Source organism: Hyperoodon ampullatus, assembly GCF_949752795.1.
Source record: "Hyperoodon ampullatus genome assembly, chromosome: 13".
Lineage (NCBI taxonomy): Eukaryota > Metazoa > Chordata > Mammalia > Artiodactyla > Ziphiidae > Hyperoodon > Hyperoodon ampullatus.
Window position 1 is genome coordinate 29,826,983 of NC_136926.1, and position 576,716 is coordinate 30,403,698.

Genomic DNA, 576,716 nt, shown 5'->3' on the forward strand with positions numbered 1-576,716 from the left:
TGACATAAGCTTTTGTCCTGTGAAGTGTTTATCCCACCCTCAGCAAAGTGCCTGCAAGCCTGCTGTGCCATCTTCCCTCTGGAAAGAGAAAAGAAATCCGTTCTTCACTCAGCTGGTTCTGTGTCTGATGGACCTGGATTGAGAGACTTGAGGATGAGTCTGGGGTCCTGGATTATTTCCCTTCTTGGAGTTGGTAGTTATGCATTTTTAGTTCAAGTGTGAGCACATAGTTAGGTGTTTTGGGCTGCATGTGTCCCTTCAAAATTCACACGTTGAAACGTTAACCCTCAACGCGATAGTATTTGGAGACAGGTCTCTGGGAGGTAATTAGGATTGGATGAGGTCATGAGGATGGGGCCTCACAGTGGGATTAGCACCCTTATAAAGAGAGATGCCAGAGACCCTGCTCCCTCTCCTCAAGCATGAACAAAAAAAGAGGCCACATGAAGACACAGGGAGAAGGTGGCCGTCGGTTAGCCTGGAGGAGAGGCTTCACCAGAGCCCGACTACGCTGGTCCCTTCAGCTTGACCTTCCAGCCTCCAGAACTGTGAGAAAATAAATAAAATTTTTGTTGTTTAAACCATCCAGGTATGGCCACCTGAGCAGACCAAGACATCAGGTGTAATAAGAGAAGATTGAATTAAACAAAGGAAACACTTCTTACCTTTTGTAGTCGTTTTGGGTGAATAATGGCCACCCGTAGACACCAGGTCCTAATTCTTTTTTTTTTTTTTTTTTTTCTGCGGTACACGGGCCTCTCACTGTTGTGGCCTCTCCCGTTGCGGAGCACAGGCTCCGGATGCGCAGGCTCAGCGGCCATGGCTCACGGGCCCAGCTGCTCCGCGGCATATGGGATCCTCCTGGACCAGGGCACGAACCCGTATCCCCTGCATCGGCAGGCGGACTCTCAACCACTGCGCCACCAGGGAGGCCCCAGGTCCTATTTCTTAATTCCATTAAGTGAAAGATAGGGATTTTATCCTGGATTATCTGGATGGGCTCAAACCCGATCACCAGTGTCCTTGAAAGACAGAGACAGAGACTGCACACAGAAGAGGAGGAGGGAGGGTAACCACGAGGCAGAGGTGGGGTGATGCAGCCATCAGCAGCTGGGCCAGCACAGGAGCCCAGTCTCCCCTGGAGCCTCTGGAGGGAGCACTGCTCAGCCCACAGCTTGACTTTGGACTTCTGGCCTCCAGAGCTGCGAGAATAAATTTCTGTTGTAAGCACACCAGTCGTGGTCATTTGTTACCTGCCACAGGAAACGAATACCCTCCAACTGCTCACTCTGCCTGGATACAGTGTTTGTGAATCAGCTATGCAAGGCCCTGCCCTTGAGTTTGGGGCTTCTTTCGCCCCCACAGCAGTAGAGCAAAGTGCAGGGAGTGAGATCAAGCCTGAAGCTGCTGTCCTACGGGATGAGTGGTAGAGAAGGTCTTCTAACCTCCGGGTCACTGCCGACAAGACCTAGATTCCTCCCAGGCCCGAGGGCAAACCCAAGCCCAGTGCGTGCGATTGGATTTGGCAATTCAGCCCTGTGGTATTTCCAAACGCTGGGCTATAAAGTCAGTCGGGAGTGTGGGACTGAAAAGTGGGATGATGGAGGCTTTCAGAAAATTGCACCACTGCCAGATCATACCTCAATTCTTTGAAAAGGATCTATGAATTTTCTTTTCGACCTTTCTACTCTGCTTTATTTTTATGACAAAGAATGCCTGGATGATACTTCTGAGGATGAATGCTTTTGTTTCGCGGTACGCGGGCCTCTCCCGTTGCGTGGATGAATGCTTTTGTATGGCTCCCAACCAAGCAGAGAAAAAGTGAGGCAGTAACAGCCTCTCTGTGATCTTTCTCTGCTAATTGTTCTAAAGCTTGGCTTAGAGGAAAGCCATTTCATGCTGGAAAGGCCTGCTGTGCTCATGGGACCAAGAGAACGGGGTGCTCTGAGAACGCTTCTACTCAAAAAGACCGACTTTCTCAAAAACCAGGCCATAATTGATTGAAAGTTTAATTTTGCATCCCTGTTGGGGATTTGGCTGAAGACCAGCCCCATAATGGCTAGCACATGCAGAAACTTTTGATACCTCCACCTTCTTCTCTGGATTTCTTTCGTTTTTTGAGATGCACATCTAATATTTTTTGAGTTTCTCTGCTTGTTGTTTGTATTTGCCATGATATTCTCTTGTCCATCAGCTTCTTGTGAACAGTATGAATGTCTGCCTGGTTCCCCATTTTTCTGCTTATTTAAATGATCAAAACTTAAAGCCTAATACTAACAAATACCATCTGTGTCATCTTTCTAAAATCTTTCTGGTAATCTCAAAAGCTTGTTGATTACTCACAAAGAAAATAAAGCATAAAGAAAATCTCTACAAATCTCTGCCTTCCTGTTTGTGATGAGAAACTTTGAACAAATGAATATTTTGCAGAGTAAATGCCTGAGAAGTTATGCCAGGAAGACCCAGAGACTACATTAAAAAATAACACACTGCACACAAGGGATTCCAGTATGTACTAGAGACTCTAATTGTTTTTTGAATTACTTCCTTTCCCTCATCTTTGACCTTTCTGGGGTTTACCCACAACCTGTTTCAAGAATCACTTATAAACTACCATATGACCCAGCAATCCCACTACTGGACATATACCCTGAGAAAACCATAATTCAAAAAGAGTCATGTACCAAAATGTTCATTGCAGCTCTATTTACAATAGCCCGGAGATGGAAACAAGCTAAGTGTCCATCATCGGATGAATGGGTAGAGAAGATGTGGCACATATATACAATGGAATATTACTCAGCCATAAAAAGAAACGAAATTGAGCTATTGGTAATGACATGGATAGACCTAGAGTCTGTCATACAGAGTGAAGTAAGTCAGAAAGAGAAAGACAAATACCGTATGCTAACACATATATATGGAATTTAAGAAAAAAAAATGTCATGAAGAACCTAGGGGTAAAACAGGAATAAAGACACAGACCTACTTGAGAATGGACTTGAGGGTATGGGGAGGGGGAAGGGTAAGCTGTGACAAAGCGAGAGAGAGGCATGGACATATATACACTACCAAACGTAAGGTAGATAGCTAGTGGGAAGGAGCCGCACAGCACAGGGAGATCAGCTCGCTGCTTTGTGACCGCCTGGAGGGGTGGGATAGGGAGGGTGGGAGGGAGGGAGACGCAAGAGGGAAGGGATATGGGAACAGATGTATATGTATAACTGATTCACTTTGTTATAAAGCAGAAAGTAACACACCATTGTAAAGCAATTATACTCCAATAAAATTGTAAAAAAAAAAAGAATCACTTATATTTCTAATCCATTCAGCCTCTGAAACACACACCTTTATTATGTGTGCATTAATTAAAGCATCTGAAGTGTCATGAAAGGAGGAGGGACACCAAGAGAGAGAAAGCCTCCCACATATGTGGAGGTTTAGTATCCGGGGACCGGAAGAGCCACTGTCCTTGGCCCCGCCTCCCATAGAGGCAGGTCTGGTTTGGGCCAACTCCGAGATACGTGGTCCCAATATGGAGCTGCCCTGGGAAAACAGCTCAGGATGGAGCAGTCCCCATTGGGGAGATTCTAGATATCTTAGTCGTCATCTATGTTTGGACTCAGTAATTCCAGGGTGAGTCATAGAGTGTGCTGAAAACTCCATATCAAACTCAGAAAGGGGGAAGACAGAGGACAGAGAGAGAAGGCAAGCGGGAAACTCGTTAAACAACAGAAACAAATTAAAAACACTTCTTCATCTGATTTAGAAACTTAATGCAAGTGCCGAAGGAGAAAATACCTTTAAATCGATAATGTAATAACGGTATTAAAAAGCTCTTCTTAATTAGACTAATAGCGTCCAGTGGCAAGTGGGTGAGGGAGGAGTGAGTGGAGAAGTAAAGTGTGTGAAAATTTTCTGCTCCATAGAGGATAATTCAAAATCTACTGTTTTTGTTCTAACTATGACAATGTAAGAAGCATATTAATAAGAAATATAGGTTAAATATGGTTTTGAAAAGCTTAAAAGTAACTGGTAGTTAAAATAGAAGACAAGGCACATGGTCTATGTATGTATGTATATATATGTATCTTGTCATTTATCTATATCAAAACATTGGTTATGATAAAAGTAAAGGCCATGTAGTTTATTTGGCGAGAAAATGAAAACAAAGGAAACTGCGAGGAAGTTTAAAAACAAAAAAGGAAAGAGCAACATGAAAAGATGTCTAAATATTTTAGCTATATGTGCTAATTGGCTGAACTACCTCATGAAAAGACAAAGTCTTTTGGATTGGATATAAGACAAAATGTTCACTGTAAATCAACATATTTAAAGCAAAGTTGCCTTAAAAAGAATAAAAGCACGAATGTGGACACTTGTAAATCATGCAAATGGAAACAACCCAAATATCAGCATATTAAATATTAAAACATAAACAATAATTCAAGGCAAAAGCCTTAAATGGGAGAAAAGGAATTATTTTATATTGATAAGGCACAATTCTTGTTTTAAAACAGGTTATCAATGGTTTTCACACTTCATTTATTTTTCCTAAGTACTTTTTAAAATTATTTATTTATTTATTTATTTATTTATTTATGGCTGTGTTGGCTCTTTGTTTCTGTGCGAGGGCTTTCTCTAGTTGCGGCAAGTGGGGGCCACTCCTCATCGCGGTGCATGGGCCTCTCACTATCGCGGCCTCTCTTGTTGCGGAGCACAGGCTCCAGACGCACAGGTTCAGTAATTGTGGCTCACGGGGCTAGTTGCTCCGCGGCATGTGAGATCTTCCCAGACCAGGGCTCGAACTCGTGTCCCCTGCATTGGCAGGCAGATTTTCAACCACTGCGCCACCAGGGAAGCCCCCCTAAGTATGATATTTACATGACTTGAAAGGTCTTACGAACATTTGTTTTCATTGGTTCATGAAATTCCATTGCATAAAATACCATAATAGTATATTATTTTTGGATCCATAGCTAACAGAAGTATGAGGAAATTTATGAGAAATATAAACTTAAGAAGTAGTACAAAGATTTCATTTGGGGAGGAAGGAAGACAGACAGCCCAGGAGAGGGATCACAAAGACGAATTAACTGTGCTGCTAATGTTTTGGTTTTCAGGTATTTGTTGCATTCTTTTTATAACTTTATATTTCTTAAATATTGTGTAATACATAAGTAAAAATTTTAAAATAATGTGATAAATATTCATTTTGTCCATATAAGTTCTATGAAACTCTCTATACTAAAACAAATTGCATTAAAATATATAAAACATAAGATCTTCTTAACTCAGTGGGAAATTGAAAGAAACAAGATAGGGTTGGGGGACCTTAAAATCTCTCTCAGCATCTAAGACTTAAGGCAGTAAAGAAAATAGGTTTGAAAATTTACTAAATCACTAGAGTTTTACTAAATTACTAAAAATTTACTAAATTGTGTAAGCTGTTCTAATAAATGCACATGAACTTTTTATCCTATCCACAAAGAATGACTCTCCCATTGTTCACGGAATATGTTTTAAAAAGGAGTAAAATGTCAGACCATCAAAAGCAATATTTCCCCAAATCAGGAATTAGGCTGGCCACATTTTATGAATATCACTGTCATTAATTTCTAATTAGTCTATCATATTTTTAAAATGCCTTATTTGACTCAGTAGTTATGAAGTGCTTGTTATTTGGCTTTTTATTTCAACATGGTGGACTCACGTTTTGGTTAAGCAAGTTCTGAATGGGCTAAGTTTTTTTCCTTCAAGCTTTTTCTTCGTTCATTTAGTATTGATATTAATTAACATCTGTAGACACCTTCATTGTGGCCTCCATCACTTTCTACTGTAAGAGGATAGCAATGAGGGAAGACTCCCTGACATCACTTGGTGTCTGTGCTGACTGCGTAATTCCTGTGCAGTGTAATACTTTCAAGGATCAGAATTTCCTGTTCCTGTTCCTCTGGATATGGGTCATTTCTCTCACTCAGTGCCTTTTTAAAGAGTAGTTTTCCATGCGGGGCAGAGGGCAGATCTTTCTGACAGAAGGGCAAGCAGCAGATCCAGAAGAGGAGGGAAGGGTCCTCCAGCTGCTAAGTGAGGAGGGTCCCTAAGCAGACAGTTGGTGTCTGTGACTTGGGTGGGGTCGTAGGCTCACGGAGCCAACCTGTGAAATATTTGAGTGGGGATTCAGACTGAGAGATGAAAATGAGAAGCATCCGTTTTCTTAAATGCTGAGGTCGAGGGGTGCTAAGAGGATATTTGAGTTTCTTGAAGGGAGAGTTGACATGAAGGATAGAGAACACTGATTATTCTGTGTTGAGACAGCTGAATGTACAGTGATTTTTTTTTTTTTAGCAAGGGTTATATGAAAGGATGGGAATATAAATAAGTTAGCAGTTTACCTAAGAGAGGCAAGAATGAAAGAAAAACATGTAGAGAGATGCTCATTGCCCTCCGAAGTAATTACTGTGCAAAAATAGCACACAATGATGAAATCCAGCAATTGCATTTTATAATTAGGCAACAATGCGACTAGAAACATTTTGTTGAGTTTTTGCAAGTAACAGTTGTTATCTGCTTCAAGGGCAGGGATAAAGAAGCATGAATTCCATCATGCACGCTATGATAGCCATACCAAGAACATGGACAAGACCAGCATCAGGTCTGCACATGGGGCAGAGCCGAGTAGCTAAGGTCTCCTAGCTCGATAACTGCCATGGTGGACCCATTCCAGGAGATGGTTTAACTTTATAAATAATGCAATCTTTCTACAATTTCCTTTCCCTCTAGGTTTTGGTCTCTTTAATGATTTCAAACATTACTGTGCAACACCATTATACCAGTGTTATTACACCGTCTGAATCCTGGCAAGGGGCTGGTGCTTGACGGCTCAAGAGCATCAGTGGACCCAGGATGGGATCTTCTCACTCACTGCCAGGCTCTGCGGTTTGCACTGCAACATTGTTTGGTAAAATGAATTGAGGAGATAACATTGTTTGGAAGGGTTCTTCAGCTCCACTGGCATATTTTTTTCCTTTGGCTTGCTTTCTTGATTGCATTTCTTCCTGTCCAGAGACAACTCCCCCCAGCCCCCGCCTTCTTCCTTTTCCTTGTAAAGGGAAGGCCACTCTTGGCTCAGGGGATGCATGGGACAAACTTAATAACAGGAAATTCATGGTCTCAGCCTATTTTGACTTCTGACAGTTTGGCACGGAGCATTCTAAAATACAAACTTTCAAAAATCATGATTATACCAACATTGATACATTTTCATCAAGGCTGTGGCTTTTGAAACAGATTCCATTATGTCAAACTAAGCTCTGGATCAATGTTTTATAATAGCACAGTTAAACAGTTTCCATATTTCTGTATACTTTTTAAAAATTTAATTTAATTTATTTATTTTAAAATTTTTTATTGGGGTATAGTTGATTTACAATGTTGTGTTACTTTCTGCTGTATAGCAAAGTGAATCTGTTACACATATACATATATCCATTCTTTTTTAGATTCTTTCCCCATATAGGCCATTACAGAGTACTGAGCAGAGTTTCCTGTGCTTTACACTAGGTCCTGATTAGTTATCTGGTTTATATATAGTAGTGTGTATGTGTCAATCCCAATCTTCCAATTTATCCCTCTCCCCACTTACCCCCTCAGTAACCATAAGTTTATTTTCTACATCTGTAACTCTATTTCTGTACACTTTTTGATTGAGTGAATTATTTAAATTTTTATATTTTATATACAGATTTGATTCATTTAATTAATATTTTCTCCCATCAAACTTTTCAGATTATCAGTTCTCCTATTGTGAGTTGTCATTTGTGGTCATTATTTCTCTTGAATACAAATGTTTATAGCTCAAATGCTGCAGTTCTAAACTTGATATTGAGATATTGTGATTCACCACCCAGTTTTTGAGCAGCAGAACGCTTTACTTTATGAGGGTTTAGCCAGTGTCAATTTAATTTTTTGTTGATTATTTTCATCAATATTACTTATTGTAAATTTGAAAAAAATACTTATAAGATTTTTTTGAATCAGTGAGAAATTTGGAAGGCATTTTTTTTCTTTTTTTTTAGTCTTTATTGAATTTGTTACAATATTGCTTCTGTTTTTTATGTTTTGTTTTTTTGGCCTGGAGGCATGTGGGATCTTAATTCCCCAGCCAGGGATGGAACCTGCACCCCTGCATTGGAAGGCAAAGTCTTAACCACTGGACCACCAGGAAGACCCTGGGAGGCATTTTATGAGACATAATGAGGAGCTATTTGGAGAATGTGGAGGAGGCGGGGAAAGGAAGGGGGGTGGCGGTCAATGGAGAGGGGGAGCAGGAAACAAAAGGGGCAGATGGAGGGGGTTGGAGGGGAGAGCAGAGGGGTGAAGGGGTGAGGTGGAGAGGGCAGTGTGGGAGAGGCAGGGGCGTGGGGGGGACCACGTGGGGAGGGGCGACAAGGTGGGGAGGGAGGGCAAGTGAGATAAGAGAAAGGAGAGGGTGGGAAGGGGTCAAAATTGACTCAGGGTCAACATGGTCCCTTCAACTCGCTCTGCTTCAGAAAATCTTGAATTTCTCTAGGCATTTTAAGATATTGCAGGAAGAACGTTCTGAATATAACTGCTCGACAAATAGTTTCTTTAAAGATGTGGGGCTTAGGGGCTTCCCTGGTGGCGCAGTGGTTGAGAGTCCGCCTGCCGATGCAGGGAACACGGGTTCGTGCCCCGGTCTGGGAAGATCCCATGTGCCGTGGAGCGGCTGGGCCGCTGAGCCTGCGCGTCCGGAGCCTGTGCTCTGCAACGGGAGAGGCCACAACAGTGAGAGGCCCGCGTACCGCAAAAAAAAAAAAAAAAGATGTGGAGCTTAAAATCTTCTACCCTCCGTAGTAAGACCAGTGTTGACCTTTATCACCGACACTACGCTTTGCTTCTCAGTTGAGCCGGGAGTCAAGTGTCAGGGACACCTCTGTGCTCAGCCTAGAGCAGGAGAGGGACAGATGCTGGGTGGGGGGAGGGCAAAGAGCCAGGGGCCCTGAGACCTCCCGCAGGTTCCTCTCCAGCAAAGTGCTTGCCTCTGGGAGACATGGACTTCAGGAGAAGTGACGGGAGAATCCTGGTCCTCGGGAGCCTGCAGCAAAGAGGACCACCAGGGATGAGACGAGAAGGAGGGTGATAACCAGGGTGGACGCCCATTGCTGCCCAAACCCTGCCTCACCTTCTCTTTATTACACACCTAATCCCTGTGAAGGACAGCACTGCAGACTCTTCTCTGCATACAGAGGTGCACACGCATTTCTTTCCTTCTTTTCTCTTTTTAAACAGGAATAGTTCTTTTTATTTTTAAATTGAACTATAATTGATTTACAATGTTGTGTTAATTACTGCTGTACAGCGAAATGATTCAGTTATATATATATACACACACACATTCTTTTTTTTTCATATTCTTCTCCATTATGGTTTATCACAGGATACTGAATATAGTCCCCTGTGCTATACAGTAGGACCTTGTTGTTTATTCATTCTCTCTATAAAAGTTCACATCTGCTAACCCCAACCTCCCACTCTATCCCTCCCCCAAACTCCCTCCCCCTTGGCAACCACAGTTCTGTTCTCTATGTCTGTGAGTCTATTTTTGTTTTGTAGATATGTTCATTTGTGTCATATTTTAGATTCCACATATAAGTGATATATATGGTATTTGTCTTTCTCTTTCTGACTTACTTCACTTAGTATGATAATCTCTAGTTGCACTAACAGGAATCATTCTAATGGTTTTTTTTTTTTTTTTTTTTTGCGGTACGCGGGCCTCTCACTGTTGTGGCCTCTCCCGTCGCGGAGCACAGGCTCCAAACGCGCAGGCTCAGCGGCCATGGCTCACAGGCCCAGCCACTCCGCAGCATGTGGGATCTTCCCGGACCGGGGCATGAACCCGTGTCCCCTGCATCGGCAGGCGGACTCTCAACCACTGCGCCACCAGGGAAGCCCTAATGGTTTTTTAATAAGCTGCTTTTCCCACTCAGCTTTCTTAGGGACATATTAGCATGTTCATGGATAGATAAACATTATAATTTTTAATAGCTTGGACATACGATTTCCAAAATTGCCCACAAATGTGCTATTTACAATATCTATAGCCAATTATGCATATGGTGAATATTTTTTAAATTGCTAATTACATATGCTTTTACATAAACCCGTATGTTTATCTGTATTTCTTCTTTACTATATAATCGATCACCTTTTCTTATATTTATTGACCATTCTCAAATTGCCTATCATGTCTTACCCAATTTTCTATTGGTGTCTTTCTTATTGATTGGTAAAATCTCGTTGTACTGTTAATGCTAGCGGTCTTTGTCTGGCTTATAAAATGGAAACATTTTCCCAGTTTGTCATTTATCTTTGATACAAAATGTTTGAAGAAAAGAAAATTAGAATTTTTCTATAGTCCAATTTATCATTCATTCTTTAACAGTTTCTGCATTTACATGCTTAGAAAAGATTTCACATCAGCTGTATAGTCAGCTGTATTTTCGGAATGTACTTTTTTACATGGTCATTTTTTTCATATCCAATTTAATCCATCTGGAGTACATTATGTTATAAGGCTTAAGTAAATATACTTTTTTGTGTGTTTCTAATGACCACTCATTTGCCCTACCATTATTTATTCAATAACTCATTTTCCACTATAGACCTGAAATGTCATGAATATACTTCAACATATATTCTTCCTTAAGTCCTGTTTTGTCCTACTTATTTTTCTGTCCAGTGTAATAACTACACTGTTTAAATAATTATTTTAATTTAATTTAAATTATTAAATATATCTTGATATCTGATGGCATCAGTACCAGCTTATTATTCTACTTTTTCAAAATCTTTTCCCACGCTTTGCCTTTCAGACACATTTAAAAATCAGATTGACAGTTTTCAAATACCACTCTCCTCCAAAAAATAGCATTGAAATTTAGACTGGAATTTCATTGCATATATAAATTAATTTGGGGGGAGATTTAGAATCTTTTCAGTTTCCATCCAATGGTGAACTATATACATTAATTAAGTCTGTTAAGTTTTTCAGAGCACATTTCTAGTTTTTTCCTAATAAACCTTAGACATTTCATGGTATGTGTGTATTTATTATATATGTATATTATGATTTGTTGGGTTTGAGAAGGAAAGTTTTAGTCATAATATTTCTAGCTATTCATTGATACTGTTGAAAATTTTTAATTTTTATATTTTATTTTATAATTATCCATTTTGCCAATTTCTCTTATTGATTTTACTATTTTTCAGATTTTTACTGAAATCTCAGGCATTTCAGGGATACAATCACAAAGTTTTCAAATGATGAAAAATTTCACTCTCTGAGTGCTTTAATAGTTTACTCCTTGTTACTGAAAAGTAGTATTCCATTGTAAGGATATGCCACAATTTGTTTATCCATTTACCTGCTAATGGAAATTTGGGCTGTTGCTAGGTTCTGACTATTACAAATAAAGCTGTAATGAATGTTAATATATACCCATATTTGTATGGATATATGTTTTCCTTACTCTTGAGGAAATACCTAGGTGTGGAAAGGCTGAATTATATGGTAGTTACATGTTTAGTGTTTTAGAAACTGCCAAAAATGACTTTCCAACAGGAGTGCACCATTTTAAATCTCCTCCAGCAGTGTATGCGAGTTTCAGTGGCTCCGTCTCCTCCCAACACTAGTTGTAATCAGTCTTTTTAATTCTAGACATTCTAATGGATTTGCAAGGATATCTCATTGAGGTTTTAATTTGCTTTTCCCTAATGACCAGTGGTATTGAACATTTTTCATGTGTTTATGTGCCATTGGCATATCTTCATACATGAAGTATCTGTTCAAATTGCTCGTCCATTTTTAATTGTTCTGTTTTGAGAATTCTTCATATATTCAAGAAAGAAGATGACAGTAAGCAGACTTCTTAGATGGTCCCCAGTTATTCTGCTCCTGGTGTGTACGTCCTTGTGTAATCTCCTCATTGTAAGTGTGGCTGGATGTACTGAACAGCCTCTAATTAGTAGAGTGGGCTAAAAGGCATGGGTATAACTTCTTTTTTTATATATAAATTTATTTATTTATTATTTTTGGCTGCATTGTGTCTTTGTTGCTGCACATGGGCTTTCTGTAGTTGTGGCGAGTGGGGGCTACTCTTTGTTGCGGTGTGCAGGCTTCTCATTGCGGTGGCTTCTCTTGTTGTGGAGCACGGGCTCTAGGCACGCGGGCTTCAGTAGTTGCAGCACATGGGCTCAGGAGGTGTGGCTCACAGGCTCTCGAGCACAGGCTTAGTAGTTGTGGCACATGGGCTTAGCTGCTCCACGGCATGTGGGATCCTCCAGACCAGGGATCAAACCCGTGTACCCTGCACTGGCAGGCAGATTCTTAACCACTGTGCCACCAGGGAAGTCCCATAACTTCTAAGATTAGGTTGTCAAAACCTGTGGTTCCCACTTTACTAGCCCTCCCCTGACCAGCCCTTTCTCTCTGACTCCTCTTGCTGCTCTGACGAAGCCAGCTGGAGAGGCCCACACAAGGAACTTGGGGCGACTCTGAGCCTACCCCTGCTGGCCCCTCAGTCCAACAGCCCTGGAGATATTAGATCCTGCTGACATTCTCGTGAGGGCTGGAATTGTCCTTCCCCAGCTGAGCCTTCAGAGATGGCAGTCCTGGCCGGCACCTTGGTTGCAGCCTTGGGAAAAACCCCAACTCAGCAGACTCAGCTAAGCCACGCCGGGATTTCTGACCCTCAGAAGTTGTGAGTGTGTTGTCTTAATCTGCTAATTTTGGAGGTATCTTTTATGCAGCAGTGGATAACTAATACAAAATCCTTTATCTAATGTGTGATTTGCAACTATTTTCTGCCCATCCTTGAATTGTCTTTTCATTTTCTTCTGCTCTTTGGAAGAATACAAGTTCTTAATTTTGGTGAAGTCCAATTTATCAATTTTGATTTTTAATGGATTATGCTTTTAGTGTTGTGTCTATGAAATCTTTGCCTAACATAGGGTGCAATGATTTTTTCTTATTTTTTTCTAGATATTTTATAGTTAGGTTTTACACTTAGTTCTGTAATCCATTTTGTGTTACTTTTTGTGTATAGTGTGAGGTTGAAGTTTTTGTTTTGTTTTGTATCATTTTTATGTATGTTTTGAAGCAGTGGTTGAGGTTAATTTTTTTTCCCAAACTGATATCCAGTTGTAATAGTAACCATTCTTTGAGATGACTTTTCTTTCCCATTGAATTAGTTTAGAATCTTTGCCAAAAATCAATTGGCTATAGATGTTTACATCTGTTTTGGAATACTCTGTTCTGTTCCATTGATGTATATGTTTATTCTTATGCCAATACCATACTCTTTTGATTATTTTGGTTTCATGGTAATTGTTAAAAACAAATAGCATCAGTCCTCCAAACTTGTTCTTTTTCAATTTGTTTTGGCTGTTCTAGGTCATTGTCATAGGATCTGACAGTTATAGCACCAATTGTTTTAAATATTTATTCTTCCTTTTGTCCTTTGGTTCAGAAGCCTGGGCAACGTATCTGGCCAAAAGACAGCATTTCATGGCAGCCTTCTTTTTAGATAAACATGGTCATGTGACAATTTCTGGCCAATCAGGTGCAAACATAGGTGTTACATAAAACTTTCAAGAAGGGTCTTTCAAAGGTGGGGCACAGGGCCAAGTACTCTTGATTTTCCTTTACTTATTTTCCTCTTATTTGTTTGCAATGTAGAGGTAATGACTAGAGATTTAACAGATCCTTTTCACTCTGAGGTGACTTTGAAGATCTAAGCCAGCATTGAAGAGCAGAAAAATAGGAGCTAGAAGTCCTTCATTATTTTTTATTACCTTTCTTTAATCCATGGAGTAACCATACTGTATCTTTTCTGAGTTCTTTTACGTAATAACAAAATAAACTTATACTTATCGTACTGGTATTTTGTGTTGTTCTGTTGTGTGTAACCAAACCCGTTCCTGATCAACATAGATTCTGTGATAGATATACTTTTTCCTATCCACTCATTTTAGAAAGGAGGAGTTTTATCCTAGCCTGTTTCCAATGCCATGTAGATCAGTTTTTCTCTACTCTTCTTGGGTTCATTTCTTCTTTTTTTTAAAAATAAATTTATTTATTTATTTATTTTTGGCTACGTTGGGTCTTTGTTGCTGCATGCGGGCTTTTCTCTAGTTGCAGCGAGTGGGGCTCCTCTTTGTTGCTGTGCACGGGCTTCTCGTTGTGGTAGTTTCTCTTGTTGCAGAGCAGAGGCTCTAGGCACGTGGGCTTCAGTAGTTGTGGCACGCAGGATCAGTAGTTGTGGCTCCCAGGCTTAGCTGCTCTGTGGCATGTGGGATCTTCCCGGACCAGGGCTCGAACGGGTGTCCCCTGCATTGGCAGGCGGACTCTTAACCACTGCACCACCAGGGAAGTCCCTTGAGTTCATTTCTTAATCAATGGAAGTTGGTTTTAATTTCTCCAATAAAATGTGGTGAGTCAGTTAAGTGATGAAACTGTGATTTGAATTCAATTATGTCTGACTCCCAAATTTAGTCCTTTTCTGCTCTGTCATGCAGCTTGTAATTCATAGTAATTATTAACTCAGTATCCATTTTGTTGCAATACATACAGGGTGAGAAATTGCCTGGAAGGAATGGATGGGCCATGTTATGGTCTTACACTTTGTGTGTGTTACCTGATACCATCACTAGGTACCGTCTGGAGGAGGTTGAGTAGAACCAGAAGAGCCTGCTCAGAAGTGAGCAATGTTTCAAGAATAAATTTACACGTACAGAATAATCCATAGTTGGACGCTGAAACAATTTAAGAAATTTCTTTCCCTAAGCAAGTTAAAGGATAGGATGTTTTCCCATCTGCTTTAATACCTGGTCAGAGTCTTGCTTTGAAGATAACAGTTGAGACAACTGACATCTTATATCCTTTTCTACTAATTGGACCAGAATCATCTTTCAATTTTTTTTAAAAAAGAAGAATTTAATTCGTGGGATCTTTAAATCAGAGCGAATTAGATTGAAATTCAGGTTCTGCTAATCATTTATGGAGATTTAGACAAGTCCATCATTGCTTCAAGCCTGTAAAACAAAGAAAATAGAATTAATCAGCCACGGTTATGTCTGAGTATTTGATAAAACAATGATGGTAGGTCCAGGCACTTAGTAGGCTGATCCCGGACACTTAGTAGGGCTGTAGTTGTTGCTGTTTTTGCTCCCACACTGTCTAATCTTAAAAGGATGCCTTAAATAGAGTTAATTAATTGCAGCTGGTAATCTGGTTCAGAGCATGGATCCTGGTGGAAGGAGAAAGCTGTGGGTGGTTTCCTGTGAAATCTATTTTTGTGATGTCCCCTGGCTGGGAGCACTGAGTGGTGGTCGTGTGACTAGGACATTGTCACACGGCCATCAGTTGAATTCTTGCTGTGTCAGATGCCTAAATAAGATGGAAGCACATAAACCTAAATGCAGATCCCAGGCTTTCAAAAATGAGGCATTTTTATTGGAGTGATTTATGGCCTTTTTGGATAGGAAATGCTAAAGAAAGGGGCAACAGAAGTCATTTTTTTTTTAAGATGTTGGGGGTAGGAGTTTATTAATTAATTAATTTATTTTTGCTGTGTTGCATCTTCGTTTCTGTGCGAGGGCTTTCTCTAGTTGTGGCAAGCGGGGGCCACTCTTCATCGCGGTGCGCAGGCCTCTCACTATCGCGGCCTCTCTTGTTGCGGAGCACAGGCTCCAGACGCGCAGGCTCAGTAGTTGTGGCTCACGGGCCTAGTTGCTCCGCGGCATGTGGGATCCTCCCAGACCAGGGCTCTAACCCGTATCCCCTGCATTAGCAGGCAGATTCTCAACCACTTCGCCACCAGGGAAGCCCGGAAGTCATTTTAATTATTGATGTTTTTATTGCAGCAGCGGAAGTCTCCGATCTCTCTGGCTTGGAGATGGTTTGACTAATGCCAAGGGAAAAACTCCTGATAATGGAGACTCAACCCTCGTGTTGTGTTGTTAACTGAAGACATTACTCTTGCTCATCAGAGTGCTTCACGGAGTCAGTTAATGTGGTGTCTTTTCAGTGAATGTGGGCTGACTTCATCGGTGGTTTCCGCTAATGCATCATGAACAGACAGTGGGCAGATTGGTCCATGTCTTCACTCCTGATTCTTCGTCTTTTCTTTGCATTGATAGTTTTCGTAAGTATTTCTCTTCTCAGTTAGTAAGTATCTAGCTCCAAACCTCGATACAGTCCCTGACCAACTTTCTAACTGACTCACTAAGATCTCCCAAGAAAAGCAACGCCACCATAGAACAATAAACATGCTCATGATTTGCCCAGAGAGAAATCTATATGTGGATCTAGGAAAGAGCTATTTGTAATCAAGCATAATAATACATGATTTTTCTTTTTCAAGACGTTCAGTTGAATCCAAAGATTTATTTTATCCTGTTTAAAAGATAAAATACTCTCATCTTTCCTACTCTCACTCCTTAGCATTTCATAAGATGTGAGAAGAAACCAAGACATTTAGTTCCATTTTCATGGTGATTTTGTCCCTTCTCCCAAAATGAACTGAAGTTGAGCCCACAGAACCTTCATGATTCACTCACAGTTGATGGGAATTTTCAGGAAGACTTGGGTTCTCCCACTCCCACTGTATTTTATTTTTTATTTTTTTAATTTAATTTTTTTATTAGTTATCTATTTTATACATATTAGGGTATATATGTCAAGCTCAGTCTCCCAATTCATCCCCCCCCCGCCTGACTTTCCCCCCTTGGTGTCCATACGTTTGTCCTCTACATCTGTGTCTCTATTTCTGCCTTGCAAACAAGTTCATCTGTACCATTTTTCTAGATTCCACATATATGTGTTAATATACGATATTTGTTTTTCTCTTTCTGACTTACTTCACTCTGTATGACAGTCTCTAGGTCCATCCATGTCTCTACAAATGACCCAATTTCATTCCTTTTTATGGCTGAGTAATATTCCATTTATATACGTACCACATGTTCTTTATCCATTCGTCTTTTGATGGGCATTTAGGTCAGTTCCATGACCTGGCTATTGTAAGTAGTGCTTCAGTGAACATTGGGGTGCATGTGTCTTTTTGAATTATGGCTTTCTTTGGGTATATGTCCAGTAGTGGGATTGCTGGGTCATATGGTAATTCTATTTTTAGTTTTTAAAGGAACCCCCATACAGTTCTGCATAGTGGCTGTATCAATTTATATTCCTACCAACAGTACAAGAGGGTTCCCTATTTTCCACACCCTCTCCAGCATTTGTTGTTTGTAGACCACTCCCATTGTATTATCCACTTGTCTTTTGTTTTCCTTTGGTAATACTAGAACATCATAGACAATCTTGTGCAGCAGCTGCATGATTCACTTTTTTTCTGCTTTCACACCAGAAAACAACAGGAGCTGAAGGAACTCCAATCTTTCCTCAGGGTGATGCCTGAATTTCTATGTTATTTCTCAGCTCTTAGAGCCATATAAGTTCTCATTCTGCGTTGGGCTGATGGCCAGAGTTTTTCCTGAATTTGAAGATTTCCTTCATTTTTGGCTTTCACCTCCAAGTTCCCTGGGGAAGCACAAAATCGTGGCTCTTGAAAAGTCATTTTTCTATTAGAAAATGGGCCTTTCCAATCATTTTGTACCAAAGTGCTGATATTTCTGAGAGAAAAACAAGTACCAAAAGTTCAAAAGTTTGCTCTTTACGAGAAATGTTGCACTAATTTCCCTTTTCTTGCACTGGGTGACTCAAGTGTGATCAGTTTTTATGCTGTGCCAATTTTTCAAAACAACCATCAGGAGTCATTCCTCATCTTCTGTTCCATGCCCGGTTCTAGAAAATGCTCTGTCTTCTGGAGTCAGTAACTTTCTTTTCTTTTTTTTTTTAAATTTTATTATTATTTATTTATTTTATTTATTTTTGCTGCGTTGGGTCTTGGTTGCTGTGTGCAGGCTTTTCTCTAGTTGCGATGAGCAGGGGCTACTCTTCGTTGCGGTGCACGGGCTTCTCATTGCAGTGGCTTCTCTTGTTGCGGAGCACGGGGTCTAGGCACACAGGCTCAGTAGTTGTGGCACGTGGGCTTAGTTGCTCCACAGCATATGGGATCTTTCTGGACCAGGGCTCGAACCTGTGTCCCCTGTGTTGGCAGGCGGATTCTTAACCACTGCGCCACCAGGGAAACCCTGGAGTCAATAACTTTCTTTATAAATCTTGTTAGCTCATGAAACAGCAGGATGGAAGATTAAAGACCGTTATTAAAATGACCGGTTGAAAGAAAGAAGGTGCTAAGACAATAAGGAGCACTAAGATTGTTAGTGCTCAATCTTAAATGTGATGATTTTGAAAATATAAATAAATAAATGGGAATAAATGTGGGCATTGGGGATATAGAATAAAAGGCCTGTAAACTATGAATACCTTTGGGAATATTTTCCTCTAATCATGGCCCATGTAGAAGCTTGAATACTCAGATCAGCAAACTAGTGAGGCCATACTCCCTCCCCTCCCCTGCAAATGGAGGGGCCAAGACACCAAAATGTCCTTTTATGTTACTTTTCTTTTGTGGTCTGATCCACTGGGGCAAATGCTTCACCTCTTAGAACCGCTGGTCACAGTTCATCTTTCATCATGGTGTCCCCTGCTTTTGGTTGTCTGACGTGAATGAAGACAGTTTAGTAGGAAGTCAGCCAGGCAGGTTCTTACTGAATATCCCTGCCGTGAATTCTGGGATCCTGCTGAGAACAAGACATACAGAGTCTTTGTTCTTAAAATAATGAACATTCAAGTTGTGCATCAAAATCAGTATTTTTCAGGTAGTTTTAGACCCTTCATGGAGCAACTCCATGACAACCTGCTTTAGTCTTGCTCCCTCCTTCACCTAGAAAGGCACCCAGTGCAGAGGGGGTGCTCAAGAAACATCCTATTTAATGCAGAATAAGACTTTGTTTTTAAGGAGTCAATGGCTGCTTTGAAACCAGGTGAAATAAAACAGGATTTAAATATGTTGTTCAAGCAACTCTTTATTGGCTCATTCAAAACAATTTAAATTTTAGCCTTAGTCAGGCTTCCCATCTCTTTTGGGATTCGAGGCCCTGAAAACCTGCCGCCCGGCCCCCTATTCACACTCAGAAGCCCTCTTTCTGAGCCCCAGCCCACTGCCTTGACCCTGCAAAGTCACTTCCCAGAACATGACACCTGCTTGGACATCAGAATGCCACCCACCTCTGGATCTCCTGGATTCCCCTCTGCTACTCTCTGATGTGTTTTGGGGGAATTGTGTTCCTGGAACTGGATCTACTTGGTGAACCACCTAATGTCTGTTGTCACACCTATGGGTACTAGGTGGTCTGCAATCTCGGTTGGCCCAGCCCCACTGGCTTGACAGTTGTACACGCAGACCGCAGCCCCTCCCAACTACATCTCCCCAGTTCAGTGAACAGGGTCAGCAGGACAACCCACAGCACAGAATGAATATGCCTGATCTCTTCTGTACGCTCCTCAGGGACCCTCCACCCGTCTGCCCCAGAGGCTGACCTGTGCTCTGGAGGCCACGGATGTCAGAGCTCAGGGTCTCACTGCCTGGCTCCCCACCCTGGCCTGTGGCTCGTTTCCTGCAGTCCCCTTGCTCTGGCCACCTGGGCCCATGGGTTCAGCCTCCCTCTCCCAGAACCGCTCCCTTCTTGCCCTCCTTAGTGTTCTTAGACCCCCCCACCCCGGCATCACCCCTTTTGGCTTCTGGACCTTTGTAAATCGTGCCTTCATCAAGCCCCACCCCGCCCCATATCACAAGAGGGAGTGTGCCTGTACTTCTTGTCACAGCCTGGCTGGTCCATGTCCTTGAAGAGCCCTCAAGGTTAAACTGATCCAGTCTTAGGAAGTGAGAATGCCAGGGCTCTCTTATAGCATCCCCTGCAGCCAGCTTCCCTTTCCTCCTGCTGGGGTCTGTTCCACTGGTCTTGGTCTGGCAGAAGTTACCCTGGTACACAAGACAGTACAGATGCAGGTCTTTTTCCTCTGTCATCCACCAGCCTTAATCCACCAACAGCGAATGGGCTCAGTGCTTGCTTCTATGGTTGTTTGTACAAGAAAGGAGAACACTTTCCTCCTTCTTTTCCTTCCTCCCTCCCTCCCTCTCTCTCCTTCCTTCTTTCCTTCCCTCCTTCCCTCTTTCCTCCCTCCCTCCCTCCCTTCCTTCCTTCCCTCTTTCCTTCCTTCCCTCCTTCCCTCCTCCCTCCCTCCCTTCCTCCCTTCCTTCCTTCCCTCCTTCTCTCCTTCACCTTAGCGTTTTTGACTTGCCTTCCTTCATAAATGAAGATGAATGAGGTGTCCTAGCCCAGAGTATCCTATTCTCATTAGTCCTGCATTGTCATTAATACACTGTAATTAGCCATAAAGATAATAATAACAATAAAACAAAACCTTAATTTCCTTGTTATGAGAAGAATTTCCTCTTATTGCCTCACTGCAACATTTCTTTGTTTCAATTAACTGTACACAATGAAAGAAACAAGTTAATGGCTTAGAAATGAGCCTGCCCCAGAGGGGTGTTAAATATGAGAAAACTAATCAAGATTAGTAAGTAACCTTTCCACAAGGAGCTATGTTATCCTAAAAGAAATTCGTTTTAAATATTTATTGTAATTCAAATGGTCTTGGAACCATGATATCTTAAAAGGATGTTTTGTTTATGTCCCCAAATAGCTGGAACATTTGGTTATGGATGGATTTGGAATATCAGTCCAGGAACTGACTTCCACGAGACTATGCATTCATTCCACTTTTAGTAAACTTTTCCCAATAACTCTGAGTTTCACGATTTCATTTGTAGACACGCTTTCTCTCTTTCTGGAGGAAAGCTCTGTAGCGGGCGGCGGCCCTTTTAGCTGGGCCCAGGCCCAAGCCAGGCAGCCACAACATGTCCTGTGTCCCCAGAGGGCAACGCATCCTCAGGGCCCAGGGCTCTGCCCACAGTGCCCCCAGGGTCACTGTCTGCACTCATTGTGAGCCTCCTTCCTCAGCCACGTGTTGTGGGAGAAGTGAGGCTCCCGCCTGCTTCCTCTGAGGGCAGAGGGTCTAACTAGAAATAGCTCCTAAATCAAGAAATGATCTGCTTACCAAAACTGAAAGAGTTTTCTGAGAGAAGAAAATGTTTTTCTTTCATTCGAGAGCTTGACTGTTTGAAGAGCCCAGGGGTGGCTGCCCTGCACCCCCAATGGATGCTCGGATTTTCTATAAATTCACCAAGGCTTTAACTACACCAAGAGGAATCTCACAGGATTCCCAGCAGCTTTGAAACAAGATGCGGCAAATTTTCTGACTGATGTAGGATTTATAACTTTCTGAGTTGTGTTGTGAGTTGGGGTAGCTCCTCGTCTGCGGGACCTGCCGTCCTTCCCTGAAAACAAAGAGGCTCTTGTGCTCATTCCCTTGGTGGAGCTGAGCCCTCCAGCCATCGCGAGGGCTTCAGAGGCTTTTCCTCGGAATTAACTGGCAGCCTCACCATCCTTAGAGGAAGTTGTCGTTTTGCTGCTGTGTTGCTGTAAGGCTTTTTCACGAGCGGACGACAGGGACCCTTGAGAGCCTCTCCCTCCCATGCATTGGGAAGGGACCACCCCCATCCTGAGCGTGGCAGGGGAGACCTGTGATCCGGGGCAGCCCCAGTGGCCTGCGTGGCCCTGTATCCGTGGCCTGGTCCTGTCTCTGCCACCACGGTTTTGTGTGTGGCCGACAGAGGACAACTGGGCCCCGGGAGTCTCAGTCCCTCCCCCAGGTCAGGTCATCAGAGAGCCCTGAAGTCCACTAAGATGCAATTAGTGTTTCCCGTGTGCTGAGGGTCTGCGTGGGATGCATTAGAATGTAACTTGTCTTGTGCTTCCAGCCCCTGGAGATGTGGCTGTCTCACCCTGCCGAGCGCGGGTCTCTAAAGCTACATGCTCTGCCCGGAGCCACCTGCCGGCAGCGGTGGGGCCGGGGTTCGGACCTAGGCGTTGGCTGCAGAGCTGCCTCGCTGCAGGATGCGCGGCTCTGGATCTGGATGCACGGGCGGCTTCCCTCCTCCTGCATCTGCTTGCCACCCATATCCTCTGAGCCGCGAGGGTCCTGTGTGCAGCGGGGTCTCTGATTTCTAACTCCCTTTGGGCTCGGCCATCAGGAAGCCCCCTCTCCCCGCCGACCGGGATGGGGGGCGGTGGGCAGAGAAGAACCGGCATTTCCCGGCAGTTGGGACTACTGTGCTTCTCCACCGAAGGGCCCGCTTCCTCTATGGCCCTGCGGTTCCCAAGTCCTAGAAACTGCCTGCTCTCCTCCCGATTCAGGCTTCTGTCGTCAGTCAGGGACCCTGGGGTTCCCTGTTCTTTTCCCAGTTTGTAAATCACCCCTCACTAAATCCTCTTCAAAATGCTCTGCTGGTGCCCTTTGCTCCTGCGGGATTCACACAGAGATGCCTCCACTGTGTCATAACCCACTTAAAACGCGTCCTCAGAAATGACGGACGGTGATACGAGAGTGTACGTCTGAAAAAGTCTCGGCAATCTTTAATTTTAATTTTTTAATTTATTTTGGGCTGTGCGGGGTCTTCGTTGCTGCCTGCGGGCTTCCTCTAGTTGCAGTAAGCGGGGGCTACTCTTCGTTGCAGTGCATGGGCTTCTCATTTCAGTGGCTTCTCTTGTTGCAGAGCACAGGCTCTAGGCATGTGGACTTCAGTAGTTGTGGCACACGGGCTCAGTAGTTGTGGCTCATGGGCTCTAGCGCACAGGCTCAGTAGTTGTGGCGCACGAGCTTAGTTGCTCCGCAGCATGTGGCATCTTCCTGGACCAGGGCTCAAACCCGTGTCCCCTGCATTGTCAGGCAGATTCTTAACCACTGCGCCATGTGTGTGTGTCGAGTGGAGCTTGACTGCTGTTAACTTCCTGCTCCTCTCCGCACCATCCCCCTCCCCCAGAGTCCCCATAAAATCACCAAGGCGTCTCTCCTGTCAGACAGAATCCTAAGTTAACACAGGAGTTGTGATTTTTGGAATGCTTTACTTAGACTCATTCAAGAGGGTTCAGAAAACTCAGGTATGCATGCAATTTGGGAAATTAAATCTCCTTCCACTGAATTACTGAAAAAACAACACTATATAACTTCTTAAATAAATGCTCAGCTTCATATCATAAAGAAAATATTCCAGATAAGCATAATGTGGGTCAGAGGATCAATTAAAATAGCAATTGTGGTTTTTTACTTCTCAAAAATATATGGTTTGGTGGTTCCTACATTCCTGGGGGATGAAGAGGACAGAAGTCAAACCTGCCTTTGTTAGGACACATGGAGCCTAATCTCTCACTGAGTGAGCCCATAACCATCATGTGTCTCCATATACACGTGGCTTCTTTCCAGGGCTAGAGTTGAAAGAAAACTGACTGAGGCTCAGGAAACCCATCTAAAGCTGCCTCTTGATACCAGAGATCCTTGTGGACTGCGCAGTGGTTGTACTTTCTTCCTGTGAATGAAAAGGCCAGTATCACTGGTTTTCCAAATTTTTAGTGAAAAACTCTTCTTCAAAGAAACACTTACAGATGCCAAATACATATGGCTGGCACGATGACTTGTGTTTAACAGGACTGTAAACCAAGTGCTCACTCTCCTACCCGACCCTCCACCTCTGCTCCCACCACGTCATCTGAAATCCTCCTGGCCCCTGGACCAGAGGCGTGGCCTCCTCTGACTCCCGACTCCCAAATTACTAGGTGTCCCTCACTTTCTGATGACAGTATTTCTCCCACACATATGACCAGAGTAGTGGACAAGCCATACCCAGGGAAGAGGCAGTTCAGAGTCCTCCCCGATTTTCTCTGGGCCCTTGGACTGTGCTCTGTAGTGTCAGGAAAAGTGAGCCTTTGGGGGAAAATGGGGGGAGCTTGCAGATTGTTGACAAGCCTGGCCTGCAGTCCCCACCCTGCTGGACTTTGTGGTCTTTCCCTGAAGGGGGTTACATACCACTCACTCTGTGCCCCTCGCTTTCGAATACAGGGCTTGTGTTTTTCTACCAAATAAAGTTACCCAACCGGTAAGGGTCGAACAGTCACCCAAGTTATTCTTCCTGTTACAACTCAAAAGAGAATAAAGAGCTCTCTGTGTTCAACAAAAGTATCTTCAGAAAAAGGTGGACTGGGAGAGGGCAGCCTGGATGTGATAGTATTTACCTTCTGGCAGAAGAAAACATTTTATTATTTTATTGTTCTGTCTGTCTGTCTCTCTCCTTTTCTAACACTTTATATTTGACATTAGAAGTACGAAGGGGGAAAACCATACTGAATAACTTTGATTTTGGTGTGTGAATGATTTAAAAAACCCCTGCAAGTATGAGTCATAAATTACAGCCTATGTTGATTGAACGAAACCCTTCTTAGATGCTGTCACAACTGAAAGCAGGAATGACCCAGAACAAATCCTTCATTTTTCTTCAACATGTTTACCCAGTGACATTAGAGAACACAGAATAAGCAGGTATTTTTACTAGACTTTCATATCAGAGATCAAACTCTCCTTTTTTGATGAGGTTCTTGTAAGCAAGTGAGAGCAGCCAGCAGGGGTAATTAGGCTGCAGGACTAACCAGCTCGTAGGCGCTGCTGCCCCAGCCTGGCTTGTTAACCCCACTGCTTATCAGCTGCTTGATAAACACCAAGATTCCTGGGCCCCAGCACAGACAGGTAGATTCAGAACTGGGGGCTGTTGGGTGTCAGGGAACGTGCATTCTGTTGATGTTTTTCTATTGTGTTTTAAATCTCTATTTTATTTTATTTCCTCTCTGATCTTTATTGTGTCCTTCCTTCTGCTGACTTTAGATTTTGTTTGTTGTTCTTCCTGTGATTCTTTTAGTAGGTAGGTTAGGTTGTTTATTTGAGCTTTTTCTTGTTTTTTGAGGAAGGCCTGTATCACTGTGAACTTCCCTCTAAGAACTGCTTTTGCTGCATCCATAGATTTTGTATGGGTGTGTCAGAAGGTGCATGCTAAACTAGCACCTGGCTGATTCCTGTTCACCCCAAGGCTTGAGAAACAGTTGTTGGGGGGAAGTTAGGCAGAACTGGCATCAAATCCCGCCCCCCACTGCCTAGTATCTGTGTGACTTCTGGAAATCTTTTTTAAGAAAATGAGATATAATTAACCTATGACATTATGTTAATTTCATGTGTACGAGATAACCATTCAATTTTTGCATATATTATGAAATGATCACCACAACAAGTCTAGTTAACATTCATCGCCACACATGCTCACATTTTGTTTTCCTTGTGGTGAGAACTTTTCAGATCTACTCACTCTTGATATCAACTCTGCAGGGATTTTGTGAGCATTTGTGAAAACAACAAACTGGGGTTTAGACCAGGTTAGCCGCTATGACTTGAAGATAAGGTTTGTGACCAAGCCTGGACTGTGCTGGCACATCACAACCTCTGTGAATGTTACCACACACACTGTGTGTACAGAAAAGGCATTTTCTCTTGGAGCCTAAATATAAATAAAAGACATGGTGAGACTTTTCTGACACGTTTTGGGGGCCTGGTATGATAACCACTGTGGGAAGAGGTGTAGGTGTTGGGGACAGCCTGATCCGAGGACCTCGACGGAATACTTGGTGTCAAAATATATTCCTCACGGAATATTATATATATATATATATATATATATATATATATATATATATATATATATATATATATATATATAAAATCTCCTCATGGAGATTGCAGTTTGTGCACTGAGATTCATTGCCAGAGGCATGAAATGGGTACTTCTCAGGTGGTAAGAATTCCTGCAGCCGGTTCACACTGTCCAGAGCAGAGAAGCGCCGCGGGGTGGACAGAACCCAACCCTGGACTGGAGGAGGTGGCACGGTAGGGCTGGAAGAGGCATGGGGTGTGTCCACTCACAGTTTTGTCTGGACCGGGCTTCACTTCATTTGTTAGGTCCGATCTGCTCTGAGTAAACTGGACAGAGAACCAGCAGACACATTTACATAAAATATAAAGCAGGGCATGTATATAGAGTGAACTTGAGCCATAAGGAAGTTCTCTGGATGTAGGGAAGGCATGGTGTCCATTACGGAGAGAACCCTCTGTGACGTTCTTTTCCTTTCCTTTCCTACTCATTATGCTTCATTGAGGACCAGATGAGGGTAAAACGTACTACCTTTTAAAAATTACAAAAATTACATATACAAACCATTTCCTTAAAGTGATGGACAGACGTTAAATGTTATTTTTGTATATTTTTATAATCTTATCACAGTCCACATAATGAAACTTGGTTAGATTTCAGTGAAAATTATCTTCCAGAGAAGGGTTTTTGGTTTTTCCCTGGGATGGGGTAACTTGGCTACAATTAGGAGGGATGGTGTAGCTTTTATGCTGATGAGGTGTGCCAGCAGTGTGGTAGTTTAAACACATTTAAACAAAAACAAAAACAAGAACAAAAGGATGGATGCACAGACTTGCTGCTTAGATAACTTTAGCTTTTAGGACCCAGTTTCTTTCACTGATTAAAAAAAAAATTATACCTGAAAAAAAAAGTCCTACACAAGTGAGACAGTTTGTCTTTTCTCAGTCCTTGATGATCAAGTATATAAAAGCACATACATAGAATATTTGAGTGAAAAAATAAGGCTTACCAAATAGATCTAATATACACTGAATGTATACCTTATAAACTGACACTGAATTTTCAATTCAAATGTTCATGAAACATTTAGAAAAACTAGCAGTATATTAGATTACTAAGAAATAAAATTGTAAGTAAGACAGAGTAAACATTATGTATTTCTGGCTATGCAATGATATTATAAGTAAGTACCAACTATGAAAACAGTGTAATAAAACCCCACCCATTTTGATATTATACAAACATCTGGAAAGTAACTTTAGGATCAAAGAGGAAGTCAAGCCTGAAGTTGCAGAACATTCAGAAAATAGTAATAATGGGAAAACTCCAAATAAAAATCCACAACTTACTGCCAAACCTATACTCAGGGGAAAATAGAATTTATCATAAAATGTAGGTTGTTAAAAAGTAACAGAAAATAAACTTAGGAAAAGCAGGAGGAAAAAATTAATAAAGTTGTGAAAATAAGTCAGAAAAAGGAAAAATAACAGAATGGATGTATATATAAAGGGCTATTCCTTCAAGAGAAAAATAAACATTAATCAGATAAAACCCAGTAAATAGGGCTTCCCTGGTGGCGCAGTGGTTGAGAGTCCGCCTGCCGATGCAGGGGACGCGGGTTCGTGCCCCGGTCCGGGAAGATCCTACATGCCGCGGAGCGGCTGGGCCCGTGTGAGCCGTGGCCGCTGATCCTGCGCTCCACAACGGGAAAGGCCACAACAGTGAGAGGCCCGCGTACCACAAAAAACAAAAAACAAAACAAAACAAAACAAAAAACCCAGTAAATAAATAAATCAAGGGATGGGTAAGGGGAAGAGTGTAAGAATGCCCAAATAGAAATAAGAACAAGAAAATAACCAGTTATAGAGAAACTTAAATATAAAATAGTCCTTGACAGAAATCTATCCTAAAGAGATCAAATATAGGAAAAAATGAAAGTATAGCTAACATAAAACTGATGAAAGAGAGAGAGAGAGAGAGAGGGAGAGGGACAGAGGTCCAAAAGATCTACATCTTAAAAACATTATGAGGAGATTCTCCCAAACTTAAAAGAAACATGAATTTTTATGTTATTTCAACTGTTCTAGAGCTTTCTGATTATTCTTACAACACCTATATAAAAGCTGTACCAAAACCAGGTAAAGGTAGCACACAACATAACAACTGTAGATCAGTATCACTTATAAATATTGATGACAAATAAATAGAATGTTAAGAAGTAGAATCTGGCAGAACAATGAAAGAATACATAATAAAGATAGTGATGGACTATAACTCATTGGTGAAAAAACAATTCATGTGTCCATAGAATGGAAGGAAGGATGGAAGGAAGGAAGGATGGAGGGAGGGAGGGAGAGAGGGAGGATGGAGGGAGGGAGGGAGGGTAGGAGGGAGGGGCCTAGGAAGAAGGAACAGCTCTTCCCTATAATAAAATGCCAACCAATAAATATAAAAAGAAATGGTAGAGTCTGAAATACCATGTTGTGGCCAACATAGTAATATCTGATTCAGGCAAAAATTATTAAGGGATACTAAAACTCCTCAGTGAGACTTAGATGAGGAAAAAGATATTATACAGTCCTGGATATCTGTCTACCTCCACAGATTACTTACTAATTTCAAAGGAGAAAAATGGTCATTTTACTCGACAGATATGTTATCAAAGCTCACATGACCAAGCACAGATGAATCGACACCAGATGTCTGCTGCTGAGATGACTGAGGACGTATTGTTTCTATGAATTCCTGCCCAGAATGTATAAGCTGAACCTAATCTTTGGGACACAAGAAAAATTCAATTTAAGGGGCATTCTGTAAAGCTACTGGCCTGTGTTTTTCAAGATTTCAATGTCATGAAAGAAAAATAAATCCTGAGGAACATTTCCATGTTAAAAAGTGCTAAAGAGACAAGATAACTAAATATAATGCATGATTGGATCCTGGATCAGAAAAATAACAGCTATAAAGAACATTATGGAGAAGATTGACATTTTAATATAGATGGTTAGTTAAGGTGTCAATGTTAACAATCATTTAAATTTGATCATTGTGTCCATGGTTATATATGAGAATGTTCTCGTTTTTAGTACTAACCCATTGAAGTATTTAGCAGAATAGATTAATCATATCTGCAATTTTCTACCAAATATTTCAGTAAATATAAACATATAAGGGACAGGAGAACAAAAAGAGCAAGCAGTTAAGAGTAAATAAAACTGGGCGAAGAACACAGAAAAATTTATTGTACTATTCTTACAACTTTAATAAAATCTTGTGGGTTTTTAAACAACTAATTAAAAATATAAAGATTAAGTAATTATTCTGAGATGTATAAGATGGTTCATAATTAGGAATGACTGAAATAATTCACAATATATTAGTTCTAAAGAGGAGACACTGTCTGGTTGTCTCTGTAGTTTCCAAAGTAACATTTGACAAAAGTTCCACAATGATTTCTAACCTAAAAAATAAACACCTTTAGTAAAGTAGGTGGATAACTTACTGGGATCAATATATATATTCATAACCAACTTCACATTTCATAGTGGAAGGGCAGAAGCATTCCTATTAAAGTGAGGAAAGGAACATTGTTTTACTGTTACCACTATTTTTCCATATTGTCCTGGAAGTATTAGACTATACAATTAGAGAGAGCACAATATATACGATATGGGCATAGTGTAGAAATGATATGTGTCATTGAAAAACTCAAGAGAGTGAACTAAATATTTTTAGAGATGCATTTGGTAAGAATGTTAGTTATAATTAATATATTAAAACCATATTTGAGCAGAAATAATGAATTATAAACTATAATAGAAGGAAATGCACCACTGACAACAGAAATCTCCAAATCATGGAATACCCTGAACAAAATTAACAAATATTTTTTGTATCTATAGAGTAAAAGGATAAAACCTTACTGAAGGAAATAAAGGAACAATGGAATAAACTGAGTAATAAACCTGGTCCCTGGATAAAGAGGTAATTTTATTAAAAAATATTTTTCCTGAAATTAATATCTTTCAGAGCAATACCAAAATGATTCTTTTGAAAGTTTCTGATAATTATTATAAATTTATCTAAAAAAATGAAACAAAATCTAAAAATTATGAAACTAAGGGAAAAATGGGAAGGCACAGGGCAAAGCAGCATTCCACTGCATTATCAGTAAAAGCTATTAGACATTCAATTTGATGGCCTAGAGAATTCGGAAATAAAACTGAGGTAAATATGAGCTTCAGTATATTATAAACATGATAGGGTTTTTTGTTTGTTTTAATTGGAGTATGATTGCCTTACAATGTTGTGTTAGTTTCTGCTGTACAATGAAGTGAATCTGCTATATGTATACATATATCCCCTCCCTCTTGGACCCCCCCCCAATCCCACCCATCTAGGTCATCACAGAGCACCGAGCTCCCTGCACTATACAGCAGGTTCCCACTAGCTATCTATTTCACACATGGTAGTGTGTTTATGTCAATCCTAATCTCCCAGGTTGTCCCACCCTCCCCTTCCCACACTATGTCCACACGTCCGTTCTCTATGTCTGCGTCTCTATTCCTGCCCTGCAAATAGGTTCATCTGTACCATTTTTCTACATGTTTTAAATCAATGAGGGGAAATAAATTATTTGATATATGGCATTGGGAAAGCTGGCTGTTTATTTATTTGTGAAAACACTAAAGTATATCTCCACCTACTCTAATGTAAAAATGAACTCCAAATGTAGAAGCTTTATATATTTAAAAATTGAAATATGAGATTTTCCTAAAGAATACGGCTAATTAGTATTTATGATCATGTATACGTGTGTATGAGATATATCCAGTGAGAGGATGATTGTGATGAAAGCCTTTCCAGGAATGTCAGAAAAAACAGATACCATAAAAAAAGATGAATAAATTTACTTCCAAGAGAATAAAACTTCTCTATGTCAAAAAAACTTTACAGAAACTGAAAGAAAAACCGAAAAAGAAAATAGTCTGAACAAAATTGACATGTAAGTATTATTATAAAGACGAAGAGTGGTTTTTAAAAAAACAGTTAGAATATGCAAAGGATGTACATAGACAATTCATAAAAGAATTACAAACGGCCAATAAGCACATTAGCAGATTGTTAATCTTGCTGATACACATGAAAATAGATACTTTTCTCCTATGCAATTTGCTTTTAAGATAAAAGAAAACTACTGAACATTTAAATCTTTTTGCTTGTGTTTTTTCCTTTGAGCGCAAATCCCACTTCAGGGAATTTGCCCCAGTACTGTCATCTCTGCCTTGTCTATGTGAATAAAGATCACACCACATTTCCATTTATAGGGAATGGGTTAAATAAATTACTGCATGATAACTTAATGGAATATGATCCAATCATGAAGATGATAATGTAAATAGTAATTTTGGCATGGAAACATGGTGAAGGCATATTATTCAGTTACAGCACATCTAGTACAAACTCATTTATGTAAACCTGTTTATCCAATCTCTATCCATATATGTGTATGTAAGAAGAGAGAAAAATGGCTGGTGGCCATTCATGAAAATGATAAGAATGGTTTCCTCTGCACTCCAGAAAAGTGAGGTGGCTTTACCTTCCTTTTTTTACTTTATTGTATTGCTTGAAGTTTTTGTTTTTTTGTGTTAGTTCATTTGTTTTAACAGGAATCAATTGATATAGTAGCTAAAATGGAAGCAACCCCGGTATCCATTAACAGATGATAGATAAACAAAATGTGGTCTATACATACAGTACTATTCAGCCATGAAAAGGAAGGACATTCTGACACACGCTACCACATGGATGAACCTTGGAGACATTAGGTTAAGTGAAATAAACCACCCTCAAAAAGACAAATACTGTATGATTCCACTTCTATGAGTCACCTTATATGAGTCAAACTCACAGAGAAGGAAAGTAGAACTGCGGCTGCCAGGGGCTTGGGGAGGGGGAAGTGAGGAGAGAGAGTTTAATGGGGACAGAATTTCATCTTGCAAGATGAGAAGAGTTCTGGAGATGGGTGGTGGTGATGGTTACACAACGATGTGATGCACCTAGTACCACTGAACTGTACGTTTAATAATGGTTAAGATGGTAAATTTACATCATGTGTATTTTACCACAATAAAAACAAACAAAAGAGGAATTGATCCACAAGAATGTCCCCCCCACACAATCTATTAAATTTAGCAGGAAGATTTATCAGTTTGTGAAGTGAACTGGGAGACCGTGGAGTAGACATGAGGAATCAAATACCTCATTTGAGGAGAACCTCTTACAAAAGAAGAAACATCCAGGAAGCAGATGGCCAGGCAGGTGTTGACATTCCTCTGATTGCATCCAGAGACACCAAAGGGTGGCACAGCCAGTGATGTTAGAGGGCAGATTTCATAGAATTGAACAGCTTTTTTTCTTTAACACATAAAATAGACCAAGGGTGCTTCACAAAATAGGAGGACGCACTGTTGGTCCGAGGGTAGCCTTTTAGCTTATCTTTTAAAAGTGAAAACCAAGATGTAGGCAGTAGGATTTCTTAACAATTTTTATTCATTCTCATTGCCGCCACGATTGAGGTCTATTTTGCTCGCCATACAATTTTATTTTTATTCTAATTCCACCCAAATAAATATGAATAGCAGGGCTTTCTGTGCCTCCTGGGAGCTCTGTGTGGGCGAATCTCAGTGAATGCTGTTGGCCTTAAAAATAGAAGCACCATCAAAGGAGCAGGCTTCCCCTGCCAAGGCCACGGCCCAAGAAGCAAAACAAGGGGTAAGGCCACCTCAAGGGAGAAACAGAACTCGTCCTGCACAAAACGTTCCTGAGCTGAAAGTAACACAGGTATGAAGAAGAGAAGGAAAAATGTCAGGTAATGTGAATTGCCAGCCGCCCCCCAGGGTCACTTCAAAGAGGATGACTCAGAGCCACATGTGCACCAGCCAGACCAGAGACGGAAAGCACAGCGATTCCACAGAGGACTGAACCATATAAAAACTGCCTTTGTTTCTCATCCCACAGAATTCCCTCTTCACCCATGAGGTTTATACTATTTTCACATGGCATCCACTGAAGGAAAACAAATGTGATCCTGTCCCATCCGCTAGAAGTACCACTTTCCTAGGTCACGCCGCTTGATCCTGGCAATAACAACATACAAAATGAAATATATTTAAGGCAAAATTTATCAGGGTTAATGAGGATAAATATATATTGAGAAGATGAGTGGTTTGCTGGGGAGATAAAATAACTGTGGCTTTTAGTGTAAAAGTATATGGTGCAAAAACTATAAAATTGTAATTGTTCTGTACCAGTGATTGGTTCAGAAGCTTCTGCTTTAGGTAATCTGACCATGGCTGTGGTTCTTGTATTTGATTGTCTCTCCAGATGTTGGTGGGTGTTTGCCCTGTGACCTCACTTGCATGATGGGTCTACGGAAATTTATTGATTTTTAGTGTGTTCATCTTTTTCCTTTTGGTGAGAAAGGGAGTAACGACCTCCAAGCTCTTTACATGTTGGCGAAACCCGAAGTGGGAATTAAATTTTGAATGTTTCAAACATTTGTGACTTACTTGAATGAGAGAAAGGGAGCGAGGGAAGGAGAGAGGCAGTACCCGCTGTATCAGTCAGGACAGGCCGTGTAGCAAACAATCCCCAGATCTCAGTGGCTGAAAACTACGAAGGTGGACATTGAACTTCCAGGATGGTGGAGTGAAGAGCATGGCAGACTTTCTCCCCCAAAAGAAATGATAAAAATGGACAATCATTGCAGGACTCTAGAAAATGACCAAGGCAAACAACAATTGAGAAGCTTTATTCAAGGAAAACAACTGAAACTTTGGTGAGAACAGTGAGAGCCTGTGGCATCTTAGCCAGGGGCTGCCGCCCCTCCCCTCCCACCTCCCTCCAGACCATTGGTGGAGGTTCTTCCAGGACAGGGCGAGGCAGGCAGTGAAGACGCAGCTTCTTTGCCAGAGGGGTTAACTTGGTTTGGAGGGGAGCAAGGAAACACTCCCTACCGAGGTGTTTTGTTTAAGGATCTAGGCGGCAAACGATCAGGGAAGGTGAACATCTCAGATGGCCTGAGTTCAGATTCCAGGTGGGACAGAAACAAACAGACCCGGCAGGATTTTAACCGAGTGATCCAGGTAATAAGATGGCCATCGTGGGTCTCGATAAGATCCCACATTCCCTGAATGTCTTTCGTTTGCTTTCACATCATTAAAAATCCTATAAATGAAACTCACCTTAAGTTTGCAAGAGAGCAAAGATTCAAAACCAGGTTTGGGTGATAAAAAATAAAACCACAATATTTTCCTCAGTGTTCTATGTTATCTAAAGTAAGTTAGATGTTAAGGAATATAATTCTTTTGGGTTAAGAAACTATCACTTAAAGTACAGAAGCAGTAATGGCTTTTGGTAGAATTGTAGAAGGAATTTACTGAGTGTATTCCATCTCTTTTGGAAAACTAGGGTTAATACTCCTAATTTACTGTGCTTTAGAAAGGAAAAAGCTATTTATACCGTTCATTTTCTTTGCACAAATCTGTTACTTTAAGGAAACTCTTCTGTGATGGTTTTTCTAAAAATTTCCCATTCCAAGCATCCAGTTTGTCTTAGATGGGTGTGACTAATTTACATTTTTGGAGCTCTGAGGTATAGGGAATGGAGTACATTCTGAATTTCCCATTGATTTAATTGCTTCTGGGCGTGTGCATTCCATATGTTTTGAGTTAAATACTTCTGGAGCCCTTCACTTCATTAAATGGAACCATAAGGCAGTTGGTGACCAGAATGATGATCGGAATGGGAGAATTAGGAAAATAAGGGTGAGGAGATCATTGGCTTGATGATATCAAATATCCAAAAGCCACAAGAATTTTAATTACTTTCAAAACACTGCACAGGCTTCTTAGAAAACATGAAGTGGATGTTTATTTAGTTACATCTCTTATGCAGCATTGGTTAGCCAATAAGGTTTCCTTGGACAAAAAACAGAGCTTCACGTATTGAAAACGGCTACTTTTTTTTTTTTAATTTTATTCAAGTATAGTTGATTTACAGTGTTGTGTTAATTTCTGCTATACAGCAAAGTGATTCAGTTATACATATATATATTCTTTTTCATATTCTTTTCCATTATGGTTTATCACAGGATATTGAATATAGTTCCCTATATTGTACATTGTTTATCCATTCTATATATAATAGTTCTGTTAATCCCAAACTCCAAGTCCATCCCTCCCCTAACCTCACCCTTGGCAACCACAAGTCTGTTCCCTACGTCTGTGAGTCTTTCTGTTCCGTAGGTAAGTTCAGAAACTGGCTACTTCTAATGCAAGTGACCATTTCTATTGAAATAATCTATTTCTAATGGAAAGACTGCTAAAGAGCATGCTTGAACGGTAATTGAAATTGTTTTAAATTTACATTGTCTTGCTCTTCTTGTCACAATAAATGTATTATGACATTTTATTACTGTTTTCATCAAAGTGACAAAAATGAACATATTCCATTTCATCTCCATCCTTCATCTTTTTTTCTGGACTGTGTAAATACAGCCGTACTTATGTGGGACTCAGTCTAGTGCTGTAGTATTGTTACTGTTGTCACGGTAGCAGAAGCAGTACTGGTGTACAGTGGTGAGTGGTAAATAAAGAAAGCACTGTCTCTTTCCTCATCAGGCTTAAGCCTACGGAGACAATAAGCAAGTGAACATATACAGAAATAATTTCAAATTATGGAGAACTCTGAAAAAAATTCCTGTGGGTGAAGGGGAGGTACCAACAGTATAAGCTTGTCAGGGAGACTCTCTGTGGACTTGGGACCTTCAGGAATGCGTCCTGAAAGATGGAAATGAGCCAGTCTTGTGAGGTTTACATCTTCTCATTGGGAAGATGGGCACCGCCTTCCTTGTCGGGTGCCTTGTGTTTGATGTTACTTCATACTCTGTGTGGCTTAAACTGTGGCACATATGGTCACTTCTCAAAACCTCAGTCTTTACTTCTGTAATAACAGGACTGTTAACTAGTAACTCGTAACTCATACATGACATGTTTGTAATTAAGGATTTAACATGATAATGTACAAAAAGGATTTGCCATACAGGATGCATTCAATTATTGCTATAATTACAGTTTTCACATTAGCTGCATTCTGTCCTTTTCCTATTTAACCACATAATGTCAGAAATAGTTACGTAGATTTATGAGTAAATTGGTATCATCAGAAACCATTCTCTAGTATTTGGGCAGACCTCAGTTTGTAAGTCACCTTGTGAATTCCTGTCTCTTTACTACTTGGATTATTTTTCTCTAAATTCACCAATCACCCTCAATTTTTCATTTTGATTTTACTTGTGTAAAATAAACATCCACATTGCTCCTCTGTTTTTTTTTTTTTCTTTAAAATCAACAAACTATAAGCAAAACCAAAATCCCAACCCACAAAAAATCACCAGCAAACAGCGATGGGATTCAGATGCAGATTTATGTAGGCCTGGCCCAAATGAATAGCTTGATGATAAATTGATGATAATCTAGTTCAACTTTCTTTTTCAGCCTCTCCCTCCCCTAAATTTATAAATTAATAGTTGCTATATAAAAGGATATTAACAGACTTTATTTCACGTATACAAAATTTATAAGGTATTTAGGTAAAGATGTTAGCGCCAAGGCAGCGCAGTTGTAATGTAAATATAAATTTTAAAAACAAGAAGAAGTCTTTTTTAAAGTCACGGGCTTTAAGCCATTTGATTATAGTGTGTGTTGGTCTAATTTTCATCATGTTCCTTATGTTTGAGTTTCACTGAGCTTTCGGATCTGTGGGTTTATAGTTTTCATGAAATCAGGAAAATTTTAAGACATTATTTTTCAAATATTTTTTTCTGTGCCCTCTTCTAAATGGACTGATATTACACATGTACTAGGATACTTGAAGTTGGTCCACAGCTCACAGCTGCTCTATTTATTTGCAATATTTTTTCTGTGTTTCATCATTTTGGACAGTTGCTATTTCTATGTCTTTTCTTCCATGGTGTCTAACCTACTGTCTATCCCATTCAGTGTACTTTTCATCTCAGGTATTGTATTTTTTTACCTAGAATTTCAATTGGGACTATTTTATATCATCTGTATCTCTACTTAACATTTCCTCTACCTTTTCAATATAGGGAATATAGATATAAGAACAGTTTAATGTCTTTGCCTGTTAGTTCTATCATTTACATCATTTCTTGGTCTGTTTACATGAATGGACTTGACCTATATGGATGCATTCTCCTGCTTCCTTGCATGCCTGGTAAGATTTCACTGGGATGCCAGGTATTGTGAAACTTACCTCATGGGTGCTACTTCTCGGAATATTTTGTATTCCTAGAAGTATTCTTGAGCTTTGTTCTACATACAATTTGATCTTTTCAAGTTTCAGTTTCAAGCTTTGTGAGCCAAATACCCTTCTGAGTATTCTCCCTGATGCCCCAGGCTTTATGAGGCTTTACTCCGTGACTGGCAGGAAAAGTGAGCTTCTCCTACCCTTGAGAGTCAGGATGTGTTCCCTCTGCTCCCTCTAGGGTCTGCTTGCATGCGTGTGGGGTTGACGACTGATCAGTACTCAACTGAGAACCCCCAGGGCGCTCTGTCCTGTCCTCTGCCTGCCAGGGCCTCCCCAGGTCCCGGCTCCATCCCCCCAAATCAAAGAGATTGCTGAGTGATTCTGGGTTGCTGCAGTCCCAAACTCTCTGGAGGTGGTCGGTCAGGGCGGAAGTGGGGTCACCTCATTCGTTTCTCATTTATCAGGGATCAGGGCTCTGCTGCCTGGTGTCTGATAGATAAAAACCATTGTTTCATATACTTTATCTTGGTTTTTAGTTGTTTCAGGTAGGAGAATGAATCTGGTTCTTGGCTGAAAGTAGAAGTCCTCCGAAGAAGGAAGTTTTTAAGGCAAGTTATGTGCACTAATTTTAGAGAAAGTTCTGAGTTCTTTGCCTAATCACCCACCCTCCTGATATCCTGCAATCACAATGTATTAAATCTGACATTTCGTGTGATAAGCTTATAAAAATAAGCTTATTTTTATAAGTCAGCATTTTATTGAGTATGAATGATAGCATTTCAGTAAAGGAAAGTGAAATTCCTCTTAAGACTAAATAAAGGTATTTTTAAGTTCTCTCAGCTCTCTGTTAACATTAGAAAAAAGTTTATAAGAACAAAAAATATCCTAGATTAATTGTGGGCAACTGGTTCATTTTAATAGCAGAGTACTCAGTATTTCCTTATTTGGGGAATTGCTTTTAATATTTATGCATAATAATATGCACGCAATGAATTAATTTTTCTTGGTGTTGTTTAGAGATCTCCTAATAAAAATGTACACATATGCCTGGAATGACTCTTTAAAAAAAAAAAAGGGTTTTACTGAGATGGTAAAATGAGTAGACTGCTAAAAATAGAACAAGTTTATTAGAACTACAATTATTATTTCTCAAATAGATAAAATCTGTCAGGGACAATGGTTAAGTTTCTTCAATTTTGTCTGGCAGCTGGTAGGAGAAGACGTTTTAACCCTGACCTTCCCCAAATTTCCAAATATTGAATATAAGGAAAATTTAATTTTTAGCCAAATACTATGTCCACATAGGACATTTCGATCGAACAAAAGTAGTGTTGTGCAATTAATATGCTTATATTTTTTTGTTTCCTACATAAAGCTCTTCTATTTCAAACAGTTTAAACAATTTGTGATGCTAGACCCAATCTCAGGCAGGCTAGGGCCTGTTTCAATGCTGTTCGTTATCAATATTTTCACAGCTTGAAATATTTTGAAGAGCTTTAAATATGTACAAGTACATTAATTTTTAGTGATTTGCTTCTGTATATTAGCTTCTGGTTCTGAGTGAACCAAGAGATTGTTTATTTTATAACTTCGAAGTAAAGAATGTACCCTTTAGCAATTCGGGGTCATACTTTAAAATAAAGAAATAGTTTTCTACTTTTATTTTGTGGAAATTTGCTTCAGAGTATTCCAAAACTCCTTTCCATAAATTCTAGTCACTGGCTACTAAACGGAGCAATACCAAAGAAATTTGTCATATGTTCCGATCTGTTATAATTTCTTACAAAATTTATTACTGTTTGTTATTTTTGGGGGGAGGGGCAGGTTAGATGGAAAATATAACATACCTTCCATTTTCAGCATGAAAAGAGCAGGAAGGCTCCACATACATCACACGTGGAGAAGGGTAAGGTCTGTTTTTTAGTGTGGAGTCATGAAGGGCATTTCAGGGTGCAGCCGCTTGAGGTTCACCCTTCTGTTTCCTTAGCAGGCTCAGCACATGCCCGCTGGGTGTTCTGGGATTTGACCTTTGCTGTTGGTCTGGTTGCTGGGACAAGGTAGGGCTTGATCCTGAGTGGGGGGCAAGCCTTGTCTCAGAAGGAAACGGCCTCATCCGCGGCCCCTGTATGATCCTCAAACGAGGGGGGGCAATCTTCCAATAAGGAGAAGTGGGTCGCTTCTGCAGGCCTAAGGGTTCAAGAGAATCCGGAACTCAAAATTCCTGACTGCGTCCACCAGACATTTCCCACTCCAGGTCTCACTGCCCTTCTTCACTCCTGGAGCTCGGCTACCACAACAGGGACCTGCCGGGCTGAGAACTCACCATCGGAAGCTCTGCTGTTCCTACGACGAAGCCTTGGCCTTGGTGCTTCCCTGTCTGTCCTTCGGCTTCAGGAGATGAGGGTTTCATTACGTACCACCAAGGGGTCCCCTGCCATTTTCTGGTTTCTCTCCTCAATGCTGTCTCCCTCCCCATCACTAGGAACACCTTTGCCTTTTAACAGGGCAGTAGTTCTGGAAGCTTCCCTCCAACAGCAGGGTCCCAGCAGTAATGAGAGTTGGCAGATCCTACCTTTGGCTACAGCTGGAAAGTGCTTGACCAGTTCTGCTCTGAGAAACTGATTCCCCGTACATTGTACTGATCTGTTACCAAAGGCCCGGCCCCAGCTGACAATCCATCTCGACAAGACAAATGCTGTTCATTTCCCTAAATTCCTGTTTTTCTAGCCTTTCCGGTAAATGACTGGACCCATTCTCAGCAGTAAGTTGAAAAACTTTTCAGGTTGAAATGTGTTACATTTAAGTCCCATCAGCAAAACGTCCTCCGCTGCTCGGACCACTCCTTGTTGGGTTAGGAATAGATCTTTCTTTGCTACTTGTCATTTTTGTCGTGGCCACAGACCATTTACTCTTCCAGGGTTCAGGCTTCAGGAAGAACCCTAGCAGCTGAATCAGAATTGCAACAACACTGATTTTAAATTCAGATGTTGATTTTGCTGTGCAGAGAAGACAAACGTCTCAGCTCAGAAAGGTGCTCAGCAGGTGAAGCTGGAATTGGGTCTAAAAGCACCAGACATGGCACCTGGTCCCACCTGGCCCCCCCTCCACTGTCACCTGCCCTGCGTGGACGCTATGGGGGGAATGAAAGGGCCATTAGCCTCCTTCCCAAGCATCGGAGGCTCGGCCCTGCTCGGCCCCTCCTCCCACCACTACCCGTGATTCTACTTGTAGTGGGAAACATGGACTCCATTCATTGCCCACCTTATCATATGTGTTCCACAAAGTTAAGCCTTATCTCTAGAGAGGCTGCAGAGCATTGCTTTGCTTTGAATCAATCAGATCTTTGAGATCTTTGAGGTTCTGGGAGAAACTGGATTTCCCACATGAGTCAGCCAATCACTCTGAAACTGACAAAGGAGAAATTTGGGTTTTCGGACCGCACAGCTCGAGCCCGCCCCCTGGCCACCCTCGCCAATGTCCCCCTGTCCCCACAGTTGCATCAAGTTATAAACGCTGTCTGGCAGCCTAAAGGCATCACCGGCTGTTTGATTCTTGCCCCGTGAATGTAACTGCCTGACGTGAACTGTGAAAAATCTGTCTTGAGTTTAGAAAACCTTCCTATGAGAAATATTCCTGGCTTCCCGAAGAAGCAGTCAGCAGTTCTTTAGAATTTAATATCGTAGTCGACAAGATTAATTTATACCATTATACCATAATGAATGTATACCTGGCTAACTGTGATACACTCCTCTGGAAAAAATAATACAATCAATGTAAAATATTGGTACCATCTGATATTTGACAGACTGTCAACACGGTGCCAAATATACTTTTTTTAAATTATGTGCTTGCATCTGTGGCTCTCGGGGCAAAGGGTTTGAAAGACTCATCTTTAAAGTATGGTATTTTCCTCTCCCTTCAGGATTTCTCCATGGGAAAGAACTGGAAAACTGGGAGCGATTCAGGACTCTGAGGTCACATAGTTTTAAGTGGACCCTGGCTACCGCCATGGCTCCGATGACCTCCTGCTCTGAGAGACAGACCATCTCCTCAGCACGGAGGAGGTTGTTTGCTTCTGTTTCAGATAGTTGTTGAAATCTTCTTACTCTCTTTCATGACACGGCAGGCAAAACCAAACAATCCCTAAATCATCCACTTAAAATAACTGAAAAAAATGCTAGACTGAATAAGAGGTTTTATTTTCTCCCTTGTCTGAGATTTAAAAAATAAGAGATATCGTGTTATGCTTTCATCTTAATTATTATCTCAAAGAAGTCTAAGAACATGTACTTGGGTAGAGGTCTTTGGGATTCTGCTTTAGTGACTAACTTAGAGAATGATTTGAGGGCTTCCCTCATGGCACAGTGGTTAAGAATCCGCCTGCCAATGCAGGGGACACAGGTTCGAGCCCTGGTCCAGGAACAGCCCACATGCTGCGGAGCAAGTAAACCTGTGCATCACACTACTGAGCCTGCGCTCTAGAGCCCGTGAGCCACAACTACTGAAGCCCGCGCACCTAGAGCCCGTGCTCCGCAACAAGAGAAGCCACAGCAATGAGAAGCCCATGCACCGCAATGAAGAGTAGCCCCGGCTCACCGCAACTAGAGAAAGCCCATGCGCAGCAACGAAGACCCAATGTAGCCATAAATAAATAAATAAATAAATTTATTTTTTAAAAAAAGAAAGAATGATTTGAAATGAATCTTTACATACAGCTAACAATAATATTAATTGTTATTGTGTTCTGCACATATGATATTATACCATGAAATACAGAATGTTATATCACATATATAATATGTAATGAAGCTACTATTATTATCTCCACTTTGCAAATGAAAGAGAGGTTAGGTAACTAACCTAAGTGCTCCAAGGCCACAGGCAAGCTATTTGAGCTGGAACTTGAACCAAGATCTGCCTGACCCTAAAGCTACACTTACAGTGTCTCTCTTAAAGGCTGCATGATACTCCAGCTCCAGGAAAACGGAACAAGAGAACTTAGCTTTTAAAAATCAACACGTGTGGTTCAAATCCTTCCTCTGCCCCTAACGAGCTGGGTGTTCTTAGCAAACCTCACCTTCTTTATCATGAAGACTCAATGAGATAACCTCTAGACAGCACTCAGCACAGTGCTAGAGTAAGATTAACTTGTTAACTGCTAACTTCTTTCCATGAAAATGTATAAGATTTTCTTAGGACTAGTGTGAACATCACAGCTAGGGAGATGGGCTAAATCTTCACTGCCCAATATGGCAGCCCCTAAGCGATATGGCTATTTAAATTTACATTAGATTTAAAGTTAAATACAATCTTTTTAAAAAACAAATACTGCATATCATGGAAAGACCTCTAAACACCAATGGGGGTATAAGAATGAGAACAACCTTATAAGATAAGGCCAGGATGGAAATACTCCTGGGGGCGCTCAGGGGCCCTGGGGGTGGGGGTGGGAGACGGAAGGCAGAGGGGCCCGTGTAAGTCACTCTGTCTAGTGTCTGGAGTGGGGGGACCCCGAGGATTTCCTGCGCTTTTCCCAGGTGCATGGCAAGGAACGTGAAATTACCCCAAAGGAGGCTCCTGATTGTAAGCCAGGATGCGAACACCCTGTCCTGAGGAACAAGGCTGTTGGGAGAACCGTGATGTGGGCAGAAAAGATGGATGACCCCTTGGAACCTCTAGACTCTCCTCTGTCCAAAGCTCCACAGAGGTGACAGGTGGGTAAACGTCTGACAGACAGGCAGAGACCTTTAGGGCTGCCGTGGGGGAAACGGACATGAGAGGCAGCGTGAGATGCTAGGACAGGGTCCAGAGATGCCGGGTACCACCTGGCTGAACTCGAGCAAGTGCTTCACCTCTCTGCCCCCCAGTCTTCACCTTTAAAAGGCGGTGATGCTCCATGACGTAGGTGTGGAAGTGATGATGTGATTACCTGGCCCGTAGGGGCACTACATTGATTATTGTAAAATCACCTATGTAGTTATGGCTACTTACACCCCAAAGCTGCACCAGCTGTTGCACGGAACATAAAGAAGTGTAAGAACTTTTCCAGGCCCTTCGGAAGCCTACCCTTTTCCAGGGGAAGAAAGACGTCCCACTGGCCTCTCTGGGCTGACCTTGTAATTTATAGTCCAAAGTGTAACGTATAGTCTGCGAGTGGAAATGCACAAGGGTGTTAATTGTGCTGCTATAACAGGTGTCACCAGGACCGTCCTGGCAGCTGGGTGTGTGGTCACCCTGCATCACATCCAAAAATCCCTGCTCTCCCTGGACAAGGTGGGGCCTCCTGCCTGGCTTCTGTGGCCTTCAGTTCTCCCATCAGAGCCCTTGCCACGTTGTGTGGAACTGTTTACTATGCTCTCTCATATCTAATCCCAAATAAACACCTGCTCATGTTGTCAGGTAAGAGGCAACGACAGGATCAGGAACCGTGTTCATCTACTTAGCCCTTCATCCTGGTGGTGGGCGTGTATCTGGGCTCAGTAATCAGTTGTTGAATAATTATAACTTTAGAGGTGAGTGGTATCTACAGGTATCAGTAATTAGGCCCCAGTTTTCTGTCTCATCGGACTATCTGAATGTGTGTGTTTATATATGTAAAGTAGAATATTTAATACCCACGTGTGTGTAGGGTAAAGTCCCTAAATGCATCAATTCTTCCACTGTCCAATATGGCAGCTATCAGCCACAGGTGGGTATTTAAATATAAATTAATAAAAATGAAGTAATATTAAGGATTCAGTACCTCATTTGCACTAGTCACACTTCCGCTGCTCAATGGCCGTGTGCAGCTCCTGGTGACCACACGGGGCAGCAGACATGTGGGACATTCCCATCACTACAGACTGTTCTTTAAACAGTGCTGGTCTTTGTGTACGTGCCCGTGGCAAAAGAACTCTGAAAAGTCAATAATTATGAAAGTTCCTCAAAATAAGAGGCTACACCCCCACTGAATATCATAGGAAATGTTTTCTTGGAAAAAATTTATAAAGGTTAAATGATAGAGGGAAGGAAATTTGTTTGCCGAAAACCGCTAATTATTCTAAAATCTCTAATTACATCTTTCCTTTTAGACACATATTATTGGCATTAGTTTTGTGCATCTCATACAAATTCCTTAATTTTATTCTTTTCCTTCACACTGCCCTTTTGTTTGAAACCTAAAATTGTCTTCTAATGAGCACATCTAATGATTTCCATTTTCATTTCAATAATATAAAATTGTAAGCCTTATGCTCTGTATCTGTAGTATCATTCTTTATATTACAATCATTTTCATTTTGCTAAATGAATAATGGAAAATTCAGTAAAACAGTAAAGGTATGGTACAAATGCAGCTTTAACAGAGAAAGGTAATGACAGGCAGAACTAAACAAGGCTATCCTCCAGTTTGAAAAATTGGCTCTTGGGAGGACAAAGTCTGAATGGCATCTGAGTTCTGGGTCACTGGTGTCTGGAAATAAACTGAATCCCTGACGTGGGTCAGTGGTCACTAGTTATGCTGACGAGATGAATTGGAGATTCTGGGTCTTCCCTCCCACATCCATTCTCCCCATGCTCCCCTGCCCTGAGCCCGGGGCTGATTTCTAGGACTGGCTCAGCCATGTCTGGTGCATTGGTTTCCCCTGGTTAGTGGATAGGAGATGTGGGAAGGTAGTGGAGCCAGCGGTGCGTCAGTCCCCTCAGCCTGGGCAGAGGCAATGCAGGTCTGGGGCTGGCGGTTTTGGCTTGACCCCTGCTGCTCCGTCATCCCCTGCTGTTGTTGTTTGGACCCTGATCGCACATTGGTAAGCACTCTTTCACTAAACTCTTCTTTTTTTTTTTCCCAAGCCTTTTTTTTTTTTAACATCTTTATTGGAGTATAATTGCTTTACAATGGTGTATTAGTTTCTGCTTTATAACAAAGTGAATCAGTTATACATATACATATATGTTCCCATATCCCTTCCCTCTTGCATCTCCCTCCCTCCCACCCTCCCTATCCTACCCCTCTAGGTGGTCACAAAGCACCGAGCTGATCTCCCTGTGCTATGCAGCTGCTTCCCACTAGCTATCTATTTTACGTTTGGTAGTGTATATATGTCCATGACACTCTCTCACTTTGTCACAGCTTACCCTTCCCCCTCCCCATATCCTCAAGTCCATTCTCTAGTAGGTCTGTGTCTTTATTCCTGTCTTGCCCCTAGGTTCTTCATGACCATTTTTTTTCTTAGATTCCATATATACGTGTTAGCATACGGCATTTGTTTTTCTCTTTCTGACTTACTTCACTCTGTATGACAGATGGTGATGGTGGTGATGGTGGTGATGGTGGCCTCATAGAATGAGTTTGGGAGTGTTCCTCCCTCTGCTATATTTTGGAAGAGTTTGAACATGATAGGTGTTAGCTCTTCTCTAAATGTTTGATAGAATTCGCCTGTGAAGCCATCTAGTCCTGGACTTTTGTTTGTTGGAAGATTTTTAATCACAGTTTCAATTTCAGTGCTTGTGATTGAGCTGTTCATATTTTCTATTTCCTCCTGGTTCAGTCTCGGAAGGTTGTGCATTTCTAAGAATTTGTCCATTTCTTCCAGGTTGTCCATTTTATTGGCATAGAGTTGTTTGTAGTAATCTCTCATGATCCTTTGTATTTCTGCAGTGTCAGTTGTTACTTCTCCTTTTTCATTTCTAATTCTGTTGATTTGGGTCTTCTCCCTTTTTTTTCTTGATGAGTCTGGATAATGGTTTATCAATTTTGTTTATCTTCTCAAAGAACCAGCTTTTGGTTTTATTGATCATTGCTGTTGTTTCCTTCATTTCTTTTTCATTGATTTCTGATCTGATCTTTATGATTTCTTTCCTTCTGCTAACTTTGGGGTTTTTTTGTTCTTCTTTCTCTAATTGCTTTAGGTGTAAGGTTAGGTTGTCTATTTGAGATGTTTCTTGTTTCTTAAGGTAGGATTGTATTGCTATAAACTTCCCTCTTGGAACTGCTTTTGCTGCATCCCATAGGTTTTGGGTTGTCGTGTTTTCATTGTCATTTGTTTCTAGGTATTTTTTGATTTCCTCTTTGATTTCTTCAGTGACCTTTTGGTTATTTAGTAATGTATTGTTTAGCCTCCATGTGTTTGTATTTTTTACAGATTTTTTCCTGTAATTGATATCTAGTCTCATAGCGTTGTGGTCGGAAAAGATACTTGATACGATTTCAATTTTCTTAAATTTACCAAAGCTTGATTTGTGACCCAAGATATGATCTATCCTGGAGGATGTTCCATGAGCACTTGAGAAGAAAGTGTATTGTGTTGTTTTTGGATGGAATGTCCTATAAATATCAATTAAGTCCATCTTATTTGATGTATCATTTAAAGCTTGTGTTTCCTTATTTATTTTCATTTTGGATGATCTCTCCATTGGTGAAAGTGGGGTGTTAAAGTCCCCCACTATGATTGTGTTACTGTTGATTTCCCCTTTTATGGCTGTTAGTATTTGCCTTATGTATTGAGGTGCTCCTATGTTGGGTACATAAATATTTACGATTGTTATATCTTCTTCTTGGATCGATCTCTTGATCACTATGTGTGTCCTTCTTTGTCTCTTGTAATAGTCTTTATTTTAAAGTCCATTTTGTCTGATATGAGAATGGCTACTCCAGCTTTCTTTTGATTTCCATTTGCGTGGAATATCTTTTTCCATCCCCTCACTTTCAGTCTGTATGTGTCCCTAGGTCTGAAGTGGGTCTCTTGTAGACAGCATATATATGGGTCTTGTTTTTGTATCCATTCAGCCAGTCTATGTCTTTTGGTTAGAGCATTTAACCCATTTACGTTCAAGGTAATTATCGATATGTATGTTTCTATTACCATTTTCTTAATTGTTTTGGGTTTGCTATTGTAGGTCTTTTCCTTCTCTTGTGTTTCCTGCCTAGAGAAGTTCCTTTAGCATTTGTTGTAAAGCTGGTTTGGTGGTGCTGAATTCTCTTAGCTTTTGCTTGTCTGTAAAGCTTTTAATTTCTCCATCAAATCTGAATGAGATCCTTGCTGGGTAGAGTAATCTTGGTTGTAGGTTGTTCTCCTTCATCACTTTAAATATGTCCTGCCACTCCCTTATGGCTTGCAGAGTTTCTGCTGAAAGATCAGCTGTTAACCTTATGGGGATTCCCTTGTGTGTTATTTGTTGTTTTTCCCTTGCTGCTTTTAATATTTTTTCTTTGTATTTAATTTTTGATAGTTTGATTAATATGTGTCTTGGCATGTTTCTCCTTGGATTTGTCCTGTATGGGACTCTCTGTGCTTCCTGGACTTGATTACCTATTTCCTTTCCCATGTTAGGGAAGTTTTCAACTATAATCCCTTCAAATATTTTCTCAGTCCCTTTCTTTTTCTCTTCTTCTTCTGGAACCCCTATAATTCGAATGTTGGTGCATTTAATGTTGTCCCAGAGGTCTCTGAGACTGTCCTCAATTCTTTTCATTCTTTTTTCTCTCTATTCTGCTCTGCAGTAGTTATTTCCACTATTTTATCTTCCAGGTCACTTATCCGTTCTTCTGTCTCAGTTATTCTGCTATTGATCCCTTCTAGAGAATTTTAAATTTCATTTATTGTGTTGTTCATCACTGTTTGTTTGCTCTTTAGTTCTTCTAGGTCCTTGTTAAACGTTTCTTGTATTTATTCTATTTCCAAGATTTTGGATCATCTTTACTATCATTCTGAATTCTTTTTCAGGTAGACTGCCTATTTCCTCTTCATTTGTTTGGCCTGGTGGGTTTTCACTTTGCTCCTTCATCTGCTGTGTGTTTTTCTGTCTTCTCATTTTGCTTAACTTACTGTGTTTGGGGGCTCCTTTTCGCAGGCTGCATGATCGTAGTTCCCGTTATTTTTGGTGTCTGTCCCCAGTGAGTAAGGTTGGTTCAGGGGGTTGTGTAGGCTTCCTGGTAGAGGGGACTAGTGCCTGTGTTCTGGTGGATGAGGCTGGATCTTGTCTTTCTGGTGGGCAGGTCCAAGACTGGTGGTGTGTTTTGGTGTGTCTGTGGCCTTATTATGATTTTAGGCAGCCTCTCTGCTAAAGGATGGGGTTGTGTTCCTGTCTTGCTAGTTGTTTGGTATAGGGTGTCCAGCACTGTAACTTGCTGGTCATTGAGTGAAGCTGGGTCTTGGCATTGAGATGGAGATCTCTGGGAGATTTTCACCATTTGATATTACATGGAGCTGGGAGGTCTCTTGTGGACCAGTGTCCTGAAGTTGGCTCTCCCACCTCAGAGGCACAGCCCTGACGCCTGGCTGGAGCACCAAGAGCCTTTCATCCACACGGCCAGGTATGTGGGGAGTTTCTTGCCTTTTGGGAGGTCTGAGGTCTTCTGCCAGCCTTCAGTAGGTGTTCTGTAGGAGCTGTTCCACATGTAGATGTATTTCTGATGTATTTGTGGAGAGGAAGGTGATCTCTGCGTCTTACTCTTCCGCCATCTTGAAGCTCCTCCCTCACTAAACTCTTCAATCACCCACTTTAACTGGTCCTAATGAGATAGGCCGGGACCTGGGACCTGGGGCCTGGGACCCTTTGCTGCAGTGCTTGCACCTGGACACACGTGTCCTTGGGCAACAAAATACAAAGAAACTGTAAAGGACTAAAAATAACTGTGTGCATGTGCAGTTGGGACAAATTAGGGACAACAAGATACAAAAAGACTAAAAAGCCCCAACTGCCACTTCTGAAGAGCTGGGAGCAAAAGCAGGGTACTGCATACGCACCCTGCACACAACACCACCAAAGGGGTGGGCAGACCGCCTAAGCCACCCCTCGGCCCCAACCCCTGGACCTGCCCCAACACTCACCCCATATAAGGAAACAGCTCACCCCCCACCTCAGGGAGCAAACGAGCAAGGGAAGCTGTTACTTGTTTTCACTTCCCCCTGCTGCAGCAGGGTCCCTAATAAAGCCTGGCCTGAATTTCTTTTCTGGCCTCTGATCGATTTCTATTGATTAAGGAGGCCAAGAGGACTTTCCTGATGGCGCAGTGGTTAAGAATCCGCCTGCCAATGCAGGGAACATGAGTTCGAGCCCTGGTCCAGGAAGATCCCACATGCCGTGGAGCAACTAAGCCCATGTGCCACAACTACTGAACCTGCACTCTAGATCCCGCGAGCCACAACTACTGAGCACTTGTGCCACAACTACTGAAGCCCACGAGCCTAGAGCCCGTGCTCCACAGCAAGAGAAGCCACCGCAATGAGAAGCCCATGCACCACAATGAAGAGTAGCCCCTGCTCACCACAACTAGAGAAAGCCCGCATGCAGCAATGAAGACCCAACGCAACCCAAAAAAAGGAATAAATAAAATAAATTAAAAAAAAAAAAAAAGGAGGCCAAGAACCCCGGTCGGTATCACTAAGAAACAAAGGCTCCGTGAATCTAAGGGTTTGAGGCTGGAACCCCCAGACCAGCAAGGAGGCTCGCTGCATCCACTTTGTGCTGTGCGTTCACTGCAGTGACACCCAGGCCTTTGCCTTGGGTCCTGGTCTTCCTCTCCATTTTCTCCATGACCTTAATGCTATTTACATGCTAATGACTCCTACGTTTACATCTCTTGACCAAATTTCTACAGCATTCTAAATTTGTGTAACCCACTGTGTACTTGACCTCTCTTTTTGAGTTTCCTACAGGTAATTCAAACTGAAGATGGCCAAAACAGAATTATCCTTTTCCTCCATCTATCCTGCTCCCTGTTCTGTTCCCTCCCCATCTTCCTACTTTGGACTTCAGGAAGTTACACAAATGCTTAAGCTATAAACCTAGGTATTTATTCCTTATGGTTGTTTTCATTCTAGAACCCTCTTTATTTACTGTCCTGAAACTTAGTAAAAACAAAATCCTTGAGGAATTGCTATGGTAATAACAGAGTTATAATCTGGCAATGCAGTGGTATAAGACATTAGATCATTAACTGACTTTTCTTAGATTGTGGATTATCTATAAGCCTGATCTTACCACGTTCATATCAACTAACAAACCAAAGCCTCCTTATATTTTTAGTACGTTTGGTGGCTATTTAAGTTAAAAATTCTTTCATGTGGGCCCTCAGATGAAAGTAACCTGTTAATCCTTTCTTTCCAAAGGCCTCCTGAAGCCAGTGGTTTGAAGGGGAAATATTCCTTCTGCAGCCACATCCTGTCCCCAGGTTCTCTCTTCTGCTGAAGCCACATGCTTGTGTTTATTCTTTGATTCTGAATCACTACCGTGTTTAAATTCCTTCTCTGTGCCTGGAGTTGTGCATAAAGTATTTTAGATGAGATTTGATTACCACAACAGGTACCACCAAGGAAAAATGTTTTAGTTTATTTTGGTTCTGCAATTTTTATATCTGTATGTATGTATTTATTTCTAGGAGCTGATAGAATTTGCTTTTCGGCACTTGGTGTTTGGAGCCAGAGGGCACAGACTCCTTTCAGACTGTGTCAATACTCAGATGCCAGAAAAGGACACAGACGTAGCTGGCTCCTGGATTTATTTTAGGAAGGGAGATTTACTGCAGTTAATGACACATGGAAACAGCATCAGTCTTAGATGAAGGCAGAGCAGCTGGTCACCAGGTGGATAGAGGGTCACCAGGAATGCTTGCTCTTCTTAAAAATGAAATCTTCTTTCTGCTCGATGATGTTGGGGATGCCACGGTTGGAGATGTAGTCTTTTAACACAAGGGCCCTTGCCTCTGTTAAAATACAAATCCCCAAGGAAGCTACTGGCTAGGCCTTAGTCTCAACTTATCATCTCACTTCCCAAAGCAGGTTTTGAAGAGTGAATAGAAGGAGCAGAAGAACACAGGGGAAGTAAGTTTCCATGGGAGTGAGAAGAGGACGGAAAATGCAACAAGTGGACTGGGGAGGGTGCCGATGCGATGTGACAAATCTTATATTTTCTTGGCATTGTTCATTTTTATAGGTTTGCCTTTTTATTATTTATTTTTAGAAACTTTTTATAAACATTAACCTTTTCTTCTTTAAATGCTAGGCTCCCAGTGTCTTATTTGCCTTTTAATTTCTTAAATGTTATCTTTAAAAAGCCTTTAAATTTTATTATGTTCAAATCTTACCTTCTTTAAGGTTTTCAGGTGTCTTAGCTCACTTAGGAAAGGCCTGTCTTTTTTTTTTTTCTTTTTGCGGTACGCAGGCCTCTCACTGTTGTGGCCTCTCCCGTTGTGGAGCACAGGCTCTGGACATGTAGGTTCAGCGGCCATGGCTCGCGGGCCCAGCCACTCCGTGGCATGTGGGATGTGGGATCTTCCTGGACCAGGGCAGGAACCTGTGTCCCCTGCATCGGCAGGCGGACTCTCAACCACTGCGCCACCAGGGAAGCCCGAAAAGGCCTGTCTTTTGAATGACTTCATTATTCATAGAGGACAACAACAAAGACATTCTTTTAAATGAAGATTAAAAAGTGTGAGTTCATATGGTACTGGCACAAAAACAGAAATATAGATCAACGGAATAGGATAGAAAGCCCAGAGATAAACCCATGCACATATGGTCACCTTATCTTTGATAAAGGAGGCAAGAATATACAATGGAGAAAAGACAGCCTCTTCAATAAGTGGTGCTGGGAAAACTGGACAGCTACATGTAAAAGAATGAAATTAGAACACTCCCTAACACCATATACAAAAATAAACTCAAAATGGATTAAAGACCTAAATGTAAGACCGGACACTGTAAAACTCTTAGAGGAAAACATAGGCAGAACACTTTTTGACATAAATCACAGCAAGATCCTTTTTGACCCACCTCCCAGAGAAATGGAGATAAAAACAAAAATAAACAAGTGGGACCTAATGAAACTTAAAAGCTTTTGCACAGCAAAGGAAACCATAAACAAGATGAAAAGACAACCCTCAGAATGGGAGATAATATTTGCACACGAAGCAAATGACAAAGGATTAATCTCCAAAATATACAAGCAGCTCATGTAGCTCAATATCAAAAAACAGACAACCCAATCCAAAAATGGGCAGAAGACCTAAATGGACATTTTTCCAAAGAAGATATACAGATTGCCAACAAACACATGAAAGTATGCTCAACATCACTAATCATTAGAGAAATGCAAATCAAAACTACAATGAGGTATCACCTCACACCAGTCAGAATGGCCATCATCAAAAAATCTACAAACAAAAAATGCTGGAGAGGCTGTTGGGAAAAGGGAACCCTCTTGCACTGTTGGTGGGAATGTAAACTGATACAGCCACTATGGAGAACAGTATGGAGGTTCCTTAAAAAAGTAAAAATAGAACTACCATATGACCCATCAATCCCACAACTGGGCATATACACTGAGAAAACCATAATTCAAAGAGTCATGTACCACAATGTTCACTGCAGCACTATTTACAATAGCCAGGACATGGAAGCAACCTAAGTGTCTATCGACAGATGAATGGATAAAGAAGATGTGGCACATGTATACGATGGAATATTACTCAGCCATAAAAAGAAACAAAATTGAGTTATTTGTAGTGAGGTGGATGGACCTAGAGTCTGTCATACAGAGTGAAGTGAATCAGAAAAAGAAAAACAAATACCGTATGCTAACACATATATATGGAATCTTAAAAAAAAAAAAAAAGGTTATGAAGAACCTAGGGGCAGGACAGGCATAAAGACGCAGATGTGGAGAATGGATGTGAGGGCACGGGGAGGGGGAAGGGTAAGCTGGGGTGAAGTGAGAGGGTGGCATGGACTTACATATACTACCAAATGTAAAATAGATAGCTAGTGGGAAGCAGCCACATAGCACGGGGAGATCAGCTCGGTGCTTTGTGACCACCTAGAGGGGTGGGATAGGGAGGGTGTGAGGAAGACGCAAGAGGGAGGAGATATGGGGATATATGTATATGTATAGCTGATTCACTTTGTTATACAGCAGAAACTAACACACCATTGTAAAGCAATTATACTCCAATAAAGATGTTATTAAAAAAAACGTATTTCAAAAAGAGTCATGTACCACAATGGTCATTGCAGCAATATTTACAATAGCCAGGACATGGAAAGCAGCCTAAATGTCTGTCAACAGATGAATAGATAAAGAAGATATGGCATATATATATAGTGCAATATTACTCAGCCATAAAAAAACGAAATTGAGTTATTTATAATGAGGTGGATGGACCTAGAGTCTGTCATACAGAGCAAAGTCAGAAAGAGAAAAACAAATACCATATGCTAACGCATATATATGGAATCTTAAAAAAAAAAAAAGGTTCTGATGAACCTAGGGGCAGGACAGGAATAAAAACACCGATGTAGAGAATGGACTTGAGGACACAGGGAGGGGGAAGTCTTCGTAAGCTGGGACGAAGTGAGAGAGTAGCATTGACATATATACACTACCAAATGTAAAACAGATAGCTAGTGGGAAGCAGCTGCATCCCACGGGGACATCAGCTGGGTGACCACCTAGAGGGGTGGGGTAGGGAGGGTGGGAGGGAGATGCAAGAGGGATATGGGGATATATGTATACATGTAGCTAATTTGCTTTGTTATACAGCAGAAACTAACAAAGCACTGGAAAGCAATTATACCCCAATAAAGATGTTTAAAAAAATGTGAGTTCTATGTTATTAGTTAGGCTTTAAGGGTCAATTGACAATACTACCAAATTACATCATTTTTTTTAGACATCAGTTTTGTTAGACTTTCACCAACATTTTATTGCCTTCGAGTTAACAAAATTACTGAGTTGCCCGGATACACAATTTGCAACCATTCTATCTTGGTGAGCTCATCAGGCAGTTTTATTGCTTAGTATTAAATATTCTGTGACAGTTTTATTGATTTTTTTTCAATTACAAGGTGGGTGTTTGTTCTTGATTTTAAAGATTCCTGGTTGTTTTTTTCAACCTCAAAAGAAACGGCTTTCTGGAACTTGTTGGAAGAATGACTGTGGGGTTAGTCTTTCCAGACTTGCTCTCAGGTGCTGGGGTCCCAGTGGAGGGTCCACAGAAGAGCGAGGTGGGGCTTCAGGCATCACCCCTGCCTCGACGGGGGCAGATGCCTCCATCATTTTGGCAGAGGTCAGGCATTCACATAAGATTCTATTGGAATAGGGACTTCCCTGGTGGTCCAGTGGTTAAGACTCCACGCTTTCAATGCAGGGAGTGTGGGTTTGATCCCTGGTCGGGGAACTAAGATCCCACATGCTGCTTGGTATGGCCAAATAATAAAAAAATAAGATAAAAAAATAAAACAAACAAAAACCTGAGATGCTGACATATTTCTAAAAAACAAAATCTATTGGAATAAAGGGTCTAATTGCCATAACCACCTTGAAAGCATGGATGAGGACTGAGAACTTCTGAAGATGACCCTCCAGCATCTAGTCATAGTGAAACAAATTTGTTTCTTAATGAAGATGGGGCGCTTCCCAAGCATCCCTTGGTCCACATCTGGAAGGGGGGTGGGTTGTGTCCAGTACTGTCCTGGTCACATGGCTCACCTTTCCCAGGACGACCCCATTCCAGCCCACCCTGGAGTTGGCTCAGGCCATGCCTGGCATTTGAACAACACGGTTCAATACAATCCACTCCACTGCAGCTATGTTTCAGAGTATAAACCCAAATCACTGTCTTTCTCTACCTAACGGAAGCCACACTGTGAGGAATATCCATAGGTGATTGCCTGGAGGATTGGCCTTCAATGCATTTTTCTAGATACTAAACAATTTATTCTTGGAAAAATAGAAATTGGACCGAGCTGTGAAATTGCTGTCACAATTCTGCAGGGTCGTGACCCCACGTATGCACCTCAAGAACCCACATGAAGGACGTTGTGCCATTTGCTGCTTGTGCCATAGTGACGGCCTTTCTGTGTCTTCCACGTGGACAAGGAGCTGCTCTAATTAGCGGCAGGTGGCCCCTGACCACTGGTGAGGGTTATCTTTCAGGCATTTCAAGTCATAGAACTGACTATTATTTTTCTCTTTTAATCAGTGGCCAAAACATTCAGAGCCTTTTTTAAAAAATAGACTTATTGGGCTTCCCTGGCAGCTCAGTGGTTAAGAATCCGCCTGCCAATGCAGGGGACACGGGTTCAAGCCCTGATCTGGGAAAATCCCACATGTCGCGGAGCAACTAAGTCCGTGAGCCACAACTACTGAGCCTGCATTCTAGAGCCTGCGAGCCACAACTACTGAGCCCACGTGCCACAACTACTGAAGCCCGTGTGCCTAGAGCCCGTGCTCCGCAACAAGAGAAGCCACCGCAATGAGAAGCCCGTGCACCGCAACGAAGAGTAGTCCCCGCTTGCCACAACTAGAGAAAGTCTGCGCACAGCAATGAAGACCCAATGCAGCCAAAAATAAATAAATAAAATAAATAAATTTATGAAAAAAATAGGCTTCTCATAAATATAGAAGACCTCAAGCCATGAATTGGGTTTATCCTTATTGCTGCTTTGCCACTTTCATTACTTTATTGCTTTCCTCATCACCTTTATTTTAAATTTTGTTACAATAGATATGTATGTATGTAAACTACCTATATTCCCTTTTCTTTAATTTTATAAAGGAAGGCATAAAAAAATAAAAAATTACAATCCATGTATAATGTAGGATAAATTCAAATCACCAAATTTCTACTCCCAGGCATAGTACTTGTTAAACCTTATTTCTGATGATTAAATAAAAAGCTTTATCTCACACTTACACTTGACCCCAAAGACCATGATTTTGATGCTGACCCCTGCCAGACCCTGCCCTGACCCCTCCCACCCTGGCCCCTACCTTTCAAACTACTGACTAGAAGAAGTGGTAGTGATGGTGGTCTCTTGTGCCTACATTTTTAATAGAGAAAACACAGACTCCTTCCTAAGTAAAAGAAAGGAAATATGTGTCCCACTAGTGTCGCCAGGATCCTTGGAAGAAAGGCAAATATGATTTTTGAAAATGATATTTAGAGTGTTTTTATAGGTTCAGACTGTGGGACTGTACATGTGTATCAGTGATTGAAAGCAGGTATCTGGGGTCATGCAGCTCAAATTTTCAGGACAGTCCTTGTTTCAAATGTTCTGATCTGTTATCCTCATCCATATCACATGTCTTCACCGTTCAGGAAACGTGGCCACTACAAGCTCATGTGAGGTGTGAATTGAAAATATGGCTAAGAGTGAATGTCTAGTAACGTGATTTATAAACAGCTTTTTACCTGAGATTTTTGCAAACACCCTTGGGTTAATATACCACTTGGCACAAATTTATACACACTACTATATATAAAATAGATAACCAGAAAGGACCTACTGTACAGCACGGGGAACTATACTCGGTATCTTATAATAACCTATAATGGAAGAGAATGTAAAAAAAGAATATATACATTTATATATGCATTGAATATAATTGAATCACTTTGATGTACATCTGAAAGTAACACAACATTGTAAATCAACTATATTTCAATAAAAATTTTTTAAAAAGAGAAAAAAGAAATCAGTGTGCACCTTTCAACGGATGGCTCTCACGGTTATTGACAGCATAATGTAGTATTTTCCTTAGAGGAACAAAAAATAAAGGTGCACATGACAAATCGAGGGTGTCTTAGAGTCAATGAACAGCAGTTGCTAAATAAATGAAGATAGTGAGATAAGGCCATGAATTAACTACGAGACGTTCCCATTTACCTTCCAGGGGTGAACCCCTTCAGTGATCTCTGATTGAATTTAGAAATCAGCATTTCAACTTGCTGCCTGACTTGTGAATAGGAAACTCAGGTTCAAAATCTACAAAGGCCTTGGTTAGGACGGCGGCCCTCTGGGAACTTCACTCCGGAGGACGGGCTGAGGTCTAGTCGCTTCCTACACCACGAAGTGAGATGGAGGGCTGTGCAATTTGCAGTGAGAATGGGGGTAAACAACCTGGGATGCTAAGGCAGGTCACCCCTCCCACCCCCATTTCTAAGCCTCTGTTTAAACGGGTGTTTGCTTCTAGCCTGTAGCACACGTGGGTGTACCTGGCCTCTCCCCTTGCTGTTTTTCTTGCTCATGGTTCAAGATGTCGCTTCTTTGGCCGGGTGGCCTGGCAGCCTCCATCCCTCAAACAACACCTCGCTGTTCGTCTCTCTTTATCCTGCCCCTCACATCTAAACTGAAGACTGAACCCAGCAGCCAACATAGCCCTCCCCCCGCCCCCGCATGTAACAGGAGACTGCACATGTCCAAGAGGCCCCTCACCTACACCCACACCTTTCCTGCACCCCAGTCTCTGAATCTGGCCAGAGGTCTGACTGCCAGCAACTCCTGCTTATGTCTCCCAGGTGCTATAATAAATATTAGGAAAGGAAAACAAATGCAGCCTTTCCCTCTCACTTACCTGAGGGTGAGTACAGGACTGATGGAGAATCAACACGCAGACTTAAGAAGCATCCCTGTCCCGTGTTTGGGGGATGAAGTCAAGTCTGGGGACCCTGCGTGGGAGAGAGATATATGAGCTTTCACTTTGCAGATGTCTTAATGTTAATTTCCTGTATTACGTTTATAGGGTGTAATACGCACAGCGTGTTCCTCCTGTACGTACAGGACAAACATTCTCACTGAATCAACATTTTTCACAGGTGACGTTAAACTCTGCAATGTCGTGATTCGAACTACGTGACATGTTGCCACGTGCAAATATTCCTCCCCTTTTTTTTGCACACATGTATGCTTTTTTTTTTTTTTTTACGAATGCAATACGTAGAAAGCATTAGCGTATTTTATTTAAAAAGGGACCACGAACTTTTCTACAGAAAGTGAGGGAGAACATTTAGCAAATTGCAGCTTTAAGCTCTAAAAGAAAAATTGTGGGACGATTTCTGTTAATATTCTCCATGTGTCTGTCAGGATACATAGCTTGACCTACAATGATTAGCTATTGCAGCTTCAAAAATGATTGCCCAGATCATTGCGGTTCTAGTAAGCTTACGTGATTTGAGTCACAAAGCAATTTTTCTTCTTCCTTAACCAAACAATACAGACATTACAACAGAACTAGGGAAAGCTATGGGATTCTTGAGTGGTTAATGGAGGGCTTGTTGATTTTAAAAGCAGGGCTGTGTACAATGTGGGTAAAGAGACTTGAGATTCAAGCCAGTTTGGCTGGGAGGTTCTCCGAGGTTTATAAATGTGGGCCAAATATTGAGGAAATCGGGGCTGAGGTTTGGTTTGGATGGGGGCCAATGAATTCAGAGTGTCGAATGGAAACAGGATAGATTGTGATCATTGGACATGGTTTCCCTCCAGAGCAAGGTAATTCTTCAAACTGCAAACGTCCAGGAGCCAAATCAAAGAGCAGACGTCATAAAACCATTGTGGACACCTCCGGCGAAAGTGAGCAGCAGCCCATCACCAGCGTTCTGCTGCTTTCATACGCGTGTGGGAACAGCCAGGAAGCAGAAGGAGTTCCTCTGGACGGTCACTTTGTGATTTACCCAAGGCATTGTTTTGTTTCCTTGTCCCATGGCTGGTGTGGCCGCAGTTGTCACCTACGTGAGCCAGAGCTTCTGGCGTCAAGGATGGGAAAGCCAAGCCAGCAAGGTGAGGATCAGGTGGGCTACCTGCCTTGAGGTGGGCATTGGCAAGCTAAACCAATGGTCCACAGGTATTTTTAATGAAAAATCGTTATCAAGGAAACATTTTAAAACACACTGTGAATTGACGTATTCACTTGTAAACTGGAGAACATTCTGTTGTACAGGCATATTTTGTGTCCTGTACATTTTAAATGACATAGTAATTTATAAAGGTCCACATGAAAATGAAATTATTATTTTTACCTGCAGACATGGCTCCTGCTAGGAGTGTGAGTTCCCCACTTTCTTGTTTTCTTGAGCTCATATCACAAGAATTGTCTTCAATCTGTGGTTTATCAGTTAAATCCAGATGATACAATTAGTAAATTGTGGGCACATGTAGCCGGCGATGCATCACAGAAAGCTAAACAAGTGGGCTGGCCGGGACGTGCCCGCCCCTCTGGGCTGTGTGGCAATGCCTTTCGCACACATGGGGGGACGTGTGTGTCTGTCCATGTTCCGTGGGAGGAACGCCTGAGCTTTTTCTGGTTTTAGATGGAGATCACAGTGGATGGATATCAGCAGAGGTTCGGGCACCTGCCCCCAGCACTCTGTTTTGCACCCCCAGGTACATGAGCACCTTTGGAGAACCGGCTTCTACATCTGCAAGCGTAAGTGGTACATTGTGGTCCGACCCTACCCGGCGTTGCTTTCCAAGGCACGGCTCCGTTTCACATCAGAAGTGGATGCTTCAGAGATAAAGGAAGGCACCGAGAGGTACTAGAGCTGGTGCAGGAAACCAGCACATTCAGGAACCCTTCCCTGCGTCCCACAGCTGAGTCTGGCCTCGCCTCTGTGTCCCCCAGCAACCGGGACCACCTGAGTCAGAGCCTGCGCCTCTCCGTCATCCCTGCCCAGTCACTGGTCTCTCTCCCATCTGACTGCTGGTTCCTTGAGGAGGTAGGGACTTCACTCCTTCTCGCCTGTATTCCTGGAGTCCCAGCTAAGGAAGAATTCAGTAAATGGTTGCCAAGGTGGTGAAGCAATCAGTGCTGGCCCATCTCTCTCCACAGTCTGCACCTGGGGTCGGGGCCCAGCTCCAGTCCAGCAGGGGACGGCAGGGAGGAAGGAGTGACTTTCAGCCAGGTGACCAGTCACCAGTGCACGTGTTAGGAAGGAGAGGTTTCAGCCTGATAGCCAGGTAGGAACCCTACTGGAAAGTCGGCCAGATGTGAACCACAGCGCGACCCCACGTGCCTATAGCGGGGGACTTGGCGGAGGGCTGGACGGTTCTGGAGTGAGCAGCTGTTCTTCTGAGCTGCCCCCATCCAGTGCGCTCTCTGAGCAGGACCCCTCTGCTTCTTCTGCAGACCGGGTTCAAGCCCTCTTTCCCAGCGTTGCCCCGCCCTCCAGATGGCCTCCCCCACGTGGAAATTCTCCACTGTCCCCGGCCACTGAGTGTGTGCTGGTGTCAAGGGAGGGGGAGGGGAGGAGGGGGGAGGAGGAGGGGAGAAGAGGACGGTCCAGAGGCCCTAGAGCCTGGAGGCCACAGGAATGGGGGTCTGTCAGACATCAAGAAAGCCCAAGTTCAAGATTTTTCATGTTCCAGAGATGAGACCAAAGGTGTCTGGATGAGGGGAGGGAAGCGTCTCCAGGGCAAGAGGGTGAGCAAGGAGAAGGCTGCTGCGGCCCTGCTGGCACCTGGCCCTTCCCCCCAGCAGGGGGACACAGAACAGTGGTCCTTGACCATCCTGAGGGGAACACGGTAGACCGAGCGGGCACAAGTGGTCTGGAGTCCTTGCTGAGTGTCTGTGTCCTCGGGCACAGGGAAGCGCACCGGTTATACCTGTGCTCCGGGTCTGTGGCCCTTGCACCCTAAGTGGGTCACGGTGCCCCATCCCAGGGTGGGGGCTATCCCCATGAGGTCCCAGGAGAGGGTGAAGCAGCATTGAGGCCCTTGGCCTGTGCGGACCCTACAGTCCGGCTCTGGTGTTGAGATGGTGTCGTGGGCGTAGACCTTGCCCAAGGGACTGAGGGAGGGAAGGGCCCCTCTTGTCTTGGGAATTTTGTATTTTATGGTTAATAAGGGCATGACTCTTTCTGGAAGTTTGACTCCAGGTTCGAAAGACTGAGGGTGGGTGTCTGCAAGATACAAGGAACTGAGGGGACTGTTGCTCGGATGGTCAGATTTATTGGGTGTGGCAGTGCGTGTCACAGAAAAAGTGAGAGTGACCATCACCTCCTAGGTTTTCAGGCTTTCTTCTTCCTGGAACCATCACCATCTACCAATTTTCCCGGCGTCTTTGCCCACCTGTAAGCTCCCGTGGGAGTCTGTGCTTGTTAGTCTCCCTGTGACCCCCTCCCCGCCTTTTCCATCCATCTGGATTCAGCAGACTTGGATGGTCACCCCGCCACCGCAGAGCCAAGCTCCGGGGATGCAAACGGGAAGACCTCGCTCTCAGCTTGGAGTAGCTCACTGTCTAGTGCGGGAGAAAGACGTGTAAACATCAAGTGTTTACAGTCACTGGTGCTGAAACAGAAAGATCTACATGGAGGAGGAAGCTTCAGCTCGGAGGAGCTCTCCAATTCAGCACAGCTCTGGAAGCCGCCCTCTTTTCTCACCCTCAGCCATTGCTACCACCGCAGTCCCAGTACTGTCCTTTCTCCTACATGACTGCCATCACCCCTACCCCGTCCCTGTGTTGGCTCATCCCCCACTGTGCCAGGCTCCGAAGAGCCGCCGTGGGGCTGCAAACACGACTGTGTGTTCCCCTTGCTCACGGCCTGCTGTCTTCGCTCCGCCGTTCAGGGTGAAATCCTTCAGGGACATGTGTCCCCTGCGGGTGTCCCCTCCCCATCGCTGCCCCTCTCCTCCTCCCTCTTCCCACCCTTGATCGCAATTCTATTTCTCAGTTTGCGCAGGGCCTCTGCTGATCTCCTGTGCCTTGCTTATTAATTTCCGCTCACCTTCTGATCTCAGTTTGGGGCCATTCCTTCCAGAAACTGCCCCGATGCTCCTAGGCTGGCCTGGACACCCTCATAAATACCCCACAGCTCCTACCTTTTCCCTGTAGCAGTCCTCCCTGTGTACCTCTATATTCCGTGATTATAGGACTTGTGTTTGCTTCTTTAAAGAAAATAAAATAAGGGATAGGGTAAAAAAGGATTGTCTTTGCAAAATATTTGGTTCCTTTGATAGGCCCCCTGAGGGCATAACTTGTCTTTTATTTTCAAGGAACTAGATCAACAATTTCGGGCTCAAGCGTTCATCACCCCTGCCCCCCTTCTGGGAGGAGAGGGAGTCACACAGCTAAGAGAGACCAGGTATGTTCAAAAGAGATATTATGCACACCTCCGTCTTAAAATCTAAAACATTAAAACTCACTGAGAATTATCTTTTTCTCTTCACATGCCCTGGGCTTTCCCTCACCTCCATTTGGGCCCAGTGACACTCCCTGGTGACCACTCAGGGCTCTGCAGCTGTTGTGGAGATGGCCCCTTGTAGATGGGACATTATTTGGGTGGTGACTGGGGGATGGTGCTGGCCTCTCTGCTCTAAAAAGGCTGAAATCTTCCATGAGCTTGTTGTGCTGGGTTGTTTGTTTGGCTATAAAATATCAGGTGGGCAATTAATACACACGTATTAGTAGTACATTCCACTACTAGGACTTCTTGTAGGGACTACGGGGAAGTGGTCCCATCTCGCAGAGAACTCAGTCCCCAGGGCACTCAACTAAAGACATCTGGATGTAAGGAACCAAGTTTTGGCTCGTGTGGTTTGGGGCTTGGTCTCAGCTCCCTTCACATGGTGCCTTTGACCCGTGACTTGCAAAATGATGCTTCCTTCACACTCCAAGGCAGTGGGTGAAAGTTGAGGACCAAGTTTCACTTGGGAATTTACTAAAAGATGACTTGGAGACTGAGAGGAGGTGGCCCTCCCAGGGACGTGGTGGCGGCTACGTTCTGCACAAAGTTTTAAAGACGGACTGTGTGGTCCAGGAGCTTGGCCCGCTGCTGTCCCACTTTTCCTGAACTGATATCCAGGTAATTTCATTTCTTAACCTGCATCTTCCATCAGCAGGAGAAAGTTGAACACTTTTCAGCCTTCTCTGTTCAATGGTGAACCCCATTCCTCTGCCTTGTGAAAGACCTGACTGGAAGTTCTCCTGGATTGTGGAGACCAGCTGACTTGCATTCCTTTTAAAGGAAAATGGGGAGAAACTGGCAGCACAATTCTGTGCAAGTTAGAATCCCAGAGCTGCAGAAAGCATAACAAAGTGGACTAAGGTGCTGACTGGCTTTAATCCTTAAAGAGACCACCTGTAGATCCTATCAGTTCAGAGAGTCCCCGAATTACCAGTGTCGAGCATAGTAATGACCTGCCCTCATGCACGGTGAGGAGAAGTGTCATCACAGGACTGCAGTTAGACACCAACTCTCTATGCCGTCCTGGACCCAGGATGAGGTCCCTGCTGCCTCCAGTCCTGCCTTTTCAGTGGAATCTTTCAAATGCATCCAGAATGGTGCTTCTCAAGGGAAACTCCTCTCAGTTCCCTGCTTAAGTCTCTTTTCTGGCTTCCATCGCTGTCAGGATAAAAACCACAACTCTTCCTAAGGTTTGGGGGCCTCCTAAGCCGCTTCTCCCCAGCCCTCCGGCTGCATTTTCACCAGCCCCGTTTCAGGCTCAATGAACCAGCGCCTTTCAGCTCTTCGAATGCTCCAGGCCCCCCGACACTTTCTTGTTTTCTGTCTGTGCCTCTAACTCCTCCACCCCTTCGCTTAGCAAACCCCTGCTCGGCCCTCAGGCCGCATTCAGGAGCTTGTCTGTCAGTCTATGGGTCTGCCCTGGCTATTTGCTTCCTCCTTCCCTCTTCTCCTCTGTGGCAGCACGAGCACAGTGCATCACTCTTCCCTGCTAGGCTGTAAGCCCGATACAGAGTCGTCCATTAGCCACCATTAATAATACCTTAAAAATAACAGTCTTAACAACAACAATATTTACTATTTCTTGAGCACTTACTACATGCTAAGTATCGTCCTAAACACTGCAGGCACCTCTCTCTCATTAATCCTCTCTCCCAATGAGACATAGAGGTGGTAATACCCTTATTTTACAGATGAGGACACCAAAGCACAGAGAAATTAAGTAACCTGCTAAAGATGGCACAGCCAGGAAGTGGTGGAGGCAGGGCATACCTGACAAAATGTCAGTTACTTTTTGAATGAATGCAAGTCCAGTCTTCAAGGTCTGTATTCTTTTCTTAATTTACTGATACACTGGGGCCCAAAGGCAGTAGCAGTTACCCAAGTTGACGTGAGTAAGAAGGGGCTGCAGAGCTGGGCAGAGAACTCAGTGTGTGGGTCCAGGAAGCCTCTGTCGCCCTGTTCTCCCACCCCAAATGGCTCCATCAGTGGCGATCCTTATGTGTCAAAACTCTTTGCCATGCATATCATTTTGTTCTGCTACCATCGTCCAAAGAAAAAGATCCCTGAAAAGAAAGAAGGTCAAATGGGAAGGAATCAGTCAATGAACAAAGTAATTTCATTGGTCCTCAGTCATGGGATGCTACCCACAGGAAATCTAGACACGGGTTATAATTAGGTACCAGAGGTGGATTAAATATAGTTTAGGATTATCTCCTCAAATTATTTAACAACTGAACCTTCTGAAAGCATATTCTCATATTTCAAATCCTGAAAAACTCTATAGTTTAAGCTATAAGAAAGATCAAATTACAAGGTATGCCATAAATTTTGTTAAAACCGACATATTCTTACACACACATTTCTTTCTGCTTTCAAAAGGTTTAAATAAAGACCGAAGCCATTACTTAGGATGTTTTAAATTGTCTGAGTCTGTTACTTGCTGGAGAAAAATTGTCTGATTTAATGATATTATGGTATTTAATATCAACAGTTTTTCTTAAAAAAAAAAAAAAAACACAACCTGCTTGGAAAACATTTCAAAGCAACATTCAATACTAACCAGAAGTCAATTCAAGTAGATTCATAAAAGTGATGTAAATGGGAGCTTCTCAAATATGGATTAAAGTAGTGGAGGCAGGTTTGTGTTTTTCTTGAGAAGTTTTATTTCTCATAGAAACAAGCAGTGGGAGGCTATACTCCAGGTAATTTCTAAAATGCCAAGAACTTAATTTTATACTCTGCAACTTTTTGCTTTGTGTATATGAGCTCTTAAGAATAACTGCATTTAACTGAATACATCAACATAAAGGTAATGGTTTAAAATATCAAATTCTTAATTTCAAGATTGTTCTAGATTTTGAATTCCCATTTTCTGGCAATAAATATTTAAATAGTTCTCAATCTAAGATTTAAAGAACATAGAAATGTATCAACTGCAATTAATCTGAAGCACAGCTGAACAGAAGAAGAAAAACAAGAACAAAATTACAAAATAACAAAAACCAAACCACTGGAAGCCCAGATCTGATTCTTTAGGGCTCCTCAGATCCTTCTTTTTTTTTTTTTTTTTTGCGGTACTCGGGCCTCTCACTGTTGTGGCCTCTCCCATTGCAGAGCACAGGCTCTGGACGTGCAGGCTCAGCAGCCATGGCTCACGGGCCCAACCGCTCCACAGCATGTGGGATCTTCCCGGACCAGGCCACGAACCCGTGTCCTCTGCATCGGCAGGCGGACTCTCAACCACTGTGCCACCAGGGAAGCCCCCTTCTTAATTATAGGAAAAGTTTGCACTAACCTAGAAGTTCTTGGTAAGCAAACTCAAGCCTTTATAATATCCTAGGAAAATCACTTATATATATTTTGGAAATCAATCCATGAGGTAACTTGGTATCTTATTCTAAAACCAGCCATTAGATGTAGAAATTACAGCTCTAGGAGATCGCCTGAAAGCAGAGGTACTTGCAAGTTCAAATCTTTGATCCTAGCTAATCAGGATTGCAGTTCCTTCGGGTGAAAACAACTTTTGTAGAAAGATCTCTGACAAAGGTTAGATTTCAGCGGAAAATTTTTAAAATCACAAACGTTTGGTCTTCCCATAAGGATTTCACCCAATGTGGTGTCCTTATGAAGCTGAACAAAGATCCTCCAAAATTCAATTCAGGCTGTTCCTGACGATGTCATTGATTAGTGGATGAAAGGCATGACTAAGAGATTTAACGATGAACACACTACACCAGGCATCTGCCTAATCTTGTAAAGAAACTTCATGGACACAGTCAGGCTCGTTTGTCTGCATGTTTTCTATGGCTGTGCCCTCGCTACCATGGTGGAGTTGAACGGGTGCCATCATATGGCTCACAGAGCCTAAAATACTTATCTTTACAGGAAAAATGTGCCAGCCCCTGAACTAGATGGTCAGAGACTTGCATTGTGTCACAGAACAGTGCTGGCAGACTCATTTTCTCTGCTCCCACCATCCATCCTGGGCACCGCTTTTCTATGTAGGAAAATGTTTCCTCACCATCAATAACTCAGTTTTTTAAGTTAACTTTTGCTTTTGGATTTAGAGTTTATATTTGAGATTTTTCACCACTCTTTCTAGGCTTCTATCTATCTACTATGTTTTGCTTTACAGGTTTGTTTCTGTTTTCAAACCTGAATTTGCAGTCGTGCAGCCTTGCATTTGAGCAGCATGTGCAGTGTGACAAGGAGGTGCCCTCCTGGAGCCCGCAAGTCTGGACCGTGGCCTGGCGTCCCCTCGTGTAGCTGTGAGGCGTGGTCAAGGTATTAAAATGCTCTGTTCTGGGGCTTCCCTGGTGGCGCAGTGGTTGAGAGTCCGCCTGCTGATGCAGGGGACGCGGGTTCGTGCCCCGGTCCGGGAAGATCCCACATGCTGCGGAGCGGCTGGGCCTGTGAGCCATGGTCGCTGAGCCTGTGTGTCCGGAGCCCGTGCTCCGCAACGGGAGAGGCCACAACAGTGAGAGCCGCGCGTACCGCAAAAAAAAAAAAAAAAAAAAAAAAAAAAAAAAATGCTCTGTTCTGGTCTGCGGGTGCCTGGGAGGCTTACTGGGGGTGGTAAGCCCCCTGCAGTCATTTCTGTGTTGTTACGAGAGTGAGACAAAAATGTAAAACAAAAATTTTTTGAGAAGTCTGAGTGCTATTTTAATAAGGATTTCTGGAACAAAACCATGGACTACTGTCAGAAGACAAAACCAGTTAATGCATCTTCATTGAGGGTCTCCCAAGAGAAAGGATGTGGAGGCCAGCAGAGGAGAGGAGAGAATCAAGCCTCCTCCCCAGCCTCCCAGCTTCCCTAGCCTCCCCACGTGCCTGTGAACTGAGCTGCCTGGGCTTGGTGTCCTGTGATGACCCTGAGCCTCCAAACAGGCAAGTCCATCCTTCCCTGTAATCTGTCTCTCTGAACTTCCTGCACTTTAGTGACCTTGGAGTTTCCAGACCATAGGCAGAACACTGCATCTGCAATTGGCTTCTCCCCAAACATGGTCTTAGCTGGATGGTAACCTCACATGCATGTGCATCCAATTTCATCACAGACGACACATCATGGAAAACGCTGCCATCGAGCCCAAGTTGGCAGTAGAAAAACAGTTAAGAACAAACCCTCTGCTGTGAACGCTTGGCTATCAGAAGCAATTCATACTGATGTGTCTGCATTTTTAAACCCTGAAGTTAGCTAGGCAGGTGCGATGGAGCCCTGTGCTGTGTCATCTTCTGGATTTAGCCTGTCTCTCCTTTGAAATTAAGTGACAGCGCTGCAGGCTCCACAATTCCATTGATGCTGGTTATTTTGAAATGTTTTCTTACTAAATGCTCAACAGCATTAAAATATTCTCTGGGGAGCCTTTTCTTTTTTAAAAAACACACTCTCATTTCAGAAAAATGGCCAACTTTTTTACTCTTTCAATTTCTTCAGAAGTCAACGGGATAAACAATAGTTCCCCAAGATGAAGAGAAGTACAAATCAAGGGATTATTCATTTGCTGTTTTAACAGTGGGTACAAGAAGATTGGTGAAAACATACACTGTTATTTACTGTGTAAGTAGACACCTAGCATGTAAATTAATCTGCTTTTATGAGATGTAAATAGGAACACAGAATGATTTTACTACCATGCTTGGCACTCCTGTACTGCTAATATTCACTGGGCCTCTGGGCTGATGTTTGGTTTCCAGGGCAGTGCACACAGCAAAGAATAAAATGGTGAAAATCCTTACCTTTTTGTGCTTACATTCTAGAACATAGGCAGCAAACAAGGTCGCTAGTAGCTACTGCCCTGAGTTTGATTTTAGAGTCTAGGTGACCCATGAAACTGTAATGCCTCTCTGTGCTGTCAGGAAGGCAGGACCACTGCCCTGGTCACAGAGTCAGTCCATTCTCAGCATTAATGTCCCCTCCCCACTGCCCATCTGCTTTACAGTGGTTGTAACTGTGGTTGGTTTACATGGCTGAGAAGTTGAATGAGGAAAGTTCAAGAGAAGAAATGAAGGTGCTGGCAGAGCAGCTGAATCACCCCTGGACAGTGGTGTGGACTGTGAATTGCTTCTTCCATCGGTCAGGGGCAGAGTCCGTCAACACAGCATCTCCGAAGGACTCCAGGGAGGGAAGGGTCCCCCTTCCTTTATTTCTAGCTAAAAATTCCACAACCCTAAAGTAGGCAAAATTACAAAAGATAACCCTGAGTAAGTATTTGCATCTCAGTATTCTGGTCGGGCCTGGGGTTATTGGGGACCAGAGGTCCACAGATCGCCCCGTCCCTCTGCCTGGCCCGGCTGTCGGGTGGACCAGCGGCGACTGGAAGGTGTGTGCCACAAACAGTACATTCAATGTTTCTGCCTCACACCCGGGCCTGTGCTGGTGCGTATCCACACAGCTCCACTGCCCAGATCTCTGAAGCTGATGGTTAGAGGAGTTCACTTACCATGGAACACAGTGTAAATGCATTTGCAGCTTGTCACCAAGATGTTGACAGGCGCTTCCATCTGAGTAGCTGCACACGCCTCAGGCCCTGTGCTCACACCCACCACGTCCCAGGGCCAAGGGGCGTCTGACCTGCTGCTCAGTGACTGTTCAGCCACTCTCAGCCTGGGAATTTGATTCCAAGCTCTGAATCCCAGGGCTCAGCTGCCTTCCTGCTTGGGGATGGCAGAGAGCAAAGAAGAAACTCGGTCACTTGGGAAAAAACAAAACATTCAAATACTTTCAGTGTCAGCTGTCAGTGTCTGATGAGTGTTAAATTATTAACATAACAGGAGTGCTGGGAAAGATCAACCTGTGTTTGAGTGGGGTGATTTGGCCAGTGATCTAAAACTTTCCCTGAGAACAAGTTTATTTTGTGAGCGTGCCCAAGAGACAGGGGTGGTCACGCAGATACAAAGTAGGAGTCAACCATGGTGAAATGTACCAGCGGACACATGAGCCATTGTGAGAGGAAGAAAGCAGAGGTCCCTGCCCAAACCCCCACCCCCGTGATGCTGGCTGAGGACTTGGAGTCTGGAGACTTCCTTCTGAGAGCATCTCCTCTCATCTCGATGCGGCCCAGAATCCCATTTACTTAGCTCAGTTGAAGGAGTCGATTCTGCAGGAGAACCGTCAAGTGCCCTCTGCCCTCCCCCATCTCCCCACAAGGTCCTTCCTCCCCGCAGTTTCCCTCGTGGCCCCCAGGACTATCTGTCCATCAGCCCAGCCCATGTACCATCTCTCTGGCCCTGTAGGTATTTCTGACAAGGACTTGGAGTAGGAAGAAGATATTACCATCAAAGTGACCTGCATTGTGCGTTATACACTTTCTTAATAAGATAGGAACATGGATGGTTTTCGTTCTCATCTGTTTTCCCATCAGACTAACCTGTCAGTTCATCAGAAAACTCAATTAATCAGTACCCTGCATTCCTCAGGTTAATCAAATCTTTGCCATACTTTGAAAAAAAAAGGGGCTCTTTTGTTCTTACAGAAAAGTCATAGTTTTGTTTTTACTCACCAGTTCCTTCAGGGTGACTATACATTATACGATTTCAGAGACTGTCCACAGTTATAACTCTGTGCTTTGACACAGCTTACGTATCGAAGTTGAGGAAATGAGGATGGTTACAAACGTGATGGGAACAGCCTCTGTGGTTTGGCCTCACAGCAGCAACAGTGACCCTGTGAAAACCCAGGTTGTATCATGTCACCTTCTGAGGGAAGGAAGGAAGGAAGGAGGGAGGGAGGGAGGAAGGAAAGATGAAATGTTTACGAGGTTAATTTAACATAATTCTATCTGATTTTTTTAGTCAATAGCTTCTATTTTGCATATTATTTCCATGTTGGATTTATGAAATTTCCAGAATATAACAATGTAGAATTAATCAGTGTTACTTGCAACAATCATTTCCAAATCTGGGAGCAAAAACTTCCAGAAAACATTAGATGTACTGGGACGAACAGCTCACTGGCTGTTCGCAGATGGGGCTGGAGGTCCAGGGCTCGGCGTGAGTCCTGTGGGACTGTGGGAAGCCACGAGGCCACGTCCATGGGAACAGACCCATCTCCGCACCTTCTCTCGAGGGAAGCCTGTGGCCCAACTCTCTCTTGTCTAAGTTCCTCTTCAAAATGAACCCGACAGTTTGTCTACTCACCTCAGACGAGGCCTTAGCCATCAGCCCCCAGGCTGCAAGGACCCTGGCTTTCCAGAAAAGCGGGGAAGTCTCCGGGGAACACGCCACAAGTGACACCGTGAGGAGGACACTTGCATTTCACCGTCTTCCAAAACACTCTCTTTCCAGGAAGCAGCAGTCTCCTTCACATCCTCTGGAGTAAAAAAAGTAATAATTGCCATAACAAATCGATTAAGAGGAACATGCACAGAGAGATGCCGCCCCTCCCTCTTCCAAGAGAACCATGAAATATTCAAACGAACGTGGAGAGGAGCTGAACAGAGTCTGGAGAGGTGGCACTTAGGGCCTCGGGAGAGGTGCAGTGCAGGGGGCGCTGAGACCAGAAGCAGCGGGGTTGTGGACGGGGACTGGCTTTTTTTTTTTTTTTGCGGTACTCGGGCCTCTCACTGTTGTGGCCTCTCCCGTTGCGGAGCACAGGCTCCGGACGCGCAGGCTCAGTGGCCATGGCTCACGGGCCCAGCCGCTCTGCGGCATGTGGGATCTTCCTGGACCGGGGCACGAACCCGTGTCCCCTGCATCGGCAGGCGGACTCTCAACCACTGCACCACCAGGGAAGCCCCGGGGACTGGCTTTTTGACGTGTCTCCACTGAGGGCGCCGTGGAACCTTCTCGTTAGTGTGGAGGCTCCTCGCGGGCACCGGCAGTCACTCCTGTGCGGAGATGAGCTGTCCTTCTGGGTTTCCTGTCTTGCATCTCTCATGATGTCCTGCTCTGTTTCTTGTTCACTATCTTCTCTGTAGAAATAAGTTCTGCTCCAGCTGCGAGGAAAGGCCTGCTGGTTACGGTGTCTCTCTTTACGTGTCAGACCCCATCTCCAGTCACTCATGCACATCATGCCACTACACGTTCATTTGTCACTTTGCGTTCTGTTGTTTCCATGATGGCAGAGAACTATATTCGCTTTTATTTCATTTCTGAGAGTTTTGGGGGGAGGGGAACTTGGAGTTGTGTATATCTGTGTATTGGTTTAGGGGTGCTGGGGGCAGGAAATAGCATGTCAGTGTGACCAGATACCAGATGGGGGAGGAGAGAGGGCAGGACGAGAAAGACAAATATCATACGATATCGCTTTATGCGGAATCTAAAAAATGATACAGATGAACTTATTTACAAAACAGAAACAGACTCACAGACATAGAAAACCAACTTGTGGTTACCAGGGGGGATGAGAGGGGGAGAGGGATAGTTAGGGAGTTTGGGATTGACATGTACCCACTGCTACATTTAAAATGGATAACCAACAAGGACCTACTGTATAGCACAGGAACTCTGCTCAGTATTCTGTAATAACCTAAGTGGGAAAAGAATCTGAAAAAGAATAGATACATGTATATGTAGAACGGAATCACTTTGCTGTACACCTGAAACTAGCACAACGTTGGTAATCGACTAGACCCCAATATAAAACAAAAATTAAAAAAAAAAGGAGGGCAGGATGAGGTGTGACGGGGCTGACTTCACAGCAGGTGTGTGAGTTGTGAGAGCGACTTGGGGCTGTTGGGAGGAGTCAGGAAGTCAGGCTCAGTGCCTGGTGCTGGTGTAGGAAAGACAGCACCCCAGTGCTGCCAGCTCGCCCCCAAGCCCTACGGCCACCTACTGGGCCTCTGCTCGGGGTTTCCCAAGTTTGGAAGCCGTGGAGACATACAGATACCCCTGGGGGAAGAGCAAGGGACAGACCATCTCTTCCCACGGGAGAGGGAGACAGACTCACAGGGCTCAGAGTAACTGGAGTGGAAGGTTCTGGCATGGCTCAGGAAGGAAAGGCCTTGAGGTGCCATGTGGGGCACTGAGAGCAAAGGGTGGCCGCATCAGGGCAGGGGACGGGGCACTAATGGGAGTGGGGAAGATGCTGAGACACGCTTTCTAATCCTCAGCTTCACTCTTGCTGGTGCTGTGCCCAAGAACTAGTGCCTGAGGGTCGTCACACCATCATTTCTGCCCGAAAGAATCCCTGGGTCACACCCCCCCTAACAGTAGTCCATCGTGTGTGCTGGTCATGCCCACAGCACTGCTGCAAGTTGCTGTGACAGGTTGACAAGCCATGTATATGTTTTAAGAAAGCCTTAAAAAAAATTCCAAAGCCTTAAATCTCCCTATATCCAAAGTTCCTTTAATATTGTAACTAAGGATTAGAAAAAAAACCCCTGTAATTTATTGAAAACTCGTATTTCCAAAGGTCTTTTTATAGTGTAGTTAAGGATTAGGGTGAAAAAACCTATGATTCATGGAAGATGTATCCTTACTGGCCAAAAGAAATAAAAGTTCCCTTATAATCTCTGCATCCGAACCCACAAGTATGTAGTCAACCACCCTTTCTTCTGATTCCCCAGAAGTGCCTCTAGCACCCAGTCTGACGTGCATACTGGCTTCCTGATAAATATCCTTACAGTTTGGATGGAAAGTATTTATTGGACTCAGGCTGGCTCTGGTCACCAGCCAATGACCCCTGCAGAATGAAAGGGTGACTCTTGGCCAGCGAGGCCTCTCCCACACCCCTTTAGTCTGACTGCGGTTTGTGATTAGTTTGCTTCATCTTAGAACTCGTGGCACTACCTCTAAATAGACATCGCAGTGGAAATAACAACTCAAAGGACATGGCTCAGAATATTATCTATAGCCCCGGAGGAGGACCTAAAAGCCCTTGACTTTGTTTCATGGCTAAACTATTATTAGTTTGTATTGCTCGACTCCTTTCTTTCTGCATTTTCTCATTTCTCTGCGTAAATCTATTCTTTGAAACTTTTGGGAAGGCCTAGGAGGCTAAAGTTTTTCTACAGACAAGAGGCAGGCAAGGGCATGGGGCGTGGGGTCTGTCCTGGGAAGGCCCCATAGGGTCTTGCTGATCCTGTCAAGGATGAGAAGAATGACGGTGCAGAGTGAAGGAAAAACTAAAAATCATTCACTCAGTGAACAATTTTTGTTTCCTTTCTCTGATTTCATGGATGACACCAATGAATTTCATTCTAGAAATGTCTTTCTAGTACAGAATCAAAATTCATCCTTGCCATTTAAAATTTTATGGGTGGGAGATAGAAGAGGTTGAAAGATGTGGTCTAGGGTGATATGGTATCTGGGAAGACAAGCGTAATGCTTCAATTTCATCAGCCACTGTCAGCTTTCTGGCTGAGACATCATAAACCTTGTCATTTTCTTGATTGATTTTTTTTGTCACAAAATGAAGAGAAATTTAACCACAGGAGAAAATCCTTATAATAAGTTTGGCATACATCACAATGAAGTAAAATCCAAGTGCTTTCAAAGTAAATCTAATTTAACATGGACCAACACTTCAAATGTTTGTAAAGCAGTTTCTTACTGATTGATTTACATGATGCTCATATGTGGTTCTAGGATGTAAAGTGCCACTGAGATGGTGGGTATCAATTTTACAAAGTGGAATTTACATACAAGCACAAGGATCCCAGTTCTCGGAGTCCGTCTCAGGCTCCTTCTGTTACCTCCTTCCCTGCCCCCGAGTCCCCGAGGCTCAGCTGGAAGAAAGGGGCAGCCTAGTTAGGGAACGAGGGATCTGCCGATGCGTAGACGGGGTCAAGCTTCTGACAGAAGGACGTTACTGATAAAATGCCGCAAAATTTGGCTTTTAGAAAATGTATTTTTTTACCTTTTTACGGGTGATGGGCACCTAGTTATGCTAATGTTAATATTAAAACTTTTTTTCAACGAACTTGAATGCATACTAGATATTGACGGAGGTAGCCACTCAGTTTAGGGTTGGAGATACTCTGTGCTTTCCCAAAAGAAAAGTGTTATTTTTTGAGTGCCTTTATCCACGTTTCTGGCTCTGGGTGGCCTGAGAATGTAGGACAATCTGTGAAAATGCAGTCATTCTCACACATAGAAAAGATATTAGATCGCTTTGATTCGAAGACACATTTTTTTTCACATTTTATTATCTCTGAAACCCTGACGTGCCTTAGATTTGATGAAATGTACTTTATATTCTGAGTTGGTACCAACAGAAGTGTGTTACTATAGACAAATGGCTGAGTATGTGCTATAGGTCTTGAATGTGCATTAATTAAATGGATAAAGGTAAAAATTATTCACTAACTTCAAATAAGTGTATAGATATTTGGGATAACTTGTTTAGCAGTCTCAGAAATCCTAGGGATTTTAGATAATTGATAGTTAAATCTGGTTAAATGTAATATTTGTATTATATACATATATGTATGTACATGTGTACATATTTGTGCATATATATAATATTTAGTGTGCATAATATACAATATAGTTGACACTTCTGAACTTGAAATGCATAATGACTTGATATAATGTCTGAAATTAGGACTTATAATAATATCTGCCATCTGAAAACCCTCCGGAGCAGACTGCAGACTCGGGTTTATCTCATTGGCCTCGAGATTTCAGTGGAATTGCCTGGTTATATTTCAGATGGAGACGGTGAAGTTCTCAGGACTCGTTCTAGTTCAGTGTTTCTTCACCAAAGTGCACTCGTGACATGTAGACTGTTAGTGCAGACCTCAGTAAAGGGCTCAGACAGTATGGTTCCAGTTCTGCAGGATGAGGCGGTGTCTGGCATGAGGGGAGCAGCACACAGCCTGAGCCCAGAGGTGAAGAGCAGGGGACACCACGATGGTGCCACCTCTCCCTGTGTCACTCTTTCAGATGGCACTTGCCGAGTCTGGGACTCTGCCCTGGCTTCTGCTCCCATCTCTATTGTGGTCACCATGATTATCATCATCATTGTCACCATGATCACCATCATCACATCATCCATTATCCTCACCATCATCACCATCAGCATCAGCAGCATCATCATCACCATCATCACCATCACCATCCTCACCATCATCACCATCAGCATCAGCATCATCATCACCATCACCATCACCATCCTCACCATCCTCACCATCAACACCATCACCGTCAGCATCAGCAGCATCCTCACATCATCGTCATCATCACCACCATCAATGTCATCTTGACATTGTCGTACGAGGTACCCATAGTCTGGGGTGAGAAGATCCATTCTCTTCTCACAGTTAGATGCTTCATCCAGCTTGGCCTTTATGTGTAATAAAAGGAAATATTCTGGACCTCCATCTGTCTCCCTCTTGGACTTATGTCTCAGTGTGTCTGAGCCTGGGAGGGACGAGGAGGACAATTTCCCAGGCCCACTCAGACATCTCTGAAAAATCAGTGAGGCAGCCCTCAGGACGTTTACTTACTGGGGAGAGAGAAACTTTCTAGAGGGAAACATCTTTGGATGTAGTATCGGGTTGGCCAAAAAGTTTGTTTGGGTTTTTCTGAAAGATGTGGAAAAACCCCAATGAACTTTTTGGCCAACCCAACAGTAATGGAAACACAGGGCCCAGTGACACTGACCTTCAAAGATGTCTTGATGCTGCTCCCTTCAGGCTCAGTGCGAGTGATTTAGCGCCTCTTACACTGTCTGGAGGTGGGTGATGGGCCAGGGCTGTGAGGACTCATTGGAGCATCTCTAAGCAGTAGATGTGTAGGTGGTCAAGGGGCGTCTATATCGTGATCAGACTTGGCATCTAATATAAGGATCTCAGCCTCTGGGGCCTTAGTCAGACCTGGGACAGCAGGAAATGTAACTGTGAATGTCCTGTTACATCCACAAGCCCCTGCTCCCCACACGGCTCCCTCCACCCTGCGTGTCCTCCCTGCTCTACCGTGGGAGCTGCTGTCGCATTAGAGGGCCCCAAGTAAAAGAAAAATCGATTCCTATATACACAATGATTTATTTGAGAACAAGGGAATTTCTCGCCAAATTAAGCCCACTCCTCACGAACAGAGTTATTTATTCACCCTTGGTTCTGCCATGGTGACAAAAGTGCTACCCCATCTCCCTCTGACTTTTATGGATAAACTGTACCCAGGGAAGATTTGATAGAAATGGTTCTGGCAACTGAGACACATGATTGAGAAGAAGCAGCTATTCCAGAAATCACAAACACTGTTATCTCTATTGGCTGTTAGGCATATTTTGCAAAAGAAATCATGAAGTCAGCTTTTTGGGTAAGATAAGAATTTAATGAAGTTTTACACAAAATATTCAACTGGTCTAGAGGTCAAGGGTTAGCATTTCCCAATGAACTTCATTTGCTTAGAAGTTTAAGAAAAAAGAATTTCATTTGGTAACAATTTTTCATTCTCTCATGGTCCAGGTCAGTAATTTCCTGAGACAAGCTCTCTAGCCTGTGTATGGGACTAGATTCTTTGTCCACTGTGTGTGTGTGTGTGTGTGTGTGTGTGTGTGTGTTAGGGGAATAAGAGGGTTGGTGTAAAGCTGGGTCTAGGGAGGAAGATAAAATATCACTGACAGTACACCCTAGTTATAGCTGAGACACAGAGGTACACGCTATTTTGTCCAGGATTTATCAACAGTGACAATGATGGAGACCAGCAGGAATGTTTGCCCAGCATCCCTCCCTGAAAGGTGCTGTCTTCAATCCCTGTTCACATGGTGATTCTGGGAACTACCGTATCAGTCAGGTAACACCCCCTTGCAGGCCACCATGTATTTGTCCAGGGCTGGGAATGAGAGCAATTCAGGTTACTACAAATCTCTCCTTCAAGAATTTTGGAAGGAGCAAAAAAAGAGAATCAGTCTCTTCTGGGTGCCCTCGTCCTATGATATAAAGGGAAGGAACAGGTGATAGCAATGCCAACCGAGCAGCAGAGGGGGCTGATGCGGAGAGAACTAAGGGCTCAGATACCCAGAACACAAGGAGAAGGGAGAGGAGAGAGAAGCTTGGCGTCTGTCTGGTCCCCATCAAGCCTGAGGCTCAACCCCGATGCTGCCCCTGGTCTCTGACACCCAATATCTTCATTGTAAGTTTGCTGCTTTGCTTTATAGAGTTTGAGGTGAGTTTGTGTTATTGGAAAAGCAGAGTCCCAGCTGCTGTGTATCCTTCAGCAAAACAAAGAATGTGACCTTGGTCTTAAAGGCAATTTTAGACCTGGGAAGTCCAGGGTGGCCAGGGGTGGGTGTGCACCCCCAATGGGGAGATAGAGGAACCAACCCCCAGGGTTGGGATTCCTGCAGTTTGTACTTTTTCTGCTCAGCCTGCCTTTCGTACGAACAGATCACTCCGAAAAAATAGAAGATTCCTAAATGTTGTTACATGAGAGAAAATTCCTAATTTGAAATTGCCAGGAGCAGGTGAGGGCCTCCTGTAGAGAACGATGAGGGGAATAGAGTTAAATGTACGAGGGAGGTGAATACTCTGATATCTTAGCAAAAAAGAGCCCAAGAAATGCTGAAACTGTATGATTCTTGACTACAGAGTTTCTTGGACCTGATAACTTGGAATTTGCAAAATGAGCATATTTTCCAAGAAAGGAAGATTTAAAAACTCTCAGTGAAGGTCTCCAATGAGAAGCCCCCAAACAAACAGTAAATTCTTGGCAAGGAAGCAGAATAAGGGATGTGAAAATGAAGAAAAGTGTCAACCATGTAAAAAGAGACAGAACACCACAGATTTCAGCTCAAAAGCAGTGACTACCAGAGGGTGTGAGCAGAGTAAATCCAGTTCATCCTGCTATTTATTAGTAAGTCCAACTGTCTGTACATATTTCATAGCAACAGTTGTTTTGTGGTATGTGGATATGTGTCCAAAAGCAAACGCTTGGCTGATAACCACAAAGTTTCCCAGGAAATGGGTGTGTGTGTGTGTGTGTGTGTGTGTGTGTGTGTAAGTGTGTGCGTGGAGGGACCCACAGTGGTGATGACCGTGGAGGTGTTGAGTTCCTTGAAGCTCGCTGCTTTCACTGGATGATGGACAAATTCTTCAAAGGATCACTTCTGGCAGCTGTCTGATTCAAGGCAGCCCATCCCCAATGTACAGAATGCCTCCCCCAAGGGATTGTCTTTGTGCAAAACCCATTCACACACTCACTCCTCAATCATTATTTAATTTATGGGACACCAACTTATGTGCGAGATTCTTGAGATAAAGACAATGTAGTGAAGACAGACCCAGAAACATCCGATTCTAATAGAAGAGTTAGGTGCTTGCAGACACACGCATAGTGGGAGTCTATGTATGGCCTAAAGCGAGGAATCAAATCAAGATTTGGAGGAACAGAGAAGGCTGAATGGAGATGGCGGCAGCTGACGTGGATTCTGAAGGATGACCAGGTGTTGTCAGGGGCTGGATGAGGAGAGAGCAGAGGGACCAGCACGTGAGGTCGCAGAGGCAAGGAAGGCACGGCCGAGGCAGCACGCGTGTGACCCCAGTCGGAAGTGTGAGGAGTATGCGTGTGTGTGTGTGCACGTACGTGCGTGTGTGTGCGCGTGCGCGGGCCATATCCAGGCCAGCCCTGGGGCTTCCAGTTACCTCCATCAGCAACACGAGCAGGGGGGTGGGAGTGGGCTCTTCCAAGAGCCACGGACCTGGATGGCAGCTCCCGACCGGTGGCCCTGCAGTCAGTGTGGGCACGTGGGTGACTGCAAGCTCATGGATCTGTCTCTGTCTCAGCACACAGGGACATGAAGGGTTTGCATCTCACTGATCACTGTTAACATTTTACAGACGAGCGCTTGGGAAAACTAGGCGGCCGCTGACACAAGTCAGCGTCGTTTCTCTGCCGGTCGGCCCTGAGCAGGGAGACGTGGCCTCGCCTTTGATCCCCGTGAGTCATCTCACATTTCAGTAGTGCTGTGCCAACCTGCTGGACCAAAGAGATGATGCCGTAAAGGGAAGACGCAGGCCTCTCATCGTGCGCGAAGTGAGTGGCCGTGATGGATGGCTTCTGATGCGTCTCCAAGTGCTCATGGTCTTGATGAGAGGGTGTGTCTCAGCGCCTAAAAGGGGTTTTTGAGACAAAGTCAGTTGTTCCCTGGTACCTAATGATTATGATACTGAGCAAGAAGCTTACATTATTCATTCTTGACTCTGTTAACTAAAAGCTGGGCAGAGTTTCAACACTCTCCCAGCGTAATTCTGCAGCCAACACTCAGTAATTGAGGGGCTGCACTTTATGGATTCCAATCTCCTTCTCTCTTACCTCCCCCTCCAAACGCCCACTCTCCATCCAAGGCACTGCATTACATCATTTCTGTGAGAGTCTGGGTGAGAGGGGGGAAGAAGAGGCAAAACTCAAAGGGCCACTTTGTTTTCTTATTTAGCAGCCCCGGGAAGAGGTTTGCTTGGACATGTGCCTGTTGGCTAAAATACACTTGAAATTTTCCCTAATTTACGTTGCTGCTTCTTTACTTTTCCTCTCTTCTCTCTCTCTCTCTCTCTCTCTCTCTCTCTCTCACACACACACACTCACACACACACACACGTGCTGTGTACACCTGAGGGTAGGTTATAGGTGTCTAGGATTCCTCGTTAAGAAATGGAATAACATTTAAGAAAAACATACCATACAAAACCTCTAGACTCAGAGCATGTTCTGGACCAACCACTAGTCAGGAGTTTGACCTTGGACACAGAACTCACAATCTCTGAGACTCACTTTCCCTGTGAAACTGGGAGTGTTGAACTGAACCTCATTTCCTGCCCCTAACAATTCTGCGTGGATTCTGTGACGTTGACAAGAGCGCAGTGAACTTTGCACCCCCAGGACATGAAGAATATTCGTTTGATGCTTTCGGTTGGAGGTTTTTGCTCTCCAACAGCTGGAGATAATTAATTGCAAATACAAAACTACTGACTGCAGCCTAGCTTTAGAGATGAGACACTTTGTAGATGGTATTTCCATGAACTTTGCAAGATTTATTAGTTGTGGGACACAGGCTGTTGGGCTTGCCTGAATCAACTTCAGGGATGGGATTGGGGCAGAATCTACTTACAGAAGCCAGAACCCACCTGGGAAGAAAGAAGTGATGCTGATTATCGGAGACCTGAGATCTGAGTTGCCGTAGTAACAGCAGTAGAGGTGTGTGACCCACTAATGAAGATAAATATTAAGCTTTTCTAATTTGAATTTTTACCAGAAATAGGAAAAATGTTTTCATTTTCAATCAGCTGGAAGAACTTTATTTGGACATATTCAGATCTTTTCTCCATCTCTCCAACAGTAAATTTTATTTTCAATTCCATAGGCAGGAGATAGGTCTAATAAACATATTTAGGCAAATGACAATGGGAATGTTGAGGACCAAACAAATAAAATTTATCCTTCAGAAGGACAATTAGAAATACTCTTTTACAATTCTTTTCTGCTATTTTTTTTTTATTTTATTTTATTTATAAATTTATTTATTTATTTTTGGCTGCGTTGGGCCTTCACTGCTGCGTGTGGGCTCTCTCTAGTTGCAACAAGTGGGGGCTACTCTTCGCTGCGGTGTGCAGGCTCTAGGCACGAGGGCTTCAGTAGTTGTGGCATACGGGCTCAGTAGTTGTGGCACACAGGCTCTAGAGCGTAGGCTCAGTAGTTGTGGCGCGGGGGCTTAGTTGTTCTGCTGCATGTGGGATCTTCCTGGACCAGGACTCGAACCTGTGTCACCTGCATTGGCAGGCGGATTCCTAACCACTGCGCCACCAGGGAAGTCCTGCTATTAATTTTTTAGATTAGTGGCAGGGATGTTATTTGAAACTACTATTTTTTCCCGCAGTTTAGGAAAAGCACTAATTAGCATTTAAGTATGTAGATATTACTTTCTTGCTACAGAGCTATCTTCTGCTATATATTTCCCACTTTTGGTAGAATTATCATATAATGATGGGGAAAATACTTGGGTGTGTGTTTCTATGTCTTTTTCTTGAGGGAGGCTGGGAAGAGGAAGGAAGAAGATGTGATTGGTTTGTTAAGAAGACTGATTTTTCTGTATCCTCAATAAATATTTGGAACTTTATGGTTGACCTAATGTCCAGTGTGTCCCTCCCATAAAAACAAGTATTTTCTAATTGCAGAAATGACTTTTAATTCAATTATGTATCACGAATGCAAAAAAATATTTTCAACACTCTTTACTCAAGCACAGTTCGGTGACTTTGATATCAAAAAGTTTGCAATAATCATTCATATCAGTTCTTTTTTTTTTTTTTTTTTTTTTTTTTTTTTTGGCGGTACGCGGGCCTCTCACTGCTGTGGCCTCTCCCGTTGCAGAACACAGGCTCCGGACGCGCAGGCCCAGCGGCCATGGCTCACGGGCCCAGCCGCTCCGCAGCATGTGGGATCCCCCCAGACCGGGGCATGAACCCGTGTCCCCTGCATCGGCAGGCGGACTCCCAACCACTGCGCCACCAGGGAAGCCCCATATCAGTTCTTTAGCTTTGATAAAAAAAGAGACAGGCATTGGTCAAATGATAACGTGACTTGGCATCCATATTTAACTATGTTAAATAAGAGAATTTCAGGGTTTCCCTGGTGACACAGTGGTTAAGAATCTGCCTGCCAATGCAGGGGACACGGGTTCGAGCCCTGGTCCGGGAAGATCCCACATGCCACGGAGTAACTAAGCCCGTGCGTCACAACTACTGAGCCCATGAGCCACAGCTACTGAGCCCGCGTACTACAACTACTGAAGCCCTGGTGCCTAGAGCCCATGCTCTGCAACAAGAGAGGCCACCGCAATGAGAAGTCTGTGCACTGCAACGAAGAGTAGCCCCCCGCTCATCGCAACTAGAGAAAGCCTGCGCGCAGCAACGAAGACCCAACTCAGGGAAAAGTAAATAAAATAAATAAATAAATGGAGAAAAAAGAGAGAATTTCAGTCGCTCGCTCCCCACCTGGATGGGATGCTGATCAAATCCTTAAACTGGCTTCTGAAAGTTCCACTTCCTGAGTATTGACGACTTTTTGCTCAGAAAGAGTTTTCCTTCATTCAAGGCTACAAACAAATGGGTTCGAGGTTACTCCCCTTTGGTTCATTGGCCGACATCATGAATATTGTTCTTAAACCAGGAAATCCCTCTTCTTAGAGTAATTTCTTAGAGTGTTTTCTCCTGAATGGTTGATGGTCCACACATATGCAAATGACATCAGTTGGAGCCACTTTTCCAGGCGTGGAGGTGAATTTCTATTATCACCAACACTGTCACAGCTCACACCCTGTCTGGTAGCCCATGTTGGCTGGGTGTCTCTTGTGGGATTGTTTTTCTGGGTGTGGAATAAAGGCACCACATTGCTCATCATTGCTGTACACTCGGCTCTTAAACTTCCATGTTTTACCCTCCCTAGTCTTACAATGACGAATTATCTAGACATATAAATTTAGTTGAATCTAATTAGCAAGTGGAGGGGAGGAAAAAACTTTTCCCTCTACCCTCTCAGGTTCAAATTAGACTGACAAAAGACAGATTAACAGGAGAGAAGCATACAAATTTTTTTGATGTTAATTTTTACATGACAAAGGTGCCTTCCTGGAAAAGAAGCAAGATCCAAAGAAGTGGGTCAGCCTGAGAGCTTATATATCATTTCAACAGAGCCATAAATTGTGTAGATGTGACATGATAAGAAAAAGGGCTCAAAAGGTTAAAAAAAAGGAGACAGAAAATATAGCACATAGAAATTAGTTGACTACCAAACATTAGAGATTTGCAAATAATTTTAGGATAATCAAAACATTATGCAAGTTAAGCATTGTATTCATGGTCTTTTCTACTTGTTGCTTTCAACTATAAAAATAGGTTAGGATTTACTATGATTGAGGAGGAAAGAACTACTTGCCGGGATGGTAATTACATGAAAGGTGTTGCCAAGGCACATAATGCACCAAAAAAAAAAAAAAGAAAAAAAAAAGAGGAAGGAAAAGGGTTTGGGCTTGTAAGGGCAGCAAACTGCTGGAGGTGAGAATATGGAGGACATGGGCTTTGCCAATGGAAGAGGATGGTGATTTTGAGTCCTAGTTCCACTTACTGGCTATGTAATTCTGAAAATTATTTAATCTCCTTTTGATTCTATTTCCTAATCTATAAAATGTATATAATAATAACAAGGAAAGTTGTAAAAAATGCCCTTGATAGTAAACGTATGCAGTGCCTGCTACGGACCAGGCGAGCACCAGATGAATCAGTGTTGCTCTTACTGTCGGTGGCCTCATCTAACCTTTGACTGCAGGTCTTCCGGACGCAGAGGCCCGGGTTCTGACCACCTTTCCACATGCAGGACTCACCTCTGCAGGCAGACCCACCCCAGAGACGGGGGAGCCTGCACCGTGTGAGGCCCAGATCTGCAAGAGAGGCGGGCGGTGCGTTTCTGGCTCTGTCCTGGGGATCTGGGGCTTTCAGGGTACGAAATTCTTCAAATATTAGACGGTTCAAAAACTACTGAGCAGCCTCAAAACATGACAAACATTCTCTAGAATGACATGAACACCCCCATGTCATGAACTGTGCAACAGAAACAGTTTCATCCAGAACATTTGTATCAGGAGGAGAAAAAAGGCGGCCAGTGTAGTGGGTTTCCGCAAGCACGATGCAGTCCTTTCCCACTGCTAAAGAGGATGAAAGCTGGTTTTCTTGTACTGCAGTGATGTTTGCTGGCCTGGACGAAGCTATTCATTTCTTTCTTGGCAGAGGTGAGTGATGGTGGGCACCTGGCACAGTTTGGAGGGCAGGTAACTATGACGCCTTCCTGGCCAGACAACCAGGCTTCTAGCAGGACTAGGAATTTCAGAAATATCTCTGCAAATATTAAGAGTAAGATGACATAATTTAAACAAGAATAAAAATGAAATTTCCTCTATCTGCAACTGTATCTTCTACACCACCTCTTACTTTTATTTCTTTTCCTTGCTTTTCCCTTTGCTGTGTGTGAAAGTCTGTTTCCAGACTTTAGACAGCTTCTTAGTGCACTAATAAGAGTTCTAAGAGGATCTAAAAGTATACACTGTTAATAAGAGTCTAAAAGTCACTGCATTGCCTCTCTCCTCGCTCCCATTAGCTCTTTGCCTTGATTTTCCTCAAGCCAGAGAGAACCAAGAAAGACTGGAGTTGTTAGGAGTGGTAAACATGGTGATTTTTTTTTTCCATTTAGATTTTCCTGTATTAGGCTTGTGACCTCTGCCCTTTTCTAGGAAGCGAGTGTTTGCTATTTAAGCTGCAATTCAGATACTTTGTTACCATCATTTGTTTTCTACAAACTTCTCTTAACAAACTTGTATATAAAGGAAAGCAGAACTTTTTCCCTAAAAAAAAATTATTTCATATCCCTGTATAATGGGTTTGGACAGTTGGTTTTTTTAAAAATAGAGGTGTATTATATGTAGTGATTTCTCCATAATTGTTTACATGTTGATTCAAATCGGAAGTTAATAAAAATCTGTCAGTGACTCACATAAGGTTAACGATATACCGGATTAACGATACACCGGAAGTTATCGCTGTTAACGATACACCAGAAGTTATTGCTGTTAACGATACACCGGAAGTTATCGCTGTTAACGACACACCGGAAGTTATCGCTGTTAACGATACACCGGAAGTTATCTGATGCTTCCAAGAGCAAGAACACGGGTGTCCCAGGCGGCCTGCACCCTCCACCCCTTCATATTCCTTAACTTTCACTTGTCTTGTCTCCCACATTTCATGATTTTCCCAGGTGACTAGCTAAAAAATTTGGTAGAGCTCATCTCGGATGTGAAGACTAGTAACACATTCTCTCTCTCAAGTAACGTGGAACACGACATTTCATGGCATATCAGTACCTTAACCTAAAATAATAATCATTTTTTAAAAATCTCAGGGACAATTAAAAAGCCCTGAAAATACTTTCAGTAGGAAATGCGTGTGTACTGAGCCAGTCTGCTAGCTGGCCCAAGTTTCCTTTTCTCCGAATACAGACCGTCTGGAAAGCGACAGACAGCAGGGCTCAGGGGTCTCCTATAGTGAGTCCTGGGACGGGTGGGCCAGGGTGCCCTGGCAGGTCATAAACAAGGGACCCTGGTACAGAAAACAGCAATGAAAACGTTCACCTTCAAATGATTTCTCTTTTATGTGTATTTTGAGATAATTAAAGAAAGAGGATATTCATGCAAGTATGTTTTCTTAATTAAACTTATGATTCAATAACTATAACAGAATAATTTCAAAGTAAATACATATTTTCCCAGTGAAAAGATATCCCTTTCTTTCCCCCCAACCAGACAGATGAGTGACATAATATGAAAGAACTCGAGGCCTGGCAGTCGTCAGCGGCTGGAAGTGAAATTTGTGGTGAGATGATGTGTCTGAACATTAAAATTCAGCAGCAACATCAAGCCTCCTGGTCTGGATGTCTTTGTTTAGACTTTTTTGGGTTTCTCTTGCCTCAGGGTGAAAAGAAAGAAAACTCGGCCTGAGGCAGCTTGGCTGGCTTTCGGCACAAAGTCCCTAACTCTGAGAACAGTAATGCTTTTAGCGCTTATAACTGACCCAGTGGAAGGCAGAATGACATCAAGCTAACAAGAAAAAGGTGTTGGAGCTAAGCCTTGGCTGCAAAAAAACATGGAGTTTCTCTCTTTCACCTCAGCATATTCTTAACTCTTCCAAACAGCAGGCGCAATATTGAGAAGACATTTTGGATGGAGTCGGGGAAAGAGCTGAGGGTCAGCTCCACTCCAGAGGGACCTGATTCCATGAATCGGGACAAAGCGTAACCATATGTAGTTTCCCTAAACCAGTGACTCTCAAAGTGGGATTTCCAAGGGTGCACTCTTGGAGTTTCTATGAATTTTTAAAAAAATTAATGAGGTCAAAACGATTTTCTTGGGCTTCCCTGGTAGCACAGTGGTTAAGAATCCGCCTGCCAATGCAGGGGACATGGGTTCGAGCCCTGGTCCATGAAGATCCCACATGCCATGGAGCAACTAAGCCCGTGCACCACAACTACTGAAGCCCGTGCACCTGGAGCCCATGCTCCACAACAAGAGAACTGACCGCAGTGAGAAGCCCGTGCACCGCAATGAAGAGTAGCCCCTGCTCGCCGCAACTAGAGAAAGCCCGCGCACAGCAACTAAGAACCAACGCAGCCAAAAAATAAAGAACAAATAAACAAACAAAAAAACAAAATGATTTTCATAATAAAACTAACATGCTATTTGCCTTTTTAACCATGTTGACTTTGGTATTTAAAAGATTAGAAGAAATGTTAGCCCCTGGGCAGGAATCGTGGCAAAACCAGAAGTCACCACTGTCCTCTTCATGGCCACACGCTCACAGGTGGATCAGCTGTGATCAACATGATTATTCTTGAAAGATCCCTGACAAACTTCAGTTTCCCAGCCTGGGTTTTGGCCAAAGATGTCCTCAGAAAAGAACAGAGTCTGTTACTTTAAATAAAGCAATGGACAGTATTTGTTGCCGATGATAAACTTCAAAGTTTCGAGTAAAAATTAGAATTCTTGAAAACTTGGAATTACCTACTGTGAGCCTGACCTCTTCCCAGTTTTAAAGACTTGATGATGAGATTTGCAATGAAAATAACAACTGTCAATTTTTTATATTGTGTAATGAAATGTGTCAACGTTTATAAAGTCAGCATAGCTCTGTGGCAGTGTTTGCCAAATGATGAATGCATGATGTAGCAAAATCTTGTATAGATAATGATCCATTCCAAGTGAAGCATAGACCAATGATTTTTTTTAAATTCAAGTATAGTTGATTTACAATGTTGTGTTAGTTTCAGGGGTACAGCAAAGTGATTTAGTTATATATATATATAATATATTATACATATAATACATATATATTCTTTTTCAGATTTGTTTCCCTTATAGATTATTACAAGATATTGAGTATAGTTCCCTGTGCTATATAGTAGGTCCTTGTTGGTTATCTATTTTATATATATTAGTGTGTATATGTTAATCCCAAACTCCTAATTTATCTCCCCCCTTCCCCTTTGGTAACCATTAGTTTGTTTTCTACGTCTGTGAGTTTATTTCTGTTTTGTAAATAAGTTCATTTGTATCATTTTTTAGAGTCCACATAAAAGTGATATTATATGATATTTGCCTTTCCTTGTCTGTCTTACTTCAGTTAGTATGATAATCTTTAGGTCCATCCATGTTGCTGCACATGGCATTATTTCATTCTTTTTTATGGCCGAGTAATATTCCCTTGTATATATGTACCACATCGTCTTTATCCATTCATCTGTTGATGGACACTTAGGTTGCTTCCATGTCTTGGCTATTGTAAATAGTGCTGCTATGAACATTGGGGTGCATGTATCTTTTTGAATGAGAGCTTTCATCTTTTTCAGATATATGCCCCAGGAGTTGGATTGCTGGATCATATGGCAACTCTATTTTTAGTTTTTTAAGGAACCTCTATACTGTTTTCCACAGTGGCTGCACCAATTTACACTCCCACCAACAGCATAGGAGGGTCCCTTTTCATCAACATGATTAGTGATTCCTTGCTGCAATTAAACTTTGAGAAATTACCATGTGTCAAAATTGGGTGTACTGTCAATGAAAAATACCTATAATAATCTGGGAAAACTACTAAAATAATCTTGTGTTTTCCAAATACATTGTACGTCTCTGTGAGGCTGGATGTTCTTTCTCCCAAACAACACATTGGTACACTTTGAGTGTGGAGGCAGATAGGAGAGCCACTCTCTGTCAGTGAGGAAGCTGCCCAAGGTGGGGGGACCAGGGCTAGGAGGGTGGTCTTGCCAGAAGAAGAAGGGAAGCTGTGAGTCTGGGCAAGGCTGAGCAGCTGCACTTCACAGAGGGGGAGTCCCGAGAAGGAGCCACGGAGATCTTTGCCCTGGAGTCTTCAGCTGACTGTGAGTCACTGCTTGAAGTAAGGAAAATACCGAGCGCTGGGGAAAGACCCACCCAAAAGGAAAAGAGGAAATGAAGCTGGAGCTGCAATCAGGTGGGAATGTTCCCTGCTCCCAGCAGCCAGAGCGGGACACCTCATAATTCATGGGGCACCGGGCAGAGTGCTCAGAAGTCCACGTGGACACGTACCAAAACAGACCATATTCTGGGCCATGAAACACATCCCCCAAATTCAAAAGGATCCAAGTCGTACAGAGTACGTCCTTTTCCCACAGTGACAATCATTTAAAGGTCAATAACAGAAAAATATCAGGAAAATCCCTAAATATTTGGAAACTAAGAGGCACACCAAAGTAGTCCATGGAAAAAGGCCGGGGAGGGGGGAAGGAATGTGGGGAGGAATAGAAAGTCTTTTGAATTTAATGAAAATGAAACTGGCAATCATCTATTCAGACTGATAAGGAAAAAAAAGCATGCACAAATCACAGATATCAGAAATGAGATAGGTGACATCACAATATTGAAAGAATAATAAGGGAAACTTATGAGAAGCTTTATGACAAATAATAATGTTGATGAAATGGTCAGTTCCTTGGAAGAGACAACCTGACAAAACCTGCTCAAAAAAAAATGAGAAACTGAATTCCAGTATCTTTACTAATGTAGCTGAAAAGAAAACTCTAGGCCCAGATGTCTTTATTGGCAAATTCTGCTAAGCATTAAAGAAATAAATAATAGCAATTATAGACAATTCTTCCAAAAAGTTGAAAATTAGGGGATATTTCCCAACTCATTCTATGAGGTCAGCATTACTTTGATACTAAAAGCAGACAGAGGTATTGAGACACATTGTGGTGGGTTTCTGGGTTTCTTTTTTTTTTTTTTTTTTTTTTTTTTTTTTTTTTGCGGTACGCTGGCCTCTCACTGCTGTGGTCTCTCCCGTTGCGGAGCACAGTCTCCGGACGCGCAGGCTCAGCGGCCATGGCTCACGGGCCCAGCCGCTCCGCGGCATGTGGGATCCTCCCGGACCGGGGCACGAAGCCGTGTCCCCTGCATCGGCAGGCGGACTCTCAACCACTGCGCCACCAGGGAAGCCCTCTGGGTTTTCTTTTTATCTCTCAGGTATCCCAGACTAGGTGCTGGGATGATTGGAATATCACCACTTAGGGAAAAACAATCATACTGTGATATTCCCTCATTCTTAGCTTTCAATAAATAATGCTCACTTGATTTTTAGTAATTTATTAAGTAGGAATGCTCTCTTCCTTTTGCTTTTTGGTCCCCCAAAGATCAAGGGCACTGGTGAGATCTATCAGCGTAGCTGCCTCTTAAACCCCCCTCCACACACAGGAAGTTCCGATAAATGACAACAGCCATCGTTTTTTATTACAGTGATCCCTCGGTATCCGCCGGGTATCGGTTCCAGGACCCTCTGCGGATACCAGAATCTGCAGGTGCTCAAGTCCTTGCAGCTGGCACTCCGTAGCCTCGGGTTCCACATTTGCGGATTCAACCAATGGCGAATAGTGCAGGATTTTCCATCCACGGTTGGTTGAATCCGGGTATGTGGAACCGCGGATGTGGAGGGCTGACGGTGCCACGATGGGCCCTTCCTTAAACAAGGGTACTTACTCATATTACAATCCCCATTAGAAGTGTTCAGGTTCAGGGGGTTGTTACTAAACTAAATTGGGACATAGAATGGACTTTGGCAAAATGATGTTTTAAAAATCCAAATATATATTTATTTATATATATTTAAAAGTAATCTTTATGTAGAGATGCTTACCATGTACATATTCAATGTGGGGATTTCAGATCAATCATATTGACCTTAAAATTCAACTAGCAATAAATCTTACCTTCTCTGTGGCATTCCAGACCTAATGGGTACAGAAACTTTTTAAATAACACTTAGGTCAGCAGCCTACAGAAATTTACAGACAAACATTTCAGATGAGCCGGATGCTGCCAAGGCTTGGGATGTCTGCAGTTGCTAAGAAATCTTCATTACACAGTTGACAACACCTGCCATTGCTTTTCCTTTTGTCCTCTGCAGAGTCTATCACTGCTGACAAAGCTTCTATTTGGCTTTTTTTTTTTAATCCTTCCATCCTTCTAGAATTACTACAGTTGAACTTCAGAGTTCCAACACTAAAAGCTTCTTTCTTAAAATTTTCTTATAACATAATATTCTTTCTTCCCAAAGAAGATGAGGTAAGCAATGGCTTTCGTCTATAATTATCTTTTCAACGCAGACATCTTGGTAGTAGATGCCGCATAAGAAACAAATCTTCTGACCATTTTCCTAAATATCTTAGGACTTTATGTAGAGCCTACATTTTCTATCGTAAGGAGGGTGGCCCCTCCCTGGGGTCTTCTCTCCAGCTGTGCAGTCCTCCTGAGCTGGGGTCCCTCAGCCCCGCCCCACCAGCAACTTGGAGGGGATTTGCATGTGGACACTCAACCAAAGTTAATTCCGTTTACTGTCTTAATTCTGTCGGCAGTTTGGATCTTTATAATGTATGGCATTTTCTTCCAAAGGCAAATCTGAAGTCAGTCACCATTTTTTTCCCTCTTGCTTGACTTTTGGGGTCTCTAGAGCAATTGTAAGGTAACGTGTGTGTGTGTGCACACGCGTGTGTGTGTGTAGTGCACATTTACATGTATAGAATACTTTACAGGTTAACTTCCAAAGGAGAAAAGTAACTATCAAAAACTATTTTTTCTTTTCATAGGAGGCATAATTGCTTTAAAAGATAGTATTCTGGGCTTCCCTGGTGGCGCAGTGGTTGAGAGTCCGCCTGCCGATGCAGGGGACACGGGTTCGTGCCCCGGTCTGGGAAGATCCCACATGCCGCGGAGCGGCTAGGCCCGTGAGCCATGGCCGCTGAGCCTGCGCGTCCGGAGCCTGTGCTCCGCAAGGGGAGAGGCCACAACAGTGAGAGGCCCACCTACAGCAAAAAAAAAATAAAAAATAAAAAAATAAAAGATAGTATTCTACTGCCGTAGCAAAGAGAGTGCATATTACTGGAAATGTGAGGTGTAACCTTGGAGAATAATCTCTAGTACTTATTTTTGAGGGAAGCTTAAAATTCACTGGTAGAAAAAAAAACCCTGTATAACCAAGATTTTTTTTTTATTTAAAATACTTAAGCTTATATTCTCTACTGAACTTTGATTAGGATATCACCATATAGGGGAAAAAGAATCATACCTGTGATATCCCCTCATTCCTAGCTTTCAATATATTTGCCTACTTGATTTTTAGTAACTTATTAAGTAGAAATGTTCTCTTCCATTTACCATAGTCAAACCTCACTATTCTAAGACTAATTTATCAAAATACGTAGGTGTGGGTGTCCAAATCACAGCTCAGCCACTTAGCGGGTGTGTGGACTGGGAGAAAAGACTGCCAATGACAATGAGACTCAGTTTTCATACAGGTAAAATGGGCATAAATTTTATACCAACCTCAGAATTGTTGGGGAATATATGGGAAGGACCCTGCACAGGGTCTGGTGCTTGGTAAGCGCTCAGTAAAGATTCACAGCATGAGCATCGTGCGGGACACGCTAGACTCTGCAGTTGCCTGACCACCAGCCGTGCTCTGCACATAACTGAAACCCCACCTTCTCCCCAGCCTTCTGTGAAGCGGCACACATGGCCCTTCTATTACATACTTGGTCCTGCAGACTCAAAGGGCAGTTCATGATGTGCCCTATTTTCAGAGTCCTAAAGGCCCTAATGTAACCTATTTATCTGTCACATAACAGATCTCAAAGAGATTTTGTGACTCTTGCCTCACTGCTGCTATAGCAAGTTACCACAAACTTAAAGGCCTAAGAGAACAAAAGTGTGTTATCTCACAGTTCTGTGGTTCAGGGTCCAACACAGGTGTCCCTGGGCTAAAATCGATGTGTCGGCAGGGCTGTCCTTTCCGGAGGCCCAAGGGAGGACCCGTTTCCATCTGGTCCAGCTCTAGAGGAGCCTGCGCCTGGGGCTGGTGGCCCCTCCTCCACCTGCCAGTTCAGCAGCCCACCATCTCCCTTACCTGTTCTCTCATCACATGCCTTCTCTGACGCTCATCTTCAGCCTCCCTTTCCCATTTTAAGGACCACTGTGATTACACTGAGCCCATTGAAATAATCCGAAATCAACTCCCTATTTTAAGGTCATTGGCAAATCCTCCTCTCCTTTCACCTCATACATAACCTAACATATTCACAGGCTCTGGGGATTAGGATGTGGACGTCTTTGGGGACCATTCTTCTGCACAGTAGTCAGGACTTTAGGGCCAAGTGTTATGACTCTAAAACAGATGATTTTTCAACTATGTACAGTATTTTTCTCAAACCAAAGATTTGCTTAACAGAAATCAAAGAATTGACTTTGAACAATGACATATGACTATAGGCCACAGGTAACTGGGGCCTGTCCACTTGGACTGATGTGAAGCCAAAGTTCCAAGTCAAGCCAGGATCAGAGAGAGGAAAGGAAGACATTTCTTGCCAGCTCTGGCTTTCGACAGAACAATCCTCAAGGAATTTGAAAGTTCAGCAGGCCCAGCTCTGGTCCTCTTCATCTGTCCCTGTGCTGGGGCTGCATCCTCGTAGGTTATTTAGGAAAGAAAACCATCTTAGAAGATGCCATCGCGTGTGCACGCTCCAAGGCCCAGGCCACTCCTTGTGTCCAAGCTTTTTCAGCTAAAAAACCAGCGGTCACCAAAGTGCCACTTAGGCACAGCCCAGCACGTTCGGGCCAAAGGCAAACTGTGATGATATTATCACAAAATGATGGATAAATATGAAAAGAAAGTGAGTAGAAAGAAAGAACAATTTGATATACTTAAATCTGCTCATTTTTACATTTGTAACTAAATTTTTTTCCCTTGATAAAACTCTCACGTCTGATACTATTTAACTCAGGATTTCTTTAAACCTCTCATTTTAAGCTAATTATGGGATTATATTAGTATTGTATGTTAACACATATTTTTCTGGCCTAGAGAATAACTAAATATTTTAATAATGCTTTACACAATATGGTATAAATAAGATTGTTTTTATTAGGAAAGAAAACACACAAGCAAAAAACAAAAAGCAGCTACCTACAGGGTTTCTTATAATGTACCCCTTACTATGCTTTCTGCTAAATAAACAAAATTTTCTCAGATTACTGCATATTTAGGCTGTCAAATTATGGTTATAATTTCCTTCAGCCTTACCCCCAAAAGTGAATTAAAGGCTCCGTAGATCTCAATTCCTTGTTGATTTGCTGATTGTGCAGAGGTCTGTGTAAAAAATTGGCATGGGCTGAGGAAACATCCTTACTGAACAAAGGCAATTATGTCTTTATGTATTGACTTTTGTGTGATTCAATTTGCATTAAGTATGACAGTAACCTTTCTAAACGGCTCTGTGAACTTAAAAGCAAGTTTGCATTTTGTGGTTAACTTTTCTTTGACTTCATGACTTCCGGACTGATGACCCAGCTTCTCTGAGCTCTTGAAACCTTTTAGCCAAGTGATGGAAATGAATGATTTTCTAAATGGTGAGAGTCAGAGTCTAAACACTGGATAGAGACTTTGGGGAAGGCAGACTCTATTAACTTATAATTGTAATAATTAAGTTAGATAAAAGACAAATTGTACTTTAATTCTTTGCATAGGAAGCCAATGGATATTTAACTTTAAATCTGTCATTCTAAATAAAGTCATAATTTTCATAGTAAGTAGATGTTTTTCATCTTAAAAGCTGATGTGAATCATTCAGTATATTGGTGTTTTAATTTATTTTATTTTAGCCTCTTTGGCAATGTGTAAAACTTTACACACTCAACTGATTATTAAGCACTATTCAAATTGTGTTCTGAGTCCATATTTCCTCTGTGCTTAACCATGAATTATGTTAGGAAAAACAAGTACTAATTTTATGCTTTCAGTTCTGTTATTTTCTTTATGCCTCATCAGTTCACTCTGGCCTATCACAGATCTATTTGGAAATTGTGGGATTTTCGCTATTGAAATTTATTATTTCAATAATAAATTATTCAATAATAAAAAAGCCCAGCTTTTGAAGATGGCCTTTTTATACTATAGAAATTTCAGCCCCATTTAATCGAATACATTGTATTTTATTATTGATTATCTTCCTGATTATAAGACACTTCTAGAACTATTTCCTTATGAAAACAACGGTATTTTTGTCTATATGTTGTCAGAAGACGTTCTAGTTTGGGAAGCTTCTAGCTTCTGCTTTAAATTAGAATCATGTTCTTTCTTCTCTCTATTCAGAATATTTCTGGGAAATCTCAGCGTAGTGATTGAGTACCTCATGCTGCTGGCCTGTTTTTGCCTTGGGTAGTTTTTAGTGAAAACATCAATGGTTTCTTCTCTTGTTATTGTCCCTATTTCTTTTTTTTTTTGTCATTTTAAAACCAAAATCTTTACAATGAAATCTTCATAAGTTACTAAGTAACTTAGTTTTAAAACTCCTGCTATGTGCTTAGTTTTGTGGTTGGTGTAAAGGACTATTTTTAGGACCCCTGCCTACTTAGAATCAAGAGCTCTTTTTAGCAGGCCCTGTTGTTGCCTAACCCTATAAGATGGACAATCTCAAGGAGGTTATTATTAATACTACTGCTCTGAATTAGAAAAGTTAAAGTGAACTTAATAAGGTAATTACTAAAAATTTGCATATCTGTCTCTGAACATTTGGTTTATCAACATTATTTGGTTGAGACTAGACTATGGCACGAAGCTAAATTAAGCATTAATTTAGAGTAGAAGGTTAGGAGATTAGTCCAAAGTGTTTCCATAAGTCTGGTTGATTTCTCATTTTACATGATCTGACCCTAAAAAGGCCTACCGTGCTTCACATGACATATTTTTAAACATCCTTGCTCTCGAAAACATTTCATAGCCCTTCCTTAGAGTTTGAAGCACACAGTTCTCTAAGGATAACCAATGTGGAGGATGAGTTTGCTGCTCTACGTTAGTGCCTCGAATCAAAGGAAAACGAACATGACTAGGTTGGCACAGATAACTTGTAGGATTCCCTCCAAGCTTTAAGGTTCAATGATTTCTATGGTGCACAAAGAGGAAGAATTTCAGTACTTTAATGTCTTGTCTTTTTTAATTGAAGTATAGTTGATTTACAATGTTGTGTTAGTTTCAGGGTACAGCAAAGTGATTCAGTTATATATATATATATTCTTTTTTATATTCTTTTCCATTATGATTTATTACAGGATGTTGACTATAGCTCCCTGTGCCATACAGTAGGTCCTTGTTGGTTATCTATTTCATATATAGGACTCTGTATCTGTTAATCCCCAACTCAAAATTTGTCTGTCCCTCCCCCCTCCCCTCCCCTTTGGTAACCATAAGTTTGTTTCCTATGTCTGTGAGTCTACTTCTGTTTTTTTTTAAATTAATTAATTTATTTATTATTTATTTTTGCTGTGTTGGGTCTTCGTTTCTGTGCGGGGGCTTTCTCTACTTGTGGCAAGTGGGGGCCACTCTTCGTCGCGGTGCGCGGGCCTCTCACTGTTGCGGCCTCTCTTGTTGCGGAGCACAGGCTCCAGACGCGCAGGCTCAGTAGTCATGGCTCACGGGCCCAGCCGCTCCGCAGCATGGGGGATCCTCCCAGACCAGGGCTCGAACCCGTGTCCCCTGCATTGGCAGGCAGATTCTCAACCACTGCGCCACCAGAGAAGCCCTCTACTTCTGTTTTGTAAATAAGTTCATTTGTATCATTTTTTAGATTCCACATATAAATGATATCATACGATATTTGCCTTTCTCTGTCTGACTTACTTCACTTAGTATGATAATCTCCAGGTCCATCCCCATTGCTGCACATGGCATTATTTCATTCTTTTTTATGGCTGAGTAATATTCCCTTGTATATATGTACCACATCGTCTTTATCCATTCATCTGTTGATGGACACTTAGGTTGCTTCCATGTCTTGGCAATTGTAAATAGTGCTGCTATGAACATTCGGGTGCATGTATCTTTTCGTTTTGGTTTTTTTTTTTTTTTTGCAGTACGCGGGCCTCTCACTGTTGTGGCCTCTCCCATTGAGGAGCACAGGCTCCGGACGCACAGGCTCAGTGGCCATGGCTCACGGGCCCAGCCGCTCCACGGCATGTGGGATCTTCCCAGACCGGGGCACGAACCCGTGTCCCCTGCATCGGCAGGCGGACTCTCAACCACTGCGCCACCAGGGAAACCCGCATGTATCTTTTTGAATTAGAGTTTATTAATATCTTTTCTTATCCCCCTTACACAGTCTCATTTTATTTGTCCTTTTCAATATTCTAAGACTCAGAGATCTTAAGTCATTATGGCACATGTAATATCCATAATATCCTTCCAAATCACCTGACTCCATTCTCTTCCTATGAACAAGGGTCTGTGCTGATGGCACACAAAGAGTGAGGCTGACAAGGTCCCTGACATCCTGGAGCTGGCAGTCTAGTGGGAGAGAAGGCACATGATAAACAATGACAAATAATCAATGATTTTGTGAATGATGGGAAAGGACATTCACTTCTCATTTATGAATCAGTCTTTCAGCTAAATATTTCTCAGGCTCCTGCCAGGAGGAGACTTGCCTCTTCTTCTTAGAACTTCCCCAGCCCTAAGAAGCATCTCAGCAGTGAGCCCCTCCCCACCTCCCCCAGAATGGGAGGGTCACCCCAGAGGGAGCTCGGTGCCCCTCGGATTTCATACCCAGGCTCTTGAGCGAGAGGCTGAGGAGGTGTGGGGTTAGTTTTTTCCCTAATAGCCTAAATTGGAACCTAAAGCTACTTGTTCCAGAAATATTGTTTTAAATTGGTGGTTAGATTTTGAATTGCTGTAATTTAGTTGTATAATGGATTGACATATCCTGAATGAATTGGCTTATTTATTGCTGTACCTGTAACCCACCTCTTCTAATTCTGGATTTTAAGCACAAATAACTAAAATATAATGAAACTTTTAGAACACATGTCATTTTGCTAATTTGCATTCTTCTCTTAGATGCTTGAAATAAGATTATTCTCAAGGAGAATGTTATCACTGATAGAACCGATGTGTTAGTAAAATGGATGGATTTATTGTCATGATGGATTTATTGTCATGTCACTGTGATGAAGTGACATTTATTGTCACTTTTAGAATTATGAAAGACCTTTGACATCTTATTTCCCTTTTAAAGCAAAGCGTATACTATGAACGCCTATAAATGCAGCAATATCCCTATTAAATTACTCCTGTGTTTGAAATGGATTCTTCAATGTAATTGACAAAGACTCTGTTCCTTGAAAATGAATTTGTTTTTCTATAATGGAGTAAGTCTGGATGAAAAATGAGTCCCAAATGATCTTTAAAATGTTTGATTTCTTTCTTTTCTGAGTCAAATTTAAAGTAAACTCAAAAAGAAACGAGAGCTTGAGAGTCTGCTGCCGTGAACTCTGCCGGGCTCAACAAAGAAGGTCTGTGTGCACGAGGGAGGGGTCTCAGCCCCCCTCCCCATGCCTGCAGCCTTTGGTGGCAGTGACTTATGGACTTTGAGGTGTTGTGCCCCAAACAAACCAGAAAACTGCCGAGAGCTTGACAGGACCATCAATCAGGGTGCCCACTCAGTTTGGCATCCTGTTGAGTCACCAGCCTGGATTTAAGCATTGGGTTTTGTTGCCTGTTTTATGGGGCTGAGCCAGAAACTTAGCTGTGGGTTTCTTGTTCACAGAGCCTGGGGCCAACTCATGCCCTCGTGGCTTCTATAGTCCCTCTCTCTCTCTCTCTCTCTTTCTCCCTCTCTCTCCCATTTGCTCTAAAGCCACAAATGTTGTGACATGAAGATTTTATTTCACAGGTAACGCAGCCCTTCTCTCCTTGTAACTATTCCCTAGAAGGAGAGAAGTGAGGTTTTCAAATGAAAAAAAAAAAGAGCAGATTGCCCAATTCCCTCAAAAAGAGAGGGTCTTTTTAAAATCTGCAATCTCTCCCTGTGTCTGTCAGGTTCTGCTGTCAAGGAGGCCCCACAGATTGTTGTCTGGACCACCCCCCACCAGCACGTCCAGCATCCTCTCACGTTCCAAGCTTGTTCTGCAGGGTCCGTCTACACTACAGTCCCGGTTGGAGCAGCCTTGTGCCCTCATGCAGCAGGCAGGCTGCTGGAGCCGGTCCCACCCCCATGGCAGCTGGCTTGACTCCAAAACCCCTTCTCTGGCCTCAGCTGGTACCCAGCTGTAGGCATCCACGCTGCCCCCAATCCGGACGGGAGCTCTAAATGGTGTTTGCGGAGCACCCTGGGTTCGTCACCCTGGTGGACGGGAGGGGGTATTGCCCGCCCCTTGCTGATCTGAGCGGCCCACCTGTGAGGCAGCGGGGCAGTTCTGGAAGGCCACCAGCTCCTGGATGCACAGAAAAGGCTGCCTTGAGCCGGGTCTGTGTTCTCTGCCCTGTGTTGAGGGCCACCTTAGCCAAAGCTTGTCTCTTTCTCACACTCCAAACCCCAGATAAGCACTTATTCTATCAAAACCCCTAAATTTAAGACTCCATCAGTAACATGCACCGTGTCACTGTTCACCCACCAACCTTGCCATCGGGGACAGGGGCCGTGGTCCTCACCGAGCCTGGCTCTACACCTCTTCCCGTGTGCTCTGATGGTTTCTTGGGGTTAATTCAGCCGGAGGGACCCCTGACGCAGTGGAAAGGGACAAGCAATCCGCGTCAGGAAGCACGGAACTCAGGAGCCAGGATTTCATCAGGGATACTGCAGCCACGAGCTGGAGGGGCTGTGGCATAGCCCGGCCCCATCCTCTGACCCATAACCTGGACAAGAAGGTCCAGGGTAAACACACACCAGCTCATTCTTCAAAAACGGTACCTCACCATGTTACTTTATTTACTCGAGTGCCCTGCAAATGACCTCTCCACTGCTTCACCCAAGCCCCTCCCTCTCCTGCCCTTCAGCCCCCTATTCATTCAGTTTTTACCAGAATCTGGTCCGTGTCCTGTCTCCAGGACCAGACCCACTCCATCCTGCTGCTGGATCGTCCCGCTGACCCACAGCTGGGGGTGAGCCTGCCTGCCTGCTCTGCATCTTTCTGATGATGACCTGATGCCAGATGCCCCACTACCTCCCTTGTTCCCTCACTACCAGCCTGGACGTGCCTCACCCTCCCCTGCCACGTCCCAACAGCACTGAATCCACAGCAGCCTCGAGGGAGCCTGAGTGAGGGATCACCCTGGCTGTGGGTCACCCATGCCTTCCCTCGGGGAGTCCTAGGTTCCTGGGGGAAAGGGGATGTCTTTGGCACCAGAGACTGATGCTCAAATCGTGGCCATGCCCAGTTACCTGCCCCCTTCCCCTGGGTCACCTTGTCTGTAATCCAGGGATGGTGGCTCCTTCCCTGCAGAGCTGTCGTTGGGACTAAAATAAGTGATGTAATGCATTTCTGAACATGTGGCTGATACACAGCAAGAGCTCAAAACAGACTGGTCTAAGCTTCTATCCCAACAGAGAGCTGACGAGCCCCCCACCAGTGGTCATTCACTCAGCAACACTTCACTGAGTGCCCACTGTGTGCTGAGCACCCTACTACCTGCTGAGTGCACAGCATTACATAAGACACAGTCTGTCCCCTTGAAGGAGTTTAGGACTGAGTGTGTGTAGGGGCAGGTACAGTTGTATGTAAGAAGGTACACAGTGCAGCTCACAGAGGGGGGGCAGATGGGGGAGGAGGAGGCTGTCCAGCCCACAGTAGGAGCTCAGGGAACATCTCTGAACACAGTGCGTATTACTGATGTGTCTGATTAAAGGAGCAGGATGGGACGCAGGGGGCACCTTGTCCTAGGCTTTGTGGCATTGCTCCCTTAGTGCCTTTTGGGTTCCTTCTCGGGAGCAGCCCAGTTTTTCTATTTTTCAGGCTGGAATGCCTGTTTGATGCTTCCAGGGGGAGTTGCCTGACCTAGACATGGATGAGGTTATTTTAGGACTGATGTTCCAGGGAAAAGGCATCATCACCTGATGGTCCTCTGGAGTTTTATTCAACCTCGCACTGACTTTTGATGGCTTTTGCAGGAGATGTGGGACTGTGGATGGTCTGAGTCACACGGAATCTCTTCAGCTGGCAATCCTGCGAGGCCCATGGAGGAAGGAGGTGAATAAACTCTGCCAGAACATCCTGAAATGTGCCAAGTGGCATAACCTGAGAAACACAAGCCTTCCAAGAGACACTTAGTATCAACTGTCCTGGATTAGGGAGCACGTTCCAGGGCGTGTCTGGGGCCTGGGTTACAAATCCTAAGTTGCTATTACAGGTGTAATATGTTATGAAGACCATCTGTGTTCCAAGCGCTGAACTTAAAGACGCCCAAAGCTCTACGTGATGGAATTTAAGGCTGTTTGGGCGCCCTGCCGCTCTCCCTTGTGACTCACGGGCCTATAGCGAGGTGTTTGCTTTACATGGGAGTCACCGTGTGCTTTTAAAGGCAAGAACAGGCCCAGTGATGACTATGGAGTTTCCTTTACTTTGCAGATCACTTTAATCCTAGTCCATCAACTTACGTACGACTTTTCTTATAAAACATCAGTTGAAGATGGGGTTAGTGTATCAGAGATTGGTGTCTATAGTTTGAATAGATTGAGTGTAGCTATGCTGCATATAGGGCACCCAAGAGATGTTTTCTAGGCATTTCAGTTTTGAAGATTTCTTCTCGCCTCTCTTCCTTCAGCTGGTCACTCATACACCTTCCGAATGTGTCTAGGGCCTTTGGGCGTGAAAGAAGCCAGAGAAGGGATGGGCTGAGAGTCTAGTATCACAATGTACTATAAGGCACATGTGGCTGCACCTTGAACTGAAAGTGGCAGTGGGGTTGGAGGGAGGGAGGTGTGGAGGGGTGGACATACAGAAGGAGAGGTGAGAGCATTGGGCGAAGGGCTGCCCTCTAAATGAAAAGTACAAGTGGGCTACGCGGCCGGGGATTCAGTGGCCAGAGAGCTGGTGCTTGCTGATTTCTGTGTCTCCTGAGCTTTGTTTGTCTTTGATTCCCCCAGAATTTTTCCTTCTGTCATCTTTTCTCATGGTGCGGTCTCAGCCACTTTTGTCCACCCTATCCCTGTTTTTGAAGATGCTCCAGGGAGACTGAATTTGAACTTGATAGTGAGAGCTGTGACTTGGGAAGAGGGAGGTAGGGAGAGAGAGAATGAGGGGGGCAGGGGGCGGGGCGAAGAAAAAGGGGATGGAGAATTATGTGAGCATTTTGTAGCCAGGGAACTTCAAAGCTCAGAAGAGCTACTATATATATTCATTAAATTTGTAAATTCATGTGAATTTAATACAATGGTCTCATTGTCATGGTACTGTTTCTTTTTTCTTTGGGAAAAAGTGGGATGAAAATGGTTTGCTACTTTTTTTCTTGGCTGCAAAACAGCACAAGACAAAACTGCAAAAATATGATGTTAAATACCATACCTCTGTAATTACCAAACCAAAATCCTAGGTGCCTTCCAAGCTGTGCTGTCACAAAATTGCTGCATAGTTCTCACAAACTTCATAAAACTTCTTAAGGTAATTTTAATCTTTTTAACTTTTTAAAGTTTTGAAAGTCAGAACAAGCTTTCCTTTAGTGATAGATGAGACATGAAAAGTCTTAAATGTTAGAGTCACTTTTAAAATATGGACATATGAAAAGACACAAACTGTTTAAAAATTAAACAACATTTTGCTTTCACAGCTATTTAAGGGCTAAAAATTCATGGGACATATTTGTCTCAAAATCTAATCCTATGAGCAGTTTGTCACTTGCACTCAATGACATTAAAAGGGAATAGTCTGAAATCAGCAAAGCTTTATGAGCATTTTCTTTTTGATGAAAACCATTGTTTTTTCTCTTGTTCTAGAATTATTTACTACTTAAAAAAATACTTAAAATTTTCACCAACTTTTCAAAAAATTTAAACACACAGAAAAAGTTGAAAGGAAAATACAATAAATGCTTACATATCGTTTACATAGATCCAAAAATTTTTAATGTGCATCATATTTGTCCCCTTCTCTCTCTCCTCCCCCTCCCCCCTCTCTCTATGTGTGTGTGTGTATCTATATATATATAGATACACACACACACATATATATAGTTGTTATTGTTGCTATTAACCATTTGAAAATAAAGATATATATATTTTTATAATAACCATTTGAAAATAAACTGCAGACATGATGAAACTTCACTCCTAAATAGTTTAGCAGGCATCTCCTAAGACCCTCATTCTACAATATCATTATTGTATCTAACAAAAAACCTATAATTTAAAAATATTGTCCAATATCCAATCCATATTCAAATTTCCCCCAAAACCCCCAAAATGTCTTTTATAGCTTTTTTTTAGCAGCGTCTGATCAAAGTTCATGTGTTGCATTTGGTGGTTATGCCTCCCCTTTGTCTTGTAAAATGTTCCACCCACATTTTGGAGGTTCTAGATTTTTGGTCTGAACATCTAGGTCCCTCATGGTACCATGTAACTCATCCATGCTATTCCTTGAATGTCCTTTAAACTGGAACTCTCGAGGCTTCATTACATTCAGTTTAAACACTTCGAAGCTGACATTGGGTCCTTCACGGAGCATCACATCAAGAGGCCCATGATGCCAGGGCCTCCCACTGGTGAAATGAAATGTGATGACATGGTTAAAGTGACAGATCATTCCATTCTCCTTCAGCAACTGGCGAATAATCTGCCAGGTGAGGTTTTACAAACATCCTGTTTGCCAACAACTTCCTTTCCTCCTTCCACTTAATGGTTTTAGATCCCATTAATGATTCCTGCCCAGATCTCTGCGTGTGTTGCATGTGTGTGCACCAAATTCCATCATTTCTTCTTTATTATTATTTGTATGTTATTATATATAAAGAAATGTGTTCTCTCTAGCCTCCACTTTTTAAATATTAGTATGGACTCATTTATTTATTCAGTGTGTGAAAATCCATTATCGCGATGATTTTTACTAATGCCCAGAATTCCCCAAGTTGACCAGGAAGGGTGTCTGCAAACTGTCTCCGGGGTCATTTTGGTCAGTCCTGTCTTCTGGGAGCCTTTGTTTTCCGGCTCACTTTGCACTTTGCTTATCTCAGACCTGGACTCAGCCATTTCTTCTCTGAGCCAAGATTCCTTCCAGAGGGAAATGGTTCTTAGAAAGTCAAATATGGCCCTAGGGATGCTAACTGCTACAGGGATGTCCTTGTTTCCTGAACTTTTCAGGGGACAAAGCTGTAAAGATGTATTTTTTAAATCATGAGTAAATATGGAGGTTTCCAATTCAAGTTCAGTGTTACTATTTTTTCTTAAATCATTTTGTATTTGAACCTCTTTTTTTCTTACACAAAACTCCTGATTCCTATGAACATATTCATTCTTTTGGTTTTATCTTTTTATTTATAAGCATAAAATAGTTTCAAGATTACAATACCAATATTGCTGTTAACAATTCCCCACTGAAAAAGTGTGCAGAAATTATAGTTGGAATATTGTGTTTGAGGATTTCTTAAAATGTTCTCTCTCTGTAATTAAGATGTCAATGTAATATAGAATTCAGTTCACTCATGTTTCAGTTTTAGGATTTTATTTTTATATCTTTTTATGTAATTTTACTTTTTTAGTATAGAAAATATGTACAAGGTTCCATTTATATATCAAAATTATATTAAAATGTACACTCAGAGAAGTCTTGCTCCAATCCAAGCCCTCAGTCTCTGGTTATCCATCCTGTATGATTTTTACATAAATAAGCAAACACACACACTCACTCACACACAGACACACACACTTCCTCTCCTTTCTTTCACAAAAGACAGGACACTAAATTAACTGTTCTACCCCTTGTGTTTTTCACGTCACAGTATATACTCTCACCCATTGTTAAACTGAACTACAGTCTGCTAGAATTGTTTACTAAAATCCAATCTTAAATACAACTTTGAAATATAAATTTTAACAGTTTTGGTCTAGTAGAAATTATTTATGTGATAAGCTCGTGTGGTGAAGAATCCAAGCAATATAAAATTGATATGTTGAGAATTCCCATTCCCACCCTGTTCTTTCCACCTCCCCTCACACACTTATAGGCACCTTTTATTTGTCCCTGTGAATCATTTTGTTTATTTTATTGTAAATATGACTCTACGTTATTATTTGGCTCACTTCTATACAGAGTGGACCATTCTACGTGTACATCTGCCCTTTGGTTTTTCACTTAACAGTATGCATGAGATCCTTCAGATCAGTACATGGAACTCATCCTTATTCTTTTCTTGCAGGTGCATAGTATTCTTCCTAATATGTATGGGTGACATCAAAACCAAGGTGCAAGCTGGGCTCTATGAGTCCCCAGCCTTCCTCAGATTTCCCCCCCTACCTACCTGCTTCCCTCCCCTGCCCCCTCCTCCTGAGAGCCCCCCTTGGCCAAACTCTTGCATCAGAATCCCCCCCCACACACACCCCAACCCCAAGTCTCTGCTCAGCGGGGTCATCGTTCTTCCGACAGACTCTTCTCTCTGCCTGCCCAGGCTCAGGCCCGGCTGGAGGTGCATTTCCCAGAGTCCATGAGTCTGGGGACTTCATGTTTACCTCCTTATCCTTGTGCCAAAAGCAACTGTCAAGGGGAACATTCCCTCTAGAAACTGCCTTGCTAATGGGACCAGATATTGATGGCGTATTGATTGAGTCTTCTTCTCTATGGCACGGTGTTTATCTGGTCACAGGGAAGGACTGCTCTGCGCTTTCCATACGTTTCTATTCCGTTTAACTAGCACGCTCTTTAGATCTGTTAGCGTCTTCAATCAGGGTAGTGAGGTCATGTTGATTGTGGCTTATCTTGTATATTTAAGGTGACTGCACGTTTCCGGCCTCGTCAGTTTGGGGTTGATTTTACAGTTAGCTCTCAAAGGGCAATTGTGCTCCCATCATGGCCAGGTGCCGAGGGAGGATGCTCACATTTGCAGGGACCCAGTACCTGGGTGGCGTGAATGTCCCATCCCACTTCTGGGAGCAAAACTCCATAAACACTTTCATTATCAAGAAATCAGGGAGGAAGACTTTTGTTACAATACTTACCTTCTGGAAGGTGTGTGTTATTTTCATATGCACGTTGACCTACCCCATGTGTGATTTGAGTAATAGTGTTTCTATGCCCAGAAGGTGTGTCTACTTGCAGAGAGGACATTTCAATCTTTGGCTCTTAGTAAAGAGGCAAGCTAGAAACTTGTCTGGCTTCCTTTCTACCTAACTCCCAGGAATGATTTGCAAATTCATGAGATAATGTCTCAGAAGCACTCTGAGCTCTTAAGAAAAAGGAAGCAGAGAATTCCACGTATCATCCTTATAGCCGCTGGGTCTGGGGTAACTCCCATGTTTCTGGGAAAGAGGCTGAACCGCTCTTTCTTTCCAGCCGTCCTTTGCCCAAGTGGCCAGATCCTCACTTTCCACACAAAAGGTGAGGTGACCGTCCTATCTGTCCATGCTTCACCTTCATTATTTTTTTTTTCCTTCTTTTTTTTCGTATGTGGGCTTCTCACTGTTGTGGCCTCTCCCGTTGCGGAGCACAGGCCCCGGACGCGCAGGCTCAGCGGCCATGGCTCACGGGCCCAGCCGCTCCGCGGCATGTGGGATCCTCCGAGGCCGGGGCACGAACCCGTGTCCCCTGCATCGGCAGGCGGACTCTCAACCACTGCGCCACCAGGGAAGCCCATTATTTTAACAGAAACAAAAACACACCATTTTAAGTAACTGTCTTGGGTGTTGCAGCTTCCAAGTGCACAAGGTGGGATTGGAAGGTAGATCTGTTTAACTTCAAATCCCCTCCACCACCGCACAACACACACTCTTGTTTTTTTACTGTGGAGGTAAGAGAGGGCCTCCCGGACCGACCCCCTGCTTCCACTGGAAGGAAGGAGGGTGGAGACTCTAGAGGAGAGGGGAGGGCTGCAGCGCTGGGTGGCAGTCCCCGAGCTGGCAGGTGTGCTCACCTGTGCTCTGGCTGGGGGCAGGGCTATCTCACTGCACAATGGGGGTTCTGTCCTTCCTGACGATTCTCGGGGCCGGTTGAAGCCTGCATCCCTGCACTGCTGGGCGGGTCCAAGATGCGCAGACCATGTGGTGCTGCGGTCCCTGCCAGACCCGAGCCCCGCGGGGGGCGAGCCCACGCCTGCACCCCGTGCTCCGCCACGAGGGGCCACGCGCCACCGTCCTGGAGAAGACCCGGGTCCTGACGCTGCCCCTCGCTCGCCGTGACACCCGGAGCGGGTCCCGCCTGCTCGCAGCCCAGGTGCCACGTGAGCCGGGAAGGGGGGTGAAAAGACCACTTTGGAGGCAAAGGAAAGGGAGGCTCTCACGACCTCCTTACCTGCGCTTCCCTTCAAATGCACGGGGGCACACAGATTGAGAGTATTCGACTCCCTCGCTGGCCAGGGGTTTCTTCTTCCAGCCTCCTCCCCGGCTGCTTTCCAGGTTTCCATCTTATGAGTGGTTGGAACTTGGAACAGAGTTAGATGTTGGGTGAGCCGACACTGAGGACGACACTCGGACACACAGCTGGAGGGAGGGGCTGGGTGGGGGGCCATGGAGGGACGCCCACTCCATGCGGCGGCTATGAGAGGCCCCGCCCGGCAGGGCGCAGCTGCTCCCCGCCTCTACTCTCACCCTGCGGGAGGGCCCGGCACTTGGCGTGATGCTCTGTTCTTCCTGGCTGGACATGTTCAATACTTTTATCTTTGACCTTGTGTTTGGCACGTGACATCACAGGCCAAGTGCGTCGTGAGCAGAGGAGGTACACATAATACTCATGTCCACCTGTCCACTGCTCCATTGGCCTTTGACGTTCCTGGTGCCCACGAATCCCGAATTCCAGAGGACCCCCATGCATGGGAGTGCAAGGTGGTAGTGTTACCTGTGGCCCAGGAAGGGGTGGAGCCTTGGCAGTCCCCAGAGGACACGCTTACAATTTGAACAAGAATCTGTTTCAAAAGAAGGGAGAAGAAAATGACATTGGAAAAACCACCACGCCATCCATCATACTCTTTCTCACTCACGTCCTTTCCCTGGTTAGCCAAAGCCTTAGGCATAAAGTGATGACACAGAGAGAAAGAGAAAAAAGACAAACCTTAGTTTCTTTTCCTCTTGGTCCTTTCTTATCAGCAAATGGAACGCAGAGTTTTGGTAGCACGTGAGTGTACCAAGACGTGAAATAAAAGCAGTTGAATTAGTTTTGTGTAGCATGTCAACCGTTTCTCTAAGAACAAAATACAAATGCATATGTAAGCTACAAAATACGAATTGTGTGGCTTCAGTGATTCTGTGTATGAGTTACATGCTTATTTGCATTCAAAGCTGGCACTGCAGAGTACAAAGATTTATGGTTAAATTTGTGCCAATAATGTAAATTTAAATTTTTCTTCACATAAAACTTAAATGGCAAATTAAAACCTGCTATGGCAATTTGAGAGAAAAATCATGGAAGAAAGAGAAAAACTTTATATTTTAGTACCCTTAGGAGCACTTTTTTCCTGCTTTTTGAAAAAGAAGTACACATTTTAATTTTGCATTGCAACTAGCAACTTGTGTAGCTGGCCCTGGACTCATCCAAGGTGGGTGATCAATTATCCTGGGGCATCTCAGAAATTGTCCTGTTTTGAGATGTATAACATCAGAAACTTGTATTTTAGAAAACACATTTTATGCCATTTGTGGTTTGTTCCTCTTTAATTTTGTAGCATGTTTGTTTTTAAAATGTCTACTTTTCTCAAGTTTTTAAACAGAATATCAAAAAAGGCATTTTCTCCCCCATTAGGAAGGGAAGGAAAGTCAAACCCTAGGGTAGCTCTGGGGCAGGGGGAGTGAAGACTCCTCTCCACTGAGGAATTCTGACCTGGAAACAAAATCCCTTCGGACTGGGGGAAAGGAGACTGGTGTCTTTTATTTATTTTTGTAAGACGGGCCATTTCCTCACGTCCAAAACAAACAAGCAAAACACTTGTTTGAAGGACCTCAAAGAACCTTGGAAAAACTCATGATGTTTACCGCATCTTTGGACAAGCCAGAGACACTTTCACACTGACCCATGGAGAAACGTGATTGGGCTTTTCAGAGCCAACAACATCCACTTTGCTTGTTGGCTCACAACACCCGATGTAGTCCCTCTGCTGAAAAGTCATGGAAAACACGGATAAATCCCGGGCCTAAAGAACAGCCTCTTGTGGGCTACAGTATTGCCACAGCCCAGAGAACACATGTAAATATACTTTTTCTGTACTAAGATTTAAAGGAAGGTAGATTAAACACACACAAACCCCAAAGTGGGGAAAACCAGGAAGGTCAAGAGGTTGCCCGAGCTGCAAGGACCCAGATCTGGAGAACCCCCTGTATTGATCTCCAGCTGAGTCTCGGGGCTGCAGTGGACCCATGCGCCCCAGGTTTCGGTGGCCGCTGTCCTTACCTCTGTAACATGCCTGGGTGTGTCCGTTACTCCATGTGTGCTTAATAAGTGCTTATGACTGTTCCAATTGAATTAAAAAGAAGATAGGAAGGACCTGGGTTGGAAACCATGTGATCTGATTAAGCTGCAGAAGCCCCCCCCCACCAGGGGATGCAGCAATGAACAGAACAAAGTTCCTGCCTTCACGATGCTTACACTGTGCAGAATCCACAGTCACCCTTCAAAGTGTAACAAGCACCACCTTCTGGAGGAATCTGTGCTCAAACTCCCTGAAAGTGAGCAACATTCACCATCACACTCTCCCGTAGTACCTAACTCTTCTGCTTAGTCCTCTGCACTCGGGCCTGGTTTACTTAATTATTTACAATTATTGATTCATGTCTGTCTTTACCGGATGGTCACTTCATGAAGGCAGCGGCTATGTTGCTTCTGCACCGCTGTGTTTTTGAGTCTATCAGCATATTGTTGGCTGCAAGAGACATTTGTTTTTAATTTTTTTTTATTCAGCAGGTTCTTGTTAGTTATCTATTTTATACATATCAGTGTATATATGTCAATCCCAATCTCCCAATTCATCCCACCACCACCACCCCTACCTCTCTGCTTTCCCCTCTTGGTTTCCATACGTTTATTCTCAAGAGACATTTGTTGATTGTGCCTAATTGCTTGCATTAGGTACTTGTATTTTTCAATATACTTTTAGCCAAAAGGTGGCACTGCAGGAGAATAAGTGAAGGAGGCTGCAAACTCGCTGACTCAACTGAATGGGATGGGAGAGTCCCAGTCATAGGCTAATGTTAATAACTAGAAATAGCCAATCCTCAAACTTGTACACATCCCATGCAAACACACATCCGAACGCTCTTAAGAGCAACAAACGAAAATCTCCTAGACTCACCAAGAATATTCATATTTCTAAGACCGTTTAAGAGGTCCTGGTGAAGTTCCAAGAAATACAACTGGAATCTAAATCATTCTGAAATGTGGATTTATTAACTAATAAATGTCTATAGGATACAGACAAGGAGGCTTTTCCTATTTCAGTGGCTCTAGGTAAAGAAAAAAACTTGTGATTTTTTTTGTTTAGTAACTTGCTTTGAATGACCACATTTCACTGCTAACCTGTTACTGGAATTCCAGTCCCCTTCTTAAAACTCTTCCCAGAGTTTAAGTGTTTCAGCCTCTTCAAAGCCTTCAGGAGAAACTCTAAAGAAAGCAGCTAGACAACCCCTTGATAAAAAATCTGCTCATGGTGTCAGCTGTGAATAATGCATGGTGGTTTCTATGTTTTAGTGTCAGCCATCTGGGCACCTGTGCCCCAGGCAAGTCACCAACCTCCACAGAGCACTTTCCCCATGAATTCATACTCTCTTCCTTTATGTGTGTCATACAAAAAACAAATAAAACTGTACATGCTCCTTTATTTTCATATGAGATCTTTCTTACCCAGTAATAAATATTTGTGTGTGTGTGACTGTGTGTATGTGTGTGTGTGTGTTTGTGTGTGTGTGAGTAATGGAGCCAAATAAGCAGAATACAATTCATTTGGAAACAAGGTTTTGCTATATAGCCTGCTTTACAGTTTGCATTATACACGAAATTTTGTCCATGCCCTGAAAGCCTAGAATCTGATTGAAAAAATAAGTCACATATATAGGTCTGTTGGCTGATTTTTCAAAGTTCTTGATCAACAGACACAAAATCAGCAGTCTGCCTCAGATTCTGAATCCATATGACAGCTCACAAATTGTACTTCGGGCCAAGGTGTAAACTTTCTGTACACCCAGCAGGAAGATGACAGGTAAAGACCAGATGTCACAGATGGTGAAGTGTGGGTACATAGGGATTTCTTGCATTTTCGCCGGAGATGACTGGGGGAAACCGTCTGGGGGAGAACCTCTTTGGCAGAAGTATAGCATGATGATGTCTCCTACAAATTAGTAGAAGTTGTCCAGGTTTTTGGAATTTGGAGACCTTGAAAATACTTCTGCTGTAAACATCAAACTGACAGCTTAAAAAAAGGGTAACCACAGAATATATTAGCAAAAAGAAGAAAGGCTTTCATTCTGCTTCCAAGTTTTTCAAGTAAAAGAGCCAAAAACCACGTGGCTCCTAACTAAAATCACTTCTAGATGAATATTGTGACTTATAAATGAAAACACAGAAACATGTATCTCTGAAAGTATTAAATGAGTACATATGTAAGGAGAACACGCTACCTATGGGAGAGGACGTCCTCAAGTTGGCGAGAGTCATCATGTTCTCTGCAGGCTTGATGGCGTCTATGGATTTTGGCAGATTTCACTGGGAGTGTCAACTGCCAAGTTGACAACTTTTATATTCCTCTGGGAAACACTGTTTGGTAAAGTTACCAGTTGAGACTGAAAAAGGTTATTAACTCTGTGTTTGCATATTGAGCACGTTAGAGAAAATTAGCATTTGGGACAAAGATGGTGTTTCTGAATGATTTTGTCAATTGGGGTAGCATTAAACAAAGTTCAGAAAAGATAAAGGCTAAACAGGTGAGATGAAACCCACATAAGCCACAAAGTGACATATTCTTTGCAGCTAAAACTCAAACACTTGTGAGAATGTCTATCACTCGACTGTGGGGCAGTTTTTAAACATGTTACTAAGGGCCAGGGCATCTGACTATCAGAGCAGTTGCCGTGTTTCAGCATAACAGCTTCAGAAATGCAGGAACAGTCCTTGTTTTCCAATAATAGCAATAGCAATAATAATACTACTACTGATAATAGCCACTACTGCTCATTGGATGATGCCTGTGCTCCAGGTTTCTCTGGGTGTTATCTCCCTCTGCATAGCGCTCCATATCAGGTAGCATGTATTATTTTCTTCAACTTACAGAAGAAGAATCTGTGGCATTAAAGTCTCAATAATGACCGGAGGAAGCCATTGATTTCCATGTAGATGCAGAGACACCTGGAGTGACCAATGCTTGATTCATCATGTGTGCAAAAGTTGGGGTCATATGCTTTAGGTGCTCATTAAATATCGAAACAATATGTTTATGAGTATTCAATGTAGTTGATTTTCTCCCCAAACCATTTCATACCTCATGCCAGGTTTCAGGCAAGATCATGCTCAGATGGGGGACAAAGGTGGCTGGCCAAGCAGGGCTCTGACCAAGGGGATCAGTATCCTGTGGGTTGGAAAATCCTTCAAAATCAGCCTGTCTAGATAATAGCTACTGCTTTTCAGATTGGGGAAATTTTAGGGTAAAACAGCCCTTGTAAAGACAACGCCACTGACTATTGCTGTACAGACCTGTATAACCCCAGTGTGAAAACACAGCTCCAGAAAGGTGGCTTTGCTTGGGCAATACTAGTTTTGAAAATTAGTGGCCTGTTTCCTGAGTTCTGATGTGTGAATCAGGACAGTGGTTCTCTCCTCCGACTGCCCACCTGAGAACCACCTGACAGCTTTCCCAAGCTCACAGGCATGGGGGCCAGGATCAAGTCAGAACCTCTGCGTGTGGAGACCAAGCACTTTGATTTAATGAAAAGATCCCAGGTGCCTGTGACCTGCAGCCAGAGGGAGCACCCCTTCTAGGTACAATGTAGACAATGGAAACACCTGGAGCCTATGTGTTCATAGACGAAAAAGTGGGATGCAGGTCTTAGAATCTCTAAAAATCAAACAGCCAAATTGGCACACACAGTGGCAGAAGAAGCAGGAGTTGGATCAGGTAAGATCGCGCATCTCCTAGCCAGGCATCTAAGACAGCGATTTTGAAGACATCTAGACAGTTGTTAGTATGGGAAACCTACGAAGAAAATGACAAAATATTTAGAGTAAACTGAGGATTCACGTGGTGACACAGTGTTACGTAAAATTCAGGAGGGCTTTTGACCTCCTAATTTGGTCCCAAGAACAAGTTGTGCCAGAGAGAGCGAGAGAGAGGGAGAGACAGAGGGCCAGAGATGACACCACCTAGGAACATCACAGTGCTAGCCCTGACCCTAACTTGGAAAATAGGGGCAGACTGACATCAGGCTTCTACAAAACACAAAACACCTGGCGGTAGTCACAGATTTGCTGATAATTTAAGTTCCTGTTATCTTCTCTTGCTCTAGTGTGGGGCATGCCGTTTGAGGTTCCGATGTCCAGGCTTCTCCAGGGCTCCAGAGCACACAGATGGTCTAACTTTCTGGGTGTCTTCACAAGATTTGACTGCTTCGTGGCTTCATAAAAAAGTAATGGTTTGCAGTGTATTTGTCATTCTCAGCGAATTTGTGAAGGCACCTGAGCTCAGAACGTAAGCTTAACTGTATCTCAAAAAAGGGAGACCTGGTTGGTTAACACAGAGAACCAAGGTTTGCATAATTTCCATCAGCAGACTTTTCCATCATGTAAAACCAATTCAAGCCCAGAAGGCTGGTGCGCAGTGGAAGTCAAGTTTTTCCCTCTCTGTCCTCCTGATGGAAATGCCAGTTCTGAACGGTCCTCCCTACAGATCAGATCACCTACTTCAGGTCCCCAGGATTCCCACAGCGCTGAAGCGGGTCTCCCCCACCGCTGGGTAATCGAGAGATGAGGGACGCAGACACGCTGTCGTCTCCAAGCTAGAACCAGATCTCTCTAGATCTTACCTAGAGAACGAGAAAAAGGGAGGTTATGAGGAGAGAAGGGGAACAGTATACTCTCTTCCCAGGGGTCATGAAAAGCAACAAACAAATCCGAGGCGAAAACAAGACTTCTTCAAAATATACGGAGCGGGTGCGCATCTGACCCCTATGCCCATTCTTGGAAAGACTCAGGATTTCCCAGAGCCCAGTCAGAGCTGACACTTCTCACCAGGTTCTATATGGGCAGGACATTGGTCTGGATTAATTGTTTCTATTCTTCTCAATCCGTGCAAGTGGGCACGTGTGGGCCTGGCACACGTGATAGTCCCACAAAATTGTTCTGTTCTCATGTCGCTTGCTTATGATTCCTGAGCCTTAAAGGACTCCCTGGGCTGGGCTGAGCTCAGGGGCGCGCCCTGTGGACAGGATGCCAGGATGGTTCCTTCTGTCTGCAGAAGGACAGGACCCAGCAGTGCTCTGGGTCACGAGTGCTCCAAGTCCCCCGCTCGGAAGCTCGGGCTCGCCAACACCGGGTTCCGGCGACCCGACCCTGCTCCGGCCTCCAGCCGCCCTGGGGCGGGACCCCGCGCAGCTCCGAGCCGCCCTCCCATTGGCCGGCGCGCACGCCCTTCCGCGAGCGCGGCTTCGAAAGTTTCATTGAAGGTGGAGAAGTGCGCGCCCGCCGGGAACACGGGCTGCGCCGCGCGGGGCGGGGGCGCGCTGGCCGCCGGGCGGCGTTCGGTTTTCATTTTATTCGTTTAAGTCGAGGCCGCCGAGGAGCCAGTGGAGCCTGAGCCCCTCGCGCGCTTTCGTCTCGACTTCTGCCCCCACTCGCGTCCCACAGAGGACCCGTCAGCGAGCCCCGCGCTGTCGGGAATGGTTCCTTGCGCCGGGCCGCTCGCGCCCAGCTCTCTCCAGCCCGAAGCCCGGGGGCGTAGAAGCTGAGTCGCGCGCCGCTGGGGGAGCCGCCGCGGGGCCGCTCGGGGCCGGGGCCGCTCCGGGAGCCCAGGCCGAGGGCCGGGCCGGGCCGGCAGCCCTGCCAACTCGCTTCGGAGGAGGCTCGGCGGAGAAGACTGTCTGCCACCCCCGAGCGACAACCTAGGAGCCGACAGAAGGACAGCACGCCCTTCTCGCCCCTTTCCTCGCCGCACCTCCTCGCGGGACCCTCCTGAAGTGCCCCGTACCCCGCCCCGCTCCGGCCTCCGCCACCCGCTGCAGAAGCCCCCGGCGCCGGATCGGGGAGTCCACACCGGATGGGCCGGCCGTGCGGGGTCGGGCGCCCGGCGAGTGGGCTTCCTAGGGCCTGCTGAGCGGCGGCCGGGAGAGCGGAGAGGGGCGGCCGGGAGTGGAGATCGCGCCCTCGGGGCGCACAGCGCGGCGGCCCTCGCAGAGGCGATGCCCGGGCGGCTGGGAGCCGCCGGCCGCAGGAGGTCTTAGGCGGACATGGGCTTGGCAGCTCAGTCCTAGCGACCCTCTGCTCCGACTCGCCGGACGGACGCGATGGCCTCGGAAGTTGTGTGCGGGCTCATCTTCAGGCTGCTGCTCCCCGTCTGCCTGGCAGTAGGTGAGTGTTTTCCGCTCTCCGAGATTCCAGGGTGAGGGGGCGGGCTTCGGAGCAAACCCGGGTCACTGGCTCGAGTGCCCGGGACCCGGTTCGGAGAACCCGCGCCGCAGTCCCGGTGCCACAGCAGGGCACTGGCACTTTCCGCGTCGGAGCGCACGAGCGGGGTCTCCACGAGCGGGGTCTCTCTCAACGGTCCAGCTGCAGAGTCCGGGCGACCGGGCCCGGCCTGTGTTGGAGACTGTTGAATGTAGTTACACGTGGAATTTTTTGTGGAGTGCTGACTCGTGCACAAAGGATGCGAATCTGGCTGGAAGGCAGTTGTAGACCCCCTTCCCAGGATCGTACAAGAGTCCCCCTCCGCCTGTCCCTAGACGCAGGGCGCACGGTGAACCAGACAGTTCCTAGGCCACCTCTCCCTTGTCCAATATCCCAGCCATTGTGACGGAAGAGGGCAAGGACTCAGGTCGTTCTAAAAAGAACAGGAGGGCGCCAGGAAGCAGTGCCCCGAAGTTGCTTACTTTCTTTTTCTCTCACAAAAGCCGCTACAACAAAAGTGCTGGTCGCGGAAGCTGCAGACACCAAAACCCATCCCCCACTCCGGCGCCGTCCAGACAGATCTGTCGCCGGTTAGAGAGTCGCACTGGGACTCCGAGGCTTAAGGGAGGGCCAGAAGGGAGCCTCGCCGACTCCCAGGCAAGGATCTCACTATTTCTACGCGGTTGGCAGGGCGTGAAAAGCCACTGGGTGCCAGGTCCAAAGACACGGGCCCGGCGGTGGGCTTGGAGTGAGAGTTGCCGAGTTTCTCCTCTAGTAGACCGTGTATGCTACACTGAACCCCACTCCTAAGGTGACTGTGGGCGCCTAGCTCTCCCCTGTCCCCACCAGAGCTAGAAAAGAGAACACTTCTTACCAAGTAGCAATTGCATTTACAAAGAGAGCCTGACCTGTGCAGAAAAAGCTACCTTTTTCCATTTTGTCAGAGGTGGAGGAATCAAGATCACACCTGTGCTAAGTGTTTTCTTTGAGCAGGTAATCGAAAGGGGGCCCTGGAGGGTTCCTGAGGGTTGATCCCAGCTCCCGGGGGGGATTTTGTAGTCGAGTATTAACACGGAAGACACCTCCGCGGAAAACCGAGAAGGCTTGCGGAGTGGAAACAGCCGGAGGCGAAAGGCCTGGTCCTCGGGCAGGAGGAGGGACCAGCACGGATGCCAGCTTCGGCCTCTTTGACACTTGAATTTCAGGGCAGGACCGTTTTGCAGGGATCTTTGTCCTTGATCATCGCTCCTGTAGGGGAGGAGCGCAGCTCCCACGAAGCTGCTGAGGGCCTCGCTCCCCGCCAGTTTGCTTGAGTTTTAAAAGAAAAAAGCCTTTGGGAAAGCGATCTGGGGAAATAGCGCGGCTGCTTCACAGGTCGCGTCCTGTCTGGGGGCCCGCTGACGCCGTGCCTGGCTCATTCCCTATTTGCCGAGTGGACGCTGGAGCCAGGGTTACCAGGGGCTTTCGGTGTGGGGTCGACTCGCGGTTGTCAGTGAGGTGGGGAGTGGCTCCCCTCCCCCAACCCCTCTCCCCCTCCCCCAACCCCTCTCCCCCTCCCCCAACCCCTCTCCCCCTCCCCCCGTCTCCGCAGTCCCTCCACCTCCCTTCCCCTCCTCCCCCGTCTCGGCGGGGTGGCAGCTCCCGGGGACTGTCGGAAGAGTCAGGAGGGTGGTTTCTTGCGGCGCACACCTAGCGGAGCGAAAGGACAGCAGGGATTACCCGCTGATGGCCAGGGACCTCGTGCTGAGCTTGGCGCTCGCAGGACCCAGCTCGCGTGCCCCGATGGTCCCCGGCCGCCGGGGTGGGGGCCGTCTCATTCCGACTCATCATGGGGGTCTACACCGCAAAGTCCTTCTGCAGGATTGTTGAGCCCTACCCTCCCGAGGGCCGGGGCGCGGCACACTCCCAGTTCTGGCGTCAGAGCCGCGAGGCGAGAGCCGGATGCTCCCAGGGGCGCCGGGAGGAGCGGCGACCACGGTCGCGTGGTGGGATCCCGCCACCGCCCGGCCCTTTTGCCCCTCCCCCTGGCCTCCTCCCCGCACCCCTGGGCCCCGCGATGTGGTCACCGCCCGAGGAGCGCTGGGGCCCAGCCAGGCTCGCCCGGGGGCGGAATGCGCACGTGCGCCCAGTGGCCCCCCACCCCCGACCTTCCCGGCGGGAGGGCGGCGTCCGGGGACAGAGGAGGGCCGCGTCGCCCGCCGCCCTGCACCGCCCGCCGCCCTGCACCGCCTTCCCTTCCAGCTCGTTCCTCTGGATTCCCCCCGCCTTCCGGGTTCAGGGAGGCTAACCTGTGTGTGTGTGTGGAAGGGTGCGCGCGGGGTGGGCCGTATCATGTTAGCTCCTGTGGCTCCCCACTCCCCGGAGGAGGAAGGGGAAGGACTTGGACCTCGGACCTAGCCCCCCTGCCTGGAATGAGAGCAGAGCTCCTGGGAGGACCAGAGCTCTGACCCCCGACTGACCCCTCACTGGTCGGTGAGGAAAGACAACCCACTTCCGACGGCTAATGCGCCTTCTAGTCTTTGTACTTGACTTGCAGGACGAAAGGCGGCTGGGTGGGTGTCGCCTGATTCGGGCATTCAATTCTCTTCTATAGGAAGTGGATGTTTTTCAAGGTTATTGGAGGGTTTTCAGGTCCGCCTGCTCCCAAGGTGCTACTAAATCAAATATTCAGGTTTCCCTAATATCCTGGGCATGGAGAGTGCAGTGATCCGCTTGCCATTAGAATCGATTTTTACGTTTTAGCCGTCTATTTTTATATCTGGCTAAGGCAGCCTTCAAAGCCAAGCATTTGCAGAAGCTCATGCATTTCTCTTTAAAAACACTCCTCCAACATCATTTCAACGGACTGTTGAAATGTTTCTGCACATGGATGTCCTAGTCTCCACCTAAGGATGGATGCTAAAAATTAACTGCCATTGTGTTTAATTCAATGTTTGAGTTCTTTCTTTTTCTGTAAAAGAAATTTACAGAGAAATGATAAGTGAAATCAGGCCTCTTTTATGCAGGTTAGGTGGCTCTTAAGTGTTTAAAGCAGAACAAAACTGTAGTATAATATAATATAATTTGATGTCATATATCACATGATATGATATATATGATATGATATAATATGTTGTTTATCATCCAAAGTGGACATCCAGTGGCAAGTTTTCCTACATCAATAGAGACTGAAAATTTTAAAGATCTCCAAAATTGTCTATGAGTACTTGGGTAGCCACCCTGATTTTTTTTTTTTTAAACCTTACATGAAAGAGAACCTAGACAAAACCTTCCATAATGTTATGCAATCTTTAATAATTGTAATAATATCTGGTCACTGTTGAGCACTTTAGAAATATTTTTACATTTCTTTTGGCTTGACTCTACTGTCCCACCCAACTTTAAGTATATGGTTTGAGTCCATTCCTGGATTGGGAACTGGTTGGCATATTTTTATTCACACGTTGCTGACCATTCATTCCATCTCGCCTGCTGTTGCCTGGAATCTCCTAATGTCTTTCCTGGAAGAGCTGACTTAACGTTATTTTGGGGGGAGGAGAGGGGAGCCTGGCTTGGACAGAACAGATTGGTCCAGGAGGGGAAGAGTCACAAGGCATCGCGAGTTTATGCTTCCCCTAAATGAGCTGACCAGAGCGGAACAGGAGACTGTGTAGATTATGAAAAGAATCAGCCAATGAGCTAGTGCTCTGAGGGCAAGTCACACTTGGATAATATTGCAAATCCACCAAGAATCTCTAAAATTCCGTTTAGAGATAGCTGGATTAAAATGAGCAAAACTTTGGAGTCACTTTTGGAATATGTACGAGTAGGGCTATATCTCAACGTAATTTCCTCTCTATTGTGTAATATATTTTCCCCTGTAACGCGTGTCATTTTGTAATCACACTTACACATACTCCAAGAATTACCAATGAGCAGGGCCTAGAGTCTCCCCGGCCTCTGCTGTAGCTGTCAGAGATAGGCGGTCTCAGCTGCTGAAGGAGGCATTGGCAGCTTTAATATCACTTTCTTTTCCATCACACCTTCTCAGCCTTAGATAGGTGTATACTATTTATTACTTTCAGAAAGGACAAGAGTGCTAGGGAAAAGGATTGGGAATTTATAGCTTAAATCTAAAATAAAATATTTCGTAAACAGACAGGCAAGATCATTTTGTCACTTGGGCAGTAAAAGCTGGAGCCATGTGTCCACCTCATAGTTTGTCACTGGGTCTGTCCCCCACAGGCCATGTGTGCCTGCTCATCATTTGGGGAGGAGGGTGCAGTGACTCGGCAATTTAAGAGACCTCCATTCACATCCTGGCTCTGATTGCAGAGTTGGTTTGGCTTGTTTGTTTCTCTTCCTGCACATTGGAGATATTAATACCTCCTTCCTGCACACCTTGGGTAATGCCTGACACACAGCAGGTACTCTTAAAGGGAGGGATTATGACTGCTTTTGTGAGTACAGTGGCAGGAAGGCTTGAGGAAAGTCTGTGTAGAAGTTAACAGACTAGCAGGTGGTGACATGAGTCATAAGAAGCCTGAGTTGAGTAGATGGGATTCGTATGAAAGCAGTTTAGTACTGAAATCTAGAGCTGAATTATGCGATTGAAAGTTGGTTTGTGTGTGGCAGGAGGATTTTTAATGATCAGGATTTTTCTCGACATTTTATTCAATATTCTATGTATCTGCATTGCATTCTAATTAAATAATAGATTCTCCCTAGAACTATACTGACAATGTTTACTTTTGTCTTCCTGACGCTATGCCATCATTTTCGTAGTCTTTAATATGATCTTATTTTTCAATTTCTCTGTTTATTACATGGACATTTCCCTTTCAGACCCTGTGCTACTACCAGTTAATTGTTTATAAAGTTGCATAGTTACAGTATAATATTATAATTTTTTCCATAAATATCCAGGAGAGCTTAGAATAGTGTAAGTGTAGCTGCATATTTAAGAGCGCTTGATTGAAGAATCATATGATGATACGATGTATAGAATGTAAAACATTAAATTTTGTAAGATTTGTAGATTTACACAGTTGTTTTGAGGACATGCAGTCAGATCAACAAAATAAAGCCAATATCTGATCAAATGGAGGCTAAACACAAGGTTGAATTGGAAAACACTGAAACAATATTTGGCTGTAAGAGATAAACCTAGAGGAAGCTTATCGCATTCACCAGACCCTCACTTGGCCTCTTAGACCCATTAGGACATGGCAGGATCAAGAAAATGAGGAGACCACACGCTAAATATCTGTTCAGAGAGCACATCAGACACACAGTTTGTAGCAATTTCATTATTTTTGAACTGTCCAATAACTAGCTAATGGGAATTCAAGAGTGATAACATACAAATTTTTATTTTTCCTATTTATTGTTAGATTAAAAAAACTATACATACTATCAATTTAAAAATGTTTTTCCAGGCTCCTGCAGAATATACAATTTTGGTTTGCTTCTTTTCATCATATGGAATGGTGATGTCTCCTGATTCATAACCTGCTATTTTTGAATTCTTCTTTTCAGCTTTACTGGTAGACACACGTTAGCATTAAACTAGGATATTATGGGGGAATATTTCAACTTTTCTATATGTGAATTTCAAACTTTCCACACATTTCATAACAAAGAATGGACTGGGTGTATCTGTGTGGTTAGTTCTGTGGCAATTTCACTTGTCACCAGGGGGGTGAAGGTTTTGCTGAGACTTTCAGTGCTCTCTTAGGGAGTTATTTTCTCTATGACCCAAACTCAGCGGATTCTCCCCTGGGCACTTTTTCCCCTCTCTGAACTACCCCGCCCCCGGCCCCCTAAACTTGACTCCATCAATGTCAGGCATCCTGTCCTCGCCCTGAGCCACCTCCCGTGTGCTCAGAGCAAGCTTTCCTTCCACTCCTGAACCTGCACATTTCTGATGAGACGGTTGGTACCACTGCCCGCAGGTTGGTACCACTGTCCAGATCACGCACCGTGTTCATAGATGTCCCCTAGGTTTGTCTTTTCTCTTTCTCCTTGGCTGGCAGAAGTGTTGCCTGGGTTCACATCCTGTGTGTCCTGCAGTCTTGGAGGGGCCTTAAGCCTCCGTCTTGGCCTCTGTCCATCCTACCCGTCCGCTGAGCCATGTGCCTTCCCCAGCTTGAAGCCTCTTCCAGAATCTACTCTGCGGTGAGGAGAACGTGGCCCTTCTCTTCTGCCCATCACATCCCAGCCTCCCGCAGCAAATCTGGGGGAGCCATGTGGCCACGCCCACCTCCACCAGGGGGCGTAGCCTCGGCCAGGCAAATGTGCAATCCTGGCCTGGGAGTGAGGAGATTCTTTTCTTTGGGTGACAGATGGCCCTTTCAGCCCGTTCTAAGCAAAGATGAGTCCCCTTTCCAGTATAGGTTCTCAGGGTAATGAGGCTGAGATGAGACGAACTTTATTTCCCTCACGTGACAGTCGGGTTGCAGTGCGCATGTTCACTGTGCTCTGGGAGGTGGTCCAACGGGACCGTCACAGCTCTGCTGTCCCGCCGGAGTTGCATCCATCCCTGTGGCTCAAGTTTGCTGTTCCCACGTCCACGTCCAGCTGGACGTCCAATTTCTCATCCTTGTGTTTGTATAAGTTGGTTCAAATAGCTTGCTTCCCTCCTATTGCTTAGTTGGGGCAGGATGGGCAACCTAGCTGAATGGGGGGAGCAGTGTGGGATGGTGGATGTGGAGAAGGTCTAGATGCCAGGGGTATCTTAAGAGGCTAGACTACCACTGGGCGTTTAGGGGTTTACCAAGAAGAGTTCTGCTACGAAAAGTAGCACATCTTTCCTAGGGCTAGCTCCTTATACAGGAAACAGAACACAAACATTCTTTCTCTTTCTCCTTCTTTTGTTTGTAGTGTATGGTTTCTGACATCCAGGGGGAAATATGCCTCAGCTCCAAAGCCTGGTTGTTTAGATCCCCATCTTGGCCTGTCATACTAGCTGTGTGATGTTGATCAAGGTGCTTAACCTCTCTGTTCTTCAGTGGTTTCACTTGTAAAACGAGTTGTTAGTAATGGTACCTAGCTCAGAGGGCTGCTGATGGCGCTTGGAAAGCCCTTGGTGCAGTGCCTAGCCTGTGGTAAATACTTAATAAAACTTAGGTCTCCTTATGAGTTGCAAACTCAGAATTTAGGCATTATTATTAGTCTGAGGTGAGTCTGAGGACCTGCTCCTTTGGGGCAAGGTGGTTTCCACGGGCAGATAATTTGCAGTTGCAATAACTTCCAAGGAAGCTTCAGAACAAGACCTGATTTGAAGACAGTCTGTGTGCCCCCCACCCCACCAACCCCCTAGTCGGACAGGCGGGGAGGCTTCTGTGCCACTGCTCGTTGTTACCTTTGAAACTATGGGATGTCTGCTCACCTTTAATTCTCCTTCCTAGGCAGGCTGAATTGCTTCCTCTGTGTTCACCCGGCACTATGCTTCATATAATCACGGACTTTTTAATTTTTTTATTGACGTATAGTTGATTTACAATATTGTGCCAATCTCTGCTGTACAGCAAAGTGACTCAGTTTTACACATATATACATTCTTTCTTTAATATTCTTTTCCATTATGGTTTATCCCAGGAGATTGGATATAGTTCCTCGTTCTATACAGTAGGACCTTGTTGTTTATCCATCCTAAATGTAATAGTTTGCATCTGCCAACCCCAAATTCCCAGTCCATCCCTCTCCCTCCCCCTCCCCCTTGGCAAAAACAAGCCTGATCTCTATGTCTGAACCACAGAGTTTTGTACTAAGTTATGTGATCCCACTCTTCCCTTCCACGTGCCTGCAAGTTCAGGGACCCCACGTGATCCTTTGTCATATCCCCAGCACTGAACTTACTGCATAACACACAGTAGGTAGTAAATAGATATTTTTAGGGTTTTTTTAAACTGTAAAAATTGTATCCTATCATTACCGTTCAGCTGTCCAGGCAGGGCTGTGACTCACAGTGAACACCGAAGAAATATTGCCAACTGATTGATTAATGAAATCAAGGGCTAAATTTTTTCCCTTGAATATTTCAGAAGTCTGAAAAAAGAGTTAAGTCTAGCATCTTATAGCTATGGGTTTGTTTTTTTTTTTTTTTTTTTTGCGGTACGCGGGCCTCTCACTGCTGTGGCCTCTCCCGTTGCAGAGCACAGGCTCCGGATGCGCAGGCTCAGCGGCCATGGCTCACGGGCCCAGCCGCTCCGCGGCATGTGGGATCTTCCCAGACCGGGGCACGAACCCGTGTCCCCTGCCTCGGCAGGCGGACTCTCAACCACTGCGCCACCAGGGAAGCCCTAGCTATGGGTTTTTACATCTTTGAAAATAAAATGCATGACGGTCTAATTTGAATGCTCTGCAACTTTCCTAAATGTGCATTTTCTCAGTAGGACAATTAATACCTTTTACTTGCTTTGCAGTGAATAGAGAAAGAAAAACCTGCTTGTCGGTGGTAAAGCTTGCCCGGAGCATCATCTTATATTTTAAAATATTTTTAGCTGTCCTTGAACCACACCAATCGATCTGTTTTCTGTTGCGGTTGAATTCCCGGAGTCAGCAGTTTTGGCCACAGGTGCAGAAAAGGAGGAAGGATGGAGGACCTTAGCAACTGAGAAGCTGGAGCAGAGCGCCATGGAAACGGGTTATAGATCCACGCAGACCTGAGTCCTTCCTCCTCTTGCTGTCCTGGGACTGTGCCTGCCTGCTGGCAGGTGCTGCTCTGGCATCTTGGTGAGAACATGTCCCCTGCTTGGGGATCCAGGCAGCACGTATTTTCGGAGGCACCCTGGTCTGAAGGTCTAAAGACCAAGTCTCCATCCTGTTAATAGCGAGCTATGGGACTTTGCCAATTCATGGAAACGCTCTGTTCCTCAATTACACTATCTAGAAAATGAGGTGTTAGAGGCTAAGGAATATTTTCCTGATTCTCCAGTAATATTTCTGCACATACTTTCCTTCAATATTAGAAGGGATGACTAGAAAGCAGTACTTTTTAGCCAACACACCAGAATTCTTTCATCTAAATTGTTCTGGTTTCTTAATAACCATCAGACTTAACATATTTCACACTCGATCTGTAAGAATTGTTAGGAATTGCTAAGGAAAATAATTTTCTATCATGTTAGGTATTCGATGGAGCATTTTTTAGAACAGTTGGTTATGAAGGAGACACACTCAAGCTGAGGTTTTGCAATCCTCATTTTTTGGTGGTTTTCCCTCACTTGCTGCCAGCACAGTATCACATAGAGCACACACCCTCTGTGATGGTAACAGCGAGAACTCTAAACTGTGTGGTCAGGTGTGCTTTAGAATCAGCTGTGTGTGGCTTTGCAGAAATAAAAGAATTTTACCACCTGCAGTTTATGATCAGACATGCCTATAAAGAAAATCAAACCACATAGAGTTACCAACTGAAGTGAAATGAAATTGTCAGGGCGTAGAATTGTATAGACAAGATTTGAATCAGAGAAAGATATTTTGAGTAAAATACTGAATTTTATCACAAAGCATAATGTTTCAGTGACCTCACAGACCTTCTGAGATCTTAGCTGGGCAGTTCTGTTACCCAGAAAAGGAAATGGAAGGTGGCACAAAAATCTCAGGTGTGTGTAGGACAGGTGAGAGTCAGGTGCTTCTTGCCCTTCAGAGCCTCCCCCTTCCTATTCCTTCCCCTCCTTCCCTCCTCCTCCTACTTGACTCTTGGCCTTGGGGCTTGAACTCAGAGTGGCAGGTGAGCAGTGAAGCATCCTCAGGTAGAGCCAGACCCCCCCAACCCTGTTCCCGACAGGGCAGCTGCAGCTCAGGCCTGGGCCGGACCATTTTCAGTCCGGGAAGAGAACATTAAAGGTCAGATGACAAGGCTGGGGGGAGAGGGATTGCCATAAAATGGGGTTTGTTTCTGGCGAGACAGCGTTTTCCAGAAGCCTCCGGCTCCCTAAAACTTCTCATTAACAACCACAAACCCCTTCAGCAGTAATTTTCGAAGCATCACCACTTGCTGTTGCATCACTTTGGAGTCACGGTGCATCTCTGAACTGCGGTGGCAGGGCTGGCCTGACAACCCTCACCTCCTGCACTGGGCTCAGCTTATAATTACTCTGGGCTATTTTCAAACCTGAAAACCACCCTCAACAATTTCCCACCATCGAGGTTATTAAAAGGGATGTGGCAGTGGCCCCAAATGCATTTCTTAAATTGGGTACCTAAGTACTTGGAGCAGTTATCTTTAGAATAAGGGTATATCTTCCCAAAGTTACTACCTCTAAGGGAACAAATCTCAGATGTTACCTTATCCTTGGGACAGTGATTGGTTACCTATTCCAATATGTCTAGACTCAGGTTTACCTGTTACATCTAGTCCTGGAGAGTGTATTTTAAATGTAGTGCTGATCTTCCAAAGAGGGAAAAGATGCTAGTCAAACAAACTCTGTTTAGAATAACTTTGCAACATAATCATATTTTATACATTTGAATATGTATATAATGCATCTTCTTTAAAAAAAGGTATTTGAAATGTGGTTTTAATGGTCCATTGGTGACTGTGTTTCTTCCCATCACTCTTTAAAATATTCATCTGATTTTGGCTAACTTTTCTTGCCCCTACCCTGTTATCCATTTCCCAGACTCACTAGAACTCGCAGTGATCCAGGTCTGTCCATGTGCCCAGGCCTTTCTATCTGAAGGCGGCACTGGCTCTGGTTTACCCCAGTGTCAAAGGAAGCTCATGTCTGGTTTTCTATGGATTTGTGTCTTGTGATCACTTCTGACGTGCTTGCTTTCTAGGTTTCTTTATTGGCTGTTGCCCAAGAGGAGTCTGACAATGTTTAAAAGTCTTATCTTGAAGTTCTCTAAATATCAACATTTACATTTTCCCACCTGTGAATTCCTGGTTCAGCTCTCGGCACTTCGTCCATCTCAATTTTCAATAAAAACATAAGATATTCTTTTGTTACCTAATTTCTTCTTTCTACTTAAAAATTAAGCAACACGGGAGGCAAGCATAAGAGAGAGATTTTCAGGTTATCCGTGTGGTCTGCAGCTTGGAGCTGTCTGCTCACTGGTTTTCGTTCTCCCACCCTCACTAGATCCCTCTGTACCCACTGTGGGTGGTGTGAGAGCCTCAGCCCCTTGGATTCTTGTTTCCAGGCTGACAGCAAGCTAGTAGGTGTTCATTCAGGGTCCTTGTGGTTTATTCACTCATTCTCAGTGTGTACTTCAGTGTGGTTGCTTCGTAAACACACCCACCATTTAGCATCAGTGTTCTGTGTCTTCTTGGTATTTGTTCCACGATGAACATACGTTTGCTTCCTTTTCAACCTTTCTCTCTAGAGGGCATCACAGGTACCCATCTGACAAGTGGCTATGTAAATATAAAGAGTGGCTGTCTCTCTCAAGGTGGAGGTTCAAACTTCATAGACTCTCAGATGTGAGGTACCCCAGACATAGCTCAGCACCACCCCCACTGTTCCCAACCAAACCTGGGTCTGCTTGTCCCACATGCAGCAAAGCTGAGCTGCTGACACGGTTGTAGTGAAGGAAAGTATAGTGTTTATTGCAGGTGCCGAGCAAGGAGAACGGGCAGCTGGGGCCTAAAAGATCCGAAATCCCCCCTCCCCCACATGGCTTTCAGGGAAGGGGGTTTAAAAGCAACGTTAAGGGTGAGGGTCACAGGGTGTGTGATCAGCTCGTGGACCTTCCTCTGATTGGTTGGTAGTGAGGTAACGGGGTGATGTTTTGGGAATCTCAACCTTCTGGTTCCATCCAGTCTGGGGTCTGCATGCTTGTGGTCAGCGTGTAGTCACCATCCTCCACCTGGTGGGGGTCTTAATTTCTACAGACCATCTTAAAGATATGCATCAGGTTATAATAACCTATAGCCCTTCAGAAGGAACTAGGATAATAAGGTGACTTTATTCTCCTAATAATGAACTGCTTGAGCCTGCTCTTTGGAACTTGGGAAACACCAAACAAGAAGTAGGGGATGTTGAGGGGCTGGTACCCAGGAAGGACCCTGCAGCGTTCTGTTTCAGTATCAGTCCCCCCTTTTCTTTGATTCTCCTTAATCCTTAGGGGAACAGGGATGGGATATAAAGGGAATGAGGTTTTGGACGGAGAGATTCATCACACAGTTGTCAGGGGGACTCGTTTTCACTCCCCCTCATCTCCCCTCAGTAATAACCAAGTCCCCACCTCCTCTCCTTCCTCCAGCTTCCAGAACTTTTCCAGGGACATGGGCTTCTAGTCATAGGGCCGGGTCCAGCCTTTGCTGACCTCACTTGTCACTGGTGATGAGATGAAGACAAATTCAGGGAGTTTCCTGGTGGTTCAGTGGTTAGTACTTGGCGCTTTCACTGCCGACGACTCGGGTTCAATCCCTGTTCAGGAAATTAAGATCCTGCAAACTGTGAGGTGTGGCCAAAAAAAAAAGAGACAAGTTTCAAGGTGGGTGGCTTCTCTGAGCCTCCATTTCCCCATCTGAAAAATGGCAGAACTCACATCTATCTCAAAACGACAGAAAGAAGTAAATGAAATGATGTCAGCCAGGCCCCTGGTTGCACCTGGCTGACAAATTGAGGGCCAACCCACTGCCCTGTCGCTTTTCCTTTCTCTCCCATGTGTCTGGGCGTCTCCCCACCGCCTGCCCTCTGAGCACTGTGCCCTGACATTGTCTTGGCTGCTCTGACTCAGAGCCTTGAGGATTGGAATGCCTCCCGGGGTACCTGGTGTGAACTGGGCAAAAACCTGTTACCAAAAAGAGGGTGATTCTGAGGGCGGGGATTCAGTGACTGATGAGGATAAAATACACCAGTTCTGTTTCCAGCCAGGGTGCTAAAGTACCTTTTCTGAGGAGCTCGTGGTGTTTTAAATTCAGTTATAATTCTTTAAAGTGATCTCTTAGTAAAATACACAAAGTGTAGGAAGGAGGGTGGATTCATCTTCAACAGTGGTCTGTGTGGACAAAGGTTACTGAGCAGTGTGAACTGTCGCAGGTTTGCTCTGTGGTGATATAGGTGGTAAACTTATTTTCATTCTTATTAGATATCAGAGCTGTACAGCTAACTCTGTATTTCTTGTTGATTTTCTCAGTATTTCTTGGTTGATTTTTTTTTCTTATTGTTCTTTCAGACACAGAACTTAATGATCATAAAACGTCTTATATTTTAAGTTGTGGAAATCTTAACTTTCATACCGAATTGTGATTCTTGCAATATTTGAATTCTGTGAACATTTTCCCAGTTTGAGATTTAATTGATAACAACCAGATAATTTCATAAGAAACCAGGTGGAGTTGAATGATCTCCTTTGCCCTTAGGACGTGGTTCAAGTTGAGTATGTTAGGTGTCAAACTTGGCTCCAAAGAGCAGGTTTTGAAGATTCGTTGAGGATGACTTACTCAGTTGGATAGATATAATAATTATGGTTTCTTGATTTGAACATTTTTTAAGAATGAAGTAAGGATGAATGATTTTCTGCGAGTTGTTAAGTGAGCCAAATAGTGAGAATTCAAAAGTGGTACAAGAGACTATCCTATTTTGTGCAATGAAAAAAATTCTAAAACATGATACAAATATGAGTCTCTGTGCTTATCTGTAATATAAAAATTAATAATTTTGTAATAAGTGGAAAGACATTAAGCAGAGTAAATAAATACTTTTCAGTGTTTAATTAATTATTTAATCTGATGTTCTGAGGGTATTCAAAATTCCTTGAGGGTGTCGAGACATTTTTCACATAATAATGCCAAACTTCCTGCTCAGAAGAGCATTTTCAATTATGGGTCATGTAAATTTCTAGTACCTTGGGCAGTGGGCTGTGCTATTTTAGCCCGACTCCTGATACAGTTAGAATGAGTTTATGATCATGAGTTATACGAAGTTCTGATTTAATTGCCCCGAGGTTTGAAGCTACCTTTGCAGTTCCACTAGTGTCTTATACAACATATTATGAATTCCACGGCTGAACTTGCAGGCATATTACAAATGTAGGATCCTGCTAATTTCCAGGAAGGGATGTTAAGGGGTCGTAAACATCAGAGATCTCCTGTGATGTAGCAAAATCAATGGAAAACTTACCCAGGGCAGAGTTTGTTCTGAATTTGTTTATTAACATTGGTATACATGATGGTTATCTACCTGATGTTGGCCAGTTTCCCAACGTGGGAAAGTCACGAGCAAATAAACGAAGTAGAGCTTTGGATGTTTTGTCAGTGTGGAAAACAGCGATTTGTTAATTGAGACCTGATGCCTTCATTATAGTAAGTGATTGACACAACAAGGAAACTCAAAACACCCTTGCAGAAATCATCCATTTCTATCTCATCATGGCCATTTCTCTGGATGGTTCCACGGGGAGTCAGTCATGCAGACCTTGATTCTACTTTAAAAAGTAAGTGATTCACCTGTGCTTTTCTCACTGGCCTTCACAGTTTTTCTAGTTTTTCCTCCTTACTGTCAAGTTCATACTGTGCCATGGCAAGTCCCTACACAGAGTTAAGCAGTCACCATGTAAAGGCTGCTGAGCATCTGCTTTGGAGCTGACCTCGTCTGATCCCAGCTGTGCAGCCTGGATTCTGGGTGATGCTGAGGTACCCTCTGCACCCCATTTCTCCCATATGCAAAATGCGGTGATTAGAGGACCCATCTAATTGGCCTGCTAAGAGGATTACAATATGCCTGGCATATTTTAAACCTAAATATGTAAAATATCTAGAATTTATTTTATATCTTTTCTGTGAAAAACTTGAAGTACCTGAAATATGGAAAATTCTCCAGAATAGTTGATTGATTTATTCAATTTTTAATAAAATGTAATAAATGACTGCTTTGTGCCCCTGGCTGGGCTGGTGACCCAGGATGCAGAAGAAGCAAGTAGGACCCCTGGTCCCCCATCCCAGGCACCCTGCACTTTCTGCTCCTTGTTCTTACAGCTCCCCAGAGTACGTGTTGAATCTTATTTTATGGAGGAAAATGCTTCCCATGCCTCTGGACAGTCCTTTCCCCACATGCCGGCCACACTGATCGCTTTAACACTTAGATCAGATGTCACTCCTCCGCTTAAAACCGCCAGCACTTTCTTGCTTAGAAAACAAACGCTAAATCCCTAATGCAGCCAGTGGAGCTGTGGCCCCTGCATCTCTGACTGCACTGGGATTATTTTATTTCTCGATGCAGCTGTTTTTGCTTTCAGGCCTTTGCCCTGGCTGTTTGCTCCAAGGCACAGCCTTCCCCCAGGGTCCAGCCTAAATGTCACCCATCAGGTGACACCTAGACACCGCCCCCCTCACTGCCACGTCACACCTCCTCATGGTCTCCCCGGTACTTGGTGCTGGCTGGTTCCTTTCACGGCAGTGAGTTTGCCTCTCACCCCCTCAGTTCCCTGCACCCCACACCCCGATGCTCCTACTTCAGCATCTCCAGTGGGGCCCTGCCTGTGGCCAGCACATGAGTTCAGTTCATTACGGTAACACATACACAGCAATGGAAACGGTGTCACACACTCATCCACTCCACCTGTTTCTGTCTCACTTTCCTCAGCTGTAAAGTGGAGGGAGGGAGTACCTCCCTCATAGGGTGATTGGAGAATTTTTTTAAAAATTAATGTATTCAAAGTGTTGCTAACATAGTATTTGACGCATAGTAAGTGTTTAATAAATAGAAGTGTGATGACGTTGATCTCTCATTGATTCATTCAACAATCATTGATTGGTCAACCAATACGGCTAGATTCTGGGAAGACAAAACGTGTGAGGCATGGTACCCGCCCTTGGGAACCTCCTTGAACTCTAGGGCGCCCAGATTCGCTGTCTTATGAGGATGACCCACGGAAACATGCTAACTGTGCCCATCAGGTGTACGTTGAATGATGGGGGAGGGGACCAAGAAACTGACCTCAGTGTAGGAAGGTTAGTCCCCAGTGTGTGGACGCAGCTCCTGATAGGCCCTGAGGACACTGAGATGAGTCCCTGCCAGCCGGGAGCCCACGGTCTGCCGCAGGCCAGTGAGATGAGCCTGGGGTGGGTTCAAGGCCAAGGAGAAGGAGGATGCAGAGATCAGCCTGGCTCGTAACAGCCCACCCCTTACCACCAAGTCCCACTTGCAGAAAATGATGTAATAAAACTGTGACTGAAGAACACTTTTGTTGACACTTCTGGGAATGTTTACCTTAAAGCAACAGGACAAGGACTTGAGCCAAAGAGACAAATGTCGAGCATGGAGGTTGAGGGTGGGTGACCTGCTGGAGGCTGCTGTGGGCTTGGATGGAGACCGGGCCTCCAGCCTCTCCTGAGGGCCTCAGGGCAGGGCGGCCGAAGATCCTAGGTGAGTACAGATGGAAAGCTGGCGTATTGAGGGAATAACTAGAGTCACACATCCTTTGATTTGGGGTGAGGACAGCACCCCATGGGTAAGACCAGACGCACTTCCTGTCGGCTGCATCTTCCCTCTGAAATTGTGTCGTTGCCCTGGAGGTTGAAGCAGCAGCAGATGTGACTTGCTCTGTTCATATCGCTCTTGGCTTATCTTATCTTAGACGAGGCTGGCCGCTTTCTGCAGTCAAGTCGATGAAAAACGAGTGCTGGCAAAGACATCTAAACACTTCAGAAAATCTGCCCAGAGAAAGGACCCAAAGTTGCTGCCAGCCGGAGCTGGAAGGCTGTCCTCTCCGGAGCTGGCGTCTCTTTTTCTGGCCTAGAGCTTAATCCCAGCTTTGAAGTTTCTTTCTTTCTTTCCTTGTGGTTACAGGAGGACTTTGTAAAACCAGAAGGCTCTTTCCTGAAGGGTGGTCCTGTATGTAGGATGGAGCGTGTTATGGTTTCCTCAGACGTTGGGAGGAAACGGTGCAGCCCCTTAATGAGCTGTGCTGGCCTTTCAGCTCTAAACACGTGCCTTGTCAGCTAACAGAGCCATCACTGTCTATGTGATGGGAATGACTTATTTCCTTCCTCAAGTATCTTGAGGTAATGGGAGAAGCTGGATTTTAAAAGTATTGAAATGTCAAATTGATCTTGCAAGCGCTGTGGTGATGCTGATGCCTGATAACCATGTTTCTTATCTATAGATGTGTCACATTTTATAAAACCATTTCATACACTTTTACACTGTAAGCCCAAGAAAGGCAGGGACTGTAGTTTCCTTTGTCACACAGTGTTCCACCCCCTGAAGCTCTGGGTGCCTGGCAGGTGGAGGACTCACTGTGTGTCTGTGTGCCTGTGTGGATGGGCTTGTAGGTGTGAATATGTGCATGGAAGCAGTCTTTCTCTCTTTTAATACTTGCAAGTGCTCTGTGAAATAGATATTACTACGTTGATGGTATATATATATATATGTGTGTGGATACACATACACACACACACACACACACACACACACACACACTGGAATACTACTCAGCCATAAAAAAGAATGAAATAATGCCATCTGCAGCAACATGGATGGACCTAGAGATTGTCATATTAAGTGAAGTAAGCCAGAGAGAGAAAGACAAATATTTACCATATATCATCACTTATATGTGGAATCTAAAAGAAAAAAAAAGATACTAGTGAACTTATTTCCAAAACAGAAAGAGATTCACAGACATAGAAAACAAATTTATGGTTACCAAAGGGGAAAGGGGGAGGGATAAATCAGGAGGTTGGGATTAACATATACACACGACTATGTATAAAATAGATAATCAACAAGGACCTACTGTATAGCACAGGGAACTATACTCAATATCTTGTAATAACCTATAAGGGAAGACAATCTGAAGAAGAATATATCAATATATATAAATACATATCTATGTATAACTGAATCTCTGTGCTGTGCACCTGACACTAACATGATATTGTAAATGAACTATACTTCAATAAAAGAAGAATATTTTAAAAAGAATATGAAAAAGAATATATATATGTATAACTGAATCACTCTGCTGTACACCAGAAACTAACACAACATTGTAAATCAACTATACTCCAATAAAATAAAAAGAAAGAAATACATGTTACTACATTGAATTGACACTCGAGAAAATGGAAGGCGGAAATAGCTTTTGTGTGAGAAAATGACAACTCAGAAAAATTAAGTAACTTTTTTTGTGTGGTCCAGTGGAGGCCCTCTGTGAAGTGTTAAGTCTAGTCCACACAAAAGTGATTCTCAGTGAGTACTGACTCGCATAAATGCTCCCAATCTGGATTTTTCCACCTATTTTCTCCATTTCTGCCAGAGCGATGACCTTTTTAAACTGGACACTGACCGAGTGCAGCCCAGTGCATAAACCCGTAGCATTATTTTTGGATTTGAGAGTGTCGTTTATTCTGAGGGTGTGGGTGAAAGGGTGGCTTCCCTGCTGGATTTTCCCGACTCTACCAACAGGAAGGACTGTGCTGTCACGCCCCTGAGGGTCTCATCCCAGGGACCTGCCCCAAGTCAGTCTTCTGCTGACGCCCTGGTGCTCATCCTGGCCACGGTCGAGAGGGGCTGGTAGAGAGAAGTCCTTGAATCAAGGAGCGAGGTGGAGCTTCCTTGATTCCCTGTCTGCTTTGGAACCCTTGTCCTTAGCTGCTAAGGTGTGAGGCATCCAGCATTCTGCATGTTTCTTCACGGGACATCTGTGCACCAAGATGTGTCCTGCAGGTGTTTTCAGTGAGCATTTTTGGATTGTCTTTTTCTATTGCACAGAATTGTAGAATGTTATATTCTGTTGCTGTTCTGTTTCTAGGACCTGACCCCATAAATGATAACTTGAGTCTCACAGAAAATGCAGAGAGGAACTAGGGAGGGAATTCATTAATTCCTTGTCTTCATTTATGCTGGGTCCTCAGGTGGCAGCCTTCATGATCCTCCAGGAATAGAAAGTTGCCGAGTGATCTGGTCCCATATGTAGGCAAGTGCTGGGGCCTTTCACATGATCCCCTGTAGTCACCCAGAAATGTCCCCATCCATTTATGCCACAGATACGTGGTGGAGATGCCCACTGTCTGCCAGGCACAGTGCTTGTTTCCTGTGCTTACCTGCGATGATGTGTTTATCTTTACAGTAAAGGAGGTTGCAGATCTCTGCCTCGTGTAGAAATGAACTTAAATCAGTTTACTTTCTGCAAAATGAAGGGATTCATTCCTCAGCATTCAGTAGTCAGGCTTTAAGCTAATAAGAAGGGGTTTCTACTAATTCATCTCATTTAGTGAAATTTTACTTATCTAGAAATCAAAAAGCTAGAGGCAGATTTTTCTCTCCTGGAATTAGCAAGTCTTCATCTCATTGGAAAGTGTTCATAATGCAAGCAGCTCTCTCTCCTGCTCTAAGTTAGTTAGCATTTATTGGATGGGAAAACCAAGTGTCTCAATGAAAGACTGATATTGTGTGTGCTTGCTTTTAAAAAACCCCACACATTGGGCCTCCCTGGTGGTGCAGTGGTTGAGAGTCCGCCTGCCGATGCAGGGGATACGGGTTCGTGCCCCGGTCCGGGAGGATCCCATATGCCGCGGAGTGGCTGGGCCCGTGAGCCATGGCCGCTGAGCCTGTGCATCCGGAGCCTGTGCTCCGCAACGGGAGAGGCCACAACAGTGAGAGGCCCGCATACCGCAAAAAAAAAAAAAAAAAAAAAAAAAAAAAAACCCCACACATTATATATATATATTGATCAACTTTAATTCTTAGGAAATTAAATGATTAAGACTTATCTTGCTTGTTTTAAAACTCCAGTATCTAAAGATTTTACAAAAATAAACCACCAGTTTATTAGAATGAGCCTTCTGGCTGCTCTTGGATGAAAAAAATTTTATCCAAGGATCTTGTGGACAAATCTTGCTGAATTCAGGGACAAGCTCTTTGCGGCTTTTCCCTCATTTATGTCACTGATGAGTTTCACCTCATTCTTTTTATTAATAGAAAAATGTACTTGTGAATAATTAGTTTGAAAAATTTATTTCAGAACTTGGGTTTGTTTTCTATGCAGTATTGCTCCTAATTCCCATGATGTTTGTTCTAAGATAAAAGGGGCAGCCATATGAGATGGGAGGTGTGTGTGAATAGTTGTTCTTGGGCTGGAATTTAGAGGAAGGAAAATTATAATTTTAGTTTTTCAGATAAAATTTTTGAAGTAAAATTCTCAGTGGTGGTATTCATTTCCATTTCATGTGGGCTGTAGGAGGCTACCAAACGATTCTTGGCTAATTAAGTCACGACTTTTGGAAGGTAAATCTTGATAATATCTGTCCAGAGTGCTGGAAAAGTTACAAAAACCTTAAATGAGACTGAAAGAAGTCTCATTTGATGCATGATTTTATAGTGAAGTTTGTACATTCAATTCACATTATACTTGAGATGGATAATTGAAGAGAATGAGAATTTACCTACAGATCAGTGAGATGACACCCATGTTTTGGTCGTGGGAATCTACAAAAATATCCTCTCATTGCTGGATCTAAGGCCGTAATGGAGATGGTTTTTACTGCTTCACAACACTTGGTATCAGAGAAGACTTTGACCTTTCAGTCTGTAAAATCTTTTGGAATTCAGAGGAAAGACCATCCAAGAGAAGTTTGAGAAAGTTTGGGGAAGCAGGAACAGTCACTGAGGAACCCGAATTCCTCAGACACGTGAGAATCAAACCATCCTCCATCAGCTTTACTGATTTAGGGAAAAAGTAGAGTTGACATGATGTTTTGCTGAATTTTGTATGCTTAATATAACTTTGTATTTCTTCATAAAGGTGATTTGTTCAAATTAAATGATTTAATTTGCAAGTATTTGTCATTTTAAAAATATGCAGGTAAATCGTGAACAGAAAAGATATATTCTCTTTCTGACCACAGGTCCCCAAGCTATAGATGCCATAGAAATAGGAACATGGCCTTGCAGAGGTAGGTGCTTGATTCACGTTTCCGTGAGTGTCTTCAGAGCCCTGCAGTAGATGATAATGATACAGCATTAGATTTAAGTTTGATTTTGGCATCTAGAATTTACATAAGGTGCTGATAGTTCTTTGAAGCTTTCATTTTTAAAAACATTTATTCTTTTTAAGGTTTGGAGTTACAGGCTGCTTGGCAGTCTTTTAAATCGTTGGTGGGGGGAATCAGCTATTTATTTTCCTACTTGGTGATCCTCTCTGCCCTCCTTCCCCCACCCCCCTTCCCAGCCCAGAGCACCTAGCCTAGTAGGTACTCAATAAAACGTTTTGTTTTCTTTCCACTGATTTCCCAGGAGGGAGTCATTTGGCATTTCTGGCACTTTCCTGGGTGGGGCAAGCGTTTGTCCTGTTTAAATGGTGAGGGGCCTGGCTTCCCTCAGGATGTGGAGCATGCAGGGAAGAACGTTTAGCTAACAGTGTAAAGCAACAAAACATGTCTTTTCGAGGAGAACCCGTTTTGTGGTAAATATTTTTCATTAAGAGGATGCCACTGAACCTGCACTTGGGTTGTGGAGGTGTGGTCTCGTTGGTGCTTTGTAAAAGATGTGAAGTTTAAAAGAGTCTGGGTTATTTAGTAACCAGGTGTGACTTGGTGTAATTCTGGCTCGGAGGTAACCATGGTTGGTGGTCATTTGACCATGGATGGGTCTGGACTGCTGACCATCATGACCCCGATGATGGGGAGATTTAGTGCCCTGTGCACTTCTGACTGGTTCTGTTGGATGTAGTCTGATTATCCTGAGTCCAAATTAGAATATGGAGCAAACCTGACCTCCAGACTTACATTTTGATTACCAAAACCACCCCAATTTTATGAAGTATCAACTTGTTAGTAATTTCAGGCCGTGGCTGATTTTTCATTGCATTCAATTTCATACAATTGTTTATTTACTGTTAGAAACTCTGAGACTTTAGTATCTTTTAAGTTATAGAAAAGAAAGTTGTTTTGAAACAGTCACCTGCTACATTTACTCCCTGGGCTTGATCTGGAGCCAGCAGGACAAGAGGCAGTGTTCAGTGTGTCTGGAATGGAAAGCTGGGTTCAGCTACACTCAGGGGGTCCAAATGCTGCATTGATGTTCGAGAACCAAGTTCTTGTCTTCTGCCTATTCTGCAACTCTGCTACCTTCATATTTCATTGTTAACATAACCCACAGAGGCCAAATTAGCTTTTAGCAGAGAAAGTCGCAAACACAGTTCTTTCAAAACATAATTAGGCAAAGAGAGTCATCAGCTGATGATTTTTTAATTGAGCCGTAACAACTTGGTTTTATTTGTAATCAAATGCTAATGTTTGTTCTATTGCTTCCCCCCACTGCCATCCACCCAAAGAACTATTCTTTTCATCTTTTTAGTATTGTTATAAATCAGACTCTCCTGGCTTCCTCCTCACTCCCAGTTAACAGGTTCTACAAGGCAAACTGCAGTTATGTAACTGTGTGACATGATACAAGTTTCCCTAGGGATAGATTTATATGGTTCATTTGTTGTCAAGGTGAAGAGTTAAAAATCCTCCTGTAGATCACTGTGTTTCTTGCCCTGGGTCTCACTCCGCCTGCAATGATATCTATTGATTAGATATTTACTTGAACTGCAGATTCTTCCAACAGAGTTGGATGCTTAAGCCTCTTCTTGATCTGATGGGTGAGTGGTTTTTATTTGACTAATTCTTTTTCTTTTTCTTTTGACCAATTCTTTGTGTTCAAGACTCACTGTGAAACAATGTACCCAGCCTGAATTTGTATCAGTGATTCATCCTTAAGAAACCATCTTACAATAAAATGAGGGAATGTAAGGCATCTGTCACACCTCTCATTCTGATTCTTGATGGTATTTTTTTTTCTTTTTACATCACTTCTGTTATGAAACATTCTGGTGTTGTTTGGCATTTGAATGAGATCCAAAGGTTAGGTGCAATCGATCGTATCTTACTATTTTGTCAGATGTTCTAATGCTGTTTGGGAGAGTTTGTTCTCATCTCAGTCCAATTGGAGATGAATGATGCTACCAAATCTTGGGGTTCTCGCTCCGGCTTCTCAATCAATTGTACAGTGAAATAAAAAGGGAACAGGTGTGGAAGAGGACAAGCCTTGGACAGTACCTGCGCCCCAGAACCCTAGAGAGGAGGGTTGGACAGTAGTTAAGATCGTGAACTGGGGACCAGAGCATTTGGGTTCGTATCTGGCTGGGCAACGTGGGTACACCTTGCCTCAGATGTGCCCGTTTGCAGTGATGACAGTGCCTGGAGAAATAATTTACACAAGTAGAACGAGCAGAGGATGCACTCGCAGAGGTAAAAGGAAATGTCAGTTCTGTGAAATGTGTCAAGATTGGGGATTGAAGGAAATATAAGAAGTGTTACATGTGTGCTGACAACATAAACTTTTAGCCATCCAGCTGGGAAATAAATAGAAAGCTTAGTATTCTGGGTCAAAGGAGGAGGAGCTGAGATGCTGCTCTTGGGAAGGTCTTTGAATGCAGGCTCTGTATCCCTTGGCGTTGGGGCAACGGTGTTGAGCACGGGTTCCCTGTGGAATTCAGTCTGTTGAAAGCAGGGGCACTGACTTCATGTTCCTCTTGGACCTTGGGATGCTCCTTCTCATGAATACTGACACCTGAAGAAGAAGCCCATTGATCCCACAAACTCTTCCCACCCTTTTTGAAAGGTTAGTTGGGTCTTTCAAGTAGATGCCATGTTTTGATCTCATAGACAAATATCCAAAGGGAAATTTTCTTTCTGTCTCAACTAGAAATACTTAAATTCTTAGACTTTGGAAGCAATTTTAAGACTTAGCGATGTAGGTGATGAGTAAAATGTAGGGAAAGCATTGTAAACAAAACTTGTATTGTTGGAGGATTCCCAAAGACTAAAATGTGTGCTTACCAACCAGTCAGACAGATCCTTTGCGTTGGCTCTTTACAGATCACCCTATGGACTGGAATAATTATTTGTGGTGCCCTTAAATGGTAATGTGCTCAATACAATCATTAACTCATCTGACTTCAACCAGGTTGAGTCTTTAGGTCAACTTAGCTGATCAGCATCTGTTTCCTCTTGAATTCTGAAGATTTTCACATTTGAAGACCTCCTTGGCTTTTGACCAGAACTCCTTTAACTTTAGGTATCATGTTTTCTTCCACACGGAAAATAATTTTTGTTCCAGTACCACGGGGTTGGAAAAGAAGTTTGCAAATTTTATTCATGCACACCCAAGGAACAAATCAATCAAGCATTACAGAGGTGATTTTCATGCCTTCTAGAAACTGCCTTCTTGAAGTTTCTCTGTACATCTTCTCCCAGCGTCTCTGAGGCTCAGAGGAACTTGGCCCTCATGGGAGCCCCACACTCTTGGAAGTTTCTAAAATTGGATACTAAATAGGACATGGAAGGGCCAATACTGAAGGCATTGCCATACTCTGGACACTAGTCATTTTTTCACTTTCATAATTCTTTTAAAATCTGTTATGATAAATGTTGAAAAATAGCAGTTATTACAGATGGCTGCTGTATTTTTATAGGGGACTTTCTTAAGCTTATTATATTTATTATTCAGCTCTAAGCACAGTGAAAATACTTTTCCTTTCAACCAATTATGTTTCCTCCTAATATAGGTCTGAGAAGTTCATCCCAAACCAATGACAAAGTGAAAATATCTATTGACAGTGCACTCCTTAAAGTATTTTGGAGAGTTACATGTGGTTTTCTCCATATTCATGTATTTTGTGCATAACTGTGACATAATATGTATGTAAATTTTGCATTCTCCTGTTAGTCTTACATCATAATATTTCTGTTTTGTCACTTAGTCTTCATAATTATTATTTGGCTGTCTGTTTTCTGTTATCATGAGTTAAATACCAAGCTTATTTAACATTTCCTTATTTTGGACATTTAGAATGTCTTTAACTATTTTTCACTTAGAACACTGACAGAAAGCCTTTCTTTTTGACCTTAAAGGGGTTTAGGAAGTGCAGCATGGGTAGAGATAAACATAAACAAGGATTCTCATTCTTCTGTGACATTTCTTTAACTTACTCTGTAGACTGATTTAAGCTTAGGAAGCACTTACAGAACTTAATTATCAATTACCTAGTGTGTAATAAGTGAACATACTTAAAAAAATTTCAAACATGAGCATTTATTTCTGAGTTCCGTGTCCTGAAAAGTGCTCATTTAACGGACCATCAATCCCAAATAACCCAAAACTTCAAAGCCCTTAACTGTTATGTAGAAAACAATTGATGATTAACCTGGAGGACATTCTCTTTTGGGAGAGACAGAAGGATAAGAGGAAAAGAAGCTGTCTTGGTAGTTATGAATTTTTATGTTTACCCGTATTGATAACTAGATGTAGGTGATATCAAGACTCCTGACCTATTTAGCTCAAGGTCAAGCTAATTGCACCTCTGTTGTTGATTAAATAGCTAAGTCCAAGTTCTGACAGATTTAGAAATGGTCTTTGAGCTTCTTTGAGCTTCTAGCCTTATCTTACTCTTGGTGATAAATTGTGATAATCTGTGAACATTTTTTATGTTCAGTAGGGAACAGTACAGCCCCGTTGTTGGTGGTGGCCAGCTTCCTTTTACAGCTAAGTGGGAAAGAAAACCCTAACAACCCCGTTTTGATTGACATTGGACAAAAAACAGACAACCCTTAAGTGGAATGAACGTATTTTAACCAACTGAAGCTACCATGACGAACTGTAACAGGATTTTATTTTATTTTATTTCATACCATTATATATATATATATATACATACCTATATATATACATAAAATATATATGTATATACATGTACAATATATACATACAATATAAAAATATATACGTATGTATGTACATGTATCTGTATATATACATATACATACACACACACTTCAGAATTTTGCTGAAGTATTCAACTCAGAATTTTGCTGCTTCAGATATTTTAAAAAGCTCTTGGAGGGGCTTCCCTGGTGGCACAGTGGTTGAGAGTCCGCCTGCTGATGCAGGGCACACGGGTTCATGCCCCGGTCCGGGAGGATCCCACATGTCACAGAGTGGCTGGGCCCGTGAGCCATGGCCGCTGATCCTGCACGTCCGGAGCCTGTGCTCCGCAACGGGAGAGGCCACAACAGTGAGAGGCCCGCGTACCGCAAAAAAAAAAAAAAAAAAAAAAGCTCTTGGAGTTTCTTGACATATATGAAGACAGCGGGTCTTGACTTTTGAAACAGCACCATCAGCATCATCTCAGATTTGCTAGAAATGCAAATTCCAAGCCCTGCCTTGGACCCACTGGTCAGAACCTCTGAGGTAGACACCTGAGATTTGCCAAGTGCTCCAGGTGATTTGAGAACCATTGCACTAAGATAAGCATGGCCAAAGTTTTCTTATCCCAATTGGGAACTTTTAGGATGAGAAAAGTTCTTTTTTAAAAAATTGAGATATAATTGACATGTAACATTATGTTCGTTTCAGGTGTACAACATGATGATTTGATATTTGTATATATTTTGAAATGATCGCCACAGTAAGTCTAGTTAACATCTATCACCTCACTTAGTTGCACATTTTTTTTCAGGTGATGAGAACTTTTAAGATTCACTCTCTCAGCAACTTTCAAATATGCAATACAGTATCATTAACTATGGTCACCATGCTGTGCATTCCAGCCCCAGGACTTATTTTTGTTATAACTGGAAGTTTGCATCTTTTGACTCTCTTTGTCCATTTCACCCACCCCCCAGCCCCGCCTCTGGGAACCACCAATCCATTCTCTGTATTGCTTTTTTAAAAATAAATTTATTTATTTTATTTATTTTATTTTTGGCTGCGTTGGGTCTTTGTTGCTGCACGTGGGCTTTCTCTAGTTGCAGCGAGCGGGGGCTATTCTTCGTTGCAGTTCGCAGGCTTCTCATTGTGGTGGCTTCTCTTGTTGTGGAGCACGGGCTCTAGGTGTGCAGGCTTCAGTAGTTGCAGCACACGGGCTCAGTAGTTGTGGCTCTTGGGCTCTAGAGCACAGGCTCAGTAGCTGTGGTGCACGGCCTTAGTTGCTCTGCAGCATGTGGGATCTTCCTGGACCAATGCTCGAACCCACGTACCCTGCATTGGCAGGCGGATTCTTAACCACTGCACCACCAGGGAAGCCCCATTCTCTATATTGTTAGTTCCTTCTTGTTTTTGTTTTAACTTCCACATATACATGAGGTCATAAGGTATTTTTCCGAGAAAAATGCTTCTAAAGTCGTTGTTAGTGTTTCACAATTTCATCAGGGTAAGAGCATTCAGAAACCGTTACTTTAACGTGAGATGAGGAAGGAATTTGTGGGAGGAATGCACATAGTTGAGATGGAATAACAGTAGACAGTGCATTTTTTTCTCACAGAATCTCAGACTCTATGACTTTGGGCACAAAAAGGTAATGAGAGGTGATTTGATGTCTATTTAGATACCTATTTTTTGTAATAGTAATAAAAAATTTCCTTTTAACTAGACTTTATTTTTTAGAGCAGTTATAGGTTCACAGCAGAGTTGAGCAGAAAATATGGAGATTCTCCCATGTATCCCTGTCCCCCCACTGTCAGCATCTAGCACTCAAGTGGTACATTTGCTGCAGTTGGGGGACCTACATTGACGCATCATTATCACCTAAAGTCCATAGTTTATGTTAGGTCACATTTTAAGAAAGTAAATAATATATTAATTGTTAGAATGACTCTTTCTATATTGTTACTGTATAACATGGTTTTCTAGATAAACCGCACATATTTCCCCCAAGAGAACTCATTTAATCGTGTTTTTGTAAAAATTGTTTAGAAAGTAAATCTTCTGAGACCATATACATTTTGGTAAACTTACCCTCCCCAGCTACAAAAGTTCAATGTGAAAACATCTTTACACCAGTTAGAATATTTTTAGGTCTAAAATATGACTTGGATTTCAGTTTGATAGGAGAGGGATCTGAGGAGCTGGGGTTGTCATGATGCAAAGTTTGATTTATTTGCCCAACTTTATAAGCAAAAGGTTTGAGTTGTCTATCTCTTACTAGGATTCAATAAAATTTTTCTTAATTAATTTGAAACAGTGTTCTGATATATTTCTGTGCCATGTATTTAGAAGGATTAAGTTTTCTGAAATACATTCCAACCACGTTAAATATTTTCCTGTGCTTCTATGAAAATTCATTTTAATAGTGAATTTTAGAATGAAGTCATTTTATTCCCAATTTAACTTAGTTTTTTCCAATATCAATAGGCCATTTAGTCATTTCATTTTTTTCTCATGGAATTTATGAAGAGTAATTAAATGCTTTAATCAGAAACTGAGCCTTCATTCAACACATGAAGTCATAACTTGATAGCATTTCATATTGTGTGGGTGGGTAACTGCATATTTACTAAAATGCCTTTTTCTTTCCAGAGTGTTTTTATAGCATTTTTTTTTTCAATTCCAGATTACTTTAGCAGTACAAAATATTTCTGTCTTGATGTGCTTTTTTTCTCAACAGCCTTCCCTTTTCATAATGTTTCGTATACATTGGCCACCTGCAGTATTTTCTTTTTGATTTCCAGCCATTCTTGTTTATAATGTTGAAAATGTGCTATTATAGAGGCTCCTTTGCATCCTTTTGGGAGGAAGGCAAGGTGCATCTAAACGAACAGTAAAAAGACAAGACAAGAGAGGGTCAGGGAGCTCTGTACCTGAAGGTCAAGGAGGGGAGCCCTGGGGCTGGAGGAATCAGAGATGCGGTTCCTGCTTCCCTTAGCGTCTGGGCAGATTTAGGGTGGAAAGCAAGGCAGGCACAGGGGAGCTGACTCCGTGATTGCTTCTTGGAAAGAACCCCTGGGATGTGTTTTCTGCCTGTTCCTTTTGAGTGAAACCAACCCCACAGCCCTATCTGAGGAACCAGATCATGATTCCTTCCTGAGCCAAAGACAGTGGTCCACAGGCTGCAACAAAGAGTGAAAAGGGCCCGAGGTGCCCGGGCAGAGTAGGGGCTGGGAGAGAAACTCCAGAGGGGATGAGCTGGTGACAGTCTGACCTGAAGATGCCCTCTCTTTGGGGATTTCTGTGAGCTGCACAGAGAGAGGAGGGTCACTTAGTAACAGGTGGCATTCTGAGGGATGCTGAACTGTGTTTCTGGGTTTTTCACGAGGGCTTCTGGCCTTGGACTCGAATGTCTGTGGCTCAGATGATCCCTTGTATGCTCTCATATTCTCTGGTAGTTTTAAGAAAATCCCTGGTGCTGGAGATAGTTGCGCATGCCTTTTGGTAATTGTGAGGGGTCCTGGAGTAACACAACTAGGGTCGTTGGCAGATAAGCTTGGAAAGTAGATTGAAAGGAGGTTTGGGTGCCTTGAGCACAAGACTGAGGGATTTGGACTTTGTGTAGAGGAGGAGCCATCACGTTAGTGATAGAATCTCCCTCATCCTAAACATCTTCAGGTGGTATTTTAAGGCCATGTAATGCAGCCAGATGTGTGTAATGACTTATCCAAAGAGCCCCATACTTTGGGAAGATTATCAACCTGGGATGGTTTCTGGTTACCTAGTGAAGCCCTTACATTAATGTAGCCGACTCCACTGTACGTCCGCAAAATTGTCACGGACTTGCCTTTGCTGGAGCTGTTGAACCACATGAATATCTCACAAGAGTCAGAGGAATGGGGTGATAAATATTGAAAGAGGACGAGGCTAAGAAGTTATGTCTGAGAGGGTTGTGTGGTCGGGAACTGAGCAAGGGAGGCAGGACAACACCCAGCCTCCTGGGCTCTGTCCACTTCAGGCCTTGGGAGCAGGTCAGAGGGGGTGGTCCCAGATAATGTGCTAAGGACATAACCTGTTTGCTAATATTTGAGTAGATTCTTTAGTGAAATACAAAATCCAATTCAAATTTCAGTAAGGAGAGACGTTATCCCAAGGATGATTTCAGTAGGGAGGATGCTCTGGCTGTGAGACCTGCTAGCGTCTCAAAGATCAGGAAGGAGGGCTTTGCTTTCATAGGGGGTAAACAAATAAGCGGGATGCAGGGCGCAATGGGACAGCCCATCGGTTTTCCCTGAGGTCAGTCTGCTCTCTGGAGCATCTTAGGGAGGACTGTCCTGCTCCCAGGTGTCATGTCCAGGGCCCCGTGAGGAGGCTGTGACTACAGTTCGGTCAAGTCATGTCAGTGGGTATTTTGTCCTGATTGGTCAATGGGGACAATCAGTTCGCTAATAATTTATGAGACAAAGAATAGGAGCGTGGAGGGTCCATGTCTGGCCTTGTCCAAGGTAAACAAGAGGGCAGCCCTGAATCTCATCAAGTCACAGGGAGAGAGAGGGCTTCTTTGCAGTGAGCTGTTTCCTGGAACACAAAAGGGGGCGGGTTCCCTTCTTTCTTTTCTTCCTTTCTTCCTTCCTTCCTTCCTTCCTTCCTCTTTCTTTCTTTCTTTCTTTCTTTCTTTCTTTCTTTCTTTCTTTCTTTCTCTCCTTTCTTTCCTTCTTTTATTTGGATAATACAGCTGTTTTAATAACATTGCTTTTGACATCTATTTGTACGTGTATTTAAAAGTAACTTTCAATCCTGGTGCCATAACAGTTGGGTATTAAACCGTCCTGCCAGGAAGTGAGAAAAGCTGTTAACAGCAAACAGCCCACAATCAAAGCTTATTTTACTCATTTTAAAATGGAAGAATGGGAAAAATACGCATTTAAATTTTTCATTGGACACCTGTGGATTGGTTTAGATTAAATGGGCTCAAATGAAACAAATATGGAGAGATTTCCTGTATACAGATATTCTACCGTGATAGGTATATCATATCTATTGTGAAAGGATAAAATTATAAAGTTAGACTTTGTGTGCATGACCCAGATCTGTTTCTCACGCCCTTAATCCTGGAGGGTGACCAGGCTCTCAGTGCCATCTCGGGGGTGGTGGTTCCTAACCAGGGCTGTGCTCCAGGAGCTCAGGCTCAGGTGAAGCTCAGTGCGACCAAAGGTGCATTTCCAGGATGCCATGAATCAGCTCTTGTCAACAGGTTTTGGTACCTGCGCTGTGCCGGGCACTGGGTTTGGGAGACAAAATGAATGAAGAAAGCATGGCCTCTACGTCCAGGTCTGAACCTGGGCATCAGAACGACTCTGTGCAAACCCTGGGGAGACCCAGAGATACAGGGGACCCACAGACTGTATTGGAGAGGACCCAAGCCCCAGGCCGTTTGAGCCCTGCCTGTCCCCTGTCCTCTGTGGTCCCCTTTCTTCCTGTATGTGCACTGGCTACAGAGGGAGAGCTGGGAGGCTGAATAGGGCCCCTGGTGGCTGAACGGTCAGGGAGGTGGCCTGTGGATGAACACAGCTGCCATGTGAGTTTGGGCCTAAAGAAGTATTTTTCAGATATGTGTAGGCAGGATGATCAAAAGACATTTTAAAAGTGTGTTCATGATTGACTTTTCCTCCCATGTGCTAAAAAATGAAGCTTGAACTTTTCACATAACCCAGGCTTTTGGTGCTTTGGAGAAGGACCTCGTGGGTCAGCTGTTCAGGAACATATGTAGTTCATTAGGGGCCCCGGTCCTTCCTGCTGAATCTCACATGGAGGGAGGATCAGTCTAAATGTGTTGCTGGTTGTTGTCCAACATAATTTTGCTTATGTTTTATAACACGATTTTTATGCAGTTAGGGAGCTTTACAGTCAAACCTCAAGAAGCACTGGCATTCAGTGAAATATCCTCCAGCCCGGGCTGCTGCAGGCCCCTCGATGTTGTAATGCTGCTTTGCGGCTGCCTTCGGAGTTCTGTGTGATCCTGTGGTGAGACCCAAGCCCTGTGTGGACTGTTATGTCCATTTTGTTCAAACCTCACCCCTAAAGCTTCCTCGGCTTCTATGAAGCTGAAGAGATGGAGATAAACCAGGCTAGAGAGACTTGCCAAGTGGTGGCTGAAGTGTGGAAGCATGTTGCTGTGAAGATGTCAAGAGCTAGAACGAGTCTCTGAGTCATTTATTACCTGTCCCTGGAAACATTTTACAGATATGGCATCTTCTCATTAATTTGAAGAGCTTAGTTTCTGTCTGGTCCACAGGCTAGAGGAGGAACTCTGATCTTCTAGTTTCCTTCTCTCTAGACACTGACTGTCAGGGGATGTGAGTCTATTCTGGTTTGCAATGTTTTGGCTCAGAGCTATAGTTTTTGGTTGCAAGTTCTGGAAACAAAACAAAATCTTGATTAGAGAAAGTGGGTGATTTATTGACACTTCCTCAATCACGGCAAGGCCTGGGGTCCAAATCTCACTTCTTTTTCTCTGTTTCCTGGCCCTGCTTTCTTCTGAATTGGTGTCATTCTTAGTCAGGCTGCTATTGCCAAATGATGGCAAATGGTATTTCTACGCTAATAAACTTGGAACTGCTGATCCCCATGAAAGGAACATCTCTGGGATCTTGGCAAGTAAGGAGCTGTCTGGGGAAGGGAAGGTAGCCATCCACGGGGAAGACAGTGAGTGTTGTCTCCAGACCTCTGAAGGCTTCATAACCAAGACGCAGTGGACGTGCCTTCAGGGACACAAATGTGAGACAGAATTAGGAGCAGGTGATTGGAAGAGGGCCAAAGAATTCTGGTTCAATAAGAGGAGGAACGCCTTACCATTTAAAGCTCTTTTCAGATGGAATGTTATCTTGGATGATCCGAAGTTCCCTCTTCCCAGTCTGGGGTGTGGAGGGGTTCAGGGATAGGCAGGAAGTTAAGCCAGGGGCCTTTAGGGACCCTTCCATACTGAGAACGTTGTCTCGCTCGGATCCACAGCAATAGATTAATTATTCAGCTTTATGAATACCTGCCAGTACTTTGCAAGGCTGAAAAAAGAACTTGTATAATGCGTGCCAGGTACAGTTCTCTGAAGTCTGTTTCCTGTGACTTGGGCAGCTTATACTCACCAGTGAGCTCGTATTCCAGAGTTTTCTTCCTAGAGCTCCTCTGATGTGGGTCCTGAGAGCCTCCTGTTACAGAAGGAAAGGTGAGAGGATGGGAGACCTGGCATTTTCTGTGACAGGTTGGTTGGATTCAGAGCAGTTATATGACTCCAAGTCACAAACCCAGCATGAGTGTTTGGTTTACTTAGATTTTTCTTTTCAATATCCAGAAACATCGTGGGTCACTGATCTCAGAAAATGAGTGTTTGAGGAAAGGGAATCCTCTAACTAGGTGTTGTGGGAGCAGTTACCTAGAGGTTACCTGTTCAGATTTGCATATTGTAGATTGGGACACAGAGGCTCAGAAGTGAAGAGGCCCACCGGGGTTCACCAGCTGGTGGTTCCGGAGTCAAACTGAACTCTCAGCCACCTACAGCCATTGCTGGTCTAACGCCCTACCCCCATCATCCGTAAGTAACCACTTAGAGATGTTGCTTCTGGGTCTACTTTGTAAATGACCACATCAAAAATGACCTCTTTTCACTACTTTCCTTTTTGAATCTTAATTACATGTATAGTTCAGTGGAAGTGTTTTAGATGTCTCTAGACTGGTGAGGTCATCATGCATATAATTTAAACCCAATTCCCCCTCACTGTTTAGAATAAGAAGACTGTAGGGTTTCATTTTGTCACACCAGCCCACAGGGATCCTCCTGGTTCGGAGTCACAGCTGTCTAATGCAGACTGCTTGAGACAAAGAGAAGAAAGTTCTGGAATGTTTGTGTGATTGCAGGAAGATCAGGAATACAGTGGGCATCGGCAGAGTTGGGGCCAGGAATTCCAGCGCCACCAGGATTCCCCTTCCACTTTGCGGTCTCTCGGGGGGTTGCCCTGGGACCCATCCTCTTTGGCTGGTCCAAGTTGTACTAGGATCTGGGCAGTTACCAGGAAGACACGTTTGGGGAGGGGGCTGAGGTGATATTCCCCCAAACAAAAGGAGCTGATTCTAGAAGGTGGGAAGGGAGGTGTGGAAACAAACTACAGATTTCTACTGCATGATGTCATGGAATTGCTCAGCTCTGTGATTTTGGATATACAAGCTATAGATTCTTTAAGCTTCATATTGAGTAATTGTTGCTTAAATTGATTAAATGTACAACCCATTATATTCAGTAACTTTTGAAGGCTTTCTAAGTATGATTTCCACCCTTGAAAACAGCTTTACTTTAAACATCAAAGAGATTTTTATTTGTCAAGAGTGATACAGACATGAGTTGTAAAGTCCTTTCACTAAGGATCCATCCACGTGCTTCCATTGCTAAGCCATTTACAGTCTGAAATTTTAAAAAATCATTTTATAAGGAACATTGTTCCATGTGAGCTCGGCCTAAACCAAATGGAGAAAACATACTGGAAAATGAAAAGCTCAACTCATTTATGATTATCCCTTTATAACAACTGACATCTTCACTTTTTACCGAGAGTTTTCAGTATGACAATTATCAGGACAATCTCTCCATCACTTTTGTGCTGTGAATCTAGAAAAAAAATTCTGAGCAGAAATAAGGAAAGCAAAGGATGGGTGTCAAGGAATTTAAAAAGAATGTGGCTTTCATTGAAAATGGCAGATGCTTGATGTGCTGTTTATTCACTTTCAAAACACCTTGATGTGTGGTATTATGTTGGATCCCCTATGGTTAGGATGCTAAGTGTGAGAGTTTGTGTGTCCTAGAAAATTTGACTGGAGTACAAGGCCCTCTGCCACATACAGAGGAAAAAGACCAACCCAACTGACCTTAAATATTTTAGGACGTTCTTTGTGAGAATATAAGCACTGAACATGATCATCTTTTTTTTTTTTTTTGGCCACACTGGCAGGTGAGAAATGGAATTTTATAGGGAAATATATTTTTTTCATTAAAAATTTCAACAACTCTGACATGTATACACTGATGTGTATAAAATGGATGACTAATAGAACCTGCTGTATAAAAAATAAATAAAATAAAATTCAAAAATTTAAAAAAATGTCAACAACTCTAATTATAATGTATTTAAACAAATATTTATTTATTTATTTGGCTGCATTGAGTCTTAGTTGCGGCACGCGGGATCTTTGTTGTGGCATGCGGGATCTTTCACTGCGGCACACGAGCTTCTCTAGTTGCAGCACATGGGCTTCTCTCTAGTTGTGGCGCGCAGGCTCAGTAGTTGCGGTGCTCAGGCTTAGCTGTCCTGCGGCATGAGGGATCTAAGTTCCCTGACCAGGGATCGAACCCGCGTCCCCTGCATTGGAAGGCCACCAGGGAAGTCCCTATAATGTATTTTTAAAAATTATTGGCAGCTTTTTTTTCTTACTGGTACATAAAATTGATGTTGTGCTTTATAATTGATGGTCTCCAGTATAAATGGTATATGAAAGAGGGGATTTGCTAAAAACAGACACTTTTACATTTTCCTACAACTTTAAAAAGCCACTTCCATTTCTAATACTGGGCCTCTGAGAGGAGTCCGGGCCAGCAAAGGCTGCATTGGAGAGGAGAGGTGCATGCAGCCGCTCCCAGAGCCTCTGGATCAGCTCAGCCCAGTCCCCAGCTCTAGAGAGGACTTAGAAGTCTCGAGGATTGTTCCTGATGATCAGGGAAGGTCAGTAGAGGACGTGGGTTGGCTCAGTCCAGAGGAACCTGTTGCCCTGAAACAAATAGATGCCAGATATTTCTGCAGCAAAGATGGGTTTATTGGGGATCAGCAGAGAATTGCAATTCGGGTCTGTGACACTGGAGAGCCCATGCGAGTCCCCACATGGTAAAGGAAGGAGATGCTTTTACAGAGGGGAAGAGGTGGGGGGAGGGCTGTCATAAACAGATCCATGGCTTTTCATTGGCTGAGTCCTTCTAGGAAAGAAGAGGAGTCTTTCTTCTTCCTGTTGGGCTCTGCTATGGTCACAGGGCTTGAGAGCTACCCCTTCTGGCCTCCCGACTCTATTTAATTGGAGTTTCTGTTTACACAGTATTAATTTTTTAAAATTGGGCTGGGGTATGATGACCCTAACGAAGGGTGGGGACTCCATTCAGCCTTGAGGAAGCCTGTGATGAATCTGAACCAAACCCAGACCCTATGGGACTCCTGGATGCCAGGGATGCCAGGATGGATATACAGTCTCTAAACTGACTGTCCAGCCAGAAGGTTGTCCCATCCCGAGTGAACTCTTGAGTTCACTGTGGCCACGGGAGGTTAAGTGTACCTTTGTACCTGCCTTTGCATGACCCCAGGGTTCCCAGGCACTTGTTGGAGAATTACAAACATGACAATATGGTGAGAATCAAACATGGCGTCGTAATTATTATTAACATTTTGGGATAAATACTTTCATATGTGTATTTCCACATATGTATGAATTACAAACATGACAATATGGTGAGAATCAAACATGGTGTCACGATATTTAAGGAAACACCTTTCGAGGCAGTGCAAGTTGAAATTCTCAATGGGTGGGAACAGAGTTTTAAACTGCTGTTGTCCTCATCATTTAGGATGGCAGCTGGCTAACGTCCAGCCGGCTAGATCCTCTAAATCATCACTTTAGTCTCAATGACATTTGACTCTATTACATGAATGTTTTCGTGATAATTAATTGCACTCCTTTTTAAAAAGCATTCAGATGGAAGGGAAAATCAAATGGAGCAATCATTTGCAACTTCAGTTGTTTTAGCAAGACAATCAAATGATTGTGGATTTAGGACAATGGGTGTATTCAGTTAAAAACCTCATTCTTTTTGGGTAATTATGGAAACTCTCTTCCAAGTCCAAACCTTTAAATCTTCCCTGCTGAGCAAGACACAATTTCCTGTTCAGGTCAGTGAGGAGAAACCGTCCAGGTACTGAGGCTTCAACTTCCCATTTTATCCACGTCTATTGAAAGCTTTATATTGATCCATTTAAAGTACCCTTAATTTTCTTAATATAAAATAATAATGAAAAGGTTTTTTTTAATGATGAAAAACTTCATATACAAGGTATAAAGGCAAATGATACCTGGGGAGAAAATGTTTGTAATGTATATAATTAACAAAGGTTTGCTCTCCATGATGTATTAGAGGATGTAATAATTTGGCTGCAATAAGAGAGAGAGCCTCCAAGAAAAATGGAAAATGATATTTATCAACAACTTACAAAAGAAGTACATATTATCAAAAAGTTATACAAAGATAAAATCAAACTCACTAATAATAAAAATGTTAAATTAAAATGATAACAAGATCCCATACCTCACCTGTCGAAAAATAAATGGCCAAATAAATGGACTGATTTGGAATTGCTGAAAGTGCATTTAACAAGGAACTCCTAGATGGAGCACATGCTTTTCGACTTCTTTTGGAGGAAAGTATGGTATTAACTGTTGAGATCAGAATATGCCCATTTTATCTTCCAAAAAGTTGTTAACCTGCAGAAATACTGGCATAGATGAGCAGATATGTGTTTAAGATTGTTGAATGCAGGACTGAATCCCACAGTCCAGTCATGGGGGACTGATTGCATAAATCATGGTAACTATGGCAATTATGCAGTCTTTTAAAAAAGGAGTGCAACACATATGTATGTACTGACATAATAAGTACTTACTTGAAAAGGCAGATTATAGAACATAGTCAATAGTATGTTCTTGCTTTTGTGAAAAAGAAACTGGTTGGAAGAAAACACTAAAATTAACAGTGAGTACTTGAGAGTAATGTAGGGGGTGTGGAACTTTCTTTTTATTTTATGGACTTTTTAATGTTGGAAAATTTTATCAAGAGCATTTATTACTTTGTAAGAAAAAATTTAGAAAATTGGAAAATAAAGAAACACAGGAAGGGAAAAAGGTCACCCAAATTTAATCATCTACATATAATCATTATTAACATGTTGGGATAAATACTTTCATACGTATATTTCCACATATGTATATGTATGTACCTTGTTTTCAAATTTTCCCATGATCAATATTTTTGGAAAATCATGTTAATAATAATTTTGTGATATCCCATCCCAGGGCAGTGTCATAATTAATTAATTATTCCACATTATTGGATATTGTCTCTAATTTTTCAGTATTACAAATACTGCCAAGATTACCACCCTAATACATGAAGTCCTGCCTGCATTTCTGATTATTTTCTTAAAATAAATTCCTGGAAATTTACTGGATTAAACTACATGAACATTTGTTTAACTACTAATTCATTTTTTATAATATAATTAGTGTATTTTAATTTAAAAAATCATAGAACACAAGACTAGGAGGTGAAAAATAAAAGGTTCACATTTTTCCTTTGTCAGGGACATGTAGAATTTTAAATAAGGACAAAGCACAGAGATGCACAGGTGTCTTCAGGAAACAGCCAAGTGGGTAGACTTTCTGACCGAGGAATATTCATCAGCCATAAAACAGGATTTCCAAACAACTAATAACACAATCATCTTTCTAAATGGTAAACAGAGGTGGTCACGCTGCAAGAATAGAGTTAACATATTTAAATTAAAATGAGCTAAGTGGATTTGGGATGAAGCTAAGAAGCAGAGCAGGGAGGTCAGGTGAAGCAGACTAGCTTACTGGTGGTTAGTCTGTTTCCCTCAAAGGGTAAGCCCGGCCAGGCCGGGCCTGTGTGTTCTGTCAGAGGCCTCTCAGCTCAGTGCCTGCTCTGTACTGAATTCTGGACCTGGTCCCTTGGACCTTTTCTGTGAGGGCTGCATGGTAAATATTCCAGGCTCTGTTGCAAGCACTCCACTCTGCCCTCCTGGCAAAGAAGCAGCTGGGAGAACATCTGAAAGGATGAGCCTGGCTGTGCAGCCATAGAGTTTATTCACGGATGCTGAGATTTGACTTTTACGTAACTTTCACGTTTCATGAAATTTTCTTCTTTTGACTTTTTTTTTTCCCAATCACTGAACAATGTAAAAACCAATCTCAGCTCAGCGCTTGGCACAGAGGATGTAGTTTGCTGACACCTGTTTGCAGGACGTGGAGCAGGAACTATTTCCGAGGAGAGGATGAAGTTGTCTCTTATACAGAAGAAGTGTCCTGCCCTGGAGACCTAACTCATTAGCTATTTGTCTGACAGCATCCTGGAGGGAAAGCCTTGCTGACTTTAGATGTTAAATCTTTCTTAGACAAAGTAAGTGGAAATCTCTTGGGGTGGGGACGGTGGGGGGCAGGCAGAAGCAGGTTTCCAGTTTTGCCGGCCGTGTGCAGCAGGTAGCACGGGAGAATGACTGCTTCTGTGTCAGATGATTCTTCCTGTGTTAGTGGGTGACCCACTGTCCCTGCTTTTCAGTTTCAGACACACTTTGTTTGAGTGACAAGAGGTGGGGGGGTGGCGAGGGGCAGGAAAGAAGCATCGATTTGAGAAATTACATTTTTTTTTTTTTTTTGCGGTCCGCGGGCCTCTCACTGTTGCGGCCTCTCCCGTTGCAGAGCACAGGCTCCGGATGCGCAGGCTCAGCGCCCATGGCTCATGGGCCCAGCCGCTTCGCGGCATGTGGGATCTTCCCGGACCGGGGCACAAACCCGTGTCCCCTGCATCGGCAGGCGGACTCTCAACCACTGCGCCACCAGGGAAGCCCCGAGAAATTACATTTTAAAGGTGGTCCACTTCCTGTTTCCCTCTGAAATCCTTGCTGCAAAGAACTGGAAATGGCCACATGGATGGATTAGTAAAGATCTTCATCTTATCCATGAGGAGGTGGAAATCTAGGGGCAGTGAGGTATGTGTCTATGGTGGTGGAAGCAGGTCTGCAGCTCAGAAGTCAGGCCCCTGGATGCCTGCTCTGGGCCTCTGCCCCCTTGGACGGGGTTCAGCTTTAAAAACCAAGCAAGTATCAAAGAAGCCAGTGAGGTGGGATTAGGTAGCAGGACTGGAGCCTGGATCCTGGAGCCACAGGCTCTGGTGGACATAGGGTGCCGTGGGCCCTCTCTGTGGCAGCATCCCTCATGCCGTGTGTGCCCAGGAAGGCCCTCAGCCGCCCAGCACTTCTTAGAAGACCTGCTGCTGCCCAGGTAATTTGGGGGTTAACACAAGGGACCGAGTAGGCTTGCTGGCTTAGAGGGTGCAAACCATCTCAGGACAAGTCCACTTTTTCTGGCCCTTCATCTTTGGATTTGGTGGTGTGTTGTGTCAAAGCTGCATTGCCCGGCGTTCTTTCATTCAGCTCGAAAACAAGAAAGGCTTTTCAGTGTTGGATTTGGAAGGACTGACATTTCTCGCTCACAGCATCTGAGTTTAATTTATAGTCTCCTATTCCAGCTAACTACAAATAAACTGAAGGCCTACTGAGCAGCTGGGCCAGAGTATTATTTTTGGAAGTGGTGGGGACCGGTGAACGGAAAAGGAGGCCAATTCATCCTATCTCACTCCGAATCTGCTGCAGGGGATTTCAGGGCTGTTTAGACCAAGTCTTCCAAACTGGTTGACGTCCTGACTTGGGATCCAGAAGTCCTTTGAAAGGGGGTTCATGTTGAGGTTATTAGCTTTTATTAACCACAAACAGGATATGCCTATTTCTTTCCCACTGCCATTTGATTCTCTCCTGGTATGAATAAAATAATTTTCACTAGTGTTATATGAGTTTGTTATGTTTTCCATATTGTTCAGAAATATCTTTGACCACATACTGAGTTAATTTTAAAAGTGGAAGGGGGAGCAAAGGTGTGGGATGGAGTGAGTAGGGCCTGAGCTGATCTGACCCCTGGGTTTTTTTTTTCTAATTTAGCTCCGACCTGGGGCAGGTGACTCAGCCTCCCTGGGTATCAAGTTCCTCACTTTTAAAATGAAAACCACGTAGTTCAAACACCAGTGATTCCAAAGCACAGAGCCAGGGCATTTCTTTGCAAGTAGCTTGTACCTCCTGTCTGGCAAGGAAGGGGACTATTATTAATATTTCTTTCTCATTAGGCCCCAGGAGAAAAGGGGAAGGGGGCCGGTGTCTAGACCTTTGGGGCTGATTAGGTTCATCCTTTAATTTGTGATCCACACCTGGAAGTGGACTGTGGCTCTTCTGCAAGTCTCCGCTGTGCAGCCATTTCAGCATGACCACAGAGAGTTGCTGGAATCTCTCCCATCAGAGGGGGACGAGCATCCCCTTGGCATGAACCAGAAGTCTTCTCCGTAGAGGGCTGAGCAAGGGCAGTGGGCAGGGACCAGAGCATCCGTTTCCACCACCGAATGTGAGGCCACACACTGATGGCCTCAGACCCCCGTCCGGTGGGGAAGAGCTGACAGGGCTCCTGAGACAGCTTCTAGTCAAGCCATCCCTGTGGTGCTTCACGTGACGTTTTGAGTGGGTCTAAATTTGCAGACTAATGTTTATAAAGGAGAGACACATTTATGAGAACCGGACAGTGATCCCAGGTAATCTTGGAAGATATTCTATAATTTATATAGAGTGATCGCCTCTTCATCCAACCCCTATTTTTCTTTCCTGTTCAGAATTTGTACCTAAAAATTGAGAAGGAATGCTTCACTTTATTAAGAGAAGCAAAAATACAGCCAGAGTTGGGTAGGAAAGATTGGGGTGCCCGTGGGCAGTGGGTGGTGGTGTCTGTTTTCAGACAGTGATGGGCAGGGCTTCTGGGCACCTGCGGAAGTGACTCGCTGTTGCAGAGTTGCTGGGATGGTGGTGTCACCTCCTGGCTCCTGCAACTGTCTGAGACTCTTGCATTTTGCCACTAGGTCTTTAAGAGAATGAAATTGCTTTACCCACTGAGGCAGCTGGAAAATAGTGGCAAATCACCAATTTGAAGTCACTCAATTCACTAGTCTTGTACTGCTGTACACGTAACATTCTGTCACTTGATACCCATTTACTGAGTGTTTATGGTGCACTACTAAGCTCTGTGCCAGGGGCTAAGTGTATGGGTTTGAACAAAAAAGATAACATTATTTACCTTCATGGTACTTACAGTCAGAGAAGCCTTTTATTTAGCCCACTATAGTGCTAAAGATGTAAAACTTTTAAAGTTTCTTTTAAGGTAGTTTAAGATGTGGAGGGAATAGATTTGATACCAAAGAGAAAATCATTTGGAGACATCTATCCAGAATCTGTAAAGGGAGAATTTTGTACAAGAATATCTGGTGCCCTAAACCTGACTGTCATCTGATTACATCAAAAGAACAAGCCTGTTTTCTTCTTGGTGAACTTATATGAAGTCTTAAAAAGATGAACAAAAAAGATTAAACTGTAATCAGTTATTGTTTGTTCGTTAAATTGTGTACATGAAGGTGAAGTGATTTTAGAACTCTTTCAGGATCTTCCTATTGTATCAGCTGTTCGTCATGAAGGGTGTTGGCTGGGAACCAACCTGAGTGGTAGGGTTGGGCCATTGCTCCAAACGGCCACCCTGCTCTGTGCAGGTTACCCAGGGTTTCTGGAGATGGCACGTCACCTTCTAGATCAGGAGAAAAGATACAGTTTCCTCCAGGCTGCCCAACAATCTATTCCAGATTATTTTTTTCAATGTATCACTGGTAAGCAAAGCTACTGAAGTTAGAATGTTTCCAGAAATCCTCTCTGATTTGAAAATATTCTGGACACCAAATGGCCCTGACCTCGGACACATTCAGTATTGAAAGTTCTTGGGCTTCTCAGGCCTTAGGGAAAATAAGGATGGTGGGGTTTTAAACACTGTGGACACCTATGAAACCAATTTTTCTGAGAACAGGTTTTGACAGGGAAAGGGCAAGGGAAAAATGTGAGATCTTCCCGCTCAGAGGATGGGTGTGTGGGTACAAGGTTGGAAACGGCAGGCAGGGAGCCCCGCGCATCGTAATTTTCTTAGTTCTGACACTAATGACATAGGCTCCGTTGCTGATGGGTCCAGGCTGAACTCATCTGTGACTCTCTTTCCTGGTTTTACAAAACCCTTTTTGTTCAAATTTCTTCAAGATTCCAAGTTGAATCCAGATTGCCCTGCCCAGTTAAGTTTATTCTTGGTTGTGAAAAAATGTGTCTTCGTTTTTTCATGAGAATTAAAAACAACTTTAATAACTTCTTTTCCTGGTTACAAAAATAATCTATGTCCATTCTAGAAAATGTAAAAACAGACTGAAATCTGTATATACAGAATACAAATCAATTGTAATTGCATTACTGAGCGATGACTACTCCTACTGTTTTTTATGTTCCCTTACCTTAGCTTTTATCAAATGAATATTTAGATATCACTTCATATGTTATCTTAATTAAATCAAATCCTATGCTATACGTGTTTTCTAATTTGCTGTAATTATTTAACAATCTCTTGGTAAAAATTCGTCATCAGCATGATTTCAAGTGGATGAACAGTATTCTATAATATGGACTTTTAAAAATATTTTAAACTGTTTCTTTTTGTTATTCCCAATTCTTTGCCTCTGTCACTAGTACTCGAGATGATGTGTTTTTGATCTTGGACCAGAATATCCTCCATGAATCTCTATGCTCAGATCTCTTTCTACAGTCAAGTTACCAGACAACCTTTTGAAAGCTGACTTTTCAGCCACATGTGTGAGTGAAATTGACCCTGTATCAAAGACCACATCTACCATCCTCTCCAAAGAGTCCTTTATTGGAACCCTGGCTGTGTTTCACTAACAAGACACGGAAACCCGCTGGTCTCCCCTCCCTTGAACTGGTGGCGGGACAGGTCGGCTTTAGGGGCTTGTTGAAGTGGAAGAAGGGCATCTGTGTTGAGTCTGAGGAGGGACTCTAACCAGGGAGACCTGGTTTGTGCTCCTGAGTTGGGGCCGCCACTGGGGGCGAGTGTCCAGTTACTAATCCCCGATCTCGAGAGCTGAATCGATGATTGGCAATGACAAATCACAAGTGCCAGGGGAGATTTCCAACAACAAGAACATTGTGAACAAGACCAGCCCCTTCTGGGCGTGCTCCTGTCCTAGTTCACCTCCCTTGTCACCCCTGAAATAAGTACCCTTCTTATCTCTATGCTGTAGATGGGATAGTGGAGCCAGAAGGTTCTCACCAGATGAGTTGTTAGATCATTTTTGCCTTGGAATACGTTTTCAATATAAACATCCCTCATTAATGCCAGGGCTTAAAGCCTGCCAATCTAGTAATTTTTCTCCACTACACTTACATGTTTATTAGGCGATATTTCTTTTTCTTTTTATTTTTTGCGGTACGCGGGCCTCTCACTGTTGTGGCCTCTCCCGTTGCGGAGCACAGGCTCCGGACGCGCAGGCTCAGCGGCCATGGCTCACGGGCCCAGCTGCTCCGCGGCATGTGGGATCTTCCTGGACCGGGGCATGAACCCGTGACCCCTGCACCGGCAGGCGGACTCTCAACCACTGCGCCACCAGGGAAGCACTATTAGGGGATATTTCTTGTTTACTTTTAAACAGAGACCAGAGAGGCAACATTTCACATGTACTAACACGGGGATCCCTGAAGCTGTATGCTCGTGGATTTCTTAATGAATGGACCTTCCCTGTATGAACGTGTGAGGCTGTTTGAAAGACGACTGTGACTTGTGCAGCCCCTCAGAGGAAGCAGGATGTGTGGTTGGGAAACTCTGATTGGAAAGATAAAATGCTTGTGCGTCTATTTTTGCCTTGTATTTATACTTTAAGCTTATTGGGCAGTTTGCCTGGAAGTAATTGACTTCCCTTGCCCTCTCCCTCTCCCCTGACCACCCCCCCAGCCTTTTAGGTCCAGAAAAGGTTTCCAGAGTATTTGGTCAGTGCAGTCAGTGGACACTGTGAAGCCCTTAGACCGTGCGGAATTGGTGTGTCTTTCTTGGAGGGGTCTCACATTCACTTCCATTTGCAAGCTTAAAGCCAAATATAAATACTTATGTTTCATTTTGATTTTAAGGGGCAGTTTGTGTTTCTCCCTCCCTCCTCCTTCCCTCTCTCTCCTTTGTCTCCTGGCCATTTACTCTGTAGACCCAACTTGGCAGTCAGCTTATCAGAGGTCAGAGGGGACTTCTGTAGTCTGTTCCAGGAAAAGGGCCCTGTGACAGATGCTCCGAAATGGAGAATCAATAGGAAAGAGAAACCTTGGCTAGTGGGATGAACATGAGGCACAAACCAGCAGAATCAGAGCACTGGGGCCATTGCTTTCCTGCTGTGCCTTTTCCTCTCGGAAGGGTTCTGCCTGGCTGGTCGATACCTCGAGGCCCGTTTCCGAATTTCGAGTTAAACCCTTGTGTGCTTGCCTCTTCCCTGGGATGAGAAGAGGGATGGGAAAATGTTTGACATCTTCTATCACAATCGTGCGATCCCTCTGAGACCAAATCTCATGAGATCAATAGGCTTTCTTCGTAGGACTTGAGATGGTCTGGGCATTTATCAGAGCCTGAGTATTGGTGGCGGTGAAGGTCTGGCACAGGAAGCAGAACTCAGAGAGGTTTGCATTTGAAACACTACTCACCTCCTCAGGCCCTGTGGACAGAAAGGAGGGCCTCCTCTTGTCGAGGGCCTCTGTGAAGACTTCTTGATTGGATGGACTATTTGAAGAGGTGGATGGACCCTCCACCTGTCCACACGCTTTGCCATCAGCCCAACGAACCATGTGCCGGTTTGAAAGCTGTGTGATGGAGTTAACAGAGATTGGCCAGCACCCAGCACACAGCTGCTGTTCTGAAATGCTTGGACGGTGGTTATTATTCCTTGGATGAGGAATGATTCCTTCACCCACCCCCATCATTTAACCTGAAATTCTTGTCTCTTAAAACAAATTTTAGGAGTTTGGGCCATCGAATTATTGTACATCCTTTCCTCGTTATTTTCCAAGTCCTGGGATGGGAAGGTGTTTGGGGAGGTTATGAAGGCCGTCGGGAATTCTGTGCAGACTCACCAGCTATCACTGCTCCGTAGTCTTATCTCTTGTTGAGGGAATAATTTCTCAAACTCAGTTATGTCTCTTCTGTTGGAGATGGTCCATCACACCTTGTGTTCTCCTGGGTTAGTTCAATCCAAGGACGGGTTTTAAGTCTTACAAGGCAGGTCCTCAGTGTACCCTGTCAAGAATTCTATTGTCAAGATGATTTCAGGGCTTCCCTGGTGGCGCAGTGGTTGAGAGTCTGCCTGCCGATGCAGGGGACACAGGTTCGTGCCCCGGTCTGGGAAGATCCCACATGCCGAGGAGCGGCTGGGCCCGTGAGCCATGGCCGCTGAGCCTGCATGTCCGGAGCCTGTGCTCCGCAACCTGAGAGGCCACAACAGTGAGAGGGCCGCGTACCGCAAAAAAAAAGAAGAAGGAAACACAGGAAGCAGTGGGTTTTAGTACAAAGACGAAGAGAGAACCAGGAAGGAAGAAGCAGTGGGGGGCTGCCGGCAGGCGTTTGCACCTGGGATCCTGAGCAGGCACAGAGGCGGCAGGTGGAAGGGCAGGAGCAGCCGGGCACGTGGTCCCGGATGGCACGCAGAGCCCTCTTATTGCCACACCTGTGTCCAACACGGAGGAGCCTGGGAGGAGGATGAATACCTGATGGAGACAGACAGGAGCACAGCTGAATTCCTGCTGTGGGAGGTCAAGTGCTCTTGATGAAGAGTTTGGGGACGAGGAGGAAGCGGGGAGGCCCGGGTCGGGGACCAGCATTCTTCTCACTGATCACAGGAAGCACCAGGGCGTCCACTTGGCTTCTTCTCCCTGTCCATTGAGCTTACAGACTCCTCGAGCACCAGCCCCGTGTTCTTATTTCTTCGCAGAGGAAAAACACTCTCATTGTCTAGAGTCAGAAAAATATATTTAGATTCTAACGAAGAAAGACCAAGTGTATGGCTTGGGAGAGAGATGCCATGAGCCCAGAGTTCCGCCTGCAGAGAAGGCAGACTGGCCCCGAGCTATCGTCACCCAGGCTCTGCCGGTGCTCATGGCTGGAGGTGACACTGAAGAGGATGTGGCTGATTTCCTGACAAGCCACAGGCAGGACTTGCCACTCATTTTTATCCAAAACATACAAGACATGTTATTCCAGGAAAAAACCTTGGGGATGGAGGTGCAGTTTTGAATTAAAAATCCTGTTTTCTCTTAAATATGACATTTTCAGCTCCTTTACCTCTTTCCATTAAAAAAAAAACCCTTGGATTATTTATTTGCTTCATTTTTTAAATTGCAAGATATTTTGGTTGGAGAAACAGGCCTTCATTCTCACCACATAATAGTGTTTTCACGTCTGTCACTTCCTTCAGGATAGTTACCGGCAAATTTGCAAATTGATTCTTATTGTTCCGGTATTTATAATAACTTCCTTGTCCTCCTGTTTATTTTTTCCACTTACTTATTGGTCTCACTAACCTGTTATTAAGACTTCCATGTCGAATTTTACCACTAGAATAAGCAAGATGATGTTTTTAAAAGTCAGCTTCACATCAATTTTTATGGCAACTAATAATTTTAATATTTCCCACTTTTGACATATTATCAATTTTCAGAAACTGGTGTATATCATAATAAATATTATTTTCTTGTATGTCATGTCAGTCCAATTCAGTACAACATATATTTAACCATCTCTCACTCTGTGTTGGGACATCGTACTAAATGCTGGGGGTGCAGGGGATGATTTATAGTCTCTGTCCTGGGTGGTTCAGAGGCTTCAGGTCACCACACTCACCATTAGGGTTTTCACTGTGGGAGGTATGCCTCCCCTCCTCCTCCCCTTCCCTCCTTCCCTCCCTCCCTCCCTCCCTCCTTCCCTCCCTCCCTCCCTCCCTCTTTCCTTCCTTCCCTCCCTCCCTCCCTCCCTCCTTCCCTCCCTCCCTCCCTCCTTCTTTCCTTCCTTCCCTCCTCCCTCCCTCCCTCTTTCCTTCCTTCCCTCCCTCCCTCCCTCCTTCTTTCCTTCCTTCCCTCCTCCCTCCCTCCCTTCCTTCCTTCCTTCCTTCCTTCCCTCCTTCCTTCCTTCCCAAAGCAGGATTTTTGTGTGCCAGTAAGCATTCCAATTCAAGTATGCTTTAAAAAAATGGTTTTTTTATACACTGTGGGCTGGACCCTTGGGCTGTGAATCGTGTGGGCTGCCAGCTGGAGCGGGTCCTGGGCCCACCCTGAAGAGGGCTACAGAACAGAGGAGGAGATGGCCACAAAGGTGGCTTCTGTGACAGATGCTGACACCTCTGATTCCCAACAAGCTATGGATTGGTTCAATTCAGTGTGTTTTGACATTCCTACATCCTGGCTTATGTGTTTGATATAATTTGCTAGGACCAAATTGTGCTCTTTTTCCTTTGAAATGGCTGGATTATTGCAGTCTGGAAGAGGCCTTCGGGAGAGGAGTTTTGGGGGCCCCAGGGGTGTATTTCTAAAGAAAATGAGTAAGAAGAAGAAGGCTGGAGTTTGCTGTCCTTTCCTTTCCAGGTTGTATTTCTGGGCAGTCTGCTTCGAAAATTAACATGTTCCAGATGAGAGCTGAGAAAATACAACAACAACCAACTTTAGTTCTTTTTCTGAGAAAAAAAAATGAGAGTTATTTGCTCTTTAGGATTTATTTGTGCCAAGGAAGGGCCAGTCAACTTAGAAATGCAGAATCACCTCAGAATGGTGTCCTTTCCCAAAGAATATTATCAGCACTTTGTGATCTCGATTCCCCTTCCTTTGGCTGCCAGCTACCTGTTCATGTGATGTTTTAGTTCTTACTGATGAGATGGGCGGATGTTACTTGGTTGTTGGCCATGATGTTGTGATTTACGCCAGATCGTTGAATTTGGTTTCGAGAGGTTCTTCCCCATTTTTAACTAAAGGAGAAATGGAAGAAAACACTGGAGGTCCTGAGGGCATGTTGGATTTAAAGGGGTCAACTGGAAACCTTTTGCTCCCAGCCCTTTATCTCCAGACCCAAGGGGGCATCTAGCCTCAACCCTAGATCATGCCTGGTTAGTGCTGTCCCAGCTGGGAGCTGTGCCCCACCAGCAGAGAAGTGGCCCCAGGATGGCTTAGGACCTCTGCAAAATCCTTTCAGCTCATCCCACCTGTTATTTAAGCACTGCTGATTCAACCAGCCTTTAATAACATTAAAAAATTACACCTGGCACAATTCCTTTCCTGTGATGGGAGGTTGAAGCTTGGTGTATTACTGGATTTGTCCAATGCAGCTCTATTGGGATTCACATTTTGATTTCCTCTTAGTTGCCACCAAGAAGGAGTCAGGCTATGAGGTTCAATTTTTGCTAAAGCTGGACACTGAAAGTGTATTTCCTCACTTTCTTTGTGTGGTATATAAGGTTAATAAATGTCTTCTCACTCCCCAAAGCTGCCCAAAGCCTCATAGAACTTATTGTGGTGACGTAGAATTTGCATTGAACCTACTTGTAGGAAAAAAGTGGTTAAGACTTGGAGTTTAACTTCATATACCTTTTTCTTCCAAGAGAAGCTCCCTGAAGTGTGACTTCATTGTGACAGAAAAGGTTCATGATTCAGGAAGCTTTCTTGTTTCTTGCCTCTTCCTGGACGCCTAAGTGAAAGTTATTACCCAAATATTATTTTTCCAACAGATACTTTTGTTTCATCCCTTTTGAATATTGTTGTTGTAGCCATGTCATTATGTGAGCCAGATTGAACATTGCAGAGTCATCTGTTTGGTGAAAACCATTGAATATTTACACCACTAGTCAGATAAGACAGCTTTTCTCAGATCCCTCCATCTCTAAGAGCAATGGAAGTCCCACCTTTCATTCCTTTCTTCATTCTGCACCATTGTCATGTGATTGTAATGTGAGAGGTACTCCACTAGGCACCCGAAGACACAGCGAAGGCACAGCCCTGCTCTTAAGGGGCTTACGGTCCAGTCAAGAAGGTGACATGTTTACAGGGTGAAGTACTACAAGGCCACGTGGAGCCAAGTCATAAGAGTGATGGAGCCAAAATGTGATGGGTGTTCAGAAATGGAAGAGATTACTATTCCTTAAATTTGATTTTATTTTAAAATACAAAATGTACACATACCTTTTATAAGAAAATTTAACATTATTAGATAAAAAGCCACTGTCTTCCCTCCTTCAGTTCCTCTTCTCAGAGGTTAATGGTCTGATATATTCTTCCAGATGTTTTCTGTGTGCAGAGAGGGTTGGCAGAGTGGAGGGGTTAAATCCCAGTTTTGCCTTGACCTTGGACAAATTACATATCCTTTGTGAGCCTTAGTTTCCTGAAAATGGGAATACTGATTGAATATTGTAAATATCAACCTCGTAGACCTGTCGTATTGTGTACAGTTTTATAACCTAGGTTTTGACGGATTGTTTGGTGAAATCTTTCAATGTCTGTGCACATGAGCAGCGGCCATTCTTTGTGAATGTGGCACAGAGTTCCTGGTGTGGCAGTCCTTACTGAATTATTCCCTTATTGCTAGACAAGTGTGCTTTTTATTCAGAGAAGATTACATTTTATTGGGTGATGAGGGCATTCTGTGGGAGGAGACAGACGTTTGAGTGAGCTTGAAGGATGCTTCGGGATTTGGGAGGCATGGTTGGGCAGAGGACGTTACGGGTTGGCGAAGAAAGAGACAGGGATTTAGTTACTCTTTCAGTAAGTATTTATTGACTGCTTACTATGATTAGAAATGGGCATAGGAATTGGAAATAGAGGAATGAACAGGAGGGAGTCTGTTCCAACGTGGCTGAACATGCACTTGGGGACATGCAGTTGGGGAATGGCTAGTGGTGGGTTTGGGTAAAAGGGGGTGTGTGTCTAAGGACATGCATTGTTGTCTGAGCTGTTCCTGGGCACAGGCCAAGAGTGGAAGGGTTCTTCAACCTCCCTGTCCCCGTGAAAACTGACCGAGTGACCTAGTGATGACATTTGTGGAGGTAACCCAGCCTCGACAGAGTTTTGAGAGGAACCATCCAGCTTAGCCTCAAAAGGGCTCATGAGTCATGCCTACTTTTTGGAGATAGACTAGGATAGCAAAGCAGTCTCACTTTGAGGACTTTGGGGAAAGTTCTGACACATTATGGGTCATCTAGTAAATCCAGGGCATAGCGATGGGTCAGGAAAGGTCATCTATGCTTGGAAATTTAGGAGATCCAAAACTTCATTTATTGGCCAAAAATCAAACACTCTCTCATGGGTCAAGGCCATGAGCTGATGGAAGCACGTATCGTAAGCTTAAACATATTCCTGGAATAATTAATTCTCCAAACAGAGCATCCCACTGGTGGTCTTAAATTACCTTAATTTTATAAGGCAGGAGGATGTAGTGTGTATTGAAAAGTAGGGCAGTGACAGAGAGCAGAAGGCAGAGGCATCTGGGGATGGGATGAAGCTGGGTGGGATGCCGTGAATGTCCCGGTGGTTTGTCCACCACCAGGAGTGTGTGGTGCCCCACTCCATCCTCAGCTACACGGACTTTGAGTGGGATTAGCATTCAGAATGATGAGGAAAGGACTGAATGCAAAGTCAAAGACTGTGAGTCTGAGTTAGTTACAGCCTAAGCAGATCTGGTGGAGAAGCTGTTTTTGAGGTGTGAGTCCAATTCCTCGCTATTTTCGACATTGTTCTGGGAGTGAGGGTTTCACACTGTGGTCAGAGGCTGCTCTTCATCACTGTGGTATCAGAAGCATAAACCCCAGACAGAGCTGAGGGCTGAATACATGCCATAAGAGGTGTGTCTATTTCTCTGGCACCAGAAATACTTGAAGGCAATAGCGCTGGCTCCATATATGTCAGGGAAGAGGGTGTTCCTAGGAAGAAGCATGCAAGATGTCAAAATAAATTTATCAACCTAAAAACAGTCCTTTTTAATCAGTTTTCAGCCATATTAGTTGTTAAACGAGATACTGTGTGAGGCCGCATTGTGTGCTAAGGATGGAAGAAATAGGACTTCATGGTCGGCAGCTAAACCGACTTCTTTTCATGCTAATGAACACACCAGTACAGGGAGGATGCTGCCAAGAATAATATAGAATATTCTGAAGCCTACAGTGAAAGTCTGCAAAAAAAATCTCATTTTACTGAGTTCTTGAAAGAAGGAAACTGTGGCAGCCAGTAAATTAATCCTGTTATTAAAAGCCATGCCGCCTACGTGAGCCTACATACACATGTACATACACATATATTCTCCAGCCCTGGTGTCTCCTTTTCTATAGCTGTCTCAGATTGCTCAGGGGCCAGCATGTGGGAGGCCCTTGAACATCAGGGGATAGAATGGCATTGCAGCAGATTTCTCTTATTTCTGAAATGAAAACGACATTTAGTCTCTACTCATAATGCAGTCCAGGAAGCCAGTCCCAATTTATTTCAGATTGAATGGTATGAACTCCCTAATATTTGACTGTTTTTCTTATATGAAGCCATCAAATTCAATGGTTCATCCTAATAGTTTAGACATACTGAGAGCAACATAAATGGAGGAGTAACTTTCCAAATTTGAAATCTTGCTGCATCTTATAGATGGTAAACTTGTGAATCGGACTTGGCATGAAAAATCTAAGTAACCAGAAATCCAGTAAGGAGCTTTGCTGTCTTATTAGGGTTCTAAGCACTTCTCTTCTGTTTTTCAGAGGACCAATCATGTAAAAATCCAACTATAGTGAATTGGTAGTCCAATAGAATTTGTATATATTAGGAAGATAAGTTAACTTTTGGGAGAATTACAGAAAAGTAGTATTAATTAAAAATGAGATAGAATGAATAAAGTGAAGTTAGTATAAAATTAAACATGAGGGATCATCAGCTCTCTTTAAAAATTTTACTGAGGAGAATAAGTTTTAAATTCTTAAAGATTAATAATTTAATGTTTATAGACTAAATAGATATAATCTTGATAGATTAAATCTTGATTGCAATTAATAATTAAAAAATTAAAAGATGAATCTACATTCTGCTAGTAATAGAATAGTAGAGAGGTACAGTGGTCCAGTTACAAATTGTTGAATTACATAAAAGTGAGTTGAGACTACTAAGTTAAAAGGTACCTTTCTCACATGAGCATAAATGTGTATATAAAGCATGATGAGTGATACCTGCAGAAATCAGTAAATACAGAGACACAGACCTAAGTGACTCTCAATGTCCCCGTTCACAAACACTAACTCTCCTCTTCAAGAGATTAAAAAAGAGCTACTATGATGGGTAGGTGAAGAAACAGTTTTAATGCTCGACCTTTCTCTGCATTCACTTGCCCAGCCTAATTTCTTATTCACCACAGTAGTAAGAGAGCAAGTTTTATTTTGAGGAAGCGTAGGAGCTGTGGATTTAAATGCAGGGCTCTTCATACTCAGAGTGAAATAGATCTGATTTCTAATATAAGTGTTCAGAAAGCTTAAGGAATGATTTATTAGCGTAAAAGCTTTATTTCCTCATTGCAATCACGGGAGACAGTCTGTGCTGTTAATCTCTGGATCAGGTCGCCAGGTCAAGCTTGAGCATGGGATTTGCATTTTAAATATGACCACTTTCTATGAATAATTTGTAAAATTGTGAATGACATATTAAAAGATTTTTAAAGGAGGAAAGAGTTAGCACTGTATTCTTTCTTTAAAATTTATTTTCTGCAAAGTGTACAATCAATCAGGATGAGTTTACAAAACTCAAACTTTTAATACTGTTAATAATATTTGATCAGGTATATATTAAATTAATTAAAATAGAAAAGAGAATCCTACCCTTTTAAAATAATTAAAAAGGCAACAAAGTTTTAAACTCATGTGGCTAAAAAAAATCACACTAAGATTTTAGTGACCATCTGATTCAACTCATATTTTACAGATTGTACCCCAGGTTGTTTGGAAAAAAAGTAGAAAACTCAGACCAAAGGCTTTTATCCTTTACAAATAAGATGCTTTCACCTTATTTTTCCTTAGATTCCTTAAAATTTTTAGTAAACTGAGTAATGGTTATGATTTTCTGCTAAAACAGTTTGATTCTAAGTTCTAGTCCCTCTAAAAGTCCTGTTTTCCTGGAGGCTTTACTCTAAAATTACATTCTTTTAACTAACTTCTATAATGAAATTAACACCCAATATATATTTTTCCCAGCTTCATTGAGATACAGTTGACATGTAACATTGTGTAAGTTTATGTATTGATTTGATACATCTGTATGTTGCAAAATGATTACCTCTGCAGCTTAGCTAACACCTTCACCACATAATTACCATTTCTTTTATGTGATGAGAGATTTCTGTTTTTTGAAGTGTCAGAAACACGTGACTGATGGATTCAGTGTTGACTGACAGACTCCCTGGAACAAAGTCAGCTTTCATACATCTCTGGATAAAAAAAGTAGTGTTAAAATATGGGGACCGTTTCTACATGTGTTTTCTTATTTGATGAATATTTCTGTCCTCCTCTGTGTCCCACATGTGTGAACACACTCATGTTGGCGTGGGGAGCATAGGGCAGGCACTTCATGGTAAGAGTGTGTGGGCAGATGTCTGCCTTCCTGATCTGTAGTGGGAGGGACCATCTGGTGTCCTCTTTCTTGAAGAACTAATTTTTGCAACTTTTTGAAGGAAGCACTTGGGACAGGACCTCCGCTGGATGTGGAGGTCAGGGATACAGGAAGAAAGAAGGGAGTAATCTTCTCTTGCCTGTCGGCTGCCTAAAGCATCACCACGTGAAACATTTATAAGTTTCACTGGACAGGAGTATGTCCTGGGGGAAAGAATTTACACAGACAGTGAATGAGGTGACTTAGCAGCCTTTCCTGTCTCTCATTTCTTTGATGGTTTTGCTTCCTTAGGAAAAATCTGCAACTGTTGGGTTTTTTGTTTTGTTGGTTTTTTTTTCTGCTGCATTGTAAGTAAGTATTTTGCAGCTGCTTCTCTTGTCATTCCTATTTTTATAAAAATCACCATCCTTTTAAAAGCCATTGATTGCTTCAGAGCACAGAAGGAAAAATATTAAAAGTGTAAACACAAAGTAATTCTAGAATCACTGAACTGACTATTTTGTCTCTTCGTACTGAAGTTGCTTATTCTTAATAATGTGTATCTACTGTTCTGGCAACTGTTAAAATAAATAAAGCATTCTGAGGTCATAAAGAGTGTTTAGAATGTACTTAGTTGAAATGGAGGTCCTAAACATGTAAGCTTTGTTGTTTCACAGGCCATTCATGGTGAGGGGTCTTTGGCTTTGCTGAATGGTGTGGAGGAAGAGAGGACACGTTTTTGCTAAAATATTCAGCTCTGAGGGCACTTACCTTTAATAACATAATTAAGATTATTACCTTCAACTATTATGGAAGTTAAACTGTGCATAAACCTCTTCATCATCCTGTAATACATGGGAAACTAGTACACGTGTATTGCAACACAAGTATTTTTATAAATGTTACGCGGCCATTTTAAACATTTCCTATTTGCAAGAGATTTTCCCCTTTCTATATTGATTAAACTCTAAGCTGTCAAAGTCACATCAATCGTTTCTCCAACTTGCAGAGTTTTTCCTAAACTGCCTTATCAGTTTTCACCTCTAGAAAATGAAATGTGTTAATGAGATCAGTCCAGTTGTTTACAATTGACATGGCAGCGCTCGTGTTTATAATGCTCTTCACTTGATGACTTATCTCTCAGTTTCTAATTGTGAGCTCTCTAGTCCTGGCAAGGTCTTTTTTGGGGAAATTCCTGTTGTCATCCTTTGAGGGAAATTTCCATATAATTTTGGATGGTTAAAACCAGGTAGAAATAGTGGAAAAGATAGTGCATTCTTGGCTAAAGTGAAGAACCTTTTTCCTTAGAACACCTTGATCTGCACTGTAAAAAACTGTACTGTCAACAATAAAATCCTTGAGGCAGGGGACAGAGGTCCAGGAGCCTGGATGGCCCATGAGAGGCATGGGTACCAGCATCTGATAGCTTTCTATAGGAGCAGGGCTGTGCTCTGGGACTCCAGGTCCTAGACCAAGATAACATTACTCTGGATAAAGGAGCATTGCTCTTTGCCTTTGGAGGCTTTTCTAGCTCGAATGTGCCTTATTGACAAGTTCAAAGGCATATTTTGCTCTAGGTGGGTAATGCACTTAGATATGGCATTCAGAGTCCCCGTAAGCTCGGGTGACTCCTGGGTAGCAACTTCACACATAAAATAAAGCAGAAAATTCAGCAATTAGGCCACTGTCATCAATCAAACTGGATAATTTTAGACAAAAATAAACGAAGGTGGATTTTTAGAAGTGGCTTGATTTTTTGTGTGTGTGTGTGAAAGGTTGGGTATTAGTCATCTGTTGCTGCATACAAATTACCCAAACATTTAGCAGCTTAAAGCAACAAACCCTGCTGCGGAGTTTCTGGGAGTCGGGAATCCGGGGAGGTTCAGCCCGTGCCTCCGGCTCAGGCTCTCACGGGCTGCAGTCAAGGCCGGTCAGGATGTAGTCAAGGCCGGTCAGGCTGCCATCTCTGGGGGACTTGCTTCCAGGCTCACTTGTGTGGCCGTTGGCTGATGCGGGCTGGCTGCTGGCTGGAGAATGCGGCTCCTTCCCTCCGGGCCTCTCCTCGGGACAGCTTGTAGCCTGGTGGCTGGTTCCACTCAGGGACCAAGGGGCACCCAGGGTAGAAGCCACCAAGAGCTATCCTGCTTCTTTCACTGACTCTGGTCACTGGCAGGGAGCCCCTGGGTCCAGCCCACACCTAGGAGCAGGGAATCACACACGGGGACCATTTAGAGGCTCCCTACCACCCTGGGTCGTCCTTGCTTCTCTTTAAGCATTTGGGACTTTGTTATAAATAATGGTAACTCGAGGTTCTGCCCTGAGAACCCAAGAGTGGTCTCCCTTCTACCCCCTGCAAAGTTAGTCATTGGGAATTTCCTAAGTTTACACATTTCCACTGTGCATTATATGAAACCTTACAGAACGAAGTTATAAAACTGAAACAGCGACAGACATCCTGTGGAGATAAGGTTCTGGCCCCCTGAGCCCCTGACAGTTACCCGGGGACGGGTCAGGCAGGTGAGGACGTGGAGCTGAGGCCGCCAGCCTTCCGGACGGAGGCGCAGGCTCAGGACGAGCTCCCAGGCTCCAATCTCAGCCCGGCCACTTGCTGTGCTTCCTCCTCCTGCTGCTTTATCATGTGGAGAGAGAGAGAGAGAGTAAAAACAGGGTCTGTGAAAGGAGGGTGGTGAGAGTGTGAGTTAATGCACAGTTAGGGCTTGACACGGGGCGGTGCTCCTGTGAGCTGATACTGACATGAACTCACAGCAGACACACGCCCTGGGCACCCTCTTTAAAGTGATACTGTCATACAAGTAAGCTCTAGTTTTCTCTTTACCCAGAAATACACAGAATTAAGTAATTTTGCTGCACGATGTGCATTAACATTAAAAAGCCCAAGGCTAAAATCAAAGCGACATTCCACTTGATTAAATGTTTATTTGGGGCAGTGCCAGGGGTGGTGTTTTGATGCTATTGGGAAGACTGTAGCCTTGTTACCCTGGTTTCCTTTTCAGGCACCCTTGTGGCTTTCATTCCATTTCACTCACTTATTCCTGTCTATTCCTTTTGTGAGCCTGAGAACCTCCTGTCCCCCGGGCCCTGGAGGTAACAGAGATGGTCACAGACACGTGGACAAATGCCCGTGACCCTGGATGAGAAGAGCTCTGGGAGAGGTGCCCCCAGCAGAAGGAAGGCACCTGGTTTGGGGGAGGAAACACTGGAGCAGAGCAGGAACAGGCTGGATGCAGGAAGGTGGTCCAGTGCCTTCGAGGCCTTGAGGCCAGAAGCAGCACAGTGCAGGGCTGTTCAGCCGGGCAGCCGCTTGGAAGGCAGGATGTGTATCGGTGGGACAGGGAGCTGAAGGCCCAAGCAGGAGCCAGACTGCAACCTTGATGGAGGGTGAGATCCATCACTTAGTCGATGTCGCAGAGTGGACACTGAGTCCTCTGATCCCTCCCAAGGCCCATGTGACTCGGCCCCATCCAGGACTGCCTGGGCCACTGCAGGCCAGGGGTAGTCAGACAGGCTGAGGGCTTTGCTGCCACGTGGCCTGCTGCTCATGGGGTGGCTGGTCACCCCCTCACCGCCTCACCTCAGGGCTTGGCTCTCACCTCCTGGGTGAGCCCTGCCCTCAGTGCTCCTAGGGGATGCAGTGGCTGCCTCCTCCACCCCAGGGCCCTGTCCCCCGGCCACTCCCCACCCCCGAGTTCTTGTTTACAGGGTGCTCATCTTCCAGCATGGCTTGCAATCTTCTATTGTGCTTATTGTTCACCATACATCTCCCCTCCTGAAAGTGAAGGGATGCTGGTCAGTCCCAAGGACATAGTATGGGCTCAAAAAATATTTAGTGACTGGATGAATAACCAAATGTCTTTTGGGTTGTTAAGGAACATCAACTGTGGATGAGAAGTAAGAGACAGAAAAAATAGCTAGAAAGACAATCCAAACATGGGTTCTTGCTCTTTTATTTTGCCTCATTTATACATTTTCCTGTCCAGTGATAGTGTGGAAGTTTCTTCCTGCTTTGGGTCTTTCATAAAGGAGGTTGGGAGTGGCCATGGTGGTAAACAAAGCTACCGTCATGTGCACGACCCCCGCGGGATGAAAAAGCACTTCTGTTGATTCCTTCCTCCCCCCACGGCATCCCTCACTGTACCCTGCTTGCCTGTCATTGTCCAAAGGAAGCCACAAGCAGCCAGAACCCCATCTCTTAATGCCATGTGCATCCCACTCTGGTCTGTGCCCAGGTCCCAGACGCTCTGACTCTGCAGGCAGGAGCACCCAGCCTTGCCCGTGCTGTGTCTCCCCAGCTCAGCCCTCTGTGGCCTTGTGAGCCCCTGCACAGCCTTCTTGTTTCCTGCTCCTGGTGATGTTCCCCTTGCGCTTCCATCTCTCAACTCCCATCCCCCTGCTGGGTCTGCATCCCTCTCTGGAGGCTGTCCTGGACACCCTCACAGATGATCAAATGACCAACCCCTCTCTCTGTTGTAGTAAACTTCTTCCGTGAAAACTTTTCTTGTGAAAGTGGACTTCCCCGGTTTTTCTCCTATCTGTCCTCAATTTTCTGCTGCCTTTTTCTTCCGTACCTGCCCATTTTCCCTTCCCCATCTCACCCCTCTGTCCCCCCATGTAGGCAGCTGCCTCCCCTTGTTGCTGTGGCCTTTGGAGAGTCCATCCCCTCTTGTCCTGCCCGCTCACCCCTCTGCTCAGGGCCCATGTCCGCTTCCCTCTGGGGTCACTGAGCAGCGATCCTGCCCACACTGTCCCTTGACTGTTTCCATCAGGGCTGAGTCCCACGGTTGGATTCCGTGAACGTGTCTAAAGGTGAACTTACCACTTTCTCCTTAAATGTCTTATTTTCCTCCACGGCAGGAATCCTTATCACCGCGGTCGCGATCCTTGGAGTCACTTTTGTGTAATTTCTCTTCACATTTCTCCATATTTATTGTACCAAATGCCGTTTTATTTCATGTACTGCTTCTTAAGTTCCATTGTTTCTGCACCATTTACACCTTGTTGCTGCAACACTGAAGTTTCCCTTCCCACCAGTCCAGCCCATGTGCAGTCTTAGATTACTCTCTCTGAAATGTTTTCTCCTGATCCAGATGGTCAGGGACTAGTTCTTTCAGCTCCACGTTCTCTCCGACTAACTTTTGTTCCAACACTTCTCCATCCTGTGAATCCGTTAAACCGATCTCATCCACACACGCATACTTACTCCTTCTCCCCCTCAGCCGTTCTTTATTCATCCAATACGTTTATTTTTAATTGCTGTAAGGCGCTCATTTTCTTTCTCCATGGATGCTGCACACCACCCTCTCCCTGTCTGGTAACGAGGACCCTCACCACAGTTGCTCGTGTTTTTGAGGGCTTCCCGGGTCTGAGACTCTGGCCAAGCGTTTAAACCTTCACTCCTCATCGTAAGCCTCTGAGTCCGAGACGGTTATTAGACCCATGTCATAGATGAGGAAGGGGAGCTTGGGGAGGGAAGGAGCACATCTCTGACCTGCCGTGCTCCCTTTAAGACGAGATACGCAGAGCAAGAAGCGTAGACTTGGGGTCTGAGTTTAGTTTTGTCTCCGTCACCTCCTCGCTGGGAGCACCCAGGGAGTGGATGAGTCTCTGGGCCTGGGAGCCTTCCTTATCACAAGGGGACTAATCAGATAACTGGGGTCAGGCCCGGCCACAGAGCATTTGGCAAATACTTTCTTTTCTTTTCTTCCCCTTCAGTCTCACCTCTTCTTCCATCCACAGCCTTAGGCGAACGCCTCAAACCCTCACAGCCCCGTTGCCTATGTTTCCGTAGCAATTTTAATTTGCCCAGCTTACTCTGTGACGTATTTCGGGCCTGCCTTCAGTCAGGTACGCCGATGCTGCCCTCTTGGTTGGGTTCTAAGAGCAGGGACCGTGCGCTTTAATTCCCGTCTCTCATCACGCTCCAAGTAATGATGGGTACAGAATGGATGCTCCATTTTTCCTTCCTACTTGAAGATCTGCTCCAGAGATGCCGCCTGATGCCGTGATGCCTAAGGCCGTCCGTCACTAACGCCTCTCCCCTCTTCTCCCCCCGCAGCCTGTGCGTTCCGGTACAATGGGCTCTCCTTCGTCTACCTCATCTACCTTCTGCTCATCCCCCTGTTCTCAGAACCAACCAAAGCCACCATGCAAGGTAAGAGACCTTTGCTTCTCTGTACCACAGCTGAGTGTGTCTGGGGGCTCCCCGGGGGGCTGTCGTTATCTGATGGGAGAGGTGCCGGTCCAGTGGGGAGCAGGGTCACATGTCTCAGCAGTAGAGCTGTGTGGCACTTGGTGGTGACATGTTCTTGTCACTCACACAGCTGTCTTCCCCGTACAGGTTCCCTGGCAGGCCTGTATTTGTAGGTTTGCAGACAGTCTGGAAGGGTTTGACTGATTAAGAACAACTCAGTGTGCTGTCATTAAAATGAGGCAGATGGGGTGATAACAGTGGCACAGATTTGTGTATTCTGTGTGCTGGGGAGAAGGAGGTGGCAGGCAGAGAAGGGGTCTCTGAGCCCCGGAGCAGGAGACCTGGGGAGGAAGCCGGGTGCGGTCGTGGCTCCTTCACGTGTCAGCTGAGAGCTGTCACGTGTGCCTCCATCAAGTACAGAAAGGGAGAGATTCGAGTTCTTGTTTCTCAAGCGTGTTCCTGCAGACCTTTAGATCCTTCACCGTTGCTCTGCAAGCACCTGAAGGCATAGAAAGAAATAGTGCCTCTGTTTCCCGAGGCTCTGATGAGGAAGCCTGGTCTGGTTGGTACGTTTACACATTTGAAGTTCTTCCACAAAGATAGAGGTTAAACCGCACTGAGTTAATTAATTGTTTTTCAAAACAATGCCATTACAAGAAATAAGGACTGTGCCCAGTGCCTTAGTGAGTGTGATGGCCGTATGTTTACAGGAAGGGATGGAAAGTTGGGTTTGACCTGGGGTTGGCCATGGCTCCGGGTTGCCAGCTCACGGTGCTGACTCTTCAGGAAAAGCAGTAAAGACTTGGTATAAACAGAGCATAAAATCATGACTTTATGTCTCCCATTCTCCCCCTGACTATTACATTGATTGTGGGTCTTTTGATCATTCATCCTAATGGTTAAGACTGCAGATGCTATGTTGATTTTCCTGCCTTAGGAAGAATCTAAATAATAGCACTTCTAAGTCACTTAAATCCTTAATACACAAAATTAAGAAGGGCTAGAGCAATGTGAGTCTATACAAATCCTCATCAAACCAAAAATATGCTGTTTATGGGACCCCACCCACTCCAGCCTCATTCCTAGAGTCCAACATAAGCAAAGATGTTTAAACAGAGTAGCTTCTGGCCTCAGAACCAAATTGATAACATACAGGTGACTCCTACTTCATGGCTGGGAGCTCATGTTTTAAAGAAAGAAGGTTTCATACATATTTAGCATTAAGTGCTTTAAAAATGAGTACCTGTTTGTACTCCATTAAATGATCTATTGCTTTTCTATCAGGGTGTCCCCTTGTTTTACCTGGAAACCAGGTCAGTGGGATTCCCCTTCATACTTAATGTGATGACGCCTGGCTTTGCCTTCTTCCCAAACTACCCAGCCCTGCTCTGCCCGGTGGTCTCTGTAGGGGTGATAGTGGCCTGGGATGTGCGGCTTAGTCCTTGTGTGTGTGACAGTGGCCCATTGTCTGTGCCTGGAGCTCAGGGAGTCACACGGTCAGGAAACTCATAGGTGAAATGTGAAATCAGAGGCAAAGAGCAGCTTCTGTGTGTGGGGAGAAATATCCTGAATCACCAAAGTGTCACAAGGTCAGAGCACAGACAGCATCACTGTGCACAGGTGCCTGCCATGTCTCCCTCCCAGGCGTTGAGAGACGAACAGCTCAAAGGGAGCCCGCAGGCATCTTTCCAGTCAGTACCTGGGGGCAGGGCTGGGATTGTGTGTCCTGTCCTTCCGTCCTTCCTGAGGGGCGTGGCTGAGACCTCATAACCTCATTTATTTGCTGTGTCTGAAAACGCACAGGGACCCGAGGGAGGGAGGCCCCCATATGACTTTTGTGAACATGTAGGACTCCCCATCTGGCGTTTCTACATCTGTGATTCGAGGCACCCAGGCCGGGCGTTTCTGGTGGGGTCCAGGGCTTGGGCCATGTGGTCTAGGATGATGCCTGTGTGGTGTCCGTGCAGACGGTGATGGGCCTGGAAAGGTGATGGCTGTGTGGCTTTGCAGGGGGCCTTGGGGGTCACACACACTCGGGCTTTCAAGTTCCTGTTGATACTCATTTCTCACAAACAGGTAGGAAAGTCCGGTGTCACCTGGGAGAACCCAACGGCATCCGCTCTGCCTGGCGGTGTAGGGCCTCTGCCACACACGCACACACACATACACACTAGTGCACATGCACACACACGCACACACAGTCACAGGCATGCACACTTGGGGCCCAGAGGAGAGGCACCTTGAATCTGCCGTCAGTCAGTGTGCAATTCCTCCCTCTCTTCTTTCTCCTTGGATTTCTCAGCAAGAGTCAGATGTTGGTGTAGTGCATCCCACAGTGCCCAGGGGGTCTCAGCGAAGCCCCTCTCCCTGGGCTGGGAGTCTCTCCACCCAGGCAGCTCTCTCGGCTCCTGGGATGCTCTCCTTGGCCCCTTGGCCTTCCAGGGTCTCACCCGAGGCTGAGCCAAAGCCCCACTTTGATACATTTATTCACTGAGTCCCTTCTTTTTTTTTTTTTTTGGTACGTGGGCCTCTCACCGTCGTGGCCTCTCCCGCTGCGGAGCACAGGCTCCGGACGCGCAGGCTCAGCGGCCATGGCTCACGGGCCCAGCAACTCCGCGGCATGTGGGATCCTCCCGGACCGGGGCACGAACCCATATCCCCTGCATCGGCAGGCGGACTCCCAACCACTGCGCCACCAGGGAAGCCCTCACTGAGTCCCTTCTAACGCACCCCCTTGAAGATGGGTAGGATTTTGCTGTTTTGTTTACTGTTGCATTTCCAGGACACGAGACAGCATCTGGTGTGTAGCAGGCAGTCAATACATATTTATGGAATGAATGAATGAACGCATTCATTTCCTGAGTCTAGAGCTCTGGGAGCATTTAGGAATGCGGCCCTAGTCCTCTGCTTCCCTCAACCTCCACGAGAACAAATGTCACAGAACAGTTCATCACCTACACCTGTCTGTCCTCTGTGGACAGAAGCTCGGGGCAGGGGGATAGGCTATGGGAGTTTGCTATTTGAGATTTATTGGGGATCAGGGGATATGAGTAATTGAAGAAATCAGAATGTTCTATGCTTTTCCTTACAACGTTAGGCATTTTATTTCAGCCTGTGATACTGTAGGAAGGGCAGGAAATCTTTGCTTGCTGTTCAGTTAGCAGTGTGCTTTGCATTTAAATTGAGACTTCACTCCATTAAATAGGAACTAATATATAATTAACTTCAGGTAGTCCAAATATTCCAGGTTGATGAGATGTTAAGTTCTTTAACCAGACGCATGTTAGGTTCCCTATACCTTATGTGTAATGAGTACCCCCATCGGCCAGTATGGTGGGAGGGTTGGTATTTTCTTTGGATGGAATGTAAGTGGTAAAACGTACGAGATGTGGAAGAAGTCCATATACTGTATATACTCATTACATACTGGCTCATGACAATATGACTGTTATTTTGAGGTACAACATTATTACTTTGAACATCAGAGATTTAGAAATCTCAATCTCATAGCTAGTCCTAAGCTCAAGATTTTTCCTTGTGCTCTTTAGATATCAGCTAAGAATTGTGTGATTTCCAGCCTTTCTTGTTAAATAATATTTATATTAAGTAACCAATTACTAGAGAGCCAGTGGCACTGCCTACTAAGTATGTGTTATTATTTACAGGCACCAATTAATTTAATTCCTACAATGACCTTTTGAGGGAGCTGCTATTATTATTAAAAACTATTATCAGAAATCCTCATGTTACAGACAAAGCCTGAGTTCGGGCGGCATAAGAACAAGCCCCAGGACACGGGCGCTGTGTGGGTGGCCACGCTTTTAACCACTGTGTTGTCTGACTCATGCCCAGGATGGAACACCATTCTCAGGATGTGCAAGGGTGGAGGGAAACCCACTCGCTTAATAAATACTTGTTGACTGATAGATTACCAGGCCCTGGGCACAAGCGTCTGGAGAGATAATATGGGTGTGTTTAAAGGAGACATTTTCATTTGCATCAGTGCAGATTGATGACATACGTGTATGTTATATAGAAAATACATCTTATTAAGTGTGATTGTTTATTTCTTTCAACAAATGTTCATTGAAAGACGGCCCTTCACGGAACACTATGTTTGGGTTTGTGGAGGATAAAAATGAGAAGAAAACATGGTTCTTCACTGGCATGGCCTCCCAAACACGCTGGCTCTTATGTATTTCATTGAATGGTAGCTCTTTCAAAGAGGTTGTCTTTGGAAGCCATAGATGTATTCCAGTGATGCTGTCTCAAATTAGTCCTCTGCAGTTGCCTTTAGAGTTTGCCTTAAATAGGCTCAATGGTGGCAAACCATTGTCCTTTTAAGGAGGGTCTGATCTCACAGTATTTGGAGTCAAGTTTGATGAGGGAAAAACTGTTGATGAAATCAGTCATGTCAATTTTAGAAAAGAAAAAGACAAAACCCAGAGTATTTAGTATAAAACAAAGTGTCTAAAGGTGACTCATGATTGGTGAGGAGGTTTAAGATTTATTGGCATGAGAGCACCATGGTTGATAAACACGAATGACGAACACATGGAACATCTTTCCATGATGGGTTTGTGTGGATAGACGAGATCTAGGATATCAGGCAAAATGAGATGCGGAGGCGAGACGGCAACATCCTGAAGGAGGTGTTGATTAGCTCGATCCACCGGGGAATCTTGACCACAAGAGTCAGGCTGTGCCTACCTGGCCCAGACCAGAGGCTCAGAGGGAGTATCTGCAGAGATCCGTGAACTGAGGGTGCTAATAGCATGTCACATTTCCTATGTGCCAGGAACTGTTGTAAGCACTCCCTGTGTGCTAACTCATTTAATTAGAGGTTAGCAAAATCATGCACTGAAAAGGCAGGACCCCCTCCATTCTGGAATGAAAAAAAAAATCCACTGGGTTATAAATCCACTTAACCAACTAGGAACACTGCACAGTGAGGGGCTGGTGTGGGTGCTCCCTCCTCCTACCAAGGAGATTAGTGAGACTTAGTCACATTCGGGCCGGTCTAGACTCCTGATCTCCTGGTCTCACCCCCCACCTCACCAGCCCTTCCATGGGTCAGAGGGTGCCTTCCTCATAAAGCTGGGATAGACTGCTCCATTCCCTGCACCTGACCATACTTTATTAGATTTTGATTTTGTAAATGCTCAGAGTCCCAAGTCTTTTTCAGTTGGTTGCAACAGAAAGTTTTACATCCTTGCATGCACTTTGGATAAACGACAGCTCTAACTTTATCAATAAAGTGTCTGGGGTCTGGGGTGAGAGACACACATCTGGCTACAGTGTGAAATCTGGGATTTGCTGGAAATCGCTTGCTTGGTCCTGCCTGCAGCTTGTCTTTGTTCATGTGCCCTCCTGCAGGCTGGGGTGGGTAAGAGGATCTTCTCCATTCTTTTTGGGAGAGAGTCATTTACTTATTGGGGGCTGCTTGAAAAGGAATTCTCCAAACGTCAAGACTACAACACTTGCTGGGCAATATTAGCTGTTGACCTACAGCAAAGATATCTTAGAAGCATCATCATCTAATCAGTTCGCATGTGAAATGTTTATGTCACACACACACACACGCCAAAGGAGCAGAGGTGAGTGTTGTCTAAGGAGGGTAATTATTTCTAACAGCAAAGCTGTCTTCTAGGCCAAGGACCCATACTCACTGGGAGCCTTCTCTGAAATCGGATGACATTAGTAGGTGAGAACAGAACTCCCAGTGGTGGAGGAAAGGGAAGGGCTTTGGGTGCTGGGTGGGTCTTTCTTAATTTCAGTCTCCCTGTTCAGTTACGAAGGCCAGGTCCTCCCGGAGCAGGTGAAACACAGTTGTGGGTCCAGCCCTCGGCTGAGGCGGTCAGGTTGCCAAAGGAAAACAAAAGGGCGAAACTTTCAGGATTTGCCCTCCAAATATTTTTCAATACGGGGTTTCATGAAGAAGATTTTCTCCTCCCTGTTAGGAAAGGAGTGGGTCTCTGAAATATCTTTTTTTTTCTAATAACTTTGCTCTGTTATTTTGAGCAAGGTAGCAATTCCTTTTCTGCATTTGCTTGTGTTTATACTCAAAAGTTATTAAGAAGGTAGTTTTTCTCATTATTGGGATCTCTTTCAACATTTGGGAGGGGGTGGAATTAGGGGTGGTAATGGAGAGGCTTCATTGTGCTTTGAGGACAATTGTGAGCAAGTGAGATTTTAGCAGGTCAAGTTCACTTTTGTAAACTGTTGCCAAAGTTATTCCAAGATGATAGGGAAGAATATTTTCTCTCCATCTCTGAACAGGAGTCCTAGTTTAAGAGGAAATTGTAATCATCATGGAGTAGAGTGTGTGTGTGTGTATGTGTGTGTAAAATAATCACCAGAAGGCCTTGCCCTGAGGTTCTGACCCAGGATACACTTGACCAGAATCACTAAAGACTCCCTGAGAAAAGAAAAATGATGTTCCATTTGCCGACATGAAGAGGCAAAGAGGTCTGTAACTTGTAAAGTCGTTGTTTAGACGTCAGAGAGGAAATAGTAGCAGATATTTTAAACTGCTTGCATCTGGTTTTTGTTGAAAACACTGTTAGTCTTTATACCATTAGGCTTATTATTACTATGGTTTATTATGTCATCATAAAGCAAAAGGCAAGGAAATATTTAATTGAACAAATTATTTGGGGTAGGTGTTTTATTACCAATATCAGCTCATGACCAAACAGAATGCTACCAAAATGATTAGATGCTTGTTTCTTGAATTTATGAATAAATTAGTGATAGGTCTTTTAGGTTACTTTATCTGTCCTTTTGAAGGGGAGGTGGTTTTTTTGGATTTGGTAAAGACTATTCAGTGACACAGAAGAACTTTGAGGCAACACATATAATTCTCAGCTCAGGAAACATTGGGTCATATTATTATATGACTAAGGAGAGATTTTCACAAGTCCTAAACTTAGTGCTTTATCTGGCTGTGATAAACCATATCTGCAGTGTGGCCTCACCTGTTATTTAGATGCTGTCTGTCATGACAGGGAAGGGGGTCACCTCGACTGGATGTCAGTTTGCTGATTCACGCTTCAAATCACTTTTCTTTTGTTTACTCTCTTGATAAACATTTACTTGTGCCTGGTCAACGCTGTCCCCGGTAGTTGGACGCTGTACAGTGAATGGCACAGTCTCTCTGGCCCCAGGATGTGAATTAACAGCACGATCGTGGGCAGGTTCCTTCGGTTCTCAGAGTCCTGCTTTCCTCCTGTGTTGAGTCCTGGTGCTGGTCTTGACCAGAACCTTAAGACATCTGCCAGTGGGATCAAGTTCATGGACACACCTCCCTGTGCTCTGTGCTGAACAATGGTTAAAGAGCCCAGAGAAGGAGATCATCACTCTTCTCTTACTTTAAAAATTTATTTTCCCTTTGAAAGGGTTCAACTGATTTGATTTGCTTCTGTGTGTATTTGAAGTCAATTTATTGCAGTTTTGAAGTTGACTTCCTTCAAAGTCTGGACGAGACTAATTTCTGATGGATTCACTTGTTAGAGTCTAGGCTTTACTTCGTGGGTAACTGTTTCTCTTAAACAGACCCACGTGTATTTGCACAGATTCATACAAAAGAACCCTTTGAGATGACAGCTTACATTTAGCTTTCAAACGGTGCGAATTATTCATTAGAAGAAAAATAAGTAGATAACACATGCTTACTCTTTGCCGGGCAGCTCCCCCAAGCTTTCTAGACAGTAACTCCCTGAGTCCTTCTAACACTCTTGTGAGATAGGAATTCATATTGTTTATATTTTACAAACAAAGAAGCTGAGAAACACACAGAGGTTCATGAATAATTCCTGAAATGAACATTTAAAAAATTTGATCCAATCAGTGAAAGCTTCTAATATAAATAATTCAGTTACCGACCGAGGCATTTCCCACCTTTGACTGGTTTTATTATAAAATTAATACAGAGTGAAAATAAGTGGAGGATTTTGCATGTAATCCAGCTGCCTTATGACAATATAAGTGGACAATTATTGTACTTTAAACCACCTTTTAGGATATTTGCTCAGCATTAAGCAGAGAAGCGAATCCCAAGGATAATTTTTTTTCTGAATGTTTAAAAATTATTCATTTATTATGTATTGACTAAAAGACCATTCACATTTCTTGATCTCATTCAATAGGTTATATCGTATGATATTGATACACAATATGTGTTTGATTTCTTTTGTTCACTGAATGAGCATCACTGCGCATCTGTAGTGGGTGGCTGGCTGGGTGCTGGTGCCCCCGGTGACCATGACACTGGTCCTTGTGAACGCCCAGCTCACCGTTTAGCACACCCCCTCCCTCCATTCTCCTCATCCCCTTTCCTTCCTTCCTCCTTTCCATTCTCACTCCATTTATTTTTTAAATTAGTTTTGCCTAAATATATATCCTGCCTTTCAAGTTGCCAATACTCTGTGCACTTAAGGAATATTTGGGGAAGGCCACTCTCCGCCTCCTCTGCTGACCTGGCGCCCATGATGCTGGTGACACAGGGTGGGCTGGCCTGGAGCCCCGCCCAGAGCCCCAGACCTGCAGGAGGACGGCCTGGAGTCCGGGCATGTGTGTGTCCTGGAGTGGCTCTTCTTCTTTGTCCCCCTGCAGCCTGGCCACCCATGACCAGGGTTACAGGATCCATTGGCAACTGGGTGCAAAGGACGGTTCTTCTCCATCATATCGGGTTCCTTTGGATCTAATGGCCTCTGCAAGAGGAAAATTGCTCTTCTAAGGTTCAGGGGCGCCTGGCAAGTTGGTGCTGCCGCCTGGGTGGGGATGTCCCCCTGCCCCACAGTGGATCTGAGCTGCTCTGCCCAGACCCCTGCCCCCAACACACACACACACACACACACACACACACACACACACACACACACACACACACACACACACACACTCCTCTTTAGGATCAAGGTGTTGATTCTCTCCATTGTTTGGCACGATGGTGGCCAAGGGCTCACGGCCCTGTCCGTCCATCTCTGAGAACCGTCCCAAGCTGAGAGGGTCTCTCCAGGTGGTAGATGTGGCCCCCATTTTGATGACTGGTTATGGTGGGGTCTCCTTGCCTTGTTCTGGGACAGTCCTGCTGTCTCAGCTCCGGAGCTTCCTGTGGGGTCGTCTGAGCCTCTGCCATCACCGAGTTGCACCCCAGCCTCTCCCTCTCCCCAGCCTTGCTGCCCTCCCTCCCTCCACAGTCTGTGTCCCTGGCCCGAGTGGGTCATCTAAGACCTGCTGACACAGGGCCCTGGCCAGGAGGGCCCGTGAAGGCTGGATTTTGGTCCCTGTTGTGCTGACCAAAAAAACAGGACTGTGTGTTTCTACGGGAAGGGGTCCCTACTCCAGTACAGGATTGTGCGCTTCCAGGGGAAGGCGTCCCATGGGTGGGGGAAGCTAGCAGTGGCCCTGCAAAAAAAAAAAAAAAAGGAGGAGAAAGCACATTTTAGAGCAACACACAGTTTTCCTGAAGATGAGCCCCATTTACTTAACATGATCCTGTCAGTTCCCCTCCTAACTTCCTCAGCGTTCTTGAGAAGTGCGCTGAGTGATTACCCGGCAGCCATTAGTCTGTAAGGTTCCGGCCTCAGCCTCCCCAGAGGGACCTGACCATGCAGAGGCTGCAAAGATCCATCACTGCTCCTCTCAGTTGAGAGGCAGAAAGCGAGCAGAGGAAGCAGCTAATAGCAAGGCCAGGTCTGGACGGCGGAGTGATGGGCACCGAAGCCGCAGGACCAGCGTCTTCCGGTCACGGAGGCCTTACCGCCTGCCTCTGCTGTTCCTTTGTTCCACAATTACTCGCTAGCGGACTGCGTGATAGGTGAGGATTAATTATCTGTTTGCTGCCAGCCTCATTCAACGGCCAGCTTATTGAAAGGCATGATCATGCATGCTGGTCGCTGCTGGCTGCTTGTTCATGGAAACAAGTGTTGGGCAAACACTCGTTCATCTGATGAGCTGACAATGGTGATGGGGGCTGGTGGGCTGCACCTGTCTTTAAGTAGCAGTGACGGGCTCTGTCATTCAACCAGATGCTGCTCATCAAATATTCAGCAGCCAGAGCTTTTACAAAGGCCTTTCATCGGCTCATGTACAAGCAGAAGGGAGAAAGGAGGCCAAGCTTCTGAAAGCTGGGCTGGGCTAGGCTTTTTTGTTTGGAAATGGGGCAGCGACTAGTTGGAAGGAGGGATGATTAGAGAATGGTTACCCGGGGAATTTAAACATATTTGTGGTCTGGAGTTTTGCTGTTTTTTGGACTTTGTGTGTAACACCCTAACAGAATCTCAATGAACGAGTCCCCTGCATTAATTCCTGGGATAATCTGTCACAGAAAAATAGACTTACACTGAGTGGGGGACAGGATGAAGTATTGATCGTTTCATTCATTCATTCACTCATTCATGTGACAAATATTTATGAGGCATTTACTCTTTGCAAATAATATGTTAAGAACTGGTAATACAACAGAAAGCAAAAGTAAACAACATAGCTCTATAATCCAGAAATTTACTCTCCATTTGGTAATACTAAAGGATAAGTTTAACTTTTCAGACTACATTCTAAAGTCTAAATACAGTTGACCCTCATCACTGGCAGATTCTGTATTTGTGAATTAAATTTATTTGTGACCCCAAAATAATAATGGTCACACAGCTTTCATGGTCATTGTCAGACCCAAGCAGAGCGGCAGGGGATTGGAGTTGCTGGCCACTCACGTGCAACCGAGGAAGGTCAAGGCGAGGCTCTCCTTCTGGGTTCAGCTCAGACTGTGAACAAGTGTCCTGTTTGCAGTCTAGCTAGTGCCATGTGTACCACGTTTCTGTTCTTTGTGTTGGTGATGTTGCTGTTTAAAATGGCCCCAAGTGTAGTTAGTGCTAAGTGCTGTCCTGTGCTTCTAAGTGCAAGAAGGCTGAACATGTGATCCTGCAATCCCACTCCTGGGTGTAGAACCGGAAAAGATGAAAACTCTAATTTGACAAGATATATGCACCCCTGTGTTCATAGAAGCACTACTTACAATAGCCAAGACATGAAGCAACCTAAGTATTCATCAACAGATGAATGGATAAAGAAGATGTGGTATATGTATATGATGGCATACTACTCGGCCATAAAAAAGGATGAAATAATGCCATTTGCAGCAACATGGATGGGCCTAGAGATTATCATACTAAATAAAGTAAGTCAGAGAGAGACAAATATATAATATCACTTATATGTGGAATCTAAAAATGAATTTATTTACAAAACAGAAACAGATTCACAGACATAGAAAGCAAACTTATGGTTACCAAAGGGGAAAGGTGGGGGATAAATTAGGAGTTTGGGATGAACATATACACCCTACTATATATAAGACAGATAAACAACAAGGACCTACTGTAGGGCACAGGGAACTCTACTCAATATCTTGTAATAACCTATAATGGAAAAGAATCTGAAAAAGAATATCTATCTATCTATCTATCTATATCAATATATAACTGAATCACTGATGTACTGCTGAAACTAACACAACATTGTACATAAATTATGTTTCAGTTTTTAAAAAAATGAAAAAAAAAGAAGGCTGGGATGTGCCTTATGGAGAAAGTACGTTTATCAGAGAGACCATGTGCAAGCAGGCGTCACGGTGCTGTTGGCCATGAGTTCACTGTTGATGAATCTATTGAATAAGGTGACTTTAAACAGGTTATGTATTGATCGGCTGATGAAAATGTTGTAACCAGAGGCTCCCAGGAACCTACTGTATTTCCCCGTACTATCCCATTCAGTGTTCAGGGCAACGTCATAGAGCATCACTACTGCAAATAACAAGAGTTAACTGTATACGTTTTGCACTAGAATTTGGGCCTTAGGGTTCTAGTGACATAGAGCTTGAAGTAGGAGAGGAGAACTGTCATACTGTTTGCAAGGGGTTTCCTAAAATTGTGGCTAGAATTTTCTTTAAGGTGAGTTATATTAAGACATCATGGACAATTGTGTGGCTGAGGAGAGCCTCTGTAAAGTTGTCACAACTTCTTTGGTGAAATGTTAGAGCAACACTCTAACACTCTAAGTGTTCTCTATATTTGATTTGCAATTAGCTGTGTTTTTTCTGCATTTTTTTCTTAAAGGCCTAGAATTTTAAACCTGGGACACAGATCTACCTCTGGATGTGTGCTGGGTGTTAGTGTCCTTACAGGAATGGTGCAGAGGAGGGCTGTGGAAGAAGCTTGCACTTTTTAAGCTTTCAGTGTTTAAATGACTAATGTAATAATAATGCTATTTATTTTCACATTTCACAAAGACCTTTTACTTTGATTATTTCTTATAATACTCACAATATCCTAAGAGATAGTATTTTCCCATCTTACAAACGAGGAAGAGGTTTAGGTTAATTTGCCAGATGTTTGTCAGATTTTTATATATATATATAAACATATAATTATACATATGTGTATATATATAACTGTCTCCTACATTTTTGTATCCCCAATTATGGCTCTAATGTATCCTAATTATGAAAGCTATGAAAGGATTGTTATCAGAACTCTTGGATAATGTCAGTACCAACATATTGATGAGACAGTTTTCACTTACAATAGGATTATTAAAAAAATCAGTAAGCTCTCTGTTTACTTCAGGAAGTATATATAGTTTGGGAGAAAGTGGATACTTTTTCCCCATGAATTTCATGAATTTTTCTTATTCTCAAGTCTTATTTAACCTATAGATTTGTTCTCTCTCTCTCCCAACCTCTCTCCTACACAGAGACAAAATCTCTCTGACAAAATGACAATCAAATTATTTACAGTCCATACATACATATGTATATGTAATAATTGTGATTACTGGAAAAAGTAAAGTGTGGCCAAATTAAATTTGAATTTCAGATAAGTAACAAATAATTTTTTTGTATAATTTTGTCCCCAATTACATGGAACATACTTATTAAAAATTCAATTATTCTTTTTTTTTTGAGATTCAAATTGAACTGGATGTCCTGCATTTTTATTTGGTAAAATCTGGCAGCCCTAATAATAATCATACGTGTGTGTGTGTGTGTGTGTGTGTGTGTGTGTGTGTGTGTGAGGAAGGAGCTATTCACCACCTTTTCAGATGAGATCGGGTGCATTCAGGGTGTATGGCCGTAGACGCCCCACCTTTTCAAGTCACCATTTGCTTGGCTCAGTTTGGGCTCCAGGAGACAAGCATTTCTAAACTCTGCTTTTCAGTTTCATGCAAAATGTTGATCTACCCTATCAGCTATTCATTCATACAAATATGGGATGATAACAGCAAAACATATTGCAAATGGGATCAGGCTGGACTTCGAGTCAGCTGATTAAACTTGTCTCTAGTATATGCCCCTCTTTTGCCAAAACATTTTTCGCTGAACTGTTTTGGGGTTAGAGCCAGCGTGCTGATAAAACTGAAACCAAAAGTTATCAGCAGAAGAATACACTAAAGAAGTATTTTCTGTGTCTCATTTAACTATACATTTGATTCAACTTAGCAGGTTGGTTGTGGTCCCTGAGTCACTAGCTCGAGGTTCCTAGTGATGGTTTACAATGCACGGCAACTGCTGTGGGTTTTATTTCCTGCATCCCTTTCCTGCCTCCCAAAGAGTGTGACACTGCAGTGACGCCCCATCAAACACACCCATCCAGACTGGCCTGAAAGAACACACATGTTATAACTCTTGGGGGCGATGGTTACACGGTGACCCGCACTGCCTTCCTCCTGTGGGACAGTGTATTTCCTGGAGAGAACATTTGGCCTTTAAGGGGTAGTGTGAAATAGATGTATGGACAGGGGATGCTCGCCTACCAGGAGCTCGGCATATGGCCCTCTTGACCAGGACAGTGGGGACATGGTTAAAATGGGTGCGTAGACACTCTTTCTGCTCAGTTCCAGGTATAAGTTTTGATGTAGCTGCATTTTGCACAAAGTGTCAATATAGATAGTGCCTGCACAGATGTCACTGTCGGAGAATGAGGTGAAGATGAAATAAGTAGATGAGTTCCTTACAGGATGTTTTACTCAGTTTTCCAAATTATATAACGTTTATATTTTTTACAAGTGGTATTCAAGCAACAATAATTTGTACTGTTTTCCCACATTAAGAAGATCCATACAATTGACAGAGCGGGAAAATGAACAAATTTAGTCTAAACACAAAAAGACCACAGATGCGGGGCGATAATACTGGAAAATAAACAATGAAGAAATCACAGTTTCTTCCAGTTCGAACTATTTAGTTAAAAACCCACTGACCTTTAGAAACAATGAGAGTGAGTGTCTGGAATGCAGGATGGGTTCTATGTGCTGTTTTGCTCTGAAATCACATCTCTGTCCCTCCCTGGGCTGAGGGCCACGCTGCGCAGTACGCCCCTCCTCCGATCTGTGTGGGCCTTTCACAGCTCCTGGGCTTGGTCTGCAATTATTCTTTCTCCTCCTTTCTGGAGCCTTGTGATTGAATTTGGCGAGTGTGTGAGTAGTGTGGCATCATCTGATCTCCAAGTGTCCACGTGTACCTGCACCTCACCGTTCAGGATCCCCCCTGGCCAGTCACCCCAGGGGCAGTGATGAGAGTAGTTTAATTGAAGACAGGCCATTCAGTGGTTCAGGATTTTTTTTTTTTTTTTTTTGGCGGTACGCGGGCCTCTCACTGTTGTGGCCTCTCCCTTTGCGGAGCACAGGTTCCGGATGCGCAGGCTCAGCAGCCATGGCTCACGGGCCCAGCCGCTCCACGGCATATGGGATCCTCCCGGACCCGGGCACGAACCCGTGTCCCCTGCATCGGCAGGCGGACTCTCAACCACTGCGCTACCAGGGAAGCCCGGTTCAGAATTTTTTTTTCCAGTTTTCCCACCTGCCATGGACCATACAAATACCAACACCAGACTCCTCCTCCTCGTCCTCACACCTTCAGAAGACACCCCAAGTTCTAGGCTGTGTAATGTGACCCGTCCAGAGACAAGGTTCTGTTTCCACCAGAGGGAGCTGCTTTCTCCAAAACAGCTCCAACTGTGGCATTTCAAGGCCTTTTAGACAGTTCCCACTAACCCCATTTACTTGGCCTCATTTATACTTTTTTTTTCTAGAAAAATAAAGATAATTTAAAGTAACCCTTTATTGTGAGTACTGTTGGAGTTTAAGTTATGAAAAAACAAGAATTTGGGGGAAAGGAGGCTGATGGGATCCAATTTCATGAAAATCAAACGTACTGGAAAGGAAAGCAGCACTAGTGCAAGAACTTAATGATGAGACCAAAATACACTCTTCACTCTGACAACGAGGTTCATTATGGGGGTGGGACCAAAGCGTGGGAGAAAAGATTTCAGAAAGGGAAGTGCCCTACCATAAGGATAAAGTCAGAAAGTAACCCTTATATAAGTACATAGATAATATTGGACTATGCATTTTCTGTATGGATGATACAGTCCTGAACATTACAGAGCATCCCAAGCCAAGTCCTTTCATGCTATCGTTCAGGAATGGCAGCAAAACATCCACTTAGGTACCTAATTGTACCACAGACACGTGATATAGTTATTCTGTCAATAGTGATGATGACAGTTATGTTCTCGTTATATTCTCAGTATACTCGTTACCTCTGAGGTCCTTACTGGAGATTTGCCAAGTTAGGACTCAGGATACAAGGAAATGTAAATAAACCAATGTCTCTAAACTCAAGGAGTTTCCAATCTAATTCTGAGATTATACTTGGAAATCTGAGCCAATGTATAAGTGTAACATCATGTCAGTAATAGGAATAACAGCACAAATAACTAAAGTTTGCTACTATGTAAATAATATGTATAAATGTATATCGTATGTTATGTAACTAAAGAGAATGGGAGGAGCATTTACCAAAAGCTCTGATTTTAGTTAGGCGTCATTAATACGCAGCCCGTCTTTGAGGCAACGTCTGGCCAACAACTCTGTATGGTTTTTTGTTTGTTTGTTTGTTTGTTTTTAATTTGTTATTTATGGCTGTGTTGGGTCTTTGTTTCTGTGCCAGGGCTTTCCCAAGTTGTGGCAAGCGGGGGCCACTCTTCATCGCGGTGCACGGGCCTCTCACTATCGCGGCCTCTCTTGTTGCGGAGCACAGGCTCCAGACGTGCAGGCTCAGTAATTGTGGCTCACGGGCCTAGTTGCTCCGCGGCATGTGGGATCTTCCCGGACCGGGGCACGAACCTGTGTCCCCTGCATTGGCAGGCAGACTCTCAACCACTGCGCCACCAGGGAAGCCCCTCTGTATGTTTTTTGAGACTTCTGAAATGTGCAGGTGGGCCATGTCACCTGTGACCTTCTGAGCGCAGTTTATCTGAAGCTGTTCTGACTTGTACAGCTCTCGGTTAAAGGGTGCGCGTCTGTTTGTGCGTCTGGAGTGGGCAGGGGGGATGTGGAGGTTAATGCAGCTGTATTTCCTGTTCGTAATAAAGCATCAGGAAGCGATATCCTTGGGGGAATCTTAACATATCAAGCGCTTTAGCATGTTTTTACTAATTTTTGATCCTGAGAGTGGTGATGGAAAGGGGAAGAAAACGTGTGTGTGCATGTGTGGGAGTGTGTTCGTGTGCATTTAAAATGGATCCAACTTAAGAAGGGGGTTCCTTAGGTCCAGGGGATGAGAAGAAAGGGGAGAATGAGTTAGGAGAATTCACAGGGTTTGCCTGAATATTTGCAAGGAGAGAATACTGTAAAATAAAGCCACAATGTGGGGCATCACAGAAACCTTCCCCAAAGCAGCCTGGTTTTCAAGAACTCTGTTAAAATGTTTCTCTACCATATTCTGTAACTTGGCACTGCTTCTTTCCCTCTTTCTGCCTATAGAACGTTTCATTTGTCGGGAAGAAGTCCAGTCAGTGCCCGGGTGTTAAATTCTTCAGAGCGTGTGCTCCTGCCACCTAATCATTGCCCAGCACAGCTCTGCCACTGGGCTGCGTGTGTGCAGACCGCACCTTGCTCTTTATGACTCTTAAGTGTCCGAGTGTATTTCCTTCCCGCCCCCCCCTTTTTTTTTTACAACTTTATTAGAGTATAATTGCTACACAATGATGTATTAGTTTCTGCTTTATAACAAAGTGAATCAGTTATACATATACCTCTGTTCCCATATCCCTTCCCTCTTGCGTCTCCCTCCCTCCCACCCTCCCTATCCCACCCCTCCAGGCGGTCACAAAGCACCGAGCTGATCTCCCTGTGCTGGGGAAGCTGTGACAAAGCGAGAGAGAGGCATGGACATATATACACTACCAAACGTAAGGTAGATAGCTAGTGGGAAGCCGCCCCCTTTCTTTCCCCTCCTCCCTTCCCTCTTCCTTTCTGTTTTTTTTTAACATCTTTATTGGAGTATAATTGCTTTACAATGGTGTGTTAGTTTCTGCTTTACAACAAAGTGAATCAGTTATACATATACATATGTTCCCATATCTCTTCTCTCTTTTCATCCTCACTGTGGAATCCTACAGACAGTGTGAATTTTGTTAGGACCAATTTTGTAAATCAGTCATGCTGTAGGCAATGCCCTTGGGTCCCTTATTTTGTGTAAGGACCCATCAGATACGTATCTGTGGAAACATGGAAAAAATTGCAAAAATTAATCATTGCCGTTTATAATTTCTTTTTTAATTTAATTTTTCTTTTATATTTATACAGTTGATTCACAATGTGTGAGTTTCAGGTGTACACATTGATTCAGTTACACCTATGCATATATCCATTCTTTTTCAGATTCTTTTCCCATATAGATTATTACAGAATATTGAGTAGAGTTCCCTGTGCTATATAGCAGGTCCTTGTTGATTATCTGTTTTATATATAGCACTGCATGTTTGTCAATCCCAGTCCCCCAAGTTATCCTCTCCCCCACCTTTCCCCTTTGGTAACCATAAATTAGTTTCTGAAGCCTATAATTTCTAAAAGCATCATATGTGATCTAATTTGTCTGTCTCAGCTATACCTATGGGTTGCATGGAGCTCATTTCATTTCTTTTCTTTTGCATTTTACCAATGAATAAATTGAATTGAAGAGAAGTTGCATAATTCATCAAAAGCCACCAAGTAAGAAGTGGCAGAGCCAACAGAGGAGAATTCCACAGTTTGGAATCTGATTCAGGGCTCTTCCCTAACTACCACGCTGCTTGATGGCTACAGTGCCATGCCTCCCCCAGAGGTGTGACCTGTCCTCACGCAGGAAGTTTGCATTCAGGGAACTGTATCCCAGAGCTCATGGGTGTTGAAAAATGGTGGGGGGAAAGGAGAACTGGGATTGGACCTAAAACTTTTGGAGTGAATGGAGAATCTTAAATAAGGGCCTTGGCTTACACTTGCCAGGGGAATGGTTACCTTTTAATTTCCTGTCATTGAATAAGTTTGGGTTAAAAATTAGGGAAAGAAAATACACCTTAGAAATAATATTGCTCCGCTCAGCAGTTTGAAGGCTTGTGGCTCTTCTTTGCAAGTAATTTACATTATCCAAATATAATATGATGAATTCTGTGTGAATAGGTGGTATGATTTTGATGGCTATGTTATTTTATAGTAATTCTGGTGACTGGGATCTGGAGAAGAAGAAATTTATACAGAAGCTAAGATGCTAAAGTAGTGTTAAGGTGTGCTGAGGACCTCTTACAGTATCTGAGCCAGTGAAAACCGTGTGATACTGTCCATCGTATTCTTACTTCTCACCCAGTTTTATTTATTTACTTATTTTGTAAATTTAAATATAGCTGATTTATAATATTTTTGGTGTACAGGAAAGTGATCCAGTTATATATATATATATATATATATATTCAGATTATTTTCCATCATAGGTTATTGCAGGATATTGAATATAGTTTCTTGTGCTGTACAATAGGGCCTTTTTATCTATTTTATATATAGTAGTGTGTATCTGTTCTGTTCATCCCAAATTCCTAATTTATCCCCTCTCCCCTTTCCCCTTCGGTAACTTCTGTGTGAGTTTGTAAATAAGTTCATTTGTATTATTTTTTTAGATTCCACATGTAAGCCATATCATATGATATTTGTCTTTCTCTGTCTGACTTCACTTAGTATGGTAATCTCTAGGTCCATCCATGTTGCTGCAAATGGCATTATTTCATTCTTTTTTATGGCTGAGCAATATTCCATTGTATATATGTATCACATCTTCTTTATCCATTCCTCTGTCGACAGACATTTAGGTTGCTTGCATATCTTGGCTATTGTAAATAATGCTGCTATGGATATTGGAGTGCATGTACCTTTTCGAATTATGGTTTTCATCTTTCCAGATATATGCCCAGGAGTGGGATTGCTGGATCATATGGTAGCTCTGTTTTTAGATTTTAAGGAACCTCCGTCCTGTTTTCCATAGTGGCTGCACCAATTTATATTCCCACCAACAGTGTAGGAGGGTTCCCTTTTTTCCACACCCTCTCCAGCATTTATTATTTATAGACTTTTAAATGATGGCCATTCTGACTGGTGTGAGGTGATACCTCATTGTAATTTTGATTTGCATTTCTCCAATGATTAGTGATATTGAGCATCTTTTCATGTGCCTGTTGGCCACCTGTATGTCTTATTTGGAGAAATGTCTATTTACGTCCTCTGCCCATGTTTTGATTGTTTTTTTTAAATATTGAGCTGTACGAGCTGTTTTTATATTTTGGAAATTAATTTTAATGTTACTTTCTCCCAGTTTATTCCACAGGACAAACTTAATAGGACGATGCTGGTTACACTGGTGAAACCAGCCTTCAATAATTCAGTGCCTTCAAGACTGTCAAAAATTCCATACAAAATACTTATATAATTTTTAATTAAATATATTTGATCTTTTATTTATATCTCTCTTTATTCCAAATAGGATGTAAAATGGCTTATTCTATCTATCTAATAACATATAGCATGATACATAGCATAGAAAATAAATAAATCCAGGGATAAAATTCCCAAGGTTCTGCAGACTTTAGCAGAGGTGGGTTCATAGGAAACTCCAAGCATTTAAGTAGCCAGGTCAAAGAGGGAAGTAGTTATCTGAAGAAATCCGAGTCCATGGGATGAAAACCAGTGGGTTTCTCAGAAGCAGAGCATTTCTTCCCGCTGCAGCTTGGAGTTAGTTCCACGTATTCATCCTCAGGAAGAGGAGGCCGTTAGAGGCTGTGAACCCCACTCTGACAATCGCTTCAGTAAATAAAAGAACTACAGCTATTTCCTTTCTTACCTTATTCGCAAGATAAAAATTCAGATTCTCCAAGGCAACAAAGGGATGCATTTGCTTTTGGTCAAGGTTCTCAGTGCCGGGATCATGTAGAATCACCTGGCAAGCTTGTACCTGGGCTTCCAGGTGGCTCCGACTGTCTGCACCAGGGGCTGCTTTTGACTGTTCCCTCATGTCCCCAGTTCTGTCGGGGCTGAGCCTGTGCTCCGAGGCCCACCTCCAGATGCGGACTTCTCGCTCACAGGCAGGGTAGGAAGGGCAGATGCTGAGTTTCTGCCTCTGACAAGTGCCTGTAGCACAGATGTTACTGCTGCTCCTTAGGGGAGAACCCATGGGCTTTTAGGTCGGAGTATCAGTGCTTTGTTAGGAGTTCAGTTATTTACAGGTGTGTGTTGCACCTGTGTCGTGCATCCTCCCACAGGTACCGAGTTTTGGGGACATTGATTCCTCATCATTATCTTACTTTTTAACACTCTGTGGGCCTTTCTCAGGGACAAAACGACTTCCTGTTCGTATTGGAGGTCTTTGGTATTCTTTCTATTTCCTGATAATTGGCCTGGAACCTCCCCTCTCTGGGCACCCGCCCAGTGCGCTGTGTCCATTCCAGCCGGAGGAGCCCCAAGCAGCCCTCGGCTCCATCCCTAGCTGTACGCTCTGCGGAGTGACTTGTTCTCTCAGATGAATTGGCTTTCCATGCACTTGAGAACCGGGGTGGAGAAGGTCTTGAGTTTTGTCCTGACTCATTTCTGTTGTTGCTGAGAAAGGAACCTGCTCGGCAGTCAGGAAGGTAGAGCTTGGTGAACACAAGACACCCGATTTCAGAATGAGGATGTGGGCCGGATACTCCATCCTGGGAGATTTTTTCCAGCACAGGAAAGCCTGTGTGTTTGTTTCAGCTCCCCTAAGGGGTGGTGAGAGGGTGGGCAGGACTGAGCCCAGACGATGCTGAAAAGGTAGCTCATTTAGTTTATAAATGGACTTTACTCCTCCTTTTTACATAGAGAAAATAACGTAGCTCCTGTTTAAAATAATGTAGCTCCTGTTTAAGTCAGAAGAGAGCAAAGTAAAGCTTTGGGGTCAAATATTTCAAACGAGAAGAGCAGGCAGTACTTACTACCTTTTGCAGAACGAAGAGACCAGTGTCGTTTCCAGGTCCCCCTGGGAAGTTGTGCGCACAGCTCGGGGTGAGGATGCCACCGAGGAAGCCTGGAGTTTGGGCACTTTTACAAAGTATCAAAATTAAAAATCTGAGTTTTTCTCTCCCATTAGTTTCAACTCATCACAACATTAGATTGTTTAAATTTCTCCATTGTTGAGTTATAACCCAGCCCGGGAAAATCTGCAGGTAGTATTTCGGGGGGGATGTTGGGAAAACCGCTACTTGGTTGGCGTGACCTGTCTTTGCGGGCGACAATCATGCACCTAATTGCATTGAGCAGCCCAGGGCTGGTGGGTCATATGCTAGTTTTCAGTCAAACTGTGGCTTCCTCCGGGAGGGACTGCTGTGAGAGCAGGGCTTGTGCTCTGGGTACGGCGGGTTCACAGGCAGAAAAGAGCTTTGTTTCCGGCCTGCACTGTGTGCGTCTGACTCTTGTTAGACTGTTTATGTTTTGAGACTGTTTTTTTCAATGCAATGCAGTTATTTTGACATCAGGCATTGAGACAGTTGCCAGGAGTCAAACATTTGTCAAGGACGTGCCCCTCTTGTGTTCGTAGGTAGTGCTGTCAAAAATCTGGCGAAACACGCGTTTCTCTGTCAACATCATGCTAACTCTGACATCCATCACACTCTAAATGCACATGGCAACAGATGGAACGCATGTGCAGACCCCAGACCACGTCTGTGTTTGGTTGGCAGGAGGGAGGGGAGTCCCCACCCCCACTAGCCAGATTCGGCCCCAGAATCTAAAATCTCCGTGGCCGTGTGTCCAGACTTGGGAATTACACGAACTTCGAATCAGATCCTGCCTCCCCTGCTGACTGGCTTAGGGTTTGATAAGTCACTTGGCGCCTCTGCACCTTGGTTTTCTCATCTGTGAAATACAGGTAAGAATAGTGCCCACCCCAGGGCTGTTGAGAGCATCCCATGACATGACTGTCGGGCTCAGAGGGGATGCTCAGAGGCTGTCAGCTCTCATACCCTCCCCACCTGTCCTTGTCTGACCAGGCGGAAGAAGGGTGGCTGGTACGCTGGTCACTGGTGCCCCGTCCCCGCGTGCTTGACCTGCAGGGGAAGGAGAGCTGAGAGCTGTCCTGGCTGGGAAGGGCTGGGCATCCTTCTACGCTCTCTTCTGAATCACCAGGACAGTCCTGCTCAGGCCTACTGTGGATTCAGGGTGGGTGACTTCATGGCCAGGCTCCAAAAGGGTTCTTGAATGTCTGGCTTCAAAAGCATCTAGGGGGCTTTCCTGGTGGTGCAGTGGTTAAGAATCCGCCTGCCAATGCAGGGGACATGGGGTCGAGCCCCGGTCCGGGAAGATCCCACATGCCGCGGAGCAACTAAGCCCGTGCGCCACAACTACTGAGCCTGTGCTCTAGAGCCCGCGAGTCACAACTACTGAGCCCATGTGCCACAACTACTGAAGCCCGCGTGCCTAGAGCCCATGCTCTGCCACAAGAGAAGCCACTGCAATGAGAAGCCCGCCCACCGCAATGAAGAGTAGACCCCACTCGCCGCAACTAGAGAAAGCCTGTGCGCAGCAATGAAGACCTAATACAGCCAAAAGCAAACAAAAAAACAAATAAATATTTTAAAAAAGCATCTAGGGTGAGTGGTCTGCAAGAATAGCCTTTCTCTAGGTAACTCGAGGTCTCGGGTGTGTACACTTTCACACACACGCATGCACGTGTGTACAGATGTGTTTCTGCTTGTGTACAGTAATGTTTTCAAATTGAAAGGCACTTGCCTTCTGGCTTTGATCATACTACCCTTTTGAAGGAACACACACCTGTCCTTTTGTTTCAAAATCCTCCCAGCGGCATCTGTGTGTTTTGCCCTGGTGCTCTTAGACCAGCCAGAGTGGCTGAAGTCTATACACTTGCTCTGGGCCAGTCCAAGAATAGCTCCCTGCACCAGGACAGCAGGGGCTGACACTCAGCACATCCTATTCCCAGGTGAGGTACGGATGTAATGGGAGGATGCTATTACCTTCTGTCTGCAGACATGGAAATGAATGGCCAGAGCAGGGTAAGTGGAATTTATTCCTTTGCAGAAATCCCTGTGGTCTCGTTAAAAGATCCCTGAGCTTCATTTGTTTCAAATGTAGTCCTCTGTCCTATAGACCATACTGGAGACCTGAAAATCCATGTTGGGACAGAAGGCACTCAGCCGCTGTGTTGGTTTGGGTTTACGTTTCTGCCATTCACAGAGGCTTTTCACTTCATTGGTTTGTTGTTCAAATTAAATAAGATAATTAATGTCAGGTATGCCTGGCATAAGACAGGTCCTCAAAAGTGTAAGTTCTCGTGATTATTAATTTTTTAAAAAAGTTTTTGAAGTATAGTTAATTTACAGTGTTGTGTTCATTTCTGCTATACAGCAAAGTGATTCAGTTATACATATATACACATTCTTTTTCAGTTTATTTTTTAAAATTTATTTATTTGGTTGCACCGGGTCTTAGTTGCAGCAGGCAGGTTCCTTAGTTGTGGCATGCGAACTCTTAGTTGTAGCATGCATGTGGGATCTAGTTCTCTGACCAGGGATTGAAACCGGGCCTCCTGCATTGGGAGCCCAGAGTCTTATCCACTGTGCCACCAGGGAAGTCCCTCTTTTTCATATTCTTTTCCATTATGGTTTATCACAGTATGTTGAATATAGTTCCCTGTGCTATACAGTAGGACCTTGTTGTTTATCCAATTCTATGTATAACAGTTTGCATCTGCTAATCCCAAACTCCCAATCCATCCCTCCCCCACCCCCCTCCTCTTTGGCAACCACAACTCTGTTCTCTATGTCTGTGAGTGTGCTTCTGTTTCATAGATAAGCTCATGATTATTATTGTATCATCATTAGAGTTGGCTGTAAATATCTGTGTGCATGTGAGAGAGAGAGAGAGTTTTGTCTTAGATCTGGGAGATGTGATATGAGGATAAAGAGTCGGGCTGATGTTCAGCTGGGGTGCATCTGTGCAGCCAAACGGATTACAAATTGTATGAAAAACACACCCAATAGGTTAATGAACAGCCGCCACCTGAACTTGCCATCCTGCACTCTCCCCACCCCCCCACGCCACACTGCCCCGACGTCCCAGCTCCTCCTCCAGGACCACGACATCACCTTATGATGCAGCGACCAGTGGGTTACACCTGGCTCACCTGATGGCCTTCAGGACCTGCCCCCATGATACAACTGGTGTTGGTTCTGAGTAGTTGCTGTCTGGGTCAGACAGCTGGTCAAATAACTTGAATATTATTTCTGGAAAAATTTAAAAATATAAAAATAGTACAATTTGAATATCACCTTTGTGAAGATGATTAAAATATCAAAATAGTATGATCCCAGAGCTGTAAAACTCAGGTGTGGTTTAAGAAATTACAGGGTAATTAAAAAATTCTAGCAGTTGTTCGTTTCTGTTGTAAAATTGAAGAATTTAGAGTGGAGTATCACTTTAAAAGTCATGATGTATGAAGTTAATTTTTTTGGAAACAAAAAGTGAGCTTACTCAAGATCCTGATGGGCCAGTTAAAAAAATTACAAGAACAAGATTTCGTTGTGGTGCAATGGTCTGTTTGAGGTGGCTCCTCAAATTCTGCTAAGCAGAAATGCATTTTGCAGAGTGTCCAGAACTAAGCCCAAGTTAGTAAAAAATGTGATTATTTAGTGAAATACCTTTTTCTAGATGCTAGTCTTCATGGAATACTTTCCCATCCCAGTCAGTGAGTCATCTTGAATGTGTGCAGCCCTGGACTAGGTCTTGCCAAGAATCTGCAAGCGGCAGCACCAGCACTGCTTGGTCCTCTCCGTGGACCCAGAGGAGACAAGGGTTTATAGGTCTTCACTGGGGCTCGAGCCGAGATGACATTACATCCGGGCTTCAGGAACCAGGGCAGAAGTAAAACTTGAGAGAGGTAACAGGTGAATAAATGCTAGAGCTTTCTAACTGACATCAGCCCCTCCCCCTCCAATAGCCATTGGAAGGTTGTCTGATCTTGGGCAAGAAGCATATTTGGGTCCCCGTTCTCTCATCACTGAAGGGAAGGAGGGGGGTCCTTGGGGACCTTCCAGATAATGTACGAGAGGTGGTTCCAAAACTAAAGGATGTTTTATGGAGAATAATAAAAAAGCAGCAGTGTATTTTCTTGATTCCTGGATACATTTTTTCCTCCATGTGGAATTTTTGACCTTATCAAACGTCTCATAATTGAGGAGTAAATTGCCTGGCAGTTCTCATGCCCGTCGAGCCCGTGTCTCTGACCCTGGGTGGTCAGTATGTCTTCAGACACCTGGCACCTTAGTCGAATTTATTTACATTAACAGCACGACAAGGGGTTGGTTTCTTGGCCGAAATTTGGGTGGTCATTTGTTATTAAAAATTCTTCAGAAATAACGTAGTATGAGAAGCATTGAAATGAAAGATTGGATGCAGAACATTGCCTTCTTATATTACTTAAAGGGAGTAAAAATCGCCAAATATTTCAGAGGAGTTAAAAATATTTTCTGGCTAGTTAAGGTTGTTCAGACCAGTTCATAGAGCTTGCAGCCTAGTGAGGGAGGCAGACCAGACAACAAACAAGGAAAGTGACAATAACATAATTGCAAGTCAGGTTGTGTGCTGTGATAAAATGGGGAAGGGGCTGGAGTAAAGGGGCCCGGGGTGGAGGGTCTGCCGTCATCAGGGATCGGAGCGGGCAGAGGTGGGGGAGAAGTGTCAAGCACAGAGATGGCAGGTCTGATCTGCTTGTGTAAAAGCTCCATCCGAGGCCGAGAGGGAGGCGTCTGGAGGCCGCGGGAACAAGGAAGGGGCCCGGCCAGCATGGTGGCAGTAGAGATAAGAGATAAAGGGCACACATTCAAAACCTTATTTGGGGAGAAAGAGATGAATTAGGAGTTTGGGATTAATATAAAATAGGTAAACAACAAGGACCTACTGTAGAGCACAGGGAACTCTACTCAATATCTTGTAATAACCTATCATGGAAAAGAATCTGAAAAAAAAATGTGTGTGTGTGTATGCACATATATATGTGCATATGTGTATATGTATATATGTGTGTGTATATCAATATATATGTGTGTACACACACATATGTATGTGTATATGTATATATGCATGTGTATACACACATGTATGTGAATATGTGTATGTGTATATGTGTGTGTATGTATATGTGTGTGTGCATATACACACACATATATGTATAACTGAATCACGTTTCTGTACGTTTGAAACTAATGCAATCTTGTAAATTAACTATACTTCAGTTTAAAAAAGCCTTATTTGGGAGGAAAAATCAACAGGACACTGGGATGGATTTGGTATGAAATGTGCAGGGAGGACGGGCGAGGACCTAAGAAAAGCCCTTGGTTTCACGTGTTAGCGACGGCTGGGTGGCGGAGCTTGTTTGCTGGGATGGAGGGCAGAGCAGCGTCGACAGAGGAAAACCAGAGGTCCCTCTTGGACGTGATATGTTTGGGTTGGCAGGGCGGCCACCCAGCAGTGTTGCCATGTGAGCCCAATCCAGCTATGTTTTCAAATCGAATGTGAAGAAGGCCTAGATGCCATTTTCACTGTGATTGTGGAAATGTAACAGTGAGCTCATGCTACGGTAATTTAATAAGATTTCACAGTTAACGTGTTGGGCCTCCCCCACCCCGCCCTACACACACATTTTGGATGCAAAGTGAAGTGTTCTTTGCCATCTGAGCTGAAGTTTGTTCAACTCTGTCTCCTGTGACACTGAACTTGGTCGTTGACTGGAGGGCGCTTGACAAATCCTTGCTGCAGAAATGAACCAGCAGGCTTTCTGATAAAACACTGAGCACAAGAAAGACCCAAACAGATGTTCTCAGGCCTGTGGCTGACTCAGGGTGGCCACGTGTAGTTCTGAGCCCACGAGATGGTCAGTTCCTTCTCTCTCCAGAATTCGTGAGGATCCGTCTGAAGAAACACATTGCTGAAACCGCAGACTTGCAGTGTCCAAGTCCACTTTGGAAAACGTCAAGGACAGACTCGGGGACCAGCCATCACACATCCGCCACCGCACGTAAACTTGAACATCAGACTATAAACCCAAGTACCTACCACTTGTTCTGCTGTGACGGCACCTGTATGAGCTGAGGACCCAGCAGGTCACCCTGAACTAACCATGAACCGCTAGTCCCTGCTTCTGTGGTGTCCTTCTCAGACACAGTTTTTGAAGAATTTATCAAAAAAGACCTCACTTTAGTGAAACTCTTTTAGTCTACTTAACAATTATTTGTAAGTCTATTCTAGCGTTAAAAAGAAAAAATAACCCTTCTCAAATGGAAAAACCACTTACCAAGTCATAAACTGAAATTTCAGTATCGAACTGAAACTCTAAATGTTATATCAAGATTACTGTTAGTCCTGGAGTTACAGTGAATGGCTATTTTCAATTAATGTTAATGATTTTTACATTTATTTGTACAGCATAATTGTGAAAGTGTACCCCAAATGGAACTTAAACCCCACTGAAATCCTGTTCATCCATCAACCAATTACATAGGACAGATGTTTAAATTAAATTAAAGATACCAACCCTGGTTTCTAAAGAAAACCATACAAATAAATATGAACTTACTGGTGATCCCAGATGAGTTTTAGGTATAGCTCTCATGCAAAGCCTGTATTATCTTGAAAATTTATAATGACATTTCCTGTTTCACTATCAATTTGATTCCTTTTTTTTTTTTTTAACCTCTTGAGCCTCATTACCGGAGCTCCCGGCAGGACCATGACTGCCTGGTAGCCCATGGGGGCTGCATGGCTGGTGGGGTGCTGCCCATAGTTGAATGGGTGTCTGGAGCTCAGGGTCACGGGCTGCGCCTTCTGTTCCCTCATCTCAAATGCTGTTCCCATTCATCCCTCCAAGCCTCACCCGCACCCCGAGTTCTGTTCAGATTCCGCACCCTCCCCCCGCAGCCGCCAGTGAATTCTGCACCAGCTTTAGTTTGTCCCACTGTCTCTCCATCATCAAAGTGTGTCTGGGCTCATGACGCTTCCCACACAGCCCAGGAGTGACGGCACTGTGATCTTTCATGCGTGTTGTTCTTGTGTCACCAAACACTCTTGGGCAGAGTCAAGTCTAATAACCATAAATCCTGGACAGAATTTGGATGGGGCTCATATCAGCTCAAGGGCTGCCAGAGGCACTTCTGACAGTTACTTCCAGGGCAGAGGTTTTTCCTGTTTCTCTTTCTTGTGTCTGGTTCGGTTCCGTACACATTTAACCGATGCCTCCTGACCCCATCCTGTCTGGGAGCTGAAAATACAGAGCTGAGTGTGTGGTCTCTGTCCTAAGCCTCTTATGGGTTAGTGGGGGAAACGGATACATTAACAGATAATACATAATACATAATATAGCAGCGGGGTTTGGAAGACGATGTTGGGGAAACAGAAGTTGGGCATCTGAGCCTCCGGGAATTCAGGGGAAGGGTGGGCAGGGCGGGGCAGGGGGCAGCCCTGCAAGGCTGAACCATGGTTTGTATGCATCCTTGGCCAGTCCACTCAAGCCTTAAATATTTCCTATGAAATAACAAATGCTGATACTTGCCATGTTTACCTCCAGTAAGATTTGTGAGGATCAAAAATAATAAGAAACATACACAGTGGCTTATTACTTAAAAGACACTGTTTCCAGAGTGTAATATATTTTAATTGCAACTGAAAATGACATGGATATTTTGGTTGTCATCTCCATTGTACTGACGGGGACCCTGGGCAGAGAGAGCGTGCATTCTCACCACTCTTGAGTAAAGGAGCTGAGACGTGAACTTGGCAGTTGGTGTGGAGTTCCGCACCCACCCCCCCGCCCCCAGACATGCTTCCAGGAGGATGGAGGTCCGAGTCCACAGTGGGTGTGTTCCATATCCACTTGTAGACAAAACTGCTGTTGGTGCATTTCTGCTAAGCGAGTATGTCCACTTTGGGTGGTGAAATATCAATAGCTTTTAATACCGTCTGCTTTCTTACTTTTTTACCTCCTGGACTTCTTTGATTTTGGGGGGGGGTTTACATTTGTTTGTTTTTTTGTTTGTTTGTTTTTAAGTTTGAAAGATAGCAAGAACTAGCCTGAAGTGTAAGATGGAAGAATCCAGTAGCAGGATAGTAACTTGCTTCCAAAATAGTGAACTCCAAGTATTCTTAAAGCTGCCTGTGAGGCCTGCCTCAGGCTTCAAGAAAGGATTCAATTAGTGAGATCAGTTAATTGTCTAGAAAGAAAGGCCTCACTTTGTGAAATATGAAGTATCATTTTGTCTGTCCCTCTTGCTACCTTCTGTTTAGTGGTCAGCAGACAGCTAGAGACCTGCGATTCTAATGTTTTCAAAACCCCACTCTGCAATTATTGGGCAGTTCGGATGATCTTGTCCACAGCCCCAAGAACTGTGAGAGTTTATTTTTCTAGAAAAACCAGCAATTCATTAGTGCCAGGCACAGACAGGAAAACAGCGGGTCTGCAAATGTGTGAATCAGAAATACATCATTTTGCATTTTGACTTGAACTAATGATGGGAAATAACTGCACCCCCAGTGCCAGCTCAATTTCAGCCGAGCAGGAATGTTTCTGCAGGAAACCACTTGGTGCAGATGTTTGAATCATCAGGTTCCCTGGAGCCTTAGCATCCAGCGGTGATGCTGAGACACTGATGGGGCCCATCAGACAGAGAAGAGTCAAGGATGACAAACTATGGAATCCCACAGAATACTATTAAAAGTTACACCTAGGGCTTCCCTGGTGGCGCAGTGGTTGAGAGTCCGCCTGCCGATGCAGGGGACACAGGTTCGTGCCCCGGTCTGGGAAGATCCCATATGCCGCGGAGCGGCTGGGCCCGTGAGCCATGGCCGCTGAGCCTGCGCGTCCAGAGACTGTGCTCCGCAACAGGAGAGGCCACAACAGTGAGAGACCCGCGTACCGCAAAAAAAAAAAAAAAAAAAAAAAAGTTACACCTAATCTTTTAACAAGTGACCTCTTCCTGTGTTGTCTCTTTTGAAAACTAGGAAATTGAAGTTTTTAACTTGTTTCATAGAAAAGCATTTTTTAAAGAAAGAGTGCAATATTAGGTCAGATGAAGAATAGATAGACTCAGCCCCCAAGGGAGTTCCTGCACCCCTCGTACCAGTACTTCTTGGGCTCACATCAGGCTGAGATGCCTTCTGCCTTCAAGGAGTCACTTGCTAGTGATTGTAGTAAACAAGGAAATAGTCAAGTAAATAATTCTGTCACAGATTGTAATTAGTGCTGTGGAGAAAGTAAACAGGGTGGTGAGATGCAAAGTGTATCAGGCAGCTTTTGCTGCATGACAAACAATCAAGACATCTCAGTGACAATCAGAAATTAGCATTTCTTCTCACGAATGTGTCTCAGGCAGGGAAGTAAGGACATTCTGCCCAGTGTGAGGCATGGCAGGGGTATGGATATCAAACGCTGCTCTAGGGGAGCCATGAATGGGGCTGTTCCAGGCCCCGAGAGAAAGTGGAAAAATGTTTTACTTGGTCTGGTCTCGGAAGGCCTCTGTGATGAGGAGACATTTATTTTTTTATTTTTATTTTTATTTATTTATTTATTTTTTTTGTGGTACGCGGGCCTCTCACTGTTGTTGCCTGTCCCGTTGCGGAGCACAGGCTCCGGATGCGCAGGCTCAGCGGCCATGGCTCACGGGCCCAGCCGCTCCGCGGCATGTGGGATTTTCCCAGACTGGGGCACGAACCCGTGTCCCCTGCATCGGCAGGCGGACTCTCAACCACTGCGCCACCAGGGAAGCCCGAGGAGACATTTAAACTGAAACTTGAGGGAGGAAAAACAAGTCAGGCTGAAAATCAGGAGTTGACTCTGATTCTACACAGGAAGTGCAAAGGGCCCCAGGAGTAAAAGGCTTACCTGTTCTGAGGATGTGAAAGGAAGCTCGTGTGGATGGTGGGGATGGATGTGAGACTCAGGTGGAGAGGTAGCCGTCAGGGCATGTAGGCTTGGTAAGGAGTGTTCATTTCATTCTCAGTGCTGTGGGCAGCCTTACAGGGTTTCAAGTCATGGATTATATGACAAGATTCATGTCTTCAAAAGATCTCCGTGGAAAATGCCTGGTAGGGGACCAAGACAGGTAATGGGGGGAATCCTGGGAAGGCTGGTGCCTCCGTGGTCCCGGACAGAGGTGAGGAGTTGGGCTCGCTGTCAGTGGGGAAGGGGTGGGTTGGATTAGTGTACATTCTGGAGGTAAATCAGCAGGCTTTGCTGATGAATTGGGTGCGGACTGTGATGCAGGCAGAAAAAATCCATGATTTCTCCCAAGTTTTTGCATCCATCAACTGGAGGGCTCATGGTGACATTTACTGAAATGAAATAAAGAGGTCAGGAAGTGTTTGGGGTTAGAATTAAGAGATTCCATTTAGATATGTTATGTTTAAGATACCTGTTATGAGTTGAACTGTGTCCCTCAAAAGGGTATGCTGAAATCTTACCCCCGCCCCCGCTGTACCTCAGTACATGGCCTTATTTGGAAATGGGGACATTGCAGATGTAATTAAGATGAAGTCATACAGGAGTAGGGTGGACCCTAATCCAGTGTGGCTGATGTCCTTATAAGAAGAGAGAAGAGGCATGGAGGTGCAGACAGAGATAGACAGACAGACACACTGGGCGGACACCACACCACGTGATGACTGAGCAGTGACTGCAGTGATGCAGCTGCAGGACGAGGGGCCCTAAGGAGGACTGGCCACCACCAGAAGCTGGAAGAGGGAAGGAACGGTTCTACCCTAGAGCCTTCAGGCAACTGGATCGCAGGCTTCTAGCCTCCAGAACTGTGAGGCACTGCATTTCTGTTTTAAGCCACCCAGTATGTGGTCCTTTGTTACGGAGGCCACAAGACATGCATGCAGTGTCTGAGTAGGTGGTCTGATGCGGGAGTCTGTCTGAGCTCAGAGAAAGGGGCTCAGTGTGAGCATGGAGGATCCATCAGTGCCGAGACCCTGAGGGGGAACGTTCCAGGAAGAGTAAAGGGCAGCCCTGCTTGCAACATGAGACCACCTCGTTCACGCCCAGGAGTCATTCTGCCACGCAGCTCCTACAAGCACTGGCAGAACAAACAGCTATGAAGTTTTACAGCGTGTTTTCCATTCCTGGAATGACTGAAATAGATGCTACGTGATTATATCACATCAGATCTCACACACCCAGCGGATGTACATAAAAAGCATTCATACTCTAACAATGATTGTGTTTACTTGTAATGACATGTAGCGTGGTGAGAGGCGTTTGCACTTGGTCAGAGTATTGAAAATCCCATCCATGTGCAGGGTGGTGGGGACACTGGAGGTCCTCTCTAGAAGAACCCCCTTCCGCCTGCTGCACTTTCCTTCCTGCCTAAACCCTTCTGGTGAGACAAGGGGTCCACCAACTTCCAGGGCAGCCCAGCCATTTGACCTTGAGAAAGGTCAACCTAGAGCAAAAACACGTCTTCTGGCAGCTCCCTGAGTGATGTCCCGCCAACAACCTCAGAGTTACAGTCCATCCCTGTCTCCTGCCCCCTCCTGGGGAGTTTTCTCTGGGCCTGGTCTTCCCGATGCTCCATCTGAGATGGTTTGCTACTCTGTCACCTCTGGTCTCTCGTGCCCTCCCATCTGCTGCCCTCTGCTTCTCCCGATCCTGCGTTTAAACACCCGCATGTTGGGGTGTCCACATGAGTCAACAGTGCGGGGAACAAGACAAGGACAAAGGCTCTGAGCTTGACCAGATGAGCCTCTCCCAGTACCACCTTATGAAGAAACAGCTAAATAAGCAGATAAGTCTGCATTCATGTGGACCAGAACTGGGAGCAGGTGCCCCCCGTGGAGATGCATCCCGTCCCCAGTTCAGTTTTACATTAAAAGTGACCTCTTGGTGCCACGTGCCTGCTTCTGCACGTGTGCCTCTGCCTTTCCCAGGGCTGGGCTCGTAAGCCCCGCCCTTCCTCTTCACGTGGGCCTCATGAACACCTGGCTGCCAGTTTCGGTGAACGAACTGCAGTTCTCTGGAGCTGCTGCCCGTGAGGCTCTCGGCTCCAGGCTCCTGCAGAGGCAGCCGGGCTCCCTCTGTCCTGGTCCTTGGGCTGCCTGGGCTTCTGTTTGTTTAAAGCCCTCTGTCCACGTTGTGCGTCTGGGTCTCATCCTTTATCCTCACACAGGGATGATTTACTCTGCCTCACTGTTGTATCCATCCTGCTTTTATGATCACATTCACGTCACCCACCCCCCTGCCCCCATCTGCCCATTCAACCACTTGGCCTCTGTGTCTTTCCTGTGGGATTACAGCTCCCAGAAGAGGAATCAGAGGCTCATTTCCTTCTTCCTGCCCCTGGTGCTGATTACATATGCTGCACTGAGGCATAAACAGAGGTTAATAAAAAGTTTCTGTGGTCCTTGTTGGCTTGGGTGTACAGGAATGATGGGGACAGAGGGAAGAAAGAAGGGAAGGAGTTGAGGTTGGAAGGGAAGAGCAGGGCAGGAGAGGGGAGGAAGAATTGCCCCATCAGAGGTGTTTCCCACTAATGCAGAGCTGATTTTTAGTTACTGAAATAGCGATGGAAACAAAGAAGCATCACAAGATAGTTGGAAAGGTTTCCATTTTCAAAGTAGTATTTGAAATATGAAGTTGAACTTACGTGTATCTGAGATCAGTTCTGATTTAAACAGTCAATCTTTTTTTTTATTTTTATTTTTTGCTTTATAACAAATTTAATCAGTTATACATATACATATGTTCCCATATCCCCTCCCTTTTGCGTCTCCCTCCCGCCCTCCCTATCCCACCCCTCCAGGCGGTCACAAAGCACGGAGCTGATCTCCCTGTGCTATGCGGCTGCTTCCCACTAGCTATCTACCTTACGTTTGGTAGTGTATATATGTCCATGCTGCTCTTTCACTTTGTCACAGCTTACCCTTCCCCCTCCCCATATCCTCAAGTCCATTCTCTAGTAGGTCTGTGTCTTTATTCCTGTCTTACCCCTCTGTTCTTCATGACATTTTTTTTTCTTAAATTCCATATATATGTGTCAGCATACAGTATTTGTCTTTCTCTTTCTGACTTACTTCACTCTGTATGACAGACTCTAGGTCCATCCACCTCATTACAAATAGCTCAATTTCATTTCTTTTTATGGCTGAGTAATATTCCATTGTATATATGTGCCACATCTTCTTTACCCATTCATCTGATGATGGGCACTTAGGTTGTTTCCATCTCCGGGCTATTGTAAATAGGGCTGCTATGAACATTTTGGTACATGTCTCTTTTTGAATTATGGTTTTCTCAGGGTATATGCCCAGTAGTGGGATTGCTGGGTCATATGGTAGTTCTATTTGTAGTTTTTTAAGGAACCTCCATACCGTTCTCCATAGTGGCTGTACCAATTCACATTCCCACCAGCAGTGCAAGAGTGTTCCCTTTTTTCCACACCCTCTCCAGCATTTATTGTTTCTAGATTTTTTGATGATGGCCATTCTGACTGGTGTGAGATGATATCTCATTGTAGTTTTGATTTGCATTTCTCTAATGAGTAAAGATGTTGAGCATCCTTTCATGTGTTTGTTGGCAGTCTGTATATCTTCTGTGGAGAAATGTCTATTTAGGTCTTCTGCCCATTTTTGGATTGGGTTGTTTGTTTTTTTGTTATTGAGCTGCATGAGCTGCTTATAAATTTTGGAGATTAATCCTTTGTCAGTTGCTTCATTTGCAAATATTTTCTCCCATTCTGAGGGTTGTCTTTTGGTCTTGTTTATGTTTTCCTTTGCTGTGCAAAAGCTTTTAAGTTTCATTAGGTCCCATGTGTTTATTTTTGTCTTTATTTCCATTTCTCTAGGAGGTGGGTCAAAAAGGATCTTGCTGTGATTTATGTCATAGAGTGTTCTGCCTATGTTTTCCTCTAAGAGTTTGATAGTGTCTGGCCTTACATTTAGGTCTTTAATCCATTTTGAGCTTATTTTTGTGTATGGTGTTAGGGAGTGATCTAATCTCATACTTTTACATGTCCCTATCCAGTTTTCCCAGCACCACTTATTGAAGAAACTGTCCTTTCTCCACTGTACATTCCTGCCTCCTTTATCAAAGATAAGGTGACCGTATGTGCGTGGGTTTATCTCTGGGCTTTCTATCCTGTTCCATTGATCTATCTTTCTGTTTTTGTGCCAGTACCATACTGTCTTGATTACTGTAGCTTTGTAGTATAGTCTGAAGTCAGGGAGCCTGATTCCTCCAGCTCCATTTTTCGTTCTCAAGATTGCTTTGGCTATTCGGGGTCTTTTGTGTTTCCATACAAATTGTGACATTTTTTGTTCTAGTTCTGTGAAAAATGCCAGTGGTAGTTTGATAGGGATTGCATTGAATCTGTAGATTGCTTTGGGTAGTAGAGTCATTTTCACAATGTTGATTCTTCCAATCCAAGAACATGGTACATCTCTCCATCTATTTGTATCATCTTTAATTTCTTTCATCAGTGTCTTATAATTTTCTGCATACAGTTCTTTTGTCTCCTTAGGTAGGTTTATTCCTAGATATTTTGTTCTTTTTGTTGCAATGGTAAATGGGAGTGTTTCCTTGATTTCACTTTCAGATTTTTCATCATTAGTATATAGGAATGCCAGAGATTTCTGTGCATTAATTTGTATCCTGCAACTTTACCAAATTCATTGATTAGCTCTAGTAGTTTTCTGGTAGCATCTTTAGGATTCTCTATGTATAGTATCATGTCATCTGCAAACAGTGACAGCTTTACTTCTTCTTTTCCGATTTGGATTCCTTTTATTTCCTTTTCTTCTCTGATTGCTGTGGCTAAAACTTCCAAAACTATGTTGAATAAGAGTGGTGAGAGTGGGCAACCTTGTCTTGTTCCTGATCTTAGTGGAAATGGTTTCAGTTTTTCACCATTGAGGACGATGCTGGCTGTGGGTTTGTCATATATGGCCTTTATTATGTTGAGGAAAGTTCCCTCTATGCCTACTTTCTGCAGGGTTTTTATCATAAATGGGTGTTGAATTTTGTCGAAAGCTTTCTCTGCATCTATTGAGATGATCATATGGCTTTTCTCCTTCAATTTGTTAATATGGTGTATCACGTTGATTGATTTGCGTATGTTGAAGAATCCTTGCATTCCTGGAATAAACCCCACTTGATCATGGTGTATGATCCTTTTAATGTGCTGTTGGATTCTGTTTGCTAGTATTTTGTTGAGGATTTTTGCATCTGTGTTCATCAGTGATATTGGCCTGTAGTTTTCTTTCTTTGTGACATCCTTGTCTGGTTTTGGTATCAAGGTGATGGTGGCCTCGTAGAATGAGTTTGGGAGTGTTCCTCCCTCTAAACAGTCAATCTTAAAGGTTCTTTAAAAAATTTTATTCTATTAAAGTGTAGTTGATTTAAAATGTGTTAATTTCTGCTGTACAGCAAAGTGATTCCGTTATGATGTTTGAAAAATCCTATTGCCATATGAGGAAACATATTCTCAGATTCTGGGGATTAGAGCGTGGACATCTTTGGGGGCCATTATTCTGCCAAGTAACTTTTCAAATGGATAATGAAGAAATAAAAGATTTAATCAGAAAATTTTAGAATATATCAATAACCTAATGTTTTGAAAGAATGCATTGGCAACCAACGTAAGGTAAAATCAAGTATTACATTTGTTTACAAACTAATGGATAGAAAAGGATGGCTGTCTACTTTCTGGTTTAAAGATGTTTTCATTTGCATAGTGTTGTATAATGAAGAATATTAAAAAAAAAATCAACCTAAAACACCACCTGGGCTGTCATCCTGTGGTGTCCGATGAAGATCAGAAATTTACATTTAAACTGCCCACACAAGTATTCACATCTGTTTAATTATTAATAAGAATCAAACTTAATTACAAGTTGTTAGACTCTAGAGCCATGTAATAGGTTTTTCACGGTGTCTGTGGAGATTAGATGTGGAACCCACCAGCACTGACCTCTGTGCTGGGGAAACAGACGACCCCTAGACTCTTAATTCACTGACCTGTTGTACCTGAAAAAAACCTGCTCAGTAGACACTGTGGGTGGACATTTTAGCTGATACTTAGATGTCATCATGAAGCACTTAGAAAGTTGAAGAGAATGCTGAAACAATTTTCTAAAGTTCTAAGGAACAATCATTCAGATATATCCCTTGAAAATATTTTACCTTCAAGAATGGAGCGAAACTCACTTAATGTCTCCCCTAGAACTTCTTTTGTCCTTTTGCAAAAGAACAAGGATAATGAAACCATTGGTAATGAACCCGTTTTCAGTTATGTACATTTATATATATATTTTTGTGAACATAGATATATGAAGGATTGTGGATTTAATTTTTCTTGGGGATGCAAGTCAAAGATCAGCTAACTGCATCTAGAGGGGTGCTGCTCCCCTGAAGGCTGTGGAATGGGCTCCCCAGGCTATGGATCTTCCTTATGGAGTTGTAGCATCTGAATGATAGAAAGTAAATGTGATAGAAAAGAAATATGAATGCCCATTGCAAAGTGTTCAATTCTATTTAAAGTAGAATTCTAATTCTATTATATAGGAGTATTAAAGCACAGTTATCTAGCACATTTAAAATAAACATTGTCCAAATGTATGCAGTAATAAGGAATTTGGTAGCTATGGGAAGGAAATATTTAAATGTATGTAAGTATAAATATGCTGCAAAAGGAAAAGGATTAACATACATTCATGCTCCGATTTCCATGAAAGAGAAAAATCAGACTCTGTTGTAGTAGATGCCACTGGCCAGGAGAGATTAGTTTGATACTGATATTTATAACCTTAACTCCATTACAGTCTTCAATTGTTAGTAATAGAATTGAATTAAGACCCTTTTTAAAAGTACGATTACAGGAAACAAAGATCAAGTGTACACAAATCCTTGTCAAGTAGATGAATGAATAAAGACATAAAAGATTTAATCTGAAAATTAAAATATCAAAGATAGACAAAAATGTGTTTGTTTTTTTTTTGGCTCACGGGCCCAGCCGCTCCGCGGCATGTGGGATCCTCCCGGACCAGGGCACGAACCCATGTCCCCTGCATCGGCAGGTGGACTCTCAACCACTGCGCCACCAGGGAAGCGCCAAAAATGTGTTTTAAGCGTTCCGAAGTCCTGCCTACTTGCAGCCTATGGGAAGCTCCTGGGATGTTCTGACCGCAGGACGGGATGTAAGGGCTTGTGTTTAGGGCCCTGCTTCTGTTTCCTCATTCTGCATGGCGTGGTGTCTTGTCTGCTGTAGATGTACAATGAATAGATGTTGATCAAAAACATGAATTTAGTGCATTTAAAAACGAATCTAACCTTTTAGCCTTTGATTCAGTGGGAAGATGTCATACACTAGCGTACTATGCTTTGGGCTTCCTCTTTGGGCCAAGCACTTCTTTGGACCAAGTGTATAAAAAAATAGACATGGGCCCCACCCGCCATGGCAGCTACCACGAAGGGCAAAATAATGGCCAGTGTACTTAGATTCTTGTATTATTTGATGACACACAGATGTCCATGAATATTTTTGTTTTTTCCCATTTTCCCAGAACCACCTACTCCAAGGTGGTGAGTTTTTCAGCTAAAACAGATCTGGAGCGTAAATGAGGCTTCCTGATTACAGACCTTTGAATCAGTGCCTCACCTCTTGTGCGCCTGAGTGAAGTTGCTGCATTTCTGTTCCCGGAGATGTGGTGGGTGGATGTGACGTGTGTGGAGTCAGACTCTGGTTTCCAGAGGATGGTGTGATCAGTGTCTGCAGTCCTGGGTTTCTGCAGCATGTTATCCTTCTCAGAGCATCTTTGGAACAATAACCATGGTCTTGCAAGGACCCTGGGGAGCAGACAGGCAGCATTTGGAGTGGCTTGATTTTACAACTTTGGAAACCAGAACATAGTGAGGTTCTCCTTAAGGGCCGTTATTTCCCTCTGGTCTACGTGTTACCCAAAGTCAGGTGGGACCATAGCATTAGCACAGTGCTGGCACCCGGTAGGTATTTGGTTTATATTTACTGAACTAAGAAGTTAATAAAAACAATTATTGTTGTATGAGAACATTTTCACATGCCAGTTTCCCTATTGAATTAATCAGCTGGAAGATTTATTATTATCCATAGCAGGAGGGCTCCAAAATATTGATAATCTTTTTTTAAGAGCTATTTTTATTTTTTTCTGTTGAATCACTTACATTTTATTTTTTGTTACTTTTTTTATTGAATAAAAAATTCTTTAGATTCTATACTGCTTTAGAATTTTCAAAAGTTTTACACACATGATTTTGTAACTGGGGTGGGGTGGGCACACAGCCATCAATGCTTGATCATTATTGCAAGACCCCGAGCCCAGCGGTTAGAGGCCCCGCTCCACCAATGGTCAGCCTGGCTGTGGCCCTCGTGGCAGATAGCACAGAGAAGGCGGATCACACCCTTCTCCCCGGGTCCTCCCGGCCCTCCGGCCTTGGGGCGATCGGGTGAGCTGGGGGCTGAGGACAGGCTGGGGGCTGTGTCCCGCAGAGCCACACAGCCCTTGCCGTGGCCGCCCACTGGCCGGGCCCAGGCCTTGAAGCAGAGTGAACCTCTCCCCTACCCTCAACCTCCTCCACCTGATGGCGGCCACGGTCTCCATGGGTCGCAGTCCGTGGAGTCCTCGGCAACTGGAGTATATGGACACTGCCATTAAGGTAACAGCTTCAGCCAGCTTCAGTCTCTCTGTTGAAGTTTCAAAAATTGGTCCAGCTTCGATTAGTTGCCCACCCCTAGGAGGTGGCCAGAGGTCAGGGTTAAGTGGCAAGGACATTGCACATCATTACTCAGGTCCACCTCTGTGGTTGGAGCTGTCCTCAGAGAAGGGCAGTTGTGGTGAGCTGGGAATTAACCTGATTGACATTTGCTACAACAGGTACTCCTACTGATCCGATACAAACGATTCTCTCCAGTTTAAATGAAAAGCCTAAGGGCTGGCTGGGTCCTGGGCGCACGGCTCCCTCAGTGATGACAGCTGGGCAGGGTCTGGGGACCAGACCCTGAGGGCACTGCCAGCTGAGATCTGCCTCTTCAGCTGGGCCTGGGCACTGGCAGGAGGACCCAGACTGGCTGCTGGACTAATGCTCCCAGGCAGGGTAACCGGCCCCCGCAGGGACCCCCTCCTCTTAGGCAAGACCTGGACCTCGGAGGGCAAGTGTTGAGCCGTGAGACATTGCCCTTTATTGTCAGAACAGAGAATAAATAACATTTGTTTGGCGGAGGTTTACAGGACCTGACCTCAAGAACAAAGGACCCAACACCAAGAAGTTTGCAACAACTAACCACACCCCTCACACACCTTTCCTGTAAAAGGGCTTTGCTGAAAGCTTTCAGGGAGTTCAGGGTTTTTAAGGCATCAGCCACCCATCTCCTTGCATGGCTCTGCAATAAACCTTTCTCTGCTCCAAACTCTGATGTTTTGGTATTGCTTGGCCTCACTGTGTGTCAGGCACACGGGCTTGCGTTCATTAACGGTTTCATATAATCCCATAATAACTCTTTTATCCCCCGACTCCTCTATTGCCCCTCCCCCACCCCTCTCCCCACTGGTAACCACTTGTTTGTTCTCTGTCTTGCTGTCTGTGAGTCTGCTTCTTTTTTTTTTTTTTTTAACATCTTTATTGGAGTATAATCGCTTTACAGTGTTTTGTTAGTTTCTGCTGTATAACCAAGTGAATCAGCTGTACGTATAAATATATCCCTATATACCCTCCCTCTTGCGTCTCCCTCCCACCCTCCCTATCCCACCCCTCTAGGTGGTCACAGAGCACCGAGCTGATCTCCCTGTGCTATGCAGCTGCTTCCCACTAGCTATCTATTTTATATTTGGTAGTGTGTATATGTCAGTGCTACTCTCACTTCGTCCCAGCTTACCATTCCCCCTCCCTGTGTCCTCAAGTCCATTCTCTACGTCTGCGTCTTTATTCCTGTCCTGCCCCTAGGTTCTTCAGAACCATTTTTTTTTAAGTTCCATATATATGTGTGAACAAACGGTATTTGTTTTTCTCTTACTGACTTACTTCACTCTGTATGACAGACTCTAGGTCTAGCCACCTCATTACAAATAACTCAATTTCGTTGCCTTTTATGGCTGAATAATATTCCATTGTATATATGTGCCACATATTCTTTATCCATTCATGTGTCGATGGACACTTAGGTTGCTTCCATGTCTTTGCTATTGTAAATAGTGCTGCAGTGAACATTTTGGTACATGACTCTTTTTGAGTTATGGTTTTCTCAGGGTATATGCCCAGTAGTGGGATTGCTGGGTCATATGGTAGTTCTATTTTTAGTTTTTTAAGGACTCTCCATACTGTTCTCCATAGTGGCTGTATCAATTTACATCCCCACTAACAGTGCAAGAGGGTTTGCTTTTCTCCACACCCTCTCCAGCATTTATTGTTTGTAGATTTTTTGGTGATGGCCATTCTGACTGGTGTGAGGTGATACCTCATTGTAGTTTTGATTTGCATTTCTCTAATGATCAGTGATGTTGAGCATCCTTTCATGTGTTTGTTGGCAATCTGTATATCTTCTTTGGAGAAATGTCTATTTAGGTCTGCCCATTTTTGTATTGGGTTGTTTGTTTTTTTGCTATTGAGCTGCATGAGCTGCTTGTATATTTTGGAGATTAATCCTTTGTCAGTTGCTTCATTTGCAAATAGTTTCTTCCATTCTGAGGGTTGTCTTTTGGTCTTGTTTATGGTTTCCTTTGCTGTGCAAAAGCTTTTAAGTTTCATTAGGTCCCATTGGTTTATTTTTGTTTTTATTTCCATTTCTCTAGGAGGTGGGTCAAAAAGGATCTTGCTGTGATTTATGTCATAGAGTGTTCTGCCTATGTTTTCCTCTAAGAGTTTTATAGTGTCTGGTCTTACATTTAGGTCATTAATCCATTTGGAGTTTATTTTTGTGTATGGTGTTAGGGAGTGTTCTAATTTCATTCTTTGACATGTAGCTGTCCAGTTTTCCCAGCACCACTTATTGAAAAGGCTGTCTTTTCTCCATTGTATACTCTTGTCTCCTTTATCAAAGATAAGGTGCCCATACACGCGTGGGTTTATCTCTGGGCTTTCTGTCCTGTTCCACTGACCTATATTTCTGTTTTTGTTCCAGTACCATACTGTCTTAATTACTGTAGCTTTCTAGTATGGTCTGAGGTCGGGGGCCTGATTCCCCCAGCTCTGTTTTTCTTTCTCAAGATTGCTTTGGCTATTTGGGGTCTTTTGTGTTTCCATACAAACTGTGAATTTTTTTGTTCTAGTTCTGTGAAAAACGCCATTGGTAGTTTGGTAGGGATGGCACTGAATCTGTAGATTGCTTCAGGTAGTATAGTCATTTTCACAATGTTGATTCTTCCAACCCAAGAACATGGTATATCTCTCCATCTGTTTGTGTCATCTTTAATTTCTTTCATCAGTGTCTTATAGTTTTCTGCATACAGGTCTTTTGTCTCCTTAAGTAGGTTTATTCCTAGGTATTTTATTCTTTTTGTTGCAGTGGTAAATAGGAGTGTTTTCATTAATTTCTCTTTCAGATTTTTCATCATTAGTATATAGGAATGCAGGAGATTTCTGTGCATTAATTTTGTATCCTGCTACTTTACCAAATTCATTGATTAGCTCTAGTCATTTTCTGGTAGCATCTTTAGGATTCTCTATGTATAGTATCATGTCATCTGCAAACAGTGACGGTTTTACTTCTTCTTTTCTGATTTGGATTCCTTTTATTTCTTTTTCTTCTCTGATTGTTGTGGCTAAAACTTCCAAAACTATGTTGAATAATAGTGGTGAGAGTGGGCAACCTTGTCTTGTTCCGGATCTTAGAGGAAATTGTTTCAGTTTTTCACCATTGAGAACGATGTTGGCTGTGGGTTTGTCATATATGGCCTGTATTATGTTGAGGTAGGTTCCTTCTGTGCCTACTTTCTGGAGAGTTTTTATCATAAGTGGGTGTTTAATTTTGTCAACAGTTTTTTTCTGCATCTATTGAGATTATCATATGGTTTATATCCTTCAATTTGTTAATATGGTGTATCACATTGATTGATTTGCGTGTGTTGAAGAATCCTTGCATTCCTGGGATAAACCCCACTTGATCATGGTGTATGATCATTGTAATGTGCTGTTGGATTCTTTTCACTAGTATTTTGTTGAGGATTTTTGGATCTATGTTCATCAGTGATATTGGCCTGTACTTTTCTTTTTTGGGGACATCTTTGTCCGGTTTTGGTATCAGGGTGATGGTGGCCTTGTAGAATGAGTTTGGGAGTGTTCCTCTGCTATATTTTGGAAGAGTTTGAGAAAGATAGGTGTTAGCTCTTCTCTAAATGTTTGATAGAATTCGCCTGTGAAGCCATCTGGTTCTGGGCTTTTGTTTGTTGGAAGATTTTTAATCAATTTCAATAGAATTGTTTGAATTGTTCAGTTGTTCAATTGAATTGAATAGTTTCAGTGTCAGGGCTTGTGATTGGTCTGTTTATTCTTTCTATTTCTTCCTCGTTCAGTCTCGGAAGGTTGTACCTTTATAAGAATTTGTCCATTTCTTCCAGGTTGTCCATTTTATTGGCATTTGGTTGCTTGTAGTAATCTCTCATGATTCTTTTTATTTCTGCATTGTCAGTTGTTACTTCTCCTTTTTCATTTCTAATTCTGTTGATTTGGGTCTTCTCCCTTTTTTTCTTGATGAGTCTGGCTAATGGTTTATCAATTTTGTTTATCTTCTCAAAGAACCAGCTTTTAGTTTTATTGATCTTTGCTGTTGTTTCCTTCATTTCTTTTTCATTTGTTTATGATCTCATCTTTATGATTTCTTTCCTTCTGCTAACTTTGGGCTTTTTTGTTCTTCTTTCTCTAATGGCTTTAGGTGTAAGTTTAGGTTGTTTATTTGAGATTTTTCTTGTTCCTTGAGGTAGGATTGTATTGCTATAAACTTCCCTCTTAGAACTGCTTTTGCTGCATCCCATAGGTTCTGTGTCATCATGTTTTCATTGTCATTTGTTTCTAGGTATTTTTTTATTTCCTCTTTGATTTCTTCAGGGATCTCTTGGTTATTTAGTAACGTATTGTTTAGCCTCCATGTGTTTGTATTTTTTACAGTTTTTTTTCCTGTAATTGCTATCTAGTCTCATAGCATTGTGGTTGGAAAAGATACTTGATATGATTTCAATTTTCTTAAATTTACCAAGGCTTTATTTGTGACCCAAGATATGGTCTATCCTGGAGAATGCTCCATGAGCACTTGAGAAGAAAGTGTATTGTGTTGTTTTTGGATGGAATGTCCTATAAATATCAGTTAAGTCCATCTTGTTTAATGTGTCGTTTAAAGCTTGTGTTTTCTTATTTATTCTCATTTTGGATGATCTGTCCGTTGGTGAAAGTGGGGTGTTAAAGTCCCCCACTATTATTGTGTTACTGTTGATTTCTCCTTTTATGGTTGTTAGTATTTGCCTTATGTATTGAGGTGCTCCTATGATGGGTACATAAATATTTACCAATGTTATGTCTTCTTCTTGGATTGATCCCTTGATCATTATGTAGTGTCCTTCTTTGTCTCTGTAATAGTCTTTATTTTAAAGTCTATTTTGTCTGATACGAGAATTGCTACTCCAGCTTTCTTTTGATTTCCATTTGCATGGAATATCTTTTTCCATCCCCTCACTTTCAGTCTGTATGTGTCCCTAGGTCTGAAGTGGGTCTCTTGTAGACAGCATATATACAGGTCTTATTTTTGTATCCATTCAGCCAGTCATCGTCTTTTGGTTGGAGCATTTAATCCATTTACATGTAAGGTAATTATCGATATGTATATTCCTATTAGCATTTTCTTAATTATTTTGGGTTTGTTTTTGTAGGTCTTTTCCTTCTCTGTGTTTCCTGCCTAGAGAAGTTCCTTTAGTATTTGTTGTAAAGCTGGTTTGGTGGTGCCAAATTCTCATAACTTTTGCTTGTGTTTAAAGGTTTTTATTTCTTCATAGAATCTGAATGAGATCCTTGCTGGGTAGAGTAATCTTGGTTGTAGGTTGTTCTCCTTCATCACTTTAAATATGTCCTGCCACTCCCTTCTGGCTTGCAGAGTTTCTGCTGAAAGATCAGCTGTTAACCTTATGGGGATTCCCTTGTATATTATTTATTGCTTTTCCCTTGCTGCTTTTAATATTTTTTCTTTGTATTTAATTGTTGATAGTTTGATTAATATGTGTCTCGGCATGTTTCTCTTTGGGTTTATCCTGTATGGGACTCTGTGCTTCCTGGACTAGATTGACTATTTCCTTTCCCATGTTAGGGTAGTTTTCAACCATAATCTCTTCAAATATTTTCTCAGACCCTTTGTCTTTCTATTCCTCTTCTGGGACCCCTATAATTCGAATGTTGGTGCATTTAATGTTGTCCTAGAGGTCTCTGAGACTGTCCTCAATTCTTTTCATTCTTTTTTCTTCATTCTGCTTCCTGGCAGTTATTTCCACCATTTTATATTCCAGCTCAGTTATCCGTTCTTCTGCCTCAGTTATTTTGCTATTGATTCCTTCTAGAGTATTTGTAATTTCATTTATTGTGTTGTTCATCATTGTTTGTTTGCTCTGTAGTTCTAGATCCTTGTTAAATGTTTCTTGTATTTTCTCCATTCTGTTTCTGAGATTTTGGATCATCTTTCCTATCATTACTCTGAATTCTCTTTCAGGTGGGTTGCCTATTTCATCTTCATTTATTTGGTCTTGTAGGTTTTTACCTTGCTCCTTCATCCGTGACATATTTTTTTGCCATTCTTTTTTTTTTTTTTTTGATGGGTGGGGCTGTACTCCTGTCTTACTGGTTGTTTGCCCTGAGGCATCCAGCACTGGAGTTTGCAGGCAGTTGGAGAGCCGGGTCTTGGTGCTGAGATTAGGACCTCCAGGAGGCCTCACTATGATTAATATTCCCTGGGGTCTGAGTTCTCTGTTAGTCCAGCGGTTTGGACTCAGAGCTCCCACCACAGGAGCTCGGGCCCAACCTCTGGCCTGGGAACCAAGATCCTGCAAGCTGTGGGGTGTGGCAAAAAAAAAAAAAAAAAAAGAGAGAAAAAAGGATCAGTACAATATCAATCAATAAAAAACAAATTAAAATTAGAAAGATAGGGCTTCCCTGGTGGTGCAGTGGTTGAGAGTCCGCCTGCCGATGCAAGGGACACGGGTTCGTGCCCCGGTCTGGGAAGATCCCACATACCACGGAGCGGCTGGGCCCGTGAGCTATGGCCGCTGAGCCTGTGTGTCCGGAGCCTGTGCTCTGCAACGGGAGAGGCCACAACAGTGAGAGGCCCGCGTACCGCCAAAAAAAAAAAAAAAAAGACATTAGAAAGATAAAAAATATATTCAGAAAAATAAAAATATAAGAAACAACTACAACAAGGTAAAATAAAACCACAACAGAAAAAAGAAAAAAAAATGATGGGGGGGGGCGGACAAGCCAAAAGGAGAGAACAAGAAAAAAGTATAAAGAATATAATAAAATTAGAAAAATAAAAGATTTATTAAGAAAAATAAAAATATAAATTAATCAACAACAATGAATCAACAAGGTGAAACAGAACCCCAATCTAAAAGAGGAAAAAAGAAAGAAAGAAAAAAAAAAGCCTTGGCTGTGGGGGCGGAGTTTAGGTGGGGGGGAACTTAGGCAGGGGCGGGGTTTAGGGTGGGGCAGGGCCTAGGCGGGTTGGGGGGTGACGTTTGAGCATGGGTTGGGACCTAGACTCAGGATCCTGGCAGCTGGAAAAGGCCTTGGGAGTGGGGCCTAGGCAGGGTGATGTTCAAGTGTGGGGCGGACCTATGCTTTGGACCTGCCCGGAAGCAGAGAGGCAGCACCTCCCAAGGAGGGCCTCTGGAGTGTGGAGTTCCAGAATTTGGAGGTAAGGCCCTGGGTGCGGGTATGTTGGTGAGGTTTAGGCCCAGCACGCTGGAGGGCATCTCAGAGGGGGTCTCCGAGTGTAGAGGTGGGGCTCTGGGTCCGGGTGCAGGGGTGGGGCTTGGGCTCTGCATGGCAGGAGGGAGGCTCCGAGGGCACAGGATTAGGCCCAGGAGCCCAACAGGCTCCCCGGTGCCTAAGTGGACAGAGAAAGCGCTGGTCCCGTTGCCTTCCATTCCTTCGCACCCCTCCCCCTCTGTTTCCCCCAGGGTCTCCCCCATCCCTGCTAGACCCCTAACCATGGATGGGTCCCACTGGGTGTAGGAACTCCTCCCCTCCCCCAGCCACCCCTCAGGGGTGCTCGTCCTGGAGGTCCGGCCTTTACTTTTGCTCCCACTTCCCTCCCTCCCACTCCCTCAGGACCCATGTGGCTGGAGGGGGCTTGGTGGGCAGAGGATCAGGCCTGGGATCTCAGCAAGCTGCCGGGGGCCCAAGTGGGCCGGGGAAACCTGGCCATGCTCCCTTTTGACCCTCTGCCCTCCCAGTGGTCCCACAATTTCCCCCTTCGGGCATGGGATCCCTTCCCCTCCCCCAGCCGCCCCTCAGGGGCGCCAGTCCCCTCCCACCTCCACTTCTCCTCCCCCTTCACTCCCCCCATGCCCTGCATCCTACCCGGTCACTGGGGGTTCCTCCCGTCCCCTTAGGTGTCTGTGGTCCCCCACCAGTGCCTGGTAGGCGCCCAATTTGTGCAGAGATGCAAATTCCACATCCTCCTAGTCCGCCATCTTGACTCCACCCCGAGTTTGCTTCTTTTTTGTTCTATTCACTAGTTGGTTGTATTTTTTAGCTTCCACGTATAAGTGTTACATACAGTATTTGTCTTTCTCTGACTTATTTGAGAATCTTTAATTACTGGTGAAAAGCAACACATTTGTTCGAGCCTTAAGCCTCTAACACAACTTGTCACCTCCTCTGTTACTTAAATCAGTCATCCCGCCCTTCACCCCTTGGGAAACTGTGAGGGCTTCCAGCGCAGGGACTGTTTGTTGTTTACCTTTGTCACCACAGCAACCAGTATACTGCTGGCATAAAGTGTGCATCCAACAAGTGTTAGAATGGATGGGTGGTTGGTGATTAAGGCCTATGGGAATGATGGAACGCTGAACCACAAAAGCAATTTGGAAACTACATGGTCAGAGCTAGCGGTCCAGACGTTTCAATTACCAAGGGTCAAAAGCCAGTGAACCAAAGAGAGACTGGGCCCAGTGGATATGCGAAGACAGATGTGCACCGGCAGGCAGTCCAGGAAGGTCATCCTCCGGCATGAAGCGTGGAGGCAGCCAGGAAGGGAAGCCGTTGCAAGAGTTATGTAGCTACTGGTAGAATGACTTGTGTTGGGGAATTGCTGTGACCTCTTCTCACTGGGCAGATGCCGGTTCCCTGGTGTGGCTGGCCTGTCCCAGTGCAGGGACAGCATCTCAGTGACCAGCACAAGGTCACTGCTGTGGCTGAAACACATTGCAGCCACAGAAGGTAAAGAAAGTTTGGTCGTTTTCTAGCTGATCTGGAGAAAGGATCACTTTTCTAAAGGGAACATTTCTAAATTCAGGGAGTTTGATGCCTACTCAGTGGTGGGTGGGAAAAGCTGTGGGTAGCAGGAGACCTGGGTTTATATATTCCTCTGTATATACAAGCATTGGCCCCTTGTCAAATACACACAGTACCTGCCAGGTGAGGAGGAAGGTGTGCCTCTGAAGGCATTCGGGGGCCAGGGGACTCTGCTGGGGGAGGGAGGTTATGTTCACTCCCATATTTACCATTTCTGTACAATTTGTTCCTTCCTGTAGATCTGAGTTGCCGGTTGTGTGATTTTCCTTCTCTGAAGAACTTCTTTTAGCATTCCTTATAGGGCAAGTCTATTGGTTGAAAATCCTCTGTTTTTGTCATAAAATGGCTTTATGCTTGCCTTCATGAAGGACAGCTTCACTAGGTATAGAATTTTGAGTTGAAAAACTTTCTGTTTCAGCACGATGAATATGTTATTTCAACTTCTGGCCTCCATAGTTTTTTGATGATGTCATAAATCATGTCATTATCCACTTTCACATAATGTGTTATTTATTTCTGGCTCTTTTAAACTCTTTCTCTTTTCTTAGACTTTCAGTAGTTTGGCTGTGATGTATCCCAGGGAGATTTCTCTTTGTTTTATTACACTTAGGGTTCATTGAGATTCTTAAATCTCTGTAAGGTTGAGAATTGACTTCAAAGGGCAAAAGGAACATTCTGGGTCTTATTGTGGCAGTTTCACAGATGCAAACACCTGCCAAAACTCATTGCACTTACACTTAATATCTATGCATTTCACCGTATTCAGCCTAGACAAGTGACTTAAAGCTTTAATGTAAAAAAAAGTAACTTATGGAAGCCAGATGTATTGATTTTCCTTAATAAATGAATCTTTTAGGACTAAGTCTGGGGATTCAATTTGCCATATCATTTCTGAGGACACTTTAAAAATCTCTGCACATATTTTATCTTCTAAATGATATAAGCCCTGGTTAAAATGAAAAAAAAAAAACCCATAAGTAATGCAATAAAAAAAAGACACTTTAAAATCATTTTTTTAAACCATTAGGGAAGGATCTTCATACTAAGAATATGCTCAAGAGTCAAGTAATCTATGAAACTGAAAGAGAAGCATCTTAAGATCTGTGTATGTGTGTGTGTGTGTGTGTGTGTGTGTGTGATTGAGAGAGAGGAAGAAAGGGAGGGAGGAAGGAAGGAAGGGAGAGAGGGAGGGAGGAAGGGAGGTAGGAAGGAGGGAGGAAGGGAGGGAAAGATGAATGAACCTGAAGGTGGTGGGAAGGAGGGATGTGTGAGTTTGGCTGCTCTGTTTCATGGCAGATGTCGGGGTGTGGATGCAGGCCAGTAGGCTAATACTAGGTAAATTTTTGAGCTCAAGGAATTGAACTCTGCAGAGACACTTTGTCACCAGGCACTAATGTCCTACTCCCCTCAGTCCTTCACCCTGGCCAAAGTTGAAGATGTTACACTGTGTCGCCCACATGGCTGTGTCAACCACTGTAAGTTAACATATGACTTCTTAGGTCCACCCATGGCACTTCCTTCACCCGTTCATTCATTCAACCAATATTTTTTGTGTGCTAACTACCTGCTAAGCACTCTTCTGCACATCGGGAGTACAGTGATTACAGCAGGGCAAACGGGATCCTTGCACTCGTGCGGCTTACATTTGCAAGAGAGAGAATCAGGTGATAAGAAGAGAAAAAAATAAAATAAGGTGATTGCAAGTAGCGAGGTGCACAAAGCAGGGTAATATGACAAGGAACCCCTGGGGTGACTGTGTCTGTTGCAGCTTGGATGACCAGGGAAGGTCTAAACTTCACACCTCAGGCCTGAGCCAAAGGGACAGATAGGCATGTACCATCTAAAGAGAGAAATTGCACTGTCTTCTTGCCAGTTTCCAAAGTAAGTGAAAAAGTACTGTTGGAGTCATGATGAAAAATTAATTGAAAACGTTGGTTTTCCAAAGTGTGCTGGGCTCTTTCTGGGAAGAGAAGTTGAGGACAGTCTGTGCCTCTCCCTGGAGACCCCTTTGTGGATGACTCATTCCCTGGGGCTTTTGAGCACAGAGAGCAAACAGAAGCAGGGCCGGCTGACGGCTGCTCCATGGCCCCATGGCCGGAGAGGGAAGCACAGGGCTGGAGAGATAAACACAGCAGGTCACGAGGCAGTTAGTCATGGTCACCTGGTGTGTGTTCTCCGTGGGAACAAGACGATAACAGCACAGATTGTCTCTCCTGCTGGGCCAGCCGGGACAGGAAGATGCCTGGCCAGCTAAGCGGGCATCTCATGCCCACCAAAGGCAGATGTGATGAAGCATGTGGACAGTCACTAGTCTGCACCTGGACCACTCCCAGGTGTGTGGAGACGCACCAGCACTGAGGCTCAGACTCTCCATCAGTGTGATGCTGGAGGCTGTGAGTGTTCATGGCTGATGCTCAGTCAGTGTGGAACCAAACTGGACTCCCTGAAAAGAGAGGCAAAGAGAAAAAGAACAGGGCAGAGTCGCATGGGGTAGAAGAGGATGAAGTGTAGCTGGACAGACAGGTGACATTCAGCATTTTCCTAAAGGGATTGCAGGAGAGCTCGGTGCAGGAGACCTGGAAAGCTAAGGCTGGAAGAAGGCTCCACGGGGATCTGCCTGCCTCGGAGAGGAATGGACTCCGTCACCTGATGGCTCCCCATTTGTTACCATTTGTAGGTCCCTCACTGCAGAATTCGGCAAACTGGCCTTGTAGTTGAACGAGCAGCACGAGGTCTTCCTGTTGGCTGTGCAGAACCCACATGTACCGAGATCAGTGCTCAAGGACCAGCTCCTCTCATGCGGTTTTCATTTATTGTTATGTCCTTTTGGTAACAGTGGATGGGCTGGTTTACGTGCCGGGCACCGTGCCGACATTCAGGAATGTCCCGAGAGCTGTCACACTTGGTCCTGCCTTCCCGAGGCTTCCAGTCAATGTAGGATGTGCAGGCATCCACCCCCGGGAGCGACATCTAGCAAAGAGCTCTCATCTGACAAAGCTCCTGGTGCTGAAGGCGGTGAGAGTTTGGGGAAACAGCGTGTGGAAGGGCGCTTTCCTCCCTCGAACGATGAACTAAGACAACTGAAGTTCTCAGAAATGAGATCCATGAACCTCACAATTTCTTTAAAAAAATTCTCCCTCCTGATTTTGACAACTTGCTTAGCAGAGCAGAGTTTTGGTGTGTATTATTTGTTTATTTTGTATTTTCTTCCTTCCATAGCTTTTCTGACTCAACTCCCCAAGGCGGCTGCTAGGTTGGAAATAAACATATGGGCAAGAAACCATGCTTCTCATATTTTGAATCATCTTAAAAATGATCAAGGCTTTTTATTCCCAAGTGGCTACTCTCTGATACAGCTGGGTTCCAGTGCAGTCTCTCAGGATCAATGCCGGGGTCCTGAGTAGTCTGAGAAATTTGTGAAATCCCAGAACCAGAGGTGGAGTGGGTCAGGGCCTCCAGTCAGGAGCCATATCTGGTAAATATCGAAGTTATCCCCTCTTTCTGTTTGTTTTCCTCTGGAGTTTGGAGCAGTTCCACCCAGAGGGAAGCAGGGAGCAGCAAGGCTGGCTTTGCACTGCCAGTGCCCAGGGGAGTCACCACTGACAGCCCCTCCCCGTGTGCCACACGGAGGTCTCGGGAGCTCAGGGACCGGGAAGGGCATCCCTGCAAAGACGATGGGGGCAGTGGATGGGTCACACTCCACCCCACCTTCTCAGGCCTGGGCAGGAAAACAGGGAAACCATCTGTTGTTGTTTAGGGTCCAAGGGGCAGAAGTCGTAACATGGTTAAAAAAAAAAAAAGTAAAAGCAACAAAAAATAGTGACTGTCACTCCTCTTCCCTTAGTCCTATAGGTTGTTTACTGAATTGGCCCACAGCCCCAACTTGGAGATTCCACTTTTACGTGGGAAGTTTTCCCAGCGCTCTGGTAAATGCCATACACGTTCTCAACGCTCCCTGTGTCACGCAGCCTCCGCGGGCTGTCCTGCCCTCCAGGAGGGGGTACAAAGCTCATCACGGGGAAGCTCTGCTCTGCAGAGGGCTGGGTGTCTTCCTGACGTCTGCCTTTGAATCTGTTGGCTGAAGCCTGCCCTTGACCTCCTGCAAAGGCCAACGTTGGCCACTCATCAAGGGGCCTCAGAGCTCGTGCACTTGGAAATGCCTTCCTCTGTCTGAGTGGGGCTGGTTAATCAATTGATTCTACTGAAGAAAATTCTTCATATCCATGTTGGATGTTTGTATTGGCCTGTTCTCTGCCAAACCCGCCCATGCAGGGCCATGAGAATGTGCTAGGAAAGCCTTTTTTTGGGTGCTTGAACTTGAGTTATCCAATTTGGCCTCTTTTCCATAGTTCAGCTTTTCCGACTTTAGCAGGAAATTTTCAGTGTGGTTATACAAGGTTCTGTGTGTTTTAATATATTTCTACCTGAATAGCTTTCTTTTTCTCTCTCATAAAACATCGCAACAAAACAACTACCTCATGATATTAAGAATTCAGCGTGTATTTACAACTGGAGTTCTGATTTTTGGCCTGATTTCCTTCTGGAAATGGTGGTGAAATCAGAGAAAGTGAAAGTGTGTGTGGGGTCTTCTCTGGGGAACGCAGCCATGTGAATGCAAACAGTGAATGCCAGTGTTTACAACCTGGTCAGAATGAGTCAACACCTGCTTTGTTTGTTCCCTGTAAATGGGAACGACCCTCTGACATCATGGAATCAGTGGAATGCCAGCTAGGAAATTTCTTGAATATCAAAGCTCAGTCTTTTTTGCTTCTCTAACTTGTGAACATTTTGCTTCAGCTTCTGTGGGTCCACAAACTATAGCCCAGGGGCCAAATCTGCCTCTACCTACCAGTTTTTGGATGGCCTGTGAGCTAATTTAAATGACTGAAAAAAATCAAGATTATTTTAAGACATAAGGACATTACCTGACTTCAAGTTTCAGTGCCCACAAATAAGGTTTTACCGGAACACAGCCATTACTAATTTGTTCATGTGTTGTCTGTGTGCTTTTGCACGGCAAGGGCAGAATTGTGTCTTTACCTAAGATATTTACTATCTGGTTCTTGGAGCTGGATGACCTGCAGTTTCCAATTCAGCTGATAGCTTTGGCTCCTCCAACCTATCCTCATGCGCCAGAGTATTTTTACATATATTGTTTCTAAGTAAACAAAATTCTTTCTTCCGATTTCTGTCCAATTTTTACCTTACCAATTTTATCTTTATGGTGCACCTGGCATTTCATCTGCTCCTCAGCAGCATGTATGATCTCAAGAGTATGCTGTGTTCTTGTTCTGTGCTAGAGGCTGAAGTCTCAGCAAGATGACTCTCACATAGTAATTATGAAACAGTTGTTTGTTTATGAATAAATTACCATATAAATGAATAGAAGACAATTCATCAAAATATTTTTCCCTGTTTCTGCTACTCCTAACGCCATAAGTAGAATTCTCTCAATCCACCCTCCATGTCTCCCATCTGCTGTTCAATTTCTTCCTTGTTACTTTGTGCCTATTTCTTGGTGAACTCCTCTGTACTGCCATCCACTTAACTAAATTTATCTTTGTCTCTATCCCACCTGCAGCTTAGCTCATCTATTGATGTATTTAACTAATTATATGACTATGTTTTAAATTTCCAATACATATAGTTGCTTTTTTCAGTGTCATCTGCTTTACTTCATTTCTGTTTGTAAAAAGTAATTTCTTGTTCACATTTCAGGATTTAATTTATGTATCTTTTTGAGGCTCCCAAGCAACTTAAAGTCATTTTCAGTACGTTTCACAATTTTTAATTTTTGCTTTGGTGAATCCATGTCCCAGTTGTCTTTTCTGGCTTTATGTTTCTCCTTGTAATGAATAAGAAGTTCTTCTTTGTCTCAGTCCCCCTCTCTCTCTTGCTCTCCTTGGAGTTCTTTCTTCACTCCCTGTGCTTATCTTTCCCTCTAATACTCTTGCAGGTTTTCCACCTGGATCCGTGGGGCACTGTGGAGAGTAAGATGTGTCTTTGGATGATGCTGGGGATTTGGGCTTTCTCAGTAGTCAGACCTACCATCTCCCTCCTCCCTAAGTCCTTGTAAACCATAGATTCTTTTCCAGCATCCTTTTGAAAACTGGGGAGCTGTAACCCAAACCCCTGTTTTAATCAGTGTTCCCAGCAATAGCCTCCTTGTTGACACTGAGCATGTAATGAAATGCTCATCAGGAAGCCAACTTTGGTCTCCAGTGTCTGCTTCAAGGCCACCTGCACAAAAATGTGCATTTCTCTTCCATTTCTAACCTTAGAGATATTTATCTTGTGCTGGTGACTGGTTATGTGTTTCTGGTGACGTGCTTCATATTTTACCTATGATTTCTACATGTTTAGAGCCAGAAAGGTAGCTCACTGTAAGAACTACTCTATCACCTGGAAGGCCCAGGCCCCCAGGGTTTTCTGGAGTTGGAAGATCCACTGCCTTGTGCCCTCAGACCTGCTTTTGCCTTGCAGATATTTAGGCATGAGGTTCCTGTGAAGCCTTCCCTGTGCTGGAAGCAGCCCCTGTGTTCAGGATGCTTATGGCCTATCCGAGGTCCATCAATGTCTAGAACCAGGTGGCCCAGTGGCCCAGCAGGCCATGACTGTGGCACTTATCCCCTGTGGATATTCCTGACTGTTGACTCTCGACTGCCCACAGCTGAGTTCCTCCCCAGTAACTGTCTTCAATGGTAGGAAGCTGCAAGTAACACCCATCTGTGGGGACAGCCCACATCTAATTTCTGGTCAGTGATGGGGTGGGTGAGATACAAAGGCTCAGCCCCCTTGCCTCAATCCTAGACAACTGTGAAGGGCCATTCCAACTCCAGGCTCCCCAAGCACCAGCTGAGGCCCCACCAGAGCTGCATCCCAGGCCAGCCCTGCCCCTTCAGCCCCCTGTTGGTGTCCTTGCCGAGTGCCCTCCCAAGTAACTGTCTGCACAGCAATCTCAACTCAGAGCCTGTTTCCTGGGAACCAACCCAGGACAGCAACTCACATTATAACATACGTATTCCTAAGTGTCAGATACAGACACTCTGCAGTGTGGGAGTCAGAAGGAGGTCCATGTGGTCAAAGCAGTAAGGAAAGATGCAGAGAAAATACGGCCTGGTCACAAGTGGTAAAATTGGAATCAGGGGAGGAGTAGACACGTGGTGCAGCAGCGTCACTCCCTCGCCTGGCCCCTTAGCCACCATCCCCACACCCTGAGCACCATTCTTCTCCCTGATTCTATCGGCTTCATTGTGGGGAATATTTTAGAAGCGATTACAACACTTTAAAACTTACTAAGTAATAGTACATAAAGCCAGGGTAGGGCTTCCCTGGTGGCGCAGTGGTTAAGAATCCTCCTGCCAATGCAGGGGACACAGGTTCGAGCCCTGGTCCGGGAAGATCCCACATGCCGTGGAGCAACTAAACCTGTGCGCCACAACTACTGAGCCTGTGCTCTGGAGCCTGTGTGCCACAACTCCTGAGCCCGTGTGCCACAACTACTGAAGCCTGCATGCCTAGAGCCCGTGCTCCACAACAAGAGAAGCCACCGCAATGAGAAGCCCACGCACCACAACGAAGAGTAGCCCCCACTCGCTGCACCTAGAGAAAGCCCACGCACAGCAGTGAAGACCCAACACAGCCAAAAATAAATAAATTAAAAAAAAACTAGTTTAATAAAAACTAGTTACAATAGTATTAAAAAAAAAAAAGCCAGGGTTATAAATGATAGGTCCAAATGGGAAGGGAGAAGGGAAAAACTATTTTTTTGGCTTCAGTAATATGCCAGTAGCAAAATTGGAAATAGAAAATGGAGCTTTTGCAAGGGAGGATTAAGAGGTGGGGCACAGGGGGAATTCCAAGTCCCACTTGGAGACATGCCATGGAAGCTTCTAGTCTAGTTGGGAAGAACTTTGGGGGAATAACCTTGTCATGTATTCTTCCATTGGCTTTTGCAGTGTTCCCAGAAAGCCTCTCTATGAGTCATTCTTTTTAGCAAAGAAGGGTTTTGGGCAGTGCTGGAATGATGGCCTCAATGAGATTTCAACTAGAACATATAGTAGATGTGTACTTCTTCTCTCCATTTATATTAGTTTCATACCAATGAAATGGCTATTCTTGTAAGTCAAATGGTGAGTATTAGCAACTTCACATACGCAACCTGAAAGCTTGACTGTTCAGTTTATTTTGCAGTCCCAGCACCATCTTTCCAGCTAATAGGTGTTTGTATTTAACCTCATTTTGAAGAGAAAACTCTCAGTTTTATGTATCAACCTGCTTTTCATTTGTTCTATTGGGAGTCTAAAATTATAGGAAATTCATTAAATATAAATACTTGCTTTCCAAGCTGGTGTTTTTTTAATAAATGCCATATATATTGGCTTCATGGTGCTTCTACTAGGCCTTTCTAATTAAATTGTAAATAAATAATAAAAGTATCTTGGGGGAAGACTAAAGGAGACTTTGAAATATATTAAAAAACTCATCAAACTCTGTATAAATACAGAGTTTTTATTTGGTCCATTAACTTATCTATAACCAACATCAGTGAAACTTTTTGCTGTTTAATTTTTACCACAGAGAATATTACCAAAAGGCTCAGAGCTCTCCTTGGAGAATTGGTAGGATAGGGGAATGCATAGCTTCATGGATCTTTCACATTAACTGTCACCTTTAAAATCACTTGAAAGCTAGAGTTTGGGAATGTTGACTAAAGCAGCAGCCTCTGAGGGTTCAAGACGGTGGAGTAGAAGGATGTGTGCTCACTACCTCTTGCAAGAGCACCGGAATCATGGCTGACTGCTGAATGATCCTTGACAGGAAGACACTGGAACTTACCAAAAAAGAGATCCCACATCCAAAGACAAATGAGAAGCCACAAGGAGATGGTAGGAGGGGCACAATCACAATATAATCAAATCCCATAACCATTGGGTGGGTGACTCACAAACTGGAGAACAATTATACCACAGAAGTCCACCCACTGGAGTGAAGGTTCTAAGCCTCACATCAGGCTTCCCAACCTGGGGGTCCAGCAACAGAAGGAGGAATTCCCAGAGAATCAGACTTTGAAGACTAGTGGGATTTGATTGCAACACTTCAACAGGGCTGGGGGAAACAGAGACTCCCCTCTTGGAGGACACACAAAGTACTGTGTGCATCAGGACCCAGGGGGAAGGAGCAGTGACCCCATAGGAGACTGAACCAGACCTACCTGCTGGTGTTAGAGGCTCTCCTTCAGAGGCGGGGGTGACTGTGGCTCATGGTGGGGACAAGGACACTGGCAGTGGAAATTCTGTGAAGTACTCCTTGGCGTGAGCCCTCCCAGAGTCTGCCATTAGCCCCACCAAAGAGCCTGTAGCCTCGAGTGCTGGGTCACACCAGACCAAACAACAAACAGGGAGGGAACTCAGCCCCACCCATCAGCAGACAAGTGGATTAAAGTTTTACTGAGCTCTTCCCACCAGAGCAACACCCAGCCCTACCCACCACCAGTCGATGCCATCAGGAAGCTTGCGCAAGCCTCTTAGATAGCCTCATCCACCAGAGGGCAGACAACAGGAGCACGAAGAACTACAATCCTGCAGCCTGTGGAACGAAAACCACATTCGCAGAAAGATAGACAAAATGAAAAGGCAGAGGACTATGTACCAGATGAAGGAACAAGATTAAAACCCAGAAAAACAATTAAATGAAGTGGAGATAGGCAACGTTCCAGAAAAAGAATTCATAATAATGATAGTGAAGATGATCCAGGACCACGGAAAAAGAATGGAGGTAAGATCGAGAAGATGCAAGAAATGTTTAACAAAGGCCTAGAAGAATTAAAGAACAAACAAACAGAGATGAACAATACAATAACTGAAGTGAAAAATACACTAGAAGGAATCAATAGCAGAATAACTGAGGCAGAAGAATAGATAAGTGACCTGGAAGACAGAATGGTGGAATTCACTGCTGCGTAACAGAATAAAGAAAAAGGAATGAAAAGAAATGAAGACAGCCTAAGAGACCTCTGGGACAACATTAAATGCACCAACATTCGCATTATAGGGGTCCCAGAAGGAGAAGAGAGAGAGAAAGGACCAGAGAAAATATTTGAAGAGATTATAGTCAAAAACTTCCCTAACATGGGAAAGGAAATAGCCACCCAAGTCCAGGAAGCACAGAGAGTCCCAAGCAGGATAAACCCAAGGAGAAACATGCTGAGACACACAGTAATCAAATTGACAAAAATTAAAGACAAAGAAAAATTATTAAAAGCAACAAGGGAAAAATGACAGATAACATACAAGGGAACTCCCATAAGGTTAACAGCTGATTTCTCAGCAGAAACTCTACAAGCCAGAAGGGAGTGGCATGATATATTCAAAGTCATGAAAGGCAAGAACCTGCAACCAAGATTACTCTATACAGCAAGGATCTCATTCAGATTTGACGGAGAAATCAAAAGCCTTACAGACAAGCAAAAGCTAAGAAAATTCAGCATCACCAAACCAGCTCTACAACAAATGCTAAAGGAACTTCTCTAAGTGGGAAACAAACACAAGAGAAGAAAAGGACCTACAAAACCAAATGCAAAACAAATAAGAAAATGGTAATAGGAACATACATATTGATAATTACCTTACATGTGAATGGATTAAATGCTCCAACCAAAATACACAGGCTGAATGGATACAAAAACAAGACCCATATATATGCTGTCTACAAGAGACCCACTTCAGACCTAGGGACACATGCAGACTGAAAGTGAGGGGATGGAAAAAGATATTCCACGCAAATGGAAATCAAAAGAAAGCTGGAGTAGCCATACTCATATCAGATAAAATAGACTTTAAAATAAAGAATGTTACAAGAGACAAGGAGGGACACTACATAATGATCAAGGGAGCAATCCAAGAAGTACATATAACAATTATAAATGTATATGCACCCAACATAGCAGCACCTCAATACATAGGCAAATGCTAACAGCTATAAAAGAGGAAATTGACAGCAACACAATAATAGTGGGGGACTTTAACACCTGACTTACACCAATGGACAGATCATCCAGACAGAAAATTAATAAGGAAACACAAGCTTTAAATGAGACAATAGACCAGATAGATTTAATTGATATTTATAGGACATTCCATCCGAAAACAGCAGATTACACTTCTCAAGTGCACAAGGAACATTCTCCAGGGTAGATCACATATTGGGTCACAAATCAAGCCTCGGTAAATGTAAGAAAATTGAAATCATATCAAACATCTTTTCCAACCACAACGCTATGAGATTAGAATTAAATTACAGGGGAAAAAACGTAGAAAACACAAACACATGGAGGCTAAACAATACGCTACTAAATAACTGAGAGATCACTGAAGAAATCTAAGAGGAAATCAAAAAATACCTAGAAACAAATGACAATGAAAACATGACGATCCAAAATCTATGGGATGCAGCAAAAGCAGTTCTAAGAGGGAAGTTTATAGCAATACAATCCTACCTCAAGAAACAAGAAAAACTTCAAATAAACAATCTAACCTTACACCTAAAGGAACTAGAGAAAGAAGAACAAAGCCCAAAGTTAGCAGAAGGAAATAAATCATAAAGATCAGAGCAGAAGTAAATGAAATAGAAACAAACAAAACAATAGCAAAGATCAATAAGACTAAAAGCTTATTCTTTGAGAAGATAAACAAAATTGATAAACCCTTAGCCAGACTCATCAAGAAAAAGAGGGAGAGGATTCAAATCAATAAAATTAGAAATGAAAAAGTAGACGTTATAATGGACACCGCAGAAACACAAAGCGCCATAAGAGACTACTAAAAGCAACTCTATGCCAATAAAATGGACAACCTGGAAGAAATGGACAAATTCTTAGAAAGGTATAACCTTGCAAGACTGAACCAGGAAGAAACAGAAAATATGAACCAACCAATCACAAGTAATGAAATTGAAACTGTGATTAAAAACGTTCCAACAAACAAAAGTCCAAGACCAGATGGCTTCACAGGTGAATTCTATCAAACATTTAGAGAAGAGCTAACACCCATCCTTCTCAAACTCTTCCAAAAATTTGCAGAGGAAGGAACACTCCCAAACTAATTTTATGAGGCCACCATCACCCTGACACCAAAAGCAGACAAAGATACTACAAAAAAAGAAAATTACAGGCCAGTGTCACTGATGAATATAGATGCAAAAATCCTCAACAAAATACTAGCAAACAAAATCCAACAACACATTAAAAGGATCATACAGCATGATCAAGTGAGATTTATCCCAGGGATGCAAGGATTCTTCAATATATGCAAATCAATCAATGTGATACACCATATTAACAAATTGAAGAACAAAAACCATATGATCATCTCAATAGATGCAGGAAAAGCTTTTGATAAAATTCAACACCCATTTATGATAAATAATCTCCAGAAAATGGGCATAGAGGGAACCTACCTCAACATAATATAGGCGATATACAACAAACCCACAGAAAACATCATTCTCAATGGTGAAAAACTGAAAGCATTTCCTTTAAGATCAGGAACAAGACAAGGGTGTCCACTCGCCACTGTTATTCAACATAGTTTTGAAAGTCCTAGCCACGACAATCAGAGAAGAAAAAGAAATAAAATGAATACAAATTGGAAAAAAAAAGAAGTAAAACTGTCACTGTTTGCAGATGACATGGTACTATACAAAGAGAATCCTAAAGATGCCACCAGAAAACTACTTGAGCTAATCAATGAATTCGGTAAGGTTGCAGGATACAAAATTAATGCACAGAAATCTCTTGCATTCCTATACACAAACAACGAAAGATCAGAAAGGGAAATTAGGGAAACAATCCCATTCACCATTGCAACAAAAAGAATAAAATACCTAGGAATAAACCTACTAAGGAGGTAAAAGACCTGTACTCAGAAAACTATAAGACACTAATGAAAGAAATCAAAGTTGACACAAGCAGATGGAGAGATATAACGTGTTCTTGGATTGGAAGAATCAATATTGTCAAAATGACTAAACTACCCAAAGCAATCTACAGATTCAGTGCAATCCCTATCAAATTACCAGTGGTATTTTTTACAGAACTAGAACAAAAAATCTTAAAATTTGTATGGAGACACAAAAGACCCTGGATAGCCAAAGCAATATGGAGGGGAAAAAAACGGAGCTGGAGGAATTAGGCTCCCTGAGTTCAGACTATACTATAAAGCTACAGTAACGAAGACAATATGGTACTGGCACAAAAACAGAAACATAGATCAATGGAACAAGATAGAAAGCCCAGAGGTAAACCCATGCATCTATGGTTAACTAATCTATGCCAAAGGAGGCAAGGATATACAATGGAGGAAAGACAGTCTCTTCAATAAGTGGTGCTGGGAAAACTGTGCAGCTGCATGTAAAAGAATGAAATTAGAACACCCCCTAACACCATACAAAAAATAAACGCAAAATGGATTAAAGACCTAAATGTAAGACTGGACACTGTAAAACTCTTAGAGGAAAACATGGGAAGAACACTCTTTGACATAAATCATAGCAAGATCTTTTTTGACCCACCTCCTAGAGTAATGGAAATAAAAACAAAAATAAATGGGACTTAATGAAACTTAAAAGCTTTCTCACAGCAAAGGAAACTATAAACAAGACGAAAAGACCACCCTCAGAATGGGAGAAAATATTTGCAAATGAATCAATGGACAGAAGATTAATCTCCAAAATATATAGACAGCTCATGCAGCTCAATATTAAAAAAACAAACAACCCAATCCAAAAATGGGCAGAAGACCTAAATAGACATTTCTCCAAAGAAGACATAAGGATGCCCAAGAGGCACATGAAAAGCTGCTCAACATCACTAACTATTAGAGAAATGCAAATCAAAAGTACAGTGAGGTATCACCTCACACCAGTTAGAATGGGTATCATCAGAAAATCTACAAACAATAAATGCTGGAGAGGGTGTGGAGAAAAGTGAACCCTCTTGCACTGTTGGTGGGAATGTAAATTGTTACAGCCACTGTGGAGAACAGTATGGAGGTTCCTTAAAAACAACTAAAAATGGAATTACCTTATGACCCAACAATCCCACTACTGGGCATATATCCAAAGAAAACCATAATTCAAAAAGACACATGCACCCCAATGTTCATTGCAGCACTATTTACAATAGCCAGGTCATGGGAGCAACCTAAATGCCCATTGACAGTCGAATGAATAAAGAAGATGTGGTACATATATATAATGGAATATTACTCAGCCATACAAAGGAACAAAATTGGGTTATTTGTAGAGATGTGGATGGACCTAGAGACTGTCATACAGAGTGAAGTAAGTCAGAAAAACAAGTATCCTATATTAATGCATATATGTGGAATCTAGAAGAATAGTACAGATGAACTAGTTTTCAAGGCAGAAATAGAGTCACAGATGTAGAGGACAAACATATGGACACCAAGTGGTGAAAGCAGGGTTGGGGCATGGTGGTACTGGGATGAATTGGGAGATTGGGATTGACATATATACACCAATATGTATAAAATAGATAACTAACAAGAAAACTAGTTGTATAAAACTAATTTTATACAACTGTGTAAAACAATAAAATAAAATTCTGTATAAAAAAAGTAAAATTCAAAAAATAGCCTCTGAATACTTTCAAAAGTATTATAAATAAGGAGTTAGATTTATACCTATGTTTAAATCCCAGTTCCTGGATGTAATCTATGGAGTAACCGTAGTCTTTTTTTTTTTTAAGCTCTATTTGAGGAAATATATTACAGATAAACAAAATCAGTGAATAAAACCCAAATTAAAATTGATTGAAAAAACTCTACTTTTTCTCCTTGTTATTTATTCTTTCTGTTAATATTGAATTTTTTCTGCTGAATAACCAGAGAAAAATAGGATATAAGTATGCTGTTTGGTCCCGTGTCATGCTTGGCATAAATTGCCTATTTTGTGAATCTGCTATCTGAGTTACTTTGGGAAATCATCTTGAAGTTAGCATATATACTTTTAAGCCTTTTAAACATATGCCCCATTTTCTTATGTTTCTAATTATGAGTGATTATTTATTACGTGACATATCCTTGGATGATCTGTATTTCTAGTATAAATAAGACTGACTACTCAAAACTCATGGGCAACATAATACCCTCAATTATTTCTGTGCACACAAAATACTTCCAAAACCAGAAAAACAGAGATCATTTCTAGAAATGCCATGAATTAATTGGAGCATGGTTGTAATTAGGGGTGTGTGTACGTGACTGTGAGTCTGTGTGTGTATGTGTGTATGAAAACAAATATCTTTTTACCCATTTCTTTCGCTCCTATTCATGACTGAAGTTCCACGTTTTCCTTTAGTATCATTCCCCTTCAGCCTGAACAAGCTATGTTAGCATTTCTTTTAGAGCAGATCTCCTGGTGACAAATACTCTCAGTGTTCCTTAATCTGAAAATGTCTTCTTTTTGTCTTCATTCCTGAAGGATGTTTTCACAGGATATAGAATCCTGGGTTCATAGTTCTTTCCTTTCATAACTTTAAAGATGTTTTTCCAGCTATTCTGGTCTTCACCGTTTGTGATGAAAAATATGTGGTAATTCAGAGTTGTCCCCCTGTGTGTAATGTGACATTTTCTCTCTCTGCTTTTGGAGTTTTTCTTTATGTTAGATTTCCAGCCGGTTGGTTATTCTGAGTCTGTTGTGGTTTCTTCAAGTTCATCCTTTTTAGGTTTGCTGAGCGTATTGAGTGTATAAATTATTTCTTCAACAAATTTGGGGAATTTTTAGCTATCATCCAAATTTTTTTCTGGACCACTCTGTCTTTCCTCTCTTTTGGTAAGCCTAATGACATAAATGACACAAACGATGGGCCTTGATCCTTTGATCTCAGACCTGAGAGCAGATGAATTTTTTCAATCTTTAGCCCTCTGATAGTCAAAGTCCATAATTTCTATTAATCTCTTCAAATTACTGACTCATTTCTTTGTCATCTCTATTCCACTATTGAGTGAATTCTAAATTTCAGATATTGTATTTTTTCAGTTCTAAATTTTTTATTTCTTGCTTTTTTTTTTTTTTTTTTTTCTATTTCTATGCTGACAGCTTCAAGCTCTCTATTTCAAGATTATTTACCTTGACCTCGTGGAGTGTGGTTGTAAGGGATGCTTTAAAGTCATTTTCTAATAATTCCAACATCTGGGTAATTTCAAGGTTGACTTCATTGTCTTTTCTCTTGAGAATTGGTCAGATTTTCCTGGTGTTTTCTTTGCCAAGTAATTTGGGATTATATCCTGGTCACTTTGAATATTGTGTTATGAATCATTGGGTCATCTTAAAATCCTCTGGATAATGTTGATTTTTTTCCCCTTTGTTTCTGTGTTTTAGCAGGCAGTCTGGTTGGTTTCAGCTCACAAGCTTTGTCTCACTTTCTGTGGCTGCTGGTTCCAGTGTCAGTTCAGTTCTCAAACCTTTGCTTTTCTATTTGGGTCTGCTTTGTGCACGTACCCCTCAGGGGTCGGTCTGGGACCTGTGTGGTTCTTTGTATCGTAGTTCAGTTCTGAAAGCTCTTTTGGGTCTGTTCCACACATATGTAGCTTGGGGGTGAGACCAGGACTTATACTGGTTTATAACAGAATTAGAGGATCCCCCTCTGGGTCTCTTCTCACCAAGATTTTCCCTTTAGTCTTTAGCTCTTGGGACCCCTTCCCCCATTTCCTCTGGTCAGAGAGATAGAATGGGGTGGAGGAGACTTTAGATGCCTTCAGGGCAGCAGCAGCTTTGCAACCAGGACCGTCTTTGGAAGCAGGATCAGGAGGGAAAAAAAGTTTTTGAAAGTGTGTATATCTGATGGTATTATACTCCAACTAATTAACTCAGTCTTATTATTAGTTAGCAAGAAGTTATGGGGTTGGAATAGGATAGATACAACAAGGTCCTACTGTATAGCACAGGGAATTATATTCAGTACTATCTTGTAATAACCTGTAATGGAAAGACTTAAAAAGAATATATACAATGTAAAAAATTAATCAACTAATTAACTGTTTTCTATGTTTTAATAGAATCTTATATTAGGCAAATTTATCCTTCAAAAACACAAAAGAAAGAAGTAACAGAGGAAATGAGGGAAAGATATGTGTGACATACAGGAAAAAAATAGCAAAATAACAAAAACATATCCTTATCAGTAGTTATTTTAATATAATTGGATTAAACTCTCCAATGAAAGGTAAAAGGAGTAGAATACATAACAAAACATGACCCAATTATATGTTGTCTACAGGAGATTCACTTAAAATCGAAAGACAAAGTTGGTTGAAAGTGAAGGGATGGAAAAAGATATTCTATGCTAATAATAACCAAAAAAGTGCTGAGGTGGCTGCATTAATATTAGACAAAATGTATTTTAAGTAAAAAACTGTTACAAAGAAAGACATCATATATTGATAAAAGGTCAATTTAAGAAGATGTAACAATTATAAACAAATACTCAGCAAACAACAGAGCCCCAAAATATATGAATCAAACATTGGCAGACTTGAAGGGAGAAATAGACAATTCTACAATAATAATTGGATACTTCAGTAGCCCACTTTCAATACTGGAAAGAACATCTAAATAGAAGAATGATAAGGAAAAAGAAGACTTGAACAAAGCTGTAAGCCAACTAGACCTAACAGATAAGTATGAAATTCTTCACTCAGCAATAGGAGGATACCTATTCTTCTCAAGTTTACATGGAGTATGCTCCAGGATAGACCATATGTTAGACCATGGAAAAATTCTCAAGAAATTTGAAAAGATTGAAAGCATATAAAGTATCTTCTCAAAGTACAACAGAAAGAAACTAAGACATTCATAACAGAAGGAAAATTGGAAATACGGAAATTAAACAATGCATTCTTAGACACCAGTGGGTCAAAGAGATAATCACAGGGGAAATTAAAGAATACTTAGAGACAAATGGAAACAAAACATAACGTACCAAAACTTATTGGATGCAGCAAAAGCAGTGATCACAGGGGAATTTATAGCTGTAAACAACTGTATCAAAAAAGAATGATCTCGGGCTTCCCTGGTGGCGCAGTGGTTGAGAGTCTGCCTGCCAATGCAGGGGACACAGGTTCGTGCCCCGGTCCAGGAAGATCCCACATGCCGCGGAGCGGCTGGGCCCGTGAGCCATGGCCGCTGATTCTGCACGTCTGGAGCCTGTGCTCCACAACGGGAGAGGCCACAACAGTGAGAGGCCCGAGTACCACAAAAAAATAAAATTTAAAAAAAAAAAAAAAAAAAAGAATGATCTCAAATCAATACCCTAGATTTATACCTTACGGAGCTAGAAGGAGAAGGGCAAACTAAACTGCAAACTAGCAGAATGAAGGAAGTAATAGAGATGAGAACAGAGCTAAATGAAACAGAGAATAGAAAAACAATAGTGAGAATCAACAAAACCAAAAGTTGGTTCTTTGAAAAGATCGACAGAATTGACAAACCCTTGGCTAAACTCATAAATCAAAAGTGAGACAAAATGAGACATTTTAGTTATATATGTATTTATGTTTATGACATTTTAGACCTTTAAGCTTCAATTTTTAGGGTAATCACCTGTTCTTTTCAGGACTTCCGGCTGATTGAATCAGCTTGCCCAGATTATCAAGGAAAATATCTTTATTTAGTAAAGTCAGTTCATTACAGACTTTAATCTGATCAGATGTTTGATTAGACTGACACATTGACAAAACCATTTACAATACAGTTTTGGTTGCTAATTTAAGTTGTATCTTGTTTTCTATCTGATTATTGCTAACGCAGAGGAGATATATTTATTTTTGCAAGATGATATTGCATCTGAATCATTTTTGTGTATTTTTTTCTAATGGTCTGTGGATTCAGTTTGACATTCTATATTGATGATGATGTCATCTGCAAATAATTCCATTTGATCATATTATCTGCAAATAATTCTAGTTATTACAACTCTTCTTTCTTTTTCTTATAACACTGGCCAGTACAACCAGTGATATAAGTGGCAAGGGTATCAAGTGTCCTTGATGGTTCTCTGATATTAATACGACTGTGTCTAAAATTCCACCATAAACAGGATATTTGCTTTAGTTATGGCATAAATTCTTTATTATCTTTTTCTTCTTCTTTTTTGGCTGCATTGGGTCTTCATTGTTGTGCGCAGACTTTCTTTAGTTGCGGCGAGCAGGGGCTACTCTTCGTTGAGGTGCGTGAGCTTCTCATTGCAGTGGCTTTTCTTTGTTGCAGAGCACGGGCTCTAGGCGCGTGGGCTTCAGTAGTTGCGGTGTGTGGGCTCAGTAGTTGTGGTTTGTGGGCTCTAGAGTGCAGGCCCAGTAGTTGTGGTGCATGGGCTTAACTGCTCCGCAGCATGTGGCATCTTCCTGGACCAGAGATCGAACCTGTGTACCCTGCATTGGCAGGCAGATTCTTAACAACTGCACCACCAGGGAAGTCCCAATTCTTTATTATCTTAAGGATATTTCCTTCTATTCCTAGTTTCTGAGTGTTGTATTATTTTACCATAAATAGATTTTGAACTTAATGAGATTCTTATTCCATATCCATTAAGAAAATTATCATATCAGCCTACAAGTGTATGACTTATCCTTACAGATTTGTTACTATTAAGCCACATTTCTTTTTCTGCAATAAATACTAGCTTATTGTGATGTATTGCATTTTACCTTGCTATTTCAGTTAGTGAGCAAATATTTTTTTCAAATAATTTGTGTCATATTCATAAGTAAAATGGGCTTAGAAATTCCTTTCTTTTTCTAGTTTTATTTAATTTTGAAATTAAACTTAATCTAAATTGTAAAATGTTTTAAGCAACTTTCCTTCTTTTTCTACTCTCTGGAACTGTTTTTACAAGACAGGGATTATCTGTTTCATCAAAGTTGGCAGAACTCCCTTATAAAACTTTCTGGACCAGAGGCTTTCTAGTGGTTCCGTTTTGTGGTAACATATCCTGTGATAAATAGGAAAGCATCTTTCTTTCATGTCGCATTTTTAATCAGTGTTAATTATATAATTTTACAAAGGGAATAAGATGCTTTTAGCTTTAGACTAATAATTAAGAGAGTCATTGTTACACTTCATATTCTTTTGAGTCAGTCTACACAATAGATAATGTAGAAACGTGTTCTACGTGGACTGGTACGAAGGTCAGAACGAGTGTGGTCATCTCAGGATCGCTCATAATCTCTGTGCTTTTCTTCCCAGGACACACAGGACGGTTGTTAAAGTCTCTGTGCTTCACCAGTTTTTCCTTCCTGTTGCTGCATATAATTTTCCACATCACGTTGGCAAGTCTGGAGGCACAGCACCGCATTGCACCTGGTTACAACTGTGAGTATGATGGTGGCTTTTTTTTTTATATTACATACGTGAATAACAAAGCTATGTGTCATAACACTTATAGAAATCTAGGCAATGATGACATTACAAAATTTGTGGCAATTTTTGGCCATTTGTCAATCTAATACACTATAAATACATTCAAAGAAATTTATATACCTAGACAGTGGGGTAATGTGAACAACTTAATTCATGCATCTTCAACATATATTAGATGTTAGACTGTGATCTGTATGTAAGACATTATGCTTGGGTGTAGTCTAAAAAAAAAATCAAGATTTACGTACAGACCCTGGTGCTTCCACTATGGCTGGTGAGATGAGACATGTACAATATCTAATAAGATAAATAAGAGTACAAATGTCAAATAAATACGACAGTGACTTCAGGCTTATTGTAAAGCATAATGTAAGATTTTGTATATCTTTAAGGGAAAAATGTGAGTGACACGATAGTTTCTTTCTCAAACTGGGAGATTTTTTTTGCTATTCATAAGGAAATGACATACCTTATACACATTATATTTTGAGGTTTTGATCTGAAAACGTTGACATGTATATGCTTTATCTAGGTAGGATCATCTTTCCAGAATTAACCTACCATTGGATAAATTCTACTTCCATTTTTGTAGGATGTGTGATTGTCATTTGAAAAAAACAGAAGCATTTCAAGTAGATGGAATACAATCCACATGTTTTAAGTGAATATTTGAAATAGACTAAAATAATAGTTTTTAAATGGTCAGTTTTTCGCTGAGGAACCCATTTGTCGGTTTGAAATTTCCTGATCTTTCATAAGTGCTAGCACAAGTGAAATGAAGCAAACCAACCATTCCCTGTAAAATAAAAGCCAGATCAAAATTCTTCATGGATCAAATAGTATTAGCATAAATGTAGTGAGAGATTCTTTAGTAAAATCTGTAGTCATAAATTATTCACTATCCCTCCCCGTGTAACTTTTAGAGAGCTAAACTTTACAGAACTAAAGTGAGCATTCATTCTGGCCATTTTATTGAGTGCTGAGTTCCTTGGATAATAGTGCCTATCAAAATGATTCTTGATTTAAGATCTGATGATTTAAGATATGGTTATTATTTTTTTAATTGAGATAGAATTCATATACCATAAAGTTCACCCATTTAAGGAACACAGTTCAGTGGTTTTTGGGTTGTGCAACCATCACCACTATCTAATTCCAAAACCCTTTCATCACCCCAAAAAGAAACCCTGCACCCATGAAGTTATTCTTCTTTCCCTCTCCGTGCATCCCTACGCAACCACTAATTTACTTTCTGCCTCTAGTAGATATACCTGCTCTGGACATTTCATCCAAACAGAATTAAGTGATATGTGACCTTTTGTATCCAGCTTCTTTCACTCAGCATAATGTTTGCAAGTTTCATCCATGTTGTAGCCTGAGTTAGGACTTCATTCCTTTTCATGGCTGAATAATATCCCATTGTTAAGATGTGGTTTTAATGCTTGATAAAAGTCATATCATTATTAAAAACTTGATAAAATAAAATGTTTAAATAATGGTACTTTAGTTATATTATTTTAATGATGAAAAGGATTTATTACATTTGGCCAGATTCAAGTCTCTTTGGACTTAGTAGAAATGTTAGCAATGATAGTTTGTATTGCTTCTTAATCAAAAATCCTTTGGGTAGTTCTTAATCAGGCATTCCTAGGGCCAGAAGGCAGGATTTTTAACTGTAAGTGTTGTCTGAAAGCTTGCCACCTTCCCGAAAATGAAAGCTGAATTTGAAAAAAAATAGATAGGTATAAGAGGAAGAACATGGAAAAATTATTTGATGCATCACATCCAGATGAGATTCCATACCCAATTATATAATGTTATATATATAATAATGTTTTGATGTCAAAATTTTATTTACTTTCTCTTGAATAATAATTCATACTACTGCAAAGTAGAAAATAAAAGATTATCTTTTGTTTTTAAAAAAGGCTGTTTCATGAATAATGAGTTCTCTTTATCACTGAAAGTATTTCATCACAGGATATATTACAACTCATCAAATTTTTCAAATTTGAGCTTATAAACTACAGCTTGCCTGTGTCTGCAGATACTTTTAGGTGCTGAGTGATGCCGTGGAAAGGACTGTGCTAGAGGGGGCTTAAATTAGGGCGTGAGCACATCGTTTCTTCCAATCCACAGTCTATGTCTTTCTATTTTTATTCAAAATAACATTTTCAATAATTCTATAAAGGTGAAAGTAAAAAATGTAATGTGAAATGTTAAGACCGTTTTCCATTTTCCACATTTACAAACGAATGTACTGTGGGGTCTCTCCTATAAGGCATAGGCAGAGATGGACAGAAAGACATACAAACTTAAAGTACACACACACACACACACGCACCACATATGCAAACACCACACACATGCAGACACACACACACACACAAATCACACCACATATGCACACACCACACACATGCAGACACACACACACACACAAATCACACCACATATGCACACACCACACACATGCAGACACACACACACACACAAATCACACCACATATGCACACACCACACACATGCAGACACACACACACACACACACACACACACAAATCACACCACATATGCACACACACAGAAGCTCATTCTTGAGTTATCTGCTCCTTCCCAGGCAAGAATCCAAATTACTTAGACCCTTTGGATGGAAGATGAAGAAGTCTGTCTTTCTCAGTGGTGAAGGATAGAGACCAGCCAGATCTGGCCTCTTGACATGCCTCTTCCTGGGCATTTCTTGCAACCCAATCTTGGAGAGCTAGACCTGCCTTTCCTAACTTCCCAGCCAAATATGTGGGCTTCCAGACACTGTGTTTCCCTAGATCATTTTATTCATGCACAGCTGCCCTCCACTGCCCTCTTCACGGCGATGTGTCTTGAACACGTACAAGTCTATTGTACTGCCTTGGGCCTCTCCCTGTTGTGGCCTCTCCCATTGCGGAGCACAGGCTCCGGACGCGCAGGCTCAGCGGTCACGGCTCACGGGCCTAGCCACTCCGCGGCATGTGGGATCTTCCTGGACCGGGGCACGAACCCGTGTCCCCTGCATCGGCAGGCAGACTCTCAACCACTGCGCCACCAGGGAAGCCCCCTTCCTTCCTTTTTGACGTCCCCATATAAAAGCTCTATTCTGTTCTACCCGAGCCAACATAATGAAAATCACAACAGTAAACTTTATTCCTAACAAGTTAAATTCCAATTTGAAATTTATTTCCACAAAAGTGAATGTTCCAATCTGAAGTTCCAATATTTTTGAAGTCACCGCAGAGAAGGGAGACACAAAAGAATGAGTTAGAAAAGGGACTTGAGTGCCATAGGCACCTTGAAGGTGAGTCTACATAGAGAAATCAGCAATTTCTTCTAAAAAACGGGTGATGCTGCAACAGCATTGGCTCACAAGGTCTACATATTTTTTTGGTTCAGCTTCATGTGCAGTGTTTCAAAGCAATACATTCTTGAAAAGGGATAAAAAAGCAGAGCAAACAAACTTGAGTTTTGCAAACTAGTTTAGTCCAAGATTGACACAAACCAGGTTTTCAGCCTGGAGCATTTTTTAACGATCAAGTTATATAAACTCTTGAAAAACCCTGTCTGCGTGGTAATGGAAACACTGACTTTTCATTTCTGGCTGACTTCGCCTCACTCGTGTTATTGTTTCTCCAGCATTTGGAGTTTCGATTACACCATCTGAGTTGTAAACACAAACTCCGCTATTTTGATATCCCACATTTGAAGTTTAGCCTTTTTTTTTTTTTTTTGGCACCTGTAGAGGTAAAGTAGCAAAACTTCAAATAAAAAGACACAAAGTGCCTGGCCGGCTGTGTTGTGCCTTCTGAATGCTTTCTCTGTCTGTGAGACTTTGTCAAATTAAAATGAAGGAATCCAGACAGGTCCGGGTTCCCCATCTTACTCAAGTGGTCTTCAGACTCCAAACCACCAAGCTCTCATTCATATGAGTTTAATTTGGTTTCCCTAACGACTCCTCTCCCCGTTTAAAACTCATATACCCTCACCCAAGTTCTGGCAAAAGCTCCCAGAATCCCTCAGGAATCTGAGACGTGCGTTTGGGGGACAGCAGTAGCATTTATAAACATTGAGCCATTGAAAGGTCTTTCCCCCCAGAGCCCTGTGAATAGTCACTGGCAGTAGTAAACGCTGTTTCAAACCAACCCAGTTAGTGCTTGACCAGCTGGCGCATTCGTTAAAGATGCTATTGTGCAGAAGGGGGCCCTACCACCCCTCCACCTTCACTTCCAGAACGGTGCTTTCACAGGTAAGTGAGGAAATCCATGGAGCAGGGGTACCTCTGTGAGTTTCCCTCAAACATGTGTTGTGCCGCTTACTAAAATATTTTCATTCTGTCAAAACTATACTGTTTCAATCAATGTAAACCCGCCTTCAATTATGTCACTACAGAGCCCATAGAAGTAGTCTGTTAGCCTCAGTGGCGGACCTGTGGCGCTCTTGGTGGAATTGCAGCGCCAGTCTGGACACTGGGGCTGTGCTGAAGCAGGCTGTTGATTGAAAGAAACTTTTGAGCTCAAAACTATGAAGGGAAGATTTGCGGTGACAGTAGCTACCATGTATAGAGCACCTAGTATCTGTAGGGTCACTGTATCCCTTTTCTGATTAATGACTCCTTTTTTCTTGTTACAAATTGGCTCCAATATCCTTTGAGTAGGGCACTCTGTACACACCAGCCCATTCCACTTAGGGTGGGTCGGGCTGTGCAGGCAGGGCCTGAGATGAGTGGCCACCCTCTTCCAGGCTGGATCCAGCTGGGACTCATCTTATTCCTCCACATAGGGCTGTGCCTTCTTATGGTCTCTCTTCTCCAGGGAGTTGCCTTTCTTTTGTATAAATGCAGTGCCCAGTCTGCACTTGGGGTTGAGGCGGGGATGAGGCTGAGGCTGGAGGAGGTGGGGGGAGGGGGGAGGGTGACATTGAGGACAATGATGAAAAGGTGGGCTCAGAGGGTGAGTGAGTGGCCCGGAGCCACCGCAGGTCTGAGCTGGGATCTTTCCTGCTCCTTCCTCCTCTCTGTGAAACCCCATATTTATCATCTGTTTAGGATTATTTTCTCCACTGCACTTCCTAGGACTTTGGAGTAGTGCAGTTTCAAAGGGTTTAAGTGAGTTTCTGGTATTCAGTCCATGGTTTTCTATTGTTTGGAGATTTGTCCTTATAAAGAATTGTCTTTTCTTTGCTTCATTCAATTGCTGGACTCATCATTAGATCTGTTTCCCCCTGAGGGCCAGACCCCTCAAGTCAGCAGTTTTCTACCCCCTGTAGGGGAGGGGCACCTAGAGTTCCAACTTTTCTCATCCTGAGAGCACAGGAGACTCGGCCTAGGAGCCACTGACCAAGAGGTTATTCTAGGCCTTGATGGTACTTTATTCTACTGCCTTTCTGTCCTCAAAACACTAGGGTTCCAATGTCCAGACCCAGCGTCTGAAACCTCAGCAGGTGACAAGAAGACTCAGGGCCAGGTGTGGGCCTGGCGGGTCGGCACCCCACCCCGGTGATGGTGGGGTGGGTGCGCAGTGAGCCCCTCCCTAGATGCTCTGCTTTCCAGAGCCCAGGCCTGGGTGGAGAGCACGGCTGAAAGGGAACTCTGGTAACCTGATGCTGATGAGTCAATGTTCCTGGAATGATGAACGCAATTAGTTTTTACTGCCCAGGGCAAGGGTTCGAATTGGGATGGGGGCACCATGGGGAAGAGAAACCCCATCAGGGTGAAAGTCTCGTAGGCCAGGGCTGGTTGGTATCTTGATTCACTTGGAGTGATAGTCGTAGAGTGACATATACTTTATCATCATTTTTCCAATAGAGTCTCTCATTTTATGGTAGAAACATTTTTCACGAGAATTTTTATACTATCCAATATATGAGTGAATTTAGGATCTCAGTTGACTGTGGGTAAGTTACTCATCTCTGTGCCTGAGTTTCTTTGACTGTAAAATGAAGGTGATGGTGGTCACTGTCTCACAGGGCTGCTGTGAGGGTTGAGTTAATACAGGCCATGCACTTGGCACAGTGCCTGCCCCATAGCAAGTGCTCAATGACTGTTGTGCAAGTGCTCAATAAACTATTATTACTGTTGTTGTTAATGTTTCTACTATTATTAGAGGAGTTATATTTCTTGCCTAAAATCACACACAGTGACAAGGGGGCAGAAATAACCCAGAACCAAATTATACACAGTCATGTGGGTTAAACTTGGAAATTATGAAATGTGCAAAACTTATGTGACACCAAATAATTCTCTGTGACCTCTTTATCTCAGTTTCTTAGTAATTCTGTTATTAGGGGGTTTGTTCTGTGCTATGTGGTTGAGATCCGGGGTAATGGTGAGACGGCTCTAGCTGGAAGGTGGTGTCAGTGACAGGGTCGTAGTGACACCCACCCTCTGCCAGTACTTTTTTCTCTCCCTCAGTAACTTCCCTACCAGGAACTCACCCCTTCTCCGGGGCTGGGAATCCCATTCCCTCTTCTCCCTGAAAGCTTGTCCGCCACGCCCTGCCCCTCAGCACAGAGGAATATATAATCACTATATTCTTCACTATTTATCATGCTTTCCATATTATAGAATTTTAGAAGCAAGAGACAAAGGATGAAAAGGTAAGGAAAAGAAGAAACTAACATTTGTTGTTGTAAAGTCAACCAGCACTTTGCTCACACGATCTCACTTTAATCCTGACTGGCTCTCACCACCACCCTTCTGATGGGGGGTGAGGACCAGAGGCAGAAAGTGTCTTCCCTTAGGTCACTCAACTAGCAGCAGGATTTCAAATCGAGGTGTCCTTGCTCCACGGGCATCACGCGGCCTCCTAAGGTTGCTGGGGAAAACTTTATGGCGAAATCGGGCTTTGGTTGATCAGATTGTGAGGGCTAGGTAAGAATAGGATACACAAATTTGGAAGCTGTGCTGGGTGAGAGGATAATTAATCTGATATACCAGCTCCAGGTGAAGTATTTGTGGTTGGCAGTGACTTAGTAACTTCACTTGGTGAGGATATTGGCCTCCCAGAATATCTTTCCCCGTAAGAGTGAGCAGTGCGGACATAGCAGGGTCACGTGTGCCGTGGGGAATGCCTGGGTCAGGGCCTTCCAGCTCCCCAAACTCTGAGCATCGGGCATGGAACTTTTCATGCTGAGTTATAATCCCTGATTCTGTCTATTCTCCCGTTAGCCTATGATGAGATTGAGCAGAGGGTTTGTCGTGTGTTATTTTTGTGACCTGAGCATCTAATACAGTGGTCCATGGATAGAATCCCGCCCCCAAATTGTTTGAAGAGTGAATAAGTGAATTGGTGGCAGCAGAAAAGGAAATGAAAGGGTGAAATCAGATGACTCCCTTGTTTGAGGACCGCTTTTCCATGGATCCTCACCTTCCAGTCCGTGAGAGCAGCTCCAGGGCAGGGACGTCCGTCCTCTCTCTGCTGAGCCCGACCCCCCTGCTCTGGGTGGACACTGAACATCTTACTCTATGGTTGTTACCATTTCCCTTCTTTTCAATTCATGAAGAAGTAGGAGAAAGACACGTCCACCTGAAGGCTTTTATTTCTCTTTAAAAATGATATATCAGGTAAAGTTACCTGGTGTTGATTTCCTTTGCAAAAGGAAACTTGGATTTCTATTTGGATTTGGGGATGTCAGGAGTGAAAATATGAAAGACAAAGCTGGCCTTAGAAGTAGCGAGGAGGGGAGAGGAGGAAAGAGCTGGGAGCGGGGTGGGCCTCATTAGTAGCTGGGTTCAGAGGAGAGATGCTTCCAGTGAATAATACCCGTGGCATTCGCCTTGGGCCCCTCTGCTCCACACCCCATGTTCACCGAGCCTGCTGTAAGAGCCAGGAAATTTAAGATGATTTGGGATCGACTGTGTTTGCTTAAATAACAATTTCCCTATCCTCAATTTCATGATGCAGCATTTCTAGTGTAAATTTTTTTTTTTTTTTTTTTTTTTTTTGCGGTATGCGGGCCTCTCACTGTTGTGGCCTCTCCCGTTGCGGAGCACAGGCTCCGGACCTGCAGGCTCAGTGGCCATGGCTCACGGGCCCAGCCACTCCGCGGCATGTGGGATCTTCCCGGACCAGGGCACGAACCCGTGTCCCCTGCATCGGCAGGCGGACTCTCAACCACTGCGCCACCAGGGAAGCCCTCTAGTGTAAGTTATTTACCATAAAAGCTCTAAGGCAAATCTCTGTGGTGCGGGAGTAATCTTAACCTCAAAAGGCTAGGCGGACAACATAAAGCTCTAACTGTGTGTTGTCAAAGGCCCGGTATGATGCGAGGATCATTCAAGGGCATTGTGGAGGTAGCACAGCTGGGCCAGGAATAGTCCTGCCATTCCCGAAAGTATTAACTTTATGACGCGGTTGAGTTATTCTTCAGACTTACAGAACTGGTGTATATTTTAGGGATTAGGTATGTGGATTCATACATAAAACACATTTCTTCCTGTAAACAGAAATTTGGATTTAGAACAATCCTCTTGATTTCATGCATTAAAAATATATTTCAGGGATGTAGAAGGTTGGCAAAGAAGTTGCTGATCTAATTTCTCTCTTACATTCATATTTAGGGACATTTAAACATTTCCTAAGATCCCCATTGCAGGATATGAGTATATAGATAATATTAATATTAAAGATATTACTATAAAATGTTATATTTGCAGACAAATGTTTTAAATATTGCATGTTGATAAATATAGTTTCAAATGCTTTTCTTTCATTACCTTGCATTGTTACTTCGTTTACAATCTCTAATTTTTAAATGGGTGATCATTCTTGAAGACCCCAAAACGACGTTAAGGAGCAGCGCAGTGGAGTACGGGTTGATGGGTAGTTTCCGAAAGGGTGATAATAAAAACCAAAGCACCCTTGACATATAAACCACAGGAATGAGGAGACAGCACACAGGTTTCCTTCTTTTTAGTTTTGCAGAATCAGGAGGATATTTTCATTGCAGTCTCATGTTTATTTTTATATGTACTCTTCCAAAAATATTATTCTGTGTTTATTTCCTTAACTGAGAAATTTGAAAGAATGTCATATTTAAATCGTAACAATGATAATTATGATATCTTGCATTGTTAATTTTGAAAATGTTTCTCCACAGAGTAGATTCTATAACAGCCACAAAGAAAATTAGTTTCAAGTAATTCAGGTTATTTACAATCCCACAGTCCTGTCACATATGAATTTATGCAATAACTATTTATTAAATGCCTGCTGTGTGCCTGCCCTCACAGGCCTTGCAGTCCACTGGTGGAAGGTGGAGGCAGACGGAGGAGTGAACACCACTAGCAGAGCTGGTATTGAGGATGTAAAAAGATCAGTGGAAATATGCATAATAGGTTCTAGTCTGGCCTGGGATGGGAGACTTCCTGGAGGAAGGGATGTTGAGGCAGAAACCCAAAGGATGAAACTATGTAGCTATCCACAGTAACAACTATGAAAGTGCTGATCTATCATGAAATGCCTACACCTCTATCATCTTATGAACTCTAAGATTAGAATTGACTCTGGGGATATAAACATACTCAGGCAAGTTCCTCCTATCATATTTAAATGGAAATATCCTTGGAAAGAGTCAGTTTACTGTGAGATATTGAACAGCTCTTAAGATTGTAGCATTGGGCTTCCCTGGTGGCGCAGTGGTTGAGAGTCCGCCTGCCGATGCAGGGGACACGGGTTCATGCCCTGGTCTGGGAAGATCCCATATGCCGCGGAGCGTCTGGGCCCGTGAGCCATGGCCGCTGAGCCTGCGCGTCTGGAGCCTGTGCTCCGCAACGGGAGAGGCCACAGCAGTGAGGGGCCCGCGTAACGCCAAAAAAAAAAAAAAAAAAAAAAAAAGATTGTAGCATTTACTCTATGGACTAAAAGCACCATTTCTGCATCTCTGCCTAGAGTCTATCGGAGAATTTCACCAAATACATATCAAATTTAAAGTCAAGATCTTGCCTTGATGCATAACATCCAGGAAAAGTTAAAGATGGTTTTCCTCATTAACTGGTTATACTAGAGGACAATAAGAAAAACATTCCATTTATTTCTACATTTCTCTTCTGTTTCCCCCAAATAGATGGCAGTACTTCTTGATACTGTCATAATTCATGGAAGAATGACAGATAAAAACACCTATAAATTAAGGGTAAGCTGAGTTCCATAATATATGGTATAATACTACCTTTACCAGAAGCTATTTGTCAGTTTTATGGCTTGGTGTTGAGACATACACTTAGTCTATGTCTTACTCTGAAATGAAGGTGACTGAACTTTATCGATAGATGGCAATTCAGGCTGTTAGCATCTGCATTTTGAAGTCCTCCAAAACCTACGTTATCTACTTGCATTTTGGTTTTTCAGACTTATTCAGAATCTTCTCCAAAAAGAACCTTAATTTTCACAACAAAAGAAGCAGAAACAAAAACGGACACACACTTGATCCATAAAAAACTAATCAAGCAAAATCAGCCATAAAGTTAGACAGTTTTTTTGTGTGTGGCCACACCAGTGTAACTGCTGCTACTCTATTGCTTCTTCATCCCACTTAAGGTATTATAATATGCTGTGTCTGTAGGTGACTTTTTTTTAGGACTGGAAATGCTACCCTTCATGTTTTTAATTAGTTTTTAGAGTTAGAATAAAAAGAAACAATAGTATAAAAACAATAGCTTTGGGGCTAGAGAATTCCTACTTCTGTTGTAGAGTCTGGCTGTGTTTCTGAAAAAGATGTTAGAAATTGGACATATAAGAAGTTTTGCTTCTTGCTATCATACAGCTAAATCATTTGAGTTCTCAAGCATTTGGTTGAATAAAACCAATGTTAAATTTAAAGTACATACTATATTGCCTTTTTTTTTCAGGTGTACAGCAAAGTGATTCAGTTGTCCATATACATATATCCTTTCTTTTACAGATTCTTTTCCCATACAGGTTATTACAGAATACTGAGTAGAGTTCTGTGTGCTGTACAGTAGGCCCTTACTGATTATCTATATATAGTATTGTGTATATGTTAATCCCAAACTCCTAATTTATCCCTCTCCCCACCTTTGCCCTTTGGTAACCATAAGTTTGTTTTCAAAGGCTGTGAGTCTGTTTCTGTTTTGTAAATGAGTTCATTTGTATCATTTTTTTAGATCCCACATATAAGTGATATCATATGATATTTGTCTTTGTCTGGCTTACTTCACTTAGTGTGATCATCTCTAGGCCCATCCATGTTGCTGCAAATGGCATTATTTAATTCTTTTTTTATGTCTGAGTAATATTCCATTGTATATATATACCGCATCTTCTTTATCCATTGATGATGGACATATAGGTTCTTTCCATGTCTTGGCTATTGTGAATAGTGCTGCAGTGAACATTGGGGTGCATGTATCTTTTCAAATTATGGTTTTCTCCAGATATATGCCCTGGAGTGGGATTGCTGGGTCATATGGTAGCTCTATTTTTGGTTTCATAAGGAACCTCCATAGTGTTCTCCATAGTGGCTGCGCCAATTTACATTCCCACCAACAGTGTAAGAGGATTCCCTTTTCTCCACACCCTCTCCAGCATTTATTATTTGCAGACTTGTTGATGATGGCCATTCTGACCAGTGTGAGGTGATACCTCACTGTAGTTTTGATTTGCATTTCTGTAATAATTAGCAATGTTGAGCATCTTTTCACATGCTTTACTATGTTGTTTTGACATTTTTAAGATTTTCTAATTTCAACAAAAAGATGAAAATAGCAACTGCATTTCTTTTTTTTTTTTTTTTTTTTTTTTTTTTTTTTGCTGTACGCGGGCCTCTCACTGCTGTGGCCTCTCCCGTTGCAGAGCACAGGCTCCGGACACACAGGCTCCGCGGCCATGGCTCGCGGGCCCAGCCGCTCCGCGGCACGTGGGATCCTCCGGGACCGGGGCACGAACCCGCGTCCCCTGCATCGGCAGGCGGACTCTCAACCACTGCGCCACCAGGGAAGCCCTGCATTTCTTTAAGATCAAGCTCGGAGCCTTAGGGTCTCAAACATTTCAAGGCTGATAAAAAGCTTGATTTAGTTCAGTTTGGTAATTTTGGGACTTTTACAAACATTAAAAAGCATCCGTATATAAAATATACTTGAGATTCTCCAAAGCTAGAAATATGGCAGCTTTAACAGTTATTCAGGGAGCAATTAATGCTTGTGAAATGTTACCATCTCTTTATTTATTTATTATTTCGAAGTACCTTGGATACAAGGAAGACTTATTAATGTTAAAATTATTAATTAATTTGTGATGAGATTAAAGTTTATGTCATTTGTTTGAGTTTATTGAAGGTGTATTAAATGAATATTTTCTTAAAAGAAAGGTAGATGCTTGCTGTATTAGAGCTGTCATTGAATCAGAGGCTCTTGTCTAAGCCTGAAAATCTTCTGACTCTCTGCCCTGGATGAGTCACTGTTTCTCAGTGGACTTGTGATTTCATGAAATAAAAGAGTGGCAGTGGGGGCAGATGAGCCGGGCGTCTCACGGGGGGCGTTGGTAAGCACAGGTGGCATCGAGAAGTTGACAGAGTGAGACACAGAGTCTTCATAATCAACTTGAAGACTTAATTCTTTATATCTGGGTGGATGTGTCACATACATGACATGTCAGTCATACCTGCCGTGTGTTATCTCCATGTGATCTTCTGACAGGTTGGTAATGAACTTGGGCATGTGACATTTCCCTCTATCCAAACAATGAAGTCATCCAAAGCTTAAATTATTATTTAAGAACTCTCCTTTAGATAATTGTAAGCTTAAAATCCAGCCAGGATGTGAAGCCTCTGATGATATCTCTATAAAATCATTTACCCTTTCTATTCACTTGAATGCAGGTGAGCTCACCATTTCACCATGAAGCCTCTGAAAGCAAAGCAAACCAAAACACATGTTCCATTTAAAACAGCCAAGTCACTAGTTTATACTTAAAATTTTGAATCTGTAAGCTAGTGAAATGCAACAGCAGGCATCTCATAAGACTGAATAATCAACGTATCTTTTTTGTCAACAAAATACAATGTATTCAGTGTTTTCTCTCTGTGCTTCAGTTATAGATAGACCTTCTTGTTAACAGTAACTGGCATTTATTTTACTCTTGGAAATATTATTTTTTCTTGGCTTTGAGTCAAAGCAGTAAACATTCTCCATAAAGATGTAATTTTAAAATTTATTATGTTTTAGTAACTATACCAGTAAACTTTATACTCGATAATATACAGTTCTCATAGAACTGGTATTTTTATTTATGTTTTAAAGTCAGAGTGACTAAATTTATTTCCTAGATTACGTCTACTTTTTTATGGCCTTAACACTTACTTTATTTATCTATTATTTAAGAAAATTTTTAAATTGAAGTATAGTTGATATACAATGTTGCTTAACACTTATTTTAAAATGATAGGCTGCTTGAAGTCCATGAATGCGCTTCTGGGAAAAGTAGGCTTTTTGTTTCTACTCGGATGAAACTAAGGGGTATTATTATAAGAATGTTGTGATTGGTTGGGAATCATGGGACTGGATCATGATAAGACTCCTCAGTCGGAAACTTACTCCAGGTAGCTGAGTCATCCAAGGCCTCATACACAAATTCCATGAAATCACGATGGACACTTTATTTCAATCCACAGAGGGAGGAGACATCCCCTTCCCCTCCCCCAAGGATGTCAACGAGTCATGGAAAGACAGCTCAAGTCCTTTCATCCATCCAACAAACAGACATTTATTAGTCACCCATGTGTGTTAGGCATTGTTCTAGATGCTTGGGATACAGTAGCTTAAAAACAACACCAACTTAAATTCTAACCCTTGAGGAGCTGATATTCTGTAATGTGGGAGACATATAAATAAGCTTTATAATATTCCAATGGTAATAATCACTAAGAAGAAAATTAACCCAGGAAGGTAGAAATGAAATATCGAGGTGAGCATGCTTGACATTTCAGGCAGCGAGGCCATGGGGAAACAAAGTGGACACATGAAAGAATGCAGCCACCATCTCCTCCTGCTCATGCCTCTGCTTTAGGGCTCATTTGCTTTCAAGGCACACACTCTGTATAGTTGTTTATGGAGCTGAAATGTTAAGTAGATTGAAGAATTATTCAAACGAGCCCATTGCATCCTGTGATCAGCAAGGGGTACCCTACCCTCTTGATGTTACAGAGCCTGCCTCCCTACAGCCGTGCTCAGTTTTCGACCTCCTGTGGCCCCACAGGGCATGCAGCATCCTCATTCCCGGGGTCAGGAGTATTTGTGACTAAGAATCTCTGCCAGTCTGATCTGCTTAGTTTTGTATGTCGTGTGTCAGCCATCTCGTTCTACTGAGGGCAGGGGATCCCTCTCTCACCAACAGGTGAATAGGAGGTGATCAAAACAGTATAAAGCCACTGTAATCAAGCCAGTTTGCTACTGGTGAAAAGAGAGAAATATACATTAGTGGGGGAGAATAAGAGAGTCCAGAACTGTATCCACACATACATGGTCAGTTAATTTTCAACAGAGATGCAAAAGCAACTTTGTGGAGAAATAAATAATTGGGTTCCATATTTAAAATCTGTATTTAAATCAATTTTAAAATTCATTCCATCTTAAAATTCATATTAAAAATAAGGACGTCAATCCTTACCTTGTACCATATACAAAAATTAACTCAAAATGGGTCATAGACCTAAATGTAAAGGTTAAAACCATAAAACTCTTTTAAAAAATAGGATCTTTGTGGCCTTGGGTTGGACAAAGGACAAGATTTCTTAAATATGACACCAAAAGCATGATTCATAAGGAAAGAAAATTGATTAATTGGACTTCATCAAAATTAAGAACTTCTCAAAATCCAGTAAGACAGTAAAAAGTGAAGCCACAAAATGGAAGACAATATTTGCAAATCACATATCTGAGAAAGGACTTGTATCCAGAATATATGAAGAACTCTAAAAACTCAATATTAAGAAAAGATACATCTCAGTTTTTAAAATGGGCAACAATTTTGAGCAGACACTTCACCAAAGAAGATATACAGATGGCAAATAAACACACGAAAATATATTGTACTTGGTCTTGTTAGTCATTAGGAAAATGAAAATTAAAAACATGAGATTACCACTATACATCTCTTAGAATGGCAAAAAGGAAGGAAGGAGGGAAGGAAAGAAGGAAGGAGGGAAGGAAGGGAGGAAGGAAGGAAAGGAGGGCAGGAAGGAAGGAGGGAAGGAAGGAAAGACCCCAAGTTCTAATGAAGATGTGGAACCACTTGAATTCAAACATATTGCTGGTGGGAATGCAAAGTCCTGCAGCCACTTTGAAAACCAATTTGGCAATATTTTACAGTTGGCCATATACTTCTTATTCAACCCAGAATTCTTACTATTGGATATTTACTCAAGTGAAATGAAAACTTATATTCACACAAAAATCTCTAAGCAAATGTTCATAGTACCTTTATTTGTAATTGCCCCAAACTGGGAAAGAAACCCAAATGTCTTTCAGCTGGTGAATAGATCAATAAACTGCAGCCCCTGGATGGAATATTAGTCAGCAATGAAAAGTACACTGTACTGATCGACACAGTAACACGCTGACTCTCACATGCATGATGCTGAGTGACAGAAGCCAGACTCAGATGCTCCAGCCTATATGATGACATGGATGATATTCTGGGAAAGGTCAAACTCTAAAGACAGAAAATAGGTCAGTGGTCACCAGTGGCTGGGGGACTACAAAAGCCATGGAGACTTTGGGGGCTGATGGAGCTGCTCTATGTCTTGGCAGACGTGGTGGTTACATGACCGGATGCATCTGTCAGAGCTTGAAAAATTATACAGAAAAACTAGTGAGTTTTAGGTTATATAAATTATGCCTTAATGAGAAAAATGTTTTTTTTAAAAAGCCACTGGACTATTTTTGGAACAAATTAGAGTTTTCCCTCGTTATTTGCTTTGGGACTTCCGTGAAGAGTAGGGCGTCAGAGCAGTAGATTCTTGTTCAACCAAAGATCCTCAAAATTATGATTACTTGTCTCAAGAGCTGTTGTGAAGACCAAATCAGAGGATGGTTTTGAAACAGTTTCTTACCTTATATGTTTTTCATTCATTTATTCAACAAGTCTTGATTGAATATATGGAGATTCTGTGTTCCAAGGAGTGTGCCAGACCCAGGGAACCACAGATAAGTAAGCTATAGCCCCCTTGCTCTGGAGAGTTCCTCACCTAGGATAGGAGGTAGGCACATAAACAGATCCTTGCAGTAACATACGGTGAAGCCGTCATAGAGATAATTATGAAGTAAAGTCATCCCCCAAAGGATTGAAGAACTCGTCCAGCTGCAGGGCATGGAAAGTGATCCAGGTATTTGTAAGGTCTTGGAGGTCACTTATAGGAATTTAGAATTTAGCCTGTAGGTGGCAAGAGCCACTGAGGGTTTTAAACAGTGGTGGAAACAGGAATAAATGATGTTCTGGAAAGATCATTCTGGCCACCGTGTACATCTTTGCGTGGGTGTGTGTTTGTGACTGATGACAGATTGGGGTGATAGAGGCAGAAGGACCAGTCAGGAGACTGTTGGGTGAAAAGCGATGAGAACCTGAACTAAGGAGATTGCAGAGGAATTTTAGACGAGATGCTTCAAGAAAGATGATTTATCGTCTAATTCAGTGGAGAGGAAACAGAAAGACTCTGATTGGGTGCATGGAGGTACCATTTCAACAGTGTAAGGACCACACAGGAAAGCTCAGATTTGACGTGGCGGGGGGGAGGGGAAGGGAGGATGGGTGTCAGTTTGGTGTTTGAAATCCAGATCCATGCGTCTGTGGGGCTGTAAGTGGAAACGTCTGATAGGTTATTGTGTAAATGGATCTATGGCTCAGAAAAGACATCTTGGCCACACAGATATGGGTGTTATCAGGGTACTGGTCATAGATAAAGATGCATTTCCAGTAACTTACATGCCCTGCTCCCTAGTTGAAAAAAACTGTTGAAGACATATACAATATTCAGCTGGCGACCTGAGATCTTAGCTGAAATGACAAAATGTCATGAGTTAGTTTTCACAGTGTATTTTCCATTCTTTTTTCAAGCATGTTTATGTTTTTTACACTTGCCCCTTCCGTTAGGCTGTGATCTTCAGAGAGCTCACTTCTCTCTTACCTTCTCAGCTTCAGAAGGTGTCTGGCACACAGTAGACAAGTTTTTTTTTTTTTTTTGCGGTACGCGGGCCTCTCACTGCTGTGGCCCCTCCCGTTGCGGAGCACAGGCTCCGGACGCGCAGGCCCAGCGGCCATGGCTCACAGGCCCAGCCGCTCCGCGGCACATGGGATCTTTCCGCACCGGGGCACGAACCCGTGTCCCCTGCATCGGCAGGCGGACTCTCAACCACTGCGCCACCAGGGAAGCCCGACAAGTTTTTTAAGTGACAAGTGACAAGTATACTATTATTAACCTTTCTCATTATAATATAAAGCACATTAATTTGCAACAGAAAAAAAGTGGGTTCATCGGTGCTAAGCTGGAGTTCAACTGTAACTCATCATTTAATTTCAATATCAACCCTCATTAAAATATATAGGGTGAAAACAACATTTCTAGAAACTCTTAAAGATATAAATCTAGTTCAGTCCCTGGTTCCTCAGTTAAAATGATTTGTTTTCTTTTGTTTTCATAAGATGTAATAAAAACCAATACAACTGACTTAACTTGATTTATCCAATAAATTTTTCATGAAATCTTTGAAAATCCACATTTGTCCTTCAAGGACACGATTGGAAAGCATTTGGGTCCAGAGGAAGCTGCTTCCTTCTGCTTCTTGGTTCTGTTGTCAAGGATTTTGGAGGCTATCAGCTGAGGGACAGAAGAGACAGCTCTTGACCACCTGGGTCCCTCTGTCACCTGCATGGGTTTTCCTTCCTGTTTTGAAGTCTGTGATGACGCCTTGTTTGAGTCCTGGGAAGAAAAGCCCCTTCTTAGCTACCTCTCAGATGCACTGTGCAAGCTGGCCTTGTTAACGGTATGAAGGTGGTAATTTTCCTGCCACTTGTGGCTGGTGTCCCGGTGACACCCAACCCTCTTCTGAGACCTTCCATTCCAGATGGAGCAGGAGGGTTGAGTGCAGGTTCGCTGCTGGGCCCCGGGCTGGAAGGCTCCTTGTTCTCCCTGGAGCCTCCCTGCGCTCGTGGACGAAGGGGTGGGAATTGGGTTCTGGAGAATTCTTGGCTGACCTCTAAGAAGAGTGTTGGAGTAGGGACATGTTTAGCCCCAGCCTCCTTTCTTTAAACATTATTTCAGCATATTCACGTTGGTATTGATGGCATTTGTTTGGTTTTACTTCTTCTTGTAGGATTGCTGATGTGAAGGGCAAAGGTATATGGACTCTCACCCATATCCTGCATTAGTATTGATTCAGGCGGCTGCAAAGTGGTAGGAAACGAGAAAAAAAAAAGTTTCCTATTTCTCAGTCATTAGCCAGTGAAAAAATATTAAAACTTAGGTTACTGCTTCCTGGGAAATTTTATCTCAAAATAGATCTAACTACCATTTCTGCCAACCAATAAATGATTATCTCTGGGTTAACACTTAAGAGTGCTGTTGTTACACAGCCTTCTTTAAGGACTGTTGGCCTTGCATTGAGATGGACACATTCCGTCTATTTTCTGGAGCAGGTGGTAGGTGCTGGAATAAAATCAACATGGTTCTAAGAGGCTACCTTTTACAAACAGCCTGCAACGCCCTCACATATCATGAAAGTGAGTGCGTGCATCTACATGCATTGACGCAAATCACACTACTTTATTTATTTCATACTTTGTACTTCTGTAACACACTCATGAACACATGCATGTGCGCACACACACACGTTATAAAAGAAAATCTAAGGTCAGATTCTCCATAAGTGAAAGTTTTCAGAGAGGATCATATTTTTGTGAATTATTATTGGGAAATGATATGACAATTTGGATAAAGATTCGACCAGTCTTCTTTTTTTTAAGATTTTTTTTTGATGTGGACCATTTTTAAAGTCTTTATTGAATTTGTTACAATATGCTTCTGTTTTGGGTTTTTGGGCCGCAAGGCATGTGGGATCTGAGCTCCCCGTCCAAGGATCGAACCCGCACCCTCTGCATTGGAAGGGGAGTCTTAACCACTGGACTGCCAGGAAAGTCCCTCGACTCGTTTTTTATAGCTGATTCAGATATTTCCCCTCTTTGGGGGAGTAAATCTTCACACAGTCCCCCCTGCTCTGTGTATTTTCTCGTCTGTACCAAACTGACTCCTTCCATTTCTCACCCTCTCCAACGAACACTCTCTCAGAACCCATTCCAACCAAGAAGCCAACAAATGTATCAATCTTAAAACATCATCAGGGGCCTCCCTGGTGGCGCAGTGGTTGAGAGTCCGCCTGCCGATGCAGGGGATACGGGTTCGTGCCCCGGTCTGGGAGGATCCCATATGCCGCGGAGCGGCTGGGCCCGTGAGCCATGGCTGCTGAGCCTGCGCATCCGGAGCCTGTGCTCCGCAACGGGAGAGGCCACAACAGTGAGAGGCCCGCATACCACAAAAAAAAAAAAAAAAAAAAAAAAAAAAAAAAAAAAAAAAAAAACATCATCAGTGCCACCATTTGAGGACCAGGTCAGCTTTTATTAGGATTATTTGACATTTGCAGATATTCACAGTTTGCATTTATCAAAAAATATGTATCATAGGATTTCTTGAGAACACAGCTCTTACAGAAAAGTCTTCTAATTTAACAAAATTAATTATAACTCATCAAGAATCTGTGATAAATAAAGAGCTATTGGTCAGAATATCAGAACAGCTCATTTGTGTATGCATGAGTATTGTTACAGTAATTCTTGGTATGAGATTCTGTAAATGCTCTGTATATTTTATTATATATTGAAGTCACATTTAAGATACAAAGATTAACAATACAAGTAATACACTGCCTGTATCTTAGAAGTCTCAGGTGCACCCCTCCGCAATCTTGAGATCATTTACATTCAGTGTGATAATTAGTAGCTTTGAGCTTGTATCTGTCATCCACTATTTTTTTCTATTTATACTATCTTTTCTTCCCCTTCTTATATTTTTCTATCTTATTTTGGATTGAATATTTTTAAATTAAATTTATCCCAGTTTTTAATTTATTAGCTACAACTAATACATTTGTTTTGTTCTTTTAATGGTTTTCTTTTTCCCAGTTTTATTGTGATATAATTTATATATAACATTACATTAGTTTTAGGTGTACAACATAATGATCCTATATTTGTATATATTGCAAAATGGTCTCAATAAGTTTGGTTAACATCCATCACCTCACAGAGTTACATTTTTTTCTTTATATACCTGGTAATTTTTAATTGGATGCCCACCTTGCGAATTTTACCTTGTTGGGTGCTGGATATTTTTTTATTCCTGTAAGTATTCTTAAGCTGTGTTCTGGAATCAGGTTAGGTTATTTGGAACGTTTCAATCTTTTTGGATCTTGTTTGGACATTTGTTAGGCAGGCCTGGAGCAGCGTTCTGTCTATGGCCAGTTTTTCCCCCACTGAGGCAAGACCCTTTTTTTTAATAGTGATACCTAAAATTTTTTTTGATTAATTAATTTTTAAAATTAAAGTATAGTTGATTTACAATGTTGTGTTCGTTTCATGTGTACAGCACAGTGATATATCTACCTATCTATCTATCTATATAGATAGATAGACAGATATTCTTTTTCAGATTCTTTTCCCAATAGGTTATTAGAAAACATTGTATATAGTTCCCTGTGCTGTACAGTAGGTCCTTGCTGTTTACCTATTTTATATACAGGAGGCAAGCTCCTAGAGTTGTTTCCTCATACGCATGTGCTGACCAGGACCTGGCAGAACCCTCAAGCAGAACAGGGTCCTTCTGCTGTCCTGTTCCCCACTCTCAGGGGCCCTTCCCTGGGCAAGGGGCATCCCTGGTCTCTCTGGACTCTCAGCTACGTCTTCTTGCTCAGGGGTCCCTGGGCTCTGCCTACTTCCTCCCCTTCCCTGTGCTGCATGCAGACACCCTCTCCTGGCAGAAATCTGGGAGCAGTTGTTGGCTTTGCTGAGTTTTCTTTTCCTCAAGGATCACTGTCTGACGTTGCTTCAGACTGAATATCTTGAAAACTGTTGTTTCATATACTTGTCTTTGGTATATTGTTTTGTTTTGGGCTGTCTGAGGTGGGAGAGTAAATCTGGTTCCTGTCACTCCATCTTGGCTGGAAGCAGAACCTCTCTCATAATTTGAAGGTATTAGTCTACTCACTGTTGCCTCTAACACTATGCTCAGGCTTATTGCTCCTCCTTTGTAGGAAATCTGCTTTTGCTCTCAGGCTGATTTTAAGATAGAGTTTTTGGTGATCTGTTCTTTAACTAAGATATTTATCTGAATAATTTCTTTTTATTTATTCTTGTTTGTGTTTCATTAGATTGTCATAGTATAATTCAAGAATTGATATCCTTCATCAAATCTGGAAAACTGCACACATTATCTCTTTGGATGTTATTTCTTTCTTGTTCTTTTAATTCTTTCCTTTTGGAACTCTGATTAGGGGAACCTCTGTCCTTCATGTATCTCAGACTGAATTCTTTTAGAGACGTCAACATTCGTTATCAGCAGGGACAAAAGCAGTGATATGTCCTGTCCTCTACTCTACACAAAGTCCCAGTTCCAAATCCTATAAGGGTCTGGAGGACACCTTGCATGAAATGTTCGCTAGAGGAGAACACTGTGATGGTCCCTGGCATTATCTGGATACTGTACTTGCTGTTGGCATTGGTGCAGCACTAACCCCGTCAGATCAGGAGCTGGACCCCTCAGGACCGCAGAATCAGTTCTCCCAGCTGAATATGGGCGAGGAGGAGGGACTCACTGGGTTCATTTTACTATTCATTCCAGGGCTGTGCCGTGCGCTTGCCAAGCCACATAGCCCGAGCACTGCCAACTTCACCAAGGACAATTCACCTTAACATTTATTTTAATAAGTAACAAATCCCTGGGTTAATCAGAGATGAAGGTGGTCACAGCACTAGTAGCCTCCTCTAGGGGTTGGCTTTCTGTTGGAGATGCTGGCTAACAACCCCTGGAGGCGGTGTCTCTGAAGAGGGCAACTGAGGGCCCTGGGGTCTAGATGGGAATCAGCTGACACACACGCATCTCCCATGGCCTGTGCAGAAGCATCTTTAGCATCAGCTACAGAGCCCTTCCCAAGGACACTCTTCCTGTTACACGGCTGTCACTTTTGTGGTATGTGATGTACATTCTTCTTGGTGTTCACTGTCAGTCTCATCTCTTCTACGGGTGTAATGCACATGCATCCATGGGAATTAAAGTTTCGCTACAACCTATAATATAATCCTCGCTAAAGCTCTTGCTTTTTAAAGAGTCTCTTCTTGAAACTATGTTAAGAATGTAAGTCAGACAGAGAAAGACAAATATATGATATCACTTATATATGGAATCTAAAAAAAGGTTAAAACAAACTTACTTACAAAACAGAAATAGACCCACAGACATAGAAAACAAACTTATGGTTTACCAAAAGGGATAGTGGAGGTAGGAGTGGGGGAGATAAAACAGGAGTTTGGGATTAGCAGATGCACAGTACTGTATATAAAATAATCAACAAGGTTCTGCTGTATAGCACAGGGAACTATACTCAGTATGTTGTAATAACTTTTAATGGAAAAGAATCTGAAAAAGAATATATATATGTATAACTGAATCACTGTGGTGTACACTTGAAACTAACACAACATTGTAAGTTAACTATACTTCAATTTAAAAAAAATTAAAAAAAGAATGTAAACCCACTTTTGTAATGTGAATAACCATTACCCAGCTATCACTTTTGAGTGATGGAAATTTCTTTTTGGAAAATCATCTTCATTTATAAAATGCATTGAATATTCTCCTTTTTTTGGTCAAGAGGAATCTTTCAGTAAGTTTCTTGTTGTCTATTAGAACAATATATTTTATTCATGACACGTGAAGCCTACATAATTGATTTTTAGCATTTTTCTGGAGTTGCTCAATGCTAATTTAACTGGAAGCTAAAAATGTTTAAATCTTTGTTGACTTCCTAAGGAGGCTTCTTAAGGAGACTGTTTGATTTACGGGCCTTTCCTTCCTCTGTCTGGCCCTGGATTTTTGGCACAAGTTAGAGCTTAAAATAGGTGTTTGCCTGTGGTCAGACCTTGCTGCTGTTAATACCTATTAGGTGCCAAATGTTAACTTTTATTCAGTATTTTACATTTCTGTAGCACTGAGCTCTTTGCAAAGCATTCTTCCCAGTATTATTTCAATTTAATGCCAAGAACCACATGAAGCAAGTATTATTCACCCCATCTTACAGATGAGAAAGCTGAGGCCAAGAACGAATTTCACATAGTCTATGAGTTGAATTAAGATTTAACTGCAGGTCTTCTGATGCCAGTCTTGCTCTTTATGTTACTCCATAGATGCCCTGCTTCCCATTTTGGTCAGTTATAAGGTGGAATTGAATATAAAATGAATATAAAATATAAAAATATAAAATGAGATCTTTATGTGCCATTTCAGATGGCTGAGTTGTTTGCATATTAAAAGCAAAACATGCTTTGTACATATGAGACTTCTTTGACGTTTACCTACATGATTTCTTATTGAAAGTGTCACATCTCTCTCTGCTCTGCTTTGCTTCTCTGTAGTCCACTATTTGGGTCCCAACTAATTGAATTAAGGCAGGTTTTTAAAGGAACTCACTCTTATGTGACTTAATTTACCATTTTCCTGGATAACCACAGCTAGGGCAAAGCCTTTGGGAATAGGAAGCATAATTCAGGAAATGTCAGGGAGGAAGGTGGGGAACAAGACGTCTAGAACATTGTAAATTGCTGAGGAGAGACACGGGATGGGGGCGGGGGCGGGTGGTTAGGTACTTGGAAGGAAGCTCCCTGAATTTGGGAGATGGAACACTAGCAAATGAGAGGAATAAAGAAAACATTCAATTTTGTGGAACTCCAGTTTTGACTCCAGTGCAGGGCTATTTTCAGATTGCTTTCATCCATCACCTGGAGCATAAAGACAGCATGACCATGAGCTACCTTTGTACATAGGGGAGAAAACATATAGAAGTTGAAGCAAATCTGCCAGAATTCCCGATAATCTGAGAGCTTGCCTCAGCCTGGATGCTTGTGAAGCCTCCTTTCTATGACCCTAAGACTTTCTTTTCCTTTCTTTCTTTTTTGAAGAGTGTGTTAAAAAGCAATTTCATGAGAACAAACTCCAGGAGACATTCCAAAGCAAGCTCTACCTTTATAAATCCAATGAAGGTTTATGAGCTGTATAGTTTGCACTACTTAAAAAAAAAAAAAAAAAAAAAAAGAATCGAGACATTGCAATTTCGGAAGTCTGATCCTAAAACCACTCCAACAGAAAGGAAGGCGAGGCCCTCATGCTAAAAGAAAGCAAGCATCATTTTTAACTCCTGAAAACTGCTGGAGGGCCAATGCCAGCTCACAGCACCAAGTCACCTGACAGAACCTTGCTTTTCTTGCTCTAAAAGTGACTGGAATCTGGTGCCTCTGCAGAGACTTCCCAGGTGTCTCCAAGGAGACCAACTTGGGCTAATGTGTGGAAGAGGAAGTTTCTAAGGTACCGTTTTATTTATTTATTTATTTTAATGCCTTTATTGGAGTATAATTGCTTTACAATGGTGTACCATTTTAAATGAATCACTTCCCATTAGGACATACTGCCAACTCTGTCCTCAAAAGTGATAGGAAAGTAGCGAGTCCTGGGACTGGAATCTCCTTCCACGTGAACGTGGGTTGAAAGCTTCACAGGCAGTTGACTGTGACTCCATGTAACTCCCCCCCTACTCACCTCCCAATTTAACACAGTCTCTTCCTTTCTTTTACCTCTTAAAACTCGCTGTAATTTTTACTCACTTCGTTGTCTTTTTTGCTTCTCTTCAGCTCTAGATCGTAAACTGCTGACAGGCACAGACGCCGGACGCTGTGCTTCCGGGTTTATATTCAGGGCCTGAAATAACACTCAGCTGTAGTAGCTGCTCCGTCCACATTTCCCAAACACTGAATAAATTAATGAAGTGCAGTTACTAAGATTCTTTTAAAAAGTTATGCTTATGGTATGTTGAGTGCTTTGAAATGGTTTTTATAGGCAAAAATGGTCAACTGTCGTCAATTTCATAAGGTTCAACTTGTAAATTAATGTGATTTTGTAGGACATTTCTAGTTATAAGTCTTGAAAGACATAAACATGTCCATCATCTTGCTACTTCTTTATTTAAGGAGATATCTTAGCGTTTGCAAAGGGGTAGCCACACACAGCCTAAGTGTCCAATCCGGAAGAACTGGCTCATGAATCACCATGCATCCCTGCACTGGAAGGCTTGATGACCCCCCAAAATTGTGCTGCTTAAAAGTATACGTTGGATGAATGGATAAAGAAGATGTGGCACATATATACAATGGAATATTACTCAGCCATAAAAAAGAAACGAAATTGAGCTATTTGTAATGAGGTGGATAGACCTAGAGTCTGTCATACAGAGTGAAGTAAGTCAGAAAGAGAAAGACAAATACCGTATGCTAACACATATATATGGAATTTAAGAAAAAAAATGTCATGAAGAACCTAGGGGTAAGACAGGAATAAAGACACAGACCTACTAGAGAATGGACTTGAGGATATGGGGAGGGGGAAGGGTAAACTGTGACAAAGTGAGAGAGTGTCATGGACATATATACACTACCAAACGTAAAATAGATAGCTAGTGGGAAGCAGCCGCATAGCACAGGGAGATCAGCTTGGTGCTTTGTGACCACCTAGAGGGGTGGGATAGGGAGGGTGGGAGGGAGGGAGACGCAAGAGGGAAGAGATATGGGAACATATGTATATGTATAACTGATTCACTTTGTTATAAAGCAGAAATTAACACACCATTGTAAAGCAATTATACTCCAATAAAGACATAAAAAAAAAAAAAGTATACCTTGATAAGACACATTTTACTTCATGAAGTTAAGAAAGGAGGTCTATTACATAACAATGTGTGTGATTTCCCAGGCCCTGCCACTCAGAACAAAAAGAAGTCCCAAAGGATATTTACCAATGGATTAACAGTGGTTAGTTTCTGGATGGTGGGATTACTCATGATTCAGATGAATGTGCATTAGTTGTGTAGTAAGGAAAAATCCTTTGCAGGTATTACATTCTAGAAGCTATTAAAATTATAGATAGATATATGTTTAATAGTTAAATGACAGAAAAATAGGGAAGAGGGAGAGTAGAACTATAATTCTACATGTTGAGATCTACACGTCAGACCCTACAAATCACAAGCAACTAGTATTTAGTTCTTTTACATCCCAGAGTTCCTAATCTTAAGATTGAAGTCTAGAGTAGTGAATATGAAGTTCTATAATTTAAAATAAGATAGTCTTTCTTTATTTTAAACTAAAAGGGTTGAGAAAAATCCAGCGAAACATCCCTGGTGTCCCACTATGGGGCTTTTGGGCAAACAACAGGAGGGAGATTCCCTATAGGGATAGCCAACACCTCTTTCTTTGAACTTAAATGCTCTTTCTAAGAGAATTATATAAAAATCTTATCTTTACTCGCTCCCTAGACATTTGTTTTCTAAAAACTATTTTAGAGTTATAACTTTATTGTTGTCCAAGTATAGAGAGAACCTCAAAAAGCAGAGGTGATCAGATGATGTGGATCCATCCATAACAATGTCACGGGCAGACACTCGACCAGCACCACCAGGGCCTCCTTTGCCCCCAGCTAAGAACCCACAGGAACTTGTAAACCCGAGATCTCCTCTTGGCAAACGTATGCACTCTTAACGCTCCATCCATTCACCAAATTGTGTCTAATTCCATTAAAATCTATGGGCGGTATATAAAATAGATAACCAACAAGGACCTACAGTGTAGCACTGGGAAATGTACTCCGTATTTTAATAACCTATAAGGGAAAAGAATCTGAAAAGTAATACATATATATATATATATATATGCATATATAACTGAATCACTGTGCTGTACACCTGAAACTAACTTGATATTGTAAATCAACTACACTTCAATAAAATAATCTGTGAGCGGGAACAGCAGCCGTTTCTATTCTGAGGGCTGATTGCAAATGAGGCCAAGAAAGGGGTAGGGGCCCTCACCTCTCCCAACCTGCCAAGGACCCTCTTCTTCCCGGACCCTCAAAGGTAAGATGCGATGTGTGGGCCCCATTCCTTGCCTGTGTCTTGCTTGGAATGGTCCCCAAATGTGAAACTTCTGAAATGCAAAATTATGGTTCACAGTGAGCATTTAGGAAGAGCTGTTCCTTCTTTTGTTCAAACTTTCCAGTCTTCCTTGAAGGTACAGGAAACGGTGTAGGAATCTGGTCAAAATCACTCAGAATTTCTTTGCATCTGGGGCGATTCTGCACCATTTGGGAATCACTTCAGTGAAGACAGAATGGGGGTGTGTCCCCATCACACCGACGAGGGCGCCAGCATTACCTGTGAGCGTTCCTAGTCCCTATCACACCGTTTTCTGGTTTCTTCTATGGAGCTCCACATTTCAGTGGGGTGCTCAGGCGAGATGCTCCAGCTCATCACAGAAACAAGAATATTTTCTGCGGCTCTGCCTTACGCTGTAGCTGTGGTTAATGCCGGGAGTGTTTACATAAAGCCCAATGCACGGGTACCTTTTCAGCAGCAGTTGGGAGGCCACAGTTAGCCAAAGCCTCAGCAAAGTTCTGCAAATCTTTTTGAGTCAGCACAAAGACAAACCGAGACTTTTTTTTCCCTCTCTTTCCGTTAATGCATCCAAATTAAACCATTAAGCAGGGATGAAGGTGACGTGCTGTAAGTTTCTCACAGATAGGAAGGGGCCACGTTTAGCCCTGACGTCGGCACCAGACTTGTATCGCCTTGCATCCCAAATGCTTCCCGGCTGTTTCCTCCACTTTGAACTACAACCCGGGAAGAGACGTTCTGGCCTGTGTAATGAAGATGCCCCCATAGGACGGTGGCCCCGAATCTCTTAAGGTCACTAAGAAACAAGGGGATCTCTTGGCTGTTGTCATGCCGGCTCCGTGCACCAGGATGTGATGACGTTGAGACCATCCACTGACTAAATCACTGACTAAATCACCTGCTCCGTGTTCATCACATCTGTTCATTTACAGTACCCCCTTTCCATTGTTTATGTATAGCGTTTGGCCCCAGGCATGGTTTAAGGACTCAGGATTGAAAAACTAGAACTCTGACTCCTTCCCCTCCCAAGGGGAGTGAGGAGGACATGTGAGGCAGAGGAATCAGGACACAGGGGACCAAGTGGGTGTGTCCGTCTCATTCCCCGAGACTTCACAGGCAGTGACAGTCCACGCGGCCCCTGCCCAGCAGCCTGGGCCTCTGCTTCTGTTTCTGTAAGGTTGCTATCTGTGACCTCGTGCTCTGACAACTTGCGTTTGTCACCCTGCACCCCTGAACTAGAACTCAGCATCCTCCTCTGCTCTGTAGACTTTGCGTTTTACTTCCAAGTCTTCCTCTCCCTTTCTGTCGAATGGAAACACATGTCTGTCTCAAAGCCCAAGGCCTGGGGGGATCCTGTTCCCTTTCCTAACCATCTGTGTTATAGCCCCACTCCCTCCCGAGGGAGGTCACCTCTCAGGGGCTGCTTTAGGGACCGAGACTCCGAGGGAAGGTAGGGCATTGTGAATAAGGAGGGGCTTGTGAATGTCTGACTCCCCCAGACTAAATATAATACATTAATCCATGTCTAAGTTCTTCAGGGGAATTGGTCGCTTGCCCTCGTCAGAAACATTTTATTCCCCTAAAAATGCAGTTTTTGTATCTACAATTAGACCTAAAGCAGAGAGGAGACACAATAAAGTGGAGGAAGCCTGTCTGCTAGAGTTATCAGCACCCAGGAAAGCTTCTGTCTGCAACATACAGCGTCCGTCTGGACTCCTGGAAAAGCACAGCAAGAGGGAAATTCTGTCGTGTGTCCAAGAAAGCTTTATCCTTCATGTCAGGTGACACTAAATACTTCACATTTGAAAATACTATATAGAGAGCGACTTTTTAAGTCTGGTATTTGCTGCATCTTTAAAAGCATATTGATGGCTTTTCAACTGCTTCAAATTTCAAGCTCAGGGATTCTGTTCTGTGCCAGAAGATTAGTCAGATATTCTTGTATGTGCCTGTAATGTTCACAGTATTTATCAGTTAAAAGCATGATTCTGGAGAAAAGGCTTGGCTGTCCCAGAACTGTTACATCAGCCACTCTCCATGGCCTCGGGGGAGCGAGGGGACCACCCCCTCCCACCGTCTGCGGCCTGGAAACTCCCCCATAAGTCTCCCCGTCTGACCAAATTCAGGATTCTGTTTGGAGAGCAAAGTCCCCCACAGATGCTTTTTGGGGCCAAGAACTCAAGCTTCAAAGAGTCTCGGTCCAAAAAAGTAAAGAAGAGAAAAGAAAATCCTGACTTCTGAGAGGGTTGAAGGTAAATCTGATAACAATACTGGGAAACGTGACTCGGTCTCGGGAGCCAACGGAGGATGCTCAGATGAGACGTCCAGGAAGTGTGCGGCCTGCCTTCTCCGCTGTGTGTGACCCGGGGACGGATGCAGGCCTGCGGTCCCTGTGCCCGAGGCTGCACAGCGAACTCAGCAATGACATTTTTATTTGTTCTTCCTCAGAAGCAGGGTGTGGGTGAGGGCTTTGCTGTCAGACTGCACAGGGACTTGGTTGTTTCCAATAAAACCTCAGGAAAAACAAGGCACACACCTCTGGTGATGGGAATTTGTAGTTAGTGTAAAGGAAGCCACAGCCCAGTCAAGGAACCACGATGCCATGATAAATGCCTGAAGGAGCACCAAAGTGAAACCCTCATCCCAGGGGACAGGGCCTCCTCCACCGAAATACTGGCCCAAGTGCTAGAGATAATGGCCAGTGAGAAAACCAAATCGGTTTTCTTCCTCCTTCTCTCAAAAGAATGTAACTACATTTTTCTTGGAGAAAAAAATGGTTGTTTGTTAAGACACCTTGTTGGCCAACCTTGCGTTTCATTATTGCTGCCCTCCCTTTGTGTATGTGTGTGTGTTTGTGTGTGTGTTTGTGTGTGTGTGTGTGTGTGTGTGTGTGGCCTCCGCATGAGGACGCTGCTCTTTCAGCTTCTGCAGAAATGACAGGGTCCCCGACGTGCGATTCATGTTCTCGTGTGTATTTTTAAGGGACAACCTCATAAACACCAATCTGAATACTTTTATAAGCTTGTGAAGCTCTTTCTGAAGGACTCAGTTTAAATGAAATTAGTTATGGGTTTAACCTAAATATGCATCTATGCCCTTCCCCTAAGATAATTTTAGGAGGGTTTTGGCAAATATACACTAAACGGAAAAGTATATAATGCAACATGGATTAACTGAAACAAAGCACAAGATATAATGATGCTCCAAATTAAAAAGAGAAAAGATGCTAAAGTTTATTCCTGTACCTTGTAGTGTGTGCATGTGTCTGAGTGTGTGAGTGTGAGTGTGTAGGGACGAGGGATGGAGAGGGGAAATCGGCTGTGGTATCCTGCACAGTTGATGCTCTCAGCTCCTAGGTGCAGCCTTGTTCATGTAAAGCGCTGGTTGAGAAGCTGGTTGGGGGCCTAATATCAGCAGCTGCTACCAGTATATACCACCTAGTTTGTGCCGGACACTGTGCAGATGCTCTGAATACACGTCCTCATTGTATTTGTGTGAAGACGGCTTCAATCCTCATTTCAGAGATGCCTCAACTAAGCTGTAGACCTGGAGCTGGCCGTCGTGACATCAGACATCATGACATCATAGCTGGGCATGACAAGTCGTGGGGTAGGGGGTCAGGACCAAAGTTAATTTTGCTGCAAAAGCTGAGTTCTTGCCATCTGTCCTGCTGAAATTTGGGGTGTTTCATTTTTGGTTTTCAGAGAAAACTGACACCCTGAAATAGAGGAAAATTAGCACCAGTGGCGTCATCTATTTGAAGTATGTGAAATCACAAGCTAGCTTAAGAAAGGATAGAAGTTGTGTATCATCGACTCTGAAATGTAAAATTTTATATTTGAGGCCTAGAAAATAAGTACACGGGCGTTACACATTAGCTTATGAAGAAGTGGTGACATAACACCCTCATCAGGGACAGCCTCTGACTTGGTCTCCTGCTAAAATCAGGCCCCCATCTAAGGGGCCGTTTGTGAGCTGTCAGACACTGTGCCTCACCTGTATCCCCAAAGCTGAGCACCGCCCTAGGTGGACTGCAGACTGCCGATTTTAACACTTTCTCGTGATTTCCCAGTTATTCAGTGATTTTCCTATAGATCTTTACCTCATTAAATTTCTATCTCCAACCATATCATGAAGATCATGTAAGAATGAGCAGGATGGAATCTCAGTTAGCTCATTGCTTTTTATCAAAAATCTAATTTTAGTGTCACATACTATTCCACTGTATATAAACAGTGTATATAAACATTTTCTAATTATTGTGTATTTAGTCCATTTCTAGCACTCAGGATGGGTAGTTGCCAGGGATTTTCAGACCCCAACTATTCCTGTAATTTTTCCTATAACTGATGAGGACTATGTGTCCCCAAAAGACAGTGGGCCATGGAGGGGTGGTTCCCTTCTTCCCTGCCCATAACTCTCCACACACCCATCCCACCCCACACACATCCAAACACAAACACAAATATATGCATGCTTAGGCAAACATAAATACACACACACAACTCTTGGACTTGGGGTGGAAAGGTATTGAAGTCAGGAGGGCAGGGGAAGGTGGGGATGATGCTGATGATGCTGCTGCTGCTGATGGTGATGGTGATGATAGTGATGGTGATGGTGATGATGATGGTGATGGTGGTGATGATGATGGTGATGGTGATGATGATGGTGATGGTGGTGATGATGATGGTGATGATGATGATGGTGATGATGGTGATGGTGGTGATGATGATGGTGATGGTGATGGTGGTGATGATGATGGTGATGATGATGATGGTGATGGTGATGGTGGTGATGATGATGGTGATGATGATGATGATATTGATGATGATGGTGATGATGTTGGGAGCAAAAGAAAGAGGCATCCTTGGCAGAGAAGGTGCAGTTGCCCACTTTCTGGTTTGTATGGACTTTGTGTTTCTGAACTGGAGTTAATACACTGGGGAAAGAACAAAACATACTTTTATCCCCTTTAAGGCTGCTTTGGTTTCCATGGGAGACATATGCATAGAACCTTACAAGTTGAGTTTCACTATTCAGTTCAGTTAACTGACCTACGTGTAAAAGTTTCTCTGAGATTCTGGAAAATAGATTTACTCTGTGTGTGTGTGTTTCTCTCTTCCAGTGTGTCCGTAGCTATTATAGTGGGAAGTTGGTGGGAGAAACATCACTGACTGCCAATGAGATCTAATCTTCAACCAGAAATGTTATAGCCAATAATTATCTTTAGAAATCCATTATTTGATGAGGGGGTTAATTATTTAGTATTTACATCTTATTTTAAAGTAATTTCAAAGTAAGTTTTCAAAATCTTTTAGGATGTTGTTGCATCCTCCACTCATAGAAGAGAGTGTTGCATAGTTGTGAACAGGCTTGAAGATTTGTGGAGAGGCTTGTCCTAGTCTCTACAAAGAGTGAATACTAGTCATGGGTATTTTTCAGACTGACTAGTCAACTCAGATAATAGCACAGAATATGCATTATGCTCATTTAAGACCTCATAGAGTTGAGATATATGGATATTAAAGGATTCATGAAGATCAAAGAAACAATTTAATATTTGTTCTCACCTATTGGGAAGACAAATATGTAAATTAAAAAACTGAAAAGCTAAAATGATAGAAATCAATTAATAATGTAAACATTCATCAGTTCTATTCAGGGAAATACATGATTAAATTTTGAAATTTAATTATGAAATTTTTAATGCAAAGGGCAAATGTATTTGCTGCAGACATGCCACATTTGAGATTATTAGCCCTAATATATAAAGTGTTCTAACAAATCAATAGGACAAAGACAAGCATCTAACAGACAAATGGGCAATGAACATGAATAGACAATTCAGAAAAGAAAATACTAAAATTGCATACAAACCTAAGAACATTTGTTTAATTTCATTCTTAATTATGAAAATATAAGTTCAAATAAAATGTCTTATAAAAGATAAAAAGATTCATAAAATTGAATTAAATCAAGTATATGTATTTGAATAAAATTTGAGGGTAAAAATTTTTATAGTATTAATCAAAATTTTGCATGTGATGTATCACAATACAATAGTTCTACTTTGAGGAATTTATCTTAAAGTAATAACTGAATAAGTGTTCAAAGATATATGTAAAAGGTGTTCAAAATATTGCTATACATAATAGCAAAAATGTAGATATAATTTGTATAGCACCGGCAATTGATAAGGAACTTGCATTTTATTAAATTATGTAATACTCTATGTGCATTAAAATGATTAGAGGTCCATATTTATTGGCACAGAAAGAGTTATGTTATATATTATTACATGATTAAAGCAATGTCATCTGGATACTGATGATCAGAGCAGGGGATAATGGACATTACAAAACAAGAGTATTAGGTAGAGGCGAAAATGATGCTTTAAAAAATATACCTGTATAGGTCTTTTAATATAAAAAGTATTAATTAAGGGATGGTAAAGATTTTTTTCCTTATCCTTATCTTTTACAGTTACTTTTAACTCACTAATAATAAATATCACCTGGGAATTAGGACTCAGAGAATTTTGCAGATCTCACCATTTCACCCAAAATGCTGAAATTGCTCCTTGTCTGGGAAAACTGCATTGCTTGGATACGCATCACCCATTAGAGCAGCCATTCCTGGGGTTTGATGGAGTTCAGGTACAATTCAACACAAGAGCATCTTAACATTTGCAAAGTAAAATATCACTACTAGTCAACTGAGAAGAATCTATTTTCCTCTTAGAACTTCACATTCTGTCCAACATTCAATGTGTGGTAAAATCTTGACTCTTTGATTGGGTAGGAAAATCTTTTCCTTTAAACAGTTAAAAATAATGTCAATGAAGCTTCTACCAGAAAGCTCATAAATGGTAACACTTCCTGGTATTTGACTGTTTCATCACCAATTTCTGTGCCAGGTCCCATGTTCACCTGCCTGGCAGCCCCTATGATATATGAAAATGCTTCCATTTTTATAGGAATATGCTGGCAAAAATCTGCCACTCCCATGTATTACTAGTCCTTTTCTGCTAATTATTTTGGAAAAAGCAGAGGTGCAGGTCCAAGTTCAAGTGGCTTTCAATGTCTGGGACACACTTGTAAAATTGTTCAATTAGGAGAAAAATCTGTGCCTCATTTGACCACCAGTTTTCCAACTGCATTATGAAACTTGTCGTTGCATTTTTGTATTAGAAATTGAGCAATAAGTTGATTTTAAAATTATTGATAAAAGTAATCAATGAGGAAACATAACAAAGCGAGTAACCAATTTACAACATCAAGATAGAGATTTTTGCATGTTCAATAACGTTTATGAAAAAATGAAATTACAAACTGAATGGGAGCTGTGGAAAACCCCTTGGTGTTATAAAGACCCCAGAGTAATTTGTCTAAAAAAATACAGACGACTAGAGCCGGGCTGAGAGAACTCAGTTGGCTGGTTTCAAGTAACAGTCAAAGCCCTGTGGTTTTAAACTGCGACTACAGAAAAATTAGATGAAATAAAAAATAATCAGCCCTGCTCCATCATGTACCAGGTACATATCTACGTGTATTTGTACAGACTGAGCTCCTGCTGGGCGTACTGAGTGTTTAACAAAATTACTGCAGTAGAAGCTCGCGGGTTCCAGAGGAGGGGTTTGATGACACAGCATGTCTGCTGTAGGCACTTTGTGCTTCTTAAGTTAATAACCAGACACACAAAACTTTGTGGAGCTAAAAATGAAATATTTTGAATCTATATTATAACCAGATCGGGGCAAGAGACAAATGATAGGAAGGAGGAAAAGGAAGAAGGAAGGAGAGACAAGGACAGGACCCCCATGCGGGACAGAGCAGTGACGGAGGGAGTTAAATAAAGCGCTGGGTCTGCAGTCCCGAGTCCCCCACCCCTCAGCTTATCACCCAAAAGTGGGATAATAATAGTACTGACCCCATGGATTAAATTAGCTGATATATATAAGTGGGCGCCTGGTAAGGGGGTGAGTGTAACCCGGTTTGTTTAATTGAATTATCGTTGATTTACAATGTTGTGTTAGTTTCAGGTACACAGCAAAGTGATTCAGTTATACATACATATATATATGTATGCATTCTTTTTCAGATTCTTTGCCATTATAGGTTATTACAAGATACTGAATATAGTTCCCTGTGCTATACAATAGAGCATTGTTGATTATCTATTCTATGTATGGTAGTGTGTGTATGTCAATCCCAATCTCCCAGTTTATCCCTTGCCTGCCCCCCTTCCCCCCTGGTAACCATAAGTTTGTTTTCTGTGTCTGTGGATCTATTTGTTGTGTAAATAAATTCATTTGTATCATTTTTTTCAATTCCACCTATAAGTGATATATTGTATTTGTCTTTCTCTTTCTGATTTACTTCACTTAGTATGATAATCTCTAGGTCCATCCATGTTGCTGCAAATGGCATTATTTTGTTTTTTTTTATGGCCGAGTAATATTACATTGTATATATATACACATATATATTACATTGTGTATCTATCTATCTACCTATCTATCTATCTATCTCACATGTTCTTTATCCATTCACCTGTGGATGAACACTTAGGTTCCTTCCTTGTCTTGGCTTACATGTTTCTATTGCTATGTTAATTTGGGGGAGAATGTCCATTCTCTTAATTTAAAATATGGTTTTAAAAGGCTGGAATTTCTTTAAAATATTTTTATTCCCACCTAAAATTTTGATGCTCAAAGCATTGTTAAAATCTTATTTTTCTTGTTCATATGTGGTGCTCTTTGAGATACAAATATCAGACTTGAAACTAGACTTAGCACTGGAGGAAACAACACAGATTTTCCTCTCTTGTAACAGGAGTGGCAGGAAGGCGGGGACACCAAGAACTGCTGGGAACAGACCCTGGGATGCCATCAGCAGCCCCCTCTCCTCTTTCCTGGATTCCCTCTGCTCAGGACCCCTTTTTTCCTCTTACACAGTGTTCTCCCTGTGGCCATCATATTGGGAACATTGTCAGGGCTGGGCTCACATGACCTTGGTTCTCCAACAGGTGAGGAAAAGAGCTTCTTACCTGCCTGGGGAAGGTTCCACTTTGGCACATCTGGTCACATGCACATCTGGTCACCTGTGACCAGGAGACAGGTGCTGCAAGGATGCCCAGATCCCGTGCCCCCATGGCCAGGGTGGGAGGTAGGATGCCTTGGGGCCCGCAGAAGCAGCTTATTGGCCGGGGCAAAGTAGTTCCCAAAGAAAGGAGGTCTCCGAAACTGCTTTCTTTTGTGGAAAGACAGGAACTTGGAAGCTGCTGAGGTCAGCAGGAACATGGGATGGAAGAGGGAGGAGAGGGAGGATGGATGCACGGAGCCTGGTTCACCTTGTAAAGGAGTAGCTGTCAATGGATTCGATTCGTTCCAGGAATAGTTGCCCTACTTCTGGGCATGGCAGTTCCCACTTGGAGTGTTGGGGTTGAAGGATGTTAAGGGATATTTTGTCACCTGAGACACACATGGATGAGACATTGGAACTTGCCCTGCAGACTGAGTGACATTTAGCCCAGGGTTTGTTTCCAGCTTTTGGACTTGGTTACCCTCCCTCTGCTCCAGATGTCAGCTCTGTCATTGAGATGCCAGTGCTATCAAGGGAAATTCTTATTTAATTTAATTAGTTTAATTATTTATTTTAGATTTAAATTTATTTTATATTGGAGTATAGTTGATTTACAATGTTGTGTTAATCTCAGGTGTACAGCAAAGTGATTCAGTTATACATATACATATATCCATCCTTTTTCAGATTCTTTTCCCATATAGGTTATTACAGAATACTGAGTAGAGTTCCTGGTGCTATACAGTAGGACCTTGTTGATTATCTATTGTATATATAGTAGTGTCTATATGTTAATCCCAAACTTCTAATTTATTCCTCCCCTCACCTTCCCCCTTTGGTAACTAATTTTTAAAAGTGAAGAATGTGGGCTTCCCTGGTGGCGCAGTGGTTGAGAGTCTGCCTGCCGATGCAGGGGACACGGGTTCGTGCCCCGGTCCGGGAGGATCCCACATGCCATGGAGCGGCTGGGCCCGTGAGCCATGGCCACTGAGCCTGCGCGTCTGGAGCCTGTGCTCCGCAACGGGAGAGGCCACAGCAGTGGGAGGCCCACATACTGCAAAAAAAAAAAAAAAAAGAAAAAAGTGAAGAATGCAATGCATTATTTCTAACTACTTCATCTAACATTGGAAAGGAACAACCCCTCTAGTGAATTGTATCCATTTCTCTATGCTATACATTTCCCTTCTTTTCCTTGTTGCTGTCCTTTGCTGTCACCTGAAGACTGTAACATGTTCTAGACTTCATATTATAAATCTCATTTTAAAAGTGTTGAATCAAGGAAGTCTTCCAGCAACTTTGTTTTCTCTACTTTCCTCTCTGTGTTGGACTGCTCTGGCATGGGAGAATAATATTACTTTACCATGTAAAACATGGTGAATGGCTGTAAAAGAATTCCCCAGCAACTGAATAATGGGCTGTCAAAAATATTCTTGGTGCCAAAGGATCTGGATATGTCTGTTCCATTTATTGTGTTTCTCCTTTCCCCATGACTAAGTGCTCACAAAAGACACAAAAACCCAAACCTCTAGAGTATGTGGTATTCGAGGGCAGAAACCATATTTTAATATATTCAGTCTCATACCTAATGTATTAAGATGTTTAGTAGAGGATCACCGGCAAACAATGATGAGCACCTATGGTATGTAAGATGCTCAAATTACTAATTAAATTGACTTCTAGTGACAGGAAGGAAGTTGTGTTCCCCCATCTCCACTGTGCTTGGTTGAGTGGGTTAATAATATTTATTTTAAGGAGTATTGGAAGTCTTGACCCCAAAACTTTTACCTTGTTCTGCCCTTTTGGAATAAGTTTAATTTTTCTCAGAAATATGAAAAGGGGACCTATTTCTTAATTAAAGTTCCGTGTTTTAAGAGCCTGAATGTGCAGTGTAGCAAAATCATTTATTTTTATTTTACCTTGATAATAAATGGAGTCTATTTAAAAAATCAATTTTAGAATGCGCTGAGAAGATCTGGGGAAAAAATGGAAATGTGGAAAAAGTTAAAAGGTGCTTTGTTTCTCAATGAAAGCAAGAGAATCAAGAAGAGTAGCATCTAAATGCCTCCCTACCCCGACCCTCCCCACTGGGTCCGAGCACAGACTATCTGCTTCTCACTTGGCGTCAGGCTCTTAATGTCTCCCACCTCTGACTTCGGGCCAGACTGTTGCCAGCTGTCCTGGAGTTCAGCGTGGTTTCTGATTCAGGTTATATATTCTTGGGCAGTGTTTTAATTGCTAGTTTTCAGGGGCAGGATAACTGTCGTTCAAGAATTCCTGAGATGGGGATTCTCCATTGTTTTGCGTGTGACTCACAGGACAGATGACATTCATATGGGGCCTACTCCCCTGGTTCAGGGGCCATCAGAAATTCCTGAGCTGCTTAACTAAAATTCCAGGTCTTTTCCTCCTACTTAGCAAAGCCTATTGGAATTCAACTGGGCAAGAGTAACTTCGTCCGAGGAGATAAACCTGATCTGCTTTAAATTTATGTGTGTACGCATGTGTGTGTAATTCTGATCCCAAATTTAGTCCTGCATTATTTATAGCAATTATTTAAAACACTCCATCATAACAGAGTAGTATGAACCCAAGTCCCTTAGTGAAATCACCACATTCATGCTCCCTTGGGACTAGCTTAGCCCTCAGAGAGGGCCCAGGAAACTACTTTGTATAATCTCCTGTCTTTCCAGAAAGTCTATCTAATGCCTAGGAGGCACTGATTGTCCACCTGAGAATAAAGCACTGGAGGCAGAGTTCTCAAGAAAGAAACATAAGTGCCATCCTGGCTTACTGTGACTTGAGGAACAGAAGCAGGGTGGCTTTTAACTGCCTCTGGAGACCGAGTGCTGAATTCACCACTTCTGTTTGCAAGACTAAATTGTACAGAAAGGTAGTGATTATCTGCTGTGATTATTAACGCAACTAGTACATAACACAGCTCATGGATTTAGGGCAGGGGGGTGGAGTGGGTGGGCAGTGGTGTCTACTTGAACAGTTACTGAAATCAAGATATTGTTGCCACTGACTGAGCATCGGGAAAATGTCAAAGTGTGGGTTAGCAGAACCCTTACCTCTTACGAATGCAGACTTCTTATTGACATGGTCTTTGATAAAAATGAGCACTTTTCTTTACATAAAGTACTCAGAAAATTGTTATGCTTATAATGTAGGGAAGAATTATTTCATAGAAAAATTGTAGAAAATCATTTTTATACCCAGCTATTCTTCTGTGGACTTGGATACACTGTTTGTCAAACTGTGTCACTGGAAACAGTGCTTTTACATTCAGGAGACTTCCGATTAAAATGTTCAGCTTAAAAAATACATGTAAATCCTGTGCTTCAACATTGAGGAGGTAAAGCCATGGTGTCTAGTGGACTGGAATGTCAAAGTGCTCTCTAGCTTTCCAAATGGCACGTGAAGTTAAAAGTTGAATTTTGGAGAGTGCAACTTACAATGTGCTACTATTTCATTATTTTTAACAGGAGAGTATTACACATTTTTCTGCTTGGGACACATGTAGACTTTTAGAGAATGACTTATTGGTCTGCTCTGTTACCGGGGGCGGGGGTGGTGGTGGTGTGTACTCACCTGGGCTGGTCTCTGAAAGGCCATTTGGGGAGGCAGGGAGGGATGCCTTTGAGGAAAGACAGTCATTCTGCTTAGATGTACGAGCAAATCTCTACCAGGCTGTGCAAAATCAGGGCAAAACTGAATCCTTGTTGTGCATTAATTACATCCCTTCCTTCTGTTACAGGCTCAACCTGGGAAAAGACATTCCGACAGATCGGCTTTGAAAGGTAAGCAGGGCTTGGTTACTCATGGCCTATTTTATTCCAAGCAGTTCATTGACTATAAATTGGTGGTCTTGCCACCATTACTTCAGTGACTGTGCCCTTGAGTAAGTCATCATTTTTGAGCCTCAATTTCCTTGTAAAGTAGACCTTTGCTTTATGACATTGTTGCCTGCACACAGAGTGAAAATGTAGATTAAATGGAGCAATTTATGTGAAAATGCTTCTTCAACTGTGAAATAGTGTGAAAGGTAAATTGTAGAATTAGATCATCACTGAAAAGAGAGTAAACTCTTTCTGATGTCATGCGCTATATTTAGTTTTACAGGTTTAGTACAGAGAAATTTATATTTATATTGATATCTTTGCAATAATTAATATTATCCAATCTTATTAGCTCAAAGTGGAAGGCTGAGATCGTGTCACTCTTCGCTAAAAGCATTTCTACACCAGAAGAGAAAAAGCATACTCATTATAACATCAGAAAATGTGGAGGTAGGGTCAATATAGGCCTAATGGCAGCATAAAGGGCATTTAGCATCTCATAGTGAACTTGCAGTGTTGATACAGCTATTGAAAGAGAGAAAAGTGATTTTTTTTTTTTACTCTAAAAGTAGCTTTTGACTAGTTCTTTTCATTGTATTGAAAATGTGTTTTTATGTGTATTGATCAAGCTGACAGAGTGCTTAGAGCATATAAAAGGGGTTATAAAATACCTTAAAATACATTATTTCTCCAGTAGCGAGTGAGTACAGCTAGCTCATCACTAGGCTGACTGTGATAGCATTTCTGGTACCATTTTTAATTGACTCAAAGGTTTATTTATTTCTCTCCGTACACTTACATCCTGTCAGCATTGTCACTGTTGATCTCCCCATGAGTTCCCACAGGTAGTGCTTGAGGTTATCGGAGGAGGTTGGCTTGGGATGGGCAGATCTCATGGATCAGCTTAAAGGCTGGAATGTCATGTGCAACTTCACCGTGTGTGAAACCTTTCCCCAAAGCATCTTTCTCTTGATTCTTCTTTTGTGTTCTGAAAAAATGTCAACGATAACCAAGAGGAGAGAATAGCAAATTGAACATCAGTCATCTGTTGCCCAGCTTCAAGGACACTTTGCCATACTTGCTTTGTCCATTTCTAGGGGGGAGGGGGCTAAAATATTGTAAAGAAAATCTCAGATATCATGTCAGTTCATCCCTACTTAAGTCAGGATATGTCTCTGAAAAAATGGATGTTTTCTTTCAGAATCATGATGCCGCAGTGGTACCAAATACAAATACCAGTAAGTCCTTAGCACCATTTAATACCCAGTCAATGTTTACATTTCCTGATCATCTGAAAAATGTCATCTTACAGATACTGGTTTGAATCAGCGTGCTCCTAAAGCCCACACATTCCTTTTAATTTTTCAGTTTTAAAAAGTTAAAAAAAATTTTTTAACATACAATATATTAGTTTCAGGTGTACAACATAATGATTCGATATTTTTATACATCATGAAATGGTCACCACCATAAAGCCAGTTACTGCGGTCACCACACATTCTGTTCTTTTGTCACATCTCAAGCCTCTGTGTTGGGATCGTGTCCCCCGATTCCCTGCCATCTTCGTTGGGTTTCTCTTCACTTTCCTGGCTTCTGAGGAAACCAGCTCAGCTGTCTTGTAGAACCGCTGTCTTGTCTGGATGTGTCTGTTTGTGGCATTGTTTACCTTGTCATTCTACCCTCTGTTTCATGTAAAATCAAATCTCTCCCTTTCTGCCATTGGGGGCAACTTCGTGTTGACTTCTTGTACTTGATGCAGGCCACCTGGTCCTTTATCGTTTCCATCCTTCTAGCATAGCTGGAGTTATCAAGCCAACCCAGTATTCTGGACCTGGAGTCAGCCATTTATCCCAAGGGTGGACACTGAGGCAGTTCCCAGCCTTTGGCTCTTACCAGAATACTTTGAAATGAATAACCTTATGCACACTTGTATTTTTGCCAGATATCCAAGGGATAGGTTCCCAAGTACAATCAAAGAATAAGTTTTTATGGAATTTTGCTAAACATTGCCAAATTCCTCTCCTTAAAATTTCGGCAGTTTGCACCCCCCGCCAGCAATGGAAGAGAGCAGTTGTTTCCCCAGAGCCTCGCCAACAGAACATGCTGTCAGACTTGAGATTTTTTTGCCAATCTGTTAGGTGAGAAATGGTATCTCAGTGTCCTTTTAATCTGCATTTATCCTGAGTCATTTTTCTGTAGAGCAAAGTGCAGGCTGAGATTCTTTGCTGTCTCCTGAGTGAAGCACTCAGGGCAAGAGCTTCTTCCAAGATGGTTAGGGATTCATCGATCTGCAGGATTTGGCAATTGAAACATATTCTTCCTAGTTTGCATGATCTTAACCTTTTGCTTACTTGAATAACGATTTAATGAAAACAACTGCCATGGGCCAGTCATTTCCAGTCCATACAACAACCCCACAGACCAGGGATTGGCAAACTTTTACTCTACAGGGTGGATAGGCCACATCTCAGGTCCTTCTGTTGTAGCAGAAGGCAGCCACAGACAATGAGCATGGCTGTGTTCCAATAAAATTTTATTTACAAAAACAGGAAGCTGGCAGGATTGGCTACTGGCCATCCTTTGTGACCCACACTGTAGACTGTGAGCCCCATCTCACAGGGAAAGAAACGAGAAGAAAATCAAGTAGGTACCCAGAGAGTAGACTGTGGGCCCCATCTCACAGGGAAGGAAACTGGAAGAAAATCAAGTAGCTACCCAGAGAGTCATAGCCACGTGGGCGTATTGACCTGCATTCAAGCGAAGGTCTGCCTGGCTTTCTACACCCAACCACACTGAATGCTTGAATTATAGCCTTCTTTGGTTTTGTGTTGTTTTAGTTTTCTTATCCCTGTAGCTCTGGGGACATAATCTTTAGTCTCAAGTCTTATCGGCTGTTCTCATTTTATGAACATTTTGAAGAAAGCCAGACAGTAAAATTTCCATATTATAATGCCTCTCTAAAATGGGTATGCTTCCAAATAGATGTACAAATAAAAATATTATTAAGGATATGCTGTAGTTTTGAACTGTAGTCTTAGTTTAGAGATCATCCCTGTTTTTAGATGTTATCTTAAAATGTCATCCTGTGTTTTCCCATGTTGTCCAGTGTTGCCTCATTTAAGGGCAGGGGAACCGTCTCTGCATTGCATCAAGTGTCTTAAAGTACAGAGCAGATATTGATCTATGGGGTTGTTGTGCATTTACAGTTGCAAAGACCATGTCAAGCAGTGCCGTTAAATATGGCCTTGCTTGATTTCTTCTCGTTTAACCTCGTCTTTCTCTTAAAGGGAATTCCAGTTATATCCTAAAGGAAGCTATCTGCTTCTTTAGAGCCATTGTAAGAGATATTGATCCTTTCAGCACTATGTCCTTTGAAGTTTGCCCATCAGTCTGTTGGCTAGCTGAGTATTTTAAAGTGGTCACATCTAAAAAAAAAAGTGACTGAGTCAGCTAAACCTCAAAGCTTTCTCCAAGAAAAAGAAAGCAAAGATGTCCTTTGCTGTACATTTTGTAATCCAAGGGAGGATCGAGGGATTGAGCTTGCCTGTAACATGATGAGACAGTGTGCAGCCCTTTCCTTCCCAGAAACCATGCTATTATATACACTGTCTCAGAATAAATACACATTGTCACAGTTTATATGGCTGAATTCATGACAATGTGTTATGTTCACCTTGCAAACAATTGCTCTCTGTGAGCGATATCAGGAGTTTATTTTTCAGTTTCATCAGAGGAGTGCTCGTGACATAGGAAGGATATAGGTTCCTGTAACTTTGGTTAGGGTTAGGGTTAGGGTTAGGGTTAGGGTTAGGGCTCGGGTTAAGGTATAAGATATAGGTTCCTAAAACTTTGGTGCCACTCCCAAGACCCTCTTCCACTCCTGGTCCTAGATATTGCTATCTGCATAACAAAAGAAGACTCAGTTTTGTTTTTGTTCTCATTATGGGGAAAAGTATCTGTGCCTAACATTTTTTATTTCATTCAGAAAGCTCACCTTTCCCTGCAGATTTTCTAAACTTTTGATTATAAATATTTCCAAAGCATAAGTCACTCACTCATCGAGGTAATGGTGATGCAGGTGGGCCTGGCCCTGTCCCTGCACTGATACTCTGCAAGTTCTAAGCAAGCGTATCAGCCAGGGAGTGTCCCAGATTCCCCGTGGCTTCTTACAACAAATGCTGCTTTCTCGTTTGTGCAAAATCTGATGAGGAGGCAGACAACTTCGTGGGGAGGTTGCCTGTGCAAGGTGTGTCACTGTTTGGCTTCAGTCTGTGACACCTCTGTCTTGACATGATGTGTCTGAGTTTGCTTAAGCATGGAAGCAGAACTTGGGGAATTGCGCACTGGATTTTAAGTGTTTCCACCTGGAAGTTGCATCTGTCACCACAAGTCATAGTTTATGGCCCAAAGCAAGTTACTGTGCTGATTTAGGGGCCAGGAGCATATCCCTCTGCTGTGTGTGCAGGAGGGGACAGGAAGTGGAGCCACCAGAAAGCACTAGTGTCCTCACAGGAAGCTGTGAGCGAGGTCTGCATGGGGTCTTCTCTTTCTTAAGCTACACTTTTCACTGGAGAAAAAATATTTCAGCGAGTCAGTGGGCTTGTGCACAGTAACCCGCCAACAGAAATAAGGTTCCCGCTCTCGGGGAAATCTTATCGATGCCTCTTTCAAAGTAACCATCTTCTACTGCTTTCTCACCCCTATTTACTTAAAAAGCAAGGTAGTTATTCTTAATAGATCTCTATAATCAGCACAGCACCTCAGATTACATTAGTATTCACCCTATTGTACATGATTTTATTTGATGCTCTGCTTGGATTGTGGAATGAAATATCTTGCCCCTTCAAAGACTCTTTTAAAATATAGATCTCAAAAAATAAAATAAAATAAAATAAATAAAGTAAAATATAGATCTCCCTGAAGGCAGCCTGCTCTTATGAAACACAATTATCCCTAGGATTTTTTTCCCTGGTGTAGAGATGACTCAAGAGGCGTGGCTGTGTCTTGGTGGTGCTCGGAGGGCAGCCTCCCACTGCCTGTCTGTTGTTGGCCCCCCTACCCCACTGTCTATTCCATGGGGAGCTCCCCGCCTCCATCAGGTTTTAGACATCATTGCTTTTGTGAAACCTTGCCTGATGGCTTGGTCTCACCTCTTCTTGTAACACTTTTCACGTGCCTCCTTGATGGTACTGGGTAAATATTACTGCAGCTGTTCTCCTGTGTTTCTCCCGCTCTGGGGCATGAAGGATGGGTCTGTCTTGATATGCCTGACACATACTTACTGATCAGACGTTTGGTGAAGAGTTGACAGAGCCCTTGATGGGGAAGCACGTGGGCAGAAGGCAGGAAACCAGGGCCCCAGCATCTTCTTATCAGTACATTGCAGCTTGTAGGAGGATGGGGCAGCCTGCAGGTCGAGCTGGCTCAGGCCTCAGAGCAGAGGGGCTTTGAGTGTGTGTCCCTGTGAACAGTTACTTAATTCCCTGACCTTCCAAGTCTCTATCCTCTAACTGCTGAGTCTCCTGCCCTGAGCTTGACACCATGATGGGATCCTAGTACTAGGGTCCAGAGCTCCGTGCAATCAGGGCCGTATCCATCTTGTTCACTGAGGCATCTTGCACCTGACCCACCCAGGTGAGCAAAGTGAAAGATCGGATAAAGGGAGACACACTTGAGGACCCGATTCTGTGGCAGCAGAAGCAGGGAGGCTTAGCAGGTGTCTCTGCACCTGTTTCGTTGGTTTTCCCCCTTTTGTGTCTGTGGTCCCTACAGGACACAGCAGCTACCGGTACCCTACCTCCATCTCCTCCCGGACCTTCCCCACCCACTCGGCCACCGCCCTCAGGCTCCCTCCCTGTCTCCTGTCACCTCCTGTCACAAAGCCACCAGGTGTGTTCATGATCTTGTGTGTACCTATATGTCTTATTCTAGACCCTTGCTTCTGAGGGCAGGATGTGTGTCTTACTATTTTATAACCTCTAGTGCCAGACCAGGGATTGTCAAATAATAGGCATTTAATAAATGTTTGATAAAAAAATAGCCTTTTAAATAAATATTAGTGTGTCATTTCTCTGTTGGCCTCGCCCCTGCTTTCAGGGATTCTGCCCTTCTTGATGCATTTTAATTTCTATTGGCCTTTTCTTTTGGAGCATGAATTAATTACTTGAGAAATTTAAGGCCAATTTTTAAATTCGTTTTTATCCTCCAGCTTTATGTATAATTCATTCACTGTGTAATTGAAATTAATGCTGTTTCCTTAGGTAATATTATGTGAACTATTGAGAAATAATGGAAAGGTAGACTCCAAGGATGGTTTTATGATACGCTTTTCTATTTGAAAACTCACATCCATGAAATGAGGTGGTTACGTGAAATCAATTGTGATAGAAACAAAGATATTAATTTCTATAGTTTCTGCTATATTTTTCTGAAATTTTTAAGTTCCTAAGTCTGTATGATAAAGTGGATAATATGAATACCTATTAATTTAAAGCAAGACAAGCATTTCTATATATTACTTCTCTGAGAAGCACATAGAAAGGAAAAAACATTAAATTCAAATCATACCATTACTATAATCTTGTGGTCTACCGAGTTAAACCAGGGAGGTCCTAGTTGGGTTACGGTTGTGTGTTGTCATACTTGTAGCTTTTAAAATAGCAGTACTTTTGCATATACATGCACACAATGCATGTCTTGTGATTAAAAGACTTACCCTGTTGTTGTGCTAGCTTCCCACAAGATGAACTTCTAAATTATTTAATTTTTTCAGACTGTATATAAATATTTCTAGAAACTTTAGCAGGCTATTTGGAAATTATGTTACAAAATTTTTGTCAAAATAATCTATATTCAGAAAATGACTGGAAGTAAAGGATATTTCTGTGCTTTGGTGTTTAAAATTAAGCTCAACTTATTTATTTATTCATTTACTTGAACATTTTCAAACCTCTGCTTTGTGCCCACGCCTGGGCTAGATGCAAACATTATGGGAAGGCACTTAGATTTGTTCAAATCTCTCATACGCTGGCCTCGCTCTCTGTTAAGTGCTCATCTGGTTTATGGAATTCTCACAACATTTCTAGAGTTGGATTCTGCTGGCTTATTCTGGCTAACAACCTTGTATCTCAGTGACTTAGGAGACCAGAGGTTTATTTCTTGCTCATATTAAACATCAGCTGCAAAAGCTGGATCGACTGTGGATCTTCTCCAAGTGCCTTCTTCTTTTTGGGATCCAGGCTGAACCAGGGCCTTCATTTGGTGGACGCCTTGCTTGCGACCTGGGAGAAACTGCTACAGCCACCATGGCTTTTAGAGCCTGTGCTCAGGTGGGACACAGGCCACTTTTGCTACTTTCAGGTGCCTGAGCAGGTCACATGGCCAACTCCAAGGTCATGGTCAGAGAAGCAGGCTCTTCCTACAGGGGTGCCCTGCAGTCACACAGGAATGGCCAGGATATACGGTCTTGTTACAGGAAAGGAGAGGGTCTAGTTGGAGGAAGTCATGTAATCTATGTGTGTACCATCCCCATTTTACAAATGAGCGAAGTAAAACCAGAGTGGTTAAGTATTTTATTCAAGATCACTCAGCTAGTGAGTGTCAGAGGCTTGATGAGAACTTAGGTTTATTTGACTCTGCTTCCCATTCATCTACAACCCTCCATGCCAGCACTAATGACGCTTCGGGTCCACACGTGTTTGCTGCGCCTGCATTATTATAACTATGCTGGGGGCTGGGGGCGGGGGGATGGGGAGACATGGTCTTGGTCTGATAGAAAATACCAACATGTAAACGTTAAAGATGATATGGTGAGTTCATGCTTCCATTTAGTGCAATCATTTGAGGGTGTTTTTTGAGCACCTACTATGTACCAGATACCATATAATGATAGACGCACAGAAGTGGAGGGGAGCAAGGGTGGGTCAGTGTGTATGTGGGAGGTGGGATTGAGATGAAGCCTGGCTACCTAGTCGGGGGAGGGGGGGAGTTGTTTGTGAAAGCTTGACCTCAGGGGCTGCCAGGCAGGGTTTTGGAGGATGGCTTCGTTGGAGTACGTCTGTCAGAGGTGGAGCATGAGGCATAAATGAGCTTGGAAATTAAACTGAGGATGGTGAAAACACATTGGGAGGCACTTTGCGGACAAGACCAGAAGTGTGGCTCTTACCTGGTAGTGCTGGGGAGACTTTGAAGGATGTAACCCCTGGGGAAGATGTTGGATGTGCTTCTAGAAATGTCCTGTGGGCAGCGACACAGACCAGAGGATGAGCCAGAAGACCCTGTAGAAAGCAGTGGCAGGAGTTCAGAGGGCGACTACGAGTGTCTGAATGAGACAGTGACATTGAATATGAGAGAGAGGATGTGAACCAAGTGTGTTTCAGGAAATACAGTCTGAAATCACAGCTTGGTGAACACTTGGACATGGTGCATGGGAGAAGATGGATTATGAAACGGGTCTCGTCCAGGTGACTGAGCCCACCCCACAGCTGCTGTCTCCCCAGCTAGTGCCTGCAGCTCTCTGCTTCTCACCCGACAGCTTCCTCCTGCCCCTTGGAAATTCGCTCCAGCACAGGCAGTGCTGGAGGGGCCTGAGGTGAAAGGCCCAGAAGCGTCAGTGAGCAGCAGAAGTCACGGGCAAGGGCTGCTGCCTCCCTGCTCAGTCCTGGGGACAACCCAAGGGCATTGCATAGGCTTCTGCAAAAGCTTCCAGGAACCCCTTATGGCAGCGACCTGTAGACAGGACACCTGTCTGGGTGTCTTTCTTCTCCATCCCTCACTGGTCACAACCTCTTGTACTTACCAGAAGGGCTTCCCAAATAAACCTCCACCCTAGGTTTGCCTTCTGAACTAAGAAACCAGTACTAAACCATCTTAACTGATACTAAACTAAAAAGCTTGGATTCCGATTTTCTCTTTGGCATTGATTTATTCTATAAAAGCCCAAAATAGCACTATTATTATTCATAATATTATTACTTTAATCAACGATTATGATTCTTTAGAAATCCTTGGCTGACAATTTTTTGCGGGGGAGAAGGGTTAGTGTCATGTCACAGATCCTTAGAAAATCTGATGAAAGTAATGGACTAGCTTTCCAGAAAAATGCACATACGCACATAAAGAAAAAAACTTTACATGCAGGTTCAGGGGATTCAAAAGTACAACACAGTCCCTGAACCCCACTTTAAAAGCCTTGTTTAGATGAAGACATCATTGTGTTTCTTTCTCAAATTGTAAAATCGGCAAATGTTCATTCCCATCCCTCAATTACCCAGAAGCAGGTGGGCAGCAAGAGTTAAACTTAGGTCCCAGAATCACACATTCGTGTCTGGGTCACAGAGCTTCTGAGACCCAGAGATACCCTCTCCCTCCTTTTGCACATGGTTATGCGAGACACAGAGAAGTTAAGCAGAAGAACTGGAAATGGGAATTTAAAACTGGAATTTGTCAACATCCAGGTCTGAATGTACACCTAATAAGTTCAGTGAGATGGGAGTTTATTACTACTGAATTTGTTTTGTCACCATTTGGTGAAAATTATTATATCAATAATGACAGGAAGAATATTCAAAAAAGCTCTGTAGACAGTGTTGTGTAGGCATCATCTCTGTTAAACTTTCCAATGCTCTGAAGTGGTTATCAGCTCCGTACCAGCGAGTGGAACTGGAAACCAAGGCTTGGTGCCCTGCCACCCAGGGATCATCTTCACATCCGCAGCCTAGCCTAGTGGGATGTGACTATTTGGGATCAAAATTTTCAAGGATGTGGTGACTAGGTGTCCCCTTAGGCACCAGTAGAGAAAGCTGCTGTGTTATGAGTAAGACCAACTGCATGGTTTTATCTTTAGTTCAAATAAAGTTCTGGCTGCCAGCACACACCTGTAGGATGACCAGGATTCTGACTTAGATTCTATTTAAACCCGTTGTCAGGAGATGGCCATATTTCATTATAGGATAGTAGATGGAGGTCTCATTCATTTTTGCTAAAAATGTATTAAATACTGTCTTAGTCCTTTCAGGCTACAGTAACAGCACACCACATACTGGGGGGGCTAAACAACAAACATTTATTCCTCATAGTTCTGGAGACTGGGAGTCCAAGATCAAGGCTCTGGCAGACTCAGTGTCTGGTGAGGGATTGCTTCCTGGTTCACAGACACCATCTGGTCACTGTGTCCTCATCTGGCAGAAAGAATGCAGGAGAGCTCTATGGGGTCCCCTTTATAAGGGCACTAATCCCATTCATGGGGGCTCCACCCTCATGACCTAATCACCTCCCAAAGGTCCTCATCTTTTAATACTGTCACATTGGGGGGTTAGGATTTCAGCAGCTGAATTTTGAGAGGACACAAACATTCAGTCCATAACAAGTGTGTATAACTCCCACACAATTGAAAGAAAAGTTAGATCTTACATCTGAGGCTTTTACATCCATGTGATATCATATAATCGGTTTCATTAAACTTTACTCATGCATGGGCTTCCCTGGTGGCGCAGTGGTTGAGAGTCCACCTGCCGATGCAGGGGACATGGGTTCGTGCCCTGGTCTGGGAAGATCCCACATGCCGCGGAGCGGCTGGGCCCGTGAGCCATGGCTGCTGAGCCTGCGCATCCGGAGCCTGTGCTCCGCAATGGGAGAGGCCACAACAGTGAGAGACCCGTGTACCTCAAAAAAAGAAAAAAAAACTTTACTCATGCAATTGATCAAATTTGCTGTTTTATTTGATCTGCCAAAAATATCTTGGGTATACTCGAAACTCAGAGTAAAAGCTATAGATTAATATATGCATACATGTGTGTATGTGTCTCTGTGTATGTGTGTGTATGAGAGTAGATGTGTGTGTATTGTGTGTGTGTATAACAAAAGTAGGTGATTTCCATTTCTTAGTCTGTTGAGAGCTTTACCTAGGACTTTGACTTCCAACTTGGAAAGGGAACTTTTTTTATTCAAGCACAATGACATCATTTAATAAGTATTCGGTGAACAGATTTATTTTTCTTCTAGAAAAAAAAGATGTAATCCTTCATCTTTTTTCCTTCAAAATATTTCTGGAAGAAAAGATTTTCTGACTTGTAATCTCCATCTTCACTAAGTCAGGTCCCTAGGACTTAATATAAACAGTCTTTGACTGAATGAGTGGTAAAGATCAGGTCCTACAGAGAATTTATGAACTGAAACCCCGAATTCCCAGGTGGTAACCTTGGCACCTTGTTCTATACAAAATGCAAGGTACCGGCTGGAATGTTTTAGATTTCATTAATGACACGAGCAAGTGAACTGTGTAATAGATCACTGAAAGCTTTCAAGTCTTGGTGCAGACAGCACGATGAATAATAGAAAATTCACGCATTTGATAGGGAGATAAAATTTGGATGTTGAGTCTACAGAATGGAATGTTTTGGAGAATCGTGCTAACAGATACTCCCAAACCTCGGTTCAGATTTCTCATTTGCTCTGCATCATGAGAGTCTGAAATTAGCTCTTAATGTAGCTTTAGCTGCTATAAAATGTCTTTCCCACAGCCCAGCCAGTCAAACACCTTAGCTAGGGACTGAGACATCCTTGCTTGGATAAAGCAACAGTTTGTATCAGGCATATTTCATAGGAACTGTTTGGGTTTCCCATCAGAATCCCTGGAAACCTGTCATCCACAATGAACAAAGTGGAAACAGTTCCTCCTGGCTCTTCTTATGCCCTGATCTATCTCTACAAGCTCACAGCCACACAAACCTTTCTAAATGTACACAAAATACTGGAAGTAGCTAACAATGAACATTCAGTGGGTTAAGTGACTTCTTTACACAGGACTAAATGACAGTTAAGTCTTCCTGATTGTAGAGCCTGTGCCTCTTCTTGTTGCTAACCTCTGCGGACGTTGTGAAGGTCTGATTACATACCAGGAGTAATCCTGTTGCCTCAGTTTATCCCATCCCTCGGTGCTGGGGGAGATTGGGAAGCTGTGGTCAGGCAGGACAGCCCCCCCCACCAGACTCTCCTACACCTGCTGACTTACCCAGACAGAGACTCCTTCTTACCTCTGAGAGGTTCTGATGTCTGCTCCCTCCTTCCACACCCTCCCTGTGGTCACTACTGAGGTTTAGGTCCACCTCACTCTTCCTGGGGATTGTGAGATGGCCTGGTGGCCTGTCATCCACAGAGCAAGTGGAAATGCTGGTCAATGAACAGGACAGCAGCCCGGGGACCATAAACACCAGATAAGAAAAGGCGGAGCAGCCTAGGGGACCCTCACGCGGCCGTCGCTGACTCGCCTGCCGCAAAGAGAGGGAAGGTTGTTTCACTTGGTCCTCTCGGGAAATGGGTGGGTTTGAGATCTCTGCTCTCGGCTCTGACCGGCGAAATATATTGACTTAGGAATCCAGGCAGATCACTGGCTTCCATGCTGGAGTGAGTGTTGTTTTGGTGAATGTGCTGGTGTCTCGTGTTGGGATGCTGATGGACATACACTGTGTTCTGGAGGTTGCAGGACCCTGTCCTTAGAAATCTGAGCCGAGCGCTGGCTTTGCCCCAAGTGCGGGTGGACACCAGCACGTTCCATCAAACAGGTGTGTAAGTTCTGAAGGAAAATGATGCTGAGATAGGGATGCTGTTCCGTTTGACTCTTCTCTGTCTCTGGGATTCCTGGGCTGAGTGGCTAAGTGGTTAGCGTTTGTCCCCTCACTGCCCCCCGTACCCCAGGAAGGCTGTGTATCCTTATCCACACATTGCCTGAGTGACTTTTAGGGAAAAGAATAAAACCCAAACAAACAAAAGCAAAGCTTACTCCATTTTTTGCCGGGCACGGGCTCAGAGGGAGTGCTGTCCCTGCCGTGGGGACCTCCTAGGTCAGGCCCCACGGTCCGCAGTCCCACTCAGGCCTGGATGCTGCACATCGTTTGACCAACAGCACCACCCCGGCCTGATTCTGTGGTGGCTCCAGGAGGGACGGAGCCGCCTCACAAGGTCATGGGCTCTCTCTGCCAGACAAGCCGGGGGAGCCCCAGGCTGCTGGACACACGTTCTCTCTGGACAAACAACAGTCGGCGGAGCCCTGGGTTGGGGAGGAGGAATCAGGTAGAAGCTTAGGCCAGACTCCTTCCTCTTTTAGGGAATTTCCTGTCCATAAGGAGGGGCTGGGATTGTGGAATCCACAGACACAGGACATTAAAACGCCCGTGTACCAGGAGGAAGCTCCAGGGCCCAGCACGTAGTAGGCATTTCATTGAAAGGCTCATTCGTTCAACTGCCTGGGAGGATGACCCCATCATTCCAGCCTAAACATTAGCCCTTATGGAACATTCAGTCTCACCAAATTTATCAACTATAAAAAAATGATGATTTCTTGTACAAGTCAATAAAGGAGTATTTATTACATGAAGACCTGGTACCTAGCATTGAGCGGGGCATGAAGAGGGTGGAAAGGAAATGTAAGAAACGGCCCCATCCTGAATTGCTGACCCACTCTCAGTAGACAACCAAAAGTTCAGGGTCAACAGGGACAGCCTTTGTGTCCATCATTATCAGAGAACCAGACTATAGGGACCCAGTGTGGGCAGTTGGCTTTGTGGCGGTGAATCAAAGGAGGTCAGTATTTGCACAGGGAGTGGGGAGAGTTTGTGAGGGGTCGTGACAGGGACACGGGAGATGGTGAGCACGAACTTTGTGACCATTCTTGAGAAATCCAGCCCGTCCAGAGCAGGAGGCTCGCCTCCCGAGAACAGGGCAGAAACACGCACTGCTCAGATTTGCAGGCATACAAACCTCAGGGGCCACGACTCACTCTAGGAGTGTTTATTTAGTTTATTTATAAAAATAACGAATCTATGTTTAGAGGAAAGTCTCCCAATAACCTAGCTCTAAACCCATAAATCAGTGATTTTATAATAGGTCTTGAACTGTTAAAACATAATTTCCTAGAATTTCAAGCAAAGGGATTTGCAAAAGAAACCGTTTCCTCTCCATCCCACATTGTTAATTTTATCCCTGCTGTAAATTTTTCTCGTAGGGAAATCCCCTGGGGGAGGCAGCTTCATGGAAATACCGTAATGAGATGTTCAAGGACCTTGGGGACCACCTTCCTCTTCAGATGTTGATATGTCCCAGGACAATCTCTGCCATTCAGTACATTTTCAACAGTTACATATTTACAGATGCAGCTGGTTTAAAACATGACATTTGTATCAAGCACTTGTTAGGTTTGCTTGCTGCCGTTTCTCCCTTTACATTGTCTCAGATTTGGGGTTTCCCCTCTATTGCCCTTGACACTTCATACTGCTGTTACTCCAGTGCCTCCCCCATCGGATTTACTAAGGTGTCATTTACAGCCAGTGAAATTCTCCCCTTTTTAGGTGTGTCGTTCTATGAATTTGACGCACACATGCAGTCATGTGATCACCACCATTTCAAGATATATAATATTTTCATCATCCTAGAAAGCCTCCTTCTGCTCCTTTGTCATCAATCCCCTACCTTTGGACTCATGGACTCACACAGTCTGTGGCCTTTTGTGTCAGGCTTCTTTCACTTAACATAATGCTTTTTAGGTTCATCCATTGAGTTGAAAGTATTCTTTCTTTCATTGTTAATCGTGTTACATTGTATGGATCACCACAGTTATCCAGGGACCAGTTGGTAGATGTTTGGGTTGTTTTCAGCTATTGGTGATTATGAATAAAGCTGCTCTAAACCTTTGCCTACAGGTCTTTGTGTGGACATACATTTTGATATGTCTCTTGATTGTGTCCTCTGCTTTTAGTCTGCCTTCAGTCAGTGAATCCTAAATTACTTGAAATGCTTTCTGAAAAAACTTTGAAAACTAAATCACATTTTAACTGCATGGGAAACTATATTTAGAGAGATGCTTTGGCAATTCTATTTGCAGTGTGGGCCAACACGCTATAATTCATGCCTTACAAATTTATATTTTCATTTCTTGGATTTACTGAACATAGGGTGCATCTTTTGACAGGTAAAAATTCAGAGATTTTTTTCACTCCTTTGATTAATATTTTATTCCTGGAACAATTTTGATTTGTTTTACAGCTTAGTATTTCTAGTTTGTTATGATGTGCTTGAGTAAAGAACCTTATCCCTCATCTGCAATCTCAAAATCAAAAATGCTCTGAAAACTTGATGTTTTAGCCTAATTTCTTGTTGGCAAAACCTGACCTGGACTGACCTGGGAGCCAAGGGGAGACCATTGCATTGAGTGTGAAGGGTCACAGGTGTGTGTGCTTGGGGCGGGATGGGGCGGGAGGGGGGCACTGCCCTCGTGCCTGCTGCCACCATTACATCATCTTGTAAGAGGCGCCTTCCTGACATCTGGAAAAGTATGAATTTTGCAACACATTAGGCTCCGAGAGATTTGGAGAAAGGATTTATGTTATCTTCATCTGTCCTCAACACAACTGCCCTACCTGTTTGATAGAACAGAGCTGTGCTGGAGAGTGATTTTGAAGCTTTTTTTTTTTTTTTTTTTTTTTACTGTGACTACACCAGTACACTTTTTTTTGCGGTATGTGGGCCTCTCACTGTTGTGGCCTCTCCCGTTGCGGAGCACAGGCTCCGGACGCGCAGGCTCAACGGCCATGGCTCACAGGCCCAGCCGCTCCGCGGCATGTGGGATCTTCCCGGACCGGGGCACAAACCCGTGTCCCCTGCATTGGCAGGCGGACTCTCAACCACTGCACCACCAGGGAAGCCCTATACCAGTACACTTTTTTTTTTTTTTTTTCAGTACACTTTTATATCATGATCCAATACAACACAAATACATACAGTTTCAAAAAACAATAGCTGCTCTTACTGCATGCAGTGTACTCCTGTTTTATTCTACTATGTTTCATGAAAATGAAAATGCTGGTTTGTGCCACTGCCTTTATTTGATAATAAACTAGTTAGTCATGGCCTGAAGCTGGGAGAACCCTGAGCTGCAGGGTGACGCTCAGCACAGTGGCAGCAAGCGGGGCTGGGGTGGGTAGGGGAGACTGGAAGTTGATTCCAGCCTCACTGTGAGTGGATCCTGCAGTAATGACAAATGCTTACATCGCATGGCCTTTGCAGACGTCACGGTGACATGTGAGGGCTGCTTTGCAGCAGAAATGTGCGTGCAGATTAGATTCATAATCCTCACACTTCAGATCCCGCAGAGGAGACCCCGAGACCGTGTGTCTTCCAATTATCTGGAGTAAATCACCCAGCTCCAGAGTGAGGGCTGCAGTTTACACGGGTTAGATTTTACTCACTTCCCATGTTGCTATCATCTGCCAGTCCTGTGCAAGCTAATTAGAGGATCACATGGGGGTGGGTCAGTCAGGGTTTGTGGGGAGCGGGTGTGAGGCAAAGAATGTATTTCAGGACCTAGACTGTGCATAGTTGTGGGTGCTATTGGGGAAGTGAAGGTCCTGGAGGAAAGAAGAGCTGAACCAGTCCATCTAGGAGTTGAAGTGGGACCCTGATGGGAGCTCAGGGAGAGGCCCTGGGGCAGCCCTGTCCCTGTGCAGCTCTGCTTCTGTGGAGCCGCGGTCGAGCATCAGTGCCTGGGCTCCAGAGGTCACCAGAAAACCAAGTATAACCATCTCAGCAGTTCATATTCATTTAAATAATGCTCATTTGACATTTTAATTATTTTATTGGAATTCAGTTGACGTTGACCTTCCTACCAACTCTGAACCAAAGAACTCGCTCCCCAAAAGGAATGGCATAAATGAGGTTGTTCTTTTCTAGCTTCTGAAGGTGACGGCGGTTGTGTTTGTTCCTGAGTCTGCTTCGCGGCCATACCTGAAACTCCAGTGCTCTCCTTTCTTTGCCCCATCTTCATTTCGCTGCCTCCTTATTTTGAATTTTCTGAGTCAGAATGAAACTTGACAGTTGGGATGACCCCAAGAAGTCATTTTTTTGGTGAGAAACTGAAACTTTACAAAAGCAAAGTGGTTTGCCCATGAATATCCACACCTGCCTCACTGTATCCCTGGGCTTGGATAGGAGGATGGTAATTGAATTTGATTAATGAATCAATCAGACCAAATATAATCATGGCCATGACTGCATCAGTTGGTCATTATCTTTCCCAGGCAGATAATTGACTTTGTGTTTTCAAGATGTGTTCTACACGAAGAATTCTGGGCAGTTGTCTCTTCTGACTTTTAAAAATAATATGAAATATTAAAGATATACTTTTGTATGTACCAACCAGCTTTCAAGGATCTTAAGAACCTGGGCACTACCTACACAGGTGATTGAGTCCCTGTCTCCTGACTTTCATGGAGCTCCTTATGGGTGAATCTCTAACTGGTCTACATTCTGTACGTTTGCTAGTTCTTTTTTTTTTTTTGCTTAATATTATGTTTGTGAGATGCATCCATATTTATTGATGTAGATGGTCACACGTACATTTGCACTGATTTATTGATTCATAGTATTTTATGGCTATATTCTCTCTCCTCTTCATGGATATGTAGGTTTTTCCCAATTTCCAGCTTCCTTGACCCCCTTTCAAGAGGGTTAATCACTCTGAACAAATAGGATCAATGTGACTGTAACCAGATTGGAAAGGAAATGTCTGCCTGTTGAAGAGAACATGATGTTTTAAGTAGTTTAGCATGTGCTTTTCTATATGGAAAATGTAATTGAGCTGAGCCTGGAAAGTCAAGCTATGTAGGATAACATTTTATGGGGAAATGTATTCATTGATCTCGTTAATTTATTAGCATAGGGGTTCTACCCATAACCTGGTCAGCCTGGTTTCAGATGCAGAATTTATCTGAAATAAAATTTAATTTGTTGTTAAATGCTCTGTAATGCACACTGACAATCCATTTATGGAGGTTTCCACAAATATTTACTCTGTGCTGTGCGTGGTCCCTGGACCATCTAATTTACACTGTTGACTTTAGCCAACATATATGAGAAGAAAACTCTCACCTCCACCCTCTCAGTCAAGACTTCTCTCTCTTGGGACTTCCCTGGTGGTGCGGTGGTTAAGAGTCTGCCTGCCAATGCCGGAGACACGGGTTCGGTCCCTGGTCTGGGAAGATCCCACATGCCGCGGAGCAACTAAGCCCGTGTGCCACAACTACTGAGCCTGAACTCTAGAGCCTGCGAGCCACAACTACTGAAGCCCGCATGCCTAGAGCCCATGCTCCGCAATGAGAGAAGCCACCACAATGAGAAGCCCCTCTCGCTGCAACTAGAAAAAGCCTGCACACAGCAATGAAGACGCAACGCAGCCAAAAAAAAAAAAGACCTCTCTCTCAGGCACAAACCCCACGTGGCTTCCAGGGTGACCTGTCACCTCCACACAACACCTCACACTCATGGAAACACCGCCTCTGGGCACCACTTCTCGAGACCAGTGCACGATTTCCTCTGCAGTCTCAGTTGCATGATGACGGTAGGGCCTCATTTGCTCTGAACCCTTCAGCCGTTCTGGTTATGTGGATGCTTTGCCAGAAATCCGAGTCCAGTAGGGAGGACCTGGCCATAACCCCTCTTCCTGATTTATCTCTGCGTTTAAGACACTTTCATAACCAACACCCAGTGCCCAGGGACAGTGCCTGGCATGTGCTAGAGGCCCAATAAATATCTTTGGAATGAATAAATAAAAAATCCCACCAAATGGAGCCACTCATTGTTCATTAGCCACAACACCTATTTCTTTTTCTTGAAATGTTTTCTCCAATATATGCATTTAATAAAACTTCATATGTATCCTGAATGACTTATAATTTCCAATTTTGAAAATTAAACTGTGTCCAAATAATTAAGATGTTACTCATCAACCCCTCGATCTTCAGCTGTTCCCCAGACCACAGTGACGTGTCCTGCCCTTTGTACTTTACCTTCCCCGAGCTAAAGTACAGGGCTCTTTGTGGCAGACAGCAGATCTAATTCTTCAACAGTACTTTGCACAAACTATTGTCATAGGAAGGAAAGAGTAAATATTTGGAGATAACATTAATTCTGCCAGCCTGTACTCAGAGCACACACCATACCACACACACACACACACACAAATGTAATATGTAAACACACACACACACACACACACACATATATAGTCCTCACAAACAAGTTAGCGACATAAAGTATTAAGTGTACATAGGCATTTAGGCATCTAAAGGTGGCAGGTTGCAAACAGGCTTCGAGGTGGAGGTGTGGGAGGTGAGTCTTGACTGATGAGGACACCCTGGAAGCGTGTGTGAGAAGGGCGTTGTGGTCCAAGGGAGAAGATCGCACACTGACTCGGAGGAACAAACACCTGCCTGTCCTGGTGTATGTGGTCAGTGTGGGTGGAATTTGAGGTCCAAGGAAGTCATAGCAAGAGACAAGGCAGGCGGGCCTGCAATACCAAGGGCCTCGCGGGTGTGCTTGGGACTATGGACCTTTCTCGTCAGCAGGGCGGTGGGCATGCCCAACCTGTGCTTCTAAAAGTTAAGCTTGGGTGCTAATGCGGAGGCCTGCTTAGCAGAGGGGATGCCCTGAGGCAAAGTGACAAGGATGCTATTCAATAATCCAGAAGCCAAAAAAAGAGGAAGGCGGGGAAGAAAAACAAAGGCATGGAGACAGAATCTCCGGTTTCCTGTGACAGATGGCAGGGCCCAGGTTCTGTCCTGGTTGCTACACTGGTGACAGCACCATCTTTCAAGGTGAGGAATAAGGGAGGAAGAGCAGATTTTGGAATAAAGATAACATTTAGTTGTAAAAAGCTGTCGAATACTAAATGGAGATGTCTAGTAGGAAAATGGGTCTTGGGGACATGCTTGGACTGGGTGTGCAGATTTGTAAGTCGTCGTGCAGATGCTGAGTGGAGCCTCGGCAGTGGGTGTGTCATTCAGGTCTGCCATGTGGAGTTAGAAAAAATAAGTGAGGACCAGACCTTGCCAACTCATCAACATTTAAGCGGGAGGCAGAGAAGAGGAGTCTGGTGGGCACAGCCCATCCCCGCACTCCCTTGGGGGATCTCCCAGCAAGGTGAGCCTTCGGGGGTGTCCAGAGGTAGGTGGAGAAGTAGACAGGAGAGGGAAGGAAAGCAGGGAGAGTGGATCTGGGAGCGGATTTGTCCAGCACGGCACAGAGGTGGCATGGGATGGGGTTGGAATGGGCCATTGGGCCTTGCGGTGGGAGCAGTGATTGGGGGGAAGCTGTGGCACCAGGTAGAAGCGGGGGCAAGTGCAGTGAGTGGCAGCTCCCAGTAAGGGCTCTGCCGCCAGCTGTGCATTTGGTCCAGGCTTCAACCTTCCCTGGGTTGGTTTCTTCTTTGCAAGATGAGGAAGTGGACTAGATCGTTTCTGGTTTCTTCCAGCTCCATGGCTGCAGTGACTTCCTGAGTGAGTGGGTGGATAGATGGGAGGAGGGCTGAGGGAGAGGAATGAGGTGTCACTGACTGCAATTATCAGGGGCTTATTCAAAACCAAATGTATAAAGATTAGCTACACATTAGTATAGTTTCCAAATTGTCCATTCATTGTGATCAAAACTATAGACCAGTAAGGAGACACTGAGTCAGCATTTTCTAAAGCTTGCGCCGTGAGCACTAGCTCGGCAGAATGTAATAGGTGTTAGATAAAACTAAGAAATGGTTTGTGGTCAAATAAATTTGGGAAATGGAGGCTTAAGTAAGCTCAAAGTTATTGTTTTACTACAGAACTTCTCAAGTTCTTTACTATAATAATATTCATTGTGATTTTCTAACACTTATTTGACCAGCAACTGTTTTTTTTCTCCTTTCGTTTTGTCTTGTTTTGCTTTAATTTGCAGCATTTCTGAGGACTAGCGCTCTGATTAATGTAACTCAGTAGACACTGGTCTAGACAGTGAAGAAGGAGACTTTAGTGATAAGATGGTCCCCACAGGACATATCGGTTGGATTTTGACCTGGTCATTGTCCACGGCCCGTGTTATCGTCTTCTGAAGGCTCATTGTGTCCGCTAGGCAGTGCCATGAATGTGCTGCTTTGTTAGCTCGGGACCCGAGAGCCACAGTTAATAGGTTGGCACCTCTGTGGCTGAATGATTCCATTCTGACTCGGATTGCAGCCCAGTCCTGGATCCAGGAGCTGAATTCTGTCACAGCAGGTGGAGGATTGCTTTTGCAAGCTACATTCATTTACTCCCTTAGTGTATGTGGGCTATCGAGTGTCTCTTTGGGGACCAAGAAGCACAAAGCTGGGGCTGTAGCCTCAAAGCCACTGTTTGCAAATTGGGAGGCACCTGCAGAGAACAGGTGGGAGGAGCCCGGTGTGGTGGCTTTCTGTAAGAGCTCTTTCCCCTCCAGTCTGCTTGGTTGGTGCTTTTTATAAAATGCCATGGTCAATTCATTTTCCACAAAGGAGCTACAATAATTTATCCCCCCAAATCCACCTGGGAAGGACCCACCAGCTCCCTTGACAGCCCCACACAGGAAACACCCCTACCCCACCCCAGCCTAGCCTGTCTTCTGGCCTCTCTCTGAGTTCTCATTCTGGTGATATTAATTCTCCTTTGCTCTGTCTGATCACGTTAGATGTACTTTAAAAGTAGACAGCAAATCTCTACATTTTTATTATGATGAAATCAATCATCAGATTTCATTAATATGATTCTGGATTATAAGTTTCATAAGTAATTATAAAGTTTGGATGAAGTTTTCGTAATTGACTTACTCTTAACCCATATGAAAGGAATTTGCCATTTTTAGAAACCTTTCACACAACCATGTGTGTTTTATTTATGGAAGTAAAGGGATGTCTCATCACTTTCATGTTTCTCTGTTCAGAAGAGTTTAGAGTCGTGTGGAAAATCGAAGCTTCTACAGGGGGATGCCCTCTTCCAGACCATTTTTATAAAAAGCCAGTTAGACTGGTCTAAGGAATTCTTCCTAGAAGATCTTGGATTAGAAGACTCTTTACTTAATGAAGATTTAACTTTTATTTATATTATAGTAACAAATGGATGGAAATATTCTAAATGTACAACAGTAGTGGACTAGTTAAGTAAATCCTGTCTGACTGTGAGTGTGGTGAGGCTTAAAAATCTTCAGTGAGTTGTGAAAATGTGAGTGATGTATTAAATGAACAAATCACTGTCAAAAACCATAGGTAAAGGATGAGCCTAGTTTTGTTAACTCTAAGAACGCATGTCCATGCACAGAAGGAAGACTGGAAGGGAAGGCCGTGGGGATACGTACAGGAGGATGCAGTGGTTGACAGCATAAACTCTGCACTTACAGGGAGCTTGAGGATAATTCTTTTCTCTTTCTGACTATCTGTGTGACTTTAGGGAAGTAAGTTTACCTTTTGGAGCCTTAGTTTTTTCATATGTAAAAGGAGGATAAATAATAATGCCTAACTCTTTATGGTGATTGGTTGGACTAAATAATATGTACGAAGCTCTTAGCACAAAGCAATTGCTCAGTGAGTGGTAGATATTATTACTAATTTTTAAAAATTTTATTGAAATATAGTCGATTTACAATGTTGTGTTAGTTTCAGGTATACAGCAAAGTGATTCAGTTATATATACATATATATATGTATACATATATATTCTTTTTTAGATTCTTTTCCATTATAGGTTATTACAAAATATTGAGTACAGTTCCCTGTGCTATACAGTAGGTCCTTGTTGCTTATCTATTTTATGTACAGTAGTGTGTGTATGTTAATCCCAAATTCCTAATCTATCCCTTCTCTGCCTTTCCCCTTTGGTAACCGCAAGTTTGTTTTCAATGTCTGTGAGTCTGTTTCTGTTTTGTAAATAAGTTTATTTGTATCATGTTTTTAGAGTCCACATATAAGCGATATCATATGATGTTTTAGTTTACTAAAATGTTAACATGGTTATTTCTAGGTGATGGGGTCTTGCTATTTATTATGTTTTTACCAGTATATCACATATCCAATGTAAATGACTACAGTATGTATTTCATCACATGAAATGTATATGGAAAACTATGTATCTTTACATGCATAATTCCCTATCTTCTGCTTCCTGTCCCTAAACAAGTTTTATCTCTGATACACATTGGGTCACTTTCATCTGAGTCCAGTGAGATACAGAAATCAAACAGTGTTATCTCTTTGGGGCAGAGGAAGCACGCGGGATGTGGGGAAGGCCTCCAGTGAAAGGCAGCTGTCAGGTTCTACTGACACTGGAACCGAATCTTCTGAGTTCTCTGTTAACGATCTTTCTTGGAACAGGTGGAAAACGAAATCAACTCAGTATTCAAAATCATGAAGAGCTCCTATTCAAGGATTGCTTTAACATCTTCTCTGTTTTTCCTTCTAACTTTGATTTACTTCCAAGGCCCAATATCTCGTAGCTGCTTGTGTCCATCTAGTATTTAACTGCTCCAGCTAGATTGCAAACACCTGTCTCTGTACTGGACACATGGTTTATTTAATAACAAGTTAGTTCATTAGCACGTTTTAGGAGTGAGAATTGGTTTAGGGTTCTTTATACTATTTCTAAAACTCCCTGGAAGCTTCCTGAATCTTAGTAGATTACATAAGACCTGGGTTGGTGAAAAGCTTTCTGGTACCTTCTGGGCAGAAACTGAGCCTTCTTTATTTTAAATCATTAAGAAGATTTAAACATACTTTAAGATGGTTTAACCATAGCAACATAAAAACAACTAAATTTCTTCCCCTGCCCCGCTCTTTTCCCCTCCATAGCTTAAAGGGAGCTGATGCTGGCAACGGGATCCGAGTGTTTGTGCCTGACGTCGGCATGTTCATAGCCAGTCTGACCATCTGGCTGGTCTGTAGGAACATCGTTCAGAAACCAGTGACTGAAGAAGCAACGCAGTATAACCTGGAGTTTGAGAATGAAGAATCGGTAAATCTGACTTTGTGCCTCTTCCTTCTTTGATTCCTGGGGCCTTAACCTTGGTAGGTTGTGACAGTGTAATAGTGAGATATGCACTGTGCTTCATGCCCTCCCGTGCTGGGTGGTTACTTGGCACACCCTCATGTGGTCCTCATGTGTGGGCATTCTCACTCATGCCTGGGCCACGAGGAGACAAGTTCGGAGACCATGAGGGCCACCCTGCGAGAGGCGTCATCCCCTAAGGGCCTGGGCTTGACCCTGTGTCTCTTCACTGTCATCTGCCCTTAACTCAGATGGGGAACCTTTCAAATTTGTATCATAGCCTATGGTCTATATACCTTCGTTACTGCAATGCTCTTAGAGAAGTAACACCTGGTAGTTGTAGGAGAAAAAAATTAATTCTACCTTGAAGGAGGCTTCCAGTCTGTGCACCTTGCTGTCCTGAGTCAGTGTGTTAACTCCACATGCTTCCATCGAGGTATTTTTAAAGCCCTCCAGAGAAAAAATATATGCATTTGGAAAAGTGTAAGAATGAGTAAAATGTATGTGAATTTTTAGCTATGTTTTTAGCTGGACCAGGGGACACGTCAGATTTCATTCCATGGTGAATGGGAGCACGTGAGACAGCTGTCACTCTGTCCCTGACCTGTTTGTTCTAATAACTGCACTTTGTTATGTGAGTCTAGGTGACATTGACTTAAAAAGTAATTGATTTGGTAATTGAAGGATGAAATTTACAGTGAAAAAAGTTCCTTAAAAGAGTACCTTTGGACATTTGACACAAGACACAAGTACCAAATATTTCATTCATAAGCTTTGGCAAGAAATTAAACCTATAAAACTGAAGTTACTTGAAATTACTTATATTGAGAATGATAACCACGAAGCCATCAAAGGAAGAAAATTCTCAGTTACAGCAGATGATGTACATGCTTCACAAATAAGCAGCACTTTACCTTGTATACTTATCAGAAATACAACAATGAAGAAAGAGTGAATATGATTCAGTTAACCTCTGCAGACTAGAAATGATGTTATTGCCTAAAATCCTTATGGGTAAAAGATATACAATCACATTGCATATCCGTATTCTACTATTTTTAAGACAAATGTTAAAAAAGGTACATGGTGTAAAAATTAATTATAGCAAGGTAATAACTACCCATCTCTTGCACTCAAGTTTGCAAACTACACAACACTTTTTGGTGTCCTGAAAATAGATAAAACTATGAAGGTGCTTTTTCTTCTGGTTGGCTTTATAATTATACGACAATTTAAATTTTTAATCTCCATTTTTACATTTGAAATTTATTTTATAATATTTACAGTTTTGAAAATCAGTTGGCTTAAATAATTACCCCAAATTTTCCAGGTTCAGTGAAAATAAATCCATTAACTCAAGCTCTCCAGACTTAGGGTTTTTCATTATTATTATTTATAAAGCGAGGTTGATTTTCAGTTATCCTCATATGATAGATGGAGTATAAAGGATATTTACTGGGAATTGAGTGGACTCTAAAGTCGGACTTGGAAGCCGCCTAAGGTGGCTGTGTGATGTTGGGAAAATTGTTTATTCTCTTTTTCTGCAAAGCACAGATTGTTGTGAGGACTTAATAATAAAGGGCACCCACTCTCCCTCTGCTCTTCTCCAGTTTGAGAGGCAGTAGAACAATCTCAAAAATTTCAAATTCAGGGTCTCGTAGAATGAAAGAAAGCTAAGTTGGAGGGTGTGTTTGAGGCCATCCCACTTGGTAAAAGAATCCCCTCTGTGCCTTTAGTAACAGACAACCATGACTGAATTACAAAGCTTCCTATAAAAAGGACTTCTGTCTCCAAATTCAAACTCTCTTTTGCCATAAAACTAGGAAAACCTACACTGACCTACGGAAGATAAGGGATGTTAGGTTAAGGTCAAGATCACACATCTGGTGAAGAAGAGACACGATATCATTGACTAATTCTAAAATCATGTTTCCTTCCTGATTCCCCTCGGTTCTCCAACACAGGCTTATAGTACCTCTCTCCCATTTGAAAGTTGTTTAAATATCTGTGCCCTATATATTATTGATGACATTATTTAACAATAAGGAAAAGAGGGGTAGATACTCTATAAACATTATTTATTGGGGCTTTGAAAATACTAAATATCATTATTATGAGGTTCATTTCCCTCTCGGTTAAATTTGTTTGGGTCTAATTTAGATAGTAAGTTCCATTCTCTTAGTACATGCCAGCCCCCAGACAGCCCAGGGGAGCAGGTTAGAGTGAATCTTCTGAGATGAATCCAGGAGGAAATACATCTTACCGGGGAACCATCTAGCTAGAGTCTGAAAAGAATAGAAATACATGGCCAGGAGAAATAAGCAAGAGAATTTGTTATATTTTGAAATCCCTAGCATACTTCCTGCTACTTGTAAATCTTGGCGTTTGTGTTCTAGATTGCTTGGTTTTTGAGGATCCTTTGAATTTTTTTGTTTTAATTCCTGGCTTTTTTTTTTTTTTGGCTGCTTTGGGTCTTTGTTGCTGTGCACGGGCTTTCTCTAGTTGCGGCCAATGGGGGCTACTCTTTGTTGTGGTGTGCCGGTTTCTCATTGCGTTGGCTTCTTGTTGCAGAGCAAGGGCTCTTAGGGCACGTGGGTTTCAGTAGTTGTGGCACATGGGCTCAGTAGTTGTGGCTTGCGGGCTCTAGACTGCAGGCTCAGTAGTTGCAGCACATGGGCTTAGTTGCTCTGCGGCATGTGGGATCTTCCCAGACCAGGGATCAAACCCGTGTCCCCTGCATTATCAGGCGGATTCTTCACTGCGCCACCAGGGAAGTCCCAAGGATCCTTTGAAAGGATAGTGTTTGCTGGCATTACTTCTTCTTTCATTTATCTCAGTGGAGAAATGGCAGATTAATCAATCCTCTGGTGCCTGGGAGAATTCCTTTTCAAATCTAGCATGGTTTCAAAGTAGCAACTAATCCCTGGAGAAGGCTCAGGAGTCTTCCCTAATCTTCATGGACTTGTTAATGAGGCTCAAGCTTGCTGTTTTAAAGGGCATCAAAAACCCAAGGAGTCCCCCTAAAACCCCCAGGGGGCATGGGTGGGAGGCTTTGCCCCTGTTCTTGAATTTTACAGAGAGCAGACCTCAGTCAAGAAACAACTCCCCAAGTGCCATAAAAGGTTCTTTTCCAGCTGACGTATCTGTGGTCTTGTTTATTCGTTCATTTTAATTCAGAAGCAGATCAACAAATCATAACTGGGAAAAAGATTCTGATTCTTAAGCCTTTAAAAAAATGAATTGTGTTATGAAAATTAAATTGTGTAGAAAGGTTATCTGTGCAATAAAACACCAATTACATCAGTAATTTTACGAAGCTGATAGCATCTGTGTTGTTTATATACTTCTAGGTCTTTCTAGCTATTTAACGAGATTTCAGGCCTTATTTTTTTGAAACAGATAATAGTTTAATATACTATTGAATTAAATTTATGATAAATTAACTCTTTATTCAAATAGGAATTTTAGTCTCAACTTAGCCTGCTTCAAGAGGCATCTTCTAAATAGTCTGACAAATCAAACATGAAGGATATAAAGAATATTCCAGTATAAATCATTGCCCATCCATTAAAAATTCAGTGATGTAACATTTAGGTCCCGATAATGTTATTTGGAAATTCCTTCGGAGCCTCAAATCTGCACCCTCCTTTCTAATACCTAACATTCATTAGTCTACTGTAACATCTGGCACAGAAAACGGCCAGCTGGGCTGCACGTCAAGCTTCAACTTTGAAGCTCAAGTTACTATTTTTTTAAGAGCAAGAAACAAAGAATGGAAGAAATCAATCTCTTTATTGTCACCTTTTAATTAGGCATCTGCTCAGTTCCCACCTGACATCTAGTCCAGAGTCACTTGCTTTACATTTTCTAGATCCTGGCTTTCAAGCACAAAGACACGGTCATCCATCTCTGTTTGTCTTTGATTACAGAGATTATTACTGACCCTGAACCACCTGTTTTCTTTTATGAGAACCAGCTAAATTTTGCTCTTCTGACTGCTGTGCTCCCTCTAGAAATGAAGAATTCAGGGAGTGATGACAAAAGCCACAGTTCTAAGGGCTCACAGACCCTTCCTGTTGCCAAAAGTGTCCTGAAAGGTTCAGGACCCAAATAATTACTTGTGATGAATTAAGATGCAAAGAAAATGCATGTCTTTATTATTAAAATGTCAAAAGGTTGAACAGTGCCGTACCTACCCTGGAATCCACCACTTTCCTTTCCCATCCTCCCATCCATATGTCTCTTCCTAACTCCAATCAGAACTTTTTTACGGAGCCTGATCTCTGCTTGGAGCACTGTGCCAGGTCTAGGGTGGGATGAGTCTTTAACTCATTTTGAATTTATTTTTGCATATTGTGTGAGAGTAGTCCAGTTTCATTCTTTTGCATGTAACTGTCCAGTTTTCTCAACACCACTTATTGAAGAGACTGTCTTTTCTCCATTGTATATTCTTGTCTCCCTTGTCATAGATTAATTGACCATAAATGGGTGGGTTTATTTCTGGGCTCTCTATTGTGTTCCATTGATCTATGTGTATGTTTTTGTGCCAGTACCATACTGTTTTGATTTCTCTAGCTTTATAATATAGTTTGAAATCAGGGAGCATGATACCTCTGGCTTTGTTCTTTCTCAAGATTATTTTGGCTATTTGGGGTCTTTCGTGGTTCCATAAAAGTTTTAGGATTCTTTGTTCTAGTTCTGTAAAAAATGCCATTGCTACTTGGTAGGGATTGCATTGAATCTGTATATTGCTCTGGGTAGTATGGACATTTTAACAATACTAATACTTCCAACCCTTGAGCACAGTATATCTTTCCATTTATTTGTGTCATCTTCAATTTCTTTCATCAGTGTCTTATAGTTTTCAGAGTACAAGTCTTTAACCTCCTTGGTTAAATTTATTCCTAGGTATTTTATTCTTTTTGATGCAGTTGTAAATGGGATTGCTTTCTTAATTTCTCTTTCTCATAGTTTTTTATTAGTGTATAGAAATGCAACCAATTTCTGTATATTAATTTCGTATACTGAAACTTTGCTTAATTTGTTTATTAGTACTGATAGTTTTTTGGTGGAGTCTTTAGGGTTTTCTATATATAGTATCATGCCATGGGTGAATAGTGCCAGTTTTACTTCTTTTTAATTTGGATGTCTTTTATTTTCTTCTTGCCTAATTGCTGTGGCTAGGACTTTCAACACTGTGTGTAAAAAAAGTGATGAGAGTGGGCATCCTTATCCTGTTCCTGATCTTAGAGGAAAAGCTTTCAGCTTTTCACTGTTGAGTATGATGCTAGCTGTGGGTTTGTCATATGTGGCTTTTGTTATGTTGAGGTATGTTCCCTCTATACCCACTTTGTTGAGAGTTTTCACTGTAAACAGACGTTGAGTTGTGTTGAGTGCTTTTTCTGTATCTATTGAGATGATCATATGATTTTTATTCTTTGTTGATTGATCTGTGGATGTTGAACCATCCTTGCATTTCTGGAATAAAACTTACTTGATCATGGTGTGTAATCCTTTTACTGTATTGTTGGATTTGGTTTGCTAATATTTTATTGAATATTTTTGCATCTATGTTCATTGGAGATATTGGCCTCTAATTTTTTCTTGTGGCCTCTTTGTCTGGTTTTGGTATCAGAGTAATGCTGGCCTTGTAAAATGAGATTGGAAGCATTCACTCATCATCAATGTTTTGGAATAGTTTGAGAAACATAGGTATTAACTCTTCTTCAAATGTTTGATAGATTTCCTCTGTGAAGCTCTTTGGTCCTGGACTTTTGTTTGTTGGAAGATTTTTAATTACTAATCAGTTTCATTACTATTATTTGGTCTTTTTAGATTGTCTGTTTCTTCATGATTCAGTTTTGGAACGTTATGTGTTTCTAAGAATTTATCCATTTCTTCTAAGTTGTCCAATTTGTTGGCATGTAATTGTTCATAGTGGTCTCTTATGATCTTTTGTATTTCTGTGGTAACATCTCCTCTTTCATTTATGATTTTATTTATTTAGGCCCGCTCTCTTTTTTTCTTGATGAGACTGGCTAAAGATTTAGTACTTGTCTTTATCTTGTCAAAGAACCAGCTCTTGGTTTCACTGATTGTTTCTATTGTTTTTTAGATTCTATTTCATTTATTTCCATTCTGATCTTTATTATTTTCTTCATTCTACTAACTTTGGGTTTTTTTTGTTCTTCTCTTTTTAGTTTCTTCAGGTGTGAGGTTAATTTGTTTAATTGAGATTTTTCTTGTTTCCCAGGGTAGTCCTGTATCACTATGAACTTCCCTTTTAGAACGGCTTTTGTTGTGTCCCACCGATTTTGGAAAATTGTTTTCATTTTCATTTGTCTCAGGTATTTTTTTTAATCTCCTCTTCATATCTTCATTGACCCAGTGATTGCTTAGTAATATGTTGTTTAGTCTCCATGCATTTTGTGTTTTTTCCAGTTTTCTTCTCATAATTGACTTCCAGTTTCTTACCTTTGTGGTTGGAAAAGATGCTTGATATGATTTCAGTCTTCTTAAATCTATTAAGACTTATTTTTTGATCTAGCATGTGATCTATCCTGGGGAAAGTTCCATGTGCACTTGAAAATAATATGTTTTCTGCAGTTTTGGATGGAATGTTCTGCATATATCTATTTTCCAGCTGGCATAATGTGTCATTGATTTTCTGTCTGGATGATCTATCCATTGAGGCAAATGAGGTATTAAAGTCCCCTACTATTACTATATTACTGTTCATTTCTTCCTTTATGTCAGTTAATATTTGCTTTATAAATTTACATGATCCTTTGTTGGGTGCATGTTTACAAATGTTATATCCTCTTGTTGTATTGATCCCTTTATCATTATGTAATGCCCTTCTTCATCTTTTTTACAGTCTCTGTTTTAAAGTGTATTTTATCTAAATATTGCTACTCCAGCTTTTTAAAAAATTTCCATTTGCATGAAATATCTTTTTCTATCCCTTCACTTTCTGCCAGTGCATGTCTTTAGATCTGAAGTGAGTCTCTTGTTTTTATATCCATTCAGCCACCCTGTATCTTTTGATTGGAGAATTTAGACCATTCACATTTAAAATAATTATTGATAGGTATGTTCTGCCATTTTGTTTGTTGTTTTCTCATAATTGTTTTTCCTTTGGTAAACCTCTGTTCCTTTCTTCTCTTGTTCTCTTCACTTGTGGTTTTATGATTTTCTTTAGTGTTATGTTTGGATTCCTTTCCCTTTATTTTTTGTCTATCTATTTAAAGGTTTTGGGTTTTTGTTTCCATGAGGCTCACATATAACAATCTGTATAAAACAATCTATTTTAAGTGGATAGTCACTTAGGTTTGAATACATTCTGAAAGCACTACATTTTTACTCCCCTCTCCACATTTTATGCTTTTTATGTTATATTTTACATCTTTTTATTTTGTGTATTCCTTAAATACTTATTGTAGTTACAGTTGATTTTACTACTTTTGCCTTTTAACCTTCATAATAGCTTTAGAAGTGTTTCATCCACTAACTTTACTATATGTTTGCCTTTACCAGAGAGACTTTTCTCTTTCACATGTTTTCTTATTTCTAGTTAAGGCCTTTACTTTTCAGGTTGAAAATCACCACTTAACATACCTTGTAAGGTTGGTTTAGTGATGAACTCCTTTCGTTTTTGCTTGTCTGAGAAACTCTTTATGTCTCCTTCACTTCTGAGTGATAACCTTGCTGGATAGAGTAATCTTGGTTGTGTTTTTTATTTTCAGCCCTTTGAATGTATCGTGCTGCTCCCTTCTGGTCTGCAAAGTTTCTGCTGAAATATTCACCGGTAGTCTTATAGGGGTTCCTTTATATGTAACCAGTTGTTTCTCTCTTGCTGCTTTTAAAATTCTCTCTTTATCTTTAATTTTGACATTTTGATTATAATGTGTCTTAGTGTGGATCTTGTTGGGTTCATCTTGTTTGGGACTGTGCACTTTCTAGACATGGGTGTCTGTTTCCTTTCCCAGGTTTGGGAAGTTTTCAGCCATTATTTCTTCAGATAAGTTCTCTGCCCCTTTTTCTCTCTCCTCTCCTTCTGGGACACCTATAATGTAAATGTTAGTACACTTGATGTTGTCCCAGATGTCCCTTAGACTATCCTCATTAAAAAAGTTTTTTTTCTTCTGATTGGATGATTTCCACTACCCTGTCTTCCAGATTGCCAATCTGTTCTTCTCTGTCATCGAATCTGCTTTTGATTCCTTCTCATGTATTTTTCATTTCAGTTATTGTATTCTTCAGCACAGATTGGTTCTTTTTTTTATATATTCAGCTCTTTGTTGAAGTTCTCACTGTATTCATCCATTCTTCTCCTGAGGTCAGAGAGCATCTTTATGACCATTACTTTCAGTTCTTTATCAGGTAGATTACTTATCTCCATATCATTAAGGTCTTTTTCTGAGGTTTTCTCTTGCCTTTTTTGGAACATATTTCTTCATTTTGCTGACTATTTCTATGTAGTAGGCAAAACTGCTGCCTCTCAGTCTTGAAGGTGTGGCCTTGCGTAGGGATGATCCTTCTTGTTCAACCCTGCCTTAGCTCTTGGTGGTCTCCCGAATCTTTGTAGTTCTTGATATGGCCCTGTTGTTGAGGGTGTGTCAGGACCTGTCAGTGTTCTGAGGGGAGGACTCTCATTTAGCACTTAGGCTGATTGGAAGCCAGTCTCTCAGGCAACGGCTTCTAAAGTATGCAGATATATACAGTCCTATGGGGCCACAATTGTAATCCCTGCTGTTCTCCAGATGTGGAGATCTGGATGTGTCCTCTGGGCAACAGTTGCAAATATCGGGACTCTTGAGGAGGGCACAAGCTCCTTCCTGGGAAGTCTCATTGAGCTGTAGTGAGGCCAAGGGGGTATGAGGATGTTGTCATCCTGCTTACTTCCCTGGGAACCCTTCCTTAGCCTCTAGGTGCAAAAGAAACCTGAGGCTCCAGGTTCCATGAATGGGCCTTTTTCAAAGGAAGCCAGGGGTTGTGTTTGCCTGCTATATGTGCAGTGCCCTGGGGATGGTGGCCTGACAAGAGCTCTCTTTCCAATTGCTCCAGTGCCATGGAGCTCAGGGTCTCCAGCCCCAGTTGTGTCTCTATCTGGACTGTATGCTCCTGCTGGCTTCAGCTGGAGAGTGTGGGGACCAGGCTTGGTCCTTTGCTTTGGGAAGGCAGTGGGAAAATGACTTGACTGTGTGCCCACAGCTTCAGCAATGCAGAGGAGAGTGCCCTGTCTGTGTGTGTGTGTCAGCTTTAGGGCAGGGGTGGGAGGATGCCAAGACCACTCATGCCCAGCCACCTCAGCCACTGGAGCTCTCCGGCTTCAGCAGGTCAGCGGGGTAGTGCTACAATTGCTCAACCCTGTGTCCGAGCTCACCTGCCTGCTCCAGCAGGTTAAGTGGGGAGCACAATGGCACCTCTGTCTCTGGGGAGTGTTTCCACCATCCCCCACCCCTCCAGCTGATGCCTTTGGATTTATGAATGACTCTCCTTTACATACAGTCTCAGTACGTGTCACACTGCTGTCATTTCACTGGCTCTAGTGTGAGTGAGACCACATGCCTCCCCTGCCTGTCTGGGTGTGGCCCTTTCTATCCTCTGTTGGGGACCAGGTGTTCAGGTAGTTCTCAGGTTCTTTTCAGGGGAAATTGATCCATGTGTAGCTGCATATTTGTCGTGTCCACGGAAGGAGGTGAGTTCAGGCTCCTCCTTCGCCACCACCTTAAACTGCCTTTGACCTGGGAACTTGTAAAGGTCCAGGTGCAGGGCCCATCCCAGACCCATTTGGTCAGAATCTCTGGGAGGCAGGCAAACATATAGTGGTACCAGACCTGGTTTTATTAAAGCTCCGCAGGCCTGCAGTCCTGGCTCACCCAGCGGGTCACTGCCTGCTAATTCAGTGTGTCTTTGCCTGTCCCTTATTAAACTTTTATTACTCTGTAGGAGGTGGTTGAAAGCATACATCTCTATACTCACTTTTCCAAATGGAACAGGGAACGATTTAACTGCTCTTATACGTTTGGAAAAATAATCTTCCTAAAACAAGTGCGGAAACAGAATAAAATATTGGCTTTGTCTGTGCGACACTGTCACGTTAGGCTTACGTAACACACGTGACCCCACACCAGCATGGCTCCCGTGCTCTACCTGGCTGCTTGTGTCCACGAGGACACTATGGATGAGACTTGTTCCTCTTCTGCGATGACTCACATCATGGCCTGTTCCTTCCTTGGGCTCTTCTGTTGAGATGAACCCACTCTGTGTGATAAATTGTTAACTAAACAACTCTGACATCTTAGAAAAATGTTCCCTTTGACTCCAGGATCTTTTGGCTCATTATCTGTGATTCTGATACCCTCCCATCGAAATGTTTTTAATAGCTTGGTTTTACCCAAGAGGAAGAGGAAAATGGATTCCATGGCATGAGAATCTCTGGTCTAACATCTAAAGGTTGGCTGAAATCAGAAAGAGATTCCACAGATAAATTATTTCAATATATTTTCCAAGTAAGGGAGTCTGCCTAGCATACGACTCAAACACAGTATTTTCAGGTAGGATGAGTTGGTCCAAGGTTGCAGATGTCAGCAAGGGCATGGATTCCAGGCTGGTTGCTTCCAAATCACCTTGTGCAGCTCTTTAATCAGACAGATTCCTGGGATTCACTTCCAGAATTTCTGATGTAGGAAGTTTGAGGTGGAGCTTGGTAATCTGTCCTCCTAAAGATTCCCAGGTGATTCTTGGGGTTTAGTCCAACCCAGGTTGAATCGTTTAGTGCTTGGGGATAAGGAAACATGATGTTTGGCTTCTACTGAAAGTAATTGATGGTGTCTTCCTGGTCCAGAATTGAGTGGGAATAACAGCTAACGCTGTGACTGCTGGGGTGGGGCTGCAGGGTGGGACGCAGTGGTGGGGTGAGACTCGGAGGCCCTGTCCAGGCTCAGGGAACCATGGCCTCTCACACAGTTGACTCTAGCACTTGGAGCATCCTCATGTGAAATGAGATGCTACCTTAGTACATTTGGTGTGTTTCGAAGTCAGGGGCTTTTAAAGAAGATGCATTAAAGCACTTACAATTCTTCAGATAAGTTGTAGACTTTGACCTGGGCAACACTGATATGTAATATTTTATTTGGCTTTTTAAACTATAAAGGGCCTCTTTGTCTTTCATTACTAAGAGAGCTCAGGAACCAGGGGGATAAATCTTTATTTACAACTACTCCTTCTTGGCTCCAAGGCCAGAACCAAGTTGGGTTCTGGCATGGGGACAGATTACAACTCCAGCAACTAAGGCTGTTCGTTGGTAAATATGCTAGGGTGAGCTGAGGTGCTTCCAGGGTGTCGGGGTTTACGCTGCACATATGGATTGTTTTGGGGACAAAGCCAGCCTGTTACCAAGCCAGCCTGATGTGGCTAATGGCAGTTCTGGCACTGGGCTGGGCAGTAGGGGCTCACTTTCGGCTCCCTCTCAGCTTGGCAGGTTTAAAAAGTGTTTTTTAACTGAAAGCCCCAGGGATTCCAGTACAAAAATGCTGGAAAACCTCAAGTACGCTGGTATGTTTATATAAATCACAGGGGCCCCAGTCCCGCTCAAGAGAGGTCAGGGAAGTGCATTTGTCTAAGCTCACGAAGGTTCTTGACCAGAGATTTCTATTTGATTTAATCTACATCCGCAGCAATTCCATAACTGAGCAATAAGTCATTTATTATGAAAGTTAGGAGTGTGTTTCTGACTGGGACCAGGCGCCTCTACCTGTGTTCTCTCTCTCTGTCTCCTTGTTCAAGTATGGGAACTGAAGGTTTTGGACAGACTTCCTTCCTCAGGGAGGGATTTTTAGTGTGTCACCCACCTGTTGTGCGGGAGGTATTAAGCAACAGATGCCCCATGTGGAAGGCGCTGTGAGTGCCATAGCACACACAACAACTCAGCTTGGTCCCCACAGCAACTCAGCTTTGGGAGATGGAGAAGCTGAAGGAAGGTTGGCCTGGGAGCCGGGGCCTTGGACACTGGGCAAGGGCTCCCATGGGGTGGGGACAGCACATCCCGAGGCAAAGAACCTGTGGATTCCGGGTTCTCCATGTGGTTCCCTGCATGTGATGTTTCTGGGCCAAGAGATGAGGATAAGGTTGGAGAGGCAGACTGGTCCCAGGTGTGGCAGCTCCGACAGGTGGGCACCTCTGTGTTCTCTCCAGGTCACCTCATCAGACACCTGACTTTGGCAGTGAACCTCAGGTAGAATCCTACACTAGCTGCCCCTGTGACACCTTTATCTCAGAACTGGATTCCCCCACCTGCTCCACTCCTGGTTGTCCTGATCTCATCAGCAAAGACAACAACAGCACAGGAACTACCTCTGATTCTCCTCCACCCCTCCTCCTTCCACGTGAAATTTACCAATCAGTTCTGCTGACTCGACCTCCAAGACATTCGGCCAAGACACGAACGCTCCTCAGCTCCATTCCCTGCCCCCTCCTCCATCAGAACAGCCTCCTGGCTTTGGGGTCCCCCTGCCCTCCCCCTGCAGCCACTGGAGTCACCCTGCGAAACAGATCCTGTTGTTCCCCTCATTGGGTGGAGTGGTTGGTTATCAGAGTCCTGTTAGAGCGGGTTCAAGTGTCGGAGATGTGCCGCCGTGCATCCAGCCAACTCTTGGAGACTTTCACTTTGAAACTCCCAAACGTGGGTGATGCGGGGCAGGGGAGGGTGGTGGGCTGTACTTCTCCCATGTGCCCCAGCACCTGCAGCTCATCCACTGTCCCAGGAAGGGGCCATGAGCACCTGCCCACAGGTGGGCTGCAGGGGGTGGGCTGATGCACTGGCTGGGGCTCAGCCCTCTTGTCTCCGTGAGGTGGGACATAGGGGTATCTGGTGACAACGAGGAGGAAGGGGAGGAGGGAATGGGTCTGGGGACACACCATGGAGGCTCAGCCAGCCCTTCCCGCTGCCTGGAAGGCTCTGGCCTAGAATTTTCACATGGCTGGTGACTCTGTGACATTCAGATCTCAGCTGCAATGTCACCTCCTCAGAGAGGCTCTCCCTGACCTCAGAATCTAAAATAGCTGCCCTGACACTCGCAATCACATCACCCTATTTTAATTCTCAGAATAGCATTTATTGCTGTGAGATAATTAGTTGTTAATTTTTTTACTTGTTTACATGTGTGGGGCTCTATCTCTTACTAGCGACACTGGTACATACTGAGCTCTGAACAGATAGAAAAACCTTAATGCATAAACCTGAAACATTCTTTCTCCTTCCAGAAAAAGTACAAATGTGCTGTGATGGAATACAGTAGAATGCAAAACTCATTTTGGGTATATGAACTTGAATTGCCTGGGATTAAATCCCTGGGTGTGTATGTGTATGTCTGTGTTGTGTGTAGGTATGTGTGTGTCTCTGTGTGTCTTTGTATATGTATGTGTATTGTGTGTGTCTCTGTATGTGTATTGTGTGTGTATATGTGTGTCGTGTGTGTGTCTCTGTGTATGTGTGTATCTCTGTCTTTGTATATGTATGCATGTGTTATGTGTGTATTGTGTCTCTGTGTCTCTGTGTGTCTCTGTACGTGTGTGTGTATTGTGTGGGTATATGTATGTGTGTGTTGTGTATGTGGATTGTGTATGTGGTGTGTGTACGTATGTGTGTGGTGTGTGTGTGTGTATGTACGTAGGGGAGGGGGTGCATCCTGTAGCCTTGGCTTCATCAACAGCCAACATAAGTCCCAAGTGGTCTGTACCCACCTGGGCAAACAGCACTTACCGAGCTGTGTACCCGTCTCCTGTGCCTGGCTTCCTCCAGTGAGCTGGGGCACAGATGGAGCTTGAGACACCAGCAGTGAATATTATATAATATCTGAACTAAGTGTATCGAGAAAGTGTATGTGTATATATATATATATATATATATATATATATATATGAAAAAACCAAAAACACTAATTCAAAAAGATACATACACCCCAATGTTCATAGCAGCATTATTTACAATAGCCAAGGTATGGAAGCAACCTAAATGCCCATTGACAGATGAATGGATAAAGAAGATGTGGTATATATATATATATATACATACATACATACACAATGGAATACTACTCAGCCATAAAAAGAATGAAATAATGCCGTTTGCAGTACTATGGATGGACTTGAAGGGTATTATGCTAGGTGAAATAAGTTAGACAGAGAAAGATAAGTACTGTGTGTTATCATTTATATGTGGAATCTAAAACATATGACAAACTAGTGAATAAAACAAGAAGAAGCAGACAAACACATATAGAGAACGAACTAGTGGTTACCAGTGGGGAGAGGGAAGCGGGGAGGGGCAATATAGGGGTGGGGGGAAAGGCTTGTTATGGAATTATATGAAATCATGTGTGTGAAACTTTTGAAAGTTGTAAAGCACTATAGAATTTGAAGAATCTTTCATTCAATAAAAAAATTTTTAAAAGAAAGTACATTTAAAATGGGAAAATGGAGCAGCCAGGCTCTACTCTCTAAGCCTTGACTCCATGTCTGATCTGGGCTTAAGGATCCTTCTGGCTCTGCAGACAGCTGCGGTCTTTTCAGGATGAAGCCTGTCAGCCTGGGGTGAATGCAAACAAAGCTTCATGCATCTAAAACCGGCTCCTTTTGTCTTAAGGTGATGGTTTATATTTATAATTCCTTTAAAAAAACCTAATCCTTCCAGGATAAGATTGTAATTAGCCAAAAAATTCTTATGTATTCTTTTTTTTTTGTGGTTCGCGGGCCTCTCACTGTTGTGGCCTCTCCTGTTGCAGAGCACAGGCTCTGGATGTGCAGGCTCAGCGGCCATGGCTCACGGGCCCAGCCGCTCCGCAGCATGTGGGATCCTCTCGGACCGGGGCACGAACCCGTGTCCCCTGCATTGGCAGGCGGACTCTCAACCACTGCTCCACCAGGGAAGCCCCTCTTATGTATTCTTTAAAAACAAAACAAACAAAAAGACCCCACAGGATACCCAGTTTAAAATAACCCATGGGGAGGGGGAAGGGTAAGCTGGGACAAAGTGAGAGAGTGGCATGGACATATATACGCTACCAAACGTAAAATGGATAGCTATGGGGAAGCGGCCGCGTAGCACAGGGAGATCAGCTCGGTGCTTCGTGACCACCTAGAGGGGTGGGATGGGGAGTGCGGGAGGGAGGGAGATGCAGGAGGGAGGAGATGTGGGGACATATGTATATGTATGACTGATTCACTTTGTTATAAAGCAGAAACTAGCACACCACTGTAAAGCAATAATACTCCAATTAAGATGTTTAAAAAAAAAATAATCCATGGAAGTATGTGTATGTGCTGTACATGTGTTTCCTCCCTGAATCTCTAGTGATGGTCCTGAGGTCCTGATTGGCCTGGGATTGGACTGGTGCATGATTCTCTAAAAGGATAAGATAGGAAGCGACTGTTTATTTAGCCAAGTAGCTGGGACCACTCATCCTCCCACGGGCAGGAAATACTAAAATAGTGAGCAAAGATAAACTCCAGAAAGAAAAGGGATTTCCTAAGCGCTGATTTGGCCCATCCTTTCCGTTTAAGCCATGGACACATTCATCAAACTTCCCATCACCTTGGTGGCAAACTCGGTAAATTTGAGGAACCATAAGCAGCTAACATTATGAATAGACAGTTTCTTCTTCTGCCTTTAAAAAATGAGCTCATGTAGGTAAGATGAAATAGCGTTAGGGACCCTATGATTAGCGATGCTTCCTGTTTACTTTTTCAGGAAAGATCAAAGTTCCTTGGGCTTTACACAGGGACCACTGGAGACCTGGGGGTGCTTAACGTGGTTGAGTGGTTGTCTGCATTTTTTCCTGATTTGTGAAATTCACCTCATTGACTGGCCCGTATATTGCAAACCATATAATCTGTTGGGTGGACAGGCAGAGTTCTGGACTGCAGTGTTTTCTGTTTTTCATTTATTTAGGCTGGAGGAGAAAAAATAGACCCAGAAGAGGCACTGATCTATGAAGAGGATTTAGAGGAAAGAGATGGTGTTGAAGGCGATTTGGAAGAAAGCACGAAATTAAAACTCTTCCGCAGGCTGGCCTCTGTGGCTTCCAAGCTTAAGGAGTTCATTGGCAACATGATAACCACCGCGGGGAAGGTTGTTGTGACGATTTTACTGGGTTCATCAGGTGAGGGTCTCCAACTCCTGGTGGACCACAAGGAGGGAGCTGGCGAGTAATGAAAGGAAGGGTTGAAGAGAAAACAAAGAAGGAAGCAGTTCTGTTCCGTGGCACCAAAATCGTAGCTGTAGCTTTTGTAAACTTGGCCACATGTACAAACCAAACACGCACATGTAGCTTTTCCCGTTCAGATCTAGGTTTTATGTTTTTAGATGGTTGCTATTAACTTCTGTAAAGCAGTCTTCTTCCATAGCTGTTAGGTGACATCATTTTCTACGTGACGATCCGGACAACTGTTGTCCGCCCTCAGAGCCTGTGAATGGTGATCTGGGACAAGGGACAGTTTTCATGGTCCCGTCCAGAGCTGCACATGTGCTTCTGAAAGCTTTTCTGTTTACATTGAGTCATTAGCAATCTTAATGTAACTCTCCAGGATAGACTATTTTTCTTCCAGAGTTAGATTGTAATCTTCCAGCACAGACGCTCACTTCCTCTCGCTGTTGGCTGAGGGCTGCTTGTTCCATAAAAACATTATCTCCATCTTTGCCCCCTTCCCCGTTGCCCCAGAGGTACTGTGAACTTTATTCCATCCTGCTTCAGTGAAATTTCATGAGATGAAACAATTTAACTGTTTTTCCATAGGAAAGTTAAAAAATGGAAAAGTGAATAGTATTTCTCAAGAAATGTAACTCAGGATTTTGATGGGAAGTCATTGCTCCCCCCAAAGTTTTAAAATACCTGTAAAGGAATTACCTCGTTTTACATTTCCCTAATTAGTGATAGTGCAAATCGAATTTCATCAGGCAGGGCAAAGGTATAGTGAGACTTTAGCTGCCACAGAATGTAGTATTATGAATCCTAGTTAACAAACAAAAGCAAATCATTATTTTAAAAAATTTATTGGGGAAAGTTAGAGTGCACATACAGTATTCCTGAAGAATTGGGGGAAAGTAGATAGATGGAAACAGGCAAGTAAATAAGCTAAGTTCTACTGGTATGAAAAGTGGATGTTTGCGGGGCCCCAACGCCACAGGTAGGGTTTCTTCATCATCTGGTATTTCCCCATATTTACAAATTGCACTTTACATGTGACTTTTTTTTCACAATAAGAATAGCATTAATTCTGATTTTATCAATGAAGTGTGATGAATTGTACTAAAAGCATAGGAAGGAAATTCACGTCATCGCCAATAGTGACGTTTCCTGCGAGGCGCACAGTTTCTGCGTCTACACGGTGTCTCACTCTAGCGTTTCTCCCTCCTCAGGAATGATGCTGCCCTCTCTGACCTCGTCCGTGTACTTCTTTGTGTTTTTGGGTCTGTGCACCTGGTGGTCCTGGTGCCGGACCTTCGACCCTTTGCTGTTCAGCTGTCTCTGTGTCCTGCTGGCTATTTTCACTGCGGGACACTTGATTGGACTGTATTTGTACCAGTTCCAGTTCTTCCAAGAAGCAGTCCCTCCCAACGACTACTATGCCAGGTAAGAAGAATCAACTGCTAGACATTTCACAGTTCAGTAAGATAATCCGCGAGCCCTCGGAAGGGCCTCCTTATGACTCCGCCGGGCACTGTGCATCTGCTGGGGTCCTCCTGGATGCCCATATATGTGTCGAGCCAGGGTTTGGTGGGGATGGGGAAGCTGTCTCTGCCTTGAATGTATTGGCCGACACTGTCTAGAGTGAGGAGGTGTCGCTTCAGATGGAGGTGCTGCTGGGACACGGCGGGGAGGGGAAGCTGCTGTTTGTAGCAAAGGACAGACGTGGTCTCAGCCGTGGAAAGAGACCCAGGAAGAACATTTTACAGCAAAGGATAATAAGGACACGTCAGAGCATCAGCTGTAAGGAGCTCTTAAGGACAAACAGAGGACAAACTGAGCATCGAAAAGAACTAAATGATTATAAAAATGTAAAAGTAAAAATGCATGAGTCCATGATGTGTGTGTGTGTATGAGAGAGAGAGACAGGGAGACAGAGAGAGAAATATCTAATTTGCTTCAGTTGTCAGTGATTACTATCCCAAATTCTTACTATGAAATGGGAATTAAAGGTAAAGAACCCAGCATTTACTTTGACTTTTTAGAAGGAACTCCAGGCCATTCTCAGTTAATGAGGGAAAATTCTTCTTGACAGGATTACACCAGCTAATGAAAGGGAAAGGAATACTAGAATTAGAAAATTACCATTTATCAATCAATTTTTAATGAAATACTTAGATCTATTTGCAAACTGAAACCATGACTTAAAGAGGTTGCTGGGATGAAGGCTGTTTGCAACAATGATGGAGTATAACCTCACTGATTATTATTTGCTAATTACAAAGGGAAAAGACCTTTCCAATGGTGGTCAACACCTTTACCAATTGATCCAAACTAACATTACCAAGGTGGGATCCCTTGACATTTCAGACTTCTAGGCTTGATGCATTGTGGGGAATATGGCATCATATTGTTAAACCTTTAGACCTAACTTTCGCTTTACAGAAAATATAAAGGATAGAAATATGATTTAAATGACTCCACAGGGAGAAAAGGGAACCCTCATACACCGTTGGTGGGAATGTAAATTGACACAGCCACTATGGAGAACAGTATGGAGGTTCCTTAAAAAACTAAAAATAGAACTACCATATGACCCAGCAATCCCACTACTGGGCATATACCCTGAGAAAACCATAATTCAAAAAGAGTCATGTACCACAATGTTCATTGCAGCTCTATTTACAATAGCCAGGACATGGAAGCAACCTAAGTGTCCATCGACACAGGAATGGATAAAGAAGATATGGGACTTATATACAATGGAATATTTCTCAGCCATAAAAAGAAACAAAATTGAGTTATTTGTGGTGAGGTGGATGGACCTAGAGTTTGTCATACAGAGTGAAGTAAGTCAGAAAGAGAAAAACAAATACCATATGCTAACACATATATTTGGAATCTAAAAAAAAAGAAAAAAAGGTCATAAAGAACCTAGGGGCAAGACCGGAATAAAGATGCAGACCTACTAGAGAATAGACTTGAGGACATGGGGAGGGGGAAGGGTGAGCTGGGACAAAGTGAGAGAGTGGTAGTGTATATATGGACATACGTACACTACCAAATGTAAAATAGCTAGTGGGAAGCAGTCGCATAGCACAGGGAGATCAGCTCCGTGCTTTGTGACCACCTAGAGGGGTGGGATAGGGAGGGTGGGAGGGAGGGAAACGCAAGAGGGAAGATATATGGGGATATATGTATATGTATAACTGATTCACTTTGTTATAAAGCAGAAACGAACACACCATTGTAAAGCAATTATACTCCAATAAAAACATAAATAAATAAATAAATAAATGACACCACAGGAAAGCGATCATCAAAGTCCAGAATGTACAACCTGTAAGGGAAACGATCTGGTCTCTTCAAAAATCAGCATCCTGAAAAAGAAATGTATGTGGACGGAGTTGGGCAGGGACTGTTCTAGTTTAAAGAGAAGTGAGGATACCTCACAGACAGATGGGAAGCCTGACCCTGGATTACACCCTTGTTCAATGACAAATCTCTATGAGGCATTCTGAGGTTAAATGGGGAAATTTCAATAGTCACTGGTTATTAGCTGATAGTATAGAATTCCTGTTAATTCTTAGGTGTGTGATTTGTATGTGGATATCCAAGAAAATGTTAATTTAGGACATACATGGTGAATTCTTTAGGGACGTCTGCGACTTCCTACTGGTTTAGCAACCATTGTGGGAGAGACCCACAGACTCACAGAGGGAGATAGAAAGAGAAGGGGAGAAAAATAAATAAAATGATCTAAACTAGGTGGTTGGCATGGGGTTATCCATTGTCCTATTTTAACTTTGATTTTTCTGTGGAAAAGTCCAGAATGGAAAGTTCCAGAAATAAAGAAAGGGGAACAGAAGTGGCAGGAGAGAATCGTGGGTTTGGTGAGAACAGTGTGAGGATTCTCTCCATGCGCCCAGCAAGGTGGTGCAGGTGCTTTTCGTCTTCTTGTTGAAATGAGATATCTGCATTTTAAAGGAACGTGAATAATGTTATCACGCGGACAATAGAGATTTCATCCATCTTCCAGGAGATCCTAAGATGGTTTTCATGTGACAGTAAATGTGAAGAAGCGGGGAGTGTGTGCACATGTGTGTGTGTGACCCACTCTCCTTACTCACAGTACTTACAAGCTAGTTTGTGGCTATCTCTGTACAATGCTAAAAAAAAAGTGAGTCAAGTCCTAAAACCACTTATAGTCAGATAAAAAAGATATACCCAACACACACACACACACACACACACACACACACACACACACACACACACAGTCTGCCTAATTCTAAATCCAGTTGGCTTAACCTGGAGGTGTAACAAGCATAATTCCGTCTAAAAAGAGAAGAATGTTACATAGACACAGAACACGGAGGAGACAAGACAATAACCTAGGTGCTTATTGATGGACTGATGGATAAAGAAAGCTTGGTATAAACATGTAAGGAATATTACTCGGCCATAAAAAAGAAGGAAGTCCTGCCATTTGCAACAATGTGGGTGGACCTGGAGGGCATTATGCTGAGTGAAATAAGTCAGACAGAGAAAGACAAATACTGTATGATCTCACCCTATATGTGGAATCTAAACAAAAGTCAAACTTATAGAAACAGAGAGTGGAGTGGTGGTTGCCAGGGGCTGGGGTGTGAGGGAAATAGGGAGGGGTGGGTAAAAGGTACAAACTTTCAGGTATAAGATTAGTAAATTCTGAGGATCTATGAACAGCAGGTTAATCACACTGTATTGTAATAACATTGTATTGAAATTTGCTAAGAGAGTAGATCTTAAGCATTCTTACCAAGAAAAAAAAAAAAAGAAAGGAAAAGAAAAAGTAACTGTGAGGTGACTGATTGTTAGTTAACTTGACTTAGGTACTACATTTCACAATGTATACTTATATCAAATCATCATGCTATCCACTTTAAATGTATTACAATTTCATATGTCAGTTGTACCTCAATAAAGCTGGGGGAAAACTGCGAAGCTCTTTTTGTGGTACAGATTTACATGATATTTATTTTAGGCAAGAGTGAATAAATGCGAAATTTCAGTACAGACATTAGTTCTAGATTAAATGAATATTTCAGTTTCTTCTAGACATTTAATTTTTGGTTTATTGAACACATGTAGAAAAAAGTTTTGTACTTTTGGAAGGGCTGACTTTTAGGGATGGTTTAGTTGGAAACGTAAATATCTTCTGTGGGGCCTTAGTCTCCCCACACCCCCCAATTTAAGAATCTTTTCTGCTATCTAGAGACTGATGATAGGAAATACAAAGAATATTCAGAACCACTTTGAAAACACTTTTTCTGTACAGGATCAGTTAGTACTGTAAATATTTTTGACTTTGCAGGCCTACGGTCTCTGCCGTAATTCTTCCAAGAAGCTGTTTCATTGCAAAAGCAGCTCTGGATGAGATTTTAAAGAATGTGTGTGGCTGGGTTCCAGCAAAACTTCGTGGACACCGAACTTTGGATTTCAAACTATTTTCACATTTCATGAAATATTATTTTTCTTTTGATTTTTCCCAACCACTTAAAAATGTAAAAACCATTATTAGCTCACAAGTCCTATCCAAACAGGTGGTGAACCAGGCTTGCCAACATATGGTGTGGATAATAGCAGTCCTAATAGTGTAACAACTTACCATATTTATTTGCATTTGGATTGTCTCAAAATTATGACTATAAGTTATTATAGACATTTTGAAGATAATTACCTTGAAAAAGTTTAAAAGCTTCATTGCTATAATCTCATAGAGTCATTAGAAGTTGGGTTGCTTATCAGATAGATAGTTTGAGCTAAGCAATGCAATATACACACATTTATATATATACATATATACATGTATGTGCATGTATATATGTATCATATATACGTATATATACTGCCTTATTGAAGAGTCTTCCCCCCATTTACTTGGTGACAATAGGACATTGCCTTTTAGCCCTTGAAAGCTTGAAAATTTACATATTTTAAACAATAGCTTTTTCTTAAGGCATAATTTCAATGCATTGCTTTCCACCAACGAATTCTGAGTTGGAAGAAAACAAACTGGAAACAAGCAGAAAAAAAAAGTCATCTTGCGTAGGCATTTATTCCAAATTTCATAACCACAGAGACTCCAGCTCATGTGTCCAGGTTCGGATGTGGCTCTACTCAAAACAATCCAAGTTGTTTTTATCTTCTTGTAAGCTTTCAAATAGGCTTTCTGGTGAGAACTATCTTTATTTTTAGAAATATTGAATTGATTTATCGTTAGTATAATACATGCTTGTTGGTGATTATTTGGAAAAATATAATAAAGAATCAGGAAAAACACTTGAAAAAAATATAATCCTAACTCCCCAAAATACTGTTCATTTTTGGTCTGTATTCTTCCAGTATTTTTCCTATGCATATATGTGTTTTTTAAAAACAAACTTTGAATCGTGATGCACATGCTGTTTTATAACTTGCTTTATGCAAGTTCTGTATCTCCCCATGTTATGAAATGTTCTTCTAAAGTGTGATTTTCATAGCCTGCAAAGTGGTTGATTGTGTTTGATTGTGTAGCTATGTTATAGTGTAGTCAGTCCCTGATTTCTGACCAGGGAGATTAAGATTACTCATTTTGCCCTCTTGAGTGACATTGTAATGAGCACCCAGGTTACTTGTAAATTTAGGTAAAACTCATGATGACCAAGAAGCAAACCCACGGTCCCTCAGTTGTAAAGGAGCCTCCACGGGGCTGGTTAGTGCTCTGCCCTGTGGGAGGGTCTGGAGGTTTCCCCGGTCCTGAGCCCACACGATGCTACTCCACTGGTCTGCATGCAGGTGTTGTGACCTCAAATCCCACACCTGCATGGGGCACACCTCTGTGGGCTCGTGTTTTTCTAGAGTGATGTCTTCTTTCAGCCCAAGGGCCCCAAGAGATCATATGCTTCCTTCCAACTCCACCCGCACCTGGGGGAAGTTTCTCCATCATTCTAGCCAGGGAAGCACGTAGAGAAGGTGGGCAGGGACCAGCAATGGACGGGGTGAACTGGAGACCCAGGAGGATGTGGAGGAGAGGCAGGGAGGAGGGCTGCCTGGGGAGGAGAGTTAGTGATTCCCTCCCATTTGTGCACAGACCTGGCATGACCGTATTTTCCAAAACAAAATTCAGGGCTCTTTTTTGATAGTTATGAGAGTACCTATGGGAAGGTAAGGTGGAGTGAAAGTAGGATTCTGAAATGCTGGAGCGTATGGTTTTATATGGTTATAACCATAAAAAATGTAGTGCCCCTTCTTGTGAAGTTGATCCAGCAAAATAAAGCTTTAAAACGAATCCACATAACTTATATAAGACAGATAATATACCACTCAACACAGTTTGTTTAATGGAATAGAGCCCAATCCCAACTTACTCTGGCAGGTCTCCCTAAGAAAAATGGCAGACTAAACAAAATTTGGCTTAGCTAGTCCCAAGGGTGGCCCCTTCCAAAGGCTTTGTGTTTCCTGGGGAATTTCTGTAGACAGGAAACACCTTATTTTTTGAAGGCAAGGAGGCAAGGATCAAGGTGTTGGGCTGGTGTTCAGAGTCCTCACCTGTGTTCCTCCTTGTGAGGTTGGCCAGACTGATGAAGCCACAAGTCCCAGCCAGCTTGTGTCCTGTGGGTTTTCTGCACCGAAAGTGCGGGAGGTGCGCTGGGTGGAGGACGGGACAAAGGCAGGTGGACCTGACTTGCTCTGCAGTGTCCCTGAACGTGAGCAGAAATGCACTGAATGCTGTAAACAAACGTCTACTCATCGATGACTTCACGAAAAGCCAGTTTTAACAGTTTGTCAGCTCACTGTTGACTGTTTCCTTGTGAAGATGACACCGCAAGCAATTCTGAGGTGAACTCATCTAAAAACAGTCCTGGACCAAAGGCAGGGTCTTTGTTTTCTCACCTTCAATTATCTGGACAATACAGGTGAAAGTTCTGACGTGGGCCAGGGTGGAGGGCTTGGCAGGAGAGTCAAACGTCTACTGTTTTCTTATCATGACATAGAGAATGATGGAGCCGGTACATTTACTTCTCACCCCGAGTCGTGAATGTTCGTGTGCGGTGGGCACTGAAATGGTGTGTGACTGAATAACCTCTAAGTCATGTCTTATCACCTCTTACTGGCTTTCATTCCAACTCTGAACTTGCTCTACAGCAGTCACAGGAGTCACGGGTTGGATTTCTTTGCTCAAATTCATTTTGTTGTTTTGCTGCTTTTTTCACCTTAAGTTGTGCAATTTGAAAATGAACGAGAATTGTGGGAAGGAATGGGAGAGATTCTCGGGTCATTCCCTATGGAGGCAGCATTTCCTATTAAATAAATACACAACAATTTGTCCGATGTTGCCCTTTCCATGTCCTATTTCAATAAATCATGATAAGAAAATGCATTATGTTTAGTGAAGGAAAAACCTATGTTTATTCCAGTGTTAAAACAATGTAAGAGAGAAAAAGCAAAGCCTCAAACTCCAGCATCACTGTTTAACTATTCTGTGACAAATGAGGAAAATGTGAAAAAACAAACATGAAAAGTACAGTAGTATTTATTATATTTATCCTATTTTTATACTAGTCATAAAAATATCAATAATATGTCAGGAGTCATAACAGCCCCGATGCTGTATGTCTCTGGCTTCTAGTTTGGAGGGGCCAGTGGGTCCTCTAGAAAGTGACACAAGGCAGTCAGCCCTTGGGTGACGTTGGCTGCAGTTGGCTTTGTAAGTGGCTGTCTAATCCACGTTGTTTAAGCGTGTTTGCAGCCTCACCAGGATGGCCCAGTGTTGCCTCTCATTAGAGCCGTCTGAGCTTTGGTAACACAGACAGCACAGAAAGACGAAACGGTTCTTAATGGAGGCCAGTTGGCAAGAACCTCATCTGAAGGCGGTCCAGTGTGGGGATAATTAATGTCAAACGGGTCATCTTAATGCTGAAGAATATAAATAGACCCACTGGTTAACACTTTCTCTTTTTGTTAACGATGGCACCCATAATCAATGGCAGTCGGTAGGTGATGTAACAGTAACCAAACTTTTGGTTTCCTTTTGGAAAGATTCTTATGATTAAGTGACAGGTGTTAGACCCAGTTCATCTAAAAGGCAAAAAATAGGAGCCAAGAGACATGAATTGCCTTTCCACAGATAAATGGAAAATCAGTAGAAAGTAAATACTTGAACCCCTGAGTCCGTTTGGGCAATTCCCCACAACCTCTTGGTCACCTGGGGCCGTAAGTGGGTGTGGTGTTGACCCAGGATCCCAGGGTGACACCTGGCATTGTGTACAAAGCAGCTACTGCCTCTCACCAGGCAGACGACCCTTGGTACTGGACGTCTGTCCAACCAGAACCTGAAACCTCCCAACCTGGCCTTCCAGAATTCCAGCCTTGACTACCTGTGTCTCACCTTTGCTGTTGAGGGCGTCTACCAGGAACGGTCTCTGTCTGGTTTTCAGGGAGGATCCACCCTGTCCTCTGTGGGACCTGGGTGCCCTGGCTGACCTGACAGGTCAGGCTCATTCTGGAGCCTTCATTTCTGCAGAGCAGCTCACCTGCACAGGTCACCATAGGTCAGGACCTTCTGCCCAAGTGCTGTCCCTGCTCTCAAGGATAAAGTGGGGTCCAGTGAACCTTGCCAAGTAAAAAAATGACTCGTTTTACATTTAGTCTATCAAAATATGAAGAGGAATAGAGATTAAGCATAGTTGGCGGTTGTATTTTTTCTAAATTTGCTCCAAATGATTAGTATTAATGAGCATATTACAAACTATCTCTGGATGGTACATTTAGGTGCTTTCAACCTTAAAAATTAATAGCAAATTAAAAATGGTAGAATTTCTTGTGGTGGGAAGAAGGACTATTCCTTCAAGTTAAGATAACAGCTGATGAAAAATTAAAGTGATCTTTTGAGAAAGGGCATTTTGGAATAAAACAATTATTCTGCTATCAAATGTTTATTGGAAAGTGTGATCATCTTGTTTATTAGAGCTAAGATTCTCATTCATGGTCTGGATTTTAATTCAATGCAGTAACACCTCATTAATTTTTTACACTGTAGATAAGCCGATTTGGCTGACTTGCAAAGTATTTTGAGGATAAATATGCTGAACGATGTTACCTCATAACGGCTTGGCTTTCTGAAGTTCAGAATGTTACTTATGCAGTATCTTCAGCTGTTGTTATCTTCATTTTAGTTCTAAGCAACTCTGACTCAAGGATAAGAGATTAGCTCTGGAAATGGGAACCAAGAGGCGTTGATTTTTCTCTTCAGAGTTTCTTCTAAAGAAGCTTTTTTCTGAGAAAATTTGACAAAGGTTTTCATAAACTTGCTAGTTACTCATTTTTGGTGGAAGTAGTATAATTGTTTTTCTTAACAACCTTCATGAGGTATAATTGATATGAAATAAACTGTATATATTTAAAGGATACAATTTGATCAGTTTTGACGTAAACATACCTGTGAAACATCACCACGATCAAGGTAATGAACACACCCATCCATCCCAAGAGTTTCCTCATCATGCCCCCTTTTTTTAATATATGTTAACTTTAAAGATTATTTATTTATTAAAAAATAATCTTGGCTGCACCCCACGGGATGTGGGACCTTAGTTCCCCAACCAGGGATTGAACCCGCACCCCCTGCATGGGAAGGTGGTGTCTTAACCACTGGACCACCAGGAAAGTCCCTTCTCATCCCCTTTTAATCTCTCCTGCCCTCAGCCTCCTCCCATCCCATCCCCAGGTAACCACTGATGGCTATCTCTAACTCGATTAGATTACATTTTCTAGGATTTTATATAAATGGAATCATATAGTATATACTTTTTAATGTTACTATTGTTATTATTATTGTTGATATTATTATTAGCCTGGGTTGGGGTGGGAGGCAGGTCTGATTTCTTTCCCTATGCCTAGTTGTTTTGAGATTTAGCCATGTTGCAGTGTGAGGGTTCATTTCTTTTTCATCCTCTCTTAGTATAGTCAGTCTTCTTAAATTTCAGGCATTCTCATTGTTGTGTAGAGGCAATTCATTGCGGTTTTAATTTAATGCATTTCCCTAATGACTAGTGAGGCTGAGAATTTTTTCATGAGCTGATTTTATGCTCATATATCTTTTTGATGAAGTGTCTGTTAAAATACTTTACCCATTTTTAAAAATCATCTTTGTTTTCTTACAGTTGTGTTCTGAGAGTTGTTTAGAAAATCAGGATACAAATCATTTGTCAGGTATATGTTTTTGCAAATATTTCCCCAGTCTATGGACTATCGTTCTCTTACTAGTGTCTTTGCAAGAGCTGAGTCTTTAGTTTTGATGAAGTACACTTCATAGTCGTTCTTTTGTGAATCACGCTTCTGGTGTGGTAGTTAAGAAATATTTGCCAAGCCCAAATTCACAGAGGTTTCTTTTTTGTTCTCTTCTAGAAGTTTTAGTTTGTTTTGTCTTTGATGTCAAATAGTTCGGAATCATTTTTGAAATATCTGTCCTTTCTTTTGCACCTGTTAAAAATCAAGTGTCTATTTGCATGTGGTTGGGTTTATATATAGACTATTCTGTACCATTGATCTATTCATCTTTATGTAACTCTCTTGATTACTTGTAGCTTGGTAATAAGTCTTGAACGTAAGTAATGTTAGTCTTTCTTTTTTTTAACGTTTGAAGTTGTTTAGGCTATTCTAAGCCCTTTATGTTTCCATATGGATTTTAAATCACTTTGTCAATGTCTACAGCAAAGCCTGCTGGGATTTTGTTTGGGATTGTATTGAATCTGTATGACGGTTTGGGTAGTATCAGGTCTTCTGATACATGAGTATGGTATATCTCTCCATTTATTTAGGTTTTCAAATTTCTCTCAGCAGTACTTTTAAATTTTTATCACAGGTATTGCACATCTGTTGTCAGAGTTATCCCTTAAGTATTTAATAATTTTAATGCCTTTGTAAATGGTAGTTTTTATTTCTGATTTTTACTCATAGTACATAAAAATACAATTAATTTTTGTATACTGATCTTGTATTCTGACACCATACCAAACACGTGTATTGATTCTACAAGATCTTTTATAGATTCCATCATGTTTTCTACATAGATGGCCATGTCATCTATGAATAAAAATAGTTTACCTTCATTCTTTTCTATCTGGATATCTTTTACTTTTCTTATCACACTTGCTAAAACTCCAGTTCAGTGTTGAATTAATAAGGAAGAATGGTTATTCTGTCATGTTCTCCCCTTTGGGGAAAAGTCTTTGGTTTTTCATCATTAAATATGATATTGGTAGTAGGTTTTTCATAGGTATAGGTTTTTCATAGGTTTTTTTTTATTAGGTTGACAGAAATCCCCATCTATTCTTAGTTTGCTGAGTTTTAATCCACAATTGATATTAAATTTTGTCAAATGCTTTTTCTGTATCTATTGAGATCTTTTTTATTCTTTTCTAGTCTGTTAATATGGTGAATTGATTTTTGATTATTAAACCACCCTGGTATTCCTAGGATAAATTTCATTTGGTCAAGGGATATTACCCTTTTTATATATTGTTAAGTTTGAATTGATAAAATTTTGTTTAGAATTCTCTCATCTGTGTTCATAATAGATAATGGCTAGTAGTTTTCTTTCATTGGGTTGTCATTGGTTTTGGTATGGAGTAATGATTCAGGTATTTCAAATATTTCCTGCTTTTCAGTGATCTGGAAGAGTTGTTTTAGAATTTGTATTATTTCTTCTTTAAGTTTTTGAAAGAATTCACTTGTGAAACTATATGAGCTTGAAGTTTTCTTTATGGGAAAGTTTTTAAGCACAAATTCAATTTCTTTAATAAATATAAGACTTCTCAGGTTATTTCTACTTGAATGAGTTTTCGTAGTTTGTGCCTTTCAAGGAATTTGCCTTTGCGTGGAAGATGTCAAATTTATTGGCATAATGTTGTCAATAATATTTACTTATTTCCTTTTGAATATCTGTAGAATCAGTAATGATGTTATTTAATTTATTCCAGAGATTAGTAATTTGTACCTTCTTTATTTTTTTCCCATTCAGTCCAGCTAAAGGTTATCAATTTATCATCTTCTCAAAGAACTAGGCCTTGTTTTTCTCTGTTGATTGATTTCAGCTCAGATTTAATTTCCTTTCTCTTCTTCCTTTGTGTTTATTTGACTTAATTAAATTAAATTAAAATTTGGATTTAATTTACTCTTCTTTTTATGTCTCTTTTCTGTCATTATTCTAAAGAAGGAAATTGAAGTCATTTGAGCTTTGAGCTCAATGAGCTCAATGAAGATTTGAGCTCTTTTCTAATCTAGGTGTTTAGAAACAATTAAATTTAAGTCTAAATTTCCACTTAAATACTACATTAGTAGCATCCTACAAATTTTGATATGGTATGTTTCATTTTTAATTCAGTTCAAAATATGTTTTAATTTCCATTTGAGTTTCCTCCTTGATCCATTGGCTATTTATATATGTATTTGGTTTCCAAACATTTGGGGATTTTTCAGAGATATTTCTCTTTGGATTTAATTTACTTCTGTTGTTGTCAGAGAATATCATTTGTTCTGTAGTCCAGAATGTGGTCTATTTTGGTTAATGTTCCATGTGGTCTTGAAAGAATAATTTTTTAAATGAATTTGCCTTTTAAATCATGTAGAAATTTTAAAAAGTGGATTTAAAAACCAAAATTACAATACTACTAGCTTTTATAATTGCCCTTGTACTTACATTTACTGAGGTCTTTATTTCTTCATGTTACTGTCTAGTATCCTTTTATTTCACTTGCAGGACTCCCTTCAGCATTTCTTGCAGGGCAGATCTTGTGATCATAAACTCCCTCAACTTTTGTTTATCTGGGAATGTCTTAATTTCTCCTGCATTTTTGAAGGATGGTTTTGCCAGATATAGAATTCCTGGTTGACAGCTGTTTTCTTTTAGTACTTTGAATATATCAGGCCACTGCCTTCTGGACTCCAAAGTTTCTGATGAGAAATTAGCTGATAATCTGACTGAGGATTACATGTATGTGACAAATTGCTTCTCTGTTGCTGCTTTCAAGATTCTTTCTTTGACTTTCAATAGTTTGATTCTAATTTGTCTCAGTGGGCATCTTTTTGAGTTTATAAGCTTCTTGAAGATTCATGTCTTTTGTCGCTTTTGGGAAATTTTCAGCCATTATTTCTTCAGATATTCTTTCTGCCCCTTTCCCTTTCTCTTCCCCTTCTGGGACTCCTCACAATGCATTTGTTGTTCTACTGGGTGGTGTCCCACAGGTCTCTTAGGCTCTGTTCACTCTACTTCATTCTTTTTTAGAAATTTATTTATTTTATTTTTGGCTGCATTGGGTCTTGGTTGCTGTGCACGGGCTTTCTCCAGTTGCAGCGAGCGGAGGCTACTCCTCGTTGCAGTGCGTGGGCTTCTCATTGCAGTGATTTCTCTTGTTGTGGAGCATGGGCTCTAGGTGCGTGGGCTTCAGTAGTTGTGGCACACAGGCTCAGTAGTTGTGACTCACGGGCTCCAGAGTGCAGGCTCAGTAGTTGTGGCACATGGGCTTAGTTGCTCCGCAGCATGTGGGATCTTCCCGGACCAGGGCTGGAACCCATGTCCCCTTCATTGGCAGGCAGATTCTTAACCACTGCGCTAATAAACCACTGTTTGTAATTTCTTTTCCTTTGACTAGGTCATATTTACCTGATTTTTTTGTATACCTTATGATATTTTGTTGAAAACTGGATATTTGAGTTTTATAATGTATTAACTCCGGAAATCAGACCCAAGGTTTGCCTCAGTTTTTAAAAAATTGTTGTAGAGTCTTGACTGGGGATCAACCTGAAGTGAAAGCTTAAAGTCTTCCCCTTTCTTTTCTGAGTCTACATCTTTTCCTGGGCATTTATGACAGTTTTCTGAATTCCTCCATATACACAGTTGTTCTTGAACGTGCCCTCACCACCACCCCCCAAAAAAAGATGTGGCTCCTTTAAATCCCCTGGAAGCTGTTTCAGTCCGTTGAAACACTGATGACCAGCTTTTGTACCTGCACTTCAGTCACCATAAGCAGCAATCTGCAATTCAAATACAAACCCCAGTATTTAGAGGACAAGGTGCTTATTGCCCATCCCAGCTCCACCAAGCCACACCATGAATGCAGGTTGCCATTCCCACTGCTGCCTCTCATGGGGCTAGAGCATGGGGAGTGGGGACCTGTTGCCACACTGAAGGCTGAATTTGACCAATATTAACTGTTATTAACAGCCAGGCTTTTCTCTGGAAACTTCAAGCCTTTAAGTAAACTCCAGAGCTCCAAAATAGTTACTTTAGATAGTTTCTGCAGGTACAATTGTTGTCTGGATCAGAAGACAGATCCTGGTGCTTTCTATTCCATCATCTTCCTTGTTGTCCAATCTCTGCCTTTTAATTGGAGATATTTAGATCGCTTACATTTAATATAACTATTAATATTTTTAAGTTGAGATCTATCATCTCTCTATTTTCTTCTTTTTTCCTATTTATTCTTTCTTCCTCTCTTTTTCTATATAAATTAAAATTTCTTATGATTCCATTTTACCTCTTTTGTTGACTTAGTAGTCAACTCTGTTTTGGTAAATTGGTGGTTGCTTTAGGGCATCAATAATTCAAATTTAAGTGATATTATACTACCTTTGTATAATATAAGAACTGTTCAATGATAAAATGCAATCTTTCCCTTCCTAGAATTTGTACCATTGTTATCATACATTTTACTTTTATACTACACTATTATTATATTTGTTTAAAGGGGTCAATTATATTTTAAGGGTTTTTAATTAATAAAAAATACATATTTACTCAGGTATTATTTCTCATGTTCTTCCACATGTCCACATTTCCATCTTTATTATTTTTCTTCTGTGTAAAAGAATTTTTTTCACATTTTTTTTTGTAGTGCAGGTCTACTGGTGATAGTTTTGCTGGATATAGAATTCTAGGGTAACAACTTTTATTTCACTACCTGAAAGATGTTGCCGCACTGTCTTCTCACTTGCATTGTGTCTGACAAGAAATCTGAAGTTCTTATTATTGTTACTTTGTGTGTTAATATTAATGAAAAATTGTTGTGCTCACCTTCCTGATAACTGCTTCCCTGAATTAAAAAACAAACAAACAAACAAACCAGTTCTAACATCCATTCCATGATTCATTGGGTTTGGAACTGGTTAACGTGACCACTAAGCCAGTATTTCACTCTTCTAAACCTTTTAACCCCATCCACACTAACATGCATGACATAAAAGAGTGAATTGTATATTAATTTTTTTCTATGACAGCAAACATAAATAAAAATTGTTTTAGGGCAAATAGACAATTTATTTATTAGACATTTATTGATGGAAGAGGATTTTTTTTCACAAAGATAACCTTTGTCTTTCTTTAAAATTACTTTGAGCTATATTTCCATGATACATGTTCATTAAAATATATTTGTGTTTCCCTAAAATAGAAAATTCCCAAGAATGGTCCATTCAGCTTATAATTTTTGTTGGACCACATTACAGGGACACTTTGTGGAAAGTTGTGGCCATTTCCTATGACATGAACCTGAGAAACTTAGGACTTTATTCCAGAAAAACATAGAAACATTTTTACCTGGACTTACAGGGAGAAGATCTGGGCTTTAGCTAGTCTTCTGCCAATTGTTTCCTTTTCCAGATATGTTTGCTTCTTCCTTGAATAACTTTAGTTTAGTTACAACTTTTCTTACAGAAGATTTCTTGCTTTCCCCTGTTCAAGCATTTCTCCGTAAATGGATTATCCACTCTTTTTCCTTCTATTTCTCTGACCTTTGTGGCACTAAATGAAACTCCTTGGTCATCAGCTTGCAGGTTTCTCTTTAGTGCCGTTCATATAAATTAAAATGTAAGAGCAGACAATCAACTACTCTCTTGGAGAGTGAGATACCCTCCTGTGGGGTCAGTGAGGTGCTCCTGTGCCCTTCAGGGGTAACTCCTGCTGCTCTGATGCTCAGGAAGAGGTGGTGCAAGTCATCTCTCTGCACCCACCATCTAGGCAAAGCAATTCTACAGGAGGAAAAGCTTGACAACCACTTTCCTGTGGGTGAACATGTCAGAGCACATTCCCTAAAAGCATACCACCATATTTGAGTAGTATTCCTGCTAGCATGGGTGCTCTTTGATGACAGGGTTAGTATCTTATTTACCTGCATATCCTCAGCACTAACTGTAGTGCCCAAAAGACTCAGGACTCAGCACATAAAAGGACAAATTTAATAAATGTGTCCTATAGTAGAACTTTCTGATGATTAATACCCCTTCCTTAGGGATTCCTGATACTGTTGGGGTTTTCTTATTTTACCACTTACTGCACCTGGGAAATGGAGTGGTGTGATTTGACGCCAGCAGACCTGGATACATAAGCCCCACCACTTAAGTACCTTTTCATTCATTTGTGCCTGAAATCTGCATGTATAATGGAACCAAAAGCAGATCCCCACCAGAGCTGGCCTAAGACATTCAACATAGTACCTGATTCATTGGAGGAACTGTGTGCTTGGCATGGGTCTCCTTCTCTCTGCTTTTATAACTTCATTCGTTATTAACTATGTAGGGCTTTAAAATGAGATATTTAAATCCATGTTTACATTATAACTACTTAGGGAAAGTTATATTCTTGGGTAAGAGAAGTGCTCACATTTGCTGTTTTTTTTTTTTCTTATGCTCCCAGCATGGAAGGCTGCAGGGCTTAGGGGCTGAGCTTGGTTTTGTCATAAGAAGCTGTACAGGATAACCAACTGGTCCTGGGAGTCTTGGTTCTGACTCATTTCTCACAGTGCTCTCAGAGGTGAAAATATGTTCAGGCACGGGAAGTAGACCATAAATCTACAACATTCAGAGAATATAAATATTCTCTTATGAACTCAAGATGTGACATCAGAGAAGGGTAGAGGGCCTTTAATAGTGAAATGGGAAGGACCTTCCACATGGTCTCAATGTTTCCATCAACTATCCGTGTTCTGAAGACAGCACACCTTGTACCTGGTGCAAAATTGTCCATGGACAGAATGCTTTTATTAGAAGACAGCGTTCTGCACATGTAGGGTTAAGCCCAATTACAGCAAACTGGCAGACTGTTATGACACACATGTGCCAAAAAGGACTTCAAAGCCATGATACAGAGCCCAGGGGACTCAATGTAAAGTTTTTCCAAGCTTAAGAAAACAATGTTGTACGGAAATGGTCAGATTCCAATTTCTCAAAAGTGTCTATGAGTTTGGCATGGAAACGTGTTTAAAGTATAAGTAAGAAACTAATGAAAAAAGACATTAAACATTGGCTGTGTTTTTCATATGATGCAATGCAGGGGGAAGGGGGGTTGGAAGCCAGAGTAGCAAGAACTCATGTGTAAAAGCAGTCTGTCCTTACCCAGATGGGACGCCGTATGGACAGGAGAGCATCTTGCTGGGAGGATCACTTAGAGGTAGATTCAGTCTCCTTCCAGCAAAGACATTTGTCTAAAGTTCAGGACATTCCTTAAAAGGGCTGGAAACACAGACCTCGCTTTCTGTGGACATCTGACTTGCCTTGCCTTTTTCACAACTTTTCCTTGCTTTTATTCATGTGTAAAGCTGATTCTGTTTGCCCCCTGCCAGCAGTTAGATTTTTGGCCTTTACTGGTACTCACTGCACCATGGAGTTTGGGATCAGGAGGAGATTCTGACCCCCTCTGCTGGCGGCTCTCGAGCTGTCTTGCTGACCCAACGTTCTCAAGGTTGGTCCCACACACACACCAGCTCTGCCACCTTGACCCCGTAATGCAGGGCACTGGGGCATTCTGCGGGCAGATGTATCAGAAGGTGGGGGTGGAGGATGAGAGCAGACAAGGTGGGTGCAGTTGAAAAGGTGACCCCAGGAGTTTCTGTTTTGCCCGCTTTGAGGGAACTTCTTTATTTGCCCGCTTTGAGGGAACTTCTTTATCTCCTTGAGGATCACTGAATCCACAGACTCCCCGTTCTAGACTTGGAAAGTCATAAGAGCAAAGACAGTGAAGGCTTTTGAAATGAAACCCACCAGAAGCATCAAGTCTGTGTCCCATTATGTCCAGAACAAGACTGCAGCTCACCTCATTCACATTCTCCTTGACTTAGAAAGTAATTGTGGGCCATTCTTTGCAAAGCATATTTCTCAGTTTAATACAAGAGACATACAGATTGTGGGTGTGTAAGAGTGCACATGTATGAAACAACAGAAGAACCTATGTTTTGCAGAAACCAGTCTACTATTGTCAGTATCCTCAGTGGCCTTCTTCTCTTTCCTTTGATCCCATTACCAGGATGAAGGAAAGAGATTTTTCTTGGTGAATAACCTAATATTAATAACACAATGTCATACATTTTGCACACCCTCCTGCCACTCACCCAGACTCTCCCAACCTGTGCCAAATATTCCCACCCTGGAAGAGCTTCATTCCCTGAGGGGGACTGTCTTTCTACTCCATCTTAAGAAGGACATTATTTACTCTTATTTGCCAGCAATAACAATATAGTATTAATTAAAAAGCTGTGACTCTGGCATAAACCACATTCATGTCACACTTCATAGTAATAACAACAATAGTCGTAGAAGCCAGAATTTATTGAGCAGCTGTTACGTGCCGAATTCTGTGGTATTGCTTTATGTGCATTATATCATATACCTCCTTATGTCTGTCTTGTCATTAGCCACATAGATTTGCCATAATGAAACTGAAAAACAAGCCTGCTAGGATGAAGCTGATCTCCAGGTAACTTACCTGCCTGTGAGAACAAAATTCAACACGCTTTAAAGGAGAACATCACAATCTAGACACTTAATGTGAAAATTACAATGTCCAGCATCCAGTTGAAAATTATTAGACATATGCAAAACAAGAAAAAAATCAATCAATGAAAATTGACCTAGAAATGGCAGACTCTTTGAAGCAGCTCTTTTTTTTTTTAACGTCTTTATTGGAGTATAATTGCTTTACAGTGTTGTGTTAGTTTCTGCTTTATAACAAAGTGAATCAGCTATATGTATACATACATCCCCTCCCTCTTCTGCCTCCCTCCCTCCTTCCCTATCCCACCCCTCTAGGTGGCCACAAAGCACCAAGCTGATTTCCCTGTGGTATGCAGCTACTTCCCACTAGCTATCTGTTTTACATTTGGTAGTGTATATATGTCAATGCTACTCTCTCACTTCGTCCCAGCTTACCCTTCCCCCTCCCCGTGTCCTCAAGTCCATCTCTACATCTGCATCTTTATTCCTGTCCTGCCCTTTTAATTACTTTCAAGATTAAAGAATACAAACATCATGAAGACAAGAACAGAATCTATAAAAAAGAATTGATGGGGGCTTCCCTGGTGGCGCAGTGGTTGAGAGTCCGCCTGCCGATGCAGGGGACACGGGTTCGTGCCCTGGTCTGGGAAGATCCCACATGCCGCAGAGCGGCTGGGTCCGTGTGCCATGGCCGCTGAGCCTGCGCATCCGGAGCCTGTGCTCCACAACGGGAGAGGCCACAGCAGTGAGAAGCCCACGTACCACAAAAAAAAAAAAAAAAAAAGAATTGATGGACCAAAAGAACAGATGGAAGTGGGAGCAGTGGGAAAAAAAATACCGTAATTGAAATTTAAAATTCACTAAATGGGCTTAAGAGCAAATTAGACACCACAGAAGAAAAGACCAGTGAACTTAAATATAGGGTCTTAGAAGGTATCCAAATTGAAGCACAGAGAGAAAGGAGATTGAAAAATAATAATAATAAACAGAACCACAGTGACCTGTAGGATAATTTCAAAAGGTTTAACATAAGTGTAATTGGAGTCTTAGAAATGTGAATACAAAAAAATATTTTAAGAAATAATGGCCGGGCTTCCCTGGTGGCGCAGTGGTTAGGAATCTGCCTGCCAATGCAGGGGTCACAGGTTTGAGCCCTGGTCTGGGAAGATCACACATGCCGTGGAGCAACTAAGCCCATGCGCCACAACTACTGAGGCTGTGCTCTAGAGCCTGCGAGCCACAACCACTGAGCCTGTGTGCTACAACTACTGAAGCTCACATGCCTAGAGCTCATGCTCCACAACAAGAGAAGCCACTGCAATGAGAAGCCCACACACTGCAACGAAGAGTAGTCCCCGCTTGCCGCAACTAGAGAAAGCCCAGGCGCAGCAACGAAGACCCAACACAGCCAAAAATAAATAAATAAAATTAAAAAGAAAAAAAAGAAAAAAAGAAGAAATAATGGCCAAATGTTTCCCTAATTTGATGAAAAATATAAACCCATAGATCCAAGAAATTCAATCTAAACAAACAACAAAGAAAACCACACCAAGTCACAATATAATTAAAATTTGAATAACAGTGATAGAAAAAAATAGTAAAAGCATCACAATAAAAAGTACATTATGTTCAAGGGAATGAGAATAAGAATTATCACAGACTACTCACCAGAAATGATGCCAGTCGAAAGACAAGAGGACAACATCTTTCAGGTTCTGCTGAAAGAAAGAGAAAAAAAATCAAGGTATAATTTTATATCCAAGGGTATAGGTGGAAAAAATAAAGGTCAAATAAAGACATTCTCAGATGAAAACAGGGTATGTGGGTATATGGCCAAAAATATTGAAAATGGGGTCTTGAAAATGTGTTTGTGCATCCATGTTCATGGCAACATTATTGATAATAGCCAAAAGGTGAAAGTCTCCATCCTTGGAGAAAGGGATAAACAAAATATGGTCCATCCATACAATGGAATATTATTCAGCCTTAAAAAGGAAGGACATTCTGACACCTGTTACCATGTGGATGAACCTTGAGGACATTATGCTGTGTGAAATAAATTGGTCACTAAAGAACAAATACTGGGCTTCCCTGGTGGCGCAGTGGTTGAGAGTCTGCCTGCCAATGCAGGGGACACGGGTTCATGCCCCGGTCCAGGAAGATCCCACATGTGGCGGAGCGGCTAGGCCCGTGAGCCATGGCTGCTGAGCCGCGCGTCCGGAGCCTGTGCTCCGCAATGGGAGAGGCCACAGCAGTGGGAGGCCCGCGTACCGCAAAAAAAAAAAGAACAAATACTGTGTGATTCCACTTATAGTCTATAAGATATGCAGAGTAATCGTCTTTATGGAGACATAAAGTAGGATGGTGGTGGCCTCGAGCTGAGGGAGAGAGAGGGGTGAGGGTTTAGTGTTTAATGGGGATGAGTTTTTTTTTTTTTTCTGGGTTACTCATATGCTTTTTATTTATTTATTTTTTAATTAGTTTCTGCTTTATAACAAAGTGAATCAGTCATACATATACATCTGTTCCCACATCCCTTCCCTCAAGCATCTGCCTCCCACCCTCCCCATCCCACCCCTCCAGGCGGTCACAAAGCACCGAGCTGATCTCCCTGTGCTCTGCGGCTGCTTCCCACTATCTATCTACCTTACGTTTGGTACTGTATATATGTCCATGCCTCTCTTTCGCTTTGTCACAGCTTACCCTTCCCCCTCCCCATATCCTCAAGTCCATTCTCAAGTAGGTCTGTGTCTTTATTCCTGTTTTACCCCTAGGTTCTTCATGACATTTTTTTTTTAATTCCATATATATGTGTTAGCATACGGTATTTGTCTTTCTCTTTCTGACTTACTTCACTCTGTATGACAGACTCTAGGTCTATCCACCTCATTACAAATAGCTCAGGGATGAGTTTTAGTTTTGCAAGATGACAAGTTTGGGGATTGGTTGTACAGCAATGTTAATGTAGTTAGTACCCCTTCACTGTACACTTAAAAATGGAAGATGTAAACTTTGTGTTATGTGTATTTTACCACAATTAAATGTTTTAAAGTGGGGTGTTATTTTCAGTATTATGCATTTCTTGCGAATGGCTGGGTTTCTGTATTACCAGAGACTGAGCGAATGTGGTCTGGAGTGAACCTGAAAACAAGTGGAGGTTTTGTGAATCTGCCAACATGTGCAAGTAGAAACGAATACCCAACCAAGTCATAGCCACCATGTGCTGTCAAACATTAGGAGTGCTTTGGAAGGAGAGAAAAATCGCAAAGCAAGTGCTCCACGGGAGGTGGAGAGACAGCTGTGCTCCCTGCCAGAGGAAGAGGAGTGGAAGTGATGTGACGAGAGACCCTTCCTGTAGCTGCGGTGCCCACTTTATCAAAAACTTCAGAGTGAAGTGCAGTTGTAGGCTCTTGAAGGAATCATTCAGGCTGCTCCATATTTTGTGCCTATTTGATGTTTAAATATTTTATTGCTTCCTAATTATAAACCTGGACTCTCAGGTTTTTTAGAAAAGTGTTTTTTCTGGGGACTTCCCTGGCGACCCAGTGGTTAAGACACCACGCTTCCACTGCAGGGAGCGTGGGTTCGAGCCCTGGTCAGGGAACTAGGATCCTGCATACTGAGCAGCACGGCCAAAAAAAAAAAAAAAAGTGTTTTTTCTTAACCATACATGTATTGATTGATCCATCCTGAAGGGGAAGTTCGAGATTCTTTTTGGCGACCCGTACAGAACAGAAATAACTATCTGTAATACAGGGCCCAAGCAGACTTCAGTAAGTTACAGTGTTCTCTGGTGCCTTGTTCTGCCTTATTCTGTGTTCTTATTTCCCAGACCGAGCACTGAAATCATGGATGTTGGGGTTCTTTATGGACAATGTCTTCCCATCCATTCTTTTTCTTCTTCAAAAGCAAGAACTTGGCCACCCTTTAGTCTCTGTTCGTGCTAGGACTGCAGTCACCTGCTCTCACTTCGTGGTATAACTTTATCCTAGTGGTTTTTTTTTTTTTAATTTATTTTTTATTAGTTTCTGCTTTATAACAAAGTGAATCAGTCATACATACACATCTGTTCCCACATCCCTTCCCTATTGCGTCTCCCTCCCTCCCACCCTCCCCATCCCACCCCTCCAGGCGGTCACAAAGCACCGAGCTGATCTCCCTGTGCTCTGCGGCTGCTTCCCACTATCTATCTACCTTACGTTTGGTAGTGTATATATGTCCATGCCTCTCTTTCGCTTTGTCACAGCTTACCCTTCACCCTCCCCATATCCTCAAGTCCGTTCTCAAGTAGGTCTGTGTCTTTATTCCTGTTTTACCCCTAGGTTCTTCATGACATTTTTTTTTTTAATTCCATATATATGTGTTAGCATACGGTATTTGTCTTTCTCTTTCTGACTTACTTCACTCTGTATGACAGACTCTAGGTCTATCCACCTCATTACAAATAGCTCAGTTTCGTTCCTTTTTATGGCTGAGTAATATTCCATTGTATATATGTGCCACATCTTCTTTATCCATTCATCCGATGATGAACACTTAGGTTGTTTCCAGCTCCGGGCTATTGTGAATAGAGCTGCAATGAACATTTTGGTACATGTCTCTTTTTGAATTATGGTTTTCTCAGGGTATATGCCTAGTAGTGGTATTGCTGGGTCATATGGTAGTTCTATTTTTAATTTTTTAAGGAACCTCCATACTGTTCTCCATAGTGGCTGTACCAATTCACATTCCCACCAGCAGTGCAAGAGTGTTCCCTTTTCTCCACACCCTCTCCAGCATTTATTGTTTCTAGATTTCTTGATGATGGCCATTCTGACTGGTGTGAGATGATATCTCATTGTAGTTTTGATTTGCATTTCTCTAATGATTAATGATGTTGAGCATTCTTTCATGTGTTTGTTGGCAGTCAGTATATCTTCTTTGGAGAAATGCCTATTTAAGTCTTCTGCCCATTTTTGGATTGGGTTGTTTGTTTTTTTGCTATTGAGCTGCATGAGCTGTTTATAAATTTTGGAGATTAATCCTTTGTCAGTTGCTTCATTTGCAAATATTTTCTCCCATTCTGAGGGTTGTCTTTTGGTCTTGTTTATGGTTTCCTTTGCTGTGCAAAAGCTTTGAAGTTTCATTAGGTCCCATTTGTTTATCTTTGTTTTTAGTTCCATTTCTCTAGGAGGTGGGTCCAAAAGGATCTTGCTGTGATTTATGTCATAGAGTGTTCTACCTATGTTTTCCTCTAAGAGTTTGATAGTGTCTGGCCTTACATTTAGGTCTTTAATCCATTTTGAGCTTATTTTTGTGTATGGTGTTAGGGAATGATCTAATCTCATACTTTTACATGTCCCTGTCCAGTTTTCCCAGCACCACTTATTGAAGAGGCTGTCCTTTCTCCACTGTACATTCCTGCCTCCTTTATCAAAGATAAGTTGGCCATATGTGCGTGGGTTTATCTCTGGGCTTTCTATCCTGATCCACTGATCTATCTTTCTGTTTTTATGCCAGTACCACACTGTCTTAATTACTGTAGCTTTGTAGTATAGTCTGAAGTCAGGGAGCCTGATTCCTCCAGCTCCGTTTTTCGTTCTCAAGATTGCTTTGGCTATTCGGGGTCGTTTGTTTTTCCAAACAAATTTTGAAATTTTTTGTTCTAGTTCTGTGAAAAATGCCAGTGGTGGTTTGATAGGGATTGCATTGAATCTGTAGATTGCTTTGGGTAGTAGAGTCATTTTCACAATATTGATTCTTCCAATCCAGGAGCATGGTATATCTCTCCATCTATTTATATCCTCTTTAATTTCTTTCATCAGTGTCTTATAATTTTCTGCATACAGGTCTTTTGTCTCCTTAGGTAGGTTTATTCCTAGATATTTTATTCTTTTTGTTGCAATGGTAAATGGGAGTGTTTTCTTGATTTCATTTTCAGATTTTTCATCATTACTGTACAGGAATGCCAGAGATTTCTGTGCATTAATTTTGTATCCTGCTACTTTACCGAATTCTTTGATTAGCTCTAGTAGTTTTTCGGTAGCATGTTTAGGATTCTCTATGTATAGTATCATGTCATCTGCAAACAGTGACAGCTTTACTTCTTCTTTTCCAATTTGGATTCCTTTTATTTCCTTTTCTTCTCTGATTGCTGTGGCTAAAACTTCCAAAACTAGGTTGAATAAGAGTGGTGAGAGTGGGCAGCCTTGTCTTGTTCCTGATCTTAGTGGAAATGGTTTCAGTTTTTCACCATTGAGGACAATGTTGGCTGTGGGTTTGTCATATATGGCCTTTATTATGTTGAGGAAAGTTCCCTCTATGCCTACTTTCTGCAGGGTTTTTATCATAAATGGGTGTTGAATTTTGTCGAAAGCTTTCTCTGCATCTATTGAGATGATCATATGGTTTTTCTCCTTCAACTTGTTAATATGGTGTATCACATTGATTGATTTGCGTATATTGAAGAATCCTTGCATTCCTGGAATAAACCCCACTTGATCATGGTGTATGATCCTTTTAATGTGCTGTTGGATTCTGTTTGCTAGTATTTTGTTGAGGATTTTTGCATCTGTGTTCATCAGTGATATTGGCCTGTAGTTTTCTTTCTTTGTGACATCCTTGCCTGGTTTTGGTATCAAGGTGATGGTGGCCTCGTAGAATGAGTTTGGGAGTGTTCCTTCCTCTGATATTGTTTGGAAGAGTTTGAGAAGGATGGGTGTTAGCTCTTCTCTAAATGTTTGATAGAGTTCGCCTGTGAAGCCATCTGGTCCTGGGCTTTTGTTTGATGGAAGATTTTTAATCACAGTTTCAATTTCAGTGCTTGTGATTGGTCTATTCATATTTTCTATTTCTTCCTGAGTCAGTCTTGGTAGGTTGTGCATTTCTAAGAATTTGTCCATTTCTTCCAGGTTGTCCATTTTATTGGCATAGAGTTGCTTATAGTAATCTCTCATGATCTTTTGTATTTCTGCAGTGTCAGTTGTTACTTCTCCTTTTTCATTTCTAATTCTATTGATTTGAGTCTTCTCCCTTCTTTTCTTGATGAGTCTGGCTAATGGTTTGTCAATTTTGTTTATCTTCTCAAAGAACCAGCTTTTAGTTTTATTGATCTTTGCTATTGTTTCCTTCATTTCTTTTTCATTTATTTCTGATCTGATCTTTATGATTTCTTTCCTTCTGCTAACTTTGGGGGTTTTTTGTTCTTCTTTCTCTAATTGCTTTAGGTGCAGGGTCAGGTTGTTTACTCGAAATGTTTCCTGTTTCTTAAGGTGGGATTGTATTGCTATAAACTTCCCCCTTAGAACTGCTTTTGCTGCGTCCCATAGGTTTTGGGTCGTCGTGTCTCCATTGTCATTTGTTTCTAGGTATTTCTTAATTTCCTCTTTGATTTCTTCAGTGATCACTTCGTTATTGAGTAGTGTATTGTTTAGCCTCCATGTGTTTGTATTTTTTACAGATCTTTTCCTGTAATTGATGTCTAGTCTCATAGCATTGTGGTCGGAAAAGATACTTGATACAATTTCAATTTTCTTAAATTTACCAAGGCTTGATTTGTGACCCAAGATATGATCTATCCTGGAGAATGTTCCATGAGCACTTGAGAAAAATGTGTATTCGGTTGTTTTTGGATGGAATGTCCTATAAATATCAACTAAGTCCATCTTGTTTAATGTATCATTTAAAGCTTGTGTTTCCTTATTTATTTTCATTTTGGATGATCTGTCCATTGGTGAAAGTGGGGTGTTAAAGTCCCCTACTATGATTGTGTTACTGTCGATTTCCCCTTTTATGGCTGTTAGTATTTGCCTTATGTATTGAGGTGCTCCTATGTTGGGTGCATAAATATTTACAATTGTTATATCTTCTTCTTGGATCGATCCCTTTATCATTATGTAGTGTCCTTCTTTGTCTCTTCTAATAGTCTTTATTTTAAAGTCTATTTTGTCTGATATAAGAATTGCTACTCCAGCTTTCTTTTGATTTCCATTTGCATGGAATATCTTTTTCCATCCCCTTACTTTCAATCTGTATGTGTCTCTAGGTCTGAAGTGGGTCTCTTGTAGACAGCATATATATGGGTCTTGTTTTTGTATCCATTCAGCCACTCTGTGTCTCTTGGTGGGAGCATTTAGTCCATTTACATTTAAGGTAATTATTGATATGTATGTTTCTATTCCCATTTCCTTAACTGCTTTGGGTTCGTTATTGTAGGTATATTCCTTCTGTTGTGTTTCTTGCCTAGAGAAGTTCCTTTAGCATTTGTTGTAAAGCTGGTTTGGTGGTGCTGAACTCTCTCAGCTTTTGCTTGTCTGTAAAGGTTTTAATTTCTCCATCAAATCTGAATGAGATCCTTGCTGGGTAGAGTAATCTTGGTTGCAGGTTTCTCTCCTTCATCACTTTAATTATGTCCTGCCACTCCCTTCTGGCTTGTAGAGTTTCTGCTGAGAGATCAGCTGTTAACCTGATGGGGATTCCCTTGTGTGTTATTTGTTGTTTTTCCCTTGCTGCTTTTAATATGATTTCTTTGTGTTTAATTTTTGACAGTTTGATTAATATATGTCTTGGCGTATTTCTCCTTGGATTTATTCTGTATGGGACTCTCTGTGCCTCCTGGACTTGATTAACTATTTCCTTTCCCACATTAGGGAAGTTTTCAACTATAATCTCTTCAAATATTTTCTCAGTCCCTTTCTTTTTCTCTTCTTCTTCTGGAACCCCTATAATTCGAATGTTGGTGCGTTTAATGTTGTCCCAGAGGTCTCTGAGACTGTCCTCTATTCTTTTCATTCTTTTTTCTTTATTTTGCTCTGCATCAGTTATTTCCACTATTTTATCTTCCACCTCACTTATCCGTTCTTCTGCCTCAGTTATTCTGCTATTGATCCCATCTAGAGTATTTTTCATTTCATTTATTGTGTTTTTAATCGATGCTTGATTCATCTTTAGTTCTTCTAGGTCCTTGTTAACTGTTTCTTGCATTTTGTCTATCCTATTTCCAAGATTTTGGATCATCTTTACTATCATTATTCTGAATTCTTTTTCAGGTAGACTGCCTATTACCTCTTCATTTGTTAGGTCTGGTAGGTTTTTATCTTGCTCCTTCACCTGCTGTGTGTTTTTCTGCTTTCTCATTTTGCTTATGTTACTGTGTTTGGGGTCTCCTTTTTGCAGGCTGCAGATTCGTAGTTCCCGTTGTTTTTGGTATCTGTCCCCCGTGGCTAAGGTTGTTTCAGTAGGTTGTGTAGGCTTCCTGGTGGGGGGGACTAATGCCTGTGTTCTGGTGGTTGAGGCTCGATCTTGTCTTTCTGGTGGACAGGTCCACGTCTGGTGGTGTGTTTTGGGGTGCCTGTGGCCTTATTATGTTTTTAGGTAGCCTCTCTGCTAATGGGTGGGGTTGTGTTCCTGCCTTGCTAGTTGCTTGGCATAGGGTGACCAGCACTCTAGCTTGCTGGTCGTTGACTGAAGCTGGGTGCTGGTGTTGAGATGGAGATCCCTGGGAGATTTTTGCTGCTTGATATTATGTGGAGCTGGGAGGTCTCTTGTGGACCCGTGTCCTGAGGTTGGCTCTCCCGCTTCAGAGGCACAGCACTGACTCCTGGCTGCAGCACCAAGAGCCTTTCATCCACCCGGCTCAGAATAACAGTGAGAAAAAGTAGAAAGAAAGAATTAGTAGAAGAAAGAAAGAGAGAGGGAAAGAAAGGAAGAAGGGAAGAAAGGAAGGAAGGAAGGAAGAAAGAAAGAAAGGAGGGAGGGAGGGAGGAAGGATGGAAAGAAAGAAGGAAAGAAAGGAGGGAGGGAGGGAGGAATGAAAGCAAAAGGAAGAGTGAATGGAAGAAGGGAGGGAGGGAGGAAGGAAAGAAAGAAAGAAAGACAGGAGGGAGGAAGGAAAGAAAAAGAAAGTGGAAAGAAGAAGGGTGGGAGGGAGGGAGGGAGGAAAGAAAAAGAAAGAAGGAAAGGAGGAGCGGAGGGAGGGAGGGAGGAAGGGAAGGTAGGAAAAAAAGAAAGAGCAGGTAAAGTAAAATAGAATAAAGTATGAAATATAGTAGCGTTATTAAAATTAAAAAGTAATTATTGAAAAAAAAAAAACACGGACCGATAGAACCCTGGGACATATGGTGGAAGCAAAGCTATACAGAGAGAATCTTACACAGAAGATTACACATACACATTCACAAAAAGAGAGCAGGGGGAAAAATAAAAAATCTTGCTCTCCAAGTCCACCTCCTCGATTTGGGATAATTCGTTGTAAAAAGAGGAAAAGGGCGAGAAGTCTGAAATCTTGCTAAGTCCACCTCCTTAATTTGGGATAATTCGTTGTAAAAAGGGGGGAAAGTCTTAAATCTTGTCCTCAAAGTCCACTTCCTCAATTTGGGATGATTCACTGTCCATTCATACACTCCACAGACGCAGGGCACATCAAATGGACCGTGGAGCTTTAATCCACTGCCTCGGAGGCTGCACAGAGAGATTTCCCTGTCTCTGCTCTCACAACTCCCGGGTCTCAGCCTTGGACCTGGCCCCGCCTCTGCGCGTAGGTCGCCGGAGGGCGTCCGTTCTTCGCTCAGACAGGACGGGTTTAAAGGAGCCGCTGATTCGGGGGCTCTGGCTCACTCAGGCAGAGGGGAGGGAGGGGAATGCCCTCTCCTCGCGCACCAGGCAACAAAAGGGAAAAAAGTCTCTTGCCTCTCCGGTAGCTCCAGACCCTTTCCCCGGACTCCCTCCGGGCTAGCACTAACCCCTTCAGGCTCTCTTCCTGCCGCCAGCCCCAGTCCTCTCCCTGCGCTCCGACTGAAAGCCGATACCCGAGCCTCAGCTCCCAGCCCCGCCCGCCCCGGTGGCCGAGCAGACAAGCCTCTCGGGCTGGTGTGTGCCTGAGGGCACCGATCCTCTGTGCCAAAATCTCTCCGCTTTGCCCTCCGCACCCCTGTTGCTGTGCTCTCCTCCGCTACTCCGAAGCTTTCCCCCTCCGCCACCTGCAGTCTCCGCCCGCGAAGGGGCTTGTAGTGTGTAGAAACCTTCCCTCCTTCACGGCTCCCTCCCACTGGTGCAGGTCCCGTCCATATCCTATTGTCTCAGTTTATTCTTTTTTTCTTTTGACCTACCCAGGTATGTGGGGAGTTTCTTGCCTTTTGGGGGGTCTGAGGTCTTCTGTCAGCGTTCAGTAGGTGTTCTGTTGGAGTTGTTCCACGTGTAGATGAATTTCTGATGTATCTGTGGGGAGGAAGGTGATCTCCGCGTCTTACTCTTCCGCCATCTTCCTCCGGCTCCCTATCCTAGTGTTTTTAATTCAATTAAATAAGCTCACCCCTTTAAAGCCTGCTCTATACTAGGCATGGCCATCAAGGCAAGATGACAGGACCCAAGTCCTTTTTTTGAAGAAATTAGAATCAAACTGGACAGAGAAACAAGCACATAAACTTAATAGAATAAAAACTATGACTACAGATAACGATTGCCGTGGATGCACGGTGCAGGATAAATTGATTTCAATCAGGAAAAATCGTAGGAGACTTCCTGGAGATGGTGGCAAGGGAGCCAGGCCTTGATGCTATTGAGAATGCCCAACAACAAGGTAGGGAGTAGGAACAGAGGGTTCAGGTTTAGACTCTCAGTTGACATGGACTGTAAAGAAAATCTGGACTCTGAGAGGATGAAGAGCTGGTGCCTGCAGCCGTACCCCCCCAGTTGTCATAATCAACATCAGGGCCCCGACTGTAGTCCTGGCTGTAATCCAATCCCGCCTTCCTGGACTGCTGGTATCCTGGTGACCCCTGCGGTACTGGATGGTTGGGGTACCTAGAAGGGACCCACTGATACGCCTGTATTATGGAGTGTGGTTGTCCTGAGAGACAGCCTACTCTGTGCAGCCGTGCCTGGCCTGCTGGACTGGATTTGCATTGCCAAGGAATCAGCGGGGCTCTCGGGGTCCTACCACCCTCATCCGTGACCTCACAAGAGTCACAGCTACCTCAAAGAACCGGACAAATCAATAAATAGCAAAACCAAAGGGCCTGAGATTTTATGGCAAATCCCAAATGGTCCAGTGAGGCTCAAGTCGTGGTGTCTGGGATCAGGGAGAGGAGGCCAGGGGACACCCGGCTGGGCCATGGGGTTATTCTCCAGGTGATGGAGGACAGGAAATAAGGAAACAAATGTGACGTGTTGAACCCGAGCGCTCTGACGGTAACTCTGGCGACGGTCCCAACATGGAGGAGGGAGAAACGGAGACTGTCATTCGGATTGCCATTGTCCAGGAGGAGACATGGAGAGCTGCCCTGTGGACGAGGATGCTGGTCATGAGATAGAGAGCTGAGCACAGGCCAAGCGCCCATGCAGGAGCACGTGCCGGCTCCAATGGGTCTCTGCTGGGAGTGGACCGTGACTCGGGACCTGTCTCCAGCCATCCTCTGAGAAGTGGAAGAGGTGTGAGGTCTTAAGATTCGTCCACATGCTTGCACCGGTCCCCACCCCTTCTCCTGTTAGGTTCCGTAAGGAGCTGAAGGTCCAGAGACGGTGAGCCGCCCACCAGATGCACTTGCGTCCATCACCGCTAGAACTGGGCCAAAGGGATCTTCCAAATGCATAGAAGAGAAGATCTTTATCTTTCTGCCTGTAAATAAGCAATAAATGGAATGCATTGCTCCATAGTCGTGTCCCTGTAACTTCTCAGGCAAAGAGACATTTCTGTGGAGAGATTTGAGATAGTCGTTTTTAAGTTCTTTTAGTGATGGATACATTTTAACAATGTAGATACCTTTATTCAATCAGTTTGGACCAGGACCACTGTGAAGACTCGAATGGTTAGTGGGAATCATCATAGAAGGAAGTCTATAAATATCCGATGACGCATCAATAATGAAATAGATTTTGCTGTCACCATGGCCACTCCCTGACTCCCCTCCCCAGCCCAGCAGCTGTCAGGATTTCTCTTTTCTCTCACCTACTTATCTACCCTTTTTGGACTGTCCGGACGTCCAGCATTCTCCTGAAGACCCCGCCCATCACGCATCCCAGACGCCCACAGACAGAAAGCGTCTCTGGAACACCCTGCTCTCACCAGACTCACACATCACAGTGTTACCTTTAGACTGAGAGTGAGTCCTGGAGGGTGAGGGCTGTGGTACCACTTTTCTGTGTGTTGTCAATATCAAGAAGCAGTCCTGGATCACGGGAGGTCTGCAATAAGAAGATAAGGAAACGAAGTAATAGTTGGATATTTCCTGGCATCCTAGAATCGTAGTGCCAGAGAGGATGTACAAACTTCCTATCTGGTATAGGAGTTCTCTCTATAGTATCCAGACTCTTTAAAGAGAGAGAGAAAGAGAGATGTTAGGTCTGACAATATTTGCATAGCCCTGTTAGAAAAACTTCCTTACAGGGTAAAACAGTCTTACATGCTATAGCTTCTACCCTTGTTTGTTAGTCTATACACTGCTGGTACAACACATAAGCCTGATTGCTCAATTGGAATGAGCTGTACTATCAACGGGAAGGTGTGGTGTTGATGTGATACAGGGTTTTTTTAAGAGACACATAATTCAGTGTACAAATAAGTGCGGAAATTGCCACTAACTTTCTGATGGGGAAAACAGGTATTTTTAAATTAAAAAAATTTGATTAAAAAAAAAATACCAGGTGTGGGGTGAGAAGAGAGAGGATTTAGTAGGATTTAGTAGCTGAAATCTGTCACTTAGGTTAATCCAAAGACTGTCCAGTTTGTCTAATCCTAAATCTAAAAGCTTTCAGTTCTGTGTACTTCATACAAGAAATTTGCATTTTAATGGAGGACTGCAAAACGATTTTTGGAATGTTCCATCATTCTAAGTGGGGCATAACTCTTTTGTTATCAGGAAATTTTTCTCTGTAATGCTAACTACAGAAAAAAATCTGCCTGGACCTGGGAGAAAAGATCTATGATAAGAGCAAGTTCTAGTATAACTCTTTTCTGATAAAATCAAAGAAAGTTACTTTCTATGTAGCTTTCTGTAAAATCTGTGTTCGGCAGTTCACTAATACTGCCCTGGCCTCGTGATAATAACAGCAGTAGCTCTGAGAGGTTTTACAAGTGGAGAACCCATAGTCCTGGAAAACTTTGTAACAGTAAAGAATGGGATGTAAAAGTTAAAGGAAGTTTGCATGTAAAAGCTACGTACAATAGAAAGATGTAAGACTCACTTAACATGTAAACATATCTTTCACTTTGTAGAGTTACTTCTAAGAAAAAATTCGCATAAAATGAATTTCTGAATGAATCATATTTACACAATTCCCTGTTATATAATCAGAATGTATCTGATTACATAGTAGAAATCAACATTACAAAAATCTATTTCAGAATTTAACAATTAACAATATAATTTTAATGCTGTGAAAAAATCAAATTGCCCATAAATAAAATTTGACAGAAATATGTCTTATAGAAACTCTAATATACAATATCTGGCTTTTATGGCTGAATCATAGAACCATGTCCAATTTTAATACTTGCCCAATAATATCAACACTAACTGAATAGCTAGTGCTAAATCCCACCAAAAACAAAGTATGTGCTCATTTAGCTGGACTTAGTAACATGTTACTACATACCTGAACTTCAGTAGTGCAGGGTTTTAATAGGGCTGATTGACAATTCAAACATATGTTTCTAATAGGTGTGCAAGTATTTAGTATTAGCTAGATTTTTGAACCAGGGTAAAAACCATCTGGGTAATGCTGGCATGAATTTTATACACACACTAACACACAAGTGTATGATTTTAGGATGCATATATTATGTGTATATTTTATATATATACACACAGATACTATTTAAAGATGTAGTTATATATACAGAAGAGTAATGAAGTATTTAGAGTGGGATGGATCCACCTAGGACTAGCTCATGAATGTGTTAAAACCAGCTGTTTGTATTCTGTTGACTGGACCCACATCTTTGTTGCATCTGTTTAATATTTTTCTTTGTTTTGAAACAGGTTGTTTGGTATCAAATCAGTCATTCAAACAGACTGTTCCAGCACGTGGAAGATCATAGCAAACCCAGACCTGTCATGGTACCACCATGCCAACCCCATCGTCCTGCTGGTGATGTACTACACGCTGGCCACTCTAATCCGAATCTGGCTACAGGAGCCCCTTGTAAGGATCAAAGGTTTTCATGGTCTTGTCTGCAAACTAGCCTGGAAACTCCAGGGGAAAGTGTTCATTCCTGTCAACTGCTGGATAATTAGTACTATATGCCAAAATAACTATAGTGTTCTTATTATAGTATTTTGCTTCTGCCAAGAGTTCTAACTGAATACAGATACTATCAGGACAAAGACCAGCTTCCCTATGTTAGCTTCACCCCTGGCTGCTCAGATGGTTGGTGATGAGGGGAGTGGAAGTGTCGTTTTTATTGAGCACTTACTAAATGCCAGGCCACGTGCTAGGTTGTTTTCATACATTATCTCATTCAATCCCCTGCATAACTCTCAAGAACAGGTATTGTACCCGTCTTAGAGATGAGGAAAACGAGGTTCGAGAGGTAAATCACACATTTACCAAACAGTAAATGTCGGATTCAAGCCCACGTTTGCCGACAAAGCTAGGGTCTCTATGACGACACACCCTGTTACCACGGCGACTGGAGTTGCCTAAATCTTCTCAGACCTCCAACCTCTGATGGTGCTGTGGGGATGTCCCTGCTCTCGGTGGTGCCATAACCCCCGGGGGCCCCACCATGGGGCAGGGCTGAGGACTGGGTTGCTCCCTATGGGATTATTAGTAGAATATGGCACTTTGGGGACAGGACCAGGGTGGCTTGTGGCCTCTCTCTTTTCCCTTTCTGTAACAGGAAACTCCAGCCTGCTTTTGCTTCCCCTAAGTGACCCTGAGAAGCTCAGCTGTAAGGCAGCTGATCCGCACACAGGGAGGCAGGTGGTGTAGATGGGGCTGCCGCATTTCACCTCATGGCCACGTGCTGGGGAGCAGAGCTCACATTAGACACCAGCCTGGCACCTGCGATGCGGCCCCTCCAGCTCGGGGGCCCTGGTGCCCCACCCGCCTCCCCTCTTTGTCTGCTCATCCAGGCTCCATCCACGCGGTCAGCCGGCCAGGCATCCAGTGTTTATCAAGAGCTAGCGTCTCAGACACTGGCCTGGGGCTGGGGGTAGAGCATCAGCCCAGGTGCGAGGCCCCGCTCGGGGGGACTGTACATTGTGCAAGAGGAAAAGCAGCCCCCAAAGACGTGAGCAGGCCCAAGTCGGCACAGTGAAACCCTGAGAGGTGTGTTCCATCCATCCCAGTGGAAGTGCCTCCTGCAGGAAGGGGGTCTGCCCACCTCCCGCCTGTGAGAGGATCACACAGGCGTCCCTGTTTGCAGGGGTCTCTCTGGCTTTTATGGCTGAATCATAGAACTGTGTCCAATTTTAATACTTGCCCAATAATATCGACGCTAACTGAATAGCTAGTGCTAAATCCCACCAAAAACAAAGTATGTGCTCATTTAGCTGGACTTAGTAACATGTCACTACATACCTGACACTTCAATAGTGCAGGGTTTTAATAGGGCTGATTGACAGTTCAAACATACATTTCTAATAGGTGTGCAAGGATTTAGTATTAGCTAGATTTTTGAACCAGGGTAAAAACCATCTGGGTAATGCTGGAATGAATTTTATACACACACTAACACACAAGTGTATGATTTTAGGATGCATATAATATGCATCCTAATATGCATATATGCATATCCTAATATGCATATATATTTTTTTACTCTATTTATTTATTTATTTATTTTTACATCTTTATTGGAGTATAATTGCTTTACAGTGGTGTGTTAGTTTCTGCTTTATAACAAAGTTACACATATGTTCCCATATCTCCTCCCTCTTGCGTCTCCCTGCCTCCCACCCTCCCTATCCCACCCCTCCAGGCAGTCACAAAGCACCGAGCTGATCTCCCCATGCTATGCGGCTGCTTCCCACTAGCTATCTTATTTTACGTTTGGTAGTGTATATATGTCTATGCCACTCTCTCACTTTGTCACAGCTTACCCTTCCCCCTCCCCATATCCTCAAGTCCATTCTCTAGTAGGTCTGTGTCTTTATATACCCCTCTCACCTCTCCCTTGGACCCAGTGATGGCAGTGACGTGGTGACAGAATGCTCTAAGGGCTCCTGGAGAAGCCCAATTACCTTCTGTTACCTTTTCCTCCAAGTCTCTTCTAAGATATGAGTGTGCCAGTAAAACCCCTTAAAGTGGTACTGTGTTCACTTCTGCCACAAACACACAGATGTGGATATGTGTATATGCACACATAAAACTGTGCAAAAGAAATGAAAATATCTCACGGAAACTATTTCTGAACAGTGTCTTAACCAACGATGGAAATGACTTTAAGGCCTTCGGGTTCACAAGAGTTCCAGGTGCCCTTGGCTTTCTCCGTGGTGTGTCAGGCAGGAGCTTTTGCACAGGTGCTGCTGGGCTGTTACAGCCCCTCAGGCCCAGGAGACACTTGGCCTCCTTAGCCACGGGTCCTCTGGGGTGGACAGTCCAGGCTACACAGTTCACAGCAGGTCACAAACCACAGCGTCTGCAAGGGTGTGTGGAGAACAGGGCCTAATTCACAACAGCATCAACCCTCAGGGGTCTGTATTTTAAGTGGGGCTGGGACACGGGACTTTCTCACTAAGGTGCTGATGGAGGGCAGGTGCCTGGTTCTATCATGGCTCCAGGTGGCCTGGCACATTTCATGGAAAACGTGAGTTCTACGGTAAAAATCTACGGTATATGTTTGAGAAAGAGAGAGAGAAGCAGGTGTCTGGAGGTGAATGTAACACATGGGCTCCCCGGGGCATCTGGTGCTCCCCGTGGGTGCTCTGTGTGCACTGGGCCCCGGGAATTGGGCAGTGGCACTAAGTGCCCTCCCTCTGCCTCCATATCAACACGTGTTAGTACCCTTTTATGGGGCATCTTTGTTGGGAACCATCCTCAACCACCAAGTGTGTTCTGATCCTTTTTTTCTCTCGATCAACTCTCCTGGACCAACTGTCTGATTCAGGCCAAGGTCCCATTAGGCAAGGCAGCTGTGTTATGCATCAACTCTCTTTTTGCTTAATGTTGAGTGTAAGCTCTAGATGACTCTGCTTTTCGTAAATGTCTTCTTCATTAAAGATTCCCGTGGCTGGGTTCCACAGTCAGGTGTGACTTTTGTGAACCCAGCCCAGCCCCTTCCTCCTGCAGGTTAGAATACACAAAGGAGGCTCAGTGACGTAACGTGAGCGCCTGTTCCTGTATTTCATGGGGCTTAGCAGGGATCAGGAACAAGCGATACTGCTGTGCTTCGTGTTTACAGGGTGGCATTTTGGCCATTTTTGAAAGTGTCTGGATAAAAGCCCATGTAGTGTATACGTTACTTTACAAAATCATCACATGGGGGTAGAGATGGGCAGCTGTGTCTGGTCTCCCAGGCCGCTGAGGGGCTGCTCCGGGGAGCAGGGCTGTCCTGTGAGTTCTTTTGTGTCTCAGGTGCAGGAAGAGAGGACCAAGGAAGAGGACAGAGCCCTGGCCTGCAGCCCCGTCCCCATCACAGCCGAGAGGAGGCGGAGCCTGTGGTACGCGACCCACTACCCCACGGGTGAGAGAAAAGTAAGCCGCAAGGAAAAGGGTTTCTCATTTATTTTGCTGCTTTTTATTATATTGCTGAATTCAGGTCATGTAAGTCCACCTGCAAACCCAGATTGCTCAGTTTACAGGAGCAGTTTGATGAGGAAGTCTTAGTGCTCAACATGTGTTCAGAGAAGGGAACCCAGTGCTTCGAAAGGAAACTTCAGGCTCCATCAGACCCAGCCTTTTATAGTTCAGTGCTTCCCCCTGAAGTCTCTTAACCCTAGGAAGAGGGAGAGTGTGTTCTTAATTTAAAAAAATAATTTTGTATTTAAACAAAAAACAACAAAGCGACCCCCTTGGCCCTGGGCGGTAACAGCTTGGGTGGTGGGATGCACTGCAGAGAGTAGTTCCCTGTGTCGGGGTGGCTGCTGCAGTGACGATGACTGCTCACATGGCCACTCGGGACACCGGCCAGTCTGTGTGGATGTGAAGAGCCGCAGCCTCTCGCTGTGTTGGGGCCTCAGTGTGGATGCCAGGGACGGGAGCACAGCTGTGTGATTCTTCATCTTTTCATCATTTGTTCACTATTTTCAACACAACCTAGCCACTGACTTGTTAAAATGGCCCATTTGCAATGTGGTGAAGACAGATACAATTCTCAGACGGGGTCAGCACTTTGCTTCCCAGCACGTTTGGGAATCGAGGAGCAGATTCTCTGATTGACTTGGTGGAAGAGTTTCTCTAAGACACGTGGTCCTAGTTGATGCCTGACTGTCATGGACTGAGAGACAGGGAAACAATGAATGATCTTCTCAGGGAGTTGGCAGCCACGTGGAACAGATGTGGTGCCCGGAGACCTCTGGGGTTTCCGGGGGCCCTTTCCTCCCATCACACGTGTCAAACTGTCCTGCCATGTCACTAAGCCAGAGAGACAGCACAGCAGTTTCCAAAATGAGGTCTGTGGGCCATCTCTGGGGATTCCTGGGACCCCTGCTGGGATCCACAGGCTCGAAACTATTTTTGTAATAATACTTAAGACATTCGCCTTTGGACTATGTTGACAATTGCTCTGATGGTACAAAAGCACCATCCAAGGCAGCAGCACGAACCCCCGCAGCTGTGGTCATGTCCTTGGAAAACAAAGCAGAAAGGCCAGTTCCACTTAAGAATATTCTTTTTTTTTTTTTTTTTTTGCGGTACCCGGGCCTCTCACTGTTGTGGCCTCTCCCATTGCGGAGCACAGGCTCCGGACGCGCAGGCTCAGCGGCCGTGGCTCACGGGCCCAGCTGCTCTGCGGCATGTGGGATCTTCCCAGACCGGGGCACGAACCCGCGTCCCCTGCATCAGCAGGCGGACTCTCAACCACTGCGCCACCAGGGAAGCCCTTAAGAATATTCTTGATGAACCAGGAACAGTCATTGCTCTTCTTAAATCTCAACCTTGAGGCACATACCTTTTTAATATTCTGAATGACACAAGGGGAGGTCCCCCTGAAGTGCTGACCCCTCGAGGAGGAGAAGCTCTTGGCAGGTGCGCGGCCCAGGTTGACGTGCAAGAACAGCTGACAGACAGTTTGGGGTGGTTCAGCTGTGGACATTCAGCAGTTACTGGAAAGTGAGTGGAGTGGTCCATCGCTTCAAGGCAAACAACTGACAGCCTTTGTTGCCAGTGATAAAATGAGAACTTTTAGTGAAAATTAGAACATTGGAAGACTCGGATTTTGTGCAGTACAGCGTGTCAGTATTCAGTGGAGCTGTCTAATCCCAGAAGCACATCACCAGCACGTGCGGTCACAACGTGTGTGTAGGTAAAGGACCCGGTCCAGGTTCAGGATCCTCCAGGGGCTTTACTGATTCCACACACAGCTCGCCTTCGGTTACTTACCCGTCTTGAGTTTGGGAGAGGGTCCAAGGAGAGGATCCACAGTCTGGATGGACTCCTGAGATACTTCTTTCTTTTCCAGCTGCATCGCTGGGTGAAGCCAGAGTTCCTTTAACTACTTCAACCAAAACAATACATCACAGCAGTTTGAACGTGCAAACAGACATGAGAACCCAGCTGTCTTCTTTTGAGCCAGACATTAAAGATACTCAAAAGCGTAAAACAACACCACTCTTTTCACTATTTTTTAAAATACAGCTATTTGAATAAAATTATTTATGTGAACAAGTTTTTTTCCAATTTTTAATGAATTAACAAGTGAATAGTTTTAATGCCTCAATTTTCATTTCTAGCACAATAGATACTGATGGATAGGACCCGCATAAATAAAAACTCTTTGGGACCTTCAGTGATTTTTAAGAAAGTGAATGAGTTCCGACCCAAAAAAGTGGGAGAACCTTTAGCTCAGCAGATGCTTGTTACTGGGGGGAGCCCCAAACCCTTAGCACTAATAGAGCTAAAAGGCATAATCGGGTCATAATTCTTTTGTTGCAGACAACACACAAATCTTAATCCCAGCCCACACTGCACATCAAATTTTCTTTATTATGAAACTTCAATTTCAATACTTTCAGAATTCTGCAGACGTCTCAAAGGGTCCTAGGAATATAAAACCAAGCAGCTAATTCTATTAGAACAAAACACTTGAAAAAACGTAATCAGCTTTTGTAGTCATGTGGTTAATGAGTGCTTACTGACTCTCGTGAAACTGGAAAGGGTTATAAAAACAGCACCCTCTAGCTGCATTGTTCATGCCTTTGTATTTTGCATGGCAATTTTAACACACTAGCATCCAGCTAGTTGAAGGGATGGGTATGTGGGTAGTACAACTTTATAGCTGTGTATAAACATCATGATGCTTTCTGCTCACATATTAACATGCTGTCCTGCATTGCTTTTTGCAGCTTTTATCCATGGCTCAAGATGACTACAAACCATCTGATGTTAGTATATCCTTAGAATTCTCATTTTTGTGTGTGTCAGTGATGTAAAAGTGACATAAATGAAATTAGCCCCTCTGAGTGTATTTTAATGGTCTATAAAATTTCCATACGTTTTAAAATAATTTTTTTGCAGAAATTGTATCTGGTTTATTGCTGTTAAAACACTGACTCATAAAACGTGAGCTCGCGTATAAACATATAAAATGTTTTTAAACTTTTAAAAAGCCACAGTGGAGGGTTTGCTTGTTCCATGATTTGAGTAAGAGGTCTTGCATGTCCATGGACACACATATGTATGTGTGCGTGTATATGTTTATATGTATATGCATAAATGAAAAATTGTAAAGCTAAAGAGACAGAGAGAAAAAGAGTAGAAAATTGTATTTAGTGTACAGAGTGCTGCAACATGGGAATTGCAAGCTGCAGCATCAGGTAGAGACCTGTGGGGTTGCTGTCTAACCTGAGAATTTGCTAAGTCCTGAGAGCTGTACGGGGTGTGGGGCAGGCAGGGGGGCCCGGGCAGTGCTCGGGCTGCAGACCAGGACCCAGGCGAGTCTGGAGTTCCTGTAGCTGGAGGATGGCTGGGGGGCGGGGCCATGAACTGAGGCTGGAGAGGAGACAAGAGCAGGTCCTGAAGCCTCAGCAGCCTTTCCAGGCTTCACACTTCATACGGAGGACGGAGAGGGGGGTACAGCCTGGGGTGCAGCAGAGGTGGGCAAGGTCAGGTTTACCTTGTCCTGTGATGGCTCTGTGGGGTGTAGGTTTGGAGGGGGTGAGCAAGGCTGTCTTGCTAGTGGGCATCACTGCCGACAGTGCTCAGCCTCTCAACGGCTCTGCACCATCCCGTGTGCCCACCTACCAGAAGGGAAGGAGGCAGGTCCACACTGGAAACCAGAGCTGCCGTCACAACTGCTTTTGCCCTGCCCCCCCGGCAGGGCCTGCTGGTGACTGTGAACGGCAACCCCGTGGATTACCACACCATCCACCCCAGCCTTCCCCTGGAGAACGGCCCCGCCAAGGCCGACCTGTACTCCACCCCACAGTACCGCTGGGAGCCCACCGCCGACTCACCGGGTAAGGAGCTGGGATCTGTCTTTGGTTTATCCTCCTGCAGGAGCTCTGAATCTGTCTTTGGTTTATCCTTCATTGGATTCGGTTCTTTTTCCTTTTTTTTTTTTCTAGCAGAGGTTGCTTTCTTCCATGGTCAGTCTGATGAAGCTCATTTCCTTAATTTCTGCCTAGATGTTGCCCCTCCATCTTGCTCTGTGTGTTCTGTCCTTGGGTACAAAATAAGTGGCCTAATTGGGGTAAACTTTGAAAAATAAAAGGTAAAAAATTATTTTAAACAAGTCAACTTGTTTCTAGTGTTAAACCTATGTGCATATGTGTGTTTTAGTCTTTCTGTAATTTGATTGCATAATCACGGCCAGTAGTTTTGCTGGTTAGTGGATGAATGTCTTCAGAAAGAGCTCTTTTCGTCTGATAAAAAAAATCAAGAGCCCCGAAACTTGGATGAGGCCTTTCTCCCTTTTCTCTAAGTTTATTGTGTTGAAAGAAAGCTGCCTGTTACTGGAGATGACAAATACGTGCTCTGTACTGCTTGGGACGTTTATGTGAAATTCACAAATTTGCATAGATTTTTATATAAAATAATCTCTCCCTCTAGAAAAGAAGGAGGGAGAAGATGAGAATGAAGAATTTGAGGAGGAGAAGGCCTATGAGGAGAAAAGGAGTGTCAAAGTCCATGCCATGGTCTCTGTGTTCCAGTTCATCATGAAGCAGAGTTACATCTGTGCCCTTATCGCTATGATGGTGCGTGCCTACGAGAACCCTTAACTTCTGCCTGGATTCTGCCCCTATATCTTGCTCTGTGTCCTGTCCTTGGGCACAAAATTAGTGCTGGAGGGATGAGCAGTGCTTGCACCCCGCCGGCTCCAAGCCCCACCACCTCCTCCCGCCAGCACCGATGTCTTCACCTTCCCAATGTCTTGGCAGAGAATGGTTGCTTATGGTAATTTCTCATGGGCCCTTTATATTATAGATTTCAAAACCATGTCCTCCTCTGTGCTAGCTAGCCTCCTTTTAAATATGAATACCTTTCTCTCAAATTAGCCTAAGTCAGACTGTCCCCTATTTTGCTGATTTAAAAGGACATATGGGTAGTTTTTCTAAGTGGCATTGAAGGTGTTCACGATTAACAAAGGCCACTTTTATTTCTTTCAGATAATGAGGGTTATAGTCACAGCTTGTCTTAGATTTGAGACTTTATTTCATTTGAGCTGCAACAAATGTTTACTGATCTAAGCATCAAGCACTGAGTCCCCGAGGGCTTCTTCTGGTTGTGAGCTCCCAGTTTACCTGCGTTTCTGCTCACCGCTAGGAGCATGCTCCATCTCCAGCATCAGAGCTTCAGAAATCGTCCTTGGGACCAGAGACAGGATATAAAAGAAGGCCAATTTCTGCTCTTCCTAAAAACAGATTTTACTGGGAAAGCTAATTTATTTTGAGAAACTTATTTAACACAAAAGTCTTCAAATTTTGTGGCCAGTAGTGAGATCCCATGAACACCGTAAATGATAAAAAAAGAAAATATTCTATAATTCTAGGGAAAAAAAAACACCTAAAGACAGTTTCCCTAGGCTCTCAGTCCAGATGTCTCCTGAGAAAACCTGTTTGCATGTCAGCTTCAGCTTCTGCAAGGACCATGGCCATGGCTGAGAGCATTGGGAACAGAAAGCTCCTCGAACTTAAAGATGGCTCTTTTGGGGACTGCAAACTCTGTTCTCTAAATAGTATGAATTCTGTGCTCTCTGGGTACTTTTTGACACTTTATAGGTCAATCCCTAATTTACACTACAGCAAAACTCTATTTGAAAACATCAAATAATTTAGATTCTGGACTCAAAAGAGTATACATTTCTTTTTCTGGCTCTAAAAAGAAGCCAGAGAAGTTGGTTTCTTTATGTAAAGAAATAGAGCTTAAAAAAAAAAAAAGAACAACTTGAAATACACATTCAGTTCCTCAGTAGAACAGAAATCTATTGTAAAAACAACACAGGAGAGCAGATCTCTCGTTAAAGACGTGCTCTCATCTGGTGCCATTTCAATTGTGTTCACGGAGCCACAATATTAATGCTTTAAAAGTGCCTGTCTTCCGTGGAAGTTCCCCCGTGGCAGCAGACTTTTAATCACAGACAGAAAGGAGCACGGTCTGTTAGAACGATAGATGGCTTTATTCAAAAACACAAAGAGCGAAATCCTCACAATTTCTTTTTCTCCCTCTTTCACCCAAACAAGGATAATGTACAGGGGGTAAAATACGCTGGAATTATAATATCTGCGAAGATTACTTTCTTGGGTCCTCCACAAAAAAATGGCCAGGTCAGATCTGAATTTCATCCTGGGATAAAGGCATTAAATATTACCGACCTTTGATAACACTATTTCCAAGGAATACTATCTTCATGAAAATAATTCAGACTCGGTAATAGTTGTCAGTCACTCACTTAATTTTAATAAAAGCAATTTTAATTTCCAGTTTATAATTACCATATGTTTTAACCAACAGTTTTAAATAACTCTACATTTAAAAAGCTATCTCTGCTTTAGGACAAATTTGCACATTGCTGGCAATGAAGTATTTGTTCTGTGCTGACTTTATTCATTTATCTTGTTTATCTCAATACTTATTTGCTTTCCAGAAGCAAAACAGACTTGTAAAACATTTCAGACTTTACGAATAACTCTTGATAATTCGTGATACTCAAGAATATGACTGATTTCAATTAGCTCCAAATAACAGCTAGAAAATATTTTTAAAGACCTTTTCACAGAAATTTGGTATCTGAGATTATGGTATGAAAGGATAGATTTACTGAAGTTAATGGTACTCATGAGCCTGATTTTCTAGAATGTTCCAGCAGCTGCCCGTTGAGATATCTTCTGGATCTGTGGGAGTTTGGTGTGAGTGGAAGATGTCTTGCCCCTTGGCAGGGCAGAAGGAGAGGCCGGCCTCTCCATTAACCTGGCTTTACTGTTTGCGGTGTGTGGACACCTAGCACTCTACCTCCTCCTGGAGATTCCCTGGTTCCTATCATGTCTGTCTTCCCGGTGGGTCTGCTAAGGGTGACCCCTGAAGCCAGCTTGTGTGCTGACCCTGTGGTCCCCGCAGCTTCCATTTCTGAGCCCAGCTTGGCCACACTCACCCAGCACCCTGAAAAAATAGCCGACCTCAAGCTAGTTTGGAAGAATAAAGGAGAAAGCACTTACGGTTGCTTCTCATTCTGCAAAGCAGGGTGAAAAGGAAGACATTTGGGGCTGGAGGGCAAAGGACATGGAGTGAAGCCCCCTGCCCAACCCTCTTCCCTCCAGGAAGTCGAGGGCAAGTGCTAGCTCACAGAGGCAGCCTTTCTCCTCGCTGTGTCCCCTGCCACAGCTGGGATATCCCTCCACGATTTCACCACAACACCCTCCCTCCATAGTGTGAATGTTCCTGACCTTTTCCTGCTAGATAACTTCTAACTTAGCAGGGTGGGGCCTGTACGTTGTATTGACCATCACCGTTTTCTCCTCCTTCCTTCCTGGAGGCGTGGAGCATCACGTACCACAGCTGGCTGACGTTCGTGCTGCTGATCTGGTCCTGCACTCTCTGGATGATTCGCAACAGAAGGAAATATGCCATGATCAGCTCTCCATTCATGGTTGTCTACGGAAATCTACTGCTCATATTACAGTACATATGGAGTTTTGAACTCCCTGAAATTAAAAAGGTCCCAGGATTTTTAGAAAAGAAAGAGCCAGGGGAACTTGCCTCAAAGGTAAGTGAACAGCAAAGCAAGAAAACAAAGCATTCAAACAAAACCACAGTAATCAAAACAAACACATCCAAGCAAAAAAGTACAAAAATAGGTTCCAGATATTTGCTACTGCTTGAAATCGTAATGTTTTTCCTAGCCCTCAGGAAAATGTTAATATAAACATGTGGGCACTTAGAACAATTCCCCCTTCAGCTTTGGGAGAAGAATGGGAATATTTAAGGGGTTCTATTTGCTGGCAAGAAATGTTCTTCCCCATCTGTGGAATTCTTCAAAATAAGGACCACTGCAGAAGCAACAGGGATCATGGAAGAAATACATCATCTTCTGATACTTGTGCTGATGTCAGGGAAGGACAGGAAATCAAGGAGTAGCACCTTGAAGGGGACCACTAGTCCAAGTTGGTTTCCAGCCCAGATTGTCCTGTGCATCTTCCTGGGGCATCCCAGGCATGAATGCACCCTGGCACTGGACGGCATGCCAGCGTCCTCAGGAAAGGAGATTTAAAAGCAAGTGACTTTCAGCTGAAATCAAGTGGGTGCCTGACTCTATCTCAAGTGGAAAGGTTTATGTAATTGCTCCCACTGAAATGCAGAGAAGGCGTAGTAGTTGTTGAAATAGGCTTATGCTTCAAAGGCTTGATGCTCGTGTTCCTAATTCTCTCCTTTCAGATCCTTTTCACCATTACGTTTTGGCTGTTGCTGAGACAGCACCTCACAGAGCAAAAAGCTCTCCAAGAAAAGGAAGCTCTTCTGTCTGAGGTCAAAATCGGAAGTCAGGAAAATGAAGAAAAAGGTAATTAGTGTGTGAGGTGTGTGACGGGAGGAAGGGCCCCCAAGGACATCCAGGGGTCTCTGCTCCAGACCAGAGGGAGGCCAAGTGTAGACGTGAGCAGATAAATGACCACGTCCCGGGGCTAAGTCCCCGTCCACAGGAGCTTCAGAGACCCTGTGTCATTTGATCCTCACGAAAGCGACTCCCACTTCAGGGAAGAGAAACTGAAGCTCAGGGAAGTGCACTGGGTTCTCCATGGTCACATTTACTGAGTGTTAGTACCAAGAAAGTGACTCAAATCTTCCAAATTCGAATCCTCTTCTTTTCAAAAATGAATATACCACAAAGTCAAAAATAGAATTTGATGTTTTGATGATCTATCACCTCTGTAGTTTTAGACCTGCTATATGGGTAAAATGAGAGCCTCTCACTCCCTACCTGCCTGGATGTACCAATAAATATCATTTAATGTTAGTAGAACGGCTTGGAGACCACTAGTGATGTATGTAGCCTTGTCTGAAAAGGACGCCATAAAGGTTCACAGAGGCTGGGCTGGTAACCTTAAGACTAACCTGGTAAGGAGGAGAAAACCAACACACACCAACTCATACTTTTCTTATAGTTTCTCATTTAGACCTAACCATGGAGTTACTTTTCAGCAACAAAAGTCTATAAGATTTAAACCTTGACTCTTTGACTTTGGATGTGTCTGTTAATAGAGTGATTAAATTCACCAGTTATTTTATATAAAGAATAGTCCATTTAAGATCAGCAGTTGCTCTGACCTCTCACCGCACTTGCATTCCCCTCACTCTGTGGATCTCCTGGTCATTTGAATAAATTATTTAGATGTATTCAATAGGTTGCCTTAGTAACACAAAAATGAGTCATATATTAGCATATTTTAAAGTAAGACCAAATATAAGCTTTTCATTGCAGTGCATAAAACTATTTTAAACTTAGGTAAATTACAATTATTCTTCAATTCTAATTTAAATTAAATTATATTTGGCTTTAACTCTTACTTTCTTAGTTCTCTAAAAGCATACTTTTGGTTAAGATAATTACCATTAACCCAAATCCAGTAAAATACTGCTAGGATTGTCTGGAGTCATGTTAACAGTTGGAATTTGAAGTTGTCATAGTAGTTTTTATTTCTGTTATTGTTGCCTATGTATTTTTCCTCGATCCTGCAGTAGTTACAGCAGGATATTACAAGTGAAATAGGTGTCATAAAAAGATTAGTATAAGAGTATTACCAAATGTATTTCTTTAAAACTATATTTCAGGAAGTTTAGGAAAATGGACTATAATTAGTTCCATAAATTCTGCCTTGTTTATTAGAACCATCTAAAATTATTTAAATCATATGGTAATGCATGAAATGCGTGCACTGTGTGGCACTCACATCACACTGGTCAGAGTGTGGTTCCGGTCCGGGGACCAGCTCCATTGAACAGCATGGTCTTCTCTTTTGAAGATGACGAACAGGACATACAGGTGGATGGGGAGGCCCAGGAGAAGAAGGAAGAAGAGGAGGCAAAGGAGGAGAAGCAGGAGGGGAAGAAGGAGGAGGAGGAGGAGGACGAGCAGGACATCATGAAGGTGCTGGGTAACCTGGTGGTGGCCTTGTTCATCAAGTACTGGATCTATGTCTGTGGAGGCATGTTCTTCTTCGTCAGCTTCGAGGGTAAAATCGTGATGTACAAGATCATCTACATGATGCTCTTCCTGTTCTGTGTGGCCCTGTATCAGGTGAGTACACAGCTGTCCCTGTTTTTCAATCCTCACATCTGTCCAGAAACATACATGAGCTTCTTTCGACAAGACTCTAAGTTACTATGACCTCGTGAAAACATCGTGTAAAGGGGTCGATAAGATTCAGACATTACACACTAGGAATCCTAAAATGAGAAGTAGCTCCCTTCAGCTTGTGCACTGATTTTATTTTTATTTTTTTTACGTGGGCCTCTCACTGTTGTGGCCTCTCCCATTGCGGAGCACAGGCTCCGGATGCACAGGCCCAGCGGCCATGGCTCACGGGCCCAGCCACTCCGCGGCATGTGGGATCCTCCCAGACCGGGGCACGAACCCGCATCCCCTGCATCGGCAGGCGGATTCTCAACCACTGCGCCACCAGGGAAGCCCTTGTGCACTGATTTTAAATGTTAGGTTCTTAAAATGGTGAAGAAGTGGTTAGAGTGGACATCCTTGTCTTGTTCCTGGTCTTAGAAATGTCCATCAACAGAGGAATAGATAAAGAAGATGTGGTACATATACACAATAGAATATTACTCAGCCATAAGAAAAGAACAAAATAATGCCATTTGCAGCAACACGGATGGACCTGGAGATTACTAAGTGAAGTGAGTCAGACAGAGAAAGATAAGTACCATATGATATCACTTACATGTGGAATCTAAAATACCACACAAATGAACTTATTTACAAAACAGAAACAGACCCACAGACATAGAGAACAAACATATGGTTACCAAAGGGGAGGGGGGGAGAGATAAATTAGGAGTTTGGTATTAACAGATATACACTGCTCTATATAAAATAGATAAACAAGGACCTACGGTATAGCGCAGGGCACTATACCCAGTATTTTGTAATGACATAAAAGAAAAGAATCTGAAAAAAAAATGTATAGCTAAATCACTTTGCTGTACACCTGAAACCTATACAACATTGTAAATCAACTATACTTCAATAAATAAACATGACAAAACTGAAAAAAAACGAATGCATGTGTAAAATAAAGTCAGAAAAAATTCATAAGTTTTTCAAAAATTATTAATTAAAAAAAGAAGTCTGTATCATTAGATTACACTTTTGAATAGTAATGTAAAAACCGTGGCTGGATAATCTAAAATGCTGGATAATATTCGGTTCATTTGTATTTCAGAGTTTGGAATCAGAAAATCATGCACATGTGCGTGTGTGTCTGTGTGTGTGTACAAATGTATGTATAATGCATTGAGTGCTTTAGTATTTCATTAATTAGAATATATGAAATGTTATATTGAAATGAGTTGGCCTCTCCACAAATTCCGTGTAACTGACGATGGGTGGGAACCCGATGATGTACACAAGTTTAACAGTAAACGTTCCTGCCAGCAACCAAGAAAACAAGTAAAGCAACCTCGATTAACAAGAGTCGATTACCTGTGGAGATGAAAATGTCTCAACTGAGGTCAATCACATTTTGAAATACCTTTTGAAATTCCAGGTAGATGTTCTCTAATGAAAACCCACAGGGTTTTGGTAAAGAGGGATGCCTCCTCTCTGTGGTGCTTTCACATTTGTATTCATATGACATCACTCTGAATTTCAAAATGGAGGCAATTTCCCCAGCCATGACCACAAGGACGGAATAACCTCCTTGAAAGCCTCCCGTAGACCAGATATAGACCAGACATCATGCCGAGATAAACATCATTATTAATGATGATGATATAAACATCATTATTTCATCCTCAGAACAACTGGAAAGTAAGTACTCTTGAGGAGGAAACAAGCTCAGGGTGGTTGAGCAGCTTTGCCCAAACACACAGCTCACAACTTCTGGTGGAACCAGATTCCAATCCACAGCCACCCAACCCTACGAGGAACAGAGCCTCAAAAACTAAAAATGAACTTGACTTTGTTTTCAAACATTTGTTAATGGAATCACCTGTCTTCTTTGAATAAACAAGGTATTTTTGTGAGTTTTCCTCTGACCACTTTTTTTTTTTCTTATTTGTTGTTCAGGTGCACTATGAGTGGTGGAGACGGATCCTGAAATATTTCTGGATGTCGGTGGTTATCTACACGATGCTGGTGCTGATCTTTATATACACATATCAGTTTGAAAACTTCCCGGGCCTGTGGCAAAATATGACTGGATTGAAAAAAGAAAAGTAAGTAATTGTGGTGGACAGTGGGATGGAAAATGACAAACAGCATGAAGTTGTGAATGCATGTCGTTCAAAACATCTTTCTGGGAGGTTTTAGTAAAACATGACATCATCACTGGCTATAAGTTCTAGAAAAATGGTACAGATGAACCGGTTTGCAGGGCAGAAATTGAGGCCAGATGTAGAGAACAAACGTATGGACACCAAGGGGGGAAAGTGACGGGGTGGTGGTGGTGGTGGGATGAATTGGGAGATTGGGATGGACATATATACTCTAATATGTATAAAATGGATAACTAATAAGAACCTGCTGTATAAAAAAATAAATAAAATAAAATTCAAAAAAAAATAAATAAAGGTTCCTCCAGAAGAGGACTCAGGTCTTGGTCATTTTAGGTTCTCATGACCTTGCCCTGAGCTTTTAGCACATAGTAGGTACTCAATAAATATCAACTGAAAAGTGAATTTTCCGCCCATTATTAATGAAATGGTGTTTTCTAGTGTCGGTTTCATGTGAAGCACACCTGCCCGGTTCCTCACTGTCATGCTTCCTCCTTTCTTAACTGGAGCCCAGTTCCTCATCAGTAGGTTCATAAGGTAACACATCAGCCTCTCCTCACTGATGGAGCCAGTGTTAAGATCTAAGGAGTAGTTGGTGCCACAGGGAAAGTGCTCAGAGACTAGTGATGATGAAATCTTTCTTGTGCGTGAAATAGATAGGAGTCTAGGCTTTTCTAATTTGCTTCTGTAAACTTCTGAAGTTCGTTTAGAAATCCCACCAGAACTGGGCATAGAGCTGAGGTGGCCAAGAGGAAAGTTTAAAAGGAGGGTTCACCGTGTAGCTAGACTAATATATCTTTAAGTCAATTCAGCAAATATTTCTTGAGTGCCTCCCCTGGGCCAGACACTCTTCTGTACCTGAAGATGCAACAGGAAGCAAGAGAGACAGAGTCTGAGCCCTGTGGAGTTCATAGTCCAGGAGAGGAGACAAACCAGAAACCTAGGTAGTGTACAAACGAATCAACTGCGACACGTCTGTGAAGGAAACAGAAACAGGTTGAGGTACTGAAGAATGGGGGACAATAACTAGAGATGGAGTAGTCAGGGCTGGCTTCCCTGAGGAGGCATCATTTTTTCTTTTGGCTGCGCCACGCAGCATGCAGGATCTTAGTTCCCCGAGCAGGGACTGAACTCACGCCCTCGCCAGTGAAAGCGCCAAATCTTAACCACTGGACAGCCAGGAAAGTCCCTGAGGAGGTGTCATTTAAACTCCTGAAGAATAGGAAAGAGCTTGTCTTTAGAAAAGTGTGTGAGTTGGGAGCTGGGAGGTGGACGAACATTCCAGAAAAAGAGAGCAGGAAATGCAAAGGGCCTGAGGCAGGGCAGACTTTGGCGTGTGTGTGTGTGTGGAATGGCAGGAAGGCTGGCCTGTGAGGAGCAAGGGGAGAAGTGGGAAAGGTCAGCTAGGCACCTGGAGGTGCAAGGCTTGTAGGTAGTGATGGTTTGCATCTCATTCATGGTGAAATTTCTAAAAGTCTTTAAAGCACCCTTGACTGGCTGAGGAAAAAGTGATGTGTGTGGAGGACAAGAATAGACACAGCAGCACGGTCAGCCAGCAGTGGGGGTGTCCTGCGAGTGAGGATGGTGGCTCCACTTAGAATAGGAGGTGCTAGAAATGAAAACGAGGACAGATTCAAGGGTTGAAGGAATGCAGATGGTGGAGACCGGAAGGCAAAGAAAGCGTCGGGGGAACGCCCTGATTGGGGCATTTTGCACGAGGTAGACGGTTGTGCCAGTGAAGAGCAGGGTGGGGAGAGAGGGGTGGAGAACAGCTCAGCTGCTTCAGGAAATGGGGACATCGAGAATGCTGTCTTGAAAACACTCAATATGAAATCACTGTGAAACAGCCAACTTCCAGTAGACGTTCGGGTAGGAGAGCCCACAGGGGAAAGCCGTTTTGTTTTGCAGGCTGGAGGACCTTGGCTTAAAACAGTTCACGGTGGCTGAGCTGTTCACGCGCATATTCATCCCCACATCCTTCTTGCTGGTGTGCATCCTGCACCTGCACTACTTCCATGACGGCTTCCTGGAACTCACGGACCTGAAGTCCATTCCCAGCAAGGAAGACAGCGCCATCTACAGGTGAGCCCGTGCAGGAAGCTCCAAGAAGGCAGCCTGGACCCTCCCAGCCATCTCACTTAGAATCTCAGCCCTGAACTTGCCATGAGTATCAGTGGGGAAAAAATGAGAAAAAATGTGGAATATTTGACGGCACTTTGAGAAACAGTTGGTAGTGATTTATGATGGTTCATGCAGTGATCTTGACAGGCATGTGAATTAGCTCAGAGTAGCTGTGTAGACTGAAATTTCTTAGCGGTGGTAATGTGTCTTTTGTGTCCAGGCCGGTGAGGTGTTTTTAGAACATTTACAGAATCTGGCTAATTTGGAGGATGAGTTTTCTGTCGCACTAACAGGCAGAGAAGAAGTCGCTGTGAGTGAGAGCGCAGTGCAGAATTCTACCTTCCGTCTTGGAAGGGGAGAACCTTGGCTAAAAGGAGAGAATCTGCCATCTATGAGTAACCAGAATAAGATTTAAGGAAAGAAAGCGAAGGCAGTGTTTTCTTTCATCAGCTCCCTGTTGTGTTCTGCCCATCAATAAACATAAATTGTTTACAAGTAGCAGGATCTGGCTCTCCCTGGCCATGTGTGCTGAAGCCACAGTGGGTCATCACACATGCCTAGATCTGCTCCGTCACGGGGAAATTACAAGCATTCGTCTAATGAACCTTGATACTGATTTTCCTCTCTGCTTCACATAATAGCCTGTGATTCAGTTCCTGGAAAAACACTTGTTAAGTAAATAAGGGAGCAACGTGCTGTATTCAAAGGAGCACAGATGCCACAGTTGAAAATTCCCCTTAGCTCTTTTTCAAGGGAAACAACGTGTCCATCCAAAGAAGATGCCAGCAGTATCTCATCATGCACAGTTTATGAAATATCAAACTGTCTACGTTCTGCTGTACTAAGGAGTGGAATTATGGAAAACTGAATTTGTTGCACAGAGTTCCTGTTAAGTATGTAGAACCTGATTTAATTATGTAGGTCCTGGAGAAGGACAGCAGCCTCTGTCAAGATGTGTTCTCCCTGTTTCCTCTGGTGTCCTGCCAGCCCGTAACCCCCTCGCCTGGCAGGACAGGGAAGGAGGCCAAGCAGTCTGTTCAGTCTGAGGCTGGAGCTGGCCCTCCTCTGGCCGCAGCTCAGCCTGAGCACCCCCCTTAACTGTTGCTTTTCCAAGAAAATGTAAAGGGCGAGGCGAGAGTATATAATGGCAGCCACCTGCATGGTTTAGGAATGCAGGATTTCATTTTTGGTTCTGTGAAAAACAGTTTTCTAGAAATTCGAGGAGTTCGAGGGACTCACTCAAGTTCGGTGTTTTGGGATTTCATTCAAGAGTTTCATATAAAAGCCTCCCAAATTTCAACTTGGAACATAAGATACGTATCCCATCTTTTTCGCAGCTCTTTTCCATTGTAGTATTTTCCTTACTAGCAATTTTCACCTCACGGTGGTTTTAGTCCCTAGAACGCTAGTAAATGGCTACATTAAAATCAAAATGATGAAGAAAAACATATTTTCAGAGTTGGGATTGACTGTCCTGCTTTTGCCTTCTCTGTCCCTGCCCGCTTAGTAGATGCTTGGGGGGAAAAGAAAAAAACCTCCCAAATTGGGAATAATCGATGCATTTTATCCCTTAAAGTGATTCCAGTCCTGTTGTTTCTGTGAATAGCCAACTGTCCTTTTCCTGTTTTGTCTGTTGTTTTTGTGGTTTGTGTAGGCCCTGTAGGCAAATGTCACTTGTGTCTGAAGCAGAATTCATTGTGTTTAGCCTTCCAGAATTTATAAGGTTAGCATTATGAAAGTGTTTTATGATATACCTTATGTGAAACTATTATTAGTTCTAGGTAGGCATTCTCAGGAATATCATTTCCCTTATATACTGATAAAATATATAATATATCATAATCACAATGTAATTATTATATAATATATACTTAATAAGGTACTAAATATCCACTCCTTATTTAAATATCCGTCACTGCAATTTGTCCATAATTTGTTGTAGAAAGTACTGTGATGCATATAGAAATAGAATGACTATTTTCTGACTTCAGTTTTAGAACACCTCAGAAAACAGTATGTTGAATACGGACATTTAGGAGGATTTTCTTTTTTTAATTCTGGGGAAGGAGCAAGAATTAATGTTTTCCGTGGTATTTTATCTGATAAATGCGTTCTGGACATGTAAACCTTACAGATTCCTGACAAGGTGTGTGACTGGGGGGGAGGGAGGGAGAGACTGTTACCGTCCGGCGATTTCCCGACTCTGATTTCTCTGCTAACGAGTCTCGCTGTCTGGACCCTCCTCTGGTGCATGAAGCATGTCGGTGACACACGTGGTGGTGCCGAGCTTACGGGACATCAGCTCCTCCTCTTTGGCTAACACTCTCCTCTTTCTCTCTCCAACTATCCCCCGCTGCCACCGCCTGCTTCCTTGTGCCCCCGCGTAGCCATGCCAAGGTCAATGGGCGCGTGTATCTGATAATAAATAGGTGGGTACCTTAACATTTTCTCTCTCAGTTTCCTTTTTGTTAATGGTCTCTGGGGGTGTTAAACGCTTCGTTAGCTTGTAAGTGAAAGATGGCATCATCAGACAGTGGGCGTGGCCTGCAGGTGCGCTGAATGTCTTTTGCAAACCCAGCCATTCGGCGTTTGGACCGAACAGTGCTGCCGAGTGGACTCGGAGGTGGCCGCGGGTCTTCAGCTGGCCCTCGGCGTTGACCTGGCTCAGCCGCAAGCCCCACTGACGTCACCCTTGGTAGCGTTGGTTCCCGGCTAGCCTGCAAGCCCACCTCCCTCTTGAACACGTGATGGAGAGCTCAGCTCAAGACCCAGCTGCTCCACAGACCTTCCCATCACTGCCGGCTTCCCGCTGAGCGGAACTGCCCTTGCTCTGAATTCCCGGGGCACTTTCTCATCGCTGCCCCCCGACACTGACCTTCAGCCCCTATCTGTCTGGCTGTCTTGTCTCCCCTGCCTGAGGCCTCCACCCCACAGGCCTGGAGTCCCTATAAAGTCCATCTCACTTACCATGGAGGCTTAACCATTAGTGGACCCTCAGTAGATATTCCTGAATGAAGTGACAATGGTCACAACAATCTATGGTTAAGAGAAAATTAAAGCATCAATTTCTTCAAATATACATCTACTTGAAAGAGCAACGTATTGAAGGACGGTATTTTACATGACCCAACTTCACAATATATTTGCTTTCTGCCAAAAAGGCAAAGCTGGGCAGTACCTTAGAAGCATATCACCCAGCTGGGGAGATAAGCCATGCAGGTAACCACATATAATAAAGAGTGAGCTTTGACATGTGCCATGTGTAGAGTTACCCTCAAGTGCCCTAAGAGTTCAGAGAAAAGAGCCTTTGGGGTCTAATTTACCAAAACTCTTCTTACTTTATCAAGAATGTAAAGTAAAATGCCCGCACCCAGAACTTCATGTCATTAGTAATCAAGTCAGTAATTTAGTTAATAGAAACATGTATTTTGCAAGAAATCCACTTAACAAAATAACCCTGGGAAAGATTTGTTGGTTTTCTAGTCGTTATCTTAAGTAAAATCCCAAGGCTGACAACCAAATAGCAAACCCTAGGAGGCAGAACTTATAGAAGGAGGTGTAAAAACTTAGCGCATCGTGTGCAGATCTCTGCAGAAGAGGAAGGAGTCCGGGCTTGCTCCCTTTGGGGCCAGTTTTGTGGACAGCCTGAGAGAGAAAAGTCAACCTCAGGTTTTTAGCTGCCAGGCAGAGAAGTAAGACAGAGACTTGAACCAGAAATCTCGAGCAGCTACATCAATCTTATCCCTCTAAACATAAGGAAGCACAATCTCTGTCTCTCTCCCTCAGTGTTTCTCATAAAGTATTGACCATTTGCTTTAAGAGGAAGTGGCTGGAGCATCCAAGAGGTCAGGAATTGGTTTGATGGGCTCTGATGGCTGATACACTTGGCCTTCCGTATCTGCGGGTTCTGCATCCATGGGTTCAACCAACTACAGATCAAAAATATGTGAAAAGAAAAAAAATTCCAGAAAGTTCCCCAAAGCAAAACTTGAATTTGCTGTGAGCAAGCTACTATTTACATGGCATTCACATAGTATTAGGTATTGTAAGTCATCTAGAGATGATTTAAAGTATACAGGAGGATGTGCATAGGTTATATGAAAATACTACACCATTTTATATAAGGGACTTGAGCATCCGTGGCTTTTGGTATCTTCGGGGGTCCTGGAACCAGTCCACCATGGATACCGAGGGACGACTGTACAAGTTTTGGCCCCCTTTGTCCCCGACTTTTCTCTTGAGAGAAAGCTTATGCCCATTAACCCAAGTCACAAGGCCAGTGAATTCACTCAGGAATTCTTAGAATGATCTAGATGCAAAGTCATCTAAAATAATTTAAAACTTGAAGCATTCCACCATTAGCTCAATCTTCTTTCCAGTGGAATCTCTCATTTTTGTCTGAATGCTAACATTTTAAGAAAGGCCAGAGCTCTGCCTTAAGGGACACGTGACCTAACAAACCCGTCCCTCTCTGGACAATGTGTGCCTCTGAAAGGCTGCACGTGAAGTGTGTCCAATGATAGGGTGAACCTTTTATTTAAGTAAATAAGCTTTCTATCTCCCAAAATTTATTTCTGTACACTCAATGCTGTTTTATAAGGAGAATAATATGTTTGTAAACATGAGTTCCAATGAAAGAGGGGACATAGCTACTACTTCTGCGTCGATTACAATTTAGACTTGACCTTAACGAGGTGTGAAGTGGCAGGTGTGTTTAGGACAGTGGGTGACTGGTAAAATTTTGATGATGTGAAAAATTGCAGGAAGTTCCAGCTGAATCTGTAAACAGACTGATTTAGAAGATTTTAACAGGAGTAATGATTATTTCTCCCACATATACACAAACCAGAGCCATTATACCCAATCTTGTCTAGTAGATTTTTTTTGGAGGAATTACTACCACACAGAGTTAAGATGTGACATTAAATTGAATTAAATTAAATCAACTGCTCATCTGTGAATACAGTTTTCTCAAAGTGCTTAGGAGTTCCAGAATATAATCTTAAAGAGTTTTAAAACTTCTACTTTAAATATTACTTACAAATAGTACACATTTGCAAGAAAGTTCCTTTTTTCTAATAGTCTAATGAATGGGATGAGTGCAGTTTACCTTGGAGTAGTTATAAATAAATGGAATTTAGGCCTTAGGGGATTTTACCGTAGTAGAATTTCCATTTTCTTTATTGGAAAGTAGCTTAATATGTGGCTTTTCAAAGTCAACTCCTAGTACAGACTTAAACCTCTTCAACTCTCCTTAATTTGTTTCTTTGGTTTCAAATTAGAATGCCTCTCCAGTGTATAGAATTCACTCACCAAACACTCAGGGAGTGATCGTGTACACCAAGCAAAGGGAAGTGAGCAGAGTGAGACTGGATTTCTGTCCTCAAGGGGAGAATAAAATGATGTGGACACAAATTGAGAAATGCACACATTGACTTACAGAGCTGCGGAAGCATGAAAGAGAGAGGGTGGGTGAATAAACAGACAAAAGTCACCTGCTCTGTTGGAATGCAAGAGGAGAGAACCATCGTGGTTAAGAAATAGTCAGAGGATTAAGCTCAGAGCTTGCATCATCATAAAAGCAAGACCAGGGTTACAGTCGAGGTCAAGAAAATGCAAAGAGAAGGAAATGGGCTCCCTGAGGGGAAAGACAGGCAAAACGGTGGGATTTAAGGAAGCTGGGGCGGGGTCCGGGAGAATCTGGTTCATCAGCTGGTCGGTTTGGATCCCAAAGTGGAAGTCATCCACCAGTGATGGGATAATCCACACGAGAGGATCAGCAGAGAATTACAAGCATCCTAAGTTCCTTTGCTGGAAGTTTCAGGGAATGTTTTTTTCACTAGACGGTGGTTTTTAATTTAGTCTTTGAAAAATCAGGATCCCTTTTTAAAATTAGTTAAGGGGAGGTACATATCTAAGTTAAGGTACACAGGCTTTCCTGGGGAATCGATACAGCTGTCCGTGACAGCAAAGGGGCAGCCAGTTCTGCCTCGACCCTGTCCTGGGCAGTCGGATCCCAGCCCTGCAGCAACCCACCCGATCTGGCCACGTGGCAGAGGGAGGTGATGGTGGCCATAAGAGGCCCTGGGCATTGAGACCATAGGAGACAGATTCTCGAGGGAGAAACGTTTGCACTGTTCTCTGAATGGCCATTTTAACACACAAGCCATTAAGGAATATGCTGATGACAGAATTAGAGTCCAAATTGAGTGCCCACCCCAGCATCCTGTGCTGTGTGGTCCCACATGAAGGTGTGTCCTGATTCTGCTTCTTCCTTAGCATGAATTGATGATGCGGATTATCAAAAAGTATATGCAAATCTGTCATTAGCAGATGGTTCTTTACTCTAAAAATGTTCCTGTGTACTAAGCACCGTGTTAGGCACTTAACGGAAATCACCTCCATTTTCACAACATCCCAGGAAGTAGGCACTGTTATTCCATTTCACAGATCAGCAAACTGAGATTTAAAAGACATGGCAAATATATACTGGGTTGGCCAAACTGTTTGTTCGGGTTTTTCAGTAACAATGGAAAAACCCCAATGAAGTGTTTGGCCAACCCAATGTGTATATATATATACATGTAAAACTGAATCACTTTGTTGTACACCTGAATCTAATGGAATGTTGTAAATCAACTATATTTCAATAAAAATTTTTAAAAAATAAAATAAAAGACATGGTTAAGAACTTTGCCAAGTCCTCTCGCTAGTAAGATGTCTAGTTGAGGCTTGAATCTAAGTCGTTCTGATTCCAAAGAGCATGCTTTTAACATTATTCTGGATTGCCTCAAAAAAAATGCTATGAGAAAAATGAGAAAAAAATGAAAGTCGAAAGGATTCACACAAGTGTCTTTTTAAAATAGAAACTCCAACCATGCATTGAAAATACTTTCATCTGTACTCATTTTATGCACGCAAATTTTCTCAGTGAAATTTCAGATGGCAAACACCTAGGCTGTAAATTATAGCCTGATACACGCTTCCCCTTTTGTCTTTTCTTTCTTTTTTTTTTTTTTTTTTTGTTGGCCTTGTGTTACAAGCTCGGAGGTCAGGCTGCTCCAGAGGGCATCAGTGTCACTGTTTCCTCACGAGGATGATGTCAGAGAGGAGGTAGCAGCATTAGACACAGGAACTCTCTCCCCTCTCCCCGACACCCCCAGCTCCATCAAGTCCCAGGTCTCCTGTAACTGACAAGTTTCCAGAAGTAGATCTTCCGGACTTACTTCCAAAAGGTTTAGTCTGATGTTCTTTTAGTCTGGTGTGATTCCTTCGTTCAATAATCTCCCCTCAATCTGGACAGCACTTTGGGGGTCTCGTGGCTGGAGGACTTTTTGTTACATAGCCATAGTGGCAACTGCAGAAACAGCCTCATCTCTGGGAGTTTCCCTCCACAAATAGCACTCATTACTGGAAAGTTGTTTTCATTATCAAGTCATGGCAGTGCCGAGGTAGATTATATAAGTGGTCATACTTCCACAGTAAGATCCACAAATTTCTGTCATTGTGAAAGTGTCTTCTCACTTGTAAAATGCAATCCCTTGCTTACCCTGAAGAGGACATAGAAACATTGACATTTGTGTAGCACCTGACGTTCACCTTAATACCCTTTAATACGTAGAGTCCTGATGAAGCAGGGACAGAAAAGAAGTACCCTGAAAGTTGATGCACGGAGCTGGTGTAGGAGATGTGGGACTACAGTTTCAAGAATGGGGAACTTCCCCAAAGGTGGAGGGTGAATTGTCTACCTTAAGAAAATAAGCAAGTGTATATCTGCACAATTTCTTCCACCATCCTCAGAATGTTCTTTGTTCATTAAATTAACAATTCATTTCTGACACTCTGTAATTTACCTACTTGACACCCTGTTAAAAAGAATTACTTTTGAAGGAGAACCTCTCTAACAGTCTAAGGACAATGCAGATTCATGACCACAGTTATCCAATATCACAGGCGTTTTAAATGTAAAACCAGCAAGTTGCATGTGAGCTTGGATTTTTATGTAGCCAAACCTCATTCTGTAAAAAACAAAAAACAAGTAAATTCCAGAGAGGTGAAATAATTGACTCAGAGCCCACAACGGTACAGATATAATAACATTATTAAGTGTCCATCCTGTTACAGCCGGGCTGAAATGTATAGATTAATTATTGCAAATGGAGAGGACTATGTGTGATTCCAATAGACCTTTTCCTAATATCTATTGCCCACAAATGTTCCTTCAAACAGTCATTTGAATATGAATAAAAAGATACACTTTTTTAAAAATTGAAGAGAAAGATTGTACTTGTTATTATCCACCACAAAATAAGCTGGACCGCCTGAGAGTCTGCTGGGCTCGGTGAGGCTGCAGCTCCCACGAGCTCAGAGGCTCAGCGGCTCAGCTCCCTCATCCAGGCTCATGCATGTCTTCTCAGGAGAGCTGGTCTAGCAGCTCGCCTGGTGCCCAAGGATGGGGCGTGATGCAGGCTTCTTACCCCCAAAAGCATTAGCACCCGCTGCATATGCTTCAGATGATGGCAGAATGGGATTGGTCTATGCAAAGGTTGACTGATGTTACACGTTATTTAAGAATTTAAAAATCCCTACTTAGATGTGAATGACTTGATTCCTGGGGGATGGTTTGCTGTGTTACTAAAAAAGCATGATCTGATTTGCCTCAGCATTCTCTGCATTCTGTCCTTTACCACTGCAGTCCCGTCCACTCTCAGATCAGTTGCCAGGCACAGGGTTCCCAGTCAAAGCCTGCTGCTGCTGCCATCCTGGAATGCACTTGGCGTTAGGACCCCTGCACCCGGTGTACAGGAATGCAATAGTGGATGATGTATAGCATGATGTTTGATCTCTGACTTTCCTTATAATTCTTCTGTTCTCATCTCCTTTTTTTCCTTTCTATTTCAATTACTTTGAGCAGCATCAAGAAAAAATTACCAATCTACCAAAATGAGTAAGTCCCCCTGTGAAGCCATGAAATGCTTGCTCTACACAATGCCATTTCATGCTTCTCCATCCTAAACTCTGACCATTTTCTCCTGTGGGAAAAATGTCAAGTTTAGGTGTTGATAGCTCTCATGACCAACTCATTACTAGAACCTGAATTGGAAGAGCTAACCAAACCTGAGTTTACAGTTCATTTTTAGAAAGAGCTTTAAAAAATAAAAAGCGACCAGATGCTAACAAGCCCACATGCCAGGCTGTGTAGTGACTTCCGTTTTGTTGATCCTCCTTCACGGGCCCCTCACTCGCATCCCCCGGAACCCTTCCCTCCCCTGATTTGGCTGCTCTCTGCCCACAGACTGGCCCACCCCGAGGGAAGCCTTCCCGACCTCGCCATGATGAAGCCAACCGCCAGCTTGGAGGTGGTGGAAGCCAAGCAGCTGGCTGGACCTGGGGAGGAGAAGCCGGGGGGATGCCCGGCAAAGGCCAAGAAGGGCGAGCTCGGCAAGGACAGTGAGGAAGAGGACGACGAGGAGGAGGAAGAGACGTCAGGTAAGCTGCCCGCCCGCCCCAGGAGCTGCTCAGAAGATGCCGGCTCCCAGACGGAGGGAATGAAACACTGACTTGCTCCAAGTGCAGAAAATGAGTATACACTCGACCCAGGCAGTGAACTAGAGACCAGGGTGTGGTCTATTGGTTTCTGTAGGCATAGCTTTCCTGTTCCAATTGCTCCAGTGATTTCCCTGTAATTCTGACTTAGAGGAAGATGGCAGATGGCTGGTTGTCTGGGTCCTGCAGGGTCCTGCCCAGTTTCGTTTAGTCTGTTAGTTCCCAGGAAGCATGGAGGAACCAGAGAGCATAGCCTTTGGCGGGGGAGGGGTGACATTCTGAGGCTGTGAGGCTGAGATGCTGCCCTTGTCTTTTCTGGTGCTCTGTGCTTTACAAAGTAGAAAATAAAAGGCAGCACCAGGAGGAAGATCCCTCCCAAAGACAAGCTCCCCACAAACTGGCCCCTTCGCCCACTCATCGCAGAAACCCTAGGAGAGGCCCAGAAATGCTCCCTGCGTATCTGAGGGATGTGCCTTCCTCAGGTGACGGAAACCAAGCTCTGGGGACCAAGGGCTCAGAACTAGGTTCTATTTTATACTTAAAAGCAGGTTTGAGCTTTACAAGAACGTCTCACCAAAGACTGGGCTGTAGCTGTTCACCTGCTCCCTCTTTACTTGCCCCTGAAACCTCGAAACTGTGCCCAGGTGTGACCTCAATCTTGTAGAGACTGTCACCTGAGTCGTTCTGTAAATAAACATTTTCACAATAACTAAAACCTTCCTTAAACCTTCAGAACCAAGTACATTACCTGTTGCAAACACCCTAGCCAGGTCAGGAAGCTACGTACAGAGACCCTGGGTCTTATCTGCCTGGGCCCGTGAAGCTTCTGTCTGCAAAGGCAGGGACAGGCTGATTGCGTGAAACAGTCCTGTGAGGACTTTTGTTCAGATTAACCGGGACAGACCTTCTAGGCAGAAGCATGACCCCAGTCTGCAAAATGTTATTCCCTAGCACAAGGTGGAAGGTAGAAAATGACGAATTTGATTAAAAATTATGACTGGAATGAGTCTGAGCACCGCACTTGGTGAACTGTGACTCAGTCATTCAGCCTCTCAGGTCCATCCTCCGCTGTGACAGGGGTGGGCTCGTCCAGGGCGGCTAGTGGGCTTTGCCCACCCCCTAGTTAAGCCCCGGCAAGGAGATTGGCACTTAAGGAACCACTGTTTTGGCAAGAAAAATGTCATGAAGAGGGAACTCAGCTACTTAATATTCGGGGGAAATCAAGGAATCATAGCTCAGCCCTAAGAGTAAACAAGGTCAAAATTCTTTTTTGCACAAATTTAATGAAAAGGTGGGTGAAAGCAGCCTGTCCTTCATTCATTCTCGGCGTGTGACATCGAAGTCATCACCGGACGTGGGATTCTTGGACCACCTTCCTCCAGATTGGGGTGTCTTAGATAGAATTCATCCACTACTCTGATTTTGCAGCTTCTCGTTCCCATGGGGATGATACGAGGTAGGCTTTCAACCGTAATCGCACACACAAGCCCTTTTCGTGCCCTCGGGCACATTCCCTGCCCTGCAGATCTGAGGAACAAGTGGCACCTGGTGATTGACCGCCTCACGGTGCTGTTCCTGAAGTTCCTGGAGTGTTTCCACCAGCTGCAGACGTTCCTGTGGTGGATCCTGGAGCTTCACATCATCAAGATCGTCTCCTCCTACATCATCTGGGTGTCCGTGAAAGAGGCAAGTGACGCCTGTTTATCCTCAGGCCAAACCGAACCAGGGCCCGTCGCCACTTTCCTTTGTCAACTGTCCCTGATTTTTTAAGGGTGATTTCCCACGACGTCAGGACACCAAGGTCTGAGACAGGCACATACACTTGACACACAGAAAACCACAGGACAGCTATTCTGAGAAGAGGGAGCGATCTCAGGGCAGAAAGGGCCCCCCGCTTAGTCCCTCGTCAGTGTGATCCTGTCACAGAGGTTCCTGATTTTCATCTAGTCTTTAGTGAAGGGTATGAGACAGAATGCTTTTCTGCACTACGTGCGTGGGAATCTACCTCCATAAATTCTCTTTGGGGAAAGCAATAACATTCCGGTGTATGCTACCAAGGAAACGCAGGTTCCAAAATTTGATAGAATCTTTCTTAGAGCTCACCCTGTTCATGATTGGAGTTTCTGACATGAAGCACAAAGTCTTTCAACATTGTAATGGCACTTCTGTTTTCTTACCTGAAAAGGGAAGAGTCATCATTCAGCCAACAATGATTTGGTGTTTACTGTGAGAAGTTAGCTTTCTTTCAGTTTCTTCAACAGATAATTTTCATGTATTTCTAATTTCCCTGAACTCTTTTTGAGTTAGTGACAACTCAAAGAGCCTTTGCCCTCTAAAAATTAGGTGAGGAAAGACTGCCTATAATTTTTTAAAAGTTAAGTAATAATATTAATATTACAACTACAGTACTATGAACCCCAAATGTTTCACGAGTAGGTAACTAAGGGGTAAACCTTAATGTGAGCTCTCCAGTCTAAACTGGGACTTTCTCCCTTTTCATACAAACCATCTGAAGTGGATGGGTAATCAGGGCCAGGTGGGAACAAAACAGGAACCACTGTCCCCGTAAGATTTGTGGCAGAAAATGACACATGCTCCATCATTAAGTAACCAAGTCTATACATTGATTAGAACTAAAATTTAGCCTAATATGTATATTAATTGAGAATAAAAAAGTTAAAGCACTTTAACTTTACAGGTGAATTGACCAATTCAGACAGGATTTGAGGGTCGGAATATTAAAGAACAATGAAAAAGGATCAGAGAAAGCCTGTGGCTAAAAATGAACAAAGTCCATTTCTGAATTAACCAAGTCTGGTGTGCAGATGATTTCTGATGTGTGGCAGAGTTGGTGCGGGGGCATCGTAAGACAATTGAATGATGGGAGTGGGCATTCAATGAAAGAGAAATTAGTGTGAGTAGGGCATGGAAGACCCACTCTCTGAATCCATCCTGGCGAGTCCAGAAGGAGAAAGAAAGAGGGGGTTAAATGACACCACTTTCTCATAAATCCTAAATGAAAAGCAGACATATATACATATAATTTTAAATCATCCTAATGAGTCTTGAGAATGCGTTAATAGGCTGTCAAGTAAATAAAGGATTACGGTCTCTTCACCCTGTTGCACCATTAGAAAAACGGCCTTTGGTGGCATGTGACCAGTTCCTCCCCTACAATTCACATATTGCACAGACTTCCAAAATTTTCATTTCTGATCCCATCTCTCTCACCTATAACTTTAAAACACGTTAAGAGACTCATGAATCGGAGACATTCTTCTCCTCCCACTGCTGGCACTGCTTGAATCCTGGTGCTGTAGGATGGTTTGACCCCCAGGTGTTTCTGGGGAGGTCACCCCACCTGAAGGGTGAGTCACCACATGGTCCTGAGGGTCAGTGACTCTGAGGCCTCCCCTCTCTGCACTGACTTGGTACCTGGGCACCATCACTGTGTTCACAGCTGATTCTTATTAACGTCATGGGAGCACTGAGCCATCAGAACACAAGGCATAATTATAAGAACAACTGAACTTTTCTCCGTGCGCGAATGCAAGACACATTCTGATCATCCTCAGGTAATGGAAAGCCCTGTAGTTACCTTGAATAGCAAGCAAGATCTCAGTTCATTAATCAGAGTTGTCTAGCCACGGAGAATAAGCAAACTCTGGTCTCACCCAGTGGAAACATGTCCTCTTCCAGCTGCTTCTTTCTTTCTCGCACTCACCTCCCTCACCGCCTCTCTGCTCCAATGAACTGACTGGTGTTATGGACTTGGGCAGGGGTGGCGGGGATGTGGGATATTCTGATTTGACTTGCACTGTCCTAGGATGGCCTCACACTGGGCTGAGGATGATCAAATCTACCCTTTTCCTCCCGGAGGCTCCTCTGCGATGGCTCCAGCTGCAGCTCTGGGGCCGTCACCCAGCCCATGGTTTCCAGCACCCACTCCTCCTGGACCCACAGCCTTGTGGGCGCCCCCCTGAGCTGTGCTTGAACAGGCCCATGTGCATGTCCACAACAGCCCTGGGGGAGTAGGCATGAGGTCCCCGCTCTGCCTCTGGACATGGGTCCCAATGAAGCAATGACCCTGCACTGTCACCAAAGCATCCTCTCTCTCCTTGCTGCTGGATTTTCCGGGTGACATTGGACATCAGTGCCCCAACCCTGTCACCAACTCCAAGGTGCACACACTGAGACTGCTGAGGGGTCCTGCTTGGAGCGCCTCCCTCAGGACTTTGGTAGAGAATTGGCATCTCCTCCTTACCCTCACCATCTCGGGGTTGAGGGACAGACAGAAGCACCGCCCTACAGAGAATCCCCTTCACGCTCCCCCCTGTCATCTTCACCGTCTTGACCCATTTGCGTCCTCCTGGACCCATTGGCAGATCTCTACATGGTTTCCCATCGACTGTTTGGAAATTTGTACACGTTTGGCCAGAACCTCGTTTTGCAATGTCGCACTGACCTGCTCCAACTTGGTGCCTCATGACACTTGGATTTAACATCTCTCTACACTGACTACAGGTGGGAGGAGAGATAGACGCTGCCGCTTGCACGTAGTTCTCATAAGAAGCCATATGTCAACCCAGCGTGGATGTGGCTGAATTTTGCACCATCTAGGGGCACTGCTCACCTGAGAACGGCCTCTCTGGGCTTGTGCGTTCTGAGGTGCTCACCTCCGCCCGCAGGGGCCTCTTCTGCTTTGAAGGCTCCACTCATCCCCACAGGAGCAGTCCATCAGCAATGACATTTGCTGCGTATATTTGCTGTCCGTAGCTTATTAATTTTGATTAATACAAAAAAATTCTTTCTCAAAAACAGCCCATCAGTAAATGGCAAGATGAGAACAAAGTCCACATCCCCAGTTAAATCTTCAAGATATGTGGCCACACATGTGCTTTGCATTCAAACCATCTTTATCCAAGGCCACCAGCAAGGGTGCTGGTTTTCACAAGCTTTCGGGGCCATTTCCCCCACAAATGTTAAACTTTCCCCAGGTTATCTTCATGGACGTCTGAGGAGGAAGAGACCATGGGAAAGAATTCATTACAGAAACCCTTCTGCATCTCTTACTCAGAGTGACACCATTTTGGAAAGACCTAGATTTTTTAAATACATATACCATTGTCTTCTTGTTTTATACACAGCTGTGCTCATTTCAAAAGGTTCCTAGTGAGCTCTGTGAGATCAAGATATTCTTGGAGGAGTGGCCAGTCCTCATTTCTTCAAGTATCTTTAGCATGTCCCACAGGGCCTGGCCAGTGTAGAAGCTCCATAAATGTTTACTGACTGAAGGAAGTAAATACAATAACTTCGCAAGTTTGAAATTTTCCCCAGATATCAGTTGATACTTCATTATTATTATTATTTTCATGCTCGCTAAGCATGCATTTAGTTTTTATTATGTACTCACAGTAAATTACAATAAATTGAATGGTTATATGGTGCTAGATGCTGACACAAAAGCATGGCAGACACGTTTCCTCCCTCAGCTTGCAGTCTGATGGTAGCGGCTGGTAAATAAAACCAAAGTCACTGTCACTGCTGATGGGGGAGGAGCCACTGGGTGCTCAGGAGGGGGATGTCATGCCGAGGTGGCCCCATGGAGGTGACATTGAAGCAGTGGGGGCTCTGAGGGAGGGGGACCGGGGATGGGCAAGCATAATAAGAATTGTCTGACTGCTTGTTGTATACGTGGATGACCAGCTATTTCCCTAGAAATTCTGACTCGTTGGATATTGGTGGGGGCCTAGATATCTGTCATTTTTTTAAAATGTATGTTCCATGAGATTCTTATCATCGGGGACATGAGGAGACCTTTGTCAACCATGATTGCATTGAATGAAGCACCACACTTCTCTGAGTCCCCATTTTCCTGTTTGTAAAATGATAAGAAACAAAAACACCCACGTGACAGAGCTTTTCAGTCCTTATTTAACTTGATTCTCCAGGTCATTGGATCCTGGTGACCATTTCCTTATCCTTGAAGCTCTCCCCACTGTTGTTTTCCAAATCCGAACCCTTTCCTGGCCTTTCCTCTGTCTCACTCATGGTCCCCTTCTCCTCTCCCCACCAGCCTCTCTCAGGGGCCTGCAGGCTCTGTCTGCAGCCCCCTCTACTGACTCCAGACTTCTGGCAGCTGTGTCAGGAGCTCCTGTGCTCCATGTGTCATCTCCGTACAATGAGTGGACATCTGTACCTTCAAACCCGTCCTCTCTTTAAACTCCAGACCCGTATCTCCAAGGGACAACTGGACGGGACCTCATTCTTGAGTGTCCTAAAGCCCCTTCCACGAAATATCTCTACAGCTGAGCCCGCCACCTCTCCCTCAGCCTCCTTTGAGATTACGGCTGGCCCTCTCTACCCCAGGATGGGGAGCCTGTGGACATGAAAGGCAACTATCCTCTGACCAGTTCCCAAAATTGTTCTCATCCTTTCTCCTTCCAATACGTATTCCATTGTGTGGCCAGGGTCTTCTTTCCAGCCTGTAACTAGGATCGTGTTCATCCTCTTCTCGAAAACTTTGAAAACTCTCTCTCATCCTTACAGTCACGTGATCTGGCCCTGTACCACTTCACCATTTCCTGTCCTAGACACTTGAATCGCCGGGTGGGCTGCCGAGTCCTCTGAATGGACTCAGAGCCCACTGCTCTCAAGATGGACCACCTGCGGCTCTGAGGATGGTCACCCCACGCTCCCCTTGCCTGTGTGGCCTGACACCTGCAATTCCTCTGCCTGGCCAGCTCCTGTTTGTACCCGCAGCCTCAGTTTAGATCTAACGCCCTCTGGGCCATCTTCTGTAACCCTGGATTAGATGTTCAGCAGTGTGATCAACACCCACAACTCAGCTCAGCGCACCCCCGCCATCACGGTGTCATGGCTGTTTGTTGCAGTTCTCACTTGCACTACCTGGGTGTTTCTTGAGGGCAGGGAAACGCATGGGATGTATGACCATGCACCTAATTCGTTAATTAACCTAATTAACCTAATTAATAAAAGGTGTCATCTTTTCTTTTTCTATCACTCAAAAGATTAAAAGTCCTATGTCAATTCATCGTACTGTTTTTGTACTCAATGCCTTGAATACATAATAAAAGAAATAACAGAGAGACTTAATTTTATGGGAGCTTTAATAGGATTTGCTTTTTAGCACCCCAATTAGCAGGACACTTGCTGATGACGGAGGAGGAGGAGTCGGCCGAGTCGGCCCGCCAGTCAGAATATCTTGCTAAAATGTAACTTCTGTTATTTGTTATGTTTGTGACTGTAGTTTACAGGGCACTTCCTTGGATAGTATTTCTTTCATCCTCAATTCTGTAAGCAGCTCCTACTGCTGTACTATTTCAGCACTTAACTCTCAGAGAGGTTCCATGCCTTGGACAGTGACAAGTAGTCAAGTAGAAGAGTCATAGGTAACAAACTGCAGAATTAATACCGTCTTGGTGTCTCCACACTTCTTGTTTTATAGCTTTGTAAGCCCAACAGGTAACCATACCTCTCTGAGTGCTTGGCACTTGGTACCTGTTCAGTTTTATCAATTGCATTCTTGTGGTTATTTCTACCCGATCATACTAAATGTTTCTATGATATCAGTTTAACAATAGTCGGATATTATTTTAATAATATTCAGAATAAGTGAGGATTTTCCATGACTGAATAAGATGGCAGTGCTTCTGTACTGTTCAATGAACTGCAAGCTCTGAAGAAAGGTTGGAAATGAGTGGGCATCTTACCTGATGGAAAAACACACTCATGGTCTCAAAGCAAGTTGAAGTCATTGCCTTCCTGCTTTACACCTGCCCCCACCCCAGATCCTGTCTCCGTTGGAGACTGCCATCCTCTCAGGGCTCTGGCTCCCAAGCCTGAAGCTAGGAGGCATCTCTCACACTTCCTCCCTCGCCCCCCAAACCGCTCAAAGCTAATCAGTCTTCAAATCCTGCTAATTTTACTTCCCGCCTCAGACCCCCGACTCCTCCCCCTCTCTGCCCCACTACCCCAGTTTGGGCCCTTGTCATTGTTCTCCTGGACAACTGCAGTGGGTGTGAGCTGGTCCCCTGACCTCTGGCCCAACCCCACTGATGCACCTGCATTCCTCAGCTACACTATCTAAATAAAATGCAATATTTCCCTAGGGTTTCCCAGTGGAAAGCCCTTCAGCACTCTCTGCTTTCTGCAGGAGGGGTTCATGTACATGGTTGTAAAAGGTCCATCAAAATGTGCCTCCCGGATGCATGTCCAGCCTCTCTCTCTGCTGCTGTTCACTGCTGTTGAGTCCAAAATCTCCATCTGTTTGGGCTCACTCCTATCATGCTACTTCATGCTTTGCTGCCTTTGCTTGTATATCCTTTACCTGGAATGCACTTCTCACCTTTCCTGGCCTGGCTGACTTCCTGCATCCTTCAACGCACAGCTCAGGAGTCATCTCTGCCAGGAGATGTTCCTGAAGCTCCAGATTGGACCAAGGACCCCCTGTGGGTGTTCTCACAGGAGCCTGTTCACCCATGTAGTTTCCCGCTGCTACGTTATTTGACATCACCTGGTTATACACCTGTCTGCCTACAAGACATGTGTCTTAACACTTAGGGCCATGTCTTGCCCATGCAAGGAACTCAATCAGCCTTTGCTGAACTCAGCAGAACAGGATCAATCAGGTTGCCAGGTTTTGTAGATGTTGCGCCATGTTACGTATTTTTGTCCCCATTTCTGATTTTCTGTTTTCAGGTGTCTCTGTTCAACTATGTATTTTTGATTTCTTGGGCTTTTGCTCTGCCGTACACCAAGCTCCGCCGCCTGGCTTCTAGCATCTGCACTGTCTGGACATGTGTGATCATTGTCTGCAAAATGTTGTACCAGCTGCAGACCATTAAGCCTGAAAACTTTTCTGTCAACTGTTCCTTGGTGAGCCTCAGACACAGGGTTGGTGGGGCGGGGGGGCAGGGGGGGCATCTCTTTGCCTGGCCTGCAGGGAAGGAAGGCAGATACTGGGGTACACACATCCCCAGAACATCCTGTCTGGCCTTCAGCAGCTCAGCAGGTTGGAGGCATTCTGGCCCCCCGTCTCTTCTGATGCTGAGATATCCCCCATGAAGTGGGTCTTCTCTCCCCCCAACCGTAGCTGAGGGAGACTGCTCTGAACTCTCCATGGGGCCATTTCTTACTCCCCTTTCTCTTCTTTTCAGCCAAATGAAAACCAAACGAATATACCCCTGCAGCAGCTGAACAAGTCTCTGCTCTACAGCGCCCCCATTGACCCAGCAGAGTGGGTCGGCCTGAGGAAGTCCTCTCCTTTGCTTGTCTACCTGAGGGTAAAGCCTTCATCACCCTAAGTTTGTGCGTCTGCCAAGTTAATGTCTGGAGCCCTTTCCCAGGAGATGCTAACTTCAGCTTTGATAGGGGCCTCATCCCCTTACATGGCGTTTGCAGTCACCTTTGAAACAGACAACTGAACATTAAAATCAGGATTGCATTATGGTGAAAAGAAATCGATCGAGTAGTGTGAGATCCATTGAATAATGTATGACAAGTATATTCACTGGAACATTATAAAACCACTCAAAGACAGAGGTCGATTGACACTATCAGACACTGAAAGATGTCCAAAATATACTGTAACATTGAAAAGAAAAGCAAACTTCAAAACACCGTACATAGGATGAAGTGTTTTAGACACAAAGAAAAAATACTGAGTAAATTATACCAAATGGTCAGCAGTGATCGTTTCTGAGAAGCAGGTGTCACATTACAAGAAATGTTTGCTATCTAAATTCTACAAATTTAACCAAGGGCATATATTATGTTTAGAGGTAGCCAAATAAAAAGAGCATATCTCTGAAAAGGGAATTTTGATTGTAAGTAATTGTAACAAACATAGGGAAAGCAATATAGTTCAGGTAATTCACATTTTATTCTGATGGATAATCTGAGCATTTTACTTTGATGCATTATGCTGACAATGCATTTAAAACCTTTGTACTCAACTCCCAGAATTTGAAAGTGCGCTAAGCATCTCATTTTTCTTGGTGTAGCTTTCTAGTTTTTTTCTCATATGGCAGATATTGTTTGTAATGTATGAATGATGTCTACCATTAAGAGCTGTTGTAAAGATAAAATGTATATTTGAAAAGGAGGATTAGAATAGTGTCTGGCACATAAATGTTAACTATTTTATTATTATTGTTATCATCACTATTATTATTTTGTGGTATAATCAGCGTATTTTTCCACCTACTGCTTTCTCTAGCCACCTTTCAGAGGTACTCAAAAATCCCCCCTCTAATGCGAGTCCCACTCAGCAGTTCAGTCTGTTTCCTGGGGTCCTTGTAGGACACTGTACAAGGGTTTCTCATTTTTAGTTGCAAAGAAGGTTGGACGACCCTCCCAAGGTAACTGGACAAGGCTTCCAGGTTCAGTGTGTACTTTTTCAGGAACAGGCATGACCATCACCTGTCTTTGGTGTAGAGGTTCCAGATCCTGTTATCATGGAAATTAGCCTGATTTGCATATTAGAGATAACTCCACCCTTGTTCCCATAAAACAGGGAAAATGAGCATTGAATTCAAGACTGTATTTTATAGAGGTGGGATTTGATCATGCACTGTTCTTTTAGACACCCAGAATGGAATGAGATGGTATCTCGTAGGGATTGTTTAAATGACCATGTGGCATCACATGCAGTTTCCTTGCTTTCCAGAACAACCTCCTGATGCTGGCCATTCTGGCCTTTGAGGTCACCATCTACCGCCATCAGGAGTATTATCGTGGTCGGAACAACCTCACGGCCCCTGTGTCTAAAACCATCTTTCACGACATTACAAGACTCCACCTGGATGATGGACTTGTCAATTGTGCCAAGTATTTCATCAATTACTTCTTCTACAAGTTTGGTCTGGAGGTGAGTTTCCTTGCTGACCTGTTTTCTTTCTTTCCTGTGAAAACTCCAGTGGCTGCTTTTGGCCAGGTGGCCACTGGGGCTTTGTGGCACATCTCTCTCCTCAGGATCCGGGAGGAGCCTAACTGAAGGGTTAGCCTGGCCTGGTTGAAAGTCTCCAGGACCCGGTGCCAGCCCCTGCTCTGTGGCAGTGGACATGGCCTCTTGGGATCTCTGGTCTTACAGATGTGTGGATGTCTGTGTTGTGCCTTCTGGTTGTGTAATCTTAGCCAAAATGCACTGTTTTGACCTGAATGGTGTGGTAGGCCTGCCCTCGATAGAATGTACTTGGAACAGTGATGTTTCATGGCGAGATCATAACGGTAATTCCCTCCACCATTTGAAGTGGTTCTTATTGACAGTGACCTGGTCAGTTTTTCTGTCTTCATGATGCAAACACCCCAGAGAGGCAGCACAGGTGAACACCTGCAGGGACCCTGGCCCAGGAATGCAGGTCTCCACTGCCCGCTCGGGGTGGGCCGCTGACACCACTCCCCTTCCCCGTGAAGCCGACTCTCTGCTTCTTTTCATCCTTACACAGACCTGTTTCCTCATGTCAGTTAACGTGATCGGTCAGCGGATGGATTTCTACGCCATGATTCACGCCTGCTGGCTGATTGCCGTCTTGTACCGGCGCCGAAGGAAAGCCATCGCGGAGATGTGGCCCAAGTACTGTTGCTTCCTGGCCTGCATCATCACCTTCCAGTACTTCATCTGCATCGGCATCCCTCCCGCCCCGTGCCGAGGTGAATGTCCCCCACCGGGAGCCTGCTCAGGGACAGTGGGGACAAGGGCACGAAGGGGTGCCCTGACCCAGCTCCTCCCGCCTCCACCCTGCAGATTACCCCTGGAGGTTCAAGGGTGCCAGCTTCAATGACAACATCGTCAAGTGGCTGTATTTCCCAGACTTCATCGTGAGACCCAACCCCGTGTTCCTCGTGTGTAAGTGGGGCCGTTGGGATTCCCACTTGCTCGTCCTTCTCCTGGTGGTGCGTTCGTGCGCCCCCCTACCCCACGTACAGTCACAGGCTGGTCTCCATGCATCAGCATCCCAGGCTGCTAGTGGCTTCTGCTGGCCCTGTTACATCTGCAGAGTTAGTACATAGCATCGGAAACACCATGTTCGCTTTCATGATTTCACCTCCCAATGCACAGCCCCGCTCTCCGCCACCACACACCCACCTTCTAGAAGGTGGACTGCAGGGGGAGGCCTTGTCCTGGGCAAATTGCTTGCTTCTTGCTGCCACTGCAGACATACACCTACAGGTAGGCTGGGGTAGCCGGAAGGACGCAGCTGGACCACAGATGCTCCTGAGTGGGGCTGCAGCCCGAGCCCGTCCAAGGGCGGGTGACCATGCAAAGGTTAAGGTCTGGGCACCCCCCATAGGGGGTGGAGATTTGTTGCTGCCCACCCACATGCGGGTGTAGATTAAAGACAACACCTCTGGGAGGGGGAACTGTTCTGGGCAGCCGGCCGTGAGGGCAGCTCCGTCCTCTCTACCCACCCCTGTCGGCCACCGTCTTCACCTGCTCTCACCAGCCTCCACGCCCTGTATGTTCTGGTAAGTCTGGTTACCAGTGCAGAGGGGGACGGAGAGGACAAGGAAAGCCAGAATGCCTGCATCTACGGCTTGTAAAGAGATAAAGATGACGGAAGGTGCTCAGTGGCCCCTCAAAGCTTCAGGGGGAGATCAATGCAGGCAAACATTGTCGTGTAAGAGATTCATGAAGACTAGTCATCGCCTGTTGCTTTCACTCACCGATGAGCAGACAGCGTCCAGGGACTCTCCCCCGGGAGCCCCGGAGTGTCTGTGGTCCCTCCTGCGTCCCCGTGGTGGGTGGGGGAGGTTGGAATCCAGGAGGAAGTGAACTCTCAGGACGTAACTCAGGTAGCAGATGAGGAGCCGCTGGTACCCCGTGGGGACCCCTCCTCGCATCCCTAGATGCAGAGGGGGAGCAGCGGGTTTCAGTTCCCGTGTCTGTCTTGCCAGATGACTTCATGCTGCTTCTGTGCGCCTCCCTACAACGGCAGATTTTCGAGGATGAAAACAAGGCCGCTGTGCGGATCATGGCAGGTGACAATGTGGAGATCTGCATGAACCTGGACGCAGCCTCGTTCAGCCAGCACAACCCCGTCCCCGACTTCATCCACTGCAGGTAATGCAGCCGCCCGAGCGCACAGCCCCTGGGAAGGTGCATTCCCAGAATCCGTGCCTCCAGCTCCCCCTGCCTTTCCCGGGGAGCTGACCCGCTGATTGCACCCCCAAAGGCAAGAATCATGGGGCAGGATGGCCCAGTGGTCTGGAAGCCGAGCCTCCCACTTTTCCTCCATCCTCTGGACAGCCCTCAGCAGCTCTGGAAAGCAGCTGCCCCTGAACCCCAGGACAGCCCCAGGCCTCACTTGCTGCCCGGGAGCCCCGGAGGCTCCTCTGCAGAGCGTGTTGGCTGGTGTTTCCGTGTCCTTCTCACAAACTTAGTTTTATGATTTCTGAAACTGAAGCAAGTCAGGGCTGAGGAGCAGAGGCCGGGCCTCCTGCAGGAGGAATTAACAGCTGCAGGCAGAGGAGGGAAATGTGTGGAGAACATACAGTGCGCTAACACGCACGTGTTGCACACGCACACACACACTTAAACACGCCAGCAGCCCAGTTCTACCGACTTCAAGCCACACACATCAGGAGGCCCTGTGGGCGTTCAGATCTCACCCCTGGACTGAGTCACTAACATTACCTGTGTGATCCTGGGACGCTGAGAAACACCAACATCTTATTCATTCTCCTGTGTGTTAAATCAAGGATGAGTGTAATATATTTTAGGAAAAAATCATAGAAACATTTAAAAGTGTTGAATGTTTTAGTCTAAGAAGAGTAAAGTTCAAAAGTTCGCTTATGTGACAGTGTTCCTCTAAGGCACAACTTATTCCCTAACGATGCTGGACAGTGTTGCACATATTTATCAGAGACGACTTGTTAACTCCCACAAAATAACAACTCTTTTATCAAATATCTGACCCACAATTGGTTCTTCTGTGCTTCTTTCCAAATCTGGGAAGAGAAACAACCAAAGCAAAACCTCCAAAACTGAGAGGCTGTAATTAAGTGAATACAGATGGGCCGATGGCCCAGGCCAGGGAAGCTGCAGCAGCTACTTTCATTGCAGGAGGATGGAGGCCTGAGCACCTGCCTCCTTCAGGGAGTTATAGTGGAAGAATGGCTCCCACAAGACAGCTGAGGGAGGTGCAGAGAAACTGTTGGACAGAGCCTGGAAGCTCTGGGTCTTCTTGGGCAGAACTACTTCTCATCTGGAGGAGAGATTTTCACCTCTAGCAAAATCTTTGTGTTTGTTTTAATCCATTAACTTCCAGTTCATGGAAAGGAATCCCTTTTTAACTGTTCTCTTGCTCCAAGAGGCATCTGTATCTTAGAATTTCCTCGGCCTCCTATAGAAAGACAGAGAGGGTTTTGAGTACTCAGGTAGTAGACAGAAAATGTTGCCACTTGTGGGAAGTTTGGCCCAAATTCGATGAAAATAAACATGCACGTGGTGTTTTCACAAGGTACCACTGTGTCCATCACTAACTGGGTGAGGGTTTCCTGTGGACCAGGCAGTGATCAGTGAGAGAGGAACACAGAGCTCCCAGGCTGGCCTGGACAGAGCCTCCAGGCACAGTCAGGAGGACAGTGTGAATTTGTTCCTTCCGCAACTAGAACCTCCCAACTTGATCTGTGTTGTTGTCTGTGTCGTCTTTCGCTTCTGTTTTGCAGATCGTACCTGGACATGTCCAAAGTGATCATCTTCAGCTACCTCTTCTGGTTCGTGCTCACCATCATCTTCATCACCGGGACGACCAGGATCAGCATCTTCTGCATGGGTTACCTGGTGGCCTGCTTCTACTTCCTGCTCTTTGGGGGCGATTTGCTGCTGAAGCCCATCAAGAGCATCCTGCGATACTGGGACTGGCTGATTGCATACAACATCTTTGTGATCACGATGAAAAACATACTGTCGGTAAGTGGCTCCACTGTATAACACATTTGCGGTTTTAGCATCAGAGTAAACGATCCATTCAGTGGTTATTAAAAGCCCGTGGCCCGTCACACTGCTCTCTTAAAAGCCCCAAGTAAGATGCTTGCAAACTCAGAATTCAAATGACCATTTATTACTCGCTGTTTTAGCATATTAAGCAGAATCCTTTTTGCTCATTTCCACCCTCTCAAGGACAAGAGGATACGTATTCATAGGAATAAACTCTAAAATGTATTTTATTAATTAAAATCCATCTCTTCTGAGGAATGATTGGTGATCATTCCTATGATGGGCTACAGTGTGGCCCTTTTATGAGTTGAATCAGTCATGGGATGTCTTCAAAAATTGTATCATATTGGCTAAAAGCAACCCTTTTACCTAGAAAGAGCCGTGGAAGTGTAAATAGAATGGGCACGGTTCTCCATGACACCGCTTGGGGTGGGGATGAGGAGGGATGGACCCCTGAAGGCACAGATGTTTTATGAAGCCCTGAGATGAGGGTGGATGCAGGGGAAGCTTTATGGCTGATCTGAGCATCAGCGTCTGGACTAGAAAACAGCTAAGACAGTGGAGGGTTGAGACAAACATCTCCCGTCCACAGAACGTGGCTGCTTCTCTATTAAATATCCATGTTCCAGGGCACATCGTGGCCACTGCCCTGGTAGATAAACTGCCCACGAGTCATGCCAGAATCACATGGATTCTTTTAGGCCACAAAGACACCTTTTAAACTATTTATTGTGTCAGGAAATTAAACAATGACCTTTCATGAGCTGAAGGAGTTAATCCACCCCTAGCTCCAGCTTAGAGTGAATCCCAGGGCCTGCTACTCAGCGGCTGTAACTGACAGTGCATTAGAAGAGCAGTGATGTACGATTTCCTGCTTCTCCCCTTCCTGGTACTTACAGATGAGCTCACCAGGCAGTTCTACTGGAAAGCATTTGACTTTTTTATTTTGGCACGTGCACTGCTGTGTTTAGAGGGAAGCCACGTCTATGTAACCAGGAGTATGTATTTGAAGAATTTATTTTGTGTCCTGTCCATTAGAATGCTAAGTTTCTAACTGATGGTAAAAATGATTTTTATTCATCAGTTTAACCCCAGCAGTGTGTGTTTGCCTGTGGGTGGTGTTGAGAGTTGTTGGAAAGGGGATGCGATAGGACAGGAGGTCACGCTTTCATCCTAAAGCCCATCTGATGGGCAGAGATCTGCGGCTGGAGGCTGATCCCTATGCCTGTTCCTGGAAAGTGTGTGGCTGCAGAATCCACTCATTCATTCATTCGTTCTCTAAACCTGTGTTGCAGACCTGATCTTTGCTAGGCACTATTTTATATCTTGAAGAACTAGAGGTGAATAGTACTCAGATTTTACCCCTAAGGAGCTCATATTCTAAAAGAGAAGATAGACTTTCTTATAAATAATTACAGTGCACTCTGTTAATGCTCATTATCACAATATTTTAGGAAAGCAATACGAAACAGAATGCCTAATTTCTGGCCTAGATAAGTTGGAAAGAGGCTTCCTGGAGGCGTTGCCATGGGAACCCACCAGAAACTTGAATTCAGGGGTGTCCAGGGAGACAGAGGGGGGAAGATATTCCCTGAGGAGGAGGCTATTTTCCCCCCTTGGGATGTGAACTTAACTGTGACAAGAAATCACTGTTATGAGACAACAACATGACAGTCAACAAAGAAGTCTCCTTTACTCAGAGAATTGGCTGAAAAAGAATTGGCTCAAAGCACATACTCTCTTCCTGCTCTAAGAACTACACCAGGCAGCTTATGTTTGTGATCATCTCCTGGCAAATAGCGTAGGTTTACTATGTCTGACTCTGTCTGACTGGTGAGAAAATAACTGCCAAAATCCCAGTCGTGGATCCGTGCTCACCCGTTTGCCATCACAGAGTCAGGCTTGTTCCTACGACGGTCTAAGATTTCCTCTTTGAAAAGAGAGGAGCTTCCAAGTTCAGAAAGCATCACGCTCAGGGTTCTCCCCTTGCTCCTTGAGTTTAACTCCCTCAGGAAGTGAAGCATCAAGCGCTCTACCCAGTGGGGACTGGATTTGGGGCCCCGTCCACCACCAGGCTGGGGCTTTGGGAATTCTTGCACGTGTTGGGATTGCAAGACATCACCCTTTTCTCTGGGTGTGAAGCTTCAGGATATGCCTTTCTCCTTCGTTTTTCAGATAGGAGCATGCGGCTATATTGAAAAATTGGTTCAAAATAGTTGCTGGTTGATCCAAGCTTTCAGCCTGGCCTGCACAGTCAAGGGCTACAAAATGCGTAAGTATGAAAAGCAAATTTGGGAACAAAAGGACAAAGAAGGAAGGGCCGTTGTATTGTTCTAATTTAAAAACTGGGCCGACGCCCCTGCAGGGAAGAGGTGAAGGGACATGAGTCAGCGTCTGCACGGGGCTGTGGGCTTGTGCCACGCTGGGCATCTGTGCTCAGGACACCCCCCCCACCGCATCTCTCATCCTCTTCTACAAATGTCCCTGTCCCCCTCCCCAGGCAGGTCTAGGGTGCAGGTGTGGCCTTTAGCAACTCCTTGAACTTCCTTGAGTTACGATGGGAAGGGTCACAGATGCCCACACACACCTGTGGCTGCTGCGGTTGGAATCTCGGTCATCAAAGTAGCTCTGCCTCCAGACGCCCCCTCCTCTGAAGCTCAGAGAACCTCCACCGTGGGAAGACAGTTGGGGGCAGCAACAGGGTGTCTGGAGTTAGATTCCCACCTGTACGGAGGCAGGAGTTCCATTTCCGCCCCTCTGCCTCTTGCATCAGAACCCTGGACAGCACCTCCATCCTCCTTGGCTCCCAGGATGGGGCCTTGAACATGACACCCCTCCCCCAACTCTGCCTTCCAATCCTTACTACACTTTGCAGAGGATGAAGAGGCACTGGAGTTTGTTCTGACTTAGGATCAGATGTGCTGTTGACACCCCTTCCTCCGACAGACCGTACCTGCTCCCCTGGCTACCCCTGGGGGAGCCCATTCCCAGAACATGTGTCTTTTTTTGTACCAGAGATTTCCTCTGGCATTGGGACATGCAGATGTTATTTCTCCATGGCCCTTACTGGGTGGGAGGGGTCCCTTTCCATCCTCTGCCTTACATTATCAAGAGCTCACTTTGTGGTCAACCTTGTGAATCAGTGCTGATACTGGATTTGAAGTGTGTGCCCTTGGCTGTGAATAAATCCACTCAGAGAGACTCAGTGCATTGGAAGTTTGCTCTTACACCTGTGTGATTTCCCAAGTCTGATCATGCCACAAGAGTTTCTAAAATAACAATGAAAATGGGTGTGAATTTTAATTTTTTTCTTCTTTTTCTTTTTTTCTGCCCCAGCTGATGATGATTCCTCATGTAAACTACCCAGCGGGGAAGCGGGGATTATTTGGGACAGCATATGCTTTGCCTTCCTTCTGCTGCAGAGAAGAGTTTTCATGAGTTACTATTTCCTGCATGTCGTGGCGGATATAAAAGCTTCACAGATCCTGGCTTCGAGGTGGGTTAGGCCAAGGAGTCAAGGGGTTTCTCTTAAGAAACCTGTCGCGAAGTGATATTACACTCTGATTCCTGTCTGAGCTTGCTTGTAGAACCCACAAGAAATTAAGAGATTCCTTCCAGGAAAACTGATCCAAGAAGGCTTTAGCCCAAGGCCTTTAAGATCTAAAACAGAATAGTAACAAGCAAGTCTATGGAGGGAGTCACACCTTATGAGGACTGGGACACCCTTGAAGGTTAAAGATGGACTGGTTGCCTGAGCCCCTCGGTCCAGACCTCATCACTGGAGTAGGTCCTCTGGCCTCGGTCAGAACAGGAACATAGGCCATGTCGGTCCAGAGTCTAGTCCGTCTCCCCCCGCCCCCCACTGCCGCCTCCTTTTTAAAAAGAAACTCCTGAAGACAGAGAAAAACATAATCTGTTATTTTTCAGACCATAGACAGAGGAGCGTGTTACTCCAGCCTCACCCTAAACCCTTCCTATTTGTCTTCCCTTATCCCCTTCCTTTCAGCCTCTTTTTCCCCAACACCCTGATTTTTTTCTTCTCTGGGCCAGTGGCACTGTTTATTACTTTCTCCTTAGATTCCCCCTTTTTCCATTTTCTGCCCCCAATCGTATAGGTTTAGGGAAAAGACTGGGAAGAGAACTAGGTACTGAAGAGGGTGCCATTGAGATGGGGGTCAAAGGGCAGCTGCATGATCCCCAAGAGTGAGCCTGTCTCTGAGACCCTGGCCCTGCCTCGATCCCATGGGACCCATGGTGCTAAATGACCTTATAAATGCTAGCTTGTGTCATATCAATTGCCAGTATTGATCATTCTGATTCTCTCTATATACCACCAGTGTTCCCAGAGCCTATTTCTTCTCCTGCCAGGAGATGGAAAATGTGTATTTCAAAGGTCCATTTAAAGGCTGAGAATTCCCAGCCTTTGATAACTAACTTGGAGCCAAATAGGATGAGGACCCAGTCTGGCACCTACATTTTTTTTTAACATCTTTATTGGAGTATAATTGCTTCACAATGGTGTGTTAGTTTCTGCTGTATAACAAAGTGAATCAGCTATACATATGCATATGTCCCCATATCCCCTCCCTCTTGCATCTCCCTCTCACCCCCCCATCCCACCCCTCTAGGTGGTCACAAAGCACTGAGCTGATCTCCCTGTGCTATGCAGCTGCTTCCCACTAGCTGTCTATTTTACATCTGGTAGTGTAAATATGTCCATGCCACTCTCTCACTTCATCCCAGCTTACCCTTTGGGCACCTACATTTAATCAGAGGAGCCTTGCTGCACCCTCAGCCCTCACCATGTAGATGACGCTGACTTCATTTAGGGACAGTAATTTACCATTACAGTTGTTTTCCTAACGCCCAGGACATCATTTTCAGAGCAGAACATAATGTCTCATCCCAATAGTAACCTTATTTACTTGTATGTAGCAGCCGGTCCTTTTGCTAGCAAATGCATCTTTCTCACCTTCCCCTAAAATTCGGTCCTTAGACACTCAGGGCATAATAGTAAGCCAGCATCTTTTTCTCAAAGTTGTCACAATTATTCACAAAGCATATTCTTCCTGTTATAGAAACTGGTGGCTTTGGTCAGAGTACAGCTCATGCTTGTCAAAAAACAACCATGTCTTAATAAGCACTGAACTCATAATGCAACTTCCAAAGACTAGACTAGACATTCATTCATTCACTTGTTTGCTGCCTGCTCTGTTACAAGGAGGTGGATGCTTGCCATGCGTGCCCTCCTAGAGCCTGCAGACGGGCAGGGAGATGGACCCGTCCACAAGCCGCTGCAGGTGGTGGGATGCACGTGATGCAGGAGGCATTCGGGAACCTGGGGATTGTAGGCAGGTGTGCAGCCAGCCATGGGGCAGGACCAAGGCAGACTCCATTCCAGGCTACAACCTGAGGGATGAACAGGAGTGTGAGGAGGAAGGTGCAGGAGGGAGGCAGCCAAGGGAGGTTACTGGGGGATCGGAGTGGCTGACACACAGACATGTGAAGATGAAGACAGTAAGTGGAGAGAAACAAGCTGTGGGAAGGTCAGATTATCAGGGGCCTTAGAACCACGTTTATGACTTTAGAAGTGGCTGCACTTGCTTTTCAGAAGCCCACTCAGCTTCTGGGCTGCAGGACAGATGGAGTCTAAGCAGGACCATAGGCGAAGGGATCAGTTAGGTGGCTGCTCTGATGATCCAGGATGGAGATGATGGCCGGGACCAGGAAGGGATAAATTAAGATAGATCAGAATTAAGATAGTTCAGAGGTGAAACTGGCACAGCTGGAAGTCGACTGGTTGGCAGGGAGGTGGTGATGGGAAGGGAAGAGAGGAGGGCGCTGCGCCCAGGATTCTGGCCTCAGCAGGTGGGGGGCGGGCAGCCCCAAAGGTAGAGGGTCTGAGGAGCTCTCAGCCAGGAGCGGAGATGGGCTCCAACTGTGGAGCTGTAGGTCTCATGAGCTTGTGAAACACACGCAGCCCATTGGGAAGCCCTCGGGCAGCTGAGTGGACGGGTCTGGAGATGTGAGGAGACTTGAGGGTCATTGATACGCAGGCGGTGTTGGGGCAGTAGAGTGATTGGAGCTGCCCGGGGAGAATGTGGAGGTGAGACAAGGACCCTGGGCAGCAGTCACACCTCAGAGATGGGTGGGGAGCGTGAGCCAGTAGGAGAGCGTGGGGCGAGGATAGCCGCTTCAGAGCGGAAGTTCAGTAGACAAGATACACAGAGACAAGGCTGAACGTTGAAATCAGTGACATCGACAGGGGGGGTCAGAGCCAAACACCAACAAGTTTAGGTTGAGGTGACGGCTTGGGGACGGTGCCTGCAGGATATTTGACTGCAGGGACAGTGATGCAAGGCCGTGCGTAGAAACCCGTGGGGTGTGCGTGGTTCTTTTTCTAAGATTAGCAGACCCGAGCGTGTTTGCATGCCTGTGGGCAGGATGCGGTGGGGATGGGAAGGTAGAGATGTAGGAAGAGGGGCCAAGAGGGAAGGCCAGGGCCCCTCAGGCTGCGGATGGGGAGGCACTGGCCATTGGCGTGGGCTGTCACCTTCTCCATGTCACCGCAGGAAAGGGCATCTGGGGTGGGTGGCAGGAGGCTGAGAATCATTGCCTCGTGACTTTGTTCTCTCTGGAAAGCAAGCAGCTGGGTCGTCTGCCAGGAGTGAAAAGCCCTTGACAGAATTACAGTTTGACGAAAGTGTAAGGAGCTTGAAACAGCCACTGTAGAAAAGCAGAATTTCCGGGGCCTGGGGGAGGGGGCAGTTCACCAGATCCTCTGCCCAGCCCTGCATTCCTGCACTGCTGACACCCCGTCATCAGGCCGCACGGGACCGGCATCCCAACGGGCTCCCGCAGACTTGGGATTTGCCAGGCTGATGGGATGGACCCCAATGGGACAGAGCTGAGGATACTGAGAAGTTGATGAGCTCTAGGGGACCTGGAAGTGGCTTGAAAAGTGAGAAGGAACAGAAGGGAATGGAAGGACAGGAGGAGGAGAATCAAAGGGAAGGGGCTGGACGGCCATCCCATTGCATTTCCCCTCGCGAAGCCCCAGCTTGCTCTACGCCCTTTCCTGCTTACTGAGTAGAAAACGAACCTGAACTCACCCCTCCTTAAATGTCCCCTCATGGGACGACCATAATGAGGGCAGGTCAGGGGGACAGGCTTGAAGAGGCTTGAAGAGGCCTTGACAGTCTCAGAAAACACACACCGTTTTCTTTTATCCGCAAGGTTGTGAGCAGCCCCTCCCCCCAGGGGAGGCAGGAGGCGGTGCGTGTCCATCCACAGGGAAGGGACTCCCACTCCCAGCCAGGCAGCTGCCCCCAAAGAAATGTTTTCTAGCCCTTAGTAACTGTTGTCAGGGGAAGGTGGGTAACACCGATAAAAATGCTCATTTGTTCCATGTTTCTGACTTTCTTTTAGGGGGGCTGAACTTTTCCAGGCCACGATTGTAAAGGCTGTAAAGGCAAGAATTGAGGAAGAGAAAAAGTCAATGGACCAGCTGAAGAGGCAGTAAGGATGCTTTCCTTTTATTTGGGGTTTGCCTGGTCCCATTCTGCCAGCTCTCAGCTCCCAGGGAGCCCCAAGCCCTGAGGAATCCATCTGTGGTAACTTTCACAACTGCCCAGGTGTTTGCTCTGGGTGTTGACTGAAATGGAAATGGTCCAAAGGAGGAGAGCATCGGGGTGGGGGGAAGGGGGCCGCCATGGGCAAGACCAATGTCAGGGCCTAGTTCAGATGCTTACTCTGGAGCCTTGGGCAGGTCTGTCGAATTCTCTGAATTCCAGTTTCCATTTTTAAATTAGGACTCACAGTTCTACCTGAGTATTGGTAAAGATTAAACAGTTAATGAATGAGACCGGGTCATTCCCAGTAATACTCACTTGAAGTCCATCATATCTGTGGGTTAAGTGAACAAATACAGAGTTCTCACTTCGGAAGGATCTTTAGAGATAATGTAATCCAGTCTGTTTGGGAAGAAACTGATGACCCATGTAATAGATGACTTAAAATCCACAACTAACCAGAGACAGTACTAGAAATACACCCCGAATTTCCCTGTATCCAGTTCCCACCACACCATTCTGGAGAACTCAAGTAATGGACTGACTCCACCCAGGAGATCTGAGAATTATTTCTTTATTTATTTTTTTAATTAGCCCACTGAAAATAATTATTTTCTTAGAGTGAAATTTCTAGCAGTAAGTGGAACCTCTGAGGATTGCTAGTGCCTCACATGTTTGGGGCCAGGTTTAACAGCTAATGGCCATAGAATTCAAAACCTAGCCACTTTCTCCAGGAAAATGGAGATACTCTGTCAGCCCACCAGGAAAATTCCCTGAGTTTGCTAGGACTACTTCATTCCATCCTGACCTCATTTCCCAGCTTCTTTCCCTGTGCAAAAATACTTGCCAGTAAAAATTACACTATCCCATGGCATGATTATTTTCACAGTCAAAGATATGAGTTATGTAAAACTATATATAAAGAAAATACAGTATGGTATAACTATTACTATTGTTGTTTCTAGCTATCTAAATCAGGTCTAGAGAAATAACAAATTTGAACCCACATGTAGAATGTGTTCCGAATTTCCCATAAGTGAGACCTGTTACTATAATTCATGTCACTGGATTTTTCCATTTGTTTAAGAACGCATCCTCTCAAATGAGAGGTCAGAATAAAAAAGAAGGAAGGCAGTGATCATTGCAAAAGACAAACTGAAAATATTATTTAAGCTGCCCAAATCAGAAACGTCACTTAAATCAGTTTAAAAACTTGGGCAATACATTCAGAATTTTAAGAAACTAAATTAAGAAATGAAACCTTTCACGAGAGCAGATGTGGGAGAAAAAGCTCAGCATTGCAGTTTCTGAATAGACTTCCTGAATAAACAGACAAAAAGCTGCAATTCAGCATTTTTCCAGATCCAGTAAGAGATTAGATTTGACACGGAGAAGAGTCTTAGGGTCTGATAGAATACTCGAGAACATTTGAGGAGCAACTTGCTATTTACAAAACAGTTCTCACACGCATACATCTTTTCACCTGACCTTCACAGCAACTATGTGAGGCAGACAGTTAGTATCTAAAAAGATAAGAATGAAAAACCTGGGAGAATAAAGGATTTATATTTCATAATGTGCTGTGTTCAGAATGGCTTTGGTACAAGGTATAAGTGGACTTAAAGTATTTAGCATAATTACTATTGGTCATATGATTGAGCCAGCATCTGTGTAGTGCAAAATAACATGGGTATAAAAATAAAAACAAGGAGACATGTGTTGCTAATAAGTAACCATCCACAAGTCCCAAATGTTGACCACTTTGTCCATGATTTTAGCTGTTTACATAAAAGTGTACAGGTAACTATGGGTGTGTTCTTGGCATTGCTGCTGCTGTTTTTTTATACAGGATGGATCGCATCAAGGCCAGGCAACAGAAATACAAAAAGGGTAAGGAGAGGATGCTGAGCTTGACTCAGGAGTCAGGGGAAGGCCAAGACATCCAAAAACTCTCTGAAGAGGATGATGAAAGTATGTTGAAACATTTCCTTCTTAGCCCAGAGTACCTTGATGTTGAGTAAAAGCATGCTATTGGGTAGGGCTGTGAAATAATGTTACTTTTCATTCTGCCAGTTTTATCAATGTATCTTTCTAACTCAGCAAGTTTTATGTTCCCATTGTGAGTGGGATGTGTTTGTTTGTTTCATAAAGTACATATTTAATGAGTCTATGACTTTACAAGTATCCCCCAGTTCAGCAAGACGACTTTAATATAACCTAGCTTCTGTTTCACGGACGTGTGATTCTGAAGAAAATAGGATGAGTTTGCTTCATTTGTTCCTTTAAGGAAGATATTTAAGATATACAGTCTACTGTTGCCTTTGATTTCTATAAATTTTATACAGAAATTAAATATGTAGGTCTCTGAATAATAGTAGTTAAAATATCATTCAATTATGGTCTGTTCCAATGAAACTTAAGATGAAATACATATTTATTATATCTAATTATAGATTTGTTATATCCAATTAAGTTTAAAAGTTCTTTTTAAAGATGTTTGCATGGTGGTTTTCTGTTTGAAGGGAATAGAGAAACAATTCATGGTATTCTGCCAGTGCATAATATCTATTTATCAACAGTAAATTTATATTTTTCTAACCATGCATTAAAATGATCAAAAGAGAAATTTCTGGTTATTGGAATTATGCATTTTAACAAATTATTTGCCACTAAATTGTTCTATAATATTTGGGTGTTGCTTCTTTTCTGTTAATTCCATGGAAAATTTACTGTGAGATGCATTTTTGACAGATAATCCCTTCATTATTATATTTCTTCATATGCCCTCAATTACTAGAGAGAAAGTGAAAATGTGGCATTATGTTGATAGAATACTGAATATTTACCTTGTGAAATCGGCTGCTGATCCATGTAAACTTTTCAGATTCAGTAGAGTTTTTTTTCCTGACTTCTGATGTACTTTTGCAACTTGTCTAGATTTTGACAATTGAGTTTTTAAAGCGTGGTTTTCAAAGTTTGTTTTCTCACTTTCTAAGAATTAATATTTGGACATATTTTATTTTAGGAGAAGCAGACAAACAGAAAGCCAAGGGCAAAAAAAAGCAGTGGTGGCGGCCTTGGGTTGATCATGCTTCCAGTAGGTTTTCTTGATCCTCTTACAATTTCATCGATTCTAACCCTTATATCCTTGACCAGAATTCAGACGTCCCCATGACCTGTGTGTTCCGTGCATGGTTTGACGCTTGTGACTTGATAGGGGGTCAGAGAGTAGGAAATGTGATCTCTGTGGGTCTCTGAGCCCGACAGACGGAATCGTCCAGAGCAATCAGCTGATTACCCTGTGGCTTACGTGCTCCCAAGTACCACTTACAGGCTCAGAAAGGGAAGAGGGATTGATGACTGTGTTATCCAATTCTGAGGTCCAGAGTTCTGCTGAGATGTATTTGTTTCATGGCTGAAAACCCTTCTTAAAAATGAGTTTCAGCTCTTCCTGGGACTCTGCTTTAAGGAGAACCGCTATATTCGGAGTGTCCCTGACCCTCTTTGTAAGGCACTTGACGTGAATGCCAACAAGCACCAATGCCCTCCCCTCCCCCCCGCCCCATTCCCAGAGCTTTGATTCCATTTGCATGTAAAATTTCTGGGCAATTTATTAAACATAAAGATGAGGACACCTTAAAACACATTTACTTTCTCACCCTGCCTCCTTCCCAGTTTCAAAACAGCTCTAAAACTACACTCTAAATTCAATGCCCAACATGTGGCTGGCCTCAGAGGCACCCGCAGCTCAGCCAGGACCAACTCAGAGCAAAGTCAGAAGATGGTTTTGGAAAAGCAGAGCTTCATAGCCACACAGAATTGGAGCATTACCCCACTGATCACAAGAAAAAAATTTAAAAATGGATGAGGAATCGTGGAACTCAGTGGCTTTATCTGCTCCACTTAGCAAAGGACACAGCACTCACTATTGGCGATGGTATTCTAATGGAATGATCCATTTCAGTCTGGCCCTCTTTGAATTTGTTAGAATATTGAATAATTATTAATTATCTTGCAAATTACTCAAAATGTCTTCAGTCTTTTGCATCTTATATTGTGTCTCAATTACTGTAGCTAATGTAATCATACAAGTAATATCACCAAGATCCGTAACATCAACAGGGTGATATTCAGAATCACTAGAAAATCACATAGATCAGAATCCCTTCCCTCACCTAATTCTTACTGTCATTTAGATCTGGTATTGGCCTTTCACCCAAGAAATAATTTCCTAAAATCAGCAAGCCCATTTGAGGAAGTGATATTCAAAATTTGCTCAGGATACCTGGATGTAATCAAATGTAATCCCATAATCCCAAATATTGAATTTTAGCATTATGGTATAAAAAGAAATCCATGAGTTCTAAAGAGTTTCATTTTATTTGCTGCTCAAGTCAAAAGACAAAGATTCAAGTTGAAATTCCGTGTGACTCTTATGGTCCACTGGCATGTCAGTCATGCTAACAATCTCGTAGTGCAAATGCTGTGTGCCGATTTCTATCAAGTCACAAGTAAACTGTGCCGATCTTTCTGTTTTAAAGGGCCCTTTGCTAGTTTAGAGAGACCTATCCATTTCAAAATGGTGTCATACTGATGTTTTGTCTTTTCATCCGGGGTTTCATTCCCACTGCAATCATTGTGGTTCTTTCCTTTGCTCATGTAAACATTGGATTTTGGAAGGAATTGGATATGGTCTTTGATCATCACCTTATGAGTTGGTTATCCTTGAAAGAACTTCTTCTGAAGGTTATTGACTTTAGATTTTCTGAATCATTTCACCCTCATTATATCAAGTTCCTGAAGGCTGGTATTACACTACCTGTGCCTGTTACGAGACTTCCAGTGCAATAATGCTGGGATGTGTGCCACTCATAGTTTGGAATCAGAGTCTGACTGTGGTGTTAAAATTTTTCTACAAAACATATTCCTTTTTACAAGCTGGTGAGGAAAGGAAAGGAATTGACATGAGATTTATTTTGTAGATTGTGACGATTTCCAGAACTTGCCTGGAAGCACTTTATTGAAAGCCCTTTTTCTGATCTCTTGAGTCATTGGGCTTTTAAATATTCCTTAGAGGTGCCAAGTGTAAGAATAAGTGTCTTTGGAGTGTCCTTGTGTAAACCCATTGACAACGTGATAATGCTGTTACGTTGTTCATATTATCGATAAGCATCTGAGTTGCTTAACATGGTCTGTAGGTGACACCCTCTCAGTTCCATATCTATGTGCACACAAACCATTGCATCATTGCTGTTCAATGATACCTTCCATCCTCGTGTAGTGGGTCTCTGTGTCAATTCTGTACAGCCTAAGTCAGTGCCAAGTGTCACTTTATTGTCAAATATCTGAAATAAAAGGCCAAGTTCCTTTGGGATACAGGTAGTGGGATTTTAAAAGTCATTTTCACACTCAGCCGTCAGCATCAGCATTCGTGGTACATATATGGACCCAGGCTGGGGCAAGATAGCTATCAGAACCCAGAAACGTATATATAAGAGCTTCTCTACTTATTATTAGCAGATAGAACTTCAGAAACTATTCTCTATTTCCTAGTTTTATTTCAGTAACAATTTATAAAGGAATTGGAGACTTTTAAAATACTTCCTTCTTTTTTTGATGTGTTAATTGTACTTGTCACATACAAATTGGCAACATTTTTCAAATAATAAAAATCAGTGTTATGACTGTGATGAAACATGTTTGGACTCAGTATCCACATGAAAAAAGTTATTGAAGGTATGATTGAATACAATTGAAGCTATTGTTGATTTTAGAGCCTATAATGAGGGTAAAATGTTCAATATTGGAAATCTTGGTTTTTACCAAATGACCGTGTGACGTCAAGTCCATGTGACTTTCCCTCAAATCTCTGAGCTTATCTGAAGCATTACTTTCATGGTCACCCTCACTGTCCAACAGAATGCTGTGACTTTGGTTTGTTCTTGCTTATTCTTACCTTATTTTGAATTGCGTTTATTTCCTCAGGCTTAGACCCAGTCCTCTGGGCCTGGTTCTTTCTTCAAAATAAAAATAACAAATTACAGTGCTTCTGTTCAAGGATATAAGGCCCAATTCATTCACACTGCATCTTCATGATGGAGGCTTCAGATTTGTCTGAAATCTGGGCAAAATTATTCACTGTTGTGTTTAGTGATATTCAAGCAACTAATTTTCAGCAAGCCAAGGTTCCCCATGACCTTACAACGGATAAGTCCAAAAGATAAATAAAGACATCCCATGATGTCATCCAAAAGACACCTCAGCATTTGAAAACACAAATATAACTTGAAAATATGAATATGTTTTCCTGCAATGATGGTACAGTTCTTGTAGCATCAGAAATGCACATGCTGGGTCTCTTTTCTCTGATAAAGTAATGATCAAATTGATAAAGATTCCATTCTCAAACTTCTTTAACTCTCTGAACATTTCAGCTCTCTCTGCTCCCGTGCTTAAGACAGCAGTATGTCCTGGTAGGGACGATGTCAGGCAAGGCAAGGACGATCCATACTGTTTGTGCTTTGGGTCTTATGGTCGGTACAGTTCTCCTCAAATTTCAGTAAATGACTGAGGGCTCCTGGTTGACCAGAAGCCTCACAGCGCTAAACTGTGTGGACCATGTCTGCCGGACCTCCATGTGTCCCATTCTAGGTGTAGAAACAGCCAGAGTGTGGTGGTGGTGCTCTTTTTTTGATGTTACCTGCCCATTTGCTCCTCATGACAATGTGTGATTTTTTTAAAAAAACTCTTTCAAATGTCTTGCCATCTGTGTTACGGCCCCATGTCTGCATAGTATAAAGTGAAGGAGAAGGCTGGTGACACTGATTCTTGGTCCTGAATCATCCTGATTAGCTTTGCTACAGCAGTTTGGACCCATTCAGACAACAGCAAAGCCTCTGCACCACTTCGGCCTTGCCTAAGGGCCCCAAAGTGCTGAATTGTGACACGATAATAGTTTTCAGTCCTTTGGCCATCTTGGTAACAAAAGCGGTTGCTGCAGAGTTGATCTGGTGCATCTGTGTAAAATTTGTTATGAAAAAGGAAGAAAACGCCAGATGAATGCAGCAGCGGCCAGGTCTCCTCCGGGGCCTGGACAAGGCCCGGTGCTCTGCAGACCACATGGCACCTCCTCATCTCCTGTTCCTCCACCCCACCAACGTCTCTTGCTGTGGTCCTTTGAAGGACAATTTGTGTGTCTTTGGGGGCATTTCATTCATATGCCCCCAGTTATCTCATATCTCTTCCAAGAAATAAGTAAATATTTTGTTTTGCTTAGTGGTCAGGAGTGGAGATTACTATTTGTTTGAAACGGACAGTGAAGAGGAGGAAGAGGAAGAATTAAAAAAGGAAGATGAAGAGCCTCCACGAAGGTCAGCTTTCCAGGTAATTATGGGGATGAGGGAGTCACGGTCTTTGCTAGTTGAAGAGTTTTTCTTTTTGACAGACCTTGACTGCAGGCCTAGATTTCTTCTGCCGTGTTCATATGTTGTAGCTCCCAGAAGCTTCTGATTTACATCTGAAATAGTGTGTCCCATCCTGCTACTTGCTGTCAGCGTTGCCATCATTACTTCAAGAGTTCCTGCAAGAGCACTGGTCCAGCCAGGGCTTCGTTCATTTGCATCCAAAAAAAAAAAAAAAAATTCTGATGCTCTAACAAAAATAAGCCTTCTTGGGCTTCCCTGGTGGCGCAGTGGTTGAGAGTCCGCCTGCCGATGCAGGGGACACGGGTTCGTGCTCCGGTCCGGGAAGATCCCACATGCCGCGGAGCGGCTGGGCCCGTGAGCCATGGCCGTTGAGCCTGCGCGTCCGGAGCCTGTGCTCCGCAATGGGAGAGGCCACAACAGTGAGAGGCCCGCATACCGCAAAAAAAAAAATAAAAAAAAAAAAAAATAAGCCTTCCTTCAGTGAACTTTCTTTTGCTGGCATTGCTTTGGATTGTTTGAGTGGACTTCTAGTTCCATAGGTGAAATAGGTGACCATGAAAATAAAATCCCTGCTTTGTTGTGAAAATAAATGGTCATTTCAGTGTTACTTCAAATTTTGAAAATCAGTTCCGTTTGTATTGCTAAAGATTTTAGAATGTATTAAAATCATGAACACCTCCAGCCCAGCTTTGACGTTCTCAGCTTAACTGCCTTTCTTTTTCAGAGCCTGCTGTATCATTCTCGGTGATATGACTCACCAGCCTAGTATCGTGTATCCAGTGAATGTAGAGTGCTTGTTAAAGTTGTGGGTTTGTCAGTAGAGTTAGCTATGGGATGAAAACATGGTATAGATTTCTGTTACAAAGGAGCATATATAGGACTCTCCTTTCCCATTTGTTAGACTACAGGGCACACAGAAGGACATCCATCCAGGCTCATGATGTGTCCGTGAGAAAGCCATTGTCAGCTTGCTGGCCAGGTCTTCCCAAGCTGGCAGGTTACCTCCACCCCTGTCTTCCCAATGAATTGGAAGAACTAAGTTATTCACCGGGACACCTTGCTCTGATGCTTTGTCACTGGCCCCATTGCCTCCTGTGTGTTTCTTGATGACAGTGTCTGTGTGCATGTCTGTAGCTGGCTTATCAAATACTAATGACTTGACTTGTTTATTTTTATTCCAACGAGTTTTCTTCTAACCATCACTCATCATGCAGCAGAGGAGAGAACATGACCATCTTCACCATTTTTACAGCTTACATGAACAATAGGCTATTTTCTTTATTCCTAACCTACAAGCAGGGTATATTTTATTCCACATTCAGTGATGAGCACATTTTAACCTAGTCGATGTAATTATAGAGACAAACTCATACCAATGTCATATATTAAATGATCAGTTTTTGGTTTTTTCTACTAATTACTCTTGCTTTGTCCTTCTTTGTAGAGAGCTATTGGGAAGTTTGCGTCAGCCATTTTAGCCTTGCCAAAGTCTGTCATTAAACTTCCCAAAACTATTCTTCAGTATTTAATCAGAGCTGCAAAGGTATTTGATGTTTTACTGATGTGTGGTGTGTGGCCCTCCGCTCTGTAGACCTTTAGACGAGCAGAACCCGTTGCTCCACATCTGTGTTTTCCCTGTTCTATACATCGTATGATGAAGGAATTAGAAGAATTTAAAATATTAGGCAAACTTTTCCAAAAACTGTTCTGAGAAGACAAATTTCTTATTATGTGTTTTTCGGTGGACATCAGAGCCAATTAAAAAAATAGAAAGAGAAAATGCAGATACAGATCTAATTTCTGCCCTTCTCGTAGTTTCGCCTAAGTCACATCTCGTGTTAAAAGGTCACATCTGGTTGCATGCATCAGATATGATGTGTCAGAGTATGATCATTTTTCTCAGAAAGCTGGTAAAATTAAGAATCAGTAATAAAAGACTCGTTTTGCTCCATCTCCTTTTTGGCTCCCTTTTAAGCCTCCATCTTCCTAAATTGGACTCTTCTGGCATCTTCTGCCCTGCGTTCAGCATCTCTCTTCACTGGGCTGAGCTGCCGTGGATGGTCCATGCAGCCTCCACACTCCATGTCGTCAGGGATGCTGCTGAATAAACTGTTACAGTTATTTGTTAATTCACCCAATGCACAACAGAAGTATCCAGCTACCTATGCTGTGGTCACTAAGTTACTGGAAATCATAAATAATGAATCGCTATTCTTGTACTTTATAGAAAGCCATTTCTCCTGCCTTAATCTGGAGTATGCACTTGAACGAATAAAATGTTCCTCCCAGGTTTAGATAGCGAGGGAGACCTTTGCTTCTCACCTTTCACCTGGGGGTCTTATTTAAGTGCAGGTTATTTAGATTCAGCAGGTCCAGTGAGACCTGAAATTCTATGTTTTTCTCAAGCTCCCAGGTGAAGTGTAAATGCTGGTTTGCCTTGAGTAGCAGGGTCTCGACCTCTGGGCTCCTTCCCTTTTTAAAATGCCAGGATTCTGACTTTTAGTTTAATATTCCCTGTTGCCACTTCCCTGGGTTTCTTTTCCTCTCCCCTTTTATGATGGCACTATGAGTCTCTCCATTCATATTTAAGAATTTATATGAAAGACTGCAATGTGATTATCCCCCATCTTACTGTAAAAAAGAAAAATTTGTTACTGGCAACAAAAAGAAAGGTCTGGATCACAACTAAATTAAAGAACATTTTAGAAAACAACCAATTCCAGTTAAAGATCTACACTTCCATAAAGTTCTCTCCTGTTTCAAAAATTAAATGTATTTTGCATAAGAAGTTTTCAGTGAAAGGAATCCCATTTCCCTAACATTTACAGTGAAATCACTTAGGGTAGAGTCTGAGATGAAGTTGAGCTAGTGGCAGCAGCAGTTGGAGAAGCTGGACGTCATTTATGCGCACTTTCATGTGTTTTTCTGCTTAGGATTAGTGTGCGTGTGTCTGTTCTCCAGAGACACCATGACACTGGGTGATAGTTACCTCTGTGACTTCAGAATTGAGATGTTTCAGAACGAAACTTAACTCAGTGTCTCAACTCTGTAAGAATTGAGATGTTTCCTCTTCCTCCTCCATTATCAACTTTTTCCTGAAACACTTGGCCTGATCCTCTGTCTGATGTTCCTGGAACTGTAAAGTATTTGTATTTCCAAACATCGACATAAAGATCATTTACCTACAAATGAGGACTTGTCATAGTAGTCTCTCCGTCCCTCCTTTCCCCTTATTTGCATGATCCAAACTCTCATCTCAATGAGAAAGCACCAACAGGATCAGTCATTTAAGGACCACACGTAGCACCAGGAATGCCTTTCCAATAAGGCAACCTCTGAGTGGCCTGAGCCCTTTCTACAAGACTCCTTCAGTTCTATCCTGAACCCACCCTGCTCTCTCCTTCCCACCCTCCCTCCCAGAGGCTTCATTTTTCTTCAGAGCAAAAGACTTGTGCACCTAATACATTCACAAATCCTGAATCACTTTCTTATTTTCTACTTTGGCATTCTTGCATTATCTAAAACCAGTATCATAGTAACACTTTTTTTAAGGAAATGTCACCATATGTATCTGTTAAGCCTGAAAATTTCTCGAGTTTAGCAGTTCAGAATTTTTTAAAAAATCAATATTTTGCCGAAGCAAGTTTGCCTATTAACATCCTAAACCTCAGAGATACTCTTAATAGAATTCCCAATTAACACGCTCAATAAACATCGACCGTCAATTCCTTTTTTTGGTGCTTCTCCTTCAAATTCCAATTCTTCTCACTTTCCAAAATATGTTTTTGGCATAAAATAGGATAATTTTTTGCCTCCTGGGTTTATTATTCAGAAACTGTACAGATCTTACATGTGTGTGAATTGCCCGTAAGATTCAGATTTCTACCTGTGAAGAAAAAAGAAATGTTCTGTCTTAGTAACCCATGACCTTTACATTTCCATGTATGGAAAAGTTGAATCCCTCTTTATTTTTACAATGCCAGTGGTTTGCTTACACTCTGTTTTTCAAAGATTTCAGAAATCTGAAAATAATATAGAATAAAATGAAAGTGTCTGGGTTTTCAAGCGCCCCCAGGAAACATTGCTTTAACTTTATCTTCATAATAGAAAACCCAGCTTCCCTGAGACCAGGTGTGTGTGGGTGCACGCAGAGCATGCTGCTCGGCTTCGAGGTTGTGGATGGCTGACTTTGCGTATCAGGGTTTTCTTTCTGTTCCTTCTGCATGACTTGGGATACTGTTGGTGGGCGGGCTGTTCCCAATTGCTCTATTACGGTTATTGGTTGTACTGTATTAATGCAACTGTTTTTAGCTATTGAACGAAAATGACAAAAGGCAACCAGAGGCACCCCAGTTTTCCTTCTGTACCATTCTGGAATAACCCCTTAACCTTCATATCACATTATTTTTCCTCTCCAAATACTAATCAATCTACAAAGCCCTTTCTCAAGTTGCTGGTAATAGCTGTTATTCACAAGAGAGAGTATTGGGAATTCCCTGGTAGTCCAATGGTTAGGGCTCCATGCTTCCACTGCAGGGGACACAGGTTCGATCCCTGGTTGGGGAACTAAGATCCTGCAAGCCAAGTGGCATGGCCAAAAAAAAAAGAAAAAGAAAAAAGAAGAGAGAGTATCAAACATGCAAAAGTATTTTCCCAAAGTAAATGAACAAAAGGTGTTTTGGGTTTAACTCAAAGTTTATTTGTGCCGGGAGAAAATGAATGACACTTAGCCAGGCTTCCAGCTTGTTCCTAGTGTGTATAATGCAATAGAATCAGGAACTAAGTATCACAAATGGTGGTGGGATGTGGGGATGTGGGAGAAATGGTGGTTTGTAGACCCAAAGTATTTCATGATTGTCTGATACCAAACAAAATATATGCCTACAACATCTGTTTTCACATTTTATTTCATGATAATGGAAATAGCACAGGTCAGCTCAGTGTATTGAGGGATATGTGAAAGGAAAGTTTGTGTTGAGAGAAAAAAAAATTCTGCAAGTCAGGAAGTTTGGTATTGGTCCCTTTTCTTTTAATTCAGCTTATTAAAAATCCAGAAAATAATGGCGCTTTCTCCCTTCAGTTTGTTTATCAAGCCTGGATTACTGACCCTAAAACAGCACTCCGACAGAGGCGCAAAGAGAAAAAAACATCTGCAAGAGAAGAACAGAAAAGAAGGAGAAAAGGATCTGGGGACGGTGAGTGATGAATGTGGCAGCACCCCTGCTTCTGTGACCTTGAACACAAATGAGGAACCGCAAAGGACAAGCTTGGGAGGAATGAAATTCTTGACTTCTAAAGAGTGCAAGGAGTTTTACTTACCCTTAATTACTCAGGTCTTGGAATAAAGTAAAACATGAATTTAAGTTAAGGTGCATTTTATAAAGTGAGAAGAGAGAGAGAAGCAAAATAAACCTAAAGAAAGTAGAAGGAAAATAGTAATTTTTAGGTGGATATTAAGTCATAGAAAATAAATACAAGACACAACCTGATTATTAAGTGAAAAGCTGTTCTTGGAAAAAACTAATGATAAAGATGAACCTATGGAAATTTGATCAAGAAAAAAAGGGAAAGCACAATTAAAGAGTAGTCAGGAACCAAAATGGAACATAACTACCAGTGCCATATTCAACATTATACTGAGTCATTTGAAAACATATGATAGGAACACATCTCTAAGGGGGAAAAAGAATTCCAAACGACAATAAAACACACCAAAAGCAAAGTTAAAGAGCAAGTGGAGCAATCAGGAAACATATTTTCATTATATATCAGACTAAAGACTAGTGTTCCGGATATATTAAGAACTTCTAAAAATCAGTAAGAGAAAAATTCAACCCAATGAATGAACGGATGTGAAAAACAATTCAAGATCAGAAAATAGAAATGGCCAAAAGGAGCTCAATGTCACTCGTAGTACAAGAAACACAAACTAAATATTTTGACATACTGTTTTTTTAACCTATTGGATTGGCAAGAACCTAAACATTTGATAATATCACTGTTTGGAGCTAGCCGGAGCATACATATTTGTGGTGTTCTAAAGCAGAATATCCACTTTGAAGAGCAGGTGTCAGTATCCATGAAAAGTTTAAATGTGTGTCTCCTACCAGAGATCTGTCCCACCTCCAGGCGTATGGCTTAACTTGAATCAATATTTGCACATGAGCACAAGCACACGTGTCTAAGAATATTCATCAAACATTATTTATAACTAACAAAAATTTGGAAACATCCTGAATGCCCACATAAAGAAGAAAAATCAAGTAAATTATGTTACCAATGTATTATGGCATACGATTTAGTAATTTAAAAAATGAGATGGGCTACTTTGAACTGACTTGGAGAACAATTCCTGACATATTGTTAAATGAAAAGCATTATGTTGCAAACTGGCATGCACATTATGAAACCATTTATGAAACAAAGGAAACCAAAGTGCCTCCAGACAAAATTTTGCATTTTTAATGGGTACATATAGTCATGTATAAATGTCAGAGGAAGATCAGGAAGAATACTTAGCAAGTTAATTACAGTAGTGACTTCTGGCAGAGGTGGGGAGAGACTGAGATTAAGGAGTAGGATTAAAGGGAACTTTAGGCTTGTTATATTTTAGTTCTTTACAAAGAAAATGTATATATAGATGCTTTGTGAAATTAAAAATGTATTCAAAAAAGAAAAGAAAAGGAAAACATAATTTCTAATGGAACTGTAATTGCAAAGCCGTTCTCCTGTTTGACCATTCTGGTCCCTGCTACCTCCTGGTAGCATTTATTTTAGTTTAGTTTATTGGTTTAAAAAAGGCAAAATTAAGACACAGGCAATGTAGCAAGTCAAGCAATAAAGAAGTGGATGCACAGTCTGGCCTTGAAAGCTACCCTAAGGCACCAAATCCTTGCATTGGTTGTGCTCTCTTCCACCCCTTTCCTGTGATATACAGGCAGTGTTTCCTTTGTTTCAAAAATGAGTCCATGCCGTGCAATTCTCCTGTACGTTCATTAGCAATGTATCATGAACACTTCTCCAATTAAGTATTTATAAAACTATATCATCCTTTTTTAATAGCTACAAAATATTCTATAATATGGATATGCATAAATTATCCAACTCTTCCATCACTAATGGACGTAAGGTTTGCTCCCAGATTTTGCCACAATTAAGAATGCTATCATAGATATCCTTGCACAGAAGTTCACATATAGTCGTGTGTGTGTGTATTTAAATGCATGGCAAAAAGTCAGGAAGAACACACACTTTCCACAAAATAGATGATCAAAAGTGGGATTTCTGGGTTAAAGTGGGTGCTTTTTTACTTTAATAAATATTGTCCCAAAAGATTTTAGAAATTTACACTCCTATGTATAAGGTGCAGGAGTGTCTATTCCCCTGTAGCCTTATCCCATAGGCTATTATTACTCTTTTTATTGTGTGTCTTTCTCAAGAATGACAAAGAGCTTTTATTTTCATTTGAATTTTCCTAACTAATGAGATTGAACATTTTTTATTTCATATTTTCTTGGTATTTTTTACTTTCAAATCTAAGATTTAAAATTTTTATCATGTTCCATACTATCATTCTATTGGGTTGTTTGTCTTTATTAATTTAGGAAATATTTATATGTTAGGGATATTATCCTTTTTTATGTGTTACAAGTATCTTTTTTCCAATCCAATGCTTATCTTTTGAGTTAGTTTATGGTATATGTTTTCTAAGCAATGTTTAATTTTTTTGTAATGTCAAATAGGTCCGAATTTCTTTTTGCAATTTCTATGTTTTCATCTTGTTTAAGGAAGTCTTCCCCCCCAATTTTATGCAAATGTTTTCTTATATTTCCTCTTAATTTTATTTACCTTTTGAACTTTTTATTATTCTGTGAAGTAGAGATCTATTATGCTAAACCTGTTTGGTAATGTCTTCCTTTTTCCATTGAAGTTAAATGCTCCTTTTCTCAATATTAAGCTCCCATTTTTGGTATGGCTCTTAGGTATGTTTCTGGACTCTGTATTCTGATCCACTATCCTACTGTCTAGATCTGGGCCACTGTCCTATATTTTTGAGTCCAGTAGCTAGAGTTAGTTTTAATATTTAGTGTTGCAAACTTCCCTCACTATGCCCCTTTTTTCAAAATTGTATTTGCTATTCTCAGACATTTGTTCTTCCAAAATTATTGGGCCAATTCTAAAAAATCTTTAGTCATCTTGTTAATATCTCATTAGTCTGTATCATGAAGATTATTTCATGCGTAGATGCACCATCGTTTACCTACAAATCTAGGACAGCAATAATTCAAAGATATTGGGACAGAAATAAATGTTTATTTCTTTAATAAATATTTATTCAACACCTTCTTGATACAAGGGATCATCCCTTCTTTGTTGGCAGATGAAACAAGTAGCATCTGTCCTTCCGAAGTGCCAGCTGCCTTTGTGCTTTCCGTGCAATAACTCTCTCACCCCTCACTCCCTGCCCTACGCTTGGGGATGTGAGGTCCCAAAGAGTGAAGGAACCTGCCCTGGTCACAGCCAGCCAGTGAGTGGTGGGTCTGGAATTCATAGCAGGTGTCCTGGCTCCAGACCCCTCCACCTTAACCAGTAGGGAACACAAATATAGGGGGGAAAAAATCCCTGTTGACATAGAAACTGCAAGGTTTCATTTAAAAAATAAGCATACATAGAATAGTGTGGGACCAGAGGACAAAAGGTGACTTATGACCCAGAGTGCAAAGGAATTCAGTACTTCGTGCAAAAGATAGTCTTTGACCAGAGCCTGGCAGAAGAAAGCAAGTTCGTATATGAAAACTAAAGAGCAGGTCAGCTTAGCTAGTAAAGACAGGATGTGAAACAGAGCAGCAGAAAAGAGCACAGTAGAAAGTAAGTTTGGGAAGATTAACTGGAGTCAGGTTGTGAATCATCTTTGATAGAGTTACCAGATAAAATACATGAACCCCGGTTCTAGTTGAATTTTTTAGAAAAACAACAAATAATCTTTTTTTTTTTTTTTTTTTTTTTGCGGTACGCGGGCCTCTCACTGCTGTGGCCTCTCCCGCTGCGGAGCACAGGCTCCGGACGCGCAGGCTCAGCGGCCATGGCTCATGGGCCCAGCCACTCCGCGGCATGTGGGATCTTCCCGGACCGGGGCACAAACCCGTGTCCCCTGCATCGGCAGGCGGACTCTCAACCACTGCACCACCAGGGAAGCCCAACAAATAATCTTTAAACTTCAGTATAATTTGGACATACTGCATGGGATTTACTTACACTAAAAAATGATGTGTTATTTATCTTAAATTCAAATTTAACCGGGTGTCCTATATTCTCATTTGCTAGATCAGACAACCTCAGCCTTAAAAGAAGAGGCTAAGAAATAAAATGAAACTCTGTGATGTCATTTTAAGGGTGACCCACTAAAATTTATAACATTACCCCAAAGTGTTCAAAATTGCAACTTCATGGTGTGTAACAGGAGTCAGCACACTTTTTCTGTAAAGGGCCGGATGGTAAATATTGTAAGCTTTGCAGGCTGTAAACTCCTGCTGCAACTCAACCCTGCCATCTTGGGATGAGAGCAGCCTTGGACGGTATGTCCACAAATGCGTGTAGCTGTGTTCCAGTACAATTTGAATTTCGTGTAATTTTCATATGCACAAAATATTATTGTTCTTCAGACTTTTTTCAACTATTAAAAATAGTTGAACTCACAGGCCATTTAACAACAGGAAGCGGGAAAGATTTGGCCAGAGGACTGTAGTTTACCCACCCCCAGTTCCATGATTCTCATTCTGGAGTGGAGTGAAGAGAATCTGAAAGCTCAGAATTCTTACGACTTTTCCCCAGGAGCTCTTCAAATCGGCAGAATGTCCTAGATTTCATTATAAAATTCCTTTGAATCCAGAAGAGTAGTGTTGGCATTAATTTACCCTAAAAGGATGTAACCCGTGTTTCTTGAAAAATCTTGGCAGGTCCTGTGGAGTGGGAAGACCGGGAGGATGAACCGATCAAGAAGAAATCTGATGGACCAGGTAACAAAATAAAGGCTCCCATCGGCGGGGCGGGGGGTAGAGATTGGAACTTGTTTCTTGCCCAGATAGTACGTAATGGAAGGCTGCCTGAAAACAATGGATTAAATCCTGTTTGCTGGACTGTGACTTAATAATCAGTGTCCCTTGAAATCTCATCTCTAGTGAAATTGCAAAGGGACTCCAAAAAGTAGACCTGACCTTTACACTGTGGGATGAAATGTTGGATTAGAGTCCACTTGTAAATTCCTTTATCCAAGTACCTATGAAAGGGAGTTTGGAGAGCAACTTGTAAATGTCCCAGGGAAGCCATCAAAGTAGAGGCACAAAAAATATTGGCAATTAATTTAAAGTACATGGAAAAGGAGCGAAGTGAGAAGTAAGTAACCGTGGAACTGAGCGGGCCTCCAGGCTTGGGCCAACCTCCTCGTCTTAGGGAAGAAAACCAAACCCCACTGCGTTTGCTCAGGGCTCCACACAGTGGGGGACAAAACCTAACTCCTAGCCCGGTCACGGTGCCGTTTGGGCTCCACAGAGCCCACGATTGGGAGGAAGATTTCTCCATCAGGAAAAAAAGAGGCGAAACAAAAGCCTCCAAATGCAATGAACCCAGATGCCTCCTGGCTCCACAGACGCTGCTTCCTCTCTCACGGTGCTGGCATTCCTGTAAGCGTCACTTAGCAGCAAGCAAGGTTTTCAGGCTCTTTTGCTCTGGACACAAATACATCCAAGGATGCCATATGCTGACACAAAATGAGGCTTCCTGAATGCTCTCCAAGCCCTCGGAGGCACAGTCCTTGAACCTGGCCTCCACATCCAGGTAATCGGCTCATATGTCTATGGGACCACATACCCCATTATTGCTGCAAAGCTTTTTCACACTTTGGATGGCACAGCTCCTTTGCCAGGCACTTTTCCATGAGCTTTACATGCATTGACTTGTTCAACCCCCTCAAAACCCTCTTCCCCATTTAACCAAGAAGAAACTGAGGCAGAGAAAAATTAGCCAACTTCTCCAAATCTATACAGCCACTCAGGGGTAGGGTTGGGATTTGGATCCAAGGACTCAGAATCCAGAGTCTGTGCTCTTAACAACTATGCCCTCCGGCCTCTATGGTTAAAAAATAAACAAGAATAAGAATCCTAATTTCCTATGTGAGTCTATGATCACCCCAGTGGGTAAAGTGCACGTTATGTTACACAGGGCTCCAACATAGTCAGGAACACCATAAGCAAAACCGCAAAATAATTAGGCTTATCTTCACATCTTCTAACAAAATAATTGTGAATATATGAAAAAAATATGTCGTCAAAAATATTAAGATGGTGCTAAAGTTTATCAAGTTTAGTCCTTCAGCCTCCAGGGGTCGAACTTGCCCTTGATGTCTACACGAAGAGGCTGTGGGCAGTCAGTGTCTGCCAGGTGGGGCTCTCTTGGCTGGTTCCTCTGGGCCTGCTTGACCCGGAGGCTCAAGGCCCCTTCTCACTACATGGTTCCCCCAGCTCCTTTTCCAGAGTCCCAGCTGGCAGCTCCAAGGTTCCTGTGACCTCAGTAGGTAGCACCGTCTACCACTTCCTTGTGTCTCCCTGACCCACCTGGACCATGTGCGGAGCCCACACTCTAGCTAAGCTTCCCTTGGATGGTTTTCCTTTGAAAAGAGCAAAATTTCACCTGAGAGAAGTTCTGCCTTTCTCCTAGACCACCCAAATAATTTTTTTCCATGACGAAGTCAAACTCTGTTTCACGTTTCAGTCTCTAAAATAGAGAGAGGACAGTGACCAGGAGTGGGCCATACACCTGGGCTAAAGGTTGCAAGACTCTACTACTTCTGGGCTAAATCCCACCTGCCACCTGTTCTTCTGTGGCTTGTTAGCTAAGGATGACTTTTACCATGTTTCATGGCTGGAAAACAATCAAAAGAAGAAGAGTACTTAATGACATATGAAAATTATGGGATTCAAGTGTCAGTGTCCGTCATTAAAGTTTGGTAACCCAGGCTTGACCATTGATAAACAATCCACCCACTGTCTACAGCTGCTTTCACACCAGCACAGCCGAAATGGCCAGAGACAGCAAGGCTGCAAAGCTGGAAATGTGTACTGTACGGCCCCATCCAGAAAATGACCCCCCCGCACAGAAAAGCTTATGTCAGTGAATTTTGTCTTTTTCTACCTGCTGTATTAGTGACCTTAAACTACAACCATTCCAGACTATCATCATTAATCATAAATTCATTACGATCTTACTATGACACTTGAATCTGATTTCCTTTTTCTGGTGAGAGGAAGAGTGAAAGATACAGGTTGTTTTTCTTATTGAGAGTGTTGTTGGTGGTGCTTTGATTTTTTTTTTAAAACAGTAAGTCAATTCTTAATTCATTGTCCTGTTCACTAAGTATTCCCTTTATTGCAGTCAGTGTTTGAAATAGCTAATAAAACTAATTTTTTAAAAAGCCAAAGTAAAAAAAATGTACACATGGATGGTGATTTGGTGATGTGTCTTGAAGTGTTCCTTGTATACCAGTTGAAAAAGCACTGATTTACAGGAAGCAATGAGTAAGACAGACAGTTAATATGGGATCTTCCCTCTTTTATTTTGATTCTGACCTAAAATAAGTTATGTCACAGCCGTGACCCAGAGCTCACATTGAATTCCGGGGGTGCCGGAGAGGCACGACATCAGGGACACGGTGGGACCCTGAGCGGAGCTTGTCACACGCGGCCTCCCGGGCGGGTCCCCAGTCACAGCTGAGATGAGAAAGGCAGCCCAGGGTCATCAGGAACCTCGGGGCTCCTGTGGTTTGGAGAGGACTGACCCCCCCCAACCCCCGGGGAAAATTTTGTAGTTAGCACAGCTCGATGTCATTAAATACATATGGACAAGGTAAGTCAGTGGTTTAGATAGACTCTTAGTGTGTGGACTGAATTCCCTACAAAATACCTTTAAGGTGTTTTAACTGCAATCCAGCTGCAGTGAGAAGCATCAGAGTCTTCTGAACCAACAGAATTGTTTCCCACGACAACTGTTACTTAAGAAAAGAAGAAACATACAGGAAAAGCGTTAAAGGACCCAGTTACCTGGATAGATACAGACTGTTTCTGTCCCTGCGTCAGTAACAAATATCACTGAGCACAATCTCTACTTTTAATCAAACCTGTTAACTGCATACAGACCTATTCTGACTGATGCTTTGACCCAAGGTTAAAAACTCTACCCGCGGGCTTCCCTGGTGGCGCAGTGGTTGAGAATCTGCCTGCTAATGCAGGGGACACGGGTTCGAGCCCTGGTCTGGGAGGATCCCACATGCCGCGGAGCAACTAGGCCCGTGAGCCACAACTACTGAGCCTGCGCGTCTGGAGCCTGTGCTCCGCAACAAGAGAGGCCGCGATAGTGAGAGGCCCGCGCACCGCGATGAAGAGTGGCCCCCGCTCGCCGCAACTAGAGAAAGCCCTCGCGCAGAAACGAAGACCCAACACAGCCAAAAATAAATAAATTAATTAATAAACTCCTATCCCCAACATCTTCAAAAAAAAAAAAAAACATTAATTCCCTGGAATTTATAAAAAAAACTCTATCCGCGTTTGGTTTTGGTGCTTCCGCAGCAGGTGTGGAAAGCTCCGCCCACGGCTTCCTCTAGCCTGCGGTCCCCCCATGCCCCTGTCACTCCGTGTTGGGGACGAGGGCAAAACCAGGGCTGCCTTTAGTAAAATACCACACACAGCACTGCGGCTGAGGGCATGATGTCCCTTTAAATCGTGTTCTCTTCTTCCTCCTAGATAATATCATCAAGAGGATATTTAATATTCTGAAGTTCACCTGGGTCTTGTTTCTGGCGACCGTGGACAGTTTCACAACGTGGCTGAACTCCATCTCCAGGGAGCACATCGACATCTCCACCGTCTTGAGGATCGAGAGGTGCATGCTGACCAGAGAGATTAAAAAGGTAGCACTGCTGGCATGATTCTGAAAGTCAGTATCCAGAGCCCCAAGTAGGATCAGACAAAATCCGTTCTCTCTAGACAATCTTTACATAACCCCTTTGCTTTTTTGTATATTTAAGTCTGTTCCACGCTCAGAATGAAAATAATGAGACGCCACACACACACTCACACAGCCCCAGGATCTCGGCCAGTGGGTCCTTTCTGTTCCCTCCCATCACCACCGTTCACAGCTGCACAGGCTCTGTCGTGTCTCATAAAGGAGCATGTTGTATAGTCCGGCAAGTTTGATGTGAAACTTCTCATAGGGAAAATAAGGATATATGCAGAGCCACAAAATACAGCCATAGATGGTTTATAGATTACATTTGAAAATAATAGTTCATTGCTGGAAAAGTTACTCTGACTTAGCAAAATTATCTACATATAAGAAGGGATTTCTTTTTCAATATTTTAATTTTATTTTTGGAGATGTAAGTGACATATAACATATTAATTTCAGGTTTACAACATAATAATTTGGTATTTGTATATATTGTGAAATGATCACCACAGAAAGTCTAGTTAGCATCCATCACCACACCTTGTTACTAATTTTTTTCTTGTGATGAGGACTTTGAAGATCTATTCTCTTAGTAACTTTCCAATGTGCAATACAGTATTGTTAACTATAGTCCCCATGCTGTACATTGCATCCCCAGGATTTATTTATTTTATAACAGAAAGTTTGTACATTTGACCATCTTCACCCATAAACGAGAACGGGTTTCTTGTTCGGCATGACCCAGTAACGTCGGGCACCATTAATTCAATGAGTTAATGTCGATCCCCAGCTTGATCAGCTTGGCTTTTCATCCTATTCAAGGTGTGCATGATGGCGGAGGGTTGTCCATATTGAGCAGTGCCAGGCAGCTGCACAGGCCAGTGCTTCGTGAGGACTGTGACAATGTCTCCTTCTCTGCAGGGCAACGTCCCGACCCGGGAGAGCATCCACATGTACTATCAGAACCACATCATGAACCTTTCCAGAGAGTCGGGACTGGACACCATTGATGACCGTCCTGGCGCCACCACAGGTATACAGGCAGCCCACAGGATGGACAGCTTAGATTCCCACGACAGCATCTCCAGGTACGTCACGTGCTCCACGATGGTGTTGCTTTTGACAAAGGTAACAGAGGTGAGAAATGATGGGTGAGGTGCAGATTAATCAGAATCATGCAGGGTGCCCAGCCATTCCGGGCTGTCTCTGTGGCCACAGCCAAGCAGAGCATTGCCTGTCCCTGGACCGGGCAGATAGAAGCAGGAATCAGTAATAACTATTAGCAGGACCTGTATGATTCACAGCCACAGGACTGGGATTTCCAAGCTGGAATCAAGTCAGATGGATGAGCCTTCCGCATCACAAAATGACTAATTGTATCAAGAGCTGCCTCTTTAATGCCTTTAAAATGCTGCTCCAGAAAGAATCTTCTGTTCTAGAATCTTCTACCATCTATTGCCATCCTTGATCTTTTCTTTTCAGAAACGTTACTTTATGGTTCGTAATTTTAGAAATTTGAAAAGTGGTTCTGTCTGCCCCCATCTTCCACATTGTGTGGTCACAGCCCTGCTTCACACAGGCACCTGCGCTGACCCTTCAGCTGGGGCTGCACTAAACACTGTGCATGGGTTTCTTCACTTTATCCTTAAAAGACCCTTCGAGGTGTACTGTTATCATCCCCATTTGACAGAGACATGAGCCTCTTCTGAAATTTCATGAGGCTATAGACTATTTGCCAAAGGGGAAAACCACACATAACTACAAATTTTTTATGTAGAACTTCAGGGGTTTCACGGGCCTCCAGAATATTATATGTGAGCCTGGCTTAAGAATAGTGGTTCCAGAACCAAACTCTGAACCAAATGAATCAAAGAGAAAATTAGAAAGTGAACTGAAACTCAGTAGTTCATAAAATAAACATACACGATTCGTTATTCCTGAAAGTTACTTATTAGTAACTTTCAGCTGTGTAACCACTGAGAATATGGTCAATTAAGAAAGTAACTAAATACTGTAAATCACAGCTTTAGGAGGTTGAAGAAGAAAAAATAAAGACTGGCTAAAATACAATCAAGTAACTGCCTTTAAACCTGATCCAAGATGACAAACATAAAGCTGCACCCATAGTCAAAAACTGTGAGGCAGGAGATATTTAAATCCGTCGATTGCTTTTTAACAAACACTGTCAAAGTATCCCAAACATTTTTAAATGGTCAGTCTGTCAATACATTTACTAGTAGAAAGCCAATACCTTTCAAATTATTTTTTAATGTTCTTTTACTCTTTATTTGTAACCTAAAGAAAAGGGAGACACAGTAGGTTCATTATGTCATTAGTAACTGAGTGAACATATTTGCCCTTTCCTTAAAGGCTGAGCAGAACTTCCAGTTTGTTTAGGAAACTTTCAAATCATGTGTCTACATTAGAGTCCACAGGAAACCTTGCCGATTGCTAGGGAGGCAGTGACCTTCTTTGGGAGGGACTCCCAGCATGGAAGCTTGCTCTCCGACACCTGTGCCCTGTGGCAGGGTAGTGTCAACCCCAGCGGGGACACGGGGACACACACGCGCCATGTGGCCCGGCCCCTTTCCGAGGACCCAGCCTGCGTGGAGCCCTCCTACTCACCCCATCTCACCCACTTTTCCCTCTGGCAGACAGTAGAGGGGGTTAGGGTGGGAACCTAACAACTGAGTTTGTATTCCCTTTGACTTATTGGAATAGTCCCGATTTCCTTCAAATCCAGTTGTAAAATAGCGCTTTTTAAAGAACGGTTGTTTTCTGAAATCGGGTATCCTCTACCTTCCTCTGTCTGAGCTCTGCTGGCTGCTTCCCCAGTGCTGTGATCACCCACCCTAACTCTGCCACCCTTCCTCCCTGATTGTCAGGTGACAGGAGCTGAGGATTTCAGCCAATGGGCTCTCGCCCTCATGACATCCGCCAACACCTAAAACGTGACCCGAAGAAAACCATTCATTAGGCTCAGTGAACAGTTAACAGACAAAATGGCCCTGCCACTGCTGGATTTCCTTTGTCGTTGCCTTTTACCATTTTGTTTCATTTTTTTGATGTTGGTTTATATCCAGTTGCATATCAAACCAGCATCTCTTCTCCAAGCCATCTAGTTTGGTTCAACTGAATATCACTCAGAAAATGGGATGGAAAATTCAGTTTGTTGTGGTCAGTCCTGAGCTTCCCTCTTTCCCTTTGGAGACTGTGCTTTAAAAAAAAAAATGACATTTTTATATAAACTTTACATGAGCAGATATTTCTGTGTAATCAGTTCGGCTACAAAATGCTCTCAATGAACTCAGAATTGGGTGGGGGGCTGTGAATAAAACATGTTTCCTTTCATCAAAATAAACCTCAGTTGTAAAATTGTAAAACTATGAATTCTGCTCTGTGAGAGAAAGGTCGGGACTTGTCTTTATTCTAGTTCCCTGTCCCACCCAGAGAGTGACATTTCATCATTTATCAGCTGTTATATTCTTTTCAGCCCAGTACTGCTGTGTTTTATCTTCCCTTTTCTGTCCTGGAGGCCCCGCTGCGATGGTCGCTGTCCGTGGTGCTGGAGTGGCGTGTGGTTTGCTGCATGGCGGTGTCTGGGTCGCTGACCGTGTGTGACTCATGTTCCAGTGCTGTTTTAACACTGTGTCTCTGTAACTGTTTGCGCTGCTAGCTGCTACACGGAAGCAACCATGCTGTTCTCAAGGCAGTCCACCCTTGATGATTTAGATGGACCAGAAACTGTTCCTAAAACAAGTGAGCGCGCTCGGCCCGGGCTCCGTAAAATGTTCAGCATGGATGTGTCCTCTTCGTCAGCTGAGAGTGCCAGCTTAGCCTCCAGGTGCTCACCCGTGCATGCGTTGTCCATAACCGTGTCACCTCCCCCCTGGGTCATTGCACAAATGAGTTCTTGTGACCTGTGGGTTTTTGTTAATTTTTATTTTAAAAATGTGCATGACTAACCAAAGCATAACCACCACTCTTCCTGGGATACAACTGGTCGTTCCCAGGACAGCATTCTATTAAACTAACTGCTCTTTGGTTTTTGTCTGTTAGGAGTTTCTTAAAAATCCTACTATAAACATTGTTCTTCATTTTGTAAGTATTTCACACTTTTTCTTTCCAAAGGAGCAAGCATGTTTCCTCCTTGGTTGAGGGCTCAGGTAGGTGGTCCTCACAGGGAGAAATGGGTCAGGAAGGGCAGGAAACTTTTTCTCATGATTTCATCCAAAGATCCATGAAGTAGGGGAGAAAAATGCCCAAATCCCATATGTAGTCACATTTGGTTGATGCAGAATGAATCTGTCCACGTTTTATATGCATAATTAACATAAAAGTCAGGACCTACTTTACCATTGGTTTTTTTTTTAAAGAATATTATTGTGCAATAGAATATATCACCTTTGTAGACCTTAACTTGTTTGGTTTGGAAACAATTACTTTGGGCTTAAGTTTTCTCATTAAATCCTATGATAAAACAATAATCATTTAGAAATGAAATTACTTGCGTAAAAGCCAAAAGCTCTTTTTTGAATTGCCTTTGAAAAGTCAGCAGGAGCACAGAAGCATGAGCGGCATTGTGCTTATCCTGACACCAAACAACCTACCCAAATAACCCAATCCAAAACTAATGTCAACGTTGGCAAGTCATGGGGGTGTTAAGTCCTTGTTGCTGGCAGCTGTGTATCTCAGTTCAGAGCTGCAGGAGGCTGGTGCCTGGTGTTTCTGGGAATGCCATGGCCATTTGAGGTGTCTTCTGGCTGGCACATGCTATGCCATTCCACTCTGTTGATCCCTGAACGTACCAGGGTTTGCTGAATCCCTTTGGGGCCAGACCTCATTTAAAACCACAGAGAGCATGCCTGTGATCGGCTACGGTCCCACTGGAAGTTAGACCTGGTGTGGGGCTGGCTCCAGTGGTCTGAAAACTCAGTGGGGTGATCAGTCATTTTCACGGCCATGTCTAATCAAGGTAAGTCTCAGCCAAAAGCTGGCTGTCTTGGTGTTCCGACAGGCTTCTACGTGATGTGCACGCTTAGAACCAAAGCCCTGGGGACACTGAACACCCCTGAGTTAGGATCAAGAGCTCATACAAATGTGGTTCTTCAGTCTCAGGGCTCAGCCAAACGCATTCATTCATTCACATGTGTGCTCCAGTGTCCGTGACAAGAAAAATGGCTACAGTCTGCGCATTTGAGCATCTCAGTGTTTATGTCCCCAGCTGCTCACACGTGCCGTTCAGATAGCAGCACCTTCTCAGAGTCTAACAGATTATCGCTGTACACCCAGCAGACTCTGCATCTCTGGATGACTTTTGCCCCCTCCCCTTCAGGGCTGGGTGTGTCGAGGTAGACAGTATAGAAAGCACGCTTTGAATTTCACGGCTCTGGCTGCTGTATTTCATTTCCAGCTTTTCCTGCACGGACCTGGCAGGGAAAGTTAGAAGGACAGGAGGGATGCAAAAGAGAAGAAAAGGAAGCAAAAGTAGAGTGAAGATAATAGCAGAGGAGCTCATGAAAAATGAAGCTGGAAGGGGAGCTGGTAGCGGAAAGTCGTTGGGAGGAGAGAGAGCAGGAGGGCAGCCCGAGCTGGGGACTCAGCCCTGGGGAGAGACCCTCAGGGCAGAGAGTGGTGGGCGGGGCTTCCACATGCCAGGCGGTGGGGAGCCAGGGACAGGGAGTGGTGAGCATTCAGTCAGATGTAAGAGGCACCAGTGAGAAAAGGCAAAGAATGGAAACACAGGGAGAAGCAAGCATGCAGGAAGTGCGCCGTGTGTCATAAAGCATGCCGTTGTCTTGCCAACGGCCCATCATTCCTGTCCTCCCCTTACGGATCCGGGGTCCACTGAGAGTAGAGTGTATCTTGGCTAAGACCTGCGGACCCAGCCAGCTGAGGCTTCGCATTTCCGTGAGCACCTTTCTTTAAAATCCATACACTGGGAGGTGAGCTGTGCTCACTGTGCCTTGATTGGAAATAAACACCAGGCCCCGTGGCTGGGAAGCTTGATGTGATTGAAAACCTCTGCTCAGGAGGGTTTAGCACCCTGGGAGCCGCAGCCCAGCCCACCATCTCTGCGGACCAGACAGATTATCCAGACAAAGCCGATGGAACGCGGGGGAGCGAGGGGGCATTTCCCCCCACGTGCCTGGATGCGCGACTGTGGGTGCCCTCGGGAGGGTGGGGAGTGGGATGCTGAGACCAGGCGGTGCCCGTCCCTGTGTCCCGACAGTGAGCCCACGCAGTGCACGATGCTGTACTCGCGCCAGGGGACCACAGAGACCATAGAGGAGGTGGAGGCCGAGCAGGATGAGGAGGCGCCTGAGGACACCCAGTCCCCACAGGACCCCATGCATGACGGCGACGTGGAGGCCCCGCCCTCCTACAGCAAGGCCGTCAGCTTCGAGCGCCTGTCTTTTGACTCCCGGGACGACTCGGGGGGCCAGACCCACATGGCGGTCAGCCCCGACGACAGCCGCTCGGACCGCCTGGAGGCCAGCATCCTGCCACCCCTGACCCATGAGCTGACGGCCAGCGAGCTACTGCTGAACAAGTAAGAGCCTCAGCCACAGTGAAGGCCACACCCGGGAGTGTCCCTTAGTGCCCGCTGGGCTGCTGGGTGCAGAGACCCGCGTGCAAAACGTCCACTCGGACGTTTAGAGGCAACGTGCTGCTTTCAGTACTTCCTGCGCTGCAAGTAGGAGCCAGCTTTGTGCTTCTACCACTGAATCATACAACCAGCAAAGTGTCTGTAACAGACACGTGTGCTCACGTCTCTTTTTTATTTATTTATTTATTTATTTATTTTTGGCTGCATTGGGTCTTCGTTGCTCCATGTGGGCTTTCTCTAGTTACAGGGAGCGGGTGCTACTCTTGTGGTGCACGGGCTTCTCATTGTGGTGGCTTCTCTTGTTGCGGAGCACAGGCTCTAGGCATGCGGGCTTCAGTAGCTGTCGCACATGGGCTCAGTAGTTGTGGCTCGCAGGCTTAGTTGCTCCGCGGCATGTGGGATCTTCCCAGAGCAGGGCTCGAACCCATGTCCCCTGCATTGGCAGGCAGATTCTTAACCACTGTGCCACCAGGGAAGCCCCTCATGTCTCTTTCTGTAGCACAATATGAGGTTGATGCTGCAAGACACCTGGGGACCTGGGAAGCAGGGAGGGACAGCAGAGTCATGCCAAGAGGAAATCGGTCGTCTGGGGGAATTAAGACCCACGTAGTGTCACGCTGCTTATTCTAACAGGATGTTCCATGATGATGAGCTGGAAGAGTCGGAGAAGTTCTATGTTGGGCAGCCCCGCTTCCTGCTGCTGTTCTACGCCATGTACAACACGCTGGTGGCCCGCTCGGAGATGGTGTGCTACTTCGTCATCATCCTCAACCACATGGTCTCCGCCTCCATGATCACCCTCGTGCTGCCCATCCTGATCTTCCTCTGGGCCATGCTGTCCGTCCCCCGGCCCAGCAGACGGTTCTGGATGATGGCCATCGTCTACACAGAGGTAGGCCTCGGGCGGAACTGGCCTGCCCATCACAGGGCATCACTCCGGGTGGGCCTGCCCGACTCCAGACAGTTTCACATAAACAGTCAGTGAAACGGATATTCTTAGGTGGACTCATGATTATAACCAACAGTTACCTGGTGCCGGTAATTATGTTTATCTTTTCACATTTCACATCTCACACAGTATAGGGGCTAATGTCATTCCATCTAACAGATAAGGAAATAGCCTCAGTGAGATTAAATAATTGCCCCGAAGTTACCCAACTAGCAAGTGGTGGGGGAGGCCTTTGAGGTCTGGTGTCTGCCCTGTGGTTTCAGCCACCAAGACGGTAAGTGAAAGGCAGAAACAAGCACGGCCCCGGGGCCAGTGCACAGCCAGTGAGTGGACGTTGGATCAGACAATACAGTGAGCACTTTGAACAGTTTGATGCAGCATACGTTTTTCCCATTTTTAAACCTAAAGCCAGTTTCCACACATCAAAACACAAAGTCACATACTCACCCCCTTAGACGTCTGAATAACAGAAAAGGAGAATTGCCAAAGTCACATACCTACCCCCTTAAAAGTCTGAATAACAGAAAAGAATTGCCACCCTGTTTTCATCACCCCTGAGGGGACAAGAGACACTGTGCCCAAATATACGAACCTGCTTTGCTGCCCTGCTCTGTTGTATACGTAGCAGTTCACAAATTCCCATGGCAACCATAAAACTAGGAGTAAAAGGGAGGCTCTTACAGACTTTGCTCCTTGGGCCATCACGGTTCTTTGTCATCTTAGGTTTGTGAAGAAGCCTCATTTTCTTACCTGGCTCAGAAGGAAAGTTTTCACTAACAGTGGAGCTGCAATTGCTTCTTCAAGGATAGTACTCATCATGGTGTAGTGTTAGAGTCTAGAAATTTTATAGGTTTACAAGTAATTCAACGGCAAAATTAAAACAAAGTTATGTATTAAGTCGTCTCCAAAGTATTCATTTTAAAGTATTGCTATCATGTATCTTATTTCCATAATAAAAATAAAAGATGTGAAGACAAATACATATCCATGACTTTAATTAGTCTGTCTAAATAACGGCTCTTAAATATTACTTCCATTACATGACTTGGTGATCGGGGCATAAGTGACTCCCTGTTTGGGGCCTGGGGATTCTCCCCAGCGCCTCTGCAGGAGAAGCTTCTTACCCCGGCGTGAGGAAAGGGCAGGTTCTAGGAATGTGGAGAAGGGAGAAAGAGCCGCTGATGCACAGCTTTCGTCTTGAAATGAGATCTTCCCGGTTCAAAGTGGGGCTCTCCATTTTCTCTGTCACACTGAGGCATTGTTGATGTTAATTCCCTCCACAACCCAGACCTTTGGCCACAGCTGGGGGCTATGCTGGGCAAGAGGAAACAACAGAAAGTTTTAAAAAATGGTTGTTCCTGTTTCTCAGTGGTCGCAGATTCCTGTGGCCAACTGATGAGTGTAAACGGAGAATTGCCTACAGTTCAAAGCCACACTGCGTGCGTGGGCGCCAGTGCAGAGCGCGGCAGGTGCGTGGCCTCGTGTAGCCGGGGTGGGGGGACTTGTCAGCACGAGGGGGGACGTGGGAAGGAGGAGAGAAGTTCAGCAAAGGACGAAAGCAAAGCGAGTCCAGTCCTCGCTAAGAGACGAAGGCGTAAGACAGCCCGGAGAGGGCAGGACGGACGGGCCATGATGGGGCTGCAAGGAGGCTGGAGGGGCGGGCAGCAGAGGTGCCCAGGGATGCCTGTCCATGGGATGTGCGCTCAGCACTCGGTCCCTTGGATTGAAGGAGTTGAACGGGACACGACTCCATCAAGTGTGTGTTTTAGCAAGTTTTTATAAAGTGGAGGCTTGGAAAACAGCCGGGGTGAGAAATATCAGGGTCTGGACCGATGTCACCTCAGGGGGGCTGAGAGGAGGGGGCAGAGGAGGAGGTTCAGGAAGGGACACTGGGTGGGGTGCAAGGGGGGGTGTGGCTGGGCCCTGGCTTCTGGGTGGGTACCCAGCGTGCTGGGTGCAAGCACCAGGGTAAGGAACGCAGGGCTGCTCTTCACAGAGGCTCGACTTTGGGAAGAAGCGTGAGAGGGGGAGGGCTGAAGGGGGACCCTAGGTCAGTGGAGGACTTGTAAAACGATTTTTATTGATGGATTATGTGTAAAGAATTAACCCCTGATGACGCAGACGTTGGACGATGTTTCAGTGTCCATCTCTGCAAACATCTCCACGTTTGCACCGTGAGCTAGTTACCAGCACAATTGGCAAGATTTTGTTTCATTCACTTTTATTTCTTGAGGACTTCCAATGAGCGATAAAATGGTGAGAAGAGAGAGATGAGAATAAAGTAATGTCGTGTACAGAGAGCCTGTGTGGTTTGCTCCTAAAGATTACAAATTAAAGCAATACCGTAAAGTATAAAGATAAAGATCTTCCTGTTCTTGTTGGTTCTAATTACCGTAGTTAGTAGCTGAATACTTGTGTAAATATGTAATTGAATCAGTAGAAATTAGCCATTTCCTCAACAGTAGCAGAAGTCATTTAAGCCGAGTCAGGAGTAACCTAAATGGCCCTGATGTATCCATAGTCGAAGGCCGTGGAGGTGAGATTCTCCGCTTGTCCTAAAGTCAGAATCTGAGAATGAGAATTTGTTATTCCACACGGTGTGTGCATTCCCAGCAACAAAACTGAGACTTTTTTCCCTTAATTTTTTGTATCACTGTTTCTCCTATAGAACTATTCTTAAAAGGACTCGTTTTTTAAAAATTTCTATCATCTGTGTGCAGGTGGCAATTGTGGTCAAGTATTTCTTCCAGTTTGGATTCTTTCCCTGGAACAAGAACGTGGAATTGAACAAAGACAAGCCTTACCACCCACCCAATATCATCGGGGTGGAGAAGAAGGAGGGCTACGTTCTCTATGACCTCATCCAGCTGCTGGCCCTCTTCTTCCACCGGTCTATCCTGAAGGTACTGCCCGTTCACAGCCCCTGAAAGATTCCCCGAGAACCCGAACATTGGGATCGCATGGGGCCGAGGGTCCATGGGGTGGGGTCTGTGTGTGTGCTCTTTTTTTCCTTGTTAACAGGCAGTTGTGTTCATTTCATTCATTTTCTCCAACACTGTGTGCTCGGTAATGGAGTTTGTAATAAATCAAGGGGAAATTTTCCCGTTTCTACCCTGGGTTGAACACAGCCTAATTAACCCAGCGCCTGAATGGTGAGCAGTTCTTACCTCCTGATCCATGACAGATCACCAGGGAGCTGCAGTTTGGGGTCTCCTCTCCACCCTGACCTCGGCCCACCCCCTTCTAGGAGCATTGCTTTTCTTGTCGTGAAACCACTGGCTTTAGTGAGAGACCATCTACGTGATGGGCCCGGGAAGCCCAGGGCTGTGCTCCCAGAGAGCACAGCCTGAGAAAGCCATTCCCTCGTTGCTCTGGGAAGACCTGTCTACAGAGTGACCTTCTCGGGATCAGTAACTCCTGTCATCCTGCTGAGCCTCTGTGGGGCTTTTTCTTCTCACACACTGTGAATTATAAGCTAAACTTGTGATATGCCACTCAACTCTAAACATTAGATACTGATGTGCCTAGGGTCACAGTCTTACTTTCCTTCTCTTATTTTAACCTTGTCTCGTATAACGTATTTTAAATTCATTTTATCAAGTAGTATCTTTATTAGTTCCTTTTGAGAACAAGCTTGGCCTCAGTTAATGCATACACACACATACATGTAACAGTGTGTTTGACTTCTGTCCTGTTCAGTGGGCTGTTTCACACAGGCTTTCATCTGTGTGTACCATGACCAAGACCTTTACTCTGCCTTTTGTCACCTTGCAAACTGCAAGTCCCTAACCCTTCACTTGGCGGGGGGTGACTTACCTGAGTCATTGGGGTGTGGTGAGTTTGCAAAGGTATTTATCCAAAGGCACCCATTAGCCAAAATAAAATTTGCTTAATTTTTCCAGTTCTTCTGATGAATATGTTAATTACCTGAATGTAGCCAATTTACTAATTCTTGACAAACATATTAATAGATGTTTAACCTTATTTTTTTAGTTATAGAAATTAAAGTTTTAAATTTCAGCATTTAGCATAATTTTGGCCGCTTTCCAATTTCTCTTGCAAATTCTGAATCCTTTTGCGTGTCATTTTAAGAAAATTATAAAACTTTAGATATTTTTATTACTTTTTCATCAACATTCAAATGGTTTAACAGCTATGATTTTATATTTAAATCACACAATAAATGAAACTTTGGTGTTTCATATTGGTACACTTACTCTGATTTCTTCTTTGAAAATTTCTTATACACAGTGAATATATTTGAGGTACTGTTATGCTGAAATTTTGGCTAATGGTATGAAAAATGCTTTTTGTGATGATAAATCCTTTCATAAAAAGACAAAACTATCCTACAGCTTTTGAAAAAATAAGCCTTTTAACAATGCTGCTTTGAAATCCAAACAATTAAAAACTATGTGCAAATTTCAGAAGTGGTTAAAATTATCCTATTTATATTAATCACTATAATTTTATAAATAATTGGAAGAATTAACAAACCTAAATAAATATGCTACTAAGAAAGCAGTGAAAGAATCCACATATGTTAATAAAATGTTGGCAAAAGACAAAGCCACTTTTAAAATGATTTGAAAGAAATCAGTATAAACTGAAAAATCCCATTTTGAGCATCTAAAATGTCTGTTATAAGAATACATTCATTGAGTGTGTTTAAGAAATAATATATCTATACATAAATATTTAAGAATAATCTGTAAATTAGGTGACTCTGTCTTTGGATGAATGGATCGTTCTCTGAGTTGGTTTGGCAAATGGGTCTGGAGCTCTTATTCTCTACAGAGTCAGAGGGAGGACTGGACGGGGTCCTGGGGATAAATGCTAGCCTGGCAGCCAGGGTGCTCAGGAGGTGGACAGCTAACTGGGCAGCTTCGTCCAAGGTCAACACCAGGGCGACTTGTGGTCCACGTAGCATCTCATTCCAGGAAAGTCCTGCTTCCTCAGCCCTCTCTTCTGCAATCCTCCCTCCTGTCCTTACCGGCCCCCTTTATCCCACTTCCTTGAAGCAAAAACCAGGCTCTGCAGGATGCATCACAGACTCTCACACGTGGGCCAGCATTGTTGGTGTAGAGTATTTGCAGGTCTGTTCCTGGGTCAGCTGTGGTGATCCCAGGTGATCCCAGGGTTCAGGTCTTGTGGTGCAGGCCGGGGGAGGGACAGCACCGTAATTCCAGTACAGATATTTGGTGAGCACGGGGCGGGATCAGTTCACCCATGGTCACTTCAGCTCGGTACTGCAGGTGTGCGCTGTCAGCACAGCAATGTGTGCTGGAATGCACTTCCGCTCAGGGAACCAGCTGCGTGATTCTGGTTTGACTTCCACCCCATCATCTGTCTCCATCTCCACTGAAGAGCCAAATGCTATGGTCTACACCCACCGCCTCCACTCTGCTGGGACCATAGGAAAATTATAGATGATACGCTTTCTTAGAATCCTTTGCACTACTTTGGGTTTCTAATCTTTTTTTAAATTTCAGTTTTATTGACGTATAATTGATGTATAATTGACAAAGTTTTATTGACGTATAATTGACAAATGAAATTGTAAGGTATTCAAGGTGTACATGTAGTGATTTGATAAACGTATACATGGGGCAAAGGTTCTCTCCCCCTGGTTAATTAGTGCATCCAACACCTCCTCACCTGCCTCTCTGTCTTTGTTTGGCGACAGCATTTCAGTTGCACTCTCCTAGCCAGTTTCCGCTGTACAACAGTGTTGTCAGCTACAGTCGCCCTGTTTTATGTTTATCCTGAGGGATGCTCTGGTGGCCGGGATGTCATAGGGCAGAATCCCAGCCCCCTCCCTGGAACGGCGGGCTGAGCTGTCCCTTCCCTGCCTTCTCAGTGCCATGGCCTGTGGGACGGAGATGACATCGCAGACAGTGGCTCTGACGAGGTGGGCTCGGACGACGCGCTGTCCCTCGGCCACGGTAGGAGGGGTTCCTCTGACTCCCTGAAGTCCATCAACCTGGCCGCGTCTGTGGAGTCGGTGCACGTGACCTTCCCCGAGCAGCCGGCCGCCATCAGGAGGAAGCGCTCCAGCAGTGGCTCCCAGACGTCCCAGGGCTCCAGCTTTTCCTCCAATAGGTCCAGGAGAGGTATCTGTCACACCGTGTCCCCAGGCTGAACCATTTCCCTGGCTCCAGTGGGTCCGGGGCAGGGGAGTTTGTTGGGTGCTGTCTAGGAGACAGATACTGTGATGTGAAAAGAATGTACTTTGCAACCAGACAGACGGAGTTCCGAGTCCAGGCTGAGCTGTGTGTGTGGCCCAGGGCAGTCACATCACTGTCCAGGGTGTCTGTCTGCGTCGTCCCCGGGACGAGGATTTCAGGTCGTGGAGAAAAGTGGCCAGCACGGCGCCTCGTACCTAGTGGGTGTTGGATACAGGGTAGTTATAAATCATATCCAGAGATTCTGCTGAGTGTAAATCACGATTTATTTTGAAAATACATACATTTAGATTTAATCAATGGGACCTTTTAGCCAAACCATCTTAGTTATTTCCTAAGCTAGTTATTAATTTCTTACTCAACAGCCAGTAATAGGAAAGTACATATGCGTTCCAGTTGCCCCTCTTGGGATAATTGGGCTTTTGTGTTGATAGTGCTCCTGTCTGAAGCCTTCCAGACACTCTGTATTCATCAGCAGAAGATATTTTTCAGGCAGACACTGGCAGGTCATCTCATATCTGTTTTACAGTTAGAGAAATTTGGACCTGAAAAAAGGCATGGGTCCTGGACCCAATCTAGAAAACCCACAACAAAAACCTGGGACCCCACTGAGCACGATAAAAACTGTTCTCCGGTCTACTTCTTCCTGGGACAGAGGTCCCACAGGGGCCCAGGAAAGAGCCAGCAGTGCGTGTGAAAACCCACGGATGCCTTTGGCTATGGAAGCAGAGTTGAGGCTGCAGATTCCAAGTTCTCCACCTCTGTTCTTACCGGCATCTGTGTGTCTCACCTTCTAAACAGCTTCAAACCATCCTCTGTCCTGGGGGCGGCGGGGCTTCTGCAATATTTACGTCGACAAACCTGCAACTCACAGTGCATCTCAGTTTCTTTTTATTTTCAGGCAGCACAAGCACCCGAAACAGCAGCCAAAAAGGAAGCAGTGTTGTGAGCATCAAGCAAAAAAGCAGACGGGATTTTTATGTGGAGAAGCTTCAAGTACACTTAATCAAAGCAAAAGCGTTTACCATAAAGAAGTGAGTGCGTGAGAATGCCTTGGGGCTGGGGAGCTGGTGTCACTTACTCCATATCAGACAGAGGTGACAAGTGAAGTGACTTCTCCCACCACAAACATCATCTGCTTCAGGCAGAACAAAATAGCCCATTGTGATACTGCTTTTAAAAATCACTTTCCAAAAAGGATGATTTAGTTTTACATCCACTGCATTTCTAAACACACTTTTTCTATTTGAACACGGGCTCACGGTGTGTATTTCCAGGCATATGAAAGGGTCCAACCAGACGGAGAGGGAATGAAGTCAGAGCTGGAAGTTTCTTAGAGATACACTTACCCCATAGAGGGAAACCGAGGTGCACGCGGGAAGTGGTTTGTCTGTCACGCAGCCCAAGTTCACCAGCCGAGTTCACAGGCCCCTCCCCCAGGTGACAGGGATGCAGACAGGAGTGGAAACGGGGGAGGTGCAACAGGACTGGCCCTGAGTCTGGGCTCTGAGACCGAGGGCGCTGCTCACATGGACGTGGCCTTGAATTGAAGGCGGAACCCAGAGCACAGTGAAGATAAGGGGACAGGGGCTGTGCAGACAAGCCAGGGCCAGGGCACAGGGTCATGAAGGATGGAGCGAGGTGAGCTCCAAAGCCCAGGGGGCTGCCCGGGACCCGGGGGACACACGGGGTCGGAAACGGGAGGAGCAGGGGCTGCGCGGCGTTTCCTGGGTCCCAGGCAGGACCACAGGCCCCGTTTGCTCTCACCGCAGCCCAGGCCTCCTGCCTCATTACTTATCACACCTTCTACAGAAGCGCAGAGGGCTGGGTAGCAGGATCAGGGCCTCACAGGTGGAGAGTACTTGAATCGGGATAAACCGGCCCCTCATTTCCGGGGCTACCGCTCCATATGCTTCAAGGAGAGAAGAGGTCTGTGGTCCCGTCGGCCATGAACTAGTGCACAGTCTCTGTTGGGGCAGGAGCCCCGCTTCCCCCAGCAGACTGTCCTGAGGTCGGGGGCAGGGGGTGAGAGCTGGTGGGAGGAGGGAAGCAGAGGATGGAATGATCTGATCACTGTATCCAGTGACTCCTGCATCCCCCTCTCCGGGTGTCTGTCTGGCAGGACCCTGCAGCTCTACGTGCCCATCCGACAGTTCTTCTACAACCTCATCCACCCCGACTACAGCGCCGTGACTGACGTGTACGTGCTCATGTTCCTGGCAGACACCGTTGACTTCGTCATCATCGTCTTCGGCTTCTGGGCCTTTGGGGTAGGTCGGGGACCAGGGCCACTGCACACCAGGGACCAGCGCTGCTGTCCTGTGGGTGCCACCGGGCCTGAACCTGTGGTCTCCCCCGCCAGAAACATTCAGCCGCGGCCGACATCACCTCCTCGCTGTCGGAGGACCAGGTCCCAGGGCCCTTCCTGGTGATGGTCCTCATTCAGTTCGGGACCATGGTGGTGGACCGGGCACTGTACCTCAGGAAGACGGTCCTGGGGAAGGTCATCTTCCAGGTCATCCTGGTGTTTGGAATTCACTTCTGGATGTTCTTCATCTTGCCTGGTGTGACTGAGAGGTAAGGCCTTCGGAAGCTAGAGCCGTGGGGGCCGCTTTCACGCAGACATTTTCATAAGGATCAGCCAATAGGAGAAGGGAAAGTTAGGGGGTTTAATCAATATTAAACTCAGTGTGAAGCCAAGGTGTGAGCTGATTCCTCAGAAACATTATCACTGCGTTTTATACGCATTCTCAGACCCAGTGCTCTCTGATAGGGAGGGGACGGGCTGCGCACACCTGGGGTCCTCATGCTGTGACCTGAGCAGATAGACAACTGGAGTGCGGTGTTAAGAGCGTAAGGGGATGAGAGGATGCAAAACTGTGTCACATGAGAAGTGGATGAAAAGAACGGAGTCTGTTCAACTGGTAGAGAAAGGGGGTGCAGGTGACGAGCGGTCTGCCTCACTGGGTCCTTCTGAGGGGTAAACACAGCAGCCCCCGTGCCGCGGCTGCTGCAGTTAATACAACTATTGCTGTGAAGATGCCTTGGAGGCCAAGGACTTGGGTAGGGAAGGGCTGGTGCTGTCCCAGGAGGGGCCTGGAGGCCGTCTTTCCCTCTGTCCCTTGAGCCCCCAGCTCTGGCCATGCTGACCCTCCTCGGTGCCTCCTGACAGCCTCCCCGCTCCCCTGGCAGGGCTCCCCTCCCCAAGGTCAGATCTCAGACCAGAGGGCACGCCTCCACCCAGAACAGTGCCGGGGCCAAGTTGGTGCTTCACGCATGAGCAGATGAATGAGTCAGTCCAGGAAAGAAAAACCAGGGAGACCCCTATCAACAGGAAATGCAGGCAGACCTTGGGGATACGGCGGGTTCGGTTCTGACCACCGCAACAAATCGGGTGGCAGGAATTTTCTGGTTTCCCGGTGCCTATAAAAGTTATGTTTACACCAAACTGTAGTCTATTAAGTGTGCGATAGCATTATGTATTAAAAACACAATGTTTATACCTTAATCTAAAAATACTTTATTGCTAAAAAATGCTACCCATCACCCGAGCCTTCAGTGAGTTATAGTAGTAAAATCAAAGATCACTGATCACAGGTCACCACAACAAACATGATCATAATGAAAAAGCCTGAACTATTGCAAGGATTACCTAATTGTGACACAGAGACACGAAGGGAGCAAATGCTGTTGGAAAAATGGTGCTGACAGACTTGCTGGACGCAGGGTGGCCACAAACTTTCCATTTGTAAAAAGCACAGTATCTGTGAAGCGCGGTTAAAGGAGGTGTGCCTGGTATCGGCTCTGGTAGACGATGAAAGCAAAGGGTCTGCAGAAGGGGAGCAGGGAACTGTCCATGTAACATGAGAGGAGTGAGCTTTTTAAGAACATGTCGTGAAAAGGTCTTCATGTGTACCATCCGTTTGATCTCTTTATCCGACCTCATGAGTCATTCACAGCCAAGCCTTAGGGATAACCTGTTCGTCAAGCTGGCGAGCACCATTTTTTTTTTTTTTTTTCTTTTTGTGGTATGTGGGCCTCTCACTGTTGTGGCCTCTCCCGTTGCGGAGCACAGGCTCCGGACGCGCAGGCTCAGTGGCCATGGCTCACGGGCCCAGCCGCTCCGTGGCATGTGGGATCTTCCCGGACCGGGGCACGAACCTGTGTCCCCTGCATCAGCAGGCGGACTCTCAACCACTGCGCCACCAGGGAAGCCCTGAGCACCATTTTTGGAGTAGCAAGTAATGAAAATGGATTTTCCTAATGTTGTTCAGAAACCGACTCAAATGTAATTCTCCACGAGGAAACCAAGTTTCTTCTACTAGTGGCTAGACTGACGTCTGCCCCCACCTGAACGTTCAGGCTGACTTTTTGACCTCAGTCTAGGGAATCATTGCTTTGTGATAATAAATGGTGGCAATGAAAATAGTTTAAAAGGAAAATTGGAATTAGGATAATCTTCCCTGAGTCTAAAGTAGAACTAACTACATAAAGGGTTGTTACTCAGAAGATACCCAATAGCTCCGTAAGCCTTCCATTCCACACCGCAAGCTAGGGGAGTAAATGTAGCTCACATGATAAAGATAGTTCAGAATAGGGCAAGCCGTTTGTAAAAATATTAGAATTTGGTCATGAGAACATTGTGAATCTTATTTTTTTAAAGAGTTTTTATTTTTAATTTATTTTTGGCTGTGTTGGGCCTTCGTTGCTACGCGCAGGCTTTTCTAGTTGCAGCGAGCGGGGGCTACTCTTCGTTGCGGTGCGCGGGTTCTCATTGCGGTGGCTTCTCTTGTTGCGGAGCACGGGCTCTAGGTGCGTGGGCTTCAGTAGTTGTGGCACGTGGGCTCTGTAGTTGTGGCACATGGGATTAGTTACTCTGTGGCTTGTGGGATCTTCCCAGACCAGGGCTAGAACCCGTGTCCCCAGCATTGGCAGGTGGATTCTTAACCACTACGCCACCAGGGAAGTCCCTTATTTGTTAGTCTTTAAAATAGAATAAGTACAATTTTCTCTGTAAATATTTAATTATAGCTATCTCTCAAAGCAGAGAAATAAGCCAAATTTAACACCCAGGATAGCTGGATGGTGAATTTTGGTAATTTTTCTGATATTTAAAAGCATCAAGGAGGCATTCTCCAGCAGCTCTCACTGAAATTCTTAATTTCAGAGAAGAAAAGACCTTAAAAAGCTTTCTAGACCTACTGTCTAATTTTCCAGATGAAGACAGGTGAGCCCATATGGAAGTGTGACCTCCCCAGAGTCACTTAGCCAATTACTGGAGGGGCCAACCCCCAATCCCAGGGCTCTTGGCCCTACTGTGTGCTACACCTGCCATATACTGCAGCTACTGTATAGTGCACCTACCATATACTATGCCTACTGTACACTACACCTACTGTATACTGCACCTACTATATACTACATGTACTGTATACAGCACCTACCATGTATGTGCTACACCCACTGTATAATGTACCTACCATATACTATACCTACTGTACATTACACCTACTATATACTATACCTACTGTATACTGCACCTACTATATACTACATGTACTGTATACATCAACTACCATGTATGTGCTACACCTACTGTATACTACACCCACTGTATAATGCACCTACCATATACTACACCTAGTGTACACTACACCTGCTTTATACTATACCTACCATATACTGCACCTACTGTATACTGCACCTACCATATACTATACCTACCATACACTGCCCCTACTGTATACTATACCTACCATATACTGCACCTAATGTACACTGCACCTACTGTATACTGCACCTACCATATACTACACCTACCATACACTGCACTTACTGTATAGTATACCTACTGTATACTGCACCTACTGTATATCACACTCCTGCCCCCATGGGAAGCATCCCACACTTGCTTCCAGGAAGATTTTTTTTTTTAGGTAACACAGCCTATTATTTCACTCTGCAGTGTGAAGAGGATTTGATTATTCCAGCCAGTCCCAAGAGAGAGTTCCAGAGCCCTAGAGCCTAGATTTTTGCCATGTCCTAACAGGGGGTCCAGCAGAAACCAGAGCTCCCAGAAATACTGCAATGGTGAAGCCACTGAGAGTCCTTTTAGCATTTTAGTCCTTTTAGGTCAAATTGGCAAATGGTTTGGTTATTCCTGCTTGTATTGGTATCCTGTTGCTGCCATAACAAATCACTACAAAGTTAGAGTTTAAAGCAATGCAGGTGTGTCGTCTGGCAGTTCTGCAGGTCAGGGGGCAGACCCAGGGCTCACTGGACTGATTCATGTGTGTGGGCAGGGCTGTGGTTCTTTCTGGAGGCTCCAGGGGAGCATCCACCTCCCGCCCTCTTCCAGCTTCTAGAGATGCCCATGCTCTGCACCTGTGGTCTCCTCGTCCATCTTCAAACCCAGCATCTGTTCCCCTGCTGTGTCTCCCTCTACCCATGGCTGAGCAAGGCTCTCTCCCACTAAGGACTCACTGACTGTGAGGCCACCTGGTCAGCCCCGGATGCTCCCCCTCTCCAGGTCCCCGACCTTAGCACGTCTGTCAAGTCCTCTTTGCCATGGGAGGTCACACGTTCCCAGGTTCTGGGGACTAGGACGTGCACATTTTTGGGTGGGGGCTGGGGGCATTCTTCTGGCGACCACGCTGTCCTGCCAGGCTTTTGAGGAGGTCAACAGCATAGCGACAACGCCTGCCAACCAAACATGGCTGAAACATCTGCTCTAAGGACCGAATGAATGAGAGCTTCTCTGGGGTGTCTTACAAATCGTGCATATTCAATTCAATTTCACGTTTATCAAGCACCTCTTGGGTCCAGGGCAGCAGACCAGGAGAAAAGGGCTGTGACACCCACGTGAATAAAGCAAGGACCCGTCGGCCTTTCACACACTGGGCTCCCAGGCTCCCGACACTGTGAGAGTCACCAAACTATGGCCACACAGGTCCTTTCTTCTCCTGGGATCTCACCTTTGGGTCTCACCTAATGGCCATCCCTAGTGCAACAGACTATCCTGTCTTTGGTTTTGGATCTTTAATTCAAGATATATTAGGATTGGTGAGCCTCTGGCATCGCTGCCGGCATGTCAGTGACAACATAATTTCTTGACATTTCAAACTGTGCTGCTACTCTGTAACCTCCAAAATTCATTTTTCCTCCTTCAAATATTGTTACTGAAAATTTCATTCATTGTTTAAAGAGAAACCATTGATTAATAGTCATATTGTCTAAATCCTTTCCAAACAAGGAAAGCATAAGGGGAGAGATAGATTAGGAGTCTTTTAAGCTCTACAGAAGAAAATTAGGGTTACCGGTCATAACATTGAGGACAAGGAAGCTCGGATATCTTGAATAATTTTTCTGATAAATGGCTTTTTCTGTGTGCATCACACCATTTAGCCCACAAATATCCAGGGGTTCCGTACAGTCTACACAGCTCTGCACGGTAGGTGCCAAGGGAGACGGGGAGGGCGTGACTCCAGCCTCCGGGAATAAACCATGTAGAGACGCCACAGACAAACGCTTCCCAGTACAGGACAACCTCAGTGTCCCTAATTATGGTTAACGTGATTGCTTCAGGATCTGTAGGTTAACTAGTACTTATTCCAAGTTGACCCACTTTAACATCATAGAAAGGGATTTTTTTTTAGTAGGTAAAACAGGGGTTGAACCTTTTATAAAGAATAGAAGGCAACACAGTTTTAAGTCTTTGATTATAATTTTGATAAATATAGAAGAATTCTTTCCCATGTAGTTTTTATATCAAGTATCTGTAAAATCAAAGGGCATTTTCCTGGAGAGATTAAAAAAAAAGTTATTTCCTAAAGTTCTACCAATATAGACAGTTCCTAGAAAGAGGAGGAACTGGATAGTTGATGGGGGCTCTCCGTAAAGTATCTGATATCTTACTGGTAATTTGTCAAGTGCCCACCATGGTCAAATGCAGTTAAAGTAATTCATTAGGTCCTGAAATACCGAGGCTGGGTTTCTCCACAGCAGAGACACTCATAAGCAACATTTCTGAGATCTTTAGCTGCCGACATCCACGTGGAGGCCTCTAGGCCCCCAGACACATAGGCCCACATGCTCCTGGCTTGTTCTTAGATCTTGTCAACTAAAGAGTAGCTGTTTTCAATGATAAAATATTACATGTTTTCTTCTGATAACAAAATTGAAAATTAATAAGACAAATCCAGGATACAACATAAAGAGTAATACACTGCTTTGTCCAAAAAACTTAAATTATTGCTCTTAATTTTAAACACAGGGAAGATTATACTTAAGTCTTACTGAGTTGAAAGTCTGATTAATTTTTGAAAATTTGTACTAATGATGTTTAAGACTCACAGAATGCTGCATTTATCCAAAGTTAAAAATGATCCTATAGGTCACCATTCTTTGAAAGTGTGTTCTAATTTTCTTTCTAGTGTGAAATTTAGTTCCACTAAGTTTTTGCTCAGCCTTACGCTAGCATTCATGAACTGTTCAACACTATGGGTCTCTTCATTAACTGTCCACCAGGAGAAGGGACTACCATCTCTAGCTCTGAGGATGTCATTAGAAAAAGGCAAGGTAGTAGATCAGAGAGTCATGGATTTTTAGAGTGAGGGAAACTTTTCATATAAAGACATTGATGTTTAGAAAAATGATGGCTTGAGGAACAAACTCCATAGCAAACAGAACTGGAACCAAAATCCAGGTGTCAAAAATGTATTAATCCCTGACCTGTCTTATGTATGTATAGCCAAAAAAAAAAAAAAATGGGGGTTCATTTCTCAGAATTCTTTCTCCTACATCTTCTAAATTATGCATCCTGTCAAGTAAAAAACACATTTTGGTTTTTTCTTTGTTGAGCTTTAATTTGGACCATGATAGCAGCACCATCCAAGTCCTGAGAAAATGTTTATTAGTAAATTCACTTAACAGTCATTTATTTTAATTATGGCTGAAACAACTGAATAATGCTCTAATAAATTGGGGGCACATTCAGAGCAATTTTTTTTATCATTATATTTTCTGACCCCACCTCTTGCCTTTTGAAGAGATCCACTACGTAGAGAGAATTTACTGAATTGTCTTGAAGTGCCAGATGGTCAATTAGGCTTTTTTTTTTTAATGCTAAACTGGTGTCCTTTTGTTCCAGAAGAGTATTCCATCCCTCCACTTTTCTGTGTTTTCACATCTCAGGAAATTCAGCCAGAACCTGGTCGCCCAGCTTTGGTACTTCGTGAAATGCGTGTATTTCGGGTTGTCCGCCTACCAGATCCGCTGCGGCTACCCGACGCGGGTCCTCGGAAACTTCCTCACCAAGAGCTACAACTACGTCAATCTCTTCTTGTTTCAAGGGTGAGGACGCTCTGTGCTGTCACAGCCACTCACAGAGCGGGGCTGGCCGCGGGGTGGCATTGTGTCCCCTCCCTGGGAAGGAGTGGAGAAGAAGCTGGTGACCTCAGCATGTGGGTCCCTGCAGGGCTCCTACAGTGTTTGACAGGAGAGCATGTGTGGCCCTTGAAACGCCTTTTTGTGTGTGGTTCCACCCACCTGGCCAGGATGCTGCTCTAAAGTCAGCCGCGTGGGTTTGTTTTCTATTTCTGTATCGTGTATAATTACACTGATAATATTTCAGGATGAAAAACTGGGGTCCATGATCCTAAGTATTAATATATTCTGGGCACAATGCAACAGAATATTTGGAATCTGGAGTGTTCCAAAAAGCCTCTGGAATTTTGCTTGTGCAACAAGCCATCCATGGGAGGGGCATTGATTCCACTAATGTCACCTAATGTCAACCTGAATGCCACGCGACTTGCCTGTTCCTGGTAGGAAGTTATTACCACTCACACGGACATGTTGGTTCTTCTGTGTGAGGGTTTCAGTGTGAGCATCCCCTCCCGGTTCCCATGGAGATTATACTACACGGTGAAGGGTCAGGCTGCTGGGGCACTGCTGGCCCCTGGAGCATTGCTGGCCCCTGGAGCACCAGGCGTGGGGACCTGGGACTCAGTCACGGGCGAGTGTTGAGTGTGCTCGGATGTTGAGAACCACCACGCATGTCAGAGTTTCACTGCATGCGGCCCCGTGTGGGGAGGGGGCCTGACACATCTTCAAGGGGGTGGAATAGTGCTCCCCCTCAAAGCTGAGGAGCTCAGGGGAGAAATCCGGGTGGCAACCCAAGCTGCTGGGAGGGTCTGGGATGAGCCCCAGCCTGGAAGGAGCTCTGTGTCGGTCAAGAAACAAGGACCAAACCCAGACCCCCAGAGGAGCCCAGGCCATTCCACCTCCAGCTGAAATACAAGGGACTGAGCCAGGGTCTTGATAGCCTCAGTCACCTAGTAGGTCCCCCAACTGTGGGCCCTGCTGTGCCCCCGATGACGTGGCCGCGCCTGATGACTTTTCTCACCTCTCCTCATCTTTCCCCGACCAAGAGTATAAACTTCCCTAGCTCATTCGACAGCAAAGCCCCCGTAATTCAATAGTCCTATGACCAGCAGATTCTCATAGCAGAAGCAAATGTTTAAAATGAACTTATTTACAAAACAGAAACAGACTCACAGACTTAAAGAATGAACTTAAGGTTACCAGTGGGGAAGGGATAGTTAGGGAGTTTGGGATTGACATGTACACACTGCTATATTTAAAATGGAGAACCAACAAGAACCTACTGTATAGCACAGGGAACTCTGCTCAATATTCTTTAACAACCTAAATGGGAAAAGAATTTGAAAAAGAATATATACATGTATATGTATAGCTGAATCACTTTGCTGTACACCTGAAACTAACACAACACTGTTAATCAGCTATACTCCAATATAAAATAAAATTTAAAAAATAAAAAAATAAAAAATGTTGAGTGAAAGAAAGGCACCAAAAAAAGAAGAAAAAAAAATGAAAAAACAAAATCAGCAACTTGAAAAAATAAATAAAAAAGTAAAATTGTGTTTGCAGATGATATGACCTTTAAAAAAATTTTTTTAAACTGAAGTATCGTTGATTTACAATGTGTTACTTTCTGCTGCACAGCAAAGTGATTCTGGTATACACACACACACACACACACACACATAACCTTATAGGTTATTACAAAATACTGAGTATGGTTCCCTGTGCTATATAGTAGGTCCTTGTTCGTTATCTATTTTATATATAGTAGTGTGTAGATGTTAATTCCAACCTCCTAATTTATCCCTCCCCCCATATCATTTTTTTTTTTTTTTTTTTTTTTGTGGTACGCGGACCTCTCACCGTTGTGGCCTCTCCCGTTGCGGAGCGCAGGCTCCGGACGCGCAGGCTCAGCGGCCATGGCTCACGGGCCCAGCCGCTCCGCGGCATGTGAGATCTTCCCGGACCGGGGCACGAACCCGTGTCTCCTGCATCGGCAGGTGGACTCTCAACCACTGCGCCACCAGGGAAGCCCCCATATGATTTTTATATAGAGAAAATCCTAAAGACTCACTCAAAACCTGTTGGAACTAATCAACATTTTCATTCAGTGAAGTTGCAGGATATAAAATCAACATATAGAAATCAGTTGTATGTTAAATTTAGCCAAAGATAAATGTAGCCAAAGAAGTGAAAGATTTGTACAATGAAAACCATGACTTTGGGCTTCCCTGGTGGCGCAGTGGTTGAGAGTCCGCCTGCCGATGCAGGGGACACGGGTTCGTGCCCCGGTCCGGGAAGATCCCACATGCCGCGGAGCGGCTGGGCCCGTGAGCCATGGCCGCTGAGCCTGCGCGTCCGGAGCCTGTGCTCCGCAACGGGAGAGGCCACAACAGTGAGAGGCCCGCGTACTGCAAAAAAAAAAAAAAAAAAAAAAAAAAAAAAAAAACCATGACTTTAATGAAAGAAACTGAAGACCCTTCAAACTTATTTGAAAAGGGAATTCCAGTTTGTTAAGACCATCAGCAAAAAATAAAAAATATTAATTTTAAAAATGAAAAATACCTTTTTCAAAAAGGTATTTTTGTCAAAAAACAAAAATCCTTTATTGGACTTACAATGAAAAGCAGTTGTATTCCAAGTTGGATTTGACCATAATGGTCACCTTGAGAATTTTTTCTAAGTTGTAAGGGCTGAAACAATCAGGACGTCCATGAGCCCTCGGGGTTGGCCAGGGGATGGGGGCCCACCCCACAACTGTCCCTGTAACAAGACGTGGTTCCTGCTAGGTTCCGCCTCGTCCCTTTTCTGACGGAGCTGAGGGCCGTGATGGACTGGGTGTGGACAGACACGACCCTGAGCCTGTCCAGCTGGATCTGTGTGGAGGACATCTACGCTCACATATTCATCCTCAAGTGTTGGCGGGAGTCGGAAAAAGTAAGCCAATAATGATGCCTGAGCCCTATTTGTTTCTCTTGGATACAGGCTGTTATTAATAGGAACTTCTGCAAGTTTTCCAGCCAAATAAATGAAGCAGAAACTACTAGGACCTATAAATGCCCCATTGATTTCACCCCACGCGAGTTAGACCTTGGACCTGCTTTTGCCTTAGTGAGAATAGCATCCAGATTTGTTCTTCTGGCAGCTGTATATTGTGGTTAAGAAGAAGGTGTATTGCTGTACAACCCAATAATTCTGAAGTGGCTCATTCGAGAACAAGAGGGAATGAGATGTGCTGGAGAAAAGTGGGATCAGGTGGCTAGGACTCAGGCTCACCCTCTGATTCACTCTTTGATGAGGGACAGATAATGTAACATCCGGGGCAAAGGAAATTGAAGTGCAAATATTTGCATATTCTGCTAGGTTGGATATTAAGGTTGACATATGGATAGAATTACTGTTATTTAAGGGATGTAGTCCAGCCTCCTGAGTAGCCCTGAAGGGAAACAGGTCCTGGAGAAGCAGCAGCTAAGCAAGGAACAGGCCTGTAGACCGAGCAGTTTCCACGGCACGTGGCAAAGCTGGGCCCTCCACCGCCCGCAGCCTGAGCTTGGGGCTGGGGAGCTCTTGATGCAGCAAACAGAGGTGATTCCAGCTTGGACAGCGTGGTCCTGAGAACGTGTGTCATGAATGAAGTTAAAATGTTTTCCACCCACCATGCTGGGGAGGAGCCCGTTGAAAGGCACAGGTTTTGAATATTCAGGAATTTAAAATATCCTTATCTCACCTGATCCCTTAAAACCAGAGGTTTATTCAGCAGAAGCTTTGGTCCCCTGGTGCATAGGTCAGCCCCCAGCAAACCCACACAGCCCTGTTAAGGAGAAAGATGCTCAGGCCGTGATGGACCCTGTGTTCCGTGTAGCGGGACCCTTGCAGCCCTGCATCACTGCCTACCTTGTTCCCGGGTTGGGACAGGGTGGATTCAGAGCAGATTCAGGACCCAATCCAGGGCGGACACCATGGTTAGAGCGCCCGCCCTTCCCCCACCCGCTTCTCCCCGGGGACCCCGCCTGAGCGCGTGGCCCTTCTGTTGCAGAGGTACCCGCAGCCCCGGGGGCAGAAGAAGAAGAAGGTGGTCAAGTACGGGATGGGGGGGATGATCATCGTCCTGCTCATCTGTATTGTCTGGTTCCCTCTGCTCTTCATGTCTCTGGTCAAATCTGTCGCCGGGGTCATCAACCAGCCCCTGGACGTCTCGGTCACAATTACCCTGGGCGGGTACCAGGTAACCGCGCCTCCCTCCGGGGTCTCCCCCCTCCCCTGGCCCCTGCCAGTGCCTTGCCCAGCTATGCTTTTCCCTGATAACCACCCAGAGGACTTACTTAGGTTTTGCGGACATATGTCCTGTCTGAATTTTGACTGTTCTGCAAATATGTGATATGTGAGCTAAGGTGCAGAAGACAGTGAAGGGAGAGTTCTGTTCTGGTTGTGGGTGATACACGACCTAATATTTTTCTTGGAACCCAGGATGCAGAGAAGTGCTTTGGAATATTAACCATCCTGTGTGTCTTTGTTTTCCAGCCTATTTTCACAATGAGTGCCCAGCAAAGCCAGCTGAAAGTTATGGACCAGCCAAAGTTTAATAAATTTATTAAAGCTTTTTCTAAGGACACTGTAAGTAAATGCATGGAGTCGGTCTCGATGAGCACCTGTCATATCGACCAGCTGACTATTGTCACCTTATTTATTCACCACTTTGCCATGGCCTGAGCTGTTGGGCAGGACTTTCTGGGGGTTATTAGTTACACACAGCAGGTTCCTGGCCATGGGCCGCTTTGATCATCTAAGATGTTATGTCTATATTATCAGACATAAGTGATAATAAACATAATTCTAATTCAGAGTATTTTCATGATAAGCACAACAGGTGTTGATCCTTTTTAAATTTTTTAAATTGTGGTAGATATTGATCCCTTTAACTGGTAGGGAATCTATCCTAAGGAAATCATTCAAAATATGGAAAAGCTCCAAGCAGGTGCCTGTTTCTGATGGCCTGCTCCACGTTAGTAAGAACTAGAGGCAATTTGGGATTCAACAAGTAGGGAATGAGTGAATCAATTACAGCAGATTTTTCAAGCAACTTCCTTTGTAATAAGATAATCATTACAAAGATGATTTCATGGCATGAAAATTTCTCAAAATGAAACAACTTTAAAAAGATACTATTATTATTATTATTTTTTTGCGGTACGCGGGCCTCTCACTGTTGTGGCCTCTCCCGTTGCGGAGCACATGCTCCAGACGCGCAGGCTCAGCGGCCATGGCTCACGGGCCCAGCCACTCTGCGGCATGTGGGATCTTCCCGGACCAGGGCATGAACCCGTGTCCCCTGCATCAGCAGGCGGACTCTCAACTACTGCGCCACCAGGGAAGCCCTATTATTTTTAAATGATTTAAAAAATTAAGATATGCATCCTCTACTGTATAAAACAGGGCTGATGTTCTGGTGACAGAGCTGTGGTGGACATCATCCTTTTCTCTACATTCCATGCTTTTAGCATGATTCTTCATGATTAAAATTGGCTTTACAGATGATGCTTTTTATTTAAATAAAGTGATTAGGCAAACAGATGCTGTTCTCTTTTGTAAAATGATCAGCCTGTAAGTGCACAATGTCAAAAGTAATCTTGAGGGCTTCCCTGGTGGCGCAGTGGTTGAGAGTCCGCCTGCCGATGCAGGGGACATGGGTTCGTGCCCCGGTCCGGGAAGATCCCACATGCCGCAGAGCGGCAGGGCCCGTGAGCCATGGCTGCTGAGCCTGCACGTCCAGAGCCTGTGCTCCGCAACGGGAGAGGCCACAACAGTGAGAGGCCCGCGTACCTCAAAAAAAAAAAAAAAAGTAATCTTGAGGAGTACACAGCTGTGAGGAAGGGCCGCGATGTCCTGGGTGGATTAAATTTGACTCTCTCATGAGACGGACGTTCCCCAATAGTTGATAAATGTCTTTCTTTAGTGGGAAGGAAAAAAATGACACTAAATCATCTGATTTTTCTTTACTGTTTGATTGGAATGATTCCATGGCCGTGGGTGTGGCAACATCACCACTGGGGTTTGGTGATGTGACTGGAGCTGTTAGTGTCAGAACACACCAGGCAACCCATTGTAGGGAGGTGCCTTTCAGAGAAAGAGATTCCCCCTGGATACGGTCAGTTAAAGGGAAGAGTCGTTACTTTCTTACACATCCTCAAGTATGTGATCTATTTATGCAAGTGTATTTGTGTGCACACAGGGTGCTATGCAATTTCTGGAAAATTATGAAAAAGAAGACATAACAGTAGCAGAACTGGAAGGAAACTCAAATTCTTTGTGGACCATCAGCCCTCCCAGTAAGCAGAAAATGATACACGAGCTCATGGATCCCAATAGTAGCTTCTCTGTTGTTTTTTCATGGAGTGTGCAGAGGTAGTTACTGTATTTCCATGCATAATTCCCCCTTCCCCAACCTGAACTCGGGGCGGGGGTTGGGGGGTATGGAAGGATACACACCTCAGATTAATTCTGATCTTGGTTCACATTACTTCCTGGGAACATTCATTCGATGCTACAGCTAACATTTTTGTTTATTAAATAATGATTTGCCTGGGAATCATTGACAAAATGAAGAACTTACTAGTTTTCATTTTTCTACTAACTTCAGCTTTAAAGAGGCTGGCAATGAGATCTGTGACCAAGAGAGAAAGGTGGAGAGAAAAGAAAGAGGGTGATGACTCATAACATGAAACTGAGTCGGGTGAAGTGTAAGATTTCCCTGAGCTTGTGGGTCTGGTCTTTTTTTTTTTTTTTTTTTTGTGGTACGCGGGCCTCTCACTGTTGTGGCCTCTCCCGTTGCGGAGCACAGGCTCCGGATGCGCAGGCTCAGCAGCCATGGCTCACGGGCCCAGCCGCTCCGCGGCATATGGGATCCTCCCAGACCGGGGCACAAACCCGTATCCCCTGCATCGGCAGGCGGACTCTCAACCACTGCGCCACCAGGGAGGCCCGTGGGTCTGGTCTTAATCACAAAGGACTTGCAGTGCTGGGAACCCTGATTCTCCCTTGCCGGCCTCCAGCACTTGGGGAGCCCCAGCACCTCTTTTCTCCGAGCCTGAGCTGGGAGAGCCTCTGGGCAGTCCCAGGACGGGAGAGCAGGGAGATTCCTTCCCATCCCACCTGAGCCTCTGGCCAGCCTGCGGCCACCATGCAGCACATCTCGCAAAAACGTTCTTGCATCCGAAAGCCCGATGTGTCTGGGGGGCCGTTGGGGGGCCTGGACGTAATACCTGGGCTGATTAGCTCAGTTTCCTTCACAGGAAACTGAGGCTGTGACTCAGGACTCTGGGCAGTCCCGTGACAGGTTTGTTGGGTCCACAATACCAGCTTCTTGGTCGGAATTAAGAAAGAATCATGATAGGTAAGGAAGAAAGCCTTCTAGAATCTGACTTCACAAGGAAGTAGTAAGAAGTATTTTGAAGGAGGCTGCTCAGAATTTAAAGAACTCCTTCTTTAATCTTATTTTCTCCTTTTAAATGTCCCAAACTCCTCACGTGGAATTCTGTACTGGCAAAAATGCACTTCCTAGCCCTTCCTTTGAAGAGCCACCAAAAGAAATTAAAACTCAATTTCTGATTGAACATTCTGCTTTTGATTGAGATATAATTGACATGTAGCATTATTTTAGTTACAGGGGTGCAACATAATGATTTGATATTTGTATAGGTTTCACAATGATCACAAGAAGTCTAGTTAACATCCATCACCACACAGTTACCAAAACTTTTTTCCCTGTGAGGAGAGCTTTTAAGATCTATTCTCTTAGCAACTTTCAAATATACAGTACAGTGTTATTGACTACAGTCACCATGCTGTACATCCCCGGGACTTACTCATGTTATAACTGGAATTTGTGCCCTTTGACCCCCTTCACCCATTTCATTCACCACCACCCCACCTCTGGGAACCACCAATTCATTCTGTGTATCTATGAGTTCAGGTTTTGTGTTTTTTATGTTTAGATTCCACATATAAATGTGATTATATAGTATTTCTGACTTATTTCACTTAACCTGGCATTAGGCTATCACAAATAGCAAGATTTCATTCTTTTTTATGGCTGAATAATATTCCTGTGTGTGTGTGTGTATGACATCTTCTTTATTCATTTATCTGTCAGTGGACACTTAGGTTGCTTCTGTATCTTGGCAATTGTAAATAATGCTGCAGTGAACATGGGGGTGCAGGTATCTTTTCGAGTTAGTGTTTTCATTTGCTTTGGAAAAATACCCAGAAGTGGGATTGCTCAGTTACATGGTAGTTCTATTTTTAACTTTTTGAGGAACCTCCAAACTGTTCTCCATAGTCGCTGCAGCAACTTACATTCCCACCAACAGTGCACAAGGGTCCCCTGTCCTCCATCTCCTCACCAGCACTTGGTAACTCTTGTCTTTTTAATCATGGGCATCATGCCATTCTGACAGGTGTGAGGTGATAACTCACTGTGAACATTCTTTTTAAAACATAGATTCTCTGAGTCCCCATGGAGACTAACGTCGCTGGGCTAACATAAAGTGTTTCAGAACCCGTTAGATCATCAGGGATTTCTCTTGTGTCCCCACACTCTTCCTCCTCACCTGTATCTGTGTTAAAGGTGTCTGAGGCCTCCCTGGATGTCTAAGAGGCTGGCTGTAAAGGTGAGGAGGACAGGTTGAGGTTGACAGTTGTGGACCCAGTGAAACTTGGTGAGATGAATAATTCAGTGAGTTTTTAACCTCTCCTGCAGACTTCTGAATAACCACTGACGTTGAGCTTTTTTTTTTTCTTCACAGAAACATGAGTCTGGGTGCAAAAGCAGAAATAGCCACAGATAAGCTTTCTTTTCCTCTTAAAAACACGACACGAGAGCACATTGCTAAAATGATAGCTGGCAACAACACAGAAAGTTCCAAAACGCCAGTGTAAGTTGATTGTCATTTTTAATAGTGTTAGAAGGTGTATCTGGTCCAGATCTCCTCTACAAATACGTGTGTGCAAGAAACGCCATTTCTTCCTTCTTTGGTAACTCCAGTGAGCCTGTACTTAGAGTCCTCGATGGGCTGGGTCAAAGCACGTCTGCCCTCCTCCCGCCCCGCCCCTGCCCAGCTGGAGGACTGACCTCTTCTCTGGGGAGCAAACCTTCCTCTCATCTGACCGTAATCACCAAAAGCCAGGGAAAGGCCCTGGGAGACCCTTTTCTACTATTACCCCTGCCCCTGGGGCACCAAGTGCCTGGCTAACAAATGGGCGTTGAGAAGAAGGCAAGGGGGTGGGTGGAAATTTGAGGGAAAAAACTGTATCTTATTATATTATCCTGCTACATACTACTCCACTCCAAACATCTGAGCTGTGATGTTCAGATTCTAATATGAGAACCAGCAGGAGAAGAACACTGCCATTGGTCCAAAACTGCTAAGTGAACTATTCCAGACGCCCACCAGCCGCAGCCCAGCTCTGTCCCGTCTGCCCCAGCCCCAGGTCAAAGTGCTGAGTGTGAGGACTGCCACGATGCAGCCCTCAGACATGGTCCCTAAAGTACCCCCTTGTCAATCCCTAAATACTAAGGGCCCCTGAGAACCGTCGGATCCTCCCCCATCACTTCCTGGATGAGAAAACAGCCCTGGAAAGATGGAGTGGCCCGTGTGCAGGGTGGGCTAAGGGCTAGGATGCCCGTCCTCTGCCCCCCACCCCCACTCCCGTCTCTGGATCAGCTCGGGCAGCCCACTTCACTAGAGAGTTTTGAAATCCCAAAAATTAAAATTGGAAGAGTGGTGGGATCCTAGCAAGAAAGACAGCCCCTGGCTTCAGAAAAGTCACAGATGTGGGAAAATCTCTGCAGCAGTTTTTAAGCCATTAACCAGCTTGTGTACAGAGTTGGCATGAGTGTCTGGTTAGAACCTGGTGAATTTATTCGGCTTCGGAGACTTCTCATTTTAATGGAAACCAGTAAGCTATGATGACTGCACATCGCGTAGTTATAGGAAGACTCTCCCCATTACTTGTTTGAAATGAGGTCAAAAATAGCAACAACAACAGAAAAACAATTTTGCATGGGTAAAACAACTAAAACTTAATTATCCTTTTTTCTCTTAATGCCCAGGACCATAGAAAGGATTTACCCATACTACGTGAAAGCACCCAGCGACTCTAACTCCAAACCCATAAAGCAACTTTTATCTGGTAAGAATGAGAAGGAATTGTTCCAGAACGTTTCTTAATCTTTCGTTTATTCAATGTCTGTAGTTTGCCTTTTCAGCCTTTATCAAGCTCCTTTCCAGTTTTCTTCCCCCTGTGACATGGTTTGCAAGAAGCATAAGGCTCCGGGCTGTGTCCACCAGCAAGAAGGGATCATTTACTCACCTGGGGGCGTGTTCTTCATCTTTCTTTGTTCATTGATATAGAACTTGATTGACTTAAATCCACGTTCAGTGACATGTTAACTGATTCATCAGAATCTGTTTACTTGTTTCTATTAGCAACCGTATCTTTGGCAGAAAACTGCCTAATACAGCATTAACTCTGAAGGCCCACGATAAGAACAATAAAAAGATGGCAGGAAATGGACTTGATTCAGCCCGACGGTGACTGAGTGCCAGTAGCAGGGCTCCATCTATTAAAGCTCTCAGCCAGCAAAACTCAGAAGTCACCTCCTCTGGGAAGTCCTCAGGGATCATACCACCCAGAAGTGGTCTCCCCCAGCTAACAGACCTTGTCAGTGCTGGAGGTTGCCACGTGCCCATAAATAGTGCTTGTGTGCGTGGTCTTTCCCATTGAACCAGGCTGCATGCAACCTGGTGACCCCTTAGCACCTCCTGGAGCACCTTCCTCCTGGAAGGCACTCAGTAAACGGTGGTAACATGAAAGAATCCATCAGTTCCATCAACAGTCAGCTACTGGGGTTTTTTAATGTCTTAATTAGTTGTTGGGAATTGTCAGCCAAGATGCTCCGGTGATGCGTCTCCATTCACCCTGTGACTTTGCTGCTGTCTCATGTAGCAACAGGACTGGCCTCTTAGAGAAAGAGAGAGACCCCCACGGCCAGGCCCCCTCCTCCTTTTCCTCTCACAGAGCCGATGTGCCCATGTGTCCCCATCCTGGAACCGGATGCCATGGGTTACCAACCAGGCCATCCTGGTTCATCCGAGAATGGCTGAAGTGCATTAAATCTATAAACTCTCCTGCTAATTTGATTTCATGTTTCTCCTTCTCCAGAAAATAATTTCATGAACATCACCGTCATTCTGTCCAGAGACAATACAACTAAATCCAACAGTGAGTGGTGGGTTCTCAACTTGACTGGGAATAGAATCTACAACCAGCATGCGCAGGCCCTGGAGCTGGTGGTCTTCAATGACAAGGTCAGCCCCCCAAGCCTGGGGTTCCTGGCCGGCTACGGGTAAGGAACCATTTCACCATAACAGTTACGAGATCCCACTTCTGTATCCCACCAAGTTGAGGATGGGAAGTCTTTTATCTTCTTAGAATTCTCAAATTCTATAGCTGCATTATTAGAATTCACAGATCCTTGGCCCTTCATTTTATTTTTTAATTTTATTGAAGTCTAGTTGATTTACAGTGTTGTGTTAATTTCTTCTGTACAGCAAAGTGACTCAGTCATTCATATATATATATATATATATATATATATATATATATATATATATATATATATATATTCTTTCCATTATGGTTTGTCACAGGGCCCTTCGTTCTAAAAGCTGAGGAAGCAGAGTCCCAAAGAAGTCAAAAATACCTTGTGTGAGTCCCACCACCAAGCATAGGACCAGAAGCCATATTTCCAGCTTCTTAACTATTCCTTCCTGTTACAGCACAGTTTAGTGCAATTCAGGGCTTAAACTAGAAATGGGCAGAGTTTCCTCTTTTCTGCTAACATTGCCTTCTGACCTGAACAGATGAGAGTCAAGTAGAAATCACAGTTTGGGACATGCCTGATGTTACCATTTCTCCATGTTCTGACACTTCAACCCTAGGACAGGCACACCCCCTACAAGACGCTAGTACAAAGTTTTCTACGTCCCAGAATGAGCCTCTTAAGAAATCATTGTCTATCCAGAATTTTATTATAAACATGAATCTCTGAGAAAGGCCGGGCAAAGTCCTGGGTACAGAAAAGTGTATATAACAATTGCATTTCTATCATATATATATATATATTTTTTAACATCTTTATTGGAGTATAATTGCTTTATAATGGTGTGTTAGTTTCTGCTTTATAACAAAGTGAATCAGCTATACATATACATATATCCCCATATCTCCTCCCTCTTGCGTCTCCCTCCCAACCCCATCCCACCCCTCTATCTACCATATATGTTATGTAGCTTATGCATATAATATATGCAGTAAAACCACCAGAAGTTCATACACGAAACTATTAACATTGGTTGTTTCCAGAATGTAAGATTTCAAAGGACTTTCATTTTTCAAGTCCTACAGTTCTGTAATGTGTAATTTAAAAAAAAAAAAAAAAAAAAAAAGAGCATGCATTACCTTTTTAATCAGCAAAAAGGTCAATGTTTTCACCAAAGGGAAACAACTTAAGCTTTGGTAAGTCTATCATGTCTTTTATGGCGTCTGAGAGAAAATGTTCATTATTTTTTTCTTTTAGGCATGTTCTCTTAACCGTATGTAACGGCCAGATACATTTCTACCTCATTTTTTTTTTTTTCAGTATCATGGGCCTCTATGCTTCAGTGGTCCTGGTGATTGGGAAGTTTGTCCGTGAATTCTTCAGTGGGATTTCTCACTCCATCATGTTTGAAGAGCTTCCGAATGTGGATCGGATTTTGAAGTTGTGCACAGATATTTTCTTAGTTCGAGAGACCGGGGAGCTGGAATTGGAGGAGGACCTCTATGCCAAATTAATATTCCTGTACCGTTCGCCAGAAACCATGATCAAATGGACCAGGGAGAAAACAAACTGATGCCCCAGGCCACAGACCACAAGCCAAGTTCACATTGGAATTTTCCAAAGAAAAAAAGAGAAAAGCACAATACTCTCCTAAGAGCTAAGCATTTCTAATTCGGTGGAAACGGTCTCTCTTCTGACTGGTGCAGAAGGACTGGGCTTTCTTTTGCCCTCAGAGCTACGAGCAAAGGTACTCTCGAAAAGTCCTTTGTAATTCCATTCTTCTGAAATCAGGGCTACTCGCTTTATGTTTTAGTCCCGGTGTCTTGCAGTCTGATGGACTACGTGGAAGAGTCATTGATGGGTCTCGTCCCTCAGAGAAACGGAATAGGAGGAGGAGGAAGGAAGGAGAGGCCTTCTCCTGTGAGGGGCGGTGCCCTCCGAAGAGACGCTACAATGCAACGCAATGCACGGGGCTCTGCGGCCAAGGGGACGCTGCTGTGAGGAGGACGGGGGCCCTGCAGCCCGAATACGCAACAGAACGGGGGCTGAAAACTCCTATCCATATGTCTAGCGGGGAAACAGGGAGGGGAGGGGGTCAGTGACCCATGGCGATGCCAGTGGAAGGATAAGCCTCATCCTAAGCAAAAACATAATATTAGTGACACTTACTGCCTTACCTTGACTGAAGACTAATAAGAAATCTTTCCATTAAACACCAGTGACCTCTCAGGAAAAAAAAGCAGCAAAACGAATACGTGGACATGGTGTTGCTGAGGCCCAGGTGGTGACTCACTCCGACCTGGTGGTTTTCTGGTTCAGAGAGTTACTGCTCCCCGAGAAACACCGACGCGCAGCTGGAGGCGGCGTCCTTGGACGTTGTCACCTTTACTGACTGAGGTCTGAGCGCTCCTCCACCCCACCCCCATGCTTCCTCCCATTTCCATGATTCACGGCAGTGGTTTTTCCAGTATGTGACATTTTTTTTCCCCCTGTTTTTCAGGTCTATCAACGAGTTTACATATTCCAATTCACATTTTTACATCTGAGACGGGTTTTTTTAAGTTCAAAATTATGGAAGAAATATGTATATTGAGCTTGGGGAAATAAACAAATGGCCTTTTCTTAAATTATTATTATGGGTCATACAACCTCTTCATGAAATAACAATGTAGCATGAAAAGCTGATGATTGAAATGTAGTTTTCATTCCATATTAAAAGACAGTTTCTGAGACGAATCATCGAATGGACTAGACTATGTCCCCCCCAAAAAATGATCCTCTGTAGTTTGGGTTCAGGACTGACAAAATAAAGCACATCCTGCAAAGTCACTTTAAGAATACCCTTCATTCTGCCTTACTGCATGAACTAGAAAAAGCGACTTCTCTGTACTGTGTACTGGGAGCTAAAAAAATCAACTAAGAATCCACTTCTTGTTGGTTGTGTTGTGGGTTTTCTCATGTGGGTGCTCTATGGGAATAATAAAAGCATGAAACAACTGGTGAGAAATTAACTTCCCAGAAGGAAACCATTACAGTGAATATGGATCTTTTAAAACATATCAGAGTTCAACTGATGCCCCGTGTCTTCTAGGGAATCAGTGCGAACCTGTGCTTGAGCTGTGAAAGCCGCGTGCCTCCCCCCTGCTTAGAGAAATGCTTGTCGTCGTAGCAATAAACTCACTCAGGGAGCTCTTCAGCCCACACTTGATTTCCCGACAGCAGGAAGCGTCTTCCTGCACGTTCCTGGTTGTGAATTCTTTCTTTTAAAAATGTCAGCAGGGGACCTCGAGAGAGCACATTACAGCATATTTAGGAAGAAAAGGAGTAGGAATCCTTCTAACAGGTGTAGAGGTAAAGGACGCCAGGATGGTAAACAGGTCCCACGGTTCAAGAAAAAGCCTCAGGTGTGGAGGGGGGAGGGCACAGAACAACACAGAGAGATGTAGAAGGACCGGCCCTGCCGAGGCCTGTGCTGGAGTGGGACTCCCCAGAGAAGGAGGTGCCTCTGCTGGGACCCCCCGCCAGCCTGTCACGACCTGTTCAGCCCAGTTATCTGACAACGTGAAGGGGTCAGCAAGCTGTAACCGGCTTAATCCTCAGCCTCAAATGAGCGCCGTACCCGGCCCAGAGATGAGGGACACATGTCCCCTTAGAATATGTTCTCTGGAGACAGCTCTGAGAGGGACCGTCCCCAAGGACCTGGGGGGGGGGGGTCTGGCCAGCGAGGAGGGAGGACCAGGCAGAGGGACATGGGGCTTCACCCAGCCCTGGGGGTGCTGGTGAGCTGGGGCCGCCCTTCCAGGTCCTGAGCAAAGGCCCAGCATCTGGATGCTTTATGCATAATTGCCAAAATCTTGGAAGCAACAAAGATGTCCTTCAGTAGGTGAATGGATAAATAAATAAAACTGTGTTAGAATCCAGACAATGGAATAGTATTCTGCAGTAAAAAGAAACGAGCTCTCAAGACATGAAAAGAAAGGGGGAAACATAAATGCATTTTACTCAGTGAAAGAAGCCAATCTGAAAAGGCTACATACTGTATGATTCCAAATATATGATGTTCTGGAAAAGGCAAAACTATCCAGGCAGTAAGAGATCAGTGGTTGTCAGGGGTTCAGGCGGAAGGAGGGGATGAAGAGGCAGAGCGCAGAGGGCTGTAGGGCAGTGAAAATGCTCCGTGGGAAACGGTACTGGTGGGCACATGTCATATAATACACGTGTCCAGACCCATAGACGGTACGACACCAAGAGTGAACTGTAATGTAAACTACGGCCTTTGGGTGACAATGATGTGTCAATGTCAGGTCCTCATTTGTAACAAACGTCCCATCTGGCAGGGGATGCTGATAATGGGGGAGACTGTGCATGTGTGGGTCCGGAAGTCTATGGGAAATCTGTGTACCTTCCTCTCAATTTTGCTGTGAACCCAAAACTGCTCTAAAAAAATTGTTTCAATAAAAAAAAGCCACCTGTAATATTGATAAAACTCAGTGGGGGAAATGAATATGAAAGTGGGGAGAGACCAGGAATATTACAGTGATGCTATTCTTCCCCATGGAAAAACCCACGCAGAATAGGGGAGAAAAAGTCCTCCCAGATCTTCTTCTTTAAACCCCTTAGTCATTAGCTCCTGATTAGCCAAGTATGTGGCCGTCCCCCCTGGAGGAAGGAAGCCAGCCTGGGGACCCTCTAACTCCCCGGAGCCCACATCGAGCCCATCCTCCATCACCAACATCCTCATGGGACCTCCAGTGGTCAGTTTAGATTCTGTCCCCAGAAGGCTCTGAAATGGCTCAGAAACTCCATCAATTAAGTGATTTCTATACCACGCCACACCTAAGACCAAACTTTTAGTCCTTATTCAATTTCCCATCACAAACTATGGTCCAGGCACTTTGTCCAATGTCACCTCTGTGAGGATCTGCAGAGAAAGTGACATCCCTAAGATACATCAAAATAAAACGCTAACGTGGAAATATTTCAACCTTAAATGCAAGCCTCCTTTCACAATTTTTCAGGGAGAAATGAGAGTTAAAATAGTAAATCAAGTTAATGTCCAAGGATTAAAGAAGATGGATTAAATTCTCTTACCTTCATGAGTTAACAGTCAAAGACGGTAGAGCCGTGTCCCCATTCTTGGGAGGAACAGAGGCCACTTCAGGGAAGCAGCTCGTGGCATCTTCACAGGGCCTTTTGGTACTTCAGATGTTCATTCCACTCAACACCAAGTTTTTGATTGTGCCTCATTTTTTAAAGAGTCCAAAAATCAGTAAGACCCACAGAACTTGCTCATAATGACCAAATTTCAAAAGCATTTGAGACAAGTCCCTGCCTGCCCAGCTGTCCAAGGCCAATGCTTGCCTCAGAAGCATAAAGGGTATTGCCAACACCCAGAGCAGAAGCTCAACGGAAGCCTGGTGGAGTCACATGGGTCCGAGACTGGCTGGGAAGCCTGTCTGTCGAGCCAGGTGAGCAGAATCCAAAACCCCGTGACCTTCACCCAGTGCAGGGCTGCATCCTGGTGCATGGTGACCTCTGGCTGCTGCGTCTGTCTGTGGAAGAGACACCCCCATTGCACCCCACCCCCTCTCCCAGAGGCACAGCTGGAGGAGCCGGGGCTGCCTGGAGGCGGAGGGTGGAGACCAGTGAGGATGGCGGCCACGAGGTCCAGCCCAACGCATCAGTACCTCTCCACTCCAACCCCCGCGGTGCCCACGTCACCGAGGCTGGGGTGCCCCGGGGTGGGTCCCGAGCAGCAGCACTGCTTCCACCACGCTTGGCCACAGAATTACTCTGACCTCCAGAACCGGCCTCCTCTCGAAGGGCTCTCCCCGTGTGCAGTGAATTGCCCAGACTGTGGGGAGGGGCTGATCTTGTCTGTGGACCAGCTACGGGGATACAGGTTAGCTTCTCCGCAGCCTCTGTCCCGGGCGCAGATGCCGACTGGGATATGGGGCGGCTGATGTAGGGCCCTCACCCTGTGTCCGCATGTCGCCAGCGCTCGGTGATGCCCGCGGGACGCAGCTGCCCTGCAGGTCCAAAGCAACGGTCTTTAGGGTTAGATTTAGGGGAGATTTAATAGGTTGCAGGGAGACTTTCCCCAAAGCCGCTTTTCCCCAACGTTTATTTGCACGTACCCGCATCTGTTCTTTCAGGCGGAGCAGGTGAGGAGGGCCAGCCAGGTGGCCGAGGAAATGGGGAGCTGCCAGGCGTGACTCAGGCGCCCACATGACCCTTGGCCGGAGGAAGGACAGAAAGGAAGGGTCCTGGAGAGCGACGAGCGGGAGGATGGAAACGGCAGGCGGCACCGAAGCAGCTCTGGGCCCCCATCTCCCTGCCTCTGCATCCACCGCAGTCTGGGAAAGGACTTCTGAAAGGCCACCGACACCCAGGAGACTGAGAGATACCCAAGCATCCAGGAGAGCGGGGGGGGCGGGGGCTGGAGGAAGGGGCTGGGGACCAGGCTGGAAGCCCAGGCCGGGTGAGCAGAGCGCAGGGACTGGAGCCATTCACATCCGGGGCTGAACATGTGGCCACAGCCGCAGAGCCTGGCCCATCCTTGGTTAGCACCCAGGATGCCCCTCACACGCCCCGCATCCCCACCCCATCCTCCCAGGGTCTCCGCTTCAGGTCCTGCCCATCGTCCTCCCGGCCCCTGGTGGGTGCAGCCATCCTCCTTCTCCTCCAGGTTCTCCTCCAGGTTCAGGTTCAGGGCCAGTTGCTATTTGGGAGGGAGGGAGGGAGGGAGGGAGGGGGAAGGGCTGGGAAAAGGCCAAGGAAGCAGGGTTTCTTGGAGGGAAAGAGGTAAAGGTTGGTGTGATCTCACCTCCAGGCAGAAACCCTAAAGGGTGGCGGGACTGTCCCCCGGGAGGCCCCACATCTCACAGGCGCAGCCCCTGTGTCTCTCGCACAAACGTGTCCGTCTCCTTCCCAGTGGACATCATCCAATGCCAGGAGGAAGCGCCTCTAGGCTGGTTGGTGTCACCTTGGGTGTCAGGGGGATACCAGCCAGTCTCCCAACCCGAGGGAGGGGTCCAGATGCTCGGAACAGCCCGGAAGCTTCGGGGCCCCGGAAGGAATAGGCGGCCCGGCTCTCAGCGGAGGGTCCTCATCGTAACCCCCGCCCTGCAGGCAAGACGTCATCCAATGGGACACAGAGTCTTCTTTTCAAAAGTGCCTAAAACCAGCTCCGAAAGCTTTCCTGGGAGCCCTCTTCCTCCTGGTGGTTCTGTCTCTCTCACCAAGCTCGCTTCTGGGTGACAAATGTCACCATCAATGAGGAATGTCATCCAGAATGAATGCCCGTCCAGGCAGGCGCTCTAGACTGATTTCCTTCCTCAGTGTCTGTCTTGCCTTTTACCCACTGCTCAGATGGATTCTAGATGAAGAATCCACAGGCACCTCATATTCACATTCAGAACCAAAACCAAAATCATGATTTTCACCCCAAAGCTCTCTATCTTTCCTTCTATTTGTTAATAATACTCATTCACTGGGGCGGAGGGGCTCAGAGGGTCTGGGACTCGCTCAGGCCATGAAGTCAACAGATACCTGTTTGGTCGACTCCCCTAAACCCCTGCCCCTCCAGTCCGGAGCCTCGCTCCTGCCTGGTGCAGGCCATTCTTACTGCTCATTACAGCAGTGGGCTTGCAGCCCTGGTCTCCATCCCCTGTGGTCCTGGAATTTCATCAGAACAGAAGAGCTTTGAAAAACCATAGGTTCCAGAACCCTACAAGACTCACCGATCAGATCATATGGATCTAGGGCCCAGAAATACCTCATTTCAATCAGCATCCCAGCTCTTGTCACGGGTCTGTGCTTGGGGACAGGATGTCTAATCCATGGGCTCCTAACACAGACTAATCATCAGAATCACCCCCAGTTCTTGTTAAAAAATACAGACTTCTAGGGCTTCCCTGGTGGCGCAGTGGTTGAGAGTCCGCCTGCCGATGCAGGGGACACAGGTTCGTGCCCCGGTCCGGGAAGATCCCACATGCCGCGGAGCGGCTGGGCCCGTGAGCCATGGCCGCTGAGCCTGCGCGTCCGGAGCCTATGCTCCGCAATGGGAGAGGCCAAAACAGTGAGAGGCCCACGTACCGCAAAAAAAAAAAAAAAAAAAAATACAGACTTCTAGACTTCACATGATCCCACAACTCTGACCTGGGGTCCGGGGTCCAAGAATCTACCACATTTAAACCATCCAGGTGATTCTGACATCAGCCAGGTTGGAGGACACTCCCTTCCCATCCTGCTTTCGAGGGATGCTCTGGAGATGCATGCAGAGCTGGAGTCCTGATTCCAGGCGGAAGACGCTTGGGAAATGTTGGCCCTGCCTTCCTTCCAGCCAAGCTGTCGTCTAACCTGCCTGGATCCAAAATTTTATCCCCCCACCCCTACGAAAGGGGCGTCTAAAGCAATTGAGAGACTAAAGCTCAGAGAAGGAAGGTCCGTATCCACTTCCCTCACGCTCCCTTCCTGATCATTTAACACTTTCTCGGCTGCTGGTCCAAGGCCTGATGGGAAAACTAGGTCAAGCTTATGGAGAAAAGTGAAGAATTTTTGCAGCCTTATAAAAATGATGGCTGACAAGGGACGTCTCTAGGCTTGGAACTAAGTAGCCAATCATTGGAAATGTCTGGTCTGCCTCATTAATAAATGATAATAAGTGAGGCTTAGTCGGTGGCCCCAAGCCTCGGCTCAACCTTAGAGGGGGCAGTGAGTCACCCACTTGGTCTGGGTTCAGTATCACTAAGGAGCCTCTCAGAACTCCCGTGAAATCACTCCCCACCCACTGGATTAGACTGGAAATTATTTTGCGAAGACAAACTACATTTGCTGTTCTGCGCAAGAGAGAAGTCCCAAATGGAGCAGCCCCAGGGCAGGGGGCATGTTGCCTTGAACTTACACGAAGGGTGGATGGTGTCCAGAGGGCAGAGTGGGAAATAGGAAAGGGAGGGCCTGGAGGGGACAGGAGTCACTGGCGAAGGACACCGCCTGGGATAGAGCCCAGAACACCTGGACCAACCGACCCGATGCCTGCACTGCTGGGCCTGCCCCGATGAGGTCGCAGGACCCAGGCCCTCACTCACTTCCCAGGACGCAGACCTCCAAGTGTGCAAGTATAGACACTTAAAATCCTACTAAATAAAACCAGTTTCCATCTTCTAGCTGTTTTCCCTGATGCGTTCATCTGTTTAGATTTTTGGTACCACCTCCATCACAGCAAGTTTCTTCCAGGGAAAATTTCACATACGTGAATGTTCCATCTCCACGTAGGAAGACTTCATGAAAACAGAGGCCAACTGAGCCGTGGAAAGTTCTGGGGTAACCTCTGTGGATTCCCGGTGCCGTTGGCTGGCTGGTGGCTCGGCCCGGAGGGGCTGCCCAGAGCCTGACTGAGAGGCTGCCAGCACATACGCTGAGCGCTCCAGGGCTGGGCTTTCCTAAAACACTAACCACACATTAAAGAACCACACAGAGCTCTACGAAATCATGATTGATGTTGCTCCGGGGCATCTGGCTGATGCAAGGTGTGAAATATTAATGAGCCTTGCAGATGGTTCATTGTTCAGCGCTGCCTGGAGCCCCAGAGGCTGATGACAAGCACCTCTGCCCTGCACAGTCCTTGGGGCATGAAACCCAGAAAGCATAACAAAAAAAAACCCCAAAAACCAAAAAATCAGAAAATATAAAATAACCAGAAAACAGAGGAGAGACCCTGTGGTGTCAGTGGATGTACTGAAAACAAAGTCTTCTTGCAGAAGGGCCGAGGGGGGCCCTTGCAGACCTCAGTCATCATGGGAGCCTGGCCCGGCTGCCTCCCATGCTGGGGTCTGGCCAGAGAGAGTGCCAGGCTCAGGCAGGCTCCATGGAGACACCAAGGGGGATGGGGTCACGAGGTCCACGAGGAAGGTGTTTGGGCTCAGCACTGCTTTGTGGGACCCCTGATGAGAATGACGCAGGAAATGAACTACAGAAAAGGGAATACAGATTCAGGGAAGGAATCAGAAGGAAGAAGGTTACAGACCAGGGACCACCCCCCACCGCCACGCCACTACACAGCTCGTATCCCTTTGTCCCTCTTGGTCCTGGTGTTGCTAAGCCCCACTCTGTGCTAGGTGCTGACGATGTACAGGTGAACGACAGACACATCACCTGCCCTCAGGTAACTGCCCTGCAACTTGGCAGAGTGGCAAGACACAGTTTGAACAGCTTGTTTCCATAGTACGAGTATTTGCACACACACAACCACCAAAACAGCTGCTGGGGAAAATGGGTCTTTCATGGCCTCAAACAGCAGTTTGTCTTTTCTGAGAGCAGCATGGGTGGAGGAAGGAACTGGGTCATTGAGGGTCTGGTCTGGGATCTGTGTTCAGGAATAAATCAGGAATAATATCGCAGTGGCCTTATAGCCGTGCTGGGAGGATAAAAGGAAATCCTGGCCATATGCTGTAGTGACGACTAGCACCAGTTAGCAGTGAATTAGAGAAGATGGCCAGGTATATGAGCCCTCTTGATCAGCATTTTTATCATTTTTGGTAAAAATAGGGGTGCAGATCAAAAGCATACAGTAATCAAACCTAACCATATCACCTTCGAAATACATGGACATAAGTGAAAGGAGAAATTGATGGAATCAAAGTCACGGCCGTGGTGAGAGATTAGAATAGTGTTCTTGCAGAATCTCACAGATCAAGGTGAATAAAAATTATTCGAACAACTCAGCTCAGAAGTCTGGTATGTCCACTTTGTACAGAGCCCAACCCTCTACAAATAGAGAATACATAAACTCTAGGGTACACAGAACATTTACAAAACTTGACCAGGTTAAATTTAAAAAGTATCAACAAATTGCAACCAATTGTCCTCATACTGCTTACTGTTTACCCCACACAGCTCTCCCCTCTTCCAGGCACGTAGCAGGACTGCATTTCCCACCTCTGCCCCTTGTGATCGGGTCGGACTTTGTGATGAGTTCTGGCCCTGGTGGCCTGGAGCTTTCAGTTTTTTTCCTCCTCTCTCCTGGAACCGCTCACATAGCAACTGGCAACAGGGTGCCCAAGTAACTACCAAACTTTGATGGTCCCATAGTGTAGGTGAGATTAAAATTGTGCTGTTTTAAGCCACAGGGATTCAGGGGTTATTCATTCTGGCAGCATGATCTAGCCTGTCTTGACTCACATGTTCTTAAACCAAGATTGAATTAAATTACTAATGACTAAGCAAAAAAAATTTTAAATCATGGTAGGAAAATGTAAATTCCTAAATAGTTCATGAGTTTAAAAAAATGGAATGCAAAATTGTTTAATTAATCAAAAGAAAATGACTACATTTCAAAATTTGTAAAATGTAAGTAAGGTGCACTAATCAATGAGACTGAAAATAGATGAATTAAGCATTTAAATCAAGATGGAAGAGAGGATAGATAGAAATGAAACATAATAATAATAAACAGATAATAACAAATAATAAACAGATAAAGGAAGTCAAAGGTAAGAATATTTGTAAGCGAGAAAATGCAAGAAAAGAAAAGAAAAAAATGCAAGAGAGTAACACTAAAATCAAGTTGTTTCTGAAGAAAATAAACTCAAACAAAGCTCTACCAAGGCTGACAAAAGAAAAAGAGAAAAGAAAGAGAGAAAGACAAAGCATAAATTTAAAAACAAGTAACCATAAGGAAATATTATAAACAATTATGTACTAATATACTTGAAAATTTAGATCAAAATAGAAAAATTTCTTAAAATGTATATGTAAATGATAAAATTCAACTCAAGAAGAAATAGAAAAATACAAATGTAATAAAGCAATAAATACTGATTTGAGAGCCAGAAGCTGAGGGACATCACTCCAGATTTTCCAGACATTAAAAGGATGATGAGGTTATATATTATGAACAAGTGTAGGTCAATAAATTTTACAACTTAAACAAAATGGAAAAATTCCATGCAAGGCATGTATTGCAAAAACCGACTCAAAAGAAAATTTTCAAAGAAACAGAATAGTCCTATGCCAATTAAGGAAACTGAATTCATAATTGAAAACTTTCCCAGAAAAAAAACTCCAGCAAGATGAATTCATTTTTGAATTCTGGCAAAAATTTAAAGAGAAATATCAATCCTTCCATGAACTCTCTTAGAAAGCACAGGAGAAAGGAATGCTCCTCAGCTCATTTGCTAAGGCCACGGTTACCCTGGTGCCAAAATCATCAAAGACATTTCAAGATAAGGAACTTAAAGGAAGATAGCCCTCATGAGCACAGACACAGAAATCCTTAACAAAACATCAGCAAATCCATTTCAACAGTACACTAAAAAAAAAAAATTCATCATGATCAAGTGGGTTTAACATCAGAAAACATGTCATTGTAATTCATCATGTTAACAGAATTACAAGTGCAAGTCCAGGAGCTGCTGGGAGACCCTGGCCCCTCTTCCACCTGTTCACAGAACATGAGTTGCCTTCTCTGGAAGGAACGACAGACCAGGGAAAAGACCTTCAGCTCCTCAGCATCCTGGGATCCCCAAAAGAAACTTCCAAACATGTGTACAAATCACCCTGCATCACAGCCCTTCACCCATAACCCCGCCCACAAACAGCCTCCCCGCAACCCCGGGTAGCTTTTAGTGCCTCCCTTTCAAAGGTAAAGAGTCACAGAGAATCACCAGACACTTGGGAGTGCCTTCAACACAAAGATAGAGGCCAAAATGGATCTCAGGGGCAGAATTTGAAAAGCAGGATAATCAGCATCTTCCAAAAGATAATACATGATATTGGGTTCAGGAAATAAGAATAGTTTATGTTAGGAGTGGAAAAAGGAACAATTAGAAAATGAGGTAAGAAGGAAGAGCTCAGTGCAAATTAAAAATCTGAGACCTTAAGTGGAAATGAATGGGAGGTTTGAAAGATAAAATTGAGAAAATGTTGAGAAAAAGATGAAAAATAGGAGAGAAAAGGTAATAAAATTAGAGGATTGAATCGGGTGGTGCAACACACCACTAATAGGAAATCTAAGAAGAGAAAACTGAAGAGTGGAAATTACTTTTAAAAATAAAGAAATGAAGAGATTTTCCCAGCATAATCAATGCAAAGAATCACTCCAGGGCACATCTGGTGAAATTTCAGGGCACATGCGAGGTAATTTCAGAGAGAGGAGAACTATCAAACGGGCAATGGACTTGGACATGGAGCTAGAAGGTAATGGAGCAGTGCTTTCAAATCCCTGAGGGAAGAGGATTTCCAGTCTACAACTCTGTCCCAGCCAAGGCACAAACATGACGGTGACACAGTGCAGACAGACAACAGCTCAGAACAGTCCCTCTGGCCCCATTTTCTGGGAAATTCCTGGAAGACATGCTCCACTGAAATGAGGGAGTAAACAAGGAAGAGGAAGAGGGGAATCAGAAAGCAGGACCCTCAGGGAGGGGGAGGGGCACAGAGACCCCTGCGTGGGGAGGGCGTCTGCACACAGCTGCTCACAATGCTGGACGCCAGGGAGGCTGGGGGCTGGAGGAGGGCCCACCTGATGTATCACTGCAACATGGAGAGTGTGCAGAGGGGTTAACAGCCCTTTGGGAATTTTGAAAAGGATCAATTATAATTATATAGAAATACAGGCAAGTAAAAAAGTGAGGCTATGATTAATTCCAGGCAATTATTAATTTGGGGAAAAAACAAAGGATGAACAAGAATAATTGTGGCTCTCTATTTTCTCAGATTTATTCACTTAGCAAGGATTTAATGTGTAATGATTTCAAGCCAGGCACAGTTCTAGGCCCTGGGGATAAGACTAAGTCCCTGGGTTGTATTCTTGAAGGGAGGAAAGAAAAGACTATGGAAAAAAAAAATCAGGGTAAGGAAGGTGGAGAAAACCTTTGGATGTTCAGGGAAAACCTCTATGTTCGTTATGGAAAAATCTGATAAGCAATAGACGTTACTTATATATGTAAAATATGAAAACATAAGGCACTAATCAATCAAAATTGTATTAGCTGAGGCAAGGGGCTGCAAAAAGTCCTAGGAGAAATCTCAACTTTCACCAAAGGAACTTATTCAACACTTTCTAAAATCTAAAAACCAAGGAAGAACATTATAAACATGTTATTTAGAAATATGGAAGTATATATAAAAGAGAAAATGTGAATTTGGTCATCACCAGAAAATTGGATTGGGGTTTGGGGAAGTGTAGGTGGAGTGTATTTGACCCTTAGGTTATGTGCATATATTACTCTGATGAAAATAAATTCATTTAGAATTAAATATTCCTGAAATGATGGCACATTTGACTCTACAACCTGCACTGTGAATATATAAATCCCATGTAGAATTATCAACACCCTGCTTAGTCCAGGGTGGGAGCCCCGGGACACAGGATGTCAGGTGCATCAGGCGGAACGTCCACATACACACAAGGGGAAGGGCCGGTTGGCTCAGATTCCTCCCATGCAGTTTTCACCGCCAGGAGTAAAGCAATATTAACAAGTTTCCGAGGGGGGAAGGTGTCACCCATAAGTGTCCTACTTAGCCAAGTTGTACATAAAGTAAAAAGACACAAGGCAGATGCTGTCATGTAGGCAATAATTCAAGAAATCCATGAGCCTTTCTTGGAAAAAGAGAAACGGTGATATTTAGCCAATCAAGGGATGAGTCAAAATCCTTTTTTTTTAAAAAAGGAAAAATAATGGTTAAAAACTGGTGCTGGTGAGCTCTAAACCCATTTAAATATAAATTTAAGACTAAGTTTTTAAGACTAAAAAACCTGAGGGATGGTGGTTAAAGAACAAGATGTAAATGTTACAAACCTTGAAAATGGGAAAATTAATAATATAACAAAAAAAAAATCAGAAGACATTAGGAAAAAAACAATCCAAGGGCCCCAGGTGGTGCTAATTTCCCCATATTCCAGAGCAGGGAATTAACAGAAAATGTCTATAAAGATGAAATAGGCATAAAAACAATCTAAGTATTTTAAATGTGAGAGGAATCTTTTAGAAATGAACCTCTCTTATGAAGAAACAGTTATCTGAATTTCAAAAATTCCTTTAGTTTTCCTTCTTTTTCACTAAATTCCATGAAGATTAAATGTTACACTTTCATTTTAAAATAGTAAGTAGGAGCCCATCCTGTAAAAGAATTTGTATCTGCTGGTCCCTTTCCCAGTTTGTAGAGAGAGGCCTGGAGTGATAGTCACAAAGGAAATGCTTGTTTCTGAAGGATGAGATTTGAAAGAATTATTTTATTCTTTGTACTTTTGGGGTTGCTGGCTGTGCTTTGTTTTTCAAATAAACAAAAAATTATATATTTCCATAAAACAAAACCCCAAAGAGGAAAGCAGAGCTCCTTCCTCAGTGGAGATGCCCTCACCGCCCCCGAGGGCCAAGCCCAGGGCACCGGGGAGCCATCAGGTGGCAAAGATGCAGGCATTCCAACCCTGGGACACCGTGCTGGTCCAGAGAAAACATCAGAAGTCAGCACTGTCACACCTCCCATTTTCACCCCTGCCACTCATTGCAGTTTGACACCAGCGGTTTCCTCCTGTTCCCTGGAGGCACCAGCTGTTTTCCTTTGGAAACTAGGGATCTGGGAGGTGGAATTAAAAGAGCAGCCGTAGCCTCTCCATAAACTTCTGGATCCTGCTGCCCGGTACCTGCCAAACCACCACCAGCTTCACCCACTGATTTGGAAACGTCCGTCCTGGTTTGATTCTTGCCCAAAGTCGCCCCCCACCCCGCTCCAACTCACTGACACAGGCCAGGAACCCAGAGCAGTGCTGTCCGAGGGGCCTTCTGTGGCGACTGTGTGTGCCCGTCCACGGGAGCCAGGGACACGCGGGGCCATCCAGCATCTGAGACATGGCAGTGTGGCCAAAAAAATGAATTTGATTTCCTTTTATTTCCATTTTAATAGTTCCAGGTGGCTACGGGGGACAGCAGGGTGGGGACCAGGCTGCTGCTGCTCTGACGTCACATGGTGCTCGGAGGGAGGGGCAGGGGGCGCTGTCTTGGCTCGTGACAAGGGACAGCACCCCACCCCAGTGCGTGTGAGAACATGGCTGATTTGTCCCAATGCTGGGGGCACTATCAGCATCTACGGGGCAAGGACCAGGCAGCTAGCTTACCTGCAATGTGCAATGCCATTAACACCCCCCCCACCAAAAGCACGGCAAGTGGCCCAGGTCAGAGCTGAGCAGAGGCCCAGCTGGTCCTCTTCCACCACACAGTGTTGGGTACGGCTTGGGGCTGGAAGAGTAACAGCAGGCAAACACAACCCACTGTTGATAAAGGGTGTGTCTGTGCGTGTGCACACGTGTGTTCATCCAATCGCCTGTTTAGACCCTGGTCACCCATCCTGCAGTCTGTTCACAGTGTCCAGCAGAAGTGACCCTGGAGCTGGTCCAGGTGAGGCGATCCCGGGGCCGCTCTGAAGCGCCACCTGGTGGCCGAGAAACTCGGATGCTGAGCTCTTGAGACCCTGAGCTGAGACCCTCCTTAACAAACCAACAGATTTTTTAAACCAAAAATACAGTATACAGGGGCTTCCCTGGTGGCACAGTGGTTGAGAGTCCGCCTGCCGATGCAGGGGACATGGGTTCGTGCCCCGGTCCGGTAAGATCCTACATGCCGCAGAGCGGCTGGGTCCGTGAGCCATGGCCGCTGAGCCTGCGCGCCTGGAGCCTGTGCTCCGCAACAGGAGAGGCCACAACAGTGAGAGGCCCGCGTACAGCCAAAAAAAAAAAAAAAAAAAAATACAGTATACGGTATCTTTATTTTGCCTCTCCCGAAGCCTATTCACGTTCTCATTTTAGAGTAAAAATAAGAATAGGGTAGAACATATTCGAAAAGTAGTCATTACTGTAATGTCCAATATGTGAAATATAGTAAACGAGATAAAGAATTAGATACACTTGTATTTTGGAGTACCCAAAAATTCAAGTAATGAAAAGTTTAGGAGCTGTAGAAATAAAGTGATGGTTTGCTAGACTTTTAATTATGCACGACCTGTGCAGTTCTATCACTGATAAAAAATGTGGATAAAACACTGACAAAAAATGTTAAAGGTCCTCCTAAGAAACTGGGCATTTCAGGCAGAGTCACAAACCTGCTTGTTATTAAACAAGCCAAAAAGGGCGGGGGGGAGGGGGACAGCCCACAGATAAAGGTCATCAACTGGGGCAAAAAAAGCACAACCTAAAAGTTGAGAACTATGTTTTGCTCAGCAGACTTCCTAAGAACTTCAAGCCGGGAGGCAGCCTCTCAGATACCTGTGAGGGACTGCTCTGAAGAGGTAAGGGAGAAGCCAGGATACAGAGGGGGGTTTGCAACAAACCCCAGGTAGATGGGACATCAAAGATCACTGTTAATTAAAGAAAACCAGATATCCGCTTTCCTGTGTATGGGAAGATGCAAGAGTCCGGGCTCACTGAGATCACTCCTCTGATGTGCACCTCAGCTCTCTGGCACAGCATCCTGTGCTTCCCCATCCTGAGGCCCCTCAGGGCTCACGTCCTGGGGGGCGGGGCAGCTGCAGTGGCTGAGGGCCACTGGTTTACCCCCCACCCTCAGCAGCCTTCCCACTGGTTCTGGGGCGTCCCCAGTGCAGACTGAAGAGTCTGGGTTTCTTTAAACCTCCAATCTCCTCCCCCCACCCCAGGGGGGCCTCCCAGCTTAGTAATTCAAGGAGGCTGGCTTAGTACCAGCAGGAGAAACACCATTTGTTCCCTGGGCAGTAAAGGGCCTGAGAGGCCAGAGGGCGTCTGGGCTGAAGGATCAAATCCATCCACCCTCCTGCAATGGAGCCCGGAACTAGACCCCCAGGGCCTGGGGGAGCTGCCCCAGGCTGGAGTCACATCCAGGGTAGGGTGCACATCCAAACAGGAAACTGCTGCTGCGGAAGGAGCACGTTTACGCCTGCACCCAGGCCGTCCGCCGGCTGCCCTGCAGTGGGGCCCGGCCCAGACAACCCTGCTTCCGGCGACCTCTGCAGTGGCACAGGGCCCGCAGAACCCAGAGGGGCCACCCCTGGGGTCACCTGGAGTTTAAGAATTTTGTCTTTGGGTTTGTGTTTTGTAAGGGAAATGCTATGAGGTGGTGGGGGATGTGCTGGGGCTTGGAGCCTTGGATGTTGGGGGGCCCCCCACCATGCCGCCGCCCCCCGCCCCTGTGGCGACCTCTGGGCCGAGTTGCAGGCAGGGCCGAAGCCCCCATGAGGCTCTCTCCCCAAGGACCGGCCCTGAAGACAAAGACGGGGCGGGGGGGGGCAGGCAGACGGATGCACAGGAGGGGGAGAAGGCTTTCTTTCTGCCCGAGTTTGGAACAAAGGGCCCTGCATTTTCATTTTGCCCTGGGCCCCGAAAATCATGAAGCTGGCCCCGGCTGAAGCGCACCTCCAAGCCCATCACTGCTGCCGGAGTTGGGCGTGGGTCGCGCATGGAGACCCTCGGGGAACGGGGTCTGTGCACCTCCTGGACCACGATGCCTGCAGCTCAGAGACGACACACTTCCTCGGGGTGCCCAGGGTCAGTCTGACCCCCATGAGATGCAGTGATTTCTGTCACCCGGTCCCCATCCTGACTTGAATTTGCGGTGAGCAATATGTGGCCATGACCGACTCCTGCACTGTCCATGGGCCCAGCGGGATGAGGGGCAGGGGCAGGGCCACAGCCACCACTCTCTGGGGCCACATGGCTCTGACTCAACCCACGTTCATCGGGTGAATAGGGCCTGATGGTGTATGGATCCTCCACCGGCCATGCAGGCGACAGTGCTCACTGCCGAGGTCTTGAGGGCAGACAACTGCCCTGCTCCATGCGGGAAGCCCACCCAGGAGGGGCGGCAACAGGCCCTCAGGAGGGGCGGCAACAGGCCCTCGGGAGGAGCAGAGCCAGCTCGTCACGGACAAGCTCCAAGTGCCAACAGGGCGGGTCTAACCAACTGTTTCTGATTTCTCCTTCTCTCCTGACCACCACGCTGCCCGTGTATCGCCTCTGGGAAATCACAGCCCAAGCCCAGCTTAGCTTCAAGCAACTTTATGGTTTGGCTCCGACATTCCGACATTTGGAAACCTGGAGGCCAGGAATCACCCGAGACAGCATGGCTGGATCCTGGGGGGAAGGGCCTCACGTGCTTCTTGAAACCTGAGGTGTGGGGTGCACTCAGCCCCTCTAAGTGAGGCGTGGAGGGGGGGCGAAACCACTCCGTAAGGTACAGTACGTTTCTGTGGACTTAGCAATGTTACATCCATTTGGTTTGAAAGGTGCTGGATAAACAGTGGTAACACAGAGTGACGGAGCCTGACGAGGGGCCGGCCAACTTCAATGAACAGAGCCACCTCCACTGAGCGCTTCTGTATTTGTTAATACTGACTCAACGTCCGTAGACTTGCTGCCCGGGAGAGAATCAAGGCGCCCCCTGGCGGAGGTCACATTCAGTCACATTTACAAACAATACACACAAGATTTACTGTACGTATACAAGTTAGCTAAGTGCTTACTGAGATTTTGAAAGTTAAGTTTTAACACTGCCCTATTTAGGCCTCTTGAAAGCTTTGGGAGAATCAGAAATAAAAAATTTATAAATATAATTTAAAATGTTCCACCTTAAATTCAAAGGGGATTTAGTTCACCTAGTTTGTAAGTGGGGCTAATTATTTAGGGGAATTTTAATCAGTACCACTGACTGTTATTAAAAGCCATGTAAGTTCTTTCCATGGGCAAAGGCCCCTTGACCATTTAAAAAAACACTCAAATGGAGAAAAGGTTTGCTCTCCTTTTTCAAAAGGGATGTTTGTCTCAGTCTCCTTTTTTCCTTCAAGACATTTTTTAAGTCCTTAAATTTAGTATCAAATTAAAGTCGGTGCTGAGCCTTTTCTTGATACCAACCTAATGAAAACATGGGCGGGGGACAGAGGGAGACACAGGGAGACGGCTTCTGTTGCCTTTCCCAGCTGACCCGTCTTCACAAACGCCAGGGGGCCCACAAGGCCACTGAGAACATGCCAAGGTGTCCTGAGGGAAACCAAAATCGCGCTGCACCCAAGCCCCTCCGTCCCCTGCATTCTCTCCACCTCCTACCTCCAACTTCCACCAAATCCTGGTGTCAAATCCTACTACCGATCCCCATTCCGCAGAGGACAGGCCAGCATTACACAGCACTCACTCAATAAACATGTGATTAATTTTAGTAAATCTGCTGGTAACTAAGGTGCCAGCTATGTATAAATGCAAACAATGCCATTTCAGTTTTCTTACCTCCTGGGTGTTTTTATCTCACTTAACTCGATGAAAGAATTATTCTCTCGGAAGGTGTACTGAAGTCTCCCACCTCACCAAGGCCAGAGAGCACAGCGTGACAGTAGCTGGATGACTGGCACCTTAAAAAGCTCCAAGCGTTTGAAGTAACCCCCAGAGGGACTTAACCGACTCCCAGCATAAGGCACAACTTACAAGAACAGACGAAATATTGTTCTTGTCCAGCACAGCTGGGATCATGTAAATAGCTGAGGATGTGTCTTTGGGAAAAAAGGGAAATAAGCCAAGCAAAATGAATAATAATAAAAAGAATGATTATACTTACAGAGTTTCAGATTTTATTTTCATAATTATATTCCTATAGAAGCAATAATCTGCATTTCCATATCACATTTAATATTATTCATTAGAGCTGGAAAAAAGAGGAATAAAGCACAGTTTCCATACACAAATACCACACTCTGCATATGTACAAATAAATTCGATATATTAACTAGACTTTGTAGACTGATTCACTTACAATACAACAGAACACTGACGGTTGGATCCTGAGCACGCTCATGCAGACAGACACCCACTTTGGTAAAGAGATGACACGAGCTCTGGAGACACCTCTTCCTGCTGTGAACACCAGTTCCCCACTTCTGAGTGTCCCCTCAGGATAAAGGCTCCTGAGGGGAAAATGAGATGCTCCTCACTAGACATCACGCAGAACAGCCGTGATGTCAGAGAACAGCCACATGCCCCGCACACGAGTTCTGACGTGAAGGCCGGGAAGGGGCTGGTGTGGAGGACGCCCCAGCTCAAGCCTCCTGTGCTGTGAGGCCCAGTCCCACGGCTGCTACAGAACCCTTCGACTCGTCCTCATTTTTGTTTAATATGTAAGAAAAGAGAAGTAAAAGCTTTTTTCCAAAGCTGTAATGGATAATATGGTCTACAGGAAATGGTCTAAAATACCTTTTAAGTGTTGCCAAATCTGTTGATAGGCATTGTTAAGCAGCTCAAATGCACATCAGCGTAAGACTCCTGAAGTGTGACTGGATCTGGAGGGCACAGCAGGAGGACGGGGCCTCAGAACTATCAACACGTCATTAACCACAAGCACCTAAACATGGCTTTACTGAGACCACCACTCAGTGTCTCCAAACAGTGACTGGAAGTGCGCTGCAGCCCGCAGAGCCACGCAGGCAACAGGGGGACTAGAGAGATTGCATGGATTAGTGTTCTGCACCAGACCTCCGACAGAGTCCATCCCACTGCCCAATCACCCCGGCACACGGGCCCCGCAAGGACGTTCCCCAAACCCACCACAGAGCCCAGTGTGGCCGCGACCACTCATGATGACCCGCCTCAGGGTCCCAGGGAGGCCAGCAGATCCGAGCCCGGGAAGCCAGGCTGGCAGTGTCTCCTGCAGAGCGCACTGCGGTATCTGGGCCTCTTTCCAATCAGGGGACAGGGAGACGGCTCCGAGCACAGGCAGAGGAACACCTCAAAGATGACCCGTCAGGAAAGACCCAGGAAGCACTAGACAGCAGCAGCCCAGCCCTTGAAACTCAGCCCCCCCGTTTCAGCTACATGCAGGAGGTTTACAGACAGCACCTCCCGAGTCAAGCTGCTGTCCTGTCACAGCCCTGGACGACGCAGAGGGAAGCCACATATGCACCCCAGCCTGATGGAAACCACCACACTGTGCAACCTCAGGACAAAGGTCCTCATTAGTCCCAGTTGGTCAACAACCTGGTGGGTTCAGAGACTGTCACTATGTGTTTCAGGTGGAAAAATACCCATATTCCAGAGACAACTGAGGACATTTCCAGAATCACTGTAATGTGCCACCCTTCAAAATGTTCAAACTTACACATGAGACTTTAGATGCATCTTGTATTGAGATAAGTAACATCATAAGGCTCAAAACAGCTTCCTGTCCCAATCTCGCCTCTGAAGATTGAACAATTTAAACGTCTCTGATTATCATGGGAGATAAATTTCCTTCTGAAGGCAGAACCAATGTTTAAAATACTATTTTGTTTAACCAGTAAACATCACTTTTAACAGCAACTATTAAATAAAATGCAAAAAACCCTTCTCTAACAATAAATTACAAGAGCCCAAGAGAAAAGGCTATCTAAGACTATCTATGCCTATTATCTTTGTTTAGAACAGATCTGTCTAGAATTTGGTTTGCCTATTTTAAAGTCAACTGTCCTAAAATGTGACAGTACATTTCTCTGTTAATGCCTGCTGGTGTCTGAGAAGAGCTCTTATCATGGAAAGAAAAAAATGCTTCACAGGCAGTGGGCAGGACAGGTGGTCCAGGAAACGGGAGCTAAGACTCTGTCTTTACCAGCATCAGAGCCAGGATGGCGTGAGGTCTGGCCGCCCCCCGGGCCGTGAGGCGACGTCCAGGCCGTGCGGGGTCTGTGAGGGGACGAGCGCCTAGCAGAGCCCCCCTGCATACTCGTCCTCCTCGTCCTCAGCAGCGGGGGCGGCGTGGCCTTCGGGCGTGGCCTGCGGGGGGGCCGCCACCTTCTTCTTGACTCCCCCTCCTGGGACAAGCAGGCTCAGGCCCAGCTTCGCGTACTGTCAATGACAAAGCACTGCTCAGACTGGACACTCAGGCCTGACCCGCGACGCCTCCCCGGAGTCACCTGTGAGATGAGCCTGCTCTCCGCCCCCTAAAACCCCGGATACCACTCAGACGGAAAGACCACCACAAAACCCAGCGCTGCTCAACCATCAGGGCTTGTGACCAGGGCGGGGCAGGGGCACGACGAGGAAAACCTCAATTCTACGGCACACTTAGGAATCAGATAACCGGACACACGAGCTGAGGGACACTTCTGGTCCTTACGAAATAACCATCTGCTGAGTCAGTGTTGAAAACACAAACTTACAAAAGCTGATGCCAGAATTTACCTAGAAAAACAGTGGTTCCTCTAAGTACATCATTTTATTAAAAAAAAAAAAAAACTACCAAGGTCTTACACTGATCTGATACCATCACAAGACTAAACCCGCCAGACCAAATCCAATGAGCAGGCGCTCATGAATCTACTGAACAGGGAAACTGGGAAGAAGAGAAGCCTGGGTCACAGCTGGCGTCCCACCGTGGGGGGATGGGCCCCTCACCCGACTCATCCACTTCTCACCACAGGCATCAAGACGGGGACCAGCTGCCCCACGTTTACAGAGGAGTTAACTGAGCTTCAGACCGTCAGCCACCACCCTGCACCACACAGCGGGTGCTCTCAGAAGTGGGATTCCAACAGGCCTGCCGACCCACAAAGGCCACGCACCATGGGCCCTGAGACCGTGAGCCTGAGAGAAACTCACTCAACCCAGCACCCTGGAGGGAGGCCAGCAGACGGAGGAGCGGGCGTCGCCCACGGCAAACCTCCGGGCAGCCGGCCAGCCAGGCAACGCACACCCGTCGTGAGCCTCCTCTCTGAGCAGCAGCTCCAGGCAAACAGCAGAGGGAGAAACCTTACGAGCCCACGGGAGAGGGAAGGAGGGCCGAGAGGAGGGCCGAGAGGAGGCACTCACGTCGTTGTCCATGTACTTGAACAGGGGCGAGTTGCAGACCTCGGCCACCTGGTCCTGGTCCTGCTGGTCGTAGCCCTCGAGCAGCTGCTCCAGGGCGGTGCAGTCCTCACTGCCATTGAAGCCAGGGATGCTGTGGGGAGCACACGGCACGTCTGCACCCGGCCCTCGGCGCACCCACCCGCACCGGACGGCCGACAGCGGAGAACCCCGGGCCCCGGAGCCAGGGTGCCCAGCCTCAGGATGCTCGGTTTAAACGTCGCCAAGTAGAAAACCCCTTATAGCCTGACCTTCCTGTAACATACAACCTGAAGACTTTTCTTTCTCTTGTTATTTTTTTCTTAGACAGCAAATATCATAAAATCACTCAAGTCACTCACTTCCACAGAAGCCCCCAGGAGAAAAACACAGGAAAGAACACAACTCATAAAAATCCTGCTGCAGAAGCTGAAATGCTAGCCATGCACTCATATTGCTCTGAACTTTATTAAAAACAAAAAAACAGAAAACAACCCCGTTCCACAGCCAGGACTGCCTATCTAGGCAGTAAGCTGGGGCAGAGAAGCAGCCATGCACTGGCAGGTCTTACCTGTAGCTCTCCCGGACGCAGCGCTCTGCGGCCACATAGTCGTTTCTGTGCAGATGCACTAAGACTTGGGCAATTGTTTTCTGAAACAAAAGAGGTGATTAGGCCAAGATCATATCCCTGCAGAAGTCAATTTCCTGACACCTGGAATTTGACTCGGTTTGCACCTGGAGAGACTCGTGAATTCTGCAGCCACCTCCACAGGACACTGCAGGGAGAACACCCCAGAACAGCACACCTCAAACTCCAATGCGCACACCCCACCCGGGGGCCTTGCTGGAGATGGTGGAGCTGGTGGCGGGGAAGCCTGAGAGTCCACTGCTCCTCACTGGCTCCCAGGTGGTCGTGGTCCCACCAGTCTGACGGCCACACTTGGAGAAACAAAGCCCCAGAACACAGCCACTCCACAATTTACAGAAAATTTCTTCTAAATGCCTACAGAGGTTTCATCTTGAAAAGGGAACAAGAAGTAGGGGGCATAACTCTGCAATTCTACTTTGGAATTCTTCAAGAGACACGAAGAAAAGATAAATGAATGGAAACTTCATGTAACAGAAATAGACACTATTTATAAGCCAACAAAAGGACTGAGACCACAGACACAACTGATAAGATCTTATCGGCAAAACAGCTCTTCACAAAGTATTTTTCAATCTTTTTTTTTTTTTTGTTACGTGGGCCTCTCACTGTTGTGGCCTCCCCCGTTGCGGAGCACAGCCTCCGGACGCGCAGGCTCAGCGGCCATAGCTCACGGGCCCAGCCGCTCCGTGGCACATGGGATCCTCCCGAACCGGGGCACAAACCCGTGTCCCCTGCATCGGCAGGCGGACTCTCAACCACTGCGCCACCAGGGAAGCCCCTTCAATCTTTTTTATATCTATTTTTTCAGATTACTTTTATTGATCTTTTGTCATCTCCGTTTTCAGATTAAGCCCATCCGGTATTTTATTTCAGACACTGCTTTTTCAGTTCCAAAATTCTCATTTAGTTCATTTATAGTTTCTATTAAAAAAATAAAAATCAGTCCTTTTGTCCATTATTTCACCCATGTTCACCTCTGCCACACGGAGCAGCTGTCACAGCTGCTTCCTGGTCCTGACCTGGTGACTCCAACATCCGGGTCACCTCTGTGGTCCTTCCTCCTGACAACGGTCACACTTTACTGACTCGTTCTATGTTGAGTCACTTGGGACTGTCCCCTGGACACTGCAGGACCCTCCCACGATCTCGGGCTCAGGCTGCATGTTCTGTCTGCATTCTGGGCAGTGGCTCTAGTCTTAGTTCAGCCACCTGCTCCGCTGCTCTGGGTGTGCCCTGCACACGCAGCTGGAGTGCCCCCCCCACACTCACAGCCACACACACACGTGCACACACGCGTACTGGGTTGGGGCGGGGAGGGCCCACTTCCAGCCCTCCTCTCTGGGCTCTTCTCCTGGCTCTCTGAGCCCATCTTCCCAGCTCCTCCGGCTGGGCAGACGGTGTTTCATCCGCCTGCACCACCGTCCCACCTGCAATTCCACGACTAGGGCTCAGCTGCAGAGGAGCCAAGGGAGAAGGAGCAGGAGACGTGGGCCTCTCCTCTCAGCCCCTCTGGTTGGAAAGATGGGGCGGGGGGCCCTCAGGGAGGAAAGCCGCCCTGTGTTCCCTGCCCTCCAGCCCTCTTGGCTGCTCACTTTTCAGGGTCCGAGGGGCACAGCCTTCTGTTTTGCCCAGCAGTGTTAGCTGGGATCAGGAGAGAGGTGATAGTGGGCTTACTCCATCTTGGCCAAAAATAGAGACCCATAAGGTATTATTTTAAAAATAAACAAACATTCAGGGAACCCGGTCTTAGGTACACAGTTACACCAATATGAAAAATGATCTAAGGAAGAGCCAAATATAAGCACTTTCAAAGCATACCTTATAACAAGTTGGATAATTCTCAATTTCCTTATAAATATTTTTTTCTTTCTGAATAGAGAGTGCCGCCTCATCAAACCTAAAGACAAAACAAGAAATGCAGAACAAGGCAGGTCTAAGTGATCCACAGCAGAGGTCCTATAATGTACTTGACGTTACAGGTTTTACAGAAATAAAGATCACATCAGGCACTGTAACAACGGCTCCATAACCCGTGTTTCCGTAAGCTCTGCTCACCCGGCTTGCCGTCTAAATGTCAGACTCGCCCTTCTAGACACCAGGCAGACAGAGCGAAAGAACTCAAGGACAGGCCGCTTCATATGCGGAGTTTTAGGTCTGGTAGGACCATCCATTAATGAGCACCCATCAAGTCCAACAAACAGCTTTGTGAGCGTCTGTGAGAAGTGCCGGAGCCCAGCCCTGACTGAATCACCGTGGATCCCTTTCCCTCACTGAAAGGCCATGCAGATGCCCCAAGAGCACTGGCTCCCCGGAACCAGGACCCCCACAGGGCCCTCACACGCCCACTGCGGCCTTCATGAGCCCCGAGAGCTCCTGGGGCCAGAACGCGCAGCAGGGGAGAGCAGACAGGGAGAGGCGGTAAAAAGTCCTTCTCGCCACTTTGACCCTCAACAGTCTTCTTCCATCTACTCTCACATATTTTCCTTTGCAGAATTTTATTAATAAGGGAGATTGTTTACTAAGCTTAAATTGAAGTAAAACACAAAAGGAAAATCCATAGGATTCTAGGTTTCTGGGGTCCGGCTATTTGTGCCATAGGTTCTAAGTGTGAAGGAGAAAAAATTAGTACCCTGTCTAAAGACGCTATTTGGCTGTCAAGAACCTGTCAACTTTCCTGGGTGAGCACTTAGGGCATCTTGTCACTTAGCTCATACAGATACTTGTCCTTGAGAGGCATCACCACCCAACCAGACAACAGAACAAGACAACTGCTCCCTCCCAAGTTGCCGAGTCAGGTCTTAGCCAACAAGAGCACAACGCACGATACATTTTGGGATGACACTTTACAGAAGCGGCAGATCTTTCAATATTTAATCCAACGTGCTGCTGCTTTGTAGCCTGGTGTGCCCATGGTTACACCAAAAAGATTAACAAGCCTGTCCCTGTGGCCAGAAGGGCACAGGGACACAGGAGCACAGCTCTATGACACGTACCTGCGCCCTCGCACCAGCAGCCTGGAGGCCTTTCCTAGCAATTCAACTGCCTGTCGTAAGCGTTCTTCATTCTGCAGGAATCCAAGAGAAGAGCGTGTTGGCTGCTTTAATGTAGGAATATTTTTCTTCCCCTAACAATTTTTGATAAAAAAGTAATGGCACTGGGGACTTCCCTGGTGGTCCAATGGTAAAGAATTCGCCTTACAATGCAGGAGACGTGGGTTCGAACCCTGGTCAGGGAACTAAGATCCCACAATCTGTGGAGCAACTAAGCCCACAGGCCACAACTACAGAGCCCACGCGCCCTGGAGACTGCACGCCACAATGAGAGAGAGAAAGCCCACGTGCCACAACGAAGATCCCGCACACTGCAACTAAGACCCGATGCAGCCAAAAATAAATAATAAATAAATCTTAAGGAAAAAAAAAAAAAGGTAATAGCACTGGATCGGGGGGTGGGGTGGGAGTGGGAATTCCTCCAAAGCTGCTAAGCCATCTCACTACTAACAGAAGAACACAAGAGTTCAGCTGTGAGCACAGAAAAGTTTTCAAAGTAGCCACTGCATTTCTCTGTTTTCCTATATATCGTAACATAAAATTCTATATACTCAAAGAAAAAGAATTCAAACTTACTTCAAACACATTAGCTGTCTGCTGATATAATTGCACAGCCTTTTCTGGATCCACGTTTTCTATAAGCCTAAATTAGACAAGAAAATCGGACTTACATGAGAAATAGAAAACTTGTTTTTCGAAGGACTTTATTAAAACAAAGACTTCCACTCAGAGACCTGTGTCCACACACTCACTTTCCAGCCCGCTCCAAGGCCATGGCTGCTGTATCCGGGGTGCCGTTCTCCAGGTACATCATGCTGGCTTTCTCAATCAGCTGAACAGCCTCCGGAAGTTTTTGCATCTCCTTTAGGCAAACGATACGGCATGGACCAGTAAGTGCATCAACTTAAATACAGAGTTAACAATCTGAAATTCAAGAAAGCAAAGGACCCAAAACATAATACAATAATAAACATATTGAAAATGAAATGCGTTCACATGGTCACTCTCTCCATCAAGCTTCAGTTAGCTAAACCAAAAACGCATCAGTTGATTTCTGCAGAGTTCATCCCTTCACAGAGTTTCAGGGAAACTACACACATAGTAGAAACCAAAACACTTGCTCTTCACGGTTTTCTAATCATTTACAATTCCTGGAATACTTATGAGCTCCTACTACATACAAGGCCTGTGCCAAAGGCTGCAAACTGGCAGCCCAAGGGCTGTGTGTCATTTCCGAGGATGGCTTGCTTCAACCCTCCATATCTTCAAATCAGATACTTTCACAGGAGGTCTGTTCTGTGGCTTTGTATTTTAAACATGTCATAGGCTACGGCATCCGCAGGCTTGCGCCCCACACGGCCCTGGCGAGCGGGGCTGTGCAGCAGCCAGCCTCCTCCTGGGGCGTGTTTCTCCCCAATCCCTGCACGCCCAGGCCGGCCTCCTCCATCTCAGCAAGCCCTCCGTTCACCTGCGCTTGCAGCCCTCTTACTCTAAGCGCCATCAACAGAGTGACCCCACGTATCTCATTAGTAAACTCCAAGTCTCAGCATCACGTGCTCCTATGTCTAATATCTCCCATTCAAAACTTTCTTTAAAAACTGAAGAAAAATCATGTAAAAGCTAGATGTAAAGATTACAGGTATTATCTATTTAGGGCTGGTATACTGTATCTCCTTGCTGACCTCGCACAGGTTGTTTTCAAATCTGTCCTTCACTAAGTTGACAAATTCTTTAGCATACAAAACTTGCTGGTCTTGTTCTTATGGGGACTTCAAACTATAACTCATTTACGGAGCAGCTGTGACAGAACGGTACTGACCTTCAGCATCATGCCGGCTTGTTCATAAGCTCTGCAGAGAGAATATAAGTTCTCGGATGAGATCTTGATGAGATGCGGGAAGAGAAACTTTCTACCACAGACATGAGAAGCTCCATCAATTAAAACTGGCTCAGACAACACACACTTACTTTAGGCTCTCATTACAACACAACATAATTTTTCTTCCTTTTATTTACATGGGCAATAATGCCTTGGAAACAACAGACATCTGAGGTAAAGGGATTTCACTTTGCAGATGCAAAGTTAAGTAAAGGTTAAATGACTTTCTATTGTACTTAAATCTAAATCCAAGTTTTGAAACAAGTAAGTGTTTTTCTCCACAAAAGCAAAAGAAAACTTCCTGCTTCTCTCCACAGGCACCATTAACTATTAAGAAAGAGAGAAAAAAAGAGATTCTAACTTGTTTTTTCATAGGTTATCGAACAAAATGGTCCTAAAAATATGACGGTGATTTAACTTAAACACTGAATTATCTTAGGAGTGACTTCATTTTTAAGTTTCAGGTGAAGACTGAAACAAATGGAAATGACTATTTTATTTAAATCAATACAAATTAATTCACTATTTCTGAATTTATAACTTAGGAAAAATTTACTGACCTAAGAAAAAGCAACATTTAAAACATAATAATCTACAAATACATGAACACACGGAGAATTTTTACTTACTTGGCAGCATGAAAAAGACTGAATAGATGTAACAAAGTCAAAATTAAGGAAAAAAAAAGTAAATGAATAGTTTCTAAAGATCTACTATTTAAAAAACAAGGTTAACTAAATCACTGCCCCAGTTTGTTCGAAAAGATGAACCCTACAAATCAGGAAAAGAAGAAAAATTTATCGCCTGTAGCTGTCTCCTAAAAACTACATAATTCACAAAAACACTGACAAAACACCACATCGATTTTTAAGCTACTTCCATTATGCATTAACTTGAAGTTTTACTAAAATGCAAGGTTATTATATCCATAATCTGCAAGTGAGGTAAAATAAACATTTTTTACTTGATAAGATTATAAAATACCTCGGGAAAATTTGTTTTAAACTACTTAAAAATTTTATTTCAAATACCGGAGGAAGACTTCATTTTAAAAATATTTATAGAGCAGTTAACATGTCTCTAATACCCGTGCCACTTCTTCATTTTTCAGCACCTGTCTCTGTATCTCCCTCACTTCATCCCAAGTAAAACCATCATCAAGCAAATCCAGAAACAACAGAAATAAACTCTCAAACGCAGCTCTGCAAAACAGTGTGGACCTTATGATCAAGTCTCTATAAATGCACTTTCAGAGTTCAGACACGCAGTATTTTTCTAAGTGGCTTCTAGTTTAATAGCACTGTACTCCACATGCAGCAAATTTATAACAATCTCTAAAGGCTGAAAAGATACGCCCTGTTATTCTCATGGGCGACAGCTTCTCTCAGGCAGGCGTCTTTTGCTTGTTCAAACTGTTTGGCATTTTTAAAAGCAACAGCTGAAAGAGAGGAAAAAAAATATAGACTGTCTATTTCCATCATTTAAAGAAACCTCAAATGAATCCTTACCAAAATGTGCATGACATGTGAAGTATCAGAAAATAAACTTAACACTTATTTTAATCAAATACTTAGGAAATTTCATAAAACTATAAATACTACTTTTTTCTAAGCCATTTTCTTACAACTTTGATTATCAATAACTTACAAGTATTTTCAAAAGTTTTTTTTTTCTTAATTGTACACTATTGGTAATAAATCAGTGCTCCTTCCACTCAAGCCCAAGTCTTTCTAACACCACCATCTAAGCTTTGGGAAACTAAGACGGCATCAGTCAAACCAACACACCCAAACTACAGGCACTGTCACTAAAACAGCACCTTACCTCACCAGTTTCACATTTAGAAACAGTGCTTTAGTTATGGCTTATTCTATCTTTTAAATTATTCTGAAATTGAAGTCCAATAAACACAATCAATATTTTTATAATAAAACTTCCTTTTTGGCACAATCTTTAAATATGATCTTACAGACTTTGGAAAACTTACAAAGTGTTGCTTACAAATAAATGAAAAGGATACTGCTTTAAGAAAACATTGTTTGTTAAAAACACACTCTTAAAATTATATTTAACAAAATGTAGAAAATAAACAAATGCCAAACTATTTTCATCCCTGCATTTCTACATTTTGCTCTTTGAAAAATTTACTGATGAAATGTATCTTGCATAACCCCGTAAAGAAAATAAACAAAAGATGTTTTAATGGGAAAATCTGACTTGAAATATTCATTTCTGAAAGCAGCTCATGGTCACAAATACATACATAACAACTCTGTGTTAAATTTCCCTCATGGAGGATACTTGCAAAATGTTGTGCCCTCCAGTCACAAAAGTGTTCTTGTACAAGGTGTCCATAAAATCCATGTAAAATTTGAACTTCTAATGATTTTCCTTCTAAATATGAGGTATAGTAATTTCCATAATGCAACAGAGAATTTACTCAGGACTTAAATAAAAGTGCTAAAGATTAATTTGTTGTCATTTCTTTTATTATCTAGAAAATACATCCTACATTATGCTGATTAGTTTCAATTTATCTGACTTCTATTAGTTTCAATTTATCTGACTTCTTTCTTCTTGGTGACATACTAAAACTAAAGTTTGCCAAAAGCACATTTCCTAGGTGATTTCTATGCAAGGCTAACAAATGTGATCAGGGCTACTGCTGAAACACACAGTAAAATGTGTCCAGGGTATTTCAAAATCGTATTATGCTTTATGTCCAAAATAATCACGGAGATGCTGAAAACTATCATTCCATAACTTAAGATGCTAAATTTTTAATCAATTCCCTTTCTGTTGCAAATTTCAGGTTGTTTTTATCTCATATGCATATAAAGGCAATAAAACATGCATATGAGCTTAACTCTTCATGAACACCTATCAGTGCATCTCCAAGGGAGGGTCATCAAGAGCAAGAGCCAAACGCGCTCGGTGTGCAGAACTGCGCAAGATAAGCCTAAGGTTTTAAAAAGCCAACGAGAAAAATCTTTATTCAGTAATAGGTAGTAAAAAATATGACCAAACTCCCAGAAATAGTATGAACTGAGTGAAGTTCAAGAACATATAAACGGTGCTAAAAGCCTGCAGGGGCACCCGCCGTGCCACCTGCACTCGTGGGAGTGGGAGAGGCGGCTGGGTCTACAGCTCAGAACTCAAGACATCTGAAAACAGGAAGTGGAAAAGCGCAGGGTTTAACAATGCAAATACTATATAGGAAGCATTAAGAGTGAGAACTATGCCGAGATGAAGTTACCAGCCTGCTTCAAGATTACACACTGCAGGGACAGGGCTACAGTCACACGTACCTGCTTTTCCATACTCAGAAGCGGCACTGTCATAATCTGGCTTCCATTTTAAAAAACCAGTTTTCAGGCTAAAATGAAAGAGAGACACATTTAACAGAAGTTACCAACCACACTCCTAAGTCAGAACCCTGCTTATAAGGATCTTGTAGGTCATTAAAAAGGGAGGGGTGGGGACCATCAGGTACACAGTCCCCATCTCGCCCACCTCCATCCAAACTTACTGACAATTACAAACAACCTCACCACTTTCCCTCCCACTGTCATAGACATGGTTTCCCCCTTTTGAAATGTCTGTACAGTATCCAAGGGGAGTGGAGGTTCTCAAGGCCTGATCCCCAGATGAGCAGCATCACCCAGAAGTGCACTAGAAATGTATGAAGTGCTGAGCCCCAGCCCAGCCCTGCTGAACCAGAACCCCGGGAGTGGCAGCAGCAGCAATCCAGGGTGTAACAAGCCCTGAGACGCACTAAAGCTTGAGGTGGGCTGAAGCACAGCAATAAGCAGGTGGACTCGTGAGACTGCAGCTCAGGAGAGGCCGCAGGTTACCAGAGTCATCAGCACCTGTCACACCCGTGAAGACCCGCAGGGAGACTGGAGAGAGAGGCCAGAAAGACTACAGAGCCAAACACTCAGAGAGACACAGAGAATCAGCAAAAAAAGACTGCAGTTAGCCACCAGTGAACAGGAAGGACAACCAGAGAAGATGACGGGGAAGCACGACAAACTGCTTTCCAGGATCCCAGGATCACACGGCATCTCAGACGCCGCACCAGAGGACAATCAACTGAGTCCTTATCTAATTTGCCCTTTCTGAAACACCTCTTTTTAAAATGTTATGATAATTTCACATTGTCAAACTTGGGTGTGCATAAGAACCGCTAAATAAACACCATCTTAAATTCTACATTTGAATTCAGTTAGTGAAAGCCTGCTTACATATAACAGTGTTACCTTCCAAAGAATCAGGGGAGCACCTGAACTGAGAGACAGGGAAGCCCCAGAGCCTGCAGAAGTACACCCTTCATTTTGTTCCTTTTAATTTTTTGCCAGTTAAATTTATTTAACATTTGTGTTTGTGTAATACTGTTATAAGATTCAAATTTGTAAATAATTCTCAAGCTTACCAAAAACATTATTGTTCGGAAAAATAAAATCCTTAAATTGCAACCTGTCTACTCTAATCCACCAATTGAGGAAGTACTGTAATAAAGCAAAATTCTAATCCACCACCTCTACCCCAAAGCCCATAATTTTTAAAAATCCCACCAAAAACAAGATACAATCTCTCAATTGTCTTATGTGCTACATACACCTGGGAAAAGCTAGATTTCAAAATATAGTTGGGCCTGGAAGCCGCCCAACGCGCCGGGAAGCACCAGCGTCCCGACTGCCGACTTGGAGTGCCGTGCCCGCGACAACGGCGGCGCCCCCACGGCCCGAGGCAAGACGACTTCCGACGTCCGACGGCAGCGCTTCCGGGGCGCGGCGGCCCCACCAAGCCCGCCCGGCCCCGCCCCGCCCCAGCACCCCCAACCCGGTGCTGACTCAGACCGGCCTCGGAGGGGCCCGGTCCAGGCGCCTACCCAGGGCCGCGCTGGGCCTCTTACTCACTATTTCTCTGCTTTGGCCAGGTGCTCCAGCCCCTCGTTTATCTTCTGAGCCGCCATCTCCGCGGCGCGGCCCTGACGTGGAGGCCAACAGCCCGCCGAATGGGCGTGGGAACGCCGAGGAGGAGGCCGGTACTGCGTCGCAGCCGCGCTACCGGGGCCCGCAGGGCTCAAACCTAGTGCAGCGAAGCGGCCCAGGAGCTGCGCAGGCGCCCTGCAGATAGCTGTTGCGCAGGCGCAGAGCGCCCGGGCTGGCCGCACGCGTGGCTAAGTGCGCAGGCGCGGTGGGTAGTAAAGGGGTTTCGCGATTCCATTCGCCAGTGGAATGCAGTTTGTTGAGCATCTGCTATGTGTCAGGCGCTGTTCTAACCACCGGCAGGTCGGCAGGGAGTGCGACAGACCGAGCCCTAGCTCCGATAATTCGATAACTGTTCACCTTCAACAGAACTCCCGCCTTGTCCCGTCCCTCTGCCCCTATTCACCCGTCCCTCTTTACCCAGCGTGGGTTCCGTGCTCCATCACTTTAGCTTCTCACCTGCGTGTCCCCGAAACACCCCGGGTTCTCTGTGCCTCTTTTCTCCTTGTTTGGGGAAACCCCAGCTCTCCACCGACTCCGGAACTGCTCAGAGCAGGTGAAGGGGGCTGGAGGAAAACAAAACAGCTGCTAACATGACTCGTTACTCGAATTAATACTCACAAACATCCAGGAGGCCTCTGTGCTGCTGAGCGACTGTACATTTTCCCGGTCAGATAACGCGCCCACTCGCTGGGATGGCTGTCCACACCCATTTCCCTTCAGAACTCCAACACAATCTCCTTGCCTCCCCGCCTGACTGCCAACTCTTCCTGTTTAATAAAAAATAGCAATTAGAAGAGACCTTCCTTTCGGGCCCACCACCCTGTCTCCCAATCTACCTGCATCTTTTGCAGATGTGCTGCGGTTCCTCTGGTGTCTGGGTGAAGTGGCCTCGGCCCTTCCCCGTCCATCCTCACATCCTTTAGGCTCTTTGGTAGAGTCACACCCCAGCAGGAGGCCTCCCGTCGTCCTGTCCTCTGGCCACAGCAATCCTAGAGGGGCCAGTGGAAGCTGGGCCTTGGCTCCCGGGACCAAGTCCACTCCACTTCTGCCCATCTTATTGGTCAAAGCAAGTCGCAAGGCAAGTCCAGATTCAAGAGGTGGGGACACAGGAGCTGTGAAATGTGGTGGCCGTGACTGCCTGTCCACCGCCGCTCTGGGGTGACTGGGGAAGTACAGGAGGACCGTCTCTGATGTCTTTGTCCAGAAACAGAAAACCTTACATCTTTAAGTGAAATCACACTTAACTAACCACCCAGTGTGGTCAACCTGTAAAACCAGGTGAAAGGGTGCAGAGTTCTTCTAAGGGATTTACACTCAGAGTCTGTAGCCTCCTCCTCGTTGGCCCTTGTTCACACATTCCTTTACTGAGTATTTCCTGTAACTACTCTGAACGGGCTCTGTTCCTACACAACGCAGGACACAGTGGTGAGCATGGAACCAGATATGCCTTCTGGTCCCCATCTCCTTATGGGACTCCCATGTCACCTGAAACGTCTAGTCAATGAATCTGTATGCTTTTCTGCTGTTAATCTGTCATTGTCTGTTTCATGTTCAGACCCAGCCAGGGATGCTAAGAGGGTCGAGGGTCGAGGAGAACGTTCTCCAGCCCTACAGGGTCTCATGAGCTGCTTTGGGGGAAAAGGGAGAAATCAGAGTGACCTTCCTGCACTGGCTGTTTCTCAAACTCCTTCAGCTTAATATCTTCAGTATGCCAACTTCCATATTTTGGGGTAGTGTGTTCTGAACCCCATCAGGACATAATGCCTGCCCTCGTGGAATGTGTGATCTATGAGCGGACAGAAATATTAAACCTAGTTTTATTTGAGCATCAACACAGAATGAAAAAGAAATAAAAGCCATGATAGCCCCCTGGTGTTTGAGGGTTCTGAGTTCTCAGAGACCCTCAGCCAGGGACTGAGTGAGCCCTACTAACACACAGTCACAGGAAAGGGGGCAAGAGGAGGGAGACGGGGACAGTAAAGGGTGACACAGTACCCCACTTCCTTCTTTCCCTTCCCTTCCTGCAGTAAGATTCAGTGGGGGGAATTTACATTGGGGAGGAAAGACCGAAAAGTGTAGTTCTTCAAACCAGACCTGATGGCGTAACTCAAGCACTGGTGACATCACAGCAGCTGCTACCAGAACCTAAGCCAAGGTTGTCTCTGTGCCTTCAACCCGTCTCCTGCTTCCTCCCCTACTTCCCAGCCAGCCTCACCTGCTCTCCGGGGCCCCTCCAGACACTTACTGTCCCCTCCTCAGGCTGGCTGCTGCCCAAGTGACCCCATTCAGCCCATCCTTCCTTCTCATTCTAAAGATTCCTTCTTTGTCCTGCCTCAGTGAAAATTTACATCCCCACGTGCTCCATTGTTTTGGGACTGTGTAAAGGGATTCCCATCAGAGTCTGAACGAGGCTTAAAATAGAGCTTGCTACCCCAAATGGCTCTCCAGGGGTGGGCTGCCATCTGGGAGAGTTCTCAGGGTCCCCAGACTCCTTGCAGCCACAAACTTGCCCCACCCCAGTCTGGTCTGATGCCTGGAAGCAAGATTCCTGGACCCACCTCCCTCCGCTGATGTTCAGTGAAATGAAGGGTCTTTGTTGTCACTTAGGGAAAGAGTTTGGTTGATGAACTCTGGCTATTTCAGCCCACAGATCATAACTGGGGAAACACAGAAGCTCCTATATCAAGTTGTGTTTTGTTTAATTCCTAGTACCTTGGCAGTGTTATCGTTTACTGTTTTGTTTTTTCCAAGTATACTGCTACCTTATAGATGAGATACACTTCTGAGATTGGCCCAAGAGTTTAACCATGAGTCATAAAATCATTTCTCTAGGAAAATATATTCTGAGCTACAAAAAAAAACCCAACCTTGCAAGGAAACGTTTAGAACAAATCCTATTATAATTTGATGGGTCCGTCTCCTTGTAATAGGATTTTAGAAAATTATCCTTGGCTTTTTTGGGGAGAAGATGATAGATGCCATTATGATCTATCTATATATATATATTTTTTGGTAAAGTCTTAGTGATAAAAAAATCATCTCTAGGTCTCTGTGAGATTGATGTAGGGAATGACTTCTCCAGAGAGGTGCAGTGTGTGCTCAGAAGTCTAAAGACTCACGCATAACCTTTCGGAATGTGAACTCCCTGTACTCCCCAGACCTGCTTCTCCTCACCCACGCTGGTTGATAGCGACTCATCCTGCTTGCTGCCCAAACACGTGTGAGGACACCAAGGAGGCTCAGAGAAGCTAAGAAACTTGCCTGACGCCTCACAGCCAACTGGTGGGAGCCCAGAGCCATTTGACTCCAAAGTCTATACTTGAGCCACTGTAATGGACTGAAAAATCTTCTCTGTTTTGTAGTAAAGTAGACCCTTGAACAATGTGGTGGTTAGGCGTCCCAGCCCCCCCAGGCAGTCAAAAATCCACATGAAACATTTGACTCCCCCAAAACTCAACCACTAATAACTGACTCTTGACTGGAGGCGTTACCAGTAACATAAACTGTTGATTAACACATATTTTGTATGTTGTATGTACTATAAATTCTATTCTTACAGTAAAGTGAATTAGAGAAAAGAAAGTATTATTAAGAAAATCATAAGGAAGAGAAAATACACTTACAGTACTGTGCTGTATTTATTGATATCATAACTTTACATGGTCTGTTCACAAGATGAATCATCAGTACCGACATCAGAATTGTCTCATGATACAAAACACTGTAGATGTTATATGTATTACCAACACTAGACGTCAAAGATTAAAAGATAATGTGAAAAGTAAATTCATATTTATTTACAGGTGTAATGATTCAGGCATTGATAACAAAGAAGTAGCAATATGATTGCTTTATGGTCACCTAGTGTCATCCATACGGTTGCTTCTTGGTAGCCCGGCCTATATACTCATGAGTGAATTGATATATAAAAATTTTATGGTGCACAGTATTATGGCGTATTCATAATACAGTATTGGACACATTGTTACACTTTTTAAAAAACATTTATGTGTTGATGATAGGCTGATAGGCAGTTTCTCCAATTACAAGAGAGAGGTCTACTGTACAGTAATGTAATTCTTTGAAAGTAAAGTTATGAAACAGAAAACGAACATTATTGATTTTATATTACATATCACTCACCTTATGCTTATGTAAGGAGAGACCACTATCTACATATATCTTATGCATTCGTGACATACCTTTTAATTTTTTTCGATATTTCTCAGCTTTGTGGTTCATCTGTGAGTTTTTCAAATTGTTGACAATCCCCCCAAACTTTCCAATATATTTACTAAAGAACCCGCATATAAGCGGACCCACACAGTTCAAACCAGTGTTGTTCACGGGTCAACTGTAGTTTAATAAACAACTCACACTTGACCCCCGCTAAGGTGCATGGACCAATTATAGATTTCCAAATGTTTTTAAAGAAAAACATCACAGTGCACTTTACTACGTATGGTACTCATTTAATATTTCACTAATAATTTAAAAGTTGGGGTTGAGAGTTTATTAGGTGTGACCGAAGTGAGCTGCCAGGTGACTGTTCTTCCCACGTGTGGCGCTGGGGCTCCGGAGCCAGGGGCCGGTGGGCTCTGCGTCCTGCAGCTCCCCTTGAAAACGCCAGGGGGCACCACCTGCATGTACTTTTATAGCCACCAGGCATCCAAACAAGAGTGGTGATGACTTTGGATTACAGTCAGGCTCGGTTTTGCTTTCATACTGTACTTTCCACATAAGAGCGATGCCCTTCACTATTTTGTTGGCAAGTTAAACAGTGCCGCCCAAGGGCTCCGAGTGCAGTAGAGCTGGAAAGGTCTGCAGCATTGATGTTCAACAGCACTTGTGTTTCACATGAACTTGAACCAACACAATCGTCTTAATGAGCATCACTTTTAAGAGGACAGAGATATATGTGTAGCTGATTCACTTTGTTATAAAGCAGAAACTAACACACCATTGTAAAGCAATTATACTCCAATAAAGATGTTTAAAAAAAAAGACAGAGAAAAAGATGTAGAGCGTTGCTCGTTCTCTTTGAATGAAAGATAAAACCAGCCTATTGACTTGGCTTGGAGGAGTCCTACTATGTATTTTGTTGCACTGCTTGGAGATGACCTACTTCCACCCTGCAAATGGTCTCTTTTTAGAACCATATCCCATAGATGTATTTGTAAAGAGAACTTTAGCCTCACATTGTAATAATTTAATTCTCTTGCAAGGAGAGTATATTCACGTGGTTATATTTTGTGCAAACGACAATTAGGAAATTTGAAATAATACAACTTAAAATATTAAGAACGCTTGACTCTTTTCTATGACATTTTAAAAATTACCATGCATCTTCCAAACGAAAAATTCCTCCAGAAGTGCACAATTTGAAGCTGTCGGGAAGAAGCAGATGTGACCTGGGTTTATCTTGTTCACTCTTTAGGCATTTACTCAGCAAATCTTTGTGGAGTGGGTTCTCCATGCCAGGCACTGCTCCAGGCTGTACCCCACCCCCGGGGATGGATGGGTGCGGTCAGGGAGTAGGAGACAGGCAGGAAACACGCTAAATAAACCAGTGTAGACAGGATGCTAGATGGATCTCTGCTTCGGGGAAAATAACAAGAGGAGCGGCTGGGACAGTGGGCAGTGAGGGTGGGTGCAGTTACCTCCCTGGCAGGTGACCGTAGGTGATGGTTGAGTGAAGACTTGCCCGAATGAAGGCCTGAGCCAGGGTCTCCCTGGCCCAGGAGCACTGCTGATAAAGCGCGGCAGCATGTTGGTGGCGCCGGGGTGCCTGGCCCCTTTCAGGAGCGCAAGGAACCAATGAGCCAACACACCTTCCTGAGTCAAGATCTGTCTGGAATCAGGCAAAGTTTCAAGTATGCTTGAAAATCTTCAGGAAAACATCTCTCACTTAAATATAACTTCCTTCTGTTTGTGTGATTAGAAATGAATACATGTTAATAGGGAAGCTTAGAAAGTACTCATAGTCTATGTATGATAGGAAGTTTACTCAGATGTGAACATTTCAAGCCCACAATTGCACTGGGACTGCAACAACAGCTGTAAGACCCTTCTTCTCGAGATTCTCGGTAGCTGAGGAGATAGAATAACAGCACTATGGTAAGGCACATGCTAGAAAAAGAGAAAAGATCCAGAGAGGGACCGTGGCCATGTCAATCCCCCAAGCTCCCCCACCAGCTCCCCGGGCCTGCCTTTCCCCATCTGTCCGCTGGGCAGCGCTCCTGTCCTGCAGCTCCTCCTGGGAGGCCAGGAAGCAGGAAGGCCATGGATGAGTAAGGATTCAGTACTGCTAGAATGTGAAGAGTCCTCCCAGATTCAGAAAAAGGAAGAAAAACCCCCATCCTTCCCAGCCCCCAATGAAATCAGAGATGAAAGAAGATGGTTTTAGCCTGGCAAATAAGAAAATAAACAAGTGCTTGAGTGGATAAGTTTTTCCTTTTAAATTTGTTTTTGCAAAGGGTTTTTCTTCCCTGAAAAACAAAATACTAAAATAGCAAGTTATGTTTTCATTTACAAATCCTTCTCAAGAGGAAATGTAATAATAACAAGGGGTTCCCATTGGATCCCAGCTTGTCTCATAATGTAAATACACGTCTCTCCTCTGGGGAAAGAAACCTACCCTAGGCCAGGTAGCTCTCATCTAAATTGGTGATTTTATTCATTTGTGTTTTTTCCTCTTCTTTTACCTTGAACAACCTCTCAAACAGAACAGAAATTCTAGATTCTACGGCTGAATATCAGACGGAAGGGGCCTCTTCAGCGAGGGATACACAGTATGAAGGATGGTGGTGAAATGATTTGCTGTGCTTGCTGTGCTTTATTCCAAATCCTGTGCAAAGCTAGTTTGCCCCTCACCAAGCCTCATCTTGAACCAAATGTTCACAGGATGAGACAGCAGGGCTGTGTCCTGGGAAGAAGAGGCTTAGGGTTCATCATCCTTTCCGACCTCAGCTCTGTTTCTTATAAGACAGAAGTCACTTGGGTTCTTGAGCCTCGGTTTCCTTTCCTATAAAATGGGGATAATAATGCTGCGGTGGATTGAAAGTGGTGGTCAAATCTCAGACGCCCGTCCCACTGAGAGGTGGGGTCTGTGTCCCCTGCCTTGCACCCGGGTGGGTCTGTGACTGTTTGAACAATAGAACTTGGAGGAAGCAATGTTCCAGGGCCCAGGCCTTCGGGCAAGGCGACTCCCACTTCCCGGCACTCTGGGTGCCCTGACCAGTCTAAGCCCAAGCTCACGGTGAGAGGTCCGCGTATGTGGAGGGAAGGATGCCCAGCTCTTCCAGCATCGGAGGTCCCAGCCATCACGAAGCGGACTCGGGGCCCCTGACTGTGCTCCATCCGAAGTCCAGTCCACACAGTCTCAGGATACATTCATGACATTTTGTTTTCAGCCCCAAGCTTCGGGACTGTTTGCTAAGCAGCGGTAGATAAGCCCACCGAGTGCCTGTCCTGTGAGCCATTGTTGATTTCACAGGTGACTGTCCAAAGCACGTGGCTCGGAGCTCAGTACACAGCAGCCGTCATCATTCCTGTCGTTTCTAGGTTCTTTCCATGCACAGCTTTTCAGAAACGTGGGCCAAGAATCCTCTCCCAGCTCACAGAGGACGTGGAAGTCCCTCACAGCCGAACCACGGGGGCAGCCTCGGGCTTTGCGGCTGCAAATCCTCGGAAAACACTGAGGTTACCCCGGCTTCAGCAGGTCCCCACTGGCAGAAGAAAATGTAGCAACTCCAGGGGTTGGGAACCCACCGCCTGGTCCAGGTCCCGAGTCTGCACCTACCTGCTCTGCTGATAGCTCGGCAGATGCTTTGCCACCCCAGAGGGGTGGGGACGTCGGGAGGAGGGGGGATGAAGGCCAGGATAGCACCTTCATCCCAGCTCACAGAGGACAAAGCAGAGGAACGCGGCCTGGAGGGGAAGGGAGGGGAGGGGTGGGTGTTTTGCTTGAGGACTTCACACTCCTCACAATCCACCTCTGGATCCTGACCTGGGAACCTCCAGAGCAGTTAAAGTCATCACGTCGGGGACAAGTCACTTTAGAGGATGTGCTTTCCCCATGGTTCTTTGGAACTTCTTGGAAAAGGGAGGAATAGGTAAAAGCAAAAGTAAAAAAGCAAAAAGAGGGAGGAGAGGGACTTCCAGCCACGCCTCCCTCGATCCCCTGCAAAGCTGGGACCCGGCCATTTCGTCCTTGTGCTGACACCTCCAAACGCCTCTGATCCCCAGAGGTGCAGGCAGGGCCACCACGAGCCCCGGGGGCCTCCTGCGTCCCCACGCAGACACCAAGCGCCCAACTCCTGCTCTACCCACGCCCTTTTCTGGTTTCCATGCTTCCGGTTCCCCCTGTTTCCAGCTCCTCCCTCAGGGTCACAGCCCACAGCTCCGACATCCCCACAGGCCCGACCCTGCCCTCGGTGTTGACCTGCTTCCAGGCCCAGCTCCCCTCTGTCCAGTACACCGCCCCCCCCACCCCGCCTCGTTGCCTCTTCAAGGACACTCCCTGGGGGGCCTCTTTTTGCCCGTGGTTGGCTTTCTGCCACCCACCAAGGATTGTCCAGAAGGACAAGTGAGCTGGCCATTCCATCCAGTGGGCTGTGCTGAGCGCCGACACGGTCAGATGGGACCATCGCGAGGACGGACCGTGTCTGTGGACGGTTCTAGGAAGAGTTTCTACATTAGCAATGATTTACTCTGCCCCCATTTCCAGGTGTTGGTGCTGATCCTAGGTGAGCACAGAAAGATCCCACCCCCAAGGCGCGCTGTGAAGAGCCCACAGGGATGCACCTGAACAGAGAGACCCCTTGGAGCAGCCCTGACGCTTCGGTTCCAGAGCCCCCTCTTCAGAAGCTGCGGCACATACTGTCGTAGAACTTTAATTTTGTGGCTTTGACTCTTAAGTCCAAGACGGGACCTATAATTTAGTTAAGCATCAACCGGCAGGCAACGTCTAGTTTAAACTACAGGGCACAGCTTTGATATTCAAAATAGACTCTCAAATCAACCTTCTTACTGACTTATAATCTTCTGCATCTTATTTATTTAAAAATATAGCAACTTCAGCTTTTCCTTTATCAGTTTATCAACTGGTAAACTGTCCTGCCCTGTCCCGTCCCTCCTGCTCTGTCCCCGGCTTCCCCCCGCTCCACCCCTCTGCAGCCCGACCCCAGGACTAGCCTCAGGTCAAGTTTGGCTGAGTGGGTGCTCTCAGCTCCCAGGGCCCAGCTGTGGCCGCCCTGCCCTTCAGGCACCCACCAGAAAAGACGTAGATCTTCACATGTGTTGCTAGGACTATGTGTGTGTAATTTTTTCCCCAGTCAAGATTCTCTTTTCTGCCTCCTGGGTGAAAGGTTCCCTCTCTGTTTCTCAGGCAAGCACTGGATGTCTTTGTGTAGTGGGGCACTTACAGTCAACTTTGCTCCTGGCAACAGTTTTAGACCAAGAATGAGGGTAACATTCATCTTAGGGGAAAAAAAGTGTGGATGTTTTATATACAGAACCAAACATTCTGAATTGAATCAAAAGACAGATTTTTGAAGCCAGGGTTCTGCTGATTGCCAGGGCTATGATGAAATCTCTTTACTCAATGTTCAAACTTTGTAATATTCTGTAACTTTGAATTCTGTCCGGGGCAGTTTTGAATAAAGCCAGGCTTTACAGTGGGTGGGAGAAACCAGATGGCACATTCAATGTTTACTTCTTCATCCATCACGTGTTTGCAAAGTACTGGGAAACCGGATGTGGACACAGCACGGGCTAGGAAGGCATGGACACTTCCCTCGAGGGGAGCACTTGGTAGCAGAAGTGTCAGCTATTACACAACGCTTTAAAAAATTACAAATATGGGAAGTGCTACCAAGGACATAGAACCTGCTGGGGCTGGGGTGTGGGGTGAGTTACAGGGGTGTGGGTGTGGGTATAATCTCAAATAGCTCGGGAAAATGTTAGGGAGATGAGGTCCCCAGGACTAGGATATATCAGTGGGTAAGGGAGCTTCTGAGACGGGGACCCCGGTGCTGTGAGCTCCACCTGTGCTTCAGGTGTGGGTGTGGACCAGACACTCAATGTCCATCAACTGAGCAGATGATGCTTCGTCAGGATGGTGCAGGTTATATCTGAATCCCGAAAAGTTGCAGAAAAGGTTGAGGAATAATAACAATATAATAATAATTAGGAGGAAAGAAACATTCAGGTAACTGGTATTTTTCCCATTTGAAGTTTGTTCTTCAGACTGGTGTTTGAATGCTGGGTGATTTGTGTGTGTACAGAGTGATCGGCTCTTGTAAGTACAAAGACGAAGTGAGGAAACAACACTTTTATTGGGAGAAGGAAATGGAGGAGGGGATGACTGGAAATAGAGAAAGAGGCTAATCTGGGTTAACTCTCGGATTATAAGCAATTCCAGGGAAGACCAAATGCTTCCTAATACTACAAAAAACAAACAGGCCCATCCTGCAGTGCCATGCCTGCTGCTAGGGATGAACTCCGCCCCAGCTCAGGCAGGCGCAGAAGTCGGGGAGGAAGTGTAGATGCTCTTTTAAATTCACTTCAAACTCATTTAGAGCCCACTGCCTTCTCCTGTCTGGGAACCGGCTGGGACCCAGCCAAGAAGGAATCTCCCAATAAAGCCCAGGACATGGATGCACCTAGAGATTATCATACTAAGTGAAGTAAGTCAGACAGAGAAAGACAAATCTCCCAAAAAGCCCAGCTTTTTCTTTGCAAGACAAAGAAAAAGCTTTGTGATGCAAAACACACACACACACACACACACACACACACACACACACACACAAGCACATACACACGTCTCTTAGGGAGAGCAGGGATTTCCCAGAGAAGAAATTGGCCTGCATGGAGGACTTAAAAAAACCCTCTGCGAGAAAACAAGGAAGAATTGCAGAAAGAGGGAGAAGCTGGGAGAGACAGGGTACCTCCTGGGGTCAGATCCAAGGGGCTGTCAATGACAGGGTGGTACAAGGGAGTGATTTGTGACCAAGTGAACTAAAAATTCTCTCCTTGGTGTTTCTGATCTTATACCATGGCTCTGAGAGCCAGCGGACTCTTCAGAAAGAAACACCACCCAGGGCTGATGTAATTGATCAGGGGTGGACTGTACAGGTGGAAAGCATCCTGAAAAAAAGAAGATTCTCCACTGCCAACCAGCTTATGAGAGAGCTGGGGTGAAGGATGCAGACTGACTTGGGTGGAGAGGGGAGACCCTCGGGGCTGGCCACATCAGACCCTCCCGTGGTGTGGACAGTGGGATGAACTCCTTGATCGCCACTCCACTCCACTCTCCCCTCCACAGCACTCTAAGCAAAACATCTTTGGATATCTGGAAAAAAGCAGGGACCCTTCCCCAACGAGGTTGTATGATAAGTGGTTTTGCTCTAAGGATTTGAACTTGGATAAGCTTAGCAGAGCGTACTCTGCATGCAGACTGCGTGTTTGGGTGTTTATTGACACACCTGATAATAGGATCCCATAATTACGGAACCCTCTGGGGACAGATCATTAAGACTCTTTGATGGGAACCAACCTTGTGTTTACCACTGGAGTTACTAGGAGACAGTCTGCCTTTCATTAGCACATAATAACATCTCACTTTTATGGGCATTCCTTCAGTTCCTTTTCATCATTAGATTTAACTGAAGGATGAAAGTCCAATGTTGCTCCACAAAGCCCAGGAAGGAAGATCCCTGTGTTTCACGCACTAATTGAACATGAAAGCCACAGACTTCAAAGGTGCACACAAATAAGAAAACTATGTTTTCTAAAGATACCTGGACCAGTGAAGGGTAATTTCAGAGGGACCCAGGGTTTCAAATTTAAGAGAAAATGTCCATATCAGGACTAGATGTGGGTGCAACACAGGCACCATTATGCATCTTCTAAAAGATGCACAAAACGGGGCTTCCCAGGTGGCGCAGTGGTTGAGAGTCCGCCTGCCGATGCAGGGGACAGGGGTTCGTGCCCTGGTCCGGGAGGATCCCACATGCCACGGAGCGGCTGGGCCCATGAGCCATGGCCGCTGAGCCTGCATGTCTGGAGCCTGTGCTCCGCAATGGGAGAGGCCACGACAGTGAGAGGCCCACGTACCGCATAAATAAATAAATAAATAAATAAATAAAAGATGCACAAAACGGCACCCAACAGCACACAGCTCAGCAGGTAGTGAGCAAGATTATGGAGCGTCCCAATTCCTGAATAGAAATGAGTGTGCTAGCCAAACTGAGGAATAAGTAGGTGGAGTCTTCTTTACCGAAGAAGTTTCCCAAGGAGGATCTCTCTCTGCTTTCAGAAATAGTTGTTCTTTTTCCTGAGCAATTAATTTGTTCAAGTCATATGAAATTTTAAGTCATGTTACCTCTTTGGCTTCTGGAAAGCCTGACATTAACTATGGCTCCCCTCCAGGGAGGGGCTAAGGTTTACCAGCACATCCTGAGAACACCCAGGTCACATCTGGATTGTTCTTATTTTTGTAGCCTTTGATTTTGTTTGCCCAGATGCACTCAGCTATTTTTATATTCTACTTGGTCTCTTGAATTGTAGGTATTTCCGTAAGCTTCCTTGAATCATTTTTGGAATAAAGTGGGATAAAAATAAGTAAATAAAGAAATATTGATTGCAAGTTAAAAAACTCAAACTATTTAACCGTGCTAAACTACTGCAATAAGACCTAAACTAATGCAGTAAGAGCAAAGCCAATAATATACATTTTCAAAAGCATAAACAATAAAGAACTGATAAGCAAAATGTAAGTTTAGAACCACTCCTCTATGCTAAATACAACCACTTGCTATCAGACCAAGGTGATGTTCCCTATTTGATCTTCCCCCCGAAAAAGATGTCAAATTCTTGAAGCTTCTTGGTTCCACATGGAAATAAAACCCCATGGTCATGCCAAACACGCCCTAACATCTTGCCCTGCAGACTGATCTGGTTCTTTATGCAATTAAGTATCTTCTGTGAGTTTTGATAAGCACTGAATCTGTCAAAGGTAAAATATTTTAACAAGTATCTTCATGCAACATCTGTTATTTTGTGGATTATATATGATGCATGCCTTGGATGCCAGACACGAGGCGGGTAAAGCTGATGTTGCATCGGAATAGCTTCTAGATAGATGCAACCAATACGTACATAAATTATTTCCTTATTTAAAAAGATCTGATTCTTCTCAAGTTTCTTTTAGCAATGGTTTGTTGAGTCCTGACATTTCTATGCCATGCAACATAAAATTTTAACTTCTAAATATTGAAGGACACCAGTGCCAAAAATGAATGTCGTATTTTTAAAACTATAATTTATTGATTCCACCAGAGTTGGTCTAGAATAGGGGAAGTAGTGGTAATAATATTATTTTCATTGGTCCATCTATATCTATGATATTTTATTCAGTATTTTAAGAGAACTGTTTATTTTCCAAACTGAAGCTTAACTAAATAAGAAAGAATGGAGCAGTGATTTGCAGCACTGGATGCAAATCGTATTAGGAAAGTGTGAAAAAACTTTACCAAAGCACAGAATTGGGGAGAACAGTTATTTGGAAGCCTGTCAAGTGGAGAAAGAGTCTAATTTCTTCTGACAGAACTAGGGTCTTGGGTGGAACTAGGGTCTAATATTCATCCCAATATTAGAAAGAATTTTTAAAGAATTACAAGTGTTCAGAAATGGAATGACATGCCTTGGAGGTTTCAGCCATGTTTCTGGAAATGTTCAAGCTGACACTGGATGCCTTCATGAGTTTCAGCACCGAGGGGGTCACTGCATTGGGTATGTGGTAGAACTAGATAGATCCAAATTTTCTTTGAGTGTAAAATCCTCTATTTGTTGCAACATAATTTTTATTCCTAGATGGTGGAAGGGCATAGTCTAACGATTGGTTTACTTAATGTTGGTCATGTTAAAAGAAGTGAAGAATAATCAAAATAAATATTTGAACCTTAGAGTAATTTATGTAAGTCATGCCACCTAGGATTAGCTAAACTGCCTGCACCACTGTGTTGTGTAGCATGACTCCTGGTAAAAAGCAGCTGGGCTGTGTAATCGGCCTGGAGGAAGATGCTGGGACTTCACAAACTTTACAATAACAGGTTGAATAACTTTTTATTTTATTTTATTTTTTATTTTATATTGGAGCATAGATGATTAACAATGTTGTGTTAGTTCCAGGTGTACAGCATGAGTAACTTTTTAAACTGTTTGCTCATAGACGTTTGCATGTGTGGCCAAATTTTGCACAGAGTTCCTGTGAATTTTTATCACCACCATTTTCTCCAATATCCTGATGCTCTTTGAATGAACTGTAATGGAGAAGATAACTTACTGGCTCTCTGTGGTCTGGAAAAATGAGAAGACACAAGGCACCAGTGAACAAGTGGGCGAAGTACCATGGTGTTAAGGCCTCCATCACTCCTGGGGAGGAAGCTTACCCCAGAAATAGAAAGCATGGTTTGTTTTATTTCCAATCAGGCCGCTCATTTGAATTCATATTCTCTGCTTTATTATGCTGAAAATGACACTCGACTTCTGCCTATCTCTGGATCAATCATCACTTTGATGTTTTATTTATTGATGCACAAAAGGACTTGCCTTTCAAGTTTGTAATCTCTCATTTCAATGGAATTTTTCAAAGTATTAAGAGACTAGCTCTACAGGACTGTCTACCCAGTTGGAAATTGGCACAAGATTCTGAAGTGTTATTGGTGCCCCTGGGTGTTTCCTGCCATTTAGTTTCAAGCTAATAAGGAAATGCAGAGGTTGGCTGGAGTTTGCTATGAATACTGTAGGTAGACATTTGTGCTGGAACACACTCAAAGAAGGTTCTTTAGAGAATGCATTTTATCGTACCAGGGACTTTGTTTCCTTGGCTATTGAAATGACTCTTATTTGGAAATCAGAGCTATTTCTCATCTTTGACCAGCTCTTTTGTGAAGTCTGCACTTCCATGTTTATACCATTCATTTATGACATCATCCAGTTGTTTCCACAGCAAAAATAGTCAGAGAAGAGAAAATAGAAAATAGAATTTTTTTTTTTTTTGAGAAATGTCTATTCAAATCCTTTGACCATTTTTTAAAGCAAGTTATTTGGGGTTTTTTGGGGTTTTTTTTTTTTTTTTTTTTGGTGCTGCCATTGAGTTGTAGGAGTTCCTTATGTATTTTGGAGATTAACCCTTATCAGATATATGGTTTGCCATATTTTCTCTCATTCCATGGGTTGCTTTTTCCCTCTGTTGATTTTTTTCTTTGTTGTGAAGAAGCTTTTTGGTTTGACATAATCCATTTGTTTATTTTTGCTTTTGTTGCCTATGCTTTTAGAATCATATCCATGAAATCACTGCCAAGACCAATGTCATGAAACTTTTGCCTTATGTTTTCGTCTTAGGAGTTTAACAGTTTGAGGTCTTATGTTTAAGCCTTGAATCCATTTTGACTTTGTGTTTTGTTTTGTTTTGTTTTGTCTACGGTGTAAAGGTCCAATTTCACTCTTTTGCATGTGAATATCCAGTCTTTCCAACACCATTCGTTGAAGAGACTCTTCTTGTGTATTCCTGGCACCCTTGTCAGAGATTAGGTGACTGTGTGTGTCTGGCTTTGTGTCAGTACCCCACAGGACTGTGGGTTTGCAATAAATTCTGAAATCAGGAAATGTGATGCCTCCAGTTTTGCTCTTTCTCAAGATAGCTTTGGCTACTCAGGGTCCTTTATGGTTCCACATACATTTTAGGGTTGTTTTTTCTATTTCTGAAAAAAATGCCATTGAGATTTTGATAGGAATTGCATTGAATCTGCAGATCTCTTCAGGTAGTATGGCCATTTTAACAATGTTATTTCTTCCAGTCCATGACCATGGATGTCTTTCCATTTATTTGTGCCTCCCTTAGTTTCTTTCATCAATGTTTTGTAGTTTTCAATGTACAAGTCTTTTACTTCCTTAGTTAAGATTACTCATATAATGAAAAGATAACCTATGAATTGGAGAAAACATTTTTAAACCATGTATCTAATAAAGGGTTAATATCCAAAATATAGAAGGAACTCCTACAACCCAACAGCAAAAAAACCCACACACACTCACCCCTCACACACAACAGACTGCACCATCACGAACCCTTGCCCCTCTGAATTCCAATGTAACAGCTACATGGGATTCCTTAAATGAGGGGGGATGGGATTTTTGGGTGGTATTCTCCAGGGCGTAGGGGCCACAGAGGTGGCTGTACAACAAATGTCAGAAACTAAGAGACCCAAATGCATCCATGGAAACCACGGCCTTGCTCTTTGAATGAGAGGCACTAGTTAGACCCTGAGACTCGCTTTCCAGTGGGCAGTGAGCTTGAGTAAAGGAGATGTATTTGTCCGGCCTCACACCCTTGGTGGCTGACAACTAGATGTCAGTTCAGTCTCCCCCAGAGGGATGCTGCCGTATTAAGTGTCGGCTCCATCACATCTTAGCCAATGAGAAGTTGGAGGTCATGACTTTGCCAATATTCTTCCTTGTGATAGTGTTAATTCTGCCTAACGACACCAAGGAAATGGGGCTGTGATAAAACAGGGGCTCCAATTACATCAGCAGTTGTCTACCCTGTGAGCCAGAAACTCCTGGATCATCATAGGGATTTGAATAATTCAATTTGTATTTTAGGACATGTGATTCTCCTACTGGTATGAAAAGAATGCTTATGCATTTTCTCCAGAATCTAGAAATCAGTGGAATACATTTATTATCCAGCTGCCTTTATTTGCTCTTGATGCAGTTGTATCCTAATGAAGGCTGTTTGAGTTCATGAACCCTCGGATGTCTCAAAAAGGCCAGAAAAGTCTGTGCGGGGGAGGAAAGAAAGGACCTGCTCTCCCTGTCCCACCCACCACCCCTTCTCCCCCACCCCACCTCAGGTGGTCCAGCATCTCCCTTTGAGGACAGTGTCCTGAAATGCCTAATTACATGCTGTCTGTTGGCTTCTGTAGTCCACTGCCAGGGACCCAGTATGTGTTACAGGGATGGGCTGTACCATTTAAAATAAAACATCGTGATGTTTGTGTGGACGGCTGTGAACATCATCTTTGTTTTCAAGAATATATTTAAAGAGTTGGTGGACTAGGGAACAGCGCTCTTACTATCGTAAAGCTTTTCCTTCAACCAGGAACCACAAGACTCTTACACTCAAGTTGTTTCCATCAGGTGTGGGTATGAGGCCCCATCAAGGATGCCCTGGGCTGCCAGCTCCTCTAACAGGGATCCTTCGTGTTGAGCAGCGCAGAGAGTCACCCTGGTGGGCTGCTCAGCACGGGAACCCGGAGACGGACTACTTAGGATGGACGGTGCCCGGCAGTTCCAGATGCTGGACGTGATGGGCGATGTTCCTCTAGGACAGACAGCCGGGCTTGTCCTGTCTGAACAAACTCCCTTCGTTCTGTACAGGAGACACTGGGACCCTAGGAAACTCCTTCCTGAATCCAGGGTCAACTGGATTTTATAGAGTCTGAAGCCTAGATCACAACCAAGTTGCATTGTTGCCCAAGGTTCAACTTTCTGACCCTGTGCCTGACCGGCCTGCTTCCGGGGATGAGAAGTCTAGTCCCCAGAGGCCAGCAACACCTAGGAGAGTTGTCCTGTATTCACTCCCTACTTCCCCCAAATCTCGGAGTTACAGGAACCACCCACTTCTAACTTAGGGGTAGACTTGCCAGGGCCCGAGTGCCTATCATGGAGTATTTTCTGCTTGTTATGGAATATTCTAGAGTCAGCCATTCCTTCCTCAGAGATAGCATCTTGGTCTTGAGTTAAAATTTCCAACTCTCAAGCCTTAAAGATTGGTCATTATGTTTCTTCAAGGTGACGGGAAACCACTTAAAATGACGATCTTCATAGGCTACACAGGCAGTTTAGTTTTAGGATGTGATGTATGTGGTGAGATGGTAAGCAACAGGCATAAATCCAATTGACAATAATCTGTGAATAAACTATACTGCTCATTCTCTGTAGTGGATCAGAAAGTGAATTTCATGTCATCCCTAAGCCACAAATACATATAGTCACACACTGTATACACGTTAATGCCTATATATTTGGGTATGTGTACCTATGTGTGTGTATACATATATGGAGTATACGTTTAAACAGTGTGAATAGCTAAGTCCAGGTGAGTGGCTGTGAATTATGTGGCTATAAACATATCATTTTTATGGTAAATCACTGAAGTATTCTCTAGCAGTGAACATCGCTTTTTACATAATTTTATTATATTCTTTAAAGATAGCATTAGTATTAATTAAATAGATCCACAGGTAAAATGTGTATTGTGGGAGTATTTTTGACATCTCTGTTTATTAAACTTGGCAGACATTAAGTTAGTACTTTCATTTGAATAAAACCCCTCAACCACAACGTAAAATATCATCTAGAGATAAAGCACTGTGGTCCTCCACGCCCCACTTATAACTTAACATCACAGCATCTCGTAAAGATAACTCTTAAATATAGGTGTGACTCTAGACCTTGACCGTGGTTTCCACACTGGTCTTTAGTTATGTCCAGGCTTTCTGTCGGTTACTCACCATTTCCCTCCATCGGTCTCCCCTGGCAACCACCTTTGGCGTCCTGAGCGCACCATTCGTAATAATCCAAAGTGACACGCAGACGTGACTCACGCACCCTCACAGACTCTATAGAAGGCGCCCTGAGACCCTCTGCAGTGACAGAGCCGGGTTGGGCCGGCCTGTCCTGTGAGGAGGGTGGATGGTCTTGTGGGGCACCCGGCTAGGATCCCCCCACCGCCTTCTCTGCAGAGCCAGGCCCATGGCGCCCACGCGTGGCCTCTGAGTCTTGGTCTTTGAAGTGACAGAGATGGCAGAGTGAAGCTCCAGACACGACGTGAGCTGGGATGGGGTCCCACGGAGAGGAGGCCAGACCGAATGGGCACTGCGTCACTCGGGTCACCATCACGCACCGTCACCCTCCCTGCACTGCTGCTCCTGTCCGTCTGTAGCGGGACAGCCTCCATCTGACACGTGCTCCACCACCCTGTCCCCCGGGCAGGTAAGAACAGCGTGCATCCTGCAGCCACCCAGAGACCAGCACCAACATCTCCCAACAAGTTAAAACAACCAACGTTTAAATGACTCTGAAATTTTAATTACAGATACTTTTCAACATTTGAAAGTGTGGATTTGCTCTCTTTTTGCATAAAGCTCTCAAGGTGGTTCCGTTACACCAGTGTCTTTTCCTGCACCACTATCTCTTCTTTATTTAATCAAAGGTGTCTGGATCGCAGTCCCAAACCAACTCTGCACTGCATTCCAGGTTGGAAAACTCGGAGAGTGAAACAGGCTCAAAGGAGCAGAAAGCAACCGCAGTGAAGCAGCAGGAAAAGCTGAAGCTGATATTTGTTTCTCCTAAGTTCCCCCCGAAATGCAATAATAATGAAGAGGAAGAAAAGAAGATGGAGCTCTCACCCTGCTCCCTCTGCCAACACGCTCGCCTGAAACTCTCTGCGGTCTTAAAGTGCAATTATATGGTGAGGACGCCCAGGCCCGGGATCCGACTGGATGGAGTTCAAAGCCAAAACTTCAAACAGCTCATGACTCAGGCCAGGCGGGCGGGGGCCAGGCGGGGGAGGAGGACTGTTCTCAGCTGCTCAAGTGCATCCGAGGAAGAAGTGTCTTTTCTTTTTGTAAAGAAAATCTGTAAATTGTAAGGCATCCTGGTTTGGAAAAATCAAACTCTGTAAGCGCTTCTATCCAAGACTGTGCCAGGGCTGCAGAGTCCAAAGGCCAGCGAGCCCAGACAGCAGCAGGGGACACGGGCCGCTCCCGGGTGCCCAGCTCCGGTGCTGATGCTGCCCGGAGTCCTCAGAGAAGTCCTCAGCCCTGGGCGCCGAGGAGGCACACTGGACCAAGGGCATCTGGTAGGATGTGGCTCTCTTCTCGGGCCTGTCCGGGCTGGAGCCGTCGCTGGGCCTCTGGCCATTGAAGAGCAGGTAGCGGCCACGGGCATCCTGCTCCATCTTGAAGATCTCGTATTCCGTGTGAGGTAGTTTGATGCCCAGTGCCACACAGCCATTGGTGTGGGTCACGTCCTGCTGGACACCCACCTGCCAGGAGCCCTCGGCCCCGCACTCGTTCCCGTTGAAGACATTGAGGAGCGAGGCAGTAGCCGCGTCCATGGGGGTGACCTTCATGTGGTTCACTGCCAAGGACACAGGACAGCTCCGTGATTCAAGGATGCTGGGGGCACCAAGCCTCACAGGCTTCTGCTCTCAAACCCACCCTGCAGACCAACCCGCCAGACCATAGCCCACAGAAAAGACCCTCAGATGGAAAAGGTTCCATGTCTGGACGTGACTGGTGGCCACACCAAGCACCCTGAAGGCGCCACCAGGAAGAAAAGTCCAGCCCATCTGGCAGTAAATGCTGAGCCCAGACTACAACTGACCAAGCCTGTTCCTGTGAAGTCAGACTGTCCCCAAGGAGCGGTCTCTGGGGACACTGCTCTTTGGGATGGACACAGTATTCAACAAAAACTGGCATTTGTTTTTATGAATAGGTTTTGAGGTTTTTAAATAGTTTTGGTGTCAGACACCTATATTAGTGAGCAGTCTATACTGGCCCGTAAATCAGGTAACTAACATAAATTAGGTTGCAAGCGAGAAAAATATGCTCAAATCTGTTCAGTGGAAATCCCAGCCCTTGCAGAGGGCCGCTTCTGAGGCTCTCCCAGGGGCCCATATTCTGCGTACACATGAGAGCTTTGGAGGGGACTCAGACCCAGACAGTTGTTCTCTGGGCTACAGCTACCAAAGGCCCATTGTCCCTAGAGCCAATCTTCCTCCCTAAGGTTGGGGTGGGGGGCGCAGTAAAATGCCCCAGGGCTTATCTGGGACGGCAGAAATACTTCATATTAAATGGACTGAATCACAGGATGCTATCCTGGGAGGGGTATCTAGGCCAGCCCTCTTATTTGTCCATGACAGGGTTGACACCTTCCTAAAAAGATGCACAAGCTTAAAAAAAGTCTAGAAATAGAGATCACAAGGCCCCCCCCACCCCTTGCTCACAGCCTTGCAGCCTGGAGAATGTCACCCTTTACCTGCCTTACTTAGCTGATCACTAGGCATACCGCCCGCCCACCTGCAAGCACGTGGCATCTTCTCAAGGGCACGACGGGCACACTCTGAGCACCTGGGCGTCACTAACGCCAGCTCCGAGGCTGCAGAGAATGATGCAGGCAGGCAGTCCACTCCCCAACATCCCTAGCAGAGAAGATGCCCTTTGCCCCTGGCTCTGCCTCCACAAACACGTCCCCAAACTGCTGCCGTGACCTCGGGGTGTGGGGTGTGGGGCAGGAGCCCTACCTTTGAACACAAATTCCGTGCCGCCCATGACCCTGGCGGAGTGCACGCCGCGGCTGTAGCGACCCTTGGCATAGATGGTGAAGGTGGGATGCTTGCACACGGGGTCGGAGTAGTGGTAGTAGTGCCCCTCCCAGGTGTGGTTGTTGTCGTGGAAGATGAAGTGGCGCGTGAGGAAGAGGACCTCGGGTCGCACCTCGCAGCGCTGGCTCACCCACTCGCCGTGCAAGCCCACTGTCAGGTCAGCCTTGGGGGGCAGCAGGGGCGGCCGGTGCTCGTCCGACCGGTGGATGATGCGGCAGGCGATGCAGGCGTGGTCGTGGTTCTGGAGCCAAAACACAAACACGGTGGGGTGGGGGGTGGGGAAGTCTCCATGAGAGCAGCGTGCATGCGCTGCCTTCGACGGGGATCACGGCAGAGGCGCCGGCAGCCCCTGAGGCACCGCCACCAGTAACCTGGGTACCCCAGGGGCAACTGGAGCCACAGACCTGGTGTGTGTGCCTGCGTGTGCTCACAAGTACATAAGTGTGTTTGGCTAACAGTAGAGCCTTGCCTAAATATTTCATCTGTGATCTGGACCCCCTTTAGAATCCTGTTACATTTTCAGACCATTTGTCCTGGACACTTGATTTCAGAAAGGAAGGCTGGCATCACCTCACCCCAATTAGGATGGCTACTATCAGAACGAGCAAAAAATGAGCGCATTGGCGGGGCCGTGGAGAAACTGGAACTCTCATGCACTGCTGGTAGGAACGTAAAGGGGTGAAGCTGCTGTGGAAAAGGATCACCTTAGGACCCAGCAACCCCACTTCTGGTTTATACCCCAAAGAACTGAAATCAGGGTCTCAGAGGTATTTGTTCACCCGCGTTCACAGCAGCACAATTTGCAATAACCTAAAAACGGAAACAACACAATGTACATCAATGGCTGAATGGATAAACAAAACGTGGTCTAGACACACAATGGACTATGATTCAGCCTTAAAAAAGGACGGGAATCCTGACACACACATGTTGTTACAAGGATGAACCGTGAGGGCATCATTCTGAGTGAAATAAGCCGGTCACAGAAGGACAAAATCTGTGCGATCCCACTTATAGGAGGGACCTCAAGTCATCAAATCCATGGAGACAGAAAGCAGAATAGAGTTACCAGGGGCTGGGGTGGGGAGTTCGTGGCCAGACAGAGATGAAGATCATATGACAGTGTGAATGTCCTTGACGTCACTGAACTGACACCTAAACATGGCTAAGATGGTAAATTTTATGTGATGTGTATTTTACAACTAGATTCTTCCATTAAAAATAATTATGAGAGGGCTTCCCTGGTGGCGCAGTGGTTGAGAGTCCGCCTGCCGATGCAGGGGACATGGGTTCGTGCCCCGGTCCAGGAAGATCCCACATGCCACGGAGTGGCTAGGCCCGTGAGCCATGGCCGCTGAGCCTGCGCGTCCGGAGCCTGTGCTCCGCAACGGGAGAGGCCACAACAGTGAGAGGTCCGCGTACCGCAAAAAAAAAAAAAAAAAAAAAAAAAAATTATGAGACACAAAAGAAAAAAAAAGGACAGCGCTCCAGTTGCTGTGGGTGACACAGGGCGCTGCGTAGTGAGGGCAGAGGTCCCCATGAAGGAGACGTGAAGGACACAGCCCCAAAGGAGGCAAGAGCAGAGGCCCGGAGAGGTCGTGGGCACTCTTGTCCCTACCTGCGTCCGCTGGCCTGAGGTCTGGATGGTTTATGGGCTCTGAATGCTTCCTGCTTTATAGCTTCACACCATCTAATCAGTGCAAGAGAGTGGCCGCCCCGTCTTTCGGGAGCGCCTCTCTGGCCGGGCCTGCTTATAGCACCAACATGGACCCGGCACAAGGGCTATCTAGGGTTGCCACTTAGAAAACCTCCTCCGAGTAGAGTAGGGGGGCCCGAGACTGTCAGCCACGTAGATGCTGTTTGCCTGGAGGGCTCGGGGCTCACACAAAAAGCCAGGTCTGGAGACACAGGAGCCGGCTCCTTGCCCAGACAGACTGCCATCCGCTGTTGGACCCAAGTCACCGGAGGTCCATGCGCCAGGGCTGCCTCCCCGGATGGGGCATCCTCTCCACTACTCCCCCTCTCACACACAGGTCTGTAAAGCCTCCTGAGCTGCCAGACACCAGCCACGCTAGAGGCCCACGTGAATGTGCCCGGTGCTGTGGCAGGAGGGCGACACTGGCCCTGCCCCCTGCCCGGGGCCCACTGTGCAGCAGCTCCTGGTCCAGCAGCTCCTGGCCTGTAGACAGGGACTGACAGGTGGCCACTCAGGCAGGCAGGCACTTGTTTTCTGGGCAGAAATCCAAACCGCCAGGCCTTTCCATCCCTGGCACTGACTCCACGTGGGGCTGCAGCGGTTCTTTGGTTGAAGGCTGGGTTGCCTGGGAGAGTAGACGAGAATTGCAGGGGGCCAGGGCTCCCCAGCCGCCCCTTCAACACTCTCCTCCCAGGACAGCTCAGTGCCTGCTGACAGTCCCTGTGCTCATCGGCTGAGCCTGGAGTTGTCATTTACGGGAGAGGAGGTTTGTTCGGGGCCTGCCAACAATGAGATCAAACAGGCAGCGCAGGGGCCTCGCTGTCCCGGGGCCCATGCGTCTGTGGGCCTACAGTTTCCTACCAAGGCCTCTGGGACACACAGGAGAAAGTGCCCTGCAGCCTATGGTCAGCAGTGAGCCATCTGCAAGCTACAGCAAGGAAATGGACAGGAAGGACACGTGTACACAGCCCACAAGGCCTGCACTTAACTGCACAGAAAGAGATGGTTCCGGCCTTGGCAGGAGATCCACGGGCCAGCGACTGCAGCTGGGGACCCTGGGCCTAAATACCATAAGAAATGAGGATGAGACTAAGGTGGGTCCCACTCGGGCTCCCAGAACCACTACGAGGAGAAGTTTCTCGGCGTGGGATTGCATGCGTGCATGGCACTCGGTGGGAAGACCAAACAAATGGCACGTCTCCTGCTATATGTGCCACTATCTTTCAAATGCATAACAGGGTGAAAAAGACACAAATTTAGTTAAAAGAAAGCGTCACTGAATTCAGTAATTTTGCCACTATGTATTTTCTTGTAAACTACTAGGAAGCGAAGGTTCCAATTTTTTTTACCCCAAAAGGGGGTTTTTACTCAAAGTCTGGGATGGAAAGTTAATATGATTTCTGTGATATCATATTAACTCCCGCACCCAGGAAGTAGCCCCTTCCTTAATGGCTAACAAGCGTTATCATGATCAGCACCTTGATCAAACTGTACCTGCTGCCCCTGCTCCCGTGCCCCAGCCCCACATGGTCTGTGTGAAACCAGCCCTGTACTCAGACTCAAGTCTCTGAGATTTCACAGACAGGACGGGGGAGGGGGGAAATCTGGTGCCGGTACCTGTTAGCCAGCACACTGAGTGGTGCAGGAGACGGCCCTGGAAAGAGTGGAACCTCTGAGAACACACGCCAGGCAGCTTCCAAAACACCCACGAGGAGCAATGGCTCTGCTACTCCACTGGGAGCTCGCCAGCTGGCAGCTTGCTGACTGTGCCCCCCACAACACTCGCTAACTGAGCAGATCCTGCACAGCCCACGTGCACTGCAGGTCCCTGCACGCCGACCCAGCCTCCATCCCGTTCTTCCTGTTCCCCACCACTCGGTTCGCTATCTGTGATTTGGGAATTTAAAAACATCAGTTGTGACCACTTCAGTTCTGGCCATTCTAGGAAGACATGAGTCTCAGTCCCTGAAAAGATTTGTTTCCTCAAATACCAGTATCATTCAGGAAGTGCCCAGAAAGCTTCTTAGATTGAGCAGGCGGGGCAGGAACAAGGGGTCTTAGTTCTTGCAAGAGCCACTGCTTGGACGGCACCAGGGATCAACTGCTCTTCAGAAAAGGAACCAGCTCGGAGGGGAGGGGGCACCAACGTGGGGCCCAGCCTGTTCCATGCCCAACACGCTGGCATTCAGTGTTTTTCTTTAAGAATGACAGGGCACGGGTCCTGAGCTCCGAGATGAGCATCTGGCTGGGCTGTGGTCCTTCACGTAAGAAATGGTCCTGGCTGAAGCGTTTCTGGTCGGCAGCAGAGAAAGGCAGGCCAGGTAGTTTCAGGGAAGCTTGTCACCCATCGGCTGGGAAGGAGTGGGAGGAAGCTGCCCCTTGGGTATTGGTCTCACCAAATTCCTGAACTAGCTACTTTACTTCATTGTGGTCATACATAACATGAAACTTCCCATCTAAGTAATTCACACTGTTGTGCAACCATCCCCACCATCATCTCCAGAACTTTTTCATCTTCCCCAACTGAAACTCTGTCCCCATTAAATACAACTCTCCACCCCACCCCCGCATCGTAGCCCTTGACAACCACCAACCTACTTTCTGTGTCTATGGATCTGACTACTCGAGGTCCCGCATATAAGTGGGCTCATACAGTATTTGTCCTTCTTGTAACTGGCTTATTTCTCTTAACATAATGTCTTCAAGGTTCATCCATGTTGTAGCATGTGTCAGAATTTCCCTCCTTTTTAAGGCTGAATAGTTTTCCACTGTATGGATGGACCACATTTCATTTATGCATTCATCTGTCAATGGACACCTGGGTTGCTTTCACTTTTTGGCTATTGTGAATAATGCTGCTGTGAACATGGGTGTCCAATCTATTTGAGAACATGCTTTCAATTCTTTTGGGTATATACCTAGAAGTGGAATTGCTGGATTATATGGTGATTCTATGTTCAATATTTTTTGAGAACCTGCCATATTGTTTTCCACAGCAGCTGCACCATCATACATTCTCACCAGCAAAGCACGACGGTTCCAATTTCTCTACACCCTCACCAGCAGTTGTTATTTTCTCTCTTTTTTTTTTTTGATAACAGCCATCCTAATAAGGGTGATGTGCTATCTCACTGAAGTTTTGATTTGCATTTCCCTCATGATTAGAAATGTTGGAGCATCTTTTCATGCGCTTATGGCCTATTTGTATATCTTCTTTGGAGAAATGTCTATTCAAGTCCTTTGCCCATTTTTTAATCAGGTTGCTTTTTGCTGTTGAGTTGACTAGTTACCGTTTTAACCAACTCTTTAGCTGGCATTAAGAAACCAACGATGTCATAAATCAGTGTGGGAGTTTTGGCTTCTCTGTGGATGCTGTCAACAAGGGGACAGTTTCAGCCAAGGTTGGATAAAGGGAACACCTTTCTGTTTTGTGGACAGTTCTTTTAAAAATCTGAATTGTGCTCTTAATTACCACTACCCTTGGCTTGAATAAAACCCAAAAGACCCACAGGAACAACCATGGAGAAGCAGAAATTAAGGCCTAGATATCGTACTGGTTCTAAAGTTTCTCTTTTCCAAAATGCTTTTCTTAAACAGTGGCCATTCACAATGACTAAAGGGGAAGAGTTTTTCAACATGAAGAGTGATTTGTACCATGAAATCTCATTTGCTTCATGAAGTTACTCTGTTTGGTCCATGCTCTGATCCATGAGTCTCATCTGAGAAGCTGTCTTTCCCAGGCTCTCCCATTAGGCTCCACATCACTCCCTCCCCTGCATCTCAGATAGGCTATTTTCACGTCAGGTTCCTGACACACAGAAGCTGAGGGCTAGAGCCGAGGGACCAGAACGTGTTCCTTGCTGCTATTCTTTTTTTTTTTTTTTTTTTTTTTTTGCGGTATGTGGGCCTCTCACTGTTGTGGCCTCTCCCGTTGCGGAGCACAGGCTCCGGACACGCAGGCTCAATGGCCATGGCTCATGGGCCAAGCCGCTCCGCGGCATGTGGGATCCTCCCAGACCGGGGCACGAACCCGTGTCCCCTGCATCGGCAGGCGGACTCTCAACCACTGCGCCACCAGGGAAGCCCCTTGCTGCTATTCTTTACACCAACTGTAAAAAGCTTTCATTCCTGGGCTGGGGGTGGGGGGTGGGGGGGAATCCCTATACCATTAATCTCTTAAGAAAGAAATCAAGCTTATTCTAAAAACGAAAATGTAACATCACATTTTATCAGTGAGCAATGTCCTAGGCAGAGGGGGGTTTTTCCCACTGTGCTTCCTGATCCTGGCCCGGCCCTGGGAACAGTTAAATAACACAGTTTGCATGTACAGGGCGTTTGATGCTGGGGAAGTTCAAGTACATCATCTCCTTACACTTCTCAGTCTCCCAAAGAGACCACAGTACACGTCACAGAGGAGGCCACCGAAGCACACAGAGAGAGAGAATGGCATGGCTCAGAGGGATCTGGGACAGAACTCAGCTGTGGGGCTCGCCGAGTGCTCCCTTCTGGTCCCAGGCTGCCCCTTAGGCTGGGGTCTGCAAGGAACACACGTCTCCCTACCAAGGGCTCTGGTCCCTTGAAAAGGTCCTCTCTGGCCGATGACTGACGGTTCTCTAGGCTTTGCCCTGTTCCCTGCCAACATTTATTTCTGGAGAGCTGTTTCGTCAGCATTTGCCGACGGATCCACTTGTTTCCCAGCATCTTCCCAGAATGGAAAAAGTTACTTGATGTGATCTTGTCGTGAATAAGTCAACTAGAGAAGCAGCCTGCATAAGACGTTTCTTGGGCTAAATGTTTTGTTTGAGGAGGAGAAATGGGGATAGATGATGAGATGCCCCTTCCTAGAGTTCTGCTCCCCTGGGTCATGTTTCTCAGGAAGAAACCTCCACGGATGGCCGAGGATGATGCTGAAAGCTGTCCTCCCGAGGGCCCTTCACCACGTGTATGAGTGAATTGCAGGCGCCCTACGGTAGGTCTTCCTACACGGACATCCTTCCCGGCTCCTCTCCGTGACATGGTAGGTATTTGAGGCCAAGGCCAGCGCCCTCCGGTTTCCTATGTCCCACGACACCTAGGAGAATGCAGTAGGTGTGATACAGGTTCATGGCTCACGGGCTGATGGATGGTTAGAAAGTTGTCCTCGGATACGTAACAAGATGAACAGATCAGCCAGCATTCATCACAACCGTGAGCGCTGTCCGCCTTGTGGGAGGGGCCTCTTGGGGTGCCTTTCAGAGCTGGGATCCTAGGATGTTGTGGACTCGGGCTCATTCTGACCTCCCAAAGGAGCCGTGATGATTCCCCTTTCAGAAGAAAGTAGGGGAAACGGCCGTGGCCACACAGGTTGGGTCTCTGTAACTGTAGCCTTAGGGCCACACCCGGAGGCTGGCAGTCTGTCTGGCCAGGCCGGGGCAGTCAATGCCACATGCACACGGCAGCGCTTGGACCCCCTCAGCCTGGTCACCGCCTGCCAGGAGCAGGTGGCAGGCGTTGAGGACAGAAGGACTTAGCCTCATGAGGACTCTGCACAGCAACCCTGTAGCTGTGATGCAACCACCACAGAGGGGCCGGGCTGGAAGGACGACGGAAAAGGGTAAGAGAGTCACGGCCGGTTCCTCGGGGCCTGCATTTGGCTGCCAGGTCTTCTGCAAGCAGAACCGACAGAACACTGCGTCCTGGAGGGAAAAAGGAGCATCGGTGGGTGCCCGGGAGCAGCACTGCATTTTCTAGAAATGGGATTTCCGTGAAGTTTAGACTCTGAGATGTGAGCTCCCAAAGGCCTTTCCTGTAAATCACATAAAAGATAATTTCATCTGCACCTTACCTGTACATACACACTTTGCACAGAGCCCAGAGCTCAATAAAAGGACCATAAGAAGATGGTTCTTCAATACAAATGACTATAAGAATGGTTTCAGAAGAAAATGCTGATTAAGTTTTACTTGTTTGATTGTTTCTTCCCCTCCTATTAATTTAAACGCATTTAAAGAGTTGAAGGAGACTCATCTTCATAATCACATTGGCTGTAAAGGCAGAAGACCCCACGTTTGGCCTCCTTCTCCCCTGCCCTCTGCCCACAGTGCTTGGCCAATGCCCCGCACACAGGACTTGACCCAGACTCTCCAATGGTCGATTTCCTGCCGCCCAGGCATTCACGCTGTCCTCTCAGCTTCTGGACTTTTAAGAGATGAAATGTTTACCACTTGCATTGTCCCTGACAACAACGGCTTCCTGGTCTGCTGACTCCTTAATAAAAATCTTGCACTCAGGAATCAAGAAAAATAATGAACTGTTTCTGCACTCACAGCAGAGGTCAGTAGCTGTGCAGTGTGGCAATCGTATGACTCTTCGTATTTCGACCCAAATAAAATGTCCACATGAGCAAGCCTTTCGGAGGCCAGAACCCATCATCCGACCCCCATCGCCGGCTCTTTTTTCATCCTGTGGGCAGCACGTGCAGCCTGGCAGTGAACACCCGGCCCTGGGGGCAGGGTCAAGGTTTTCTGTAAGGGGCACACTGATTGAACATAGGTGGGCTTCTGACACTGTCTCGGTCATGACTCCTTGAATGCCCTGGTCCTCTGCCACCTCTTCTGGCTACCATCACCTCTGCAAAACCCTCTTCTCTTTGCCCTGCACTGACAGAAAGAGCAGGGACAGTGATTCCTCCGTGAGCTTCTGGATCCTTCTACTCGTGCACCTGTGACACCCACTTACCCACCCCGCCGGGAGCCACGCCAACCACATGCCTAAGGAGAGACCCCTTCCTGCTGCAGAGCTGCCTCCTGGAGCTGGGCGGAAACTCCGATGTCCACAGCCACGTGGTCCAAAGTCCTTCGGATGTCACAGATGTCACCATAAATCTGTATTTCTCACATGCTCTGAGGAGGCTTGGAAAGACAAGCTCCCTCAAAAACAAATGACTGTTCACAGTCCAGAGGCCTGCAGGGAACTTAGGAGAGAAAGCACACGAGTACCCCTGCTTCCTCCCAGTGGTCCGGCACCCCCAAAACACTGTGCTGTGTTTCCGCCTCCAACGGGCAGCCCCACTATCAGCGTTCCAGGCAGGCTCTCTCAGAAACGGGGCTTTGGGAGAGTGGTCTGGTTTGCAGGCAAGCCCTTTGATTTACGACCCTGTGGCCTCATCAGTGCAGGGTTTTGGAAAAAGACCAATTCTGCTTGCTTGCAAGTACGATCCTGAGGCCCTGGCATTTCCAATGACCCCAGCAATCATTTGCTCTTAATTACTTTTGATTCTGCCAAGGAAAGAGGGCACCTGGCTAACCCTCCACCACACAGGAATCCAGGCAGAGGGTAAGGGCTGCCCTGATGCTAAACTCGATTCAAGCAAAGCATCTTCTTTCAGGGTTATTTTAGGGGGTCCTGTTTTTTTAATGAAGAGTAGCCAACTTCATCCTGAAAGAATCCTCCCAGCTCACCTGATTCTCTTCAAACATCATTTTTTTGCCGAAGGGCTCTGAACCTCACAGCAAAGCTGTATAAAGCTTAGAAAATCAAGTTGATTTAAAATCTCTATTTTTACATGGTGTCCCATTTCCAGAGGGGCTGAGACTAGTGGTTTTAAACTCAATTTAGCATTTAAACTAATTTTCAGCCAGGTCTCTAAGGACCGGTGATTAGGGAAGGTGAAGGGTTCAGAGGGGGGTGGCGAGGCCTGTGGTCTGTCCGGATGTGCCCCCAGCCCTCCTACTTCCTGGGGGGCGGGTGGGCGGGTCTGCGGGAGCCCAGCGGGCAGGCAGCACCTGGGGCTTTGGAAAGGCACCAGCCGCCAAGTCCACTGATCCCTTCTCCTAGCCGGCCTGGGGAGGGATCTCAAAACTTCCTGACTACTTGCTCACTGCAGGCCAGGATGCACATGCCAGGGACAACAGGAGAAGAACGGGTCCTTTCAGCTCCCAGAGCCACGCGGACCTGGGCCGGCCTTCGGGGGAGAGCACAGGCCAGGTCCTGGACGCCGGCCTGCGTCCGCCCAGCCTCTTCACCGGCTTCATCTGTGGCTACAGTGTTCCTCCGAGCCTCAGAATCCTGCCTTTTTGGAATCTGTTTTGAGTGTGGTGATGGAGTTTGGATAGTATAAGATCACAGCACAAATCGCAGCAGGTACAAAAACGTTCACGGTGACAAGTATCTTTCCCCGGGCCACACTGTCCCCCTCCTCTGAGGCCATCACTGTTCCACTGCAGAAACACTGGCTCCTGGATCAGCTTACCTTCTTCTTTTATTACTAGCTTTACACATGGTATCACACTGTTCATGCTATTCTGTACCTTCCTTTAAAAAAAAAAAAAAAGCTCAACAGTGTGTCCTGGATAATCTCCAAGATCCAAGGTTCTTTCCACCCTTAATATTTCCTTTTTTTTTTTTTTTTTTGTGGTACGCGGGCCTCTCACTGCTGCGGCCTCCCCCATTGCAGAGCACAGGCTCCGGACGCGCAGGCTCAGCAGCCATGGCTCACGGGCCCAGCCACTCCGCGGCACGCGGGATCCCCCCAGACCGGGGCACGAACCCGCGTCCCCCGCATCGGCAGGCGGGCCCCCAACCACTGCGCCACCAGGGAAGCCCCTTAATATTTCTTGAATGAGGGATTGTGGCCTTGGGTTTAAAGAGTTTACTTCTTAAGAATCTGGGGAGACGGTCCCACATCTGCCCCTGCAGAGGAGGGAAGAGAAAATGGGAGTGAGAGGAGGGGCAGAGACGGAGGTTAAGACAAGAAAGGTGGTTGTGGGTACTCCTTTCTTTTCCAGGCCTAAGGAGAGCTCAAGAGATCAAAGAGTCCACGTGGGCATCCGCAGCTGAGGAAACGGAGTCTGGACCCGATAATGTGCACCAACAGCCCAAGGTCAGGTTCAGAGTGGAAGCCGGTTGGTCCAGGCTGTCTGCTGCTTCCTCTGGGCAGGGGGCCTCCATCCAGCCTCCTCTCTCCTTCCTGGGCCCTGGCCACCCTACTCACCAGCATCCTCGCTGGCAGGTGAGCAGGGATGAAGGCTCTGCTCCTGGAAGGATCCTCCCCCCACAGGCTCAGGCCAGGCTGGGTCAGGGCTCTGGCTCCCATGGGGTTTCTGGATGAGCTGCAGACCGTTTTCACTCATGACACCCTTACTCCTGGAGATAATGTGAACACTGGCTCGACTGTGCTCAAAGAAAGCCAGATGCACGTCTGAAAATCCCGTTCCCGCTGCCACTTGACACCAGGAGTTTGGAGAGAAGCGTCGTTAAGCTGCAGCGTCTGGATAAGGCGGCCACCTGCAAAGGTCCCTCGACGGTTCCTCCGTTTCCCAGAAGCCGGGCCCTTGCCCTGGTGGCCCCTAGGCAGAGTCCCGTCCTGGTGCCTCTGCATCGGCTGTGAAGCAGGCAGAGTCCACTGCCCGCCCTCTCCCTGCGAGGACGCCTGGGGTCCCCAGGGCAGGAGGGCCACCCTCTCCCTCGCAGACCCGCCTCACCTGGTGCTTCTAGAACGCACAGGGCACAGCACAGCGGACCTGGCTGGGGTCTGCGCGGAGCCCAGGGTCCCCTCAGCATGGGGAGGGGATGTCCCCGAGATGTGCACCCAGAGGAAGTCTCCCCGCTCGCTCGGCCTCCTGGCAGACCCCCCACAGTCATCATAAAGGCGACTTTCACGACACAAGCTCGCGGTAACAGACAGAAAGAAGACAACCGAGTGGTCCGGCGGGGGCAGTACCAGCAGTACCCTCACCAGGCAGGAGCGCGCTCCAAGGACTGAGAAGAAAACAGATGCTTTAAAAACAAATAAACCACCAAACAAAAGTTGGACAAGCCCTGCAACTGGAGAGTTGCTGTTCTAGAAAGGATTCCAGAAAAGCCGGTCTGATGGTGGGGGCCACTGGGGAGAAAGCCGCTGCCCCCCAGGGCCCCTTCCTGCCTCCCCAGCTTCTGCGGTGGAAGTGACCCTGTTACATGCAGACACCGACTCTGAGCCCGTGGGAAGGAAATGCCTGGTGAATTCCAAGTGTAATTACAGGGACTATCATTTAAGAAAAGAACATTAGAAGGTTTTAATTGTTTCCTGCTCCCTCCATCCTCCCCTCGGGTCACAGTGATTTCTCACTTAGTCCAATGCGAAGAGTGTGGGATCTGGGGAAATAGTCCAGTGGGGTCTGGGGAAAGGTTTGGGTGCAAGTTCCAGCCCTGAAACTCACCAACCGGTGATCTTGGGTAGGAGACCACCCCTCGCACCTCAGCTGCCCCCTCTTCTGCTAAGAAGTCATCGTCACTGCCTCACAGGGTCGTTGTGGAGACGGAACAGGAGGTTCTAAAGGTCCACAGCCCCAGGCCAGCAGCACTGTCCCTGCCCCCCGCCCCAGGGCCAGGATCCCTGCTGGGCTGTGCATCTTCCCAGGTAGGGTTAGAACATCTCCACGTTTTCTGCAAGCTTTCCTCTTAGACTCACAGAAGAAGTTCCCAGAGGGTCAGAGCAGAAGGGAGCCTTAGGAATTTTCGAGGACGACCACCAAGGCTGTTCTGCATCACCAGTCCCAGGACCACCACCCTCATCAAATAGGAAAACCGAGGCCCCATCAAAGAGCAAGGTGGTGGCCCACCCGGGACTCCTGACCTGGGCTACGTGTCCCCCCACCCAACCTGCAGCCCTCCCGCCCCCGTCCCCCACAGCAGCCCCTCCATGATGCAGAGCCCCGCCCCCCCAGGGGCTATGCAGGGTGATGCAGGGTACCTTGGCGTTCTGCAGCGGGGGCTGGTAGCTGGACGGCCTGTAGAACATCCTCTGGGAGGCATCAGTGTGGATGTCACCCAGGAAAAGCTCCTCCACCAGGCGGTCCAGGTTGTGCTGCAGGTACTGCTTCTCCACGCGGACCAGCTGCAGCTCGTGCATGGCAAAGTTCACGGCCCGGGTGCACTCGCGGCCGCCCTCCTCCCGCCACAGGTCGTAGGGCACGTCCTGCACCCAGGGACCCCCGGCGGGCGCGAAGCCAGGGCACGTGCGGTTGACCAGCTGGCCGAGCCGCTCCGCCACGGCCTCTGAGTGGCACACGACCTGCACGCGGTGCAGCTGGTAGTCAGCCTCGGTGCCGCCGCGGATGATCCAGGAGGCCTGGCGCAGGCGGATCTTGCCGCGGACCACCAGCGTGTAGGTGGGGCTGGTGCAGCGGTTGCCGCCGTAGTAGAACTGGTAGGCCTTGAATGTGTTGTTGTGGTAGAACCGGTAGGACCTGGTGATGAACTCGGGGCCTGACCGCACCTCACAGCTGCAGAAAAGGGGGAGGAAGACGCTTGTGAGCCCAAAGCCACGAGGAGGAGGCTTATCACAGTGCCAGGAGATCACGGTAATGATAACAGGCTGGTACTCCGGGCAGTTCATGGAATCTGCACAGCAATCTATGAGCTGGGGGGTGGGGGGTATTATTATTATTATTATTTACATCCCAAGGATCATTTTATTCTTTATTTTTTGTTGTTGTTGAAGTATAGTTGATTTGCAATGTTTCAGGTGTATAGCAGAGTGATTCAGTTTTGTTCTTTTTCAGATTCTCTTCCATTATAGGTTATTACAAGATATTGAGTATAGTTCCCTGTGCTATAAGGGTGGGTATTATTACTGTCCTGTTTTACAGATAGGGAAACTGAGGCACAAGAGCTAAGGAAATGTGTCCAAGGTCCCCTCACCAGCCAGCATCGGAGCCAGATGTGAGCCCGGGGGAGCCTGGCCCAACACCCGTGCTCCCGGTCACTCTACACCGGGTTGTCCTCCTTTCACTTTATGGACAAGACAGAAGGGCGGGAACCTGCTGTCCTCAGCGCCCCCCTCGGCCTCACTCCCAGGCAGGAAGGAGGAAGGAGGAAGGAGGGTGCGGGGCTGGCCTAGGAAAGATGCTCCCTGTGTTGTTAGAGATGTTGATTTCCTGACCACTTCCATCATCTGGACCGTGTCCACAGCAGCCAGGTGCCAGGTGTCTGTCGTCCTGGAATGGAATCTAGTCTCAGGGAGGCACCCCTTGGAGGCCACTGGAAGTTCATCCCTTACCCCATCCAGTCAAAATTAGTTTTCCCTCTAGCAGAAAATAAAGAGGCAGGTAGGGCTCCTTCGGTTGTGCTGCCAACAGTGGCAGAATGTTTTCTTTTTTTAAAAATATTAATATTAATATCTTTTCAAAATATTATTTATTTATTTATTTTTGGTTGCATTGGGTATTCGTTGTTGCATGCGGGCTTTCTCTAGTTGCAGCGAGTGGGGGCTACTCTTTGTTGCAGTGCGCAGGCTTCTCATCACGGTGGCTTCTCTTGTTGTGGAGCACGGGCTCTAGGCGTGCAGGCTTCAGTAGTTGTGGCACGTGGGCTCAGCAGTTGTGGCTTGCGGGCTCTAGAGTGCAGGCTCAGTAGTTGTGGCGCACGGGCTTAGTTGCTCTGCGGCCTGTGGGATCTTCCCGGACCAGGGATCGAACCTGTGTTCCCTGCATTGGCAGGCGGATTCTTAACCACTGTGCCACCAGGCAAGTCTGCAAAATGTTTTCTGCTGTGGCATCAGGTAAAGGCTGGATGCCTAGGCCAGAAACACCTGGATGGGACCTTCCTCATCTGGTCTAACTGTAATCAATTTTTACAACTGCAGCACAGCCCACACCAGGAAATGAGGGGGTTTCCTTCCTTGCACTGGGCAAAGAATCTGTCCACTCATCACCTTTAGCCAGATCCTAGTCTCAGTGACATTGAGACTTCAGTCTTATCAGTCTTGGCCTTATAACCCTGCTTGTGTCTATTGTTTATATATAAACTTATTAGATACAATAATTCTGGTTTGATCTGAGTGGCGAAATCAAGCGGTGGGGCCGAAATCCCAAAGGCCAGTGGTTCTCAAAACTACTATTAGTTTACAAACTGATGAATGGGCCACTTAGAAGTGGGTACCAGTAGCTTAGTAAAGACTGTCACCTGCCGCAGGTACCGCCAGACAGCAGCCAGTGGTGCTCTGAGCATCCATCTCTGTGACAGAGGAGGGAGAGGAAGCCCATGTTCCTTCCCAGGGACAGAGGAGTCCTTCCGTGTGAGCAGCGATTCATGTCTGTTGTAGTTCAGACAGGAGGATCGCCGACTTCTAACACTTCATCTCAGCTTGAGAATCTGCTGATTTGGTCCCAAGCTCAAGCCCACTCACTTCTCCATCGCCCCACCCCCGACGCCCCTCACCCAGGCCTTGGTCATCTCCAGCTGGAACTGTTGAGTCTTTTAATTGGTCATCCCCAAGTTGAAATAATTTGGGACCTGGGACCCTTTTGCTGCAGCGCTTGCACCTGGACACACGTCTCCTCGGGAACAAAATACAAAGAAACTATAAGAGACTAAAAATAACTGCGTGCATGCAGCAGTTGGGGCAAATTATGGATAACAAGATACAAAAAGACCAAAAAGCCAACGGCCACTTCTGAAGAGTCAGGAGCAAAGAAGGGTACTGCACCTGCTCCCTGCACTCAACACCACCAAGGGGTGGGCAGACCGCCTGAGCCACGCCTCCGGCCCCACTCCTGGGCCTGCCCCTACCCTCACCCTATACAAGGAACCAGCTCGCCCTTCCTTGGGAAGCAAGCAAGGGAACCTGTTGTTTGTTCTTGCTCCCCCTTGCTGCACCTAGGGCCCCAATAAAGCCTGGCCTGAATTTCTTGTCTGGCCTCTTATCAATTTCTATTGATTAAGGAGGCCAAGAACCCTGGTGGTCCCCAAGTCACTCTTCCCACCACCCAGTTGCAGCCAGAGCGCCCTTCAGTCAAGCTGAATCAGGTTTGAGCACAGCCCTTGCTGAAATCTCTTCAATGACGTCCCAGTTCTCTTAGATTAAAAGCCAAACTCGCAGAGACAAGGCGTGCAGGGGGCCCTGGGGGCTGGCCCTGCCTCCTTCTTGACCTGCCTGGGACTGTTCCCCACCCCCGGAACAAGGGCTCCTGTCTGTGCTTCTCCGGTGCAGCCTCTGCTAGTCCTCCCACAGGGAAAGCTCTTCCCTGGTCTTGCACAGCCAAGGACATCTCAGCTCAAGTGTCCTCTTCTTGGTAGCCCTTCCTACCCCACCCTGTCCTAAAATAGGGGCCCTGGTATTCTCCTTGAGCACCTGTTGTTTCTTCCCTCTTCGTAACACTTCTTTGTGTATTTGTAAAATTCCCGAAGACAGGGGCCACGTCTATTTCATTCGCTGCTATACACACAAAATCTAGAACAGTGCTCGCGTGCAGTAAATATTTGTGAGCTCCAGAAATATTCATTGAACGAAATGATAAATTATTTAAAAGTACGTCACATTAAGATTGTGCCAATACTGACCATGCGGTTATTTTGAGAAACCCCATTTTTAGGAAAAAACCAAAACCCAAAAACCGCTAGGTCTTCCTCATAAGATTTCTTTTTTCTCTTCTCTGGATGCCTGTGATCCCTCCCCAAGGTACCTGGAGGAGTGGTCTGCACAGAAGTGATCAGATCCCACGTTAGCCTTGTGAATTTGCAACAATTTAATGCGCAGGGAAGAGATTGCAGGTCTGCCTCTGGGCTATTTTTAAAAGCTCTAATGGAAGATAAGCCAGAGCTCAAACTGTGATAAATCTCAGCTCCACAGCCTGGAAAAGAAGCCAAGAGCTGCACCCTGGCTGGTTGAGGTAGCATGGGTACCTTTTAACTTACTCTCAGACCCTGAAGCCGTATATTAAATTACCAGAATATGGCTAGAATATTTAGACCATCAGAAGCTTGCAAGTCGTGTTTCAGGGTTGGTGAAACACAGACTCCTAATTTCACTTGCTAATGGTTTCTTTTCATACAAGAGTGGTCCTACGGGGTTCAATAAACAAGGACATATTCACTCCCATGTGGGTTCACAGCGGTACCGTATCACCGCTGCTGAGGCTAAGATTTCAACAGGACTGAGCTCTGTTTCTTCACCAACCCGAATTTCAAAGCGTCGCTTTGCTGTGAGTTAGAACTCAGACAACCCCAGAATCACTGTAGATTCTAGAAAGTCTCTGTGCACCTGAGAAAACCTAAGAAGGCTCTGCATAGCAGTGCGCTCTCCAGGACCTCCCGGGACCCCCACCCCAGCCTCTTACCCGGTGGACACCCAGTGGCCCTCGATGGCAGGCGGCATCTGCACAGTGATCCTGGCACCATTGTGGAGATGTTTGAGCATGTGGTGACACTGGGATTCCTTGAAAGCCCTCCAGGCACTTTTCTCCAAGGACCTCGGGTGGGACCTGCTGTCCGGATGAAGGAGGGCAGAGCCCTCTCCCAGCCCTGAAACAGAAACATGCAAGGCAGGTATCAGGGGAGCCGCAGAGACGTGAGGCCAGCTGAGTAGCTGTCCCCGAGGCGGGGACATCCCACTGGTGGGGACATCCCACAGGTGGGTAACGCCAGGTTTTATCACTGTCTTTGCTCTCCAAGAATTCACATTCTACAGTGTCCCAGAAGATCCTCTCCCAGGTGAGAAAACTGGGGTCTGTGGAGATAACGAATGTGATTTGCATGAGGTCGCTTGGCGAGTTCCTGGCAAAGCCTGAGCTCAAACCCAGGTTCATGAAACTGCAAACAAGGCCGTGCATCCCACGAGCAGCTGTGCAGGGCTGCAGGGGACAGAACTGCGTGCTCCAGAGCCATCAAGGCTGGAGATGGGGCTGAGGGGACAGGTAGAAAGGGTAGTCAGGAAGGGTGGACAGGTGCAGTGACACACAGACGGGAAGGCAGAGAGCCAGCAGCTTCAGTGAAGGGTGAACGGAGACGGGGAGAAAGGCCCAGGGAACAGCTAGGAGGCACCCCACAGTGTGGACTCCCTTCTGCCCGCACCACCTCATGCACCTCGGGTTCTCTCAATCCCCAAACGGACGCCCTCTAGAGGGGGTGCAAGTCCTACGCCCGCCCTATAAGGGCTCAGGCGTGGCATTTCCCCCAGTGATCTTCCAAGGCTGCCCCTCAGAGTTGGTGACAAACAAACATATGTTACAGGGTTTTGATTGCACATCTGTATTTTCCACGGATAAAGGGACACTAGGACTAAGTTTATCTTCACGTCGTCCAAGTTGGCCAAAATTTACACATGCAAAAGTACCACCAGCCTCGTGTGCAGAAAAAGGCAAGGAAAACAGATGGAGTTATCATCTGAAAGCCCACTGTTTCCTCTGAGATTCACTCCTGAAGTGACTCACAATCTGAGAGGTCTTTATTGTGGACCTACTAGGAATTCAGCACTGTGTTAGCAAAAAAAAAAAAAAAACGACACTAGTTAGACAAACGTACAACAATAAAAGATGGATGTTAATGAAACTGTGGTCATCGTTTTGCAATGAATGTTAAATGCAACCTCACCAGCAACCCCATTCAGCCAAACCAGGTGAGCCACACCTGAGCTAGAACACGGGCGACACTAAAACTCAGAAACCTGTGTCAGGTGGAGTAGACATTAATGCTCAGGGCTGTTAAGCGAGGACCCCCTCCGTGGCCTCGAGCTCCCATCCCAGGGAAGGCACTTCCACTGAAACGATGGTCCTGGGTGCTCCGTCCCTGACCCTCCCCAGAGAGAAGAAGGAAACAAGCCTTCTAACTGGGCTATTTTTCTCTGTTTCTTTGCAAAACCAGCCTGTTTTCAAAATACATAAAATACATGCATTTTGATCAGCCCCCTCCCACCCCCATAGTAAGGACCCTTCAGTGGTTGGGCTGTGGCACTGAGCCAGGTGGAAAGTCTGGAAAATGCAGGGGTGACCTGTTGGCAATCCTACATGGACATCCACCTGTACTGTGACTTCTGAGGGGTTATTTATCCCAATTCCAGCATTTTAATCCCCATTTGTCTGGCACTTGTGCTGATCTCTCTCAGTTAGCTTTAAACTAGAGGATGGGGGGATACCTCCACCGACCCCAAGAGTTGTGGTCATCTTGTTGATAGGAAGCACCTCCTAAATTCCCTGTCAGGAATGAAATCAAACAGTACAACTTGCCATTTGGTGGGTCAATTGAATGATAAATTGTAACGTGGCAAAAATACATATTTTAACTCAAGTCACAAAGCACTGGGAGTTGCGGAAGAGTCTTCTTTAAATATGACACCCAGCATTCAGTAACGATGTCATGCTCTCATGATCAACCAAGCTATGTTCTAAAAATTGATTTATAAACTCCTTTACACCCTGCAAATGTTTTCCCATAAAGCTAAGGAAAACCGGGAGGGGAGTGGATATCGGTGAAATTCTGGAGCTGGGCTGCTTGGGTTTGAAACTAGATCAGCCACTTAAAGGATTTCATCAAATCCAAGACTTCAGTGATTAAGATGCATCATTATTTTATTACCAGCGACAAAAACACTTGCATTTAAACGATGACACCTGCCTTAGCAGCAGTCCCAACATCCTTGGAGCATGCACAGGGCCTCCGACTGCTTTATCTCTCCAAAGAGATCTGGCACCGTGTCTGGCCTTCAGCTGCAACGCTTCACTCAGGACAGGTAATCGGTTTGCTCTGCACGAATCTTGACAACAAGGCTCAAACACAGCCTTATCTTTTTGTGGCATCTTTCTTTCCAAATAACTGTTTCTCGGTCAGAAAATATGTAAGTGCAGTTACCACCCCCCTCACCGTGATAAATACTCGCCCCACTGATGTTACACGGACACCCCTGGCTCTGTTACTGGGCTGCCTGATTTCCACACTGTTTTTCTTTTCAGCGCCGAGAGTGGAGTTTACAAGTGAATTCTAACACTTGGCTGCAGTGTTTACTCTATTTTCAAAACCAACCTATTGGCAACTAAACCATAGATGGAGAGTAACAAGGACACACACAGAGGAAGTGACATGAGGACAGCATGGGTCCAGGTTCACACAGGCGATGACAGGTCTGCCGCATGACTGCCACCTGCAGGCTCACAGGAGCCAGAGGCCCCACCCACCGGAGATGCACACCCACTGCCCAGACCTTATACATGAAAAACTGTAAATCCTACAATCGATGAAACACATGATCAGCACTGTGACCATAAACAAGTCACTTAACACCCCCAAGCCTTCGTGTGCTCATCTGTACGGAGGGGGTGACAGCACTGCCGTCACTTGGAGTTGGTCTCAGGATTCACTGAGATCATTTCCTTTAGCACATGGTTCAGGGTTCTTGTTAGACGTTAGTTGCTATTATTTTAAATGATGAGTAAGGCTCTTGGAGGTCCTGAGAAAGGCCTTCCTAACTAACAGAATGGCTGGAATAATGGTAAGAGTCTCCTGGAGCCCAGCTCACTCTGCGCTCTGGAGGGACAGTGTGCCCAGAGCGAGGCCCGGGCTCCTGGCAGCCAACTAACTGGTGACCTGGATGGAGGGCAGGGGTGGTGACAAGCTCTACTCAGTTTAACAAATAACTACATGCTGCCACTCTGTGTAGCTTAAGGGCTGGAAGCATAAAGAAGATTGAAGGTAAGTTTTTCTGACCCGGAGGCTCTTAAGGTCTCACTTGGACTGCACGTCCAAGAACAAGGGTGGGATGGTGGGGTCTGGGCAGGAGGTGAGTTCAGAGGCAAAGGAAGGGGCTGTGGTGCTCAGGACCTGCACGGTTGTGCAGGAGGCTGGAGCCGACAGTCAGCTTTTTAACCAGGGGTGGGGAAGACATAAAATCCTAGAACCACCGATTTGCACATCATTAGAAAGCAGGCAGAAGATTAAGTCACTCAAGAGTTTCCAGAGACCAAGCTCCGTCTTGCTACTGCTCCTGTCAGACAGGAGCCAACGTCAGGGACCTGGCAAGGCCGTCCGCCCAGGAGCCCAGCAGGATAGCCAGATGGAGGACTCGACAGCCAGCCCCTCCCCAGGACACAGTGGCTGAGGGCTCACTCGCGAGGGTGGGACTGAATTTTTAGGATGGGAAAATAGGGTTGGAATTTATTCTTTTTATCTTTTTCCTTTGAAATACCCACCAACTCAATGACCCTTAGGGAGCAAAATTAAAAGGGTCAAGTGACAGCAGGCGTTGCTGTCAGGCAGGAGAAGCCGTCTCTTAGGGTCAAGTATGGACAGGGGTCACCAACACTTATTGGCTCGTTTGGTGTGGGACGTGGATTACAGCCCCCCCACCCCCATGTGAGGCCTCCTTCTAGTAAATGGCTGGGAATGAAAAGGCCACTTGAAGCACCTAGTTCAGCCACAGGGGAGGCCATGTGGAATGCTCTCACCTTACATCCCATGACTTCCTTCTCAGCATCAGCCATGGGTGCCCTCCAAGGAGACCAGCCTTAGACTTCTGGTCAACCCAGGGACCCCCGTGTTCCTGCATCGCCAGAACTATGTCAGCTCCAAATCTGAGACTGAAACTAGCAACTCACTCATTCAAACAATCAGAAAGGACTCTCTGCAGGGCCAGGCACTGTGCAGGCACAGAAGCTACAAACATTATGCCCCAAGGAATCCTCAGTTGGGGAAGAAATCAGAACCCCAATGGACTTATAAAGGGACTCAGAAAGACGGAGGGAGCAGGCAGCTATGCCTTGAAGACTGAACAGAAGTGGTCCAGGCAGAGTTCATAGCACATGCCCAACATAAGGAGGGGGCGGGAGATTCGTGCAGGGGGGATGGAGAGGCCTTAGGGAGGGGAGATTGCAGGGTGGCCCAGGAGGGAACAGTGGCAAAACAGAGGCCAGGCTGTGATCAAGAGCTGTGAGTGCGTCATCCTGAGGGTGGACTGGGCTGAAACAGGGAAGAAGAACCACCCAAAGCCTGTAAGCAATGTAACGTAGGATAAGGATTCCATTGTGAAAAGACTGCTTTTCCCTTTTTTTGGAGGGCTAAGAAGCAGGAAGACCAATTATGAAGCTTCTGCCATGGTTCAGTGCATCATTTTTGCCTGAATAAATGAGAAAGATAAGAGAAGGGAACTGCTTTCAACAAAGCAGTAAATCTTTTTGGTGGTCCCGGAGAGGCACTGACCATCTTTGGCATGTTGTGGGAAAAGGTATTACCAAAAAGTTATTTCAAAAGAGAGGAAAGAAGGAAGGGAGGGAGGGAAAGTCGGAGAGAGGAAAGTAAGGGTCTGTACTAATTTAGCACTATACCTGGAAAAAAACTTTTGCAAAATACTTATGTGTCCACTTTCATACATCTTCAATTGTATAAATAAACATCCAACTTAAGGGTGGTGACTAGCTGTAATAACAGTTCCTGCCTGAGTGTACTTATTAGTTATAATAATAAATGTGCTTATTATATAGAATAACTTTAAAAACCTCCACTTGATTGGATTATCTGTATAATCAGAAGTGTTGACTAACCACAGCATTTGGTTGTTGATAACTCTGCTATTGAACGTTGAGTGCAGTTGACATTATGATCTTTCAGGCTCTTAAGGCAGATCACAGTGAGGTCATCGTTAGGAACCTCAGTGCCTGTGGGATGTTGCTTTGGATACAGAGGTAGTGGGGCAGACAGGTGACAACCCTATTTAGTCCAAGAGAGGGTTTTTCCCCTTGTGTTTCTCATACGAGTGAGGAAGCACACGTGTAGGAGGGCACACACACATAACACACACACAAATAATATCAAGACACACACAAATACAAAGACACACACAACATCAAAGCACACACAAATAACATCAAGACTTTGATAAACTGAGGATTCTAGATATTTTGGTCAGTTGCGAAGATTAGTTCATTGGGCTCCATTCATTAAGATTTTTGCTGTAAATGAATGCAAGGAAAAGAGCATCTCGAAGGGTTAAACAACATCAGTGCAGTAAGAAAGGGACTGAGTTTTCAGGCTTCAAGGTGACTTTGGCTAAGTCATCGGATAGGTGCCTTTCGTTCCCCTGTACAAAGTGAAAATTACAGTAATGGGGATAATAACTAATGTTTGTAAAACACTCGAAGGCTCACTTCACGCCTATATTATCTCATATATCAAATTCCAGTTACTACACGGGAACAGAAAGGAGTGGGTGGAGAACCAGCCTTCAATGTCAAGGGTTCTACCAACAGCCAGCCCCTGATACCAGCGCCAGTGGGAGCCACCACAGCACCGCCCCGACCAGTGGCTTTCTGATGAAGCAGGTTATCAAAGTGACTTCACTACAAAATGGTCTCCAACATCCGGGGTCCCATGGCCTGGGCCCAGATCAAATGATTATGACAAGGGGGCAGCTTCTTTCAAGTACGGGTGGGAGAAAAATGTAGACCCTGGAAGGAAATTGTTCTCCTGTTGAAAACAAATTAATTCCCGAAGGCTTCAGGGGACAATTTTATAGATGACCATTTGCAAAGAACTACATGAGCTCCTTGGGCTCTGGAGGGTGTATCACATGCACAGGTGTGTGTGTATGTAAGAGTTTTTCACTTCCACGGATGAAATCACTCACAATGATTTTTACAGAATGATCTTTACTACTACCATGATTGCCAGTCTACTGTTCAGAGAGTGAAAACTCCCAGAGATAGCAAATAAAAAACCAGATTTCCCCAAATAGAGGAAGCACAGGATTAACCATTTACATGGGCATCTGTACCCTAAGTTCAAGGCCCGTGAGGTCAGGTGACTGTTGGCATCACCCAAGTCACCAGACTCTGCACACAGAAAGCAGCCCTGAGCACAGGCTTCAAAGGGAACAAATGCAGTATTTCTCTGTTGCCTGAAGCAACGCTTATTGCTGAGCCTGTTGTTCTCCAAGAGCGAGCCAGGCCACCGACAGGGACCAGGAAGAGGGCAAAGGGCATGGGGCGGGGGTTGGAGCAGAGACCCTGAGTAGTCCCTTCAGCAGGTGGCTGAGGGCCTACTGCGTGCGAGGTTGTCTCCAAGGCCTGCCCCATCGCTGACACATGAAGGGAAACACGGCGTGTGGCCAAGTCCCCGGAAGAATCCTCTTGATATACTCAGCAGCTTTTCACCTGTCTACCTAGATCGAGAACCCAAAGCGCCAAACCACTTTACACACAATAAAATGTGAAATGAGCTCGGAAGGAGACACTTTTCAGGCACACTTGGGACTGAACTCATCTTTGATCGGGTTAGTCACTGCATAGGTACTTTAATGCTTAAAAAAATAAAATCAAAACGACCAAATAAATATAATGTCAAGACATTCACAACGGTGGTCTCTGAGAGGGTCTCTGAAAGGCTCTTTCCCGCTCACTTTGCACCTTTCTGTCCTTGATACAACGTGACCTGCGTCACTCCCACACCAGAGTGAGGAAGCATCTCACGGTGGAACTGGTGCGATGCAGAAAAACACGCAGCAGAGAAAACGGGAGCGATGAGGGGAAATGCAGGTGATTACTTTGCCGTGAAATCGCCCAGCCCCAGCAAAAGAGCCCTCATCACTGTAATGTGGGCTGTGAAGTCGAGGTGGCTACGTGACCGCCTGCACAGCTTCCATGTTTTGGAACAAAAGCTGCCGTCCACTCCCAGGTGGGCACCTATACTCACCAAGCGCTTGCTTTTATTTCCATGTTGTTGGAGATCAAAGCTGAGAGAGCTGCTTTTGCCAATCTTTCAACCTTATCTAAAAGCATTTTCCCTTTATGAGAAACATAGTAAAGTCAGGATTTCAAATTCCTGGTTTCATTTAACTTTTGATGAAAATGAGGTAATTTTCTAAGTCGTTTTCTTCTAAGGCCATGGTCCCCGGGCCAGACACTGGGGTCCAACCACAGACAGCATGGTTTTCCTGCTGGGCCTGGAGCTGACGGCTGCCGCCACAGCCATGCTCTTCACACAGTCGTGTGTGTGTGTGTGTATGTGTATGTGTGTGTTCATGGTGTGTGTGTCTGTGTGTGGTGTGTCTGACTACGTGCATGGTATGTGTGCGTTTGTGTGTCTGGTGTGTGCATGATGTGTGTGGGGTGTGCGTGTGTGTGTGGAGTGCGCGTGTGTGTGTGGAGTGCTGGGATTCCCAGCAGGGACGAACACCGCGGTCAAGGGCAGTGTGCCAGCCTCCCACCTCTGGGCTCTCCAATAAGCTCTTCTCATCCTGCCAGGTATTCTCAGGACTCTTCAGGAAGGCCCCTCCTCACAGCCCTGTCCCCAGCCGGCAGGGACACAGCCACACAGGAGGCCCTCTTAATGTACCTGTTGACCGAATGGTTGGCTGAAGGCATGAAGCTAGAAAACCCTTCGAGAACAGACGAGCCTCAGTAACTACAGGGTGACACCACATCCTTACTCTGACCTAGATCCCTATCACACGACATTCCAAAATAACTTTATTCCCAATATGAACCCAAATTGAAAAGAACTAAATGGCCTGTGCACATAACATCTGGACACAGCAAGAGCTCATGCTTGGATGGTGGCAGGTTTTTCCTGAGCTTTTCCTTGGGATCACTTGAATGCCGCGCAGAGGCCACGTGCTGCCATGTAAGCTTTCCACAGGTGTACAAGATCACTAATGAGTCCTTTCATATTTCCAGTCCTAAATGTTTTATGCTTCCCTTTAATTGATTCTATCAAATTGTCATCAGTCTGTCCCTAAACGGTAGGTGTTTACACAGTCCTATCATCCACTGGTGTTGAGTTCTCTACTCAGAAAAAGAAGGACCATGGCTATGACGGGACGGCTCAGCTACGTGCTTGAAGATAGTTTCTCTCAAAAGAGAATATTTACCATCTGTCTAAGACCCTTGCTCCCTGCTATGAGCAGATATGTAATATTTCTTTTCAAGATTACATTTTATGACTAAGGGGGAAAAGGTGCAGGAAAGGCAATGTTTTCTTGGTCACAAAAACTGTCTCCAGTAAAATGATATGTCAAAGATTCTGTTTTACCCTATTGTAATGTTTCCTCACATTTTGTTGGTTAAGCAGTCAGTCATTCGGTAATCCACAGTTTTGGGGTTTTTTTTTCAGTTTTAATAGAATACACTCAAGTGAAAGGTGATAGCTCAGAAGTGTCTTCCCATTTCAGAAAAGTGGATGAATCCTACAAAAGTAAATGGCGATGGAAGGAGAACATCTCCCCAACAACGGCTCCAAAACTTAAAGTCAAATGTTTCCATTAATAAAGAGAATGAGCACTTTGGGGCACATTAAAGCACCACTTTTTCTGAAATATCTCATGTTAATCTGGTTTCTGGAACAGAATGATTTTTGTGGCTTTTCATCTAAGCAAATAAAACAGTGACAAGGGACATACCCCAGCTGCATACCTTTATGACATTCAATAGGTTTTACTTGGATTAAGAAATGCAATTATTCTCAGATATTGGAGGACAGGGAAGTAAGACCAACATGTATACTTTTATGCCGTCACATTTTGAACTCTCCCACTACATTTACAGTTTTAAAACACAGCAAATAATAAACAATGGACTCCAGTCTTTCCAGACCCTAATTTACTCACCAATAGGACCTAGGGGTGATTTATAACTTGCCTGAGTTGAAATAAAAGTAACCAAAAAAACTGAAGATTGGATGCCAAACACAATCGTTTCTACAGCATCTTCACCCAGAATCTTCCTGAAGGCCTTGTGCACTTGTTAATCTTACTATGAGACTTGTTAGTGTAACAAATAATCTATAAATGATGTCTGGAACGAAATTTCGTAAAGTTGGTCCCAAGCACATTCATAACCATAGAAAATATGTTTTTACCTACCTAATTGCTGTCATAAAATATACAACAAGTAGCAAAATAAAAATGCCTCTGTATCAGGAAAAAAATCATTAAGCCATTCTAAAAGATACAGGTAATTTCCTTCAGACTGGTAACTTATATTAAGATACATAATCAAGCTCCATCTGTTACTACAGAATTTTCAAAACCCCTAACTACAGAGTAGGACACACTCTCAAGCCATTCCCTTGGGTTAGGTTGATTAATACCCATTTCCCATTAAAACTACTTCAATCAAGTAAAAATCAGGCAGAAAAGGGGGAAACGGAGAATACTCAATTTTTTCTTGGTGCTTTACATTATCCTAAGGAATCGTGACAAGCCTCTCTCAAATCGCAGAGATTTATACCCAGGGGACCACTCCCTCGGTTTCTCCTCTGTGTTGGAGTCCCACGCGCCCTGCACGAGCGCAGTTGCTCTGTGGGCAACATCAGTGTGAATAACTCTGCCACTGCAGGTTCACTTTGAAATGGGATGACTTTTTGCAGGGTTATCCCCGTCATCGCATTAAACTTGGCAAACCTCCTTATTTATTTTACATACTCTTCGTCATATGCACATGTGCACACACACGTGCACACATGCACAGGGTCTGGCCCCACTGGCTTATTCCCCCCTTCCTTACTCCCTCCCTGCACACTGTGGATCTGGGTGAACCCCTGACCTCAAGGAGCTCAGGCTGACTCCAGCTGGAATTTGGAGATCTGGGGCTATACTTGAACTTCACTGAGGATATACTTGGGCTCCCCTTACCAGCCATTACCACACTGTGGTGCAGGAAGTGTGGTTACAACTTCCAGCTCTCAAAACAAGGAAGAAAAGTTCAGGGTGGGTTGGCCCAGGCTGTGTTTCTGAGCATGGCTTTTGTAGTCCAAAAGGCAAATGGCTTTATGAAAAAAAAAATTCTGTTCATGCCAAATTGTCAAGTACTTTTTCATTTTAAAGGCATTTGCCCATATGACCATTTTCCTGCACAGATACGACAAGAGATTTTTGGGGGGACACTCTCCCCTGTGTCCTCTCTCTCTCTGCCTCTTGTTTCTGGTGTGGGTGGCAGCTGCTGTTTGATCTGCCCATTGGCTCTGATGTGTTTCATGTTTCAGCCAAAGATGAAAACGGCTCTGTAATTCTAAGCAGATGGGCCTAAGAGTACAACCCTGTAATTACACCTTCTCTCTCTGGCCCTCGAACTGCCAGCCTTCCATCCTGACTTTGAAAGTCTGGGATCACTGGGGTTCCGGGCACACCTTGGCAATCAGGCAGGTCTGGCCCAGTCCAACTTGTGTGCAGGGCCTGTGGACCTGCGCTGCCCATACTGCCGGCCCCAGCAGGGTGACAAAGAATACAGCAGCGCAGGGCTCCCGGGTTGCTGTCTCCTCCCCTTCCTAGATGGTCTGGGAGTCACCCCTGACCTTCAGCGCCAGCCAAATGCCTTCTGAAGCTGGATCGGAAACCTAGAGGCCATGAGGGTGCTGACCTGATGACCCGATGTGCAGAGGCTTGGGGTGCCCGTGGTGGGTGTGGAAGCAGGAGAGCCCTGCTCCTGGTGGACACTCTGCTGAACAGTCAGGTGTCCACCGTTAGGAAAAGCTGGCCCAGGACATCTGGATCAGCACGTGTTCTGCAGCCACCTGTCCCCATGATCGCCACAGATCTCGCACAAAATCTGCCTTCCCACCCCCGGTGCAATGCTATCTTATTTTCCTCCGTGCAATTCCTAGAACTCTTTTAAAGCCTGCTGTTCTCTGGCTGAGGGTTTACTAGAGCTGCTGACGACATGTGACACATGAAACAGAAACAAAACGACCCAGAAGAGCGGGAGGAAACAAGCTCAGGTCCCGGAGAACTTAGGGGACTGGTTTTAATTACTGCACCTTGGCTGCTAGGAGGCCCCTGCTCCCTGAAAGTCCGTCCAGAGAACCTACCGGTCCACCTGGGAGAGACCCCTCCCCAGCCTCTCAACACACTCGTCCTCCGAGGGGCGAACACAAACACCCCGAGCTGCTTTTTCCCTGAAATGATCACAGTTCTCTGCACAGTGCCCCCAAAGCTTGGACCCCAGCAAGAGCCTTGCCAGCGCTCTGACACTCTGTAAAGGGTCGCATAGCCTGCGGTTCCATGACCCCCTATAGTCTGAAACCCCGCAGAGTGGACACAAGTGTCCCGGGACTTGGACATAAAGTCTGCGTGCGCGCCCTTCCAGAGAGAGCGCGGCCGGCGCCCGGGAAGGCGAGCCTCTTCCAGGGCGCCCAGGAGGGGGCTGCGCCCGGCCGCGCGGTCCCCTCGGTTCCGGGGTGTCCACTCGGCTCCCGGCCCCCCCGGACTCACCGTGAAGCAGGAGGGCCGGGAACAGGGATGTGAGCAGGAGGCGGCGCACACAGGACATCTCCAGGCCTCCTCCGGGGCCGCCCGCGCGCGCCGCACCGCCCGCCGTCCGGGAACCCAGCTTCCCGGGACCCGCCTGCAGCCCGGGCGGCGCGGCCCGGCCGCGCGGGGACAGGGCCAGGCCCGCGCTTCAGGCGGCCGCGGCGCGCCCCATGCCCGGCCCGGCTCCTCCGCTCCCGGCCTCCCGTCCCGCGCCCGGCCCTGCGCGCCCGGCCGCCCCGTGCTCGCCCGGCCGCCGCCGCCGCTCCGCGTTGCACTGGCCACCGCCGCCGCAGCCGCCGCAGCTCCTCTTCATATTTCCAGGGCGCCGCCGCGGGAAAGGGCGGTCGGGGGCGGGGCCTGGACGGGGCGGAGCGATGTGGGGCGGGACGGGACGGGCCGTGGCCTGGACTGGGGCGGGACGGGGCCTGGACGGTGGGCGGGGCGATGTGGGGGGCGAGGCCTGGATCGGGCGGGGCGAGGCCTGGATGGGGGCGGGGAGGGCGGGGTCTGAACGGGGAGGGGCTATGCAGGGGCGGGGCGAGGTGATATGGGTGTGGGCGGGGCCTGGACCGGGCGGGGGATCCCCCCGGGACCCGGCGCAGGATTTGAAGGGAGCTGGGCACCGCCGCCCCTGCTCCGCCGCCCTCTGCACTTCTTCGCCCCCTGGCCCTCCTCTCCTTCTCCAGGGCCTCCGCTCTCTTCTCCTTCCACTCCCCTCGCTGCCCTGCCCCGCCCTCCCCAAGCCTCACCCCCTCTTAGCCTCCGGCTCCGGCCCCCTTCCTCCCCTCCTTCTCGGCCGCTCCCTCTAGGACAGCTCCTCCTGCGAGGGGCTCATAGACCTAGGCCCGGGCCCCCGCCGCCAAAGGAGGAAAAAGTGCCCCTCACCCTCCCTGCGCCCACCCGGGGCAGCTCTGGACCCCTGTCTTCCCTCCACTCACAGGGGAGGATTCCCCACTTGTGAAAAGCGTTCCAGAAGGGGTGAGGACGCTGCAAGCCCCAGGTTTCCAGCGGGTCGGAGAGGTCCGCGTGCCAAGCTTGGGGCGTGTGTGTGGCCCTCGCGCACGTGAAAACGAGGGAAAGGAGAGGAGAGAAGAGATGGCAGAAAAGAGAAGAGGTTTCCACCGCACGGGTGGGGATGCTGAGCGCCGCGTCCTGACGCCGGGGTCCCGAGCGCAGGAGCCCGGCCGCAGGCCCCAGCTGACCTGGGAAGGGGTGCAGGGCGCCCTCCACCCTCCCCTTCTAGGAGGCAGGACTCGTTGGGACACGGGAGAAATCTCAGAGGTCCCCTTCCCCGATCCCTCCTCCCTCTCAGCCCAAAGCTTGGTTCTGTTTAAGGTTTGTGGGTCTTGGGAAGTTCAGTTTTACATGGGCTTTGAAGACCCAAAGCCGGGGACAGTCTCCATCAGTCCATTCCAGGCACTGGTTTCAGTTAAGGCGCCTCCCCTGCTGACGGACGTGCCTGGCGCGCTCTGATGAATCTGGAGGGCTCTCCTCCTGGAGGGTTTGTCAGTAGGGGAGGCTGAATGTCACCTCCTCACGCTGGCTGAGGAGCAGCCAGGGACCACATGGAATCAGGAGAACATTTCTGTACTCTGCTGGTGTTTTGCATCAATAAAATACTTTAAAAAGAATGCCTGATTTCCAAGAGAGTTTTCTGCCCCTTTGAACAATGTAGTAATTCAACTCTTTGTGCTGTAGACTTTCAAAACTAGCTGGACATTAGCATCTGTGTAAAACAGTAAAATGGATGAGGATACATGTGACAGTTTCCCTTTTTTTTTTTCCTGAGAAAGCCACAGGTCTTTTGATGTGATGGTGCTGACACTGTTCGATGTGCTTTAGTTTTTATCACCATCAGTGTCATCTTTCCATCTTTAATATGAGGGATTGCAACATGCACCACCTGCCTACCTCACAAGGATGTTGTGAGGATTACGTGCTGATGTTTGCAAATCTGGAAGATGAAAGACTCCGTGTGTGAAAGAAGGGACGGTTGGTGTCATAAAACCTAGGAGCAGGAGAGTATCTGAGTTGGGCTTGCTGTGCAGCATCTCTCTGGACCAACTCTTCCCAATCACATGCTTGCCTCTTACTAGGTTTGGGTATCAGATTATGACCTGTGGGATTTGAATGTTGCCCAAGGGTCAGTTGGGTTTAAAGCAGGAACTTGATTTTCTCCTGAATGCTGGGCAGTTGGGAATGATGTAAACAGCATATTTGGCTGCTTAAACAGAACTTAGCCTTGTCACCAAGAACATATAGTGGGTGATGTCTACTTTTCTATGCATTTCGTCATTGGATGCCTTTTAGTCTATCAGGGAATATTTGAAACAAGCAAATGACACGAGAGGGTGTTGGGGTGGTATGTTTATGTACAAGCAACTGGGCCGATCGTCACTGAAATGTGAAGGTCATTCATCACATGTTAGCAGAACAATTAGGTAATGCACTTACATAAATGATTATTTGATCTTGTTATTTAAAAGAAGAAGAAGAAAACCAACAGGCCCGCCATAGTTTGGTGTCAGCTTGACAATTAAGTTGATTCCATTTTTGTTTTTCCAACTGGTTTTACTGGTGTGGTAGAAACAGAGCCAGAATGATGTCACCAGTTTGAAATTTGTTTTGCCAGTTTATTTTCCACACGTGGTGTCATAGCTTTAAATGCTCAACCCTCAACATCCAGCCAGAGTCGCTGCTCCCAGAAATTCCCTCACTGCCTTGTGCCTGTCTGGAAGGGGAGACTTGTCCTCGATATAGGTTTCACTTTCTGCATTATTATTATTTATTTATTTATTTTGGTACGCGGGCCTCTCACTGTTGTGGCCTCTCCCGTTGCGGAGCACAGGCTCTGGACGCGCAGGCTCAGCAGCCACGGCTCACGGGCCCAGCCGCTCCGTGGCATGTGGTATCTTCCCAGACCGGGGCACGAACCCATGTCCCCTGCATCAGCAGGCGGATGCTCAACCACTGCACCACCAGGGAAGCCCCTTCTGCATTATTTTTTATGTTTGCTGTTAGTGTACTCACTTCTGGAAGAGAATAGTGAAAAACAAAAAAAAAGTTTAAGTTTGTCTTAGAGTGATTACATGTGGATACATGCTTAGAGTAGCAGAATTGGGAGGATGGCATTCCCAGGCAGGAAGTAAGGTGGTTATGAGCTGCTCAGAATCTGGCCCCCTGAAACCAGCACAAGGAACTTCCCTGGGCCACTTGTAAGGACCAAGCCTTGAGCAGGTCCTGGCGATGATGGGAGAGTCCCAGGCAAGGGCAGCTGGACAAGATGCCCTTAGAAGCATCAGCAGGCATGCTAGACTATACGGAGCTACTCGTAAATAACTTTTGTCATGTTGATGGGGAAGGAGAAACAAAAAGGGGCTGATTCCCAGCCACAAAGCAAATCAGAGGCACACTTGGAAGCCCATGATTGTTCAGTCACCAGCTCACAAGGCTGCTCACATGGTTACCAAGTTGTCTTTTCCCATGAACACTGCAGACCCTAAGAGCCTCTATAATTGGCTCAGTCTTTGCTCTCCTTTGCTCTCCCCCAGTAACTCTGGATCATGAAGAAAATTTCTGGGATGTATTTTGCTGGGCACAGAGCTTGGGTGGTCACCTTGGCTTGATTTTCTTGGAAGGGTGTCTTGATTTTTAGGGAGCACAGAGCAGTAGACAAGCTCGATTCCACCATTATCTTGAGAGAAACAAGGACCAAAGTCCTTTAAAACCTGTGCTGCAATTTGGTTTCCTAGTGCAGCCTGTGAAATTGATCTAAAGGCGTGCAATCCTGCAAGCCATTTGGAATTTCAGAGATCCCAGGGCTTTTGGTTCGTGAACAAAATGATAGTTTTAAGAAGGGTCAGAGGAATTAAAACATCAATTCCAAAATGTGTCCAGCTGTGAATATGGTTGAAAGCATTATCCTGCCTCTGTGTCCTCAGAGGATGGGCAAGGACACCGGGAGTAGACTTTTCTCAAAACTTGGTAGATGTCAGCTCCAAGCCCCTGACACCATGGTGATTCCTTGGGACCGTAAGGGTCTGCAGGACAGGAATGGTGCTGCGTCACCTCTCTACTGTTTTCAGCACCTGACCCAGTGCTTCCAGTATTTTGCTCACAGCAGGGCTTAAGTAAATGACAAAGACATTAAATTTGAAAAATCCTATACGGCTTCCTCAGAGGCAGAGCTAATAAAATTATCCTGAGGAGTCCTTAGAAAGGGATGTCCTCTGGGTTATATTTTTAAAATACGTTAATTAGAACAAACTCTATTTTGAAAATAGCATGCAGTTTTGATGCATCTGTGAGTGGCACGGTCTTCTGAGCTTAAGAAATTAAAGGTTACATTCCATTTTATACTCATGGTGGTTATCAGAGAAAACCAGTCAAATGTTTGTGAGCTTAGTGTCTGTTCATTCATCCATCCATCCATCCATCCATCCATCCATCCACATGTACTAACCAACTGCCAAGTGGATACTTATGTACAATGTCTGAAAATAGGGGCAGATGTGGATGAGGGTGATTCAGTCTAACCATGCCTTCATCCTGTGTCACAAGTTTGTTTGGGGAGCTGGTGACAAGACTGAGAGCCCTTCCCACTGAAAGAAAATACGAGCTCACCCAGGGGCAGGAGACAATAAATGACTTCAGTAGCGTTTTTGTCTGTACTTTTATGTCCTCTTATAATATTCTTTCCTGTAGGGCTGCTTGCCTTGTATGTCCAACTGCTTTATCTGCTTCACTAGATCATTTGGCTCTTTGAGGGCAGGAAGAAAATTGGGTATTATGTTACATCTCCTCCCCCGGCCCCTTCACAAGTCTTTCCATAAAGGGCATTTGTTGGGCTGGTCTATGAGGCAGGATAAGATCAGAGCATCAAGAAAGAGTCTCTATGAGGCTGACACCACCCTCCACCACCACAGCACACAACGACAGAAACAGGAGGACACAGAAGGGCTGGCATTCAACCCCGGCACGCCTGAGGTTGTCAGTGCACTCGTAGCAATGCTCAGACACGCTTGACAAATGAGAGACAGGATGGTGCTCTGGTCAAATCCCTACAGGAACTTGTGCGAGCTACTTAACACGGCTGTGAGATGGGAGTAATAGGAACATGAACCTGCACACCGTCCAGCGCTGTGTAAGCATGCCCTAAAAATAACCCTCTGACACCAAGCACTGTAGGCTGGACCACCCGGCACAATGCCCCCCAAAACTATTTTTGGTGGGGGAGGGTGTGAAAAAGACTCAGCTACTACAATGGCTTGTGGCCCTCCAAAGGGTGAAATGTGTATCGCAGGTGAACTGTATATCCATATTACCTACAACTTAATGGGGGAGGAAGGGGCAATTAGGAATAAATGTCTAAGAAAGCCCCTGGGGGGGCAACAATGAGAAAAAGTATGAGAAACACTGTGTGAAAACAATAAATTACAAGATGACTCCTATTATAATTAATCATATATCAAACATGTACAATAACTTCATTTCTTTAATTCACTGGGTATGTTTTGATTATATGAAACCAAATATACTTCATTTCAACTGGCCATCTGGAGTGGCCTTTTCCCATCTGGTTACATCATCATAACATCACATTCAATGCTGTTTATCTTTGATTTAAATACTTCAGCTATTACTAATCTCTTTTTACAGAGGGGAAAACTAAGGCCAAAGAAATTCAGTCGTTTGCCTAAAAGTCACACAACTTTATAGGGGTAGAGTCAGTAGGTTTTCTAACTCCCAGGAAGGTACTCTTTTCAGCTCTAAGGCTGTGCCATAAATACATACATACATACATACATTTTACCTCTCAGAAGTAGAAGATTTATTTCTATGAGTTCTGAGACATTCAAGCTCAAAGGTAAGGCTAGACAGGCTATCTGGACATTTTTTGCAGTTGGTATCTGGGTGCTTGGGTCTGCGGTTTACTGTTTTATGTGTAAAATATCCAAACAGCTTAGTTTTTAGAACAGATTGCTGCAATGTGTAAAACACGCAGGTTGACCAGATGGTCACTGAAAGGCTGCCCACCACTATGAGTCTCCAAATGTAGAAGGTGCATGTCTGTGTTGTCGTGGCTTTGGTTGTGTGTGTCAGAGTGACAAGCTGTGTAGGCCTGGCCACATGCAATCACATTCCATCTACCTGAAACCCAGCTCTCCAAGGCAGGGCTGAGCTGAAACAAAACAGTCCTGTGGCCCCCAATTTCAGCATCGCCAAGTCCACGGTGATGCTTAATCTCCACATTTGTGTAACACGTTGTAATTCTCAAAAGACTTTCAAAGGCACAGTCTCCTTTTGATCTTCATGCAGTTTTGTGAAGGCCAGAGGACAGCCAGGGCTGTTCTGACTTAGACACATGAACTGGAGATTGGAGAGGTTTACCATGTCTGTGCTAATATCTCCCACTGACACTCAACGCTCGGCAATGTTACCTCTCTGCACATGGACGCTGTGTATTCTATTCATGTTGGAGCACATCAGGCCCTAACTTCGAGTCTGTTTTCTTTTCTTGTACAGATTTTAGTGTCTTTGCTGCCTCTATCCTTACAAAGACAACAGGGGGGGAACTTTTATAAACAGACATAAGCATTCACAAAGCCCCAGAGTTCAGTCGAAAATAAATTAACTGTATCCAACTAGGAAAACTACCTGTGTATATAGTTTGTTTTCTCAGATTTTGTCTCTAGATTTTTCATCTGCTTCAGCCCAGAGCCTGAGTTAGCAGCTCTTCACTGACTCGCAATTGATGGGATGAAACAAAATGTTCTACTGTAAAGGACTCCTGGAGTTCCGTGAAGAGCCTCCAAGACTCCGGCAAGTCAGGGTGGAAAATAGACAGAGTCAAGTGTACCAACCAGGCTCACAGAACAAGAAGCCAACGTGATGAAAGCTCACCCAGAACAAAGGGGCAGGCGTGTTTAGGACGATTCTCCGGGTGTAAGAGCCTGACGCTCTTGGTTGGCTGACCCTTCATCAGTGGGGTTGGCCTTAGGGCTGCGGGGCAGAATTGCAGCACCTCGAGGACAGCTGCAAGGTCACCGTGACACGAGCGTCTGCAGGTGCTCCCAAGATGAAGCAGGGGGTCAGACCCGTGGTGGGGCTGTCGGCCAGACCTCGCTTCTCTCATCTTGGAATGCAAGCAGGGCGGACAACTCCAAAGCTGTCAGAAGTGAAACGACTGACCATAAAGCGGGTGGGAGAAATGTCAGGCGGGTTCTCTTACCCTCGGGGGGTGGCGTCTACCCCTGATGGGTTCAGAGCTATGAGGAGACCGAGGCCCCTTGAAGTCAGACTTTCCCAAGTTCCCAAGAGCTGCAGACAAGACCCCAGGTCCCCCCACCTCATTTCAGAGTATCCTCACTTCCAATCTGTGCTTCAGAACCGTGCTTCCTCTCTCGGAGTGATTCAAAACTAGGAAAGCAGGACATACAAGGCATTATGTTTGTTAAATGAATTGTAGTTTGGCTTTCCTCTTAGATTGATATTCTGCATCACTACTTTCCTTCATTGCATCACTTCTGCCCTTGCTGCTTCTGGAGATACGTTAGGTTCTCCTGCCCTTGTATCCAAATATTTTCTACTTGACAGCAAGCTCCTGGTTTACAATCACTTTATCAATTTTTCCCTCCTCTGGCACGAGGGAATGACATTTTAATTCAGCCTCTTTCAGTTCAGAATCAAGGACGTCCACAGCTAGGGCATGCCCATGAGCTATGGAAAATGTACAACCCAAGGCGACAGTGGTTGGTTGCTTGTTTAATGCCCATCCTGCCTTTGATTTGGCTTCAGCAACCTTTTATTTGGGGTGGAAATTTGACCAGCCAAAACACCCCACTTCCCAGTGTCCTGGCAGAGAAGAGGGCGGGGAGACTTCAGTCGACAGCAGGCTAAGGTCTGGGACCCCCCTCTGTCCCTGTTCTCGTTCCTCTGAGTGCTGAGCTCCAGCTGCACTGAATTAACTCACCCAAGTCTTTTTTTTGAAATGAATTTGAATAATATATATATATATATTTTTTACATCTTTATTGGAGTATAATTGCTTTACAATGGTGTCTTAGTTTCTGCTTTATAACAAAGTGAATCAGTTATACATATATCCCCATATCTCCTCGCTCTTGCATCTCCCTCCCTCCCACCCTCCCTATCCCACCCCTCTAGGTGGTCACACAGCACCGATCTGATCTCCCTGAGCTATGCGGCTGCTTCCCACTAGCTATCTATTTTACGTTTGGTAGTGTATATATGTCCATGCCACTCTCTCACTTTGTCACAGCTTACCCTTCCCCCTCCCCATATCCTCAAGTCCATTCTCTAGTAGGTCTGTGTCTTTATTCCTGTCTTACCCCTAGGTTCCTCATGACATTTTTTTCTTTTTTTTTTTTTTTTTTTTTGTGGTACGCGGGCCTCTCACTGTTGTGGCCTCTCCCGTTGTGGAGCACAGGCTCCGGACGCGCAGAATCAGCGGCCATGGCTCACGGGCCCAGCCACTCCGCGGCATGTGGGATCTTCCCGGACCGGGGCATGAACCCGTGTCCCCTGCATCGGCAGGTGGACTCTCAACCACTGCGCCACCAGGGAAGCCCGACATTTTTTTCTTAAATTCCATATATATGTGTTAGCATACAGTATTTGTCTTTCTCTTTCTGACTTACTTCAGTCTGTATGACAGACTCTAGGTCCTTCCACCTCACTACAAATAGCTCAATTTCGTTTCTTTTTATGGCTGAGTAATATTCCATTGTATATATGTGCCACATCTTCTTTATCCATTCATCCGATGATGGAAACAACCTAAGCGTTCACCCAAGTCTTATAATTGGTGAGTGGTGAGCTGTTAACCATCCCCACCTGCCCCATAAAGAAACTGAGTACCACGGGTGTTAACTGCCCAGGTTGGGAGACTGCAAAGAGGCTGAACCAGGATTCGGTTCCAGGTGTTCCTGATTCCAGATCCTATGCTCCCAACTATGCCCTGTGCTGGGCTCAACTAGTGATGCAGAGAATAAGCAGGGAGAGGGGAGAGCCTCGTCACGGGGGTGTGAGAGGAGCGGGGCCTCAGAGGACAGGAGCCTTTGACAAGTGTGCTCTTCCAGGAGATGCGGTACATACACACCTGCTAGCAGGGCAGCGAGGACCAGCAGTGCCCACGGGAGATGAGGTGTGTGGAAACAGGTGGCCACTACCGGACACCCGGGAGAACAGTGCTCACACTGTGGGTTGTTCCCCAGCGCCCCGAGATTCTCCCACATGCTGTGAACGCACAGTGCAAGGGAGGGGAATCACAGATGAGACATGCGTGGTCCCAAAGGCACGGGGCCTTTGCTCTTTCTGCTGCCCTCTTCGTACACAGACAGCAACACACATGCCCCACACACGCACACACACACTCCAAGTATATGCAGCTTTGAGAATATTTCTGAAAATTAAAATCTCTGCAGTTACAAGTATAATCAAACATGTATAGGAGTGATGGCTGGCAGATACCCTCCTGGTTTTCTAAAATTTCCCAGGAGAGTCCACTCAGCTCTATCCAGGACCCTTCTAAACGAGTGTGGTGAGAGGAGAAAGATCCACAGGGATCACGGCTAGTGATTTTCACTTTTTCAACAATGACAGAGGCAGCGTGGCCTTGTGTTTGGGACAAAGGCCTCAGGTTCTGTCAGAGCAGATTTAACTTCTGACTCCACCACCTACTGTCTGTGAGTCCTGGTGCAGTCCCAGCCTCAGGCTTCTCATCTGTGAATTGGTCATAATAGTGAAATTGTTACCTCTTGGGGCTGGAGGGTGGATTAGGGGTGTGAATTAGGTGAAGCACGAGCCCGGAGATCCTGGGAGGACCCTCATGGATGTTAAGGGTTAGGAAGCTGGAGGGGGCCTGATGGGTTGCAGCTTGGGTTTCCTCCTTTACATCCCCCGAGTTCTGGGCCTCCTATTATGACTATTGCTGGGAACAGAACCCACAGGCCAAGGGACAGCCTTCGTGTCCACTTTAAGTCATTTATTCATTAATATGCATTTATTTAGAACTCACTGTGTTTCAGGCACTGTCTACACAAGTGCACCACTATTTTCACCAGAAAAACACAGACAAGCACCAGATAGGTGAGGGATCCTCATAAAGATTCATTTCCTGCCTCCCTCTCCCCGGGGCTGCCCTGCTCAGCTCCCATCTGACTGGGCCTCCTTCCTTCACCCCCTCCTCAAAGACCCTCCTGTCCTCTGCCCTTCGTCCTTACCAAACAAGACTTGATCTCACAAAAGCATTCATACTAGACCATAAATAACAAGGTTAAAGAGCTAACATTTAAGGTGCAGTTGACACCCAGCGCTGGATGGAAACGGGAAAGGCAGAATTTCCGGGCTGGGTTGGAAGCAACCACCTAGAGCCCGGGGCACCTCGTGAGCCTCTGTGCTTGTGTGGACAGGGCCACTCACTCCCCTCGGGGGTGTGGGCGACAGGGTGGCGGGACTTGGCTTTGCTGTGTTTATTTCGAAATCCGGGGAAGCCAGATTTCTCTTTCATTTATGTTATGGCTCCGGCTGTTTTATTTATGATTTTTAGCTGGGGGTGGAGAATTGGGTACCACCAACGGGAGTGTCATCTTTGGGTTCTGGTCTGACTTGTCATGGTCATCTAGTTCTGTTCTCTTTTCCATCTTATGTAATAGAAATTCAGCACCTGAATTATCTGAGCCATGAATCAAGTTGCAAAACCCTCCCCTTTCCCACATAGAGCAGAGGCAGAGAGGGACATGGCTCAGGTCTTTAGATTTGTGGGATGGTGGCTTCTCACACGAGCTGCCACTTCATCTCCTACGAGGTCCCGCTGGGGAACAGACCTGATGGACAGGGCAGCCGCCAAAAGCTCTGCCTGCTTTTCATTCTGTGCTTTGTCCTCTTGTCATATCTTCCATTTCCTGGTGGCAATTTCTCCATCGTCAGCAAGCTGGGGACCTGGGACTCCTGGTCTCTCTTCGTTACTGGTCAGTGGCCTCACCCATGAGGCCTCCTATAATACATGGGAAGTTGATGCATTTCAAGAGCTGGACCATGATCCTGTAACTGAATACACTGATGGCCTTTGTGTTGTCCAAGGATAATTCATGAAGTGGGAAAATGCTGATGCCACTTAGCAGTGGCACTTTGGGTCAAGATGGACTTGGCAGGCGGTTCTCAAGGTGGGTCAACCACACTGCACATGGGTATGGCAGCCCAAGACTGAAGAAAATTACTCTATTTCAGTACTACCTAAGGAAAATAGAAGGAGTCTATTTTTACATCTGGGACTTGGTACGATAAGTGTCAGCTATCACAAACTTATTTATAGCTCATTATGAAAACCAGTGTACCTGGCTTAAATGAATACACAAATAGGCCAGAGTCTAACAGACACCTTACGATAGCTACTTTCCCTGATGGGAAGAGGTGTGCTGTTGGCAGGTGAAAGCAGAGGCATTTTCTTACCAGAGTTCCAAAGTGATTTTTCCCAATTTCTATTCCTTTTGGATACAAAACTCTTTGAAGCTAAAATAAATAGAAATAAAAGGACAGAAAACAAACTGTAAAACTAAAAACATTTCCCTGGGCTGCAGTAAGCTTTGTGACTCCTTAAGAAATAGGAAATGCAAAGAAAAGTTTAGTCCTACCGAGAGGTAGGCTATCCATGTTTATTTAAGATATTCCCTTTGTTTATCTTCTTCTTTCAAAGTAGAACAACTTCTTCTCATAGGTCTTCAACTTATTCAGTTAATTTTATTTCAAGTGGAGACAGAAGTTGTTACAAAGGAGAAATGAAATAATTTAGCTTTAACACATTTGCCTTTGGGGGGCGTATAGTTTAACTTAAAGTTCATAAAGTATACCAAATGGCTAAAAACCAGCCTGCGATTACACACAAAGAAAAATAATAACAGTATTAAACACCATAGTTCCTACTACACAGTGAAGTCATCCTCAGGCAGCTGCTAAACAACCAAGGTGTGTGTGTGTGTGTGTGTGTGTGTGTGTGTTGCCTGCTTCCCACATTCACAGAATACACACGGTAATATGAACAAAGTGGGGAAAAACAAACCAGTACTGGGCCAAGTGAATACTGCCAGCCAGCTGACAGTCTTCCGGGAGCATTCTGACACTAACATTCATACAAAGAGCGAAAATATTAAAACCATATCGTGCAGAACCAGCTAGCCTTATGAGGTGTGGACGGTGTCATTGGTTAGACAACACGGTTCTGTAAAACCAAACCAAACCATGTGCTGGACAAGCCCAGGGCCAGGGAGGCGGGATTGGGGTTGGTGTCTGCACTGAACGAGCTTTCAGTGCCCTGATCTTCTGTGTCCCAACTCCATAGTGGCATTGCCCAGCCTTGAGACAGATGACAAGTGACATGCTGCATTAGGTAGCACCGATGTGGGCTAGACTGGCCGGGAGGCTGTTGACCAGACGCTGAGGAGGATTCTGAGTGTCTCCTGGTGAGCATTCCTGAGATAAGACGCCGGTGGCCTTAGTCACGACACGCTCCTGGGGGAGAGCCCCACAGACCTGAAGGGTGGAAACAGGTTTCTCTTCTGTTACTTAAGGCCAGTCCTCAGGGCCAATGGTAACCGTTCGCCTTGACCTTGAAATCACCTATTTGAAATAATTGTACGAGCGAGGGTTCTCAGCAGGGAAGCAACACAGACCAACTTTAGCTGATTTCAACAGAAAGCACGGACTGCTCTGATAAAGTCATGGCCACTTGCTGTCGCGGGACCAGACAGTGCAGACGGCCCCGTGGACGCCAGGACACTGGACTCTGGGAACGGCCGCTGGAGCAGCTGCCCGACATCCCTGAAAGGGGACTGCCGGCCCTGCGGCCCTACCACTCCACAGTGCTCTCCCAGGGGACCCATGTCACCAGGTGCTGCAGCTACAAACCCAGGGTGGGTGGGTTGGATTGGTGTCCCTGAGACTCTTGAACTTCCTCTTTGGGGAAGGATGGGCCTGTCTGCTATGATTCTGCCCCAGGGATCGGGGATCAGGTATCAGAGGATTCCAGCACCGGGATCTGGGGCTCAAGGAGCAGGAGTGTTTGAGGACCGCAGGTGGCTGGACTCTGGATATTCTGGCCGATCTACCTGGAACGGTCTCCGCCTTCCCGGAACTGGATGGATGGGTGTGTGTGGGGGGGCGTCTCCTTGTAGAGGCAGCTGGGGGTTAAACGAGGGAACACACATTGGGAATAGAAAGCCATGTGGGGTGTGAACATGGAAGACGCCCCTGGGTGTTGGGGAGAGAGGATCCTGGGAGAACTGGCTTCATCCCGAATGGGGCCGGCAGCCTGGTTGCTGGGAGGCCAGTTCAGAACACGTGGTCCCGGTCCCGTGGCTCCAGCATCCCTAGGCCCCGACGCTGGGGGCTGCTGAGGGTTGAGGAAGCCCCTCGTGCCACCACCCCCCGCCTCCCGTGCTCATGGAACATCTGCTCCTGCAGAAGCCCGGGGAGGCCCAGAAAGGCCAAGCACTTCCCCTGTCCCCGGGCCCATGACGCGCAGAGGAGTTTCCAACCTCAACAGTCTCGGGTGTAACTGGCACGTGTGGATTTTACATCCCACCGTGTGGCAATGCCTCTCCCCAGACCTGAGATTGGAGATAGGAGAATGGACACATGAACACGGTTGGGAAAAACACTCAGAGCATACATGTGCCCCCTCATTGCCCTCGGGGGACAGGAAGAAAACAGCGGCATTTCTGCCTACTTTTATTTTTATGTTAGATTTTCAAAGAAGCATAGTCCATCATGAAGCAAAAAGATACTGTTTATGCCATTAATAAAGTTCAGGATTGTTTAGTTTATCCTCTCTTCATCCTTTTAAAAATCATAGTCTTGGGGCTTCCTTGGTGGCCCAGTGGTTAAGAATCCACCTGCCAATGCAGGGGACACAGTTTCAAGCCCTGGTCCGGGAAGATCCCACATGCCCTGGAGCAACTAAGCCCGTGCACCACAACTACTGAGCCTGCGCTCTAGAGCCCACGAGCCACGACTACTGAGCCTGCGTGCCACAGCTACTGAAGCCCACGTGCCTAGAGCCCGAGCTCCGCAACAAGAGAAGCCACCGCAATGAGAAGCCCGCGCACCGCAACGAAGAGTAGCCCCCACTCGCTTCAACTAGAGAAAGCCTGCGCACAGCAATGAAGACCCAACGCAGCCAAAAATAAATAAATAAATAAATAAAATTTTTTTAAAAAGAGAAAAAAAATCATAGTCTTTGTGTATGTTTTATTAAGGATAGAGTGATTTTTTTTAAACAATAAGGGGTATGTGATCAAAAATGTTGAGCCCTCAGCTCTAGATGTTTTATAAAATCGGAAGAAATTGGATCCCTTCCTTCAGGCAAGGAAAATGGAAGAACAGCCTCTCTCCATTGGGTAGAGGCTGCTTTCTTTGCACCATATAAAGCTAAATTTAAAACCTCGAGGGGATTACTGAACTTTGCTAATTTTGTCTCAGATAAAAAGTTAAGGACAAAGGTTAGAGTATTAACTAGAGAAAGTGTGTATAATGTCACCTGTTGAACTCTTTATAAATATATTGACTATTAATTTTTTAAAAAACATTACCTGAAAAGCAGGTGTCAAAAATAGCTGGTAGCAGTAAATTAATAATTATGAAACAGAAATTGTTGACCAATTGAATATAGTAAAAGGAATTCTAGCCTGTTTCATTTAATTTCTATGTCTCTTAAATGACTCATTTTCAGCTTCTAATTTGGATACATTTTCCATAAGGTTTACTAAATAATGTCAGAGCATTTTTTAAAGGATTCTTATAAATGATATGCTCTAAAGTGGAAGTTTGGGGAATGTTTATGCCACATTAACTTTATCACAAAGATTCATGTATTCTACATGATCAATGAAATCTAGTTATTTTAATTTAGTGCTTTATGAGCAACGTTTTACTTGATTTTAAATAAAGAATGCTATGGAGCCAGTAATACAGCAGCATTTGGGTCTTTTGCCTATTTACCTGCTCACTTTTGATCCATCAACACATTGTCACTTCCAGATAGTTTTTCGTGAATCACCACCCATATCAATATGCTCTTTTCACGTCATGACTCTGAATATAGCTGAACTGGAGAGGCATGAAATATCTGGTCTGTTCAACTCTTCCGCACAAAGTTAAATTAAAAAGGAGTGCAATGCAAGATAATACAGTAATTTACAGTTGTTACTGAACAATTCCTGAAATATCCAATCATCTGTAATGAACCCACCACTGTTTCAGTAATGAACAAATAAATAAATGAATAAGTGAAATTGCTCATTTGATGCATTGTAAATATAGAACATTTTCTGCATGAACTATAGTGTAGGTAATCACTTGATTGTATATGGGTTTATTTTGTGTCTATCCAGCAAAATGGCACAGATCAGCTATTTCAACAAATATGATCAACAAAGATCGGTTACAGTGAACAGATTCCAAACAAAACCCCAAACTTCATTATTAATGGCTTGAAGATAATTTAAAAATGCATTTTCCTACTTATTGACTTAAAACCCTTCTACTTAATTTTGACTCTAAATTTTGCGAGTCCTGCAGAATCCCAGGGCCCTGGCATGGGGTCTGCTTCCTACTGAGTGTCCGGGACGTCTTGCCCCAATTGCTTCCAGACGTCTTCCCTCACTCACACCAGCAACTCGCCAAAATGTGCACTTCTTTTGGGCGGGGCGTAATCCTTTTTGAATCAGAATTTGTTTTTTCAATATTCAGGGTATGAAACTGGACTACGAAAACTTGGGCATTTGACGTGGTCCAAATCCCATCTCTTCGTATGTATCTGATGAATGTTAATGATTTGTTTTAGGTTTTCTTCCAATGATTTACTTTAAGAAAGCTTCCCAAATGCATGCTCTTTCAAGACAATACTGTATAAAACATACATCTGAAATGTCACATGTGGCTTGCTGAAAACAATTATGTTTCTTCATTGGAAGTTTTTTTCTTTTTCCATAGTTTCACTGACTCTTAAAATGTCAAGGAAAAATTCTAGGGAAAAAAATCAGTTAAATTACATTCACATGAACAATAACAAGTTGTCTCGGAAGGCAGAATGATTTGACCACAACATATACATACCGGTATCCATGTAAATGCACACACACACACATGTGTACAGCTGTGTATGCTCAGATCTCTGTCTTCAGGCACCCACCGACAGCAATCATAAACTTTGAAGATTAAGTCTATTTCAAAAAAACAAAAAGAAAAAAAAACTATAAAGGAGAAGAAAGCTTTGAAACATGTCTGTAAACCATGTGAAACGCATTTAGGTTTTTCAAAGAGAACTGAAGGCTTTCAATTTCAACAGAAGTAAATTGCTGTCATTATTAATAGCAGGCATATGGCGGTGGTTTTAATTGAGACCAAAAGTACACAAAGACAGTGTGGGCTCCGAGGCTGTAAAATATTCAAAATCAATTTTTAGTCCCCTAGAGGGTTTTTTTTTTAATGTCTAAAACTTCAATGTGTAGCCTTAGAGCTCAAGGGATAAGATATTGTGAAAAGTAGTGATAATCCTTTGATCACAAAAAGAATGTCTATCATTATGATTAAATGAGGGGAGATAAGACCCATGGCTTTTAATGAGAATTAGGGCAAAATCCACTCTTACAGACGCTTCCGGGCGTCATGTGGACACCTGCTCCTTTGTCATTTTCCCACATTCTTTCCCCAGGGATTACACACTTCTCTGCAACGTGGTTTGACTTAGGAAACTAAATATAATTTAATAAGTCTGCTGCCTTAATAAAAGAGTTAATAAAACTGCCAAGGATTTATAAATATAAACTGATATTACCTGGAGAGTAGCAGAAAGTGGCAATGCTGTCTTCAAAGAACTTGTCGGATGGGGAGGTAGACTGTCTGCCAATAATTGCACTCGAGTGTCATGAGTTGATATTAAAAACGCGGCCAGGGACTTCCCTGGTGGCGCAGTGGTTAAGAATCCGCCTGCCAACGCAGAGGACACGGGTTCGATCCCTGATCCGGGAAGATCCCACATGCCACCGAGCAAATAAGCCTGTGAGCCACAACTACTGAGCCTGCTCTCTAGAGCCCGTGAGCCACAACTACTGAGTGTGCGTGCCACAACTACTGAAGCCCGCGTGCCTAGAGCCTGTGCTCTGCAACAAGAGAAGCTACCGCAATGAGAAGCCTGTGCACCACAACAAAGAGTAGCCGCCGCTCGCTGCAACTGGAGAAAGCCCGCGTGCAGCAACGAAGACCCAACACAGCCATAAATAAATAAATAAATAAATAAATAAATAAAATAACATTAAAAAAAAAACACGGCCAGGCTCAGAGTAAGGCAGACATCGCAGGGGGTTGGCGAGGCTGCTGGGGAGGGGTCCCTGCTCGGGGAGGGTTTCTGGGGCACTGGTTCTCACCCTTCAGGTACATTGGAATCCCTGGGGGACTTATAACACAGATTCCTGAATCAGTAGGTCTGGGGTGGGTTCCAAGGATTCCCATTTCTGACAAGGTCCCAGGGGATGCTAAAGCTGCTGGTTGGAGCCCACCCTTTGAGACGGTGCCCACCTGCCATCCCAGGGGATGAGATGTGGGCTGGGTTTTGTAGGAGGAGAAAGAGAGGACCATTCTCAGCTCATACAATACGAGTGGTGACAGCCCAGAGGGAGTTTTCGGGGAGCTGTACATAGTGGTAGGGAGACCAGTCGTCCTGGTTTTCCAGGGACTGAAAGTTTCCCAGGAAGCACGACTAAAACAGGACAGTCCTGGGCAATCCTGACAGGTTGTTCATCTGGGAAACGCAGGGGACGCAGCCAGAGACGTGGGCGTCATTCACCCCTGGCCAAGAGGCTATAACTGACCAGGAAGCCACGAGCAGCCATCAGAGGGGCTTCAGCAGAGGAGGAGCATAATAAGGTTACGTTTTAGGAAAATGACTCTGAAAGTCGTGTGGATGACAGACAAGAAGAGGGAGAAATGCAGGCAGGGGATTCAATGAATTCAGGGAGAAAGGCAAGGTGTTTGCGGCATGACGCGTGAGGAGGATAAGATGCACGTGTGCTAAACGACAGAGTTCGTCGGACTCGGTGACCCTGAAGAAATTCTCAAATGCTTGATATGGTGTTTCTTAACGTCCTCATTGCTGGTGGGTAGCAGTGTCTGTGCTGCGGTCTTTGTAGGAGCCTTGATGAGAGGCTGTTTGCAGCAGCTGTGCCCAGAGCATCTGTTTGGTCCCTGACTTCCCTCAAGGAGGGAACATCCTGCCTCGTGTCAGGGGTCGAACATGATCTGTTCTATTTCGTTCATGGCTTTTTCCCCTCCCTGGTCCTGGGCACGCCCATTCTCTCTGGTCTTTGCTCCGGATTCCGCATCAGTAAGGCCAGCTGCATTCCTGGCCTCTGCCCGTCTTCGGGGGTACACTACAGGGACTAATTATGATTTTTAAATGAATGTCTGTTGCTCGAAATTAATCCCTTCTCCATTTTTGGCTCCGCTGAGTGATAGCACCTCCAAACTCCATCTCTGTGAACTGTGCTGCCCCGGGGGTGTTTCCAGGCGGGATGAGGAACATCTTCTCCTAAACATCTCTGTTGATTGGACATAATTCCCAAGTTTCAGCATGAATCAGCCAGGCTGATAAGCCAGGCTCGGTGCCATTTCTAAACGACTGCTGTGCAAACAGGGGCCAAGCAGGCTTTTGGCTTTTCTCTAGGGTTAACAGGTTTAAAACTCAGGAAGAGGTGAGTGTCTTGGAAATGGCTTGTGTGCAGGGTGACCAGCACGGGGACAGACCCTTCCCCTCATCAAGAGAAGACCAGACACTTGCTACCCAAACAGACATTTCCAGTGGCTCTTGGGAACCTTTGCTTGGGTTATTGAAAGAGGTGTGTCCTGCAGTTTCCCTGGGAAAAGGCTGCTGGAGATTGGGCAAAGGGTGGAGATTGGCAGGTTGATCTTTGGGGCTTAATTACCCTCTGCCCCTCTCCTTTCAAGGCCATGCTGCTCCCCACCCCAGTGGAGAGAGATGCCTCCTGCTGCCCCCAGGCTGCAATGGGAGCCCTCCCACGCTAGCCCACCTCACACATGCCTGATATTTCAGCCTTATCACTACACTCCTCAGGGGCCAAAATCAGTGAGTTGAGCCTATGATGTGAGCCAGGGGCCTTTCAGAGGAGTGTTTGGCAAAAAATTCTCACCTGAAGGAAATTACTCGTAGGGTCCCCGTCTCCACCTTATCCTTCCATCCCTCTGTCCCTTAGTTCTTTTGTTTTGTTTTGTTTTGTTTTTGCGGTACGCGGGCCTCTCACTGTTGTGGCCTCTCCTGTCGCTGGGCACAGGCTCTGGACGCGCAGGCTCAGCGACCATGGCTCACGGGCCTAGCCGCTCTGCGGCATGTGGGATCTTCCCGGACTGGGGCACGAACCTGTGTCCCCTGCACCGGCAGGCGGACTCTCAACCACTGCGTCACCAGGGAAGCCCCCTTAGTTCTTTTTTTATTTTAATTTTATTGGAGCATAGTTGATTTACAATGTTGTGTTAGTTTCAGGTGTACAGCAAAGTGATTCAGTTATACATATACATATATCCATTCTTTTTCAGATTCTTTTGTCATATAGGTTATCACAGAGCACTGAGTAGAGTTCCCTGTGCTCTACAGTAGGTCCTTGTTGGTTATCCTTTGCCCCTTAGCTCTTCATTGACATCTGTTCTCAAACTGACCTCCTTTTGTGTGATACTCAACCTTTGGGGCCTCCAGTTTGCAAAGACCTGCTCCCTGGCCAGTGCTGCTTCCACCCTCATCTCTGCTCCCTTGCATTCTCATCCTCCCAGTGTCCCCGGCCCCAGGCTCCTCCGACCTCGGTACTGCTGCCCCTGGCTCAGTACAGGTGCCAGCCCACCTCTGCCATCCCTCTGGGCTTGGTGTTTCAGCCACCAGCAATTTGAAAGAAGATTTGATAAATGAATCCAAGTGGATGTAACCATAGTTGATAATTCAAAGGGATGACAATTTTGGACAAGCAGGTGGCTTTTTGCATCCTTTAAATCTCATCATGTCTGCTTGTCTGTGGGTCTAGTCCTGCACCTGTGGGAGCAGCTTTTAAGCCAACTATCAGAGTATACAGCCTTCTCCCTCCTGATCCACCAATTTTTCACCTCCTGAAGCCAATTTTTTTTTCCTTTAAGAATAACTACTTTATACTTTTTGTGAAAATGATTAATAATTGTAAAAAGTCACACAATGCAGAAAAATACAAAGAGAGGAAAAAAATCACCCCAAACCTCGTCACAAAGAATTAGGTGTCATTACCATTATGTGAATACATTTCCAGCCGTCTTTCCATGAATAGGTACCAATGAAAACATAGGCCGACTTACAGTATCGTCTTATAAACGTGGTATCGTACTGTGCATCCTACTTTTAAAAAAAAATTTAATTTTCCCTAAATTAAGCAGAAACCTATGTAAAATGAAGGGATTTCAGGAATTCAGATCAACGGTTTTTTCTCCACAAAAGATTCTTCCATAATTAACGAAAAAGATCAGGAAAACATTGTGGTAGGAGGCGTTAGTTGTTATAAAGAACGTTTCATTTTTAGATAGGGTAGATCCACTTTTGTGAAAAATGGGACATGAATACTTTTACTATCCCCCTGCCTCCTCTTTTATGTCCTTTTGTGATTCTAAGTTTTAGAACATTTATATTTCATGTTGTAACCATGGGTTGTTGAGCATAGCTCTCTTTGTAAACAATTTCTTTCTCATTGTTAGTTCTTTTATTATTCCTTGTTCTATTCCTTGTTTCTTTATTTTGATTTATCCCTTGGTTGGCTGGATTTCATTCTCAAATGCCTGAAAGGAAAACTTGGCTGGATATCATATTCCTGGATCACTTTCCCTTAGAATCCGTAAACATTGCATCACTATTTTCTGGCACTAAATGTTAGACCTCAGTTTCTCTGTTCATGCCTTGGTTGCATCAATACATAGTTTTTCAAGAAGGACCTTAGGGTGCTGTATTTCTCCAGTCCTTTCATGTTGGGGACGTTTTATACTTGAATGCATCTTGGTTGGGTGTAGCATCCTTGGATCACGTAATCTTTCCCTCATAACATTGCTCCACTGTTTTTTGGCTTTAATATTGCTGTGGACAAGCCTGAGGCTGGCCAGATACTCCTTAGAAGATCCTCTACTTGGACACTGACGAATTACTGATTTTCTCCAGGAAAGTTAATAACAACCAGGATAAGTCTCAATAGTCATAATTTTTGTATCGATTCTCTGAAAAATATGCCCCCATGATCCGGAGTTTCTCTTCTCCCTGCATTTCAGGAAAATTCTTTTCATGATATGTTTTTGAGTGCTTTTTAGTTTTTCACTGGCTGACCTTTTTCTTAAGGACACTAACTTTTATCTATTACATTCTTCTTGTTGTAATTGATTTGTCTTTTTCCTTTACATTTACTCTGATAATATGAAACCATTCTTTAACGTTAGTAATTGATTTCTGACCTTAACTATTTTGTTTCTTGCTGTTTCTAATCTATTTGTTGGTTCCGTAATGGTATTATTTCCATGCTCAATTTATTTCTGCAGCTTTACAATTCTATAATCCTCTATCTGTGTTTTTTTTTTCAAATCCTATTTTGTCTATTATTTTATGGAGTGCTTTTCAATGTTAAAGCAGTGATTTTATGTGCAGAAAAGATGATTTATGAGTTATTTGGCTTCACATTTATATCTGACTGATTAAAATGGCAAAAGTTAAAATCAAATTTCAAGACTTCAGGTGTAACCCACACATCTTATCATTCTGTTTATAAATGTAAATCAACACAAATAATCTTATAAGTTTGACTCAGTTTATCTCTATATTCATTTTTAATGTTTTGTCTTTTTTTAAATTTAATTAATTAATTTATTTATTTTTGGCTGCATTGGGTCTTTTGTTGCTGCGCGTGAGCTTTCTCTAGTTGCGGTGAGCGGGGGCTACTCTTCTTTGTGGTGCATGGGCTTCTCACTGTGGTGGCTTCTCTTGTTGTGGAGCACGGGCTCCAGGCATGCAGGCCTCAGCTGTTGTGTCACATGGGCTCAGTAGTTGTGGCGCACGGGTTTAGTTGCTCCGCGGCATGTGGGATCTTCCCAGACCAGGGCTCGAACCCGTGTCCCCTGCATTGGCAGGTGGATTCTTAACCACTGCGCCACCAGGGAAGTCCCTATATTTATTTTTAGAAGCCCATGTATTGATACATTTCCATATTGAACAAGAAGGAGTGGTTTTGCCTCCTTGGGTGGACTGGGGTTTCCTGGACAAAAACTCCTAGGGCATCAGTGCAGTTATTCATCAAAGGGGGATCTGCACCCAGGACTCAGGAGCTGGGGCTACACACCTGCAGGATGAGTCTGTCCAAGTGAAGAAGCAGGGACGGTTGTGCACGTTGTGTCCTGCACCAGGTACTATGGGAGCCAAAATCCAACCTGCACTCTGCCGAGCCATGGCCCCAGCAAGGATGGGGAAGGAAGGACATTGTGCTGACCGCTGTGCCCAGAGAGAGTGCCGTTTTCTGACTGGTCCAGCCAGAAGAGCATCTTTTTATTCATCCACTTATTCTCCTAGAGCTTGTGCCTTTTTCTAATCTGTACCAAGGTGGCTTCCACGGTCAAGTGTTATTGGTAGCCCTGAGCCCTGGATAAATATGCTCACCTTCCTGACAGTCAGGGTTAGGGCAGCTGAAAACCCAAACCCTCACTTCTAGGAGGTTTGGTTTCACAACCAGCTCATCCTGTGCTTACTGCCCAGGCTTCTGGGACTGCTGTCCTCTAGGTGTTAATCCCTGACTGGGACACACAGCATTCTGCACAGAGCTCATGTTACTGCCGATTTACTTTGTGACATGATGCATTCAATTAACCTCTCTCCTGCCTCAGTGGATACAGCGTTATTTTACTTTTTTTTTTTTTTTGGCTAGATCACAGCCACATGCTATAATCATTTATTAACATGTGTTTTGAAAATTCTATATTGTAAAGCACTCTGGGAATTTCTTCTTTTCCTCAAGTTATATTTGAACTTCTTCCATTTCTTAAGTTACGCGTTCTTCCTAATTGGGTCCTTTGTCATTCAGTGCTCCTTTCCTTTTCCTCCCTTTCTTCCTTCCTTCCTTCTTTTCTCTCTCTCTCTCTCCCCCCTTTCTTTTTATTTTGTTGCAGCAGATTTGTGTACTGGCTAAGAGGCGGCTTTTGTTCTTATTTAAAACAGGTTTTTTTTTAGCTGTTTAGGATTACAGAAAACATTGAGGGAAAAGTACAGAGAGTTCCCACATACCCTCAACTCCCCACCCCCATTTCTCCTATTACTAACATCTTGCCTGGGTGTGGTACGTTTGTCACAATTGATGAGCCAATATTCATATATTATTATTAAACTAAGGGCCACAGTCTGTAGTAGGGTTCACTCTTTGTGTTGTACTTCCTATGGGTTTTGACAAACGTACAGTGACATGTGACGGCCACTACAGTGTCACACAGAAGAGGCTCACTGTCCTAACAAGCCCCTGTGCTCCACCTCTTCCTCAGGGAAAGGCTTTTCATCTGCGCTAGTTTGGGTGCCCTACTGATTGTACCAGATGTTCACTGAGTCCTTCACAGTGCTACAAACTGTGAAGTCCTGACTCCTGAGGATTAATAATAATCTCCAAATATCAACCCCTCTGTTCAGTGATGTAGGTAAGAAGGGGGCCGACTGGTTTAGATGTAGCGATTTCCCCAGGATGAAAATCGTGGGTTCCTTTACCATGGTCCCCACTTAAATGTCAACACCCCACTCAAGTCCCGGTAAAGCCAAGGTGACAAAAATAAAGTTGGTCTACAACACATTTCCTGAGTAGAAGTTGCAGTAAAATACATTTTAAAATATTTAACTGAAAAGAAACAGTTCATGCACAAGTACCATTCACCTGCCCTTATTTATTGACGTGATGGGAAGTTTGTTAAAATCTACTAGAAACGTCTGAAATGTCTGAGGGGGAAGGAAATCCACCTTTGGAGCCTTTTTTCCCATGATTTCAATAACATGATTCATAAAACCCAAGAACTGAAGATAGGATTTTGACATCACTACTGGCAACGTTACTGACAATATCCTACAAAAACACGTGAGAAGTGCCAGACGTTTGGAGTTGTGAAGAAAATGGCCTCAACTTTCAAAAGAGGGGAGAAAGGCTGATGGGAAGACTCCACAGCAAATTATTAGAGTCAGGTTGTGAGTATTCCTTAAACAAGGGCAGTGGCAGTTCTGTGGTCCCTGAGGTGTGTGGGGAGGTTTCCTGGCATCTGAAGCATCTTCAGGAAGGAGGCATGTCCTTACTCTCCAAGCCATGAAAGCCTCCTCTTGACCCTAAGAAGAAGGTGACACCTTGTTATAGGGCATACGAGGCCATAGAAGAAGGACAGTTTACATTACCCGTTTAGCTCTGATGTCAGATTGACCTGTTTTTGAATCCTGGCTGCGCCAGTTACCGGTTGTGTGACCAAGGGCAAGTTAATTAATAACTAACTCTCAGTTTTCTTATCTATAAAATGCAGAAATCAGTAGTTCCTCTTTAGTAAGTTTGTTTTGAAGGGTAACTGAGGACACACTCAAAGCTCTTAGCGCAGGACAGTTACTCTGCCCACAACAAATGCAGCTGTGTACAGACTGGTTAAAGGCTGGTTATGGTCATGCCCCGGACCCCTCCTCAGCTGGAAAGCCCCCATCCTTCAAAGGTTTCAGCACATCCTGCCAGTGATATCTTAAGAGAGAATTCCTGGGCTGAATGTTGGGCTGGATGATCTAATAATCTCTTCCAGCTCTAAGATTCCACAATCCTTTAGCTTTGACAAAACCACAATTTCCAGGCACAGCCGAAACGGTACTGGGCCACAGAATGATTCCTTTTTCACTCCTCTGGGAGACTCGTGTTGCCATGGCTGCCTCTTGTCTGGTTAGCACTGCAACTCTTCTATGCCAGTGGGTGTCGTGCCACAATAGATGGTCACAGAGTCTGTCCCCTAGAAAACAGAGAGCTGTCCGTTGCAGCCTGCCTTCGTGTATTAATTCATCCAGTAAAAATGTACGTGTATCTTCCAGCTCACCACCCCCATCGCCACAAAGGAAAACCCTCAGGGGGGCAGGACCACAGATCACAGTGGTCGTGGGGAGCAGAGATGCCCAGAGTGTCCTGCCCAGGGTCAGGCTCAGTGGAGATGTGTGGCCTCACCGAGCAGGAGTCAGTGCTGATCGTGGGTTTGGGGGCCTGGCGAATGCCGGGAAGTGTTGCCATTTCTGAATTTGGAAAATGCAGTCGTCTGCACCACCATTTTCCTGAGTTGGGAAGAAGTTGTATCTAATGAAAGATTCACCCCTCGAATTCTGAGAAGCTGGGTGTTTCCCAGGCCTCGAGACCAGAGGAGACGGGGTCGTCAGAAACGCAGTCAGGCTGTACGGAGGCTTTGACTGTGGGTCCGATCGTGTGTTTTGTGACCACACATGTTTACAACAGTAGGGTTTCAGCAGAACAATCATTTCAGCTGTTTAAGCCGGTGCTGCTCGTGTCTTGGCTTATAAAGTGTACTTTACCCTCAAACCTCATTTTCAACCCAAATTTCAAAAAAGAAAAAAGATCAGAGAAATTTCCACTGCAATCATCTGGTTAAGAGCCCTGGCTTGGCACAGGTGGAAGTGAGACCATCCCAGGTCCGCATCAGGGGTGCTGGCAGAGGTCACCACCCAGGACGGAGAAATCAAAGGAGCAGCCTGGGGTGATCCTGCCAGGATATATCCTTCCAGGGACATAAACTGGAACAAATGGGTCCATTGGCTTAGTAACAAAATGCGTACTGCTTTTACAGTGTGCCGTCTTTTCTGAAACATTTATGAGTTCTGAACGTGTGTGTTCATTTGTGGGTTTACCATCCAAGAGCGAGTCCCTTCTGAGCCCACGCGGCTGTCCTTGCGGTTTCTGGCGTGTTTCCTAATCTGCAGTGGAATCGGCAGGCAGCGGGGATCAAAGGGCAGGCCCACCAGCCTCCCGCATGCCCTCGGCCGCCTGGGCCTCTCTGAGCAGCTTTAGGCTGAGAACCTCGCTTTTGTCTGAAACTGAACTTCAATTTGAAGTCGGCCCACAATCTGACCTCCACTTACCCCTCCTTCTAGAAGTCCTCGTATTTCACTGCTTAGGAGAATTCCCTAGCAAGCCCGCTTTTGAGAAGATAAAAAATAAAGCATTAAGGGCATCGCTAGTGTTACCACCTCTGTCTCCCTTCCTCCTTAGACCTACTTACTGAGGGCAGACAGTGTGGCTAGTGCTGGCACCGCGGACACATGTGACCGAGGCCACCGAGAAGGGGGATCAAAGGTAAGATCAAGGCCACTGTTGGGTGGCCACCCTCCTCCCCAGAGCTGGCTTCAGGGTTGCAGGGCTCTGGGCACACATGTTTCGTGAGGCCCCTGTCTCTACAGTTTGACTTTAACATGTGTGACAGAACTCCTGGGTCCGTGAGGGTAGTAGAGTGATTTTCCATAAAGATTTAGAAGAATGGAGGGGAAGAGGTATGACCTCACTGGTTTGTCGTTCGGACAGCAAAGGTGTTTCACAGGGTCCGGCGTCACCTCCTCATGTTCTTTATTATTGAGTCACTATTTCTGGCTAAAGTCAGAGCCCCTGGTTTAGGAAAAAGTCGCCCCACAGTGGGTGGAGGTGGCAGTGGGCGGCGCGAGGTGCAGAGGGTGATGCGGCTGGCACCAAGCCAAGGACCCTGACCTCTGGGCGGGGAGGGGTGCTGTGCTAGGTGCACGTGGGCCACTTCCTGGGGACGTGCTGTCGGCTGGAGCCCATTCCGTGGAACTGCAGACCTGAGCAACTTTCCTAGCGCATGGCCCGTTTTCC

The 576,716-nt window shown here is 44.2% G+C and overlaps 3 protein-coding genes across 6 annotated transcripts; 1 reads left to right on the plus strand and 2 right to left on the minus strand.

Moving 5' to 3' along the window:
• Nucleotides 1-114,393: 114,393 nt before the first annotated feature.
• PIEZO2 (piezo type mechanosensitive ion channel component 2) lies at nt 114,394-467,136 on the plus strand (the record flags this gene model as incomplete). Of its 4 annotated transcripts, XM_079717696.1 has the most annotated exons (56): nt 114,394-114,457; nt 174,649-174,744; nt 243,935-244,060; nt 284,244-284,286; nt 307,970-308,132; nt 324,118-324,328; nt 325,585-325,798; nt 359,092-359,254; nt 362,630-362,749; nt 365,557-365,595; nt 366,531-366,669; nt 367,262-367,407; nt 370,182-370,412; nt 371,081-371,204; nt 372,664-372,938; nt 374,940-375,088; nt 377,054-377,227; nt 379,654-379,695; nt 386,181-386,213; nt 386,562-386,755; nt 388,338-388,498; nt 395,534-395,710; nt 395,992-396,117; nt 397,503-397,703; nt 398,281-398,485; nt 398,580-398,681; nt 399,731-399,896; nt 401,504-401,747; nt 403,950-404,046; nt 405,111-405,270; nt 409,203-409,292; nt 411,195-411,316; nt 412,371-412,442; nt 416,622-416,728; nt 418,214-418,312; nt 421,850-421,964; nt 426,726-426,785; nt 430,560-430,726; nt 431,686-431,852; nt 434,441-434,608; nt 436,997-437,317; nt 438,008-438,266; nt 441,044-441,226; nt 444,184-444,436; nt 445,410-445,542; nt 446,631-446,778; nt 446,871-447,085; nt 453,701-453,859; nt 456,685-456,832; nt 457,932-458,120; nt 458,417-458,509; nt 460,125-460,297; nt 462,697-462,825; nt 464,004-464,083; nt 465,116-465,299; nt 466,596-467,136. In XM_079717696.1, 56 exons carry the CDS (start codon nt 114,394-114,396, stop codon nt 466,846-466,848), a joined length of 8,472 nt encoding a protein of 2,823 aa, XP_079573822.1. In that variant the 3' UTR covers nt 466,849-467,136. The 4 variants fall into 4 exon arrangements, with proteins under 4 accessions (XP_079573822.1, XP_079573824.1, XP_079573823.1 ...); XM_079717698.1 differs by lacking the exons at nt 418,214-418,312; nt 434,441-434,608; XM_079717697.1 differs by lacking the exons at nt 386,181-386,213; nt 418,214-418,312.
• A 20,820-nt stretch (nt 467,137-487,956) lies between these two features.
• On the minus strand, nt 487,957-499,631 carry NAPG (NSF attachment protein gamma; the record flags this gene model as incomplete). The annotated part of the gene is made up of 12 exons (XM_079717141.1): nt 487,957-488,100; nt 489,064-489,193; nt 489,650-489,729; nt 491,546-491,624; nt 492,721-492,791; nt 493,354-493,420; nt 493,530-493,639; nt 494,597-494,627; nt 495,286-495,303; nt 496,010-496,094; nt 497,965-498,032; nt 499,576-499,631. The coding sequence occupies 12 exons, from the start codon at nt 499,629-499,631 to the stop codon at nt 487,957-487,959; spliced, it is 939 nt and encodes a 312-aa protein (XP_079573267.1).
• Nucleotides 499,632-517,984: 18,353 nt separating this feature from the next.
• APCDD1 (APC down-regulated 1) lies at nt 517,985-549,787 on the minus strand (the record flags this gene model as incomplete). The annotated part of the gene is made up of 5 exons (XM_079718106.1): nt 517,985-519,864; nt 521,030-521,351; nt 533,518-534,049; nt 537,884-538,067; nt 549,730-549,787. 5 exons carry the CDS (start codon nt 549,785-549,787, stop codon nt 519,413-519,415), a joined length of 1,548 nt encoding a protein of 515 aa, XP_079574232.1. The 3' UTR covers nt 517,985-519,412.
• Between the last annotated feature and the right edge of the window lie 26,929 nt (nt 549,788-576,716).